This window comes from Eublepharis macularius, chromosome 4, assembly GCF_028583425.1.
Source record: "Eublepharis macularius isolate TG4126 chromosome 4, MPM_Emac_v1.0, whole genome shotgun sequence".
NCBI lineage: Eukaryota > Metazoa > Chordata > Lepidosauria > Squamata > Eublepharidae > Eublepharis > Eublepharis macularius.
In genome coordinates, this window is record NC_072793.1 from 103,743,226 (window position 1) to 104,294,385 (window position 551,160).

The 551,160-nt window shown below is 41.3% G+C and overlaps 10 protein-coding genes and 2 non-coding genes across 30 annotated transcripts; 7 read left to right on the forward strand and 5 right to left on the reverse strand.

The window, feature by feature from the left end:
• The first annotated feature begins 4,259 nt into the window (after positions 1 to 4,259).
• Positions 4,260 to 158,351, forward strand: STAB1 (stabilin 1). 3 transcript variants are annotated; one of them, XM_054976231.1, is made up of 69 exons: positions 4,297 to 4,499; positions 9,374 to 9,510; positions 12,207 to 12,322; positions 12,886 to 12,971; positions 14,980 to 15,049; positions 16,015 to 16,110; positions 17,417 to 17,533; positions 20,054 to 20,250; positions 22,420 to 22,550; positions 25,682 to 25,809; positions 28,245 to 28,339; positions 34,227 to 34,349; positions 39,792 to 39,944; positions 48,138 to 48,200; positions 54,873 to 54,986; positions 62,254 to 62,307; positions 65,273 to 65,353; positions 65,670 to 65,828; positions 68,396 to 68,458; positions 70,029 to 70,130; positions 71,698 to 71,784; positions 72,634 to 72,745; positions 75,846 to 76,029; positions 77,317 to 77,410; positions 77,780 to 77,938; positions 78,794 to 78,889; positions 81,570 to 81,665; positions 84,869 to 84,916; positions 86,144 to 86,274; positions 89,166 to 89,277; positions 89,821 to 89,898; positions 90,056 to 90,157; positions 95,276 to 95,383; positions 96,421 to 96,552; positions 97,681 to 97,809; positions 102,680 to 102,736; positions 103,084 to 103,179; positions 104,497 to 104,692; positions 105,833 to 105,928; positions 109,019 to 109,064; positions 109,515 to 109,594; positions 119,150 to 119,275; positions 120,454 to 120,527; positions 121,362 to 121,436; positions 123,141 to 123,257; positions 124,348 to 124,398; positions 124,487 to 124,570; positions 126,058 to 126,201; positions 128,124 to 128,261; positions 129,098 to 129,157; positions 130,878 to 131,054; positions 136,098 to 136,187; positions 137,138 to 137,278; positions 138,299 to 138,358; positions 139,159 to 139,372; positions 141,330 to 141,479; positions 141,566 to 141,670; positions 142,288 to 142,395; positions 144,499 to 144,692; positions 144,921 to 145,065; positions 145,863 to 145,996; positions 146,528 to 146,693; positions 147,956 to 148,062; positions 149,436 to 149,555; positions 151,603 to 151,749; positions 151,926 to 152,045; positions 153,379 to 153,528; positions 154,916 to 155,029; positions 157,697 to 158,351. In XM_054976231.1, exons 1-69 carry the CDS (start codon positions 4,419 to 4,421, stop codon positions 157,748 to 157,750), a joined length of 7,770 nt encoding a protein of 2,589 aa, XP_054832206.1. In that variant the 5' UTR covers positions 4,297 to 4,418; the 3' UTR covers positions 157,751 to 158,351. The 3 variants fall into 3 exon arrangements, with proteins under 3 accessions (XP_054832208.1, XP_054832207.1, XP_054832206.1); XM_054976232.1 differs by lacking the exon at positions 153,379 to 153,528 and having other exon boundaries at positions 4,274 to 4,499; XM_054976233.1 differs by lacking the exons at positions 144,921 to 145,065; positions 145,863 to 145,996; positions 146,528 to 146,693; ... (5 more) ...; positions 154,916 to 155,029; positions 157,697 to 158,351 and having other exon boundaries at positions 4,260 to 4,499; positions 144,600 to 144,679.
• Positions 158,352 to 162,987: 4,636 nt separating this feature from the next.
• NT5DC2 (5'-nucleotidase domain containing 2) lies at positions 162,988 to 227,060 on the reverse strand. The gene is made up of 14 exons (XM_054976177.1): positions 226,487 to 227,060; positions 216,250 to 216,434; positions 213,060 to 213,134; positions 209,202 to 209,257; positions 201,945 to 202,038; positions 183,511 to 183,639; positions 178,998 to 179,058; positions 178,709 to 178,811; positions 175,109 to 175,210; positions 169,721 to 169,802; positions 167,635 to 167,721; positions 164,971 to 165,111; positions 164,098 to 164,162; positions 162,988 to 163,641 (listed from the first exon to the last, which is right to left on the reverse strand). The coding sequence occupies exons 1-14, from the start codon at positions 226,854 to 226,856 to the stop codon at positions 163,380 to 163,382; spliced, it is 1,812 nt and encodes a 603-aa protein (XP_054832152.1). The 5' UTR covers positions 226,857 to 227,060; the 3' UTR covers positions 162,988 to 163,379.
• A 1,266-nt stretch (positions 227,061 to 228,326) lies between these two features.
• Positions 228,327 to 241,971, forward strand: LOC129327482 (ubiquinol-cytochrome-c reductase complex assembly factor 5). Of its 2 annotated transcripts, XR_008596832.1 has the most exons (4): positions 228,327 to 228,345; positions 229,774 to 229,965; positions 231,103 to 231,627; positions 240,981 to 241,971. XR_008596832.1 is itself a non-coding variant. In XM_054976179.1 (3 exons), the coding sequence occupies exons 2-3, from the start codon at positions 229,815 to 229,817 to the stop codon at positions 231,159 to 231,161; spliced, it is 210 nt and encodes a 69-aa protein (XP_054832154.1). In that variant the 5' UTR covers positions 228,327 to 228,345; positions 229,774 to 229,814; the 3' UTR covers positions 231,162 to 233,286. The 2 variants fall into 2 exon arrangements, 1 of the variants encoding a protein (XP_054832154.1); XM_054976179.1 differs by lacking the exon at positions 240,981 to 241,971 and having other exon boundaries at positions 231,103 to 233,286.
• PBRM1 (polybromo 1) lies at positions 235,494 to 323,274 on the reverse strand. 4 transcript variants are annotated; one of them, XM_054976174.1, is made up of 31 exons: positions 323,157 to 323,274; positions 315,734 to 315,886; positions 314,102 to 314,199; positions 313,259 to 313,406; positions 312,317 to 312,460; positions 311,808 to 311,924; positions 311,527 to 311,595; positions 309,661 to 309,759; positions 306,945 to 307,030; positions 297,438 to 297,533; positions 295,721 to 295,812; positions 293,655 to 293,871; positions 292,497 to 292,638; positions 280,499 to 280,596; positions 276,493 to 276,769; positions 274,756 to 274,861; positions 272,112 to 272,754; positions 267,539 to 267,750; positions 261,506 to 261,691; positions 257,291 to 257,448; positions 256,544 to 256,810; positions 256,040 to 256,185; positions 255,720 to 255,877; positions 254,419 to 254,602; positions 251,385 to 251,595; positions 249,903 to 250,104; positions 246,163 to 246,327; positions 241,992 to 242,138; positions 240,681 to 240,748; positions 239,325 to 239,541; positions 235,494 to 238,658 (listed from the first exon to the last, which is right to left on the reverse strand). In XM_054976174.1, exons 2-31 carry the CDS (start codon positions 315,872 to 315,874, stop codon positions 238,486 to 238,488), a joined length of 5,067 nt encoding a protein of 1,688 aa, XP_054832149.1. In that variant the 5' UTR covers positions 315,875 to 315,886; positions 323,157 to 323,274; the 3' UTR covers positions 235,494 to 238,485. The 4 variants fall into 4 exon arrangements, with proteins under 4 accessions (XP_054832149.1, XP_054832150.1, XP_054832151.1 ...); XM_054976175.1 differs by having other exon boundaries at positions 261,506 to 261,688; positions 315,734 to 315,889; XM_054976176.1 differs by having other exon boundaries at positions 239,349 to 239,541; positions 315,734 to 315,889.
• Positions 323,275 to 323,407: 133 nt separating this feature from the next.
• On the forward strand, positions 323,408 to 343,954 carry GNL3 (G protein nucleolar 3). Its single transcript, XM_054977095.1, has 15 exons — positions 323,408 to 323,490; positions 325,796 to 325,854; positions 327,064 to 327,201; positions 328,067 to 328,177; positions 329,372 to 329,455; positions 331,848 to 331,983; positions 333,246 to 333,349; positions 335,229 to 335,370; positions 336,777 to 336,864; positions 338,448 to 338,622; positions 339,256 to 339,398; positions 339,804 to 339,940; positions 340,758 to 340,933; positions 341,583 to 341,664; positions 341,757 to 343,954. Exons 1-15 carry the CDS (start codon positions 323,478 to 323,480, stop codon positions 341,822 to 341,824), a joined length of 1,656 nt encoding a protein of 551 aa, XP_054833070.1. The 5' UTR covers positions 323,408 to 323,477; the 3' UTR covers positions 341,825 to 343,954.
• On the forward strand, positions 332,451 to 332,526 carry LOC129329503 (small nucleolar RNA SNORD19). Its single transcript, XR_008596991.1, has one exon. It is a non-coding gene; the product is annotated as a small nucleolar RNA SNORD19 (small nucleolar RNA).
• Positions 338,903 to 338,976, forward strand: LOC129329504 (small nucleolar RNA SNORD19). The gene has a single exon (XR_008596992.1). It is a non-coding gene; the product is annotated as a small nucleolar RNA SNORD19 (small nucleolar RNA).
• GLT8D1 (glycosyltransferase 8 domain containing 1) lies at positions 342,303 to 359,691 on the reverse strand. Of its 7 annotated transcripts, none has more exons than XM_054977098.1 (10): positions 359,616 to 359,691; positions 351,490 to 351,549; positions 351,300 to 351,398; positions 349,675 to 349,891; positions 348,270 to 348,387; positions 347,335 to 347,419; positions 346,440 to 346,552; positions 345,823 to 345,989; positions 344,056 to 344,168; positions 342,303 to 343,113 (listed from the first exon to the last, which is right to left on the reverse strand). In XM_054977098.1, the coding sequence occupies exons 2-10, from the start codon at positions 351,503 to 351,505 to the stop codon at positions 342,923 to 342,925; spliced, it is 1,119 nt and encodes a 372-aa protein (XP_054833073.1). In that variant the 5' UTR covers positions 351,506 to 351,549; positions 359,616 to 359,691; the 3' UTR covers positions 342,303 to 342,922. The 7 variants fall into 7 exon arrangements, with proteins under 7 accessions (XP_054833073.1, XP_054833074.1, XP_054833071.1 ...); XM_054977099.1 differs by lacking the exon at positions 359,616 to 359,691 and adding an exon at positions 359,118 to 359,601; XM_054977096.1 differs by lacking the exon at positions 359,616 to 359,691 and adding an exon at positions 359,095 to 359,601.
• Positions 359,692 to 359,737: 46 nt separating this feature from the next.
• SPCS1 (signal peptidase complex subunit 1) lies at positions 359,738 to 364,110 on the forward strand. Its single transcript, XM_054977104.1, has 4 exons — positions 359,738 to 360,160; positions 361,166 to 361,225; positions 361,621 to 361,707; positions 363,942 to 364,110. The coding sequence occupies exons 1-4, from the start codon at positions 359,828 to 359,830 to the stop codon at positions 364,062 to 364,064; spliced, it is 603 nt and encodes a 200-aa protein (XP_054833079.1). The 5' UTR covers positions 359,738 to 359,827; the 3' UTR covers positions 364,065 to 364,110.
• A 1,652-nt stretch (positions 364,111 to 365,762) lies between these two features.
• Positions 365,763 to 395,503, reverse strand: NEK4 (NIMA related kinase 4). Of its 6 annotated transcripts, none has more exons than XM_054976950.1 (17): positions 395,440 to 395,503; positions 393,597 to 393,863; positions 391,174 to 391,371; positions 390,197 to 390,304; positions 388,820 to 388,974; positions 387,634 to 387,772; positions 384,534 to 384,950; positions 383,907 to 383,960; positions 382,542 to 382,697; positions 380,979 to 381,044; positions 380,358 to 380,498; positions 379,075 to 379,141; positions 377,480 to 377,586; positions 373,626 to 373,714; positions 368,876 to 369,075; positions 368,370 to 368,503; positions 365,763 to 366,184 (listed from the first exon to the last, which is right to left on the reverse strand). In XM_054976950.1, the coding sequence occupies exons 2-17, from the start codon at positions 393,708 to 393,710 to the stop codon at positions 366,014 to 366,016; spliced, it is 2,316 nt and encodes a 771-aa protein (XP_054832925.1). In that variant the 5' UTR covers positions 393,711 to 393,863; positions 395,440 to 395,503; the 3' UTR covers positions 365,763 to 366,013. The 6 variants fall into 6 exon arrangements, with proteins under 6 accessions (XP_054832925.1, XP_054832924.1, XP_054832919.1 ...); XM_054976949.1 differs by lacking the exon at positions 395,440 to 395,503 and adding an exon at positions 395,248 to 395,328; XM_054976944.1 differs by lacking the exon at positions 395,440 to 395,503 and adding an exon at positions 395,033 to 395,231.
• Positions 395,504 to 397,824: 2,321 nt separating this feature from the next.
• Positions 397,825 to 458,715, forward strand: LOC129327121 (inter-alpha-trypsin inhibitor heavy chain H3-like). Its single transcript, XM_054975566.1, has 21 exons — positions 397,825 to 397,944; positions 403,530 to 403,550; positions 405,489 to 405,655; positions 407,797 to 407,901; positions 409,248 to 409,410; positions 419,684 to 419,794; positions 420,312 to 420,437; positions 421,139 to 421,255; positions 421,883 to 422,051; positions 422,155 to 422,280; positions 423,322 to 423,494; positions 435,423 to 435,608; positions 442,457 to 442,596; positions 443,253 to 443,413; positions 449,067 to 449,081; positions 451,933 to 451,977; positions 453,641 to 453,754; positions 455,402 to 455,606; positions 457,232 to 457,404; positions 457,684 to 457,795; positions 458,069 to 458,715. The coding sequence occupies exons 1-21, from the start codon at positions 397,852 to 397,854 to the stop codon at positions 458,196 to 458,198; spliced, it is 2,652 nt and encodes an 883-aa protein (XP_054831541.1). The 5' UTR covers positions 397,825 to 397,851; the 3' UTR covers positions 458,199 to 458,715.
• Positions 458,716 to 491,651: 32,936 nt separating this feature from the next.
• ITIH4 (inter-alpha-trypsin inhibitor heavy chain 4) lies at positions 491,652 to 538,039 on the reverse strand. Of its 2 annotated transcripts, XM_054975962.1 has the most exons (21): positions 537,945 to 538,039; positions 534,357 to 534,517; positions 533,334 to 533,438; positions 531,771 to 531,933; positions 530,728 to 530,838; positions 530,495 to 530,623; positions 525,902 to 526,018; positions 524,427 to 524,595; positions 523,064 to 523,189; positions 520,706 to 520,887; positions 520,382 to 520,564; positions 518,778 to 518,917; positions 517,366 to 517,511; positions 506,782 to 506,808; positions 506,588 to 506,683; positions 499,394 to 499,483; positions 496,170 to 496,289; positions 494,044 to 494,215; positions 493,762 to 493,916; positions 492,857 to 492,956; positions 491,652 to 491,978 (listed from the first exon to the last, which is right to left on the reverse strand). In XM_054975962.1, exons 1-21 carry the CDS (start codon positions 538,017 to 538,019, stop codon positions 491,903 to 491,905), a joined length of 2,643 nt encoding a protein of 880 aa, XP_054831937.1. In that variant the 5' UTR covers positions 538,020 to 538,039; the 3' UTR covers positions 491,652 to 491,902. The 2 variants fall into 2 exon arrangements, with proteins under 2 accessions (XP_054831937.1, XP_054831938.1); XM_054975963.1 differs by lacking the exon at positions 506,588 to 506,683.
• Between the last annotated feature and the right edge of the window lie 13,121 nt (positions 538,040 to 551,160).

Genomic DNA, 551,160 nt, shown 5'->3' on the forward strand with positions numbered 1-551,160 from the left:
CATCTGTGAAAAACGTGCATTCCATGACCCACTGATTCGTGAACACCAAACCGGGCAGTCTGTGTTAAATTTTGGTCCGTTTTTCAGTCCATGCCCACCTCTACTCTTTAGACATATGCTTATGTATGAACATAGTGGATTACATTGTCGAAGGCTTTCATGGCCAGAGAACGATGGTTGTTGTGGATTTTCCAGGCTGTATTGCCGTGGTCTTTGCATTGTAGTCCTGACATTTCGCCAGCAGTTGTGGCTGGCATCTTCAGAGGTGTAGCACCAAAAGACAGAGATCTCTCAGTGTCACAGTGTGGAAAAGATGTTGGCGGGTCATTTATATCTACTCAGGAGGGGTGGAGTTGAGCTGAGTCATCCTGTAAGAGTTTCCCAGGGTGTGGAAGACAGAAGCACAGCCACCACGACTATATGGACTCCCTAAAATTCATAAGGATTCAGTCCCACTCTGACCCATTGGTTCACCAACATATGAATTAGCTAAACATCTGGCCAATCTTCTACAGGACCACATCGGAAAAACCACATCTTACATCAAAGATTCAGAACATTTCATCAACAAAATCAGTTCTCTGAAACTCAATCCATAGGACATACTCGTCAGTTTTGATGTTGTATCCCTATTTACCAAGGTTCCGGTAAAAGACACAATCGCACTTATTAATCAGATTTTTCCAGAGGATGTAACAGCCTTATTCCACCATTGTCTGACAACCAGTTACTTCCAATGGGATAACGAATTCCATGAACAGATGGATGGGGTGGCCATGGGAAGCCCTCTCAGCCCAGTTATAGCAAACTTCTAGACAGAACATTTTGAAAAAAAACAGCTCTAGAATCAGCACCCCACAAACCTACAGTCTGGTTCCGGTTCGTGGATGATACCTTTATCATTTGGAGCCATGGTGAGGAAGAATTGATGGAGTTTTTAAACCACCTCAACAATATCCACCTGAACATACAATTCACCATGGAGAAAGAAACCGAGGGTAAACTTCCATTTCTAGATACCTTGGTCATCCGCAAAGCAAACTTTCAGTTAGGTCACAAGGTCTACAGGAAACCAACTCACACGGATCGGTACTTACACAAAAACTCCAATCACCACCCTCGACAGAAAAGAGGCATAATAAAAACATTAGTAGACCATGCAAGACGGATATGTGAACCGCACTTTCTCAATGAGGAAATTAATCATCTAAACCACGCACTTCAAGCAAATGGCTACTCCAGAAATGAAATCAGAAGAGCGAATAAACCAAGGATAAATCAAACAACTAAGGAAAAACAGTCTCCCTCAGGAAAAGTGTTTTTGCCATATATCAAAGGAATCACTGATCAGATGGGAAAGCTTATGAAAAAGTACAGTACAGTACTTCAGTACAGTATTCAGACCCACCAGAAAAATACAACAGATGCTACGTTCAGCAAAAGACAGTAGAGACCCCCTCACCTCTGCAGGAGTATACCGTATACCCAGCAGCTGTGGACAAGTTTACATCGGGACCACAAAGCGTAGCATCCAGACAAGAATAAAAGAACATGAAAGACACTGCAGACTTGGCCATCCTGAAAAATCAGCAGTGGCTGAACATAGCCTAACTCAAACAGGACACAGTATCCTATTCCAGGACACTAAAATACTGGACAACACTTCCAACTACTTTGTCAGACTGCACAGGGAAGTCATTGAAATTCACAAGCACAAGTAAATCTTCAACAGGAAAGAAGAGACTTTAAGAATGAATAGAGCATGGTTTCCAGTCCTGAAAAACACCAGGCTAACAAAACACTCTATACCCGACAATAGCCCTGCAGAGAAGATTAGCACATCAAGCACCAATCCAAATGCAAAAGAACCTCCTCAGGATACAGTGAAGCCTCCCGCCATTAGCATTCCACACCCTGGGAAACTCTTACAGGATGACTCAGCTCAACTCCACCCCTCCTGAGTAGATATAAATGACCTGCCAACATCTTTTCCACACTGTGACACTGAGAGATCTCTGTCTTTTGGTGCTACACCTCTGAAGATGCCAGCCACAGCTGCTGGTAAAACATCAGGAACTACAATGCCAAGACCACGGCTCTACAGCCTGGAAAATCCACAACAACCATAGTGGATTACATTCTACCATGTGGCTCAGCTGTGTATGGAGTCTTCCTGCATCATAAGGAGCTTCCATTCAGTGAAAGAAAGAATCCATCCACAGGACAGCTCCACACTTAGCTAAGCAAAGTGGTAGGAAACAACATAGTATAAGCAATTTAAGTGAATTTTTTCTATATATGTAAATATAGGGATAATTAGAAAAGGATGACTTTGGGCTTTTGTGCACACTGTTTATTCCTGATTTTCTTAGCAGTTGATCCCCAAGCATTGGGATTGATTTGGGTATGGTTCTTCCACATGTCTGCCCTCCATTTGCATTTTTACAGTTGTGGAGTTGGTTTACTTTTTTCTGAGCATGCCTTAAATAGTCAAGATTTTCAAGTGAGGATGCTGTTGTCATTGGTGGCATCATTAGTGGCACAGCACCCACACACACCCTTTTTATTTTTTGTACATGATTTTTATCAATATAGGGCTGAATTTTTTAAAAAATAATGAAAATGAACATACAGAGAAGACTTTGCATAGGAAAGCCTAAAAGAGGAGCAACTCCACCACCCATACCTTAACCCCCTACCACAGTCAAAACTAGAAAGTCCTGCCTGGGCTGACCCAGGAAGTGGAGGCTGGCACCAGTAGGGCAAACCAACCTCTGTTGGGATAGAGCCCAGAGCAGCCCCAACGATGCGCTTTTCAAATCATGCTGTTTTTTCTGGCACCAGAAGTGGCCATCCTCTCTCCCCTGGGCCATTAGGGCTTTTGCAAGTTTCAAAAAAGCATCAATTTCATATCAATAGATTATCCTTTTTTAAAAAGGCTCTACTAGCCCTTTGCTTGTGGAGATATGAGAAAAAAAGCATATGTCCACAAGGGAAGAGACTAGAGACTTTTTAAAAAAATGAAAGCTGGGAATTCAGAGAACCTGGTACATCTGTTACTACAATGGTAGATCAATATATCACTATGAAACTGACAATTTAAAAAGATCAAAACAAAACCAGGAAGGGGGTAGAAAATGTGGGGGAGGAATGGTTTGAAGAAGATGAATGTTCAATCATCAAAAAGTGGGTTGAAAGTGGGTGAGAATGGGTGGAACGAAGAAAACTGAAACATGCACAAGGAAATATCAACTCAAAATTGGTTTCCAGAAAAGTTTGTGGTAAAAGTGATCTCAAAAGAACTAAAAAAACAGGAGAAAACAAAAATGAAGCAAAAACTAAAGGCAAAAAAATGCATGAGGAACTATATGCTTTTGGTGCATTTGTAAAGTACTGTAGCAATTTGTTTTAGAAACATATGTCTCATTTTTAGGTAGACTCTCAAGGTAACTTATAAAGGAATTAAAACAAGCACTGCATTGTCACAGGAATATACATAATCATGCATCTGAGGACTTGGACATATCCAGTGGGATTTCTATGCTAATCAGACCTGTGTGGGATGGATATGGAAACAAAGCAGAGTGGATTGGAACCTGTAAAGGAACTTTGCCTTAATTCCCCTATTTAGTGCTAGTAGTTGTCAATCCTACTATAATCTACCTCAGCCCAAGAGTACTTTTATTACTCCAGTGTTGCTGAAAACAACACTCCAGGCATTATTCTAGCAGTATTAGCAAGACTTGAAAATGGCTCAAGGTATTGGTACATTAAATTATTTATTTATTTATTTAATCACATTTCTAGACCGCCCTCCCCGTCAGACGGGCTCAGGGCAGTTTAACAACAGCTTAAAACAGTAAAAACAGGTAGTGCTACATTAATATTTTTATGAAGGTCTTCTCATACATGTTAAATACACTATCCAGCTTTATCAAATACTTGTACTTTACCATTAGAAATTTGATTTTAAAAAATCGTTCTACTTGAATGTATCATTTGAATCAATAACGAAATCTACTTCATATAATCAGTTTTATCTCACAGTTACATAGTGTTAGCCTATTTCATTCCACACAAGAAAACAGGATTTCCTTCCATCTGGTTTCAACTGATAGATGTGAGAGGAAATCCGTAGACATTCCTGTTTTGAGTAAACTTTTCTTGCTCAGGGTCATCTTTTTACCTCTGTGCTTTTTCTTTCAAAGATAATCCGTTGATTTTTGCTTAGGAGTAAAAAGAATGGTGCTGCTGTATACTTTGAAATGAGAGATTCACAGCGCGCAAATATTTTTTCCTCTGTTTACTTTTTAACTTCTGGGTTTTCTTGGATCTGATTTTTAGTAGGCGGAGTTATCTTACAGAAACTGCCTCCTCCATATCCCCTACTAAAGCACAGGGCTCTTTTCAGTAAAGGCATGAAAATGAAGCCTCCTGTTCTATTATTTTTCTTCTTTGCAATATGCTTTATTTACACAGCCAAAGGGCAGAATCATCAGGTAAGACTGCTTATTCTTTGATTGTTTGAGACCGCAGACCTGTGTCCACTTGGGAGTAAATCCTATTCAGCTCACTGAGGAAGTTTATTTCCTTCTGAATAAATAGTCCTAGGGTCAGCCTGCATGTTAAATGGATATGTTTTTAAATGACTATGTTGCTGTAAATTTTTTATTTCAGTGTTCATGCCATTAAAATAACTTCTTAGATTGGATTTTATAGCTGAAGACTGTATTTCCTCAATATGTGTTTGTGTGTACATGTGCGCTTATATGCACATGTGCAGTGTTTAATTGTTCATCAAAACAATAGATTAATGCTCTTAAATTTACTTTTAAATTAACATACTGTTGTTTTGATTTAAAAGGTGCCTTGGCTTAATCTGGTGACCTATTTTTAACATAAGTACTTGCAAAAAATTAGACAACAAGTGCCATTCTAAATATTTCTTCTGACATTTTACTCCCCATGACACATACATCTGACCCCTGGCAGTCAGAAAACTGGGTTGGATGGACACTAGATCAGATTCAGCACCAGCTGTGGCATTTATACCTAGGTCCTTTGATTTATACGAGATGGCATGCTTGCATATAACTTTTAATGTAGTGCTTGTAACATGGAGTATGAAGGTTTGCCTGGAGTTCATGCCTGAAAGTGGGATTTGAAATATGTTACCAATTGATACCAAGACTGAAGCTTCTCTCTTGCCAAGCATAAATAGCTAGCTCTATGTACATTTGAATGCCATATTTGTCATACTGAATAAAAATGATGATGGTTGGACCCACAAACGGTTGATTGCATTTGACTGCTATTTACTTCCATGGGCCAGTATGTTGATCAGCAAAGATCAGTGCTACGTTAAAGGCTCTCTTGTTTTGTATACTGGGTTCCTTCATCAGGTGCTGCATTTCCTTGCTCCTTCATTTTAACTTCATTTGAACGTCAGCAAATGTGTTTATTGCTCTTTCCCCCCACAATTCCCCTTCTGCCTATCCCAACTGATATGAAACACTGCCAAGGAGCATTGTGTGTAGTGATACATCACCACTCAGGGGACATGTGGTGGTGTTGATGCATGGATCAGATGTGACTGAATTCATGGAATACCATACTAAATGATTGTGACATCTTCTGAGCATTATGATCCAGGAGCAGTGCTGATGTTGAAGGCTGGAAAAGATAGCACAGCTGGATTCCTAAATGATATATGATAAATGCTGAATGGATACACAGGCTAAACTAGAGGTTCAGTGCAACTTCAGTCTACTAACAGTGAAATCCTAAGAGTTACTCCGGACTAAGCCCACTAATTTCATTGGGCTTAGACTGGAGTAATTCTGCTTAGGATTTTGCTGTAAGAGTGCTACCCTGTCTATGATGCAAAGTTCTCAAGGTTTCAAATGTCACACTTTGAAGAAGTTCAGTCAATTCAAATCTTTTCATACCATCTTCAGATAACAGAGTCCCTCTCAGGCCCTGAAATCTCTGGGGAACAGGCCCCTCTGAGCACTCAACGGGTGGACCTCATGATCCTGCCCCACAACTAGTTGGGGCCACTTCCCGCAATAAGCCAACAGACCAGGAACCACTCAGAAAGCCCTGCACTCTGTCAGCGCATGCCAATGACTTAGAACCTCTACAAGTGCTCTGGCAAGGTCTTGCACTACCTGAGGTCCCTTTAGAACCTTGGGATCAGACATGAAGGAGGATCTTCTGGGCAAAGACAGGGATCTGGCAAAGGAATACATAGCAAAAGGTATGCCTCTCTCCAAGGAAGGAGATGGTGTATAGTAGCTCTTTCACAGGAGGTGGGACTTTAACTGGGTCATCAGAAAGTGGCGTGGGTGGGTGGGATCCCAGCTTCTTATATAAGCCTTCAGAAGGCTTTTTTTTGCTAGTTCAACAAATCCCATAAGGCTTGTGTTGTTGCCTTGGCTACTGCCTGATTGATGCCTGCTTACCTTCATACTCTGCCTCATGCTTACTTTGCCTTACTACTGTCTGCCTTATCACCTGCCTTATCACCTGCCTGCCTTATTCTTGCCTGCCTGCCCTGTCACCTGCCTGCATCTGGCCTGCCTACTCACCTTGACTCCTGTCAACTGTTTGCTGGCCCTGACTCCTGTCAGGCTACTAGCCTCTGGACACTGCCCAACCATCATGGATTAAGTGGCGATGTTAAGCGGTACAAAGAGGCTGGCTCTGTACAGCAATTCTAGATTAGCCTATGTTGCTGTAGGAAGCAAACAAAAGTTGCCACTTGTCAACTGCTCTTGCTTTTATATATTCAGAAAAGAAATTCCTCTTTGCAACCCTATAATTTGACACAGAGTCTCTTTTATGCTGCAGAAGGATTGTTTGCTCCTTCCTAAACACATACTCAGAGCCAGGCTGTAATGAACAGAGGCCGATGTCAAATTTTGTAAATTTCAAATTTGGTGAAAGGCAGAATCATCTTTCTGTCTAATAATAATAACAGGAAAGTGGATGATTTGAGTCAGTTATGAAAGCAGCAAAACCACACCGTCTGCAAGGTAGTATGAGATTATATATACTTGGAAGAAGAAAAATGGTATGTAGAAAAATGGTTTTGTCAATTTTTTAAAAAATCCCCAAACTGAGGACTGAGCATGCTCTAATACGTATGGAATGTTGAAAGCAGATGAGCCAGATGTTTTCTACACAAGGACAGGCATGTGTGGTTTCCCCATTGCTACTACAGATGCCAGTACAGCACACTGGCAATGCGGCTTCCAGGTGGCAGTTTTGCCCACATTTTCCCTGCTCCAGTAACTTGTGGAGACCAATCCCCCCACAGTACCAGCAGGTTCTTCAGTGTCTGCAAAAAATGTGCATATTGTTGTAGAGATATAAAGGTAAATGACAAGATACTCAGCCAGACCTTATACCACAAGTTACTCCAAGCTACACCAACCAATACTGGCTCAAAGATTTGAATAATTCAACTGCATTCTTCAATTACAAAAGAAAAAAAATGAAAATTAAATGGAAAGCAAACTGGAAAAAGAAGAAGGAAATATAAGTCAGGCGCCCATCCCTATAAACAACAAGTTAGTTGGAACGAGGATGACGGATATTTGAAAGGCCAAGACTTAAAAACTATTAGATATACAAATGTAGTTATGGCACCCATCTTTGCAAACAATAAATTAACTGAAATAATGATGTAATAGATAACTGAAAATATGGGAAGTCATAAAAACTTAGAAAATTAATTGTAAAAATCACATACTATTGGTATAGAAAAATAATACTATTAGTATATGCTGGAAAGATGTAAGAACATAATCTATGTGATATGCTCGAGACAGAATGATAAAAAGAAAGAAATTAAAAGAAAATAGGTTAGACAGATGCAACTAGGTGACTAAATAAATGGAGGTGAAAGGGGTAAGAATATATTAAATAAATGTCAAGAAAAAATAAAATTTAGACAGCAAAAAGAGTAATTATACTAAGCTCCAGACAATCTCTTTTTTAAGGTATATATAAAGAATAGATAATATAAGTTCATATATATATTATTCCATGCTACGTAGACTCCTATACTTCCTAAGACAGATCCACTGGTTATTGATGTATCCCCCCCAAATGAAGATTATAAAGACTAAGAGAGATAGAGGAAATAGCTAGATGGTAGGAATTACTTTATAGCATGAAAGACAACAAATGTAAATAACAATGATGAAATTAGTCACTATGTAAGAGGTATAAGGAATTATATGTTTTAGAATAAGTATTATATTGTAGTTATTAAGAAGACTGAAGGATATAGTAAATGCTATTGTAAGCAGAGCAAAGTGTGGAACTTGCCCCCTGTGATTTTTCTATACATTTTTGTTACATTGATTCATTGTATTTCCCCCCCCCCCTTATAACTTGTAATGCCTTTTTCTTTATTATGTGAAATGCATACAAAAAAACCCTCCAATAAATGCTATTAAAAAAGAGAGAGAGATAAAGGGAAAGGCGTATCTCTACAAGTAAAGGGACTACAGGTTTACTTTTCAAACACAAAATCTGGAGAGTAAAAGAACCTGACAGTTTGTTTTAACACTTCAGTAAGTCAATTGCTCTTTTTTATTTACAAATCCTCTGATGATGGGGAGGAATGGCCATTGTGGAGGGACAAGAGCAAGGAAAATGGTGCAGATGTTGGCGGGACACTTTCCCATCCACTTGGGTGCCACCCTAGCCTTGATGTGATGTTTCCTAAAATATTGCAGCAAAGCAGGTTTGGGAATGGTCACAGAAAAGATGAGGGAATCGGAGCAGGTGCTCAAATGCACTGCAATGCTGTGGAGAAGTGGGGCTGGGGGGAGGGCTTGCTTCCCAGTAGCAGCCAAGCCAGGGCAAACAACCCATGTGGAAGTGACCTCAGTTAAAGCGGAGAGGGACAAAGGAAGGAAAGGAAATTGACCTGCTGAACCTTTAAGGGGTTACAGTATCTTGGCGGCTCTATTTCGGTTGGTGGATGAACTCCCAAGGTCACGTCTTCTCTTCATGCTCCTTCCCACCAGGTTCCCTCACCCAGTGTATTCTTCTGCTGGCAGCCTTGGTAATCATGAAGGCAGAGATAGAAGCTAACCCTCAAGTCAAAGCTGGGTTTCTGCATTCTTGGCATTCAGAAAAACGTAAATTAAAAACGCAAACCTGATGAGGACTAAGTATGAAGAGATGGTGATAGGGGAATTGGCCTGCTCAAACACTTCAGAACTGATAGTGCCCTGGAGACTTCACAGTTGTTTATCTCCCCTGCTTCCTCTCCTCCCACAGCTCATCAAAAGGCTTCAGCATTTATGATTTATTTTCAATAAGTATAACACATGGTTTTACACCTACTTTCCAGCTAAAGTCTATGCAATGCAGCAAGAAGATGACCTTTACACAGAACACACCTTGTACTTCCTGTGCTGTAGCCAACAGACTGCAGTGTCCAAAAGGGTGGACAAGAGTAACATATGGGCTAGGAGAAAGAGGTTGCAGGTAAGACTGCTCTTTTCCTTTCAACTTGAAGTGTGAATCATTACTTCTTCTTCTGTTAAAGCTTTGTGTTATCTATGTAAGACCTAGTTCCCAACATTTTGTCACATTATCATGTGACCAAGAAAGAGCACTCATAGAAGGGCTACACAAATAGAAATAGGCTTAATTCTTGATGGTTAGGCTCACCAGAGCAGAGAGTAGATTTAGCTAGTGGTGTCCTGCATTTGTCCCTTTACTTCTTCTCATGTAGCAGGACTGGCATCAAGGGATAGCAGAATGAGGCATCTGCCATGGCACATAGCCTAGCAGGGGGCCCACTTGCAGGGGCAAATTGGCAATTAATGCTACTGGGGAAAGTCCCAGGAGACTGATGGCTTGGGGGCTGACTTCCCACTGCTGGGGCCACCTGGATGCATGCAAACAGCCATGGCCAGCAAGACAGTAATTGGCCCTTGCTCCATGGGGTGGGGGGATGAGCAGTCACTGCCGCCAAACCGATGGCTGCCCAAGTGAGCTGTTGCTATGGCTGCAATCTGGCTGTGCAAGCCATGCTCAAGCAGCCACCACAGTGAGTGAGCCTGCTGCCTGAGCTGTGCTGGTGAACAGCTATGGTGGCAAATAAGCCAGCTGCCCAAAAGCAGCCATTGTGATAAGCCTGTTTATCCTCCTTTCCCCCTCCATTGAGGGACAGGGTAGGGCCCTTTCCAGGGCTGTTTTGGCCTCCCAGTCTACCCTTGCCCTCTAAGAATGGGAGATCACTGTAGAACCCCCTGCAACGTCATAGAGACTTCTGGGGGAATTCGTGATTTCATGCTGGGAGAGGTACTTGGAGGGATCAGAGCACATGGTTTTTAGTCCTGCCTGGGCTGATTGGGATATAAAGGAAAATGAAAGCATCTCACTATGCTCCCTTCTCCCAGGAGGGACTGTGTACATGAGGGAGTGGCATGGGAGAGCATCTTCCCTAGGATCCTCCAAAACTTGAAGCCAGCTCTGCAGGAAGAGTAAACTACTGCACTTGGGCATACTGTTGATTAGGGGAGAAAATTTGTCCTTTACCATAACTCTTTGTGGCCTTGAAGCCCATGTGCGCACAAACATGTTTGTATGTTTGGTATGCACTGAAATCCATTGCACTTTCCAGATTACTTTGCAGTATACAAGTGTACCTTGTACAATTACTGATGCGTGTTTTGCCAGTAAATAGTTTAGATTTAACATACCTAAAATCTTGCCCATTGTATCTCATTTGTTTATTTGCTTGTTTCTTCCATTCTTATCCTACCTTTCCTCCATCATGGAATTCAAGGTGCCTTAGAGGTCTCTCGGTTACTGTGCAGATCTGTTTAGCTTCTGCAAGGTTTTCTAGATCCATGTACCTTCCACATATAGCTTGGGACTTTTCATTATAATCTGAGTTCATCAGAGTTGTTCATTAATGAACAACATCATAAGTTCCCTAAAAAACCAACAAACACAAAAAGTCAGTGTTATATACTGACTAGCAAAACCCAAGAAAACATCTTGCAGCAAATACTTGGTTTTGCCTTTCCTTCCTTTTCAGAGAGGCACCCAGGTATAGCATGTGACAGCATGTTGATGATGTCACTATTTTGCTTTGAGGCCATTGAACAAAGTTAGAGTGAAGAATGACATCTTTCCCCTCCCTCAGGTGTCTTGCAGTATAGCCATAGCCAACTTCATTCTATTTACTATCTGATCGTTGTTTAAATGACTAGAACAAATGCTGTGGTTCTCTTTGTGCACTAGACCTCTGGCTAAAGGAGGAAATTTGCAGCTGAAGCATTCAAAGTAGCTTTAGCTTTGTTATTGAAATGCCAGCATCAACCCTGGTGAACTTCATCATACTCTCTCAGCAGCCATTTATTTTTCCTCTGTAGGTGCAGGAGAGCTCTTACAGGGATATCACTATTCTCCAACTTAAAAGGACCTTGAGATTTTGGGAGTTCAGACCACCCCTGTTTGCTACTTTGCTAGCATCGCTTGGGCTTCGATGCTGGTGCTCTTCTGACAGCCACATTTGTTCAAGTGCTTGATCTATTCCCTGACAGCTATTGGCTGATATGTGAAGTGGAAGCTTTACCGTTGCTTCTTTGTGTACGTTAGTATCTGTTAGGGTACAATAGCGCTTTACCTCAATGGAGCTTTTGTTGACATTTTGGTGCTGCCGTTACTGGAAACAGAGTGAGGCACTAGGTGGACTCTTTGTAATTCAGCAAAGGGCAATAGAAAAATATGTGGCATCTGCTCTTCTGTTGTGGGCATAAAGTACTATGCTGGAGCATAAGACATTTTAAAGAAATTATTTACAGTTTTTCTAGTCTGGCTATCTCCAGCCTGGGACCACAAGGTACATTAACCAAAGCTATTTGTCCTTGCCAAAAATGCCATATGGCATTGTCATATGCAGTTGGTTTCAATGATGTTTCTCAGCCTTATCTTTTGTGATCAAGCTTAATCTTAGGCAGACTAATTTTGATTGCTTTAACTTGGGACACAATTTTCCCATTGTTTGAGAAGAGGTTGAAGAAGCAGTATATCTACAAGTCTAACTAATGGTGGGGATTTCAAGTTAAACTTAAGTTTCAGTCTTCCTACAGAGTAAATATTTTAAACAGGATATTGCTGATCAAGATAACTGATTAGGAGTTTGTTTGTTTGTTTTAATATTTCAGTTATACCATAAAGCTGGAAGAGAATATACTTTCACTATCAGGTTGTACTCACACTTGCAAGAAGGAAATTGAAGAGAAACAGTGCTGTCCTGGATACTGGGGTTCTGAATGCTATGGTAAGGGTTTCAGTTCAATGCATCAGATTCCTACCAGTCAAGGGCTCTGGATCTTGAACGAGGAACCTCATGGTGCAGGGATGGGACCTGACAATTGTGTGCACTCAAACCTAGGAACTCCCACCAGGCACACAAAGGAATAGGGATGTTCACCATTGGCCCTTTCAACTGGCAGGCAGAATGAACACGCTGGATTGGCCCCAAACAGCGTGAGAAGTCCTTAGCTTTTTGCCCTTGCCTAGTCAATGAAATATTGTCTACTCCAGTTCAGACTCCATCTTTCCTCAACTTAGAGGTACTCCACAGCTTTTAGGCCCACTTTAGGTAGATCTGCTCATTGGTCCTGAAGCACAAATGACTGACTGTGGTATCAGAACAACTATTAACATCTCTGTAAAAAAAAACATGCTCTGCGTGGATTTAACATATAAAAGATCCATTTACCTGAGTGGCAATGGAACATGCCATAGGAAATATATTAAAGGAATGGAAACATCAGAATAGAGTCAGTAGTATTAATTGTATTCCTCTAAATACTTGTGATTTGGCTGTCTGTTTGCCAGAATGTCCTGGAAGATATGGAATACAATGCAGTGGCCATGGGACCTGTTTGGATGGCATAACACAGAATGGAACTTGCATCTGTGAGGTCAGTTGGGGGCACTTACAATTAGTAGTGGTACTTGCATATTTTCTTGTAAATATGGCTATAAACCTTGTCAGGAAATAATATACAAATTCCTATACCACAAACTACAAACCCTTATGCCCACAGCAGGTCTACATTTTCTCTTATTGAAATTCTGAGTGAGCCAACTTGGGCCTCCTTCCTGTTATCAACCAAAGAAAACTGCATTTGGCTGATAGGAAATGCCTATCTATAAACTAAAATCTGGCCTATACATGCAACAGAAGGAGGGGGAGAGAATTTTGACATGACAAAATAGGCTGTTCTGACCTAGATGGTTCAGACTAGCCCAGTCTCATCAGATCTTGGAAGCTAAGCAGGGTCTGCCCTGGTTAGTATTTGGATGGGATACCCACAAGGAATTCCAGGGTCACTTAGTAGAGGCAGACAATGGAAAACCACCTCTGAACTTCTCTTACCTTGAAAACTCTACATGATCACCATAAACTGGATGCAACTTGATGATACCTTACTCACGGAATAGGTTGTATCACTTCACACTGTTGGTATGGCAAGAAGTATTGAATGATGTGATCATTGCATGTAGGATGGATACACAGAAAAATTTGTTTGAAATAAAAATCCATTTGTAGTGTTGTCGATATAATTAACTTCAAGTTGCTCCCTAACAGAGCCTGTTAATAAGCAATTATTACTTTTTTTGAAAGTGACAAAACTAGTGTTAGATTTAAGGAATTATATATGGTTACTGAGAAGTATAGAGGCTCCTGTGAAAGTTAAAGCTTTGCTTAGTAGTAATTTTAATAAGTAGATTAAGCAGCTCATGTGTTCTTTTATTTAGGGGTTTTTGAAATACAGGTTGGAAAGTTAATTTAAAATAATGATATAGATTGATCTTTTCACTTCTTGATTTATGCCTAAAGTTATTATTGTCTGTCACTGACACAAGAGAAACCTACTAATAAGAGCACCAGATGAGCAAACCTTATTTCTGTATGCCACAAGTAGGCACTAGAGATGGGCACGAAATGGGGGAAAAACAAACCCTGAGTTTCGTGGTTTGTTGCATTCCACGAACCATGAACTTTCACGAAACTGTCCCGTTTCATGAAACGATTCATTAGGTTCGTGATTCGTCAGATCTCAGGGCCCTACAATGGCTTCCTTCATACCCGGAGATGCCAAACTCGCAGGGAGACTTCAAAGGCACCCTCACCCAACAACCTTCCCAGCAAAGACAAGAGCAGAAAATAAGAGTCTTTTCAGTCCCTTTTGAAGATGCAACAAATCCAGCCCAAAGCTCCCAAATCTACTCTCTCTCACTCCAAATACCAGCTACAGCTCCTCCCGCTCCCTTTGTCTACTGGAACTGAAAGCACGAGACAGAGAGCTGTGCCTTATATAAGAAACACTCACATAGAAGAGAACAGGAGCTCTCTGGTTGGTAGACAGACCTGCCTAACAGGGTTTGGAGGGATGAGATTGGTGTTCCCTTGGCTACAGAAGGCCCATCTCCTCCCTGCTTTTTGCTCTCATAGAACAGAATGGGAGTTCTCAGGTTGGCAGGGAGAGCTGCCTATCAAGGTTATGTGGGCTAGGACTGGGGTTTCCATGGCAACAAAAGGTCTGCAGACATTCCGGGCCTATGATGCCTAGGGAACTAATGAATTGGCGCCAGCCTGTCTGGCATCATGAAGCATTCACGAATCGAATGAATCGGCCCAAAAAGTCATAGACTTTGTGAAAAACGCACCCCCACAAAATGCATTTTCACAATACACGAATTGGCCTGATTCGTCACAAAATTTTATTCATATTTTGATTCGTGCCCATGTCTAGTAGGCACCACCAAAGTGGCTGTAAGTGAATGGATGTTTGCATTGATGTTTAATGTTGTACAGTTAACTCAGAGTGACTTTATAGCATCATGTTTACATGGCACAGATGATTGCATTTTAAGGGATATGGAAGTGACATTGTTAAAAACTGCCTGTTTTAATTTATTCAGAACAACTATGGAGGCTATGCTTGCCAAGATTGCCAGGATGAGACTCATTTTGGCCCTGATTGTCAATCTGGTAAATAAAATATCTTGTTCAACTATGGTGAGAAGTTCTCAACTGGAGAATGATGAGGATATTAAAATGGGCAGATGATGACTACAATATCCTTTCTACAAGCATCTTTCCAGTGGGCTGTTGTAGGAAACAAGATGCTGAACCTAATGAACTTTTAGTCTGATCCAGCAGGGCTGGTCTATTGTTCTTATGTAATGAGTGGGTGTGAAAAGTTTATTTCCTTCCCCTCCATTAATCTGTGGCTGGGGCTTCCTGGTCATTTCCTTTGTGGAACATAAGTAATACTTTAACCAACTGATCAATTTTTATAGAATGAAAAGGTGACATGCAAATTTGCAGATGTAAATAAATAAACTACTTGCAATATATGAAAACAAGCATTTAATAAGTTAGGTCTTTTGAAATTATCTACTAATATGACCTGAAATGAAAAGCAGCTGGCTGCCCAGTTTTCTAATTAGCTCAGAAGCACTGACTTTTTGAGTAACTTTTTTTGAGTAACTTAAAAGATTGAACAGATATTAATTTTTAAAAATGTATTTTTGGATTTTGGCAAAAAAGCATTTTTATGCATTGAGCCTTTGTGTGGTTATTATATATGGTTTCCTTTGCCTCTTTTTCACATCTGTGTAGAGATGTCATTGCATTTTATCCTTAAAATAGTTATTTAAATAATGCAATATACATAAGCTCAGAAGTGGCCCTTGGGTATGTAGCAGACTGCTGTTGTCTCACAGGATATTGTAAACCATCCACTTCTAGTTAATGAAAACATCCTTTCCAGACCAATCACACTGCTGTGCAAATTGATCAAAGCTGGACTTATCTCACCCATTCCCAGTTACTCCACTTTGTTCTTTTAGGGAAACATATAAGTAAGTTGATAGCGGTTTATTGGGCCCAGAGGTACAGAAGCTCCAGTCCTGCATGCTGTGTATAACTTTTATTTGCCTTCTTTCTGACAGTATGTGAGTGTCAGCATGGAATCTGCAACCATGGGATCTCTGGGGATGGACAGTGTATCTGCTATGGTGGATACACTGGCCCCAAATGTGACCAAGGTGTGTTGTTTGCATTTTCCTTCTCTTAGATTTCTTCAAATGTGTGGCTTTTCAGGTTACAAATCTCAGTGATAGCTGGTGTGTTTTATGCCGCTATTGGAGTACAGTCCCTGTCGAGTGTGTCAGGTCTAGCTCTGTTGATGGAAATTAAGTAATTCTTCTATAATGTTTCTTATAATCTTGGAAGGTTTTATGAGCAATATTGGCCTCTGAAAGCCTGCCATTCAACAGATCAGGAATGTGGTTGCTTGGCTGTACAATGACTTGATTTGCAAGTAAGCATCCTAGATTGCTTGGAAATCATTTGCAAGCAGAACTGCTGTAAAGTTAATGCCATACATAACTTGTAGCTTGAAACTGAAGGCTGGGATGTCTACCTGTATCTATTCAGAAAGATTACTAATGTTTACTCATGAGTAATGTTTAGTAATTTCTGTGCCACTCTTTGCTTAGGAGGACTGTAAGAACATGCCAGAAAGAAATCAGCAGCAACTGATCCAGTCTTGTATGGACTGTCTCTCTCACCTTTTTGAATGATATGTTCCTGGTGACAACATTTAGTTAGATTATGTCTCCACATTTTATTGCCTAATGTGAAGTTGGTATATAATTAAACTACCTAACTTCGCACAATATTATGCTTGGAGTAACATTTCATGGTATCACACGTTCCAACCATCAGCCTGCCTCTTCCACCACTATTAAAATGGTTTCATGTTTAAAAAACATTTTCATACTGATTTTGCATATGTTCTTCCAATCATCATAGAGAAAACTGTTAATTTCCTCCATGAATTTCCTTTTGAAGGGTGAGGTAGTCGTTTCTGACCTTGCAGCGCTCAATATCTGTACGATCATAGATATTTTCCTGTGTGATCCACAAACACAATAGAGATGTCTCAAATCCCACTCGCATATTTTTCACATTGCATCAAATGTATCATATGCATGTAAATTTATATGCATAAATTTATATATATAAATTTGTGTGTGTGTTAAGCATTGAAAAAAAAACCATCCCAAGCCTGCAAATGGAGCTGCAAAGCAATCATGAAAGACACCAAAACTAAATATAAATACAACAGGGAAAGTCTGATCTGGACATACCCCTAGTTCGTCCTCTGGATGCTTATCAAGATTGGAATTCTGTGAACATTTGTGTGTGTGATGTGCCCTTCTGACTTGGTCCCACTTTGCATATTGGGCCTTACATATAAAGAAGTGTGCACAGAATAAGTCTGGAACTCATTTTTATTCTCCTAGGTGTTCCATTTAATTTTTTTAAACCTCTTTTTTATAATTTCAGAACTTCCTCTATGTGGGGGTGTAATCTGTGATGAGAAATCCCATTGTGTGGTGAAGGATGGGCAGACAAGATGTGAATGTTTACCAGGCTATCAGAAAATTGGGACTGACTGTCACGGTGAGAGAAAATACTTATCATTTATATAAAACTTAATAATCCTCAAAGAGCTTCCTACACATTCACTTTTTGTAGTCTTTTCTACAGTCCTGTAAGTAGACCCCCCATGGATCCATGGGTCAAGATTTCTCACATCAACCCATACACTGTATGAAAGCCAATCGTGTAACTTATCTACTTCCATAGGCCTCTAGGATGGCCCAGTCTCCACCCCCGCCCAACGATGGTTGTACCTGTGTGGTATATTATTATTCCAGTGGAGAAGCTGAAACGGAAAGAAAGTAGCTTTTCTAAGGCATTTCTGACACAAGTTGAGTCACAGGTGCCCGAACTGACTTTCAGCCATATATTCACATGGGGACTTACCTTTAAAAAAAGGCAATTCTTTTAGTATATAGGGAGTGCTAGGGAACATTTGTGGGAAGGGACCATGGCTCAGTGGTAGAATTATGAATTTTGTGTGCAAAAGGCCCCAGCTTCAGTTCTCAGCATCTCCAGCTAAAAGGATCAGGTACTAGGTGATGTGAAATAGCTGTGTCTAAAACCCTGTAGAGCTGCTGCTAATCAGAGCATACATTACAGTCCTTGATAGGCCAGTGGTCTGGCTCACTATAAAGCAGCTTCATGTGTTTCATGAGTGTCAAGGGAAAATGCATTCCCTTATGTAACTAAGACCCAGGCACTTAGGTCTTTAGAGATCAAAATGAGCATTTTGAATTGTGCTGGAAAACAAATCGGGAGCCAGTGCTTTTTACGTATACATGTCATTCACCAGGGCTATCAAAATAGATCCTGATCCAAATCCAGTCTAATAAGGATCCTGATAACTGGCATAATCCAGAAATCTCTGACATAGTATTCTTATTGTTAACACAGGAACTATAAAATGGTAAACCATTTGAACATAACATTAAAAACCACCTTAGTCCTGAATTCCACAGTTCTCTGCAGCAACTGCCCCAACATTGTGGTTGAGTCTAGAGTAGAGATGGGCACGAACAGAAAAAACCCCGGACATGATGTTCGTTTTTCGTTGTCGTCCACAAACAGGGATTCACAAACAACCACGAACATGGCCGTGTTCACAAACATGTTCATAGTTGGCTCTTTGTAGGGGCCAGCAGGCTCTCCTCCAGCCATCATCCAAGTTTGGTCAAGATCCCTACTGCACCACTCCCAGAAACCTGACCTGAGTAGGCACCAGGAAAGGTACCAATAATAAATAATAGCTTGGCCACAGAGCCTGGCAGCAGCCCTGGAACTTGAAGGGGTAGATCCCTACTGCACCACTCCCAGAAACCTTACCTGAGCAGGCAGCAGGAAAGGTACCAATAGTAAATAATAGCTTGGCCCAGTAGACAGCAACTGTCTCTCCCTCTCCATTGTCTGCAAACTAAGCCAGAGCTGGGAGCCCCCCTCCCCCCTGCTCTTTGCTCCCTTGTAACAAATTTGGAGCGCCACACTTAAAAGGAAGACCTGCCTATCAAGCTAAATTGGGCTTAGATTGGGGTTTCTAGGGCAACAGCAGGAGTTCAGACAGAGTTCAGGCAATCCCTGCCTAAGTAGCCAAGGGAATTGATTGCAGGTGTCAGACTGTCTGGCTTGATGAACAGCAACGAACAGCAATGAACAAGGCCTGCAACAACCACCTGTTCGTTTAGATTGGGGCCTCACAAACAGCTTGTTTGCAAACAGAAGATTGGACTGTTCGTGGCTTTTTTTTGTTCATGTTGCTGTTCGTGCCCATCTTTGGTCTAGAGATCTAGAAACTGGCTTTCATGATCCTCATGCACCATGGAGCCATTCTTGTTTGTTCTTCAACATATATGGTCCCAAATGCATGAAGCCTTCACTAAACCTCTTTGTTAGACATAGCTGAGGACTGATGAGCAGGCCAAAGTCAACACAAGCATATGTGGAAAAGATAAGCTAAATGAGATGGAAGTCCACAGGACTTGGTCCAGATGACCAGAAATATTTTTATTTGTCTGTTCTACAAAGGGCACACTTCCACCGTCTGAGGACAGAGAGTGAACTCCAAGTTAAAGAAACAGATTATTATTTGTAGTGTGGTCTTTAAGAGAAAAAGTGTCCTTTAAGAGTACCCAACACTGTTAGAACTATTTTGATACCATCCACTTCCCCTAATGCACCCCAGTAGAAACCAATAAAATACACAAACATAGAAGCCTGCAAATATCAGCTGTAAATAATCAGTGTCAAGCGCAGAAGTCTCATGAAGATTGCTTGGAATGGTACAAAGGGTATGGGCAAAACCAGTGACTGTAGTGCCAACACTGGGCTCTTACTGAGGGACCCCCACCGTTCTTGTGTAGTGGTGTAATTGCTGAGAAACTTCCATTTAGTAACTATCCTTAGATTCGAGCCATTGTACTTCATCAAAATCTACTGCTGCTTCCATTGGTTGACTACATTCCTACTGCAAAACATCTAAATTCTGGTGGAAAACTTTTAACTAGGTTATAAGTTCCCAGTTTTCTCATTTTACATTATTTCCAGCTCAAGATCCTTGCAGGTCCTCTCCATGCTCCTCATTTGCTGTTTGCAAGACTCTTGGGCCAACAAAGTATGAATGTACCTGCAAATATGGGTACCAAGGAGATGGTACGATATGCCAACCCCTAAATCCCTGTCTCAGTAATAATGGAAATTGCCCTGAAAATTCCACCTACTGTAAGTTCTTAAGTCCAGGAAAGGTAAGCTGATGAACATTATATGTAAATTGCTTTATTTATGTTTTAAAGCAGAAATTCAGTTGTTATCCCATTAAAATTGACTATAAGGTACTTCATACACTCCTTATTTTAGAGATCTACTCTTATAGATTTATTTAAATAGTTAACCATTTTAAAAGTGCTTGAAGAGGACATTTCCTAGAAAAATAAAGCTTCTGTTGCTGAAATCTTAAAGTTGAAACATCTATCAACAAAGAGACTGGAGACAATGTTTATTTATTTAGATGTTTATACCCCACATTTTCCCCCCATGGGGACCCAAAGCAATAATTTTCCCTTTCTCCATTTTATTCACACAAATAACAAACCTGTGAAGCAGATTAGGTTGAGAGAGCATGACTAGCACAAGGTCATGCAGATCAAGTAGTTTATGCAGTGAATCTCCTAAATTTGTCTAGAAGTAGCTTGGATGGGGAGGGCACAGATAGGGTAGGAATAAAATTAGAGACCAAATAAGCATATTTTTGTCAGTGTGGTACTTTGGGAAACTACAACTATTATACTCACAGGCTTTACTATAATTTCTTGTGTTCTTCAGTTTGTAAAGAAAGCATCATTTTGATAATTCTTTGAAAGCCATTCATTTTTGAGGTTCAAAATAATTCCCTGGCAGCTATGTGCCCAATTACATTCAAAATCATTACTGGTTTGGTTAATGTCTCTAACATCCTCCCTTTTGAAAAGCGTTCATATGCTACATGTACATCAGTCATGTCAGTTATTCTATGTCCACCCAACCAAAGGGGAGCTGAATATCAAACCAATATGATGTATGAGGAGTAAGCAACAAGGTAGCAATTATATAGTGGAAGGATGACTGCTTTTAAAAAAAAATCCAGAAAATTATTACATGAATTTCTGTACACAGAGTGTCTTTACAACTGAATTTGGCTATGTAAAAGTATGGTTGTTGTGGGTTTTCCGGGCTGTATTGCCGTGGTCTTGGCATTGTAGTTCCTGACGTTTCGCCAGCAGCTGTGGCTGGCATCTTCAGAGGTGTAGCACCAAAAGACAGAGATCTCTCAGTGTCACAGTATGGAAAAGATGTAGGTCATTTGTATCTACTCAGGAGGGGTGGGGTTGAGCTGAGTCATCCTGTAAGAGTTTCCCAGGGTGTGGAATGCTAATGGCGGGAGGCTTCACTGTATCCTGAGGAGGTTCTTTTGCATATGGATTGGTACTTGATGTGCTAATCTTCTCTGCAGGGCTATTGTCGGGGGTTAGAATGTTTTGTTAGCCTGGTGTTTTTCAGAACTGGAAACCATGCTCTGTTCATTCTTAAGGTTTCTTCTTTCCTGTTGAAGTTTTGCTTATGCTTGTGAATTTCAATGGCTTCCCTGTGCAGTGGGGATATGCACAGAAATTGCTCCACCATATAGTTCATGGCTTTAGATACAAATTAGACAATTGAAGAAATTCTCACAAAGAATGGGTAAGATGGTAGAAAACTGTTGAGCTCAAGGCTGAAGTCCAGGAGTCAAGTTACTGCAGCCTTTGCCAGGACAACCAGCAAAGTCTGAAAATAAACTGCAGCCTTAAATACTCTTTCAACTGAAGATGGAGATAAAGGCCCCTCCCCTCCAAGAGTGAGTTGCCAATATTTAAAGGTGTCACATCCTGTTCTGGTGGCAAGTAGTACAATGAGGCTGAGAGGGTTCATGGCTTGGAGAGGTCAGAGGTCAGTGGAAGAGAGATCTCTAGTTCAGCACTAGGCTTTGGGATGGGGGGATTCAGGGTCCAAGTCCAAATCAGAAGGCAGGGCAGTATCCTAGGGTGAGTGGACTGACTAAGAGTCTTATGGCTCTTCCTGAACATCAGAGGCAGCTCCTGGAGAAGTCTTGACTGTCTCTTTCTGCAGCTGTGTTAGGTGCCCAGCTACCACTTCTTTTCCTGATGAGAAGGTCCCACACTCTGGTCCATGACAAGAACAAGACCTCACCAGTCAGACTGTAGACAGTCTGTAATTACCCAATTAATTTCCTCATGTGTAGTCGGATCACCATGTGCTAGAGTACTGCAGATGTCTGAACTGCATAAGGATGAGAAATGCTGGACCACACTCAAATGTTCTCTCAAAACCACCCAATTCCGATAAACACAACATTTGTACACTGCTTTTTCTTTCTTCAGTCAATGTGCACGTGTAAACCAGGAATGACTAGCACAAATGCTGCAATGGGCTGCACGTTTACTAGTGAATGTCGACAGAACCACTGTGAAAAGAATTCAAAGTGTGAAGTAAGCCCAGATGGGACTGTCAGGTAAGCTGTGTAGATAACCTTTTTAAAAATGCAGGGTAGGGAATCCATTCCATAGCAAAATTGTCTGCTCATAATACTGGAATACAAAACAAATTGATCAACAACTGCCCATACCAAGCATTCTCTGTTACAGCTCCCACCTGGTAGAATGGCCCGCCTGATAAGATCCGGAAGGCTGCTACGCTTTTATCATTCCACAGAATACGTAAAATGGAATTTTTCGGGAGGATATTGTTATAATAGAATAGGGTTGTAGTTATAATTTCTTTGAAAAAAAGTATGCAGTTTTATTGCTTTGCTTATTGTATATATTATATTGTTTCTATTGAATTCTTTTAAATTTTGTAGTATTTCTTCAATTTCAGCAAGAAGGGTAGATAAAATCAATAATAAATACAGTGAAATGTTAATGTTCTGTGTAGTGTTGAGAGGTACAGGTGACGCTGCTCTAATCAACAGCTACTCCATATGGAAGGGGAGCCTCAAATCCCTTCCAAGAAGCCAGTGGCAAAAAGACCTTTAAAGACCTGCCTGTCATACAACTGGGTACTAGGGAAGCAGGGAGTAGGACAAGGACTTACTGAGGCAGGGTGCTGCTACAAGCCCTGACCCAAAGACCAGTTGGCTGACAGAAGTCAGTCTGTGGTGTGGAACCCCTCTGTGATAGCCTGACCTTTTAAATCTTGACGAGGGATATGCAATTGGCTACATCCAGTTTAAAAATATACTTGAAAAATAGCTTTTTTGTATTTATTTTATTTTTTAAAATTTATGTCATTTATAGTTTGCCTTTCTCACTAAAACTCAAGGTGGATTACACAGTGTGAGATCAGTACAGTCAATTTCAAGGACATTTCCATAAACAATGCCATAAGGTAAATAAACACAATTTTACAAAGACATAGCATTAGTAAGAATGCAATACAGAGTTGAAGAAGTGCTGAAACAGAGCATAAGCAATTCTAGGGCTGACATTAGAAGCACAAGTAAGTAGCTAATAGGAACACATATTTAAGACAACAGGTAGTATGTAAGGCAACATAGTGGTGAAGTCTATGGTCCTTAACTCATTAGCAAAGCATCTGAGAGCCCCTCCCTATAATGCAAAAGGTTTTTTGAAAAATTCAGTTTTGCATAGTTTGTGGAAATCTAAGAGAGTAGGGGCTTTCCTGACCTCCTCAGGCAGGCCATTCCACAGAGCCACCACAGAGAAAGCCTGTGTACAGGCTGCTGTTGATTTCACCCATGTTCAGGGTGGCACTTGCAGGAGATCCTGTTCAGATAAGCACAGCTGTCGTGGAAGAACATAGGGAGGGAGGTGGTCCCATAGGTATGCTGGACCAAGCCATGAAGAGCTTTGTATGTGATAACCAATACCTTGAACTGGGCGTGGTAACTGATAGATAGCCAATGGAGTGACTGCAGAATGGGAAGGATGCCCGTGCTCCTGCTTGCTCCAAATAGCAGTTGCACCACAATATTTTGCACCAATTGGTGTCTCCTAGTTAATTTGGACGGGTGACCTATGTATAGTGCATTATAATAGTCATGTCTTGATGTTACTGTAGCATGGATCCAGGTGGCCAGGTCGGCCAGGTCGAGGTAAGAAGCCATCTTTCAGGCTACAGTGAGGTTGTAAAAGGTGTTTTTTGCAGCTGCCTTGTTGTTCTATAAGTTGCATTGGATCCAATATAAGCCCTAGGCTTTTAACCGCATCTGCAAGGGTCAGACGAACTCCGTTGAAAGTGGGGAGTACAATGTCCTTCAAGATCTCTGTCTTCCTAACAAACATCACTTCCAACTTGTCTTAGTTCAATTTCAATTTGTTCATTTTTAGCCATTTCACTACAGCTGTCAGGCATTGATCCAAGACTTCTACTGCATCCTGAGGGCATCTGGATAGCGAGATATAGAGTTGGGTGTCATCTGCATATTGGTGACATCCAACTCCATAGCTGCAAATGGAGTTTTCCTAAAGGCTTTACATAGAGGTTGAATAACATGGGAGATAAGATTGTGCCCTGTGGAACCCCACAAGATAGTTCCCGTTCTGGAAACAGCTGATCTATTATTCCAGTATATCCAGATATATCTAGCTTATCTGGGTATATTCATATAAACCAGTATTTACATTCTCAAATAACCCAAATATGTCTGGGAATATCTGGGAATGATGTTTTAAAGGTTGCAGCAGCTTGGTTTTTTCCCCTTTGCAGGTTTCCCAGGCTACAGGAGGAGGGAGAGGGGAGGCAGTGTTACTGTGTGTGTGTGTGTGTGTGTCAGTGTAGGTTGCTTGCCATATCACTGCCAGGTCTGGCTGGCTGCGTTGGTACTACTGGCTCTCCATGTTGGATGCTGGGATTCTCTGGTTTGATACTGGTTCTGTTGTGCTTGTATTGGCTCTTGGTTATGCCTGGCATCTGTGAGTGACACTGGTTCTGTTGGCTTGTAACAGTGTTCCTTGCTTCAGTTTGGTTCTGCTGGGATTCTCTGGTTTGATGTTGATTCTGTTGGGCATTGTTGGTTCTGTCTGCATTGGGAGGATTTGGGTCACTGGTTGCTATTGTGTGTTTGGCAGAGATGGCAGAGGCAGAGAAGGTCCAGATGAGGTCTCCTTGGCTATGCCCAATGATAGGTGTCTGGAGATAGCCCACACCAAATCTCTTTGCAGGAGGCCATCCGTCTTCAGGAAGGCAATGGCCAGGGCAAAGCTTGTGCAGCCTGCAAGACTGCCTTCAAAAGTGTGGTGGAACAGGCCTATGAGGACAGATCAGAGCTTCTTTACAGAGCTATGAAGGAGAAAGTCCATGGAGAGAGGAGCAGTAATACACTGCTTGCCTAACCCACTCTACTCTCACTTCTGAGGCCAGTGGGGCCAAAGAGGGCCATGATGGTGGATGGAGGGTGAGCAGGGTTGATGCCCACCCCTCCCACATATTTATATTAAAAACCATATGACATACTAGAAGGTATTTTCTAGGTATTTTCCATTATCCACCCTATACCATACCTTGTGTATACCTGGCACTACCAGAGATGAAACTTGTCAAATCTTTATGACTTGGTTGCTATCACAACTGGTAAGTAAAACCAATAATTTTCACAAATTATCTTGCTCTCTTGTTGGTCAGCTGTGTCTGCAAAGAAGGTGAAATTGGAGATGGGAGGAGCTGCTACAAATCGCTCATTGATGAGATTTCTGAGCTGAATATGCGGGGAAGAATGCTCGGGAGACTAAGAAGCGCAAAATCAATGTTTGGTAACTCTTTAAAAATATATTTGATTAAGCATCTAGAAGAGTATACCAGAGAGTAATTAAAATTTCCATTTGTCTCAAGTTTGCATTCACCAAATTTGTAATGTGAATAACAAAGGGCATTAGAATTACAGTGTGAATGATTGTGAGGAAGCTGGGCCACTTTATGCAACTCTTTGTCAGAGTAGCCTGTGTTCAGCCCCTGTGGCAGCTGTGTTTTCTGCCTTTAAGTATAGTTAAGGAGAAATTTAAGAACAATCAAATGGCAATATAACTGTCCATTGCATTTCCTCCTTCCCACTGCTGCAGACATGGCAGTTCATGCTGACGATGCTGCCTCCTCACAGGTTGTGGACCTAGTGTCTTCCATGGCAGCACCAATTGGGAGTCTCCCAATTTGTGGCAGCTCCCATGCATCAGGCAGGCCACACGCTATAGTTGATCTTTGGGATGGGCATTCATGTGGATCTGGATGTAATTGAAGTGGTGCCATGTTCAGAACACTTTGTCCTAAAGGGCTGTTTGGGTGCACCTCACCCACCCCCTGCATAGGTGGTGAGCTGATTTATGCTTGCCCATGGAGACTTATGGATCCGACTGCTCTATGGGATCCAATGCCCTCTTGCAGCTCACTGGATGTGCTGGTAGAGGACTGGCATGCCCATCTCTCTGAAGCCATCGATGAAGTTGCTCTCCATCACCCTCTCTGCCCCCGCACCAAACTAGCCCCGTGATATACTGAGGAGCTATGACGGATGAAACAGGAGCTGAGATGGCTAGAGCGAGTGTGTGGCATAGTCGTGACGAAGGAGCAAGAACATCTCATAGGATGCTTATGAAAGCCTATGAGATGGCAGTGAAAGCGACCGAAAAGGAGTTTTATGCCGCTTCTATTGCATCCACAAGCTCCCACCCACCTCAATTATCTAGAACAATTTGACCTTTAGTCTCCCTATCGCAGTAGAAAGGCAAATTGTTGATTCAGGACTTAGCTGTGAGGCCTTTGGGCGCTTCTTTGCAGGTAAAATCTTGTCCCTCTGCCAGGACTTGCCGGCCACAGTTGAAACAGTACATGAACTGGAGGCCCCTTGGCCATCTTCTGGTTCGGTTTTAGATCACTTTAGCTGCCTCTCCCAGGATGAGGTTGACAGGACCCTTGCTGCTGTGAGGCCTGCCACTTGCCCCTTGGACCCTTGTCCATCATGACTGGTTAAATCCAGTGGTGACAAACTTTGGGTCCCATTGGCGGAGAGCATTAATTTCTCTTTGAGCTTGGGCATGTTCTCTGGAGCACTGAATGAAAGAGGCAGTGGTAAAGCCCCTTCTGAAGAAGCCATCTTTGGACCTCACAGATCCATCCAGTTACTGCCCAGTTTTGTATTGCCTGTTCCTGGGTAAGGTGATTGAGTGGGTGGTGGTGGAGCAGCTGCAGGTATTCCTGAATGACTCCTCAGTCCTGGATCCATTTCAGTCTGACTTCTTCCCTGGCCACAGGATGGAGACAGCGCTGGTCACCCTCACAGATGATCTTCATTAGCATCTGGATCGAGGCAGGTCAGCGCTGCTGGTGTAATTGGATCTGACGGCAGCGTTTGACACTGTTGATTATGACCTTCTGACCCACATTGTGCTTCAGCTGGCCCCACTCAGCCAGCGAAAGAGAGTGGCCCTCAGGAATGGCCTAGTGGGGATCTGCAGAGGGAGGGGGGACTGGTGGCACAACCTTATGTATGAGTATTAGAACTTTTTGAAGAAAAACACTGGGAAAAGGCAGGTGGGTGAAATTTCCCACTGCTATACCAGCTGATCATCTCCTGAAAAAGTCTTGCTATTTAACCCTGTCTGGAGACATAGTGGATTGAACAAACTTTTTTCTAAAGGAAGTACAGGGCCAGTTCAAGGCACTTTGTTGCCCCTTGCAAGGTATATGCATGTCCTCCTTGTCCCACTCTGCTACCAGCTGGATTCAAGCCAAGAGGAGATGCCAGTCACCTCCCATGCTGCTCTTTGCTGGGAGTCCTTGTAGTTCATCAGTACCTTCCTTATTGTGCCACTCCAAGCAGTCACTTAGGTAGCCTGATGTGAAGAAACAGCCCTGAGAAAGTAACATATCCATGGTCATCCTTGGACAGATGTTATCAGTATTTAGAGAGACAGGGATGAATCTCAAGCACTGTCCACATTGCCAATATCCATGTGGCATGTTGAACACATGTCTGTATAAAGCCTTCTCACATACAGCTTTCTTAGTAAGAATGAGAACCCATTTGTACATGTATGAGCTCTTATGTGAACATTGAACCAAATGTATGGCAATTGGGGGCTGGTACAATGCATCTCATCATATCCCCCCCGCTCACACACACACACATTTATTGTGATATCTGCACAGGATTATTATCTGTGCTTTAAAATACTCATTGTTTGTCTTTTAACAGATTTAGGTTGTGCATTATTGCTGAGAAAATATGGACCTTTCACAGTTTTTGTGCCATCCACTGGACTGTATCATGATAGAACTCAGTACTTCAATGTAAGTACCCATGCCTCCTGGTAATTAATGATAACAACTGCACTTATATACTGCTCTTCTAGATAGATTAGTGCTTCACTCAGAGCAGTGAACATAGTCAGTGTCATTATTATCCCCACAATACAGCTGGGGAGCTGGAGCTGAGAGGAGTGGCTTACCCAAGGCCGCATGCTGAGCTCATGGCAGTAGTGGGATTCGAACCAGCAGGGTACTTATTCACAACCTGACCATTTAACCACTATGCTACAGCAGCTGTCATGGCCCTGATACTGACATTTGATTTGCATGTTGAAAGGGTAGCGAAAAGCTTCTATTTCAAGTCACCAGTGATTATTCCTTAAGAGAGCTGCTATTTCTGATCTAGGGTTACCAAGTCTCTGGGGGGGGGGCAACTGGGGGATGGGGGTCAGAGGAATCACATGGGGCGACATCCCACATTGCACCAGGAATAAAGTCATTCCTGGCACAACATGAAAGCAATGGGGTCTGACTGAGTAAAAATTAGCCTGAAACACTAAATTGCTTTCCCACCCCCCACAGGCAGCTGAGAGATGGTGGTGGGCAGAGGCTGAATCCCCCACCCCCACCAGGGAAATGGCAAGCCTGCTCTGGTCTGCTCACTTGTTCCCTACAAAGTGAGAGCTGTTATAAACAATTAAATGGACCTTTTTAACTACACATGCATAGCAAAGGCACAAATACTCTTCCTTTTAAAAAATTAAAACCTCACTGTCTGATATTGCTAGGTTTATTATGAATTGTAAAACACAAATCATAGCATATATTCTAAAAATACTTCAGTAATATTTCAAGAGGTTGCTATTTAATCTTCAAAGAATGACATGCTGTCATGTATGCAGGCATCCATGCCATTGTTGTGTTCTGCATCTTACACTGAGAGTGATATAAGCATCCATGCCATTATTGTGTTCTGCATTTTTCATTGCATCTTAAACTCATACTGAAATAATGCCAAAGTTAAATACTGTATCTTATGCATTTTATATAAGTCACCTGAGGGTGTCTAGACTGCTAATACTAATTTCCAGAGGAGCCAGTGGCCTCTTTGTTATCTCTAAGAAATATGTACTTTCACTTCTGGGTGTCCTTGGAGAAGAGCTGCAGCTGTGTACTGAAATGTATCTTTTTCACAGGAGGGAATGATTCCACTATGTATTTTGTCTAGACTAAACTACTCTGTTCCCATGTAACTTTTTGAGTTTTCGTGCCTGAATGCAAACGAGCCAGAGGGCAGGAGAACGTCCCCTATAATCAGTAGTCCTATTGTTTGAATAATCACTTCTGTGAACTTCTACCTACAAATGTACGCCTGAACTGAATAGACCTCTGAATAAAGTTTCTTCAACCAATGCACCTCCGTGCTTGCTCTTAGGGGCTTGGGGATCTATCTGCCAGGGACTGCCACCCTCTAATCAGTAGTCCTATTGTTTGAATAATCACTTCTGTGAACTTCTACCTACAAATGTACACCTGAACTGAATAGATCTCTGAATAAAGTTTCTTCAACCAATGCACCTCCGTGCTTGCTCTTAGCGGCTTGGGGATCTAACTGCCAGGGACTGCCACCCTAGGATTGACATTTTGGCAGAAGTCCCTTTTTTCCCTCTGCACCCGAAACCCCTGGAGTTTAGCTACCGGCATCATGTCATTGGAGTCAAACCCGAGGACCACGGAGCCAGAGAAACCACCTTGAGTCCACCACTCTCCCAAATCTCCTGGCTGTTGAGATTTTGGGGTTTAAGCAAACAGCATGGCTGTGCCTTCATAGCCTTGTGCTACTTTAAATGGGGAGGCACCGTCCTGTAGAACTATGTATTGTATTGTTATAACAATATTCTGCAAAAACTAGAAAATCAGTCCAATTATCCTGTTGGTAATTGATATAACATCTACGGAATTGTTCTAATGCTTGGTTAGTTCTTTCTGTTTGTCCATCAGTCTCTGGGTGATGAGCAGAGTGGAGTCCTTGTTCAATTCCAGCTACTTTCATTAGCTCCAACCAGAAGTTGGCAATGAATTGTGTTCCCCTGTCGGAGATTACCTTTTCAGGAAATGAGTGGAGCCTGACCACGTGTTGCATGAAAAGGGTGGCCAGTTTCTTTGCTGTGGGGTTAGAAGTACATGGAACAAAATGGGCTTGTTTTGAAAACAAATCAACCACCACTAGAATGACAGTGTGTCCCTTTGAAGGGGGAAGGTCAGTGATAAAGTCCATTGAGACCACAGCCCATGGTCTAGAAGGGGTTTCTAGTGGTTGTAACAGTCCAGGGTTTTTTCCCCTCTGGGTTTCCCCATTATACATACTGGACAAGAAGATATATATTGAGAAATGTCTTTTCTCATGGCCACCAAAACTGCCTTTGTACAAGATGCAAGGTTTTCAAATATCCAAAATGCCAGTTTGGAATCATGACATTGTTTTAGCACTTCCCCTCTCAGGCTGGCTGGGATGTATAATTTATCGATTTTGTACCAGTTACCATCTTCCCCTTTTTTCAGATTGGTTTTCGGTACATCTTCCCCCTCCTTTTCCACCTCCACAGTGTAAAATGCAGAACACAATAATGGCACGAATGCTTATATCACTCTCAGTATAAGATGCAGAACACAACAATGGCATGGATGCTTGGATACATGACACATGCCACTTGTGGAAATCTATAGTAGAACTCTCTGTTTATAGCATTTAAATGGCACTTCATGTTTTTGAGGAAACACATTATTCTGAAAGTAAATTGTTTTACTAACACATATCTGGATGTTTGTAAGACACAAAACAATAGTTCTTTTGAGATATCAAAATGAAACATTCAAAGATTTTACAGTACTGTAATCCCCATTGCTCTGCATAAAGAATTAAAATAATATATACTATATAAATAATTAATGGATATTTGAATTAGTAAACAATCAATACAATTTTCGATATTATGTACTTCCATAGGCTGCTGTTAATGTGGAAGGAAACGTGGCGCAGAGTGGTAAGCTGCAGTACTGCAGCCCAAGCTCTGCTCACGACCTGAGTTTGATCCTGGCGGAAGCTGGGTTCAGATAACCGGCTCAAGGTTGACTCAGCCTTCCATCCTTCCGAGGTCGGTAAAATGAGTATCCAGTTTCCTGGGGGTAAAGTGTAGATGACTGGGGAAGGCAATGACAAACCACCCCATAAAAAGTCTGCCAAGAAAACGTCGTGAAGTGACGTCCCTCATGGGTCAGTAATGACTTGGTGCTTGCACAGGGGACTACCTTTACCTTTAATGTGGAAATATTGCAGCATTGGAAGCATTGACATGAGGGGATTATTTTCTGTTCATTGTCTTGGCTTTTGTACAGTCCTATATATGCAGGCCTAAGATGACCATGGAAAAAAATTCCAGAATTTTCGCGACAATTAGAAGCATCCCTCTTCCCCTTGCCATTTTCCTGCTAAAAATTAAATGTGAGCAAGGGAAGAAACACTCATCCCTCAGTTCTCTCTTTGTTGCCACAGTGAAAAGGACTCCATTACTGTTTTCAGCTTTCCCTCACCTCATTCTTGAGGTTGACCTCTTTTTTTCTTAGAAGTGTTTGAAAATCATCAATCCTTATAGTAAAAATTGGGTTCTGCCTGCCCTTGGAGTCGTAGTTCTATTTTTAGCAACTCCACTCTCCATGACTTATGTCTCTGCTCAGAATGGCTGCTCCACAGGAGGAAGTCCTTGGACAATGAAGCTCTTGCTAAAGGTCTTCTGTCAGAACTGCTATTAGAATCCTTTAGAGCACACATACTCTAATAGATGGGTTGTTTTTTCCTTTATACATACCACTTTACCATCTCCATTTTTAATGCACTGCAGAATAAACAGCACTCCACCTCTGATTTAGCTCCTGTGGATCAGGAGGGCAGTAAGCTAAATGCACTGGGCAGGAAGCTGTATCCCTCTTCTGCAATTTCCTCTTCCCTTGCTAATTACCAGGTCTTTATGAACCATTTATGAACCATTACCAGCTTTTTTCCTGAGATGTGCATGACACACCTATTTTGAAGTCCTGGAAGATAAATGTTGACCAAAATGTTATAAACTAATACTACCAGGCTCTCAAATGACGTTATCTTAGCAAATCACAAACCAAAACTAAGGCCTTTTTTTGTACAGGCATTTTTTTTTTCTCATTTGGCCCCATACCTCTTCAGGTTTTCTTCTGAATGCTGGATGATTAACTCCCCCTTCAGATTTCAATGCGGTGTTTCAAGGGTTCTCTTCCAAGTTTTCTCCCCACACAGAAAAAGTGCAGACACAGGTCCAATATGGAGACAGTGTCAGGGAAAATGCCTGCTCTGTGTGTGTGTGTGTAATCTGAATTTCCCTTCCACATGTCAGGCATCTAGGCTTTTCTGCGATCTTTCTGAAAATGTCACAGAAAAGTAGATTGAGAAAGCCAAAAGAAAAGCTGAGGAAACCCTGGGAGGTGCATAAAAGCACTGCAATGCTGTGGGAAATGGGGAAAAAAACCCTGCTTCCCAACAGCATTGAACCTGGGACAGATAACCTGTGTTGAAATGGCCATGCTCTACACCAAGGAGTAAGAAATCTATAGTATACTGTCCAGCCCCCGGAACCCTCCCTTTGTACCCTGGTGCCCTTGGCAAACCTAAGCACAAGGTCCAGTTATGGTAAATCCTACCCATCCTCTTTTTGGCCACATTAGGCCCAGTTATGCATTATTATTTATTTACAAAATCTATACCAAGCTTTTCTACCCTCATCAGGGCCTCCCAAGTCAGCTAACAGATTACGAAATTACATAAAAATATACATATTAAAGAGAAGTCTTAAAAAACCATTAAAACTAAATAAAACACATCACTCAAAAAATTACAATCAAGTTGCAATACACAGTGGGAAGTGTCTGTTTTCTTCCCAATCTGACTCTAAATAGCTTCTAAAGGATTTTTTTTTGTTCAATCACTATTTCAATGCTGTAGAAAAGAGCAAGAGTCCAGTAGCACCTATAAGACTAACAAAATTTGTGGTAGGATATGAGCTTTAGTGAGTCACAGCTCACTTCTTCAGATACCATCCAATGCTGTTCCTCTTGCCTGCAGTCAAACTTTTCCTTGGCATTATTCATATTTATGTGTAAGCTCCTGATAACATTTTGCTTCCTGCACTTCCCTGATGCTCTCTTTTATAGCAGTGTTTTTAATGCCCAGTGCATTCACTATTAAGCTAAATGTGTTTTTGGCTTTAAATTACGACCCTCTGTTCACAACATGTTCCTGTGCCCTTTGTCGCAAATGAGTGAATGTTCTATGTCCTTTACTCACTGGGGCCCACCTTTCCGGCTACATTTTTTCAGGGCATTCTTTCATGGACATTTGTAGAACAGTCACCTGCTTTACCATCCCCTCCTTTATAAACTCTTTTTGACAGATGTTCATGTGAGATGTGAAGCAGCTCTTGGGAAGGCAGTCTGCCATGGTCTCTTCATCTGAGGGCTTCACATCCACCTCTTCAGTAAGTCACAGGGATGCCGGCTGAGCACCCCTCCCCCTGCTCATGTCTCAGTTTTGACAGAAAGACACTGAGTGGAGGAAGGGCACTTCTAGTTTTATAGAAAGTTCTGGAAATCATCTCCATGACTGGCCTGGGCCTGCACAGTACCCAAAGCGTGATGGCACACTGTCATAAAAAGCCTTCCTCTGTTGGAAGAGGCATCAGATGCAGGTTCCACTGCTAGCAGAACCTTTTTGATATGTTATCTTGTAGGATATATTATTTGCGAAAAATGGTTGGTATTGTGGAAGTGCAAATTTTGTTATAAAAGATACTGTATGTGTGAACACTTTTTGCTTTTTTTTGTTATTTAATTTGTCTCCTCAAAGGAAATGTTTGCACCTGATTTATGCAGAATGCACATAATTCCTGGACAGCATTTGCTAAATGATATGATCAAAACTAAGGTTCTGTGGACATTGTCAGGACATAAAGTGATCTTCAGTGCTCAGGTAAAATAATTTGTTATTATAGGGACTAAATTGAACTTCTTGTAATGGAGCTTTAAATTCATTCTCATCTTGTGAATCTCTTGTTCTTTTGTTTTCTTGCCACTATTCTAAAGTCCTATAGGACCTTAACCATGAGATGCTCACTATTTCCTCACAGTGCAACTTTTATGTTTTGTTCCACTTTTCAACTGCTTCTTGAGGATTTAGTCTGAAAGCATTTCACTATTCTCTTTGCTTTTCATTTATGTACAATATTACAATATTTTACAGTCTAGACTAATAATAGACTTGTAAACTTTCTTTATAAATCAACCATTCACTCCTGTTGCTTTTCTCCTATGTTGCTGTCTTTTTCTTTGTTGTTTTTGTCAGAGCTATTTATTTATTTATTTTATTTATAGTCCACTGTCCCCGCAAGCAGGCTCAGAGTGGGTTTACATCATAGATACATAACAACAATTAAGAACAATTAAAAATGTTGGTAGCAATCATGTAGATACAGCATTAAACAGAAAAGGCAGTTCATATTGCACCCTACATCTCAGCACCTCAAGTCCACAGAGTGAGGTGGTAAAAATGCAATCAGTGTAGGTTTGGGCATATATCCCCTCCCCACTGGGAGGGGCCAGCTGGATGATTAATCTGCTTCAACCCCCATAAGCCTGGTGGAGCATCTCCATCTTGCAGGTCCAGCAAAATGATAACAGATCTTGTTGAGACCGGGCCTCCACAGAGAGTTCCACCAGGTAGGTGCCAGGACCGAAAAAGCCCTGGCCTTGCTTGAGGCAAGACGAACCTCCTTGGGGCCAGGGATCACCAGTAGCTGTTTGTCTGCTGACTGGAACAGCCTCAAGGGAATGTAGGGCCAGAAGTAGTGCCATTGGTATGTATGTCCCTGTCTGCTAAAGGCCTTAAAAGTCAAGACTAGAACCTAGAACCTGACCTGGAACTCCACTGGGAGCCAGCACAGCTGGCACAGAATAGGCGTAGTAAGTGACATGTGCCACTGCATTCTGAACCAATTGTAACTTCTAGAGCAGACACAAGGGCAGCGAGCGAGTTACAGTAATCCGTCCTGTAGGTGACCATTGCATGGATCACTCTAGATCACAGGTTGACAGGTAGGAGGCAAGTTGCCTGGCCATCTGAACTGAGGGTGGTACAAGCAAGCAGGTGCTGCACTGATTATTTGTGGGAATGGGCCTGTCATAGATGTGATACTACACATGGGCTGTTTCCAAGCAAGTTATTTGTCAATTATGTTGGGAAGTAGGGTTTTTCTTGCTTCCTTAAAACATTGTGGTTTCTCAAGCTTTTCTCTGATATTTCTCAAATGTGCTTTGTTCTGACATTTTGGAAATGAATACAATAAAAGGCTGAATGTCTGCCATCTGGGTACAAAAATTTGGATTTCCCCACCCACATGGCAGCCATTTTCCTTGACGCTGACCCTGCAGTGGTCATTTCCACCCCCTACCATGGGGCCTTTTAATTTTTTAAAATAAATTGGCAATTGAATATTGTTATATTGATATAATGGTATACCAATATGCATAACATGGCCTCTGAAATTCCAGCTTTCGTTTTTTTTTAAAGACATAATTCTTTAGTCCCTTCTGTTACAGAGATATAAAGAGAAAGGCAATGGAAGGGTCTAGAGACTTACTTTTTAAAAATGAAAGTTGAGAATTCAGAGAACCTGTTACACATATTGGTGGTGCTTTTCCCCCTTAAACTCTGAACATAAGAAACTCCTCCATCATTTCTGAAAATACTTCTGTTATTTCTCTTGCAAAATATGAATACCTTTCCCTTCTAAAGCCAACCACATATCACTATTCTATGGAGTAAACAATATTCACTATGTGCAGCAATGGCATAGAGGATGTCTACTGTATAGATTTTAACTGGTATAATAGTTGTTTCCTTTCTGCAGGGAACCCTGAGTCTTGAAATTCTGCGAGGGGTCCCGGTATCTAACAGAATTCCTAGCATCTCATACTACAGTGGGGTTGGAATGGAGCCAAAAGAGTTAATAGTATAAAATATGTGTTTTGGGATTACCTTTAAATGAATAATTTCTAACTATGCTCTATTTGGACATAGCAACAAATTGAGGTTAATCTGGGATATATGCAGAGATATATGATATTGGTTGTGCTTGTGCCTCACTCCCTTGCCATGCAGAAAATCCCAGTTAGAAACTCTAGGTGGGTAGTTGTATTAGCAGTTAGTGGCAAAATAAAATAAGAGTACAGTGGCATTTTAGACACTAACAAAATTTATTCCAGCATAGGCTTTTGTAAGCCAGTGCTCAGAGCGCACTTTATCAGATGCATGCACATCCATTAAGCTGATGCATTTATATGAAAGGGTGCAAGCAACAGAGGGCGGAGGGTGGGAGAGTTACAACTAGAGATGGGCATGAACAGAAAAAACCCAAACATGGTGTTCGTTGTTCGTTGTCATCCACGAACAGGGACTCACGAACAACCACGAACATGGCCCTGTTCACGAACATGTTCGTGGCTGGCTGTTTGAGCAGGCCAGCAGGCTCTCCTCCAGCCATCATCCAAGTTTGGTCAAGATCCCTACTGCACCACTCCCAGAAACCTGACCTGAGCAAGCACCAGGAAAGGTACCAATAAAAAATAACAGCTTGGCCCCAGAGCCTGGCAGCAGCCCTGGAACTTGAAGGGGTAGATCCCTATCCCACCATACACAAAGAAAATTCAAGCTCCAATACACTCTCTCTATCAAAATACCAACAGCAACTGTCTCTCCCTCTCCACTGTCTGCAAACTAAGCCAGAGCTGAGAGCCCCCCTCCATACTGCTCTTTGCTCCCTTGTAACAAATTTGGAGCTCCACACTTGAAAGGAAGACCTGTCTATCAAGTGAAATTGGGCTTAGATTGGGGGTTCCAGGGCAACAGCAGGAGCTCAGACAGAGTTCAGACAATCCCTGCCTAAATTGACAAGGGAATTGATTGCAGGTGCCAGACTGTTTGGCTTGACGAACAGCAACAAACAGCAACGAATGAGGCTTGCAACAACCACCTGTTCGTTTAGAATAAGGCCTCACGAACAGCTTGTCCGCGAACAGCAGATTGGGCTGTCCGTGGCTTTTTTTTGTTTGCATTGCTGCTCATGCCCATCTCTAGTTACAAAGACAAGTGAGTTTAAAGTAAGATAGGATGTAAGTCTGCTTAGGATTGTACTGTTGAACTGTGTATCACATGGGTGTCAAGAGGCAAGGATTGGTTTTGTCTTCCCAGGATATTTACACGCAGTAGCAACTTTATTTGAAGCCATTTGAAGCCATTTCTTTATTTGAAGCCATTTGAAGCCATTTCTGGTTGAAATGATGGCCCCTGCAGGGCTTCCAAGAGCCACCATGGACCACCCCCCACCCCAGACAAAGGTTTCTACTTGGCCTCCTGCAAACACACAAACATAAACAAGGATGCTTGATTATTGTAAACCCCCTTGAAGCCCATGGAAAGGCAGGGTATTAATGTTTTAATAAGTAAATAAATAAATAAATTAGAAATTATATATTTTCCCAGCTTCCTGGGCATCTAGCCCCTAGGAATCATATCCCTCTAGTATCTTCCCCCTCAATGGTTCTCTTTCATGAAAATAGCAAAACAAGAATCAAAGCTATCTGGTTCAATCAATCTGGTCTTCCAAAAATCTTGCTGACCTAAATAGGCACTTCAGCCGGTTTCTGAAGACTAGTTTCCTGGGTAGCCAAATGGTTATAAAAAGGTTTAAATAAATTAGTTAGGCAACTTAATTTCTATTTTGTGATGGAAATTTTTTATTCAGTTATTTCATTTTACAAATTTACAAGACTTTGTGCTCAAATATGTACACAGTTAACATCTTTTTTAAAAAATGACCATTTCATTGCAAAACAGTAAAATTTAATTGATATTACCACTTGCAGGTAACTAACATGGTTCTTTGTACAAGTGAAAAGCATGAATTCAAATCACATTATGGTTACTGCACTTTTAGAGTGCAATCCTAAACAGAGTTTCTACAGGGCCCAGTTATACCCTTCTAAGTCCATTGAAATTAATGTGTGAGCAGTTAGCCCGGCCTCCACCATTTTAAGACCTGCTTATGATATAAAAATCATAAGCACTTTGAATCAAATGCATTTTAATTCGCATTAGCAAACTGCCTAGCAACAGAATGTTGTCAGCCCCCACCTGGGAGAGTGAGTTATGAATGGAATGTCAATAAAAGCTGAGTGATTGGGCATGATTGGCTCCTGCCTCCCCACACTGTGGAATGTACTATCTTGCCAATAGAGGTCCTTGTGAGTCACCACCCTAAACATTTCAACCTCCCCTCTTACCATTGATTAAATCCTGTTCTGCAATCGAGGGCCATCAATCAGCTCTGATAAGTTTAAAAACTCTTCCTGGGAACATTTAATGAAAACTAAATTCATCAGCCATCTCCAGGAACATTTAATTAATTGCTGTTTCTTTGTAAGACACCAAGAGCAACCAATCTAATTCCTTTGTCATGCCCCAGCAGCACCAATCAAGATACTCAAACCTCTTGTCCTTCCCAGGAAACAACCATTAAGGTCTTTGCCCTAATGGCTGAAGTCACTCTCCAGCCTCAGGGCACATCCAGCCCTATAAGAACCCTAGGTCTGCCCCAATCAAATCGAGCACTGTGTTGGGCACCTACTTTGAATCTTAGCACTGCTCCCTTAGAGTCGCTCTCTCTCTGGCAAAAGACACAGGACGTTTGAAACCATCTTCCTCCATGGACTACACTATTCCTCCGTTGGTAACTATATCCCAAATCCCCAACCTCTGGCTAATTTCCTAGGACTCTGGTGTGCTTGTGTGAACCGTTTATTTGTCTCTTGTGTGTGTGAGTTTTCCTCTTTAAATAAAAACTACTCTTTATTTCAAAGAACACCCATCTTGTCAGTTTCCTTGGGGAAGGGACCCTGTAAAAATTGGTGGAGTATCCTGCTTGTTACCCCTCTCGCAAAGCCTTCTCCTTGCTGCTAATTCCCCACTACTCACAAGGAGACCAATTCCAGTAACAAATGAACTTAGAAAGTGTAACTTTTTTAGAATTGAGCTATATATTGCTGTTTTTTCTCTGTATAGTCACAAATGTTTATCATTTCCTCATCATGTATTCCTTGTGAAAGAAATATCCAGTTCCATAAAATTTCTTAAGGCAAATGCCACAGTTCATCAGTTGTTCCCCATTTTTTCACTTCCTCATATAGTTTTATATTTAGTGTTGTGTTTTGTGGACAAGAATGTTTTCATCTGTGTTTGCATGGAGTCAAAGCAATCATGCTACTACCAACAAGACCAAGTGACCCAATCTGTCAGATAAGCTGGGTTTCTATCACATTAAAGCTTTTACCATATAACAATGCTCTATTACTTTCTTAGATTCAAAGCAAGCACTATAGTTATTCAGATGTCCCAGGAGAAATGAATACTGTCATGGATCCAAACTTTCCAGCTGCTAATGGGATTATTCATATTGTCAACAGCAACACTCTAAGGAAAATACCTTCACTGGAAAACCTTGGAAACCCTCAGGTATGTTGAGAGCTCAGTTTGCTTTTAGAAAAAGGATTTGGTGGGAAACACTTTTAATTAAATATCTTTCAGCTAATGGGCATATTCAGACTTCTGTCCCAGTTAGCTCCAAGGCTGCTTCTTCACCTGGGTTGTTTTCCCATGGTTAAGCAGGTTGCTGGTGTGATCATGTGTGAGATCACATAGATTCAAGATGACAGAGAGTTATCCCTTTTCTCTCTATTGTTAGCATGGTTTCCCTTTCACACATGATACTTGTGAAAAAACCCCACCCCACTGCTGTGTTCTCAAGTGACTGTCAGGATTCTCTGCCCATCCTGTTTTAATATTTTTTTATTTTGGGATACATGTGTAGCACTGCGGAGAAATAGTGCAATACTACAACTTTTTAAAACATCTTCATGCATTTGCCAGGCACTGCAGAATTATCTCCTTGCCCCATTTAAAAGACTGGCTGAGGAGTGGGGAACTCCTGCAATTATTGCAAGAGACTGACCCCTTTTGATCATCAACAATGAAAAGAGTAATTGACTAAATAGCACTTTACAGATGTCCTGCAATTACGTTGTATCTGTGTACTTTAATTATTTTTTAGAAAAAGATTTGAAATTTTGAAGTCTTGAAGTATCAGGACAAATCATGAAGGATTAGGAGAACAGGCAACCACAGATTTCACTGATACTTGCAGAGGGCTGGAACAATAGCACTGGACTGTTGAAATGGCTCTATGTCATGGCTCTGATCTGATCCCCCCCCCCGATTTTTTTTTAATTGGTGCCAGCAATGTCAGGCTGTTTCTGTGTGTGTGTGTCTGTGTGTGAATTTCCCAGCAACCACAGGGCAGTTCACTGACAAAATACAGAGGGAGGAAAGGATTATTTCCTTTCATTCAACATAAGGCAGAGTTTCCCTTTCAGACACAAGAAACTGGTTGTGCCAAAAAAGTCCTGCTACCGAAACACCAGTTTTTCACAGGTTTAAAATAAAGTGGATTTTTTGTGGAAGGAACAGGCTGCTCATAATTTGTACATGAATGGTGGACAACATCATGCTGAAAAAGGAAAAAGAATCTCATAAATTGGATAGCTGAAATGGAGGGAATTCTCCATGTGAAAGCAGCCCAAGAGCTCTGCTATTAAACAATTTTCTCAATTGAACCTCAACCAATATCTAAATGCCTGAAAATAGATTGACAATATGATTGAAGTTCCATATGAACCTTAATATGCATGGAGTCCCTAGTAGCAAAAAGCGCACATCTCTCTTCCTACCATTTTCAGCAATGAACGCTATAAGTAAAGAAGCGTAAATCTACTTTTTCAGGTGCAATCACATCCTCCTTCTGACTTCCCAGGCTTGGGTAGGAACATTTTATAGTTATATTAACTGGGTGATCCTCTTTATAAAGTCCCATATCATATTATATGAAGCATGGCTATATAATAATTTTCCTAGCACCATATTGAAGAAATGGCAGCTTTAGAGGGTAGACCCTATGGCATTATAACCCTGCTGAACTCCTTGCTCTTCGTCTCAAGCACCACCCTCTAAAATCCAAGAATTTCCCAAGTCAGAGTTGGTTTGGCAACTCTAGTGGAGTGAAAGTATACACACCCATATGGTATCTATATTCTTTCCCATGGGCAAATAGTAGTGTTAGGAGCAATTTAAAATGAAAAAGGACAAAGGGTGCAAGGTTTAAAAGCATCTTCCTTAGCTTTGTGGCCTCTGTTGGGTTTTCCTTCCCCTCATGGCTGCTTTGAGCTATAGCCCTCCCCCAAAGGCAGCAATTCTAACAACAGATTTCTCCATAACATAACACTGTACAATAACATTTACTTGGTCATGGACTGAAGTGAAAGGAAGAGTATCTATCTATCTATCTATCTATCTATCTATCTATCTATCTATCTATCTATCTATCTATCTATCTATCTATCTATCTATCTATCTATCTATCTATCTATCTATCTATCTATCTATCTATCTATCTGTCATGGCCCAGTCTGAGAGTGAGGTCTCCTCTGGAGGAGAGGAGCCTCGTGTAGCCAGCCAGGACTCCTCTGGAGAAGAGGAGCCCTGTGTAGCCAGCCCTAGCCCTGATTCAGCAGAAACCAGCAATCAGGAGCAACAGCTGCTGGCTGATCAGAGCTTACAGCCAGCAGCTGAGGCACCAGCACCCTCAAGCTCCAATACTACAGAGGAAGCTCAGCCAGGGACTTCTACAGGTGCAGCGCAGCCAAGAGCCTCCACCCCCCCAGGTTCACCCACGCCCAAGGAACGCCGCAGGCAGCGCCAGAGACTGGAACTGCAGGAGAGACGGCGCAGTGCTCGCCTCTTAAGCCAACGCCAGCTGCTGGAGAGTGATGATGAGTAGTGACAGGATAGAGCCCCAGCAGCTGGCTGAAAACCACGCCTGGCTATAAGAGCCAGTCTGGAGGAACTGCTGGGCGTGGAAGCAACGTGTCTACTGCTTGCAACCACTCCGTGTTTCGTGAACCTTGCCCGTGCCTGCTTTTGGACCTGACACTATCGGTGACTGACCTTGGACTGTGCCTGACCTTGCTTTTGGACTCTGGACTCACTCCTGGCTTTATCTCGTGCTCTGACCACCGGTTTGACTTGGCTTTTGCTCTTGGAACTCCCCTTTGACTTTGGCTTTAAGGTTTGGACTTGAACCACCCTGCTTGGGCTGGCCCAGCCCGTGACAGATTGCTTCCACCCAAAACTCCCTGGCATGGACATGGCAACACCCACCCCAGGGAGCCTGGCAATGCTGCAGGACCAGGTACTACAACTAACCCAAGCACTGGTGACTTTGCAGCAGCAGATTGCTACTCTCCTTGCCGCCCCTGCTGCACCTCTGCCTGCAAAATGCCCAGTGAAGCCTCCTGACAGTTTTGAGGGCAATGTGGAAGAATTCCCAGCATTTCTCGCCCAGTGCCAGCTATATATTGAACTCCGGGCTAGAGACTTCCCCACAGATCAAGTCAAAGTCGGCTTCATCCTCAGCCTGTTAAAGGGGCAGGCAGCAAGATGGGCCACACCCTTGTTACTGGCCAAATCCCCTTTGCTGGGGGATTTTCCAAGCTTTGTGGCTCACATTACCGCCGCCTTTGCAAACCCACTGAAAGCTGTGAAAGCAAACCAGAAAATACGTGCCCTCACCCAGGGAGATGGGACTGTGGCCCAATATACCACTGAATTCCAGCTACTGGCTCAGGACTTGGACTGGAACGAAGCAGCCTTAGTCGACCAGTACCTGGAAGGACTGTCTGACGCAGTATTGGATGAAGTGGCTCGATCTGAACGACCAGGAGGGCTGCAAGCGCTCATTCTCCTATGCCTCCGTATTGATGGACGACTGGAGAGCCGGCGGCAAGCATGTGCGCTACGCCAGCCACCCCCGCCCCAGACCTTGCCTGAAAGGACAGCGGAACCCACACCATTGAACATGCCTTCTACCCACCTGCCTCCAGAGGAAAAGGCGAGGCGTCATGCCCACAACCTCTGCTGGTACTGTGGTGGGGTGGGCCATTTTGCCGATGGGTGCCCTGCCAAAAGAAGGACCCGAGCTATAGTCCAGGAGCAGACTCCCACTAAACAACTTGTGGGAACGGCCAATGCCTCCAGTGTTCCTCCTGAACCCTTCCTGGTGCCAGTAAAGCTGTGCCTGCCTGATGGCCGATGGCTATTTGTGTATGCCATGATAGACTCAGGGGCATCCCGCTGCTTCATGGACGCCAAGTTTGCCGCACAGCACCGAATTCCCTTGCGGGCAAAAAAGACCCCCACCGTAGTTGAGGCCATTGATGGGTGACCGCTACGTTCTGGGCCCGTGGTCGAGGAGACCCAGGACCTCCTCTTGCAGATCCAGCAGCACCGTGAACGGCTCTGCTTTGATGTGGTAGGCATCCCTCAGTTCCCGCTGGTCTTGGGACTTTCCTGGCTTTGCTGCCATGACCCGGTTATCCGGTGGGGCCAGTTGGACCTCTGCTTCCGGGACCCATGCCCACACGAAAATCAATGCCCAGGTCCCATTGCAGCCGCTGTACAGGAGGCCTCTGTGATGCCAGAGGAATACGCAGAGTTTGAAGATGTGTTTGAGGAAAAGGGAGCAGACCAACTTCCCCCTCATCGGCCATATGATTGTGCCATAGACTTGATTCCTGGAGTCCCCCTGCCAGTGGGACGCCTGTACTCGTTATCAGAGCCTGAGTTGGCTGCACTCCGGGACTTCCTCACCACCAATCTGCAGCGAGGGTTCATCCGGCCCTCTACCTCGCCTACCTCTGCCCCAGTCCTCTTCGTCAAAAAGAAAAGTGGAGAACTCCGGCTGTGCAATGATTACCGGGCCCTGAACAAGATCACCGTTCGCGACCGGTACCCACTGCCTCTGATCTCCGACCTCTTGGAGCAAGTCAAGGGAGCCCAGATCTACACCAAGCTGGATCTTCGGGGAGCCTACAACCTGGTGCGTATCCGAGAAGGCGATGAATGGAAGACCGCCTTCAGTACCAGATATGGACAATACGAGTACCGGGTAATGCCCTTTGGCCTGACTAACGCACCAGCTGTGTTCCAGAGACTGATGAACGACATCTTTCGAGATATCCTGGATCAGTTTGTCATTGTTTACCTGGATGACATATTAATCTATTCACGTGATGCGTCGCAACATACTCGGCATGTGCGGACGGTGCTGCAAAGACTCCGGCAGCATGGCCTATTCGCCAAACTGGAAAAGTGTGCATTTCACCGGCCTACCGTGGAATTCCTTGGCCATGTGCTATCACCCCACGGAATCCAAATGGACCCAGCTAAAGTCGAGGCTGTACAGACTTGGCAAGCCCCCCGTTCTCGGAAGGATGTGCAGCGATTTCTGGGGTTTGCCAATTACTACCGGCAATTCATCCCCCAGTTTGCATCCATAGCCGTCCCTCTCACTCGACTTCTCCGGCCTCGAGAACCTTTCCGTTGGACACCGGAAGCCAGCGAGGCATTCCTGACCCTGAAGACACGCTTCGTCACGCAACCAGTCCTTCGATACCCGGATCCCCAGCTACCCTTTCTAGTTGAAGCAGATGCCTCCAGCACCGCCATTGGAGCGGTGCTCTCACAACGGGCAACCCCCTCTAGCTCTCCACAGCCTTGCGCCTACTACTCTCGCCAGCTGACCCCCGCTGAAAGGAACTACACCATCTGGGAGCGGGAGCTGCTGGCAATAAAGGCAGCCTTTGAGGTTTGGCGGCATCATCTGGAGGGGGCTCGGTACCCAGTCCAAGTGCTCACTGACCACCGGAACCTCGAACACCTCCAAACTGCCCGCCGTCTCAACCAGAGACAGATCCGCTGGTCGTTGTTCTTTTCCCGTTTTGATTTCAGGATCACCTATGTTCCCAGCTCCCAGAATAAGAAGGCCGATGCTCTGTCCCGAAAGCCAGAGTACAACACATCCCCCGACCTGGAACAACCTCCAATGACCATCCTGGCTCCAGAAACTTTCGCCGCCACGCAACCCCCTCCGGGGCTGGTGGAGGAGATACAGACTCAACAGCTGCTGGACCCCGTTGCCCAGAAGTACCTCCAGAACGTCCGGGGATCTCCCCATCCCCAGGCAGAGGGATTTGCAGAGGAAGAGGGGCTACTGACCCACCGAGGCCGGATTTATGTACCCCCAGGCTCTCTACGAACAAAGGTACTGCAGCTGGTCCACGATTCTAGACCTGCCGGGCACTTCGGCCGCCACAAGACAATTCATCTCTTGACCCGTGACTTCTGGTGGCCCCGGGTGCAATCGGATGTGGCCCGGTATGTGGCAGCCTGTGAAACGTGTAGACGGGCCAAAGACGTCCCCGGCAAACCTTCTGGTCTCCTGCATCCACTCCCCACACCCACTGGGCCATGGAGGACTATTTCCATGGATTTCATTACAGACCTGCCCTGCTCCAAAGGCCACACCTGCATCCTAGTGGTGGTGGACTTGTTCACAAAGATGGCCCACTTCGTTCCCTGTTCTGGACCCCCCACTGCTCAGGAAACGGCACACCTGTACCTTCAGCACATCTTTCGACTCCATGGGCGTCCGGATCATATAATTTCTGATCGGGGAGTTCAATTCACCTCTCGGTTCTGGCAGGCCCTGCACTCCCTTCTTGGCACCCAAGTCCACTTATCCTCAGCACACCACCCCCAATCTGACGGGCAGACAGAGCGCACCAATGCAACCCTGGAGCAATATCTGAGATGCTACACAAACCATCAACAGGATGACTGGCTAGCTCTACTGCCTTTGGCCGAGTTCGCATATAACAATGCAGTGCACTCCTCCACCCAGCAGACCCCCTTCATGGCAAACTATGGCCACCACCCTCGTTTCTTCCCTAGCACAGCACCATTGTCGGGAATTCCAGCCGCTGATGATCGCCTCCAGGAACTCCAATCCATGCATGAGCTGTTGCGGGAACAACTCCAGCTTGCCAAGGGAAGCTACAAGGAGGCTGCGGATCGGAAACGGCAACCTGGTGTTCCCTTGTCTGTGGGTGATCGGGTCTGGTTATCCACCCGCCATATCCGCAGCCAACGGCCCTCCAAAAAGCTAGATGCCCGGTTCCTTGGACCCTTTGTGATCACAGACCAGGTGAACCCTGTGGCCTACCGCCTGCAACTACCACGAACCCTCCCGATCCATCCTGTGTTTCACCGGTCCCTTCTAGTCCCGGCTTCACCCCCGGACCCGCACCATCCCGGGCCACCGCCCCCTCCGCCTCCGATTACCATCGAGGGGCAAGAGGAATATGAGGTTGCCCGGATCCTAGACTCACGTCGCCGGCGGGGGCAAGTACAGTACTTGGTGGACTGGAAGGGGTATGGGCCGGAAGACCGCTCATGGGAGCCTGCCGTGAACATCCATGCCCCCCGTCTAGTCCGACAGTTCCATCGGGCCTATCCTCAGAAACCGGGGCTGCCCGGGCCGCAGAAGAGGGGGGGCCTTGGGAGGGGGGATGGTGTCATGGCCCAGTCTGAGAGTGAGGTCTCCTCTGGAGGAGAGGAGCCTCGTGTAGCCAGCCAGGACTCCTCTGGAGAAGAGGAGCCCTGTGTAGCCAGCCCTAGCCCTGATTCAGCAGAAACCAGCAATCAGGAGCAACAGCTGCTGGCTGATCAGAGCTTACAGCCAGCAGCTGAGGCACCAGCACCCTCAAGCTCCAATACTACAGAGGAAGCTCAGCCAGGGACTTCTACAGGTGCAGCGCAGCCAAGAGCCTCCACCCCCCCAGGTTCACCCACGCCCAAGGAACGCCGCAGGCAGCGCCAGAGACTGGAACTGCAGGAGAGACGGCGCAGTGCTCGCCTCTTAAGCCAACGCCAGCTGCTGGAGAGTGATGATGAGTAGTGACAGGATAGAGCCCCAGCAGCTGGCTGAAAACCACGCCTGGCTATAAGAGCCAGTCTGGAGGAACTGCTGGGCGTGGAAGCAACGTGTCTACTGCTTGCAACCACTCCGTGTTTCGTGAACCTTGCCCGTGCCTGCTTTTGGACCTGACACTATCGGTGACTGACCTTGGACTGTGCCTGACCTTGCTTTTGGACTCTGGACTCACTCCTGGCTTTATCTCGTGCTCTGACCACCGGTTTGACTTGGCTTTTGCTCTTGGAACTCCCCTTTGACTTTGGCTTTAAGGTTTGGACTTGAACCACCCTGCTTGGGCTGGCCCAGCCCGTGACACTATCTATCTATCTATCTATCTATCTATCTATCTATCTATCTATCTATCTATCTATCTATCTATCTATCTATCTATCTATCTATCTATCTATCTATCTATCTATCTATCTATCTATCTATCTATCTATCTATCTATCTATCTATCTATCTATCTATCTATCTATCTATCTATCTATCTATCTATCTATCTATCTATCTATCTATCTATCTATCTATCTATCTATCTATCTATCTATCTATCTATCTATCTATCTATCTATCTATCTATCTATCTATCTACCAGATATTCATCTCACCATTCCTCAGAACTCAGAGCTAGGTAAATGGTTCTCTCTTGCCCATGCTCAGTTGTAGATGTTAATTTACATACACAGACAGACATGTTTTAATAATATATTGCCTAGAACTGAAATTGGATTCTACCTACAAATTATCTGTTTCTCATACCACCTTGTTTCTTTTTGCAGAAAACAATTGGAGAAATTCTTGCTTCTCTGGAAATTGCCAGCCGATTTGAAACCATCTTAGAAGTAAGAATGTTTCCTCCGTGGTCTTGGTAGATGACTTCCAAGTTAGTACCATGGCATTCTATGAGGAATTTTGGTTGTTGTTAGTTATATGCTGCTTTTGTTTTTAAACATTACCTATTTAAAACAAATGAAGATACCTATAAAAATCAAAAGCTTTAACAGAAAGTGGAGACTAAAAGCAATGTGACAAGACTCATGCAGTTACTCAGTAGAAATACTTTTTTTCTTGATTCCGCACAGTATCATAATACAATTGTACACCTCCAGGGCTTTCTTCAGTTGTTCTCCAGTCTTTCTCAAACCTGCTTTGCTCCAAAGTTTTGGGAAAGATCAAAGCCTTTTTGAATCATTCAGTTTTGCATCATTTGTAGAAATCTAAGAGAGTGGGGGATCTCCTGACTAGAGATGGGCACAAACCGCATTACAAACTTCAAAAACCCACAAAATTGGCAATCACACGATCGCGATCTGGTGGTTCATGATTGTCCATGGCCAATGAACCAGCATTCGGGAGAGGTCTGGTTCGGTGCATTCAGCTGCGGTTCAGGAAGCCAGACACTCAGGCGCCAGCAATCAATTCCCCTGGCAATGGAGCCAGGGGAATGCCTGAACTCTGTTTGCGCTTCTTCTGTCGCCCTGGAAACCCGAATGGAAGCCCAGCTTACCTTGATCAGCAGGTCTTCCTTCCAACCACAGAGCTGCAAAGCGGTTACAAGTTGGGAGAAGACACCCAGGGGACGGAGGGGGGAGGGGGTGTTCTGTAGCCATGGGCACTCCAATCTCATCCCTGCAAACCCTGACAGGCAGCTCTGAAGGCCAAACACAGACCTCCTGCGTTGCTCAATGGGACCTGTGCTTATAAATAGCCGTGGGCTCCCAGGCTGGGTTTCACTTTCAGCGAGCAGTGGAGTGAGACAGAGCTCTTGCTTGCCACTTGCTAGCCTTTGGGGACAGAGACTGAAAGTATAATTGAGCTTGGATTTTTGTGGGAGTTTCCTGGGGGCCTTGGATTGGAGAGGGTATAACTCCAAGATCCCTTTTGCAATCTTGTCCAAACTTGGATGATCGCTGTAGGAGAGCCTGCAAAACACTCCCTGGGAATATGGGCTCTCTAAGTGCCACGGGGTCCATTCCGTGCCCCACGAACCGCGAACCAGTTCAGCAACGGAAAATGTTTGTTGCGGTTTGTGACTTTGGGATCGTTGTCGGCACCGAACCGCAAACCGCTGGATCGTTAAATTTTTTTGGTTCATGCCCATGTCTACTCCCTACCTTTTCAGGCAGGCCGTTCCACAGGGTAGGGGCCACTACAGAGGAAGCCCGTATATGGGCTGCTGTTGATTTCGCCCATGTTCAGGGTGGCACCTGCAGGAGACCCTGTTCAGATGAGCAAAGCTGCCATGAAAGAACATAGGAAGGGAGGCGATCTCATAGGTATTCTGGGCCATTTCACTACAGCTGTTAGGCAGCGATCCAAGATTTCTACTGCATCCTGAGGGGACCTGGATAGTGAGATATAGAGTTGGGTGTCATCTGCATATTGGTGACATCCAACTCCATAGCTGTGAATGAGTTCTCCTAAAGTCTTTGTATAGAGGTTAAATAACATGGGAGATAAGAACTCTGTAAGATACCTCCCATTCTGGAGACAGCTGATCTTGAACAGCAGCCCTTTGGGTCTGTCCCATGAGAAACAATTTAAACCAGTTCAGGGCATATCCTTTGATGCCCACTTCTGTCTTTAGATGCCTCACCAGGATGGCATGGTCTACTGTGTCAAAGACAGCAGATGGATCCAGGAGGAGCAATAAGGGGGCATGGCCTTTATTTATATTCAGACAGAGATCATCTACTAACACTACTAGTGCTGTCTCTGTCCCATGTCTTGATCTGAATCCAAACTGGAAAGGGTCTAGAGTGCTAGAGTTTTCCAAGAAGATCTGGAGTTGGTCAGCTACTGCTCTCTCAATTACTTTGCCCAGAAAGGGCAGGTTAGAGACTGGGTGATAACTGGCCACATCATTTTTGTCTAGGGATGTTTTTTTTAATTAGTGGATGGATAACCGCCTGTTTGAGCAGCTGGGGGACGATGCCCTGAGTTAGTGATTGATTTACAATAGACCTCAGTGATTCACTTATGTGGTCCTTGCCTGATTTTAACAGCCAAGATGGGCAAGGATCAAGCATACAGGTAGCGGCTTTCATAGATGTCAGGATCCTGTTAATATCTGTCATTGTAATAGAATTGTAGACTTTTTTGATAATTTTTTTCAGGCAATGTGATTCAATTACTTCCTCATGGAATATGTGAACTTTTTGGAATTTTTTCCTAAAATAACCTTTCAAAATTAATGCTTTTCCACTATTTTTTTTTTAGAATAAGATAATGTTTAAATAAGATCATTTTGTATGCAAGGAGAAAATAAGATCCTAAGGACTTCTCAATAATGCACATATTTTGAAAGAGAACCTTCTAGAGAGTGTTCATCTGTAAGAGAGGCAGACATGATAAAAGCACTTTTTGTCTGCCTTTGAATTTTGAGGGGGAAAATTGAAAGTCTCCATCAGTCTTTGCATTGTTGAAAATGGCTACTTTAAAACATGTTTACTGCCTTTAAAAATCAAGAGTTTTAAAAAAATGATTTTATAAAAAAATTATTCAAGACGATGAGAAAAAGGCCATAACTCAACACAGAAGCCCTGGGTACATGACATGCCAGTCCTCCACAAGCTAATCTAATGAACCACCAGGGGGCATCGGATCCCACAGAGCGTTCTGGAAACCAATTGGATCCATGAGTCTCCATGGGCGAGCATAAATCAGCTTGTCGCCCTTGCAGGAGCCTTCAAAACCAAGTGGTCTGACCATGGCACCAGTTCAACTGCTTCCAGATCCACATTAATCCCCATCCCAAAGATCAGATCCAGCATGTGGCCCACTTGGTGTGTAGGGGTCAATACAATTTGGGAGAGTCCCAGTCCTGCCATGGAAGACACCAGTTCTGCAGCCTGTATGGAGGCAGCAGCATCAGTGTGGACATTGAAATCCCCCAGCACTACTAGTCTGGGGTACTCCAAGGCTCACCTTGCCACCACCTCTAACAGGCGTGACAGGTATCTGCCAGTGCACTAGGTGGTTGGTACACCACACAAATAGCCAAACTCTCTTCAGCACCCCACACTAGGCCCACTACAGTCAATGCCAGAGATTTCAGGGGCAGTGAGCCGCCTGAAAGAGAAAGACACTTCGGTAAGAATTGCCACACACACCCCGGCCTCCCATTTGGGACTGATGAAGGACTGAGGACTGGAAACCTTCCAAGGTGATGTATTGTCGAAGGCTTTCACGGCCGGAGAACGATGGTTGTTGGGGGTTTTCCGGGCTGTATTGCCGTGGTCTTGGCATTGTAGTTCCTGACGTTTCGCCAGCAGCTGTGGCTGGCATCTTCAGAAGTGTAGCACCAAAAGACAGAGATCTCTCAGACTGAGAGATCTCTGTCTTTTGGTGCTACACCTCTGAAGATGCCAGCCACAGCTGCTGGCGAAACGTCAGGAACTACAATGCCAAGACCACGGCAATACAGCCCGGAAAACCCCCAACAACCATCTTCCAAGGTGACTGTTTATAATAATAAAAATAATGATGTTTACATTTGATTTATATACCGCCCTTCAGGACAACTTAATGTCCACTCAGAGCGGTTTACAAACTATGTCATTATTATCCCCACAACAAAACAGCCTGTGAGGTGAATAGGGCTGAGAGAGCTCCAGAGAACTGTGACTAGCCCAAGGTCACCCAGCTGGCTTCAAGTGGAGGAGTGGGGAATCAAACTCGACTCTCCAGATTAGAGTCCCACGCTCTTAAATACTATACCAAACTGGCTCACCTAGGTTTCAGTCATGCATACTAGGTCCATATCGTTCACTGCAAAAAAAAGTCCTGCAGTGTTTTGGTTTTATTATTTATGGACCTGGTATTGCACAGCATCAGTGTCAAAGGGGGGGCTAATTATCCTAGCTCCACAGCCAGCATATCTCAGGATGGAACGCAGGTTAGAAGGACACCAGCCACTCTCCTTATCCACTACTCTCTGGCTTGCTACTCTTTCGACCAACCAACATTAGGTGTTCACTAATTTCAAGCTGTACTAATTCTGAGCCATATAGTCTACAATTAATCTTAATGGCCTATTTACCCCCACCCCCCTTAGGCTAATCAATCCAATTATGGTTCAGTCCCGAATGCTAACAATTCCAATTTGCAGCAGAACATTTTTTTATAGTTAATTTTATTAATTTAGAGGTTAAGGCCACAAACAAATGAGGGTGGTGTAATTTATAATATAATCTAAGGGAACAGTAATTATTACTAAGGGACAATAATTTAACAAACTCCACAAGCCTCCAGACCACCTGATATAACTCAGATTTGCAAGGCCACTTCAGGGCTTGTTGTATTACCAGGCAGCTGCCAGTAGCCCAAATGCTACAAGGCAAGCACTTCAGGGCTTGTTGTAACATCCAACAACTGCCAACAGTTCCCAAAGGCCAGTAGATTCCCCACTCTGAGGACCTTCCCAGGCTTTCAGATTGTCCAAGGGGAATATTCTGTGGCACTCCAAGACCTCCAGGCCGTTTGATATTCTCTGCATCTGGAGGACTATCTTAGAGACAGTTCCATGGTGTTGCAAGGCTTTCAGGAAATCCCAGAACACCCCAAGATGCTATCTGCTCTCCAGGACACTCTGTTCTTCAGCACAGGACTCTGATATTCTCCAGAGACTACCAAAAGCGTCTGTTTGCCTCTGATGTTCTCCTGAAGTCACCCACCAACCTCTGTTGTTCTCCACTGGTTTCTGAAATGCTCTATCCATTGCAGGGCTGTCCAAGCCTGCATAGGCACACCCAGAGTACCCCGAGGCTTCCAGAGAAGTGCATCCTGAGTAGAGATGGGCACGATCTGCATTACGATCAAAAAAACCCCACGATAATGGCATTTGCACAATCGGGACCTGGTGGATCATTGTCTTCCATGGCAAACGATCCAGCGGTCGGGAGGGGGCTGGACCGGGGCTGGATGGGGCGATCAGGATAGGATCGAGAAGCTAGACATTCAGGCGCCAACAACCTATTCCCCCGGCAACAGAGGCAGGAGAGGAAGAGGTTAAGAAAGAGAGAAAACTTTGAGTGCGGCTATCAGCAGAAGCTGTTTTGCGCTCCTCCTGAGTTCATTCAGTGTGTTGAAAGAGTTAACACTGAGAAGAGATCTCTTCTCAGTGTTAACTCTTTCAATGCACTGAATGAAAACAAAAACCCCTTGCTTTGAGAGCAGCTATCAACTGAAGCTGTTTTGCGCTCCTCTCCTGAGTTCATTCAGTGCGTTGACACAGTTAACACTGAAAAGAGATCTCTCTCTCCTCCTGGCTTCTCACCCCAGTGCCTGCTTTTTGCAAGAAGTTGACATGTGATTTGATGTTTCATTTGTGTTTTTCCTATTTAAAAAACCATAGGATCTGCGAGGATCCGTGTGGATCCTGGTTTTACTTTCTTCCTGTTTAAAATATGCTTTTGGAAGACTGGCTGCTTGCTTTTAAAATCGGGTGGGGAGGAATGGATTCTATCCCTGCTTTTTTAAAAAAGCTGGCTGAAACTTGTTGACGGGGTGTCTCTCTCTCTCTCTATTTGGAGAGGCAGGGACGGGTTAAAAACTCCCCCCCCTCTGCTCTAAGTGCGTGCGTGTGTGTGAGAAAACATCCCCTCCCTGAGGGGAGGTGGCTCGTCACCGGGTTAAAAACTCCCCCCCTGTTCTAAGTGTGTGTGTGTGTGTGTGTGTGTGTGTGTGTGTGTGTGTGTGTGTGTGTGTGAAAATGTCCCCTCCCTGAGGGGAGGCGGCTCGTTGCCAGGTTAAAAACTTTTCCCCCATCTGCTCTAAGTGGGGGGGGGCGCCCCTCTGATCCCAGATCCCAGATCAGAAACAGGACTTGATCAGAGTGAATCGGTGATCTGGGGTCGTCACCAGCACAGATCCATGAACAGCTTGATCGGTATTTTTTTTTGGATTGTGCCCATGTCTAATCCTGAGTACCCAAAATACCCCAAGGATTCCAATCTTGTGACAGGACTGGGGAAATCAAAAATTTCCTACCCACATAGCAGTAATCCAAGCATTGCAGTGATCATCCCCAAAACTTTGCAGCAAAGCAGGTTTGGAAAAGACCAGAAAAAACCAAGGGAAACTCTGAAAAATATATGAATATACTCTGAGGGAAGCAGGAAAATACCCACTTCCTAACAACATTGAATCTAGGACAAATAACCTGTGTGGAAACAGACTTAGTTGGATCAGGATCTATTTATAGATATGATCTATATATCACTGTGACACTGAGAGATCTCTGTCTTTTGGTGCTACACCTCTGAAGATGCCAGTCACAGCTGCTGGCGAAACGTCAGGAACTACAATACCAAGACCACAGCTATACAGCCCGGAAAATCCACAACAACCATGATCTGTATATTCACTTTTATGCTGCTTGAAAAATGGGGAAATGATCATAATGTCATTCATGTCTGTCTCATCAAAGTGTATCACAACATACATTCAAAGTCTTTTATTTTGCTCATCTATCATGATTTTAAACAAGAGTGATCTGTGCTTAATATTTACAGAACTGTGGTCTGCCTTCATTTCTGGATAGTCCTGGACCTTTCACTGTGTTTGTACCAAGTAATGAGGCAGTGGATAAATTAAGAGATGGAAGGTTAATTTATCTCTTCACTGAGGTGAGGCCATCTTAACTAAGTATGCTGAAAAAATGCTTTTGCATTCAAAGAGATAAATGTTGTCACACTGTCTAACTTGCCTTGACAAGAGGCAAGAAATTTCTTTGAAGGATTTAGCAGGCAACTGCACAGCATTATCTGCACAGGTAGATTGTTATATTTTCATGGTTGCATGTATGCTGCAGGCAATCATATACTTTCTTCCATGAAGGAATTTTGTAATATGTGAATTGGCCATTAGGTTAGAGACATATTGGCTGACTTCAGATATAACAACTTACCATGAGATGAGAACAAGCATTGGAAACTATGGTTTAGGAGAGAGAGCACACTTCAAATATTTCATTTTAATTTTGGTTTGAAGTTTTAAAAGGCCTGCAGAAATTTCAGGGCAGGTTATTTTCATTTTTGTAATTATTTTAGGACACAGTTTTAGAGTTCTGGAATTTTGACACCTGAAAATCCTTCCTTTAAAAAAAACACTCCAAATTAAAATAAATTTGGGGTGCATCCCCTCTTCTTGCAGCAGGAGTGGGAAAGTAGAGAGGGAGGGCGAGAAAGGAAGCTGTCTCCAGCAAACAGTTGTTTGCTAGAGATAGCCAGTCCTCACAGGAGTCCAGGGTACTTTTCACACTTGTATTTTAAAGCATTTCCATACCTGTTTCGCGTCCCACGTTCGCAGGGGTTTCACACTTGCAAGCTAGTCATGGGACGCAGTACCCCTCTTTCTCCATGTTATCCTCAATTTCCCCCTTACAGACATACCACAATTTTATTTTGAAGCTGCTGCCAAGTTGCAGCTGGCTCGATTAATGCCAGTGTGAACACTTTAGTCCCCTTTTTGCTTCTGTCTCCCCCCCCCCCCCCGCTTTTCCTTGGGAGCTGATTGGTCTGTGTTGATCTAACCACACCCACACTCCACAGTTCCTCAACTACTTTTTCTGCCTTTTTTTTTTTTGGTTTTCTAAAGAACAGTAACGTTGCCATGCTGCAACGTTAATGCTAATATGGTACCATTTAACAACAGCTGATCAGTGGGCAGGAGCTGAGTGGGCAGGAGCGAGGCATCTTGCATAGGTGTGTGGTGGCTGGCCTGTGATACTGGGGCTGCAGCTCCAGCCTGCCTCCATTGCTCAGCTGTTGGAGGAGCAGGTGGAGCAGCTGATCAGTGGCGAGGGAATTGCAGCATCAGGTTTTCCCAGCACTTGCTTCTGAGCTTCCTCGCTGCCACACTGATCTTGCCACCGCTGGCCCCATCCACAGAGCACTATAGTTGCAGGCTGAGTTGTGGGCAGACAGTGCTCAGCAGGGTGGTGGCTGAGTGGGCAGGAGTGAGGCATCTCACACGGGTGCATGGCGGCTGGGCTGTAATGCCGACTGCAGCTCCAGCTTGCCTCTCTTGCTCAGCTCGGGAGGGCTGCAGAACAGGAGAGCACCCACCCCAGTTGAGCTGTGGTGGAGCAGGGGGCCAGTCAGGCACGGCAGGGGAGTGGAAGTGTCCCCTTACTGCCTCTCCCCTTACAGAATGGGTCCAAAGGGACTTCTGCAAAGGAAAGTCCTGCCTTACCGCTGGGAACAGTGGAGTGGGGGTGGGTGGTTGACATAAGGGTGGGTATGGGGGAGTTGTTGGTCAAAAGATGTAGTAACATGGAAACGTAACTACGCATACTCAAAGTTAAAAAAAAAAAGGTAATGTGCACTGCGAAGCCCTGAAAGCCCAAAACTGAGCCGAGACTTCCAAGTGGGTCTGAATGGAATCACAAGACACAAGACTGAAACAGCTGGGAACAGTATGAAAGAAGCGGGTGCCAAGCTGAAGCCATTGCAATTGCCGCTACTGCTCAGAAATAAAGCTTTAAACTGTAAGTGTAAAAGGGGTCCAGGAGTTCACTCAACATTTTCTTGCTGTTGGGCAGGCTCTGCCACCTCCAGTGCCAGTTGCAGGGACTGTAACTGGAAGTCCTGCAACACAGTCCTAGAGCTGCCAGCAGGGCTGATGATGACCAAGTAAATCCAGGCCTGGTTCAATCTTTCAGTTCCTTTTGTTTTTGTTTTTTTAAAGAATTTTTATTGGATGGGTCAATATATACATAAATCACCACACACACTTTGTAACAACCATCGCATTATATTATTCCCACCCTTTCCTCCCCCCCTTTTCAGTTGACTTCCAACAGCTTTCCATTCCCTTCATTTATACTAAATCACTATCTCCTGCTATATAACCTTAAATATTTCTACGTTATAATATATACTATATAATATAACATAAGCTAACCTTTAGTACAGTATAACCATAATATACTCATCTCTATCTATCATATTCCAAATATCTCTAATATTTATTTCAATATTACTGTATTCTTCTGAACATATACTATCATATTTCCATCACTAATTACAAACAAGTAAAGATCTATTCTGCCCTTCTAACCATTATCCAAAGACCACATTTTTCCTTTCATGTCCCACTTTTTTTCCATATAATTCTTAAATTTCTCCCAGTTCATAACATAGTCCAAAGTGTCTTGTTCTTTTAACTTTCTTGTTAACTTGTCCATTTCAGCCATATTCATTACTTTCAAAATCCAATCTTCCACTGATGGTATTTCTTGAGTCTTCCATAGTTGTGCATAACACATTCTAGCCGCAGTAATCATATAAAACACCATTATTCTGCCCATTTTATCAAATTCTTCTAGGTTCATACACAATAACATCAGTTCTGGGGATTTATTCACAATTTTCTGTAAAACATCTGACATAAGTTCTATTATTTCTCCCCAGAACTGTTTAGCTTTCTCACATGTCCACCACATATGATAAAATGAACCTTCGTGTTCCTTACATTTCCAACATTTATCTGACATTTGGCTATTACTGTTGGCTAACTTCTTTGGTGTCAAATACCATCTATACATCATTTTATAAACATTCTCTCTTACAGTGGTACATGCTGAAATTTTAACTGTATTTTTCCACAACTTCTCCCAAGCTTCCACTGGTATATCTTTATTACAATTTATTGCCCATTTTACCATTTGAACTTTAACAACTTCCTCTTCTGTAAACCATTTCAACAAAATCTTATATACTTTAGATATCATTCCCCCCCCCCTTGGAGTAAACATTCTTCTATTTCCGAATTTACCATCCTAAAACCTACTTTTCTACGGTCTACATCATATAAATCTTTTATTTGTCTATATTTAAACCAACCATACTGAAATGGTAATTCTTCATTATTTTTAAGAATATATACATTCTGGTTAACTTCTAGAATTTCTTTATACATCAGCCACTCCTCCCCAGCACATTCCATCTTTGGATTTACAGCTTCTGCAAGTATAATCCACATTGGTGTTTGCTCTTCTAGGTATTTCTTGTATTTTGTCCATACCATAAATAGACTTCGTCTTACAAAATGATGCAAAAACATAGCATCTACTTTCAACTTTTCATACCATAAATAAGCATGCCATCCAAAACGCTTGTTATATCCTTCTAGAGCCAAAAGCTTATAGTTTTTCAGCACCATCCATTCCTTCAGCCAGACCAAACATATAGCTTCATGATATAATTTTAAATTTGGTAATTGAAATCCACCTCTTTCTTTGGCATCATATAATGCCTTCATTTTCACTCTAGGTTTTTTCCCGGCCCACACAAAGTTCAAAATCTTTCTTTGCCATTTTTCAAATTGCTTATTATCTTTAACAATTGGTATTGTTTGTAGTAAAAACATTATCCTTGGGAGTACATTCATCTTAATTACAGCAATACGCCCTAACCATGAAAGATTCAACTTATTCCACTTCACCATGTCTCTATCTATTTGTTGCCATAATTTTTCATAATTATTCTTAAATATATCAATATTTTTAGCTGTCAATTCAATACCTAAATATTTGACTTTGTGGACCACTTCACACTTCGTCTTCTCCATCAATTCTTGCTGTTGTTTAGTCATATTTTTACATAATATTTTGGATTTATCTTTAGTCATATAAAATCCTGCTAGATCTCCAAATTCTTTCATTTTTTCCATTAATTTTAACATATTCTGAGTCGTATCTTCTATTATTACCATCACATCATCTGCAAAAGCTCTCACTTTGTATGAAAATCCTCCCGTCTTCAATCCTTTTATCATATCATCTTCTCGTATTTGTCTAAGTAGAACTTCCAATACCATTACAAATAGTAGTGGGGAGAGTGGACATCCCTGTCTCGTTCCTTTTCTTATTTCCAATTTTTTCGTTGTCTCAGAGTTAACAACTATTGTTGCAAATTGATTTTTATATATTGCTTTAATTGCTTGCATAAATTTCTCTCCCATCTGCATTCTTTCCATTGTGGCAAACATAAAATCCCAATTCAAATTATCAAACGCTTTTTCAGCATCCATAAAGAAAAAGCCAACCTGTTTACTTGGATTCTTATCATAATATTCAATGGCATTCAGTACTATTCTTATATTGTCTTTTATTTGCCTATCAGGCAGAAAGCCAGCTTGTTCGTCCACTATAAATTCCATCAACCACCCTTTAAGTCTTTCCGCTAATATCTTTGCAAAAATCTTATAGTCATTATTTGTTAATGATATCGGTCTATAATTTTTCACATTACTTAAATCTAAAGTTTCTTTTGGTATCAATGTAATATTTGCTTCATTCCATGTTTCTGGTATCTCTTGTCCTTCCAATATTGCATTCATTACTTTCTGCATCAATTGTTTTAAATCCTCAACCATTACTTTATAAAATTTAGCTGTAAGTCCATCTGGTCCTGGCGCCTTTCCCACCTTTGTAGTCTGTATCGCTTCCAGAATTTCCATTCTTGTAATTTCAGCATTTAGTCTCTCCTTCAATTTTGTAGGTTCCTTTTGAACTTAAAAGAGACTTGTGAGGGAAGGTAGACCTGGCTTCTGAAGGGCAGATTGACCCATCTACTGGCTGTAAGTCTGCTTAGCTCTTTGGTGGTCCCTGATCCCTTTAAATTACAAAAGGATATTATTTTCTATAGGAGTAGACCTGGCCTCTGGAATTCCAGAACCCCGGTTGTTTCCTTGGTGCAGCTTTTTTTCTTTCCTCCCTACTCTTGGCCTCCCCCAAACCCAAAACAACCTCAAAATTCTGGAAGATAAATTTTTGTTACTCCTGAGTAGACATGGGCATGAACAGAAAAAAACCAACAAACATGGTGTTCTTTGCCAACAACGAACAATGAACATTGACAAACATGACCTGTTCACGAACATGTTTGTTGTTCATGGGGGCCAGCAAGTTCTCCTCCAGCCATCAAGATCCCTGCCACACCACTCCCAGAAACCCTACCTGAGCAGGCAGCAGGAAATGTACCAATAATAAATAATAGCTTGGCCCCAGAGCCTGGCAGCAGCCCTGGAACTTGAAGAGGTAGATCCCTATCCCAACACACAAAGAAAATTCAAGCTCCAATGCACTCTCCCTGTCTCTCTCTCAAAATGCCAACAGCAACTGTCTCTCCCTCACTGTCTGCAAAACCAGAGCTGGGAGCCCCCCTCCCCATTGCTCTTTGCTTCCTTGTAACAAATTTGGAGCTCCACACCTGAAAGGAAAATCTGCCTATCAAGCTAAATTGGGCTTAGATTGGGGTTTCCAGGGAACCAGCAGGAGTTCAGACAGAGTTCAGGCAGTCCCTGCCTCCGGTAGCCAAGGGAATTGATTGCAGGTACCAGATTGTCTGGCTTGACATACAGCAACTAACAGCAATGAATGAGGCTTGCAACGACCACCTGTTTGTTTAGAATGGGGCCTCACAAACAGCTTGTTCATGAACAGCAGATTGGGATGTTCGTGGCTTTTTTTAGTTTGTATTGCTTTTCGTGCCCATCTCTACTCCTGAGCCTCCCTGAAATAGCTAAATTTGTGTCTGTTTTTAGCTCGGGGGTATCCAAATGCACTGTAGTTTGCTTCTGGTAAGAAACAAGACATTATTTGTGGTTTGGACATATTGACGAACTATGGTTGCTGTGAACCAAGAATATCTTGAGTTCCCAAACCCTTGTGAGGAGCAGAAGGGAGGAAGAGAGGGCAGGGAACATGTAAGTCGGCCTTCCAACTTCCAGATTCTGCTGTTCGTAATGACAGTCCATGGTTTGTTGCTGTATCTGAAGGCATCTCTTGAGAATGGTACTGTATAAAAGTCTTCTTGCACAACACATCTGCCTTTGTGCTATGTAGCACATGGTTCCAAATACAGCCTTCTGGGGAGGGGGGGAATCTAGGGAAAAAGGAAGACTTTAGCTCTTGTAGTTGAGCAGATATGCTTGTAAGTTATCAAAAAGGGTCTTGAGAGGTCAAAGAGTGACTTTTCTGGGTCTAATATATTTTCTTTACCTTCTGGTTTGTCATCTTACTATTCTTTTACTCTCCATGTCCAATATCTTCTTTCTGTACCTTTGTCACCCTGGTCCTTCCAGATATTCTGACTTTCAAAAATACAAGGAAGGTATGAAAAGAATGCCTGCTTGGAGCATTTGTTTTTTTAAAAAACCTGCCTATGCGCAAATGTCAGTTTCCTAGTATGTAGAACTTGGAAATGTTTATGATGCAAAGTTGTTCTTGGCATTTCTTTGCAAACTATTTTCTATCCTTTGGTGTCTGACAAAAATTCTGGTTCCAAATGTATGATTTGAAGAATAATGTATATGCGCAAGTGTAACTTCTCTTTTCATGGGTTCTATGGGGCTTAGAAAGCAACTTTTACAAAATTTTAAACTTTTTAACAATTAATAAAATACAACTTTAACAAAAATTAACTCTTAAGTGCAACAATACAAAAAAAAAACACACCTCCAAATCAACAATGTCCTTGAAAAGGCGAACAGTTCCACATCCAAGAAGTGATGATGAGTCCTCTCTCATCCATTTGAAGCAGCTGTACCCAGGCTTCAGGCTTCTTGTTGGGAATTATAGCCCTGCAAAAAATAATACATCCCCAGTAACACCAACTACACACAATACACAAACACCACTTTAAATCATATTTTACATACAACATTTGATTACCTTATTCAAGGTGATAAGAGCTTATAATTTATTAAGCTCCCCAGCAAACAGCCTCCTCCTCAGCAGCCTGCCTCTAGCTTCTGACTCCACCCCACTGGGCTAAACCAATTAACCTCACAGGGGTTACACAAGCATTTATGTTTTCAGTCAGCATCAGCAGTACCCATTATTGTAGTTTTGCAAAATGTCTATGAAATTGCTTTTTCTTGCTTTAGGGAATAAACAAGCTTCAGGAACTTGTGAAATACCATATCTACACAGGCGCAGCGGTAAGGCTTCTCTATTTCCTGTTTATGGGGTTCTCTGTTTCCTGTTTATGGGGTTCATTTGGCTGCATCTGCAATTAATGAATGGATGATCAAATGACTTCCTTGATATTCCTTCAGTCGGCAACACCAATAGGGGCAACAAGGAATATTTTAAAGTTGCTTGCATTTAGTTTGCTGTGCCTGAGAAATGCCTTGAAATGCTAGCACTGTTTCAGTCATATGTGTAGCCTACAAAAGTTTCATAAAGAATTAAAGTCATGTGTAAACACAGTATAAATGTGGCCAGAATACATGGGTACTCTAGACATGTGTCTGGGTGACTGTGCCCCTTTCTCTAGTCGGACCTCATACCTATACTGCAAGCTCAGTTGAAGGAAGCATGCTACTCTCCATTACTATTCGATCCTTGCCCAGTACCCACCCAATACCAGCCAGAGAGCACCACTCAGACAGGTCAAGGGGATGAACAGGATGAGGAGTGCATGACAGAGAGAGAGAGAGATTATAATTGTCAATCCTGAAGTCCGATGGAGTCCAACAGTGATATAGGCAGTGTTGTAACAGGAAGTTCTGTTGAAATGACAGAAAACATGTATCTCTCAGTCCTTTCCCTTCTAAAGGGGCCCATGTGCCCTCTGTCTGTCACTGGCTTATTTGGAACTTACCAATAGCTACTTTAATAACTGGATGAAATTCTTTTTCTCTGTGGGAAAGTCTTTCATTTAGGGTGTAATATGAAACCTTCAGCCCATGGATTTATTGAAAAACAGGTTTGGGGAGGAAATGCTGAAGATGTCCATCCAGGATGGGGAGAAAGCCTAACACTCAAACATCATCTTTTAATTATAGTCTGCTGGGAGCCGTAACCATTAGCTAGAGCTGGCTGTGAACAGGTGGAGGGGAGGCAGCCTTAATAAAGCCCACATGAGACTTGTCGCAAATACCTTCTTCAGGGTCCATTGCTGTTGACTGTGAATGTCATATAACTGAGGCAAAACTCAATGGTTGGTGATTTAGAGGGAGGACTGTGTTCTGGGCTGTTTTGGTGGTTTCCAGTGCTTTCCTCTGAAGACCTCCTTGGTGGTCCCCCATCCAAATACTGAGTCTGCTTAGCTTCTGAGATCTGATGCGATTGGACTATACACTACCATTTCAAAGCTCATGGATTTTTCTACAAACTTGAAAACTCCCCAGGTTTGTAGAGAAATCTGAAATATATATAAAAAATAAAACATTGGAGAGTTAGCCTCCCCAAATGATAGAAGCAACACCTTTAACTTTAAGAAATGAATGTCCTCAGTGGCCATTACTAGGCAACCACAACAATGTGCCTGCCTTCAAGCCTTAGATTCTGTCACGAAAAGTGGAGGGAGGGCAAGGAATTTTCTAGGGCTGTTTTGGCCTTTAAGGGAGGATTAACTGGGGCCAGGCCTGGAAGCAATAACCAGATGACTTGCATGACTTACCCAGCACTGACTGTTTGCTGTTGTTAAACAGCAGACACCCCATCAAAGGCAGTGTTGTATACTGGTTAAAGTTTCAGACTAGGATCTGGGAGGCTCAAATTCCCACTCTTCTGTGGAAGCTCACTGCACGTCCTTGCTAGTCCCCCAATTGTACTTTAATAATTTTGGGCCAATTACACATTCTCAGCCTAAACTATCTCACACGTTTATGATGATAAAATGGTGGAGAGGAAAATGGTATAAGCTGCTTTGGTTCCTCATTGTGGAAAAAGATGGGATAGAAATGAAATAAATAAATAAGAAATATACCTAGGATTGCCAGTTCTGCGTGGGAACCATCGGGTGGGTGAGCGGGCTGATCAGCCCTTGCACATGTGCAAAGTGCACATGCACTCTTACATGATGATGTCATTTCCAGAAGCATTTGGACATGATGCCATTGCATCTGATGCAACCTAAAGCGATGTCATTGTGTGGGCTGAGGCAGCAGCTATTTTCACAGGCTGCTTGGGCAATCTCCAGGTGGCCTGCCTCCTTTTGCCTATGGCTGGCAGATAAAAGGTAGGTGGCTGGGAAGGAAAGTAGCAGGGGCAATTGAGGATATGGGAGTTGCCAGGAAGAGGAAAAGAAGAAAATAGTGTGGGGAAAGGGATACAGGGAGAAATGAGGTGCCCTCTGCGATTCTTTGAAGGTTCCCCACTATGCAAGTGTGTCTGGCTGTAGTTTTCCTATGAAAAGGGTTCCAGGAAGACAGGAGGGAAAGCTGAAGACAGGGTGGTAGATAAGCTGGCTGGTGAGTGGAAAGGAGAGAAGGAGGCAAGAAAAGAGGAGAGGCTATGGGGGCTTTCAGGAATGAGAAAGAGGAAGTAGTGGGGAAGGGGAAGATGAGATGCCCCTACCCTGCAAGTCCTTGCTGGTCCCCCAATTGTACATTAATAATTTTGGATGTTCTTAATCACCCTGTGCCCCCGTTTCAAGATAGAGATATACAAATACGATGTTTTTAGAATTTTCTTTTAATAATGATGTCTTAGGCTGTACATAAGTATACCAATTCAGTTTGCTTGTGGTATGCAGGTGCTGTAACTATTATAATCCCTTTTCTTCGCGCCCCCCCCCCCCATGACAGACAGATTTCTGAGTGCTCCATTTTCAGAGGGTTTTCAGTAGTTGCCGAGACTTGAACTATGTGTGTACCAAATTTTCAGCTTTGGGGTGGTACAATGTCAAGCTTAGTCAAAACCAACATATCTGTTCAAAGGAATGAATGAATGTGGTAAGGATTAAGGAAGAATAATGTTCTTGAGTTTAAATGGGACAGAATCTAGAAGGGCAAGGAACAGATGGGGAAACCATACCCACATGACTTGAAATGTCCTCTCAGTTTCTTGTTCCTGTCTTGCTTTCACCCAAGATACAATTAATGAGAGGAGCAGAATGCTGGGTCAAGATTCAGGGTAAACAATATATAAAAATAAAATATACTTTATATTTTCCAGGTGAAAGTAGAGAGGCTAACAGTGATGCCACATATTATGACAATGGCAAATCAGATACTGACAATCAATATCACTAAGGATGTAAGTGCCTGAACCTGGTCACCCAACCAATGGAAATTAACTAGGGGAAATTTAGATAAATATTTGACTGCGTCTATGGTCAATTCCCAAAATGTTTAAGCAGATTTAAAATTATCTGACGATCTTCATATGCAAGTATTTGGTCAGTAATGAGTGAATGTTTTAAACTTCTTTGTAGAAGAGGTAGCTGGATTTGTGTGTGTGTGTGGGGGGGTGATTGGATAGGTATGCGTGTGCCTGAGTGCATGTGCATGTTCGTTTGTTTTTTACTCCTAAGAATAGACCTGATTCTGAAATGGTGTTTCTTTTACCACAGGGAAGAATTCTGTTGGGTGACTCTGGTGTTGCTTTAAACAAAAGGAATATTTTAGCATCAAATGGTATAATTCATACTTTGGATGGTGTCTTCATCCCTCCATCAATAATCCCCATTCTGCCTCACAGATGCAATGAACTGCAGTACAAAGCTGTAGCAGTAAGTCAAGTCTCCCCAGTCTTTCTCCATCTTTTGGTATCCTTTTCTCAGGTATTATAACGCTTCAATGGTTTATAAAGCCATTCCGTTTCTCAGAAGACCTCCTTATGCGAGTCTGCCCTTCTTGCTGACCCAGTTCCTGCCCACTGACCAGATCCAGGCACAGAAGTTGCAAGGCCACAGCCACAGTCATAACAGCTGCACAAGCAGATCTTTCAGTTGGAGTTTAAAATGGCATCTTTTTATTTATTTGAAAATTAAGTCTGCTGGACGTGTTCCATTTTGACATTGTTACTCAGCAGGGAAACAGACATTCAAAGACATTTGCTACTATTTATGGCATGAAGCAGCATAGAAGGATTGTGAAGTAGCATGGGATGAATGCTTGATAGGGACTGGACAGCTTCCCTCCCCATGAGGAGTCTTAAGAACATTTAGCATGTGTCCCTTTCCCCCAGTTGTACTCCTGTGATGGAAGAAACCAAATTTTACAGCCCCCCACCACCCCCATGTTGATTTGAAAACCCTTGCTTTGATTTTACTTCCTGATTGTAATTTTCTGTTTCTTCGTGCCAAGTTTTTCCCATTAAAATTAATATATTGTGAGTATGTTATATTGACTCTGTTAGTACCCATCCACTGGCTCAGCCACCACCGTCAACCTGCTAGGATTACAAAGCCAAGTTAAAAGTGGGTTGGTTGTATGACATGGGCTGGTAATGTTATATAAGCCATTCATGTGATGCAGCTCCAGGAACATTTTAATTCCCATTCTTCCCTCTTAGTGAACTTTGGCACTGATAACTGTTTGTGTGTTCCTATTTAGAAATACCTGCCATTGCCACAGAAATAGCCAGTAGGAGAAACTTCTGCTGTGCTGCTATATTTACCCTTGATGGCTGTAGACTAGAGATGGGCACGAACCTAAATACGAACCAAAAAAACCCCACGAACCAGCCCGGTTCGGGGTTTGCGAACCAGGATTCGTGGAAGCTCATTTCCACGAACTTCCATGAACTGAACTACTGGTTCGTATTAAAGGTCCAGTTTAAACAGCCATTTAAACTTTTCCTGCCACTTGCAAGCAGCAGGTCCCTTTAAACTATCAGCTGGCAGACAGCAGGGGGGATCCCCCCTCGCCTACTGCCAGCTGATAGTATAAAGGGACTTGCAAGTGGCAGGTCCCTTTAAACGGCCCAACCCCCAACCCCCACCCCCTCCCAAGCCCCAGCCCCCCACTTACCTTCCATCTGATGTTGGGGTGGTGGAGGCCTCCTCCACTGCCCCGCAGGCTTGTGCGCAGCAGTGGAGGAGGCAGAAAAGGGCCCTCCCGCCCCTAAAATGGCAGCTGTGGGAGTTGGGGCTGGGGCTGGGGCTCAGGTTTGGGCTGTTTAAAGGGCCCTGCCTTGCAAGTGGGAGGTCCCTTTAAACCATCAGCTGGCAGGTGGCAGGGTGGATTCCCCTGCCTGCCAGCTGATAGTTTAAAGGGTCCTGCCCCTTGAAAGTAGCAGGAAAGGGCCCTTTAAATGATTAAATGCCCCTTTCCCTGCCAGAAAGGGGCATTTAAACCCCACGAACCATGAACTGGTCCATAACTGGGCCAGTTCCAAGCCAGTTCATGGTTCGTGAAAACCCCATGAACCACGAACCCCATGGTTCGTTTTTTTCCTGGTTTGTGCCCATGTCTACTGCAGACTGATGGGGCAATCTGCCCTCACTCCTGCCATTTCTGAACAATGGCAATGAAATAAATACAGAAGAAAAAATGCCATTGACTACTTCATGGAATATTTGACAATGTTTGATTTCCATGCCAACCTTACATTACTGAACACTGTTCCTGATGTGTACCTTATATAGGCAGATCCCTGAGTGGACTTGGGGAAAGGTCACACCCTCTTCATTGTAAAGTCATTTGGAGGAACTACCTAGAGCAGTGTTTCCCAGCCTTTTTGGTAAGGTGACCCACAAGTCCAAATGTACTTGGTATGGTGACCCACTTACACACACACACCCCAGCATGTACAAATCCATAATGCTGCAAAAGTCAGGGACTTACTTTCTCAGGCTTCACAACCCACAGGTAGTAAAATGTGGACTTAGAGCATGGGGTCTGAATAAAAACAGTTCTGGGACTTTAAAGCGGAAACTATATATTCAGTACTTTCAATGGCAAATATAAAGACTGGGGATCCCAGCTGCCACTTTTCTGCTGCAAAGTGGCAGGGATGTCAGATGATTTACATTATAAAAGTGATAAATAGAAGGGTGTACTTAATCCTGATCTCCTGGTGACAGTTCCCCCACCCTTCCTGGGTTTGCATATGCATGTGCTGCACAAATGTTTAACCTCCAGGCGCTCACTAGTGTACTGACCTGGTCAAGTGTCCCTGACTGTTATATCTGCCTGCTTTACGATTATGGGAAGTGTATAAGTCAATGAGCAATAGTTTTGACAGTGCATATAGTATCTCTACTTTAGCCATTATCTGTAAAGCCAAGTATGAACTTGTGTGTATTCCATAACACAGTAAATAAAGGTTTCCTAATCTTGTTTTTTATTGCAGGGATCTTGTGTTGATTGTGATGCCCTTAATACAAGTGTTTGCCCACCACAAAGCACACTTATGGTAAATAATTTTTATGTTTGTTTAGAATAATGGTGGTGATGCTAAGAGACTCTCCATAAGGTTCTTGCCTCTTTGAAAATGCTGTACGTTTACAGTGCAATCCTATGCAGAGTTAGACTGGAGCAATTATGCATAAAATTCCACTGTTGGCGTGTTATGAGGAGATCTTTGTGCCATGATGTCTCTCACAGCATCTGTCCATGTGTGTCATGCTTACAGGTTCATCCTTCTAAAGATGTCAGATCCTAATAAATTCAGTAAGGCCTCTGGTATGTGAAACCAATGGTAGGAGGGTTGTAGAAGTTTTAACAAACATTTAACAGCAACAAAAAAGCTAGGCCCAGCAAACTTTTTCACAATGTAGAACTTGGCACTACCAACTATCTGTAGTTTTGGGTTGTCTTTTGCATTGGGGATGATTTGTGCCAACAACATTCTGGTACAAATGGGACACAATTAGGGCCATGAAATGTTGTAGCAGGATGACTAGTACATAGTATATCTGACAGGTTCAGCAGAATCTTATAGCCATGATAGAGTGGATTGAGTAAAAATTACTGAAAGCATACCTAAATGTCTGAAGTTGTTTTTGCTTTGTTGAAATCGATACAGGTCTTGCTTTCTAGTAGATTTTGCATTTCATAACTCTGAATTTCCCCCCACCTTAATCTTACTTGCTTCTCCAGTTGCTGTATTAACTGGTAGAACTGCAATCTGGCTAAAATGATTGACATGGTGCCTTCCAAGGGTCTCCCCTGTTTTAAAACTGCAGCTTGTTCTTAGGAAGGATTACAAGGGTGAAATAGACGGGTAAATGACCAGAGTGCAGGTGCCAATGATGACCTTTTACAGTGTTTTTAAGAGACTGCTGTAGCAGTGGCAGGAGCAAAGATATCTGTCTTTTCTAAACAATTGTTTCTGCAAAGCACCATCCAGTGGAACATTGTGAGTAGTGATTGGCTGAGTGTCCTCTGTGTCACGTGTCTCAAACCACTAGTAGCAGCCCTACATACTTATTGATTGGTGCCCTGTTTGTCTTATTTTTTCTTTTTCTTTTTAAAAGGAATGAGCTGGTCAGAAAAAATAATTTTCTTAAGTTATATATTCAGAAATGTAGGCAGCATATTGTGTGTGCGCGCAGTTGAACTTACGGCTGTTTAGTAGCACTCTCAGTGCACTGGGTTATTCTAGGTAATTGACCACAATGGAGCACATTCATGGCCATTCACCAGGACTCATTTGAGCTGATTGTGTATTGTCCTTTCTTCCTCCCTTTCTCTTGGTGGAAGGGATCACTATTGAGTGATGCGCTGGCTCCTTACCAAAGAAACTTGTTTGCAACACAGTTTGTTCTTTTCCCATTGTTCTGCCTTATCATGATGTGAACCTGCAGACTCTATTGAAAAGCATGATCCATAATGGCTGTCAGGAGAGGAAACTTTTTTGTGGTTTTTGCTGACAGGCATGCAGAATAGCCTAGTTCAGCTTGAATCCCCAATGACCTTCCTCTGGCTGGCAAGATGTTATAGAAATACACGGAAAATACTCATAATCCACTCTGTTTCCAAAGGAACATGGGATCTTCCCCAGAGAATGTGTTTATATCCAGGATCCTTCTGGCTTGAACGTTCTGAAGAAAGGTTGTAGCAGATACTGCAACCAAACTGTTATGGTAAATACAAATTGCAGAGTAAAGGCTCTAAAATATTTAGTAACATGTTTTTTTAATTACATCCCCCAACCTCCCAAACCTTCTCCTTCCACCTTCTTATGAAATATGCTCTTGGTTTAGCAGTTTAACAAGCCTCTCACTAGGAGTGTCTATCATATTTACCTTAAATGTGTAAGATTTGTCATTGCATTTGCTAGGGGGCCCAGCATCCCTGGGGCAAATTTTCCACTCTCACATCTTAAGGCATACTATTTGTTAGAGACCATCATTTCCAGAACCATTGTTGGTTTTCCTGCGCTTCAGGGTAGCACTAGCCACCATTGATATGGCTTGTAAATAAGCAGGTGGGACATTAGCCATATAGATACCAGTCCCCATGCCAAAAATTACAAGTAGTCCAACTCTGAGGAAGATCTTCTGCTGTGTAATTCAGCTCCTCTTTCTATAATTTAGGTCATCTGTTTTTAGTTTGGGATAGTGGTGAAAGTGATGCAGTGAACCTGGGTGTGAAATGCATTTCCATTATGTTCTGATAATTCTTAAAGATGAAAGGTGAACCTGTTTAGATGGTGCCAAGCACCTAAAAGAAAGATGAGGATTGAGGAGTGATTTACTAGTAATAAAATATGACAAAGAAAAAAGCTGGTAACATTACAAGAAAATCTCTATGAAATTGTCAGAAAGCCTACCATGTGTTTTGCCAGGCACATCATTATTCTACAAGAATTCTTTAAAGAGTGCCACAGGTTGATTTGAGGATGCATGTCTTGCTCACTGTTCTCCAGTGGTAAACTGTGTTCCCTGAAGTGACACAAAGATTTCCCTTCTTCAATGAACCATTTAATAGGAAAAAACACAATGAACGTAGATCTCTGAATTGACAAACAAGCTTATTTTTTAAAAAAATCTCTTTTACATGAAAATAATTAGTTATCTTTTGAAAATTATTTAACACGGGGTCCCCAAACTTTTTGAGCCTTTGAGCGCCTTTGGAATTCTGACATAAAGGGGGTGATGCAAACACAAAAAGGCTGACACAGGTGGCACGGCCAACCACAAAATGGCTGCAACAAGATGTGGACCTACACACAGGAACAAAGTCCAAGAAGAGGGCAGAAGGGGGTGATTTAAAAAATACACTGGGAAAGAGGAGTGGGAAAGAAAGAAATCAACACTAGTGGTATTTGCCACTGAAACAATGTTATTTTAATCTATCCAGCCAATTGGCTCTTCAGTGGCCAATCAGAAGCCATCTTGTGCAAGTGTCATACCTGGCCACACCCACTTTCTAAAAACACTTGGTGGACACCAGGAAAGACACTGGCGGGCGCCATGGTGCCCAAGGGCACCACATTGGAGATAGCTGATTTAACATATGCATATTCTACTTTACCTCCTTAGATAAGACAAAGTAACAGTTCATCAACAAATTAAAAAGAGCACAAAGATCTATGATGTAAAAATGAAATAAGGGGTTAAGAGATGGAGCCCATATGTAAAACAGGTAGTTTGTTTCAACATATAGGCTTAATACTTCTTCTGAAAGATGTAATTTATGTGTTTATAGATTACTGAATGCTGCAAAGGATTCTTTGGTCCAGATTGCACTGCTTGCCCTGGTGGATTTACCAATCCTTGCTATGGAAAAGGAAGTGTAAGTGATGGTGATGGTGATTTCCTGTACAGTTTGGAAAACTTTTGATGGCATTGAATATTACATTTCAAAGTGGCTTATGCTTTAAAACTATGCCTTGATGACCTTGTACCTTTGTGTTAACCAGCAGGGTCAGGGATTCCCACAAGAAAATGAAGTTCACATATACTGAACTTTGCAAAGGCCAATAAAGCACAAAAGTCGTGCCTAGATTTGAAACAAACATACGCCTGAATTGCTTAAGCATGGGAAGGCTTAAGCATTTATAGTTGCATTACTAATGTAGAAAGGAAAACATTGCATGAAAATCTCCAGAAACATAGGAATTATATAGCGATAGATGCATCCATGCTAGATCAGTATCCTGACTTGGAATGGCCTTTCTTCTACTTTTTGCATTCATCCCCTGCTTGAAGGCGTCCTGAGGTATGTGGCTGACCACTGTGTCAAACAGAATGCTGGACTAGATGAGCCTTTGGTTCTTATGATTTCAGACTAAGGTAGTTGAATAGTTGGTACCATTCTGGATAGGGTTGCCAACTCCCGGTTGGGAAATTCCTGAAGATTTGAGGGTGGCATCTGGGGAGGTCAGGGTTTAGGGAGGGGAGGAACCTTAGTAGGGTATAATGCCATAGAATTCATGCTCCAAAGAAGCCGTTTTCTCCTGGGGAACTGATCTCTGTATTCTGGAAATGAGTTGAATTCCAGATCTCCAAGCCCCACCTAGAGGTTGTCAACTCTAGGTCCTGGCCTTAGCTCAAATTGTTCCAAATTGTCCTTCTGTTAAAGCCTTTTGTTTTGGTACTTATTTTCCCCTTTATGATGTTGAATTTTGTTTTTCCTCTTCAGTGTATAGATGGGATTCGAGGGAATGGTCAGTGCCGTTGCTTTGAGGGTTTCAAAGGAATTGCTTGCCACATCTGTTCAAACCCAAACAAGCATGGGGAGAATTGTGATGAAGGTCTGTGACTTATAACCTGCAGGAAAGCAACTCTAATGTGTGACAGGAAACCAAAGGCAGGGTGAATCCATGATGAGGAGACTAAAGATGATTGTGAGGAAATGTTGCTTAAGAATAACAATAGGCTAATGTTAGGACAGTTTTTTAGAAATATGAGTTCTTTCAAATTCAGGGTTGCCAAATCTAGCATGAAAAGTTTAGGGGAATTTGAGGGCCGTGCCCAGAGAGGGCACAGATTGGGAAAAGGAGGAAGCTCAGTAGGGATGTGATATCATGACCTATGATGGCACATCCTGTCATATCCAGCTCAAAGATGAACTTCTCCAACTCCTCCCCTTTCTGTGACATTACTTTCTCTCACCAACATTAAATTTTTAAATTTAAATTTCCTGCCCCATATAAATCCCATCTGCCTTTCCTCCCACCACATCACGTGTAGACTTCACTATGCATGTGTTTGGTATGACATACTAATCCTTTGATCCTAAATATTTGTGCTGGTAGAACTGGCTAGTATTTAGTTAAGTTCCACTCAGCCTTAAAAATCCCTCTCAAAATCCTCTTAAGGTTTTTCTCAGTGTTAAGACAAAAAAAATCTATTCTGAAGACCCATAAGAGCATGCTAGCCAACAGCAGTCTCATCCTTTTCTCAGAAACCAGCTGGCTTCTCACTTTATTTACAGGCAATCAATTAGTTTCTCCATTCTCTGTAGGATACTTTAGAATCTCTATGGTCTATCATTGAAGAAGCAGAAGTCCTAGAACACCCATTCTGTAGCCAGCTATTATAGGATTTCCATTTCACCTAGATTCTATAGTATACCATAGAGTCTATTCTCCAAAACTGCCATTTCCTCCAGGGTAATTGATCTCTGTAGTCTGGAAAACCAGGCCCCATTTTAAGATTGGTAACCTAACTGCAAGGGATAAAATGTTTACTGATGTGTTCCAGTTTGCTAAAATATTACATCATCTGAACTGCAGTGCTTTGTTTGTGTTTTCCTGGTTTCTGATGTGACTCTCGATGTGGCCCATTGGAAATAGGGGATCCACACAACAAGTTTAACTATGCACTGCCCCCGTTTCTGTTTGCAGCTTTCCTTACACACAACTCCTTTTGTGTGTGTGAGTTGTAGCAATATATCAGGATGCCAGGACCATAAGAAATGCCCACAGCTATCTTTTTTTCCCTCTGGCTCATATACCTTGTCATTGATTGGCTCCTTCTTTCCCCATCATTGACAACTTGTTTCCATTGGCTGCAGAGTCTACCCATTCCTGTTTTTGAATTGCAAGTAGAGATGGGCACGATCCAAAAAAAAATACCGATTAAGCCGTTCGTGGATCCGGGCCACTGCCGAACCCAGGCCACCGATTCTAACCGATCAAGTCCCATTTCCGATACGGAATCGGGAAGGCCAAAGCGGGAGGGCGCCCTGCTGTTTCTAGCGATATAGGAACGGTGGTTGGTGGCAGCGGCCGCCAGGCCCGGCGGGCAGGGGGAGGCGGCAATGAGCCGCCTCCCTTCAGGGAGGGAGGGGACATTCACACACACACACTTAGAGTAGAGGGGGGGGAGTTTTTAACCCAGCAACGAACCGCCTCCCCTCAGGGAGAGGACATTCCCAGGGCCGGATCTACTGTTGCCAGCGCCCAGGGCAACTGTAGTCAGGCTCTTGCGCGCACGCGCGCGCTCCAGGGTCGCCCCCCGCCCACGCAGCAAGCCGGCTGTCCTGGTGCGCTGCGGAGCTGGCGGCAGCGCAAGTGGCTCGGTGGCTGCCCGCGCCGTTCACCTGCCCTGCAAGACAAGGGGCGGCTGGCTTGCCCATGCGCCCCTTGTCCTGGGGAAAGGCAAACGGTGCAGGTGGCCTCCCAGCCTCCCGCCCTGCGTTATGCCTTTCCCCAGGACAAGGGGCGGCCGGCTTGCCTGCACGCCCCTTGTCCTGGGGAAAGACGAATGGCGCGGGCGGCCTCCCAGCCTCCCACGCTGCCTTTTGCCTTTCCTTTGTGCCCATGGCTTCAGAACACCCCCTTCCCCCTCCCTCCCCTGGGTTGCTGCTCCATGGTTGGAAGGAAGCCTGCTAATCAAGGAAAGCTGGGCTTCCATTCGTGTTTCGAGGGCAACAGAAGGAGGGCAAACACAGCTCATTTCCCTGGCTCCGTTGCTCCGGGAATAAATTACTGGCGCCAGAGTGTCTGCAATTCCAAACAGAAACTGATATATCCGATCAAGTCCGGAACAAGCAAACCCCCAACTGCTGGATCGATTGCCATGGACAGAACCAATTAGCTGAGTCACGATGGCGCAAACGCCAAAATCGGGGTTTTTTTGAAATCATAATTCAGATCGTGCCCATGTCTAATTGCAAGTAATGCTCTCAGTAATCTTTTAGTTTAGTTTAGCAAAATCTGCAAAGATCATGCCTCATTTTTGTACTGGTTCCCCAGCAGGAGGAAGGCTGCTTGGGAAATCACTATAAAGCTACAGGGAAGGAAGTGCTAAATGCCAAAGCAGATTTACCTAATGTACCACTCAGCTGATCAGTGATGTTTTGTTTGAACTCAGACTGATGTGTTTGTGTATTTCTTGGGTGGTGGTAGGGGGCTTGTCTTGTCTCTGTGCATCTTTCTCTGAGGTGCCATTCAACAATAAACAATTGTGCTATATGGCAACATGTCAATAAACATTCCCTTTTCCCACTATTTTTGAAATACCTAATACATTGCTTATTGAAATGTCTTTGAAATTGACTGTAGTGATTCACACTGTCTAATCCACCTTGAGTCTCCATTAGAAAGGTGGACTAAAAATAATATAAATAAATACATAAATAATAAAAACAATTAGAAATACAAATTCCCTAGTAGATTTATTGCTGCCCTAACTGCTCCAGTTGCAAAGGGCACCAATTCAAACAGCTGTCAGGATAATGACTTTCTCTCCAGAGCAATACCCCCATTTGGTTGACAGGGTCCTTTTGGGTGGAGGTGCATTTGAGGACACCGTCTTTTATTTAAGATTTGCTATAGAAATATGGAAGTATAGCTGTTGCTATTGTGACAGCTGAGCTTAAAAGTTTCTTCTCTGTCCATTTGATAGATTGTGGCTGTGTCCATGGGATCTGTGATAATAGACCAGGAAGCAAGGGAGTGTGCCAGCTCGGGTCATGCAAAGCTGGATACACTGGGGAATTTTGTAACAGGCGCTCTAACAACTGTGGGGCTGCTGGTGACTCTCTAACCTGCCATCGGAATGCTGTCTGTAGCTTGAATGACACTGCAAGGTAGCTGTTTTTGCATTGCTGGTGGTGTTTCTGTGGATGTTGCTAATGGGAATTACAGCCCTAACCCCAATTTTTGAGCTACAAGGTGGATATGCATCCTTTAGTTTCACCACTTGGAAAATTCATGTGCATGCTCACTCATTCCTCTTCTCTTACTTAAAGGGAGCATTTGTTTTGTTGGGAATACTTACTGAACAGGTGCAGAGAAAACATTGTCTCCCCCCCCACACACACACACATGTAAAGCAGTTTTACAAGGGCAAGAAAAAGAGGTGTGCCAAAGCAGCACACACTGCATATTCGGTATTATTATTCTTTTCCCATGTGTTCAAGAAAGGCACACAGCTATTGTGTGAATATCTTTTGAGTGAGGGAGAGCTGGGGGAGGGGTGGAGGCTCCACGGTCAATTGCCGCTTATTTTTAAACATTTTACCATGCCCTTCAGCAATTTGTTCCCAAGGTGGTTTGTATACATTTTTGTCTCTAAATAAAATGGAGAGATTAAAAGGAGATGGTAAAATGATTGTTGTCAGAATGAAAGTTTCCTGTCATTCATCTGCATGTTGTTTGCTGAAACTGAATGACAAAGCACTGCAAACATTTATCACATCACTACCATACCAAGCAGGGCTGCCAACTATGGCTTGGGAAATTCCAGGAGATTTGTGGGTGGAGCCTGGGGAGGGTGGTAGGGTTGCCAGCCCCCTGTTGGTGGTGGGGACTCCCCTGCCCCCCCAACACCCCAACACCACTGATCAGCCAGCTCATGGGGGAGGGGGGAGAAATAGCAGGAAATAGAAAGGACATAACTGCTACTGGGGGCACTTGCTTGCAGCATACTGACATCACTTCTTGTACACCAAGAAGTGATATCATCATATAGCTGGGTGAAGCCCTGATATTTGGACTAAAACCAAAATCAGAGTGGCTCCAGCAGGCTGGTAGCAGTGACATGATGACATTAGGGGGACCTGGCACTTACCTTTCTCGTCTTCCTGGCATCCTGCTAGGAAGTGACATCATTAAGCAAGGCGGGGGAGGGTCCATGTGCTTCACATGCAACAACAGGCCCTGTTTGGGGCCCAAATCGGCCCCAAATCGGCTCACTGCAGAGTGCAGGAACGCGTTTGGGGTGGCGCTTTGACATCAGTGACATCATCATGCCAGCTCCAGAAGTGCATCGGGGAGGCCTGTTCCCTGCTAGGTTCCTCCTGGAAAAATGATTTCTGATGTCTAGGGATCAGTTGTGCTATGTGAATTAACAGTTCCCTCTGCTTTTCTCCAAGGTGCATCTGCCTTGATGGTTATGAAGGGGATGGGTTTTCCTGCCAGCCTATAGATATCTGCAGAAAACCAGAACAGGGAGGCTGTTCAGAAAATGTATGTGGGTAAAAGATGCTTTGGCTATTGATATATTTTAGTTTTGTTTCATTTTTAACTTGCTGGAAATGTTTGTCTCAAACAGCTGAGTTCAATTTAAGTTCCAAGCTAGGTCTATTGTATATGTTAAGCAGGCATTACAACTAATGTATCATTCAGTAAGACAAACTAGACCCAGGGCAAATCATCTCCCTTCTACTTCCTGTTCCCTGCCCTATTAGACTACATCTCCCACCAAGCACAACTTCCACCTCTGTTGTTTATACACACTACTGTCTCTACATATGTCAAAGTTTCCTTCCCTTGTTCAGTTTTGATCATCTTTATTGTAACTATTACTTAATTTGTGCTTCTTCCATTTCTTACCAGGCCATATGTACCAGCACAGGTCCTGGCACAGCTACATGCCAGTGTAACAATGGTTGGACTGGGGATGGAAACGTCTGCATTGCCATAGATAACTGTGTAATGGAGAACAGAGGAGGCTGCCACACCAATGCTGAATGCCGCTACATTGGGCCTGGACAGGTATAGCCAGCATTCTCTGTTACTTGATTAAAATTATCACTGGTGTCTGGTACATTGAAGTATGAAGCATGCTAGTGTTGTAGGGTTGCTAACCTTTGGAGGGGGGGACAAGGGTGGGAGGAAATGGTGCTGTGCTAGTGGCATGATGTTGTGATGATGCTCTAGAATTTGAACAAAACTTCTAGAGCATTGTCTTGGAGCAGGAGGTCTGAAGCAGGAGACATGACCTTCCTAAAATAAATCAAGACTTATTTTAACTACCGCGGTAAAAGCATACACTTCCCCAATCCCCACCAAAGAGACATTTCCTACTGTAATTAAAATCAGTCCAAATCAACTACATGATAAACTATCATCAGCATGCTGTCTTCAATTTGAATGACACTGCAAGGTGGCTGTTTCTGCTTTGTTGGTGTTTCTGTGAGTATTGCTAACATGGGAATTACAGCCCTAACCCTGTTTATTTTTGTGAACCTAAAGTGAATGGATCCTGAGGTCCACTCATTGCATCTGGAAAAGAGGGATCTAGCCCATGAAATTTTATGATGGTGTAAAATGTTGTTAGTCTTTAAGGTTTCGCAAGATTCCTGTTCATTTTTATGTATATAATAGCATCCAAGCAACCAAGAGTTAGAAAGTCTACAATATTAAAATGTTCTTTAAAACCCCAGTGTGCATTTAATTCAGCAGGTTCACAGTTTAGCTCAAAGCTTTCTAGTAACAGTCTGTTTTTGTCTTTTAAGAACCCATTGAAGATACTAAATGAAGGGGGGATATAAAAATAGAGCCTGATGCTTTTGGAAGCAGCTTTCAATGTCCAGCAGTAACGATGATGCCACTTGTTTTTACTTTCAGAGCAGCTGTGTGTGCAAGAGAGGTTATGATGGTGATGGTTTTAACTGCAACCCCATTGATCCTTGCTTGGTGAATAATGGTGGCTGCCGTGGCTATGTAAGAAAATGGAATTATTTAGGAAATTCTTCCTGTGAAAATAAATTGTGTGCTATGTTTCAAGAGGCTGGAGACAGAGAGCTAAGAGTAGTCTGAGTGAGGCACATTTCTTTTGTCCCAATTGCATCTTTTCAACCAGGTTTTGGCAGGATTTTAAAACGGTACAAACAACTGTTAGAATATACAGACTTCAAGCACAAATTGCTCAGACTGTCTTCAGTCTCTGCAACTCTCCATCACCCCCACACATATTTAATAATGCACTATTGTCTGTCTTCGGTCTCGCTGAGCTTGTTGAATAGCATGTGAAATTATAGTCTCATCTGGAAAGGTGAGTGTGTCTGCAGAAAGGCTACTATGTTCTGGACCAATAACATTATCACTACTGGTGACATTGAATTATCTGCCTTCAGTTTACAACAGGCATAATGATGAGAAAAGCCACAAAAGCCTGATCATGTGGATCTCTGGGATTTCTGTTTTCCTAGTTTCCTTTGGGGATGCACAATAGGTTGTGCTGTACATGCAAATTCTGGTGGAGGAGATACTCAACATCAGGTTTTTGGGTTGTGTACCTATGAAGCAAAATATCCAGGGAGCTAAGGGGAGTGTTTCTGGTGCAAACTCCACCAAATTTGCAGGGAACATACTCCTTCCTGTCCGCTAAAGAACCCCCAAATCTCAGGAAGATTGGACCCAGGGGTCTAATTCTATGGGCTCTTGAACAACACTCCACCTGCAGAGGATCCCTTAAAATAGAAATACCTATTTGCAGTTAAAGCCGTAGTCCTGTTAGACAATACTGAGCACTGCCGCTATGTTTTTTTTCATTAGGTCATTACTGCTGCTGCTACTGCTACTATTACTACTACTACTACAACTGTTATTGTTGTTGCTGTTGTTATTCCACCTTTTTCACTCAGATCCAAAGTGGATTACACAGTGCAAGTGAAATATAATATAATCAACAGCTAGGATGTTCACTGAGCAAAGGTAGCAGAAAATTTGAAAGGAAGCATAAAGCTAGCACAGAGATGAAATCTATATGAAAAAGCATAACTAATTTCTGTTATGTTTAGCAGTGTGAAAACTCACTAGTAGCTGCATATCTACATCAGCAGACAGTTCCCGATAGCCTAGTCTATAGTCCCTGTCCCTTACCAAGGCACCTCTCTGAGCTATTTCTTATGACACAGCCCTAGGGTGAATAGAAAGCCCTCCTGAATAATTCAATTTTACATAGTCTGTGGAAAGCTATGAGAGTGGGGACGTTCCTAATAGAGATGGGCACGATCCGCATTACGATAGAAAAAAACCCACGATAATGGCAATCGCGCGATTGTGACCCAGCAGATCATCGTCGTCCACGGCGAACGATCCAGCGGTCGGGAGGGGGCTGGACCAGGGCTGGACCGGGGCGATCATAATAGGATCGGGAAGCCAGACACTCAGGCGCCAGCAATCTATTCCCCTGGCAATGGAGCTAGGGGAATGCCTGAGCTCTGTTTGCCCTCCTTCTGTCATGGAGGTTTCATAATGCAGCACGGAGGTTTCATGCTGCACACGGAGGTTTCATACTGCAGCTTGGGGTTAACTTTTTAGCAAAAGAAATTTAAGGCAAGAAACTTGATAATATTTCCCCTAGGAAGGAAAAGCAAACAGTTGTGAGTGAAAAGGTGGCTTCCTGAGAAAAATATAAGCAAAGTGATTGGGAGAGGAAGGGGTTAAGAGAGAGAGAAAACAAAAAACCCTGGCTTTGAGAGCGGCTATCAGCTGAAGCTGTTTTGCGCTCCTCTCCTCCTGAGTTCATTCAGTGCATTGAAAGAGTTAACAATGAAAAGAGATCTCCCTCTCCTCCTGACTTCTCAGCCCAGCGGACTGCATCCCTTTTGCAAGCAGTTGAGAACGAGAAGGGGGAGAAAGTGTGCAAAAGAAAATACAGCCACCTTTAAACTCTCAGCTGGTAGAACTCTAACTAGACAGGTGGTACAAATGATTTGGCTTTTTCATGACTCTATTTACCATGACTTGGTAAATAGAGGGCTCAGAGGAGCTGAGTGGGAGTGTTTGCACGCACCCAGCGGCCGCCGCCACCCACCTTCCCACATAGCTGGGAATACCAACACGCCCCGCTTTGGCCTCCACAATCCATGGACAGGGAACAGGAGATGCTCAGTGCAAATCGTTAATTTGGGATCATTGCCAGCGCCGATCCACGATCAGCTTGATCGTTAATTTTTTTGGATCGTGCCCACCTCTAGTTCCTAACCTCCTCAGGCAGGTGGGGGCTATCACAGATAATGCACGTGTGCAGGCAGTTGTTGAGTTTGCCTAACTGCAGGACAGTATCTGCAGAAGGCCCTGCCCAGATGAGCAAAGCTGCTGCTGCTGAACATAGAGAGAGAGTCAGTCGCACAGATATGAGGGGCCAAGGCCAAGAAGGTCTTTGAATGTGATGGTCATGACTTTGAATTGAGCCCAGTAACTAATGGGAAGTCAATGGAGTGACTGAAGAATGAGAGGTGATAAGTGTGCTCCATCTAGCTCCTGAAAATAAACCAAGCTGTAGCATTTTACACCAGCTGGAGTCTGTGAGTAAACTTTGAGGGGCAACCTATGTAGAGTGTATTATGATGTGTCTTGATATTACTGTGTCATCATATTTCTTTTAATCTAACAGGCTGTGTGTAAGTCCCTTGGAGCTGGGAAAGTTGCTTGCAATTGCTCTGCAGGATACATGGGAGATGGAGATATTTGTTATGCAGATATTATGACGGTAAGAAGGTGAAAGTATAATTTTTATTGTATAAGGAATAAAAGCTGAGTTCACTCACATGATGTAGCTAGCATATTTATTTATTTAATTTATAACTTTGAACTTTCTGACAACATCACTGCTATGCACTATCTCAACAAGCAGGTAGGCACGGCTTTGTTGGCTCTTTGTGCGGAGGCTACGGCTATCTGGAATTGGGCAATTTCCAACAATATTTCTCTGGATGCCATTCACATTGTGGCTCAGACAATTCAAGAGCAGATGTGCTGAACAGGGTTCTGGGTTCCAATCACGAATGGTCTCTGAACGATGTGTATTTGGTGCCCCTGTTCAACCTTTGAGGTGTTCTGGAAGTGGATTTGTTTGCCACTGCCACAAACACTAAGGCCCTACGGTTCTGCTCAATGACAGGGTCAATGGCCCTCTCTTGATGGGGGACGCTTTCCAGTTCACTTGGACAGGACATCTGTTCTACATGTTCCCACCTATTCCCCTAATCCTGAGGGTTCTCTGCAAAATACAACAGGACAACACAAACTGTATCCTAGTAACCGACTTTGGGCCAAGACAAATCTGGCTGCCAAGGTTACTAGAGCTATCCAGATGGACATATGCATCCCTACCCTTAGTTCCAGACATTCTCCTTTGGGGAGATTTGTTCCACCATAAACCAAACAACATGCACCTGAAGCTTGGCACTTTCGGCCAATGTACTAGATTTTCTACCAGACGTACAACACGTACTATTAAATGCTCAGAGACCTTCAACGCATAAATCTTACACAGCCAAGTGGTGCTGCTTTACCCTATGGGCGCAAGAAAAGGGCATTTCTGCCATTGATTGCACTTTACTTAATATACTTGAATATCTTTGCACTTTAAAGGCTCAAGGTTTGGCCACCATGACTTCTATTTTTGCTTTTCATAAGCAGAGTGAGAGACAGACCATATTATCTCACCAACTTCCTCATCAGTTCCTCAAGGGGATGGTTAATCTTTATCCCCCAGTGTCACCACCAGTTCCTCAGTGTTCAATCTTGGTGGTCCTCTCACGTCTCATGCTACCACCATTTGAACCATTGGCAACTTGCTCACTAAACTTACTGTCTTTGGAGATGAGTTTCCTGACAGCTATCACCTCAGCCAGGAGGATCAGTGAACTGTCAGCACTTAGAGCTGACCTACTAGTCCTCAAATTCCATGATAATAGAGTGGTGCTCAGGTCCATCCTGAAGTTTTTGCCTCAGGTTCTATCCACTTTTCATGTGTCACACAAGCCATCATACTTCCAGTGGTTTTCCCCAGCCCCAGTCTAAGGATGAAAGAGTACTCCATTCCTTGGATCTCAAGTGGCCATTAGTCTTTTATTTGGACAGAACAAGGAGGTTCTGTACTGACCCACATCGATTTCTATGCTTTGGGGCTCCAAACTAGGGGAAATGAGCTTTGGATCAAACCACCTCAAGGTGTATTGTGTCAGCTATTAGATCGCCATGCAGGTATTCAGTGCCCTTTACAAGTAAAGGCCCAGTCAACAAGGTCTCAGGTGTCCTCCTCAGCTTTTATGAGAGGTTTCCCTGTAGCCCATATCTGTAGGGCAGTGACTTGGTCTGCAGGAGACACGTTTGTAAAACATTATGCCATAGATGTCAACTCATCTTTGGATGTGTCAGTGGCTAGAGCTGTGCTGCACTCCCTGTTTGTGTAAAAGAATGCCAAAAATCGGGTCATTTCGTAGAAAAAGAGCTGCAGGAACTCATTAGCATAACTCATTAGCATAACTCATTAGCATATGCCACACCCCTTGCCATCACTGGAAGTGTGCTATTAGCATAATTGATTTGCATAAGCATCACCTCCTGACATCGCCTATCCTGGCTGTTTTAAAACACAGATGATAGCTCATCTTGCAGAGTATTTTAATATTAACCAAGGAACTGTGAATACTCAAACTACTGAATGGGAAGAGGAAGGATTGCATATGCACCTTAAGAAGTAATTTAGAGAAAGGAAAGAAACAAATATGAAAAATAAGCTGAAATATTTGTTAACTCAGTTTGCTACATCTCCTAATCCTGATCTTTATCAAGAGTTGCAAAAGGTTAAATACGAGTTGAATAATATATTGTCAATGAAAGCAGAACATGCTTTGAAGTGCATGCACCAGTCATATTGGGAAAGAGGAGAGAAAGCTGGCAGATTATTAGCTCATGATTTCATTGAATTTTAATAAACTGATCTCAGATATATCCTTGTATTTGGATAGATGGGCAACCTTGAACTTGTCATTATGGAGTAAAGTAAATACACTCTAAATGAATATTATACCTTGAATTATATATGTTATGCATGCAATCCCTTTTTATATTCATAAAATTAATACTTTGTTTTGGAAATTTATGTGAGGTTTAACATCACCCAAAATTTCTTTAAAGAGGATACAACTTTAAATAAATGAAGGATGATTTGGTTTAAGCCCTCCAGGGGTTGCCATAAGTGAGCTATGACTTGACGGCACTCTCCACCACCACAAATTATTGGAATTGCTCCTCTCAGTTGGAGTATCCACCTTGAGCTCTCTTAGAGGCCTCTTTTTTGGAACCACTTCTTAAGTGGAATGCATTAGGGTCTACTTATGTTCCTGTAAATCACTGGATTGAAGACCTTATACATTTATCAACATTTGATATCGCATATAGAAGGCATTTGTGTTTGGTCTTACTTTTAGATATTTGGAAATCTTGTATAGATTTGCTAATAGTGTTTTCATAGCCAGCACTGTTTTCTTTTTTCTTTCTTTGTTTTTTTATTTTTATCTGTTTTGCCCTAATAATTTTTTTTAAAAAAAATTAAAAATAGATAGCTGTTAGACAGATCAGTTGTCAGGTATATCCGTTGTTATTAGCCTGTAAAGTTAAATGGTGACTTGGTGTTCAGAAACAGTATGTCTCTGAATACCTAATCCTGATCAGGGGAGAGGACTATAGCTTTCATGCATTCTTGTAACTTCCCAGAAGCATTTGATAGGCCACAATGGGAAACACCTTGGACTGAACTAGAATGAGTGTGTTATTATAGGCAGAATTGCCTGTACTATTTTAAACTGTGTAATGTAATCAATTTGGAAGCTCATTGTATTTCCTCTTGGTCTTTATATACTTTTCCATAACTGCTCTGCATTAAAAAAAAATCTTTTTTTTTAGGAGTTGGCACAAAACTACCACTTTTCTGTCTTCTATGAGTGGATCAAGGTGAGACATTTCTTTAAAGCAATTGTGTGGGTGTTTTGTGGAAGGAGAAAATCCTAAATAACTGGAAAAAGTCCTTTTATGCTAAATACATCAAGAATTAATATGCTAAAGAGAGGGAATGGAGCGTATTTTTGCTCAACTTTGATGTTTGTGGGTTCTAAATACTTTAATTATTTTAAAAGTATAACTCTTAGCACAATCAGCTGCATAGATTAGGAAACTGTTTAAAATTTCTCAGGGTTTTTTTTGCCAGCGATTAACAGACCTTGAGTGAGAATATGAGTGTGGATCACTTGATGGTTGTTCTGCCTTAAACCATTATGCTGTGCTGTAGCTCTAAGTTGGTCCATGAACTCTGCTGCCACAGGGTTTCATTTTCCCTGCATGAAAAAAACCAGTGTGGAGCTTCTATTCAACATCTTGCTAATTTCTCCTCTAAATCAGGTAAAATACATTCAAAGAAGAAAATGCAGGGTGGCTGTGGGTGAAACTGTCCATGACAGAGCTATGCTCCACCTACAAAATGGCAGAGCTAAGCTCCTCATTCCCTCCCCCTTTTAGCTCTTTGGGGCTTTTTTCTGTTCCCAGTTGAGTTAGGGCCAAGCTACAAGTGACAAATGACACTTGAACGGCAAGTGGATCGAGTGGAGCGCAAGTGAACAGGGAGAAATACACTTGCCATTCAAGTGTCATTCGTCACTTGTAGCTTGGCCCTTAGGGTGTATGCTCAACTGCAGTTCAGCTGGGAAGGGGGGAAAGGTGGGTTGCTGGGCCGTCTCACTTATCCAGCATCCCCTTGTGACTACACAAAAGCTGATTTGTAGGTCACAGAGCCCACACGAGTCATGTGGCCCAGGGGGTTGCTGCTATGAAGAGGGGGAGCTAGAGAAGCACTTCTTTTGACACTAGAGGCTCTTTTAGCACAAGGAGTAACAGTGGGAGTAATTCCACCAAGCTTCTCCTCCTCACTGCAGCCATCTTGGTCAGATGTCTTTTTGCCCACGCAGACCTTGTGAATGCTACCGTGATTGTCATTTGCTCAGTCATGGTAAAATGCATTCTTTGATAGTAAAAAGTGCAGTGGTGGTAGAATTCAAAATATATCAACATCTGTAAGGAATCATTGCATCATAATCATGATTGTTGTTATGTTTATTCCCTATCTTGATAATTATAGGGCCAAATGTGACTAATGAACAATAAAGCTTGTGTTGCTTTGTACAACAGAAATCTCTCTTCAGAATTCCAAAAGGAGCCAATGTGACTGTTCTGGTGCCAATTAACACAGTCATTGAAAAGCTAAACAAGACGGAAAAAGATTTCTGGTTAAAACCTGACATGTTACCATTTGTAGTCAGGTATGGTGAGCTGTATATGTACCCTCTTACCTTACAATCTGTATGAACATGTTAAGCTGCCTTAGTCTTTGTCAAAGTGTTGTTCTGTCTAACTCAATGTTGTCTATGGGGCCGTAGCATGAGCGGAAGGAGCTTTTAAACTTTCCTCAACATCATTTTTCCTCACTGTAAATGGCCTTAGGGAGCCCTACTTGCATCATTGTGAAAATACACAGGTACTGGCATCATGTTCACATACATTTTCACAGTGGGGCAAATTGTGCTCCACCAGGGTTGGACAATGGCACCACTGGAAAGGCTTAAAAGTTCCCTCTCTTTCTGCTGTAGTTCTGACTTGAACTGGGGCCCTACACACTTGGTAAGTGAGCTCTTGTATGTGGAACTCCCAATGTATCATGTTGTTAGATCCCCAGACTGGGGTAGAACCTAGGTCTTTTTGCATGTAATGTGTGTACTCTGCCACTGGGCCATAGTTGATAAGCTACCAAGACATTGCTAGGGATACTAATTTGCTCCATGCACCAAGAGAGTCAGAATTAGGACTTCAGTACAGTATTTAGTTTCCATTATTCCAAAGAATCCCATTTTCATTTTAATAAGAGCAGTATCCTCACATTTATATTTGCAGAGATCATTCTTAAAGATGAGTACAGTATCTGCTAAAGTGTTGTGGGAAGGGTATAGGCATCTTCATAGAACTGGGACTATTTGAATAGCAGTCATGGCCTAATCAGGTATGCTAAGTAGTAGGCACCAAAGTATATTGGCAGACAGATCTCTTTCCTGAAACATGTCGTAGGAATAACTGTCAGGCTCCACATCCATTTCATTTTCTTCAGGAAAGGGAATAGCTCATTAAGAAGAGACCTGCTTCTCAGCAATGTTGTTAGTGATTCCTGGACAGCTGTTGCAAAATATTGTACTCTTGCTGCTTAAAACAAAAGACTAGAAAATGTAATTGTGTGCATATACAATCACAGTAGATATTCAGAGTCAGTTTTTGCATGACTGTACTGACAGGGCAATCCTAAGAACACTTTCCTGGGAGTAAGACCCACTAAGTAGACTTCTGTAGTAGTCTAAGTGGATCTGCTTAGGACTGCATTGTGAAGCATTTCATAATTCCCATGCTGCTCTTTGTGATGTGGACTGTAAGAGAGCACATTGCATGCAATCCTCTTGATATACGAGTTTGCCATTTTTGATGAATTGGACAACATGCCTTGATTTTTTGCTTTGATATACATCAATGTGTGCCCTCAAAAATCTGGAAAACTGGAAAATATGCAAGTTGCACTGTTCACAAAAATGTCAAACATAAGTATATCGAATAGTGTGCTTAGCATGTTATTCTTTTACAGTTGGATCACCAAAATAATGACAATTGAACAAGACTACATTTAGGGTAATTTTGCACAACAAAGCTAATTGTTGCATATGTACCAGTATTACATCAGTGCATCTTGCAAAAAACAGTAAAACGATGTCATGTCTTTAAACACCATTATACATGCATCTGAGCCAGGGTCCTGAGAAGTATGGATGTTTTCCATACTGTGTATTTGCATACAGAAAATATATATACTGCATAAAGTATAGGTCTACTTTTTGTAGCAGAAGAGCCAGAGGGTGATTCCACACGAATGGTTTTCCCTGCTTCAGCTTCTAAATGACCTCAATGTTTTCTTGTGTTTCCACATGTGGGAAGGCAATCCTAGCAGCAGATTCGAAGTCACTGCACGTTTTGTCCATTTTTTTTCCATCCTGCTTTCCCCCGACTTATTTGGCCATGCGCAGCAGATTAGGGATTTTAAGCATGCGGAATTCTTTATCCAATGTTCTCCCCACCCTTGCCCTTCTCTCTCGCCCTTTGAATCAACTTAATTTGATTGGCCAATCATGTTTTCTAAGCTACACCCACTACCCTTTCCCTTCCCCTCTTTTTTTTAAAAAAAATGTAAAAAAACATTGCAACATTTCTACAAATCTATGCAGAAACATATCCTGTGTCACATGACAACAGCTGATCAATAACGGGTCCATTTTACAACACGCCAAATTTGTTACTTGTTGCTCGCTGACAGCTGACAGCTTCTGAGGTAGAGTGAAAGTGTGATGGAGGGACTTCAGCGTTCAACTAGTGGTCTAGGCATTTCATGGAAGGAGAAAGAGACCATCCTCAACACAACACCTATCACTAAACCACACTGCTCACGAAGAAAACAGGAAACGGGAAAGATAACAATTTTCCCTCCAAATGTCAATAGCCAATACTCTTCCACAATATCGGCGGGAAGTGCTCTGGCCTATCCAATATGTTTATTTGATGCAACGTTTATGTGTAGCAACGTTTTTTTGTGAGAATTTTTTTTCTAATGTGTTGGTTTGATGCAACGTTTATGTGTAGCAACGTTTTTTGGGGGGGGGGATTAAAAAAAAATGAAGATGTGCATCATTCGACAATTCCCCCGGAAAAAATGATGAGGAATCGATTTTTATCCTGTCAAAAATTCCGCATGATGGACTTTGAGCCGATGAAATGTGCGAAACAAAAGCCTAATGGAATCGGGGAGAAGTGGATTCGTAGGACTCCACCGCAGCATGACTGTTCAGAAAGTCCGATCAAAATTGATCATGCGGAATCCCCCAGAGTCTACTTTATGTAACTCAAAGTACCCTAAAGTATTTATTACTTCCCTTAAGGAACTTGGCTATCAAAGCACCCACTGGGAAGCAGATGCATTCACTGAAAGAAGTATTGGAGAAATTGCCAATTTTGAATTTGGAAGAGATAAGAGAAAATATTATAAAACTTATTGTGAAAGGGTTTCTCCTGTGTGTTAATTCTATAGTCAAAATATTCTAAATTGTCTTTTGTCATCTAATAACAGGGCACACTTCCTCCAAGGTTCTTTTGTGACTGGGGAACTCAAGAAGTATGTGGGTCAGAAAGTACCCACCCTCAACCCACGGATCAGGTGGGAGATAAACAACTACAATGGGGTAAGAGTTTTAAAAAAGAATTATATTCTTGTATACTACACCACTGCCAAATAACCTGTTGAGCCCTTTACATAAAACTTATACAAATAAATCTGTGTAAGAAAGTATTTTGAAACTGGAGAAATGTTAGAGGAGAAGGGAAATATATACAGAAGGAAGAACTCAAAGTTGTATACTATGTGAAATCCTTTTCTCTGCCTTATAATAGTAGATAGATACTCAAAAGTATGGTGAATGGCCAAAATGAAAACATTAGCTTTAGGTAGACAAAATAATAGTCAACATTAGCTTTTGATAGTCATAACCTGCCCATCCTCAGTTCTGTGTGGATCCCACAGTATAACAGTTGCAAAAAAGCACAAAGATTGTGTGGTAGGGAATGGATGTTAACTGTAGACAGTTCCAAGGTGTAAATGTATCTGCATTGTGTGTAGGTGAGGTGAGGGTCTGTAAGCATTTTGCTTTAATTAATACCTAACACAAAATTAAAAAAATAATAGCCTAACACAAAAAATATCATGTTTGATTCTGTTTGCTTTCCAGACTTTAACCATTCAGAATGCAGGAGTTATAACAGGTGACATCCCTGCTATTAACAGTACTATTTATATTATTGATCAGGTAAATTGTTTAAAGTATTGGATTTATGTTTCTTTATTTGTGTAAGTTTAAGGGATTTATGAAGTTTATAACTAAAACCATTTGGGGGGAAAAAACAGAGTCACCTAGTCAATGATCCTCTTCCAATCTCTTTTTTTTTCCTTTTCCCTGAGATCAGGTTTTGTTACCATCACATGGGGATATCCCTCCACCTCGTCCAGGTCTGCAGCAGCAACTTAACATGACACTCTCCTTCAGTAGGTTCAAAGAGCTGCTTGAGGTACACACCACACCTGATAGCATCTAATAGTTTGAATCCACTAACCACTGTACTTGGAAACTTCTTTTGCTGGGATAGTTATAATGCAAAATCAATACAGTAAGTGTAGGCTCTGGTGTATCTTAGGAATGATCTTGAATCTGATTAAGGAGTGAATGAAGAGAGTTTATTCAGGAACTACAACGACAGAAAGGAGAGGAACAGAATAGATACTAACTACCTCACAAAACTGGGAGAGAGGGACTTCTGAGAAGAAGCAGGAAGTAGCCTATCTAACTGTTAGATTTGCTGCTCCCTGCAGGTATTCTCTGTCTTCTGCCTTCTTTGTACACAAGACATTGTATTTCCAACAGTAAGGGACACAGAAGCTCTCTTTAAAAGGAAAATTGAAAAGAAACGAAGATAGTTCTTCAGGCCATACAAAGTGATAGTTGATGTCACTCTTGATTCCAGAACCTCTTTTTGCCAGAGAACATCTCCTTTAGACTTAGGAGGATTTTTTTATTTATCAACAAAACTTTATAACTTCTCATGCAAGGGAACCATGAATAATTATTGTGAAGTGCAGGACTATAGTCAAAAATTAATATAGGAGATGCCTTTAAGCCAAAATTAATTGCATCACAACTCCTTACAATCAATATTTCTGAAACTGGATTGTATGAACCAGGGACTAGGGGGGAAGCAGTCTGTGAAGGTCTTCCAGGGGTTCCACAAGGCCATTGCGAGGATTGAGAGTGAGTGTCCCCTCATAAGGTCTCTCCATTTTCTAGGGAAAATGGCAGGATTGCAGGAATCCCACCTCAGGGGAAAGGAATAGGATTGGCTTTCCCTTGTTTTGGACTTGTAGGGCCACCAGCAGCAGAAGTTTCCTAGCTTCCAAATGATTTCAGAGTAGGGTTGCCAGCTTCCCTTACCTGTAAAGCAGAGAATTGTGCGGGGGGGGGGGAGTTTGCCAAAGCAGATGAGGAGGGGGTATCTTACTGTCTTGCAAGTGTTCCAGAGGCCCTGTTTTTGCTATCTTTGGCCTCACTGAGACACTGTAGATTCCAGTTTTCAATGGGAAGGATATCATTGGGACTGCCAGAACATGCATGTGTGCGATTTTGCCAAGTACTCTGGTGGTTTGTGGCCTGCCTTCCCCACTCCTTTCCTCTCTGATGGACAGGTGAGTGGGGGTGGGGGTAAAAAGTTAAAGGTTGGGGGTTTGGCAACCCTATTTCAGAGCTATAACCATAAGAGGTAAGATGGCGGATTGAATGTCTCCGTGCTCTGTGGAGACCCTTTGCAGATGGAATTATAAATTTCCCTGGAACTGAAAGGGAAAACAAGAGATTGCCCACGTATTTCTGGAGGCTGCTTCACCCTAGATTTGTGGCAGAAGCGGAGGCTTAGGCTATAAATCTGGGGAAAGGCTGCTGAGGAGTTTGGGAAAACATCTTCCTCAGTGCTGCAAAGGAAACCAAAAGGAGATAGATCCAGCCTCCCTATTTCTTAACCTCAACTTCTATAGGAACTTGCTATCTAATATCTACAAGAGTAATTTTCCATTTGAAGAATGAACTCTGACTCTGAATACTGACTTGTAAGCTGATGGTGAGAGACTATTTTTTCAATTAGAACTTTAAAAGGAACTTGGTAAATTAACTTTTCTTAAAATTTAAAAAGCTCTTTAAGAAAGCATTTAAAGTTATTTCTACAAAAGAGGGGTTAAGTGGACTATTATTGCTGCTGTGGGAAAAATTTGACCAGCCGCAAGGTAATTGCTTTGATAATTAAGTACTGTGGAATGTTAAAGTCAACAAGTCTCTAATGTTATCTGAATGACCTTGAAGCTAGAAAGATTTAATACAGCTTACAGACAAAAGCCAGTAGAGGGAGCTGCAGGACTGCAAATAACTATAATAACAGAAATATGGCATTAAAGAAGAGATCTGGGTCACTTGATGAAAAAGCTCTTATGGTGGAATCTATACAGGCATTATTCTCTCAGCTGAATAACTATTTGGAATTAAGATTTACAAAGTTGGAGGAGAGTTTTACAAAGACTGAAGAGAGATTTGAAAAGTTGGAAAGGCAAAAGTCTAAACAAACTGACAAACTGGAGGAATCCTTAAATAATACTACCCAAATACAACAAGTTAGTGACAGAATGGGTATCTTAGAATGTAAAATGGAGGTATCAAGTCAGGAGTTTACAAAGCAACAAGACAACTTATCTCTGTTGGAACTAAAAGAAAAAGAATTTTGCCTAAGAATGAAAGGAGTCCCCGAAGTAGGCAGAGAAAATATTAGAGATAAAATTCTGGAAGCTTTAGCAGAATTTCTAAAGCATGATCAAGAGGAAATGGAACAAGAACTTGATATTGTTTATAGAATTAACACTTGATATACAAAATTAAAGAAAGCACCATGGGATGTTCTTGTCTACTTTGTGAGAAGAATATTGAAAGATCAAGTGTTGCAACAACACTACCAACAGAAGCTTATGATTGATAACACCGAGACAATCTTGTTAAAGGAAATACCAATAGCAATTTTATATAAGAGGAAAGACTATGCCTTTTTAACTGAGAAACATAAACAGAAAAAGATTATGGTCAGATGCGATAAACTGGAGGGAATAATATTCACCTACAAGTAACAGAGATATAGGTTGAACTCTCTTTCCAAAGCAAGGGAATTGTGTGAAAAATATAAAATAGATTTGGAAACTAACAATTTAAAATAATTTACAAGTGATCCTCAACAGCAAAGACAATGGCATTACAAGGACTTAAAGAAAATTCTGGCATAAAATAAAAACTGAATATGGACTATAAATTTATAATCTGGAATATTAATGGGTTAAATGCCTATTAAAAAGGAAGAAAATATTTCATCATAATTAAACAAAAGATAATATGTTGGCAAGAGGCTCATAGGAGAGTAAAAATATTAAATATTTGACATATAAGTATTTGGGGAAAGAATTGGTAGATATGTTTTAAAAAATGGAATAGTATTGTACATAAATACATGACTATAACCAAAAAAGACAATAAAGGATAAATAAGGACGGTTTATAAGAGTAGACGTTAGCATAGAGCGAATAAAGACTTTAATTTTTGGCTTGTATGTACTAAATGAAAAGATTTTTTCATATATACTTGATGGAGAAGTTAATGGGTCTGTTGTATCTAAGTTGGTATTTAATGGGTGATTAGAAAAGGTTTATTTATTTACAGACTGCTAGGCTCTTGGAAAGAAATATTAGGATCTCATAGGATAAACTATTAAAGACCCTTTTCATGTTGATGGATAATATGAGTCTAACTGTTGTTAGGAGATTGAAAAATGGCTCTGTTAAAAAATATATTTATTTTTTAGATAGATAAAATGTATTTAGGAATGGATATGCTTTTGGTTACTAATGATTGAGTTATAAAGGCCTTGAAGGTAAAAAATTTTCTAAATACTTTTTGATTATATTGCGCTGGTTATATTAAGGTTATTGATTAGAGAAAAGATTGTGGATAAATATTCATTTACGTAGAACCCCCTATTGACTTGATGTTGAAATAGAACGAGAAGAACTAATGATATGCTTATTTGAAGACTAGGAAGAAAGGACAGATAGTTAAATGTTAAAGTTAAATTTAGTTTAGGACTTGTATCAGCTTTTGATTGCTTCAAATGGAAAATGGAAATTGGTATATATTCCTACTAATTAGTTTATTTTTATTTTTCTCTCCTTTTCATTGTTTTTTTTAAAAAAATTTGTTTGTTTTTTATATTTTTATCTAGAATGTTTTATTTTTATCTAGTATGTTTTATAATTATGTTGAAAATTTCAATAAAAGGCACTATTCAAAAAAAGAGCTATAACCATAAAATGCACTGTTTGGCAGCTCAGCCCTAGGAAGTTTAATTGATGGAGATGTGTGAAGGAGGTGCAGTCCTAATACAATCCTCATAGTTCAGGCATAAAATTGAACTGGTTTACACTCTGTTTTCCAGTGCAAAAGATTTAATCAGAAATATAACACTCCATAAGTAATAATAGCCAATGGTTGTTTTCAAATGAGTACTGAAAGTTCAGGTTTTGTCTTTTTCTATTTCTATGAGCAGTCCTGTGCTTTTTGGTAGGCCCCTTCCCACCCCTGTTTAGTCAGCCTCTGACTGGAAGGTATCAACCAGTTAGGAAGCTTCTTGTTGTTTCCAGTGTCATATTCTTTCCAGTCAAGGAAAGGAGATTGATCAGAACCTGAGCTAGGGCCTTTTGAATTGGGGTTGCCAGATCCCTATACCCTCCCAGCAGGAGTGGGGGGACCAGACATTTACCTCATGTTGCTTATGTGGTCATTTGCACACACACCCCAATGCTTGCATGATGATGTCATTTCTGGAAGTGACAGGAGCACTCTTTCACTCTGCGTGGGGCCGATTCAGCCCATTTGGGGCCCAAATGGTCCCCAAACAAAGCGAGGGAATGCTCCCACAGCCAGTGTGACAAGACTTCCAGAAGTGATGTCACCACACTCTCTGGGAGCACGCACCACAGGTGTTCCTGGGGTGCCTGCCCATGGTGCGCAACCTCTGGGGAGCTCACCACCTCCCACAGATCGCTGGTGGATAGGCAGGTGAGGGACAAATTCCAGGGAGTTTGCCTGCTACCTGCAGAAACCTGGGAATCCGAGCTTTTATAGATCAGCTACCCTCTGAGATTTAACCCTGTAGGCCATATAGTGGCAATACAAAAATGTGACTTGTTTTAAAATTCAGCTTCTTTTTTTAAGTGTAATTGATGTGGTTCGTACTGTACTGTATTGAGGACTGTAGAGGATGGAGGCCTCTATGAGGCATGTGCCACTTGCTGTGCCATGCACTTTGAAAGGCGGCTGTCAAGTGTATGGTAGGTGCCCCAAAGGAAGACAGATGGCTTGTGGGGGGAGGTCTGCAAAAGTTTTTAATGAAAATGGGGGCCTCCAAACTTGCTAATGTTTGTGAAGAATTGCTCTGAATATTTCTGGATATATATTCCAATTAGAATGTTCAAAATTCTTCATTGATTTTCCTCACTTTGAATTCTTTACTAATCACTTTTGGTTACTAATTTTGTTCTTCTTAAACTTTCAGCAATACCAGTTGATTGAAGAGATTGAATCTTCTGAAAAATATACTATTTTTGTCCCAGGAAACAGTTCAGTTGAGAAATATAGCCAAGCATTTAATATTACAAAACTGGTAAGACCTCTGCATTCTTTGTTTTTAAATATATCAAGTGTATTTATTGCACTTGCCATTCTTGAAGAGTGGTGGTGGCAGGGTGCCATGTCATTGAATCAGATTGTTGATTCAACTTTTTTGTTAGGAATGATGAATACACGATTGGATAGAAGTTACGGAACTCTCTTCTTATATATGATTACTACAGCGGACTATTATATGCACAAAACTATAAGAGTCCATCACTGCCTGCCAGCCAGTTTGGTGTAGTGGTTAAGAGCGGCAGGACTCTAATCTGGAGACCTTGGGTCAGTCCCAGCTTTCTCAGAGCTCTCTTAGCTCCACCCACCTCACAGAGTGATTATCGTGAGGATAATAATAACATACTTTGTAAAACGCTTAGAGTGGGCAGTATATAATTGAATGTTATAATAGAGGAATAGTTGGGCAGTATATAAGGGCAGTATATAAATTGAATGTTATAATAGAGGAATAGTTGATAAAGGTGCTGGAACTTGCAATGATGGCAAAACTTACTTCATTGCTTAGAGAGAAGATAGTACATTTATTGCTGTACGGAAACCCTTTATAGACTTTTTATATGAAAAAGACAATAATGATTTGATAACTTGTGAATTTATGGACTAAGGAATGTGGACATTAGAAAAAAAGAGCTTTTATTTTTAACTTAGAGTAAAAGAAAATACTAATATTTGTTGTGGAAAAAATTGGTAGCTTCCTTTTAGTTTATGTAGTTTATCTTTTCTGTTATTTTTGTTTGTTAGTTGTTGTATAATTGTTCTTTATTATTTTTCTTTTTATTATATAAAACTATCTGGCTATCAGATAAAATTATTACTTACAATTATGGCATTTATTACTTATATTTGCATAGTTCTTATTGCTGTCTCATTGGTGTTGATTATTACTTTTCAAATTACTTATATTGGTGTTGATTATTACTTATATTTGCAGAATTCCTATTGCTGTCTCATTGGTGTTGATTAAAATCTTTAAAATGATCAAGTTTTATCTCCTGTGGTCATTTTTTCTAGGATAAAGACACTGTGAAGTACCACGTCATACTTGGAGAGAAACTTTTATCCAAGGATCTGAAAAATGGCATTCATAAGAGCACAATGTTAGGACTCTCCTACTGGCTGATGTTTTACAGGAATACCACTCAGGTGGGGCTGAGTGACAAATTTCACTTCCTTTCTAGGGTTGTGATTTAATAAGGAATGGCTAAAGTGATATGATATTCACACTCCATTTTTCAAGCAATGGAAATTATGGGAGGTAAATAATTTCTGATGCATTTGATTACATGCCAGATCATGGATGCATTCCTGAAGCTTTTTACTCATGATGAATAATCCAATGGACTACCATAACTAAAAAAAATAATGATCTGTGGGAAGTAAATTAGAGCATCTTTCTTGGGGAAGGGTATGGTTCAGTAGCAGATGGCATGCTTTATACACAAAAGGTTGGAGGTTCAATCTGTGCCACCTCCAGGCAAAAGATTGAGGGCATACTTACACATTACACAATGCTCACATTGTTTCTGAGTCTTGTTTCTGTCAGGTACGTGCTGCAAGTTCTCCACAATTCCCATATGTTTGTGGGCCTGAATCAGATCCAAACTGCAGTGCACAGGAAGTAGGGTACTGTAATGGACCCTGGGAACCATTATTTGCCCTTGGGTGGCTATTTGTGTACTATCCAGGGCAAAGAACACCTCTCTTGGGACATTTCAGGTCAGGAAAATGTGGGGAGGAGATAAGCCCCTCCCCCACACCATGCTCCCAATCCAAACTGGGTCACTGCATACCTGAAAATTGAAGGCTGGGAGGTGATGGAGAGCAGCTATATAATTTTGTATATCTAATAGAACATGTTTTTTGCATATCTAATAGAACATTCCTTTGGCTGACCCAGATATGATGCAAGAATTGTGCAAGTTGTAGTTAAGCCTCAGATAGCACATATTGGGAAAGATCTTTATCTGCCCAGCGACCCTGGAGGGCTACTGCTGGTCAGAGTAGACAATACCGAACTACGTGGGCCAATGGTGTATAGGGCATTTCATATAGACATAGGGTTGCCTGCTGACAGCCTCCATGGAGGTTGTATGCATGCTGAATTCTCCTATAACAAGGAAGAATAACCTTCTGGAACTAACTGCTGGCAAAATAATATGAGAAATCTCTCTCTCCTATGCCCTAACTGTCGAATGCTGGTAAGATTAATGGTTAGAACCACTTTGTGTTTCTGGTGCTTACTTAGACCTTCCCCATCTCTTTTAATTGCAGGCATATGTCAACAAAATCCTCTTAGATGGTCAGTTTTTTGAAACAAGAAATGGAATATTGATTGGCGTTTCTGAAGTTCTCCCAGTTCATAAAAATCGCTGTACTACCAATACCACAACAGTACAAAAGGTAAAGCATTGGTGACCTGTCATCTTCATGCTGTGCATACATGGTCACTGCTATAGAACTGAGTGTGGTAAATCTCAGCTTGTACTCCTGAAGGTTCTTGTTTGAACCATTCATTGTCTAACAATCTTCAAGTTTGAATATACTTATTCTTGCAATTATGACTATGACCTAGTGAGCTGTATAGTATATAGTGAGCTGTATAGTATATAGTATATAGTGAGCTGTATAGTATATAGTATATAGTGAGCTGTGTAGTATAATTGGAATTATACTAGGTTAATAGCTGACTAATGAATTACATTTTAATTTAGACATTCTCAATGCGTGAAGTTTTTTTTTTTTTGAGAATTCACAGATGGTTGATTTGGGAGTCAAAAAGTTCTGTACTGGTTCCTCTCACTGGATATACTTTTGTAGAACCAGCAGAATCTGTCACCCCTCCTGGTTGGTGCTCTCTATCCTTTGTAAGGCTTGTTGATGCCTGAGGGCAGTGGGGGAGTTCTTGGGAAGCTGTTTGTCAAGCAAAATGCCCAAGTGTCTCTCAAGTTGCTATAATCCAGATAGCCTGGATAATGAATATCAGCAAATTCTCACTTCAGTCCAAATAATCTCCAGTCTAGGGATTTTCATAACAGGAAAAAATCATAAATTATATTTCAAATTTTAATATTTGGCAATTGCTGCTTAATAATGATCTACACAAAGAGTGTAAGTAGATCTTGATATAATGACAGATAAACAGGCCTTTAGAGTACCTAAATAATCCTTTTTATTATTTATTTAGATTTTTGAAAATTGATATTTATAATCTGTTCTGTAAAAATGCTTCATGTTGGGTTACATGGAATTGTCTTGGTAAACTATAAAAGGAAAAGTTGTGACCTAGTTATGAAAGGAGTCGTGACCTAAGTTACCTTAATAAAGCTTCATAGGTTGCTTAAAGACTATGCTACAAAAAGACTGAGGCACCCTTTGCTAATACAGACAGACAAGGTGTGTCTATCCCAACTAAGCCCCCCTGGCTATGTAGTCCTACACCAGCCTCGCTATGTTAGCCAGGGTGGAGGAGTTGCTATTATTCTTCGTGAGACCTCCAACTTCTGCAGATCTCCAGTACAAGCTATAGCTGGTATTGACTGCATGTTCTGGGAATTAAAGATAGACTGGGTATCCTGCTTGTTTACAGACCACCCAGCTCCCCTATAAGCATCCTTTCTGAGTTGGCAGAGCTGCTAGCAGACATGGTGTTGGAGACACCTAGACTTATTGTTCTGGGAGACTTCAACATCCATGCTGAGTGTTCCAAGTCTGGCCCGGCTCAGGAATTTATAGCTTCCCTGGCAACCCTGGGCCTCTCTCAAATAGTATCAGGCCCTACACTTGAAAGAGACCACACACTAGATTTAATATTTTGCACTAAGACTTTGAGAGAAAACCTTGGCTCAACATTGGAAATTCAGCCTGAACCATGGTTAGACCATCATCTGCTGAAGGCAAAAGTGAATATAGCCCCAACACCTCTCAAAATGGGAGGTCCAATTAAAATGATTCATCCACAAATGCTCATAGACCATTCCAGATTCCAAAATGCCTCGGGGGATCTTAGAATTCTAGACACATGCTCCACAGGAGCTGCTGTAGGAGCGTGGAACACAAAGTTCCTTGAAGCTATTGGCTAGAGATGGGCATGAACAGCAATACGAACAAAAAAAAGCCATGAACAACCCAATCTGCTGTTCGTGAACAAGCGTGATGCCCCATTCTAAATGAACAGGTGGTCATTGGAAGCCTCATTCATTACTATTCATTGCTGTTCATCAAGCCAGACAGTCTGGCACCTGCAATCAATTCTCTTGGCAACTTAGGCAGGGATTGTCTGAACTCTGTCTGAACTCCTGCTGTTGCCCTGGAAACCCTAATCTAAGCCTAATTTATCTTAATAGGCAGGTCTTCCTTTCAAATGTGGAGCTCCAAATTTGTTACAACAAGGGAGAAAAGACCAGGGGGAAGTGGGGCTCCCAGCTCTGACTTTGCAGACAGTGGAGAGGCTGTTAGCATTTTGCTAGAGAGAGTGCATTGGGGCTTGAATTTTCTTTGTGTGTGGTGGGATAGGGATCTACCCCTTCAAGTTCCAGGGCTGCTGCCAGGCTCTGGACCAAGCTATTATTTATTATTGGTACCTTTCCTGGTGCCTGCTCAGGTCAGTTTCTGGGAGTGGTGCAGTAGGGATCTTAAGCAAACTTGGATGATGGCTGGAGGAGAGCCTGCTGGCCCCCACAAACAGCCAACCATGAACATGTTCGTGAACAGGGCCATGTTTGTGGTTGTTCGTGAGTCCCTGTTCGTGGATGGCAACGAACAACAAACATCATGTCCTTTTCTTTCTGTTCATGCCCATCTCTACTATTGACACCATTGCTCCTTGTCAACTCCTCCAGCCCTTGGAATGGAAGCCAGCACCATGGTTTATCATGGAGCTGGCTGACCTGAAGAGGGCTTGAAGGCATCTAGAAAGACACTGGCAAAAAGCTCACACAGAAGCTGATAGAGCTTGCTACAGAACACACTGGAGGATCTATGAAGTGGAAATGAAAGCAGCAAAGAAATTGTTCAGGATATCCTGACACCTTCTAACCCCTAAATCTGAACCTTTACAGTCCCAAGAACAGACAATTAGCTGTGAGGCCTTTGCTAAATTTTTCGCTGATAAAATGGCACGAATATGCTCTGATCTAGATACTAGCTGCAATGCAAACTAGACAGAAGAAATGCTTAATACACCATCTGGCCTACATTTGGACTGCTTTGAACCAATTACAGTGACAGACCTTAACAGGATCCTGGCATCTATGAAAGCCACAACTTGTGCGCTCGATCCTTGCCCATCATGGTTGTTAAAATCAAGTAAAGATCACATAAGTGAACCACTGAGATCTATTGTAAATCAATCACTAACCCAGGGCTCCTTCCCCTGGCAACTCAAACAGGCAGTTATCCTTCCACTAATTAAAAATCATCCCAAGACAAAACTGATGTGGCCAGTTATCGCCCAGTCTCTAATCTGCCCTTTCTGGGCAAAGAGATTGAGAGAGCAGTAGCTGACCAACTCCAGATCTTCTTGGAAAACTCTAGTGCTCTAGACTCTTTCCAGTCTGGATTCAGACCAGAGCACAGGACAGAGACACCACTAGTAGCATTAGTGGATGATCTCCGTCTGAATATAGAAAAAAGCCATGCCTCCTTATTACTCCTCCTGGATCTGTCTGCAGCCTTTGACACAGTAAACCATGCCATCCTGTTGAGATGTTTAGAAACAGAAGTGGGCATCAAAGGATATGCCCTGAACTGGTTTAAATAGTTTCTCATGGAACAGACTCAAAGGATTGCCGTCGGAGATCAGCTATCTCCAGAATGGGAACTATCTTATGGGGTTCCGCAGGGCTCAATCTTATCTCCCATGTTATTCAACCTCTACATAAAGCCTTTAGGAGAACTCATTCACAGCTATGGAGTGGGATGTCATCAATATGCAGATGACACCCAACTCTATATCTTGCTATCCAGCTCCCCACAGGATGCAGTAGAAATCTTAGATTACTGCCTGACAGCCATGGTGAAATGGCTGAAAAAAAACAAATTGAAATTGAACCCAGACAAGACTGAAGTGATGCTTGTTGGGAAGACAGAGATCTTGAAAAACATTGTACTCTCCACTTTCGATGGAGTTCGTCTGACCCTTGCAAACTTGGTTAACAGCCTAGGGGTTGTACTGGATCCAGCACTACTACTAGAAAAACAAGTTAAGGCAGCAGCAAAAAAATGCTTACTACAATCTCACTCTAGCCTGGAAGATGGCTTCTTACCTCGAGATGGCTGACCTGGCTACCTGGATCCATGCTATGGTAACATCAAGACTTGACTATTGTAATGCACTATACGTCTCATCTAAGTTAACTAGGAGGCTCCAATTGGTGCAAAATGCTGCAGCTCGACTGTTAGCAGGAGCAAGCAGGAGCATGAACATCACTCCCATCCTACAGACACTCCATTGACTACCTATCAGTTACTGTGCTTAATTCAAGGTATTGGTTATTACATACCTCTTCACAGCCTTGGCCCAGCATACCTATGGGACTGCTTCCCTCCCTATGTCCTTCCATGGCAGTTTCACTTATCTGACCAGGGGCTCTTGCAGGTGCCAGCCTGCATGTGGGTGAAATCAACAGCAGCCCGCACATGGGCTTTCTCTATAGTGGTCCCTACCCAGTGGAACGGCCTCCCTGAGGAGGTCAGGAGAGCCCCCATTCTCCTGGTTTTCTGCAAATGATGCAAAACAATTATTCAAAAAGGCTTTTTACTCTGATAGGAGGGAAGTATTGTAGGTAGGGGTTCTCAGATGCTTTGCTAATGAGGGGACCGTAGACTTCACCACTATGTTGCCTTGCATATTATCTGGTGCTTTAAATATGTACTCCTATATATTACCTGTGTTTCATGTTATTTAATGTCAGTTCTAGAACTGATTATGTTCTGTTTCAGCAATTCTTCAGCTTTTCATTGGATCCTTGCTAATGCTATGTCTTTGTAAAATCCTATGACGTTGTTTATGGCAATGTCCTTGACACAGTATGGAAATGTCCTTGATACTGATTGTATTAATCTCACACTATGTAATCCACCTTGAGTCTCAGCAAGAAAGGTGGATTATAAATGACATAAATAATTAAAATAAATAATAAATAAAATATACTTGCTGCTTATCTGCTGTATTATGCTTATCTGCTGACCATAATACACTCCTATAATTCTGATATGTTTACTATGCTGTGAATCGTGCATTGATTTCTCCCTGCTCCTTTTCCCCCTGTAGTCGAGATGTGCAAAATGTAACAAAAAGTTCAAGTGCCCACCAGGATCAGTGCTTGCTGTAAGTCTTGATTTGCTTCAAAAATTTATTATTTCTTTTCACAAGATAGTGGTGGTTGGAACAGGTTGCTTCACTTGTCCACTATTTGTCCTAAGTTTGATCTAAAGAAGCAAATGTTGTTGGCCAAAATTCTATTAGTTTCAGTCACCACTTAACAATAAAGAATGAAGCACATTGGACTGAATCCAAAGAGTCTGTGAGGTGAGCAGCTTCCTCCACAACCCCCTCAACTTAGAAGAAGGTTGCCTTTGGATCTGACCCAGTGTTTCTTTAACAAACTTGTATTGTCTTGGGAATTAATAATTTTTTAATAATCCAAGCAAGCAGAATTTTGTTTTGATCAACAGGAATCGGCGACGTCAGAGAATCTCCCTCATTGCGAATATAAGTTTGGAAAGGATAGATTAGTTGGCTGTCATTTCACCTGCATTAAAGTTTCCTTAGTAAGTAAGGTTTACTGTATAGCTATATAAATATTGTATTGTATTTCTCCTTTCCAAAGTGGCTTTTTATTATTGTGTTTATGTATTTTAAACATCCTGCATTGCTCCTTGGGGCAGAAACCTGGGATATGTATGTCATTAAATAAATAAAACAAATATGTAGCAGCAGCATATGGAACCATCCTATTTCAGTCCTACTCATTTCATTATGACTTGCACAAAAAATTTTGCTACATGGTTCAAAAAGAGTGTGAGCCAGTTTCTGTCACTGCAGAATGCCTCTCTAGTCAAGCTGCGCAGAGCTGGGACCCACTTTCAAAATATGACATCTTTTCTTTGATGCTGACTAATGGGGGTCCAGAAGGACAAGGTGGTTACCCTTCTCAGCATCAAATGAAAAGGTGTCCCAGAACTGACTAATCACATTGTTCAGAAGTGATTCTGCCTAGGCTGAAAAACTATATATTTGAGACTTGAACATCTGAGCCTGTTTTCTGCTTGTATCAGCCCCACAGCCATTATGCTACTGTCTTGTTTATGCTATTATATTATGTGAGTTGCATTACAGTGCCTTCCTAAGCTAAGCTGACTTTAATTGACTTTGAAGTATGTAACGGTGTGTTTAGGATGGCAGTGTTAGATAGCAATCCTAGGCATGTCTACTTAGAATAAGCTTCATTTTATTCAATGAGACATTCTCTTAGGAATCTTAGTCACATTTTAGCCCGTGTTGTTATTTCCAAGGGGTAGAGGTGCGGGGTATTTGTGCTACTGATATTTGGTGATTATGTTGTACTGCTTTTTATTTTGTTGTTCAGTGGGGAATTGAACTGGGTTTTAATTATTGTAAGCCACCTCCAGTTCTGTTAGGCGCAGAGGTGACACAAATGATAACAACCTAGCCTCCTACCACCAGGGTATGGTGGGAGCTGGAAAGAACTAGGCCGGGGGTAAGATGTGATCTGTTGTGAGGAAAGCATATTTCCCAGCACTCAAATAGCAAAGTTACAAGGCAAATGCAATTTGTTCCATGTCACATCGGTGGTTGACTATTCAGTTTTGGAATAGTATGTGGAATAAAGTTACATGGGCACCTGCAGGCCTGTGGAACCTCACAGGTGATAAGCAGCACACTCTCAGAGCTGCTAATGCCATATTAGACATGGAGCAACATTTTTATAGTGACATCTCAAGCATTGAATGAATATGGCAGACATTACATATGTGTTAAATGTGAAAAAATGCCTAAGTCATTTATAAATCTGTGCAGCATTTTCTCTACTATCAAGAGTTTTACTGTGTTGTTCATTTCCCAAGGTCTCTGTCTGTTGTCAAGGTTACTATGGCCATATGTGCGAAATGTGTCCAGGAAAACCTGGCAATTGGTGTTCTGGAAATGGCATATGCCAAGATGGCATTTCCGGCAGTGGAGAGTGCCAGTGCCATGAAGGTTTCTATGGTACAGCCTGTGAAATGTGTCAGCCAGGGAGATATGGACCCAGCTGTAAAGCAGGTGACTAATTGCTGAAGTGCTGCTTGGAATTTCTGAGATACTTTGGGGTTGGGGGACTATTCTAGAATGTTCAATAAGCTTTATGACTTTGTAATATTCTTAGCTTCTAGCATCCAGTACTGTTGGATTACTTTACTTCTATAAAATGGTTTTTCTCTGCCCTGATTACCAAACTAGACCACTTTTTTTCTTTGGAACTTCCATACCACATTATGCTGTAATCATCCCTTTTCCAGATTTTAGTACTCTTACCAAACTTGCATTACTTCCTGCCCTGCAAATGTACCATCCCCATCATTTTCCTGCAGTCCGGCCTTTGCAGGTGCCATTTTCACAGCATGTTTTTTCCTGCAGTAGCACCATGGGAGTTTCTGAGAGTTCTTTTAAAAGCCAGTAAGTGCTACAGTGTTGTGATGTAATAACAATCTATTGCTTATCTATTTCAAGTTTTAATAGAATCATTATAGTACCATTACAAATGCATAAAGAAAAACAAAACAAAGAAAGGGGAGGAAAACAGCCACGATGATCATGATGACTCTGCCCCTGAGAGACACTGTGAAATTGCTGCCAAGTACATTTGGTAGGGAAAAGTAGAAAAAAAGATGAAGGAAAGTGTGTAGAAAACTCCCAAGCAAGAAAGTTCTGTTATGGGTGCAGATACCTCTGTGTTCACAGTGGTGATGATGATAGCAACTCAGATAATTTTTACCATGTCAAAGCAGACATTGGCCGTTTCCACATGCCCTTAAGGGGACAGCCCACTCACCAAACGCTGGCAGCTTTTCCTCATGAATCCAGACATTTCTGTTTGCAAAATTATTGCAGGATGTCTGGCTTCCATTTTGGGGGGTGTCTTTTTTGGGTATGCCCTTTCCGCAGTCCCAGAAAAGGTGCCGAAAAAATGAAAACCAAACAACCTGCATCCGTTTTGCAAATGGAGACATTGCCAGCATTCCAGTAGTGTGCAGTCCCTTTAAGGGCATGTGGAAATGGCCATTATTAGCAGTTATGTTAAAGGAAAGACGTGTGCATAGTAATAAGGAAATTGTAGTGTTGATGAGGTTGTAAAAACACAACATGACTTGATGCTAGACTGGTGTACATATATCTGACACAGAATTGGTGTTTTCTCCACAGAATGCAATTGCAAGAATGGTACATGCAATGATGGACTTCTGGGAGATGGAAGTTGTTTATGTAACCCAGGCTGGAAGGGGATCAACTGTGACAAAAGTAAGTGAAGAAAGGAGATATGGGTACAGTGCAGACTGTTTTTGCAGAGAGGAAGTCATGATGTTGTCAACAGTGGAAACAAATTGAAGACATTTCAAAACTTATGAGATAACTTCCAGAAGGGCAGCAATAAGACATGAAGTCCCGTGGTAACTCAGGGATACACTAGTTATTGATAAAATTCTTAGCCAGTAGCTTACTTAATCAGGAATATGAAATGGAATGAGAAAGAAGCTCAGCTGAAACTTAAAAGGTCAAATGGTACAGTGGAAAAAGGTGATAAAACAGTGAATTGTTTATCAGTAATTAGATATACTGATAAACAATTCACTGTTTTATCACTTTTTTCCATTGTAGCATGTCAGTATAGCCAAATCTGCAGACACTTGAATCCGGAGACTGGAGCCATGAACAGACAAGATACATCTTTCGATAAACCTGAAAACAACCCCAGATTTGTAGAAAAATCTGAAATCCAAAAAAATATATGGATAGCCTCCCAAAATTATACAAGCAGATCCTGTAGCTTTAAGAAATGAATGCCCTCTCACTGGCTATTGTGGGGGTTGCTAGGCAACCACTACAGTACTTCCAGCCTTCAAGCCTTGGTTTCTGTCAGTAAAAGACATGGGAAGGGACAAAGCCCTTTCCAGGGCTGTTTTGACCTTTGAAGGGGGATTCATTGGGGGCAGGCCCACCAGCAATCACTGGGTGACAGGGGCAGATTGGCCATTACAGCCACTGGGAAAAATCCAGGACTGTTTGTGTTTCCCAGTCCAACCCCTGCTGGGTGATTTGATAACCACACATGACTCGTCCAAGATTGACTATTTTTACTATTCAACAGCAGCAACTCTATGAAAGTCAGTGTGCTGTAATGGGTTAGAGTGTCAGACTAGGATCTGGGAGACCGGGATTTGAATCCACACTTTGCTGTGGCAGCTTGCTAGGTGACCTTGGGCCAATCAAAGATTTTCAAGCCTAACCCTCCTCACCAGGTTGTTGTGAGGATAAAATGAAGGTGAAGAGAATGATGTAGGCTGCTTTGGGTTCCCATTGTGGAGGAAGTAAAGCATGGATGAAGTAAATAAATAATAAATATAGCTGAAGATGGAGGGCAGATAAAATTTAGGTTAATTGGTATATGGGAAGGAGAGAAGGAAGAAGGGAAAGGGTTATAGGGGCTCTCAGGGAACAGATAGAATGAGATCCCCCCTGTAAGCCCTTGTGGATTCCCTGTTTGTATGTAACTATTGGCAGCGGGGTTTGAGAAGCTTTTCAGAGACTGGTCATAAAGGCTTAGAGGTTACACCAATTTCTGCTTTTTCAAGGCTCTGATTTATACTTATATCTTGCCTGTTATATTGTGAAGCCTTAAAAGCCCACCTTCTGTACCTCTGGAGCAGAAATTAATGTCCATGATTTAGACAAAAAAGTGCACATAAGCAAACAGTAACGAGAAGTGCAGAAGCTTGTATTACATTGTATGTTTATTTAGAATTATTCAAAGATAGGGTATTTGACTTAAAATCTATATTTATATTACAAGCTAGGCATATTCCAAACCGGGTTATTGTTAGTTATCTATTTCCCTGAGTACAGTTTCTACTGAAAGATGTATTGGAAGTCTTAGAAGAAAAGTTTGCTGTGTTGTTCTACTATGCAGAAGATTTGGATGTTTGAGAACACTACGGAACAAAACAATGGGACACAGTGATCCTATGCCCCTTGCAGACATAGGCCAATGGATTGTGAATAGATCAGAGATAACATTCTTCATAGTTTAATGCTTTTCTCCTTTAACTCTGTAATGGGATCTGTTTGTATTTCAGCATTCACCATTGCTGATGTGTGTTGGAGGGAGAAACTTAAAGACTTGATTTAAAGAGTCCCTTACAGATGTATTTTAAAAAGCGGTCCAGTTTGGACCTTAAAGTGGAGCAAAATCTCCACATGGAATCATATGCACCACACTATCAGTGCAGTCCTCCTAAGCATCACTACATCCTTCTTATGCCACTGACTTCAGTACTTACAAATGTGTAACTTTGCTTAGGATGCCCCACTGTAAGAGTTAGATGCAAAGACTTTTGTATTTTGCTTTCTCAGCAGCAGGACCTCAAATTTCAGAAGCACCTTCTGATGCAGCACAGGGAAATCGCTTTTTAAGCATGTAAAAAGTTTTGCTGCCCACATAGATCTTGATCTCTATATCAAGGTCAGGGTTTTCTTTTTATTAAAAAGCAAGAAATGAAAATATGAAAACATTAATTTTGCCCTCCTGCTTTCTGGAGATTTTCTACCGGAGACTCAACAGTACAATTCAGTTTCCTGTTGAGGTTCTTGTCGAGAAGGTTAGCTTTCAATCCTTCATGGTGTAAGAGTGATTATATGAATAACACAGATGTTAAAAATTGGCCCGTGAAGAAGAACCCTGAAATGGGCAGAATAAATAGCTAGCAGGACCGTTGGGCCAATTTTGATTCTTGAGTTACAGTCTTCACACCATGTGGGATTCTCCACTTCCATGTCTTCACATCTGAAAGAGAAAGATAGAACTGATTATATATTTGAATTATAATATTTTTGGAACTTACCTTAGAACTTAACTGGTCTGTCAGCAGCTAAATATTGTATCCTGTTGAAGAATATATATGATTAAGTTGTTTATGAAATAGTGATTGTATGGAAGCCCTGTGGAAAAATATGTACAATATGGTTGTTGAGAAGGAAACATTAGTTATTGTACACAACACATTGCCATTTGCACTATCTTTGTAATATGTACTCATAGCATTTGCACTTTAAAAATTTGTAAATGAATTATGAGTTGCACTGTTGAGTCTCCAGTGGATGTTTTCCTTCCCTTATTGCTTTGGTATCTTCTGGAGAGAGTCCTTTTTGTGACTTCTGGAGATTTTCAAGCTGTGCATGATACAAATATTCATATACCAATAGAAATGCTAATAAAGCATTTGCATTCTAATGTCATGATAGCTTCAAGGTTTAAGTAGGTTAGAAATGGCTTAAGAAGACCAAATTGTATTCTTTGATAAGAATGTAATATTCTTACGAAATATTATCTTGCAGAAATTGAAATCGATCTTTGCAACGGCACTTGTGATATGAATGCCAAGTAAGTACAGTTCCATAGCAAAATATAAAATATGCTCCTGACTATATATATATCCATGGACCTGCGTAATGGAGTGTTTGAAGCTGGGAGGCTTGCCTTAGCAACCTGAAAGTCTTAATGCATGTGAATGCATTGGGCATTACCAAGAAGCACAGCAAGCACACAAATCACATATACTTCTTGCTCCCTTTCATTTATGTAGTATCTGAAACCCTTCTTATCATCATAACTGCACACATTCAGGTGAGGCAACCAGGAACAGCAGATCAGTTTGCTAGGCTGAAGTTGCTTTACCACAGAGATTCCAAAACTTGATTGTAAACTGCTGAAGATTTTGTAATACTAAATTGCCACACGGACTGTGCTGCTTGTAACCTTTAGTGCTGAATACTATACTACTTATGCTTGGGCCTACACATGCCTTGTCAGATCTTTCCTTGTCCATTTCAGCTGCATCAATGGATCTGCAATTTCATCGCCCTCTTGCATTTGTTCTGCAGGATACACTGGGAATGGGACCTATTGTAGAGGTACCTTTTGATAAAATAAGAGCATGATATGTACAGAGAAATGGTCTTATCTTTTAAAATATTATACACATATATAATATATACATGTATACATATAATATATACATATATAATATTATATACATATATAAGTGATCATGATCATGTGTGTGTGTGGTTTTGAAATACTTGTAATATGCTTGGGGCTAGTTGGTGGTCTGTGGCCCCAAGGAGGCCTGCCTAGCCTCGACTAGAGCCAGGGCCTTTTTGGTCCTGGCTCCCACCTGGTGGAACGCTCTGTCTGCTGAAATCAGGGCCCGGCAGGGCCTACTATCCTTCCGCTGGGCCTACAAGACAGAGTTGTTCCACCAGGCATATGACTGAGGCTGGACCTCCGCCGGCCTGGAAAAAGGGGTGTATAAATCTTAACCCTCCCTGTGAAGGCTGTCCACCATCCTGTTTTAAATGTGTTGTTTTTAATGAACATGAATTTTTAATTGTATTTTTAATATGTTGTTATCCGCCCTGAACCCGCTCGAAGGGAGTGCGGAATACAAATTTGAAATAAATAAATAAATAAAAATAGTTTAGACATGCATGTTCATCTTTTGATGACTATATCATCAAATAATGACTTGCATATGTAAATGAGCTATCACAGTTATAACACCACAAATAGAACTTTTATGTCACTGTGTATCATCTCGAACACAATATTTTTACTGGATTCAATGCCCATTCATCAAGTGTAACAAAATCAAGTGATCATGAGAATCAGCCCAAAGGCATAGGTTAGGAATTTAAGCAGCACGAAGGGATCATGCTGCAGAAACAGCAATCTGCAATCTGAACCCCCACCCCAATTGTGCCTCTGTGGGTTAGTGGGCCCCCAGGAACATCATGGGAGTCAAATTGGAGGGGGCTGCAGAAAGAGAAGGAATTTGTTAAAAAGCCCTATTCTCTCACGAGATTTCAAGTCATAGTCTTGCAACATATCAAATCTCAAGGTGAAAATTGGATTGATTTGAATGCTGCAGAGCATAAGCAAGATGTGTACTTAATCTAGAGCCTTCTAGCTTGGCTTAAAATGCAAGTGCACCGATTTAGAGGATGGGCAGATTAGGTCACAAAATATGGATATGGGTGTTATACAGAATGTTCTTTTTTTCTTGCCTTGAGAAACATCCCAGAGAGACTTTTCAAAGACTCATTTGATATATGATTTCAAAAATCTTTGCAGCAATCACTCATTTATTAATGATACGCTTCAGCAAACATAGAAGCCAAAACATTCAGGAAATTGGAGATGACAAAATGCAGAGACAAATTCATAAAGCAAAGAAGAACTAAAAGAGACCGAAATAAACCCAGCACAAAATTATTTGCTGCTCTCCATCACCTTCCAGTCTTGGTTTGTTTCAGGTGGTGATTGTAATTATGCAGACAGCAGGTACTTCAAGCAGTTGGTGCTAAGCTAATCAAATATGATGCCAGCTTGATGTACACCTCTTAAATTGCTCTAGTTATCAGCCACTACAGAATCCTCAATAACGATCTAAGTAGACAATTTTACTTTTCATTTTAATCAGGCATACTTATTTTTTTTGACAATCACATGCAGCTAATCATGAACCAGATATTTGAAAGCAATCAATAGGAAGAGGTAAATTCTAAAAAGAATGGATTAAATAGTGGCCATTTCCCCATGTCTTAAAAATATTTTAATATTTTAAATAAAATGAAGTTAACAATGTAAGGTCAAGTTAATGAAGCCAAGGACAAATGAAACTGTGAAGCCTATAGCCAGCTTCCTATAATGTTAATTTCCAGATCGCTGAACCATAATTTTACACTCAGATCTGCACATCCTTAAACAACAAGGATTTAAGCATGGATAGCTGATTGCACTCATAAAAGTTATTAACACACCAAGAATACAGATTCAGTAGGTTCTCAGTTACTGTAATAAGAACATCATGTGGAATCATAATGATCATGCAACAGAACATGATCATGCAACAGAACAATTAATCAACATCAGTGGTATAACCACTGTCTCTGGGATGCTTACATGTGCAATTCTGATAGTATTGTGCATCCAATATCTTGCCATGTTTGAATGGGCTAAAATCTGCCATGAAGAACAAAAATTCCACCACTACCCCCCAAAACATTTTAACCTCCCTAACCATTCTATCAGAGACCTCAGAGTAACCATTGTATATGGAGATGGTAGAACAGGGCTGCTTCCACACACGTTGGATAATCCACTTTCAATGCTCTTTAGTGAACATTTGAAACTGATTTTCTGGGACTTCCGGTTTGGGATCCATGAAGGTCTAACGCAGCTCTAAGAGCTGAGCTGTCTGGGCTGCTGTTTTGGAGGCTAGAGGGGAGAGGATTTGCCCGTAGCCAACTGTTCTCAGGCGGAGAACAGGCGTAGACTGCTCAAGAACCTGAGGGCGCGTTGATCTCAGGTGAGGGGGGGGGGGTCCTGCGCAACGGACTCTCTCCCGTCCCCTGAGGTCCCACCCGAAGAAAGGTTTTGCCAAGATCTCTACAGCAGTTTTGGAGCCAATTTGGTTGGCATAAGACCTGTATGCCCAAGCTTCATACAGGGACAAGGGGACTTGAATTGAATAGAATACAGAAACAGTGATTACAACCCACGAAAACGACTAAGAAGGTAAAGATTACTATCTCTTGAAATGGGACAGATTGCTTTAAGAAATAAAGTACTAAAGGAAATTTAAAAACTGCCACAGATTGATTACAACGAGGGGAAGTTCCGGCAAGAAATTTTTTTAATAAAAGGACTATGTATAACGGAGTTAGTAGAGAAAGCTGATTATTGTTTACATACCTGCGGAGAGTAAGAGATAGTGGACTGTGGGAAAGTCTCAACATCGCGAGAACTGCTGTGTGTGGCAGAGGAACAGGAAATACGTCAGAACGATAGAGAAGCTGGAGAGAAGCAGCCTTTTCTATGTGACAGGAAGTAGAAGATTGCCATTTTGAAGAAGGGAAAGGTCGTGGCTTCAGCGGAAGAGGAAGTAGGCCATCTTGGATTAGAAGTATAGTTGAAATAACCATAGAGAAAAGACGCCCGACATTTTGGACTGTGTAAATGTGTTTTTTTTAAAGGAATAAATCAAATTCAGGACTTTTAAAAGTAAAAGTATATAAAGTTAAACGCCACGGAGTTAAGAAAAGGAGCGGACTCGTGGGAGCGAGGCAAAGCTAGCCCCACGATGTCGAAAAAGGAGTGGCAAGCAGCAATTGAAAGTTTGGATAAAAAAGTTTCAGAAGGAAACAAAGAAGTTAAAGATATGATACAAGAGATGGTGAAAGAGTTTAAAGAGACACTTAAGAAGGAATTGGCGGAACTGACAAAAGGTATGGAAAAAATACAAAACGACTTGCAAGCCACACAGCAAAGGGTTAATGTAGTTGAAAATGCAATGGACACTTTAGCAGACACGCAATGAACTGAGATGAGGGCGATGAGAGGCAGACTGGCTGTAGCAGAAAGTAAACATATGGAGAAACAACTGAGATTTCGTGATTTGCCGGAAAGTGAAGGAAAATCTGCCCAAGAACAGATTACAGAAGTTTTGGCTGGATACCTGGGGAAAGAGGAAGAAGAAATTGCGGCTTTCCTAGATGTGGTATACAGAATAAATTCAAGATTCGCGACCCAGAGGAAATTACCAAGAGACATGATTGTACAATTCACGACTAGAAACACAAGAGAAATGATTGTGAGTAAACAATTCCAGGACCCATTGGAGGTCGACGGCAAGGTGGTGATTATTATGAAGGAATTGCCCAGATCGATGCTGTTGGATCACAAAAAATATAAAGATTTAGTCCAGATTTTGAAGGACATGAAGATAAGATATAGATGGGAAATACCAGAAGGACTGTCCTTCGAATTTGGAGGAGCTAAAAAGCGCATCAGATCTGAATTGGAGATGGAAAAGTTCATTAAGGACAATGTAAAGGACTTACCAACAACAAGATTATGATTATGGAGTGCAAAATAATATCTTGGAATGTAAATGGACTTAACTCGCCTAATAAGAGGAAAAATATCTTCCACTGGCTATTAAAACAAAAATGTGACATTGTATGTTTGCAAGAAACCCATATTAAAAAGCAAGATATAAAGTATTTAAAGTTTGCAAAATTGGGAAGTGAATTTGTGGCTGCTTCAAAAAAAAAGAAAAAAGGTGTGGTGTTGTATATAAAAGAAGAATTACAGCCAAAATTAGTAGGGAGCGATGTGGAAGCCAGATATCTAGCAGTGGAAATTATGTGGAATTTAAAAAAGGTGTTGGTGATTGGAATATATGCACCTAATGGAGCAAAAGAAAATTTTTTTGAGGACTTGGGAAAACAACTGGATGAACTATCTTATGATCAGATAATTTTAGCTGGAGACTTCAATGGAGTTACCAACTTGGATGAAGATAAGAAATCAGGAACTGCACAAAAGAAAAGAGGATTACTACCAAAGTCTTTTTTTGCAGTAAAGGAACAAGAGACTCTAGAAGACGTGTGGAGGAGACAGAACCCCAAAACTAGACAATATACATTTTATTCTGCAAGACGTTTTACTTTATCACGAATTGACATGATCTGGGCCTCCAAAGACTTAGCGTTATGGACTAAAGATGTGGAAATAATGCCTATGGTAGGCTCAGATCACAACCCAATTATGTGGAGATTTGGGAAAAGAAATAAAAGAAAAGGATGGAGAATAAATGAAGATCTTTTGCATGAAGAAGAAAACATTGAGTTGTTGCAAAGAGAGACCAGATTCTTTATACAACATAATATGAATAAGGAAGTTTCGACTAATAAGGTATGGGACACTTATAAAGCAGTGACCAGAGGCATACTAATGGATTTAAATGCAAGAGCTAGAAAGAAAAAAGAGGAGAAGAGGTTAGAGATTATGGAGAAAATAAAAGCCAAAGAGATTCAACTTAAGAAGAGACCGGGAAAAAAGAAGATATATCAGGATATTAAAATCCTACAAGAACAATTGACGGCAATGAATAACAAGGAATTGGAATGGAATCTTAAGAGAATGAACCAGAAGTTGTTTGAGGGCGCAAACAAGCCTGGGAAATATTTGGCGTGGCAACTGAAGAAAAGAAAAGAGAAGAGAATCATAAATAAAATTTGTGAGGAGAATAAGACATATTTGGAGCAGGCAGCCATTAGTAGAGCTTTTTTTAAATTTTACGCAAAGCTGTACCAAAAAAAGGAAGTGAATAAAGACTCTATAACGAGGTATTTGGAAAAGATGAAACTCCCTGCAATTTCTGAAAGCTGGAGAGAAAAACTGAATAGGGAAGTGACGGAAGAGGAAATAAAAGAGGCAATTCAGTCAACAAAATTAGGAAAGGCACCAGGTCCGGATGGACTAACAGCTAAATTCTATAAAGTAATGGCTAATGAACTGGCGCCTTTCCTGAAAGAAGTGATTAATGGAGTCATGCGAGATCAGAGGACCCCCGATACTTGGGGAGAAGCTAATATATCATTGATTCCTAAGGAGGGACAGGATTTGACCAATGTTAAAAATTATAGACCAATTTCGTTGCTGAACAATGATTACAAAATCTTTGTGAAGATTTTGGCTGAGAGAATAAAAGGATGGATGTCTGAATTTATTGCGGAGGAGCAAGCTGGATTTTTGCCAAATAGACAAATCAAAGATAACTTAAGGACAGTTATAAATGCTATTGAATACTATGACAAGCGTTGTGATGGAGAAGTTGGTTTCTTCTTCGCGGATGCTGAAAAAGCATTTGACAACTTGAACTGGGACTTTATGTTTGCCACTATGGAAAAGCTGCAAATGGGAGAAAAGTTCATACGAGCAGTGAAAGAAATTTATAGGGACCAGAGTGCAGCAATTGTGGTGAATGATGATGTGACTAAAAAATTAACAATAGGTAAAGGTACAAGACAGGGTTGCCCTTTGTCACCATTGTTGTTTATTTTGGTTTTGGAAATATTGATGATTCAGATACGGGAAGATGATGCAATCCGGGGAATAAAAATAAAAGAGTTTTCCTACAAGGTCAGAGCATTTGCGGATGATATAATGTTAATTGTGGACGACCCAATTGAGAACATGCCAAAGGTAATGGAGAAAATAAAGGAATTTGGAGATTTGGCAGGATTTTATGTAAATAAAAGGAAGTCAAAGATACTATGTAAGAATATGACTAAACAGAAACAACAAGAACTAATGAAAATAACGGACTGCGAAGTAACAAATAAGGTGAAATATCTTGGTATTGAACTAACTGTGAAAAACATAGACTTATTTAAGAATAACTATGAGAAATTGTGGATACAAATAGAGCGAGACTTGATAAAATAGAATGTTGAATTTGTCATGGTTGGGAAGAATTGCAGCAGTAAAGATGAATGTATTGCCAAGAGTGATGTTCTTGTTACAAACAATTCCAATTATCCGAGACTCCAAACAATTTGAAAAATGGCAAAGGAAAATATCGGACTTTGTGTGGGCAGGCAAGAAACCTCGTGTGAAAATGAAAGTATTGCAGGACGCTAAAGAGAGAGGTGGAATGCAGCTGCCCAATCTAAGACTATATCACGAAGCAATATGTTTGGCATGGATAAAAGAATGGATGATGCTGAAAAATCGCAAGTTATTGGCTTTGGAGGGATACAAAAAAACATTTGGATGGCATGCATATTTGTGGTATGATAAAGTAAAAGCAGACTCTATGTTTTTACACCACTATATCCGGAGAAGCCTCTTCACAATTTGGAAGAAGTATAAAAATTACCTACAAGATGGAATTCCTTCTTGGGTGGTTTCGTATGAAGTAATAGATCCGAGAACTGTGATAATGAGCAGCAATGTTTAACCTACAAGGAGATAACTCAAGTAGAATTTTCAAAATTGAGAATAAAAACAGAAGAAGAGCTGTCTCCATGTTATGGATGGTTTCAATATAGACAGATCAGAGATCTTTACAATTTGGACTGTTTGAAAGGAGGAATAAGAATGGAGAATTCAGAATTAGAAAATGTAATTTTTCAAGAAGGTAAAAAGGAAATTTCAAGGATTTATAAAGTACTTTTAAAATGGTTTACAGAGGATGAGACAGTAAAAGTCCAGATGGTGAAGTGGGCTATAAATTTTCATAAAGAAATAACAATGGAGGCGTGGGAATACCTGTGGAAAACTACGTTGAAGATTACGACATGTACAAGTATTAAAGAGAAGGTCTACAAAATGATTTATCGTTGGTACTTGACACCAAAGAAAATTGCATTAGGAAATATTAATATGTCGAATAAATGCTGGAAATGTAAAAAACATGAAGGATCATTATACCATATGTGGTGGACTTGTGAGGTAGCGAAGCAATACTGGGGAGATATAATTGAAGTAATTAATGAGGTTTTGCAAACCCAAATAAATAAGAACCCAGAATTGCTGCTACTGAACTTGGGAATGGAGGATGTTCCAATGCAGTATAGAACATTGTTATTCTACATGATTACAGCAGCAAGACTTTTATATGCGCAGAAATGGAAAGTACAAGAAATACCAACTACAGAAGATTGGATCTATAAATTGCTGTACATGGCTGAGATGAACAAAATGACAAGAAAACTTAAAGATCTTGATCCAGGACAATTTAATGCAGATTGGGAGAAATTGAAACAATATCTAGAAAAAAAATGGGACGTGAAAGGGGAACTGTGGCAGTTCGAGAATTACTGAAATGTAATAGAAGAAGAAGAGAGAAGTGACTTTACCGGGAAAGGGGGAATATAATTATAGAAATCTAAGCTACCATTGGGGTTATGATAAAATTAAAAATTATAGAGTATTAAATAATAGATGTTTTACTATGGATATAGAAGATATATAAGATTAAGCTAGCTAGATATTATGTATAATATATAGTTTAAGTAAAGAGTATATAATGGATATTTGAGTATAACAGTTACCTTATAGACTTAAAATAAGCTCAGAACAAGAAAAAGTAAAAGATGGGTGTGTAATAGAATATTAGAGTTTAAGTTAATATTATTAGGAGGATTGTGGAAAGCAAAGAGGTTAGATAAAGTAAAATGGATGTGATGTTATATTTTTAATATCTTGATTGCTAATATATAGGATTATGCTAGCATTATCTTAGGTAGAATATACGGTTTATCTGAGGTATTTAAAGGGAAACTTGTACCATAGAGATATAGAGATATCTTTAGTAGAGATTTAATAAGCTTAGAGAAAAGAGTATTAAGTGTGTGATTAATAGGGTATATGAAATACTAAGTAATTAAGTAATAAAATAGACTAAGGGTTGGAAAACTGTTGGAAGTCAACTAAAAAGGGGGGAGGAAAGGGAGGGGGTTAGAAATAGACTTATAAGGGGGTAATGAATGTGCTGAATGATATTATAATCTAATCCAATTAAAAAAATTTTTTTTAAAAAGAAACTGATTTTCCATGTGTGGAACAAAAAATCTACTTCTAAAGGATTACGAAAGTGCATTGAAAGTGCATTATTCAACGTGTGTAGAAATGGCCCAGGAATCTTTTCAGAAATTTGACTGTTTTAAGCCTAAACAAGGGTTGCTGTTTCTGTAAGGACTGAGAGTAACATAGGTTTTGTGCATCTGACTTTCCTTATGTGTCCTTACTACTAAACAGCCCTTTAAGCGTTCTTGAATCAACATTCAATTGATATGATTTCTGTAGGTTTCAGTTAAGTAAGAGTCCCACTAACATTTGATGACATAACAAATAACCTACAGATAATAAAAAGACTAATAGCACCTTTAAGTCTTAACCAACTTTATTGAGGCATAAGTTTTCATGAATCACAGCTCTTTTCATAATGCATCTGACAAAGAGAGCTGTGATTCTTGAAAGCTTATGCCTCAATAAAGTTAGTTATGGTTAGTCTTCAAGGTGCTACTGGACTTTTTACTATTTTGCAACTACTGACTAACACAGCTAACTCCTCTGGATCTGAAACCTACAGATGGTCTGTAAATAAAACATTAATCCATCTTAATGATACAATTGAATTAATATTATTATGATATTCACATCTCTTATAAGCAGGTTCTTGGATTTGCCTGAGTTTCCCCCCTGGAAAAAATTAGCAGACCTAACCACTAGAAATGAATTTTCATTTTTTTTCTTTTTACATGTTAAGAAATAACAGCATTCTTGGATACTGGGTTTATTGATCATCCTCCATTCTTTAAGTGTTGATCTTACAATGGTCTTTGTTATCTAGGTCTACTACATGCTTCCTTGTAGGTTCATAAATAGGAATGGAAATATGCTTTAAAAGCACTCCTGCCCACCTGCCCGCCTCCCTCTCTCCCTGTCTATCTGTCTGTATAGATGGGCCCAATGGCAATTTGACTAAAGAATGTTGTGCTGTATAAACAAATATCACTTTTGCCGTGTGTTCAGCAGCAGATTGATCTTAAATGCCATATCTCAGTGCCATCATGCTGGAACGTGGATCTAACTTCTTTTATTTTGCAACACAGAAATAGATCTCTGTGCAGCGGGTAATGGTGGCTGCTCCATATATGCCAACTGTACTAAAGTAGCAGCTGGTCAAAGGATCTGCACTTGTAAAGAAGGCTATGCTGGAGATGGGACCATATGCCGAGGTGAGCAGGGCTATATATGTAAATCCATCATCTTGGGAGAATTGGTACGAGATACTTGTGGGATGATAAAAAGAAGCTTGAGAGGTGATTTTGCATCCTCATATCCTCTTGCTAGGGTTTGTGCAATTCAGTATTCTCAAGCTGAATAAAGGTAAAGGTAGTCCCCTGTGCAAGCACCAAGTCATTACTGACCCATGGGGAGGACGTTGCATGGCAGACTCTTGGCAGACTTTTTATGGGGTGGTTTGCCATTGCCTTCCCCAGTCATCTACACTTTACCCCCAGGAAACTCGGTACTCATTTTACCAACCTTGGAAGGATGAAACGTTGAGTCAACCTTGAACTGAATATATACCTGGAAAATACTTTTTCAGTATTATTTGGATATATCCAGTTTATTCAGATAAACAGATATTTACATTCCTGAATAATCGGGACATATTAGGGAATATCTGGGAATCACATTTTATAGATTGCAGCAATTTGTTTCCTCCCTCCATTTGCAAGCTTCCTAGGCAACAGGAGAAGGAAGGAAGGAGGCAGCATTACTGTTTCTGTGTCTGTATCAGTGTGGCTTGCTTGCCATGTGCCGTTGCCAGGCCTAGCTTGTTGTCTCGCCATTTTGGATTCTGGGATTCTCTGGTTTGATGTTTGTTCTGTTGAGCTTGCATTGGCCCTGGGTTCTGCCCAGCATCTGTGAGAGACAATGATTCTGTTGGGCTTGCAACAGTGCCTGTTGCTTCACTTTGGTTTGGTGTTGGTTCTATTGGGCTTTGTTCAGCTTGTATTGGGGACTGGCTTTTGGGCAGGGGCTAGGGCACCTTGTTCAGGGACCTATTGAATTGGACCCGTTGGTCCAATCCTCTTGAGACTTGGGGGTTTTGTAGCAGACAAAAAGAACTAGGTTCCCAGTGAGTTTGGTGGCATTTGTCCAAAAAAACACCCCCACAGCCCCCTGGATATAGTCCCCTACAGGGAATAATAGAGCCAAATATATTCTGGTAATATTTGTCCCAGTAGTTCTTCTGATCAATTTACATGCACAAACTGTTTAATTCCATGGAAAATAAAGTCTTCTTGCATGTTGGGTTGTTTATTATGATAAATAAATTTTCCACTGGTAATGAAATAATTTCAGCATTTTCCGTGTTGATAACATGCCTCTCTTCTACACACAGAAATTGATCTGTGCTTAGAAAACCAAGGAGGATGCCATCGCTATGCAGAATGTATTAAAACAGGTCCTGGTCTGGTAAGTAAATCCTCACACAGTATCTGGAGTTCACTATGAGAATGGACCCTATTTCCCTCTCCTGGAAAGTTCATTCACAGCCTTGTGCTCAAAGTTCAAAGGCTGGACGATAGTCGGCATGTGTGTATGGTGAGAAAAAGAATGTGTGTGTTGTATGAGTGAGTCTAGGAAGAAAATTAATATTGAGGTGGCAATTAAAGAAGAAATGGACTGGAAGGAGAAAATCTTGGTTGGAAATGAACTTTGGGGAATGAGATGTGTGGAAAACTAATGTAAGAAGGGAGGAATCTGTGGGAAATAGAATGTGTAATTCAGAGTTCAGTTGTTGCATCTGAGCTAGTGGTTTAGAGGCCCTCAACCAATACCCCTGTTCTTGAATCTTATCTTCACTTCTGTGAAGTTAAATATTCCTGTCATTCTCAGACGCTCTCTACACTTAGTCTTCAACATTTAGTATCTATTGATATAGGTTAGATAGCGCTTCTAATGATAGGCCCTAAAATTGTGTTATTCCTCTGTTTCATGCCCCTCTCCAAAGTTGTTCCACTCTGGGCCTCCAGATTCCCTTTGTGGCATGTCTAGCTATGGTGCCAAGCTAGCCCTGTTTCTGTGTATAAAGACATTTTCTATAATCTTCTTGGTCAAATCCAATAACAGTTTCCCTATATTTCTAGCTATATCTGTTACAAGTAGGAGGAGCTGGAAGGCTGCAGATATCTGGAGGAAGGTCCCACGGCTTTTATTTTCAAGAATGACAGTGTACTACTGCTCCTGTCTGTCCATGTGTTAGCAGTTTTGAGTATAAAATGCTGGCTGTTTTCTTTCCTCACCCAGGTTGCATGTAACTGTCTTCCCAACTACATTGGTGATGGTGTTAAAGTCTGTGAATTCATTGATCCTTGCTATAAGGTTTGTCTCTGTACTAAGCTAGAAAAGTAGTCAAAGGGATAACACTTTAATATTATTTTTATCCAACATGAGATTACAACATGAGATTGTTGTACGTGAATTCATCCACAATTTCAGAACAATGGATTCCCCCAACCCCAACAGAGACACAGAATTCTTATCTCACTACAAATGATAATTTCTTCTCTAATCAAGCTGCATTTTACGATTGTATCTTTGCATCCTGATTCCCCTCCCACATCCTGACTGGTTCAGGAATCTCCATTCCTACTTGTACCTGAAGAAGGAAGCTTCAACTCTCAAAAGCTTATACCCTGAAAATGTTGTTGGTCTTTAGGGTGTCACTGGACACGAATCTTGCTGTTCTACTACAGACCAATATGGCTGCCCACCTGAAACTACCTTATCCAAATTATTGCCAAAGTTATGCAGGATTGTCCCTAACAGTACAGGATTAGCAAATTAATTTTCTTGACAGCCTTGCCATATGTAAATTTGACTCAGTCAAGCTGGGATTGAATAGAGACTATGAATGGTTATCTCATTATCAGAAGTAACTGACTTCCTTAACAGAAGCAAACTGATCTCCATATCAGAAGCTACTGTTTGCATCTACTCCGCCCTCCCCTCTCCACCTATATATCTGACCAGTTTCTTCTTGCCCTCCATGCATCTGACGAAGAGAACTGTGATTCTCGAAAGCTTATGCTACAATAAAGTTGGTTAGTCTTAAAGGTGCTACTGGACTCTTTTTTTATTTTGCTGCTACAGACTAACACGGCTAACTCCTCTGCATCTTTGACAGCCTTGAAATGCTTTTTCTTGAGGACCTCCTCAATACATCTTTATTTGTTTTTTACTAACCTCAACAGATTATTGATCCAGGTCAGATCTGAACTAGACATTATCTGTATTATCATACATAATGGGGACTTGAGGCCAGACAGCAGTTATGAGTTCCCCATGGGGACTCAGTGCTACAGAGACCCTATTCAGATTGGGATTTTGGTGTGGGGGAGAAGGAGCTTCAGCCTCTCCCCCTTCTAGTGCAGTTTTCCTGACCTGACATGGCTTTCTTGCTGACCTGGGGGTTGCTGCTTGTCTGTATGTGCATTGTAAGTGTCTGCAAGCCTTTTTTGAAAGAGCAGTAAGATGCTCTGAAGACAGTTGCAGCAAAAGTATATATATCAACCCAACTTGTTGCTTCAAACCAGGATCTTTTGCAATGAAACAAAAAGCTGAAGTGGAATTTTAAAAGCTGTAGTAAGTGGGTGTTATTGATTCTGTAATGTCTGCAAACTGGGCATTTTAATATTACAGTGTTCTTGGCATTTTCAAAAGGAATGCCGAAGGAACTAGACTTGGAAAAGCAGAATCTAACCTTAGCAGCTGCCTGCTTTCATTGCATCATTTGTTGTTTGCTCATTTCATAAGCTGCTTTCTCTGCCATCATCTGCTTTTGAAACAGCACACAAATAAAATACTTTAGAAATCAAAAAAGCATTTATCACAAACTAGAAAGCCAAGTACATTGAGATGACCTTCATCACCTCAACAGTCAGGGGAAAAAAACTTTTAAAAAGAGGCTACATTGAATTTAGGCTTTTGGTAAATTTCACATTTTCCAAGCTTTTTTTTAAAAAAAAATCCAGACTGTGGTTCACCCTATCAGCTAATTCACATCTTCTTGATTTTTCCTGCTAGAACAGAGAAGGATGCAGTCAACAGGGCTTCTGTTACAAGAACTCTATTGAAAATGAAATATGCATCTGTGTAATGGGTTCTGGAGGTGCCTCTTTATGCACAAAAACAGCATGGAAGGTAATGGACATTGTACTGGAATTGTCAGAATTTATTTTAGCCCATCTCATCTCCAAGGTCCAGTGGTGACAATAGTTTAAAAACTGATACTTGTAAATTCCTTGTTAATATCAAATAATCAGTAAGAAGATTTTTCTGAGGCAGTGAGAAATTTGAAAAAAAAGAAATACATAATTCTAATCTGGATGCCTCAGGTTTACATTCATTTGAAGAGGTTACAATTCTGCTTAGGATGGCACTGTCTTCTAACTTTAAGCAAGAATGAGACTGAGAAACTGCTACTCAATGAGAGAGGTCCAGAGGAGTTAGCAGTGTTAGTCTGCAGTAGCAGAATAGCAAAGAGTCAGGTAACACCTTCAAGACTAACCAACTTTATTGTAGCATAAGCTTTCGAGAGCCACAGCTCTCTTCATCAGGTGCACCTGGTGAAGAGAGCTGTGGCTTTCGAAAGCTTATACTACAATAAAGTTGGTTAGTCTTGAAGGTGCTACTGGACTCAGTGAGATAGAGTCACTGCTAGTATTCTTTTTCCTAATGCCAAGGAACATGCTTATAGTCCTGTTTCAAATGAAACAGTAGAAATGATAGATGAAACTGTTCACAGTGTTGCTTGGAATGCCTTTATGTAGCTGCTCTGCAGCACTGACTGCCATGCCCCCATCCTTGTCTGCATTGTGCTTATGTGCAGCACCGAAGCAAACGTCATAGGTCAGATACTACACAAGATATCTTAGGTCAGATACTACGCAAGATATCTTACACGGGGATGCTCAAGTGACTGATGTTCTGGGTGGTCTTATATTCAAGTGTACTCTGTCTCCTTAGCAGTGCATTTGTATCCGCAATGGGAGAACAAGTGTAAGATCTTTCACTTGAGAGTCACTTTGTAAGATGTTTTGTGCAGAGAGCCTCAATGGAGAGACAGTTTAAAGTAGAGCTTCATCCTACTGGACTGCCATGCTTGTGGAAGAGAGAGGAGAATGAATCCAGCTAGATGGATAGATCTGAATGTTCTTTATTTACTGACCTCCTGATGCTAACGGATTTTAAGCCGAGACTCACCATTATTTGTTTTGAGTTTTTATTTTAGGAGGAGATTGTTGCAAGAAAAGCTGTATCCCTCTTCTTTCAATATGCTAAGGTAGGTATAAAAATCACTACTTTAAAAGCATAAACCTATTGTTTTAATTATGTTTGTTTTAATCTCTGCGTGTGTTTCCCTGGTCTAGGCCTATAACATTATCAACCTATCTAATGGTGGACCTTACACTTTTTTCGTGCCGCTTGTCGATTTCCAGTGGAACAGCACTACAGTAAGCAGTACCCTGAGATTCCATTAATCCAAAACCTAACTCTGCCAGTTGCTTGGTAAAATATTTTTCGCTGAATGGGGCAATATTTTTGCATTCAATATAATAAAAATGTTTGTTATGGGAATGACCAGATGGGGGGACAAATCCCCAAAGGAGTTCCTCACTTCAGGTAACCATGAACTCACCGAATGCTGCTTTTGAATATAATTGTCATTATTCAGGATGGACTGTAGATCATCGTTAATTGAATTGGGAGTCCTAGGGGACACCCAGTGGTTTTCTTTTGCTATTTTGGGGGAGGGGTCTGGGGTCCTTAGGCATATATTGTAGGCTACTTCTGGATAGTAGTCTAGCCGTCTTGGTCTGTTTCTTCATTTTGTTGGATGGGTACTATAATCCCAAGAATGCACAAAGTAAATCCTTCAGATTTAAGACTCTATCGAGGGCAATGGACTAAATAATAGCAATATAGTGCTTGGCTGTAGACATTGGATTGTATCATTATGATACTATAATATATTTAGCATGGTAGCAAAAAGCATAGATATGTTCAGTTTTCAGTATAACATAGTACTTATATGTCCATCTTGTAATTGTAGAGTGGTGTACAAAAATGGTCCTGTTCTATGAATTGATCCAAGTGCAGGTTAATGATAGGGTGAAAATTGTTAAACCACTTGAGAATTTCCTTCCCATATGTCCAGATTTCAAAAATATCATTGATGAAATTACAGGAGAGTGTTAGTGGATAGGAGCTGAAGAAACAATGCTCTGAGTCAGCCACTAATATATTTACATACTGTATAACTAACAATTGGCAAAAAAATGGAAGTAATTATGGGTGATGTCAAAGTGGCAAAGCATGGTCACAAGTAGTTTTCTCAGGAAGTCAGTAGTGTCTTGCAAATAACTGTGGGCACTGGTGGCCTGAGAATGGAGTCCATGCAGTCAAGCACCTCTACTGTGATTATGCTAGTGCCTGAAATAATGGTTGTTCCAGGTCTGTGTATTTTAGGTAGTAGATAGAAGATTCCTGGCCTGGGCTCCTTGGGTGTGCTCATCCATATAGAGCTGTTCCCATCCATATATGGGTAATTACTTCATTACACAGTGGTTAAGTAGTTTGGTTGCGAATCAACACTCTACTGGTTCAAATCCCACTACTGCCATGAGCTCAGTAGGTGGCTTTGGGTGAGCCACTCCTCTCAGCTTCTGCTCCTCGGCTGCATTGTGGGGATGATGATAACACTATTAGTTCACCACTCTGGGTGGGGCACTAATCTGTCTAGAAGAGAGGTATAGCTTGGGATACATGGTGAGCAGTTGATCAGCCTACTGTTCCTTGAATAAGAATTAAAATTCAGTGGATTTACTGTTCATTTAGTTAATTTGGTGTTAATTAATCTAATCACATGATCCTGACTTTTGTAAGAGTTTTGAGAAGATGGCAAACTGGCCTCTGATGTGTGCAACCATCTTTTCTGTAGCTTTCAGATTGGAAAAATGGCAGCATCAAAGATTTCCTTCTCTATCACATAGTTATCTGTCAGCGCTTACTGTCAGAGGATTTGGAATTGCTTAATTCCATAACAACTCTATCTGGACAGAAAATACGAGTTTCTATGAAAGAGGTATGGGCTGCTGTTACTGTTTCCATTTCCATGTTACTCAGTGCCTTCTTTTGCATTAGTGTCCCATTCTGCATTTTCATTGTCCCACTCGCACACTAAATTTGCTGGTGACCACTAGACTCAGACCCTTGTAGTAGCCTCTAGCCCAATAGATTAACATAATTGTCAACAGCAGAACAAACTAAAACACTGTAGAACTGGGAATAGTGGTGCTGGTCCCAATCTTGTAGTAGCTTGGTGATTGCACTAATGCAGTGAAGAAGGCGAGGCCTTACCACAAGAAAAAACTTGTTTGTATTTTTAAGGACACCGAGGTGACATTGAACTGGGTCCTGACTAGATTTTCCACTAACAGATGAGGATGATTTTGTGATTTCTCCCTCCTGCTGAAGACCCCTTATTCACCCCTTTTGCTGCTTCTGAATCATAGAAGCTCCATCTACATGTTACAAAGTCCTTCTTTTGTTGGTGAACAATACAAATACTTTGTATCATATATGCACTAACATTTTTTTGCTTCCCAGATGTACACTAGAGATAGGCACGAACTGGAAAAAACCCAAACTATGTGGTTCATGGTTCGTCAAATTTCACGAACCATGAACTTTCATAAACCTGCCCCTGGTTCGTGAACCAGTTTGTTTGGTTTGTGAAAATGGCATCACTTCTTGGTCAGCAAAAGGTCACTTCTGGGCCAGCAGAAGTTTACTTCCGGGTCAGCAGAAGGTCTGAAGGAAGCCCATCCCCTGTTGCCTAGGAAACTGATTGATTGGCACCAGGCTGTCTGCAGTGATGAACCAAAAAATGAACCAAACGAACCAGCCTAAAGTTTGTGGCAGTCTGTCAGCAATGGGATCTGACGAACCATTGGTTCACGAACCTCGAACCGGCCTGGTTCATGCTTAATTTTGGTTCGTATTTTGATTCATGCCCATCTCTAATTTACACCAGGTCTTTTCTGTTTGTGACCACAGCACACAGGAGAAGCAGTTTTAGTCCCAACCACCCACTCTGTTTCTGTGTCCTAAAACCTCCACATGGAGCTGCTATTGGTTCCATTGGAAAAACTGCATTATTTATACGACTGCACATAAGTTTCATCATGGATCAAATACTGGCTCCATGGAGTGGTTTGCAGATGTGAAACTAGCATGGTGAGGAGGCTGATGCCACTTCTCCCTGTGTGCTTTAGTTGCAAACTGAAAAGACATGTCTAGGAGGCATAAAACTTCCATTGCACTTGTGATACAAAGTCTCTGTGTTGTTCCCCAATGAACACAAGGACTTTGTAGTGTGTAGATAGAGTCTGAGAGTCCCTGCTTGCAGACATAGGAGTATGTGTGCAGTAGGTTACCTAATGTTGTGAGCATTAGCCAATTAGTGCATGTGACAGCCACATGCATACCTATTCCAACCATGCTGGTCACCTAGGTGACAGTTCTGGCTTTTCCCAGGTATTACTAAAAGCCTGAGAAACCCTGTAAAAATTTGGATGCAGAGATGATGACGGGCTTGGGGAAAAACTGCAGTTTTTGTGTATACCATAGGCACTGACAAATCTACAATATCATTTTCAAGTTTATGGAAAGCTATTGCCAATGTACAGATTAAGAAGCTGAGGTGTAACTGGGAGAAAATATGTTGGTATGATTGCAAGCAAATTATTCTAGGTGAAGCCTTGATTCCTCACAATAAGAATTGTCTATGCACAGTCAAAAATGTAGACAAATCTACATTGCACTGTTCCACTAATATAATTTCGTAGGGTTATTTTTAGTAGTGTTCACTCAAGAACTACTAACTACTATTAATCCAAAGAAGGCACAGAAGTATTTTGCACATATATACCCATTATAACATAACATCATGCTTTTTGGAAGGCATCTCTCATTGGGAATGTGCTTTATGTCTTTCTTTCCCAGAACAGTATATATTTAAATGAGGAGGCAAAAGTAATTGACAGTGACTTTCTTGGACCAAATGCTAATATACATTTCATTGATAAGATCTTAATCCCAAAAGATATGCACAACCGTGCTGTTTCATCCAGTCTATCAAAGGTATGTCTAAAATAATGAATATTTTAATTGAGTCATTAATTAACAAAATATTAAAACCACAACTACTTAAGGAGAAAAAAATACATTCCCACAATTGACAATAATGAATCAATATCCACGTTTCCATAATGTTAACAAAATTTCACCAGCTTATTATGAACATCTATAGTTGTTTCTTATGATTTGTTGAATTTGTGTGGTAAGTTTAGCCATCTCAGCTAGACCATTCTGAAATGGAAGATAAACAAGACTGACCTCAATACATGTCTATTGAAATTCTAGCAGCCTTCTGCTGGTTTTAGGCCAATCTAAAGTACTTGATCCTACTATTAGTATTAATACCACTTAATACTATTAAAGTACTCAGTGAGCCCTAAAAATGTATTCATTGTTTCAGCTATATGCTTCTGACTTGAGAAAGTCTTATGTGTGTCCCTTCCAGTACACACAATCTCCATTTTATCTGAAAGGGGCAACACTCCAGCATTGGAATGCTGCTTTTTCGGGGTTCTGGTACATGTGTATTAAAGCTGGAAATCCAAATAGTACCCCTTTCAGACAAATGCTCCCTATATATGCGTGTTCTCCCTGTATGTGCAGTCCTGAAGAGGACTTGTATGTGTGACGAAATATGTAAAATGTCTTTGTGATAACTGATTATTAGCAGAATATATAATATGCAACTGTTACGTTATCTCTGTTATTATTGTAATCGTGTGATTGTAGTGGACATAAAACCTCTTGTGTGGGGAAGTTGCATGATTATGTACCATTTTTGGACATCTGCTTAGTGAAATAGAAGTTTAGTTTCTCATGGGACTAGTTATGTTTTGCAGAAATCCATCACAGAAGTTGCAGATGCTTATGGATACAAAATCTATAGCAAACTTCTAGTGGTAAGTTAATTTCTTGAGTTGTAATGCATACAATAAAACATCACTCCTTAATCACAGTACAAAAGAATTTAAGTTTCATATTCAGTTCAGAATGTGAAAGGTTTCACAGCTGGGGTTTGAGTTGAAATGGAAATTTAGTTTTGGTTTCTACAAACATAGATTAGCATAGTCATATAGCTTGGAGTCCAAGACATTCATCTCCAGCAGAAAATATTTTGTGTAAGATGGTGTGGAAAATTGGGATATGTTCAGTGGTTTACTAGCTTTGTAGAGTCTTCATAGCTGCCCCTGTCTCTCTAGGTGTCTCTCTCCAGGATTGCTAACCCATCCCACAAAACAGGTAAAATAAGGTTGCCAATTCCAGCTTGGGAAATTCCTGGAGTTTTGGAAGTGGTGCCTGGGAAGAGAGGCATTTGGGTGGGGGAGGGAGCTCAGCAGAGATGGGATGCCATAGGTTCTTCCCTCCATAGCTGTCATTTTCTCCATGGGAACTGATCATTTTAATCAGTTGTAATTCAGTTGTAAAGTCGTGAAGAACTCCAGGCCTCACCTGGAGGTTGGTAACCATTAATATGCAATATCAGTATAAGCAGGAGCTATAATCACACAACATAAAACAGATAATTGGTTAAGTGTAGAGCTGATGTTTATGAATGCTCCTGCACATTATTTTTGTAATGCATTTCATTGAACAATGAATCATAGAATCATAGGGTTGGAAGGGATCCCTAGGATCATCTAGTCCAACCCCCTGCACAATACAGGAAATTCACAAATACTCCCCGACTGCCCCAGTGACCTCTGCTCCATGCCCAGAAGATGGCGAAACACCGCCAGGATCCCTAACCAAACCAGCCTGTGGAATACCGCCACGCGACCCCAAGGTGGTGATTGGTACCACCCTGGGCATGTAAGAAGGGGCCATGAGAACTAAGCACCAATGTAACCCTTCCTGTCCTCCCTCTCATGATCTGCCTATGTTCACAGAATCAGCATTGCTGTTAGATGGTCATCTAGCCTCTGCTTAAAAATCTCCCAAGAAGGAGAGCCCACCACCTCCTGAGGAAGCCTGTTTCACTGAGGGACTGCTCTAACTGTCAGGAAGCAAGGAATACTTGCTTCTAGCTCTAAACAGAAAAACTATAGGGTGATAAAAGATGTTTACAGCATTTATAGAATTTTCTTCACACATGTCATCCTTTCCTTTTATTCCCTTAGAAGATCATTGATTCATAAATCTTGAGCAGGGGGAAATATCACACACGTCATCACACTGGAGTTTCTGTAGGATCACAGGTTTATTTATTATTTGGTTGCTGTCAAACTTCTACAGCCATTGCATACCATATACAGTAAAAAAATAAAATCCCAATAAAATCACAACATGAACAACAACAATCGACACAACAAATCTACAGTGTAAATACCCTCAGCAAAAAGGGCAATTATGTAACTTCTTCCCTGTCCCAGAAATTCTTCCCTGTCCCAACAAAAGCTCCTTTAAAAGGACCTGTATGAAGTCTGATTTCATTTGCTTTATTGACCTTTTAAAAAGAGAGATTGATTCGGGGAGACAGATAGTGTGTGCCTGAGTTTCTTGTCTTTAAAATATGAAGGGATTTTTTTGGGTTTTTTTAGATGGTAATTGTACAGAGACGACTTAAAAGCACATGTGTTATTATAGCTTGTTACATTCATATTGTTCTGTGTCCTTGTGCAGGAGGCAGGACTTCTTCCTTTGATTAATGAAACCATACACCAGCCCTTGACCATGTTGTGGCCGACTGATGTGGCATTTAATTCCCTTCCTGAGGATAAGCAGAAGTGGCTGTATCATAAAGAACACCGAAGCAAGCTGGTTGCTTATCTCAAACAACTTATGATCAGAAACTTGCGGGTAAACTGAGCAATGGAAAAATATATGCCTCCTTTCTAAAGTGCTCCTGTAGTGGTCCATTCAAGAGAAAGCATGCCTCCCTAATGATGATGCTGTGGCTGGAGGTAGATGAGCACTGTGCTGTTGACACAAACTGAACTTCTAAAAAAAAATTGTATCCCATGTCTGGCTGCAAGCTGTATTTGGTTGAACAGAGCACTCAGGCTGCCATCTTAAGAATACTTTCCTGGAACTAAGTCTCACTGAAAAAATAGGGTTTACTTCTGAGAAGGCCTGCTTAGAATTTCTCCCTTGAGCAACTAATACTTTAGTTGGGTAATTGGCAAAGGAAAATTTTAGTCAGTAGTGCAACATGATAATGATATTCAAGCCTTTTTTTTTGCGGCTTCAGTGTACTACTGTAATTAAAAAATCAGAAAGAAAATATTAAATAGGGTTTCTCTAACAATGAGGGATAGCTTTTGCTTATTAAAATATAAATTATGTTATACATTTTGATGAGGAACATGCAATTTTAGAAAGTGAAGTGAAAGCTGCACTCAAAGCAACTGGGATAAACAAATCACCAGGAGTAGATGGGATACCAGTAGAGCTATTTCAAGCTACAAAAAATGAGTCCATCAAAATCTTAAGAATCTGTCAACAAATATGAGAAACAAAGCAATGGCCCACAGACTGCAAATGTTCAATCTGCATCCCAATTCTGAAAAAAAGATGCTAAAGATTTCAGCCGCTATCAGACCATCACAATTTTTCATGAAAGCAAAGTGATGCTCAACATTTTACAGCAAAGACTCCTACCATATATGGAATAAGAAATGCTAGATGTCTTACCTAGATTCAGAAATGGAAGAAGCACTATAGATCATATTGCAAATTTACAATGGTTATTGAAACATATTGGAGAATTTCAGAAGAAAATCAGGTGTGTTTTATAGAACAGTTTGTGTTTTATACATCAAAGCCTTTGACAGTGGGATCATGAAAAGCTATGGATGGTGTTAAAAGAAATGGGTGTGCCACAACATCTGATTGTTTTAATTGGCAACTTGTACTCTGTACAAGAAGCTACTGTTAGGACAGAATATGGGGAAATATTTTCCAGTTGGCAGAGATGTTAGACAAGGATGTATATTATCTCCTTATCTATTCAACCTATATGCAGAACATATCATAAGGAAAGTTAGATTAGATTTAGATGAAGGTGGGGTGAATATTGGTGGAAGGATCATTAAGAATTTGAGATATGGAGACGATACTACATTACTGGCAGAAAAGATTGAAGGCTTGAATGACTACTGGTGAAGTTTAAAGGAGAAAGTGCCAAAACAAGATTGCAAATGAACATAAAGGTTGTTTTCACACGCGCCCTGGGAGATTGCGCAAACTCACAGCATGAAGCGTCTTCCTAGCATGATCTCCCAGCACGATCCTCTTTAACGGCCTGATGATGTCAGAAAAAGCACCATTAAATGGGATCGTGCTGGGAAATCGCTCTAGGAAGATGCTTTTGTGCCGTGAGTTTCCAGGCGCCTGGCTGTGTGAAAACGGCCCAGGAAGGCAAAAGTAATGACTATTGAGGAAGTACCCAGTTTTAAGGTTGACAATGAAGAAACTGAAATTATTAAAGATTTTCTATTCCTTGGCTGAACCATCAACCAAATGGGAGACTGCAATCAAGAAATCAGAAGGAGACTGAGACTTGGAAGGGCAGCCATGAAGGAACTAGAAAAGATCCTTAAGGATAAAGAAGTATTGCTAGGGACCAAGTTCAAGATAATTCATCCAGTTATATTCCCCATTACTATATGTGGATGTGAAAGCTGGACAATGAAGAAACTGGACAGAAAGAAAATTGATTCATTTGAAATCTGGTTTTGGATTAGCAGAGAGATCAGAACTACATTACTAAAGGACAACACATGATAAAATCACAACCTGGGATAGACTGATTTGACATAGAGGCCATTTCCACATGCTGTTAAAGAGACAGGCTGCTTCCACACACGTTGGATAATCCACTTTCAATACTCTTTAGTGAACATTTGAAACTGATTTTCCATGTGTGGAACAAAAAATCCACTTCAAAAGGATTGTGAAAGTGCATTGGAAGTGCATTAAAGAGTTAAAGATATCGCCTGTCATAGTATTCTATAGCGTTTATGACTGTCCTTAGGTTGTCTCTAATTTGTCTATTTGGTAAAAAGCCTGCTTGTTCTTCTCCAATAACTTCGGCTAGCCACCCCTTTATTCTCTCCGCCAAGATCTTTGCAAAAATCTTGTAGTCATTATTAAGTAAAGAGATAGGTCTGTAGTTTTTAACATTGGTCAAGTCCTGTCCTTCTTTGGGGATCAATGATATATTTGCTTCACTCCAGGTATCTGGGATCCTTTGGTCCCTCATAACACCATTGATCACCTCTTTTAAAAACGGTACCAGTTCATTGGCCATTACCTTGTAAAACTTAGCTGTGAGTCCATCAGGCCCTGGCGCTTTTCCCAAGTTTGTTGACTGTATTGCCTTCCTTATCTCTTCTTCTGTTACTTCACTGTTTAGTTTAACTCTTCCGTTTGTCTTGCATCTGATCAGCGTCCTTGACCCGGCACAGGAAAGAGCAGGAAATCCCAGTCTCAGAAAAGACGCTGATTAGACGCAAGACAAACTGCCTGCTTCCGCTTTGAAATCGGAGGCATCTGGAATCTGTGAAAAAAACCGCCAGCCTTCAGTAAGTAGACCATGGCCGTCGTCACACGGGCATCTGTTCCATTAAATTTACAGCATATAGCGTCATCGCTGATATCGGCACAGTAACGTTTCTTTGGGTCACCTCGCGTTTCTTCGCGTTCCCAGCTGTCCACACCTAAGCGCTCTGTTCCGTTCTCTCTAATGGGCGCAGAAGCAGCTCCTCCCCCTTTTTAAAAAAATTTTTTGGCATTTAATTCCGCTATAACAGAATAACATTAGTTTCCTAATCTACTGCTGTTTCCTGAATAATCTGAAATCCGTGTGCACAACTGAAGTTGTTGTCAACTGGATGAGGCTGCAGTCTTCCGCACCTAAGATCCTCTCGGTAACGCAAAACTCAAAGCGGAAGTCGGATAGAACGGTTGCAGGGTTTAAAATTTTCCTGTGGAAAAAAAAATAAAGGCATTATATCGCTATAACATCGTAATTAAAAAAAAAACGGAAAATGACTGAACACGGCCATTTTTAGCGAGGTGTGGTTTTGGGTTAAAATTAAAATTTCTCTAATGGCAATTCAGTCATTTTTACTTGTTTTCTTCAGCAGAAAAGTTTCATTGTGTGATGTCGTTATATCGATATAAGGACATTATTACAAAAAAAAGGGGGAGTTGTGGGAGAAATGGATTCTGGGATTGAGGAGAGAAAAAAGGGTGGGCCTATGGTGTGGCAAGGCGAAAAACATTGATGTGAGGCATTCACACTGAGGCGCAAAATATCGCAACTATCAAGCACAAAGCAGAAGAGAGAAAATCGCATCAGTGTTGGAATAAGGTGGGTGTTTGCCGGGAAATTGCACCATTTTCGCGCTAAATAGAAGCCCGTGTGACGACGGCCCATCTCTTTAACAGCATGTGGAAACGGCCAGAGTCTGAAGAAGTCAGATGAATATTTAACCCTTAAAATTCTCAGGGTGCCCTGAGATAGAGGCTGGCTGAAACTGACAGTGGAAATCTTAAGATCTCAGCACTCTTATACTGAAATCCATCAGCTCAAAGTTGAGAATCAGACTCAATATACATATGACAGTGCACTAATAGATATTGCTGTATGTTCCATATATACTATTATGTTAAAAGAGTTTAGTCAGCCAATCGTTAGGGAATACAACAGTAACATATGCAAATAAACCAGTTGCAAATAAACATTCTTCTTTCTTTCCTTTCCCCCCATTTCCCTTCAAATAGAAAAATAGTAGTTAAAAGAAGAAAACTGTTAGCTGAGTTGACATATATTGCAAGAGGGTGACAAACGCTTATTCATATACTAAACATAGCCTGTGTGAGCCGCAGTCCACTTGGCTTATAGTTTATTGTATGTATTATCTTGTTGGTATTGTACTGTTTTCAAATGATTACAAGAGCATTTTTATAGAAGACATAAGGTTATAGTAAACTGAATTGGTGAGGTTGGCATTTTCATGTAAGGAATAGGGCTGTCATCTGTTGCTCTATTTGCTCTATGTATTTATCCTGTTTGTACCACCTCAGTTTTAAAATTTTTGTTAACTAGCTGCTGCATTGTTTATGGTATAGATTAGACTGGTTTTTTTTACTCCATTGTTCACTTTAACTTTGTAAACTGCTAAAGAAAAGGGGGGAGGGAGAAGAAAAATGGTGCTGATGAAGAGTTTTATGCATACCATGGACTGCCAAAAAGACAAATTAGTTGGTTCTAGACCAAATCAAGTCTGAGTTTTCCCTAGAAGGTAAATGATGAAACTGAGGTTATCGTACTTTGGTCACATCATGAGAAGAAAAGACTCTCTGGAAAAGACAATAATTCTAGGAAAAGTTGAAGGCGCAGTACAAAAGAGGAAGACCCAATATGAGATGGATTAACTCAATAAAGGAAGCCATGGCTTTCAGTTGCAAGACCTGAGCAAGGCTGTCAATTATAGGATGTTTTGGAGGTAGTTAATTCCTTGGGTCTCCATAAATCAGAAGCGACTTGATGACACATAGCACATGCACAAATCACAAGAAGGCATCTTTTCTGAAGTGTGGGAAATACGTAATCTTAGATAATTCATTGGAGAAAAATAAAACAATCAGTAAAAAGTCTTTTAAGGTTTGATAGTCTTAAACTGATTCCAAACCACTTGGACAAAGCACTGTTAGGAGGGAAACTTGGTACCAGTTCACTCACCATTTATTATCCAAAGCAGGGACTGAATTCATGGAATAAAAGCTAAAGTGGATTTTCTTCTCTTCTCATATGGCCATTTCTTAAAGTTAATTTTTGTAAGGTGTAAGTGTAAATTCATAGTCTGATTGCAACTTACTTTTGCATATTTCTAGGTCTTTCCTTCCACTCTGCCACAATCTGGACTATTTTTAAGGACTCTGCATGGATCTACCATCACATTTAGCTGCAGCAGGAAGAGTCCTGTAAGTATGAGCCTTTCAATACCAAATGTGCTTTGTCTACAAGGCTTTCTAAACAGAATGCAGGTCATAGCCTGAAATCCCCCGCCCCACACACACACACTTTTTTAAAAAAGTTTCGAGCCTGACAAAAAGTTCTGGAGAACTCAAAACTTGCTCACTGTTTTATATCATTTGGGTTGGTCTCTAAAACATATTACATGATTTTTGTTTTTCAATTTTTCCTTGGACCAACATGGCTACCTGGAACCTCTTTAAACCAAATGTGTACAAAGCAGTGTAGTTGTAGTCCTATTTCAGTTAGGGTTGCCGATAGGTCTAGAGAAAAATATCCTGTCACTTTAATAGCATGTGGAAATGGACAGTTGATGCTTTTGGTCGCATGGAGGTAAATAACATCCCATTAAGGTTTTTCTAAAGGGACAGAACAACTGCAAAACACAACTTGGATTGTGAATTCAGACCTTTGTACCTGCCCAGCTATGATATATTCATTGACTTGACAGAGGAGGGCAATATTCAGCCATAGTTCATGAGGGAAAACAGGAGGGGCTTTAGGGACTATGAGCTGTGTAGTACAGGAGGGAGATTAATCAAATGCCTGCCGGGCAAGGAATGTTGTGAAAGAGGGCAGGAGGAAGAAGGGTTGAGTTATTCATTGGGGTGTAAGGACAGGGGGGACTGTGTACCGTCAGTAGGAAAAGCAGTGTTTGAATGAGAGTTCTGGGGATGGTGGGCCAGAGAACTGGAGTTGGAGAGGATTTCTGTGTCTAGAATTTGTAATCGTTGTGCTATAGAAGGGGACTTTTGCTGGTTGCTGCCTTTACTGTCGCGTCTACATTGTGATCAAGGGAGCCTTTCTGGGCCACAGAGACCAAGAAGCAGTAAGTGGCGGGGCTGAACTTCAGACACTGATTGGAGTGTGGTCTTCTTCCTTCTTGGTTGCCTTGTAGGGATACATTGAGGCAGAGAAGACAAGGATTATACACAGTTATATGGAATTTAATGTGGGCATTGCATATGGTGTGGATCAGCTGCTGGAACCTCCAGACCTGGGATCCCGCTGTGATGAGTTTCATCCTGCTGTGATTGCAGTGAGTGTGCAGAGTTTTAAGGCTTACATGTTTGCTTGTTCATATTCTTTCCTTTGATAGAGTGAACACCTGTTGTTTAGTAGCTCTTCCCAGAAGGTTAGTCTAGAAGAACTCAGTCACCTTTCTATATAAATTAACAAAAATCTATATAACAAAGATCTTTATAAATTAACAAATACTAAAGGAGTATAAGGGTGTGTCTTTTGAGAAAGTGTTAACTCTTGCAATAAACAAATTAGTACAATAAAATAATCCGTCTGTTAGTTAATAGTGTAAGAAAGACGTGGTGCATGTCCAACCGAATAGTAATGAAATCATTGAAAATAATGCTTATTAAATGCAAGTTAGTCACTATTATAAAACAGAAGCTTTTCAAGCAGGAAGCAGCTAGGCCATTAAAGTAATTGGTAGAAAGCACAGCCAGCAGAGAATCCCACAGACAGGAGCCCTGAGTTGGCCTGACTCACCACTACCTCCACTTTAGTACAGTGGAAAATCAATGCACTGCTGCTGTTGTATCTTGTTCACTTTTAAAAAGTAAATCATCTTGTGCCCGTTGGTTTTATCTCAGTTATTACCAGTCTAGGTTTGGGTGGGTTGTACTAAAGCCCAGATCCCATCCCCTTGAACCAGTTTTCTTACATCAGTTTCCTGCTGGGACCCTCAGTGTAGTGAGATAGGTGTATTATGTCTGAGGGAAAAATCCTGTGGAGCAATGTCTAACCCCCACGAAATCCATCACACCTCCATGGCATTGGGAGGGGGGGGAGAAGGGGGAGATGACTGAAACTCCTTCTTCTTGTATATCATGGTTCTGATCCAAACAGAGCCCCTCATATGCCTGGGAAGCATATGCACCCCAGGGTGCTTGTTATCCAAAATCCTCATGGCAGCCACAGGGACTTTGTATTATGTGAATATTCTGGCAATGCAGCCTTGGCCTGGACAGGATGGATTTAGTGGTAGATGTCAGTTATATCCTGTGTGTGCTTTTTCTCCTTCCACATATGCTGTCCTTAGAAGTCTGAATGTGGCTCCTGTAACTATCTATTTCTATGTCCTTTTGGATCAATTGAACACGTAAGTTTTGCATGAAGGCTTCATATAAAATATACTAAGCATGACTCATATGATGTGTTACTCTTAAGTAGCTCAATAGAACCTTAACAAAATATAAAGATCATATGAGTTAATTCACTTTTTCTGAGCAATACTTTGCATACATCAATTTACAAGTGCATTTGGAGGACGGTTTTAAAAAACAAGGTTAGATTAACTCTCCAGGTGTGCTGGCAGAATAAATTACAGCAATCATCATAAGATGACAAGGCTGGTTTTGAGATGTTTTTATCTTGTTACACAAGTGATTTAATACATAGGGTTGCCAGCTCCAGGTAGAGAAATTGCTGGAGATTTGGAGGGGGGGGAACCTGGGAAGGGTAGGATTTGGGGAGGGGAGGGACTTTAACAGGATGTAATACCAGAAACTCCACTCTCTGAAGCAGCTGCTTTCTTTGGGGCAACTGATCTTTATTGTCTGGGCAACAACTGTAATTTAGGAAGATCTCCAATCCCCTCCTGGTGGTTGGCAACCTTTCCTTTCCACATTTTGGTTTTCAGCAGAGGGGGTCTCCTAAATCATAACTACCGCAAGCCTAACATCACTGAATGGCGATAAAGCAGCAGGGGATGGGTAGAAACTATGGGTGAGGGAATTGTCTGCTTGCTTCTCTTTCCTTTCCACACACTGTTTTCCAGCAGAGGGGTCTCCTAAATCATGTGTCAGAGAAAGAATGTAGCTCTGCCATGAGGAACAAATTTCAGATATAAAGTCAACAATTAGACGTTTTTAAACAAAAATGTTTTTCCCTCCCATACAGGGAGAAATCATGAGTTGCCTGTATTTTGGAGATTCACTTTTAAGCAAACCGGTCCCATATGATATAGGTGAAAGGAGGTCTTACTTATCACAATACTCACGCAGGGGAAACAGATTGCATCTTTTTTCAACTATAAAGGGGTGCAAGAGAGCATGCATTACCCCCGAGTGGACATCAAAGTGCTGTGAAAACCACTATGGAATAAATTGCCAAGGTAAGGGATTTTTATCATGCTACTCTATCAGAACAAAGTACTATGTTTGGTTCTTATCAAAACAAGTTGTTTTCTTATGGTCATAATAATAATTTCAGCCAATAAGAACATCATAAGAGACAATGTTTGCAATGGTTTGAAGCCCTTATGGCTTCAAACAACAGTTGGTTCAGATGTCTGTTTCCTGTTTCTGTGGTATGCTAGCCTTACTCCCGATGTCCTGCTTGCATGTGTTGACATGGTTCTCATTAAGAAGAACCCTGATATGGGGGACGAAAACATCAAGTTGCTAAACAGGTAAACACAGTCTTTTGTCACATGTGCCTTTGTTTTGTATCAGTCAGGCAAGCCATCAGTAATTTTTTTTTTAAGCAAAGCCCTGGACAATTGGGCTTGAGACCTATGTCCATCCAGAGCTGAAAATAGTGGGTTACAGCAAACATTGGTTTGGCTCTAAAGATACACATTTCCATGTTGTAAATGTGGATCAAACATATCTTCTTTTATATAATGCTCAGAGAGCGTTTGCATGCCTGAAAATAGACAATAAATATGCCTGCTGGATGTCTTCAAAATTTGATGTGTTCAGATGTGTCTGCTGTGGCACTTGACTAAAGTTTTGTTTGCAATAACTTAGGCACCTGTGACCTGACTAAAGCTGCCTACCTGGGGCTAGATCGTACAGTACCATGAGTAGAAAGAGCTCCTGGAAGCCAATCTTTCCCTGTCTTCCTGTTTCCTTGACAGCCCCTTATTCCCACCCACCCCAAATCTGAAGATTTTGTAAGCAAACTGCAGTATGGCACAGAGGACTGCAGTGAGGAAATGCCCAGCCTTCCCTCTTGTATGGCTGGAAAAATTACTCTGCCAGTGGAAGAGGAGAGAGAGGTGATTTTGCCTGATCTCTCTTGCTCACTTAGCTCCCTACCACATGTTATGGTATATGTTTACAATAATTGTCCGGCTTTCAGCAAAGAATTTATAGGATGTGAAAGAAGCTGCCAGGGCGGGGCAGGAGGATACGGAGAAGATCCTTCACTTGCACTTGCATAGGATTCAGCCCTTCTCTCTCTAGCAATCCCAAATATTCTATCTATCAGAATAAAGTTTATGAAGCTGCTAGCCTGTTCCTCAACAAGTTTAGTTTATTATATTTATATCCTGCCCTCCTTGCACACAGGCTCAGGGCAGCTCACAACAATATTTAGATACAAATTTAAAACATACACTTAAAAAACTGTAACACATAACAATCAATATATAAGGCGACAAGGAAATTACCCAATGAAGTTATCAATTGGATAGGCTGGGAAGAGCTGTGCCATTGAACTGCATGTTACTGGCCATGTCATTTCTCAAATAATAATATACAAACAATTGATTGTCTCCCATCTGGCAAGAGACCATATCTTTAGTGAACTGCTGTGCTAATTGCACTACATTCAAACATTTGTAAGTTTATAGGTGAAAATTAGTGGAATGAATATTTATAATTAGAGATATGCAGATGAGACTACATTACTGGCAGAAAACAATAAAGACTTGAAATGACTATTGATGAAAGTTAAGGGGGAAAGTGCCAAAGCAGGATTACAGCTGAACATCAAGAAGACAAATGTAATGACTGCTGAGGAATCACACAATTTATAGGTTGACAATGAAGATACTGAAATTGTTAAAGATTTTCTATTCTTTGGCTCAATCATCAACCAAAAGGGAGAGAGCAACCAAGAAATCAGAAGAAGACTGAGACTTGGAAGGGCAGCCATGAAGGACCTAGAAGAGATCCTTAATTAATGGCACACAACATACACACGCACATTCTATTAGACAAAGTACTTTGGAAAGAACTTATAATTAGCCAAGAATTTCTAGTGGATTTTTCTGTTGCCCTGTGGTCCATGGTCACAGAGGTAAATGACTCTTGGATAACATTCTGTGGTTCTGTCTTTTCCAGTGTGTCCTGGGGGGCTTGAGGCACCATGCAGTAATCATGGTAAATGTGACGATGGAATGCATGGTTCAGGACGATGTAGCTGCCATGAGGCTTTCTTTGGTACAGCTTGTGAACTGTGCGTGCCAGGCCGATATGGGCCAGAGTGCAAAGGTATGGCCATGTTTTCAACAGCATAGCTTCGTGTAATTCATCTTGTCTAGTTCAGCTCTATGATAGTTACTTTCTTTCCTTTGCAGAATGTAGTTGTACAGAGAATGGAATATGCAATGAAGGATTGCATGGAGATGGTTTCTGCTTCTGTGTTTCAGGATGGACAGGAGAGCGCTGTGAAATCCCATTAGGTAAATATGCTAAAACAGATTACTTTTCTTTACAGCTAACCCCAATGTACCATTCCTGGCATCGTCTAAGTAAGCATCTTTGGAAAAGGATCCCATGATCACATCTCAAAGCCGGTCAGGAAAAGATCCCTGGAGGAGAGGCAGGATAAAAATGTGGAAGATAAAAATCAGTAGATGAGACTAAGAGGCTAGGCTACTTAAGAAGCTTCCTCAGTTTCTCACACCCAAATCCAGCACAAGGCTGCTCAGGAGCTAAGCTATGGTATTGTAAATGAGCTAGGCAAGAGAAGAGGTAGCTTTTGTCCAGTCTGACACCACATACTGATTGCGCCTTGTGGAACTTGCAAGATAATTCCTATCCTGAAAATAGCTGGTCTCCAACAGCAGCCCTTTGAGTCCGTTTCATGAGGAATGGTTTAAACCGATCCAAGGTACATCCTCTGATCCTGTTTATGCCTCTGGATACTTCAACAGGATGGCACAATCTACTATATCAAAAGCTTCAGATAGATCCTGGAGGAGCAACAAAGGTGTAACAATGTACAATGCACAATATAAATTCTGGAACTGAAAATAGAAGTGAACTGACTGATTTTCCTGATTTATTTTATGTCTAGCTACGATACCCAAGTGTTCTCCAGCCTGTCATCATAATGCTGTCTGTCGTTTTAATAATACCTGTGAATGCAACTTACATTATGAAGGAGATGGGAGGATATGCACAGGTATGACTGAAACAGTATGGGATAAGCCCAGTATTTGGAACTCTGCCGTATCGTGAGGACTCTTGATGTGCTGGGCTTATTTTGAAAACCATTTGCTATTGTATCCCTAATAAACTTCTGCTGTGTCTGTTCTGCAGCCAACTTAGGCATATACCAAAGGCAAGGAATGATGCCACATTATTTCTCAGCTCTGGACATCCCATCTCAGCACTGAATATATACCTTAGCACGTATCCCTAATAAAAAGAGATGGATTTTATTTAGGTTGCAATCCAGCCTAAGACAACTTATTCCAGCATACTAGCATGTAACATGGCTTTGGTTTAAACTAGACGCTATGTCTTGCTCAAGTCAGGTCATGATTTCCTTGTCCAGACTCTGACGTTTGCACAGCCAAATGTGAACACATGAAGCTGCCTTATACTGAATCAGACCATTGGTCCACTAAGGTCAGTATTATCTATTCAGACTGGCAGTGGCTCTCTCAGGTTAAGATCTTTCACATAATCTGCTGCCTGATCCTTTTAACTGGAGACGGTGGGGACTGAGCCTGGGATCTTTTGCATGCAAAACAGAAGTTCTTCCACTGAGGCAGGGTTACTCCCCAATATTGGGGAACTGAAGTTCTCAAGTGCATCATAGCCCTATTCAGCTTTGGCCCATGTGGGTCACTTATGTCAGATGTTACATCTAGTTTGAACCTTAGTTTTATAGTCTCCAAGTGATTATACCCGTGGTAGGCAATCTTCTTGTCCTAAATGCTAAAAAATGCAACATCTACCTGTGAACATGCTGGTGTACTGGCAAATGACATTGAGGGAGAAATGAGGGTTATAGTTGAGCACATGGGAGCAAGCCCATCTGCAGTGATGTTGCCAGCACCGCAGGGGCTTCCTTTGGACTTGACTGGAGGCCATGCGGCTCTGCAAAGTGATGAAGAGACTAAGCTGTTTTTTTACCTTCTTTCATGTCACTGCACCCAGCAGCAATACTTCTGCTTGTGGTCTCATCTCAGTTGCTTGGGAAGAGAACTGGCCTAGCAATGGCCTGACAAGCAGCTGAGGGGTATACATACCATAGATGACCTGTGCCTAGAGTATGCTGTCATTTCTCTTTTTGCATTGCAGTTTTTTCAAGCAAGGTTCAGTGAGCCATGTTATTACAAATAGAAACTGGCTTATTGATCACAACTTCCCTTCAAGGAATGATAGGAATTACACTTCTAAGGATCATCACCCAAGTGTGGATTGGAGGAGAGAAACAACCCTGGAAAACAGCCCCACCCACCCCCTAAATGAGGAAGGGAGCATGTGTCTGCCTGGCTAGCCTTGGCCAGGGGCTGCTCAGCCAAGCTAGGTAGTTGACCACTGGCTGAGCAGGGTGAGACTCCTTTTCTATGCCTCTGGCCCACGCCTGCTGGGGTGGCCAAGGTGGTGGTGGTGAGACCACTCCCCGGCCATTAGCTGACCAGGAGTCTTCCCAGTGGCCTTAATGGCCAGTCCATGCCTGTAACAACCACAGAATGTGAAGCAGTCTCTCGAATCTCTTTAGAGATGGTTAATATGAAAATTAAACTGTAACTTTGTAGTAGATGTGGTCTTATAATCTCCTCCTTGCAAGGAGTACTCCACAGAGATAACTGTTACTCCAAGTTTACTAAGAACTGGTATGGTGAATGACATCTGAGATGATGAGCATTGAAGCTAAACCTAAGAAGTCTGTACCAAACTTCTTGTCAGTTATTTAAAATATGGATACCGCTTTTGGTAATGCTTCCAAGTTTTTCTCTTCCAGTGTCTTCCTGTCCCCTGTCCCCTTCCTGTCCCCTTCCAAGTCTTTCTCTTCCAGTGAAAGGGCTTTCTCTGAATTCAAAACATTCTATGATAATTTCTGTTCTTTCCTTTAGAAACTCCAGAGTTTTAGCAATGAGACCATTTGCATTAAACATGAGATTTAAAAAAAAAGACTTAGGAAGGCAATTAAAACTTAAGAGTTAAATCTGAAGTACGTCTGAGGTGACTGGGCAGTACCCGGTGGGCCTTGCTCCTCACAGATGCAGGATCACAATCAGAGTGCTTTACTGAGTTGTTTCTTCTGCTGCAGTGATTGACCAGTGTGGTGATAATAATGGAGGCTGCAGCGATCAGGCAAACTGCACACAAACTGGAACTGACATCTCCTGTACCTGTTTACCAAATTATCAGGGTGATGGCTACATCTGCAGCCCTATCGACCGGTGTGCAGATGGCAGTAACGGAGACTGCAGCGAACACGCCACTTGCATCAGCACAGGTCCTGTAAGTACAGCCCTGCATTGGGGAAAAAAATCCCTGCTACATAGGGGAGATCTGCTATGACTGACTACTTGAAAAGTTTCTGTGTGGCATTTTTTTGCAAGAGTTGTTTACTGTGGACATGGGAAGGAGGAATGATAATAACTAGCTACATATATTCCAGTTCTGTGATATTTTTTTCTTTTCCCCTTTGGCAGTAGCTATAAACTTACATAAAAATTTGCTTTACAGAATACTCGGCGGTGTGAATGCAAAGCTGGTTATGTTGGAAATGGAGTACAGTGCTTGGAGGAAGCTATCCCACCCACAGACCGTTGCTTGGATGAGAATGGGCATTGCCACTTTGAGGCTATTTGTACTGACCTGCATTTCCATGGTACACGTTCCTGGTCTATAGTTTTTAAAACAGACTTTGTTTTATATCAGCAGCCTCTCCTCCATAATACTGGGTGGAGGGGCCCCTTCCTGGTCTTGGACATGACCCACTTGGGGCTGCCAACCTATAGGTGGGCTCTGGAGATCTCCAAGTGACAGAATATGGCTAGTTTGAAGGGTGGACTATATGGCATTATACACTGCTGAGATCCCGCCTGTCCCTAAACCCAACCTCTGTTCTGAAATCTCCAGAGATTTTTCAACCTGGAGTTGGCAACCATAATGAGACCTCAGTAACTTAAAAAGGCATAGTTAGAGATATTCTCTATATGCCAATAAAAAGTCTACCCATCCAAATCCAGTGAGGACTTCCCTTATTTGCTGAACCAACATGACTCCTTGATAGGCTTCCTTCTTCTGTGCATTCCAAAATTAGTTAGCAGCTTTCTTTGCTGCTGCTACTCAGTTCCCTAACTATTGTGATCTGAGCACATCTTTATCCATTAGACCAGAGAATGTTAGCGTAAGGCTATGATCCCTGCCTCTTTGATCTATACTTGTCATCCCTTCACCCTGCCCTTCCATCTCCTTCCTTTTCCATTACCATTCCTGTATCTGCTACAACCCTTTGCAACATTTTTAAATGGTCTTTCAATTAAACATTTTCTTGAGGAAGTTGAATTCGGCAATGGTTGGAGACAGGAAGGGTTATTTGAACAGGACATGTCAAACAGCGCTTCTCTAAATTCGACTGCAATGATATTAAAACTGTCACAATATTGTATTATTGTTTTCCAGACAAAACAGTTGGTGTCTTCCACCTTCAGTCCCCCAACGGAAAGTACAACCTTACTTATCAAGAGGCTGAAGCCAGCTGTGCAGCTGAGGGAGCTACCTTGGCCACTCTTCAACAGCTGTCTGCTGCACAGCAGGTAATGATGCAGGCAGTTCCTTGGTTATGGTCATGGGTTTATTTTGCCTCCTAGGAGGCATTTGCCATGTCAAAATTCTGTGCCTGTTTGATCTTTTGCTAAGAAATATTGAGAGAACGTTTCCACTGGTCAACCATTGGTTTATTTGCCTCAGGAAGACTTAAATGTTCAGCTGGGTGATGACCCACCCCTTCACTGATTAGCTATCTCACTTTGAGAACTCCTATTTCATAAGCTGGCTCGACTATGGATGATTTTCTTTATTTTTCTGGTAAAATTTTTAACTGAAAAGAAGTTTCTGACATAATCAACCATGATCAACAGAAGTTGGTGCGAACAAATGTCTAAGATATCAAAATGTCTATAAAAAAACCCCTATTCCTTCTGGGAAAAACAAGACAATTTGAGGTGCATGAGTACACATTGTATACAGGCAAGGTGAAACACAGTGAGGGAGCCTTGTTCAAGGTACTGACAGCCTAAAATATAGGCAGCTAAGAGGAGCCTGTCTGTCTGTCTTTCCTTTCTCAGATGGGTTTCCACCTGTGCATAGTGGGATGGTTATTTAACAGGACAGCAGGTTACCCAACTGTATATCCAAGTGCAAAATGTGGCACTAACCATGTGGGGATTGTGAATTATGGATTTCGAAGTGACTTCACTGAGAAGTGGGATGCTTACTGTTATAGAGCTAAAGGTAAGACCACATTATGAAATGATGCTGCCTGGCCTGATTTCCTGCTAGATGAGAATATTTATGCACCTATCCCACTTTTATCACTCTTTCTCCCAAGAGATCAGGGTGGCAGATGTGGAGTTCTGCTCACTCCCATTTTTACCCTCACAACAACCCTGTGAGATAGGTTAGGCTGAGAGAGAGAACTGGCTTAGTGGCTTTCAAGGCTAAGGGGAGTTTAATATCAGATCTCATACCCTGACTGAGCTGAAACAAAGACACAGTGAGCCAAAAGGTCAGTGGGGTACTTCTAGATCAATCTTCTCTCTTCCCTGGGTTCCATTTGCCTTCTAAGTGTATAAAACCTCTTGGAAGCTTTGCCTCACACAGAAATGGCAATCAACAGTTTACTGGGGGGGGGGGGGGCGGGCGGCTAGTTATGTAGCCGGTGTTGTTCTAAGAGCTGAAGTGAGTAAAATCTCTTATGAAGCTAGGGCTTGGAGAAGGAGATTTAATTTAAAGTTAAAGATCCTGCAGTCAGACCTGGAGATAAGTTTGCTCGATCTTATTAAATTAGACAATAATAAGAGCAACTGGGATAAATTGGTGAATTATAAGCCAATGTGCCTAGGAATTTCAACAGAGCTGACGGGGAAAGTAAATCTTAACGAGCTAAGACATCTGATTAAAATTTGTTTAAAACATCTAGACTATAAAAGTACATCAATAAGGTTAAAGAGTTTGCTCAACCTTCACAGTTGGCATTCCCCCACCAATTTGTATCCCACTGTATTTTTGTGATTTAACATTTCCTAAATATAGATGAGCCTTTATGTTGGCACGTCTTAATGCTTTACTATCTGCAGTCTTGTCAGGTAGATATGCTGGTATTCCATATTCAGAGAGATGATGTAACTATGACCTTAATTGCATTGCATCTATTGACCACATACTCTTTAAGTTGCTCTGAATTTTTAAAATTTAGGAGCTGATTTCCCCCCTAATTAGTAAGGATTTTGCTTCTTCAACTGCTGAGACTTCTAGGCTACTGAGCAATAAAGACAGATAGTTACACATAGGGTCACTAGATTTTTGGCTGCCGTTGTAGAAATACGGAAACATCCTAAAGCAACTGCATAAACTTTAAAATTATGTGGGTAGTGGTTATTAATTGCTTAAAAATAATCCCCCAGCCGCTGTTCAAGACCACTGGGTCAAAGGAACAGTAATAGAAAAGAAAGAAAGAAATGCTTGCAAGTATCACCTTTGTTTCTCCTTTTCAGATGTATGGTGTGACTGCAGGGATGGGTTTATTGGTGATGGCTATACCTGCATTGGGAATCTTCTGGCAGTGCTGGAACAGCATGCAAACTTTTCAGTCTACTATTTTGTAAGTGCTAGTGCAACATTGATGTTTCCACAGGCTGGTAGAATCAGGCAGGACTGGGATTTGACTGCAGTCATTTTGCTACGTGCAAGAGGGATAAATAATGTTTTATACAGCATAACTTTTTTAGTGTTTGCTGCCACCCAAAGCTGATGACATCTTCTGCTCCATCCAGTAGGCAGAAGGCATCAAAATTACTAGAAACCGAATCTGCTCCAACTAGATAGTTTTCAGAGTTGTGTTTTGTAATTACTATGTAGTAACTAAGTAAAAGCACTGTTAAGATCTTGGTACTTTCTCTGGGTAGACTGCATGTTTACAGCTCATAATAACCAACTAGTGAATTTACTGTGAACTAATTTTCTACTCACATCTCCAGAAGCGATCTCGACAACATGCTTTCTTTATGCCTGTGTGGTAATGTGTGTTTCTTCAGTTCTCAGGGGTTCTTTGTCATCATTTTGCATGCTCTGGGGCCATGTCTCATGACATTAGACTTCAAAGTTAAACTGTCAGGTGGCATTTGTCTGGGAGGGTCATACATTTGGTTCATCATACTTCTTCAGAAGCAGAACATTATCATAATATAAAAAGGAGAGATGGCCTCTAGATTGTTTGTCAGAATTTTAACAAATGTGACTTCTGTTGCCCAAAACTGAGACACTGTCTCCTGTTCCCTTCAATGTGCCAAAGCCCCTGACTCATGCCTGGTTTTCATGTGTAGAAGAATGAGGTGCTGAGGTGGTAGAGTGGACTGCACCATTTCATACCAAAAGTGGTGGATTCTAGTTTTAAATGTTTCTTTGCATGAAAAAAAACTTTAACCAATTATAAAACTAGCACAGAAGGGGAAAGCTTCTGTTCTCTCTCTTTACTTACTGTGCTGGTTTTCTAATTGCGGGGAGTTTTTAACATGGGGAAACTTTTCAAAATGTAATCCTCCACCTGTGATCTGAAAAGGTGCATGCCATTGTGCCTCCTCAGCATCTGAATATCTCATTCCCACCTCATTCTCTTATATGTATAAATTAATCTTGAAAAGACTAGGGAGAAACAGTTTGCATTCCATAATGGTAACTTTGCAGATTTCAGATTCTATTATTTGGAAGCTTTCTGTGGCTACTGTAGTTGGTTTGGTTGCTTTATATTCAGTGTCAGTTAATAGGTCATTTGAAAATACTTGCATTTAAATGTATTAATATAAGCAAATGACTTGTGGCTGCTATGTAAGACAATTGCTATAAAAATTTTACTAGGGAAAAGAGCTTTTTGTTTACTTTTATATGTAGGAGCTTCTAGGGATTTCTCCTTTGGATTTAATTTCAGCAAGACAAAGCCATGCTTTCAGATTAAGAGTTTCTGTTTCTGTGTTTCAGATGTTACTGGATTATGCCAATACTACCCAAGAAGGACTAGAATTTCTGGATCTCCTTTCCGATGACACCACTTATAAAACCCTTTTCGCACCTCTGAATTCTGGTTTTAGAGATAATACAGTAAGATGTACAGAATGAAAACTAACTAGACTGAAGAATATCAACATTACACACTTAAATTGGTTTAATGTTTGTTCCCATTCCCCAAGGAGAATTCTAGTATTGTAGGGAACTAGGTTTTGCAACAAAGAATTCTCAGCACCTTCACAAAACGTCAGTGATAACTTTGGAAGAGAATTGTTTTGCAGTTTATTGTCAGAAATATGTCTGGTTGAACTCTCAGTGATTATTCTGAAGACAGTTTGTCATTACAAAGATAAGAAAACTCCCTCTTGCTTGATTTGGAATCATCCTGGAGAATGCTTCCCCCCCCCCACTTAAGAGTTTTAAGCTTGCTCATAGTAGCTGCCTTCCCTTGCTCACAACCCCCTTACTTAGCAACCGTTGCAGCAGTTGCCATGAGCACTGCAGTTCCAGCAGTCCCAGGATCAGGACTCTCTCATCTCTGGTATTTGGAATTAATGTTGCTGTAGTAAAGTCCCAGGGACCCTAGCAAATGTAGTTTTCTCTGGGTGCCTGACATCAATTGCCTTTGGAAAACTACATATCCCAGGCCTGATTGTTAGAGGGAGGGGTCAGAAACGTCCATCTATGGTGCTTCCATTACCACAGTAGAGAAGTAGTTGTGTGGGAGTGAGTTAGGAGTTCTTCTCCAGCTGAGGTTAAAAATCCAAGCTGGGAAACAACTCTTGGGGTTACAGTGCTCACTTTGTGTTGAATCTGAATATTGCATGATGCTGGAGTTTGTATTCTGAACCAAGGATGATGAAAGTTGGTGACATCACCAACACAAGAAAACCCTAGCCTTGCATAGGAGTTGCTGAACAGCAAGGAGACTTTGTCATGCCTCTAGCCTAATTTCCTTTAAGTATAAGTCAACATACTCACCTTGGGGAGGGGCTTGTGGCCTTTCATGCAAGCCCCTATTTTGTGTTTTTGCTACAACTATTTTCTTTTATTTATAAAATTCACGATTTGAGATGCATATTTGCCCAGGTTGCCTGCTGGTGGTGGGTAATAGCTACCTCTTGCTGATTGCCAGTGATCGGCAGGCATGGGGGCAAACCGCTGGGAGTTTGTCCGCCACTGGTGGGCCCTTGGGAACCCTAGCTAAACATGAGTTTGATTGGGAAACACCTCACCTCAGCTCACTTTTAATATGTGATCCAAAGCTTACATTTAAAATGGGGAGGCACACAAATTAGCTCCTGTGCACATGCAAAACAGTAAAAAGTCCAGTAGCACCTTTAAGACTAACCAACTTCTGAATGCCATGGGGATAAAGTGTTATTAAAAAAGGGGCAGAGTGGATCCTGAGACTGACAACTCTGGTCCCTCATGGGGGGTTAAACAAAAGCCTCAAATTGTTATCTCATACGAGATAAGAACGGAGTCAGACCACTGCACTCTCTCTCTCTGAAATTCTGTTGCTGTGGGAACTGCTTGATATAATTATACAGGTTAGTTCTATATATTTTCTAACGTGTGAAAATTTTGTATTGGAGGCTTGTTATGGCGTTTTGGTTAGCGACAGCCTTGCCATAATTGATAAGAATCACTGAGGAGCGGCTGTGGCTCAGTGGAAGAGCCTCTGCTTTGCATGCAGAAGGTGCCAGATTCAGTTTCCAGCATCTCAAATTAAAAGTACCAGATAGTAGCTGATGTGAAAGACCTCAGCCTGCAAACTTGGAAAGCCACTGCCAGTCTGTGTAGACAATAGCCATTTTCACACGTCTTACCGGCTGCGGAAAATCATGCAAAACACCCGGAATGACGGCGTCTTCTTGGCACAATGTCCCGTCATTTCTGACGTCATCACACTATGAACTGGAGTCATGATGGGAGATCGTGCCGGTTGATGACCCTTTGCTATGCCCCAGATGAGCATGCATGTGTAAGAAATCAGTGCCATGATACATGAGGTTGAATTGAAGGCAGCATGCAGTTGGTTATGATTTTTCTCTCTCCTTCAGTAATTCAACAGTTAAAGTGTCTGTTCATCAATCAAATAACTAAATGGAATTGAAACATCTATTTTTTTTATCAGACTTTAACACTGAATGACCTGAAGCTTCATGTATCTGTGAATGATATGGCCCTCCTGAGCTTCAATCTCACAGCTGGCACAATTATATTATCCCAAGCTGGATACAGCCTTTCCATAGCAGACGCCATGAACGCCACCCACCCTCTGGTGAGTACCTGTCGGTAACTGGACTGAATCAGTTTTCTCTTTATGTACTGTATTGACCATAAAAAAACCTTTGAATTGCTCCTTTGAACAAAACTCACAAAGACCTCTTATTCATTTAAAATAAATTCTACTTAAATGATTTAATAATATAGTTTTCTTCACTTTTATTGCACCAGGGTTCTAAGGTGCTTAATAATACAATGATTGTTGAATGGGATATTCTGGCTTCCAATGGGATAATTCATGCTATTGAGACACCATTGATGGTACCGCGTCAACATGAGCAAGTTGTTCAGGTTGGTTGCTTGTTTAATTATGACATTCTATAGTGGGTTTGCTCTGACGTGAAACCAAAATCTCATTATTAAAATTATGAAAAGGTCCTTCCTTACACTTACTGCTTGCCCAACAGATCAGAGGACCTGGTTGTGAAATATTTCTTCTGTTTCAGTTCCTTGGAAGTTATTTTTTAAATAAACACACATCTGTTGTTATTTTTTGTAAACACCGACTGCTTCCACAATGTAAGCCTTCTCTGTGTTACTTTATTGCCGCTGCAAATGCAGAGGTATTCACAGGAGCAACGATTCCACACAGGAGTTCTCTGTGCCCTTTCCTGCTGTCAACCCCTCCCAGCTGTCAGGGAAATGGCAGCCACAACAGGCTGATGGCAGGGAAATGGCTTTGATGGAAGAAGCGCCTTTGAAAGACAGCCTTCACAGTCAGATGGCTTGAGAATGTGATTGACTCATATTCTTTCCTAAAAGATCAGAGTGAAGTAGATTTGGGAAAGAGTGTACTGAGGACGAGGAAAACCTGGAAAGATAGTTATGTGGATGCTTCCCCAGAAGTGTTCAATTTTTAGGGTTTCCACTTCTGGTTTGGGAAATTCTTGGATACTTGGGGGTGGAGACAAGAGAGGGTAGAGTTTGGGGAGGGAAGGGACTGCAGCAGGATATAACACAATGAAGTCTACCCTCCAAAGCAGCCATTCTCTGTAGGGGAACTTATCACTGTAATCCAGTAATCAGTTGTAATTCTAGGATATCTCCAGACCCCACCTGTAGGCTGGTAACCCCTATCCGTTTGGAAGTAAAGGTTACAGGAAAAATCACCATGCAGAAGTAGCTGTTGTCAATCCTGACCAATAAACACTAGAGACAAAGTGAAAGCAAATAATCAGATATAATCACATAGCAAATCCTTAACCAATATGCTGTTCCACCTCCGACCCACACAGTCTTTGTTCTTTGTAGGAAATGTTAATGGTGAAAAATGATGTGATTGATCAACAGCCAAGAAAGGGAATACAAGGGTCTGCAAAACTGAGTCAAGGACTCTGCCTCCTCCTTGATTGATGTTGGCAACTATCCATCTTCTTTGGCTGTTTTCTCTCTCTCTGAAAACACCACAGTTTCTCACCTCCTGTTCTGACAGCTGTTGTAATGGGCAGAGAGGCAGCAAATGGTCAAACAATAATATTTATGATATTAGTTGCTGCATAACCACACAGTACTTTTTCAAAATGTACCCTTGATTAAAGGTAACTGGCAGTTAAGATGTGCTGAAGTAGCTCTGTAGGCTATCGTTTCAAACATTAACAAAACAACTGTGGGTTTTCCCCCCCAGTTTTTGGGCACTGTAAAAGCATCTGCTTCTGCTGTGACAGTCGGTGTGAGTACTGTTGTTGCTGTAGTGCTACTATGTTTAGTTACCGCCGGAGTGTCTTACTACTACTTCAGAAGAAAGAATCAAGGATTCCAGTTTCAGTACCTGAAGGTATTTCCATGATATGTTTACCAAGAAAGGATTGTACTCTGTGCATGTGCTTCTGACCCACTTCTTTGCCCCCTTCAGATTTTTTTTAAAATGTTATCTCTGCCACTTAGTTGTAATCTTATTTCTGGTCACAAGAGGTTACTGGTGTTCTTTTAAAAAAACACAACCATGCATCTATAAATACATTTAAGAAAATAGGAATTTGTATTGCGGTCTTGTTGGGTGATACTGAATAAATTTAGGAGAATAAATCCTGTAATTCTAATCATTGAGAAGCCTGCATTTTCATCACCATGCCGTAATTAAAGAGCTATCCAGGAAAATGGCAGCCAGGATTAGGGAACAAAAGTGAAAACGAAGCAAATTTTGTAATCTCTCCCAGATAAACATTCATAGACTGTAGGCTCAGAGCACAGCTGAAGTCTGCAGTTCAAATCTCAGCACCACCAGGGATGGCCTCGGATGAGCCTCAGGGTCAGCCTTCCATTTTTAAGGGGGGGAATGAATACTAGCTTCATTTCTAGGATTGTTGCAATAGTTACTGAGATAATTTTCAGCTAACATTTTTAACACTTTTCTTTTATACAGCACTTTCCCCAAAGTATCAATGTGGTAGACAGAATAGTTGTTGGCTCTGTCTGTTTCTGATAAATTCATCACTATTGCTCTTTGAAAAGCAAAGAAATGCCTAATTTATTTGTGTCATGATTGGCAGGGGTGGCTTCTCTCTTCTCTTAATCACTGATTCCTTCCGGTAGCATGCCACCACCCAAACTAAACAGGCTTGACCCTTCACCAACTGCTGAAGCTGGAGCTGGTGAGCCTCTGAGCATGTACAGAGCACTACCAATGACCTGAGCTGTAGGCCCATGAGTGATAACACATTGGCACAACCAAAGAAAGGATCTTTATTGAACTACAGAGAATTTAACATATAAAGAGCATAGTATATAGGAGGTTGCCTTGCGCTACTCTGGCAACTAAGTAAAAGAAAAGAAAGAGCAGAGAGTACCTACTGCCTAGGACAACCCCTGCTGGGATGGGCATTCCATGCTTGGGGAAGGAGAAGGCAAGCCTCTCCTTTTGGAGTCTCCCTTCCCTTCTGAGCTACTGAAGCACACATGAAAGAGCTGCCGAGCCCCTTTATACTCTCCTTCTCCATAGGCACACGTAGCCCATGCAGTCAGTTTTGTGATGGCGCCAAAAGACTAAAGCAACCTACATTAATTTATCCCAAAGATGTCAGTTACATACACAAATCAATGAGATGTGTCAGGCTGAGCAAATGATGTTTTACACAGGCTGAGCAAATGATGTGAATCACAGGCAAGTTTTATATAAAAAAGGCCTATGTGGCAATCCATGACAATTTGTACTTTGCTTATAGGCTGAGCTGGAAGATGAAGAGCCTTCACCTTGGGAGGAAAGGAGCCCAGCCTTGGTGTCCATCCCAAATCCAATCTATGGAGCACATAGTTCTCTCTATGATGAGCCATTTGAGGTAAGGTATCCATCCAGGCTTTAACTTTCGTTGACTGTTGTAAAAAGTTGGCTGAGTCCCATAAATAGGTCAGAAACCAAGAATTTTTCCCAAAGTTGGTTCCTTCTACAATTGTCAAAGTGGAAAGAAATTTTTCCAAGATTTTTTCTTCTTTAAATTCAGTTAGCTTATTAGCCTTTTCAACTATCAGGCAATGGAAGTGTTTTGATCAAGCAACCGAGACTTACAATAACATATTTGTTTCTTTTATACCCTGCCATTCTCCCCCATGGGACCCAAAGCAGTTCAGCTTGCTGTCCTCTTCTTCATTTTATTCTCACAACAGCCCTGTGAGGTAGGTTAGACTGAGTGTGTATGACTGGCCCAAAGTCACCTAGAAGGCTTCCATGGCACAGTGGAGATTTGAAGCTGGGTCTTCCAAATCCCAGTTTGACACTCTAACCACTAACCTACACTGGCTGAATTCTTCAGGCTGAAGCATAAATAATTGCTTCCTTTTAACTGTATAGATTAAAGAGTTTAAGCAACATTTTATAATAAAAATAACTTCAATAAGAAAGGTGGCATGAATCGGCTTCTTGGCAGGTAGTTTAATGATCATCCATAAAAGGGATGTTATAAACAGGATGACTCGAGCTAGCCAAATTTCATCAGGTTTTAGAAAGTAAATAGGGTCAGTCCTGGTTACTACTTGAATGGGAGACCACCAAGGAAGTCCAGGATTGCTCTCAGAGGCAGTTTCAGGTAGGCAGCTTTGTTGGTCTTCAGCAGGGTTTGAGTCCAGTGGTACCTTTGGGACCAGCAACATTTTCAGGGTATAAGTTTTTGAGATTCAAATTGCCCTTCTTTAGATACAAGTAGGAGTGGAAACATTCGTTCAAAAGTTCAGAACAATGGAACCCCCTGGACTGAATAGAGACATATGATTCTTATCTCACTACAGATATTAATTTCTGTTCTAATCAAGCTGCATTGTAACATTGTACCTTTTCATCCTGACTCCCTTCTTTGTGTCACCCTACCTATCTCCTGACTGAGACATAAAGGCTCAGGGATCTCCACACCACCCTGTATCTAAAGAAGGGAGCTCTGACTCTCGAAAGCTTATACCCCTGAAGATCTGGTTGATCTCTTAGGTGCCACTGGACTCAAATCTTGCTATGTAGAGGCATCCAATGGTAAACCACCTCTGTTCATCTCTTGCCTTGAAAGCCCCATAAGGAGTGAACATAACTCAGTTGCAACTTGACAGCACTTTACACACACACACCTGCAGGCTGAGGCCCCTGAAAAGGGCTGGTTTAAGCTGTCATTCCACGTGGTGGGCTTAGCATTTAAAATGCTCTGACTCTGAATGCCATCTAATCTGTAATGGCATCACCACTGTATCTGCCAGCTAGCAGCTGTGTAGGTTTTAAACAATTAAAAGTGTTTATAAGCTGCTACTTAACCCCCAAAAAACTGTCATTAATTTATCCAAAGCGTTCTCCACTTTGTTGGAAAGGGTGTGGCGGTGTTGGTACCTTTGCTCACTGATGGTTGGCTTGCTTGTACGTTGAGAAATTTTGGAAGGAAATTTTACGAAATATACAAGAGATCACAGGTTATCTAATCCCTCTGGATCCAAAATTAATTTTTTGAACCAATGGGAGACGGCAAACATCCCTAATATAAGGAATGAATTAATCTGCAATTTTTTGATGGCAGCCAAATCACTATTAGCATCCTACTGGAAATCACCCCAAATCCCTACTGTTGACAATTGGTTAATTAAAATATGGGATTACTACATCCAAGACAAGATCTCAGAACTTATTAGTCAAACACAACTCTACCCAAAAGAAACTGACTTTGTACCCAAATGGTTTCCCTTTTTTGAATTCTTAATTGTTAACGATATACATCCTCCTAAACATTTATCATCTTTTTTCTACTGCTTACTCTAAATAATACAAGTTTACTTAACACTACAAAACATGTTAATGTTTTAATTTTTATTAAATGGATGTTTTTTTGTTTATATGTTGATCTGTTATGTGTTGTTATATTGAATTATCTAAAATAAAGTATTTTTTTTTAAAAAAAACTCTCCAGCAAAGCTCTACTTTGTTGGAGGTGATTCAGGGATATTATGAGCACAGAACTAATTGCTGATCTATGTTGGTTTCCTTTTGATCTGCACTCTCTCGGGTGTATGTGATATGCATCCTGCACAATGGGATGTGGCGGTACCTCTTCCAAAAAATGACAAAGTGAGAACTTTGTGAACTGTACATTTACACTGATCTATTTATCATGTTATTTTTTTCAATGACTGTGACCTTATGCACTGTGAATGCTTTTGTGATATGGAGGTCTTTGTACAGATCTGTCTGTCATTTTAAAAAATCCAAATGTGAGAATTTGTTACAGACTATTGGCATGACTTTTGATTTATTTTTGTTGTGGAAAAGAAGAAAAAAATAGTTACGATTTATATTTAAAATAAACCTAGCGGTCAGTATTGTAAAGCACTATATATCAAATATGTACACTCTTAATAAAATATATAGGGACAACTAAAAAAAAGTGTTTATAAGCACTTGATACATGATGATAGAACTCAAAGCTTGTTAACTAGAAGAGTTTGTCAGGCTGGCCTAATGCATGTTTGTACCTTGCTTTCAGGATTCTGTCAATGGAGAAGACTTTTCAGATACTCATGGAGTGTTTGCAGATTAGTAAATGTATCTGTACTGCAGGAAGCAAATGTTTTCCAGCTTTGCCATTCAGAAGGAACGGAATGTGTTCTGGGTTACAGTGGACTGCTATGGTGCCTTTATGCATCCATTGGGGGCAAACTGACAAGTGGCCTTTAGGTAAATTGTGAAAGGTCATCAGCTTAGATATACTTCTGTTTCCATTCCTCTTCATAAAGACTGGGACTGGAAATTGGGATCCAAAGAGCTACATTCATGGAGACTTCATCCATTTTTTCTTCTGAATCCAGCCACTTGTGCTGTGCTAGATACTGCTTTGAAGTGTCTTTCAGCTTTCTGGAATTGTTTAGGGATGAACTGAGGAGTTAAGAGGGGGAACGAGATCCTTGAAAAGCCCTGTTGCATGCTCAGGATCATTTGGATTCTGCCCATAAGACAAAGTTTAGCTATAGAGAATACCATGAGTAATGAATGAATATTTTTGTTCAGGACACCACAGCGAACCATCAGTTGCTCACCAAAATCTTCTGAGCCAAACAATGTGATTCCCCCCCCCCTGAAACTGTATTGTTGGGCCCTCCATTGATAATGTTCCTCTATGCTACACAATTTGAAATAAAAATACTACCTGTGAACTGTAGTTGGATAATTGTTTACATATTGTGTCCATGTTAGAGGTTGTTTTGACAACCTTAGTTAAATTTCTGGTTATTCTGTGAGTATGGTTAAGATCAAGTATATGGGCTAGATTCAAGATACTATCAGTGAGGAAACTTGCACAAAAAAAAATCTGTGTTTGGTCTACCTTTGCAACTACGTGCAGATTCTACCAATTGCCCTCCTCCCCCACATTAAAGAAAGAATGAAAATCTTGAATTTTAAGAGGAAAGGATTATTCTATAGGGAGATACTTATAGAACAAAATATGTTCTATACAAGCTCAATGGAAACAATATTCTACTACACTTTCAGTTGTCTTTAGATCAAAGAACACAAATTCTGCACAATGTGCCAATGAACATTTCATGTTAGTGTTATCCTTACTTTGCCATTCTTTGATCTGTGTTTTAAAGATTAGCCTCATCCTTTAAAGGTAAGTTAATGCTGCCAAAGCACTTTAGGATCCAAAATTTTGAGTTCACAATTGCTACAAGAGAACTGTTCAGAGTCCAAATTGCAGATTTGTAATTTAAAAAGTACAGTTCCAAGGATTGCCACGGTAATTTAATACACAAATTGCAGAATAAGTAATGGAAATATATACATTACATGAAGCTTTAACATCAACACATACATTAAGCTAGGTTTATTGACAGCTGATCTCCATAAAAAAACAACATCAATTTCTCTTTAGGGCGAGTTGCCTCTGATAGGAAATCCCAACCCGTCTCCCAGCTAGCTGGTGTCACTGCCATACCTTGTTTATCCTTGCCTGCACATTAGCCTCTGCAAAGAGGTGCCAAGCCCCATCTCATATAGCAGTTAGGATTCTGCTGGTGCCAGTGAGCACTAAGGCCCTTTCTCAACTCATTCACCCACACAGCTAATGAGCAGCTGGATTGGGTAAATCTCCAAGCCATCCCTACATGTCTCATGTGCTTGCCAACTTATTCATACGTACCTATGCCACAGCAACTCAACACTATTCCTGCAAGCTCTAGTTGGGACCTAACCAATTCCTAAGGACTGGGTCTAATTATCCAATTCTCAGCCACAATAAACCAGGTAGAATGTGTAGAAAAGAGCCCCCTAAAATCCAGTCTGAATATCCCTCTCCATTCCTGCTCAGCTCCAACAGCCATTCCCTCATCACCTATGAACACTGCCAACGCCAAAGAAATACAAGTCAGAAGGTGAAGAACTGCTTCCTGTCTGACTCCTCCTTGCTGGACTGACCCAGCCTGGTTCTATTCCAATGGGACTTGGAGACAAAAAGCATACCTCATTGCCTATTAAACATGAAGACATGTAGGAAAAAAATTGATGTCCTAGAAACTGCAAACTGAAAATTGAATCAGCATATTTATCTTTGTACATATGTGGTGATACATCAGTTTGATGCTGGTGTGTCCTCCCCTGCCCCCCAAATCTCCCCTACAAGTATTGATCTGATACCTGTTCCTGACTTGCAGGAGGGAAAGGCAGGTATCTGTATGCCCTGTGGTCCATACACATGTTCTGAACTAAGCCCCGATTCTCTCGCAAGTCACATTATCCATCCCAAGCCTGCTCAGCTTGAAGCTATCTGAAGACTCCTACCACAATCATCCAGTTTTCCTTCCCTCCATGTAAGTCCTGTCTTGCTTGCCTCCCCAGATTGATCTTACCCACCCATGGTGTTCTTGACAGCAGGTATGTAGCAGAACAGGCAAGTAAGAACAAGCAGATGAAATTATGTAGTAATTTCAACTTTTTGTGGCTACCCCCATGGAGCCAATTCTCTTCCTCTATTTGATGGCCACAAAAATAGGCTGGTCAATTCTCTTAACCTCAGCTAGGCGGTCAGCAGGTGCTCGATCATCCCTAAACAACATTATGCGAATGACAATTTACACATACATTCTAGAAACTGCTAATAAGGCTTCTTTGGAATCATGTTCAAGCACTTCTTAATTTACTGTTAGCGGTCAGACTTGCCCTCACATTATTAAGAAGGCTTATCAATATGGCAATATCATAAGCCCCTCTTCTGTATATGTTTTAAACACAGAAGCGCTGCCTAGCAAGGCAGTAAATGGATGCCAGATCCCGGCTGGGAGCTGGAAAATTACTAGAATGTGAGACACCAGGTGAGACCAGCTTTCAGCCTCCATGCCCCAGAGATGTGCAAAGATCCTGAGACAATAGGGACTTCCAAGAGTTCTTGAATTAATCTCGTTAACATGCTTTGCCGATCTTCTCCTTATCCACTCTCCCATTCTGGGCTATTCTGGGCTCTGATAGCCTCACTTATCCAGCCCCTGTAGGCCATCAATCATCATTGATAACTCTAGTATTGCCCAGGAAGGGTTACTCAAACTTTTATTGTCTCACCTTGGAGACCGTTTCCCACCTCTTTGTCTTACCCTGGAGACAGCTTTCTAGTTCATTGCCCTACCCCAGAGACAGTCTCTCAGCTCTTTGTCTCAAGCCAGAGGCAGCCATCAAGTTGTTTTTTGGGACAGAAGATGCAATCCTGCCCCAGGGTATGTTCCACAGTACAATTGGACTACCACTGCCTCATTCAGTGTATGTGCCCTTTGGATCCACGTGTGCACACCCTCAGACTGCATGTCTGAACCCCTTTCTCCCTCCTTGCTGCACAGCACTAGATGCTGAAGCTACTTCATTTCTGGACTGGTAACTATAACACAAAACCTTGAAACTCTATCCAACCTCCTCTCTGCTTTTCCTAGGAAACTTTATATGTGTGTGGTATATGTTCTTCTATGATTGCTTTTGATGATGTTTTAATAAAAATCATTTTTAAACACCCATTTGGTCATTTCAAGAGTCCCCTGAGGGAACAGACCTGGTAAAAATTGATGGTGGCTCTCGCTTGTAACCCCCCTTTGCCTCTCCTTGCATGCTAATTTCCCCAACTCACAAGGAGACCCCTGTTTAGGGCAACATTACCATGTACATAAAGAGATAATATTCAATACTGAATTGTTTGAAACTGCCACTCATTATAGAAAAGATGATTGATAAGGGTCTAATATATCTGAAATCAGAATGCCTATTTATTTGCTACATGCAAGTAAGTGAAACAAAAAAAAAACAATTACAGAGTTCAACCAGATTGAAACAGCAAGAATCTTTATCCCTTTGCTAACTTAAACATCCAAACTGGTTTCCTATAACCAGAGCAAATAGCTAAGTCTTTACATTTCAAGAAAACCCTGAGAGTTTGGCAAGTCCTCAAGGGAAGGACATTCCATAACTAGGAATGGCGATAAAGCAACAGCGACCAAGAATATTCCTTTGGGTACGCTCTTTCTATTTGAACTTGGCACTGTTGGTAGTGTTTCCTCCATATAGGCTCTTAAATAAGCAAGGTTGAAAGAAACATATATATCTATAATCAACACCTTGAGTTGAGCCTAGATGCCAACAGGAAACTACTGTGAGTTGATAAAGCATCTCACCACCATTGAGAGGTGGAAGTTTCTGAAGTGTCTTTCCCCATATTTTATATATTGCTGTAGCCTAGTCTCATAATGATGATATGCATGAACTATGCCAACACTTGATGGGGGATAGGAAGCTTACATGTATTGCTAAATTCAGATAGTAAGCAAATGCATTTTGTATACATTAGTGTGTTTCCCCTAACTTTGGGTAAAAAGCAGGAGAAACATTCATGCTGGAGCTTGGAAAGGTATAGGTGGATACACAGGGTGGTGGCATGGTCAACCTGTTGCTAGCAAACGCTGCCATGCTGCTGTGTGCAAAAGCACCAGCTTAAGAAGGAGATGGATTCACTGATCCTATGCCAGTTCCCCCCTGCCTGGAGGCAGAGGGATGGATTGTCTTATGTTAGAATCTTTCTTGCTATGAGTAAGAATGCCAGGAGCCTTGCAGTAGATAGGTGAACACACCATACTCAATGGCTGTGACTGCCCACAAGCCAAACCTTGGACCTCCCTGCCTTTACCAAAGACAGCCTTAAGCAGCAGCTCCACAGTTCCAGTGTTCCAGCTAAGACCATATACTTTAATAGTGTGTGGGGGTGGGGAAGGGGTGCACTGCCACCTACTTGATGATGACATCAAGCATGTCTTGCATTGCAAATAAATCTTTACAAAACTAGCACATAAGCTGATGCACAACTGCAACGCTGTTACTTCACACATTCTGCTGCAAGTAGTGGAATGTAGAATGAGGAAAGTGATGTCTGTGTATGTAGAAAAGGACCCTCAGTCTAGCACAAATGCACACTGCCCTATAAGTGAGAAATCTCAATATTTCAATTTCTATTAATTTATGAACAGCAGCCACACATCTACCCAGATTCACACAGAAGGGCCAGGTAAGGTGAGAATAAGATTCGTTTTGCAGAACTGTGTCCATCATTGCTATTTGCTTTTTATTGTTTCTTATACTGTGCTCAATTGGTTCTTTTAATCACATGTTAGCACCTTCAAATTTATGTATGCATTCATATGAAGTCTTTTAAAATAGAAATCTATTTTAGTTATTTTCACAATTCTAATGCACTGTGTATCAATGGTAAGGCAAAAGTGATGCAGGATACTGAACTACATGTCAGGGCTAAGGTCTTAGCACTCTTACAAAAGGATGAACAAACGTTACAATTTTGCACTATCACAGCTAATGTACTTCTCAATGCAACACTTCTGTGCAGACAAGGCCAAATAGGACTGTTTAGCATATAAAGTGCTGAAAATACCAGTCACCTGTATTTCAGATTTAAGGCCAAGGCCCTGATTTGAACATCTTGGGCAAATTCCCTTGGAGAAAAAATAAATTTTAATTTTTTAAAAACTTGGTTACTTCTTATCAGTAAAGCATTTTGATGACATATTTTTTCTACCTTCCTTCAATCCATTCCAAGTGCCTTCTCTCAGGAAGTGCTGGGAGGCACAGTGCAACAATGGCCAGGCAGTAACTAGGTGGGAATGTGTGACAGGGCAGTCATGCACAGCCTTTCACCGGATATGCACCATTTCCTCTAAGAATGGCGTCTTCATGCAACCAGTACAGAGCTGATCCATCCAGAGGGGAGCTTCATGCTGCAGAGGGGTTCGCCGAGGGTAGAAGGTGAAGTTCACATCATAGTTCAGCAGGCAACTGATTGATGCCATGTAGATGTCAGAAAAACGAATCAGTCTTCTAGAAAAGTAGGTTGGGTTGTGGAAGGTTCGAAAAATACTTCCAAACTGGGGGTTAAACAGGTTTTTTGTAAGTGACCTGAAAGAAGAGAGTTTGATATTATTAGGGACATCACCAACAATTTGGATTTTATCCATTCATAACGGCTATGCTAGGTTTTCCCTGAAGGTGCCACCATTATCCTCCTTTAAACATGAAAGCTTTGAAGGTAGAGGAAACTTCATGCAACAGGTGAAAAATGTCCGGCACTGTATTCATCAGCCCTCAAAAGGAACCATCTGTGCCCTTGCAACTCTATCTGACCACACAACAGAAGTGCAAATAGGTTTAAAGGGGGAACATTCAATATCAAGCGGGGGGGGGGGCAGGGAGGGAGAGAATTCACACATGAAAATGTTTTGCTAGATGCAAACTGTTTCCATAATTGTTGATATGAGTGTGATGTTTAACAGAGATACTAACTTGACTTTGCCATTTGTATAGTATGGTAAAGACAGTCAGATTTTTTAAAAAGTGAGTAATGATAAGAGTCACCTAATTTCCTGTCTTTCTTTCATCCACTCCAGCAACACTTGCTTTGATTCAGCATCTTGATACATCTAAAATTTTTAAAAAGATTTGATTTTGAACATGTCTATTCTAAAGATCAGTTTTCTATTACAGTAAATAACCATTATGACACTTTTTTATAATGTTGTAGATGTCAGTTAACACACATTTGTGGATGGATTCTATTGTTTAACAATTATGAATTTCCATTTTTTGTAGATTGTATTTAATAAGTGTAGTCTATGAAGAGCATATCTTTAAAAATGTGAACCATGAAATTACTTTAGATACATTTTAGGTATCAGATAGTAAATACAGCTTTAATGAAAGGTAAAACTGAGGTGATAGTGAAGTATGAGATTATTCTTCACACCACCCTCTATAAATAAAATCTTTGTCAGGGACATAGTAAAGAATAGGTATTACAAGAATCTGCCACTAATGTTCACAGCTGGGGAAGAGGGAATCTCCTCTGGCAGGGAGTTTTGTTGGGATTTTTTTGCAGCTATTGCAAAATGCTATTGCAAAGCCTTGCATTCCTCTTGCCGTTTTATAGAAGAAATAGAGAAGTCTACACTTACTCCTCATTTCTGTATCAATTTATTTCCCCTTTGACTAGGACTATGAGCCTTAGCCAGCTATTGGGATGACAGCGGCAGGAATAAGGCAGCTCTCTTAATCAGAATATAGCCACAGCCAGCAGCTGTCAACAAATGAACCAGGAGGCTCTTGACATTTCTTCTGGTTATTGCATCGTGGTGACCAGGACATTTGTTTAATGTAAGAGCTATGGAGACTCTAATAACCACACAAGATGATGCATTTCTTGCTGTCACCTGGTCTTCTGGTCTATTTTACCTGCATCCTCTCCAGAAGTCCTGTAAGTGCCTGTTGCCAAGTCAAAGAGTGCATGTATTGCTCTGTATTAATGATACAGATTTCTGTTTCCAGTTCTGGAACAATGGCTCCTGTCCTCCAACCATGAAGCAGCATAAGATCCTAACACAGAAGAATGCAGCAGAGTATAAGACTGTATTTATTTTATTTATTTACATTATTTACCATCTGCTTTTCTGAATAAAACTCAAGGTGGATTACACAGTGTGTTAGTACAATCAATTTCAAGAGCATTTAATCATCGCCATCAATTTTACTGTGATAGCTCACAGCCTTAGCAATTGTCATCAACATCAGAAGAGCATTTCAATAAACAATGTAACAGAGTATATAAATGGAAATGTGCAAAGGTTTAAAACTAGCAGAAAGCCAATACAGTGTTGAACACATGCTGAAACAGAGCATAAGCAATCCTAAGACTGACATAATAAACAACATAAAACTACCCAGCAGGATCATACTTAAAATGTACAGATTGTACATAGTGGTGAAGTCTATGGTCCCTATCTCTTTACTGATGCAGCTCTTTGAGACCTCTTCCTTACAGTACAGCCCTCCTATGTGAGCAAAAAGCCCTCTTGAATAATTCAGTTGTGTATTATTTGTGGAAAGCCAGGAGACTGGGAACTTTTCTGAGCTCTTCAGGTAGGCTGTTCCATGAGGTGGGGGCCACCACAGAGAATGCACATGTACGAGCAGCTGTTGATTTTGCCAAGTGGTATAGGCAGAAGACCTTGGCCATTTCCATACGGCTTACCTGAAGCTGGGCCATGCCGCAACGTTGCGGATCGTGCCGGGGAAAACACGAAATATCGCATTTTCTCGCGCGAGTTTTGCACGCTGTCGCACAAAACTCGCGCGAGAAAACGCGATATTTCGCGTTTTCCCTGGCACGATCCGCAACGTTGCGGCATGGCCCGGCTTCAGGTAAGCCATGTGGAAATGGCCCTTGTTTAGATGAGCAAAGCTGTTGTAGTGGAACATAGGGAGAGAGGCAGTCCCATAAATATACCAGACCACGGCCATTAAGAGCTTTGTATGCAATACTTAAGCCTTGAATTGAGTCTGGTAACTGATAGGTAGCCACTGGAGTGATTGCAGAATTAGAGTAATATTTATGCTCCTCCTAGCTCCTGAAAATAACCAAGCTGCAGCATTTTGTACCAATGGGAGTCTCTGAGTTAACTTAGAGGGGGACCTACGCACAGTGCATTACAGTAGTCAAGTCTTGATCCAAGTGGCCAGATTGGCCATGTTAAGGTAGGGGGCCATCTTCCAAGCTAGACTGAGTTTGTAGAAAGTGGTGTTTTTTTGCAGCTGCCTTGACTTGCTTTTCTAGCAGAAATGCTGGATCCAGTATAACCCCTAGGCTCTTGAGTCTGCAAGGGTCAGACAAACTCCATCAAAAGCAGGGAGTACAATATCCTTCAAGATCTCTACCTTCCCAATGAGCATCACTTCTGTCTTGTCTGGGTTCAATTTAAATTTGTTAGCTTTCATCCAGTAAAGCTACTACTGCTGAATCCATCCTTAAATTACTAACAATGGTTTATTAGCTCCACTTGCCCTTGCAAGTTGAGAATCCAGTCTCATCCAGTTCACAATAACTTCCCTAACTTGCCATAGGACAATAAACACTCTTCCAGAGCCAAAACAACCCAGATTACAGGACCGTGTCATACAGTATAGCTGAGAGATGCCTTGGTAGGGGTCGGGGACTAAACGCTACGCTATTGGGTATTGTCTGCTGATGTAGATATGCGCCTACTAGGGAGTTCCCACATAGCTAAACATACCATGGAAATTAGTTGTGCTTTGTTTCAGATAGATTTCATCTCTGTGCTTGGTTTTATGCATGTTTAAAATCTTTCTGCTGCCCTATTATATCTGTTTCCTTGAATGTTCTGTTATTTATTATTGTACTTTGCTGAGTGAATATCCTAGCTGTTGAATATATTATATTTTCACTTGCACTGTGTAATCTGATTCAGATCTCAGTGAGAAAGGCAGACTCTAAATTGAAAGATAAATAAATAAATAAGATGATCATTCAAATCCAGACAAGTGATTTTTAAGGTGACTACAGCTAGTGTTCTTCAGCATTGCATTTGCATTTACAGCGGGCTTGTAAATACTTACTCTCCTATGGCAAGTAAGGGAAGTTACTGCAAATTGGATGAGGGAGATAGAGCTGGAAGGTTTCTGCAGGTCTGTTTATTTCATTTTTATTAGAATTAAAAAGTGTAGTTTGAGCATTGGCTTGCATATATGTCCAAAGTTTATGTCTGGAAGGGGCTCAGCAGAGTATTGGGGGCAAGGGGGATGGCTGACAATGAGCTCACACAAAACATCTCCATGTGAATGAGATACCAGAGGAGGACTGCTTTGCCCTCTTCCACCTCCTGCCCACCCATGTTTTGCAGTGCATCAATGGCAAGCAGGCTGCTGATGAAGAGAACTAGCTGTTCAATGGGATGTGATCACACTGAAGAAAGAATGAAAGCCACAAAGCTAGAATGTTTTACACAAACATATTATAGAAATTCAATGAAAAAAAGAACACCAAGCAGCACTGAAAAAAAAGAAACAGGCATTTCCTTGGGGGTGGAAGGATGCAGTACTTACTGCAAGGTCACTGTACAAATGGTCACCAAAATAAAGAACCCTGGAGCCACGCCAGCCTGTTAACCGCAGAAAGTCAAACAGATTACCCTGTAAAGTAGGATATATAAGAGAGTGTGAGAATAAACAAAATACCTCATTCCTTTTGTAAAGGAAAAAGAAAACCCTTGCACGACTGTCTTAAAAAAGGTCAAAAGTAATACGTACTTTGATTTTTTTTAATAACAAAGCCAACAAAGGAAAATACTTGTTCCGAATAAGCAGCTTATTAAAAATGCTGTGGCTAGAGGCTTAGAACATTCTCATGGGAACTTTGGTTTTCAAAGGTTCTCATTTTTTTCAAATTTAACAAACCATCACATTTATACAAATTCACATTTGATGCTGCTTGGGAATATACATTAACAACCACTTTTCAGTTTATAGACCAATTTATCCCAAAGTCTCACGATAGGCAATGTGCAGCCTGACTCATTCATTTGTACTACAACCCCACAAGATATGCCATTGCTATTCCTATTTTTCCTTGAGATACTGCAGCACATGTACTGATCTGCCATGCAATGAATTTGGGGTCAAACTGCAATTTTAAAGCAGGTATTCTAGATCCCAATATTCTATTCTCAGGCTTCTCAAAAGATAACTAGGTATAAGCATGGCTTGTGCACAGGCAGAGATTCTTGATAAAAATCAAATTCTAATGCTGCAGCAGAGTTTTCTTCTGAGGTTCTTTTGCATTTTAGGAGTAGAACAACTGGTAGAGTAAAGGGATGCTGCTTGAATAAGAAGGCTTTGAAGCTCTTCTGCGCACACCAGTTTTGGTAGAATATTCAAAGCACTCAAGGACATGGCTTGAAGATAACTATGTCCTTCTTGCAGTTCTGGAGTGATTATAAAAGAGAACTCTTTTAGAAGAGCCTTCATCTCCTCAAAAACAATTCCTTTCTATATGTCTAGAAAGACAATAGTTTCCATCAGACTGCTGTGCTGATTTTACTGCTGCTTTGGATCCCAGTTATATGGTAGAAAAGTAGGCTTATAAACATTTTTTTTTTAAATACTGAGGTGGTGGGGGGGGGAGAGATACAGAAAAGTGCAATTTGAATGGACATTTTTATTATTAAATACTGTCATTTTCACTATATCCCTGCCAACAATACAGTGCTTATGTTGGAACTGGAAGATTCTGACTTGTTGATCTCCTGAAAGAAACTGGGAGCAACATAAATAGGAAGCTGCTAGCCAAGATAATTATCCAACTGGGAACGTTCTGCACATGCTGCATGTGTCCCAGATCATGTGGTACAATGAATTCATAAAACCTCTTCCCTCTTTCTCAGCCTTGTTCCCATAACATTCCATTAGTAACCATGGAGGCATTTATTCATATTTTATTTTGATGACATTAAAACTACACCCAAAATTATGTTCTTTGACTCAGCAGTTAAACACAGCAACATTCTCTGAACTTATTATTCTTAGGGCTTCATTTCATCCAAGATCTGTCTCAGAAGCAATTTAGAGTTCTAGTGACCTCAACTGCAGGGCCCAAGAACTGGATTTAACACCTCTACCATAAACACCCTCTGGTGATTAGCCTCCCAAGCGATTAGCTTCTCTAGAACCTGCTAATCCCCGGCCTAAAAAATAAAAAAGATAATCTATTTGCCCTATCATGTTAACCTACAGGAATACGCCATAATGTTGCCTGGTTACTTTCCTTCAGAAGCAAACTGGTTAAAATAATTTTTTAAAAGACAGCTATGAGTAGAATACTAAATTGCTTCCATGGGAATAGTTACCATCCACCTAAGTAGAGACCAATCACATCTAGCCTTTATCTTTCAGTAGTAAATAATATATCTGCACCACCGGGTTTAAAAACTGGAAGCAATTTCAGTTGAATTCTAAGAACTGAGAAGAATGAATATGTGGGAAATTGCAGCTATCACCCCCCCCCACACACACACACACACGCACACACAATCAAATGTCATGTTTGTTCTCATACTTCAAAACAACTTCAGAAAATCCAAGCCTCCTTAAATCTTAAGTCATGAAGTGATGACTTACTACTAAGTAGTTTTACCTGTTTGTATATCTTCCCTTTTTCCAGTTTGCTTATTTTATCCCAATGAAGTGAACCTCTTTCATCCATTTTTCTGAAAGGTCTAGAAAAATCAAAAATAATGTTACAGGCAATCTCCAGACAGTTAATTATCCATGAGCAGAGCAAAGAATTAATTGCAGTGCTCCCCTTCCCTCTTGTGATGGGCTCCCCAAAGTAGTATTGGAAGGCTCAGGAAGGGGGCGGGATTTGAAAAGGAATAATCTGTTATGCATCACTGCCATCTACTCTAATCTCCACGGTGGAGCCAATGCTGGCAGCATATCCTTTTCTAGACCCCATCTCTCACAAGTACAGTAAGAATAATGAGTAAGGTTTATTACTACAGGCTTGGGTTGTTTGAAGGGAGGAAGAAAGAAGAGGAATAATCCTCATTAGAATATAGATTTAGAAGACCCATGTCACCTGATACAGCACTACTGTAATAATTCACGGTTTGGATTTCCTTATTCAACAGGAGGTGAAATATTAGCAGTGGAGTATTTAGCAATCAAGCAGGAATAAGAGTTTGTGTGTTTTAGTATAGTTTGTAGTTTAACTTAAAGAGGATTCCTAGCCTTCTTCTAATTATTGTGCACATGCCCTTATAAGTCTGGGGCCCAACGACCCTAGAATTTTATGAATATTTTGTTTGGCAATCTGTATGAACAGAACTGGGAGTCTGACTAACAAGGAGGATCTAAAATGGAAAGGATTAGAGGTGATGATATTAAGGGCCCTTAACCCGCCCCCCCCCCCCCCCAATTCAAGCACTGTCTTAATGTATATATGCCTGAGATTCCATACAATGGAAGATAAGCAACTCCAGAAAATTAAGTTTTACACACTAAGCAATTGATAGAGGACATGCAAGTATTTCTTAAATATGGCAGTTACAAAGAAGAGAGAATATTATGTCTGTTCTCTGAAAATAGGATATTTTCTTCAATACCGATCTTCTGTAATCCAGATAAATACAAAAAATGGCTCCCTTGCAGCTCCCTACTAGCTTGGAAAATGTTTAAGAAACCTGATATGGTTGCTAGAATTTTGAATTTAGATATGGGAAAGGCAAGGGCAAATCCCTGCTCATCCGTTGAATTCACTGGTGGTTTGGTGGAGGTCATTATTACAGATGGGCACGATCGGAATCACGATGTGAAAAAACCCTGATAATGGTGTTTCCGCCATCGGGACTCAGCTAATTGGTTCCGTCCACGGTGACCGATCCAGCGTTCGGGGGGGGGGGGGCTTGATCGGGGGGGGGGGCCACTGTGATCTAATCGGAGAGCCAGACACTCAGGCGCCAATAATCTATTCTCCTAGCAACGGAGCCAGGGGAATGCCTGAGCTGTGTTTGCCCTCCTTCTGTCACCCTAGAAAACCGAATGGAAGCCCAGCTTTCCTTGATTAGCAGGCTTCCTTCCAACCACGGAGCAGCAACCCAGGGGAGGGAAGGGGAAAGGGATGTTCTGAAGCCATGGGCACAAAGGTTTTTTGCTTTTTTAAAAAAAGGGCTTTGTAGGAGGAATGGGTGTTTTTCTGTCTGTCACTCTCTGTTTTTAACCTGCTTTTAAAACACTGTATTTTGTGGGAAAACCTCATTCACGGTTCTGTGTGTGTGTTTAAAATATGCTTTCTGAAGACTGGCTGCTTGCTTTTAAAATCAGGTGGGGAGGAATGGAGGATTCTGTCCCTGCTTTTTTTAAAAAGCTGGCTGAAACATGTTGACGGGGTGTCTCTCTCTATTTGGAGAGGCAGGGATAGATCCCCCCCTCTGCTCTAAGTGTGTGTGTGTGTATGTGTGAATCAGAGCCGGATCGACGAGGGGGGGGCAGGGGGGTAGTCTGCCCCCAGTGCTGCCAAAGAGGGGGCGCTGGGCGCAGTTGCCAGCCCCAGGAGTGCGCCTGGGGAAAGTTGAATGGCACGGGCGGCCTCCCAGCCATCCGCGCTGCCTTTTGCCTTTCCCGCAAGACAAGGGGTGGCCAGCTTGCAGGAAAAACAAAAGGCAGCGCAGGTGGCTGGGAGGCCGCCCGCGCCGTTCATCTTTCCCCAGGACAAGGGGCGTGCAGGCAAGCCAGCTGCCCCTTGTCCTGGGGAAAGGCAAAAGGCAGCGCGGGTGGCTGGGAGGCTGCCCGCGTTGTTTGTCTTTCCCCAGGACAAGGGGTGCGCGGGCAAGCCGGCCGCCCCTTGTCCTGGGGAAAAGCAAAAGGCAGTGCGGGTGGCTGGGAGGCTGCCTGCACCGTTTGTCTTTCTCCGGGCAAGGGGCACATGGGCAAGCCTGCTGCCCCTTGTCCTGGGGAAAGGAGAAAGGCAGCGCGCGGGTGGCTGGGAGGCTGCCTGCACCATTCGCTTTTCCTCAGGACAAGGGGCACGCGGGCAAGCCAGCTGCCCCTTGTCTTGCGGGGCAGGTGAATGGCGCGGGCAGCCTCCAAGCCACTCGTGCTGCCGCCAGCTCCACAGCGCACCGGGACAGCCAGCTTGCTGTGTGGGCGGGGGGGGGGGACCCAGGAGCGCCCTGGGCACTGGCAACTGTAGATCTGGCCCTGGTGTGAATGTCCCCTCCCTGAGGGAAGGCGGCTCATTGCCAGGTTAAAAACTCTCCCCCTGCTCTAAGTGTGTGTGTGTGTGTGTGTGTGAACATCCCCTCCCTCCCTGTGCCCGCCGGGCCTGGCAGCCGCTGCCACCAACCACCATTCCTATATTGCTGGAAACAGCAGGGTGCCTCCTGCTTTGTCCTCCCCAATTCCCGATCGGAAACGGAACTTGATCGGTTAGAATCGGTGACCTGGGTTCGGCGGCGGCCTGGATCCACGAATGGCTTGATTGGTATTTTTTTTTTATCGTGCCCACCTCTAGTCATTATCTCATAGCCCACTCTCAGCAGATTATTATGAGGTTATGGTGCTGCTCTGCAGAACTTAAGAGAAAGCACTTGTTATACTCATATCCCATATTATTTTAACTATATGTACAGTTATGACAAAATGGGAACAGTAGCACAATAAAATGGTTTCTCATTTTTTTTAAACAGAAGGAGCATTTTGACTTTTGGCAAAGCTGGTTTGTAATGCTTAAATTTTTTGTAACCAGGATAGCACAGGCAGGCCCAATTTAATCAGATCTCAGAAGCCAAGCAGGGTCAGCCTTGGTTAGTAACTGGATGGGAGATGTCCAATGAAGACCATGGTTGCAAAGACAGGCACCTTTGTTAGCCTCTTACCATGAAAACCTCACCAGGGGTTGTCATAAGTCAGCTATGACTTGACAGCACTCTCTACCACCAGTGCTTAAATTGCACAAAGTCCAACTGCTGTAATGGAAGGTAGAACCCTGGTGATTGTCAACCTTGCCAACTATTTAGCTATACAAAGCAGGGGTTGTCCTAGATCATTATCTTGCTAACCAGTTGTTATGATCTTTACTTTCCTTGGGGTAGATTTTTCTTTTAATCTATCCCTTAACCCTCTGGGTAGTCTGCTGCCACCAGGAATATTTTATTCCAAGATATTTTATTTAATTTTTCCCTTTGGTAACGTTTCCAAAGCGTCAGGCTCCTTCGTGGTTCTATGTGGCCCTTAGGATAGGAATGGAATACAGCAATGACAGCTACACTGGGATATAACAAAACAAAATAAACTTTTATTTAGTTAAGAAGCGTATTGGTTTCATAAAAGTGGTTCTCGGTTCTTAAAGTTACTTCATGTACTCTCATTCACACAGATCTCTTCCAAGGCTTCACACACAGTTAGCCTCTTTCTCTAACTCAATATTTGTCTCACAGAAATGCTTAAAACTCCTCAGGCAGCACACAGCTAGCCCCTCTTTCTCTGACTCTCATTCACAAAAATATTAAACCTGCTCAGGCAGCACACAGCTGGCCTCTCTTTCCCTGACTGAGTGTCCTTTCACAAACATGCTCAGTTCAGGTTCCACACAGGTTATATTTCTCTCATAAACACTTCAACATATTCAGGCAGCACACAGCTAGCCTGCTTTCTTCTGACTGAAAACTTTTCTCTCTGCACTGTCAGTCTCAAACTGCATTCACTCCGCCCACACTCTCAGTCATCAACCAATCATATCACTCACTCATCCCTCTCTTTCACCCCCACTCTTCACCTATCTCACCAAGCATTTAAAGATATACACACACATTTACTTGAAATCATTACACCAGTGGTGAGGGATGAAATGAGTATGGAATGTTTTCCCCCAAATCCTCCACTAATGAGGTTATGGCTTGGCCACAGCTTGGTGCTAAAAGGTGAGCTATTAGCTGATACAGTCACTACAAAAAATGATCAGCGCATCACAAGAAACTTGAGGGAAGAATACACTCAATGGCCATTTCCACACACGTTGAATAATGCACTTTCAATGCACTTTCGCAATCCTTTTGAAGTGGATTTTTTGTTCCACACATGGAAAATCAGTTTCAAATGTTCACTAAAAAGTATTGAAAGTGGATTATCCAACGTGTGTGGAAGCAGCCAATGACTCTTTATATTTTTTTAAAGGTAATAAAGTGATGTATGAGAAGCATTTCATATGAACACAGAGCTACTGAAAAAATTTAGAAGAGTCACAGTGGAATATTTCACACTTAAGAATGTGGATTGATCAACAGCTTGTTAGTAAGAGCAGCAGGAAGAAAGAAATAGGCTGATTTATTTGTAACAAGCTACATAATGCCAAAGTATAGTCAACTTCTAGAAAAAACATTTGGGCAGTGAATTACTTTCCATTTCTTAAATGGCAAAGGCCCCAAGGTAACTGCCACAGCAAATCAAATAAAAACAAGGCAGCCAGGACAGGAAATTTTAAGAACCGTTATGAAGTGGGAAAAAAACAGCGTTTCTGTTGCCTGGGATTTAATTTTACTGACAGGCACTGCACAGAGCATTAGAGAAACTGTTTTGTACCAGGCTTGGAATGAATTTAATAGGTCTCCACATACTTGCAAACAGTTTTAGCAAAAGCAACTTGGACTGATCTGGGCCAGATTTTGATAATGCAAATACCCCGGTTTCTTGATCCTAGACATGTATATTTGTAAGTAAACCCAATTATTTTAAATAGAACTGCCTTGTGAGTTTGTTTAGAAGCTATATGTTATATTAAACGTATGGCTGCTGTCTGAAAAAAATGGCAACTCCATGTTTAATTCACCTTTCTTGCTTTATAGTGCTTAGGGCAATGTATCAGAATCATGAGGTCATGATGCTCTATCTTCTCCCACACTCTTCTCCCAGCAACCAATTATGTAAAATGGATGCATGCAAAAATGCATGGCTGCCATTTCTGGCATCAGCTGCTTATTTAAGGTACTGATTTGATCTAATCAACATATATAGCTAAGAAACATACTTGCGTTTATCAGTGAAGAAACTGGGCTTATCTGCTTGCACAATAACCATATCAAAGAGGTCTCTCCAGTTCTTACCAACCATGTGCTTCATTCCCTTATCACTGTAGGAAAAATGGAAAAGTTATTTCAAGAAATCCAGTTCCTTGTTATGCTAGAGATTTTGATTTTCAGAAGCTTTATGTGCAGACATTTTGTACAACTTCCATTCTTTTTTTTGAACCCCACAGATGGAGTGAAACCATGTTTTAAGGCTTGATGTTATTCTGTATCAAACACAGAGTCAACCCTTCCAATCAACTCACAACTCACTTCACATCAGAGAATCACCCAAACAAATTGCTGTCAAAAACGGTGATGTGTTGTGTTATTTTGTGTAGTAGACTGCTTTCATGCCCTGTTGTACCCTCCTACTGTGTAACCTAAAGCAGTTAAAGAAATAAAGTGTTTTTGACAGCAATTGTGTTTTGGGTGATTCTTTAATGTGAAGTGAGTTGTGGGGTTTTTTTTGTTGTAAGATACTGCTGGCATGCCCTTTGGTGTGCCCCCCTGCTGTGCAACCTAAAGCTGTTCAAGAAATAAAGTGTTTTTGACAGCAATTGTGTTTTGGGTGATTCTTTAATGTGAAGTGAGTTGTGTTATTTTTCTGTGTGGGGGACTGCTGGTGTAATGTGTCACAATGCTTTGCCTACTTGTACTTTGAAAGTGAGAAAATATTTTTTAAAAAACTTTATTCAGTGTGTGCTTGTGTTTTATTCTTTGTTGTGCAGTTGGTTCCCATCATAGGGAACAATGGGGCTGGCTGGCCAGCCATCTCTGTAGGTGGTGGGGGAATTTGGGGGAGGGTGTCTGTGGTTCAGGTGCTCTTTCACAGGGACAAGCTCGCACTCAGGAGTGTGCCCACCATTGTGGCACCCCTGGGCTGTGCATAATTGCCCTGGGAAAGAGAGTTTAAAAGTTCCCATCACAGGGAATAATGGGCGATGGCTGGCCAGCCTGCTCCTGGGGTAGTGGCCGGTGTGGGAATGTTGGGGAGGGTGTCTTTGGGTCAGTGTGGGGCTGTGGGGGTGGATTTAAAAGGGGGACTGTTACTGTGGCCATAGATGCCACATTCCGTGGGTTCCTGCTGTGGGAGATTTTCCCATAACAGGAATCAATAGAAAGTGGCTGGCTACAGGACAGGGGAGGTTAGGTTTTGGGGAGGGTGTGTGTGGTATTTGGCATTTTGGGTGCAGGTGGACTGTGGCTGTGGCCATTGGCAGCCCCAATCCCATGTGTTTCTATGATGTGGAAATCTTCCCCACAGTAGAAAGACAAAGTGGTGTGGCAGGAGAACCACCTTTGGGGGGGGGCATAAAATGGCCCCCCAAAGTGGGATCAGCTTGGGCCTTGGTGGAGGGTGGGAGGACAGGTAGGAGATGGGCCCCTAAAGGTTGGGGGCATTTTGCACCCCTAGCCAGACAAGCCTCTCTTATTTCCCCCATAGGGAATAGTGGAGTGGAGGTGGATAGGAGCACCTTCTTTGGGAGGCCGTAAAATGCCCCCCCAAAGAGGAATCTGCCTGAAACTTGGTGGAGGGTGGGAGGACAGGTGGGAGCAGGTCCCCTGAAAGTTGGTTGCATTTTGCTTGCAAAATGCCACCCCAAGCCACCTAGAAAGATGACTTGTTTTCCCCCATAGAAAACCATGGAGAGTGTAGGAGGATGGGACACCTTATTTGGGGGGGGGGCATAACTTGGCCCCACAAAGTCCAATCTTTCTGAAACTTGGGAGGTCATTAGAGGAGAGTTAGGAGAAGGTCTCCACCAAGTTTGGTGTGATTTGGACAGAAAATGGCCTCCCCAGACTTCCAGAAAGCTGGGAGGTTTTCTCATTGAAAACAATGGCCGAATCAAGCCGAAACGCAAATACCGAATCGGCTTGCTGTTTCGGTATTCCCTGAATACCGAAACGGTTTCCTGATTCAGTTAAAACCAAAGCAGGTTTAACGAAGCAGATAGGCCTTGCACTCCCCTACTCCTGACCCTCGATGGGGTGCCAATAGCACCCATTCTGAGGGTTAGGAGCCTGGGGGTGATCGATGCCTCCTTGCCAATGGAAGCCCAGGTCACTGCAGTTGTCAGGTCTTCTTTTTTCCATCTTCGACAGACCAGGCAGCTTGTCCCTTATCTTTTGACCCGTGGCCTAACTACAGTGATCCAAGAAATGGTCATCTCTAGACTAGACTACAGTAACTCGCTCTATACAGGGCTTCCCTTGAGTCTGGTCCGGAGATTACAGCTGGTTCAAAATGCAGCTGCATGTGATATTACTGGGGTGCCAATTGGAATGCACATAACACTTATACTACATCAGCTGCATTGGCTGCCAGTGGAGTACCAGATGAGATTCAAGGTTTGGTACTAACCTATAAAGCCCTAAGTGGACTGGAACCTTCATATCAGTGGGACCACCTCTCCTTATATATGCCCCAGAGGATACCTCGATCATCAGACAAACAACTATTGGTGGTCCCTGGCCCCAGGGAGGCCTGCCTAGCCTCGACCAGAGCCAGGGCCTTTTCAGTCCTGGCTCCAGCCTGGTGGAACTCTCTGTCTCTCGAAACCAGGGCCCAGCAGGATTTGTTGTCCTTCCGCCAGGCCTGTAAGACAGAGATGTTATGTCAAGCATATGGTTGAGGCCAGGCCTGGCCTCCACCGGACATGTGGAGTGGGGGAGGGAGGGAGTTGATAAATTAGTGCTTAACTCTCTCCCACTGGATGTTACCACCATTCCTATCTTTAGGATTTTGTTGCACTGAGCGAAGTTAAGTTATACTGTGCTTACCACCCTCTTGATATCTTTTTAACTATTTATATGTGAATTGTAATTTTAATAATGCTTTTATGAATTGGTGAATTCTTGTCCATATAGTCGATTATGTGTTTTAATTGATGTAATCCACCCTGAGCCCATATGGGGAGGTGGAATAGAAATATAATGAAATAAATTAAATAAATAATAAAATCCCCAAATCCTAGTCATGTTACCCAGGCTTTATGATGCATTTCTCCATCATGGGATGGCAGCTAGAGAATAAATGGCAATACCCAGGCCTCTTTTACTGTTTCTTCTTCCTGAACTGCCCCAGGGCCTGAGTCAGAAGGTGAATTAAAGACTAACACTATCTAAAGGCCTGTTTGAGATCTCTTTATCATAACAGGTTCATTTAGTTTGGCAGCTCCCCAGGGTCTCTCTGAACAGAGATCCTTCAACTGGAGAAGCGAAGGACTGACCCTGGGTTCTTCTGCATGCAAAGCAGCTGATCTACCACTACGGCATCTGCCTGATGAGGAACTTTCTGTGATGGCACTGCGCTATTATGGGGAAGGATTACGCACTTAGATAGGACTGCTATTACTTTTCAAATTTAATATGACCTAACTCTTAATTTTAAGTCATTCCAAAATGGCCTTTACATCCATAGAAACAAATCTTCAACAAGTGAGGTTCTCCATTTCACAATACAACTGTATACCAAAATCCATCAATTTAAAAAAGGAACAAACATGTAATGCCCTCATATTAATTTTCAAGTATAAAAGTAACTATTTAATACTCACACAAAACTGAAGGGACTGTTTGTGATAAGGAAGAGTTTCTTATTGTGGCTAACCAGACGATTTAGAACAGCATAAATTTCATCTCCATGAAGAATATATTTTTCTACAAAAAAACAAAAAAATGCCTACTGTACAGCATATAGAATACTACTACAATGGGAAAAGGGCAATACTTAGGTAAATTGTAGTTTGCCAGTATGAAACTATTGATCTACATACAAGCCATTAGATGCCATACCAGAATGTATTGTGATTTAGCATGCTTAATTAAAGTTGTAATTTAACTAACCCATGTCATTTTCAATCCATTTGTACATCATTCCTTTCACATGGACATCTTTAATGGCATCCTAAAATGGGAAAGAGTTGTTGTATATAAATTTTAAGTCATGCATTCATATAGCATCAATGTACATGACAGTTCACAGAACAACCCCCTCGCCAAAAACTTCTCTACCCTAGCAGCTAATAATTTTAATAACGGGGGAGAGCAAACTGAAGAGGCCAGGATTAATAAATGACAAATTGCGCTGATATGGCAATTAAAAGGAGGAAAATAAAAAGGTACACTTTCTTTACTCCAGCAATTAAGAACCAAAAATGCAGCTGTACCAAGTGAATTCACTATTCACTCTAGATCATATTTGGGGACTTTATGAGTGAAAGCAAATAATGAACTTTGTTTTCAGACAGCCACTAAACACAGCAATACAAGGGAGTTTTTAAATAAGCCTAGGCCAGACCAAACAAAAAGTAATTGTTCTGTAGTCTAGTAGAAACACTTGCAGTCCAGCTGCTGTGCCATAAGTTACTCCAGGCTTGCTGCAACATGTAACAGAATTTATCAGGAAGCAGGATATTTACACATCTGGAAGGCACCCATTACAAGTGATATGAAAAAGAGGAGTGCTCAACTGTCCTAATTTTTTCGTATTACAGACTGTCTTTGGTAAAACAGATGTTACTCAAACTGTAACTGTGATTCGAGGAAGAGAAGAAAGCATTTTCATTTGCTGATTACATTCCTATAGAGGAAAGGGGCTCGATCAAGAGATAGAATTACTGGTCACCTTAATAACTAAACACAATCCACTTTAATGACAGTTAGTTTTGAAAATGCAGGAAAGCAGTATATGACATTAAAAAAACACTTTCTAAAGGCTAGAAGACTAATAGGATAGTTTGTTCCCCTGGCACCAAAAAACTAGTCATATAACGAGCCCAGGAAGTAGCTTGTTCACATGCTCAAAATCCTCACAGTTAAGTTTGACCTTTTGACAAGTACACAGTGTGCACAATGTTCTCCTTCACATTAAAAGATCCATATGCAAAAGAACCTCCTCAGGATACAGTGAAGCCTCCCGCCATTAGCATTCCACACCCTGGGAAACTCTTGCAGAATGACTCAGCTCAACCCCACCCCTCCTGAGTAGATACAAATGACCTACATCTTTTCCACACTGTGACACTGAGAGATCTCTGTCTTTTGGTGCTACACCTCTGAAGATGCCAGCCACAGCTGCTGGCGAAACGTCAGGAACTGCAATGCCAAGACCACGGCAATACAGCCCGGAAAACCCCCAACAACCAAAAGATCCATAGTTGAAGAAACTCCTTAAGATCATTGAGAATATTTTAGTTACCACCATTTAATCACCACTGACAATATAAGCATCCGCGTCCCAATCTGGATTTCTGGTTGCCATGATTACTTTTTCTGTATTGTCGAAGGCTTTCACAGCCGGAGAACGATGGATGTTGTGGGTTTTCCGGGCTGTATTGCCGTGGTCTTGGCATTGTAGTTCCTGACGTTTCGCCAGCAGCTGTGGCTGGCATCTTCAGAGGTGTAGCACCAAAAGACAGAGATCTCCCCCACCCCTCCTGAGTAGATAAAAATGACCTGCCAACATCTTTTCCACACTGTGACACTGAGAGATCTCTGTCTTTTGGTGCTACACCTCTGAAGATGCCAGCCACAGCTGCTGGCGAAACGTCAGGAACTACAATGCCAAGACCACAGCAATACAGCCCGGAAAACCCACAACAACCATTACAACCATTACTTTTTCTGCTAGATTCTTTTGAAGAATCACGGAAGCTCCATGCTGTGTAGCAGGAACCGTACTGAGATCTGAATTAGGTGTGCACTCCTTAGAGTCAAAGCTAACTTATGCTTTCCTGGGAACAGGTGGGCTCTTTTTACTGAGGATGGATGCCTGGCAGAAACTGGTAACCTCCAGCCTGGACTGGCTGGAGATTTTGCCTAACAATATTGACCACCCTAGTCTGATTTTTATTAGAAACTTGATTTTGAGACAACTTCATGCCTTAGACGTTCAGTACTAGAACCCAGGCCCATATAGTTTGCTTCCCTCTCTACCTGGGATTGGCACATCCAAAATCTAGCCCAGCAAAACTCAATTACTTGACAGTTCTTAATTCTTAGCTATGGAAGAATCTCATTAGCTGATAGACTTTGCAGCTGTGACATAGGGGACCTTGACACCTTGCTCCATTATTTGTTGGATTGCCCAAAATTCATGGATATAGGACTTTTGTTTCTCCTTTTGTAAAGGATTTGGCCTGTGTCCCAACCCACTATAAGCTACAGATCCTTTTGGCCGGATGTGATCATAATATTACTCTGGCAGTAACCAAGTTCTTCTCCTATGTCATTAAATCTAATAGATAGCCAGATCTGGACAACCTGGTGTTCCAGCCGTGTTGGTTATAGCCATCATTATTATTGCTACTTGCTGTTTTCATTATAATTGTTTCTGTTCTTCTGTATTATTGATGCTCAAGACTGTAGTCATAAGAGCAGAGAATAAAGTAAGAACATAAGCTACCAAACAGCAATGCTAAAATGTGACAAAACTGCCAAGATGAGACTCATACTGGCTCTCTGTATATTTTTCAAGTTTGCAGAGTGCTTTCTGGTAATATAATGCACATGTTCTGCACAGTACTAGATAATCACATGCATTTTCACATATGTGGAGTAGATAGGAACATTTAAACTATTTATTACCGGGGATATCTTCTCTACTTTGGTTTCTTAGCTGGTTGAAAGAGCAAGATATGAAATCAACAGGGATTATTGCCAATGTATGAAGTAGGTAAGCACACAAAGCTTTGCTTCCTCAGCCCAGAAATCACCACATGTTCTGCAGACCACCAAAGGATTCCTGTATTCTGGTACACAGCATATACTGATGTCCCAGTAGCCTTGGCCTAGAATCTATGAGTGACCTATTTATTATCTGAATTATACATATTTGCTTTCAATAATGAGGCATATTATTGAGATCCCAAAGGTAAAGATCTGTTTGGGAGGTGAGGGCTGGCAATAAAATACGGTGTTTATTTTTGGAAGAAATAACACTCTGTAAAGTACCAAAACAGGATAGAACCAGCTATTATTGCACAAGACTGGAAATCAAATTTATATTTTGGCCTGGCACAGGTACAGTAACTGAAGACCGTGTATTCTGTTGGTGTAGTTCTGCCGTAGAAGTCTTTGTGCCTACAGATTGGATCGATGGTGCATAACAGGATAGGACGATAAAACAATTGGAAACAGAATGGATTCCCCTTCTACCTCTGTAACATTGCAGCTACAAAACATGCGTGTCATCTAAAAACGGGGTACTAATTGCTAAGATTCATAATCAAAATGTCCCCCCTGGGGTATGGGAGTTTCTGGCATTATATGTTTTGCAAAAGATTTGAACCACTTTAAGTGCAGGTATAATAACGAGCCACTCCCTTGTACTGAGCATCAAACTGTAAGTTTTCTTTCTCCCCAGATCTTGATAAGCTAATAACTAGAGAGGGGCACGAACTTAAATACGAACGAAAAAACCCCCACGAACCAGCCCAGTTCGGGGTTTGCGAACCAGGGTTCGTGGAAGCTGGTTTCCACGAACTTCCATGAACTGGACTACTGGTTCGTTTGGTTCGTATTAAAGGGCCAGTTTAAATGACCATTTCCCTATTTAAACTTTTCCTGCCACTTGCAAGCAGCAGGTCCCTTTAAAAGGCCCAACCTGCCGGAAAGGGGCATTCTCCTGCCTCAAAGGGGCATTTAAACCCCCGAACCACGAACCGGCTCGTAACCGGGCCAGTTTGTTGCCAGTTTGTGATTCATGGTTTGTGGAAACCCAACAAACCATGAACCCCATGGTTCGTGTTTTTTTCTGGCTCATGCCCATGTATATTAATAACTACCATGGATACCATCCATGATCCCTACCTCTGGAAGTCAAATGGGTTTGCACAAGTCTAGAAGATTGCCTCTATAGGTTATCAACCACCATACCATTGTTTTGTATCATTAAACTACAGCACTAGTATTTGAGCATATAGCAGGTTTATAGCAGATTAGACTATCATTTATAAAGACGAGTCCAAAGGAAGCAACACAAAACCTCAAAGCCATTAATTATAGAGCTGAAAAATTCTCACATTAAACGATATAAATACATTTGCCTCATTAAGACAAACAGAAAGTGCTTCAGAGGCTAACAACGTTGATGGTTTATTAAATAAGCCCTCAATTCAAATGTGGTTTCGCCTTGAGCCATCACAAAGTAAATGTTAAATCAATTTAAGAACATTATGGAACATGGTAAATACTATATAGATGTGACTCTGTATACTTCATGTTGATTTAAAAAATAAAAAATGTACGGCTGTATTTCCTTCCTCCATTAATGTTGAAACAATGCAGAGCGCACTCATGTACACTAGTTACATAAACAGATTAGATGGAAACTGTGTCTTTAAACAGTCATACTCACACTTATATCTTTGTAAAGATGAACTTGGTCATACTCAATGTTATGAGCCATGAAATAATCAGTCACTGATGAAAGCAAAGTCATTTCAGGAAGGGAGAAAATGTCCATAAATTGTTTAATTGATGGACCCTGTTCAGAAGAAATAAATGTATTAAATATTGCAAAAAAAAATCAGCCTTTGCAGAAGTTTGGGGATAAATGTTAAGCGGGAAATTCTACTGCTATTTAAAATAATGTATTTTAAATGAAATGAGATACTTGATTCAATATTCCACATTCCCATTCAACACAACATATTCAACTCAGATCCTTGAGTCAATGGCCAATGTACATGTATTCCATACATACCTTCCTTGTAAAGAAGTCTTCAAGACTTACCATACAAATCTATGTTTATTTGGAAGTAAATCATAATGAGTTCTGTGCTGCTTAAACAGAGTGTACATAGATTGCAGCTTTTAATTGATGCACAACAAAGGAAACATGGGTTTGTAAAACTGTTCTTTTCTATGAGGTCCTTGGCATTGCAGAGTTGATTGGAAGATGTCTTGCTGCAAGATGTGTGCTGTTTTTGGTTTATTATTATCATGCTGTTAAAGTTGTTCTATTGTTGCTGTGTTATCTAATTTTAACTATGAACTGCTTTGGGGCTTTTTACATGAGTGAAAAGGGAACAATTAATAATAATTAGCACTGACAATTTTCTTTATTATTTATCCATTTTATTAATGCTGAAGCAAATGAAATCAGTGTTTATGTACAAATAGATGCTATAATTTTATTTAAAAGCATACTTTTAAGTTCAATGGTAGTATTAATTGATGTTCACAATTTTCTCCAGTTTTAAAAACATGAAAGATGTAGATTAAAAAGTAGTCTAAAGGTCACTAACAGAAGTCCATGAAATTATTAGGCTTATGGCTTTTCTTTGAACAGCCAAACACAAGAGACGAATACACAACCAACCAACTCTATTCTACAAACTAAGGTCAGACACAAAGCAACCTGGCAATAGCTCAATATGATCATTTTCAGCTTAGCAATGGAACAATCCATTTTAATGCAAACTATGATAAGCAACATTTTTATTCACAGACATCCTCAACAGATTGCTGCAGGGCTAAGGGCAGTAGTGTGCTAACTCTGTTGTTGAAGTAAAACAGTCACATGATCTTGATTGAATTTTTATTCTATGGAATAAATACCCATTCCAAATTCAGTCATGCAACAAATTATTTCAGATAAATCAGCCAGAACGAATTTATTTTCAGGGGCACAACACATACTTAAGTATCTAAGTTAAACAACAAAATAAGATTTGCCATTTTATCAAACTTTTCTAAGCTATTTATTCTACACTCCCTTCTGATAAAAGCAAACTAGCCAATTATTACAATTCAGTGCAATACTGAATATTCCCAGAAAGCCTTTTCTCAAGCTGTGAGTAATAAATGACTTCAGATGGCCTTAGGAAGGAGTAACTGCGCTGTCAGTCTTTCCTGGCAACAGTCTGAATTGTTCTGACATTTTGCTTAATTTTTTTTAGAATGAAAACTAGCCACAAGAGGTTGTTTTTAATGGAAGAGTGGTTTATTCTCTGTTTTTATTTATCCTCTATAACAAAAGTTGAATCTCCTCTTTGACTGAAGGTCAACTTTTCCAAGAAAAGGTAGTTGAGTGGGGGAAAGTGTGCTCTAGATGTACTCACCTGGATTGGTGCCAGCCCAGCATTTCTGTCTCTGGAATTGAGACTTTGGAACTATATTTGGACTCTTGGTTTAGCCTGAAAGGTAACCTCAGACTGGGAGACTGAAAGTCTATTTAAGTGTGTTAGTATAGCTATCTAATATTTGTTGTTTTCCTCTCTGCTTGCACAGTTGTATGTTTGTATCCTTTATACTTCTGTTAATAAACTCTTTGGAGTATAATCTTGCATATTCTTTGGGAATTTGCAAACTTCAATTTGAATACAGTACTTTGGCCTATTTTTGCCACAGGTACCGAATAGCTGTTTAGTGCAACTCAGGTCGTTTTCACACGTCTTTACACTTGTACAAAATCACACAAATCTCACGGAACAAGAGCACTTTCATGGCTCGATTTCTCATGTCACCTGTCATGATTCCATTTCATGTCGTGATGACGTCAGAAATCGCGCTATGAAGGTGCCCTTGTTCTGTGACTTTTGCGTGATTTTGCGTGAGGGTAAAGACGCGTGAAAACAACCTCAATCTGCAAAGTGGTCTACCTTGTAGGGCTGATTTCCTGTTTAAAACCTGGTGGGGCTGAGAACTTGCTGAAGGTTTAGTCAAGAGAAGCTGGTGGCAGTTTGTTACCTGGAAGTGAGGACTTTCCCAGTTTTGAGTGTTTTGTGCTGGACCTTCCACTTGCGGTGGCTTGATGGATACAGGCTTCCTTGACATTTGTTACTGTGGTTAAAAATGCAGGCCTCTAAAGCATGAAGGAGGGGGGCTGGATGGGCGAGTGAAGTATGCTGTGATTGGATGGCAGCTGTATCTTAGGGGGCAGAGTGAACTGCAGTTGTTAGTCTAGTCTGAGCACAGTGGGAAATTTCTAGTTCTGAAGGAGAGTCTAGTTCAGTGAATCTGTCAGATTCAGTTAATCTGTATGGAAGTCTATATGGCGAGAGGAGAGAGTTATTCTGTTATTGAAGAACTGAGGAAAATAACTTTTTGTGACTACGTTAGTTTATTATTTCTAGCTTAAGTGGCAACTGCATGGAAAATTAGTTGTGACTGGGTCTGTGAACAAACATATGATATATAATTATTTTGAACCCACCAAGCTTATGAACCTATTCTGAAACCAATTCACTTATCAATACTCTGTAACCATTATGCATATGTACTTATAAATAAATTCTGTTTGTAAGCAAAATGCCTGTTTAACCTAGAATATAAAGATCCCTTTCTTTCACCTCACATCCATCCACCACACATTGACTGCCTTTGGTGGCAGTGAAAACAATTCTGAAACACAAAGCAGGAAGCAGGGAGGCAGCATAATATAGGCCATATTAGAGCCTTATAGCAAGGTGACATTACAGGAGTTACTGTAGTATACCAGTCACATAAAGGCAGCAAAATGCCACGTACTTAAATTCTGCTGCTTTTATTTTTCTACTTATATATCTACATCACAGACATTTATTTATTGTTGTCTATCTATTTCTGTATTTACTAGCTTGATGCCCATGCTTCACTATGGTATTTAACTACATTAAATCCAGTTATAATATTTATGGGTAAGTAACGTTTTTGGTTGGGGGGGGTAGGCTGAGTTGTTTTTGTAGTATAATAGCATAGTACCCGAGCTTCACACAAGTGTTTGAATAAAGCAAAGCATGTTGATGCCTAAAACTGATGAAGTGAATTTTGAAATGTAACATTTATTGAAGAGATTTTTAAAAGGAAAAGATTGTAGTGCAAGAAATAAAGTGAAAAATACATACAACCTTATTTTTCTACTCAAGGACCTCTTTGTAGACCTCATTGGTAGCTTTCCCCCATTTTGGAGCCCCCACTTTGAGGAGCTTGTGGACATGGAAGCCAGGAGGGTTGAGCATGTTGAGGAACTCCACAGGGTAATAGACTGCTTCATCCATTTGCACCACTGAGTCCACAGATCTGTCCTCCATTTCTGCCCCTTTGACAGAGTTAAGTTGTGTTTCATTAATGATGACAGCCTTATATTTCTTGGGGGTCAGAGTGGCACACTTGCACAGCTCGTCCATGGAGTTCTTCATGATAGTGATGATATCAGGGTATACCGTGGCTGTTAGGTCCGCTAGGGTTGTCACTACTGTGCCCAGGCCTGCAGGGATGGTCACCTTTCCCTTGGACTCAGGACTTGCTGGTACTTGCCCACTGCTGCTCAGTGCACTGCAGGAGTACGATGTGCATATTTCTTTGCCGCATCTCTAAGTTGCTTCCTCCTTTTAGCATCAGTGTGTCTTGAACAACATCTGCCAGGAGGCTTCTTGGGGGCAGTAAGAAGTGATGGCTGAGGTGTGAGGTGGAGTTGGACTGAGGGAGGAGTGGTATGGTGGGCCCTTCGGCAGGTTCATGTGAGAGATTTGCATTGAAATGACCCCTAGAAAGGTCGTGCACCATCTCCCCATGAACATTTAAAAACTCAGCTGCCATTCTTTTATATAGGAGTCTTGAACTGTCTTTCTTCAACTGTCTGCAGTTTCCTTGACCTAATTTTTACCTCAGAACACAGAGTTCCACAGCTGACCCATCAGCCTGCCAGCCACAGAGGAAAGCCAGGCCCCACAGGGATATTGGCAAACCTAGAGGGGAGGTGTATTTTTACCTCAGGACATGTTCAATGACTGGGAGTCATTGAATGTGTCCTGAGTACTGCATGTGTCCTGCATACTGTTTAGAATGTCGGAATGATGATCAATCAAGTCCCCTTTTTACCCCCTTAGGAGGTGAATTTCTTAAAATCCCTTCTTAGTGAGTCTCTACATCACAAAAGGAATGTTCTCCCCAAATTTCACATTTCTAGGTCCAGGGGTTTCGGCTGGGCGTTGATAAGTCAGTCAGGACACTTGTCTTTATATATAGAGACTAGCTTGATGCCCGTGCTTTGCTACGATATTTAATGACTTTAATTCCAGTTATAATACTTATGGGTATGTAACATTTTTCGGTTTATGGGATTTTTTTAGTTGTTTTTGTAGTATAATGGCATAGTACCCAAGTGTCACAAAGGTGTTTGTATAAAGCGAAGCGTGTTGATGCCAAAAACTGATGAAGTGAATTTCGAAATGTAACATTTATTGAAGAGATCTTAGAAGGAAAAAATTATAGTGCAATAAATAAAGTGAAAATAAATAAAGTGAAAAATACGTACAACCTTTTTTTTCTACTGAAGGACCTCTTTGTAGACCTCATGGGTGGTTTTCCCGAGGTGCTAGAATCACCAGGCTGCTGGGTGAGCTCACTCTGAAGCAAGCCAAGTAGAACTGCCCATGTGAGAAGCAGTCCTCCCTCAAGTCAATTTTTGCCACCTTCAGTGTCTGCCCCTATGACTTGTTGATCGTCATAGCGAAGCATACCTTGAGGGGGAACTGCAGTCTCTTGAACTGGAAGAGGTTATCTGATGGTATGAATGGTATGTGTGGTATGAACACAGACTCCCCCTGAGCACTGCCTTGAACAATGTGGCCTCGATGATGTTCCTGTGGAGGGCTTTCACTCATAGTTTGGTGCCATTGCAGAGTTTAGGTGGGCTGAGGTTCTGAAGCAGCATCACTGGAGCCCCCACTTCGACAAGAAGCTTATGGGTATGAAAGCCAGGAGGATTGTGCATGTTGAGGAACTCCACAGGGTAGTGGACAGCATCATTCATTTGCACCACTGAGTCCACAGAACTGTACTCCATTTCTACCCCTTCGAGGGAGTTAAGTTGTTTCGTTAAAGAAGGCAGCCTTATCATTCTTGTGGGTTAGAATGGGACGCTTGCACAGCCCATCCATAGACTTCTCTGTGATAGTGACAATATCAGGGTATATTGTGGCTGTTACGTCTCCTAGGGTCATCACTACGCTTCTAGGTCCAGGGGTTTGGGCTGGGCATTGATGAGTCAGTCAGGACACTTGTCTTTATATATATAGATTGATGTTTCTGATGTTGTAACTAGAGATGGGCACGATCCGCATTACGATCGAAAAACCCCACGATAATGGTGATCGTGCGATCGTGACCTGGCGGATCGTGACCGTCCACGGCCAATGATCCAACAATTGGGAGGGGCCTGGATCAGGGCGATCGGGCTTGGATTGGGGATCCAGACACTCAGGCGCCAGCAATCTATCCCCCTGGCAACGGAGCCAGGGGAATGCCTGAGCTGTGTTTGCCCTCCTTCTGTCGCCCTGGAAACCCGAATGGAAGCCCAGCTTTCCTTGATCAGCAGGGCTTCCTTCCAACCACGAAGCAGCAAAGCAGTCACCAGTTGGGAGAAGACACCCAGGGGAGGGAGGGGGGAGGGGGTGTTCTGTAGCTATGGGCACTCCAATCTCATCCCTGCAAACCCTGATAGGCAGCTCTGACGGCCAAACACAAACACAGATGCCGCCGGCATCACCCACCGTTCCTGTATCGCTGGGAACAGCGGGGCGCCCCTCCGCTTTTGCCTCCACAATCCACGGATCGGGAACGGGAGATGCTCGGTGTGGATCATTTATTTGGGATCGTTGCCGGCCCCGATCCACGATCAGCTGGATTGTGCCCATCTCTAGTTGTAACCCACCCTGAGCCTGCTTGCAGGGAACATGGGATAGAAATCTAATCAATCACTCACAGATGCACTTATATTTGTGTGCTCAGGCAGCAATGACCGACTGCTTAAATAAGACTACTTTCTAGGAAGTTAAGAATCCTTCAACAATACTCCTCCCTTCGGCCTGACAAACTCACTGAGGTATCAAAATTACTGGGTTTGGAATTTATGTTAGATGCTGCCACTGTTAAAATTTGAAGACAGGACATTGGTATACCTCTCTTTCAATAAAATGCAAATTTCTGCTAAAAAGGTGGAACCGAGTACATATGTAGTCCATAGCACCCTGACTGCCAGAAGCTTTTTACTACTGACCTTTAAGAAGAGGCTTAAAAAGATCTCCCTTTTTACTATATCTTGTAGGACTCACAGAATACTGGAATTTGGTGCGCATGTAATCCAAGGCACACTAATTACAAGCAAAGCTTAAGAACATGGCATTTTTATACCTATCAGTGAAAAGTTGAGGAGGAAATTTACTTCATAAGAGAGGACAGCATTCCAGCACAGAGCAAGCCAAGGTCCACAGAGGATGGATTTCTAGAAATACACTTGCTTCTTCAGACTTTAGGGGGGAAATGGAAGGTTCTTTTTCACTTACCGTGAATCTTCCTTTCTCTGTGGTCCGAGAGTGGGGCAGTCAGTCCTGACTCATGGGTAGCTCCTCCTCCTTCCAAGCAGGGTCGGACAAACTTGCGATCCTAGGGGGAGGGGCTCCCCTCGGCTCTTCAGTTCGTTTTCAAGCCCGGAACACCCTCCAATTTCTGCACCTGTCAATAACTCAACTGCCATGAACAGACACTCAAAAAGACAAACATAAACAGGAACAAACGAACTCAAACAGGTTCTATATCCCTTCTCCCTATCATATAGATAGTATAAACAGTGTCTCAGGGTGGGATTTGGACTGCCCCACTCTCGGACCACAGAGAAAGGAAGATTCACGGTAAGTGAAAAAGAACCTTCCATTCTCCCGTGGTCCTGAGAGTGGGGCAGTCAGACCTGACTCATGGGATATACATCTAGCAGTGAATTTCTGGGTGGGAGTTAACCTATGTATTACAGAACATGTTGTAATACCCTTCTCCCAAAGGCAGCCTCCGCCGAGGCCAACTGGTCTATTCTGTAATGTCTAGTAAACGTATGCACCGATTTCCAAGTTGCCGCTCTGCAAATCCTCTCCAAGGAAGGGAAAGACCTATAAGCTGCAGAAGTAGCCGCCCCCCTTAAAGAGTGAGCTGTGATCCGTGTGGGCAACTCCACCTTCCTATTCCTATAAGCTAAGACTATGCACTCCTTAATCCATCTACTCAATGTGGAAGACGATACCCTGTCTCCCATAGAGCAGCTTCTAAAAGATATGAATAGACTCTCTACCTTCCGGATATGCCTGGTCCTATCTATGTAAAAACTCAGTGCTCTCCTGACATCTAACCTGTGCCACTCTTTTTCCCTCTCATGTTTTGGATTAGCACAGAAGGAAGGCAAAACTATGTCCTCTTCTCTATGGAAAAGAGAATTCACTTTGGGAATGAAAGCAGGGTCTAGCCTGAGCACCACCTTGTCATTATGGAAGGTACACAACTCACTATTTACTGATAGCGCCCTAAGCTCTGACACCCTCCTGGCCGACGTTATCCCTACCAGGAATACTGTTTTTAAAGTCAACAATTTAAGGGAACATGTAGCCATAGGCTCAAATGGTTCCTTCGTAAGAGCTGTCAGTACCAAATTAAGGTTCCACGTCGGAAATCTATGGACTTGTGGAGGATTCAGCAGCATGGTGCCTCTCAAAAATCTTTTAATATGCGAGTGTTTTGTGAGTGATATTCCTCTTTTCGAACCCAATACTGCCGACAATGCCGCCACCTGCCTCTTCAACGTGCTCGTGCTGAGCCCCTTCTCCAGTCCTTCCTGTAAGAATAGCAAAATCTTCTTGGCAGAAGCCTTCGTTGGAATCAGACTCCTCTCCATGCACCACGATTGGAACACTTGCCATGTATGATTATAGATCCTGTTCGTCGAACTTTTCCTCGATGCCAACATTGTAGCTATGACGCTCTCGTCATATCCTAGGTCCATCAATTGACTGCGCTCAACCTCCAGGCTGCCAGACTTAACATCTCCAGGTTTGGATGATATATTCCGTCCTGGGACAGCAGATCCTTCTTGCATGGAAGCCTCCACGGTTCCGACTGCAACAGTCTCTTGAGTTCCTGGAACCATGGCCTCCTGGGCCAAAATGGTGCAATTAGAATTACCACTGCCCGCTGTTCCACAACCTTTTGCACTACCCTGTGAATAATCCTCAACGGTGGGAACGCATACAGGAGACCTTTGGGCCAGTCCACATTTAAGGCGTCTATTCCTTCTGCTCGTTGTTCCTTCTGTCTTGCAAAGAATCTCGGAAGTTGAGTGTTTCGAGCCCGTGCAAACAGATCCACTTCCGGCTTCCCGAACCTTTGACATATCTGGGCGAAGACCCGAGGGTCCAGCCTCCACTCTGCCTGGTCGGTCCACCAGGTTCCTGCTTAGCCAGTCTGCCAGATGGTTTTGTTGGCCCACCACGTGAACAGCCTTTAGGGACCTTAAGTTTGTCTCTGCCCAGGTGAAGATCTCCTCTGCCTCCGCAATCAGAGCTTTGAACCTGGTGCCTCCCTGTCTGTTCACTTAGGCCTTTGCTGTCATATTGTCTGTTTGCACGAGAACATGATGGCCTTTTAAGTAGCTCTGTAGTTCTAGTAGACCGTTGCTTATGGCCCTCAGTTCAAGAAGGTTTATGCTGAAGCGCCTTTCCGACTTGTTCCACAGACCTTGAATCATTCTGTCCTGCATGTGTGCACCCCAACCTGTCAGACTTGCATCCGTGGTTAGTACTATCCTCTTCGGTTCTCTGAGAGGTACGCCCTCCATGAATCTGATCGGATTTGTCCACCATTCCAGGCTCACCGCCAGAGCCTCTGGAATCTCTACTACCTTTTCCCCTCTGGTCATTATTATCCTTTGGTACGGGCGAAGGAAGCTTTGCAAAGGTCGTGTGTGAAAGCGGGACCACTGAAGTGTTTCTTGGCAGGACACCATCATTCCCAGAAGCTTGGCCAACAACATCACCTCCACTCGCCGGTTCCTCTGAACTTCCAGAACCATCTCTACGATTTTCTGTCTTCTCTCCATCGACACGAAAGCCCTGTCTTTGATCGTGTCCACAATAACTCCCAAGTGTGTAATCACCTGTGTAGGCGTCAGAGTGCTTTTCTGCTTGTTGACGACAAATCCGTGCCTTTCCAGACAATCCATCGTAACCCTCACTGCTGACTGGGACGACCGCATGGATGAGGATTTTACCAGGATGTCGTCGAGGTACGCGCACAGAGCTATCCCCTGAGTTCTGAGGAATGCTATTAGAGTCACTAGAACCTTGGTAAACACTCTCGGAGAAGATTTCAGGCCGAATGGCAGGGCCCTGTATTGATAGTGTTTCCCATCGTAACCGAAGCGAAGGTACTTCCTGTGTGACCTCCTTATAGGGATATGTAAATAGGCCTCTGACAGATCTATGGAAGTGAGAAAGTCTCCCTTTTGAATGGTCTGTATGGTTGACTTCATCGTCTCCATTTTGAACTTGCGTGATTTCACATGACGATTTAGCCATTTCAAGCCCAGAATAGCCCTGACATCCCCATTCTTCTTCGGAATGATGAAAAACACGGAATACACTCCCTGCCTCCGTTGTCTCACCGGTACCGGTTCTATGGCCTGTATCTCCAACAGATGTCGGATAGCCTCTCTCACCTTGAGATGTTTCTGCATAAGAGTGTCCCGTGGCAATTGAATGAAACGGCATCGCGGAATCTTGTCGAACTCCAAAGAATAGCCTTTGGATACTATTTCTAACACCCATTTGTCCGAGATCGTTTGCTTCCATTGATCGGAGAAATGCTGTAGTCTTCTCCCGATTTGCAGGACCATCGGCCAATAGTCATGCTTGACCTCCTTTCTTTTGCCCTTTTGCCTGTGTGGGTGATTTTCTGAAGGTGAATGACCGCCGGTCACTCCCTTGTCTTGATTGCCAACGGTTTCGAAAGGATCTATCCGGTCCCGGTCTCGAGAACCTTTTGTTATCTCGAAAGGGCCGTCGACCTTTGTATTTCACATCTTTCTTCCTGGACGGTAGAACCTTCTTCTTCTCAGTATCTTCCACCAGGTACCTATCCAAGGCCTCTCCAAAGAGCTTACTCCCCGAGAAGGGAATGGCCGCTACTCTACTACACGCTTGCGGGTCAACATCCCAATTCCTAAGCCATGTGTTACGTCGTGCGGTGACGTTAAAACCCATGGCCCTGGAAGACATTTGGAAGGCATCCAATGTAGCAACCGCTGCAAAGGCCGAGGTAAGAGCAATCTTCTTTGCTTCGTTTTTAATATCTTTGGGAACCTCGCTCCCTGCAGCAGCCAGGTCTGAAGCCCATGTGTATGCTGCTCTGGCAAAAAGTGATGCTGTAGCCGAGGCTCTCAGTGCTGCCGATGATGCTTCATAATTTCTGCGCAGAGCTTGCTCTATCTTTTTATCTGACGGGTCTTTTGGCACACCTTCTGCATCCATTGGTAGAATCGATGACGTAGCAAGAATCGAGACAGGATCATCCACAGTAGGCAGCCTAACCTGCTTTGCCGAATCAGGAGTCAAAGAGTAAAACTTATTAAAGGCAGAATGATAAGTTTTGGGTTTCGCAGGATTGTCCCATTCAGCCTTGAGGACACTGTGAAAGGCAGCAGGAAGTGGCACCCCTGACTGTTTGGGCCCCATTTTTGGAAGTGCCCTTTCTAAGCCCTGTGATTACAATTGTTCAGAATCTTGGGACCCGGAAGGAGCCTGGGAGATCTCAAGTGTCCTAAGGACCTTAGCCAGCAATTTGTTGCATACCTCTTGAGGAAAAAGCCTGGTCTGCATTTGACCTACATCTTCCTCCTCCTCATCAGAAAGCTCTCCCTCCTCACTCTGTGAGGATTGTTCATGTAAATCCGAACCTGAAGGTGAATCCTCTGACTCACTGGAGTCTCCCTCTATCCAACTCTCCACCTTCTTTCTCTTTGATTTAGTGGCCAAGGATGGTTTGGCATGTCTCTTCCGATTTGGAATAGATGGTCCTGCTCCTTCTGAACCGGGGTTTGCAGCCTGATTCCTAAGGTCTTTCACAGCCCCCTCCACACTTTTCTTTATTTCCGACCTAATCCATGCCAATATATTGGCCTTAGCTTGTTGGCCAGAAAGGTCAGGTTCCGCATCTAGCGCCCCCCTCTGGGGTAAGTGGGGTGATAAAGGGGGGCTGGAAGACTCCATACCACTGAGGGATAAGTCCACCATCCTCCCCTCAGCCGCTTTTGGTTCTGCCGCCATTCCCGCCAAAAACCTTCCCTGCATAGAAAAAGGGAAAAATACAAAGTGCAGGAACACACTGAGCTGAGCAGCCCCCATTTGGGCTTGCTAGAAGCCCCTCCGGAGCCCCAACTGGTGGGCGTCAAGCACCCCCCCTTCAAAACGCCTCTTACCTCAAGCTGGCGTTCCAGCGCTAAATAGGGCTTTGCCGCTCCTTTTCTCCTATTGCTGCAGCCGCGGCTTTTCTGCCGCGGCTTTTTTCAGCCGCGGCTGCGCCATTCGCAGAACTTCGCGCCAAAAAACAAAATACCCGGTCTTGTGTTCTGCGGCCGCCCGGCTGTCTCCCTGACTCAGCCTCAGCCCCTGCAGAAGCCGGGTTCCCACTCCTGGGAAAAAACATCGGCTCTGCTGCTCGCAATCCGATCGTGCCCCCACCTGGTTCTGGAGTGGTGGGTATGGGGGGGGGTGGAGGAACAAGTCCTTCCTTTTCCCCTGCGAGCGAGCGCCTGCAAGTGCCTTCTTCTCTTCTTTCTTCCCTGGATCGTTTGCTCCAGAGAGCAACGAAGTTTGCGTCCCCGCAGAAGCAGGGCCGGAAAAAACTGAAGAGCCGAGGGGAGCCCCTCCCCCTAGGATCGCAAGTTTGTCCGACCCTGCTTGGAAGGAGGAGGAGCTACCCATGAGTCAGGACTGACTGCCCCACTCTCAGGACCACGGGAGAATGGACACCTTCCATTGCAGCAAGGAACAGATCTTTTTGTTAACTAGAATGTGTGTGAGTCTAAGCCTTGATGGGTTAAAAAGCAATTTACAAAAAAAGAGCTTCAACTGAGCTATGGTCAATGTCTAAGTTCAGAATCATAGACCAAGCATGAAGATCAAGGACAAGAGGGAATATTTATATTTTAATTAAGCTATCATGAATAAAGAATACTTCACTAGCCTGACTTCATAGTTTTACAATTTTTGTCTGAAAGAGAAGTAATAATGTTAAAACATCAAAGCATTTTAACTGCAAACCAGTGAGATTTCCTTTCAAACTTCTGTTGCCCCTGCATGCTTCTGCATGAGGCAGCTAAAGTCACCAGAGACATATTTGCTATGAGTCTCTCCAGTCTATATTTCTTTCTTTCTTTAGAAAACTTCTAGGCCACCTTGCCAGACAACCTGCTTGAGACATTTTCTTATCAAATACAATTATACCTGAAGTCATTACCAGTACAGTGTAGTGGTTAGTGTGTCGGATTAGAAGACCCAGGTTCAGTTCCCCACTCTTCCATGGAAACCTGTGGGGTGCACTTGAATCAGTTACACACACTTGAATCAGTTACACATCCCTGTGAGGACCTACCTCACAGGGATTTTGTGAGATTAAAATAAGAGAAAGGTATTGTGAACTGCTTTGGGTCCCCAATGGGGAGGAAGATGGGGTATAAATGCAGTAAATTTGTAAAAAGTAGAACAAGGAAAAGTATTAATTAAAGTTGTGGAATATATTAAGATGCATCATCTTGGGTACTCAAGAGCCAAAGCATTGTTTAAACAGAGAATAAGGGATACAGTGCTTCTAGCCGATAGATTACAGAACCATTCTGCTCCAGCCATCAGGAACTGCAGCAAAAATTTTGTTCCACCAAATTACCTTTACCCCCTAGAACTTCCTAAACACCCTAGAGCTTTTACTCTGGCCCATTTCAATATGCTACCATCTGCCCTTCTTGAAGGGAGATATGCACTTATTCTTTACTCCGAGCATCTCTGCCCCTGTCAATCTGGCATGATAGAAACAATTGAACATGTTTGGTGTAGTGGTTAAGAGCGGTGGAACTCTAATCTGGAGAACTGGGTTTGATTCCACATTCCTCTGCTTGAAGCCAGCTGGGCGACCTTGAGTCAGTCACAGCTCTTCCAGTCACAGCTCTCAGCCCCAGCCACTTCACAGGGTGATTGTTGTGGGAATAATAATAACATACTGCTCTGAGTGGGTATTAAGTTGTCCTGAAGGACAGTATATAAATTGAATGTTGTTGTTGTTACATTGTTCATTCTATAAGAACATTTGGAAAAATTTACATCACCCCAATTATACCCAAATATCCAGGCAAACCCAATGATTTTTACACTTCCCTTCTTCATGTTGACCATTTTGATGAAACTACCCTTAAGGTAGCAATATTGTGTGCACTGGTGTATTCAACAAGGAAACAGCTGGTCTAGTATTTTAATAATTTTATTATCATCACTAACTTTATGATTCCTGCATAGAAAGCTTTATGTATTATTTTTATGTATTATGTATCGCCAATTTTTGGTAATGTTTAACTGATCATGTTTTGTAATAAACAACAATGATATTAAGATGCAGGAGACAACAAAATAAGACTCCTTCTAGGTTAAGAGCTTCCATAATAAGACAGAGTTCAGAAGGTTCTAATCCTATCCACTCAAGTTTTAGCATCCTCTCTGCACATTCTGTAGCAGAATATGGCATGTGAGAGACAAGCTATATTAGTTTCCCCCATTTTAGAGTGTGTGTGTCTAGTTCCGCTGATTTCACAAACACCCTTTGGCCAACTCATGATGACAGTGTTCACTATTTTTCCCCTATAGGTTCTGGGGAACCTCGTGGTTCCCTAAATGCACATCAGTGTTCTTCAGTGAAATCATTACCAACAGCACCAGGTTTCTATGAAGTATAGTTTGCCTACCACTACAGTCTTCTCCAACCAGAGTACATTGGATATGTACTAGGACACACTGCTACAGCAAGGCCCAAGCAGATAAGGCTGCCCTCAAGCATGAACACAATGAGTACTGTAGAACACTCCCAGACTCTTCCACTAAGGAGTTAAGCATGTGCAACTGAACAAACTGAACAAACAGTGCAGCACTGCTAATTAAGGTATAACATTTGAATAGGTATAACATTTGTCCACCACAGAAAGTGTGGGAATTGAAACAAAGAAAAATGGAAACATCTTTATTACAATGGAAGAGGAGAGATTTTTTTCTGGCACAATGTATAAAATCTTTGATATTTAAAGGGGGAATTTATCACACCAAATTCTGTTCCATTTAAGGTCATTAAAAATATCCACATAATAACTCTTGTCAGGCAGAGAATATATTGGTTAGGTGACATTTTTATTAAGCCAAAAAGGGAGAAAATGTGCATTGAAGCATAACAGCATAAAATTTTTAGCAATGCATATGCTTCAAGTATTAAATAAAAATCTCATGGGTTGGAGTTCTTAATATTTTCCATTGGACAATATTCATAGTGCCAGCATGGTGTGGGAGTCGCAGTGTTTTCTTTGGAGTTGGCAGATCCAAGTTCAAATAGGACATGTCCTTGGGCAAATAATTCTCTTTGACCTTTGTATCTCATAGCACTGTTATGAGAACAAATAAGAAGTCCTCATAAGGGAAAAATAAGAAAGCTTGTACCCAATCTTGGCAATGTTTAGAAGTTAAGCAAGGTTGGCCATAGTTCGCACTTTGATGGGACACAATCAAGGACAATTGGGGTTGCTGTGCAAAGGAAAGGTAATGGCAAACCACCCCTGTTAAACTTTCGCATGAAAACCGGATGATCCTGAGGTTGACATGAGGTGGTTGTGGCTTGATGGTGCACAATTATCATCATTATGCTGAGTAATGAAATCTCCAACAGACTACTGAAACTCTTGCTTTTATTTATGTAAAATATTTTCAAGGTACCTTTCCACTTGTGGCTGCTTAACAGATATCAGTTAAAGTATAAGCTCTCTCACAATACAGAAATGCAAATTTTATAGGGTGCTGAATTATTCTATACCTGATACGTTCCTTTCTTGTACAGTGAAATCATACAAAATTATATATCATAAATAGTCTCTGCTCTGATGCTTAGTTATACCTATAGAGACTTAACCTGAATGGAACATGGCATCCGGGACTGATTCCCTATTGGGAATGTGATTCAAGGGATGGGGGGAATAAGGAAACAGTATTCACAAGTCTCTTCCCACAGTGTCTTATGGCAAACCCAATCTTGTAGCACAGGAAAAGAGCATAATTGCTTTATAAGAATGTCACAAACCTACAGATAGAAAACAGCTCTAGAAAAAGCAGCACTAATCTGAAGCAAGCAGTGGTTTATATACAGCAGTCTACTACACCTCTGCAAAGAGGACTAAAAGTCGATCAGACAGATTCTGCTATTTCATATTTGTTAAGATAGCCACACAATTCTTGTGTATCTTTGAGAGATACCATATTCTTCTGAAAAGATGGAGAAGAGGCCATTAGTTCAAAGCACCCACGAAAGGCCACTCAGAAAGATCAATGCTTTCTTGCTTCACCTTTCTCAGTGACCATATCTTCTGTGTAAATCTCTTTGCTCTTTTCAGAATGTCTAGTTAGGTAGAAAGTAAGTGAAAAGACAATAGATGTCGTTGTTCATCTGATCTACTTTCACAACGACTTCTTGTATTATTATCACACCTTGGAGACCCTACTTGGATGGAAAGGCACCATAGAAATATTAAATAAATAAATAAATAAATAAATAAATAAATAAATAAATAAATAAATAAATAAATAAATAAATAAATAAATAAATAAATTTTTCTGTTCTACCTCCAAGGAGCTTTCGGGCAGTATACATTATCTTCCCTTTCTCCATTTTATCAACCCTGTGAGGTAGCTTAGGCTTGAGAGTAAGTGAGCTAAAGTTGATCAGCAAGCATCATGGCAGAATGAAGATTTGAACCTGGGTCTCTCAGATCCTAGTCAGAGTGTTGGACTAGGGTCTGAGAGACCCAGGTTCAAATCCTCACTCTGCCATGATGCTTACTGTGCTAGGTCTAGTTTTGGTGGTGTGGTCAAAATTGCAACAATGAACTGCTTAAAGTACTGCATGTGGCCCACCAACATATGTGGTGCAGCCACCAATTCTAACCACCAATTTGGTGGCTCAGTAGGCTTTGCCAGACTCCATGCCTCCACTGGCTGGCACCTGCTCAGAGCTGCAGCCAAACATGGTCAGGACAGGAGTGTCAATGCAGCAGCACCTCAAGAGATGGGCAGCAAATCTTAGGCAAGCTGCCAAAAGGCACTGACACCCGAAGTTAACAACAAAGCAAGGATTCAGGTTTCAAATAATGAAACTCATGTCTCGAGGTAAATTACGGTTGCAAACTGCAATTTATCTACAAAATTAAATAGTGACCTTCATCTCATCTGCTGGAGCCCTAAGTGTTGCCAAAGTCCCAGCATCCCAAACCTTGAACTTTATTGGGCAGGACCTGATGCCATACTGCATAATATGACTCACTTAGTGCCAATCAAAATTGATTCTGGATTATGTACCTAAACTGTACTTCCCTGGTTTAAAGAGATGTTCTAGTGTAGCCTCCAAATCTACTACAAGTTAAGATGAATGGAGCAATCCTATGGAGCCTACTCAAATGTTACATTGTACAGTTAATGAACTGCTTTTGAGGTGTTTTCTAAAATGTAATGTGAATGAACTACACCCATGTACTATTTGCTTTCTACACTGTGAATTGTTAGATCCCATATCAAATGGGGTTTATAGACTAGTAAAAGAAAAAGAATTAATCTGAGTAGGGTAAGATTGGAAGTGGGTCATTTTTATTTTTTATACAATAATACTGCATTAACCACACACTTTTTTTTTAATTTGGGAAAGTCAATGACAGCCTATGATTAATAGGGTTCTTTCTTCCCCACGGGAACAAATTTGTTTGTCCCAACCCACTGTTTGACATGCACATGTCTATGACAACTAGAACTACTTTTTAACAGCACTATTTCTTGGATAGAGGTGAATTTGTAACACTGATCTTTTGCAAACTCCAAGCTTGATTATTGTACCTCGCTTTACATAGATGTGTCCGTGAAGGTGATTTGGAAGCTTTAGTTACTGCAGAATGCCGCTGTCTTCCTCCTCGTGAACACTGGGAGATATGAACATATCCATCCTGCATTAAATTGGCTGCCTGAATGTTTGCATGAACCATTTAAAGGGCTGGCATTAACATTTCAAGTTTAGGCATGATATATAGAAAGACAGTCCTTACCAACCCACACACCTGTGTGCTCTCTAAAAAGACCCTGCTTAGCAGTCGAATTTAACACAATGTAAAACAACTTCACTGAGAAATAGGACCTTCAAGCTTCACAGTAGTTGTTCTGAGGCTTTGGAAAAAGTTGTCCCAATAAATTCATGGCTTATACTTGATTACTTCTAGGTGGGGGTTATGATGATCTTTTTCATTTTGCTTATGGGATAGTGGGCTTTTGGGTTTATCGTAGGGTGCTGTGTTTTATATTATATCTGTTGTGCTATTTGTATTGCTGATGGTATCTTTTTAGCTTGTATTATTACATTTTTAAAAATACACACACACACACACACACTAATCACAATGTAGAATGAATATTAAGCATTTGTTAATGAGACGTGCCATTTAATCTGGTGGCTAAGAAGTCACTCTCCAAAACCACCCAGTCAGACAACAGAAAGCTGTTTCACAGAAGTTCTTGAGACTCTCTGGCTCCTTGATAAGCTCTTCTTAAATTCCTGCAGAAAGTATTTGTTTAAACTGGCATGTGCTGCTCAACTCACCCCCCACCCCCACAAGTTGTAAGAAGCTATTACCACTTAATTTCCACATATTGAAATTTCTTGTGTTAAAAAGAATAAGCTTCTGATTTTAATAATTGGTTAACATTGCCTTACCTTGCCATAGAAATCACTCATCTGGTATAATGGGATGTGCTGGGTTCCACCATACATCTCAATAACCTCTTCATCTGGTACCGGTTTTAGCCCCCTACAAAACAAGTTAGGAAAAAAATCAGTAAATGTCAATCTTATAGATTAAAGCCAGAAAATAGAAAGACTGGAGAAGCAGCCTTAACTACAGCCGAAGAGTTAAGGAATTGACCTTTATATCAAGTCCGTTTCTAATGTAACATGACATTCCATTTGAACCCCAAGTTGTTTAAAGAAAGCCAAGATTAAAATTTTCAGATTGCTTCTAAATTGGCAGTCAGCTGTGTTAGCTTCAAGGAGAACAATTCTGACTGGTTATTCTATGAAATGAAACAAGAAGTTATATAACGGGTGTGTATCTTGGCATTTTAGGAATAGACAAACTTCTATTGATTCACTACAATAGTCATAAAGCTGAGAGTGCTCCCTTTTTTACTTTTTGTACTTCACTATTATTTCATTGGCCAAACCCTTTTTACAGTGATACTTCTCTAAGGAGTTATTTGAATTAAATAAAAAATAGTACAAGAGCTCCATGTACTTTAGCAATCTTCCAGTGGAAACTGATTATATATTACCCAAACTGCCATTGATAAGTATAAGGCATCTGAATTGGACACCTGCCAATCTTGGGGAGCCAGAGAAATTGCACTCACCAAGATTATGAATGAAAAAGTCTGTACAAAGCTAAGAGTGCATTCAAAGACAAGATGAGATTATAAATGAAAAAAGAAAATAAAACTTCAACTGAACAAGGATTCTTTGTAACGCACCCTAATAAAGTACACAACTAGATAGACCAGACAGGTGGTTGGTAGACTTAGGTAACTTAAGATATTTTATCCAACAAAAGAGCAAGGGAAGAGAAGATAAAATGTGAAAAGGGCTGTATGGTCAGACCTACCCCCACCTTCAAATGCTAAACCACAGTGACTTGAAACTATAGGTTTAACATTTGAACACAATAATTCATAACATTAGATGACAAATAAGTACATTTAAAATTATTTATTTTGCAAACTATTTGCCAAAATCCCTACTGACTTCATTATGAGTTCATAATATTATGTTTGAAGACATTTATTTTTTCAAAGGAGTATTTTAAATTGATTGCCATTTGTTTTATTCTCAGAAAGAATCCTTTCATTCAACTTCTACTTTCAAGACGGCAGCTAGACACCTCTATAAGCACAAGATACCAGTTTCCCATACAGATGCAGACCCAATAACTAAGCTTGTCAGAATGAATCTTCTTGAGAAAAACTCTTACAAGTTTCATTTACTCAAAAATAATACCTTTAATAAGGAACAATGTTGATACAGCAGCTGAGATAATCAAGTCTTTCTAGTACAGTAAGACAACAGTCCACTCACAGCACATTCCTAAACAGAGTTATACCCTTCTAAACCCACTGCAATCAACTTAAAAGTGTGCAACTCTCTTTACGATTGCACTGTCTGTTATGTAAATAGTCGTGTAGTACTGCCCACAAAAAAGAATTAAACTTCTAGTATTAGCATTAGGAGAAACAAGTCACCAGTAATAGATGGGACGTCAGAGGTATTTCAAGCTATGGAAACTGTGTCCATCAAAATTGTAACAAGAATATGTCAACAAATATGTAAAACAAAACAACGGCCAATAGACTGGAAATGTTCGATCTACATTCCAATTCTGAAAAAGGACACGTCAAAGATTACGTTAATTTCCCATGCAAGCCAAGTGATGCTAAAAAATTTACAGCAAAGAATCTTACTATATATGGAATGAGAAATTTCAGGTGTTCAAGATGGATGCAGAAAAGAGGCACTAGAGATTATATTGCAAATTTATGGTGGTTACTGGCATGTACTTGAGAAATTCAGTTTGTGTTTTTATAGATTATGTTAAAGGATTTTTAGACTCCTTTCCATAAAATCTTGTGTGTTTTTTTTATTAATTTTTTTATTTTAATTACTAACATCAAAACTACAAAACTACAAACTACAAACAGAAAAAGGAAAAAAGAAACAAGGGGGAGGGAAAAAACAACATAAAAACACAGACTACAACTACAAGTATTGAATTCCCTTCATAATACAATTATTTAAAGTTAAACTTTCTAATATGCTATTAGATTGGTAGATCTTATAAGATACGAACTACAGTCAGGATCAGATCTTCTCCCCCAACCCTGCGTCTCGGTCTTAGTTCTCTTTGAACAGCTACAATAGCTGCACTCACTCCCTCCTCCCCACTCCCCCCTTCAGATTCTGGATCTTCTTCTTGCTCGAACTCTTGATGATTAAGCACAAAATCCCTCAGCTGTACTTCCGATATTATCTTGTAGGCTTGGTCTTTATATCTAAACCAGATACCTTCCGGAAATAACCATTTGTATTTTATATCACGCTTTCTCAGAAGAGCTGCAAACCTTTTGTATTTGAATCTTCTTTTCCGAGCTAGAAATGGAACGTCCTTCAATATCTTAACCTTGTTGCCAAGAAAGTCCAAGTCCACATTAGTCGAATTATATAAAATGGTGTCCCGAGTCTTCTTAGATGAAAAATCAATAATAATCTTGCGAGGCAGCTGACGCTTCGTTGCATATTTTGAAGATGTCCGACGGACTTCCTGAATATCGCTTTTTAACTCTTCTTTAGTTGCCTTTGCGAATGACGCCAAAAGTTCCGACACCAGATCCTTTAAATTTTCACTTTCCTCCTCCTTAACATTCTGTAAACGCAATACTGTCTGAGCACGATCCACTTGTAGTCCTATCAGTTGATTCTCCAAAAGCTTTACTTCTTTGTTTGTAGCTCTCATGAGTGTTGCATTTTCACGAGTAGATTTCTCTGCCTCGAGCGCTACATCTTTAGTAGTTTTCACTTCATTTTCAACTGAACCAACCCTTTGTCTGATTTCATTTAGCCTATCAACAAAGGGCTTCATAGCTTCAACGACCGACCGTTTAACCACCTCTTCAAGATTCTCTCCCTTCCCCTGCAACGCAGCCGAAACCGATTTGCCCACTGCAGGGCTCTGCTTTTTCGTCGCCATCTTAGGGGGGGGGAGTCCGCCAACTAAGTTCCAAAACTCAATGAAGGGGAAGATATCCGAACCTTCTTAAGCTTCAACTCCCACCAATCCTTCGCATACGCTTAAAGTGACAGAAGGGATCCGCTTACTTACAGGTTTTCACCTTAAATCTGCTTGTTGCCGTTCTCCATGGCCCGGCAGCACACGATGTGCTGCGCAAGTCTGCCGGCCTCCATAGGAGCAGACGGGCTATTTACCCCCTGGATCGACTTCAAGGGGCTCTTCCCGCAGCGCTCCGGACCCTGACCCCCTACCTGGGAGTCCTGGGGGTTAACCCTCACAGGTCAACCACCCGGTCAGGCTGCTCGGCTGCTTCCTCCCGGACCTGCAGAGAGGAGCGTCCGACATGGCCGGGAAAATGAAACCGAATCTTTCCATAAAATCTTGTTATGAGCTCACATTCAAGTTGACATCACACAAAACATGCAGACACGTAAGATGGCCTTGCTCCAGTGTCAAAATTCTTCCTCTGAGATATCCTGCTTGTCAGATAGGTCTCAGGTAGGTGAGAACGGTCACTGAGCAAAGTATAAACATTTTCTTGTTTGGGTTATTATAATTAACCTTTTAACCTTGAATGCTAAGAGGATATCAGATATATGGCTCCAGCTTTTCAAATGTTTGTATAATTCGTCACTCAAGACTGTCAGATATCATGTGTTCTGGGAAACGTGTCATTTTGAGTCATTCTGACAGGGTGTTTATACTAACCTTTTGATCTTTTATTCTGTAAACAATCTGTGCTGAAAGTATATAACCGGTCCTCACGTATCTCAGCCTTGAAATGGTGATATGTGTCATGGGCTTATTTTATAAACAATAAACCCATTTTTCTTCTGTAATCATGTTTTTGGTCTTGAAATATATGTGGGTAAGTGGTAGTAGGGGACTTATAATTGGCAGTAGAGTACCACTACAAAAATTCCCCTATCTGATTACAGCAAAGCTTTTGACTGTGTGAATCAGGAAATGCTATGCATGTTTTTTAAAGAAATGGGTGTGCCACAACTTCTGATTGTGTACATGCACAACCTATACCAGGGGTGGCCAAACCGCAGCTTGGGAGCCACATGTGGCTCTTCTAGACGTATTGTGTGGCTCCCGGAGGTCTCTGAGTATCACCGTGGCCATACATTTTATTTTAGTTTAGTTTATTTCCCTCCCTCCCTTTCCTCCTTTCTTTCCATGCCTTTCCCTCCTTTTCCTTCTTTCTTTCCATGTCTTTCCCTCCCTTTTCCTTTTTTCCTTCCTTCCTTCTTTCTTTCCATGTCTTTCATGTTTTCGGTAAAAAAGTTGGGGTTGCCAGGTCTGACTCCGAAAATATCTGAGGACTTTGGGGGTGAAGCCTAGCAAGGATGAGATGTCACTTTTTCCCTTGTATAGGTCCTATACTGTGGAAAAGAGGATACTATTAGAACAGAATATGGGGAAACAGAATGGTTTCCAATTGGAAAAGTGTCAGACAAGGATGTATTTTATTTATTCATAGTCTGCCTTTCTCTCTGAGACTCAAGGTAGAACAAACAGTACAGGTCAATACAAACTGTGGCTCGTACCTTCAATAAACAACACCACAGGGTATGGAATTCAAAGACTTGAAAACAAGTATAGAACTAAATACAGATATGAAACATTGCGGGAAACAAAACATAAGTAATTTGACATGAACATACTGAATGACAAAGAAACTCTCAGTAGGAGCATAGCTACACCAAGAGATAGTACACAGTAGTATAGTGTACAGACCCTGTCCCTTTACCAGCACATCTATGTGATCCATTTCTTACAAGACAGACCTATTTTCAGTTCATAACACTCTTGAATAATTCAGTTTTGCATTGTTTGCAGAAAGCCAAGAACGTGGGAACCCTCCTGACCTCTTCAGGCATGCCATTCCAGGGGCCACCACAGAGAATGTGCCTGTTCGGGCAACTGTTTGATCTTGCCTATTTGCAAAGTGATATTTGCAGAAGGCCCTGTTCAGATGAGCAAAGTTGCCACGGTAAAACATAGGGGAGTGGTGATCCTGCAGACATGAGGTGTCAAAGCCATGAAGGATTATGTATGTGATAGCCAAAACTGAGGCAATGGAGTGACTGCAGAATGGCAGTAATATGTATGCTCTGCCCAACTCTTGAAAATAATCAAGCTGTGGTTTTCTGCACCAGCTGGAGTCTTAAGTGTAAGGAAGTGTCTCTGGGGACCAAGAACAAGATAATTCATACTAGGGCATTCTCCATTACTATGTATAGATGTGAAAGTTGGAGAATGAAGAAAGCTGACAGGAAGAAAATTGTTTCATTTGAAATGTGGAGAATTTTACAGATACCACAGACTTCCAAAAAGACAAATAAGTGGGTTCTAGATCAAATGAAGCCTGAATTCTCCCTAGAAACTAAAATGACTAAACTGAGGCTAACATACTTTCGTCACATCATGAGAAGGCCACTGGAAAAGAATGCTAGAAAAAGCTGAAGGCAGTGGGAAAAGAGGAAGACTAACATGAGATGGACTGACTCAGTAAGGAAAGCCATGGCCATCATTTTGCAAGACCTGAATACGGCTAATGATAGGAAGTTTTGGAGATCTTTAATTCATAGGGTTGCCATAAGTGATTTGGAAGTGATTTGACAGCACATAACACATACACAGCATTATCCATAAAATGGTGCAAAGAAATAACTATCAGAGCTCAGATAGATGCCCAACAAGCAGCAACAAATTCAGAAAGGAAAGGAAGACACATTTATTTAAAATACTTTGTGTCCCCAAAAACCTCAAAGTAACTTGTAGAGAGACAACAACTGAAGCAATTCAAAAGACAACTTATTAAGAATGATAAAGTTCTATAGAAGCAGAATAAAAGGAAATCTAGTCACTCTTAATTTTTTCTTTTAATTTGTCTCATTTTTTTCTTAAATGCTTTAGCCTTGCATTTCTTTATAAAGATGATAAAGTCTCCCTCCCCCCAAAAACCAAAACTCCAGAATGCTACAATATGTAGTCACTGACAAATGAAAGCCCAAGACTAGGCAGTGGCAGTTGCAAGAGATCGGCCCTGCTGGGATAAACAGAGCTGCCATATGATGACAGAAGGTCCTTCAGAAGGAGGGCGCAGATCAGAAAAGCTTTAAAAGTAAGAACCAGCAACAAATAGGCAGTCTTTACTGACCTGTCATTGGCACAAGTCCTGTATCTGAGAGGGCTTATCACTAGACAAAGGGCTGTTTCTCTCAAAGGGCCTTCAGAAGTTCCAAAGAACTGAGTAATATTATCAAGGTTATCCAGCCAGTTCTCTGTCAAACATGCCAGGTTAGCCTTCTCTTGTACCAGAAGATCAGATCATATAGTAAAAAGATCTTATTCCTCCCAAACATGGTGCTACACGGCATCAAGATCAAAGTCTGTGGGTTATCACTGAGACTCAATGTGTACCCCTTTCTCTAGTCAGAGTGGGAGCCTGAACATGTCTCAGTTGCTAGTCTCTCAAAAGAGTCATTCCTCTTGTGCCTGTGCAACACCCCAATAGTAATGCTTGACATAAAATTACCAGTTAGGTTTAAATCATGAGATCAAGGACAACAAGATTAACAAAAACATTAAGAGTTCCATTCCTCCCTCATCTATCCACCGACTCCCCTTAAAAATCAAACCAAGAACAATAACTAACTATACTCCACTGGAGAGCAGAGTCCTCACTCCAGAGTCCACCCCAGCACCATACACTTCTGGCACTGCTGGCCAAAATAAGGCAGCTGTGATCCGGGATGGATGAACCCAGGCCAGTTCAAGGTCATCAGTTATGGTCAGAGGCAGGACTCACCTTTGGCTTCAGGTCTTGCTGATGGCACAGAGAAGACAACTAGCTCCTGCAGGATGGTGCTAGATAGCAACAGATCTCCCCCTCAGATGACAGAGTAGGCAAATATCAGGTCTTGAATCTTTGCAGTGATGACCAATTAGGAGTCACTGCAGTTCCAACCAGAAGGCTGGACTTGCCCCTTCTCTGCTACTGCTGTTCTACTGCACTGTGTTTTAAATTATTTTACATATTTAACAGACTGAGATTTAATTCAACATGTATTTAACTACATATTCTCACCCACAAACAATATTTTTAAAGAGACTGAGATTTAACTTACTGATATGCAGTACCCAGCTGAACATAGTGGAAAGCATCAATCTTCATCAAAAGGCTCTGAAAGATAAGTAGATTTTAAATATGGTAATATTCCACGTTTATGCAGATTGATTGAAAAACCCAACATAAAAAGGCTGAATGAATCTCACATGTCAATATTTTAATGACACTTTCAGAGCAAGTCTATCCATCAGTTACACCTGCAGGAGGAGGCAGGATTGCTACTAAATCCCCTGTACAAGTGGAACCCAAAACTATGTTAATAATGCCTCCCTCTCCTCCAAAAAACTCAGCCTAGCAATCAAGACCTTTGCATTGGTAAACTAATACTGCAGGTACAGAGAGAAAAAAATGGAAAGCAGTGGAAATTAGTCAAAATCTTGTCTTGGGGCCAGTCTTGTCTTGTCATGGGCCAGCCCCATGATATGTCAAGTCAGTCACACTGGAGTCAGTGCTAGATATCTGCCCCCTGCATCTCCCCACTCCAGTAATAGAAGATATGATTCCATATGGGAAGGCAGTCCTTAAGGTATGCCGGCCCCAAGCTGAATAGGACTTTAAAGGTACCTTGAACTGGGCCAGGAAGCAAATTGGGAAGCAGCACAGACAGAACAAGCCTGGAGTGAGATGGTCCCTACGACTCACTCCAGTCACCATTCTGGCTGCAGCATTCTGTTCCAACTTAAGCTTTTGGACAGTCCATCAAGGGCAAGCCCACATGGAAAGCAATGCAGTAATCTAATCTAAATTCTGTAAAGCTAAAACAATCTTCTTTCACTCACCAGTTTGAAGGAGCATCCTCCATAAAAAGGGCACAAGGTAAGTATACAATCTGCAGCAAGAACGGCCTCTGTTACTAACAAACCCCCAAACTCAAAGAATACTGGGAAGCCAACTGTTTGCTCTGTGAACCACTTGCTGGTTTGTGCAGGATACCCATGACATTCTATAGAGCATGACAGACAAAAATGTACAGCATTTCCTGGCACAAAATGAAATGGGAGGATACCTGCTCCTGTTACTCCACTCTGTCACACAGCTGAAAAGCATAGGAGCCCAATAGGAATAAAAAGGCTGCCTATTCCTATCTTGTATAATGCTACTGGAGCTGACTGCACAAGTGATGTGGTTCAGCAAAGCTATTCCTATTTTACAGGAATGGGGGTGGGGAGGGCTCACCAACCTGATTCCTGTGAAACTACAAATGCCATCATAGGACTTTCTCCTGTAGATATGTCATTAGAGTGTGGATCTCTGGAGTTGGAGAGCTTGGAGTTCTAATGCTGTTGTCTTTCTCCCATGTAAAATTGTTGTCAGTAGAAATCCACTCCTCAAAAGAGATCCCTGACTTGTGGTGGCATTTGCACAAAGTAGGACTTCAAACACCACCCCCATGCTCCATTTCCTCATCTCTTTTGCGCTTCCTGTTGTAATTTCTATCTTCCTTTTTCGTGCAACTCTTTTCCCTCACCTTTGCAAAACCTTCCCTTCATACAGGCAACATAAAAATGTTGGATGCAGTGTTACTAATATTGAGTGAAAATGATTGTCACCAAAATGGGACTAGACGCTTCTTCCGAAAAGCCCTTTGGCTGCCACATGTATTTCTCCTGGCTGCCTGGGACGCACTAGTATCTTTTCTTAGGAGCACGCTTGTACAAGCTGTGTATATAATATCACACTTATGTGTTGACAGGTAACATCCTGTATAGGTAAACATGTAACATCATGATTGATGGGCAAAAGATAGTTGCCAAGAATATTACAGAACTGTCTTTCAGTACTGCTGTGCAAGGTCTGGTTTCTAATGGTATTTATTATGCTTGCGAGTCATGACTAAGTTGCAGTCCTGCATGTTCCCAGCAGCAATGTTACCCTGGTGCTTCTTTCTCTCATTTATGTCTGAGGGAAGTTAAGTATAGTTCATACTGCGCATGTAAAATAAAGCCAGCAATGTTGTAGGAGAGAGGTCATTAGTATATGTGCTCTTTGTTGTATCTTGTTTTCCATCTTTTACTTTTAACATGTATGCAGATACTCAAGATCTACATCTCACTAGCAAAACCAAAAAAACCCTGAAAACAAAATATTGGACCTTTTATTCTTAGCACTCACCAAGAGTGGTTACTGAAAACTTCAACTGTGTTGTAATGGGAGCTTCTTACCATGAGGATTGCTACTACCCATGGAGACATGCTTCCATCAGCAACCTCTGTGGCAACAGTGCCTTTTGTGACTGTAATGTATGAACTATCTTTAATTATTTGAGCATATTATTTCCTTCCATCCCCTTGCTAAGAGAACCGTACTTTGAGAATATGTATGCAGCTGGTAAAGATTGAGGAAGATTTCTTAAACCACGATAGTAACAACATACTAAGGAATAATAACATATAGGGCTATATATACATATATATATGTGTTTGTGTGTATGCATGTGTATATGCATGTGTATATTATATATCTGTGTGTGTGTGTGTGTGTGTGTATGCAATGTCATTTGAAGTAACGTTTCAGCAACACCCACTGTTTTTTAAGCCTTTTGTGGCTTTCTGCATCATTTCCTTCTTTCTCTTCTCTTCCCTCTCCAACTACCTTATAGCACACAGCGCATACTGTTCGCAGATTCAGAAAATGCTAAGTTAAGAATATTTATGTCTTCAATGAATACTACTGATCAATATATCCAATTCTAAACATGGCTCTGATCGGAGGATACTCAGATCAGGGCCATGGAGACAGAAAACAGATTTTCCTGCAAACTCAGGGGGATCTCCCACCAGGTTTACAGAGAAATCTGCAAACATTAAAAAGAGGAGAGGTTAAATCCCCCACAAAATAAGAGCATTCTTTGCGCAAGCATAGACAATGTACCAGACAACGTATCAACAACACTCCTTTATTGGTTTATGGCACTACTGGTAAGTGAGGGAAGAGAACAGGAACTGCCAATGTTTCCTGCACAGCAGCAGAGAGGGATGGGTGTGAAAGACACAGTTCTGCCACCACCCTTCACCCTGCCACTGAGATGTGGGAGCTGCAAGCAAGTGGGAGAGGAAGAATAGTCATGGCCAGCCCACTGTGTGGAAAAGGAGGGGGCAGGGAGGAGGAAGATGAAGTGGCCGTGGCAGAAGTCACTGCTGCTGCCACCCACACACAGCAAAGCTACATAAGTTGTGTGTCTACCAGAAAGCATTGGCTTGGATCCAGTGGAGGAATTTCTATGAACAGAAGGGGAGGTAATTTTTGTCATTTCCCCTGTTCCCGGTGGTAGCTTTTCCCCAACAACAGCATAATGGCCTACAATAGGAAGGGAGAAGTTGAGAGTCTCGCTCCGCACATAGAAATTTTCAGCAGATCCAGGCTATAAACTTTCAGTATTACTTTAACAACAACAACAACATCAACAACATTCAATTTATATACTTCCCTTCAGGATGCCTTAACACCCACTTAGAGCAGTTTACAAAGTATGGTACTATTATCCCCACAACAAAACACCCTGTGAGGTGGGTGGGGCTGAGAGAGCTCCAGAGAACTGTGACTAGCCCAAGGTCACCCAGCTGGCTTCAAGTAGAGGAGTGGGGAATCGAACCTGGTTCTCCAGATTAGAGTCCCATAGCTCTTAACCACACCACCAAACTGGCTCTCACTTTTTTATACAGCTTGAAAACAAGAGTCTCCTAACACTAAAAAAATGCTATGAAGACTATCATATTATTACATGGCTTTTCCTCAACCAAATAAATTTCCCAATACTTTCACTTGAAATCCCAATACTTTGTTACATTTAGTCTTCCAAGAGCCACCATAATTTATGGAAAATTATAAATTGACTGTATAAATATTTCAAATATACCTTTTGCACATCATAGTGAAGTCCTCTTATGGCAAATCCAGGAATGTATTCATATTTCCTGAGTCCTTCTGGATACTGCAAAATATCCCCCCCCCAAATTTTATAACATTAACATAATAACAACATTCAATTTATATACTGCCCTTCAGGACAGCTTAATGCCACACTCAAAGCGGTTTACAAAGTATGTCATTATTATCCACACAACAACAATCTCTCTGTGAGGTGGGTGGGGCTGAGAGAGCTCCTAGAAGCTGTGCCTGACCCAAGGTCACCCAGCCGGCTTCAAGTGAAAGAGTGGGGAATAAAACCTGGTTCTCCAGATTAGAGTCCCATCACTCTTAACCACTACACCAAACTGGCTCTCACAATATTAGTATATTGTGTCACACAAGGGTGTATATCATTTTATATCATCAGATTTTAATTTTTTCAAAGACCAACAGAATCCTAGGAGACCTGTACAGACTACCAGAGAACAGTCTGGCACATGTAACAGAGTTACATGGAACATGCTCTGTAATGAAGTTCACTGACCGATCTTTGGTCAATCACTGCCTCTATGTCTATCCTACTTTACATTTTGTTACAAAGATAAACTATGAAGTGGGGGGATGCGATGCACACCACTATGAACTACTTCTCGGAAGGGTAGAATAAAAGTACAATAAATAAATTAAAAACCCCAAACCAATTACAGTAATCCTATCAGCAAATTTTTGGGTGGACAAGAAACTGATACTAAAAGACAGCATAGTGTAGTAAGAGTGTTTGACTAGGATTAGTTCAAACCATCATTTGGCCCTGTAGTCTACCAGGTAATTTTGGGCCAGCCACTACCTTTCAGCCTAATCTAACGCACAGGGTTGTTGAAAGAGTAAGACTGTGTGTGTGATCATATAAGCTTCTCTGAGGTCCTTGGAAGATGAGAAAGATAAAAATAAAAAGTTAAGTGTGTTTAAAATCATCACCTTCTAAAATAAGCTGAAGTTCAAATGTATACTCCTTACTATTTTGGAGTTTTCAGGACAGTGCCACTGCATTCTCAAATTTATCTCAACAGATATGACAGTCATAGGTTGCATGTCTTAAAATTTGAATAAAAATGTCTCCAAAGCACAGCACACAAGTCATCTAGGGAACCAGGACATCATGTGTATATACTGATCCCTATAACAAGGTTAAAATATAAACACAGCAATGTCAGGGGACAATCAGTAGGGTTGCCAGCCTCCAGGTGGTAGAAATAGACAATTAACCACTTTTAAACCAACGAAGTGCACAATGCAAAAATCAATGTGACTTGGAGTCCTCAGGTGAGTCTTTTCTTTAGCTTTTCTTATATACAAAGTCCATAAGACAGTCTAATGCTCTTGCTTTTGCTTTTTCAATTGCATATCCACATTCTGGGGAAGCTCTGACACAGTGGACAACTCCTGGGTGGGAGATTCCAAAAATAGTTAGCCAAGTCTCTCACCGGAAATAGATCCATAGCCGCAGATACAGAATTTTGTATCTGGGATCCTATTAAGGAGTTCTTTGGGGAAAGTAGGAAATAACAAATGTTAATCGGAGTTGGAAACAACTGCTGTTTCTGAACGCTCTTGAAAAAGTTCTTCTCCAAACAGGAGAATAGCTAGCACCCTGTTGAGTGTTTTTAAGCAGCTGTGGATCCATTTCCTGTGTGAGACTTGGCTGACTATTTTTGGAATCTTCCGCCCACTGGATTCTGAACAACTACTAAGAATTATATTGATTTTTGCACAGTGCACTGTAATGGTTTGAAGGCAATTAATTGTCTATTTCCATCATGGGAGGTCGTTTGATCTCTCCCTGTACTGTGAATTCCATGGTGCCCCTCATTGATCTTTTTAGCCTCCAGGTGGTGGCTGGAGATCTCCTGGAATTACAACTGATCTCCAGGCCACAGAGATCAGGTCCCCTGGAGAAAGCGGCTGCCTTGGAGGGTAGACTCTATGGCATTATACCCCATTAAGGCCCCTCCCCTCTCCAAACTCCATTCTTTCCAGGCTTCACCTCCAAAATCTCCAGGAATTTCCCAACCTGGACCTGGCAACCCTACATACTGGACTCCAAGTTCACAGTAGTTATCATGGTATAATGTACTCCTAATCCTAAGACATAAATGGCAAACTGTGTTGCTGACAACTCACTTTTTATCCTGGCGCAGGGGCAGTGAGTTGTCAGCAACACTGTGCCTGTACCAGGATAAGCCAAGGAGGTCTCTGGAGGGCTGCAGCAGCACAGCAGCCTTCTCTTGTTGCTGTAGGTCCTTGAGAGGGGCATTGGTCCGGGCTGGACCTCCCTGCTGCCTCTGCAGTGGGAAGGTCCAGTGAGAAGGCCCAGTAAGGTGGCCCAGCCCTCCAGTGGCCCAAGAAGGCGTAGCATGGCAGCCTGGCCCTCCGGAGGCTGTTTTTTCACAACAGGCCTGGTTGCTAGTTTTGTTCTATAGTCCCCAAGCATATGTGCACTTGCCTTAGGATCCCCACCTTTAATTTTTAAAAAGCCATTTCCTTCTTTTAGACTACACTTTTCTCCCCAAAGGAGACCAAGAGTGGCTTACAACCTTCTCCCCTTCTTCATTTTATTTTTGCAACCATTGTGTGAAGTAGGTTAGGCCTAGTGTATGTGACTAGTCCAAGATCACTCAGTTAGCTTCCATGGCAGAGCAGTTTCAAACCTCGATCTCTCAGATTTTAGAGCTAAGCTACAAAACATGAATTACACAACGAGGAGCACGCCAGGGGAGTCGCAATGTTAGCTAGGAAGCTGAGTTTTAAAAGAGATTGGAAGATGTTGTCAATTTCCCCTCTCTACAGATTGCTGCTCAGAAGGTTTGCTTATTTCCTCTTTGCCTCTTAGAAGGGGAGGTGAAACTGATAGCACCTTTGGGGGGCAAAGAGGAAATCCTCTGTAGAGAGGGGAAATTAACAAAGCCTCCCAATCTTTTTTAAAACTCACCTTTCCAGCTAACATTGAGACTCCTTTCACGTGCTCCTCCTCATGTAATTTGTCTCTTGCAGCTTGGCTTTTAGTCTAACACTCTAATCACTATACCAAATTGGCTATCATGATGTGCTATCCTGGCATGCTACAGTTGAGCAGCACACAGATAAAAGCATTATGTTTTAATTAGGAGAATAAAAACAGTAAAATTAAGGCATGTTACCTTATAGTGTTCAATTAGGATGTCTCTGGCAGTGTTGAATATCATCGAATGCAACAAATTAGAATACTGTGCTAATGTGTAGTCATAATCAAAGCCATAGATCTCCACATCTCCCAGGCTGATCTCATTATTTGCATAGATGGCTGCTGGGTTAAGAAGACTGCAGATACCTGGTGGGAGTAGATCTGGAACAAGAGAACAAAAATAAAAATAATCTTTTGATCTGGTACCACATGGGCTGTGGACAGGATTAATTTGCAAACACAGTGCTCATTCTCTCTAAATGTTTTTGCTGCCACCAAAGGTTTTAGCCTTAGGTTTTTTCCATTTATGGGTATTATAGGAAGGCTTCATCATTGATTGTAGTATGACAGAACAGAGTGTGGGGGTAGCTGTGAGGTTAAAAAGGATCTTTTCTTAAAATCAGAAGTAGAATTTATTTATAAGTACTTAAGTGTGACGATTGAAGAGTGTTGATAAGCATATTAGTTTCAGAATCAGTTCATAAACTTGGTTTCAAAATAGTTATATATTTGTAAAGGTATATTCACAGACCCAGTCACAAAGACTAATTTTCCAGACAGATCTTTACTAACAGAATAAACACTCCTCTCATCTATACATAGATTCACTTAGGCCTTTCCGCACAGCTTGCCTGACCTAGACAGAATAACCTCTCTGAGGTACACACAGGCTGACCAAGCAGCACATACAGTTTGCCTGATTTAGAAGAAATACTTTTCCAGAGACACTCAGAGACAGCTTAGGCTTCACACAGATTGCTTGACTTAACCAGAATAAACACTTTTCTCTCAGCACTCTGACTAAATATTGCAGTTCATTCTACCAGCTACGGAAGCTACCTTCTTCTTTCCTCAGAGGTCTACATTTTAACCTATAGTAACAAATATTAAAAACCGCACATTAACTGGCAAATATAAAAATTTATTTACATGCAAAACATTACCCACTTTCTCAAAAATACTCCCACAAATTCTCATGTATCTCTTCTCAGTATTTTTTCAACATGTATTACAGATTATATTTTTTTGGCAAAGCTGAATATGACTGAATTGCAGTTGGTATTTTTGGGTGTTGCAGTATAGCTTAACCAGGCAAGTTAAGCCAATTCTAGAGACTTGTTTCAGAAGATATCTACCTTGTGGTTTTCAATGTTGAAAGAACATTTCATCAAAGGATACAAGCTTCTACCCAGCATTTTTCCTGAGAGCCATCAACCCATCTGATGTTGATCAACAGTGAGCAGTTTTCCCATGACTCATAAGTGGAAATTAATGAAGGCAGCAGCAGCACTGGGAGAAAAATCAATCCTTGGAACAGTTAAGAAATGCGAGTGTCATGTTGAATGACATGACATGAATCAGAGGTAAAGCATATCCATATTGTAACTGCTGCTTCCCAGCAGCAATTTGGCATGGCCAAAAATGTTATGGGAATCACCACTGGAAAGCTGAAGCTGTAGCCATGGAGTCATCAGGACAGACACTACTTCCGCCATGTGGCTGCATTCCCAGGACTCCAGTGGTTTTCTCCAGAGAGACTTCCAAACATCTGAATGAACCCTGAATGAAAGAAACCTACTATAATTTCAAAAGTCTGATTAACCATTTAGTGGACATTTCCTTTGGAGGCTAATATGCCTCAAGTAATTTGAAGCCATTTATCAGATGATGGAAATTAACATAGTTAACATAGAAATTTAACATAGTTATAAATCAGTTTTGAAGGTGATATGGTTCTATTGCTACAAAATTGTTTGATGGCTGAAAAAAATTGCCATACCACAACTGTGGAAATCCACTTCATTGCTTCTGTAGTTATAGAATGGCTAATGAGAGACTGCTTTAATAGACAGGCTAATAATGGATTAGGTTCAGAGGAACTGGAAGGTTATTTGCATTGAATTGTCTGAGCAATACATTTTGGAAAACACATTGCCTATCATAGCTTATATTCTGATGAAGGGAGCTTTGTCTCTCAGAAGCTCATACCCTGGAAATCTACTTGGTCTTTAAGATGCTACTGGACCCAATCTTGCTCTTTTAAAGGCTACAGTGTCTCCAATTGTGATGAAAAGCATAATTATGGAGAAACAAGGAATACCTGCCTGTATCTGAAGCAAAGAGATTCTAAATTTGCTACGGTGTTTAAACATATGCATTACCTAAGATATTATTTGGGTTATTTCAGATTTTGCAAATCTAAACTTAAGAGTTATTTGGAACTGTAACAGATATTAGGGGGGAAACCCTCCTTTAGATCCTTTGTTGTTTTGTAAATGTCTTACCTCCATTCCCCAGCTTTTCCTTTCATAAAGCTACATTTTTTTCTCCTTTTCTCTTCTAGATAACTCTCTTCCAGATGAATAAGATATTGGACTGAGGTAATAGAACAGAATTGTGCAAGATACTGAGGATCTTCAGTTTGCCATGAAAAAGGCAAGGCCATCACCAGGCAAAGAAATACATTTTTAAAGATGACAATTAGTTACTGCCCCAAAGCACAATGATAAAGTGGTGTTTGCTTCCCAAGGACAGAAAGAAAAATGCTACAAAAGCAGCTAGTCTTAAACAAAAAAAATGGCTTCTGCAGAAAGACTGCTCTTTGTGTGGTACATGGATTTCACATAATGCTGAAGCGTCACATTCAGAGTCCCACATCTCCATGTTCTCAAGCAGTTTTTAAAAACAAAACAAAAACCTGCTTCTTCATTGCCTGAAAATAGGGCACACTTTTGTCAGAAGATGTTGCTACCATTAGAATCCAAATATAATCTACATCAGACAACTAACAGCAAACAAAATTTGTTAAATATTTACAAGGAGTCCCTCAGTAAAACACAGGATATAAGAAGGCATCAAAACAAATAAAGATCACAGGAGCTATAAACATTCTCTCACTAAGCAAGCAAGGATCAAGCCAGGCTTATAATAGCTGCTGAAAACCAAATGGCTTTTGCATTGAAGTAAAACAAAAATGAAAATTATAGAACCAGCTATGGTTTGGGGGTTACAGTGAGACCCAGCTCACTGGGGTTACCAGGAGACCCAGCTTTGACTCTCCACTCTACCATGAAAGCTTGCTGGGTGATCTAGGTTGCATTATTCTTCTCAGCCTAACTTACCTGTCAGAGCTGTTGTTGTGAGGATAAAATGGAGGGAGGGATAGAATGATATTGTAAGCCACTATAACTATCTTAATAAATAAATGAAATTTTAATGAATTCTCACAAGATTCAGAATATAGCTGGAACGTTTGGAATGTCAAAACCCTGAAAAAGAATTTTAATCCCCCCCAAGGCATTATAGGCTGAGCTACATAGAGAAGGGGTGAAATTAAAGCTGTATTATTCAACGTAATTCTGTTATGGCTTTTGTATGTGTGTGTGCATGTGTGCATGCGTGTGCATGTCGTCAAGTTGCAGCCAACTTATGGCAACCCCGTATGGTTTTCAAGGCAAGAGATGTTCAGAGATGGTTTGCCATTGCCTGCCTCTGCATAGTGACCAAGGACTTTCTTGGTGGTCTTCCATCCAAGTAATAATCAGGGCTGACGATGCTTTGCTTTTGAGATCAGCTAAGATTGGGCTACCAGGTCATGAAAGCTTGGCAGACTAACAGTGCGATTCTAAGCAGTGTTACACCCTTCTAAACAAAGTCATAGAAGCAAAGAGCTTCAATGGGGCCACTGCACTTAAACAGCTTCTCATTGAAGTCAATAGCTTAGAAGGGCAAGAATCTGTTTGGGATGGCCTTCTATTTAGGATAACCATAGTTATTAACCTACAGCATGTCTGTTTTACAAATTGAATTTATTTCCACACTTCCAGCTCACTGTGATTCTCAATTTAGACATGATGCAGGTGAGCCAACAACCTTCTCTGTAGGGTGTTGCACTTAGAGTCTCTCTACACAAGACGTCTGGCATGTGTTCTTCAAGTGTTGGGAGACACTATGTTTCCAGGGAACTGTAGTTTTAAAAGAGTTGCTTTGGATTGCTGTGGAGAGGAAGGTTGAAAATACAAGCAAAATTAGCAGCATTTTTCTAGAATAGTTTATGGGTGCAAGCCTTTCTGGGTGGAATCTGCCAGGTTTTAAAATAAGTTTTCAAAGACAGAGCAGCACAAGATCACTGTGGGAGAGGAACTCTGCAATACTCTTCCTCTCCTACCACAATCCAGATGGAAATGCAAAGTTCCTCTCTGCAGCAGGCTGAATCAGGCCCATTTGGGGCGCAGGAGCTCTCCAGGACCCAGCTACACTTCCGTGCTCCACAGCAGGCCAAATCAGGCCCATTGCAGCTCAAATCGGCCTTCTGCAGAGCATGCGAGTGCTGCTGGGGTGGTGAGACATCATCGTGCAGCCCTGGCATGCTCCCGCATTTCACAGTGGGCTGATTTTGGTCCACTGCAGAGCACAAGAGCACTGCCAGAAGGGCCCTAAAGAGTTCCTGCACTTCAGTGGGCCAATTTAGGCCCCAAACGGGCCTGATTTGGTCCGTTTGTGGCCCAAATTGCCCAATGTGGAGTGCGGGAGTGTGCCTTGGGAGGCACATTCCCCTGCCTTCCCCCCCCCCCTTGCCAGCCATGTAAGTGGTGGCAGGGATAGAGGATGGGAGCAGGGGACTGGTAACCCTATGTGCAACATGGTTGCAGCATGGTCTCCTGCTTCCCCCTCCCAGTACCAGGTATATGCAATTTTGGTTGCAGAAAACTACAACCAGAGTCCCTCAAATTAGAGTCTGTGGGCACCATGGTGCCCAGCAGTATTTTCCCTGGCACCCGCTGAGCTTTTCAAAAAGTGGGTGCGACCATTGTAAGGCAGAGCTTGTTACTGGCCCCCTCATTAAAATTAAAGGGTTTCCCACTGCAATAGCAGCCACAGTCACTATATCAGGGGTTCTTAAACTGTGGTTCATGGATCCCCTGGAGGTCCATGGATAGGCTTCAGGAACTCCATGAACCAGGTACAAAAATGATATTTTTCTTCAATTTCTTTCCTGTTACTTTGAAAATCATCTTAGTGGAAAAATTCTTCTTTAGGTCAAATTATGTTATTAAGGTACTGTCACTTTAAATAAGTGTACGGTGACATGGGATGCTAATCTATATGGTTACATAACATACAATCATTGTCACCATGTTATGATGTCTAAAATAGTTTTCCGTTGATAGGAATTAAAGAAAACTTACCCTGTCCTTATGATTATGTACACCTGTCTTTGTTTACACAGGGCCATGGTAAATTTTAAAGTAAAAATTTAGTCTTTTCAGATGTTCATTGTACTTTTTTCATTCCAGACTAGCTATAATATTGTTTAATACTTGTGTGAGTTCTTGATGTTATGTAAGCAAGGAAATAGCATGTGTTTACAATGTAAAATAAATAAATAAAAGTTGGTGTGTGATCAGTAGCTTATTCAGTGGATCTGCAGATTTAATGAAAACCATGCCTCAAGATATGTTTCGTATACTCAACTGCACATGCTCCATTGCCAGAGATCGCCACCACTAGCAGGTAACCTGGGAAACTCTCCTAGCTTATAACTGTGCTTATATATCACTCTTCTAGACAGATTAGTCCCTCTCCCAGAGCAGTGAATAAGTTAGCGTTTTTATTATCCTTACAATACAGCTTGGGAGCTGGGGATGAGAGGAGTAGCTTACCCAGGGCTACCTCCTGAGCTTGTGGCAGTAGTGCTGCCACAACCAGAAGAGTGCTGATTTGCAGCAAACCAGAAGAGTGCTGATTCACAGCCAAACAGGGGCCGTTTCCAGATGGCTTACCTGAAGCCGCTCCATGCCGCAATGTTGTGGATTGTGCTGGGGAAAACGCGAAATATCGCGTTTTCTCACGTGAGTTTTGTGCAACGTCGCGCAAAACTCGCGTGAGAAAACGCGGTATTTCGCGTTTTCCCCGGCACGATCCACAACATTGCGGCATGGAACGGCTTCAGGCAAGCCATCTGGAAACGGCCAGGGTTGCCAGGGGCCTGGAGTACCTCAACAGGGGATCCCTTGAATCTCACAGCTGTTGATCATATTGAATAACACTGCATAATCCACCTTGGGTCTCAGGGAAAGGTGGACTATAAATAACATCAATGAATGATTTCATTTTTGTGCATTAGTTATTGCTTTGTGGATATATGTGAGCCAGTGAGGTGTAGTGGTTAGTGTGTTGGATTAGTATCTGGGAGACCCAGGTCTGAATCTCTGCTCAACAAGAGAAGCTCATTGGGTGACCTTGGGCCAGTCACATACTCTCACCCTAACCTACCTCACAGGGTTGTTGCAAGGGTAAAATGAGAAGTGGAGAATGATTTTAGCTGTTGTGGGTCCCCACTGGGGAGAAAACGCATGGCATAATTTTTTAAAAAAATGTTTATATGCATTGTTCTGGGGAGGGGGGTCCATAGTTTTTATCAGATCTGTGCCCCCCAAAAGGTTAAGAACGACTACACTGTAGGATCAGTAGTACTGCTAAGTTCCTGAGTTTTCCTTAATTAGTGTGTGGTTCCATTTCCCCTTCAGGCTTTCCTTGTTTTTTTCCCCCCTTTCCTTTCCTCCTCCCTCCCCTCAGGCTTTCCATAATTTCTGTGTATTCCGATTCTGTGACTGTTTTACAAAACAAGGAAGGAGATACTGCATTTGGCTCCACCTCCTGTGGCATTCATTTGGGGTCTGGCCCCACCTTCTGCTGCAGCTGCTCCCTCTCAAAATTCCAAAGGTGCTTGCAGCCTCATCAAGGTTGGGGACCCCTGACTAAGACATTCAAACTTACAAATTTTGTAAATATGCCAAAATACAATTCAATTTATTTAAAACATTTCTATGTCACCTTTCCATTCAGTTTGGTGTCCTCAAGGTGGTGAACACTGAAACATTTCAAACATTAAAAACATTTAAAATACATACACATATATAAAAATATATGATTGGTAGGGTAATATATGATGGGTGGGTTCATATGGCATGCTGGCCTCAGGTAATATAGTGCATTAAAGGTCAATTCCAACACCCTTAAAAGAGCTTGGAAGCAAATTGGGAGCCAGTGTAGAAGGAATAAGACTGGAGTAATATGATCCCTATACAACCCACTCTAGTCAACATTCTGGCCAGAGCATTCTGTACCAACTATAGCTTCCAGATATTTTTCATGTTCAGTCCCACATAAAGCATCTAGATGTTACCAGGGGGAAAGCACAGTGGCAAGATCTTTCCTGCCCAGGAACAGCCACAGCTGGCTCACCAACAGAAGCTGGTGAAAGGCACCCCTGGCCTCCAGGGCCATCTGTTTATCCAGTAGGAGACTCAGGTCTAGCAGAACCCTCAAGCTATGAAATGGATCCTTTAGGGGAATAGGAGATAACCCGTTTCCTTGGTCAGATCTGCCCCGCACCAATAGCACCTTTGTTTCATTAGGATTAAGTTTCAGTTTGTTAGTCCTCATCCATCGCAAGACTACGTCCAGGCACCTGTTCAGAGTTTCCACATATTAGTGGCAACTCAGCCCAAATCTCTGGATGACCTCTCCCAGAAGCTTCACATAAATACTAAAAAACATGCGGAACCAGAGGGAACCTGGTGGGACCCTGCAAGCCAGAGGTGAAGGGACTGAGCACTATTCCCCCAGCACCATACTCTGAAACCCATCTTAAAGGTAGGACTGAAACCACCGCAAAACAGTGCCTCCCAGTCCCACCTCTAAAAGGTGGTCCAGAAGGATACCATGATTGATGGTACTGAAAGCTGCTGAGAGATCCAGGACAGAGTCACTCCCTCTGTCCATCACCCAGCACAGGTCATCCACCAGGAAAGCCAAGGCTGTTTCAGTCTCATAACCAGGCCTGAAAGCAGATTGGAATGGATTCAAGAAAATCCACTTCATTCAGGAATCCATGAAGTTGCCCACCCACCACTCGCCTACAGGCTTACCAAGATAAAAGTGATCCTGTTTGTGTTGTTAAGAGCAGTAAAATTAGTTTTAGAATGATATGAAAAATAAATGTTGCATATATTCCAACCCCTCCCCACTATTCTATTTTAAAGTGTTTTCTATGACTCAAAATTTCTGGAAAGGATACATCTCTGCACCTAATTTCACAAGGGGATACTGTAGCTGACAAAGCCCAGGTTAGCTGTCTAACTTTCAATGGCAGGAGAACTTGGAACAGAGCCTTCTCTGAAGAACTGAATGCACAAAAGATGGATCAGGGCTTTCAAGATCACCAGCCACACTTTGAATTATGCCCAGAAGTAATTTCAGAATAGATACTATGTCTCATGAAATGGCATCTGTAAATAACTGAACCAAGTGAAGTTGCCACTCTTTGATATGACCTCACGTTAAAGCAAATTTCATAAACCCAATCTAGCAGTGACAAGAACAGTTGTCTCCAAGAAGTGCTACAGCTTGAAAGCCAACCAAAACATTCCTGGCCACAGTCATGATATGTAGGTACAAGGAACACATACTCTCTAAGACTCATCCCACTCATTATTAACATCTGTCTTTTTGACCTTTTATTTTGTTTGCCTTCACCTCGGCCACTCATCATTAATATCACACATTAAGAAATCCACTGCCCATTTAGGAGTAAAAAGAAAAATATAACTGAGAATTATCAGCACCATTGTTCCTTCATGGACACCAGCACAAAGGCCTTCTATGTTCCTTCAGCAACGCTATGGATTTCTCCTGTTTTTCAGCACCCTGTTTCTGTATGCCTTGTTGCTAATGTTCCCCTATTCCTAAGAAAAGAAGAGTGTATTCATTTGACTCCTGTGCTGCAGGATGTGATTATAAGCTACCATTTGCAGATTAATTTATTAAAATATTTATACCCAGGCCTTCCTCCTGGCTCAAGATTTGAAATAGTTTAATTTAAAAATATACACACAGTGGTGAATATTATGCTGGCTAAAATAAAAATTAACGATCAAAACAATCTTTTTGACATACCTAGATACACCAAAGAGATTTTACAAATTCTTCCCAAGTACCACTTAACGTTTAACACCTATGATTGAATTCACAAACACGTTTGTAAGCAAAACCATGTTTCAAAACTAAAGCATGAAGTAAAATGATGAACATGGAAATCTGATCTTCAAAACTACCGAATGCAAGCTGCAACATTTTATCAGTGTATTGCTTTTAACATACTTGGCAATGGCTCACTAATTTGTGATTATTATGGTGCTGGCTTTGCAGTTTTCCAACAAAAATATTAAGTAATTTTGCTTATACAGTTTAACAAGACATTACTTGGGATAAACAAGGTCCTTAAATGGGGACTCAATAATCTGATTTCTATACATCTCAGAAGGATACAGCAACAGTTTCATGATGCCTTAAAAATGATCATATAATGTAAATAAAATGAATTTATTGGGGCATATGCTTTCATAGAATAGTGGGCTGTAGTCCAAAAAACAGCACAGTAAGTCTGCACATCTTTAAAGTACTATAGAACATTTTTGGTGGGTTAGCCTTTTAAAAACATTGCTTCAGGAATACACTAGACCAGCTGCACAATGTCCAGATGATTTAAGGCATTAAACTGCACCTTTGATAAACATCACAAATGTCAAAATTTGTGTTAGCATTAGTTCACACCATTCTCTCCTGTATTCCGAGAACAGCAGATCTAGTCAATGCAATCCCTACAGGCCACAGACTGACTGAATTCCAAGCTGTCCACAGGAGCAAAGGAGGGCATGAACCAACATGCTGAGCAAAAGGCAATCTGATGGGATTCTGGCCACAGGGCTCCCCAGTGAACTTAGCTCACAGCCGCTGACTGCGCCTTTCTTATGTCCGCTGGATTGAAGAGTTGGCTTTTTTGAACGGGACCTCACTCTCAACAATAAACTTACCGCTTTCAATGATCCCCGGTTTTTGGGGGAGGGGGGACACACTTGAAAGAAACTCTGTATGGAGATAGATCAAGATGGGTAGCGTGCTCGTCTGTCTGTAGCAGTAGAAAAGAGCAAGAGTCCGGTAGCAGCTATAAGACTAACAAAATTTGTGGTCTGAAGAAGTGAGCTGTGGCACGAAAGCTCCTACCCTGCCACAAATTTTGTTAGTCTTATAGCTGCTACCGGACTCTCGCTCTTTTCTACTCTTGTCTGGAAGTCACCCGCAGAACCTATTTCTAGCGAAAAGTTTAAGAGGCAAACAGAACCAGAGCCCCGGCCAAATGCAGCTCTCACCGTAAACCAGCTTTTTCATTTCTTGGTACCTAGCCCACAGGTAGGACTTGGTGTCGACCCCCTCGGCGGGGCTGGGCGGGCTGCCCGCGGGAGCAGCTGCGGGCACCGCATGGTCAGCTTCCCCCGACTTCTTGGCTTTGCTGACTACAGAAGGGGGCTGGGAATGCCCTGTAGACTGATGCCGGTGGGCCTTTTGCTGGCCGCAGCCTCTGTGCCTGCCTCTCCAGTCCCCGGCACCGCTGCCCCCACCGCAATGACTGGCTTCAAAACAACCACTGCGGCGGGAAGCGGCAGCCGCCAGCTGCAGGCTGGCCGCGCTGCTCTTCCAGACGCTGCTGCTGCTCGCTGCCTTAAGTGCCACGGCAGCCATAGCCTAGCTGGCCAGACACCCCTTTCGAGGAGACTCACAAGACCATCGGCTCGAGGGAACCCTGGAACACGTCCCCAGCCACGTCCTCCCTTAAGGCTGGTAGCCCAGCACTGAACAACGCTCGCCAGCTCCCTCCACCCCAGCCGACCAATGAAAAATCAAACGAAGCAGCCAATCCCGACGCCGCGACCCTCTTCCAGGAGCCTTGCGGGTCTCCTAGTGCACGCACATTCGCGAGCGCTTCGTGGTACCCCCTGGGATTTGTAGTCATCTCGAGCGGTTTACCCACGATTTACGGCTGATCGTTCAAAGAGTCAAAAACTACCACTCCCAAGAATCCTCTCGCCCGCGTCGCCGGAGGGTATTTAAAATGCTTATTTTCCACCAGTCAAGGTAGTTTTGCGGATGAACATCTCAATATTCAAGAACAGGGTGTCGTTTCTATCTGTCTCACGAAACAGCATTTAACCGAAGGAAAAACGCTTGCAAACTACATTAATTCAGTGAAAATTACCAGTAGGAATAAAGTAAAAGCAACTAGTTTCTTGCCTGGTAACAATAAAACGATTAACTACATACATTTCCAAAAAAAGTATCTTCTCCATAGTACAAAGGGAATACAACGGTTCTGTTCTGAGCTCCTTGGAGGAAGGGAAGGATATGATAATCGATTAAAGGGAACATTGTCCAGGGTTTCTCTGGGGGTGCACCCCACTGAAGTCAGTGAGACTTACTCCTGAGTAAACGGGCATAGAAGTTCATTATTCGATCGGATCAGAAATAAGTTTGATGTGGCAATTCAAATCCCGAATATGTAAGGGGAGCCCAATCAGAACAATTCTGATTGTTTCGTTTCATTTGTTTAAAAAAGAAAATGTATATTTCAACTTTCCGTTATTACGGTAACAACCAAAGCTGCTGCTAACCAATACTTAAACACAGGCAATTTAAAAGCATAAAAATTAATAAAACTGAGAGAAGCGAGATAAAAGATCTCATGGTCCAGCCATTTCGAGACTCGACCTGTACTAACAGAATACTTCTTCCAAAGAGAAAGGCCACTCGTTACCCTTTTGTAATTATATATAATTACGATTTGATTTGTAACATTGCTCTTTGATAATTAGACAAACTACAATTCGATCGCAGCCTTTGCCCTGCAATTTACATACACTTACACTGGAGTAAGACTCACTACGCTTAGTCAAACTCCTTTGGTTAACGATGCACAAGTCTGAGCTGGCAAGCTTGCGCAGGTTAGAAGAGCTGGTGATTTCACCATAATGTGCTAACCGCAGCGAGCGCCATAAACCAGCCCCACCTCTAAGTCTCGCCGCGCGTCCCCCCAAGCTCCGCCTTCCTCAGCGCTAGCCGCGGCCCGAAATGACGGGCCAATCAGGCTCATGTCTCCAGCGCGTTCCGTCACGTGGCTGCCGACTGCCCCGCCTCCGGCGTCTAGCGCGGCCTGCCCTTCCTGCTTGTGTCCAAGGTGAGGGGTAGGAGTTGGGTGTGCTCTCTCGTGGGGCGGCTTCACGCTGGTTGTGGGACTGAGCTGGTTTCGAAGGGATATCGGGGCATTGTCTGAGTGGGAAAGAGGTGCGGGCAGTGGGAGCAAGTGAAGAAAGAGCCTCAAAAACGCATTAAAAAGTGAAGGGCACCTGACAACTAGTCGGTGTGGTGGGTAATATCAGACAAGGGCTGCAGAGTTCCAGGTTAAAATCATCACGTGTAGAGTTGCTAGCTGTCCTGGAGAAGTTTAATGGACTGTTATTTTCGTGAAGTTGGCTGATTCTGCACACATTGGATAATGTACTTTCGATGCACTTTATCAATCGTTTGAGGTGGATTTTTTGTTCCGCACACAAAAAAATCTGTTCCACATGATCTATAAAGAGGATTGGAAGTGCATTATTCAATGTGTGCGAAATCAGCCTTACATGCCCTAAAAAGCTTCACTTGCCCATTTCCAGACAGTTAAGCCTCTGTTAAAGGGGCAGGGTATTTTTGTCCTGGCCACTTGCCCTACTGTCATGCAAGCTGCTAGGCGATCTTCCATGCAATCCTGTACTTGTATACTCAAAAGTATGTTTAGTCCTAAACAGTTACATCCTTCTACATCTATTTAAGTGACTTTAAATATTTTCTCAAAATTAAGATATTGTAGCCAATTGTGGGAGAAAAGAGGAGCCTGCCAATCGTATCTCTTCTCAGTTGTGTAGGATTACCTTAATAATAAAGTGCCATTACTTCACAACTGAGTAATGGAAATTCCATGAAGTTCCACCTTAAGGGGTTTTCAAGGCAAGAAACAGAGGTGTTTTGCCATTGCCCATCTCTGCAGCAACCCTGATCTTCTGTGATAGTCTTCCAACCAAAGTACTAGCCATGGCTGGTTCCTGCTTAGCTTTCAGACTCTGAAAAGCTTAGATCTGAAAATTTCATGAGTTGTGATTCTAAACATGATTAAATGCTGCACTGAGCTGGGAAATATCTGTATTTAAATGACTGACTAGTCTATATTCTAGACACAAAATCATATAGCAGGTTTTGAAGTCCCTATGTAAAATTATTCAGACGATTACTGTAGAGCAAATGCTAGAAACTTTTATATTCCATATTGGTAATGTGTACCTAGCTCACATGTGGTGCTAAGTAAAGGCTTAATAGACTAGTACTGGGACAGAAGTTCCCAGGTTTGGTGTGGATGAGAGATCCTCATAGGGGGAAATAGAGGATACCAAGCTTCTCCTCAGGTATTTATAAACAGCCATGTAATCGGCCTTCATGGCTCTTTTCTTGCCATTTGAACAAATTCATAAGCTATAGTCATCAGTATGAGATACGCAGATTAAAGTCAATTGGTTACCTATATTTCATGCAGTTTTACTAGCCACTTTCATATATTATTGTCTTCTAGGATTAGCTCAACACCCTTGGGAGGGTTCTGAACTTTGTAAAATGCCAACTAAGCATAAAATAAGGCAGTTATTGCGCATGGTTCCAGGAAAAAAACGCTTTGGTGTGTATAGATTTCTTCCTTTCTTCTTTATCCTTGGAGGTGCTATGGAGTGGTTTATGATCAATGTTCGACTTGGCAAAGAGACTTTTTGTAAGTATTGCTTTAAGATGAACTGTCTAGGATCTCATAGCAGTTATTTTTACAAGGACATTATCAAATGCCAGACTTGCTTATCTTTTCCAGTTTGTATAACTCATTCCTGTTTTAAAGTAAGTTTCAAATCAAGTTGACAGGTTGAGGGACAATTGGAAAGTTTCCTCATGATTCCCATCTTTCTCTTTAGGACCTTCTTTGACCACTCCCACCCATGGACATTTAATTCTTAATCCATTCTATGCATTTTAAAGCATAATGAGCATACGTAATCTTTATTGGATCATTTTTAATTGATATCTGGGAGTCCTTTTTCTTTGCAGAAACCACTATTATCTTTCTGTTGTGCACTTGTTTTTGCTGCTATGTATCAGCATTAAGTCATAGAGAATGATTGTATAAATAATTGTAGCAGAAGACTTGTCATTAAATGCAACTTTGACTAGAATAGAGAAGTAGCTCTAATTAATGGACAGCTATTTTAAATCTTTTGATATCATTGATCTGCAGGCATTTACTTAACAATACTCCATGAAACAATTGATCAGATTTTAAGAAACTGGTAGTATGCAGATGTACAAATTTCTGTGCAGCTGCATGTTTATTGACCTTCCTCTGAAAGGGAAGGTTAGAAATAGGTGGTAGCTGGCTGGGGTATCTACAGCCAGCCAAGTTAGGGTTTTTTTTTTTAAAGCAGGGGTGAACCACCCCACATTTAAGATATTATAGCGTCTGTTCTTCATAGCTGAATCACCAACAACTTCGGATAGTAAGAAAACAAACTTTTCTTAAGAGGTTTTCAGCAAAAAGGATGATTGCTGATGCTGAGAACATTTTTTACACTTGCAGCTGAGTCTTAAACAAGCCCAAATGAAAATTTTTAAGTGGTAGCCTTTGTGTTGAACAGAGCTAGCTGGTGATAAATTAACCACAGTTGGCGGAAGATACATTTCTAAAAAGAGGTTGACTCCCACAATCCTCCTCCTATTGTTACAGTCAGTGCATGATCTGTGCAGCAGCTGTCTGCTTTTGTATTTATTTAACTTAAACTTTAATCACTTTGTGGTGAAGCTTAGCAAAGATAAAAATAATGTAAATTTTAAAACTTCTACAATTTTCTGTGGTATTTTACAGATGATGTTTATCGTAGAAAGCAATCTGAAAGACAGCATGAAAATTTGAAACAAAGATGATTTTTTTCACTTTCAGTAGCTCCTGAGTTCTGAAACCTTAAATCCTATAAATAAGAGATGTTCACTGTTAAATGTGCAAGTTTTCACATCAAACAATTGGTGGTACCATCGGGTATGGTTTTCATACCCAAGGCTGAAGATAGGATACCAGAAGCAACTAAAGCAGTGCAGCTCTACGAACACATTGTGCAATGTTTGCTCAGATGCTGAGCAGAATAAGAGAGCTGGAGCCATAAATTGACTTCACTGAACTTCTTCCAGTTGAGTAAGGAGAGCAGAGTTGCCATTAGTCTGCTCCCGGTTTCTCAGGAGAATTATCCTCTTCCTCCAGGATAAGGGAGATATCCTGATTGAATTTAAAATCTTGTCATTCCCCTCCCCCCTTTTAGCTGTTTTTTTCATTCTGCTGAAGATGGATTTTCTGTTGTGAATGCAGAAGATGGATCAATATATACTGGGTTACAAGGTACTCTCGGGTATCCAGGAAAGTATGTAAGATGAAAGATTATATTGTATTTTAGAAGTGAGGATTTTCTTGCTTGAGATTAAGTTTCATCTTTGGTTTACTTGTGTACATATATTTTCTGATGTAAACTTGATATACTTAATCTGTGATTTGTTTGAGAATGGCTGTGCCATGGCAGTAGCTTCAGAAAATGATTGTATCTAAATGGGCTGTTCCAAAATCTAATATACACAAGAAAGTAGTATGTATGTAACAAATACGATTTGTGGTATGATTGATTGTAGTTCTATCATAAATGGAAGTAGTTTTTGAAACATGGATCAAATCATGCTAAAGGTTTCTTACTGTGGAATACATTTCCTACAGAAGAAATTAAAGATATCCAATACCTGGGCCTGTATAAAAGTTTCACGAACCACTGTTTTGAAGTACTTAACATTTTCTTGTAATATAGTTCTTGACAACATTTGTGATACCTGGCTTGTAGGCCAAATAGAATGTCATTCAGTAGACAGCAGCTATTCTATCATACTGGGAAACATACCAGCAGCAGAATGCTTTCCTATACTATGGAAGACATTGGTTTGAAGGATATAATAGCTAGTGCTTGAGGATTGTGTGGAAGGTTAAAGGATAGAATCCATATAATAAAAAAAGAAATAACAGTACCTCCTACTGTGCAAATGATACAACAGAATGAGGTTAAAACTGATATGTCATAAAACTGGTACATGAAATTTAACAGTGCTAACACACATTTTGTCTAACCTTCCAGCATGACTTCCAAGGCTATGCAAACACTAACTTTAGCCCATTTTTAAAAAGCTTTCCAGGTCAAGTTATAGAGATTGATGGTATGCTTCTTCGGCTAGAGAGCAGTACATTTTCAAAGCGATAAAAGAGCTTGTGGCGGACTCAGCTTCAAATGCTGGGATTGCCGGGCAGTAAAGAGGGGAGGATGATTGACAGGTTCTCCTCCCCCCCCCCCCTTGTGACTAGCCTGAAATGGCAGTTGGTGATGGAATGTTGAAGGGTTGACAGTTGGAGGAAACTGAAGAGTGAGGGGAGTTGGAGTCTGGCTTCTAACCAGAGAGGGTCAGCCAGAGAGTTCTCTGTGTGAAGAAGAAAGGGAAAGGTATACCCTTTAAGGAAAAAAACATTATGTTCATGAAGCACTTGTAGTCCTTGGACTAAAGTGGGAAAGACAGCACTAACTTCTGTGTAGACACAGATCTGAGAATTTTAGTGGGCCAAGGAAGGGGGTAAAAAGGAGTCTCCTCCTTGGCCACAGGAACAGGGTTATAGCTGGGACATAACTATAACACCTGTCTAGTATCTTGAAAGGGTTTGACTCAGTTGTGTATCCTAAAGTCTGCAGAAAAGGGGAAGCCATGCTGTGTGCATGTGTGTGAAAATAGGAGCACCTAACTTGGAGTGCCAACCTCAGAAAGAACTTACTGTAACAATTAAGTATGGTAACACCAACATCTCATATACAACCAGCAACTTAAGAACCATACCAAGTGTTTTGTGCCTTACACCAGTGAAATGTTCAGTTCATAATCCTCTAAGTTACTTCAGTTTTAAACACCTGCCTACATGCCTTCTTATTTTACCTGCTTGTAAATAAACCTTCTGTTTCATTTTGTATCTCCACAAGCCTTGTGTGCCAGTTTCTTTTTAAGGGAAGCGCAAACCCCTGATCTTTCCCTTACTTGGACTTGGCTGAGTAACCATACCACTTATATGTCCCTGAAGGGTGGGACAAGAAAGAAAATTGAAGCTAAATCTCAACCACTCTACGAAAGGCTTCCCAGCCCAGTTTTAAGCTTCACAAGCTTAGAAAGGAGTAGTTTTACCTCAGGCTAAAGGAAGGTCAGCCCAAGCCGGAGTTAGACGAGGGTTTGTTACAGAGCTTATTAAAATTTGGAAACACTACACAACAGATTATCTACCCCATCTGACTCAAAGCAAGGAACTCAACTTCTTGCTGCCTTTGATCATATTTTGTTCATGAAGAATTCACAGTAGCCCCATTCTTTGGGCCACTGGAATCAAAGAAAACAAGCACATCTTCATCCACATCTCCCCTCTGTGAGGTGCTGAAGAACCCTGGATACATCAAGGTGGTTAACTCTTGTTGCGCCACTGTTGATCTGGCAAGGCTGGGATCAGTTGGGCTGGGGGAATGCTCCCCCCGCCCCAATTCTCTTGGTGGCCTCCACCTGTTGACTTCCATTTTCATGTGTGTGACATACATAAAAATCAACTGAATTGCCTTGCAGAACATTTCAGCCTCTATTTTATTCGCTTCATTTATACCCTGCCTTTCTCCTCAATGGGAACCCATAACACATCATTTTCCTCTCCATTTTTTCACAACAACCCTGAGCTGTGTGTGTGCAATTGGCCCAATGTCACCCAGTGAGCTTTCATGGCAGGCTGGGGAGTGGAACCTGGGTCTCCCAGAACCTAATCTGATCCCTCCAGTTGCTCTAAACAATTCCACTTTCATATTGACATAAGGAACAGGCACTACATTAGGTAGTCTTTAGGGGTTTGAAGCTGCTAGTCCTGTTTGTTAGAAATTATTTTTTAGTTTGAAACCAGACCCACAGACAGGTCATTCTAAGAAGAAAATATTTCCAGGATCTCACAAATAAGAAAAAAATCTGAAAACCTGTCTTATGTGTTCTGCACCACCTACACTATTAACTGGGTTGTGCATGAGCGCTGGGTTAGCTGGTACGGTATGAGTTTTGCATGCAGAAAGTCCTAGGTTCAATCTCTGGTATTTTTAGATTTAAAGACCTCAGATGGCAAACGGTGGAAAAGAAATTCTGGAGAATATTGTACTATCATTATACTATAGCAATAATTTGCAACTGGATTTTCCTGTATGGGCGAGACAATATAGTTGCATGTGATTGCTATAGTTTAATGATAGCACAATATCTAGGTCTCATGAAACAAGACACTTAAAACATCTGTGAATCACAAATATCACAAACTACATACAGGAATTCATGACAAGTGATTCATTATAGATGATCATAATTTGAAAATGTGCCCATTTTAGGAACTTTATAAATAATCTTGTAGGACCTGGTCTAAAGCTATGCCCAAACTATGCAAGATACTGTTGCATCGCATAAGTAGAATTAAATGCACTTAGGACTATTTATGACAGAAAAATAGTCTTTAAGATGTGTTCAGAAGAGAAGTTTTGTTATATTTTTGATCAAAAACGTACATTTACAAAAACTTAATTCATCTAGGCTGTAAACCAGTATACAGATTTTTATCCATTTTGATTTAATACTCAGACACGAAATAATTCCTAGAGATCATCATACCATTCATTAAACTTGGGTGATGATAATTCATCATCTGAGTAGTAGGGCAAATTAGACTGCTTTAACTTATACCAAAGTTTGTTTCTTTTGGGGCATGGTGCTCAGTTCTGCTAACACCACAAATCTCTCCCTTTGTCCCAAATATGTCATCTAATACTATGGCAAACAGTATATACAACCAACTTGTTACTGTGCTTTCTTTACAGGGCACATTATATATGCAAGAAAACTAAAATTAATAAGACATTTCAATGGAACAATCAAACCTGGTTAATCCAAACTGCAAATTATTTTATTTAAATTAAAAGCCTCAGAAAGATAAACTGAGAATACATGAAGATTGACTAGTTACCACTTTACTCAATGGAGTATACAACCAGGAGTAAAAATGAGGCATGGATTAACCAGGTCCAAAAGCATATGTGCTGAAAAGTTAGAAACATCAACTTGAATTATTACACAAACAAGTTGCTCTTTAAGGAAAGAGCGGGGAATAAGGAGTAGGAGATGAGCATTTCCAGTTGGTTTAATGAAATATATATTTTCCACTCACGCAAGCCAACCACTTCCCATACTTTTATTTCCATTGTCAAAGTCTTTTTAATTCTAATACACTGCGTGGCTGTGGAAAAAAACAAATGGGGTCAAATGGCCACAAATGAGACATAAGTTTGTTTTCTTGAACAATTTATAATATAGTTCCGTTAGCTGGTTGTGCAATACTGGATTGTAGCCACTAAATCTTAAACCCTGAAATTACTGAAATGCTCCCAAGTACATAGAGACATGATTTTGGAATAAATTAAATTAATTAGGGCCAGCCCAACAGTCTAGGAGCAGTGCTCTGCACTGCCATAAAGAAAAGGCTAAGGCCTCATTTACAATTCTAATTGTTTACTCCTCGTCCACTAGGAGTAGTAAAGCTGCCCTTAGCTTGAAAGTCTGGGAAAGACAACGCTGCAGATTATTCAACACTGATCTTTCTGACATACATAGCTTCCAAAAGGTGTCTTCCTGTTCTTAAAAGAAGTATTTTTAAAAAATAAATAACAAATAAATAAATTTTAGGTTCTTTGGTGTAATTTTTGCAATGCCTAAAATGATTATATTAGTAAAGGTATGATGGTTCTAAGTACTAAAAAGAACAAAAACTTGCTGCATTTTTAAAACTTTGTTGTTGAAAACTGCAATGTCTGAGGCAATGTCCAATATAGTGGCCCGGATACAGAAAAGCATCTATGGACTCACTTAAGCATCTCCCAAGGAGAACTGGTTTGGTGCTGGGAGATACTACAAAGCTAAGGAAACCCCCTGGGTGGCTGCACAGATTTGGGAATAGCAGCACTCCTGGGTACCTCTGATATTTTAAAATATTGTCAAAGGCTACAAACTAAAGATATGCATACACAGACTATTTAGCTTGTAGAAGTTAAGGATAGAAAACATTTCTTCTCTATAATGTTAATCAAATTGTATTTTACATTAGTACCTCATTTGAAGAACTGGATCTTTATCTTTTGGGGTTGCATGTTACACAAACTACTTGCTCTTATCATTATACATCATCAGTATTCTCAGTACTGTTGAAACAGGCCCTAAAATGTCAATTTTACATGAAACTTACATTTTCTAGGTTTGCATTAAAAACAGATACGGAATTACAACGTTCATTAACTACACTAACAGTTGGTCCAATAAACGTTATCTTCTGGCAAACCATTAATTTTCCGAAACCAATACGGTAACAATTCTTTATCAAATTACCTTGTAATCAAAACAAGGATCACATCACCACAATACTACATGAATCTCATTATTCCAGGTTTATCTTGGTTAACAGAAACCTCTTTATATCTTTCTTTTATAAACTGAACTGTACTGATGAGCCTCTCTAATAGTTGTCACAGCTTAAGGCTGTATTAACTTTATAAACCACATCCTGAGCAGCTGAAGGCCATGACTCTAGGAAATCTCATTATATATCTATGTAACAAACCAGACAACTTGCACAGTGAACTTCCCTACAGTGGGGTAGAATCTGTTGACAGAAGAAAATTAAGAAGGTCAAAGGCACAACGGGCCTCACTCAGGACTAAAGACACACCTATAAGTAATCTCTGGATTGCAATTAAAGAAGACAAATACTATAATACAAATGCCCTAAGACTGTGATTCCAAGGAATTTACTTGGAAGTTTTATTAAAAATTTAAGCACTTGATTCTACATATCTATATATAGATATATAGAATCATTTATCTATAAACCTTATTATATACTGTTATCAATATAAGCACCGCAATACAGTTGTAATTATTCTGTTAAAATTCTCAACAACTGAACTACAATGCTTTTTGTCAGTGTAAAGAACTTTTAGGATACAAAATGCCAAATCATTAACAGAAAAAATATTTTTAAATGCAAGTGTCCCTTCAAAGTGTCCTGCTGCTTAACCTTTAAGGTCAGAGTTAAACATCTGTATCAATCTTGCAATACTGACTTGAAACTGTGCAAAGAATGAAACATCCAGTTCTGCTTCTGGCAACAGGAATGTCAGAAAATCTTAAATATAAGTATTGACAGATAAAGTTTTGTATCTTTAAAAATCTAACTTTTTAATATGTAGATGTTCTGTTACTGATTTGGAGATTAAAAGGCATTATGTAGCCCATCAAAATCTGAACCATTTTAAAACAGCAAAATAGAACAAAACAGCTGTATGTTTCCTCCAATAGACTCCCCTAAGGGAGCTGCAGTGGTGATGATGAGCGGTGACCTTATTCTGGAGAAGTACAGTAGATATATGCTCTCTCTCCTTAGGCCAATGTCTGCTGGCGACAGATGCCAGGTTTCTTATTTTTGTTGATGAGACTACTTTCAATATTAACAGTTCTACAAATGACAACTGGAACTTGCAGTACCAATAGAAGCTACTCTATCCAAAGTTATGGCTTTGCCAATTTTTTCTATTCTTTTATATCAAGCTCTGGGACCCTTAGAGCAGCCACACAAAGTTTTACATTTACCAAGTTGATTCCCATTCCCTACTCAGCCCAACAGTTCTATTTAGAACAAGTTGTTTAGTTGTGAAGTATCTGTCAGAAGTAAGTACCACACAAGCACATGGATTCTCATTATGCTAAGTGTAAACCAGGAGTAATTTCACATTTTTCTGAGCAAAACTGTAAACACTCTTCTGTTGTTTTTTTAAAAAAATCAATGGCATCAGAAATCTCAAGAGTAAATAAAAAGATGACACCTTGTTTTGCATTTATAACCAAATATGAGATCATCTTCCAAGTCAAATAACCATATGCACAAGTCTGTATATTTAAGAAAAGTCAACATAATATAACAAAAAGTGAAATATACTTATTAAAAGTGTCCTTATATAAAAAAAACTTGCAATGTACAGTAAGATGCAATAAAAACAGTTTGCCCAACCCCACCAATAACTAAAACTGCTATTGTTCCACGAACTCTTTATATGTTGGTATCAAAAGGTTAAACATTTTCTATGTTATATGCTTGGCGGATGTTAAGAGTATCTCTCAACATCAAGTCTCGAAGGCGCCACAGTGCATCTGCCATTGTTGTATGGGCCCCTTTGCTCTTCAACCAGTGTGTAGGAAGACGGCTCTCTTGTTCTTTTGAGAGGTGGACATCACGCCTCCGTGCTGAAATGGTGAAATGGCCTGCAGTTAAAAAGTGCCTTAACATCTCAACGTGTAAACAAAACTTATTTAATAGATTTGTATATTACCTTCATGCCAATGCATTCAAGGCAGTTTACAACTGAAAATAACAAATATGACTACAATAAAAGTTTAATATTATGAGTATAATCCACATCATTTAATATTATGTTTTAAAAAATAAAGTTCAACATTATTGGTATAATTCACATTATAAGTATAATCCACATCCTTCTGTTACCCATCCTAGTGATCCTTCCCACTGAATTGTCACATAGTTCAAATGTGAGCAGTGGTAGAAACAGCAAATAAAATATACTATATTGCAAATACTGGTTTTGGTTTTTTTATGTTTATGTTTATTATTAGATTTATATCCTGTCCTCCCCAAATACAGGCTCAGGGTAGCTCACAACAGGCATATAAATACAAAAATTTAAAATTACGTATTAAACAGATAAAAGCCAATCCAAGACTACATAAATAAGGCACCAGTATATATACCAGAGGCTGTGATTAAATCATAAAATGCAGACAGCAGAAGATGGAGCCTGTCCCATCTCTATGGTTCAGGACAGGTGACAATGCTTCCAAATACAACACCCCCCCCCCAAAGCCTTCAACTATCATATTATACACTACACTTACCCGAAAGGGTCTGGTCCCACTTACTAATGCTATTTGAGTCAGCACTTAGACCTTCAATGTATTTTAGATAAGCCTCAGAGTGAAGAAGCCTCTGTGTCTTTGGTGGAGGGGAGACAAACATAGGAGTTGTAGGCTGCTGAATGACCGGCTGAGTTGTGGGATTCTGACCAGGATAGGGTGGTGGTGCCTGTTGGCCTGGGGGGCCAAGGATACCCATCTGGAACAGTAAAAGATAATAAGTAGGAAGGCACTTTAAAAGTTAAACAGAAAATCATGTGAATCACAATGAACAAAGTTGACTGAATGTGCTCTTGCAAATATGATCTGTTTCAAAGTATGGCTCATTGAATACACGGAATACCATCACTAAAGTAAGTTCCTTAGGGGAATTGTTGTTCCTGAGGTTTAAGAAATATTCAAGAATGATATGAAGGGTGTAACTTGAAACTGGAAGCAGCAATTCACAGAAATTGGATCCCTCCCCTTGCATGAACAGAAAGGTCTTCCATTCTCACAAACAGTGGCTGGAGCCAACATACTGTTATGTTATTTATGCACAACAAAAAGTTTATATTACATTAAAGAAGCAGAAAACTGATTCTTCATTCGAGATTCAGATCCTACATTTCTTTAAACCAAGCCTAGATGGAATGGTAGGGAAACAGGAGAGAAATAGGCATTGTTTTGAAGCCCTGCTCCTCCCCAATCTGGAGGAACTGACAAGGAGCTATTAACAGAGCTACTGATGATGATGACGACCAATCTTCCTCCCCCAAACAAATCAAAACGTTGTAGTCCTACTTAACCTTTCTGTTTCTGGGAATGGTTGAAATGTAATTTATATCCTGTAACTCCTACAACATCCACTGAAACCAATCTTGTGGTTTTATGTGATTTTGCTATGGTTTTTAATGAAACCCATGGCTTGAGTACATCACTGGACAAGTGGAAACATTAATAAATATAGTGCAGCTTCTTTTGTGCAACATTCAGTGCTTCCCTCCCTAAAAACATTACATTAACCAGAAATTGGTTACATATCTTGCATAAAAGGAAATATGGGGGGATACAATAATTTTCATTTAGCCCAAGTGGCTACTGTGATCTTTTTCTTGAATTTCTGCCTGCACGAAAGCTCTAGTGGAAGAAGAAATTCTGTGCTGGATCCAACCTTGTGTGAAAGATGGGTATGAATATTTTTAAATAAATAAATATTAGACAAGATGTGATAAGGGAGAAATGCTGTCAAGTTAGAAGGACAACATAATTTCTATGATACAGGAGAACAGCTTCTTCAAAAAGCAGAACCCTAGACTATGAACTGATGATTTTCATGTGCATTTCTAAATTACTTACTTGCTGTCCAAATGGACTTCCTGGTGCTTGAGTTCCTACTATGGAAGGAACATTTTGGCCTATAACACCTGTATTTCAAAATGAAATCAAAATTAGAGCCTTATTTGCCAGCAACAAAGGGCTTTGCTTCTGATACATGTCTAACAAACAAATAAGTGAACTATTCCTGTGCAATTTAAAAGTACTATTTTCTGTCAAAATTTCATACAATTCTGAAAACAGTATATTTAATAATAACAAAGATGCTTTCTCGTTTGGTTCATCCGATATTATTTCATCCACTAATGACCCACATCTCAGCTACAGACTGTGGAAATACTCCACCAAACCCTACAGGAGGACAACTACAATATATGAACTTTCATTCTGCAGCAGAGAGGTGGCCTGCACAACACTGAAGAAACCAACGTACCAGACTTCACCACTATGTTGCCTTACATATTATCTGTTGCTTTAAATATATACTCCTATATACTACCTGTGCTTCATGGTGTCTAATGTCAGTCCTATAATTGATTATGTTCTGTTTCAGCAATTCTTCAGCTCCATATTGGATACTTGCTAATGCTATGTCTTTGTAAACTTATATTTATTTACCCTCTGACATTATTTATGGAAATGTATTTGACACTGTATGGAAATGCCTGCCCTTGTCCTTGCTATTGATTGTACTAATCTCACACTATGTAATCCACTTTGAGTCTCAGTGAGAAAGGCGGACTACAATGACATAAACAAAAATAAAATAAACATATGTAGAAAATGAAATAAAAATCATCAGCAACAAAAAGGATAAATCTGAGTGGTAGCTGAGATTTGTATAATAACCACCAGCTTACATTTCCTTTCCAAGGAAAATGGTTGTCCATGTTTCATGTTTACTTTGTGAGGGATACAGACTGATTAATGTCACCAAAATAACCCTTGTTTCAAGCCTGGAAGGTAACTGAAAGTTACATCTTTAAGTGAAAAGGCATACTGTTAAACTATATTCCACACACTATTCTCTTGACTGAAATATTTTGCACTGGTTGTAAAGGCAAGCCCATCTGATACTTTAAAAAAAGGTGTTCTTATATTTCACTGGTGAACTCCTTTGTTGTTGGGTCAACTACACACAGCAGTATATTCAGGAAACAGGCTGTGGCTATTTCAGCATTGCACCACATGTGTTAATGTATCCTAGAGTATTCTGCAGAGTTAAGTAGGTAAAGTTACAAATGCACATACTGTAAACCTTTCCCACAGCAACTGGTTAAATGGTGAGAACAGAAAAGTGAGATAATGAGGGAATGAGGAGGTCATTCTTACCCTGCGGTGGGATGCCTGGCATGCCTGGTGGAAGTTGGTGGGGTGGAGGCACCCCAGGGTGAAGTGGCTGCATGCTGCTCATGCTAACAATGCCATCAACTGGGCCTTGTAAAGGTGGCAGCACTGGTGGATAGCCACCTATCATGCCTTGAAGGACACAACAAATTTCAAACATGCATCAATGACATGCAAAATGATCAAAAAAAATAAACACATGCACTACCCACACATGAGCACCTTCAATACTGCCGTACAATATTACAAATTAGTACCTTACAAAATGAACAATGTTACAGAGCCTAATGTTTTACTTAGGTTGAGTTAGTATTTGGTTTAATTGCATAGTCCTCATGGGGCAAACAATAACTGGCATCATTAAATGGTTATCATCACTGTGAGCAAATGCAGTATGTTCCATTAGTCACATGAACATATCTGCACATTCAGAGTAGTTGGAAAACATTGTGGACTAAGTGAAAGAGAAAACACACTATTTCATGTACAATCTATGTGACTACTAAAATGAATGGGAAATTAATATAATAGCACTGCATTGACTGCACTATTTCCCCCTCATATCTCATTCAACCTCATTAAAACAGACTGTTTCTTTAGAAGAAAGTCTTTCATGTAACACAGGAAAAAAGTAACAGGAGTTGCCCTCTTGGAATCTTCACCGTGTAAGATTATAAGACTCTCGCTGAGCTTTTAAAATTACCACCACTACTATAATTTATTCTGTTGCCAATAAATGCTGAAAAATTATGTGCAAAATTTTTAATGTTGGTTCCAAAGCTTCAGTACTTCATTCTGTCAAAACACTGCTTTCTAGGTAAGTTAACTTTTATAGATCACTGACAAGAAGTCCGTGCATTTGTTACATGATAATCATGGCTCTTATTAATCTGCATGACTGAAGAACTGTCATGGATTTAGACAATTATTTCTATGAATTTAGAACTATCCACCAAAGAAAGGCAATGCAGCAGAACTATTTTTTGTCTATTATTTTAAGCTGGCCACCTAAACTCAATTTAAGAATAATTAAAATAAAACAAGCTGAATACGCAGGTTCGCTTTCTGCTCCTGATGCTGTGGAAATAAGCACAGACATCTGCTGCAAAAACTACAAGTTTAATGGTTGCTGCCATCCTGGTGCAGAGGCCATGGCTAGCACAAGGAGGATGAGGTATCCCCATGCAGTGGAGATGGAACTCTGTTAGAAAGGGAAGTGTACATCTGTGTCCTGAGAAAACTGTAAAAGTACACTACGAGTCCTGAAAAGATGGATATCCTATGGGAACACAACTGTTCTATCTAAAAAGTTTTATTAGTGCAATAAAAAACTGAACTATATACAGATTCTCACAAATGAAGCTACTATAAAATGAAGCATTTCTTGGACTAATTTATACAACGGACTGGATCTAGCCCACCAAAATCTCAGAATTAAAAAATACCAACCAGACTGTTGCATTTCCAAACATTTTTAAAGTCAATGTTTCATACTGAATTATCAGAAATATATTGAACTATCAGAAATTGCTTGCATCCAGTCATTAATATAAATTTATTTAAAATATTTATATCCCGTTTGTATCAGATATACCATATACTAAGTATTCAAAGCATAAACATCACAGTAATCCTTACAGCAGCCTAACATAACAGTATATTAGTACTGTATGTTAACCTCATATTACAGATAAGAGGAATAAGTTACAATAGGTTTATGGATGATGGGAGACTTGAACTAGGGAGCTTTGTGGCTCACATTCCTAGCTACTTTGGCACTCCAGCTCTCAGCATTAAATTACTCAAGTAAACAAGTATTCATGTGAAACATGCATAGCAAATAATTTATCATGATATGAAAATCAACAAAATCAGTTCCCATCAAATGTAAGACAAATAGCTTTGTTGTCTGCTGGGCACTTATGATTTGTATGGGCTGTTTAATAACCTTTTTGCTGTTATAGTTGTTTTTATTTGATTTTTTAAAGAAAAATGTAAGCCACTCTGAATATAAGAATAAACAAAATACTTTTCTCAAATGAGAAAAATATTAAACTGTGGAAATCTTATTATTAGTTTTGCAGAATCATACTGGTTGCTGACTGTAAAATCAAAGTTAAAGTAAACAAATATTTAGACATTTCCAAACAGGAGGAATCAGTGTATTAGCTTGGGAGACTTCTATACCATGCAACAGAAAAACTAACATGCTAGCTTAATGGAAAACCACTGATATTATTTTGAAGGACAAAATTTGACAATGTATTTTAGGAAGTCTCTTCAATTAATGTATCCCCTGACCCCAAAATACAAGTATTTCATACAGTTCCTAGATTTTTTCAACATGAATTTGGAAAAGTTTACTATATAGCTCAAGATATCAAAGATAAAGTAAGAAGAAAAATCAACCATAAACATCATTCAAACACAGTTTCTTTTTCATATTTGAAAGAAGATATTCTTTGGGTTAAAGTCGTATTTCAAAGAGAATGTTATTCTACTTGAATTTGGATGAATGAAAAGATTAACAACTGCAAAAGCAAATTTATTTAGACAAATATAAAGAACTAGACTGCATCCCATGGCACTTTCTTCTAGTGCAGGTTGTCTTCCCCCGATGCAAGTGGCTCTTCCACAGAAAGAACAGCCTCTTGAATCAAAGGAAGGCTCCTTGTGCCAGCTGGCCCTATAAAGCCTAAAACAATCAAAATACCTTGAGAGAAAAAGAATCACAATTAACTAATTATTATAATGTACTAACATATAAAATTAAAACCAACTCTATTTCTCACAAAACACTCATTCAGATCTTGGTTAAGCAAATGAAATTTCAAAATTGATTCATAAAGTAGATTCATCTAGATGAAGCCAAGCTAACATACACTAGGGATGGAAAAACTTATTCCTGTTCTTGTTTCTGCTATCAGTCCAATTACAAGACTTAATGATCCTCAAAATAAATACTAACTGCAGAATCTTACAAATTTAAATGTGCATACTACTGATATATAAAATAACTACCTTTGTAATTTGTACACCTAAAAATGCAGGTTGTTGTCCTATGAAATGGCTTCATAGAACTAGAAAAGTTTACAATGAGTGGCTGAGCACGATGAGTGGCTGAGCTTTGAGCATGCCCAAAGACACATGTAGACCTTCTTGTTCAAGAAGCAGACCAACATGGCATATTGCTTCTAACAGCGCAATCCTAAGCAGAGTTACTCCAGTCTAAGCCCACTGAAATCATTGGGCTTAGAATGGAGTAACTCTGCTTAGGATTGCACTGCAAGACTCCACAGCTTCCAAAGTGGTCTGCAATGTGGCACAGATGGGCTTGCATTTAACAAATATGAACACAAAGGCTACAGAACTAGTTGCAATATCCCACAGATCTTGCACAGTTCCTCTAAAATCACTAATCAGATCAAACAACAAATTACTTCTAGTTGCTAGCTGTTCAAATTTACACTCAAAGAATTACGTCACATTCTCTCTCAATTTTAATATCTCACCCATACTGCAAGAGTTGTTTTTGTTGGAGAAGTTTAGCTAACGATTCTGTTCATACATAACATACTCCCCAAAGAAAATAATTTGCTTTTTCCAAGTTGTGCTGACTCTGCAATTTTCACAGGAAAAAATAATATGTAACATTATGAACATATAAAACTGCCTTATAATGAGTCAGACCATCAGCCTATCAAGAGGAACACTGTCTACGCTGACTTGCAGCTCTGCAGGGGCTCAGGTAGGGGTCTTTCATATCTCCTGCTACCTGATCCTTTTAACTGCCAGGGACTGAACTTGGAACCTTCAGTGTGCAAAGCAGATGCTCTAACATTCAACAACAGCCCCTCATTATATATCTATGATATGATACAATGCAAACCAGCAACAGGTTTGCTACTTAGGAAAGAAGATGGTTCAGTTTGGTTAGGCTAAGATTGCATGCTTATTATTAAGTGAGCATCTCTACCGGTGAGGGTGAAATCTGTGATCAAAATATTTTGAGGATTTTTTTTAAAAAAAAGGTTTAATAGACATGTTAAACATCTTCTTCAGTAAAGAATAAAGTGACTCAAGAATAATACTCAGAGTTATGATGAGTTAAAAGTGAACAAAGAAAAATGGTCAGAGCTCCTATTTTGTTTTTTACCTGGAACAGGTGTCAACTGTGGATTGAGCATCCCCATTGGTGTTGGTGGTGGCACCACCCCCATAAGAGCCCCCACAGGAGTCCCTGCCCGGGGGGAAGAATTCTGCTGCTGTTGCTGTGCTGCTCGCTCTCTCTCCTGCTGCTCAGCAACCTTAGCTGCTCGCTCTGCAAAAGTATTTTAGATTTTCAGTTCTGTTTTCGAACTCAGAATTTCAAAAATATTTTCTGCTCATTAAAAAAGGTGCAAGTTTAGGCTACTGTGAAAAAAACCAGATAATTTTCAACAACACAGTACGTAATTTTGATTCATGTGTCTTCCAAATAAAAGATATATATAGCAAAATCACAAAGAGTCCAGTAGCATGGAAGAGTCTATGGAGTTTACAGTTTATTTATTCACATTAAAGATCAAAATGTCATCAAGTCACTAGTGAGCAACATGTCAGCACTAAGAGAAACACGCACCAGTACAACTTGCCCTTTTTGTCTACTAGATTTAAGGCAGCGATGTAAGACACTCTTGGGTATATGAAATATCAGAGTTGCAACCCTGCACAATCATTCTGCATAAACCAATATGCCTGTTCCAGAGTTAGCAGGCCCACAGCCGTTAGACTTGGATCCAAAACATGCATCCAATCTGACCCTAGAGAACTGTGGCCCAATATGACCACTACAATGGTATTCTAACATGTATCTACTCTAAAACAATTGGTGGAACTATCAAACGAAGCAACAAATATGTAGAATCTTTGTAACAGTCTTTTTATATGAACGGGTACTCTTTATTTAATATTAAACTAGCAACTGGGTGGGAAATTTTATTTTACATCCTTCTTTATCCATTAGCAGCAGTTTCTTTGTTGTCACAAGTAGGGATCTACAATAAAATCCTGCGGTGTATCGTTCTGCCCCTAACAGAAATGCTTTTGTTGAAGGCTCCAGTCAGACTGGAACAGAAGTGATGAAGCTTTCTCACCCTTTGCTATATAGCAAGAAGGAAGTTGGGGGCTGTTTTATCATTACCTCCTACAGTTTACATATCACAGATTTGATCCTATTTGAGTGACATAGAAGTCACTCAAATATGTAGAAACTTCTACCACTGTGTTACTCTTTTCCATTTAAACAATGCATATCTTCCATCAACATTATCCCTTGTGGAGGATATTCAGTCATCATCAGGGTATCCCCTGGCTTTCTAAGTCATATTTTTCTGCATTAAGAATCCCCCAAGTAGGCAGAGATACCTGTGGGTGGCCCATTTGTATAGTCTTGTTGCACACAAGAGGCTTGCCAGTTTAGATACAATGACACATTCATCTGGCAGCTGTTTTGTATCCTAAATACCACATATGTAATCATTACAAGGTCCCAAACAAACTTCCTCCTCTTACTGTGAGAGTTAATATTTATATTGTATTGAACAAACTCTAATCAGATGGCAATTTTTACATGAGCGAAGGAGGTGTTCTAAATGTCTGTCCATGATTGTGATGCTTGCATACTCCTGATATATGAAGCCAAGTCTTATCCTAAACCCCTGGGGAGAAAATCTATTAAAAGAAACTCTGGAGAATTTTTTTCAATGTGTCCTATTAGATAACTACTTTCCTATACAGAAAGAAAAGCATTCCAAATGTTTTTATACAACAGACTAATACATTACAAACAAACAAGAAAATATTCATAGTCTTTTCCTCAACTTCAATATATACTTTCATCCTCACTTATATTTTAAGGGACACTAATTAAAATTATGTCTAGGAAAAGAAAAAAGCATATAGCTATACACTCACAAACATCCCTAGAATAAGGAATAACCCAGGTTACAAAATGTATGTCAGAACACAGAAGCCCTTTAAAAAGAGATCAAGAAGCCAAGATCTTCTTTCTAATACTTTGAAAAAGGAATAACTTGACAACTGACTCTTGTCTTGATTGTTTAGGCTGTTTTTTTAAAGAGAATATTGTGCTGAAACAGCTCTTAATACATTCTTACTGAATATATGTTATTATTATATTATATCAATATTGTATTGTGTTAATTGTGGAGAGTTGAATCAGGACTGAGACCAGCAAAACAACAGCCAACATTTCAACAGTGGGTTCTAAAGGGTTTGTAGCAGATGTTAAGCAGACAGGAAAACTGACTTTTGATAAAGCAGTTCAACAGCAATTTGCAGGGAGGAACTGAGCACGGAAATTCACAGAACTCAATCTCAAATCCTTCAACTAGGGCTTGCAAATCAGTGTGATACGGTGAAATGTGTTTGTCTTTTGAACCCAAATGTCTCTCTTTAACCAACTCTTGCCTGTTTGCATTTTCTTATTCAGGTTCATAATGAAGAGACATGCGTTGGTTTTGGATGAACAGTGCTTCAGAATGGTCACACAGTAATGAGTTTTCAGTGGCTCAAAATTATACCGCAGTTTGTTTTCATGGCTTACTGAATAACACTTAGTTATGCATACATCCCTAACGATTTCTATCCTTAGCTGAATTTTTTTTAGTAAAAGAAGAAAAATAGCTTTTAGTGAAAAAAGAAAAAAAAAACTTTTCAGTTGCACTTCCACACAGGATAACTCCTTTTGTCCACAAATCTGTTCATGCAAAGCACAAGACAAAATTAATGACTTTTTTGACATCTCTGTCAATACCCTTCATGTAAGAACAAGATGACATGGAAACCAAACTTTGACAGAAACAGCTGAGAAAAGGTCAGCCTGAGAACAGAGTCTGGAAAGCTGTAATCAAATAAAAATAGTACTGAAGTAGAAATACTTGGTGGTGAAAAGGGTCTTCAAGTCATAGCTGACTTATGGAGACCCCTGGTGCGGTTTTCATGGTAAGAGACTAACAGAATTGGTTTGCCATTGCCTGCCTCTGTAACTCTGGTCTTCGTCAGAGGTCTCTCATTCAATTACTAATGAAGGCCAACCCTGCTTAGCTTTGGAGATCTGACAAGATCAGGTTCACCTGGGTTATCCAAGTCATGGCAGAAATACTTAAGTAATCATAATTATCAGGAATAATACCAGTACCACACTGTAAAGGGACAGGTTATATACAGAATATGAACATGCTTCAAAAGGTAGGAACTGGAGAGAAGACCAACAGTTTTCACTCTGAAATATTTTATTATACATTGCATAAATCAACACTACATTATTTATTTATTTTTAAAAAGGAAGTTAAATGGAATTTTCGATTATTATTAGTACTGGAAAAGGGTCAAACATCAAGACTATGGTAAAAAAATTCTGATATATGCAGATTTTAGTCTGAATATTAAATGCTAAACATCATCACAGACAACCTTCAAAACTTAGTATTTGTTATGTTAACATTTTTGCCTACTTGTCTAGTTTTTCTCCTCCTCTTAGATCCTGTCCCCCTTTTGACTTTCACTTTTTCACCTGTCTCCTGGGCCACTTCTAATACTCCAGCCATAAGCCAACTTGCTTCTCTCTCATCCATTCCTGGCCCCAACCTATTCTTCCTTTTCTATGCTCTTCTTCCTGTCCTGCCCCACATTTGTTGCATTAGGTCAGCTCAGCAATTCAATACCTGTACCACAAATTCACTCAGTGCATTACAGTACAGATTCTTTGGTATCAGCTGTACATTTAAGTGCCTAAGATAGAACTAATGATACTGCCTTTTTAAACACTTGCATGCTCCCAAAAGACACTGCATCTCTTCCACAAGGAAGGGACAAAAAGGCTTCACCACTTACCTTCATATTCTGCTTTCTTGGATGCTTCTAAGTTTCGCCACTCTGTTCCAACAAGCCGACTGAGCTCTCCGAAAGAATAGTCTGGGTGTTGAGCTTTGATAACTGCTCTCATTTCGCTACTAAATAGGATATAACCACTCATGTTGATCTTTCTTTTTGAACCTTCCTTCTTTACATTACCCTTGGCAGACTTGGGAGTGGACTACGGGAAAAGAGAATTACAGTCACAAACATATTAACAGAAAAGTCTCAAGAAACAAAGCTAATAAGCAATGACTAGAGAATACCTTCCCTAATTTCTGAACTTCTCCTTTTCACGTGTATCATTTTAACTTGAATGTTTTCAACGAGAAAATAATAAATAGGACTGGCAAAAACTCCCTCACATCACTGTGTCTTCCGCCTGTGGATGACCTTCCTCCCAGGTAAGTACTATGTTCCCTTGATGGGCTCATTCTTGGCCCAACCCCTTGGTTCCTCCTCTCACCACAGAGTCTCTCAACCTTTCTAGCCTGCCTTGGGCTTTCCAGAACTCTGACAGCTCAGCTTCCTCCTGGGCCTTTCCTAGGACTGTGACAGGCCCTGCCATGTTGTAAGCTGCTGGCTCCCTGCTGCCCCAGCCTCCAGGGCTCCCACAGCTCTGCCTCTTTCCCAGACCTTTCCTGACCCAGCTGTGCCATCTGCTCTCAGCTCTCCACAGGACTTAGTGGCTGCACCTCTTCACCCCCTTTTCCTGCCAGCCTGCACTGCATCACTTCTGGCCCAGCTATGTTTACTTTCAGCTGAACTATGAGAAATGCCTTGCCACCGTTTAAGCCTTGAGGGAGCCACCACCCAGCTAGCTACACCAGTCATTACAACTGTAACTGAGTCAAGAATGCTAAATACCTAGCTACTGACTGATGGTAACACTTCTCACATCAGACAAAGTGGACCCTGGCTCACAAAAGCTTGTGACATAATAAATTTACAGTTAGCTGCAGATAATTAAGATAGCTAATGCTCTGGAATTTATATAAACTGTGGGCTAGATCTAAAGATACATTAACATATTTCACAGAAGTGATTTTTTATATATTTCTGTTGCTCTGAGCAGCTTCCTACATATTCCTAAAGTTGAACTGCATACAACATGGAGCTTCCAGTGAGGAGGGAGGTTTGGCATGAACTGCCCTTCTACCTTCTGCAATTGGTCTAACTCTGTGATAACAGACATTATGCACACAAAAAGGAGGGCACATAAATAGCAGCATGGGAGGGGAGACAAATCTGGAACAGGTCTGCTGGAACAGGAAGAAGTTAATGAAAAAATTACTTCTGCAGTAGTGCTATGTTAATATCCCTTTGGACCCAACTCTACATTGACCAAATAATCTTGAAAAGTCAGTCTAGGGAACTACTGCCGCTCAAAACACCCTTTTTATAACACAAAGGAGAAGAGTAAAAACAAGTTTAATTTAGAGAGTTTCTAAATATTACTACCTGTGGAGGTGTATATGGCATTATATCTAGTTCACTGGACAAGGGAGTCTGCAGCTGAGGAATAGCTGGAGCTTCTGCAACTTCACCTTCCTCTTCCCCAATCTCTTCAATGTCCTCATCACCTCCTTCCAATTCAGCAAATTTTGCTTCCAGCTGTTGGATTTTCTTTTCAAGCAGTGGAGATGGCTCCTTCTGAGGAACTATGGGCTTCCTGAAACAGAACGGTGCAGGAATAAAGCTTCTCTCTGGCAATTTATTCTTCCTGGATTCTGCTTAGTAATAAATGGTTGTTTCAAGAAAGAGTGGGAACATATTAGGAAAATCAAATGTTCAAAAAAAGAACATGCAAACTATTGTGTGAACTCAGTACCACAACTCTAAGCTATATTCTATCAGCTTTTTCTGCTGGTGAAAGTAGGAAGAAGGGCATTCTGAACCAATTCTCCTCTTCACTGCAGCCTCATCCTACTTGGCTTCTTGTTCAGAAGGTCAAAAGGAAACCCTTCCTCTCTTGCACTACAAAAAATGCTAGTAGGATCTAACCCATAGTAGATATTTAGGAGTCTCTTATACGGTAGTTGCAGATCTTGCAGAAGAGAATGTCTTTGAAAATTTGCAACTGCCCACTAGTGCTAACGTGGGGCTGCATCCCACCATTTTCCTCAGATGGAAGCAGCTCTTCCTCCAAAGAAGTGTCTGGAGCCAGCCCTGTTGCATGGACTCCCCTCTGCTCCCTCACATCAGCCCCATGGCCACAGCGATGCCAAGGCTGCCGGGTCATTCTCAGCCAGGGGGGCCGCCCAACAGCCAATGAAGGGAGGGAGCTGAAGGAGGCTGCTGGCAGGGAAGCCAGGCTGCCTGCAGGGCGGCAAGGCTCGGCAGCCTGGGCAAAAGTCCTGCAAGGGTTCTCAATACTGCAGGCAGATGTCCTCGCTGAGCAAGTGCAGCTCAAACCAGCTGTCAGCCTCCGATCAGGATGCATCAGGGCTAGCACTGCCCAGTCGTGGCACCAGCCTTGTCGGCCAGAGTTCTCGGCCTCCACCCAAGGGCTGGGTTGGTGTCTGGTGGCAGCTGGCAGGCCATGACTACTTCTGGCCCTCAACAGGCTGCGACCAGGGAGGGCCCAGCCTTGAGAAGGGCCATGGAGCAGGACCTGGAGGCAGCCCCCAATAGGGTGCAAGGGTGGGGTTGGGGCAGGGCATGTGACAACCCTTAGCCCAGGTGTGGGCCTCACCTAGACACTTGGAAAGCAGTGTAGGGTCTGCATTAGAGAGGAGGGATTTAAGGAGGATTCAAACCTCCAGCTGGAGAGGAGAGCAGACTCTGTTTGTGAAGGGTAGCCTCTCAGGTGGGAAGGAGTTCCCAGGGGTTCACAGTCCCAGCTCCTCCCCCACCGCTTCTGAGGACACTCGGGGGAGCCCTCAACTGGGTGGACATGTCTTGGAGCAATGGTCAACAAGGTGGCTGGCGTCAGGAGCCAACCTAAGGAGTCAATGTCATGTCTGTGCCCCATCCATACCATTATTTGATGCAGACCTGTTATTCTGAACCAGTGTTAATGCTGTACCTTGATGTCCTATTGCCAATGACATAACTGCTTTGCTTTCACAGGCTTACTGAAGCTGCAGGTGTCTTATCTAACGGCTTTGGAAGCTTTCGGTGCTTCTGACCTTGTACATTGCTCGCTCCCATGAATTACTGTTTCAACTTTAATCTGTTTTCTCAGTTTCTAGACTTGATAGTTAAAATATGTGAGAAGTTCTTAGGACAGGTTCGTGCCAAAAGTTGTGTTTTTTACTGATGGGAGGGGGAAAGGAGTAATTGTGTTCTTTAAGAGGAATGGTTCCTGTCAACCTGTTTTTACTGCTTAGTTGCTTACCTTGCTTCTGAGTAATCCTATGGACATATCTGTGGAAATGATCTGATTCCTGAATAAAACCTTTTAACCAAAAGACTGGATTCTTGTAATGGTACAGGGTCTATCTGCCATAGCCTGTCATCCATAGCCTGACAGTCAGGAACTGTGGTGGCACCATGGTGGATGGGCAGGTGGTGGACCCCACCCCCAGGGAGCCTCACAAGAAGGCTCCGTGCAATGTGGGATAGCTCTGTACTTAGCTGAGAAGAGTGGCATGTTCCAAACCATGGATAAGAATGGAATTCATTTATCTCATGGCAGAACATTTTACAACAAAAAGCATTTAATTCACACCAAACCTTTCCTAAACATGCCTATTTTTTCCAAATAAAGTCATTTCCCCCTCAGTGTTTTTTTTCCTTTGCAAAATCTTTTGAACAGGAATCTGAATTACAAAAACTTATACATTGTGTTTAATTCTTTAAGAATGTTCTAGAGATTCTGGTTTTGAACATTCATCTTGATGACAGTCTACATAAAATGGTACAAAGTGGGAGGTCAAAGAAAAATATGTAAACGTACTTTGCAGGTAACTTTTTGCGTTTTCAGTAAAAGTTCTTCTAGTTGCAGAACTGGGAAAATACCACTGCACAATCCTTTGAAAGCAACTACCATGAAAGAATTGTAGCTGGAAAAATAACCTAAATCATTATATGGCCACTAATTATACCTAAATAATTATCCTGACCGCTGTCCTTTGCACAGAGTCAGTGTGGTGTAATGGTCAGAAGTCTCCACTCTGCTGTTAAAGCATGCTGAGTGACCGTAGACCAATATTATACTCTCAGCCTAACCTACCTTACATGGTTGATGTGACGAGAGGAGATCAATGCAAGCCACTTTCAGTCCCCACTGGACAGAAAGGCAGGACAAAATGAAAAAAACCAAGTAACACTGCTTCTTCTGCAAGCTCTGGATGACTCTCCCTACTAGTGTACAGTTTCATTTATTAAGTGCATATTCAGAACTGGAGATCAACAATTCAAAAGATGTTTCAGTTACTACTTCAAATTTTACAAAAGTGACTTTTTCTGAGAGATTTTAAAGTACATTATCAGATCAAACTAAAATTCCCATATCTGTGATTGTTGAAGTATTTTTAAAAGCTTGTTCTACCTGAAGTAGTAAATTTCATCGTCTACGACTTTTGCAGAGAGAGAAAACCTTTTCAATCCCTTAAATTTTTTCATCTGCTTGTCACTTTCATTATAGCGGCTTTCACAGAGGAGAACATCATTTTCACTGATCTCAGTTGGCCTACAGGATAGGAAGTCTTTGAAAGACAACACAGCACACTTCCCTATAAAAAGATGAAAAATAAACATTTCTCTCAGTAACAGGTACAGGCCTGTAGTGTTTTCCACTATCAGAATGTTTAATACTGGCTCACATAGCCTGTATCAACAAACAGAAACCTCAGTCTAGTACATGCATACAATTAAGAACTTCCACCCAAAGGGAGATATATCCCCATACACATCACCAGCCAAACCCAAGAGATTCAACAGAAAGTGGATGAACATCATGATGCAGATGCTCTTCTCACAAGCATTTCTGGCAGCAGCACTGTTCCTGTGGAGCAGACCCTCAAAACCACCTTGGTGTGCTCTTAGGTACACTGCAAAGCAGTACTTTTTAGGAAAGCCTCTGATGGATGTTGAAGTGTTTGCCTTATGGCTTTTTTTAGGGGGCATGGAAAATGGCAGTTTGTCTGGTTACTGTTACATTGCTTTTTTATTGTTCTCTTCCTGTGCCTGTTTTGGCACATGCTGTTTTATAAGCTGCTTTGAGCATTCTCTAATGGAGGGAAAGGTGGGATATAAATTTTAAAAGAAATTCTTAATTTGCTGTGCACAGGAATTCCACTCCTGGATCAGGATAAATTTATTTTATCCCACCATTCTGTTCAAAAGAACATCCAAGGTGGCTAAGGGTCTCCAAGACATAAGCAGGGCCCTTCCTCATCTGTTATAATTTATTATTAATCAAATTTAGAAATCCATTAAAATTCTTCAAAGCAATTAAAAATATGTATCTTTATTAAAGATTAGTTTGTTTATTAAAATTTACCTTTCCTTTCAGCTGCAGCTATTAAAGCTGACCCAGCTACGCAAATTCCCATAACACAGTAGAATTCAAATTAATTTAGTACTACAAGATAAATTACTCTGGATGAGGAATCTATTTTAATTCAGAATACACTGTTTCTCTTTCCTAGTATAAGAAAGAAAGTTAATACTTTAAAAACTTTAACTTTTTCTTCTTTTTCAGATCGCACGTTGCAGCAGGTGCTTCGTTTAACAACCATGAGCACAAGATCAAGATCACCTTTCCATCACATGGCACATGAGTTTAACAGACCAGATATTTTAACTATACCATTCAAATCACGTATGTGAGTTCAACTCTTCAATTACCCAAAATGCAAGTCATGGGACATGTCTCTTCTAGGTTACTCAAAAAAACTTCCTTCTTATAAAACATTTTAGTTGGTTCATGTTCAGTTTCTTCTGGATGTATAAAGATTGGCCCAAAGAAATATGCAGCTCCATCTCTTACCCACATTTTTTCTATTCTGAAAAACACAGACAAGTAAGTCATATCAAGTATCACAACAAGCTCTAATGTTCGGTTCTATGATAGTTGTATCCATGTTTTGCTTTTGAACAAGTGCCCTGAAACAAATTTAAGTTATACAATTTCTCTACTGAACAACTATACAAAAAGATATGCATACCTGCCAACTCGGGGTCGGACTAAACCATGTGATTTTATGAACACACAATCCCCAACCTTCAACCACATATCATTGTAACAAAGTTGTTCATAGTAGTGACAGCCAGGTTCTCCATTTGACATTTCTACTGGAACGTCTTCTTTATCCTGTACAGAAATTTAGATTTAAGAGCTGGAAAAAACTATGCAACTAATAGAAAAGAGTATGGTACTTGAGTGCCTAAGAAGAGTTAAGTAGCCATATCCAAAGACATGCAGAAACTCTATGGGAGTCGGGAACGCCATTGTGCACAAAGCTTTCTTCCTTTATTTTAGAAATCTGCTACTTAAGACTCTAGCCAGCTACTTCCAATAGACAATATTGACGGTGACATGCCAACGGTCTAGGCAACTTTATGTATAATCTGAACAACACCTTAAAATGCCCACCTATCTAAATATGAACACTAAAGTCAAAGCATTTTCAGTCAGTTTCATTTGACAGCCAACTCCTTAACATTTTTACCTTTTCAAGGCTAAGGACACTGTCTCCCACTTTGCTTTCCTCTAAGGTTTCAGTATGTTTTTCTTCATCAATTTTGTCTGTATTAGCGAAGACTGAGGCAACTCGAACCACAGGCAAGGGCACATCTCGAGGAACAAATCGTACAGAGCTAATTGGCATAGTCCACAATTTTATTTTCTTAAAAGACTTTGTCTTTGCAGAATAACGCGATTCACAAACATAGACATCTTCATCCCTAAAATTTTCTGGACACAGCTTAAAATATTCCTGTTGAATGGAATGAAAGAATAATTTGGATGACAAATTATAGAACAACATACATTTCTATACCAACTTTTTTGGCATTTTGGGAAGGAGTATCTATCAGAGTAATTAAATTCCTAGTTATTTTTAGTATATAACAATAATTTTAAGGTCACATAGCTCATGTTTCTAAGGGCAGAAACAAATGGGGGGGGGGGGACTTTTCAGCTCCCTTTCCCTAGCAGATGATGAGGTCCAAGTCATGGAACAACTAATAGTAGAAATTGGGGGGGGGGGGGAGATCGAGAGATATGTCTAATGAACCTCTGTTGTTGTACTACATCATTGTGTAATTATGAGAGAAATATAAGAAAATATAAAGAAAAAATATAAATATTAACTCTAGTACAATAAACATCAATAGTATGATTTTTCCACCCAAGTACAACTGGAAATATATAATATATGCAGTTTTTTATTTAACTGTCCATAGTTTCATCTTACCTTAACAAACATGACCACACATTTACCGAGAATTTTGTTCACAGGAATTTTGTTGTAATAATCACTCTTGAACACTTCCTTCTCCAAAAACTTTCGAGTAGCAAGATGAAATGTTTCATTTGGTCGGTAAAACCAGCAGCCATACAACCATTTTTCCCCTAAAATGAATTATAACTAAATATAAAAATAATTTTAGGATCCTGCCATGTCATAAAGTTATGTTGAGTGGTACAGGATATTTTATAGCAGGAAAGTTCGTAACACCAGAGGGAGAATATTTTTACAACTGAAGGCTTAAAAAGCCAGTGCAGCCAGTGCACCACAAAACAGTGCAGCAGTTCAGAGGGAACAGGAAGATGGCCTTGCTGCATTTTGTAATTATTTTTTAAAGGGCAGGAGCACTGATTTCAAGCACTGATATTACATGGCAGAGGCTATGTAGCCTCCCAAAGAAATGACAATCATGTTAAGTGAAACAATAAACGTGAACACAATGAAACGGACAAAATCTTGCCGGGGTGAGGTGGGCAACACTGTTGTTATTTATGGTATTGCATGGAATTGGTAGCAGATGCCCAATAATAGTGGTACGTACAAATTTTTTTTGGTGTTTTTCAGATTCAGGTACCAGAAATCCAATAAATACTGATATTTCTGATACTGTCCAAAAATACCAGTACAATACTCGAATTTGGCTTTGGGGTGGGTGGGGGGAAAATCCCAATACATTCAGCTCCATTATTCCCTAAGGAGAAAACTTTCTGGGGGTGGGGTGGGGGGGTCTGTTTTTAATGCAAACTACACCAAACTTGCAACACAGTGACAAAATTCAACACAACCCACCTAGCAGAACCACTCTGCACTTTACCTCAAGTAATCTACTGTATCATTCAGAGTGACAATATGGTGTTTTGGTGAATGCTGTTCACAGTTGCAATTACACCCCCAAGCCTATCATCAGAGGCTGTAATGACCACAGGAATTTCTTTGTCATTTTGGTCATCTGTCAACCTTTAAGGAGCCTCAGGAATAAAATCTATTGGCTGGAGTCATAATGGACTTGAATCTGTAGGACACAGCATGGCATGTAACAGTTATAGGCAGAACCACTCTGTGATGGACTGGACTGGCTCCAGCTCCACCTCTCCTGAGAGACAGCCAATAGGAATGGGTGGAATACTGGGCCAATGGAGTTAGTGTCCGTTGGAAGGAGAGAAGGCTTTTAGGGAGCTGCTGAGGGAAGAAGGGCTTTGACTCTGCTGACGACAGGCAGCAGAGAGAGATAGCTGATTACAAACCTGTTCTGATGCTTTGAAACATTCTCTGTTTATTAGTTTAAAATTCGTTCACTCCTATGTTCCATCTGGTAAATAAAGTTTATTTTTTTGTTTTGTTTAACCCTGGCTGAGGGAGAAAAAAAATACTGTGTACATGCACGCATGGACACACACACACATGCTCTGGTCATCATAAATGGGCCTAGTTCAAATGAGGACAGTAACCTCTAAGTTCTCTTTCCTCCCAATTTCCTTGGGTTGTAGCTGGGTGAAGGAATACAGAGAACGGGCTGCAGGGTGGATTTGATTTAAATTGAATCGATTTAAATCATAATTTAAATCACGATTTAAATCACTAGTCAGTAAGACTAGATTTAAATCATGGTATTCTACATAAAGACTCATTCTTTTCTACATAAAGACTCCTCACACTTAGCTTCTTGTGCAGATCTATTCTACTCCCAACAATCTTGTATTCATTGAATTTTTTAAAACTTAGCACTTAAGAGGTAGGGGGTTGGTTCTGTGTACAAAGATTTGCGAAGGAACAATGGGATTAAGATCTTTTTCTCAACTGTATATGTTTATTTTATAACCTTTTTGCTGTGAAGAAGAGACGTGATCTCTGCAGACACCAATTCACAGTTTTGAGAACTGTAAAACCAAGCATTTGTCATAATATCATCTAGACAGAAAAACTGCCCAGTAATCTTACAGAAACCTCTGAAAGAGCATGACATTGTGAATGGATTAATGGAATTCGTTTACCAAAAAATGTAAATATTACATGAATATACAGCCTCATGCTACATAATTAAAAACTAATCCTTACTTCATGATGATAACTTTTAGACTATAATGTATCTTAAATACAAAACTAATTTTAGATAGATTTTTCCTCAAAAAAACATTTTATTTAAAAAATCCAATTTAAATTTTAAAAAAATCCAATTTAAATTAAAAAATCCGATTTTTGATTTTTTTTTAATCATTGATTTTTATCCACTCTTTCTGCTAGAGCTGCTAGAAGAGGGGAGAGGGAACCCTGGGAAGATTTGGATCAGGGTTCTCTGCCTGCTATAGTGGGGGCTAAACAGACTCATCTTAATTAAAATTATATTTTATTCACTTAAAGAGTGTTGTAAAAAGCATAAAGCATCCATACACTGGCAACAGACATAAAACAAAGAAACCTTATTGCTGCTACATAAAATTCTGCCTATCTAAAACTTAAGAGCTTACTAACTAGCATCTCTGGTTGGCATTCATTTGTTGCTCTCATCTTACCCATCTGGTAGAATGTGTGCCCCCTCAATGCCTAGCTGGTCTGGCACAGGGACATACCAAGGTGGAAAGACTAAAGATGGGACCCCAGTGAGCTGATAAGCCATCTTTTCTAGAACTCAGTGCATCATCCGGCAACTCAACAACCAATCATGGCCAAGCTATTAATTAGCATTTCAGCTGTGAGAACATCTAGGGAGGACTGATAGAATCTCTCTGAGAACAGTCTCTGAAGGTCAAAACATGTGGGAACTGGGAGACTGCCCTACAGGTGTTGTTGATCAGCTTAGCCAGCATGTTTTAAAGTTAGGTCAGAGCCTGGAAACACAGTTCTCAACCAAAGTCTAGCCATCCTTACCAGAACCCTGGACTTAACGGGAAACTTCCTTACACTCCTCATCCTGAAAGTGCAACTTGGACTTTCCCCCCGCTTTTCCTTATCTTTGCTTTCCTGGTCAAGGAGAGAGGGAGGAGGAAAGGGGAGGGAGGAGATTCTTAAAGAGGAATGGCATTACATGTTAGAGAGAACTGCTGCACTGTCAGGACCACGATGATGATTCTCTCATGATAGAATTGTCATGTAACCGAACAGTATCTTCTTGGCTGGGAAAGCAAAGAAAAGCGGAAAAAGAAGGGAAAAACCTAAGCTGCATGTTCAGGGCAAGGAGTGGTTCTGCTAGGTGGGCTCTGCTGGGATTTTCTGGTTCTGTTGGACTTTGTTATTTTTTTTTTTAGGAAGTTTTGGGTCAGTGATTGCTCTTCTGTATTTGGGTAAGCCTTCTTTCTTCTGGAGAAAGCAAGTGATTCCCCCCTCTCCAGGCTACAATGGAGAGCAGCTGGGAGGACCTTGTTCAGAGGCCTGTAGTATTAGACCCTTTGGTCTGATTCACTTGAAAATTGGGGAGTCTTTAACGGACAGACAGCCCTCACTATGTTGCTGTTTTGGTGTGGTTTGATTTAAAAACTAGACTCTCCGCCAACTGAAAATTTCCCCCAGAGGGAATAATGGACCGAGTTAATTCAATTTCTGAATATATTTGGAATGAAACAGGAAGCCAATAGTGGTACATCTGACAATCCTGACTTTGACTGGGATTCACGAATATACCCCAAAATACCTTAACGGTATTTTGGGGTACATATTAGGACCAGCTGCCCAAGAATCACAAGAGCAAAATACTGTGCAATAGAACGTCAGCTCTGTGAAAGAATTATGAACTGTATTAAACAAATGAAAAACAACTGCATGCTTGCTGCTCTTGTAGAGAGATCTTAACATGCCATGGCATGCTAAATGTTTTTGTCACTACACAGTAATACATCTGTTCCTCTGTTAGATTTCTTTGTCAGCCACAAATATATTAGAAATTCCCAGTATTCCCAGAAGATTATATATGCCCTAGAACTCCCAAGTTTATGATTCCTCATCCCAACTGCAGCTCCCAAACCACATCCCCAAGCCATACCCAAAGATCCTGCCACACTACAGAAAAGCTTTGCTGGGGGCATCAGGGGCTGCAGCAGGAAGGAGGCCGCTGAGTGGCACTGCCCATTCAGAATTCTGCCTAGACTTCCCTGGACCCAATCCTTCTGAGTACTTTTCTGAGACCAAATAACACTTTTTGTGTAATATTATAAAGTTTGTTTTCCTTACCAGCTGAATCTTCCCACAATCGTTCAATACAGACTATATGAGGTTGCAAATTGGCTTCTGCAGGTTCAACATATACATAATCTCCAACATGATACATGCTGTTCTTAAAGCTGCAATCTTGGCTGTATGTCCTGTGTAAACTAGACAGTCCTGATCCTCCAGAAGTATCTTCACTCTTTTCAGCTTCTTATTTCAACATAAAGGAAACATTTGGAATGAATGGAAGTTAGTTTAAAGACTCTGCATCTTATTAGTGTACACATTAAGAACTTTTTTCAAAGAGAATAATGGAGGTTCCTCTTTGAACTTTCCTAGCACTAGCTACACGAAGAGATATCCCCAACCCATGGCTTGCTGTGATAGGCAGTAAGGGGGCACACGGCTTGTAGGAAATTTACAGGTCAGCAGTAAAATGGCTGAATGCCAACCTCCAATGGGAAAAAAGAAAAGAAAAAGTATGGTGAAAAAATGGCATGAAGTGCAGATAGAATTGCAATATATACACTAAGTTGCCATAAACACAGTTATCCACTGAAACTCATCAATTTAGCATGGACAGGAATTGCCATTAACCAGTAACTTGGTTTAGCAGCTTGAGTTTAGTAAACAGCAAACCCATCATGCCTGCAGGGGTGATGTTACCTGAGCAATACAGTGATGGTCATGAAGTATTAATTGGCAAACCATACTCTGCAAGATTTGTGTTATATATATTCATTTGAGAACAGATTGAGCTAATTTTATTCCCATTTTAACAGCGACAGTCCAGTTAAAGCCCAAAATGCACATGCAGAATTTTGTCTGAAAGAACTCTCATACTACTACACACACCAAAGGTTTACATAGCACTCTCTAAACCTTGCAGTCTCTTTGAAATATATTTTTTCAGGGTGCTGGGTTACTTCATATGGAGGTACTCTTAAGTCAACAATCCCTGACATGAATTCTGAAGCATCTCAGCATGCAACATTTATAGGCAAAAAAGTGAATTGTGAGCCTGTGTACCTTCCCCTGACTATGCATTAAACTTTCAGAGGATACAAAACACCAAACTGCTTCATCAGGTACAGATGAAACTCTACAGCAAATCATTCCAGACTGTGCCCCCCGCCAGCCTCTTCTCCAGAGTGGGTTTTATTGGGGGTGTTATGCATGTTTGGTAGCTTAGTTGGTGATAGTTGGTGGATTGTTTGATTTTGGGAGGGTGGTGGGTTAGCACTGTGATCACTGGTGAGGAGGCCAGCTCAGAGTTGGGGATCCCAGTGACTGGGGACGTGGGAGGTACAGTGGTGGGAGCAGATTATGGAAGGGAAGGGCATTGAGACATGGTAGGGCTTGGTGCACTTCCAATCTGCGTCCCATCCCAAGATATACTCGTTGAGGGGCTAGGATATTAAACCACTCTCCGACACTGGTGCTGTGCAATGCCAGGTCCATAAATAATAAGACCAAAATGCTGCAAGATTATCTTGCAGCACTGAATGTGGACCTGGCTTGGGTGACCGAGACGTGGGTGAGGGAGGGCGAGACGGTCGCTCTGAAAGAACTAGCCCCCCTAGATTATACGATCCTCCACCAGTCCCGGACAAGTGGTCGGGGGGGGGAGGCGTGGCTTTGCTCATTCGGGAGTCTTTCTCCTTCAGACCACTCCCCACCCCCAAAATTACTGGAATTGATTGTGTGAGCCTAGCATTGGACGCCGAGTAGAGGTTGGCAATATGCGTGGTACACCGACCGCCTACTGCACTTGCATCTTCCCTGTCTGGTCTGTTGGAGGTGGTGGCCAGCTGGGCCTTGGAATTCCCAAGACTTTTGGTTCTTGGAGATTTCAACATCCATGCTGACGACGATGCCTCCATGCAGGCCATGGACCTGGTGTTCTCCATGGTGGCCCTAGGACTCTCCCAGTTTGTTTCGGCTCCCACGCATCAAGCAGGTCACACACTGGATTTGATTTTGGGGGCGGGGATGATGGTGGTCCTGGATGCCTATGATGCAGTGCCATGGTTGGATCACTTTGTCTGAGCATGCCGCTCCTTTCCCGGGTGGGCGGTGAGCAGATTAACGCTCGCCCGCAGAGACTTATGGATCCAATTGGTTTCCAGGTGGCTCTGCGGATCCAATGCCCCCTGGCAATACGTTAGATGAGCTGGTGGATGATTGGCATGGCCGACTTTACGAAGCCATCAACATTATTGCCCCCAGCCATCCTCCCCAAGCCCGAAAACGAGTAGCTCCTTGGTTCAGCGAGGAGCTTCACCAGAAGAAGTGGTCTCTGAGACGACTAGAGCGAGTGTGGAGGCAGGGGCACGACGAAGAGGCAAGAACATCTTATAGGATGTTTATGAAAGCCTATGAGGTGGCAGTGAAAGCAGCAAAGAGGGATTTCTTTGCTGCTTCCATTGCGTCTGCTAGCTCCCGCCCAGCTCAATTATTTCAAACAGTTTGGTCCTTGGTCTCCCTCTCTCAGGGAGACTGCCAAATTCTTAATTTGACTATTGGCTGCAAGGCTTTTGGGAGCTATTTTGCGGGCAAAATCTTGTCCCTTCGCCATGGCCTGCCACCCACTGTTGATACAGTAAGGGAACTGGAGACCCCTTGGCCGTCTTCTGGGTCTGTATTAGATCATTTCAGGCTGCTCTCCTGGGACGAAGTTGACAGGATCCTGCAGGGGATGAGGCCAACCACCTGTCCTCTGGACCCCTGCCCATCCTGGCTGGTGAAGGCCAGCTCAGAGGGGATACAGGACCATTTGGAGGCCATTGTTAACATCTCCCTGAGCGCTGGGGTTTTCCCCGGAATGTTAAAGGAGGCGGTGGTGTGGCCCCTCCTGAAAAAAACATCTTTGGACCCCACCGACCCGTCCAGTTACCACCCAGTGTCAAACCTCCCATTCCTGGGTAAGGTAACTGAGCGGGCGGTGACGGTACAACTGCAGGAATTCCTGAATGATGCTGTAGTCCTGGACCCATTCCAGTCCAGCTTCTGCCCTCACAGATGACCTTCACAGGCATCTGGATCAAGGTGGGTCGGCGCTACTTGTGTTACTCGATCTCACAGCAGCATTTGACATGGTCGACTATGACTCGTTCGCCAGCCATCTCGCTGACGTGGGGATTAGGGGGACAGCCTAACAGTGGCTAGTCTCCTTTTTCCAGGGTCGGGGACAGAGGGTGGCGCTTGGTGTGCGGGGTTCCGCAAGAGGCGATACTCTCCCTGATGTTATTTAAAATCTACTTGTGCCCCCTCACCCAGTTGGTGTGGAGGTTTGGGTTGGGCTGTCATCAATACGCGGATGACACCCAGCTTTTTCTGTTGATGGACGGCCGGCCAGACACGGCCCCGGACAACCTGGCCAGAGCTCTGGAGGCTGTGACGGCATGGTTGAAACAGAGCAGGCTGAAACTGAACCTGGTGAAGACAGAGGTCCTGCAGCTGGGACGGGGGCTGCCAGATGTTGGGATCTAGCTCCCTGCCCTGAATGGGACACCACTGGCAACTTTGCCTGTGGTGAAGAGTCTGGGCGTGCTCCTGGATGCCTCCCTGTCAATGGAGGCCCAGATCACGGCGGTTGCCAAGTATGCATTTTTCCATCTCTGTCAGATCAGGCAACTTGCCCCTTACCTGACGCCCCAGGACCTGGTTACAGTGATCCATGCAACGGTCACCTCCAGGCTAGATTACTGTAACTCATTCTATGCTAGGCTACCCTTGGGCCTGATCCGGAAACTACAACTGGTCCAGAATGCAGTGGCATGGGTCCTGACCAGTATATCCTACCAGTCACATATCACACCTGTCCTGCACCAACTGCACTGGCTTCCAGTTGAATTCCAAATCAGGTTCAAGGTGTTGGTTCTTACCTTTAAGGCTGTGAGCGGGTTGGGACTGGCATATCTTCGGGACTGCCTCTCCGTGTATGTTCCCCAGAGACCACTTCGATAGCAGATAAATGTTTACTAGTGGTCCCCAGCCCTAAGGAAGCCTGCCTCGCTTCAACCAGGGCCAGGGCCCATTCAGTCCTGGCCCCAGCCTGGTGGAATGCTTTGTCAATGGAGACCTGGGCCCAGCGGGACATATTATCGTTCCGCCGGGCCTGTAAGACAGAGCTGTTCCGCCAGGCATTCGGTGGTTGAAGGGGGCGGTTCCATGCCGGCCTCCCACCTTTGGGGTGGGGGTTTTCCCCACCATTGCACCTTAATGTATTTGGTTAATTTATTTTATTATTGCTTATTGTACGTTGATTTTAGAATTATTGTTTTCTTGTTTTTCTTGATTTTAACTGTTGTTCACCGCCCAGAGCCCCTGAGGATGGGCGGTTTATAAATTGAAATAATAATAATAATAATAATAATAATAATAATAATAATAATAATAACAATAATAATAACAATAATAATAATTTAACCTCTGTCCTTTATATTCCATTTTTTTGCATATGTAATCATTCTTATTTGGTTCAATGTGGGAAAGTCTTAAGACAATCAAGTATGAACTTGTGGCAGGAGGACAATAATATTTTGAATCAGAAATGCAGAGAGGGTATCTGGACATATGATGCACCCTACTAAAGAACAAAGGATGCCAATTTATAATTATGAAAGCTGATTCCTTGGCTAATTACTAAACTATATCCAACCACCACTTTGGAGGGAAAGATTAATGGATTACTCATACTTTTATTCTGCAAACTATGAATGATTTCGCTTTGTTCAATCAAACTGCTCTAGAAGATCTGGTAAGTATTTGAGTGGGATGTGGGGGAAATCAGCAGAAACTGCCCCCCTTTGCAATCTCTCACTCCTGTCATGAAAGAGCTTATACAAGAGGAGAGTGATTCCAGCTTCCTCATGCTGCCTTCTGTGCTGCTCCTAAAGATCTCTTAACCTTTTGGAGTAGCTGGGTGGGGTGAGGTTATAGGGGGGGAGAGATTAATTCTATAACTGCCTTCCGCTCATGGTTTGAAGGATGCAACCAAATAACTTTCAAGAGCACAGCCCAGTTAGCTAGAAAGAAGGATTTTAGTAGGTATTGTTATTGCTGTTGCCACACTTAAAATGTATTATTATTTTTAACTTTTAAGTTCTGGCTTCTTGTCAAAGATTGTGATGACCAGCAAGAGAGCAAAGAAAATCTTTTAACACACCTCTTTGGATCACACAACTGTACAAATCAGTCACACTGGTATCACAAAAAACTATGGCCATCTTCTTAAGCAATATTAGTAACACTAAACAAAGGTCAACATTTCTTCTTATTTCAGGAAATATTCAGAAAATATATGCCAAAGCAAAAATGATAATGTACAGTAGACATGGGCACAACCTGGGAAAAAAATGAACCACGTGATTTGTGGTTCGTTCAGTTTCACGGAACATGAACCACGAATTTTGCTGAACTTGAGCTGGCTTGTGAACGGGTTTGCGGTTCGAGGGAGCCCAGAACGGGCCCCTTCACGCTCACAGCCAAACTAAACAAGACTGTTCCAATGTCCAATACCCACCAAATTTGCAGGGGAGCGAGTCCTCACTGTCCTCTAAAGACCCCAAGTTTCAGAGAGATTAAACCCTGGGAAAGGCATGATCCACGCCCTTTCCTGTCATTTTCTCTTCACAGTAGTAAAAACTGGAGTGTCTGCTGGCAGCTACTTTGAGAGGATGGCCCTTTTCCTGGCTGGATGGGCCTGAATGGGAGCTCTCTAGTTGGCAGGGACAGCTGCCAATCAAGCGTGGAGGTCTCAGATTGGGGGCAACCCAAAGACTGCCACCGTTGCCTGGGCGATGGATTGAATGGCGCCAAAGTGTTTGGCTTCCCAAACTGGCAACGGAACAATAGGAAAAAGTAGTTTGTTTTGTAAAAACGCGGCCCTACGGAATGTGTGTTTCTTTGACTACGAACCAGCCGTTCCGTCCAGAATTTTGTTCCGTGGTTCGTTTCATACCCATCTCTAATGTAGCCATTTTAATCTAATCTAATTAAAGTTAATCTAAAGCAATAATCCAATGTACATCTTTTTTTTTTAATCTAAGTTACCTCTTTTCTCCTCTTCCCTTTTGAGTTTGTCCTCTTCCATTTCCTTTGGGAGTTTTTCCTTTTTTTCTTTTTCTACATCATTATGAAGATGTTTGGTAGTGTAGCTGAGAGCTGGTGATAATAAGATCTCCCCATTCTTGCAGAGTTCATCACGGATTTTGATAAAAAACTGTTGTAGTTCTACTGCATCCTCGAAAATCTCTGAATCAGTCCTTAAAGGAAAAGAACTCCTCAATGAACAGGCAACTAACAGCAGACTTCATCCACTTGTTCTGAAAATCTGAAATGTCACTGTTGTAATTAGTTTTGTCATGAATTACTGCAACCAAAGGAAGGGACAGAACTGGCATTACCTACAGAGTGAACTGACATTACTTACATTTTCTAAAAATAGAAGATGAACTCTTCTTTTTGGTCACAAGTTTTTTCCCAAAAGGATATGTGCACTCTAACCACAACTCTTTTTAAAACCCAATTCTATATGTTTGCAGTGAGTTCACTAAACCATTCAAAACACTTGTTCGCTAGTGCAGCAAGTCCTAGGCCTAGTTCACCACTTACTAAGCTGGCACATACACTTGCATGGTGGAGTGGGTGCATTCCCTTTTCAACATGATCACATCACATGTGACATGGGTATTCAGTGAAGGAGACTAATCTGCACTTTTTTCTCCAGGTTTGTGGCTACAGCCACACAAAGTCAGGCCAGTGCTTTCACACAAAGCGGTGATCACCAACCAACCAATAAAATGCAAAAACATGTCACCAAGAGATTTAGTAGTCCAAGAGCAACAGGAAAAGGAAGAATTCATCTAACTAATTAATTAAATATTTTCCTCAAGAAACCCAGAACCACTAAACATTTTGCTTGCTGCCTCTTTTAAGATGAGAAGGTGCTGCTCTATACTCTCCCTCGAACTGACAAAGTTGTGGAAAAAGTTGTCCCTTTCTCTCAGCATCTGGACCTCTTAGTGACTGGGTGTGAAGCAAGTCTGTGTTCTGCTTTCCCTTTAAGGGTTAATGGTTTAGTTTGTGAAAGCCATTAATCAAGTGCTCTGGCCTTATCAGCTCAAGGCTGAAAACTATTAGCTCTGTATGTAGTATTAAGGGGGAATACTAGGATGGGGTAACATAAGATTTGTTTGGATGGAGCAAAAAACTATAATTTCAGTACTGTTGTTGCAGTAATATAGATTAAAAGCACATTACAGCAAGTAATACTAAGCAGTACAAAGCAATACACTTGTATTCTGTGTGAACTTTTAAACTTTGCATGAACTGTGTGTTTTTTTCAGAATGTTAGGTAACCAAAACAGGAGTCCACCCCCCAAAGTAGCCATTTTCTCCAGGTGAACTGATTATGGACTAGAGACCAGTTGTAATTCCGGGAGATCTCCAGCCACTACCTGGAGGCTGGCAACCCTATCCACAGTATATCACCTAAAAGAAAGAAAAAAGCCAACCATCCAGGAACCACCATAGATAAGTTTGTGATAAAAACCAGCAGAGTAGAAAAAGAGTTAATTGATGAAATGTTGACCAGTTTGTTTATGAGACAAACTCTTCTTTCCATCTGATTGAAAACCTACACTTCATTAATATAGTTCAGTCACTGAGACCAGGATACAGTCCACCCAGCAGACCAGATGTTGCAGGGAAACTGCTGGATAAAGTGTATGACAGAGAAATGGAGCAACGTACAACAGCTCAAGAGGGTAAAATTGTTAACCCAAGTCTTGATGATTGGAGTGATGTCCACAATGTTCCTGTTGTATGTGCTTATATAACAACAGAAGAAGGGAATGTCTTCCTTGCAGAAACAACTGATACGCCAGGAAATGCACACACAGCAGAATACTTACAAGAAGTGGCAGCAAAAGCTATAACAACCTGTGAACAAAAATTCAAATGTCTAGTATGCATTTGGTCACGGACAACGCTGCAAATGTATCCAAGAGGAGAAGAAATTTAGAAGAGCAGGAAGAGAATACAAAGTTCATAACATATGGCTGCAGTGCTCATTTGCTGCACCTCCTAGCCAAAGATTTCAGTGTTCCAGAAATAAATACTAATGTCATTGAAATTGCTAAAAACTTCCATAACAATCATTTTACAGCAGCAGCTCTGAAAAGAATGGGTAGAACAAAGCTAACGCTCCCACAAGATGTTAGATGGAACTTTGTAATGAGCTGTTTTGAGCAGTATATCAAGACTGGCCTATTCTGATGACAGTTTGTGAACAAAATCGAGAGACAATAGATGGCACTGTCACGGCCAAAACCCTCAACACTGGGCTTAAGAGAAATGTTGAACATATGCTGAGCATTCTGAAACCCATTTCTGAAGCTTTAAACAAAATACAGAAAAATACTTGTTTTACTGCTGATGCTGTTGAAATTTGGAAGGAACTGAGTGAGCACTTAAAAACAAATATACAACAACAGAATTAAATTACAAGCATTCAAAAAACAAATGAGACAAGCACTGCCTCCAGCTCATTTTCTTACAAATATTATCAATATCCAGTACCAGGGTCAAACCTTAAGTGCTAAGGAAGACGAGTGAGCTATGGCATGGGTATCCAGTGGGCATCTGTAATGCCAACTATAATAAACTTCAGAGCTAAGGGGGAACCATTCAAGGAATATATGTTTGCTGCTGATGTTTTAATGAAAGTCACACCAGTGAACTAGTGGAAGTCACTTGGATTTAGAGACTGTTGAAGTAATGATTTCACTTTTAACAGCGGTAGCTTCTTCTGCAGGCATTGAAAGAATATTCTCTTCCTTTGGACTCATTCATTCTAAACTGAGAAATCGTTTGGGACCCGATAAAGCAGGAAAGCTTGTTTTTCTTTTCCAGATTATGAACAAACAAGAAGATGAAGATGAGGGAGCTACAGAGGACAATATTTTAAGTTTTTCATGTGTAAACGGGGCTGATAGTCTTAAGGTTTTTTTTAAAAAAAAGGTATTTTGTTTAACCACATCAGTTAACAAACATGGATGTTTAAGCAAATACAAGAATACATACGCTATAACATTATTGTTTTAGTTAAATAAAACTATTTAAATTGTTATTATTAAGGTAACAATTATTTTTCTTCCTCCAATGAAGTAAAGCAGAAAAGTTGTCAAAATATGAATGATTAACCTATTAAACTGGAGATAGCTAATTATGAAATTATTGCGAGGTGAACCATCTATGATGTGTTTCTAATAGTATAACCAAATCAGTAATTTTTTGATATGGCTTCGGCCGGAAAAGCAATAAACATATTATTATTATTAATTGTTTGATATAACTGTAAAATTAATCTGAAAAGTTATTCTAAAAATGAAACCTTCATCTGGTTGTAAATATTAAGATTATACCAGCGAGAATAAGTCGTTATGTAGAAAACCTTGGAGGATTTATACTGAGAGCGATATGCAACTATAGAATAAGCTACACTGAGGCTTGCTCTCAAATGTAAGTGGGCACCATTTGGAGACTGCATAGTCTTAAATAGTGTAAGTGAGCTTTGGGTTTTTTGGATCTGTAGGACTTCTGATATTTGTTGGCTGTGATTTGTCTTTGTATGTCCTAATAAACCTTGTAAATAGTTTTATTTTCAAAAAACCATACAGCCTGGTTACTTGTGCACTCACACCATGAGGGAAATTCACGGACCAATCTGTGTAGTTCCTTGGCACTGGGGGAGGGCAGAGATGTGCTTCCCAGCAAGGAATTTGGATCTCTAAACAACTATGCTTGCAGAACTGACAGGTAAGAGGTCCAGACCTTCAAGGGATTCCCAAGATGAGATAAGGTCTGTCTTTCACCTCCGTCCTCCTTAACAGTGATTACTGAACCTACCACTGGCTCTTAAAGGGAAGCCAATGATCCATTTGCCCCGCTGGAAATGCCACATGGAACTGTAATTTTCTCAATGCACTGTAAAAGTTGAAGAACTGTTTTCCCTATAAGCGTGACTAGCAGAAGATTAAAAGATTTCAGGCAAGCAGGGGTTTTGGTGTATTTTAAAGAACATATGTAAAAATTCTTCATGTGAAAGATGTTCTAATCAGTCACTTGCATCTAGAGCATCTGGAAATACAGAGCTGCATTCATTGCCACTATAGTCTAAAATTTCCATCTAATGCAATTGTTTCACTTTTCATCATAATCATTAGTGGACGTAAAACCTGATTAATCTGGTCACCAACTATGTAGTTTTTCACTGATTAAAACTTATTTATATGTTGCAAATTCTCAACTAAAATGTTTGGTATAGTCCCCCCCTCCTTGTAAATGGGGCAAATAGGGGCTTCAGGTCAGGGAAAAGGTCAAAAAGAAAGAGTTAAACCCCCCCTCCCCTCTGGCACCACAGTCCTGAATCAAACCAGGTCCTCCCTGTGACTGCTACTGACCAATAAAGAAAGTGGTGGGGATCTATTCATTATGTTTCAGAATATGAAATATTCTTTACAATAGTAACACTCCAGATGGTTTAAAAAGTAAACAAGTTTAAGATGCTCAGCTTAGCTTTTGTAAGGCAAATAAAATAGAGGCTGATAAAGGTTTTACTTACCTGTTCATCCTCCTTGCTCGCTCCAGCACTTCAAACATATGCTCTTGGAACAAGTCCAATCTCCTGTACCGGTTATTTTCTACATTCTTTCGTATGATATCAAAAGTCAGGGGTGCTTTAGTGGGGAAACTGGGATCAACAGCAGGAATTTCAGCTAAGGAGTCACTATAGCATCTGCCCTCATCATCTTGATGACTCATGACAGAGACAAAAAGATTATGTATAAGTTCTTGGATCAGCAATGTTACATTCGGAACATGAGAATCTTCATCACCTTCTATGTCTCTTCTGGTCTCAAGCAAAACTTTATGTAGAACCAAGGCATCTTTGTAAATCAAGGATTCTGGTTCATTGTAAGTGCAGGCATTGTTGAACATCATTACAAAATCTTCTACCATGGCATCGATGTCTTGGTACTTGTTGGCCATCATGTGGCTTCTGATCTTCTCCATATCAACTGGTTTCTTAATGGTCAGGTAGTAGTCAGGAAGCTCTGACCGTGATGGAAGTCGTAGAAAAATAGCACTGAGCCTTCTTCCTCTCTTATCTGTGTAGTTCTTCACAGCTTCATACACCTCATTAAGTTTCTGCTGCATTGGAGTCATGTATTTTGATTTTTTAGGGGATATACCAGTTTTTCTACCTAAATGGACAAGGAAGCAATAGATTTAAGAAGTTAGCGTTTTGCAAACTGTGTATCTGTTGTGACTTAATTTACTCAGGTACTAATATGAATATATGATGCAATGTGATGTTTGGTAAGGCCATTCCTATCACAGCCTCTCATATTTATATGTGCTTTCTCAGCATGTTATATAATTCAATACCTACGGAAATGGGACAAACTCATTGTAAAAATCAACCACAAAGTACATTGAATTTAAAAAGAAAATTTTTAAAAGAAAAAAGATTTTTAAAAATTTTTAAAAGGAAGATTCCTCATGTGAGAATTAAAACACACTCCTTAAAACATCATGTGTACTGGGGTTTTAACAAAGTAAATTATTCTTTTTGCACCTGCAAGCACACACACAGTGCACTGCATAGCCCACAGAAAAGAAGCCCTTGATGCACAGAGCTCTGTAGGCACACTGGAGCAACTAGATCATGTCCAAGAATTACAATGAAGACAGCATAAACATTAACAATTTTCACTTCCATTACTATGTTAAATCCCTTTTCTAATTTCAGCAAATTCAAAACAGGGTTATCAAGCTTAACAACTTATGCCATTACTGGCTTATAACTCTTGCACTGCATACCTTTCCTCCTCTGTGGCTTCTGTATTTATCACTTATCAGTATGATTTCTAACTACTATGAGAGGAGTTTTTCTTCCTGTTGCATCCCCCCCACCCCCGAATAGTTCCTCAGGACAGGATGTGGTACAAGGGGATAAAGGGGGACATTGGTGAAAATGAAGGATCATCTCCTTGCACCTTTGGATGCAAGCCACTGTCGTTAACTATGTTATACTCAGCAATACACAAAACGTCACTTTCTTTTTTCTTTGAAAATCTCCCAATTAAAGCTGAGATGCTGAAAGGATATAAACACAAGATGTTTGCAAAGAATAAATAATTGCACTACTGAAACAATCACCGTAAGGTTCTGTAGATCTTTGTACAGGTATAGTTTACTAGACACAATCAAAAAATAACTTGATAATTCTGGAGAATGCTATAGCTTTCTAGGTAGGCAGTCACATCGGGTTGGATCCAGTAAGCTGTGGGTGCAACAACTATGGATCTTTCCCTTGTTTTGCTCCCTCTGCCAGTCATTTCCAGTTCTGTGAAAGCTGATTCCCAGGGCAGCAAGGTCAAATAGCCCCGTGGATCAGCAGCTGTACTGAGGCAAAGTCACCCTCTCCTATTTTTGCTGTCAGAGAAGACAGAACAATCTGCCCCTCTCTTCTTAGTGCAGCCTGCCCCTGATCTGTGGGGCTATTGTGGGTCCACGTGGGAATGAACTTTTCTGAAGTCAGAACCACTGCTGGGGAAAGAGAACAAGAGAAAGATCCACATCAGGTGTGGGGGGTGCAACAGGAAGGAAAACCCCTCTCATGGTAGTTAGAAAACATACTGATATAGAAGACCCAGAGGGGAAAAGATGTGCATCTGTGCCTTCCGCTGACAGGTGGCAAGATCCAACCCATGTTAAGCACCACTGCTTTGCTAGTCTTCAGGTCATTTAAAAAGCTGAGTATTTCTAATATGCTTTCTGCTTAAGTGTAAGAAATCTTGAGATCCTCCATCTCCAACTCAGTTACTTTGTTCCAACTTAGAAACTGGGAATGAGACAAAATAAAGCAGTTAAGTTGTAAAAGATCTGTGAAGGAGGTCATAATAGAAAACATATTATATCTTCTCCCTGCCCTTTTCCCTTAACCTATCAATACTTTAGCTACTACCATTTTTCATGTTCTAGAAGCCTACTCCATTGGTTTCACTGAAAGCTGCTCAGTATAATGTTTGGTATTCAAGAAGACTCCTTTCATCAGAAATGCTGCATAATACAGATGTCCTTTGTTCAGGACCTTTCCTCTAAACAATGATGCAAACTACTCAATAAGACTGCCATTTATTTACCATTTTTAATTTCAAATCAGCATATATGAGCCGTGGAATTTCACAAGAGTTCCTTACTTAATTTCAATTTGGGGGAAGCAACCTCCTCGTCTTCAATCAGAGGTCCCAGCTCTTTTCTTTTATCTTTAAGAATTTTCTCCAGGATATGAGCATCATTGTATACCTATTCATCATCAAAATGTTAAAAAAAAACATTAGAGTTTACTTTTATTCTAAGGAAGAATTAAGAGTTCCTTTTGTAACTCTACTAGCTTGACCCAGCACAAACAGGAAGTATGGGCTTCCTTGTTCATATTAATGAATAGAGAACCTCTATGCCATGAGAAGGAAGAACAGACTTTGCCCTTGAACAGGAAGGGGTGCCACAGGACACAGGAGCTCCTCTATGAACCTTTGGATCAGGATTCAGAAATCTAGGAACTTTTACTCATATTGGAGTGCAGCAACGGGCAGCCTAAAGGCATAATCCAAATCCCCAAATGGAAGACATTTCATTCTCCGCGTGTATTACGTTGAAATGGCTTTAGGAACAACAAGAACATGCCCACCGAAGCTCTTTCACATGGTGAAGGAGCAAAGTGGGGAGTTGATAATTTTCACTCCTGCTACATTCCCTTACCCTGCACTGAATCCTGCTCCAAAAGGTCCTCCAACATCATGGAGATGTTTTGGGGGGTCTCACAAAGGGCTGGGAAGGAAAGGTGGGAGAAGCAGAAACACCTTGATATGCACATAGTATTTCATATGCAACCTATTGGAACCTGGCCATGAGGCCAAAATGTTCTTTTTTTATCCATCAGCTTCACTTGACTTCTGCTTCCCATGCAGCCAGCATTAATCAAAAATAATGATGCAAATAATCCTTAATAATGGACTACGCCAAATACAGCTAGAAAAAAAACCCTCTTCACATTTTTCAGCAATGGCCAGGGCATATCTAAATATTTTAGTCCCAAGTATTACCTGCAAAATTAGTACAAATCATGGCTTTCTGACAATGCAGACTTTCTCACAAGTACATCTGTCAGGAAAGGAACCAACAATATAGTGCATTTAAACAGAAATTCCAGACTATTCTACCCAATAGCTGAAAAAATGACTTCACAAAATATAGGTAGCTTAGGAGCTCATTGCAGTGAATGCAAGGATATCTCCAGGAAATAACCATAGAACATTCCGAGATAGCTATTTCTCACATGCTAAAATGTGATATCCGTCCTTTTCAGTGAAACTAAGGGCCTAGTACTGCTAGTTACAATATAAAATGTTAAGTTATTAGTTTCTTTGTGCTGCATTCTTACAACAGCAACTTGGCAAACTAACCACAAAAACTCTGCAATCCACTATATAAGATGAAGACTGCATTTTTAATAAAATACGTAATTTGATAGAGCATAGATCTGTAGTAAAACTGGCATGGTTCAGGAGGATGCTTTCATAAAGGGATAAGAGCTGTAATTTACAGCACTGTTTACTGTATGAATTTCTTGTTTTCTAATTTCTGTCATCCAGTTCTTGCATTTTTTCTTATACTGTTTCTATTGCATTGTTTTATAACTCTGTAATTCAATGTTATTACAATCTCTTATACTGTATGTCTTATACTGTTCCAATTGCATTCCTGAATTGTAGAACTTGTGAGACAGGTAGACTACAAATAAAGTAAAAAAAATAAACAAATTCATATATACCAGTATACCAACCAGTATATATACCACCTGTTAATGTATACCAACTGCCATAAAGGAATGGCACTGGCTCCCTCTTTAGATACAGACTTTCCAAAAGATATACCTGAGAACCTTCTTCATTATAATGCCTTGCATTTCGGAACATTAATCTCATATCTTCTATCATTCCCTCCTCCCCTGAGTACTTGTCACTGCGGATGTTATGTTCTATTATCTTCAAATCCATCGGTTCCAAGATGATTTTGTAGTAATCTGGATAGTCTTTTTTGGAAGGTTTCACCATAAACAGCTCACACAGTCTTCGGCCAGTTCCTGGCTCTCGTGCATCAAGGACAACGTTGTATAAAATTTTCATTCGCTGTTTCTTTATATTCTTTTTGCTGTTAGGATTGAAGAGTAATAATTACTCATACAACAAGAATACTATGTAGTAAATGTGACTCTTCAATTATACATCAATTTTGATGTTTGTATGTCTTGACAAACAAAAAATAGCACTGAGAAGATGTATAATGTAACCCGTTTAAGAGGCCATCCTGTTCAGAGATGGTTTTGATACCTCTTTTCCATTATAATGGCTAGTATAAAAAGCAAACAAACAGATAAGCTGATAAACTGACACAATGGTAGTGAAAGTACTATGTTTCATGAAAAAAAAGCCTTTTCTAATTTTAAGACAACAGGTCCTCACATTTAAAACTTTTTTCAACCAAGCAAGTGAAGAATTTCTTAGCCCTATTACCCTACAGCTGCAAACCCATTTTTTGTTTTACAGCTTGGGTATCCAGATCTCAAGTAGATAGCAGGTGCTGTGGGCCAAGAAATCATCTCCACATGTTATTCATCAACATGTGAAAAATGGCTCTATTTTCTCATCTATGTTTACTCACTGGATTGTCTATTATTATGGCTTGCCACGTTCTAGAGTTGAACCTTGGAAGTCAGAACAGGAACTGAAGTTTCTCAATTAAAAACATGGAGGGAAAAGCATTAGAAACCTGCCTTTCTGCAGGTTCTTCTGTTTGCACATGGGTGGGGAATAATTTCTGACAATTCTCCCTTCCTCCTGTATCTCCTCTCCATACACAGCATTCCTGGGGGTGGCTTTTTGGGACAGAGGCATAGGAGACTGCAATGTGAATGAGAAGATGAATAAAAGCCAATATCTGGATGCAACTAATTTTTCATTTTAATAATACTTTTTTATAAACCTAAAAGAAAGTATCCCCTTCTTGGATACACACCTTAATGCAGTGAGGGGGTTTGAGTATGTCAGTGAAGCTGAGAGCAACACCGCCAGCAGCACAGGCCTGGTCAAGAGTCTAAATTTCTGGAAGAGTCACTCAAGGCGGAATGGTCAAAGCTGAGATAGCAGACTAAGATGCATCCACCCCCTTCAAGATTCAATGGTCACATCAGCAGAAGAGAAATGAATGTTCCAATGGTGATGGAAGTGGAAGAATCCTTGAAGGCTAGCTACTGGGCAGCAGCAGTAGTGGAAGGTGACACTGGCAGAGGATCTCTCACAGACAACGGCAGTGTCACTTCAACTAACCCTGGTTAGTACTGTGAAGCAGAAGAAGGCAATGGTAAACCACTTCTGCTAATCTCTTACCTTGAAAACCCTATGACGAGACAGTCCAAAATGAAAACAGATATAATGCTAGAAGATAGGACCCCCAGGTCAGATGGCACTCAATTGGGATGGCTACTGGGGAAGAGCCGAGGACAAGTACGAATAGCACTATTCTTAATGATGGGACTGGATTAAAGCAGAAAGGACGTCCAGTTGCGGATGTGAATAGATGCAAAAGGAACGTCCAAAGCAGTGCGACACACATAATAGGAACATGGAACGTGAGAAGTATGAAAACAAGTAAGCTAGACATTGTAAAACAAGAAATGGAACGTTTAAACATTGCAGTCCTGGGTGTGAGTGAACTAATGTGGACCGACTCAGGACATTTCCAGTCAGAAAATCACACAGTGTTTTACTGTGGAAATGAACTCAAAAGAAATGGTGTTGCTCTAATAGTGAGGTGAGACATAGGACAAGCAGTCAAGAGCTACAACGCAAAGTCTAACCGAGTAATATCAATCAGACTTCAGGGAAAGCCTGTTCACATAACCATCATTCAAGTTTATGCTCCAACTACGGCTGCTGAAGAGGAAGAAATAGAAAACTTTTATGCAAGTGTCCAAGAAGAAATTGACCACACACCTAAACAAGATATGCTGATAATCATAGGCGACTGGAATGCAAAAGTAGGCGATAAAGCAGAATCAAACATAGTTGGAAAATTTGGATTAGGATCACGAAATGAAGCAGGAGAGCGGCTCACAGAATTTTGTGAAGCCAACAACCTGTTCATTGCTAATACATGTTTCAGGCAACCAAAAAGACGATTGTATATGCGGAAATCACCAGGTGACCAATACAGGAACCAAACAGATTACATAATTGGAAGCAATAGATGGAGAAGCTCTATTCTCTCAGCTAAAACAAGACCAGGAGCTAATTGCGATACAGATCATGAGTTGTTAATATCAAAAATTAGAATAAAGCTGAAGAGAAACACTAAACGAATCATAGTGCCAAAATACAATCTAAAATGACAAGACTAAAGCTATCGTACTTTGGTCACATTATGAGAAGACAAGATTCTCTGGAAAAGTCAATAATGCTAGGAAAAGTGGAAGGCAGCAGGAAAAGCGGAAGACCTAAAACGAGGTGGCTTGACTCAATAAAAGAAGCCACATCCTCCAGTTTGCAGGATCTGAGTAGGTCTGTTAGCGATAGAACGTTTTGGAGGTCTTTCATTCATAGGGTCGCCATAGATCGGAAATGACTTGATGGCACATAATACACACAAAAGAAAGGATCTCATGATGGGGTGACAAGAGCATACTGGTTAAGCTGCATTACTAGTCATAACCACATCTTTGTCAATAGCGACATAAGTTCATTAAAAAATGAAACAAACAAAAAAATATTCATAGACAGCCCACAAAGATATGAAAGAAGCTAATATGTGATCTAGGGTGGGGGAGTTATTTACTGCACCATATGAAAGTTAGCAACACACATTGCTGCTATTTAAAAGGCAAAATTTAAAAATTATCACAATAGATGTACAGCCAGGAAGTATGTGGAAAGGAAAGTTGCTTCCCCCTCGCCCTCATCAACCAGGACAAACATCTTGTTTATCAGTACGTAATATAGTTATTTTAACTTCTAGGATTACTAGTACATGTGAGACACTTTAACAAAAGGGCTATGTTTTTTCAAATATATTTCAACTCCAATGTTGGTAACTTTTGACTTTAATAATGACTTTACAACATTCTAAGTCTGATGAAATTTTTTTTTTAATTCCAAATATTTTTCAAACTCCAATGTGTTCAAAGGGATAAGGGAAATATATCTTGTTCCCTAAAATACTTATAATTTCAAACTTTTAAAAACCCTTTAAAACATATTTATTATATTTGGTAGCTCAAAACACTAAGTATTGTTGCTGGTAATGAAAACAAAGAAAACCCTTTTGAATTGTTATTAACCAATCACAGCCAATAAAGCCATATTTATTAACAATGATAACAATGTATCAATTGTTATTAAATAATCATGGCCAATAAAGCCATATTTAGCTGCCTGTATGAGAAAATAGCCAGTATTTTAAACTGAAAAAATGTATCAATTAAACATATCAAATTTTATACTATGTTAACCAGAGAGTGATTATTTTTGCCACGGTGTTGGAAACAGATAGAGTTTATATCTGGCTTAAAATGATTGAAAATTAAATGAAATAACTGCAGCAGCCTTAATGGCCCAGGCTAGCCTAAAATCATCAGAGCTTGAAAGCAGGATTGGCCATGGTTAGTACTTGGGTGGGAATACCAAGGATGATTAGGGTTTCTGTATCAGGGAAAGCAATGGCAAACCACCTCTGCCCATCTCTTGCCTTGAAAACCCCATGAAGGGTCACCATGAGTCAGCTGCTACTTGAGGGCACTTTATTATTATTATTTAAAATGAAATAATTACTTACATATTATTATTAGAAGCAGCAGCAAGACAGACATGACAGTATGCAAGTACATACCTTTTTCTTTTTGAACTTCCAGCATCAGATGTGGCAGAAGAGATCATACTGTCCCCATCCTCAATTTCATCTCTTCTAGCTAGCTCCTTCTTCTTTGCCTGAAAGAACACAAGTCTCTGGAATCAGATTCACTCTGCCAAACGTCCACAGAATACATGAATATTAAACAGCTGCACAGATCACATTTACTTTGAACACAAATATAGTAGTACCATCCATCTACAGCAAATAATATTTTAAAGATTTTCAGTACCTAGTTACCCAAGAAAAAGAAAATTATATTAAAATATTGACATGAAATATCTAAATCTTGTCTATTTTACTTTGGAATAGCAAACTTATTTAAAACGTTACTTATAAACCTCTAAGCAAAACATATTTTGTTTGCTTTCTGTTACTGCTTGCATATTTAATTTCAATTTTATTTGCACATCTTCAAGCCTGATGCATAATTTCTCCTCATTAATGGTGATTTTATTATTCACAATAAGGGAAACAGAATTAGTTGAGCGCAATTCATCCCACATCCAGCCTCTAAATCTGTATTCCCAATTTAGGGCTGCTGAAAGTTTTAACTGAAAGGATTATCTTGTAGGACAATGTTCCAAGTTAAAATTTGATATTTGGCAAAAAATTACCAAATTTTACTTACTTTAGTAAAATTCGGTATTACCGAACTTAAAAGGGCCTACCAAATCAGATTTGGTAATACCAAATTTAATTTACCAAATTATTTGGCAAAATTCGGTAAATTTCAGAAATCATCGTTGGGCTGTTCCTTGCTGTTCTGTTGCTAAGGAACAGCAAAGAAACATTGTTACCCGCCTTTTTTTACCAGATGAGAGGGAAAGAGTGAGGCAGAGGCAGAAGGGAGGGGGAAGGAGAAAGAGAAAGGAGAGTGAATGGTCAGTCCTTGTGGGAACTCTCCTCTGGCCAATCGGATTCTCAAGAAGGAGAGTACCTTTTATAAACTACTGCAAGGAGTTAAATTAAAAGGCTTGCCTCAGAGCAGCCTCCATTTTGCTCTGGCCTGGAGATTAAGAGACAGTCTGCCTGCTTGTTGCTGCTGGCTCTTTCTGTGTGGTCTGGGATTCTGGCCTGCTTTGGATTGCGACTGGATACTGACCTGGAGTGAGTAGATTCCTGGCTGCTGCTATCTGTGCTGAGACTTGCTGCAACAAGGAAGGGGAAAAAAAGGGGGTGTGGGGGAAAGTCCCCACAAACTCAACCCAAACAAGCAGGGGAACAAAATAGAGGGGTTAAGTAACAACCTAAACACGTATATTAGAAAATATTTATTATAAATGTGCACAAATGTCGATTAAAAACAAGTTTAAAACATTAGGCCTAAATGGCAGGCTACATGTATATGCTAAAACGGTACAGTGCAATGACCAACACAAATAGACCAAGGTGCAGAAAAAAAAAGTGGTGCTGGATGTGGTGGCTCTGTGCCTAAAAAAACTTTTCAAAATTCATCAAACACTAGGACGTTTGTAATTAATTCTTTCAGCAACTGCAATTCCAAGGGAGTTATCTGTTATTCAGTGTCCCTGTATCTTAAATGTATGTAGGTATGACTAATAGACCTGTTAAAGTTCGTATTTGTGAGCATAAGAGCTGTATTAGATTAAAGAAACAGAATGCTCCACTTGTTAACCACTATCTCACTGCCGGCCACACTGAGAAGCAGCTGCAATTTGGGGTTGTGGAAATTATACAGAACACATCTTTAGGCTCTCACAAACTCCTGCAGAAAAAAGAAGTATTTTGGATTTACAACCTCCAGAGGTTGATGCCTTGGGGTCTTAATGAAGAAGTGGACTGGACTTACTGTGTCTGAGATGGATTTGACTTGATTTGGACAATGGCCCTAAGTGAATATGTGCTGTGTCTCTGCCACGTCAGTGTTCTCTTTCTTCCCCCCTCCTTTGAGAGCACATCTTATCACATGGGAGACATTGCATCACCCTTCTACTTTTTCATATAGCTGAACTTTTTTAGGTTAAAGTGCCATTCTATCTTTACTGTAGATTGATGTAACACACCCTTATACATTGGAAACCAAGCCTCAGGTTGGTTTGTGATTGGGTTTTGAGAACCTGGGGAGATAATTAAGAGCTTGTTATGGAATAAGTATCTAATTTGGTACATTTTTCTATAGAGTACATCAATAAATGAAGAGCATTGTGTGAATGCAGTTCTGGGTCTACTGCAATAATTGTATTTTGTCACACAATACTAGAGGTAAATTTTGATTTAGTATTTTACCTAAAATAATTCTAGCACTTAATCATAGACTATATTATATTTTTAAAAATTTCTCCTCCCCCCTTCTTCTTTTGTTACAGCTCTAGATAAAACACCGGGAGCATTTCATGATTGGTTTCTATATGTGTGGGTGTGTTTGATTATAAATTGTTTACAATTGACCACTGAGGAAGGCCTTAGGGCCAAAACGCTTTTGTTTTTTACTGTACCTTGGTCTATTTGTGTTGGTCATTGCACTGTACCATCATCTGTACCTTGAGATGTTTTAGCAAGTTTTAGCATATACATATAGCCTGCCATTTAGGCCTCACATTTTAAACTTGTTTTTAATCTACATTTGTGCACATTCATAATAAATATTTTCTAATATATATTTTTAGGTTGTTACTTAACCCCTCTATTTTGTTCCCCTGAGACTTGCTGCACCTGGAGGACTTTTGCTGACTGCTGCTGCCTGGTTTGAGAGTCATTAGACTCACTGGGTTTTTTCCCCTCCTTAAGGGGAGGGGGTTGGCCTGGAGTCTGGGAAGGATAGGGTTGGGGGGAAAGGGAAAAGGATTTTAGTTTGCATTTTAAGAAGTGCTTTTTTGCTCTGTGTGTGTGTGTGTGTGTTGGGGGGCTTTGGTTGAGCTTTTGTGGGGGGCTTTGATTTCTGGCTTTATATTTACTGTTCATTTTCCTGCTTGAACTTCAGGAGGGTTCTTTTATCCTGTTGTGGGTAATTTGGTTTATTTGCTGTGTGTAGGTTGCTTTTTTAGGGTTTTTGTGTGTGGGGAGGTGCTTTGGTTTGGCTTTTACTTATTATAGTTAGTGTTTATTTTACTGTTCTGTTTTATCCTGTTATCAGCGTATTTTGTTTCCTGTTTTATATATGCTTATTAGATTCATTTGTTCCTCGGGGGGGGGGGGGGTCCTGTATTTTCTCCTGTTGTGGGTGTTTTGTGCTATAACTTTTTGCTGGTTCTTTGCGGGGGGGGGCTGTTTTCCCCTATTGTTGGGGCTGCTCTTTCTTTATAGTAGTTTGGTGGGTGTTTCTGTTTTCTGTTGACATAGAGGTTTGGCTTCTTGTTCACTGCAGATTTTTGTAGGCTGGTTGTTGTTCTTCTAGAGGTGTTTGCCTGTAGGGGTACGGTTTGGTTTACTTTTACCTAGTGGTGATTGGGTGTATTTTGGGTGTGAGAACTTTTAAAAAGTGTTTTTAAGATAGGCTAGTTGTAGGTCTTGTAAAGCGAAACTTAATTGGCAGCTTTAAGGGACTGGAGAGATTTCCCGCCTTTTAATAGGTTTCTGTGGGAATTAAGAAGAGTTCAGGTTCTAGTCAAATTCAATAGATAAACAGGCCACCCATTAGTGATATTTAACTAGGTCTTCCCTGCCCACCTTTGGTTCCTTTGGAGCCAGACCAGGCACATTAGAAGTAGTTTTTTGTCATAGGCTTACCTGTAGATTGGAGTTCATCATTCCTGAAGAGAAAATAAGCTGCTTATTAGTGTAGTGCCACCACATATCTAAATAGGGCATTTTAAAAAGTGATTTGTGTGTCCATCTCTAGGTTTAGACCCACAAAAAGCAAGCTTTTTTAGAGTAGTAGGTAGGTTTTAAAACAAACTCCCATTTGGGGCTAGGTACTTTGGGCGGGTGGGCCTGTTTAATAAGATTAGTTACTAGTTAGCGTACATTACAGGGGACAGAAAAATGAGTGACAGGAGACCAGAGAGAGGCCCTGGGGGAAAGGAGAGGGATAATACCAGAGGGAAGGAGGGGACAGCAGCAGCTGCCATTCAGCAGCCTGGCTTCTGGTGACAGCAAGAGGGTTTGCAAGGCCCTGTTTACTGAGGCAGCTGCAGAAACACTGCCTCCACCACAGGTGCCTGAGGCAGGAGCTGGTACTGGGCAAGGGCCTGTTGCTGAGGCTCCCCATCCTCCAGCTGTTGACACCCAGCAGTGGGAGGAGCAGCAGCACGAGGTGTCTTTTGAGGTAGGATTGGGTGACGTGAGTTTTCTGTCCCTTGTGCTCACCCCAGGGACCCAGAGGATGTTGGAGAAACTGGCGGAGGGGCCCACCATCAGTGAGACTTTCCCAGTTTTCTCTGAGGCTAGCAGTAGGCCTTTCACAGTGAGGCAGGAGGAGAGGATGCTAGAGGAAGAGGAAAAGAGTGTGGAAGTGGTGACGCCCACATCTCTACCCCTTTACCCTCAGACATCTTCTTCTGCCCAGCCTAGACAAAGTGTGTCTGGCCTGAGTGCCTCACAGGAGGCGTCTCCTGGGGTGCCTGCAGCTGCAGGGCAGCGTCAGCACCCCTTGTCCTCCAATGCCTGGGAGCACTTCCAGAAGATGGAAGACTCCCAGTATGTGCAGTGCCAGCACTATAGGTCTCAGGTCAGTTGAGGGAGGAATGTGAATAATCTCTCAATGACCAGCCTGGGTTTCCTGGGTCTCCCCCCAGGCTTTCTGTAGGGAAGGGACGCCAAGCATTTCTGCCAGAGATGTTTGGTGCGTATGGCACTAGTGTAACAAGAGAGGGGATCCAGAGGGCATCCAGGTTCATCATTCAGAAGATCGTGGAGATGATTGCCATAGATGGGCAGCCTTTCTCCATAGTAGACGACTTCGGCTTCTGAGGGCTGCTGCAGCTACTCTGTCTTTGATACATGTCCCCTGCTCACACCATGCTGACCAGGACCGTGGTGCTCTCCCATTACAAGTCTGACAAGGAGCACGTGAAGGCATAGTTGTTTCATGCTGCCAGGAGAACTGTGCACCAAGTTGGGAGTCTGGACCTACCCTCAGGCGCAGCATACGTACTTCTCGCTTACTGCACATTGGTGACAACCCAATGACCTTCAGTGTAGGGGCAGGATAACCAGCATCAGGCAGGGCCAGATAGGAGTCTGAAAAGCTTTGCTCCATACCGAGGTTTTCAACAAGACTCACATGAAGGAGAAAAACAGGGTTTCTCACCTGTAACTGTTGATCGTCGAGTCTCTTCTGTGCAGACACACATTGGGGACTGCGCAGGTGCAGGCCAGCTGCGGAAAGGATTCTTTTAGCTTCTAGAAATGTGACAGGGACGGCCGGGTCCAGCGCGCATGCGCGCCGGTGTTCCCGCCAATTTTGAACATACAAATACCAGAACGTCCCCGGCATTCCCTCAGTTCACCTGAGCCGCCGGAGAAACTGTTGAGTAAACCAAGCACTCACAGCGGGGCAGGTGGGAGGGAACGTGTGTCTGCACAGAAGAGACTCGACGATCAACAGTTACAGGTGAGAAACCCTGTTTATCGTCGTCGTCCTTCTGTGCAGCCCCACATTGGGAGAATAACTAGCATCTCACCAATGGGGGCGGGCGTGAGTGCCTACTTGAATAAAGAATGCAGGACAGCCGTGCCAACTGCTGAATCACGGCGTGCATCCACGTCCACAGAATAATGTTTGATGAAAGTGTCCGCAGTGGACCACGTTGCAGCTTGGCAGACATCCCGGAGCGGCACTCCTCGCAGGAAGGCAGCAGAGGCAGCTTGTGCTCGAGTAGAATGAGCAGTGACCAACAGAGGGCATCGGACTCCAGATTGCTGATAACAAAGTTTAATTGTAGACACAATCCAGCGAGAGATGGACTGGGCAGAAGCTTGTGAGCCCTTGCGAGGGCCCGAGTAACACAAAAACAGGGCAGGAGACTTCCTGAAACATTTGGTGCGATGCAAATAAAACAACAAAGCACGTTTTACATCCAACGTGTGCAGTGCTCGTTCCCCTGGGGATGAGGGATTTGGAAAAAAGGAAGGGAGGACCACCTTCTGTTGCAGGTGAAATTTTGAGACCACCTTGGGTAGGAACTGCATGCTAGTGTGGAGCATGACCGTACCGGGGAAAAATTGCAGGAAGGGGGGGTCACACCTCAAAGCAGACAGTTCCCCCACCCGTCTAGAGGACGTGATTGCCACCAAAAAGGCCACCTTCTGCGTGAGTAGGGGCAAGGGACAGGTAGACAGGGGCTCAAAAGGGGTGAGCATCAAACATGAGAGCACCAGGGACAGGCTCCATTGAGGAGTAGGATGGGCCCTAGGAGGAAAGGACTTTAATAGACCTTTCAGGAACTGTTTGGACAGCCAATGAGTAAAAACAGTCTTCCCATCAATCTGCTCATGGAAGGCAGAGATGGCAGCCATGTGCACTTTAACACTGGAAAACGCAAGGCCTTGGGAGAAGGAGGCTGGTGTCGTCCCTTGGACCGGCCGGAGCCCCTCGAAGAATGGCGCTGCTGGCCAGAGTAGGAACGGTGGCCATAGGATTGGCCGGAGAAGAACCGCCCCTGGCGCTGTTGGTACTGCTGGTAGGGGGACTGGTAGGGCCGGAACCTGCCATACCGATATCTCGGACCCGACTGCGGAGCCGAAGGCGCAACTCCGAGGGACTTGGCCGTCTGCTGGTTCTTCTTCATAAGGGAAAGGGACTCATCCATTTTCTCGGAGAAGAGCTGGGGACCTTCAAACGGGAAATCCTCCACCTTGGCCTTCTTCTTGGGAGGCAGGGCCGTAGATCGGAGCCAGGCGTCCCAACGCAAGAGCACCGCAGATGCCATTGCCCGTGCCGCAGAGTCGGCAGCATCCTTGCCAGCTGTCATCTGTTGTTTAGACAACCGTAGAGCCTCAGCCTGGAGAGCCTTAACTAAGTTACAGCAATCGTCAGGAAGGTCAGAGAGGTAGGAGGACGGTCGCTTCCACAAGAAGAGATTGTAGGAGCCCATTATCGTTTGGAAATTGGCGATACGGAACCCCAGGGAAGCCGAAGAGTACATCTTCCGACCAATGCCATCCAGCTTTCTGCCCTCTCGATCCGATGGAGCCGAAGAGGAACCGCGTCGGAACCGAGCTTGACCTTCCTCGGCCATGATGGAAGAAGGCTTCGGATGGGCGAAGAGGTACGGGCAATCCTCCTGTTTCAGCCGATAATATTTCTCGACCTTCTTGGCCGTAGGCGACATGGAAGCAGGGGTCTGCCAGAGCGCCAAGGCATTGTCGACGAGGTCCTCGACGGGAGGGAACGCCACCGAGGCAGGAGACCCAGAGTACAACGCCTCCAGCAGCTTGCTCTTGGGTTTGGAGGTCGTGGAGGCGACATCGATCTCCAGTACTGCAGCCATCCAAACCATCTGCTCCGCGAATACTCTGTAGTCGTCGTTAGGGGACGACGAACGGAGCTCCCCCACCGTGTCATCAGGAGAAGGGTCGGAGGCTGCGTCCGAAGAGTACTCGGAAGGAGACGCCAGGCCCTCCTCATCCTCGGAGTCGGAGAACGCAGCCGGGGTCTGCGTCGAAACCGAAGGGCGTTCCGCCGGAACCGAGGAACAGGGCTCGGGAGCCGAAGGATGTCGAAGTGGCCGAGCTGCAGGCGGAGGAAGAGGCAGGGTCGATGGTGCCGGAACCGCGGTCAAGGGCGCTGAAGGACCAGGCAGGAAGGGGGCGGACTGCTGGACCCAAGCCACAAAATCCTGCCAGGAGGCTACGTTCCCAAAGCCCGGGACAGGCTACCAAGGAGGTAGAGCAGCAGGCATCGGGGTGGATCGGTGAAACGGCGCCGGAACCGACGAGATGGGCTGTGCCGGAACGGAGACCTCGGACAGAACCGGAGCGGAAGGCAGGGAGCGTTCAAACTCCTGGAACGGTTCCGGAAAACAAGGAAACGACTCGTAGTCGTCCGGAATCTCTGGAGGAGGCGTACGCGGAGGCGACGGGGTGTGGAGACCTCTCACGTCTACGGCAGGAGGGCCAGGCCTGGAAGGCGAACCAGCCAATGAAGTCGGGGCCGGCGATAAAGCACGGCCTTTGGATTTGGACTTGGCCTTTGCCTTCTTAGGCGGGGGCTCCAAAGAAGCCTCGGTGGCCGAAGGTTTCAATGAGGTGCGCTTTTTTGTCTTCCGGCTGGACGGCCCACGCATGGAACCGGGGCCAGTCGGGTCCCCCGGAATGGACGGTCCCGTCGGTTCCGAGGGGAGCGGTTCCGGCGACTTACGGGATGGAGCCGGCGAAGGAGCGATGGAGCTGGGCTTGCTCCCGGACGAGCCAGACGGCTTGGGGGGGAGAAGGTTCGCATCCCAGAGGAAGGCCCGAAGCCTGGCCTTGCGATCGTTTCTCGCCTTCGGGGTGAAGGCCATACAAAACTTACAGCGCTCCACGACGTGCCCCTCGCCCAAACAGATAAGACACAGGTCATGACCATCTGAGTGGGTTATCTTCGTGCCACACTGCTGGCATTTCTTAAAAAGAGAGGTCTGCGACATTCCAATGGTGATTCCCACAGATGGATCAAGAAAACACCAATTCAGAAGAAAAAAACTCCGAAGAGACAAGCGCTAGCTAAAGAACCTTTTCGAACGGCGGCGAAAAAGGAACTGAGGGAATGCCGGGGACGTTCGGGTATTTGTATGTTCAAAATTGGCGGGAACACCGGCGCGCATGCGCGCTGGACCCGACCATCCCCGTCACATTTCTAGAAGCTAAAAGAATCCTTTCCGCGGCTGGCCTGCGCCTGCGCAGTCCCCAATGTGGGGCTGCACAGAAGGACGACGACGATCATTGCTGCCACCATCAGAAGCAAATTAGTGGACTGCAAAGGTGAGGGCTTTGTTGCCATGTGATACTTGATGATTGATGGTGGCGCTAACATGAAGAAGGCGGCATTGAAAGTGGGCCTCAAGAACATTCACTGTGCAACCCACTTCACCTCCTGGTGAAGGATATGCTTGGTCTGGGTTCCTTTGAGGAACCTGAGGATTCTGCAACTAGTGAATTCCAGTGTCTCCTCCAGAAATGCCGGTGACTCACGAGTCACTTCTCACGCAGCGTGAAAGCAGCTCACTAACTGTGCCAGAAACAGGACAGGTGTGCCAGAGCATCACCTCATCGCTGATGTTGTCACTCAATGGAACACCACTCGTGCCATGCTTAAGCATTTGGTGGAGCAGCAGGCCACCCTCACGGTGTGGCTCTTGGGAGAGTGAAACTTAGAGTGGGGAGGGTAAGTTCAGCTCAGAGGACTGGCTCACTATCTCCCACATAGTGGAAGTCCTGAGGCCCCTCAAGGAATTCACGGTCTTGGTCCCATCTGATGCAGAGATCTTGTGTCTGGTTATTCCTCTGGGACATATGCTTCAGAGGGCTATGGCCTCCTTCCTGCACTCAGATGCAGGACATGCAGACCTGTTTCCAGGACTGCACACATTCATGAGAAGACTGAAACACAGGGCATCATGTCCCACCTGCAGCCTCTCATCGAGAAGTTGTATGTGTTAGCGACCATGTGTGACCCACACATCAAGGGCATCTTCACCAAGCAGACTGAGCTTCTCATAAGTGTGAAAGATGCCTTCTTTTTGCGGGTTCAGCATAGGCAGGCCAAGAGGAGCCTCCTGTTTGTAGAGGGGATGGGGAGCTCTGCTGGTCCCCCTCTGCCCTTTCTCAGCAGGGTCCCCCCATGGCCAGCGTTCAGATGTCCATAGAAATGCTCTGGCATGCCTTCAGCTCCTCTGGGAACATGAGGCATATGAGCCAGGATTCAGCAGTGGCAATAGTCAAGGACTACCTTTTAGAGCCCTGTGAGTTGCTTTCCACTGATCCACTGAGCTACTGGACCAAGAAGGAGGCAGTTTGGCCAGACCTCTCTCTCAAGGCCCAGAAGCTCCTCTCATGCTCTCCAACGAGAGTGGAGAGCAAGTGCATCATTTCCCATGAGGGGGACATTGTCACCTTGCATCACACACACCTGCTCCCCTGGAGAGTTGAGCAGTTGGTCTTTCTAAAGGTCAACATGCTGCTCTTCAATTTCCAAACTTTGGACCTTCAGAGTGAATGAGGTGAGCCCACCTTTTGGGAGTCTGTGTGGTGAGGAAAAATGCTCTTCCCAAGACTTAAAAGTTAGGTAGAAAACCAGCAGGAGAAAGACAGTGGATTCAGTTGGCACAACAAATGAACACTGCAGTTTGGACCCACCCTCCACACCCACCGCAAAATCACCAGCCCATATTAGTTCAAATTTCACAGTACAAGAAGTACTGTGAAATTAGTACAAAAAGGGGCCCCAGAACACACATCAAGTATCACAGAAACACCCAAATGAAACTAATGTTAAGTAAACTTAACTTTCTTCGTTGCAAGGGGGAGGGGGGAGAAGAATGGCTGATGTAATCTGTGGTTCTAATAAGTTGTTGTTCTAATGTTAACTTCCCTCATTGCAGGGATGGGAGGGAAGGACAGCTATTGATGAAGGCTGCTACAGAAAGAGAATTACTTGGGTTTCCCAAGAGTTATAGTCAGTTTCAGCCTGAGGCCAGTGGGTGGAAATAGGATACTCTTAAAAGTGTTACAATTTACATCTTATGCAACTGTGCTTGGAGCATGCCATTGTCTTGTGCTTGTGGCTGGATATTGCTTGGTTCTGTTCTGTGATGTTCCCTCACTGGCTGAACCCAATGCTTACACTGGTTCTATTGGGCTCAGTTGCAAGAGTGTCCCTTGCTTCAGTTTGGTTTGAGTGGAATGGGTATGATTCTCTGGTGTGGGCTAAGTTGCAAGAATGTCCATTGCTTCAGTTTGGTTCGGTGTGTGTGTGAGGGGGAGTTCATCCCCTTGCTTCAGTTTGCTTATAGTTGCAAGGGTATCCCTTGCTTCATTTTAGTTTGGGTAATTCTCAGGTGTGATGTTGACCCTCATAGGGACCAATGGAGAGTGGCTGGTCAGCCTGCTCAGGGGCACTGGGATTTTTTCAGGGGCATCAGTTTGGTTCTGTTGGGTTTCCCCAGCAATGAGCTTGCATTTGGGAATGCATTTTGGCTGTACCATCCTTGAACTGTGTATGGGCACCCCTTGGAAAGAACTTTTCTCATCATTGGGAACAACTGAGAGTGGGTGGTCAGCTTGCTCAGTGGGGCTCTGGAGGTTTTGGGGGGGGGTTAGTTTGGTTCTGTTGGAGCTTGTATCTCAGAGTGTGCCTCTGGCCATGTCAGCCTTGGTCCATGTGTTTCTGGGAACCAGCTTGGACTTTTCCCCCACAATAGAAACAAATGGAATGGCTGGAGGCACCTTTGGGGGGCATAAAGTAGCCTCCCAGGGTCCAATCTCCCTGGAACTTAGATGGTCTTTAGAGGGCAGTGAAAAGTAAGACACCTGCAAATTTGGTGGATTTTGCTTGCAAAATGCCACCCCCAGCCTCCTGGATAGCCCCCAGATAGTTTTCCCCATAAGGTGGGGACACCATCTCTGGAGGCCATAAAATGCCCCCCCCCCCCAACGGGGTTCAATCTTTATGAAACTTGGAGGGGTTGTTAGAGAACAGTTAGCAATAGGTTCCCTGCAAATTTGGTAAAATTCAGTCTGAAAATGACCTCCCCCCGCCCCCCACTGGATATACAGGAATTGAATTTCTCATAGGAAACAATGACTGATACCGTGAATGTTACCGAATTTGCTCTGTATTACCGAAACGACTAGAAAATGAATTTGGTGTTTAGGGAATACTGAAATTTTTTTCCAGTTTGGTATTGCCGAATCCAAATTTATCGAACTTTTTCCTGCGCACACTCCTAGTTAAAATACAGACAGCAATGTTGTATTTTCTGAGAAGAATTAATATCATAAAGCAGCATGCCAAGGCAGATATAAATGCATTAATACTACCTCCTACAAAAAATGAACTGAGAAACACAGCAGTTCACCAAGTGTGAAACTCTACCTGCATAACCTGCTGCATTTTCAACACTCTCTTATAAATGGCTGAATTTGGAACATTATAACGTTTGGCGTTTTCAAACATCAAGTTCAGATCACATTCCAAATGGTCAAGTGTTTCATATTCATGGTTCTTCAGTTTTGTTCTGTAGAAGAGACAATCAAACCTAGTTTCAGTGCTGCAAAACATCCACTTTTTCTAAAACAGAATTTAAACACTTAAAAACAGTGAACTAGGCCACTAACACTGAAATCCTAAGAACAGTTACTCTGATTTAAGCCCACTGATTTCAGTGAGCTTAGATTGGAGTAATTCTTAGGATTGCACTATAAGCCATCCACTTCTGTTCACTTCAGAGAACAACTTTCCCCACCCTCCTCCCAAGAGTAGCTCTTCCGTAGACAGAAAAGGAGGGATGTAGAGCCTTAGTCAACTGCAAGAGAAGAAAAGCTTTATTCATAATTCTTCTCAAGTGCGAAAATAAATCAAGAAACAGCAATACCTCCCATACTATATAGTAGTTTTAAAAACTGTTTTAAATGGAGAGAGGCATTGATTATTTCAACAATTAGATGGATGCATGACAGTGCTTTACTTGAATATAACTGTCAGATCTTTACTTTGACCAAGCATGAAATAAACCCATTAGAAAAATAAGGAACTACTGTTTATTCTTCTAACAGGATTTTGTTGATGAAGTGATGTCTCAATATCTTACAAGTTGATGACAACTCAATGAAAACTACTAATGATACAGGTAAAGTCACGTAGTTGCTTACGAGAATGCACTCTCTTACTTCATTTGGATCACAATAAAAATCTGCATCACTGTTCTGCAATTTTAAAGTAATGATTTAACTTCGTATATCAATTCATCTCACTAATCCCCCATCTTCAAAAACAAGGAAGATTCCTAAATTTTTTTCACACATATAAAGAAAACTTTAAATCTTTAAGTATAAAAATAATTTCAGGTGGGTAGCCATGCTGGTTTGTAGTTGATGAGTATAGTTTGAGTCCAGTAGCACCTTAAAGACTACAGAGATTTTTCAGGGTATAAGTCAAAATAGTTGATTCATGGCTTAACATCACCTCCCCCGTCCCAGCCCAAAAGCATCTTTCATAGCCATTCAGGATTGGAGACTGTTACATCCATTTTACCTGATTTGCTGCAATGAAATTGGCATTTTGATTTGCTGATAATAATCAGGATACTTTTTCTTGGAGGGTAAATGGAAAAAAGGTTCCGATATAAGCTGCCCCTGGTTGTTCCGGCAGTTTCTAACTGTATCATAAAGCTGATAGAGAGGATTGGAAGTATCCATAAAGGAAGTAATGCTCTCAGCTTCTGATTCCCCTTCTTCATAACGAGCAGCAGCTAGAAGTGGTGAAACAATTATACAACATTAGCATGACTGCCTCCATTTGAAATGTGTGTGTATGTGTTGTCAAGTCACAATCCCAGCACAGGGCTATCAAGGAAAGTGAAAAGTAAAGGTGGTTTGCCATAGTCTTCTCCTGCTCAGTCTTCCTTGGTGGCTGCCCATCTAAGTGCTGACCCTGCTTAACTTCCGAGATCTGACTATACCATGCAGCATTTGAAATAGCAAAAGTAATATTGGATTCTCATGAAAAAGAATTTAACTACTTTGTTTCACCTAACTGGTTTCACAGCTCTAACATAGGCAAGTCCCTTACTAGATGTTGCTAGTTGTCTTTTTACAAAGCAGACAAAAGATTTTCTACCTGCATTTAGCTAGCAGTATCAAATATGGCCACATAGTTCATGAGCAGTCTGATCAACAGAGAGCAAGAGGTCAATCCAGATTAAGTCAGGGCACGTGGAAAACACTTTATGTCTATTCACAGTGACATTCAAGCGTGCAAATTAGAAATCACCATGCAAGAAGTTTAAAGAAGCCCACATGGAAGTAAAGGCTAGTGCCATAAAAACCAAAACGATTTTTGAGCTCCAATACAAGAAAGTCACCATTACTCTCTACTAGATTTTTTCTTATCTAGTGCAAAGTTCTTTTTTTTTTTAAATAGGCGTATATTCAGGAGTGATTAAAGTGTACTGAAGAACTTCAAGGGGCTTGTTAAAATAGTGAAAAAACATCCATGCTGATTCTTCTAATCCTCCAGATTGATTCAAATGCTGAAAATCTAGTGTCTTAGAGTGTGGGTCTGCATGCATGGGTAAGGAGGATGAAAGAGAATCTGACCCACCACATCCACAGTTACAGGTATTACTTTCTGGAGGATGATCCATGTTAACACAGCCACTGAAGCATTCATGGGACCGCACCATGCAGAGGATTCCTTAGTACTGAATCTTATGCCAGATGGTTGATTTAACTTTCCTCATAAGGCATGTGGACTTGCCACATACAATACTACGATGATGTAGCTAAACAGACTTGGCGTAATTGCAAAAGGTCTGAGCCTCACTGAGTCTGCAAAGTTGCCTGTCAGCATAATACAGAACATTTTTCATAGATGAAGTTTATGTTATTTCACAAGATACAAAAACTTCAATTAACTATGTGCTGTACCCTCAACTCTGCTTTATCCTGGGCCTTTTGATTGGGCAGTTCCCTATATCAGATATGGTCCTCAAAGGAAGGAGAACCATCTATCTTGCTTCAAAGAGTGCAGGCAGACCATCATAGCAAAGGGGACAGCACAGAAAACATTATTTTACCAGAGATACTCTAAACTGACTGAAATGGCTGAGTTCCCTCATGAATGCTTTTTAACAAAATCTGATTATGTCTCCAAAGTAAAATCTTACTTACAAAGTAAAATCACTTACTGAAGACAGTGTTCTGTTCTGTCTGAACTTCAGTGTTTTTGACAGATAGACAAGCCAGTATGGTGTAGTGGTTAGAGCGTCAGACAAGCATCCGGAAGACCCAGTTTGAATCACCATTCTGCCATGGATGCTTGGTGACTTTGAGCCATTCACACACTCTCAGGCTATTCTACCTCTTAGTGTTGTTGTAAGGATTAAAAAAAAGAGGAAAGGAGGACTATGTAAACTGCTTTGGGTCTGCAATGAATAAGGGGGGTCTGCAATGAAAAGTGGGGTAAAAGTGAAGTAAATAAACATTTACATTTGAAAAGCTTCTAATAATTTAACATGGTTGACACCCATCTGGAACCTAAAAGAAAAGTGTGTTCATAATTCTGCTTTGCAGATTTGGCAATGTTTTTGCAGTTCCTACCAGCCAGAACAGCATCTTCATCACTTTCAGATCCATACTGCAATGCCATGGTTATTGCTGATAAACGATCTCCTTGGACAGCTCTTTTGTTACTGTAAAGGGTAAAAGAACACAGCAGTTGAATACAAAATCCCTTCTGGAAGGAAAAAGGAACACACATTTAAAATATTAAATTGTACAGAATAAAACGAATGGACAACACAGTTTTGCATATACATTTTACCTTGTATCATTTTAGCCAATTATTAAACTTATATTCCACTTTCCTTCCAAATGCAGCCAATATTTATATTTAATAGGTTCTTGTGAAAGCTAATTCAAAGAAATCCGAATTAACAATACTAATGAGACTGGGCAACTCATACCAGTTGTCTGTAAATCAACAAGAAATAGTATCACAAAAATATGAGTTATTTTCTGTTTCACTATTAAAAACCTTCTGTATGTGCCTAGGAGGCCCTAAACTAGGATGTATGAGGAAAGTATGTGAGCAACCCTCACCTGGATTGGTGGGCAGAGGAGAATCACAGGTTGCATACTTTCTAAGGTTCAGACCTTTAAAGTACTTTATAGCATAGGTCCCACATACTTGAAGGACCACCTTTCTCCATGGGTGGGGGGGTCATGATCTTCCCAACAAAGTTTGCTTTTTCTTGCCTCCTTAAGGGAAGTAAGATTTGTGACTGTCAGGGCAAGAGTGTTTTGCTTGGTGGACCAATTTACTTGCAGAAGGAATTACTAAAGGAATTGTGTGGCTAAACCGAGAGCAAACTCTAGGGAAGCTGTGGTAGGCATTTCCATGGCTGCAGATTGAGAAGACACTTCGTGATTAAGGGTTTAGGTTCTTCACTACTGGAAGGGTGGTTGGTTGTTGTGTGTGTTTGGGGAGGGATGATAACCTGTGAAAATCTGAAAGGTCCTCTCTATTTAAGCTACTAATTCCAAAAAACACTAACAGAAACCTAAGACTGAGCAGAGACAGACACGCAATACATCATCTGCTGATATTTTCTTAGGTAGTTGCTAGAGCATAGCTTACTTCCTAAGTGGATGCATTCAGGTTTGTTTTGTATATTAAGATTTCAATGGCATTAACAAAAAAGGAATACCTTATACAATTCTATAAAGTTTCTTGGTGAGAAATATACAAATTTTGTAAAACAAGCATAAGCTGTTTCTTCTCCTGAGCATGTCAAAAAGCAGAGTATTCTAAGACAAGACACGTATTTGTGCCCTGAGTTTGCAGACCTCACCCTTGCCAAGCAAAGCAACTTCTGCTTAATAACTGCAAGATAAGATAGTGCATGTGTTCCTTGTTCTATCAAAAGAATACTATTGCCCAAAATAAATGCATGCATATTGGCCACACCTGATAATGTACACATTTCCTATGACTGAAAATCATCATGTATGAAGAAGCCCTTAGTTCTGTCTTGCTCATAACTAGGAAGGCCAAACAGCTGTGTTCCTGACTTATGGAAGTTCTTTTTGGCAACAAATACTTCTATGCCATCTAAACAACCATGCCAGGTAATTCGGTTCCAGAAAAACAAAGGATACTATAATATCCAAGCTCTTTCATTTTATTTCTTAAAATACACTTTTAAGCTGTTGCATGTGCAAACAAAGGCAGAGTTGGACACATGGAAGTAAAGAAAAAGAGAGAAATGATAAAAATGGATAGATAACTGAATGACATCTATAAATTAAGACTCACCGGTAATATTTATTAGCAGAATTTCTCTCATCAACAACATTGCCTTTACCCTGTGAGGAAGGACCTGTCAGCTTGGAAGCAGCCAAATTTGTAGTCCTTTATGAAGCACGAACAAACCACAAAAAGTGAGAAAAAGAAATCCACCAGAGAACCAAAATGGTATGGTCAGGATGCAGTTTTTAAAGTACTAAAATTATATAATAAGTTTTGAAAGGAAAGTTAAGAAGCTTGGCCATTGCATTTGAGTGAAAAGTGGTATAGTAAATATTACTAAATTTTATATCAAAAAACTCATTTTAGGTACAATGATGGAATCAATGTCTAGTGCTAAAAGACTACTTCAGGTGTGATCAGAAATAAATTCTATTGAATTCATACTTCTCGGAATCAGGCAGATGAAAACCTGAAGCCTCAGTTTTGTTCTAATATGCAATGGCAGATAAAAATGCAAATTTTAAATTGGAAAAGGTTACAAATCCAAATGCAATGTATAATGAAATAAACCACACTCTTAACCTACACCTGTATATTTTGTCAGAGAAATTTTAAGACTTGTTGTGATCTGAGAGGCAGAAAAATAACAAAGGTGAGTTGCTATTTCATATTTTATAAGCAAATTGAAACGTTATCGAAGTAATTAACAAAAGCTGTAGTATTGTAAGTATTTATATTTTTATATTATTTATAGTGTCCTTTTCTCACTGAGACTCAAGGCAGTTTACACAGTGTAAGTAAAAACGATTAATGGCTGGGACACTCAATAAGCAATACAATGGGATATGGATAGCATAAATCTGAAAACAAGCATAATTCTGAATAGAGATGAAACATTGCTCAAACAAAATATAATTTGACATGATATAGTAAATGACACAGAAATTATCCAGTAGGAGCATGACTACTTTAACTGGAATTTATTAAATAGGTAACTACTTTGGAAAACATAAGGAATTTATTGAAACTCCAGGCTGAGGAAAAGGAACTGTCACCACATTAACTTCCAAAGCAGGAAAAGAATTGGAAATAAGCAATTTCTGAAGGGGCCACTTTAGAAACCACTTATTGCCCTGCTTCGGTATGCGAAAGAGCTGCTTGCAAACAAGTAGCAGGGAAAGGACCCTTTCAGCTGGCCGACGGGGTGGGGGATCCTCCTCCACCGTCAGCTGGAGCCAGCTGTGGGGTTTAAAAGTGCCCTGAAGCTTCCCAAAGTGACCTGAATAGCTTCGGGAAGCTACGATTCGGCATTTCCGAATTGGGGCCAGAATGCTGGGCCCAATTAGGAAATCCCAAATCTTTATAAATTGGGTCTGATTCGGGTATTTATCCCGAATCGGAAACCCAAATTGCACACCCCTACTTATTACTGGTCATCTGCGAATCATACATGGAATTGCGCATATGCAAGCCAGTGGTGAAAGTTTCCAGAGCTCACCTGAGTATGAGACACTCCCCTCTCTCCTCAATTTCTCCCATGTCCGAGTCACAAGAGAAGGGAGAGGGTCAGTAGCCCTGAGTTGATGAAAGAGTTCATAAGCCACAATGCTAGCAGAAACCATGGCAGGATAGAAGAGAGAAATGTGTACTTGCATAGATAATTACTTGATGAACTAATTACAAGTAAGCACAGCTGTGTTTACACCTTTCTGCAGTCCCGCATGGGAGACTGGCAAGCTAACTTATCAAGTAGATGTCAGGTGTGGGCTCCCAGGTGAACAGCATATGTAGCTCTGCTTTATGCATATGTAGCTCGTGTTCACTTGTGCCTCTTTCCAGGCGTTAACTAGGGAGTAGCGTCTGATAAATACAGAGGAAAAAGACCACACTGTAGGTTTGCAAGGTATTTGTCTACCAGAACCTTTCTGAGAAACACTGTATCCCATGTGTGGTCCACTGTAGCAGATGAAAAGGTAAGAATAATTTCTTAACTCGATCTCTTTGTAAATAATTCAACAAAATTTATTTGATGTTGGAAGGTGTCAGGGCTCTTTACTTTCAGTAGGTTAGAGAAAGAAGAATGGTAATACTACATTCTAGTTAACATGGAACTGTGTAACAATTTTAGATATGAACTTTAAAACGAGTCTCAAGACTAATTTTTTTTTAGAGCATTGTCAATTTGGGTGTTGAAAAGAGCTCTCTAATAGGTTCTAGGCAGTAGTGGAGGATTCCTCCAATTTCACCACTGAACATTAAGAAACATCATGTTTCTGTTAGGGCTGTGCGCTTCGGTATTCGCTTCGGGTAAAAATACCCGAAGAGGAGCCGATCTGGAAAGATTATGGATATCCGAATCGGGGCCAGCATGAGGGCCCCAATTCGGAAATCCCGAATCAAAGCTTTCCAAAGCTTTCGGAAAGCTTCAGGGCTGCGTTTAAAGGGCCCCGCCGCTGCTTGCAAGCCCTTTAAACATCTCTTGGTGTTATAGTTTCTTAATTTTGCAGAGCTTTGCTGGAGGTCCCATCATGCGCCACTATGTGTTGTCAGACATATCTTTAGGTAGAACTGGCATGTCATCCCTTCACTCTTATTGCAGCTTTTTGGTTTTAAAACTGTTTGAACCAAAGATGATCTTGAATGCTTCTCTGAAACACCTTTTTCAGCCCTATTCCAAAGATGTTTCTAACATCACTAGATGCTGACATCTTTTTTCAAAGCACAGCTTTTAAGCTCTATCACTTCTTGCTTTTGGTGTAAACGGTTTCAACACCAGACACTTGGCAACATGATGTTTCTCACAAAGCACAAGGAATGGTCAACAATTTGGACCATTTTTCTTTCATACTTTTAGCATTTTTGAAGTGCCTTTCTGAGCCATATCAACAGCAAAAATAAACAAGCAGAGGTTAGAATTTTCTGACTCATTCTTTTCTTTCTGTTGCCCACCCAGGAATTAATCTCTTCTTGCAGTGGCAAAGAAACAACTGAGGGAAAGGGGCATGTCCCAACCTCCTTATATGACCCACAGGCAGAAAAATCTATTAAGGTGGGAGGTTGGGACAGTTGAGATCTGAAGTCTCCCATGGCTGTCCTACAGAAAACAGGTTTTACTTACTATAACTGTTGTTCATCTAGGTCTTCCGTGCAGGCACACATGGGAACTGTGTACGCGCAGGCCTGCCGATACTGGAAAATTTCCAAAGCTCAACGCCACTAGGGGGCGCTCCCGCCTCTCTGCGCGCCTGCGCAGCCGTTTTCCCACCAAAACGGCTCCTAAGAGGCGGAGCATCCCCCACATACCCTCAGTCCTCTTTTGCCGACATACTGCAAGGAATAAACCAAGAGATTAGCGGGGAAGGAGGGAGGGCATGTGTGCCTGCACGGAAGACCTAGATGAACAACAGTTATAGTAAGTAAAACCTGTTTTCATCGACGGTCTTCCTGTGCAGTCCCACATGGGAAGATTACAGAGCTTAACACACGGGAGGAGGTAAGTAAAAACATTTTTATTAGATACAACACAACCGACAACTTAAGACGATAAATATATCATCCTTGCCAAGTTCATCTCCCCCTGTTTCAGCTTATAGGAACATCGACTGTAGCACGGCAGTGCCCACAGCTGCTTCCCTCCTGTCCAAAATGTCCAGGACATAATGTTGTACAAACGTATCAGCAGAGGCCCAAGTTGCCGCTCTACAAATGTCATGGAGAGGAACACCTCTCAGTAGCGCTGCTGACGAAGCCTGTGCTCTAGTGGAGTGAGCACGCACCGCTAAGGGACAAGGTAAGTTCGCTGACCTGTAACACATCAAAATGGTTTGAACTACCCAACGAGAAATAGACTGGGAAGAGGCCCTCCGTCCCTTCTTGAGTCCCGCAAAGCAAACAAATAAATTGGTATCTAAGCGAAAAGGCTGTACCCTTTTTAAATAAAATAGGAGTGCCCTTCTAACGTCTAGGGAGTGCAAGGCTCTCTCAGCCCTAGAGGTATGCGAAGGAAAAAAATACCGGTAACACAATGTCCTGAGACAAATGAAAACTAGACACCACCTTAGGTAAAAACTCCAATTTGGTCCTAAGTACCACCTTCTCATTGTATATTTTCAAATATGGTGGGTCAAAAGATAATTCTGCCAATTCTCCTACCCTCCTGGCAGAAGTGACAGCCTCCAGAAAGGCCACCTTTAGGGTCAAGAACCGCAACGAACAAGAAGCCAAGGGCTCAAAGGGTCTCGACATTAGATGCGATAAGACCAAAGGTAGTGACCACTGTGGCACAATGTCCCTCACAGGGGGAAAAAGATTATTTAACCCCTTTAAAAACAACTTGGATGTATAGTGAGAGAACACCGATCTCCTATCAATGGGAGGGTGAAAAGCAGAAATGGCCGCCAAATACACTTTCACAGAACTGTTAGCTAGTCCCGTCTGTTTAATCTCCCACAAAAAATCCAGGATCTCTGGGAGCATTCTCCAGAACATGGGTTACAGCCGAGGAGAAAGAGAATCCTGCTGGATGAGCCAAGCCGTTAACTTTAGCTTCTCGATGTTGTGGTGGAAGACCCCCCTCCAAGAAAGGAGATCTGGAACCACCGGAAGCTCGAAGGATTGAACGTGGAGCTGAAGTAGGGAGTGAAACCACGGCTGGCGCGGCCAGAACGGGGATATTAGGATGACAGATGTCCCGTCCCGTTGAATCTTGCTGATGGTCCTGGCCAGCAGCAGTAACGGTGGGAACGCGTAGTACAGGTTACCCCACCACCTGAGCTGAAACGCGTCCCCAAGAGACTTTCGTCCCACTCCTCCCCTGGAACAATAGTCCCAGGCCTTGAAGTTCTCTTCCGAAGCGAAGAGATCTATCTGCGGAGACCCCCACATAGCAAAGATAGGGAGAAGATACTCTTCCCGGAGAGACCACTCGTGCTGTTCCCCCTGCAGTCTACTCAAGTGATCTGCCAAGGAGTTCGACTCCCCCAAAATGTGCACAGCCTGCAGCCACTTCGAGCGCTCCTGGGCCCACTGCCACAGCTTCACCGCTTCGGTGCACAGGGACACCGATGCTGTTCCGCCCTACTTGTTCACGTAACACATCGCCGTCATATTGTCCATCAAGATCTGCACGGACTTGTTCTGGACAGCATCTGAAAAGGAAACCAGAGCATAAAAGATTGCTCTTAACTCTAGCAAGTTAATATGCTCCTTACCCTCATCCTCTGAGCAGACACCATAGGCATAGGCACCCTCACAATGGGCCCCCCCAACCCAGAAGTGAGGCATCTGAAGTGACCGTAATCTGTGGTTGTCTATAACCAAATTGTACACCCCCAAAGAGGTTTGAATCATCCAACCACCAGTCCAAAGAAGACACCACCTGCCTGGGCACAGAAAACTTCTTACTCTGCAAATCTCGGTCAGGGGAGAAAACATAATTAAACCACATTTGTAGTGGTCTCATACGTAGTCTGGCCAGAGACACAACTGCAGTTGTAGAGGCCATACACCCCAACAGGCACTGCAGTACTCTAGCAGGCTGAAAACGACAGCACTTTACTCTGTTTATAAAAGCCTTAATTTTGTGTGCTCTATCCTCAGGTAAAAACCCCGCGTCTCTGGAACCATCCAGGATCACTCCAATAAATTGAATCGATTTAACAGGGGTCAACTGTGATTTTTATGATTCACGAATAACCCCAACTGCAGGCACACCTCCAACGTTAGAGACACCTGTTTCGTGACTTGAGCAGGGGAATCCCCTACTAGTAACCAGTCGTCAAGGTAAGGGAAAATACAACACCCTTGGAGTCGTAAATGGGCCACTACTACGGCCATACACTTTGTAAAAACCCTTGGTGCGGATGCCAACCCGAAAGGCAGCACTCTGTACTGATAAACACAATCACTATACGTGAAGCGGAGAAACTTCTTATGGTCTGAAAACATAGAGATATGGAAGTAAGCGTCTTTAAGGTCCAAGACCGCAAACCAAGAGTTAGGGGGTATCAAAGCCAAGACCACTTGAAGAGTGACCATCTTAAACTTTCGAACCCGAACCAACTTATTCAGGGTTCTGAGATCTAGGATGGGCCTCAGCCCACCATCCTTTTTCTCTACCATAAAGAGGTTAGAGTAGAAACCCAACCAAGACTCCGACTTTGGGACTTCCTCAATGGCCCCTTTTTGCAACAATGCGGTCAATTCAACGAAGACCTCATTTGTGGGTGCATCAGAAGTAAAGACAGGGAGACGTAAATAAGGTAACTCAACAAATTCAATTTTATATCCAACAGCAACAATAGACAACACCCAAACGTCAGTGGAAATGGAACGCCAAGTGGCCAAATAGGAACACAGTCTGACTCCGAAATATGGGTCAGAGCCCTGTAAGTGTCAGAAATTTTTCTGTATCAGAGGCTGGTCCTTCGGCTGCTGCTGCTGGTGTGAGCCGGCCCGACCCCTCTGGTTCTGCCTATGCCTGTTATAGCCAGGTTGAGGACTCTGGTATGACCTCTGCGATTGATAGCCGTACCCCTGATAAGGCTGATAGCGTCACTGACGGTAGCGTTGAAACGACCTTTGAAACGGTCTCGGAGCCTGGTAGGGAGTCTGGTGCAGCACCCCATATGATTTTGCCGTCAGCCTGCCAGTCCATTTCTTTGAGAGGAACTCATCTGTTCTCTCCGAAAAAAGAGTAGTCCCTTCGAACAGAAGGTCCTCCACTCTATTCCTTGTGTCTGGAGGAAGTGCTGTGGTACATAACCAGGCATAGCGGCGGAGGACCACGGCTGATAGCAACGCTCTCGCTGACGTATCCGCCGCACTACGGCTAGTACTGATCTGATGCCTGGACAATCTCACCGCCTCTTCCTGGATCACTTGAAGAAAGACCTTCTGGTCTTCTGGGAGCTTGGGGATGAAGGCAGCTACCTTCTTCCAAAGTAACAACTGGTATGCAGCCATCACGGCTGCATAGTTAGCTACCTTAATTCCAAAAGCAGCTGAAGTGTAGACATTCCGTCCCATGGCATCTATGCGTCTGCTATCCCTGTCGGCCGGGACAGACATCGACCCGTTTGGGTCTAGTCTGCATTTCTTCAGTGACAAGTGAAGAAGGAGGCAGATGGACCGACAAAAATGGATAGGTATCATCCTTAAGCCGGTACAAATTCTCCACCTTACGGTTGGTGGCTGGAGTGGAGGCCGGTTTGGGGTGTAGACCCTTCCAGAGATCAGCAAAGCCATCGATGAGTGGAAAGGCCACTGTTGGTGTAGAGCCTGAATAGATATGCTGGAGAATCTTGTCTGTGAACTTAGATTCGGAAGACGACACCTCGATGTCCAGGGCCTTAGCCATCCTCTGTAGAAGACCATTATAGGCTCTGAAGTCGTCAGTTGGTGAAGCCTCGTCAGCAGGCCCTATGTCTCTGACAGGTGAATCAGACAAGGGGGAGACGCTATAACGAGCTCGGCCCCGAGGATGCTCCCGTTCGGAGTATTGTGGTGTCCAATGAGGGTCATCATAAACATAGTCCCGGAATGAAGGGGACCGAGAGTCCCTACGGTACACATGATCGGAACCAGGAGAAGATCAAGCCCGATAGATGGAAGAAGCAGGCTCACTATAACGCTCATCTCGGGACCTACTTCTATAGGACTGCGTTGATGACGGGTCCGACCCCTGCTGCCCTCAGAAGATCTCGGGGAACAAGGGTCTCGAGAGGTAGACCGTGGCCGCCCTGATGGTGTGGGTGGCTCGTCTAAAATTATAACATCGTCCGCGGAGCTTGCTCGGTTCCGAGGGCTTCGGGGCGAGCGATGGTCACCTGAACCCTGGTGGGTCTCCCTCGATGGTATAGAGCGAGCTTCAGCAGGAACGGGTGGAGTCGAGATGATGCTCTCAAGAACTGCTGCATCGCTCCTGGAATGCTTGCGCTTCTTCTTCTATTTCTCCTTCTCTCCCGTCGAACTCCGACTCTTCGGAATTGAAGATGGTTCGGAAGGAACCGGGTCAGAAGAAGTCGCTCTCGGAACCAAAGGTGTCCGACTCCGAGGAGGGGTCAGTTCCGGAGGATCTTGCGAAGACCTCGAGGGCGTCTTCAACGACGATGGACGGTTCCGATGGACACTTGGACCCGACGGTTCCGTGCCGGTGACAGCCGGTTCCGAAGCACTCCGTACCGGGACAGCTCGTGACTCTGAAGTCCTCGGTTCCGACTGACTCGGAGAAGGGCGGGAATGAGAGGCTCGAGAGCTGGTTGAACCAGGGCCGGGTCGTGGGGCAGATTTTTCCGTCGCCTTTGCAGGTTCAGATGGATCATGAACCGCTTCCAAAGGGACGCGTGCAAACGACCCGCCCACTCCGCTCTAGCCTTCGAAGTAAACGCCCGGCAGTGCTTACATGCCTGGGTGTTATGCGTCTCTCCTAGGCAGTAAAGACAGCACGAATGGCCATCCGATCTCGTCATCTTTCCTCCACAGGACTCACATTTCTTGAAAAGCGCAGTCTCGGACATCGCGGCGAACGGGCCAGGAAACCTGTTTCGATCGGCAGCGAAAGAAAGACTGCGGGTATGTGGGGGACGCTCCGCCTCTTAGGAGCCATTTCGGCGGGAAAACGGCTGCGCAAGCGCGCAGAGGCGGGAGCGCCCCCTAGTGGCGTTGAGCTTTGGAAATTTTCCGGTATCGGCAGGCCTGCGCGTGCGCAGTTCCCATGTGTGCCTGCACAGGAAGACCGTCGATGAACTGCAGAGACACCATGAGAACAAAACAAGAGTTTTAAACTCTGAAAAGGTTAAAAAAAATTATCATTTTGGGATTCAAGAGGAGAATACAAAGAGTTTCATATTTATAGTTCCTTCCTTTTCACAAGGTTAATAATGTAGTGGGAAATGAAACACTATTTCATTACGTGTATAATTTAAATGCTATATCCTGTTTTGCTCCCAAGTTTGCTTCTTCCATTCTGAATTTTAAAGCTGTATTTATATACACCATATTTTTCACTTGCTAACTAAAATAACTGCATCAAAAGAAACTTTCATCATGCATAAACTCTATTAATAATAACGTTTTCAATGCCAGTAGTAGTCCCTAATAATGAGAAGCTAAACTTATGATGTGATAAAACTTAGAATGTGATTGGGACATCTCAATTCATCATGCGCAGAGGCCTCCCCTAACTATAGCTGCATTTTAGAGACACTGTTTTCTCAACAGAATGTAATCAACAGGCCATGATTTCCAACAATGTTCAGTAATAGGTTTAACACAAAGTGTTCTCTAGTCTCCACTATTACAAAGTCAAGATCAGGAGACAAAAAGATGTAATAAAATGTAATGCACTGCCTACTCAGTCAAGTCCCAGAATGAATCTTTCCAATGCAGTGGTCTCTATACCACAGCACAAATAAAGAAACTTGCTACATAATAATGGGGGTACAATTGCCTTTTGACAACTCACTGCCAATGATACTTTAGATCAATTACTATAATACTTGATATGAATTATTATTACAGTTTTTTCTTAAAGAGAAAATAACAGTAATTTATATACATTTATTCCATTTATACCTGACTCGGAGACTTGATTTGGTCAATTCTGAATGCTCAATTTCCGCCTTTTTCATATTAAATATTTTTTTTATTGCATTTGCATCCTGTTAAAGAAAATGGAAAAAAAATCCTATATTGAAAATAAGCTGAAGTGGTGAAGTAATCAATATTTTATTTTTAAAAATACTGTAAGGTTACACCTTTCAGACAGGATCATTTGGGGCAGTTATACCAGAAAGAAGGTTCAAAATATCAAAACAAACAAAAACCGCTTTATGCATGTGCAACCAGACACATAGCGAAGTGTGACTATATATGTTTGAACTGCTACAGAAGCTAGCCACACTTTCAACTGACAACCATATTGCCTTGAGTAATGTAAGCACCAAACCCATTGTTTACAAAGTTCTCCCCTATAAAAGAAAGAACTTAAGCCAAATCTATTGGTAGTATAGCTGGCATCCCAATCAGCAATCAATTTTATTTATTATGTCAAGGCATAAATTATCCATATAAAAACAAAACAAGCTGTTAAAAACAAGCCAAGAGTAGATAAATATCCATAAAACATACCTCAGATCAGAAGAAGACCATAAAACAGCTAATTAATTAAAGCCAAGGGTAAAAAGGAATGGTACTATCAAATGGTACTTGGAAAATATGTGCAAAATATTTTATAGTATAACATTCTAGAAAACCATTCTGATAAATGGAAGAGCGACAGATATTACCTACAGTCCTCTAGCAAGTCTTCTTGAAAAAGAACCTCAAACTTAATTGATCTTCAGAGGAGCACAGCTCCAAATCAGAGCCAAAACGCAGCATCTGATCTGAAATATTGGAGCATATGGTTGACAGACAGTTCCAAAGCAGAAGGATCCCTGAGAAGGATTAGGGATGGTGTGGTCAGGTGACCCTTATTCCGGCTTCCAGTATACTGGCAACTGGTTCTATAGCCATTAGTAGCTACTGGGTTACTTCCTCCTAGTCATTCAGCCTTCCTAATAAAGGGTTAAGAGTTCCAGGTGCAGGCACTGGCCCTAAGCCAGATTGATCTAACAGATTTCCAGGTGTCACTAGTCTGGGAAGGCAGCACCTAACAGACTAAAGAAAGTATTAAAAGGAAGAAGTAGCTAGTGGGCTTCACCAGAGACCAAGCACTATAGGAAGCCCCCAGCAACTAAACGGGACATAAGAAACCACTGTCTTTGTTTGTGGACAATGTTTTTTTTTATTAAGCCTTATGCACATTACAAAGACATCTTGTCTCTCTGAGCTTTCTTGACCATCCAAATCCCTCAAAAGATCTCTGGTCTCTGGCAAAACACATACTTAACCATTACTTCCCACAGGATAGAGATGCCATCTTCAATAAGCTCGTCCTAAAATGTTAATCACTTGCTTCTTCACGCAGATGTACTATTATCCATCTTTCCTGCATATTTGTTCATTATAGCAACACGAGGAAAGGCTCTGGCTCAACATTTGAAATTGAAAACAATGCTTTTGCGCAAGAACTATTCTCGTATCTACAAAGTATACCAAGCATATGGCTAGTGGCTCCAACTCACAAGGTTTTTTCAAGGCTTTAATGGAAGATGGTCTACATAGGTCATAACTGAACTTAAAATACAGGAGGCCAATACATCCTGCTGGTAAAGGATTCAAATAATGTAGAGGAAGCCACTCCTGGTACCTCCAGCTGTTCACTGATTTACACTGTTTCCAGTTTTCTAATTTGTATTGTTCCTGTACAAGCATGTACACTGATTAGCCACGTTAACAAATTAAAACTTATCTGGTTGCTTCTAAATAAAGCTACACTACAATACTTAAAACAATTCAGAAGTATTTTGTCCTAGAGAATTTATGGGTTGGATATTGTGACCTGTCAATGGATGATGATGTTGTTCACAGATAGTTCCCTCATTCCCCTCCCCACAGCAGCTGTTTGTGACACCAGGAAAGTTTCTTCTCAGAGCTGAGGGTCCCACACTGTCTAACAGCCACAGTGGTGGAAGACAGGGCAATTTCACTGCCTCCACATGCCAGTCTTCTGACCTGAGTGACTACTAAACCATATGGGTCCTGCAATCGTGGGAATAAACTTTCCTGGGATGAGACAGGATTGCTGGAGGGAACAGAACATGAGAAAAATCTGCAGTTCTTTCATCCATGGATAGTAGAATCCAACCCTGTGTCTGCAAAAGCTAGCAATGGTGACATACAGTATTTCTGTCAGGCTACACACACACACACACACACACACTCACACTCACTCACACACACTCACAAACGGCGAGCTGACTTACTTGAAGATTCAGTGCCCAAACTTGTGAGAAACAAGAGATGGTTATTTCTGTGCAGAAAAGTGTTTTGTCATGGCATGGCTACTAAATGTCCATGCTGTATGGTTAGTGGAATCTAAATATTTGTAACATAATTACTACATAAACATTGCACTATATTTATTTGTTAAAAGTAGTATTTCCCCCTAGCTCTTTTAAAGAAATACCCAGTTAGTCTAATGGAGTCTTACATATTCAGTTTTAAAAGATTATGGATGTAGATTTTAACGTGTCTGCAACACACTCAGATGCCATTTTGGACTAAGTTATTTTTAAAAGAGAGAAAACCAGGGTTTTTTTTAAAAGATCCAATTAAATTTTAAAAGCCCAATGGTACAGTGACACAAGAAATTAAACTTTAATGTTAAAAATATTTTAAAACTAACCTTGAATACTTGAGACCCAGGCTCATTGTAGGTTTTGGCATTCTTAACTAGCAGATCTATGTCCTTGGCCATTGCATGAATGCTTTTATAACTTCCATTCTATAATTAATATAAATAAAACAAAAGAACAAATTTACAGCTTGTTCTCCTAATATGTAGGCATTATATCATGTATAACATAATTGTAAAAAAATGTATTAATCTCTTTGCAGCTCTAATTAGTCCTTGGTTCTCATCAACTGGGAGAACCTAATAATTTTTGGAATGTGAAAACACTGGATAAGTTCAATAAGGAATCTGAATGTATAAAATTAGGTATTATATAGATCAGTAGAGTAAATTAAAACAAGAGTGCAGAAAATTCTTATGGAACATAGAAGTTTACTAAGTATTTAAAAATAACTAAAGGAATCTAAATATTTTCTTTATGAGAACACCCTAATGACTAGGGGCGATCATAAAGATTTGGGATTTCCGAATCGGGCCCAGCATCACAGGCTCAATTTGGGAATCCCGAATCAAAGCTTTCTGAAGCAATTTGGGTTGCTTTGGAAAGCTTCCGGGGCGTTTAAACCCTGCACCCTTGCTCCAGCTGACTGGCAGTCTCCGCCAATCAGCTGAAGCAAGGGCAGAGGGTTTAAAGTTTAAAGTACCCCCGCGCCGCTTGCAAGCTTCCTGTTTTTAGTCTTCAGTGGCTGCCATTCCTCCTCCACAAACCACTGGTGGAAGAGGAATTTTCAGGGAAGTACCAGCAGGCAGAGGGATGGTTAATCCTCCCCTGCCTGAAATCTTCCCCATATAATCTACTTTTCTCATAATAGGTGATCTGGACCCGTAAATGTGGACTGGGGAAAAACTGACTAAAAAGGGAAATTGCAAGAAGAAAGCTTAAGGATGGGGCTAATGAAGCCCTTTCTCCACTTGTAACTTTTCATTGGGATACTGCTTCCTCTCTACACTACTTAGCACAGGAGAATGGTGGCTGGGATTAAAGACATAAGATTATGGTAGAACAAATGGCATTCCTCACATTAGCCTGATGAGAGTAATAATTCTCTTTTCCAGTGCTAATGCACATAACCACTTTACTGCATAAGAAGCAAAGATTTCTGTTTCCAACCATTTAGAAATGAAAGCTACAAAGATCAAATAAGATAAATGCTGATTTGGTGCTCTGGAAAGATGTACTCTGTGCTAGGAGAGACTAAAATCAAAACGTAATTAGAATCACAGATAAAAGTTACAACTCCTACTAATTCAAGAATTGTTATTTCCTTTCAACTTTAATATTAAAATTAATCATGATTTTATGTGACTCAAGGCTCTCTTTACACATACATTGGTATTTAACGACAGAATTAATAAAGTGCTTTTAAATAAACTGATAGATGTTGTCTGATCTTAGGGTACCTTGACTATTGATCTCTGACATAGATACTACTTCTATATAGGAAAACCACACATAAGCCATCACATGCAACAGGGACGCATATTTATTTCACTGCATGATTGGGGACCTGATGTCAATTAGGAATGTGCATGAAGCAAAACAGACATACAAGTTTACAGGTTTGCTCTACGAAACATATGCTGCTCTCCTCACTAGTATTTCTGAAAATACTATAAGGAATCTAGACTGTTCTGGGTCATATTGGGTCACTGTCATCACTGCAGAGACAAATCAATCAATGTCCCAAAACATGTATTTAAGGGGACATGTTATACTTATTAACCTAAACAGACATTTGCCTCTAGATAACCATGACATTACTTTAAAATTCATTATCATTACCATACATATTTAAATATTCCTACATTCCCTTTCTATACTATATTTAAACTGTTATCCTTAAAACGTTACTTTACCTGTATTCGCTGGGCAATAGTCTTCAGATCTATGGGCTCTTTAATTATTGCATAATAGTCAGGATATTGCTGAAAAACAAAGATTATATATCCAAGTGATTCCATTTGAAATGTGTTTCCTATTGCCAGCTACAATGTAAGTCTGTCCAAATAAGAAAGGTACATTCTCAAACAGAGAGCAGGTACATGATCTTACTGCCGCCACCCAACTGCTCTGAATTTCAAGGGGGGTTATATTCAAAATCTGAGGCTTAAACTCAATAACAAGCATCATTACTCACCACTTTAGAGGGAAGCTTCTGAAAAAGCTCACTGATGAGGCGGCCTGATGGATTTGTGGCTACAACTACGGCTTCAAGAAGCTGTTCAAGAATCTCTTTTAAATAACCTGGAGAAGACTAGCATACAAATGATAGTGGAAACATTACAATTGCATTTTAATACCAGTTATTAAAGATAGATTTTCCTCCTATGCATCAAGGCAAAACAGCAATATGAAAAGTAACCACCGCATCATTGAAGCGTATGTTTCAGAATAATGAGGCTTTCAGATGAGAGCTGTAAGAATACATCAAAACAGATATTTCTAAAAGAAAAATACTTCTATGCTATGCAGTTTTTAAATACAGGCAGGCACACACACACACACACACACACACACACACACACACAAAGAAAGAGCTTCATCAACCACTTCATAACAGACAAATGAAAAAAATGGTCCACATTAGAATGGTATTGAACAATACTCCAGGCTTTCTTATATTTGAAAGGTGAACAGAGCTCTCACTATTTCAGAAATTGTCCCTTGATTGTCATGGCCATCCTCCTCTTCGTCGTCTTCTTCAGCATCTCCCTTTTGAACAAATTCATTCTTTGTGCGCATGTATAAATCCCACAGTTTGCAGGCAGCCTTATATTCAGGAGAATCTGGCTGTGTGAAAGAAGCAAAGAACCTCTGTTGGTCAATCAACTTGAACACTGAGGCATTTAAAATTAAAACGGATCGATGTATAAATATACCCAGAATTAAGCAGTTGCCAAACTACTGTACATCCAAGTCTGCCTTAGACCAATGACTTGGCTTGACATATCTAGGTCAATACGGTCTGCTCTGATCAGCAAGAACTCTCCAGGGTCTCAGGCACAGAGAGGACTTTGCCAGCACCTGCAACTTGAGAGCCTTTGACTGGAGATGCCAGGGACTGAAGCAAGAACCTTCCAAATGCACAGCATGTGTTCTACCACTGAGCTGCAGCTCTGCCACAACTGACAGGAAAAAATTATCTACAAATGATAGGGACATCTCATGGGTAAAAATTACACTGGTGGAGTGCCCTCACGTCATTGCTGACTTATAGTGACTCCTGGTGGGGTTTTCATGGCAAGAGACTAATAGAGGTGGTTTGCCATTGCCTGTCTCTGTAACCCTGGTCTTCATTGAAGGTCGCCCATCCAATTACTATCCAAAGCCCTGCTTAGCTTCTGAGATCTGATGAGATTAGGCTTGCCTGGGATATCCACTACACATAGGGGGAAAGCAGTATGTAAGTTTTATCTTTTATCAGTAAAAATACAGTGTATACTATGAATAAACTGCAGAAGGTCAGCAGTAATGAAATAAATAGATAAGCCCTCTCTCCCTCCCACCCCCTTCTTGTAGTGAATAATTTAAGCACACTCCACTGACAGAAAATGAAAATAACGACTTTTAAAGCAAATAAGTTGTCACCTTATAGTAGGATTTTGCATTATTAAATAGCAGTTGGAAGTCAGCAGTTAGCACGTTTACATCATCATATTCCTCCATTTTTAGCTTTTGTTGGATTTTCATTAAATCAATAGGCTGAGAAACCACTTCATAGTAATCTGGCTGATTTCTATTATAATAACAAAGGTATTAAATGCAATTATTTTAAGCAAAATTTATAGTATTCAACAACAAGCAAATGAAAATCTACACCATAAACTGAAAGTAACATTTTACCAAATTTTCATTGTAACACAACTCTGTATTAATGGTTTTACATCAGGGTCCGAAACAATACAACCATAAGAACCTACTTTGTTCACAATGTTGTTTTTATAAGAAAAATTGAAATGTTTTTATCTGGAAAAGCATGTAGCACAAAGTGTCACAATATCATTTGTTGAAAGATAACACACAAAAAATGTACATTCAATTAAATCATTTCACAACTTTAAAGAATAATGATTTGGAAGCATGTAATTCTAGCCCCTCTTTGCAATAAACGGCACCTTTAATTAAAATATTTATTCCTTGTCACCACACAGCATTCCCATAGTAGCTTGGTGGTAGAGAGAGCCCTAAAGTTATAGCTGATTTAGGCAACCCCCTAGCAGGGTTTTCATGGCAAGAGACTAATACAGGTGGTTTGTATTGTCCGCCTCTGCGACCCTGGTCTTCACTGGAGGTCTCCCACCAATTACTAACCAAGGCTGCCCCTGCTTAGCTTCTGAGATCTGACAAGATCAGCTCACCTGGGCTATCCACGTCAGGGCCCCATAGTAGCTTACCATAACTTTAAAAAAATAAAATACAATATATGCTTACCTTCGTTTGGGGGCTCTAATGAAAAGCTCACATAGAAGCCTCCCCTGTTCATCTTTGTAATCTCTGATTGTATTGTATAATTCATGACACACAGCAATCTAAAACGCAAAACAAACATTTTAAAACGCATATACCCAATGATAACTCAGGAAAAAGTTTATGTAAATACTAACCGCTCAGAGTGTTTCAAATACATTCCCAGGGTATTGAGATTAATCCAGGAAACAGAATTACAGTCCTCATATTACAAATTAGGGGCTGAGGATGAGAAACAATGGCTCCGCTTAAGGCCACATTCTGAACCTGACTCATATACCCTGCTCTTAAAATGTCTGAGTATATTAGCTTTTGACAGAGATAACGTGGAGAAAAATCCATGAAGCCTTGGAAGGCAGAAGCAGGCAGAGTTATACCACACCTTTCTCTCGTGGAACAATCATCGTTTACATAAGCCACTTAGGAATCTGGCTTCCAATATTATTCAAGCAACATACTTATACAGCCTAATGTGGTTAGTCTGAAACAGAAACTGTTAACATCCTATGGATATGCTAATTTTCAAGTTTAATTAATTCAGTTTACATATAAACACAATTTCTTTGCTAAAGGAACACATGACTAACAGAATATTTTATAGTCCTTACCCTGTTTATAGTTGTGATGCCCATGAAAGGTAGAACAGCCATTCCTGAGCCTATGGAACTGCTGCTCCAGCACCCAATCACCTTTCAAGACAAGGATGGAATGTTGGAGGGAAATGCAGCAGCAGTTCAGTTCAGGTCTGTCTCAGCAAAAGAGTAGACAATTTTGTGTATAGCTCTGCTTAGAACTGTGGCAGAGTAGTTTTACTGTACCTCTGGAAGAGGACAGAGTTGAGAAGACTGTTTCTGGTGATGAGCAGCGCTTATACCCTTTAGTCTGACTCTTGAGAAAGGGCAGGCTGGTGTGGGTGGAATCCCCTGTGTGTGCGTGTGAGCACATGCATGTGTGTGTGCAAGGCTCTTACCTGGTTGTTGGTCAGTGAAATCCTGTTTGTACTTGAAAGCATTAAAGGGAATTAAAATCATAATCTGAAGTCATAACTAGCCTCAGACAGGTTTCTCAATTGAATGTTAGGAGGCCTGGGCTGCTGATCTGTTCTTTCAAAACAACCTGTACATAAATAAACCTCCTTTGTTGTTTTTATACATCTTTTGTTTCAGCGATCTCAAGTTCATCTCACCACAAAGCTTACTTCATGGCAGGGAATCCAAAGCCTTTACACTTGCTACCATAAAGAACATCTAGCAACTGAGGAGAAGGATTACATTTCAAAAGAAAACTAGTTCCCAAAATTATAAGAGGCTGTGAGGATTCCCTCAGATGAAAGAAAAGGCCTGTCACAGCAGCCTATCCTGAAAGACTTTTCATTCACCTTTCCTCAGCAAACCTGAAAACTCTACGTAGGTGAAATAAATGCAGCTGTTGCGATTCTTGCTAAGACATGGTATCATATTATCCTTATGTGAAAATTCTTTATACTTTCAAGAATTGTAGTATGTTCTTTAGTCACTCCTCTTTCCTTTTGTAAATCAAATTACTCAAAAGGCTAGTATATTATGCAATGTTCAAATTTATTTAATAAATACTTACAGGATCAACTGTTGGGAGGTTGGAAAGCCGTCTCCTCTTTCTACTTGGGCCCGGTGTGTTCGTAGAGTGGTGACTATCATCAAAATCTCCTCCACTGGCACTGCTGGAAGGAGATGTAGCCCTTCGCCGCTTGGAACCCATGGAATCCAACTTCTTCTATAATAAAGAAAAGTGCTCTTACATTTGAGGCTATCAAAGATCTAAAATGATGACAATATATTAAACCTACATTTCTTTTAGACCCTATCTATGTGGAATACTTCATTGCAATGTTATAATAGGACATAACTAAAATCTTCTGATCTAGCAATCTATTTTAGGATATTTTTATAATGCCTACTGTATTATCCAACAACATGTATAACAACAACAACAAAAGATGATAGTATGAGCGTTATGACCACAACAAAAGTGAGAGATCAAATCTTGAATTGATGCTGCTTTTGTGTCAGAAATTCTAACAGGCATATGACTAGTACAGCTAAGTAGCAGCAAAAAAAAAAGGATAGAAAACATAACCTCTGTTCTCAGATCAAACAAGCTGTAAAGTCAAGTACAGTTGGGAGTGGCCTCAAGCACCTGAGAATGAGCCTGGTCTTAATGGCTCATGGGCCTGCCAAAAGAAAGCTTCTTTCTTCTTGGTCAGTGACCCAGTGACTGAATGGGAACCACCCAATTAGAAATGAACTGAAGGGGTTTTTTTAAGTTGACAAACTATCATCTCAAATATTAGAAGGGGCACATATAAAGAACCATCTGCATGAGGCAAGAGCTAATTATTAGCTACTTCTGTCAAGCTATTTTTAGAGAGGATTATTTGTGGTAATTCTCACAATAAAGCAAGTGTTCACAATTTATTTTCTTTATGTATAGCCTGCCTACCAACTATGTACTTCAGTCTGTTGGGTGCTTGACAACCCACCTAATTTTGTACGCAAGCAGTGTTGAGGATTTTTCAAAACATTTAAATTGAAAAGTTTTCATAGATTATGATCTGATTGAGCATGTTTATTTTGACATATATTTAATAAACAAACTTTAAACACACCCATGTTAATTTAATGTCCTAACAGCAACAATTATTTGATCTGAAATATTTGATTAGGGGAAAATAGTGGTTTAAATGTTACATTCAAACAACTTCAAAGATTTATGTGGAAATTACTTTTATTGGAATATTACTTATAACATTTAATTACAATATAGCATGTACTTCCCTGATGTTGCCATTTAGGAAAAATACGAAAGGCACTGAAAACTGTTAATGCACTAATGTTACCATACCCAAAGAACAATATGCCATGAACATGGCTGTTCACTCATGTACAGCAAAAGAATTTAATTCTTGTCCATGAAAGTAATTGCAGTGCCTCATCACTTGCATTAATTCTTGGTTCTACATCAAACTGGTGATTACACTACATTTTCTACTATGTGAAAAGAGATATATAAATAAGAATTTTAGCTTTGGTTTTGATTTGATCTATACACTCAATCATAACTTGTTTTTTATCGGGATGATTATAATTTTGGGGTTAACCCCCCCCATCAATATATTATTCATGAGTATGTTCATATAATTCCTAGGAATAATCATCTGAAAAACGTTATTTACAACTTTGAAATTGACAAAGTTGCCTAATATTACAGTAGTAATCACCTCCATTCATTGTTGTTAATCTTAAACCTTTAAAAATGAGAAAATTTCCATTTTGGAAGCACCCACATAAAATTTTCCACCATCTCTGCAGGCAGTGAAAAGAGCAGATTTTTCAAGTTCCTTTTGGGGCATACAGTGTATGGCTAGTGGCCTGCATGACTTGGAAGGTCAGTAATTGCACAAGACTGCTATAGAAGTGTCTTAAAGGTTCAGAAAAACATTGAAGTTCAAAAACATTGTTTGGAAACCATCTGCTTTCTAAGCTAATATTTTGAGCAGAAGAGATAGTTTGAGATTTTGGTTACTCCAATTAGAAGAAAGACAGAGCTGGATTACACATCACACCAGCCAAAGTGATGTTTCCACAACTGTGTTCTATCCCGACCGTAATGTCTAGTAATTGCATGTATCACTCAATTTTGCATTGTCACCTTTGCCCCATCCCTGTGGGCTGGGAATGGAGAAATTCACTACATATTAATTTATTGTTGTTGTTACATGGCATAAACAAGGTATTACAGTAGGAAGAGAAAGAATTGGCCATGGAGATGCAGTTTGGTAGTACTTCATCCTAAGACAGAAAAGGCAAACCATGTTGCTGATGTCTCACTTTTTATCCTGGTGCAGGCGTGGTGAGTTGTCGGTAACAACCTCCTCTGGACGCCAGGGCTTCTTCCCCCTCCCTCTGTCTGAACAGCCATGCTCAACTGTGGAGAGCCCAGTGAAGTCCAGCCCCTCCAGACCCCCCTCCATCCCCACAGGCGCCCTGATGGTTCCCAGAAGAAGAGGCTAGCTGAGGCCAGAGTGGGGAAACCAGCACAGCTTTTAGAATGGGCACACAGAGAGGCCCTCAAGAAGAGTTGGTGGGGGGATGGCAGCAGCCAGCCAGCCTCCCTCCCTCCAAGCCTGCACCAGGGGGAGCTGCGAAGGGGAGGCCTCCCCACTGGTCCTGCCTGCCCACCACTCTCCACGGACATTGCGTGGAGAGGAGTGCCATTTTCTAGAGCCTGTTGTTTTTACAATGGTCTTGGTTGCTAGTGGTCCCATAATACATAAGCTGTCTCAAAATCTACCTCCCATATTAGACTCAAGGAAAGTAAACTGTACTATAGCTTTTGAAATCAATGGGACTTAAATGAATTATGATTAACAGTAATTTGAGTTCAACAGAATAAGAGTATCATCACTCTCTAGCCATTAGAGAAGAATTCATTGTTCCCATATGGGGGGGGGGGGGGCATGTCACATGAAAGTGTGCCAGATGGGAGCTTCCAACAGATTATACTGCATACCACTTTAAAAACAGAAACATTACATTTCTATGTTGCAAACAATATTTAAAGAAGCACTCAATAAAAATTGAATTGGTTGACAAATTATTTCTTAGTTAGAGAGACACTACACATTGTAGACGTGAACAAAACTCCATTTGAAATTGAAGGAACCACCTCCAAGAACAAACAAAACATTATGGCAATTTAATGATCCTTTTGGTATCACTGGAGGATGCTGAGGCCATGATGCATGCAAAACTAACTGAGTAAAGTTGTTCACCAAGCCTGAAGAACAGAGAACATGGAAGACACTCAGCACAAGCACATACTAAAAGAAATAAATTTGGTGTAATATAAACGTCTGTCTCTGTCTCTGAAACATATGCAATGCCAATCTCATCTTCAATAAGCCCTCAAAACCAGTTGTGGAAAATATTTCAAATTTCTATGTGCAGCATTGAAATTTTAGATTCCTCAGTGACTCACCCCGTTAAACAACTGACAACAGATCCATAGATGTCATTCAAGCTCTATTCACTATGTGTCAATTTAACGGGATTCAAACGAGGCATGTTCAATCACTAAACAAACTGTACATCCAAACTCTCAGTGTCATTCCAATTAACGTGTTCACATTGATGCTTTAAAGTCAGTGTAGGCTAATGGCTAGAGTGATGGACTAGCATCTGGGAGGCTAGGTTTGATTCCCTGCTCTGTCATGGAAACTCACTGGGTGAACTTGATCAGTCAAACACGCTCAGCCTAACCTGTGTCACAAGGTTGTTGTGAGTGGGGGGAAAGAGGAGAATGATGTAAGCTGCTTTGGATCCCCACTGGAGACAGAGGCGGAGTATAAATGAAGCAAGAAAATTGTAAAATAAATTCTTGGTCTGGCATAATTTGGTTAGAAAGTTTGTATTTCATATTGAGAAAAACAGGATTAACTACAAAGTCAAGGGTGAAACAGATGAACCAGAACGATTTATCATACAAAACAAAAAAGGTCTGGGACAATTATGGTCTTTTGAAGGGTTTTAATGATACTAAGTAAGATAAGATATAGTTAAGATCTTTACTAATAACAAGATAAGAACAACTATAATATAGAAATAATGTGATATTAATAGCGGGGGGTTCGAGTGCTGTTGGAAGTCAACATTGAAAAGGGGTAGGGGAGGGGGTAGGGAAATATACTTGTGGGAACTGAAATGGATTGTATTTGTGTTTTAATCTGACTATATATTGACCCATCCAATAAAAAATTTATTAATTAAAAAACAAAAAAGGTCTGAAAGTCATGAAAAAGAGGGACAAGACAGTACACACATTATCAGTAAATTATCAGATTTACCAGAGTACAACCAGCACCACGAAAAGCCAGTCTCCTCATATTGTCTGTTAGGCAAGTAAAGAAATTGGGAAAAGGCAAATCCTTAAAGCACCAATTCAGCAGTAGTATTAGTACAGCAAAAACTGAAAGAGAAGACAAAGGGAAAAAAAGAAACAAAGAAGAACAGGAAACAAAGAGAAGAACAGGTAAATCAAGAGGAATTGTTTAGGAAAGATCTTCCACAAAACAAAGGGAAAGCAGGAACATGCATATTTAAGTTTTCAGCATTTCAGACCCAGAAAAATAATGGCATTCTCAGAATACCTAAATAAATGACGCACTTCTCCTCCTACTACAGTGAATGGCAAAACTATTAATTTTAAAGGAGTAAGACTGCAACCATAACACTCAAATAATTTCAAGAACAAGGGTGTAATACTATAGAATTCCCTGCCCATTTAGCATAAGCACAATAGCTCAAATATTTCATTTCAAAGAAGCTATTAATGGATGTGCAAAGTATAGCAGCAAAGAATTCAGAGCTCTAAAGAATAGCGAAGTCTGGTAACTGTCATTAAGAAACACAGATTTATGGTGCATAAAATAAAAATTACAAGGTAAATAATCATATCTGTTAAAAGGATGCCCTGCAAGTTAACTATACAAACACACATATATACCTACTACTAAGCAGACCTTGAGAGAAAGATTGTTTGAAGTCATGACATAAGGAGACACCAATTTGCTAACATCACACCTACTTTTCTTTTACATCTGAGCCTGGAATGATAATGGATACCCTAAAAAACCAAAAACAAAACCACCCGATATAGCTGTAAATGGGATGAAGGCCAAGTACATTGAAGGTGAATCTGGACAAACGGAGGTGTTGATAGTTAAAGGTTCAAATATTCTGAGGATCATGAATTTAGTTGTCCTAGACTGGACCACACTGTCCCTTGCATAACTATGTGCAGTGTGAAGATGCTGCTTGATCTTGCTCCAGAATTCACAAATCGCAGCAGCAGCCAAGAATACATTCAGCACCTATACTGAGCAAAATACCTGTGGTAATTTCCATCAACTTCCATCACACTGGTAAAATTAACTAGTCTGCTTTACACATGTGGCTTGGCTTTGTCTAGTATGCGGCAGTCTGTTTACTAACTAGAACAGGTTGATGGGAATAAAAAATACTCTAGTCCATCTGGACCAGCTTCCTATGTGATTCCAAGCTCAATTTAAGGTACTGGACTTTACCTTCACATTACTAAACATTCTAGGCCCACTCAGATAAAGGCCTGATTTAAGAATAAGATAGCAACTACTCTACAAATAATCTGTTTGATAGATGTCCATGCAAAAAGTAGCAGCTTTTGTTCTAATTAGCTTTCTAGGATGTTGGCTGGATGATTTTTATCTTAATTCAGTTCCTATTTTATTGCTTCAGGTTTTTAATGTTTTTATTGTATATTACTTTGGATATTTTAATTAGTAAACCAACAAATGTATTTATACATGAATAAAATGTAAATAGACTCCTTGATGTCATGGGGAATATTTTTGTTAACATACTTAACATACCTCTGCATGCATGCTTGTAGAACTGAAAACCAGGAGTCAAAAATTCACATAAACAGCAAAAGCCAGGTATCGTCTCATTCAGATTTACATAGTTCTTGTAATAGCAGAGAGGACACAAGAAGCTATAATCCCTCCCAATGAAGCACAGTATCTGCACGATCTCCATAAATCAGTTGCTGATGATCACTATTCATTTTCTGTCAACTGAAAAATAACTATCCTAGCACTCCTAAAAACAAAATAGTGACAATGTTTTTTCAAATAAAATTGCTCTTTGAACTGGTTTTATTATGAACACCGATGTCATGTTTCACAGTGCGATCTTATAGTGAGCTACTCCAATCTAAGTTCATTGAAGTTAATGGACTTAAACTGGAGTAACTTCCCATAGAATTGCACTGTAATATCTGAAAGAGTAGCTAGAGTTTGTCTTTAATAGGAACTCTGGAAATAGTTCCCTAGGCTACAGAAAACTGTTGCTTGATAAACCACAAATTTGACACTGGATCATCACTTTTTATTTTTCTACAGCAAAAATAACCTATATTATGAGGAAAGGTGATCAGCAGCTCTAATACTGAGAGTTACATATGAATGAGATCTACCCTTTCCAAAGAAGAATACTGAGCAAATGTGCAAAAATCCATTTTGGACCTCATCTATTTTAGATGGAGTCATCCAATACACTTTCCAGGCTGTTACAGCTTATGGTTCAGTATCAAAAAGTCCTTGCAATAGATTTGTGTTAAGTATTCCAGAAACTGATACTGAATTCCCCCACTAAAAATCTCTTCATTTTACACCGCTATCACCAATTCATTTATCAAAATATCATTGAGTACAATTCCGGTCTCATTCAACTTGTCTGTCATCCTTTCAAAAGGCATATATAACTCCGTTGAACAAGTGTAGTCTTTCTGTCACTTTGACTAGTAAAAAACTGAGATATGACCTTACGCAAAATGGAAATGTCACTGTCAATATTACCATTATTACTGTGGGAAAACAGGAGTGAAGGAGTCTTTGTTTCTAAGCCTAACTCAAGTGAGGAGGGAAGGGGGGAAACACTCATTGCTTTTGACAAGTGCAGTTTCCCAGTTCTGAACCACTGTGAAAAACATTCCACCACGAGGAAGTTTATGGTGCAGGTGGTTTGGTGGTTTTAAAATGTTAGTTTTCCAAAGCCATTTAAAAGAAAGACGATAAAAAGGCTATACAAAAATAAAGATGGGCAAGCCACACATGAGAAAAGGGGCGGAAGAAAAACCAACTGTACATAAAGAAATCGGAGGCGCGTAAAAGTGTAAATTCAAAGGGAAACAGGGTTAGTAGGTCAGGAGCAGTTCAGGGTATCGGGCAGCCAATCTCTTGGGCTGGAGGAGAAAGAGGTCGGTGAGAGAGAAGGGGAAGGCGAGCCGCCCCCCGGCAGGAAAGGCAGAAGCTTCCGCGCTTTGGGGCAGAGACCCCCCGCCCGCAGTTCCGCGGCCACACAAAGGGAACCCGCCGCGGCCTCCTGCCTTCCCTCGAGCGCAGCTTCCCCCGCTCAGCCCAGCCAAGCCCGGCCCCTCGTCTTACCCAGCCAGCCCCGCTGCTGCTGCCGATCCTCCGCCTCCTGCAGCCGCGGCCGCGCTCAGCCCCCGCCGCCGCCACTGCCCCCCGCGCTGCCGGCGTCGCCGCCACTGTTGCCGCTCGCCTCGCTCGCTTGCTCGCTCACAAGCCAGCCCGCCGCTGTCGCAAAGCCTTCCCGGCCGCTAAGTGAGGCGGGGCGCACGACAGCCCGGGCAAAGGCCGGCGGCGGGGAGGGGACGGAGGCGGGAGCGCTTTACGGCCGCGCCTCTGTTCCTGTGGCAGTTCCTCTCGTCCACGTGCGGAGTAGGAAGCCTCTGCGCGGCCGCCATGAAGAGACCCAGTAAGTAGCGTTGGCGTGTCCGAGGCACAGCAGGCGGCTGTTGGGATCCCCTGTGGCCTTTCGGCCAGCCAGACCAACAAACTGCCCTTGCCGGCTGCTCGGTCTCTGGAAATCAGACCGGCCCGACCTCCCCTTTGAGCGCATTGAGAGGGGAACGTTGCTCTTTATGGGGAGCGAGTTAGGCCCCAAGGGTGGGCCTATTTAATACATCTTCCCAGGGGCTCAGGGCGGCAGGCGTTGTTCTTCCCTTTTTATTCTCACAGCAACGACCTTTCGAAAGGTGATAGGCCTGAGGTCGCTTGGCGAGCCTCATGGGGCAGTAGAGATCTGAACCGGCGCCTCCCGACCCTAACGGCTAGCGCTCTGCGTGTCGGAGGGCAGGCACGTGGCGCGTCTCTATTCTGTAGCGCCTGGGCCCTGGAGCTGCTTGCCTCCTCTCCCGTCTCCTGCGCAATTGCGTGCAGGAGCTGCCGATGATTACGCTTTGGGATGGTTCCCTGTGTTGAAAAGCCCCCACAAATGGCCAGCACGGGCAGCAAGAAAAGAGGGTCGAGCCTTCCTCATTGCTCTGCTACTTTTTTAGTTTAGCAAAGACTCAAGTGTATCCTCCTTTCCTATATTTCAGTATTCTGCTACTTCCATTTTTACGTCTTATTTCTGCATTTGTCAGCCAGGTTCTAATACCAGTCATCTGTGTTTCCTTGTACAGAAAAGTGTTGCCCAACCTGGGGGTCCTGACACAAAAGTAGGTTGTGAAGGATGTGGAAGCGGGTCTAAGATTTTTGTAGTTTTAATGATATGTGAATGCTGTGGGGGGGGGGGGGTTCCAAGTAGGTTCCCCTAACTAGTAAATTTGGATTTGTGGATTACCAAGTATTGGTGGTCTACAGAAAAATTGGGAAACTAAAGAGAAGGGATTATCCTCAGACTGCTTATGAATGTCATTACTGGATGGGTGAAGCTAACCCGATGTGGTCAGCACTGGTTGTACTTGGATGACAGACCTCCAGGGAAGTCTACAATGGCGAACTACCACTGTTCTTCTCTTGCCTTGAAAACCCTACAGTGTCACCGTAAGTCAGCTATAGCTTAACAGCATCTTACACCCACATACCAAAAAGGTTGAGAGCCTATAGAAAAACTTGGAAACGGAAGGGGAGGGTTATCCTCCATCCTTGTGTATGGCTCCTTAATGTAATGGTGCTAGTAGTAGTATTTAGAGCACAATAGCTGGATTCATTTTTTTATTTAAAACATTTTTATGCCATTTCCCCATCCAAATAGAGTCTTCAAGGCTGCAAACATTAAAACACCATTTAAAATGATATAAAATAATTCAATAAAATACATACGAAGAAACGGGGGGAGGCTAATAAGAATTAGTGAGGGAACACTAAACAAAATTTAAAAGTCTTCACCTGCTGACAGAAGACAATGGTAGAAGAAGACAGACAAATCTCCCAGGGAAGAGAGCTCCAAAATGTTGAATGCCACTGTTGAATAGTATACAGAGGTAACCTCTTTGTCTAAAGTGATATCAGATCTCATTCCTAATAAAAAAAAAATTCTGTCTTTGCTTTCAGTATCTGAAAGAGTGAGAAGTTAATGAGCTCCTCACTGTCGCTAGATATGAGGAGCTGAGTAGTAGATAAAATATCACTAGACCAAGATTTAAGAATCCCAGCAGATCTCAACCAAAAATTTTGTTTGCTGTTACTTTAGTGCACATCTAATGCTGCAATTTTGTGGAGTCTTACTCGAGAAGTAAAGCTAAATGGATTCAGTGGGACACTTTTAAGTAAACATGACTGCAGTCCTAAACATACATATGATCTCTTATGTATTCCCATTGCCCCATGCATATTCTCTCATGATACTATCTTCTCAACTTATCACTGTAGCAGCTTTTTTCTTCAAATGGTTTGTTCAGAAAAGCTCTTGCCAGGTATTGAAATAGGTTCTGCTTTCCCATCTGTTACCAAGCCCTTTCTTAGGAAACTGCATATATCCTTAAAAATACATATCTTTAAAAAAAAATTATGTGAATTGATACTGGACTCAAACTCATATTTGGACAAATTAGTAGAAGCCGCAGGAGGGGCTAGTTTTCCAGAGGCTAGTTAGAAATAAGGGAAGGGATCTCATTTACTAACTGTGCCTGAAGTAGTGCTTAGTAATTCAGTAATGGTGCTTCTGCAATGCAATTGTAATGTTTCATCTTTACTGATGGATACGGTGAGACATTTAGCATTTTTCTCTTGGTTCGGATGTGTTAAAATTTAAGCACTGGTATTTTTATTTTCAGAGTTAAAGAAAGCTAGTAAGCGCATGACCTGTCACAAACGCTATAAAATCCAGAAAAAAGTGAGTATTTTGTTTTGCAGTTGTGAAAAGGTGCTTAGGATTTGTGTGTCTTGGAGTTCCCTGCTCCCCCATAGTGTGTGTTTAGGATTGAAGTGTAGAGAAAAAATTGCTACTGCTGCATTCATTTGTTTCAGATGGAACTGTGCTTAGAGTGTTTGAGAACCCAGTGCAGGAAAAAAAAGATGGTAGTGTCATCCTTCAGAGCTGCAGGGACAGAACTCTGCCTGAGAGTATGACAGCTGCTACTCCTCTCTTACCACCTCCCTATCTGCCTTTGAGGCCCCACATTACTACCTTCATATTTATTTTTGAAAGTAACTGATGAAGTAGGAGTCCAAGAAGGGAGGCGGAAAGAAGGAATAATGGAAGTAGACATTTTGTGATGATTATGGTTAAAAGAAGAAAGATAGCTTGATGAAGGGGATTTTTTAATGCTGGAAATATGATGATAAAATAAAGTAGAGTTCTTAAGAAATAGATTGTACTCAGGAGGGGAAGACATTGTAGGAGATATAGTGGCTATTTACGGGCTGGAGAATTTTGTTGTTTATAATTTTAAATAATAATTGCAGTGTATTAAGGTCAAGAACCTTTAAAATTAATAAAGAATTTTTCTTTAAAAGTCACTTGGATGTATTATGCTACTCTGCAGTAAAGTTTGATTCCTTCAGTTGGAGAAAAGCTCCTTAGGCTAGATGAAGGCTTCAAACTCTGCAGAGTAGAATTGTACAATGCATACCGTTATTAGTTGGTAATAAATTGATAATTCTTAAGGGGTTTTGTTTGTGTGGTCTAGAAAGTGGAATGAAGTTGAGAAGGACTCCAGAATTTTGAGAACCTCTGAATCAATGACAAACCTGAACTGTGTGTTTTATATTGTTTCTGTTGATAAGCTCAAACAACTTGTCAAAGATGAGAGACTCAGGACCTCAAACATGATTTTTTATCCTTTCCCTGCACTTGTACCGGATTGTCTACCACAGCAATGTTTTGTAGCTGTTCCACTCATTGCTAATGTCCCCACATATTTAGATGCTGAATATCCCTTTTTTATATGGTTGTAAACAAGTAATATAATGTATTGTTTTGATACAAGAAAATAACATAACAATATTTTAAAATCCAGGGTATAACACAGAGCCGGATGAGAATCTACATAACAGCTGTCAAAACCTTTGATAACAAAGTACAACGATTATTGATTTACAGGTACGAGAGCACAATAGAAAACTCCGTAAGGAAGCCAAGAAACGGGGGCACAAAAAACCTAAGAAAGATATAGGAATTCCTAATATGGCACCTTTTAAGGAGGACATTCTTCGGGAAGCCGAACAAAGGAAACAAAGGGTAAAATAACTGAAATTATGTCATAATAGAGTAGCAGGATGAAGAATTTGCCATTACAGGTCATAATAGCTGCTAAACCAGAAAGCATGGTCTGCATTGATTTTTTATAATTTTTAAATTAAGCAACTCAATGAAGTTTATAGTTAAAACTTTGAACTAATGGTTGAAGAACAGAGAAAAACCTAATTTAATTTGGGCTGGGCTTTATGTGGCTGATTCAGTAGCTATATCAAAGCAAAAGTGTGGTATAGGCTCCATTTCATTTAGATGGTTCCTATAACTCCTCTGCTAAGTCTTCCTTCAGCAAAGACATACTTCCTCTATTTGAAAATGAATTTATCTAATGAGTGGGAGGTGTCTTCTGACAGACAAAAGTCTTTCTTGAATGAGGTATTTCTCTGTGGAGGAAGGGAGTCATAGGATCCAACCCATGCAGTGACAAAGAAAAGTGAAATGGAACTTAAACGTCCATTCAGGACTGCTGCTTTGTGCATATCAGGTATGGGATAGTGACATGGGTGCTGATGCCTGTATTCTGGAGAGCTTTTTCTAGGTTTTCATGATACTGTTAAATTGATATGTGCATCTCAATAATGACATTTTGTGTAATTATTTGTAAAATATTTCCTTTGTGCATTCCTTCCTTTGTATCCTACCCTTCTTCCTCAGTTTGTGGAAATGGATGAAAGGTTTAAGAACTACTGAGTTAGACTGAGAAAGTGACTCACCCAAGGTTTCCCTGAGAGTTCTATGGCCTGAGTGGGGCATTCCAGGGGCTCCCCAACCCAAAATGAATACACTGGTCTTTCTGAATATGGAATACCATTTCTCCATATAATTGTGTCATTTGTGTGCTTGTGAACAGCGTGAAGAACTGAAGCAACAGCAAAAACTAGATCGACAGAAAGAACTAGAAAAGAAACGCAAACAAGAATCTAATAAAAAGGATGCCAATAAAGAAAAACAACATGAAAAGGTATACTTTGGGGGGAAAGCATTTAAACCTACATTTACCTAGAGAGAAATACACAAAGCAAACATCCTATTCTCTTGCAAAGCCTATTTATTACTTTTAGGCATCTAGAAACCACACCTCTGCCTGTCTGCAGTGTTGGCTCAGCACTGTTGTTTCTTAGCCAAGCACTGTTCTTTTCCAGCGGTGGGTAGGCTGCGGACCATATTGCCTTACAGAGATCAGCTTGTAAGGCTATCCACAGCTTCCTGTTCTTTTCACATTACATAATGTGCCCAAATAGTAGGAAGAAAGGTATGCAAGCAGATGAGAGTTGGGGAACTGCCTGTTGCCTTGTTCCTACCATAGCAGTGCATTTGTACTCGCAGAAGTAGTTGGCAGGCACTGTCCCAAATTTTTATTTGCTTGTATCAAGTGAGTATCATTTCCATTGGTTCTTCCATAGGCAGTTGGTTTGGTCTGTTAGAAGTGTGTGTGATTCTAATTGTTGTAATTAAGTTTTAGTGGTTGGGCTAGAAACATTGTTTTGATTAAACTATTTTGTGTTGTCAACCATCTAAAAAGGTTGCTTATGTGCCAGTAAAGGAATTGCATGCACAGCGAAAGCTTGCTTTAAATTTCCCCCTAAAACAAAAAAGAGTCCAGTAGCACCTTTAAGACAAACCAACTTTACTGTAGCATAAGCTTTCGAGAACCACAATTCACTTCGTCAGATGCATCTGACAAAGAGAACTGTGGTTCTTGAAAGCTTATGCTACAGTAAAGTTGGTTAGTCTTAAAGGTGCTACTGGACTCTTTTCTACAGACTAACACGGCTAGCTCCTCTGGACCCCCTGAAACAACTATCAGCTTAAAGGAAAGCTTTAAAAAGAGCTTGCTGCTTTGACAGTGCAAGTTAGTGCATAGAGAACTTCATTCTGGCTGGACACCTGACTCACCTGAACATGGTGAGTTCTTTGAATTATAGCCAGTACATGTTTATGCTTGCTTGAATCACTTCATTCAAAATTTTTAAGAAGTTTAGTATTTCTCATTTGAAGTTGTACTTATGTTTGTTGGTCTGAAATAAAATCTCACAAATATTATGCAGGTGAAGTTCAAAAAGTTTTCATTCTTTTCTCAGTATTTGTGTTACAAGTGATACTAGAGTTCTGATTTCTAAATACACTTTCTGCATTCCCCTCTCTTTTAACATAGAAATCAACCACTACGCCCAAAGCAAACTCAGAACAACAGATAGATAAAAATTCAAAGAAATTCTTTTGCAAGGAACTTAGAAAGGTAAGGGGTGTTTTTGTTTTTGTCATTAGCATTGAAAACTTTACATTTACCCTATTTAACCTAATATCAATCTGTTTCTACTCCCATCTACTTGATACATATAGAGAAAACAAAGGAAAAGGGGGGGCTCACTGGTTCAGGGGAAGTCAGCAGAATCAGGGAATGAAATCTCAAACCTTTTAGAGCACAATTGGGAGGGTGGTAGTAAGCTGCCACCATTTTCTCTACAGTTTTTGCGCAGAAACGGGGGAAAACAAGCCCCTGGCTTTACTGGACTTTACCTTAGATTAAGCACTGCTGAGTATAGGGATAGTTACCCCAAACCACTTACTCTGGGCACTTATCACAGCCACTCCAGCAGTCAGGCAGGTGGGACACACTTCCCTTTTATTTTGAGACATAGCTTTACCTTACCCAAGACCTTAGCTTTCCAATCTCTTGGTTCGTTCATGGATGTATACACACCCATGCCATGAATTCCAGACTCTGCTTAAGTAAAAGTATATTTACTAGCTTTAAGGAGTGTTGTAAAGCATAAAGCACTCACAGGCAATAGGTATTAAACAAGAAAACCTTATTTACTTGCTTGTCTAAAACTTAAGAGCTTGCTACCTTAAACATTTCTGGTTGGCAGCCATTTGTTGTTTATCTTACCTGTCTGGTAGAATACATGTCCTCTCCATGCGTAGTTGGTCTGGCATGGAGACATGCTGAGGCAAAGAGAATAGTAAAGGGTTTCTTGGGTGAGCTGAGAAGTCATCCTTTTTAGAACTCAGTGCATCACCGGGCAACTCAAGAGTCAATCAGGGCCAAGCTGTTGATTAGCATTACATTTTTGAGAACATCTAGGGAAGACAGATAGAACCTCTCTGAGAGGAGTCTCCCAAGATTGAATCACAGGAGAACTCAGAGACTGCTTTGCAGGTGTTGTTAATTAGCCTAGCCAGCACATTTTTGCATTAGGCCAGAGCCTGCGAACTCCACACTGAACCAGAATTCAGCCATTCTTACTAGAACCCTGGCTTCGCTGGTAACTTCCATACACTGAGTTTCCACAAAAAGGTAGCTGGACCAGGTCAGCTTGGGCACTGGTTCACGTTGAAGCCAAGGATCAAAGAAAAACCACCCAGCTATGAAGAATATTTTCTTTATTAAAATTTGTACATAAAAAGATTATTTGGAAAGTGTGCAAAAAGAATAGATAGAACAATAAAGATATAATGAGACTTAACACTTACACATAACAGCCAGAATCTTTGACATGCTTAATCATAATGGTACGTCACAGTATGACACAGAATTGTTAGTCATCAACAAGTTTCAGAGTCCAGCAAAGCAAATTTGTAATCCAAAAGAGCCTCAAAGAGAACCCACAGAACAAAGGCAGGGGCTAAAGGCCATAGAACCATGGCTAAAAGCAGGTACTAAGAGCAATATCCCTAACTGACTTCCCAGTTTATTCCCAGTTGCCACACAAGGAAAGTCATGTGAGGTTAGCATTCTGCAGTTATGTCAAACCCACATACCACTCTGATGAGCATAAGAACTACAGCAGGGTCACATAAGCCCAATCAGCTGGGATGTTTCAACCTTGCCTCCCTAACCTTGGAAACTCCAGTAACAGCACTATTAGCATCTGGGCAATTAGAACAATGAAATCACTCTCTTGGCAATACTTACCCATTATGCAACAGACTCTTACCAAGTTAAGGCTATGCTTTTAACCAAACAAGCTAGTTCTTTACAGTATATTTTGCAGGTGAAAAGTATGCCTGCAACTACACTTTAATTATAGTGAAAAATAATAATAGTTGCTTCTTTCCTATGTAAAATAAACGTGTCAGTCTTATTTTAGCAGGATCCCTTATTGAGAATGAGGCAAATCCAAATTAGTTGCATTTGATTATAAAACTATGACACTGGAGGAAGTGGGGTGACATATTTGTTTTTCATTTTCCCCCTTTTAGTTTTGAGATTTTTGCCATACTCTATTAGTGGAAGCAACTGAATAGAATTTACTCAGTTCCATACTGCTTTTTTTTTTTTTTTGGTAATTATTGCAAGTTATTTATGGTAACATTCCATTGTTTTAGCAGGTACAAGTTTCATTGAAAATGTTGACATTTGTTTTATTTAGGCTCTAGAGTATAGCAAAGAACTCTGTCTTAAGATGCTGAAGACAAAGTGTCTTTTCCAAAGCTGTATTAGATGCTGTTGCAGCAGTAATGGTGCCCTTTTAACAAATACTTATTAAATAAATAGTTACTATTTAACTTGTACATGATTTCAAAATGACACTAAAGTAACATTGATTTAAGAGTATGGTTGTTGTTGTTTTAAAAAAATTAACTTTGAAGCTGGGAATATGTATCTTTACCCTATTTCTGTTCAGGTGATTGAGGCTTCTGATGTGGTGCTGGAAGTTTTAGATGCAAGAGATCCTCTCGGCTGTCGATGCCCACAGGTGGAACAACTTGTTAGTCAGTCAGATGAAGGGAAACCATTGCTGCTAGTTTTAAACAAAATTGGTAAGTGAAATATTGTAGCCCCTGTTGAATAACTACTCACAGCCCAATTAAAATGCTTGGAGGCTTCTTCATAATGTCATAGCTCAGAAAAAATGGCATGAAGTCCAATACTATGCTTATTTGGAAGAAAGCTCCACGCTGTTCAGTGCTTCTTACTGCCAAATAAGCATGATGCATAGGATTTAAACTTTGGGTATAAATCCTTGCTTAGAATTAAGGTCAATTGCAGTCAGTGGGACTAACAGTGCAATCCTAAACAGAGTTACACCAGTCTAAGCCCATTGATTTCAATGAGCTTAGACAGGAGTAACTTCTTAGGATTGCACTGTTAGTAATGGATAAATGTTTAGGTTTTAGACATTTTTCTTCTGACATCAGAAGTTAGTTTAATTTAAATTGAAGCTCTAAATCTTAACTGGGCTGTAGACCATCTTATTAATCAGGTAAATGGTTTTTCAGAGGGATGTGAGCAATGAGGAAAATAAAAAATGTACTGACATATCTGTGAAGACTGTCAGATCCAACTCTGAGCTCACCATTTTTTCAGGAGTAAGGTTTCCACCTTTTCAGCTGCTTCTGTCCTTTTATCTTAGCTTGATGCAGAGACTTTAGTAGGTAACAATGCTTTTGTCCATCCTGTGAAAAGCTTCACCTGCTGAATTCCAGATAGCAAGCTGCTTGTGAAGTCATAGGGACAAGCTATGCTAGGGGCGGGGGCTGGTTGCTAGTGTTGTTTTCCAGTATTTATTTGTCCTTTACTTGTGAATTCACAAAAGAACAAAGCTAATTACCAAACAGGCTTGATCTGGTTTGGGATGTCCCAGGTGTGAACTTCAGAAGTCCATAGGCTCCTGTGCTGTCTTTCTCCTCTGCCTGTATGTTGCCCATAGAGTGCACACTTCTGGTTTGAAACCAAGTGTGTTGTGATGTCTCAGTTGGATGAAATAAAACTTATTTTGTTCACAAATCAGAATTGCAGATTTTAGTTTGATCCTGATTTGTAAGCAAGAAACAGACTGCAATTTCTTTTTAAAAAACCCAATTTGGGTATATTTACCAACTGGTTCATTACAAGCCAAGAAGTCAGGGGAGGGGCTTCTGGGCTTATTGTTGTCACAAGCCATAATTTGTTCATACCATTTGAATACTGCCTGAAAAATCTCTTATAATTAAACTTAGTTTTGAAATTACTTTTTATTAGAATAAGAAGATACTGTGCAGTCTTATTTTTTTACAGTTACATTTCTGTTCATTTTTTTCAGATCTGGTACCAAAGGAGAACTTAGAGAAATGGTTACATTATTTAAATAATGAACTTCCAACTATTGCATTTAAATCTGCAATGCAGCTAAAAGATAAAACTGTGGTAAGAGTAACCCATCCTCTCCTTTATGATGCTGACTGCTTGAATGAACATTATGAAAACAAATAATTATTGATAAGAGGGTAAAGTTCATAGTTTGCAAGCTTGGTTTTTTTCCATCTGATGTGCTTGTATTACTGATGTGTTGAACTTGACTGTTTCCAAGTAGGGATACCTACACTTCAGATTTTCATGTAGAGTTTATGGTGTTAGGAGTGGTAAAAATGTTTGATTACTTGAATTGGAATCACCAGGATAAAGTATTTCATTAAATCAGTGCGTAATGAATCATCAAAATAAAGTCATTCTCCATCAGTGAAGGAAGGCATCATTGCTGTGTGGGCAGGGTATATACAGATTTTTTTGCTAAGGCTTCCACTAACCTGAAGAGGCACTCAACTCCCCATTTCATGTCCTGCCTGCTCCATGGATGAACAAGCTTTCACAGTTTTTCCATTTCATTTATCAAATGCCAAAGATACTTTTAAAAAATCAGCAGCTCCCACCCCCAAACTATTCCGGATGGAGATCCTGTTTAATCAAATACAGGATAAGCAATAAAGTTACAAATACAATTCACCCTTCACAAAACTGGTAGCTCAGATGATGAGAGAGACTGAGCTGAAATGATGGTCTCTGCAGAGTCATCACTACTGATGACCCAAAGTGAACTTGGTGCTCCAGGACTGGAATCCCAACAGAAGTAGTCCAGTACTAGACTTTGATATCATTGTAAATAAATAGATGATAGAGGCTGGCCAATCTGAAACTGGTTAGGATGGTAGCACTGGCCAGGAAGAGGCACGATGGCCATGCTTCCCCATCAGACCCATTTGTTTTCTCAACCAGATGGGAAACCCCAAATAGAAGTAGTCCAGTACCATACATACTCCCCCTTAAAGGTAAAGGTAGTCTGTGCAAGCACTAAGTTATTATTGACCCGTGGGGGGACGTCGCATCACGACGTTTTCTTGGCAGACTTTTTGTTACGGGGTGGTTTGCCATTGCCTTCCCCAGTCATCATCCCCCTTATCTCTCTGAAATGAAGATGGGGGCTGTCTTAAGAGGCAATTGGTTAGGATAATAGTGTTGACCAGGAGGAGCCCTGCTGCTCAGTTTCTTTCACAGTTTATGTTTTCACCACTTTTGCTGTTTCTTCAGTACTGGTGAAATTGTAACACCTCACAGGGGAGCAGCATGAAAAGAGAGAAAAATTGGCTTATGCTGAAATTAAAGAAATGGAGGAGACCCGTTCTAAATTACCCTTCAATATTTTGTGTCTCTAGAAGGCATTTGAGAGCACTTAATTACAAACCAGGGCAATCCTAAGAGTCCTCTGTGAATATGTTTAGAATATTCTGTTATTTTAAACTTCTTTGCATGTAAGGATTGGATATAATTTGCCATTGAAGTTCAAGCAAACAATAAATGTTGCTTTGCCTTTTGTATGTTACCTGTTCAATGATGAAGGTCCAGGAATTGATTTCTTGTGAGTGTTGTTTGTTATTTCAGAAGGCTCTGTACACCACCTTCAGAAAATAAGCAAAACTGCTACTGAACACTATCTTCACAGTTGTGTTTTAAATTGGTTTGACCAACAGTCACATGGCACATGTATCTAATGATGGTAGAATCATTCTACCGTCTTCCTTTTTTCTTTAAATAATCACATCTCAGGTCTGAAGTCATCTTCTCCTGTCATCCGGTTCAGATGTATTGTAGTTAGTTTTTTTCCTCCCAGTTAGAAGGCATATGTTATGAAGGTGCTTATTTGTTTATAGCATGGTGTCAGCATGTCACTGGTATTCCAATTTTTTTCAAAATATGATTGGGTAGTGCAATTTATATTCCTTGGTGCTGAATTTTTTCTCTTAATTAACAGCGGGCAAAGAAAGTCACTAAAAGAGGTTCTGCATATCTTGATCTGTCAAGAGCCAGCTTGTGCTTTGGGGGTGAATGCCTATTAAAACTTCTTCAAGAACATAGTGTGATAAAAGACAAGGTTATACAGGTTGGTGTAGTAGGTAAGTACGTTTTTATTGCTTGTGGACTTTTTGGGAGCTGTGAAATGTAATCTAAGTATCTTTCCTTTATCCAAACTCTTGAGCTCTTTCTCTGTGTTGATGTTCTTAAAACAAACAGAAGCATTGTCTTTGGGTGGTGATGATAGTTCTTATAAAATGCTGGAATCAGTTTTGTGCTTGTGGTTCAGGTTTATTAATCTAATGAAGGCTGAAATTGGCTGACGTTGCTCAAGATCTTTAAAGGCCTTTGCATGCTCCTGGACACATAGGGGTTGTTCTTCCAATAATCACATCATGCATGACGAATGCAGCTCAGCTGGCTACCCAACAGATGAACAGCTTTTCAGGATTCACAAGGGACTAATTTAGGAATGGAGTGCTTGAATGGGCCCAGTTTGCAAATGAAACAATGATATACTATTCTTTTGCACCTGATATATACACACTTTTGCATTCTTCCCTGTCTCTTTCTCCGTGGCGTATCTGATGGGAACGTAATGAGGATACCTTTTTTTGTCTTGCCTTTTCTGTTATATTACTGGAGTGAGAAATGAGGATATATCCTGTGTCTTACTGTTAAAGTGCAGCTCCAACTCTAGTCTTGCTCTACAGGTAGCTGTAAAAAGGTAGTTTTATATGTAAATATTTTACTGACAACAAAATGCTGCCAAAAATCAGAAATACAGCAATGCATCTCCAAAAATTCCATTGCCTCTGTGGTATTGAAAAGACGGGAGGAAAAGAAGATTGTGATATGAATTTCATTTTACAACGTTGCCATTCCAACTTGGGATAGCTTTACCTGCAGGCATACACACAGGAGAGGGGAGGATTCTTGATGGCCCTCAGTTCATTAGGTCCTTAAAGATGAGACCAGCCCATAGCTATCCTTGTATATATGGGGGGAAGAATGAAAGTCTTACTTGCTGTGGTCATTTTCAGAATGGGAGGAATCATTATTTTCAATGTACCCACTGGTCTACAGATTTTTTTTTAAAGGCAGTTTACTTTCCCTCAAGAAGTTCATAATTCAAAGTTTATAATTCATTAGAGAATGAATAGACTTGGAGTAGAGGTAAGAGATAGATGAGAGCCTGTGCAGTCAGGCACACTTAAACTCCATTAGAAATTAGGAATGATTCAGGGTTTAAAGCATGTGGTTGGTTTAAAGAAGGGGATCTAAGGGAAAAGAGAGAGCTGGCACCATAGCAGTATCCAGGAAGAAAGTTGTAACCACAAGGCAGCAAAGGAAGAATTCAGCCTCCAGATAGAGAGCATGTCATTCAGATGGCAAAGTGTGGCATCTTTTTCATCTTGTGCAAACTGTTCCCCTTTCTATGTCTGTATATCTGCTTTGCCATATAAGGTGTAGTTGATGCATTCATATTGTTTGCCTTGATTTTCAGGTTTTCCCAATGTGGGGAAAAGCAGCATTGTCAATAGTTTGAAAGAAATGCGTGCCTGCAACGTGGGACCAGTGAGAGGCCTTACAAAGTTAGTTTGGGTTTGGAAAAGCGGTTCATTTTGAGCCTGTCATCGTCTGTGTATGATCTTTGCTGTGGTTTGACCTTTACTTGCTCATTCTGTGTACAGTAACCCTAACTGGGCTATACTCTCCCAACTTATAGAAAATGGAGATATGCTAGTAGTAATTGGAATGGATTCTATTAAGGAAATGAATTTTAAGAATGCCAAAACGTTTTCATTAAATGGCATACTACTAATTGCAAAACCTACAGTGAGAACTACACTGGAGGATCCAAATCAATAATTACTACACTAAAGTAAATAATTGTTCGTATATTTTGTGCTCGGTGAACCTCAATATAAATATTAAATATTATTCCAAAATACAGAACAATAGTTTACATTCCATATAGTGAATAATACCCATTTTAGTAATTTTCACAAAGACAATTTTAACACAGCTATTATAGTGACAGCTCCAAAATGAATATTTATTAAATCCTTTTAATAGCTCAAATCCCCATCTTTGACGTACACAAGTCTCACCAATTGGGTATAGAACCTAAGAAAATGCAGCCTGATATTCGCTAGTGCACACAAGGCTAATAATTTTTGTTAGTGTACACAAGGCTATTCATAAAGTCCAGTTGTATGTTTCAGGTGGCTGAGAAGATATCAAAGCCCGTGTCTGGCGTGGACTCAACAAGGGGCCGGCTGATGTCCAACTTGTTTCCCTCTGCTTCATCAGGAGTCCCTCGTCAGAACCACCATCAACAATTCAATCTTAAACTGCAAACTTTTCACCTCTTCAGCATGTATAGAGCATCTCTCTGCTGTGAAGCAGAGAGATGCTCTATACACGCCAGACACGGGCTTTGATATCTTCTCAGCCACCTGAAACATACAACTAGACTTTATGAATAGCCTTGTGTACACCAACAAAAATTATTAGCCTTGTGTGCACTAGCGAATATCATGCTGCATTTTCTTAGGTTCTATACCCAATTGATGAGACTTGTGTACGTCAAAGATGGGGATTTGAGCTATTAAAAGGATTTAATAAATATTCATTTTGGAACTGTTGCTATTATAGCTGTGTTAAAATTGTCTTTGTGAAAATGTGTATTATTCACTATATGGAATGTAAACTATTGTTCTGTATTTTGGAATAATATTTAATATTTATATTGAGGTTCACCGAGCACAGAATATACGAACAAATATTTACTTTAGTGTGGTAATTATTGATTTGGATCCTCTAGTGTGGTTCCCACTGTCGGTTTGCTGTTTAACGGAGGTTGGCTTCTTTATTGTGTAATTGCAAAACCTAGGCTAATGATTTTAATGTCATTGTTCACTTATTTGGTAAAGATTTGAGGGTCTTGAACCAAGTTTGACTGAATGACACAGTAGAGAATAGACCTTGCATGTTTCAGTAGTGACAGCTTCAAGTTGTTGTAGAATTATGCTATCCATGAAATCCTGCAGTTGGCTTTCCAGGACAGTTCCATTTGCTCAGATTTGACATTTTGTTTCTGTGTGGTCTTCTTTATCAAATGATTCCTGGTTTGTTTGAACCTATTTTTCTTGTTGTATGTTCTCTCTCAAAGATGCATGCAAATTGTTCATGTCGACAAACAAATCACGATGTTAGATTGTCCTAGCATTATTGTAGCACCTTCCAGTTCTGCTCTTGCGCTGGCACTGAAAAGTACAACAGATGTCGATTCTGGAAATGTACTTGATTCAGTAGATGCCATTCTGAAGCACTGCAGCAAACAGCAGGTAATGCTATTGTGTTTCCCTGATCCCTTCTTAGACTTTAGAGCTTGCATATTCTGTAATGTTGATGAAAGAGGGGGTCCTTTTGCTTTCTGGCCAACTAGAGTAGCTGCTGTGCAGGAATTTGGGAATATGCCTTTTCCATGCCTTAAATGGACTGACATGAACCTGTGTCCAGAAAAATGTGATCCAACTCTTCATGATAAATTCCAGCATGTTTCTGCTGCCCAGAGCATGTTGGTTTAACTGAATTGAGTTGTATCTACCACCATGTTGGCAATGTGGGAAATGAGGATATCTTTTGTGTCTTACTATGACAGTGAAGACATCAGATCCAACTCTGATCTTGCTGTTGCCTAACGGTGCTGCCCAAGGAGTTCCAGCCTGGTTCTGCTTCCTGCCGTGGCAGAGAGGTCGTGGCCTGGACACCTGAACTGGAGCAACATCGTGTTGCTCTTGCTTTGAACAGTCTGGTGACAAAGAATAATAGAAAAATCCAAGAAACTAATTTTGGGTGGTAACTTTAAAGTAGAATTTCCCTAGTTGTGCTTGTACTGCTGAGACTATGGAAGAACCGATTTATTCAACAGAAATTGAGAATGATACATTTGATGGGGATTTCTTTTTTTATTTCAGATCATGATGTACTACAATATTCCAGATTATAGAAACTCTTTGGAGTTTTTAACATTACTAGCTCAGAAGAGAGGAATGCTGAAAAAGGGGGGTGTTCCTGACACAGAAGGTGCAGCTAAATTACTGCTGCGTGACTGGACAGGGTAAATATTTAGTAAGTTGCCTGGATGAAATAAAGCGTTGTGCAGCTGCTCAAAAAGCATATTATTTTATACATGTGAAATGAAATTCTGTGTCATTTGACTAGGTTTAACTACTGTATATGTTTTTTCTCCCGTGTACTACGGTTAAGAGTGGCAGTGCTGTGGCAATTTGTACCTGAAACTGCAGTTGTCTTTGATGACACTAGGTGTGATACAGAGTTATTGTCAGTACATACACGCAGCAGTGTAAACTACACTCTAAGCATGTAGTTATTAAGTCCAAAAACTGACATTGTCTGAGTTATTTTAAAAATACTATCTCTAAGTAAATATTTTAGACTGATAAGCTTGTGTGGCTCTTTTGAGTGTGTGAATTTTCATACTTCTGTAAACACTTTTTCTCAGTGCCAAAGTGAATTATTATTCACAACTCCCTGCATCATGGATCCCGTCACCACATCTTTCCAGTGAAGCTTTAGCAACAGTGCAACAGGGTTTTAATTTGGAGGATCTGGAAGAAGATAACAAAAGCACCATGAAAGGTAAGGCTAAACAACCCTTTTGTTGTGCCCCTGGCTGCCTAAAGTCTTGTTCTCTGTCTCTTGTTGGCCTCTGAGTTGAGAGGCCCAATACTTGCCAGCAAGCACTCAAGCCCTGAAGCTGCCGGTGACCCCGCCCCAAAGGTGGCACTTCCATGGCTGGTTGGGTGTCCCCATTCCACCCTGGGATCCGCTCACCTCCGGTCAATCACCAGGGCTCATATCCTGTAGGGAACCACAAGTGTTCCCAGCTACCATACACATCTACCCTGCCAATCAGCTGTAAGGTAAAGTGCAAGTGATAGGACTCCATCACCGCTGCATGACCTTGTGCCACAGCTCTGCTCTGGCCAGACAAAGGAGCCACACCAGCAAGTCTTTTCCCTCTTCCCACTGCTCCTGGGTTAACCCTAGTTGCCACTGAATCCTTGAGGGTCCTGTCCTGCCACACATCCAAGTGAGGGTGCCAGAGATCCATAGCAACTGCCCATGTGTGTGTGTGTGGGGGGGTGGCTTACTGCACTCCATCACTCAAATTATGCTAGTTGTTTTGCTAACAGGCAGTAACACTTTGATTATCAAAAAGAAAAAAAATACTTGTCTCTCTCTTGGCGGTAATATTTCTAAAATTCTAGATCTGAATTTAGGTGAAGCTATATAGATTGAGGCAGGTTCAGTTCGCCACAGCTGCCATGTTCTGTGAGGAAATACTGGGGTCAGTTGTTCTTGTCCAGAAACTGGGTAGGATTTCTTCTTTAGAAGAGCATGGTTGAAAGTTCTGCCCATGTGCTAATATGGTTAACTGATATTTCTTCTACAGCTAGCAAATTCCCTAATCGGGCAAGCAGCATTGTGTTTCAATCTCCTGGCTTCACTGATGGTATTATAGACGATACTGAATTGCCAGAGGAAGTATTGGGGAAAAAGAGCATAGAAGTAATTGAAGATGCTGAGGAATTATCTGAAGATGAGGAGGATGAAGTGGAAAGTGAAGAGGTAAACATGTAAGCTTTAAGAGATAAATGTGATGTTTGTATCACGTTCAGCTAAAACCAGTTGAGTGTAACATGAGAATTACTCAACGTGTGTATTAAAAAAACTCAAGTGTACACTGTACATAATCACTGTAACTGTGAATAGTGCTATGGTGGGCAACCAAGTCACAATCTTTTAGCCTCTTCCCATCTGTAAACTGGAGGCCTTACAGAGGTCCCCAACCTTTTTGAGTCATTTGGAATTCTAACTCATTGTGGTGGACACAGCCACAAAATGGCTGTTACAGCTTACCTTCAGTCAGACAGTAAAGATCCTTGTGCTGTGGAAGCAGATTCTGCCAAAGCAATGTTTTTTAAATTTGCACAGTCAATCTAATTTCCTATGGCCAGTCAGAAGCCATGCTTGGCAAAGGCCCCACCCACTTTCTAAAAACACTTGGCTGGCACCAGGAAAGTTGTTGACATGTACAATGGCACCCATAGGTACCATGTTGGAGACCCCTGCCTTAGTAATTAAGTGCAGGCTGTTTGTAAGAATAATTCTAAATAATACCTGTTTTGGCTTGTTTATTCTCTCCACATCAACATTCTCTCCAGAATACAATCCAGCATACAATGCTGGATTGTATTCTTTTATCACTTTATTTCAGGAAAGCAACAGACTGGTGAGCACTGAAACAATCTCTGAAGAGCTGGCAGCAGAGAATGCAAAATGTGGAAAGTTGCCTACAGGTACATGTTAAAGCTAATGCTCATAAAACTAATTCCACATTGTTATCCCGAACAACCTATTGATTTCAGTCTCTCTCTTTTATCTTCTAAAGGTAAACAACACAACATAAAAGCTAGTGACCTGGATGATGCATATGACTTCAATACAGATTACATATAAGAAGACCATGCATTTTTTCAGTGTTCCAGTTTTCTAGAATCAGCATTTTGAACTCTATAGGCATTCCTGTGGATTGTGCTTGCAAAAGCAATGCTGGTTCTGTGTGCATATTGTATAGAGTATTACATTTTTATTTAGAGAAGATTGTGTTGTTCAGAGATTGCTGATCAAGTCAGCCTAAACTAAACTCTGGTAATGCTTGCTAAGTTTCCTGCAGCAGCGAGACATGTTGTACTATGAAAGATGCCCAGAGGCCTGCGATTCATTAATTCAGTTTCTCAACAGAAAACTTATATTTTCTGAGTTTGAATCATAAACAGTGAAAGAAGTTCTTAAGGGAATGCAGTGCTACAATTCCTATGTATTTGCACCAAAGGGATAATCTTTGAACAGGCCAGCAGGAAAATGTTCAGGGAAGTCCATGGACAAAAAGATAGCAGGGCCAGAGTGAGATAATAAATGTGTGACTATTCACAGAACAAATGACCAAATGCAAATATATTTTTCCACATAAAATTCATAGTGAGTTTTTGAGCAGTTGTTTACACAGTTCTACAAAGCATTCTTTTAAGGTTGATGGGTAAAAAGCAACCAATTTTTAAAAATTAATTACAAAATACCTAATTCTGGTAAATCCAAACAGAATTCACCATTACATTTAAATGTAACATAGCTGGGGAGATTTGAAGGAATCTTCAAGCAACACAAGGTGTCCAGAACAAAGCTTATATTCACAGGTTAAGTTTTAAAAAAGTGGTAGCAGCTGAAATACATTAAGCTGCAGTACAAGATGTGTAGCCATCAACCAGGGGTAGTAGTAGTGGGTCATTAGCGGGAGCAGTTTGTGTGGTCACGTGCATTTTATCCCTGAAGAGTTATTCATGAACAATTCATCTAGTTCCAAAATGGTAGTTCTTGGAGGTGCCATCTGCTTCACTAGAACAGCATCCATTATTTACAGAAAGCCAGCTCCCCTAATCATGTAGTTTCAAGTATTTTAGGGTTTCTCCATATGAATACAAAATGGTGACTGTAGTATTGCTGATCTCACTTAGTGGGCTGGTAAATTTCCTGAGAATCCAAGTGTATCAAATCCATTTATTTTGTTTCATAGATATCTGTGTGCCTCCGGATCAAGTTGAATTTGTTGGTAGGGTCAGGAATGTACCATTTTTCCCAAACTTCTGCATAGGATGTTGTCCTTCCCCAGGGTTTGAAATGTCCATTCCAGTGGAGTAGTTTGGCAGCTTTGACAAATTGGGGCGAGTATCTTTTACCAGCACTAGAACCTTTAGAATGAATAACAATCATCAGTTAATTTCAATTTCCACCTCTCCAAGAATTCATGATACTGAGAATAGCAAATAACAGGGATTTTTAAAAGTCCATGGGTGAATCTGTATTTTGATTTGCTAACTTTTGCCAAAATAGTTTGCCAAGTTGGGCAGTTTGATTTTCTCACTACAGTCATGCTTCCTACTTTCTTCAGAATGGATGGGTAGAATGGACTAGCATGCAAACTCAAAAATACAAAAGCTGTCTTGCTTGATCAGATCTGAAACATTAGGTGTCAAGGAAGCTGACAAGCAGGTGTGATAGAGAATATCCATTGTTTGCCCCTAGCACCTAGTTGTCAGAGTATATTTAATCTGCATATAAAAATAAGAAAGAAGCCAAACTTCAGGGTAAAAACTTCAGCAGATGAAAGAATAAAGCATAGGATCTAGTGTAGCCTCCACTGAGGTATATCTAGGGTTTTTTTCCCCTATGCCTTCTGATAGCTTAAAGTAAAAAGCTGCACAAGAGCTTAAAGTACACATCCTTTGAAAGTAAGATCTAGCTCACATAATTGATCAGAGACGGAACTCCCACAAAGTGAGAGTGGGTTGGACTAGATGACTCTAGAGGTACCTTCCAACCCTATAAGCGTAAGATGTATCAGCACCCCTGCCACTCATTCTAATGACCTTTGATCAAATCATTTTATTTCCAGACTGATTGTAATGGGTTTTGTATACAGCAACACTGATCAGAAATGAAAAAATCAGTGCTTGGTCTTGCAGTAGCTTTTATGCAAATGTAACTATGTTAAATAAAACTTCTTCCTGCATGACAGGATCCAACCCCATAGCTTAATTGCAAGATCTTTGAAATAGTAGTAAAGAGAAGTGGGGGAGGAAGGAGTACAAAACCAACAATTTCAGTGGCAAATGCTTTTCTCATGTACTTACCCAGATGGCGCACATTCCACATAGGATCAATGTTTGAATGCCTCTTGTAAAATACAATGAGCAGAGGGGGTGTAGTGATGCTGCCTGCAGGAGTCCTACTGTATATCTCTTCTCTAGGCAAAGAAAATTAACCTAGTTGAAGATACAACTGATTCTAGAGAAGAAGTGGAAGGTACTTTTCTCAACCAACCTCTGGCCAAACTAAGAACTAGTATAATAGCATAGAAACTGTGAGTGAGCTATGAACGAGCCTTGCCTTTGGCACAATCTTAGAAAGCCTTTGATAAGCCGTATTCCCTCAGCCTCAGCATCGCCCCCCTCCCCTGCAATACTGGAGATACCAACAGCTTTGTTTTTGTAGGGTGTTTGTAAAAGCTTAAAGTATAGCAGGACCGAGAGTGGACAAGTTAAAACAGTAATGGAGTATTTACAAGTGGGCTATCCATGAATTTGCACTTTGGTATTTCCAGTTTAAAGTATACTTGGAAAATGGTGTTTTACAATCCTGATTATTCCCAGAAATATTTGGGAACAACTGTGGCCAGTTCTCTTATAGTCTACAGAAACATTGGCCTAGTTGCAGGCAGCGTCAGAGTATGATTTTTAGGAATGCGAGAACAGGCAGGAATGTGCCTTACTTCTGCTGCTGGCCGCAAAATTGATTCTGCTGGGATTCGTTCTTTTTGAATTGGGAGGCTTTTGGTCAATGGTTGCTCTTGTATGTTTGGCTGAGGCTTCTTTGACCAGCAGAAAGCATTGTATGAAGGAGGCTTAGGTATTTTGGATACCCTTTTTAGGGGTTCATGTGCAGAAAGCAAGGAACACTGCTGTAGCTTAGCCCATCAGAACCAAGGTCATTAACAGCAGCCAGGCACTGGGTTCAGTCGGTGGGGGAACACCACAGAACAGAACTAAGTAGTGCCCAGCCACAAGCACAAGGTATTGCCTTGCTTCAGTTTGCTTCTATTGAGCTAAGTTGCAACAGTGTCAGTTTGGTTTGGGTGGAATGCGTGTGATTCTGTGATTTGATGTTGGTCCCCTTACTTACTTTGTTGAAAATTAGGGGTTCTTTAGAGAACAGGCAGGAATAGGTCCCCCGCAAATGTGATGGAGTTTGCTTACAAAATGACCCAATGTCCACTGCAAAAATGGTAGGAACTACTGTTTCTTTGCAGAGAAACAGCAAAGGACAGCTAATCTTGAGTTACTGAATTAAACCAAATTAATTTGTTGACCTGAATGTAGAATACCAAATATGATTTGGTATTCTCCAAAATGTTGCTGAATTAGCAAAAATTTGTATCCCCCCCCCCCAATTCCAGACCTGATATGCACATCCCTAGTTCTACAGCCTCAGGTTAGCAAACTTGAGTTCAAGTACTCCTGTCAGTAGTTGTGAGGGAATGACTGCCCAAGGCTGTAGATGAGAAGCCTTTAATCATTGTGCTTTTCGGAGTATTCCAGCAGGTATACTCCACCTATGAGTGTGTCCAAGGAAATACTTACTAGTTCTAACTAAATCTCTTAGCCACTATGGTAAACTAGGGAATAAGACTTAACTAAGGCATAAGAGGGAGAGAACAAGTAAACTTAATACTGAAAACTGCTTAGAGTCAAAGTAATATGGGAGCAGCAACATTCACTAAATTGATTATAAACTCTGTCTAAATCAAAGATGATTGCGTTACTTTTTCCCCCTTCTTTTTACAATACAGTAACCTGAGCCCCACCCAACAACCTATGAAATTCAATTCTGGATGCACTTACGCCACATTAAGTGCCATCCATTTTTCCAGTTGCTTGGTGACATTCTGTAACTTCCATTCTGTTAGATTAGCAACAAAGACACCTGGATTGAAAGAGCATGTGCTTGCTTTCATGGCCAGCTTCCGAATGGCTTCTTTTTTATAATCAAGAAATCCAATGTAATTATACTGAAAATAAACAGAAACTGGATCTTCAGCACAAAGAACATCAGTTACTGGTGAACAGAAGGGGAATGAAGCATTACTTCCAATCTTAAGGTAGAAATGAGCCTCCCCACGACATGCTGAACAAAACCCAGGTTATGGTACCTTAACTGTGTTAAGGTTCTGTGACCTTGGCATGCATCTTGCATGAGTTTACTGTCCCAAGATGATTAGGGTCCTGATTGCTATGTGGTGGACCTTTAAAGTATGCCAAAATATCACTTAAGATTCCAATCCAATCAAAATCCTAAACACTACAAAACGAGTGCCTACCTTCATTTAATGTTTTTGAAAACCAAAGGCAAGAAGTACCCTTGTAAAAGTGTGAAGTAACAAATATAACCACAAAAGTAGAGGCAACTCGTAAGACAGTGGGCCTGTATCATTCACAATTTCTTTTAAAGCCGTGCACACCTGGTTTCCTGCTCCACGGACTGCAAACTTGTTTGTGGTAGAGTCACACTCATCTGAGAATGCAGCTGCATGACCATGTTGCAGTTTAGTGTTGTAAAGTTCAAGGATATCATCTGAAAAGAAATCCACGTCAATAAAAACAAATTGCAAAAGCAAACTAGACTTCCCTCCATTCTACTAAATGTTAATAACAAAAATCAGTAGTGCTGTTTAGTGATTAGAATGTCAAAACAGGAATGAGATTCAGATTGCCACACAGCCATGAAGGTGATGGCATGACCTTTAGCCAAATACACTTCACAGCATTGTTGTGTGGATAAAACGGAAGAGGGACAAACCATGAGCTCCTTACAATAGATATAGATGTATCTCTATATTTGAGTGTAATCTTTTTCGTACAAATGAAGTTCATTGCAACTAGAAAATAATTCATTACCTAAAGTGCCTATCAAATTCATTCTACCATGCTCTAAAGCAGTCTTATCTCAGTCTCTACAAGCTGTGAGTCTGACCCTTGTAAGACTAATACTGTACACTTAGAAGCTATTAATACATAATACAAAATCTGGATTTGGTCCTACACTTTTTAAAAAACAGTTTTAGTTTTTTGAAAGCTCTTTCCACACACCACTATGAAAAATGTTTATTTCTTTAAAAAGCATTTCTCAAACATCTCATGCAACATCCCTGGTGGTAGTTTTGCTACAATTATATACTATCTAGATTAGATGGTACAAGTAGGATTAAGGGGTGGGGGGAGTAGTAATGATTACAGGAGGCATTATACCTTTCGGAGTATGATTATTATTTTTTTAGACAAGCTCCTGGATGAAACTGATTCAAGAAAAATAATTCCTTTGACATAAGTTTCATATAAAAAGAAAAGTTCCCATACCTTGCACAATCACATCATCATCCAAATAAATAGCCTTTTCTGCATTAGGGACCCAATTAGGCATATAGAATCTTGCAAAGGTTAGCTAGTTGGAAGCAACCAAAACAAAAGACATGTTCCTTTAGCCAACTTTTTTTGCACTATGCTTTCCAATGTCCAGAAGTTCAATTGGAAATTATTCCCATTCAAATCAGTGCTACTAAATTAAAAAACAGGCCAGGATCAAACTAGTTCCATAATACTGTATGGGAATATGCCATTTGTAAGAAAACAGAAAACATCTCACTAGTTAGCACTTAGTGTATCAAACATTAGTTCCCCAACATCTCTTGATTGTATCTGCTACCCATCACTAAGGTTAAATATTGAAACAATTATTTCTGGAACTTCCCAATGCTTTTACCAGAATTATCCCATATTAAGCAAATATGTTTCAAGAGCTGTGACCAGATTGGTAATTACAAATCAGATTTCCCCCCCCAAACACCTCATACTTATATTCACTCATGATTTATCAACAGTTATCCTGCATATTGTACTTTCTGGTTTTTCAAACTAATAATTTTAAGTGTGCTTCTTTAAATGCTTGGTGAGGTACAGATAAAGAATGGGGGTGAAAGAGGGGTGAGTGAGATGATTGGTTGATGACTGAGAGTGTGGGCAGAGCAAACTGCAGTTTTTAGTTACTGAGAGAGAGAGAGAGGGCTTTCTGGTTAAGACAGGCAAGTTGTGTGCAGCCTGAGAGTGTCTCTGTATTTCTGAGAGAACATTCTATTTAAAACAGGCAAACTGTGTGTGCGCCACAGAGTTTATATTTGGAATATAATTCCTGATGGCAGCAATCTACCCAGAGGGTGTAAGAAGAGGGTTAAAGGCAAAATCTAACTGATAAATAGAGAGGATCGTAACACTAACGTTATTGAATTCCCACTCACAGGTTTTATGGAGTCTGGTATTTCTGAGTCAGTCCTCACTTTTCCATCCAACAAGTGGGGGTCAAAATCCAAAATTCGGTATTTCACATTTTCCAGACTCGTTTTACTAAGCCATAATCTGCACAAAGGAGAGAGCAACAGAAACACACGCAGTTTTTTAAAAAAATAGGATAATTTTCTTCTTAAATGTGTACAGGACATCTAGTGAACTGAATATCCAATTCTGATGTGCCACAGCCTGCTCTGCCTAATATTTATACACCTCTTAGCAGCCCCCACCCCCAACTGTGAAATGGGAATTTAAATGCGCTACTTTTTCTGAGATTCCTCCTTCTGCTACTAGAAGATGTAGAGAGAAATCTTAAGCAGATCTACTCAGAACTCTACTCAAGTGCTGCTAGTCTGGGTTCAGCGCAAGGCTAGTGAATTGCCAATGGAAAGCATGTGGATTTTTGCACATTCCTCCCATCAGTCCCTTTACAAGCTGCAGTGAGGAGAAGGAAATCAGTGTTTTGCTCTCAGTTCTTGGACACAAGCTGAGGATATTAACAAAAACTGGGTGTAAAGATAACCAAACTAGCTAGGTATAGCATGAGTGCAAGATGGATTCAAATTTAAAACACTCCAATCACCCTCTGTTGCTTCAGATTTTATTTCACAAGTAAAAAGAACTAGATTCATTATGGAAGGATCTATTTACAGTAAGTTTGTTAGAGACATAAGGCCAAAAGAAGGAGTCCACATTTCTAAAACAAAAGTACCAATTAAGTGAACGAGTAGTTATATTTTTGCAGATTTAACTATCAGACAAGCCAGTGGAGAGCAAAACGCATGCATTGCTCAGGTCTGTATTTTCCAACAGTTATACGATCCTCTGATTCAAGATAAAACAAGTTTTTTTTAAAAAAGGCTCTACCGAGTGGATTAACAAGGTTTTTTTACATACATTTTTTGTTTTGAAATACCTATCATTGGGGTTACAGCTGTGTAGTGATGTGTCACTCAGGCTTTACAACAATAAAGTTAGTAAAAATTAAATCCGAAAAAATCTGAAGTCTCATTTATTTTATTACATTTTATCTCACCATTCTTCCAACCAGGGCAGGGCAATACACATAGTTATCCTATCTTAATTTTCACAAGAGTTGTGTGGATAAATTAAGGTTGAAAGATGCTACCCTCTACCCATACTATCCAGTAAGCTTCCTACCTGAACAGAGATTTGAATTAAGGTTCCCCTCATCCAACACTGGCATATGCTATGATTCAATACATTTCTTCTTGATGTGACAGCAGGATTGAGAGAGAGAAAGGAATACGTCTTTCTACTCTACTGAACCTGAAAAGCAAGTCTTAGTTTACTAAAAGTAGCCAAGTTTAGCAACATTTTGTGAGTATGCTTTACCTCAAGTGGTCCACTGTATCATTCAGAGTGACAATATGGAACGCCACATTGGACTTGGTGTTTTGGTGAATGCTGTTCACAGTTGCAATTACACCCCCAAGCCTATCATCAGAGGCTGTAATGACCACAGGAATTTCTTTGTCATTTTGGTCATCTGTCAACCTTTGAGGAACCTCAGGAATAAAATCTATTGGCTGGAGTCCTAATGGACTTGAATCTGTAGGACACAGCATGGCATGTTATCAGTTATACCAAAAGCATTATTGGCATGATCCAGTCAACATCAAATGCTTTAAAGTCCTGTTGATTTCAACAAAAAATTCTTAACTCTGCTGTTGAAATTGGTAAGATTTCAAATTGTTTTACTTTGACAGAAAGATGCCCTAGCTAACAGTTTACATAGTTCCTAAATGTCTCCAATTACTTCCATTAAGTTGCAAGATACCTTTTGATTCAAAGCAGGTGGCAACCTGGGAGACGAACTCAATTGTGGCACCAAAATCTGAAACTCGCTCCCCACAGAGATTGGCTTGTTCCCCGTGTTGCTGTCTTTCACCAATGGGTGGAGACTTTTTTGTTTCATTTGGCATTCCCTCAGTGATCCCTCCTCCCTCCCCAATGTTTTAAGAATTGTTTTTATCTTTTATTATAAATAGTTTAATTACGTATTTGTGCAATACTTGTACTGATTTTTAAAATGACTTCAATCTGTATGTTTTAATTTGTTAGCCATTTTGGTGGTCCAATTGGGCCAGGATAAAAATCTTGTAAATAAGTAAATAAATAATAGGAGTCTAGATATTTGAAAAATCAAGCGATGACAGACCCTAGTGGGATAATCAGATGAGAGTTTCTTACAGTCTAGATGACCCTTCAGAACTATGGATTGATCAGAATGAAACATATATAATAACTATAATTTAAATGCTATAATGTACTTGTGCAGTAGCTAAGGTTTTTTTTAAGCCTGAAATTCCAATCACATTTCTAAACTCGGCTCAGCAAAGTTAAAAAGCTATCTGCACAAAGGACTGTTCCATTGCTAGCAATGCCTGGTGCCACAAAATGTAACATTCTTCCTTATGAGAAAAAGGAGGAGACAATTATTTGGTCCCATTGCAAAAGAAATAAAAGTATTTCCAGTGATGTATGGAAACAAACTTGGCATGTATAATCATATGATACTTTCTAATATGAGGTCATATCAATCTGCCTAACACAACTAGCTCTGACTGAAGTGGCTTTTCAAGGTATCAGCAGAAGCAGGTCTTGTCCAACATCTGCTGCCTGAGATTGCTTAACTGCAGATGCTGACAACTAAAACTTGGACCTTCTGCAGGCAAAGCAGGTACTCTACAACTTGAGTCACCCTCCTTTTAAGTGTATGGTCTTCCTGCCTTTGGTGAAAAAGGCCTACGGGGGGGGGGGGACTTAAACCAGCAGCTGCAGGGATAGAATTCAGATGGCCCACACACTCTGGTTATCTCCACCACCCGAGGAAAAAACGTCAGAGTAAAACATGTTTCATACTGGAAGAAAACTGCTTCAGTTTGTAAAAATAACATAATGGTAAGTCTAACATCCATTGTTTCCAAAATGTAAATATAAAATAAAGGCAACTGTACCTGACAATTCCCTTTTCAAGAGGTCACTGAGACCTAGTATATTGTGATGCAGCACTAACAAAAATATAACAACAGCAAGGACCAGGATGAAAATGTTTACTGAAATGGAAGAAAGAGAAAGTCAGGAAAATAACTATCAGGCTACTCTTGTACATTTAAAAAAAAACTTATTTGGTCATAAAAAAAATACCTTTTCTGTATGTCATTTCCTTCTTTTGTTCTGGATGAAAAGTGAAGCCTCTTTAAGAATCTGTAAGAAAGAAATAAAGAACCACTTTGCAAGCATGCAAAATAGATAAACCATTATTGAAGATTCATATTCAAATATTAAACAGTGATATTGCATGTCCTCAAACAAGATTTTAAGTAAAATCTACCTACGATATAACCATGTCCACAATCATGTATGTATGTATCACACACACACACACACACACACCTCTCTCACATATGGCAGAAAAACCTAACCTGCAGGCACAAAATAATCTAACTTTAAAGCAACAACAAAGCCTTTCCCTCAAAAAATAGTCTTACCCATTTTTGAAGTACAGAAAGCCTACTTAAAAAAGACTTTAAAAAAAATAGCCAGCATGGGAAACTTGCCCACCACACCTCCTCAGGGAAGGTGTTCCACAATGATGTAGCCACCACTGAGAAAGTACAGGCCTGCTCTGTGGCCAATATAAAATGTCTCAGAGGGAGGGTTCCTCTAGGAGGAGGCCCTACAGGGATCTGCAGTGATAAATACACCCATAATCAGAAGAAATTGTCCCTCAAATAAGGCTTTAAAGATTATGACCAGCACTTTGAATTGGACTTGGAAACACATTACTAACCAATGTAGTTGTTCTAAGAAGGAAGTATATACTATTTCTGCCCTCTAACAAGTGAATCACTCCATTTTGTGTCAGTTGAAGCTTCTGAGTCGTCTTCATGCACATTGCATTAGGTTTTGCCTCTAAATCACAGCAGAATGGATAAGCTTAGCTGGATCTACACAACTCTGGAAGGGAGCCAGTTTCTGCATCAAATGCAGCTGTTAAGATACATCTTTGCCACGGCATTCACCTGATCTTCTAAAAGAAGTGTTGGATCCAACAATACCCAAGGAGGCCAAACTTCATTCCAATGCCAATGGGAAATCTCTTCCAGATTCTCTGCTTTACCAACCAGCATAACCTCCACATGGACCACAGCTGCCAGGCACTGGCCCAGCACAGAAACTGCCACTGCTACTGGCTTAGTCAAAGAAACATAGAAACAAGTATCAAAAGTACACTAATGACACAAGCTCCCAAGCTTAGGATGATCTCAAAGGTCTCATGCATAAATGAAACAACACAAGTGAAAGGATTGAACCCTGTGGAACCTACAGGACATACCCAATACTGCCCTTTGAAATTCAAGTCATCTTTGTCACAGCAATTACCTGATGGTAAACAAAATTGGCAGGAGAGAACTAGCCCATGCTACATTTCACACACCCAGCATCTCATTTAAACTGAATCCCAGCCATTACACCTGCAATGTTAGCATGTAAGAAGGCTGTAACTTGGGCAGGTGTTGTGCTGACATGTTAACATTGGAAATGTAGGTACTTTGCATATACAGTTGTTCAATTTAGGCTAACTGAAACAAGATGTTGTGTGCATTCAAGCGTTACATGGTAACTTCTTTGAGCCCACCAGCATCACATTAAAATTGGGCCACACCTGTAGACTGGAATGCTAGGAAGACTGAAAAAAGAGCAGGCAATAAATAGACATGCATGTCCTGCCTAATACCAAGCTGTTTCTAAAGAGCAATCTTATTGGGGAGAGACCTACTTCTGCCTGAGACCTTGGACAGCTACTTCAGTCAAAGTAGATTGTATTAGGCAAATCGATGGTATGATCTGGTATAAGGAAGTATCTTATGATTATATGTACCAGTTTTGTTTCCATATATCATAGAAATATTTTATTTCTTTACAATCTGGCTTCAGGCCAGGATTTGGAACAGAAACTGCCTTGGTTGATGACTTCTACCGAGAACTAGATAGAGGGAGCATGACCCTGCTAGATCTCTTAGCAGCCTTCGATACCATCAACCATGGTATCCTTCTGAGTCACTTCTTGATCCTGGGATTAACAGGCACCATCTTACAGTGGTTTGGGTCCTATCTGGGTGATTAGTCTCAGGTGGTGGTACTGGGGGACTCCTGCTCTACCCCATGGCCACTGAACTATGGAGTCCCACAGGGCTCAATTTTATCCCCATGTTATTTAATATTTTACATGAAGCCACTAGGAGAAGTCATCAGGAGGTTTGGGCTGTGATGTCAGCAGTATGCAGACGATACCTACTTCTACCTTTCTTTTCCATCTAATTTCAAGAATACTGTTGATGTTCTGAATGGGTGCTTGGAGTCAGTAACAAGCCATATGAGGGTGAACAAGATGAAACTTAGTCCTGACAAGATAGAGGTTCTCTGGCTTAGTAGCAAGGCTGACTCTATCTTGGATGGGGTTACACCACCCTTGAAAAGACAGGTTCACAGCTTAGGAATACTGATTGATGCAGCAGTCGTCTTAGAAAGCCAGGTGGCTGAGATGGCTCAGAGTGCATTTGTCCAGCTTCAGCTAATATGTCAGCTGTGTCAATTTTTGCTTCAGTCAGATCTAGCCACAATGATCCATGCCTTAGTTACATCTTGACTGGACTATTGCAATGTGCTCTACTAGGACTACACTTGAAGATGGTTCAGGAGCTGCAACTAGAGCAGAATGCCACTGCTAGACCACTGGTCGAGACTGATAACATGTGACCCCCCCCCCCCCAATATTACAGCAACTACACTGGCTACCAATCTGTTCCAAAGCCCAATTCAAGGTGCTGATTCTATCCTTTAAAGACCTTGGGACAAGGGTATCTGGTCTTCTCCCATGCATTCTCATATAGGAGTTAAGATCACAGGGAGAGGTCATCTGGACACTATTAGTCCACAGTCCACTGTGTTAGTCCAACAACTGTGGAACAATCTCCATATGGAGGTGTACCTAGCCCCCTCACTCTCTAGCTTCAAAAGGCAGCTGAACACTGTTTTATTTAGGGCAGCTTTTTAACGTATTTTAACCATGTTTTGAACTGCCATTTTTTATTTTACATTGTAAGCTGCCTTGAGTGCCCTTGGAGGAAAGTTTTAGGTTGGTAGCTGTGTTGGTCTGCAGTAGAACAGCAGGATTTGAGTCCAGTGGCACCTTAGAGACAAACAAGATTTTCAGATGTCTGAAGAAGAGAGCTCTGACTCTTGAAAGCTTACACCCTGAAAATCTTGTTTATCTCTAAGGTGTCACTGGGCTCAAATCCTGCTGTTCTTGGAGGAAAAGATTTTTAGATACAAGGCGTATATAAGCCAGTAAAGGCAAAACACTTAGTTTAGGTGTAATCAAAGACAATTCTACAAAATTCTGACTGGTGAATGGAGTAGCAACAACACACTTCCTGGAAAGAAGAAACCATTGCATTTTGGTGAGGCAAAATTAAAAAAAGCAATACTCACAAGCAGCATTGATTGTTCAAGTTCAGAAAGACTTAAGGCAATCAGCTATATCTGATGACTGGATGATAACTGGTACAACAGTGTTAATTATGAAAGATTAAGTCAAAGGGGCAATCCCTAATAATTATCAACCAATAACTTGCCTGCCAACAATGTGTAAACTGTTAACTGGAATAATTGCTAATGAAGTTCAAGAGCATCTAATTGATAACGCCCTTTTACCAAACGAACAGAAAGAAAACTGCCAAAAATCTTCTGTACAAAAGATCAGTTACTAATAGCCTGGACTGATTACAAAAAGGCATCCAACTTCCTGCTGCATTCATGGATTGAAAAACCATTAGAAATGTTCAGAGCTAGCAGCAATATTAGAAAGTTCTTGTCAGCAATAATGACAAATTGGTGCACAACACTGAAATTTAATGGAGTGGAAATAGGATGTGTCAGTATCAGGCATGGAATATTTTTAGGTGATTCTCTGATACATTTACAGTTTGTCAATACTTTGATACCACTACTGATGATACTGAATAAAACACATTGTAGATATGAGATTACAAAGGGAGCAGAAAAAATATTTCATTTGCTATATATGGACAACCTTAAATTATACGAAAAATCTGAAGTGGAAATCAAGTCTTTGATGCCTACAGTGTAAATACTTTGGAATTGAAATATGTACAATGCTATCAATGAAACAAAGGAAGATTTGCTGAATCAGATGGAATACAACTTGTGAATGGAAATGGAATCAAAACCTTACACTATGAAGAAAAAAAGTATTTGGGTATATTGCAAGCTAATGATATTCAGCATACAATAATGAAAAAAACTTGTGCTGAATGCATTAAAAAGAGTCCAAAAATACTCAAGTTAAATTAAACAGTGGAAATATAAATCATAGTATAAACACCTAGTTTATTCCAGTGATTCGATACTGCACTGGAATTGTAGATTGGATACAACCAAAATGGATGCACTAGATTGCGAAATGAGGAAAATCATGACAGCTAATCACACTGTACATCCTCAGTGACATAGATCAACTTTTTTTCTTAAAAAATTAATTTATTAAAATTTGTTATCACATACAATATAACAAATACAAAAATAGATACATGCGATAAAAGTTTTAAATTTTTTTATGTAACATTCTAATAAGTAACATCCTAACATCCTAATAACCAAATCCCCCCTTATATTATCTGAAGTCGTTCCCAACTTGAAGATATAACTTCTTGGTCATTTAAAAAGTGTACCACAGGAGCCCATGCATCTTTGTACCCTTGAGGGGAGAAATTTATCTCAGTCTCAAAAAAAGAGTTATTTGTAATTCTACCCAGAATATTGTTGTACCAAAGTTTCTCCTGCCACAGCAAGATGGAGGGGAGGGAAGGTAATTTCCCTCTAGCAGCTATAGTGAGTCTGGCAGTAGCAACCAATAAGGAGATCAGATTCTTCTGCTCCTTAGAGACAGCAGAAGAGGGCCAAAGATCTAACAACAAAAATTCTGGGGTAAACACAAAATTTGACACCCTTTCAATTTGCTCCATCACCTGTTTCCAAAATGCTTGAACAATAGGACAAGCGTGTAAATAAGAACCTATCTGATTACAGTTTTTCCAACAAAATGGATTATACGTTTTTGTTATCTTATCCAATTGTAATGCAGTATAATACCAGAATATAAACAGTTTGAAAAACTGAAATCAGTTATTATATATTTTGGATCTATTAGAGAGTTACAAATTCTGGTCCATTCCTCTGGAGAAATATCTTTCCCCAATTCTTTTTCCCATCTCTGTTGATAGGACAGGGCAGTAGGATGGTCTAGATCACATAATGATTTATACAATAAGGAACATACATCTTTATAGATCGACTTTATTTGCCATGAAGTAATGGTGGACAAGGATTGTTACAATTAAAACAACAGAAGAAAAAAGTGTGCTGAACGATTACATTAAAATGAAGAAAGAAAAGATGCTGGCTTACATTTACAGAGAAGAAATCATTAAAGTTAACAGTACCAATGACAAATGTGTGTGTATGTGTTATGTGCCATCAAGTCACCTCCAATCTATGGTGACCCTATGAATGAAAGACCTCCAGAAGGTCCTACCATTAACAGACTTGCTCAGATCCTGCAAACTGGAGGATGTGGCTTCTTTTATTGAATCAAGCTATCTCGTTTTAGGCCGTCCTCTTTTCCTACTGCCTTCCACTTGTCCTAGCGTTATTGACTTTTCCAGAGAATCTTGTCTTCTCATGATGTGACCAAAGTATGATAGCCTTAGTCTTGTCATTATAGCTTCTAGGGAGAATTCAGGCTTGATTTGATCTAGTACTCACTTATTTGTCTTTTTGGTTGTCCATGGTATCCGCAAAATTTCCCTCCAGCACCACATTTCAAATGAATCAATCTTCTTGTCAGTTTTCTTCACTGTCCAACCTTCACAGCCATACATAGCAAAGGGGAATACCATAGTTTGGATTATTTTGATTTTAGTTCCCAGAGAGAGATCTTTAAGGATCTTACCTAGCTCCATCACAGTTGCTCTTCCAAGTCTCAATCCTCTGATTTCTTCATTGCAGTCTACCTTTTGGTTGATGATTGAGGCAAGGAATAGAAAATCTTGAACAATTTCAGTTTCCTCATTGTCACCTTTAAAATTGTGTAATTCCTCAGTGGTCATTACTTTTGTCTTCTTGATGTTCAGCTGTAATCCTGCTTTGGAGCTTTCTCCTTTAACCTTCATCAGTAGTCGTTTCAAGTCTTCACTATTTTCTGCTAGTAATATGGTGTTATCTGCATATCTCAAATTATTAATGTTCCTTCCACCAGTTTTCACTCCACCTTCTTCTAGATCTAATCTAGCTTTCCTTAAGATATACTCTGCATAGAGGTTGAACAGGCAGGGAGATAATATGCATCATTGTCTGACACTTTTGCCAACTGGAAACCATTCTGTTTCCCATATTCTATCCTGACGTAGCCTCTTGTCCAGAGTACAGGTTGTGCATCAAAACATCAGATGTTGTGGCACCCCCATTACTTTTAAGACTCTCCATAGCTTTTCATGATCCACACAGTCAAAAGCTTTGCTGTATATAAAACACAGGCTGATTTTTTTCTGAAATTCCCTGGTATGTTCCCTTAGCCATTGTAAATTTGCAATGTGATCTTTGGTGCCTCTTCCTTTTCGGAATCCAGCTTGAACATCTGGCATTTCTCATTCTCTATATGGTAAGAGTCTTTGCTGTAGAATTTTGATCATCACTTTGCCTGCATGGGAAATTACCACTCCCATCATCGTTGGAACATTCAGTTCTCTTCTGCTGATGTGACTGTTGATTCATGAAGGGGGTGGATGCATCTTAGTCTGGTGTTTCAGCTTTGACCATTCTGCCTTGAATGGCTCTTCCAGGAGTTTAGACTCTTGACCAAGCCTGTGCTCCTGACAACGTTGCTCTCAGTTTCACTGACACACTCAAACCCCCTCATCACGTTAAGGGGTGTATCCAAGAGGGAGTAAATTAAAAATATAGGAAAGAAAATGTTGAAAAAACACATGGAGGCATGGCAAAGTAAACCACTGTGCAGTCACTTCATGAAGAATACTATGGGTAAAGTCAACAAAAGTAACAACTGGAAATAGCTAATGCAAAGGATATTGAAGAAAAGAGACAAAAAGACTTACATTAGCTACACAAGAACAGGCATGAAGAATAAACTGGATGAAAGCAAAAATCGAAAAGACCACAGCAAGCGCACATTATATAACAAAGCGGATGAAACAGCTGGCCATTTCATCAGTGGGTGCAGTAAGATCACACAAACTGACTATAAAAACCACCATAATAAAGTAATTGCAATGCTGCATTGGAATATATGCAAAAAGTAGGAGCTACCATCTGTGAAATATCAGTGGGAAAATAAGTCGGAGAAACTTGAGAAAGTTAAGATCATGTGGGAATTCAAAATCCAAAAGATAAGGACATAATATTCCAGATATTACTGTGATTGAAAGTAAGAAGGTCAGACGGATCGATGTTTGGCAATCCCATGTGACAGTCAAATGGAAGAAGATATAACAAATATCTAAGATCTGAAGTTCAGCATCTCTGGGAGAAACATACAACCGTTATTCTGGTACTGACATGATTGTTCGAGTCCAAAAGGACTAACTAAACATCTAGACGATATCAGCAGAGACAGGATAACAACGATAAATCAACTGTAGGTAAACTTACGAGCCTGTTAATGGCATGCAAACCTTGGAGTCCACACCCTCCAAAAGGAGCAGTAGCACTTGTTCCCCCACCAGTCACAGTCTGGAAAACACTAGCCCCCTGACTGGACCTGCTTCACAGAAGCCAAGCAATACCAAACCAGGAATAAGAACCGATGCATCTCAAGGGAACATCCACGGAGATGGAAGTACTTGTGGCAACAGCCAGCAGCCAGCCGACGAGCTGCTTCTGTTCCTAGGATTCCTGCTTGCTTGGGAAACGATAACCCTTCTGTTTCTTCCTTCCCTTCGTACAATCTGGAAGCCACAAACGAAATGCCAGCTCAACAGCAGCAAGTTGTCAGCAGCTGGAGTTTAAAAGAGCGCCCTCTGCAGTGCCTGATCAGAGAGCAGTTACGGGTATAAAATGAGCCTGCTCGCATAGGAGAGTAGCAAGCACGTCCCCCTGGCCACGTACAAACTCTCAGAAGGTGGATCAATTGAAATCAGGGACGGGCATTGAGTTAGACACCACGATATTACCGAGGACCTCTTCGCTCGGAGGGCCCTTGTGTTTCTTGCGTGCTCGTTGCCATGGAGACGGAGCCGCATGCTCTAGAAGCCTTTGCGGAGCCTGTGGATTTCTCGGTCGGGCATCACCGAGCAGGAAACGGCGCCATAAGCGCGCGAAATAACGTTAATTCTCTTGAACAGAAGGGCTTCTCTGAGCCCAGTACACCGGAAGTCCATGAACGATGAGGCGGGGCAAGGAAACGTCGATTCCGGCAAGCTCGGTAGTGCCCGCCTTGTGGACCCGATCCGCCACTAAGGAGCCGGAAGCGTCGCCTGACACTTCCCCCGTGGACTCTTCTGCGGCGGACGCCAGTTCTCAGGGCGACCCTTTCCAGGCTCCCCAGCCTCCGAGCAAGCTCCCCTCCGCCAGGGTTGGTGAACGTCCGCTGGACGCCGATTTGGCCCCTGCTTTGCGGCCCGAGATCAACCAGCACAGCGTCAGGAAGTGGGTTCGAAGCTTGTCCTTGGAACCGGGCAAAATGTTCAACATATTCCGATCCATCCCTACGCAGATGGTAAGGGAGGAGAGGTGGGGTCGCCTATGGAGGGGGGCGGAGGGCTTGCGGGGGCTCTGCCGCTCTGTTTCCTTCCCCCACCCCGTCCTGGAGTTTCGCGCTGTCGGGGCGGGCAGGAGGTGGCAGGGCTGGCAAGGGGGGTTGTGAGCCGCTTGGCCGCAAAGCGATTGTGAAGGCGACGTGTCCTAAGCGGAGACGGATTGATCTGAGGTACACGCTGGGCGACAAAAAAAAGAGCCTTCCGCGCTCGACCTGGAAGGGGATCGGGGCACCGTCTTCATTACGACTGCTTGAGAACCGCATGGCATGCTTTTAGAGCAGATATTTCGTTTTTAAAGGCACAGTTGCTCAAAAGGAAACACCCCCCCTCCCATTTCTTGGTGTTCTGCATGTGACTTCTATATAGAAATTGATTCTTGGAGGGCCCTTTGAAAAAACTCTGGAAAATGTTGATGTGAGGTCCTCAGAACTGGAAACAGGCAATTAAACAATTTTATGAAATAATTCTTGGAGCACAGCTAAATCCAGGTCTGTATTTTTCCCCCTATGCCGGATATACACATCCAGTTCTGCTTCTTGCTAGGCAAAAACACGTCAAATTTAGTGTCAGAAAATTCCAGATACAGGTTTGCATCTAGAGCTGGTTGATACTCAGTGCTCTGAAAATCATTGACCTTACTATATATTCCTACTGTCAGCCCCTGTGAAAAGACATTCCATGACATGACTGTGGGTAGGTCCAGACACCGGAGCCAGAGTTCCAGCAGCCTAATGTAGGATCTGGCAGTAATTTTCGTTATCTGTCCATTTTCTTCCTACCTGCATCTGGTATCTCATACTTTAGCTATCAAAATGTCTTAAACAGTTCTCAAGTTTAAAAGGAAAATAGTCAAGTCTGTGATTAAGGTATTCTCTATCTTTTATATATCTATTTTTGATGAAATGGCCATAATCCACAAGAATCTGGAGAATGAGCAATGCTATCAAATTTCTCTCTTTCCACAGGACTACAAAGGGCAAAAATTAGCAGAACAGATTTTCCAAGGAATCATTCTCGTGTCTGCAGTACGTATAAAAAAGAATAAAATGCTGTCTACGTATGTACACAATAGTTAAAAGAAAAATCCAGTATGTTATCATGCCAAGTTAATCTTTGATTGAAAGCACAGAAACTTTCAATATTGATAGTAAGCATAAAAGTATGTTTTGTATAATTTTATATTTTATGTTGACAGATGATATTTGTTGCTCAGGTTTTTTTCTTTGTTTTGATTTTATTACGGGTTTCTAGCTAGCTACCTTGTAGACATTTTATATTGCAATATATAGTGAACTCTTAGGGCTAAAAGTCCAGCTTTGACATCTTTTTCAGTATTATAGAAATTAAAGGCTGTTATGAGGCTCATCCTATACATTCTGTCACTGCGATTTCCTTTGACTTATTTCAGGTTTTTTTGTAGGTAATTGGTTTCATTTATGGATACATCACTGAACAGTTTGGCTGGACAGTTTACATAGTAATGGCTGGATTTGCCTTGTCATGCCTGGTAAGAATTTAGCAGAGAAAATTATAAAATGTAGCTGAGTTACTGAAGTCAAATGAATGTGGTAGAATACAGCTGCAACATATATACACAACAGAAGTAATGCTTCACACACCATCCAGTCCATTACTGGAACATTTTGACCCAGTTACAGTGACAGATATTGACAGAATTCTAGCATCTATGAAGTCCACTACTTGTACACTGGACCCCTGCCCATCCTGACTGCCAAAATCTTGTAAAGACCACATAAAGAGGCCAGCCCTTGAAGTCTGTCATAAATCAGTCACTAACTCAAGGCATCTTCCCTTGGCCTCTCAAAGAGACAGTCACCTGCCCACTCCCTAAAAAAAATCAGCCTTAGACAAAAATGGTGTAGCCAATTATCACCCAGTCTCTAATCTGCCCGTTTTGGGCAAAGTGGTCTGGACCCTTTTCAGTCTGGTTTTAGGCCAGGCAATGGGACAGAGACGGCTCTAGTTGATGACCTTAGCCTGAATGTAAACAAAGTCCACACTTCATTGTTGTTCCTCCTGGATCTATCTGCAGCCTTCAATATAGTAGACCATGCCATCCTGCTGAGACATTTGGAGGCAGAAGAAGGTATCAGGGGATCTGCCTTGGATTGGTTTAAGTCATTCCTCATGCTACAGACTCAGCGGGTTGCTATTGGAGACCAGCTATCCTCAGTATGGGAATTAGTTTTTGGGGTTCTGTAAGGTGGTTTTATCCCCCATATTATTCAACCTCTATGTAAAGCCTTCGGAAGAAATCTTTCATAGCTATGGAACTGGATGTCATCAATATGAAGATGCTACTCATCTCCGTATCTCACTGTCCAAATCCCCTAGTGATGATGCAGAGGTTCTGAGTCATTGCTTGACAGCTGTTGTCAAATGACTGAAAGCAAATAAATTGAAATTGAACCCAGACAAGACAGAGGTCATGCTGATTGTAAAAGCAGACATATTGAAGGAGTATGCATGTCGCTCCCATTTTGCAGTCACGCCATGGTTACCCATCAGTTACAAGGCTTAATTCAGGTTCATGACTATTACATTCAAAACCCTTTATGGCCTAGGTCCCTCATTCCTGTGAAACGGCCTCTCTCCCTATGTTCCATCACGGCAGCTTTGCTTATCTGAACAGGGCCTTCTGCAGATACTACCCTAGAGTTGGGCTGAATCAACAGCTGCCCATACTTGTGCTTTCTTTGTGGTAGCCACCACCTTGTGGAGTAGCCTGCCTGAGTAGGTCAGGAAAGCTTCCTCTCTCCTGACTTTTTGCAAACTATGCAAGATGGATTATTCAGGAGTGATTTCTTCTCAGATTATAGATCAGTATCATAAGAAATAGCTCAATGAAATATCTTGGTAAGGGACAGGGGCTATAGACTAAGCTATTGGGTACTGCTAGCTGTTTTAAGATATGCTCCTACTGGGTAGTTCAACATTGCTAAAGATGTCATGTTAATCGCTTACACTTTAATTCAGAAAGGTTTCATCTGTGTGTTCAGCTTTATGCTAGTTTTCAATTTTGCAGCAACCATGCTGTATTGTATCTGTTTTTCATTGACTGGCCTGTTGATCATATTGTATTTTTGCTCTGTGGATATCCTAGCTATTGATTATATTGTATTCACTTACAGTATATAATCCACCTTGGATCTCAGTGAGATAGACTATAAAAACAATAATAATGGTGAATGTAAGATAATGAAATGCATCAGTGATTATGAAGCTCTTTGAAGTGGCATCCACGTCTAATCTTACTGTACTTCTCTGGACAACTTGCAAAGTTAGTCCATGCTACCTCCCTAACCTATCATAGGAATCTTTCATTAGTGAACAAGTTTATTGTTTTTCCTGTCTAGTATAAATGTATAAATGTCTAGGATTACTGAGCAATATGCTGTATTTCTTGGCCGTTTAGCACATTACGCCAAGGCGCAAACACATTTTCCAGTGAGCCTCTTCTCCCTGATCACCTGGTTTTTCCCTTACCTGGCTTCACAATACACTTGCAAGAGAGGTTGACCTACTTTTGAGCTGTACCCTTAGTTTTTACTTTGCCTTATTTGAAATATAGAACTGCTCTGAGAAGTTATTTCTAAGATTGACTTCCTATTTATCCTTTCCTATAAATTTCTGGAATGTAATTAAAAAGACAAGGTTTTTGTAAAAACCTGGCAACAGGAAACTGTTCTGATTGAATTTTCTTAATGTCTTTCTCTGCAGCTAACTCTCCCTCCCTGGCCTATATATCGTCGTAATCCTCTGAAGTGGTTACCTGTCCAGGAATCTGCAACGGATGATAAGAAGCCAGCAGACAGAAAAGTAAAAAGGCACCCTAAAAACTAAAACTATCCTGTATAATTTTTGGCCATTAAATTTGTTTTGAAGTCGATTTCTTGCTTTGTAGTCCTCTGTGATTTAAATATTTGACAGCATTTCAAATTTGGTTGTGCATTCGTGTTTTGAGAGTGAGATTTAATACAAGCTTTGCTAAGTATCTGGGAAAGTAATAGTTTACTAGGCTCAGGCTCAATAAACATTCGAGATGTCTTCGTGTGCCTCCACTACATGTGTCTATTTTCACATGGGAAGCTGTTAGCCTGAAACTGTCCCCATAAGAAAATCTCTAAAGTTGCTGTTAGAAACACAACAGATTTTAAGAATTTTCTTATAAACTCTCTCATACTAATGATCTAGAAGCAGTTTTAGGCTATCACTTACCTTGTAAGAATGAAATATAGTCACCAGTAGCGTTGTGATGGTTTGCCCTATACCGGGTACCACAAAGTCATGTCATGAGTTGCCCCAAATATTTGCTTTCTGCTTTTTCTCGTCTTTCATGACCTAATTTCATTTCTGCTTGTCCTCTCTCTTTTGAGAACATCAGTACTGAAAAGCTCTTACACTTCAGGCGTTATTTATTCTTAATGAGCTGGACATATGGTGGTAAAGCAATTGGTGCAATAAGCTTTATTCTGTAATTTTTGGAATGAGGGTTCCTAAGGGAAGATATTTTAAAGATTTTATTTTTAAAATTAAAAAGGATAGAATAAAAAGATGAGAACTCTAGCACATTTGAAGTATTTGAGGATAATAAATGCTACTAGATTAGTAGCATTTGGTACATATGCTGCTTTTGTCTGGATCATAACATATGTTCTAATAGCAAAACATTTTACCTAGCAGTAGTAAACAGCCTGATGTCCTGGAAAAATCACAATCTGGCATGATGGCAATAGCTGTCCTCTACTAATCCTGTATGGCAGTAGTAGATGAATTTATTGTATGTGGCCATAGGCCTTTACCAGTTAAAAACTTATTTACAACTCTAAAATTTCTAAAATTATCTCTCTCTCTAAAAACTCACATCCAGACACACAAATTACATTTCAACAGACTGCTTTTTTTAGAGCCACATTTGCTCTAATTTTTTTGGCGACTAGAGTAAAAAGTGCCATTCTGTTGGAAACAAGGGGATCTACATCTGATAGCATAAATTCTAGTTTTTCCTGTATGGCTGTATGCTGCTTTTCAAAATGAATGTTCTCCAGCCAGTTATTTAAACAAAGTCATGAAAAGAATAATTTTTAAAGAAAAATGCATGATGCTATTACAGCATCTTGGAGTGCTGAATTCTGTAATAGAACTGAAATGCCATTGTTTTGAATATCCATGAACTTATTTAAAAGTTATCTTGTATTTTTTTCTCTTCAACCTTTCAGCACTTGTGTCCCTGAGGACTGGGTGTTTAAAAAAAAAAAGGGGGGGGGAGACAAAACTTAAATGTCTATAAAAGTTTTGAAGTGCTTCATCCCTTTTAATGTAAATACTTCTCCTTAGAATCTTCCTTTCAAAGATTCTTTAAAATGTGTAAGAAAAATCTTCAGTCTGTTTCTAGAGGTAGTTACAGCAAATTTCTCAGTCCTTACAGAAATGGTACTCACACTATGAATCATGGTACTCACACTAAGAATTACTGTAAACCAAAAGAGCCACACTTACTTCCATCCCTAGCATGATGTCTGCTCTTTAGAAAGGCTCACAGCTTACTTGTTCTTCTGCCAGCAGCTGTTTCAAGGTGGAAACCACTTGTCAACTACAAACCTCAGGGCTTTCCCCACTTTCTTGAAACATGAGGCAGGTGCTTCATGTTTATTGTGGAACAGTGCCCAGAAGATTCACAGGTGCTCCTGTATCACTGAGTGAGTATCACTGCCCTATGAATTGGATCCAGTGGAAATTTCTACTAACAGGATGGAGTTTTGTGTGATTTTCATTAACTGTCCCATCCGCTGCTATTTTATTTCACCAGTTAGTTCAAATTCCCATACATTTTTTAAGAGAGAAATTTTTAAAAGCAATTCAGATGGTATACAAGCAGCTGTTGAGAAGTCTTTCAGAAATACAGTGAAGGATGACCCCTGGTGACATTCTAGTTTGTAGAAAAAAGTTTTAAAGTAGGAATCCTGCAACAAAGTAAGAATGGGACTGAATGTGGAAGATGTCACAGGCCAAAGAGAAAAGCAAGCAGCATAAATTAATTAGTAGAATGTGTACATTTTTCTTAACCTTCAAATCAAATTAAGTTTCTAAGCTGGTAGCAAAACATGGCCAATTAGCATTTCCAAACCAGCACAAAACGTAAGTGTCCTTTATGCCATTTCCATGCCAGAATGGCTGTTCCCAAGACTCTGTGGTCCTAGTGACCGACATCCAAAGTAGCAGAGTAGAGCTAGGTGAGAGAAACAGAACATTCTCATCACGCACGCTTATGCCTAAGGGTGAGTGGACCCCTGCAGGAATAGCACTGAATACATTATGAGGGGGATTGGTAAAAATCCTTCCCCTTGGCAGTGAAAAATGGGGTTTGACTATTTCTAAAAAAGAAAAGAAAAGTAATTTGAAGACTTAAGAATTTTATTTACAAAAAGTAATTTCATTACTTAAAAACATTCAGACAAGAGATAATACATTCAAAGCACCTGGGAGTAGGACAAGGTAGGGGTGATGGCCATAAAGATTAGGAGATATAATTTACATTATCAATTAAAACCAATTGATACTTAAGAATATGTAAGTTTCTGACTGTCAAGACCCTGAATCAAATAGCAGACTTTTAAAAAACTTCAGCTTGAAGCCACCTTGTGATGCTTTAGTTCTATAAAATTTAGAGACCTTGCATATTGCAACATCATCCTAGCTTGGTATAATAAGCTATTTCAACCTAAATAAAATACCAGAAAGTTGCAACCATTTACATTAGTGTATTTTATATTTTCTTTCCTAGTCAGGTTTTTGGCCCAAAGAAAAGGAAACTAGTTCATGGTAACTGAGCACTAGAACTATTCAGATATGTCATGGGGAGGCAATTCTTCATTATGTTTAGTATACTTTTGAACATACAGAAAAGTCTTCCAACCACAGAAATTTGGTAGTTGTCACAAAATGACTTTAAAAAATGGTCAGCTAAAGTAACCAGCTTTTCCCTATCTACAAATTGCTCATTTGTAATTTAGGATGCCACAGAACAGGGCTCAAATGCTGAATTATTTCTTGCCCTTCCTCCACTTTCCTCATATTATAATAACCTTTATATGGAAGAGGCAGTTCTGTACTCAAGTTACAATCCTGTACTTTTTACATGCAAGTACCAGTGGCAGTTAGCCATGTGTGGTCACATAAAATTGAGATTTCAAGTGTGCCAAACATTTCCTGCACTAGGCTTTCAACAAAGCTCTGATTTACAGACAGCTTATTCTATACAGGAAAATGAAAATCTGCTGAACCTCAAAGAACTCTTGAATAAAGTTTCGTTGTTTCCTTCAGGAATAAGTGGTTCAATGGCGGTATGTGTCAAAGCTTGATGTTGTCTTCTAAGAACTTTAAGTGACGGGCCTTTATGCTGTAAGAAGTGTACTTTTCTCCCATCAGCTCCCGCAAATACAGCTGTTCAGAAATCATTAAAAAAAATCAGCTACTTTAATTCCAAACATGAATGTTGCCAGTGAAATGTCTCATGTAGAATTCATGAAGAATATGCCTACCGATTTCAGGAAGTTTAGGCAGGCTTAGGCACTGAATTCAACTGGGTACAGTGCACCACAATTAACTTTGTGAAAAGCAGCTTTAATTTAAAAGGTACTGTGAACACACGATACTGAAATCACTGGCAACAATACAGTAGAGTAAAGTTATTTAAAACTATTTTGATGGGCTTAAACAAATTTAACTGTTGGACTGTGGCCAGTTTATCATCTGATTTGGAGCCAAAGATTTTGTTCAAGATAGGAAACCATGAAAACCAATGCAGAATTAATCTATGCCACACCTTCCTCTTTCAAAGAAAGCTACCTGCACTTAAAATTAATGGAACTAAATTTTCAGCTGACATTTTACTGATTTCAGTGGAATTTGAGGTAACTAGAGCAGCCTGTTCATAAAATCCTCAGCCATACCTATGATCATAGTCAGTAAAATTTGAAAAAAATTAGCAAAAATAATTTCCATAGGAAATTCCCATCCTAGCTGTTTTGAAAGCTAACACTATACCAAACATAAATCTACTTTTCTTTGTGATAATTGTCCACATTTCAAAAGCATGGGAAAGAAGTGAAAGCTTTAAACTTAGAAGTCTGAAGAATAATAACTCACCTCTCTCTTCTGTTCATCATCCTCCTCCATAACATCATACACCTTTTCCAGAAGTTTCACTCCAAGTCCTTGTACTACATCTGCCCTTAAGATTTCGATCAGTCTCCTGATTTTTTCAGGACCAGACAGAATATCTAAAACAGTGAGCATAATCAACATTCACAGTTATTTTGAGCTCTACTTTGAGTTCTGGCAGTTGAGCAGAAGCTAAATTGTGATTGTGGTATAACTCCCTTTCTTTCAGGTTCATCTCCCTTTTCCCAATACATATCGACAGTCTTCCCGGACTACTAAGCATGAGTTTTATCTATTACTAATCATTTATCTTAAATCCAGCAGACATGAGGTCTGGCATCTGTAATCATGTTGTAGAGGGTTTTTTATTTTTAAAACAGGGAAAATGAGCGCTCATGCTGTAGAGATGGGGCGATTTTGTAAAAGATTAATACAAACGTTCTGCACTTAAAAGCGAGTCTGAGGCCACTGTTTTCAAGCATGTTACAGACCTGAAGAAAATTCCTGAAATTGGAATGTGTCTGGTTCTTCTGATGCTTTCCCATGTAAGATAAGGGTGTCTCTGTATTTTCTATTAAGCATGAACTGTGATTCAGGAACTGGTACTGCAGATTGTTCACAATTTTCTTTATTGTCCATTTTCAGTGTTTGGGTCATCAACTGTACCAAATCATTCATTTCATTTGTTTTTCTGCCAAAGGAATAAAAAGCCTGTATAATTAAATTCTAACTTTTAGTTCATGGTTTACAAAAGTGTTGATGAAACAGTGAGCTATTTACATTTTAGTAAGCAGGGCTGGAACCGACATACCTGCGGGACCAACTCTCCCAATACGTCTCCTGGAGAGCTTTATGATCAGCTGATAAATAACTACTGGTGGTCCCCGGCCTGAGGGATGTTTGTTTGACCTCAACCAGGGCCAGGGCTTTCTCAACTCTGGCTCCAGCCTGATGGAACTCCCTCCCACTGGAGATTTGGGCCTGCAGGATCTATTGCAGTTCTGCAGAGCCTGCAAGATGGACATGTTCTGTGCATCAACAGGGTTGGAAATGTGGCTCCCAGCCCTGAGGAGGACATCATTGGCACCTATGCCGGTGGTGAAGAGCCTGAGTGTGGTCCTGGATGCTTCCTTGTCAATGGAGGACCAGGTCATGGCAGTTGCCAAATCTGCATTTTTCTACCTTCAACAGATCGGGCAACTTGTTCCGTACCTCTTGTCCAGCGACCTGGCTACAGTGATCCAAGCAACGGTCATCTCCAGATTAGACTACTGTAACTCTCTACGCAGGGCTGCCCTTGAGGTTGATCCGGAAATTACAGTTGGTCCAGAATGCTGCTGCATGCATCCTCATTGGGACGCCGGTTCGGACACATATAGGACCTGTCCTGTGCCAACTGCACTGGTTACCAAATGAATTCCAGGTCAAGTTTAAGTTTTTGACTATGACATTCTGCCCTCTCTACCCTACTGAGTCTCTGATGAGGTATATTAACTGCACACATTGCCACTTTGATTTGGTTTTAATTTTTATATCTTGTATTGATTTTATCTATTGATTTTATATTGTATTTTAAGTTACTCTAAGATTATTAATGTTGTTACCCACCCTGAGCCTACTCACAGGGAGGGAGGGCTAGAAATGCAATAAATTAAATTATGGTTGATACCTGACAGTGCCCCCCTCTGGCTGTTAGTGCCCCAACTATGCTGCCTGAGACTGATCATTTCCATCTTCTATTGTCTGGAGTTTATGGTTTTAATATAGCCTCTGACCTGGATAGCCCAGGAGAGCCAGATCTCAGAAGCTAAGCAGGGTCAGCCTTGGTTAGTAATTGGATGAGAGACCACCAACAAAGACCAAGGTCGCAGAGGCAGGCAATAGCAAACAACCTCTGTTAGTCTCTTGCCACAAAAACCCTACAAGGGGTCGCCATAAGTAAACTATGACTTGAGGGCCAAATTTCATTTCTGAGATGTATACTGATGCCTACTTATGTAATTTTGTATTTATTTATTGGTTTTATATGTTTAAATATGTATTTTAAATCTGTATTTAAATGTTTGCTGAGAGCCACCCTGAACCTGTGCACTGGGAGAGCGGGATATAAATCTAATAAACATAAACACAAACATCAATATAGCCAGGTATTTACAGCATATGCAAGGTATCTGGGGAAATGCAGGTGTAGTTTGACCAAAGCCCAACATGTGGCAAGGAGGAAGGGTACAATCCATTATGGATAGAAAAGTGTGGGTGCTTCATGGTGCCACAGGGAAATAAATATGTATAGACTAGAGTACATCTACTCAATGGCTAAATAATAAAGTAGGTTCAGTTTTGGTTGTTGTGGGTTTTCCGGGCTGTATTGCCGTGGTCTTGGCACTGTAGTTCCTGACGTTTCGCCAGCAACTGTGGCTGGCATCTTCAGAGGTGTAGCACCAAAAGACAGAGATCTCTCATACACCGTCTTTTGGTGCTACACCTCTGAAGATGCCAGCCACAGCTGCTGGCGAAACGTCAGGAACTACAGTGCTAAGACCACGGCAATACAGCCCAGAAAACCCACAACAACTATCGTTCTCCGGCCGTGAAAGCCTTCGACAATACATAGGTTCAGTTTTCTTTGTCAATCTATTTAAATTTCAACAAAAGGTACTGTTACTTCAAAATGAAATGCTACATAGGGGTGTGCACTAAACAAAAACCTGAGAAATCCAGATTCAAGTTTCAGGTATCCCAAAAAATCTAGGATCCCTGAAATCCAGGAAAGATTGATGTATTGTCGAAGGCTTTCACGGCCGGAGAACGATGGTTGTTGTGGGTTTTCCGGGCTGTATTGCCGTGGTCTTGGCATTGTAGTTCCTGACGTTTCGCCAGCAGCTGTGGCTGGCATCTTCAGAGGTATAGCACCAAAAGACAGAGATCTCTCAGTGTCACAGTGTGGAAAAGATGTTGGCAGGTCATTTATATCTACTCAGGAGGGGTGGGGTTGAGCTGAGTCATCCTGTAAGAGTTTCCCAGGGTGTGGAATGCTAATGGCGGGAGGCTTCACTGTATCCTGAGGAGGTTCTTTTGCATATGGATTGGTGCTTGATGTGCTAATCTTCTCTGCAGGGCTATTGTTGGGTATAGAATGCTTTGTTAGCCTAGTGTTTTTCAGAACTGGAAACCATGCTCTGTTCATTCTTAAGGTTTCTTCTTTCCTGTTGAAGTTTTGCTTATGCTTGTGAATTTCTTTTCTGTCGGGGGTGGTGATTGGAGTGGCTGAAAATCAGCAGTGGCTGAACATAGCCTAACTCAAACAGGGCACAGTATCTTATTCCAGGACACCAAAATACTGGACAACACTTCCAACTACTTTGAAGACTGCACAGGGAAGCCATTGAAATTCACAAGCATAAGCAAAACTTTAACAGGAAAGAAGAAACCTTAAGAATGAACAGAGCATGGTTTCCAGTTCTGAAAAACACCAGGCTAACAAAACACTCTATACCCGACAATAGCCCTGCAGAGAAGATTAGCACATCAAGCACCAATCCATATGCAAAAGAACCTCCTCAGGATATAGTGAAGCCTCCCGCCATTAGCATTCCACACCCTGGGAAACTCTTACAGGATGACTCAGCTCAACCCCACCCCTCCTGAGTAGATATAAATGACCTGCCAACATCTTTTCCACATTGTGACACTGAGAGATCTTTGTCTTTTGGTGCTACACCTCTGAAGATGCCAGTCACAGCTGCTGGCGAAACGTCAGGAACTACAATGCCAAGACCATGGCAATACAGCCCGGAAAAACCACAACAACCAGGAAAGATTCTCTGTTCCAGTTTGGCAAGATTAGAAAATTCCAGATTTGTCCAGCCATTATTCCCTATGGGGAAAACTATATGGGGGCTGGAGGAGGCATTTTTCAAGCAAACTCCATCAAATGTGCAGAGAACCTACTCCTGACTGTCCACTAAAGACCAACGTCAAACCAGAGAGTCATGTCAAAACAGCAAATTCCACCCAAAGCAAACTGAAGCAAGGGACACTGTGCAAATTAGTACAGCTGAAGCAGTGTTACTCACAGAAGCCAGGCAGATAAGGAAAGCTGCACGAATTGGCTACTCCTTACTCTTGCCTCCCTCCCCCTCCCTCCTTCCCCTCCCCTCTTGGAAAAAAAATTCAGGAGCCAACCAAGAGGCTGAAGCTGTATTTCCCAAATTTATCCAGGGGTTTTGGTCAATAGCCCAGATCAGATCCAAGATTCTCTAATTTGATCTGGAAAATCCGCATATAGCAGTCTCAGCAAAAAAAAATTTTTTTTTGTACTGGGTTCCCGGACCCAGATCACACACCCCAATACTACATATTTAACATATAAGGTAGCTGTTTTACGAAGACAATTCATGTATGTTTAATCTTAAGAGAGGATAATTGGTATTCTGGGCCAACAACATTTATATATTTTGAATGTTCATGTGAATATCTCAGTAGTGGTTCCAAACAACTAAATAAAAGTAAGTCAGTATTACAATGTTCATGTTACAAATTAATGACAGATGTTTAACTTGGACTACAAGAATAATAAATTGCCATCTAGCTGTGTACACAGTTTATATGAGACTTCAAACAGGAAATTTCCAGCTCACAATTATACTACACCAATTACCATGGTGACATGAGAAAGATTTAGATTTCAACAATTTGTGCATTAAAGTTCCATATTGGATAAGGGAAAATGGTAAATGCTGGGCTGAAAGGCAAGCCTGAATGAACTAGATGAAGATAATGGATTATGTTTCTCAAGAATCATCTTCGTAAGTAATTTTATTTGGTTAACGGTTTTAGTAAGAGATTATGTTGGCAATTTTTTAAAAGTCTGCTTCTACCAACAAGTAAATTCCTTTTGCAAAGTGGTTATCTACTTGATTTACAAGTTTCATTTTGTTGCCCTTAGCCATAGCTGAAGTGTATTGTTCAAGGTCACTGGTCACTTGGCATTAGTAAGGGCAGGTTCATATTCATAAAACACTGAAGCAAGAATTGAACATAATACACAGTAACTGGAGGCTTAGGAGGGGCTCTACAATTCTTAAAGTCCAACTATACACAAAATCCAGAAATAGTCCCTGAAAACTGTATTTTACTACAGTATTAACTAGGAAGTGCTGATACCAAAGCCCAAATTTGAATTTGTTGTGCAGATGTATTAATGTGCTGATGAGTACACACCGGACAGAAATCACTCACCCTTCTTTGCAGTCTCCATCTGATTTTTCTGTGGAGCTGGAAGAGGTGCTCAGCTCATCCTCACAAAAGCAACCAATTAAGCTTTTTTTCTATTGAAGAAAGAAATAGCTGTTTAACACAGGAAGATTTGTACAATACACAGTGGACACCATCCACTGAGAACATCTGCGGTGCATACCCCACTGAAATGAACATCCTTTTGCATCTCTATCATCTTTGTGTGTGCAAAGCACTCTAAGAAAACGGGGCACAAGTCCAGTTGCTAATCAAAGAACGGTGCAGAAAGCTGTATTGTTTGCCGAATCAAAATGTTTTAATATTTAAAAGAGCAACAACGTCAGAAATGTGGCAAAAGAAACAAGCTTGGAAATAAATACTTAGGAAGCTCATACACAATCCAAAGGACACTCAAGTAATATAAAAACCTATATGCATTGTGATTGAAGCCAATTGTTTTAGTCCTAAAATTAGCAGAGAGAATATAAGATTTTAATTTCTTGCTCTACAAGCAACTACTGACTTCGATTTTTTTCAAGTTAGAAAAGTTACATTTATGCAGTTAGAGAGTTTATTTATTTAGTGCATTTTTATGCTGCCTGTCTAGGGAACCTGCCCAAGATGGATTAGGAAATAAAACATAATAAAAAACATCACACAAAATAAACAAAGTTAATTAAAACTCAGAATTAAAACCCAGCAAGAGGGTAAGGTAATAACATTAAGTAGTTTAAAATGAATTCTAAACAATTTTCAGACTAAAAAGCATAGCGTTAAAATCAGTTATGGAATCTGAGCCATTCATTATGTGGTTTAACATGGTGAAGAAGGTTGCAATAATACCTGTGCCTTTGATGGAGGTCTACAAGCTATGTATCCTCCAGTTTCTAGGCACCAAATTTGAGAATCCCAGAAGCACTGTGATTTGTATGCAGGATAAGTTCAAGAAACCAATATGCACCCAACGGGACACTGGAGTGTCATGGACTTCCCTGGTATTGCATTGGAAGATGAGTCCTTATGATGCCATTGTGCCATTACTCCACCTAACATGAGTACTAACTGGTCTGTTCAGGCTAACAAAAGGCATCTGGACTGAGAACTCTGTTCCTCATTAGCCCTCTCTCTCCCAGGGCCAAGCAATCTGGAGAACTGGGCCTGAATGATGTAAAAATTGGGAGGGGGGAAGGAAGTAACAGCAGCAAGTATCTTTCAGAAGATTCCTAAGAGTTTTATTGGTTGGGGCTGTTCATCTGATATGTAAGTCTAATTCTATAAGCGTGTGGGTCAATCTAGAAGAAGCTGTTGGTTTATCTAGCTGTTTAGCTAGCCACCTATCCATTTGGCTGTTTATCATCATCTATGGGGGATTCCGCATGATCAATTTTGATCGGACTTTCTGAGCAGTCACGCCGCGGTGGAGTCCTACGAATCCACTTCTCCCCGATTCCACATTAGACTTTTGTTTCGCACATTTCATCAGCTCAAAGTCCATCATGCGGAATTTTTGACAGGATAAAAATCGATTCCTCATCGCTTTTCCCAGGGGAAGTGTCGAATGATGCACATCTTCATTTTTTTTTTCATCCCCCCCCCCCCAAACGTTGCTACACATAAACGTTGCATCAAATAAACATATTGGATAGGCCAGAGCACTTCCTGCCGATATTTTGGAAGAGTATTGGCTATTGACATTTGGAGGGAAAATTGTTACCAATGACCCCGCGTCTATCTTTCCCGCTTTCTTCGTGAGCAGTGTGGTTTAGTGATAGGTGTGTTGAGGACAGTCTCTTTCTCCCTCCATGAAATGCCTAGACCACTAGTTGAACGCTGAAGTCCCTCCATCACACTTTCACTCTACCTCAGAAGCTGTCAGCTGTCAGCAAGCAACAAGTAACAAATTTGGCGTGTTGTAAAATGGACCCATTATTGGTCAGCTGTTGTCATGTGACACAGGATATGTTTCTGCATAGATTTGTAGAAACGTTGCAATGTGTTTTTACATTTAAAAAAAAAAAAGAGGGGAAGGGAAAGGGTAGTGGGTGTAGCTTAGAAAACATGATTGGCCAATCAAATTAAGTTGATTCGAAGGGCGAGAGAAAAGGGCAAGGGTGGGGAGAACATCGGATAAAGAATTCCACATGATTAAAATCCCTAATCCGCTGCGCATGGACAAATAAGTCGGGGGAAAGTAGGATGGAAAAAAACCGGACAAAATGTGCAGTGACTTCGAATCTGCTGCTAGGATTGCCTTCCCACGTGTGGAAACACAAGAAAAAATTGAGGTCATTTAGAAGCTGAAGCAGGGAAAACCATTCGTGCGGAATCACCCTATGTCTACTTCTCTGTTTTCTCATGCTGTTAAGATAAATAATGAGCAAGCTTGTGCTACAATTTACGTATTTGCTGTATGCCTAGAAAAGAAATACTATCTATAATACTATAGGTATTTAATGTGTTCTGTAGAAAGTTAGCATTATTGTTTTCTTGTAGTCTGACCTGTAGGAAACTATTCTGGAATTTTAATAGTTCTAGTCTTTCTTTAGTTGTTAAATAATCTATGTGGTTATTGTGTGAGCAGGATTACCTTGGAACCCAGGGGACAGTGTTCTGGTAGTTTTGCCAGGTTTGTCGGAGGTTGCTCGGGATGCCAGGGGCTTGGGGGCATGGGGCTTGGGGACAACCTGCCCCCAAGCCCCATGCTACAATGAGGTGAAGCCAGTGTGAGATCAACTTGTCTGCAGCCCTGTTGATTCTACCAGTTGCCTAATCTACTTGTTGCTAAGCTCTTGGAACCTAGCTGCCTGAAACTTGAAATATGTAACCTGATTCTGAACTGTGACCTTGGCCTGCTTTTGGACTGTAACCTGAGAACCCTTGTTGTGGGACCTTGTTATTTCCCTGAACTAGGGGTGTGCAATATGGTATCATGAACTAGCAAAGCAGCTGGATTTATGATGGTCTGACATAATCCAGCTATGCCAGTTCACATGAAATAACCCCAGATCCAATTCAGGCAGCCAGACTGTTGATTGGATTCTTCAGCTGTAGCAGGCAGCCACAGGCAGTTGTTGCAGGTAACAAGTGAGAAAGCTACAGCACAAATGGAGTCAAGCTGAGCCCCACACTGCAACTGGAGAGCAGCACAAGGCTGGTGGGGTAGGAGGAGGCAGCAGGGAGAGTGGATTCCCATTCCATTCTTCCCCTCCACTCCTGCCCGAGCTCCAAAGGAGCACTTCAAGCCACTGTCACTGACCACCTTTTAAATTCTGCAGCTTGTCCCACCCCCTCCACACACATACCTTGCTTGGGATTCTCTGGTTCAACACTGGGATTCTCAGGTTTGGCATTTGTTCCCTTGCCACAGTTTGGTTTTGTTGAACTTTTCTGGTTAAGCTTGCAAGAGAGTTTTAATGTCAAACCAGAGAATCCCGAGCAAGAAGGGGGGCACAAGGTTGGGAGTTTAAAAGTCTGGAGGACACTTGTTCAGGGGCCTACAGAATTGGACCCCAGGGTCCAATACTCTTGAAATCTGAGGGGTCTTTACTGGACAGTCAGGAATAGGTTCCCTGCAAATATAGTGGAATATGCTTTAAAAAATAACCTCCAAACCTTCTGGACTATTTCCCCCATAGGGAACAATGGCTGGATAAATCTGGGTTTCTTTCCTGGATTTCAGGGATCCTGGGGTTGTTTTGTATCCCATAAACCTGGATCCGGATCACCTGGATTTTTTTGGGTGCATCCTCCTACTCAGAACTTGCTTCCAAACTGGTGGGTGGGACATGGAATTTAAGATTTTTGTTTTTAATACCCATGCTTTCAGGCATTTCTAAGAACACATGATTTCTGCTTACCTTGTAAATGCTTGGCTCAGAAGATGACTGAGCAGTTTGAATACCATCATCCTCTACCACTTTTGTTTCTGTTACTGCACTATGAGATGCTCTTCTCTTAACAGGCCCTGAAAGGAGGACAAATTGACAGAATTTGTAATTTACCTTTATTCTGATTGTGTGCAATGATCATGAAAGCAAAATCAATGTACTTTAAAAAGTTGGACCAAGTACAAACATGTATTTCTGTTTGCTGGGTCTGTTCACAAAATTTAGTCTAGATATCATGTTGATATCGTTCAACAATGCCCTGTTCTGAGGTTTTCAAAAAGTGGTGGCCATTTCATACCAAACTCAGGATTATACCCATTTACTTATGCCTTGCATTTGATGGTAGTTCTAGTCTATGAAAACATACTACAATTAGACAGCAATCCTAAACAAGTCAGTTACATGCTACTGTCTGAACATTTAGAGAAGAGTTGTGTGTGGAATCTATACGTCTGAAAACAAAGCAATAAATTTTCTTAGAAGACAACTGGAGAGCTTGTTCAAAATGTGTATGCAAGATTGTAATGTTTTGCCATATACACAGTTTGTGTTTTGTTTCTCATGGTTAATGTGGGAGTGTTGAATATTTGTTACTGTGATTTGAAATGCAGACCTTTGAAGCAAGGAGGAGGGGTCTGGATGGGTTAGTGAAAGTGTTCATTCTGTCTAGTTCAGTGAGTCTGTGTGGAAAAGCCTGAGTGAAACTGTGTGGATGAGAGGAGTGTTTAGTCTGTTACTGAAGAACTGAGGGAAATAAGTCTTTGTGACTGAGTCTGTTTATTATTTCTAGCCTAAGTGGCAAGGGCATGGAAAATTAGTCTTTGTGACAGGGGCACAAACATTTAAGAATATATTACTTATGAATCTATTCTGAAACCAATATGCTTATCTATATTTGGCAAAATATAGATTTTGAAACTAAATGAAACGAAAGCAAGTGAAATCAAAGCACCTTGCCCTCCTTTACACCAGCAGCCCGGCTTGCAGGCAGGCACTCACTCACTCACTCTCACTCTCTCTCTCTCTCACTCACTCAGGAGTCACAAATGAAAGTAAAGCAAGTGAAATCAAAGCAGCTTACCCTCTTTTACAAAGATAGGCCGGCTGCTGCCTCCGGTTCCTGCTGCTAAAGAGACAGGCAGCAGGGAGGCAGCGTTGAGGAAAAGGAATCACGTGGGCAGGGCCAAAACCCACGTGATCTCTTTTCAGAGCTACCAGAATGCTGTTCCAGCGCGTTCCCCCTCCAAATGAGCCCTGCCTTTTTGAAATATAGAGGAAGTCAAGGAGGCAACAATATACAGGTGGCACACAATGACCAAAATGCCACAAGTGGTGTTAGCAGTGGGATTCTAACCCCGAAGAGAAGGTGTTCTCAATGTTAAAAGCCTCAGTGAAGTAGAGAACACTTGACAAGGGGTCAGGGGGAGAGTGCTGGTTGTGACCAGAGCCTTCCTGAGGTAAAAGTTTAAGGTAACTTAAGGTAATAAAGTTCCCAGGTAGTGTAAAGGAAATACCACAAAGGTTGTGAAGGTTTTTTAAAAAAGAGGTACAGTGATGACCATTACCAGAAGGAAGCATGTCTTCCTGAGATTGCTTTAGTCTTCTTCTCTCTCGTGCTGACAGAGGCCGATCCTTTAGAACAAATAAAGGTAATATCAGTAACAATGTGTTTTGTTGTATCTGATGAAAAGGCACTGTTTTCACAAACACTAGCATGTATTCTACCACAGCACTGAGCAAAGTTTGAAGTCTTCCTGCAACTGAAGTGGTTCCTTCTTCACTAGAAGAGCCACTTAAGTTGGTGGAATGCTTCTTCAGCTAGAGTAGAAGATCGTCCTTCAGTCTAAGGTAGGATAGATGCTATTACCATAAGTGAAAACAAAGGTGTGACAAACAGGATTGGCTCCATCTCCACCTCTCCCGAGAAACAGCCAATGGTAACAGGCAGAATGCTGGGCCAATGAGTTAGTGTCCACTAAAGGGAAAGAAAGCTTTTGAGAGCTTGACGGAAAGAAGAGTTTTGACCCTGCTGAGGAGAAGCAGCAGAAATCTTGCTGGCTGATTCCAAATCTGTTCTGTTACACTGAAACATTCTCTGTTTAACTCCAATTTGTTTATTAGTTTAAAATCCATTCACTAGTATGATCCATCTTGTAAATTAAGTTCATTTTTGTTTTGTTTAACCCGGGCTGGCTTGAAATGGGTGACCGAGAGAAAACATCTCACACACAGGCTTGAAATGGGTGACCGAGGGAAAACATCTCACACACAGGCCTCAAACACTGCATGTTAAATCGGCCAAGTTTAAATAGTGGCAATGTATGAATAAAGACAGTAACCTCTAAGTTCCCTTTCCCTCCAATAGCCCTGGGCTGTAGCTGATTTAGGGAAGATAAAATACAAGGAACAAACTGCTGTCTGGTAGAGCCTCTAGAAGAGGAGAGAGGAAACACTGTGAGGATTAGGGTCAGGGCTCTCTGCATGCTATAGTGGAGGCAAGATAGGCCGCATGTGGTGGACCCATCCTTTACATGCCTGGGAAACCCCAAACCTGTGAAGGGAGGTTTAAGGTGGGTGGCAGGGTGTGTGAAAGACTGAGAGAGGGTTGTTGCCATAGAAGATTTCCTGCATTTTATCAGCTCATCACCCTTTTCTATGATATGTTTTTTCTACAAGGTTAATAAAGTCCTATATTGAAAGAATTACTACCATACTATAAAATGTTTGACAGCCTCATACTAAGCTAATCTAGTGGCACAATAGATCACTGGCTCTGTTTATACGTTAAACTGTGAAGTTCAAAGCAACTGACAAGTTAATAAAATATACATAAAGGCCTATAACAAACCTTAGAAGATGCTACCTCAATGCTGTTTGATCTGCTAATAGGCTTTGCAATCACAGCACTCTGTTTGCCTGCACTGTAGTTTCTTGTCTTCACATTCACATCAGGAAGAGAAGGTAGCGTTTGAGGAATATGAACTACGGCCTAAAAGGAAAAACTAACCTGTATAAAAAAGATCATTTCTTTTGCAAAGAAGCTAGTACTAGTCCTCATATTCTAGATATCAGGATTCATTAAGGCCTTATTCCTACCCATACTACAAAAACCAAAGATAACATGCTTTTATCAAGCAAGACATCCAACCCCATATTTCACATAGAGATTTTATAAATCACAGGGAATGCAATACATATTATCAAAATTTTATATTCTGTATAGCCATATTGTTATCCAGTTTTAAAGCAACACCTCTGTAAGAATGCAAGCATCCAAAAGAATCAGTTCAAGAACTTTGGTTTATTTTAAATGCAACGTACAAGTCTCAGTTTGTATACCCTTTGAGAGCCAATGTGATGTAGTGGTTATAATGTCAGACTAGGATCTGGAAGATTAAAGTTCAAATCCCTACTGCCATGGAAGCTTACTGGGTGACCTTGTGCCAATCACTCGCTAAGCCTAACCTACCTGACAGGATTGTTGTGAAGATAAAACAGAGGGGATGACAGCAATGTTGTAAGCCAGTCTGGATCCCTACTGGGGAGAATGGCGGGGTGTAAACAAAGTAAATAAATAAAAGGTTGAACTAGGCACACTAATTACATATACACAGTTACTAGTTAGTCTCTTTCCTGAGATGTGGAGTTAAATTGACCCAGAGAATTGGACAAGATTGATTAAACTTGATCTTGAGTCTTCTCATGGTCCATGTACTCCTCAGTCTTAACAAGGTCAATCGCCTTGTAGTGCTTCATGCTCCTCACCAGTACTTTTTAGTAAATTGCATGTCATATTCTGGCAAGAGGGGGACGTGGGAGAACTCATGGGGGAAGGGCCATCCCATCCCAACCACCTTCACTTCTTCCTCTCTTGCTCCTCCCCAACCTTCTATTGCTGCTTCCCACCCACCCCTTCTCTCTATTGTCCCTCTACTGGAGTTTTTTCAGTGGCCAGAGGCATAGGAAAGAAAATGTGCAGGATGCAGAGTGAAAAGTGTGCCTGCAAGCTCTGTGCTCCAAGCTGCTGCAGGTAAGCTGATGGGCCTAAGAAGACAATAAATTACCTCAGACCCAGACACCCCCTCAGCTAAGCTTGGGGATCAGGGGACGAGAAAAGAGAGAAAGCAGCAGTGATGTGGGGAAGGAGAGCCTTTTTCTTTCCCAAGCCTCCCATCATCTCCCCCTTGGATCTACAGTCTCTCTCTCAGTTCCTTCCTCCACTTGCCCCCTGCCCTTCTCTCTCACCAACAAGGTGTCAGTGTCTCCCTCTCTCTTTCTCTCCCAAATCTCACCTCCCTCCTTTTTCTAGCCAATATAGTCTCTCTCTTCCTCCCCACTCAGGCCTGCACATTTCTTTCTTGCTGGCACTGTCTCTGTATCTGTGCATCCTCTCTGTTTTCCTGCTGCAGTCTTCTCTCAGACTGCTGCCTCCAAGATGTATAATTGCTTATCAGGATTCCTAGGCACCACCCTTAACTGCAACTGAAATCTTGTGATGCTACGTTGTGGGATGAAAAAAAACAAACTTGTTCCCTTTGCCTTTTTTATTTGTTTGCTTTTAAATTCTTCTGCAAGCCTGGGTACTTTCCCCAGATCTGGTTTTTTTTTAAAAAAAAAAAAAAACCTTGTCTGTATATGGTCCTATTTTGTGGATTTTTCTATCTGCATTTTAAAACCATGCTCAAAATAAAATATGATGATGATGTTGGGGTCATTTTATCAATTGAATATATACAGTGAAATATATATTATATGATGTATTTTTAGCTTATTGTAATCCACCCTGAGCCCGCTTGCAGGGAGGGTGGAATAAAAATCTTAAATAAATAAATAAATATGTTCTACTAACAAAGGGAAATACTTAATAAAAATAGTGGTTGTTTTCTTGGCAAAGAGTAGCAAGTTCAGTGTAATTGCCAAGATTTTTTATTTCTATGACTTATTATGAGGTCTCTTTGATTCCCATATAAGACGAGAAAAATATATTATATAGTGAAGGGGTGGAGCATCATGTTTTTCTAATTATTTGTACCTTTTCTGAAGAGCCAACTAACTGTTGTTTTTTCTTATGTCGCCGTTGTCGTGACAGGGAAGGCTCGTGCTCAGATCCTTGGGGCTGAAGGTAATGGGCACTTTCATTCTGAATTTTACCGTTACTTTCTGCTGGGTTTTCATAGAAGGCCCGATCCTAAGAACACAAAATGCAATATATGCTTTCCAGATTCAAATATACATACACACTAGAAAATATCCTTAATTTATAGGTATCACCTCTTAATTGTTGTTATAACCAACATTACATTTATGTAGTCAGTACTCTATTAAAACATTCTGCATTACCTGAAACTTTTTCCAAATGTTTAAAATACAAAGTCCAAAATCCTAGATTGGCTGTTGACACTTGTTAATTTATATTATAACCATCCACTATTATCAGAGTTTAGAGTCATATGACACCAATATTGCTATGTGTTTTAAATCACTGAAATTGTTCACTCCTGTGTTAAATATCCTATAAGGGGTACAGTAATCTATCTGTCCGCTACTACCTCCTCTTTTTGTATGCTGACAGGCAGGAGTGCAGGACTGCCCATCTTGGAATGGTTTTATTGATTGCTGTTTTTATGCTGTGTTTATTGTTTTTATGTTGTATTTTAATCAATGCTGTACCTTGCCCTGGCCCCGCTTGTGGGGAGGACGGGTTAAAAATGTAAAAAATAAATAACAGGTGTGTGTGTGTGTGTGTGTGTGTGTGTGCGCCCGCGCCCGCGCACACGCACGCACATCTGGTGGAGCCACTGGAAAGAGGAGAGAAAGGACCTAATGTGGATTTGGGTCAGGGCTCTCTACCTGATAAATAGAGGTTAGACAGGTGGTGTGTCGTGACTGCCCTTAAGTGTCTGGGAAGCTCCGAACCTATATAGGCATGTTTATGGTGGATGGCAATGTGTAAGAGAGTCACAATGCCCTTGCATACCTTTCACTGAATTTAAAATAGAACACAGTCCTGGTTATGTTTTTACCCCATAAAATTTACACTTTTCAATGAATGCAATGAAACTGTCATGTTGGATATTTAAAGTTGAACCTAAGCCATTTCCAGTTCTTTGCATTGTGTCTTATCGCCTACAAAACACAAGGTTGCCACCACATTAATTGCTCCCAGTTCACTCATTTGCCCAACTCCTGTTTACTCTGAAATGGCCTAGGGTGGCCATTTTACAAGCTGCACATTTCCTAAATGTACTTTTGTACCATAGCACTGGCCAACATCCCCATGTTATGGGTACTGTAGAAGATACAGGTACCTGAGATCCCTCTACAGAACTCTTCCCTCCAGGAAGTCACTAGCTTGAGTATCACATGCCTTGCAGAAATGTAAATTTTGAACACTTACAAGAATTACTACAGGAATATATGGTGCCAGCAATTTCTCAGTAGAATCCAGATTCTGGAAAGAGAGATTAATACAGCAACAGTCGCATCAAACTATTAAGTGTGTAAAAGCATTAGCTAAATGATAGAAAAAAGAGAGAATTTATACTGCAAACAATGGCTAGGATCTAAAGAAGGTGGAAACCAATGCTGGGTGGGTACCCAAGAAAGCTTTGAGATTCCATTTGCTATAAGACAAACCACTTTGGAAAATTTTTTAAAAATTCAAAAGCACTTTTTGATATGGTATAAAGGGCTGCTTACTCAAAGCCTCATATACAGCCCTCATGATTTTTTAAATCAGATGAACATTGCCTGTGATCAAGGATTTGCCCTGCCCAATGCAGTTACTTACACCCAGCCCCACCCCAAACAGTAAAAGGCACAATAGGAAAACAAAAGGTTTGGGACAATTGGCTCGCTCAAGTTTCTAAGATCTTGCAGTATTCTAGAGGGAGAGATCTGAATCAAGGAGAAATGACTCAATGATTTATACCCCTCACAATTTCTCACAGGCTTCCAACTTGTTGAGCTTTGCAATTTCTAAAATATTCCATTATTAAAGCATGTATTATGAGAAAATAATTACTTGATCACTTGTGTTTTGAGCCTCTGAAATAGGCTGCAGAAGTTTCATGGTGTCATTGCTATCATCCACTTCATCAACAAAAGTCTTCTTAAAATCTACTTTTTCTGTCCTGGAATACAGCGTTGTAACTTTCTGCGATTTTTCTTCCTTAAATGGTGGGCCATTTATTGCTGTTTCAAACTCTGTTTCACTAGGAATACTTGAATATCTGTTTTTGTTGTTCTCTACTAACTTTTCATTTTTTGACTTCCCCTTTTCCAGTGGAACAAGAACTATATCCACTTTGCTCATTGTTGCTATAGAGACATCTGTGCTGTTCAAAATATTGTTGTTTATACTTTTTTCAGACTCAGTAGCCAGTTTTCCTGAGGGAGAAACTTCATAGGTTTTATTGTTAATTAAACATTTCTCTTCATTCTGTAAAAAACATCAAGGAGAATTAAGTGATTGATTTTACGACCAATTTTTACTTTTAAAAGCAATGTAAGAACTCAACAGGATTAGTGCTATCACAAGCAGATGTCTGCTGCTTATACGTGGAATATTTTATACCTTACAGGCAGAGCACAAAAAAAAGTAAAACCAGATCCCAAATTGTTTTGTTTGCACAGGTTTTTGTGCCAACAGAAGCATGAAAACTACTGCAGAACCATCCTGTTATATCAAAGCACACACCCATTTGCTATTGCCACAATACAGTCCTGGTAGCTACCTTTGTTTCTTTTAAATTTTTTCTTTATTTAAACTATAAACCATACACCATAACATAATAAACAATAAACATAGAGAATAAGAAAAAAAACACAATTCTAAACATGACACACTAACAATACATATATCTATATAATTAAAAGGGAAAGGGAAAAGAAAACAACAACAACAAAACCCTAGGTTACACTACAGGTTGAGTTCCGATTTTCTCCGCAACAAGTATATATCATTTCTAGAGTCACACTTATTCTAGGGTAGTCACAAACCCCTTCTTTTTTCTATTGTTCATGTTTCTTAATCCATAAATGCAGATGTCATAAAATCCTTGTTATCCATTTCATGCAAAAAGTCTATTAACCGTTTCCATTAAGTCAAGAAGTTAACTAATGTCCTTTCTCTAATCAATGCAATAAGTTTTGCCATTGACGCAAACTCCAAAACTTTTGTCAACCATTCCTCCACTGTAGGCAATGTTGTAGTTTTCCACTTTTGTGCATAAAGTACTGTTGCCGCTGTACTAAAGTATAAAAACAGTGTTCTAAAGCTTTTTTCCAACTGGCTGTCCGTTACTCCCAACAGAAAAGTCTCTGGTTTCAGCTGAAGTTTAATCTTCAAAATCTTCTGAATTGATAATTGTATCTGCAACCAAAAACTCTTTTGCTTTCTTACATGTCCACCACACGGATAGTCGTGAACGAAGAGTTAACTAAACCATGTGGAATACAAAGAGGCACAAGACAAGGGTGACCGTTATCACTTTTGTTATTTATACTGATGCTTGAAGTTTTGAATAGGGACATAAGACAAGATAAGAGAATTCGAGGTGTTAAGGTGAAACAGGAGAACTACAAACTGAGAGCCTTTGCAGATGACTTGGTGTTGATTTTGGAGGACCCTTTGAACAGAATTGAAACTCTAATGACAAAGTTGAAAGAATTTGGTATAGTGGCCAGTTTTAAGGTTAATAAGCAGAAAAACAAAGTCTTAACTAAAAATATGAAAATACAAGATCAAATTAAACCCTGTTTTGCTCTCAAGTTTAAAGTTGAAAAACAGGTAAAATATTTGGGTATTACTTTGTCAAATATGAACTGTATGTTATTCCAAAATAATTATATTAAGACTTGGAAAGAAATTAAAAGGGATATGTTAAGATGAGATAAAATTCAATTATCGCTGTTGGGAAGAACAGCTACAATTAAAATGAACGTCTTACCTAGAATGTTATTCCTATTTCAGACAATTCCTGTATTGACAACAGAGGTACCATTTAAGCAGTGGCAGAAGGATATATCGAGATTTATATGGCAAGACAAAAAGCCAAGAGTTAAATTTAAGGTTCTACAGGATGTAAAAGAAAGAGGAGGCTTTGGCCTCCCAGATTTGAGATTATATTTTGCAGCTAACTTTTGGTTTGGATGAAGGAATGGATACTGTTAAAAAATAGACTATTACTGGACCTGGAAGGGCATGATCTAAAATTTGGGTGGCATGGGTATCTATGGTATGACAAAGTTAAAGCCAACGCAGAGTTTAATAATCATTATGTAATGCGTGCAATCATGAGAGTATGCAATAAATACAAACTTAGGTTTTGTTCAAAAATACCTCTCTGGCTGTCATCACAAGAAGCTCATTTTAGAAGGGAAATGGTTAGTCCACCTAAATGGTTAACTTATCAGGATTTATTGGAATTCTCTCAGGACCAAGTTAAAATTAAATCAAGAAAGGACTTAGCAGCAGAAGGGCATGCCTGTCAGTGGTTTCCATATATGCAAATTTTGGAAAGATTCAAATTAGACAAGAGTCATTATGACTTTGAGAAATCTAAAACTGAATTTGAAATAGCCCTTTGTACAAATGATGAACGTGTTGTTTCTAAAATGTATAAACTTTTGTTGAGGTTTGAGACGGAAGAAGAGCAAGTAAAAGAATGTATGATTAAATGGGCGAAAAATTGTGGACACGATATATTAATGAAGCAATGGTAAAATATGTGGACAAGAGGGCGGAAATTTATATTAAGCTCCAGTATTAAAGAAAAATTTTACAAAATGACGTGTCGTTGGTATATGACTCCTGAAAAATTGGCTAGAATGTATAAGGGGGCGTCAAATGAATGTTGGAAATGTGCCAGTCCTGGTAGCTACCTTTTGACCACTCACCCTTCTTTGGATATAACCTAACATGTTTTTTAACACTGAACTGTTATAGAAGTTCATGCCAAAAGCTTTCATAAAGAGAATCATGACACATGACTTGATTGCATCCAAGACACCCTGAGAATCTTGGCTCAAATAAAAGCTTTAATCCATTTTATGCTATCCAAATTGCCAACAGCCACTGAATTATCAGAAATATTCTAAGCATTGAACTAAAAGTAACTTACTCCATTAGATTTTCTTAAGTGCTCGCCAGGATGTTTCTGGGATATTATATTTCCATTTTTCATTTCAGCATTCCCTGAGGTTACTGCAGAACTTTGGGGCTTCAAATCAGACATTTTCTTATGATTTTTGGATGTTTTTCTTCAAGGCAAAAGAAGCAGTTACATATAAAGGTATTGCCAAGATTTAATTATTTTAAAATAATATTTAGTTTGCTCCATCTTACAGTCAAAGCTCCCAATATACAGACTTAAAAAGCATGGTACATGCAAAGTATGCATCTTTGCTAACCCACTACTTGCTTATCATACCAACAAAGAAGCACACATCAGGTCCAGAATGACTACTCTTAAGAATTGCCTAGCTAGGTTAATGGTCCATTCACCCCAGCATGGCCAGCATTAACCACATACCCAACCATGCCCTACTTCCCCCCCCCCACTTTCCAGCAATCAGATTTGCTTGCTCTAACACAAATAAAACAGTCATCAAAACTAATATCAAGTAATAAACCTATATTTTGTAAGGTAAAGCACCAAGTCATTACTGACCCATGGGGGAGGTTGCATCACAACATTTTCTTGGCAGACCTTTGTTACGGGGTGGTTTGCCATTGCCTTCCCCAGTCATCTACACTTTACCCCCAGGAAACTGGGTACTCATTTTACCTCAGAAGGATGGAAGGCTGAGTCAACCTTGAGCTGGCTACCTGAACCCAGCTTCTGCCAGGATCGAACTCAGGTTGTGAGCAGAGCTTGGGCTGTAGTACTGCAGCTTACCACTCTGCGCAATGGGGCTCCTATATTTTGTAAAGCATCTAAATTAGTGGCTATCATAAGTGACAGTGAATTCTATAAGTTAAATGTGTTTTATTTTAAAAAGTACTTCACTTCACACTTGAGAAATTTCTCAAGGGAACCATGTATAATTATGAAATCTAAAAATATTCTTCCATTTTGCAGATACCTCTTCTGCACAGAGATAAACGTTTATCCAAGAAGCACAGCAAAATAAAGAGTACATGGTTATTTTAATTATTCCCAGGTATGTTGCCCTCCCCATGTGAATCAAAAAAATTTAAATGGGGAGGAAGACCCATGGGTAAGGTAGATGTTTCTTCAAACTTGCAAGAATTGCTAGGTTTGGAGAAAAACCTGTTTGGGGAGGGGGGATTTAAATACATCTTACGCTTTTGTGGCCTCCAGAAACAGAGAGATTTGGTGTTTGATATATGGTTGCCTCAGTATGCTTCTCACACTCGGTCTTTCTTCTGGCTTTTTACTAAGCATAGTTCTTATGAGTTCTTTCAGCTGAATACTATAATCTTTTGGCATTGGTGGCAGCTGTTAAAAGAAGAAAATGTGGCACAATAAGAATCATTAAGCTACTAAAAATCATAGTAAGAAAACTTGCATGTATTTAAGCCTGCAATATCACCATCACATATTAACATATATGAGCAAGCGTGGGCGTGCATCTTTAAAGTAACATTTTATTCAGAAAAGCAGTTCTTGTTCACATAGGAGCCTCTGAAGGAGAGTGGGAATGGGCTTTCAGCCTGCAGATATTTATACATCATACATTCCAAATTAAATTAAAGACTACAGGAAAAAAGTACAGCCATTGGGCTAAATCAACAATCAGGCCCCTGTTCATATGGCATACTTGTAGTGTCTTATATGTATAAGAACAAATTGTGTAATCTATTCTCAGAAATTGAAGCTTATAGTTCATGCTATTTTCTTCTATGTGCGCGAGAGTCCTATTCACATGCATCAGCTGCACCAAGAGAATGGGCCAGCTAGCCCAGTCACGATCCCACCACTATGTGTAATTACAGTATCTATTTAGGGCTACTTACTGTCCTTTCTAAAAGTAAATTGCAGACTTTTGTTGACTTCTAAAATACTGTGCTTTTTGTTAACATTTTTATTTATTTAAAATATGTATTAGCCACCTTTCCACCAAAAAGGAGCTCAAGACGGCTTATAGTATAAATTGTTTACAATATGAAACAAATAATGATGAGAATATAAACAATCAAATAGTATTTATGTATTTAAAATATTAACTTGATTAATGTTGATAATGTCATATCATTAATGCTGATAATGTTGTAGTGCTAAAATTAATCTAGGAAAACTGCATCCTGGTAAAGTCTTTGTTAATTTTACCTGGAGACAAAACACTTTAAACCAGCCTGTACCAACTACTTCCTGTGAATCTGTTTTAACCATATGTCGATGTAATCATATGCATCTATGGAAAAGGCAGGGTATTATCTGAACCTCAGACGACTAGTTAAAAATTGCAGATTTAAAACCCAAAACCTTGGAATGAGTTTATTAACCCATGTACCACATCAGTGGCATCTTATAAGAAATACACCTTAGATTTCATACTGGAAAGGATACAACACTTCTTTTTTATATCCTGAGCATTCCATGATATGAAAGAAAAGGAGCAACTTCCACACACATGAAGCTCAATATATATATACTGAGCCCTAAGGCATCTGGATTGGGATCCATGTATGCCATAGCAAAACTTATACAGAAAATTTACCTTTCCTTCAATAATTCGATAAACTAATGAATTCATGTCTTTAGCGTTGAAAGCATGCTTCAATGTCGCCATTTCATAGACACAGCAACCCAAAGCCCAAACATCAGACTGTAGAAGTAAAAAGAGAAAATGTAAGAAATACGTTCTGAAAACTCTTTGTAAAGAACCACACCAGCCGCATCTACATTTAAGGCTGAGGCAAGAGCACTATAATAAAATAAAACTTTTAATATCACACTATAGGGACCAGTACAGAAAATTTATCATGGTACAAATATCACTGATATTGAGATTTAAAAGTTCATTACATATGAAGAAAGTTAGAGTAAGAAGAAAATCCACTATTTAAAATCATCCAAATTTCAAATGTCTGTTTTAAAATGATTTTGAATCATCCTAATTCAAAAGAGGTATGAAATTTCCCTACCAACTCTCCTGGTCACTTGTTGGGGAACCATATTGCATCTCAAGTAAAATACTTGAACTTTGAATCTTATGGCGTGATCTGCACTGAAACACTAATTAATATACTCATAATTCAAATGCATCCTAACGCTGAATAAACAGCCCACATAAAAGAGCTGGATCAGGAAGAAATTCCTGTCGCTTAATTTCTTACAGGATTCCTCTTTCATCGATGGAAAAGCTGGTAGGATACAATCCTATAACTACAGCTTAAAGAAAAAATAACAATAATAAATTCTAGGCCCCAAGCTTGTAATAGTAAATCACACTGATTCAACTAAAATAATTAGTTCTCATTAAGAGCCAGCTATGCTAACTGACACTTCAAATTACAGATCAGACACAACCACCATGAGATGTGTACTAATACACCATGAGATGTGTACTAATCAGACACAAGCACCATGAGATGGAAAAAAATGCACACGTCTCACTTGATAGTTCAAGAGTGATTGAGACTTATGAAACATGAGGAGTGTTGAAATAATGAATCAGTAACTAATATACTTTACCTTATAATTGTAAGGCTTGTTTGAGAACAACTCAGGACTCATATAGTACGGTGTGCCTATGAGAGTACTAGCCATGTCATACTGATTTTCCAACACTCTGGCTATTCCCAGATCTCCCACTTTGATAATATTTGAACGTGTCAGGAAAACATTTTGAGTTTTGAGATCTCTGTGTAGAATGTGCTTTTCATGCAAATACTGAAAAATATAATATTGGCAGTCACAAGGTGTTGTCATTTGACAAGAAGCAGGCAGTATCATTTAATGTACTTGAGCTATCTTGAGCGTTTTTAAAAAGCTGGATCCAAATATTCAATTAAATAAACCAAGTCAAAAGCATGCAATAAGGCTGCATAAACACAAAAATTATATTGCAGTGAAACACGACATTAAACTTTTTTAAAAAAATAGGTAGAACATAGGGTTTGGATTGGTGAGATCTTGTTTCAAATTCTAGCTGAGCCTTGATGCTCATTGGATGGCTTTGGGGGAGTTGCTATCTCACACTTTCTGACTTACTTCAAACAGTTGTTTCAAGGATAAATTTCTCTCACATGTGATACCAATGGGAGAGAGGAGAACAGTAGGATATAAATATTACTAATAAAGCAATCTATTTAAAAATTTATATCCTGCCTTTCCCCTAAAAGACTCAGAGTATTAGTACAAATATAGCAAAATGCATCAGTAATTCAAACTAAACCAAATATTAAAACACAACCATATTTTGAATAGGGATGCCACGAATTTTGCAGTGAACCTGTTCAGCAGCTGAACACATCATGTTTGATACTCACAATCAGACTGAGTTGACCAAGGATAAGTATAGCTGACACTGAACAGCCACCAAGTAACTTTGCAGCTGCCTGTTAATCAGAAGCTGATCTTTTGATTAGATGGGAGTTAAGTTCTGATCTCCCAGCACTGCCCTGTACCTTCACCTTGTTGTTCTGGGTCACAGGATAACACTGTTCTGACTTTGAAGTCCTGTGATGAAATGTGTCCCACAACGTGTTAGAAGCTGATTCACAGCTGATGAGGGATCAGAAGGGAATGATCATTCCACTCCCCTAGAAAAAACGCTACTGTGATGTTAAGAGATCAGAAGCAATCAGATTCTGATTTCTCCATTGCAAAAGGGAGAGATAGTTTCTCTTTCCTCCCCTCCAAGCTGGGGAGGAGGGGGGGGGAGAAGAAATTCACAAAAGGGAGAGTAGAAATGGTTTCTCTCCTTTTCTCTACCCCCCCCCCCTCCACACTATCCACTTCTTTTCTGTACAGCCTAAGCTTGGGCTGGGGAGAAGAGAAGGGGAAGCAGCTGGACTTCTGATCACCCCACCCCCACCAAATTTGCTGCACCTCAGCAAATCCGGGTTGCAGCAAAGTTGCTAGGATGGGAGCTCAGAAGAACCCAACTTCCAGCTGATCTCCATGATTGCCTGATTTTTCCCAAAAAACTTTGCTGGGTACAGAGCAAAATTTCTACAGCTGGAGATCAGAAGCCAGCTCCCAAATGATTTCTCAAACAGATGTGAGTTGGCTTCTTACCATGGTGTGCTGTTTCAAAAGTGGCTATGCCCTTGTGCTACTGGGAAACTGAAATGGTTGAACATGTCTTGTTGCACCACCCCTTCTATGACCGTAGATACACGTTTATCATGTCTAACCTCCAAAAAATCCTTGGAAGATTGGGGGAATGGTATACCTCCTTTCTGGTCACAAACTTTGAGCCTGGAACCTTGGATTGAGTTGCTGGATTCTCTGCAACTACCAGAGTCTACCAAGGTACAGTGCTGATTCAGTGAAACACATTTGTAATTTTCTTTTTTACACTTCTTAATAAAATGGTTCTGTATATATTCTTATAACTGTTCTGTTAATGCATGTTTTGTTCTGCTGGTCTTTAACCATGATAAATTACTGATTGATTAGAGTTGGCTTCTGAGGACTCTGTAGCCTGTTCCCACAAACAGATGCAAATATCCAAACAGCCTGACTGCCTGATCACCACTGGCAAGCAGCACTATGTAATCTAAACTGGCAGATGTCTGAGTATCCCTAACTATAAATTGCTAACACTGTCGTGAAAAACACTATTGACTATACTACCAATAACAAAAACCATCAGCATCACTGACAGAAATTTTATAATCAAAATATTTTAAATATTGTTACTAAGATAATCAGGACATGTTCATCAGGAGGATAAATTGTGTTCATCAGGGAGCTGTTATTTATTAGAGGATTGGTTTACCATACTGTTTATACTTCTCTATTGGTTTACCATATTTTTAAGAAGACACAACCCTGCCACAATTATGATTTAAAATATGATCAATGGCTGAAATTCTAGGAAAGTTTTTTGAAATTTTTTTTTAGAGAAACAGGCCACAATTAAAGCTGTAAAATTTAAAGTACATTACCTGCAATGCCATAGCAATCTGAACGAACCATTCCACCACCTGATTCTCCGGCAAAAGTGTTCCTTTCTGTTCTTTCAGCTTATGATACAGGTCTCCTCCTTCACAGAAGCCCATAACAATATAGAGAAGACCATCTTCCCCTTCCCAGGACTCCCTGTAAGTGACTATATTGGGATGTTTTAGTTGAGACAATAGCTGGGCTTCTTGCTCTGCTGCTTTTCTCTCACGGCTGGATGCATGTTTAAGGTTCAGTTTTTTAATAACATACTGCAAAGGAAGAAATAAAGATTTAGATTTTTTAAAACCAAGAAGATTATGCAGAACACTGTTGAGTTCTAAAAATCCTACATCTGATGTAGAAATTGTTCAGTTAATTCCAAATGCAATAGAGATCCTAAACCTGCCTGGCAGCTGTGGTCAAATGGCTGAAAACAAACAAATTGAAACTGAACCCAGGCAAGACAGAAGTGATGCTGGCTGGGAAGTGGGATATCTTGAAAGATACTATGCTTCTTACTTTCCACAGGGTTCAGTTGACTCTTGCTAACTCAGTAAAAATCCTAGAGGTTATACTGGATCCACCATTGTAGCTAGAAAAGCAAGTTAATGTAAGCACAAAAAAGTTCTTCAAATTCAGACTAGCCTGGAAGATGGCCTCCTACCTTGATGCAGTTGATCTGGCCACTTGGATTAACACCATGCTAATGCTGAAACTAGACTAACTGGCATGCACTGGATGTAGGTCTCTCTTCAAAGTCAATTTGAAGACTCCAGCTGGTACAAAATGCCACATCTTGATTATTATCAGAAGCTAGGTGAAGCATGCATATTGCTCCCATTCTGCATTCACTCCATCCGCTATCCATCAGTTACCAGGCTCAATGCAAGGTTTTGACTATCAAGTGCAAAGCCTTTTGTGGCCTCTGCCCCTCATATCTGCGGACCGCTCTTTCCCTCTGCTCTGCCATGGCAGCTTTGCTCATCTTGGTTTCTGAAATTTCAGTCACACAAGGACTTGAAAATCAATGACTTTCTCCTTAAGCATCTAAGCACCCAGTACCCGAGTCCTGCCCTGACAGCTGTTTCTTAACTGCTGCCGCTCAAACTAGGGATGGGGAATGCAAGGGGAAGGAAATCGCAGCACTCTCTCCGCTGACTTCCTACATTGGTAAACACACACGTTTCACACACCGAAAGATGTACGTGTGCGAAAAGTAGCCGTATTCGTCTGTCGCAGCACAGTCAAATGGGAGTCCAGAAACACCTTTCGGCATTTACTTTAGCACAAGCATCCTTAGTCGGAACTCCTGGAGGCGCCTCTCCCTTGATGTGCGTCTGCACTCGCCTCAGGGCTCCCGGTGCCACCTCTCCCCCCCCCCTCCGCCCGGTCGGTCCAGCATCCCTTTCCCACGCACCCCATCCCCACCCCTCGTTACCTGTTTGTTGTCGCGCCTGTGCCGCACTATGCTCACTTCCCCGTAGCTGCCTTTGCCTGCAGCCCGCACGAAAGTGTACTCCCCAAGGGGCATCCTCAAAAGGGCCCGCAGTCAAACAGCCCGCGAACACCTACAAGGCTACAACACGCGCACACACACCCCGCCCTCGGCCAACCGCGACGACGCTACAACCGATGCCATAGAGATCGACAAACCCTGCAGCTGCCATAGAGAACGCCACCGACGAGGCACGCAGATACCGCAAAAGCTTGTCTATGGTAGTCTTGAAAGTGGTTGGATCAGCCATTTTGGATGCTGGCAAGTTTCCTCGACAACAGAGACGACCATCTTGAGTTTAGCTTTTGCTGCTTAACGTTGTCAGCCATTTCAGTTGTGGGCATCCTCACCAGTTGCCAACACTCTTTTATCCTGAAGACGCCGACCTTTTTGGCACGGGCGATTTTTCTCGCGTTTGGCCTCTTTGGGTTCGGAAGAGAATTCTTGAAACACCGCACTGAAATCTGAAGGGGGAGTTAATCGTCCGGAATGGGGCCAAACGCCACAAAAATCGCCCGTGCGAAAAAGCTAGCCGTTGCTTTCGACATTGTTTGCGGCCTTCGCAGCAGATTCGAAAGCGATACCGATGTTGCTAAGAGGCACTAAACTGCGCATAACTTTTATTGTACGATTTTCGGAGGGTTCCCATATTTTAAAGAGGAACGCATGCGTATTTATTCAGAGTCCAACTCGGTTTAGCCGGATCTACTTTTAAGCAGAGCTACATAAGTCAGGTGTGACTTGAGGGCATTCTCCATCACCACACAAGCAGTCCAGGAATAGTTATTTGGAAGTAAACTTTATTGACCAGCTTGTATAGAGCCCTCCACATTGACTTGCTCATTTTTCTTAGAACATGAAAAAGCATGTGTTATTTTACATTTTGTTAGTGTTGATTCCTGGCCTTGTAACTTCTGATTTTGTAACAGAACAGTTCAGGAATACCAAGTTATGTAGCAGAAATCTGTGAAACAACATCCTTTTTTAAAGAAAGGTTATTCAAGTACAGATTGCCTGGGCTAGAAGAATCTGTTCTCCTATATCCCATTGATACATTGCTGAGGGTAAAGATACCAAGTATCAAAATAGGATTCTCAGTACTTTAAATTAACTTAAGATATATAAATAGATCATGATATTGTAATAGGCTTGCACAATCTTGGGCTTCCACAGAAAAAATAATGTACCTCTTACCAACCTCTCCTCACACAGTGTTGTATCCTGTGTGGGACCCACCCAGAACATCTTGTCCCAGCAAGCAAACACATAATTTCAGGGATGGGATAAAAGCGAGAACAGGCTGGCATGAAACAAATAGTAGTACTGCAAAACAGTCAGATGGGTTAAAGATAGGGGACAAGACAAGATGAATCTGATAGATACAAGAATCAGCTAGAGGGCATGTTAGAAGAGCTGTCCCTCAATGCTCTCCCTTTCCTCAGGTTTTAGAGGGGGACAAACCAGGAAGTTAGATAAAAGGATCAGGACATCTGTTTACTCTTTACTGCCCCAAACTATCCTGTGATGTACAGATTGCTAATCTCAGGATTTCCTCCTCATGATATCCTTCTCTTCCTCCCTTTGTCGCACAACAATCTCTCCTTTTTATCTTGCATCCTGATGCAGGATTGTCCTGCAATTCATTCCCATCCTTAGACTGGATAGATAGGAATCTATCCTCTTTCCTATCAGAGTATGGAGCTCCTATAATAAAGAACTCTTTTTTCTAAACTTAAGCTAAGTGTAAGTTTATTTTCTCTCTCACACACACCCACCAGTCAGCAAGCTCACTTTCTTCCCTGTGATTGTCAGTACTCTGCTATCCTACTACTACTTTATGGAGGACCATGCCCTGCTGCAGCCTGGCAATGTCAAAATGTCATCAGACACTCTGCACTCACTCTGTTTTACTTCATCAAATGACTGCACCATTTTCTGGCGCTTGTTGTGGAATTATAATTATTGCTACATGCTACAGAGCTTGGGAGGGAAGGCTGCATAGTATAGCCTGATCTTGTCAGCTCTCGGAAGCTAAGCCGGGTTGGTACTTAAATGGGCAACCACTAAGGAATACTCTGCAGAGGAAGGCACTGGCAAACCACCTCTGCTTTTCATTTGCTTTGAAAGCCCCTTGCTGGGGTCACCGTAAGTCAATTGTGACTTGATGGCATATACAGACATACTATGCAACTTATCTTTTTAGGCTCATCTAAACACAATATATGGTTTGCCATAAAATGCTTCTCATTTTCAAAACCAGAAACTATGTATAAACCTCATAAATGTTAGATTAGGGATTTCTTAAGCTTAGGTAACTTCCCTTTCTCCCTCCTTTGCCTTCCTCCTATTTCGTGATTGGCAATTAAACAAAAGAACAAAGAGGGATAGATTTGGCCCATTTAGTTGCTGATCAGACTTTAAAAGTTGTTTTTGAAGACAGTATTTACATAAACTTCCTTGACCCATCATGTGGCATATGTAGGCAGAAAGGTCTAGGTTTGAAGTCTATTAATATAGGCATTCAAGTTGGATGGTATGGCTGGATTTTCTGGCCTTGGACTCTATTGATCTGTGTCTTGCACAGGGATATTTTGTAAACCCTTTTCAGCTGGTGCCTGATAACTTCAGAAGGCAAATATTTGATGTTTTTCCTCATTTTTCTCATGTTAATTCTGTGTTGCTCATCTGGTCACTGATTAACAGTTTGTCAAATGTTATAAGTATAGAACCCTTCACATTGACTTGCTCATTTTTCTTTCAACATGGGAAAGCATGTGTTATTTTACATTTTGTTGGTATTGATTCCTGGCCTTATAACATCTGATTTTGTGATAGAACAGTTCAGGAATATCAAGGTATGTAGCTGAAATCTGTGAAATAACTTTCTTTTTTAAAGAAAGGTTATTCTTCCTAGCATTTAGTGGCCATAGGGACTTGACCTTTTGGTCTTCAGTAAGTCGCAGAATGTATGTTCCAATAGCCTTTTACAGCTTGACAACTATGCATGTTTATTAGGGGCAAACCCTGAAAAATCAGTGATTAGATCTGCTAGTTTGCTTTTCCTTGTCAGTAGGAAGCCTTGATTTAGAATGGGGCCATGATGTGTGTGTTGGGGGGTTAACTTTTCCTCCTTATACATACTGTTTTGCCAACATCATTCACCTGGAGTGGATATTTGCCCATTGGTGAAGACATAAGGTAACATTTATGGCTCCCATAAGGCACCTGGGGAGCCAGTGTGGTGCTGTGGTTAAAATGTCAGACTAGGATCTGGGAGATCTGAGTTTGGATCCCTGCTGTGCCATAGAAGCTTGCTGGGTGACATTGGGCCAGTCACATTCTCTCAGCCTCATCTACTTCATGGAGTTGTCATGAGGATAAATTGGAGGAGAAGAGAATGATGTAAGCTGTTTTGGGACCCCATTGGGGAGAAAGATGGGGTATAAATGAAATAAGTAAAACAAACAAATTTGTGTGTCCTTCTCACTGTAAAATGCATTACTAGGGAGCTATTTGAGGCCAGGAAAAAACATGGAAGAAAATTCTCTGTCTCCCAGGGACTACTATGGCTGCTATTTACAAAGTAAAAAATGCTCCTAATCTTCCAGTTTCTTGTCTGGTTTGGATCAGCCTAGGCACAAACTAGACAAAATTCTGAAGATTATTATTTAAGCTCTAGTTTTGTTCAAATAGTAGCCTAGGGGAGTTAGAGAGTAGTGGTGGGACTGAATCAGGGCCACAGTGTTGGAGAAGGGATGGCCTAACCCCATGCACTATTTTATATAATTTGCCTTTCAGTTGTGCTATTTGCTCCAACAGAAGTTTTCTGCATCTGGAGAAATACTACCCCCAGATTGCTGATTTGTGAAAAAGGTGTGTAGGGGAATAGTTCAACCCCCACACCAGCTCTGCAATCCTGGTCCAAATAAGGAGGCCCACAATTGCTATTTGGAGAAATTGATTGCTGTTCTTGAATGGCTGTCTTATCATAGGGATAGCAACCTCCAGACAGGGTCTGGAGCTCTCTCTCTCAACTGCCTCCAGGAGATCAGGGCCATTTCCGCATGGCTTACCTCCGCATGGCAAATACTGTTGAAGACAGAGTAAGGATACAGGATGATCTTGACAGGCTGGAAAACAGGGCTAAAACAAAATGAATTTCAGCAGAGATAAATGCAGAGTTCTGCATTTAGGAAGGAAAAATCAAATGCATAATCATAGGATGGGGGAGACTTGTCTTTGCAGTAGTATGTGCAAAAAGGATCTAGGGGTCTTAGTAGACCATACACTGAATATGTCAGCAGTGTGATATGGTAGCTAAAAAAGATAATGTGGTTTTGGACTGTATAAACAGAAGCATAGTGTCCAGTTTACGAGAAGTGATGGTATCACTTTACTCTGTTCTGGGATGTGCAAGCCAAAAAATTTCGGCTAAAGCCGAAAGCCGAAAGAAGAATCTCTTTCGAATAAGCCGAAAGCCGAAATGGCCAGCCGTTTCGGCTTTCGGCTTTCAGCTTTGTTTCGGCTTTCTTTCGGCTTTCGGCTTTCAGCTTTTCAATGGGAAAATGCCTCCGTCTTCCCGGACGTCTGGGGGAGGCATTTTCCCACCGAATCAGCCCAAAATTGGTGGGGACCTTCCTCTAACCCCTCTCTAAAAAAACCCCAAGTTTCAGACCGATTGGACTTTGGGGGGCCAAGTTATGGCCCCCCAAAGCAGGTCCCCCTATCCTCCCATAAGAAAGCGAAGGAGCAGCATATTGTTAGCATGCTGCTGCTCATCTTCTTCATTATTTCCTATGGGGAAAAATGAAGAAGCATGCAAAATGCCACCCCTGGCAAAGGAAGCCTGCTTCTTCATTTTTCCCCATAGGAAATAATGAAGAAGATGAGCAGCAGCATGCTAACAATATGCTGCTCCTTCGCTTTCTTATGGGAGGATAGGGGGACCTGCTTTGGGGGGCCATAACTTGGCCCCCCAAAGTCCAATCGGTCTGAAACTTGGGGGGCTTCTAGAGAGGGGTTAGAGGAAGGTCACCACCAATTTTGGGCTGGTTCGGTGGGAAAATGCCTCCCCCAGACGTCCGGGAAGACGGAGGCATTTTCCCATTGAAAAGCTGAAAGAAAGCCGAAAGAAGCCAAAACACTTTTGTTTCGGCTTTCTTTCGGCATTCAGAAAGCCGAAACGCACATCCCTAGACCTCACCTAGAATATTGTGTTCAGTTTGGGGCACCACAATTTGAGAAGGATACAGACAAGCTGGAACGTGTCCAGAGGAGGGTAACGAAGATGGTGAGGGGTCTGGAGACCATGTCCTATGATGAATGGTTGAAGGAGCTTGGAATGTTTAGTCTGGAGAGGAGACGACTAAGAGGTGATAACCATCTTCAAGTACTTGAAGGGCTGTCATATAGAGTTGTTTTCCGTTGACCCAGAAGGTTAGACCAGACTCAATGGCTTGAAATTAAATCAAAAGAGCTTTCGGCTAAATATTAGGAAGAACTTCCAGACAGTTAGAGCGGTCCCTCAGTGGAACAGGCTTCCTTGGGAGGTGGTGGGCTCTCCTTCTTTGGAGGTTATTAAGCAGAAGCTAGATGGCCATTTGACAGCAATGCTGATTCTGTGAACTTGGGCAGATCATGAGGGAGAGGGCAGAATGGGTTACATCAGCGCTTAGTTCTCATGGCCTTCTTACATGCCCAGGGTAATGCCAGTTGCCACTTCGGGGGTCACGTAGCAATTTTCCACAAGCCAGTTTGGCTAGGGATCTTGGAGGTGTTTTGCTATCTTCTGGGCATGGAGCGGGGGTCACTGGGGCAGTTGGGAGGGGGAGTAGTTGTGAATTTCCCGCATTGTGCAGGAGATTGGACTAGATGACCCTAGAGGTCCCTTCCAACCCTATGATTCTATGATTCTTCATGCTGGATCTTAATGGTATAGCTAATAAGTTCATTCAAAGAACCAATTAGAACAAATACATTCAGTGTAACTTTAAATCCTATGTGGCATAACTCTGAGTTTTCTTTGGGGTCATGGCTATGTTTTGAATTGCCTCAAAATGTGCTTTTACTCACTTATAGGATATGAATTCAAAGTGAGAAGAAGATTGCTACTAGTCTGAACTCTGTACATTGCTCAGAAATTGAGTGCACAGCAACTGTTTTGTACTCTGTCCTGGCTCAGAGACTTCAAACATGCATTTATCAAATGAAGGCATCTGTGATGCCATAATTTAGTAAATTTCAGTACTGTCACCCTTATACATAAGGCACAAACAAGATTCCTGTAAATGAATGTTCAGAAAAAAATTAAAAATGTTCCCCTAAAGGCTTTTCTGTGTTGTCTTACTTAGCGTCAGATTTGTGACCATTAGTTTGTTCTATAAACAAGGTGTGTATATTTGTAGATCTTTTGTACATTTACTAGCAAAGGAATGGTTTGGTTGTACCCTCCCTCTCCCCCCTAATTGCATCTTCTCTCTCCTCCCCTCCTCCCCCCTCCTCTTCTATATTTGACCAGTTTCTGTACCATGCATCTGACGAAGAGAACGTGATTCTCAAAAGCTTATGCTACAATAAAATTGGTTAGTCTTAAAGGTGCTACTGGACTCTTTTTGATTTTGTAGATCTTAAAGTGACTATCCTAAATGGCCCAGCCCAGGGGCGTTGTTAGGGGGGTGTCCAGGGATGTCCGGGACCCCCTACATTTGTAGGGAGCCCCTTCCCAAATCCCCCATGACCCCACCTCCATAGATAGTAGAGGCCCCACCCTATGATGGCATTGGGCCCCAGTTATTTTAAGGACCTAGCATAGCAACGCCTCTGGCCCAGCCCCAACCCACCCACCCTGGAAATTGGAAAGTCTACACCCCTGGTGAATTCTGAATGGAACTCTTCTAGGGACTGTAATTATGCTTGTCTTGTTTAACTTTATGGTGTCCAAATACCAATGTACAAAGAGTATAAATTCTCTGCCAAGAATGGCTTTCTCTGAAATAAAAAAGTCTTGTGATTTACCATGCAATCTTATGACAAGTTACTCTGGTCTAAGCCCATTAATTTCAATAGGTTTATATTGGAGTAACTTGTCATAGGATTGTATTGTTAATATGATATGAATGAGAGCCTACTAGGGTTGCCAGGCCCCCTCAACCTCCCGGCGGGGGACAGGGGCCTGGCACTTACCTTTGGGGAGAGGGGGTGTGCATGTGCGGAGGGCCCCCCCCCCACAGGTGCAATGACATCACTTCAGGAGTGACGTCATTGTGCGTCCCCTGGGCAGACCCGTTTTCGGGCACTGTGGAACGCTGTTGCACTCCACAGTGCCGGAAATGGGCCGTTCTGCTGTGGATTGGGCCCATTTTTGAGGCGCTGTGGAGAGTGGGAGCATTCCTGCGCTCCACAGTGCCTCAAAATGGGCCCAATCCATGGCAGAATGGGCCCGTTTTGGGCGCTGCAGAGCACAGGAGCATTCCTGCACTCCACAGTGCCTCAAAATGGGCCCGATCTGTGCCCAATCCATGCCGGATTGGGGCTGCGCTCCACAGGAGCCCCAATCCGAGCCAAAATGAGCCCGATCCCAGCAGCTGCAGTGCACGGGAGCGTGCCACGCCACAGGGGAGCACACAAGGAAGGTGCGTGTCCCCCACTGCTCAGGTAAGTGGGGGCGGGGTGTAGGGAGCGGGGGCAGGGAATCCCCCACCCCCACCGGGGATCTGGGATCCCTAGAGCCTACTGTATGTATGAAATATATCTGTTTTTAAAATTTTCTTTTATTGTAGCAGACTTAAGATGGCTACCCTACTGGAATGTTCTGACGAATTCCAATAGCCACAAATAGTAACGTGTGATAACAGCAGAAGAATTTTTGGTGTTAGATAGTGATGAGGAGGTTTCTTGATATATTCCTATAGGTGGGTTTTGTTTTTTCACTCAAGAATTGGACTGAAATCAATAATTTTTCTGTCCGATTTATATTGTAGCTCTTCTTATTTGGCATTCTGGATTGGATATATTAAATTAATTTCATGTTATCCAGGTAGCTGAGGCATTGATCATTTCCTTCTACAGTCTTTTTATGTTACACTATCAATGCTATCCCATCCATTGACTTCAAATGTTTTTATTTATTTATTTATTTTATTCGATTTGTATTCTGCCCTCCCTGCACCAGCCGGCTCAGGGCTTAGCATTGCACTGTATCATGTGTTCCATTTTGCATGAAAGATCCAGTCTCAACAAGCCAGTTTTGAATTACTTAGCCTTCAGTTCACTTCTAGCCCCATATTTGTATGTGCTTATCTGATAAGAGATGTCAGTAAACATGAAAGCACCACAGTCCATAGAATGGAAATGTATAACAATATCTGCTACCTAACATGAAGTATGAGCACGGTACCTTTATTTCACAGGTTTAAGACTTTCTTTGCCTTTTTCTTTACAGAAAAGAAATGCTGCTGATGTGGTAAGTAGCTTTTTCATTATGTTTGCCTACCTTGGTCTAGGACAGTGTAATTTGAGCTAGTAGGTTGCTTTCTGGACTCCAGGAAGATTACCATGCTTAGCTATAGTAGGCGATAGAATGGTGGCATCATAAGGTAGTTATCTGGCTTAATAACCTGCTACACATGCCTTGCTTCTCCAACCCCATAGAAAAAAATCCACAAATTCCAGGTTTCCAGCATCTGTAATAGGTTTACCGCTATGGTAGTATCTGACTTACCTAACTTCTGATAAACACAAGTGGATATTGTTTTCATAAAGGATACTCTACATGCAGGGTGTGGTCTGAAACCTCTATATGCATGGAGGAAGATATGGGTTAAAGGCTGAATTTAAATACAAAAATAATCCAAGAGAGAGCTGGAAGTTTCCTATGGCAGCTGTGTAAAACAAAACCATCCTGGGTTGCAGAAGCTCTTTGGGAAACTGAATCTTGTTTCCTCTTTCTGTTCTTCCTCCCTGAGGTCTACTTGCTTGCAGTCCTTTCTTCCTGTTTCCTCTTTCCCACCATTTTTTGAAGTTTCCTCTCTAGCTGCCACTTTCCCTCACTTTTTCCTTCCCTCTTGTGGTTCCCACAGCTTCTTCCTGACCAGCTTATGACGGAGGGCTTGAAAATGAAAATGCAATGTTCCAGCCACCACTCGTCACTGAGTAGTGGCAGGGTGCCCCTGTTCCAAGCCATACATATCCTTCCCCTGAAAAAGTAATACTGGGAAGACAAGAAAAGATTGTGGCCAGACGCTTACCTGTAGATTCCACACCCAAGAACAGCATCCTAACCAACAGGCCAAGAGGATAGGTTCAAAGGAGACATGCCAGCAAGCATTAGGCACCCCACTGCAGTCCTGATGTCACTACCAGTCACAAAGGGCCAGGCAGATGGTGATGATGTCACTTCTGGAAGTGATGTCATCATACCACATCAGGAGTGTGCATGTGCTTTGCACTTACATGGAGACTTTCAAAAGATGAGGGCTGGGTCCTCCCCCTCCTGCTGGGAGGGTAAAGTGACTGGGCAGCTCTAGATGGAGGCCTAGTGGTTGTCTCAGGAGCTCTAGTGGTCGTCTCAGGGGCTGGCAGTGTGGATTTACTAGCAAGTTCTGGCAGGTACCTTCTGGTAATGCTGGGGCATGGTCAGTATCTCTATCCATCAAGCCCTCCCCAATCCTGCTGGTCCCCCTGGTTCCCTGGTCCAGGCTTCTCAGGCCCTTCTCCTGGATCCTCTGAGTCAGAGTCACTGAGCTAGTCAGGGGGGCCATGATACTTTGGCCTGAGCTCACCAGGGTATGGCTAAGCAGGGCTGGCTATGGTCAGTTTGTGGATGAGAGACCACCAAGGAAGAGACTGGGTTGTTATGCAAAGAAGGCAATGTCAGGCCACCCCTGTTCATCTCTTGCTTTGAACACCCCATGGTTGAGGTCATCCTGAATTATTTGTGACCTGGATGGCCCATTCTCCTCTTCTTAATTCATTAAATATAAATAAAAAGTGACGAGAGTTCCTAAATAACTAGAAAGATCAACTAACAGTGAAATACTAAGTAGAGTTACCCCGGCCTAAGCCCATTGATTTCTGCTTTGGATTTCACTGTAATAAAATATTCATGGACACTACATGATACATATTTATTATTACTAAAAGAAGCATCTTTTATTTAACCAATAGAAAAGGAGAATTTATCTTTTTTTTGTAGAATGTCAGCTGTAACAATGGTGCTAGATATAAAATTATGTTTTCTTTTTCAATTTGTATCAATTAAATTAATCCAAAAACATTGTGACTGTCTCAGTTTATGCTGTCTAAAATGTAGTGTGGAAAACTCAAAAAGGGGAAAGTATATCACCTGCCATAAATTTCCATATACGGAACAGTAATTATTTGCCAATTTTTCACTTCCCAGCACACCAAAGGAATTGAAATCTATTGGGTAAAGATTGATTGCAAAGTTACCTCCCGGTTTTCCCGAAATGTCATCACCAGCCGTGCTGTCAATCGTGCCAACGTGTCCAAGGAAGCCTTCTTTGACGTGGAGCTTCCTAAAACAGCCTTCATTACAAACTTTACCATGTAGGTAAAATATAGCGTAAGGCAACTACTGTTGAGGGCAAAATTGAACATATGTGACAGGGTTCAGTAACAGAGTTGATCTCAACACTATGTTGTCTCTAAGTTTTATTTGTATGAGGGTTTTTTTATAAATATGTACAGCGGCTAGACTCTGGAAACATATACACAGTTCTTTTGGTCTCCTCAGTGTAATGTACAGATACGCATATCTGTACAAAGTGTATCCATTTCTAAGACATAATTACAAAAATAAAAGCTGTCTATCAGCCCTCAATATTCTACTGCCATTTTAAAACTACTTTTTCAAATATAATATTGAAACAGGGAAGCTAATACAAATTAAACCAGGTTTGTTAACATTTTTGAAAGAAGTGTGTTGTTGGCACAGAATTGTGACCTTATTCCTCTTTACTAGCCAAATGTTGCAAAGTACATGATTATTTTCTTCCAGAGTTACATTTCATCTCAATAACATTGAAACAGGGTCTCTTCTAGCCCTTTTGCATAGAATCATCAAGGTCTTTATATCTTAACTGCTTGGGGTGGTACAATAAGAAAGGAGAAAATGCATTACCCGGGCTTAGCTCACTTCCAACCATCAGAGCTCAGAAGGCAATGGGTGTACCTTCCTTGGAGTGACAAAATTCCCTGAACTTGCCTTGCCTTGCCTTGCCTAATAGGAAAAATCACAAGTTCCATTCTAAGAATAAGATCTGATGTTTCTTTCAATGGTGCAGGCGACTGTGCCCCTATAAATCAGACCAAGATGTTAGATGCCTGATAGTTTCTGAGCTTCCTCTCTGCTAAGATCAGCAAAGACATAAAATGTTCCTCATCTCATAGGAATTGTACTTCCCACATCACAGAGGAGAACTACATAATACAGGTTTAGCAAGTTTGTGCAAGTGAACAAGCTTGCATGTGTTTTCCCATTAGCCTTCTGGGTACTTGCTCACACAGTCACAGTCACACACCTCTCAATTCTGTGGATGGGTAGTGTGAGATTCATCCCTGGTCCTCTAAGACTGGGGGATTGCATCCCATGTTGCACCTCATCTTTGCGCATGTGGATGGAAAGGGGAGAGTGGATTGCTTTTTTGCCATCTGCCACTGCCATGCCAGGGCTGTTTTGCAGAAGGGGCAGCACAGCAGGTGGGCTGGCCAGGCACCAGGGGTTGCAGCTCCCTGCCTGCTTGCTCACTTGTTAGTTTCCCCACTAACACAACCAGCAACTGACAACATGACAAAGGAACACACACACAGGTTTATGAGGGGTGGAGGTGTCTTCACACAGCTAGAAATTTATAAACATTTGCAACAATTATGAGTGGGGAGTGGTATAAAAGAAACATGGAAAGAACAGCTTTAAAACATAATTCATACATGTTCAAGTCCTTTAGAACAGCAGTATGTAAAATGCTTTATCGGGAATTGTTTAACACTCTGAAGAGGTAAGGGGAGAAACGCCTCTATTGCCATGATTTCAACCAAGTAACTGAAATTTTACAAGAAAGCATCCCACCAGACCAAGCAGCAGCATCATATGGTCTTGGATCACACTCTCCATTTCATCCCAACAACAACCAAGTGAGGTACAATGGATGAAAAGGGGCGAGGCGATAAGTAGGCTATCCCATGGAATAGCAGGGATTTTAAAAATCATGAAAAAGAAAGTTCATGTTAGAAAACAAAATGAAAATGGTTTGTGGCCACAACAACTTTTAACAGAATAGGAGGGATACACTAGAGAAACGATACAATAAGTGAGTAAGAGCAATTGCACCACCCCCTTTCCAACAAGAATGACACAAATGCTGTGGGAGAGAGAAGTGGAAACAGAACATAACTGATGCTCTACACTGTATAGATGCAAGCCCGAACACTTGCAAATGCAACCACACAACTAGAGATCCCATGAAATTCACAGACACGTGCTCTGCTCAGGAGAAAGCCAACACATGAGTGTAAGACCACACATAAATTTGTTCGCTTGCACAAACTTGTGTAACTCATCTCATGTCATTCTCCTCTCAAGGTGATGTTCTATGAGCTCCAAGGGAATAGTTATCTGATGAACTGGAGAAAACAACCAGTAAAATATACATTTGCCTTTCAATACTAACCTGTTACATCTTCTTTAGGACGATTGATGGTGTCATCTATCCTGGAATTATAAAGGAAAAAGAAGTTGCCCAGCAGCAATATCAGAAGGCAGTTTCAAGTGGACAGACTGCAGGTCTTGTAAAGTAAGTCCAAGACTGACAGATACCTTTAGTGTTTTATTTCCCTCCCTAACAGGAAAGGGTACAATGGGACATCTCAGTCAAAGCTGGTAAGATACTCTTGGTTACTTCTTTAACTTGGACATTGAGGAGCAACACCAGATCCAAGAAGACCCCGAAATTGTAAGTCTGAAACTTAAAGGGGAGTCTGTGTTTATCCCCTCACCACATACTTCAGGCCATGCAGTTCAAAATAATACTGTGGCTGACCACATCACAACTCATAGAACCAACAGAGAACTGTTGATACTGTTGACATAGCAACCAGGATTTCTGGGCTAGAAGACGAATAGAAGAATGGATAATCTATTTATTTAAATTTTATTTTATTTAAAATGTTTATGTCCTGCCTTATCTCCACAAACTCAAGGTGGATAATGAAATAGCAAAAGCTTCAAGAATACAAGTATAAACAAATTAAAACTAGTACATAATTGAAACATATGATTAGCTAAAAACAGCCCCAGTTAGCCTCTACTAAATGTCCTTGAAACAAAACAGTCTTACACACCTTCCTGAGTGTAACAAGTGAAGAAACCCACCACGCCTTAACTATTAGGCCATTCTGAAGAAATGTACTTCCACATGAACCAATGACCCAAATGGGCCATCCCATCTGGAGTTGCTTATTTGGGATTGACTCACTGGTGGCAGCCACGGAGGAATATAACCTACACATAAATAAAGTTCAATATGGCACGGAGTAGAGGGCAGGGCTTCTTGTTAAATGGGCATCATGTTCAAGCTGACTTGCATTATGTGTATATTTTATGGATGCTATCTAATTTCACAGTCCCACTTTCTCAGCTCATCCCCATTTCTTTTTGCTTTTCCTTTGTGTGAATTGAATTTGGGAGTCTTTATGTTTATGCTGTTTTCTATTTTCTTGTAATAAATTTCCCCATTAAATTAACACATATTTTAATTTTTGCATCAGTTGCATATAATGTACCAGGCAGCAACAAAATTAGGCAAATAACATATAAACATATATGATAACTATAACAATTCTAGGTTTAGTTTATTTCTTTAATCATCACAGATATAAAATAGCTTTTGAACTATGGATGCTTGCATGCCTCCAGTTGTTTGACCTGATCACCAGTGTATGATGCTGTGAATTTTGACATCTTAATTGTAGATATTGAAATCCATTAGAATGTTACACTTTTGTAAGTTGTCACACTTCCACTACAATTTAATTGTGATTTGAAAACTTTTCAAAGAATGAAGTTAGCTTTATAGAGCACCTTGCTAGCAATCTGGATATTAACTGTTTAATTATTACTTCCTTTGTTCCATGTGCAAAGGGCCTCTGGAAGAAAAACAGAAAAATTCAGTGTTTCAGTCAATATTGCTGCAGCCAGCAAAGTCACTTTTGAGCTGACCTATGAGGAACTGCTGAAGAGATCCTTTGGGAAATATGAGATGTTCATAAAAGTAAACCCAAAGCATCTTGTCAATAAATTTGAGGTAAGGTCCAATAAATCAATGGGCGTAGAAGGGCGTTAGGATTTAGGAACAGTCCATTCAGGATTGGACTGTTAATTCTGTTAAATTGTTAGCATTTTCTGTTAAATTGTTCTGTTAAATTGTTAGCATTGAGAGTCAGTTTGGTGTAATGGTTAAGAGTGGTGGAACTCTAATCTGGAGAACCAGGTTTTATTCCCTTCTCTTCCACTTGAAGCCAGCTGGGTGATGTTGGGTCAGTCACAGCTTCTTGGAGCTCTCTCAGCCCCATCCACCTCACAGAGTGATTGTTGTGGGGATAATAATAACATACTTTGTAAACCATTCTGAGTGGGCGTTGTTGTCCTGAAGGGCGGTATATAAATCAAATGTTTTTATTATTATTCTATATTCTATAAGCAACAAATGCAGTGAAACATTTTTGTATATATTTTTCTTCTGCTGGAAAACTAATGGTTTAAAGTGTAATTGACGAACCTAAAAAAGGAATTTATAATATATTGCTTAATCTGCAGAATAAAGTGGAAAAATTTAGACAGAAAAAAGAATTGCTGAGAGATGCTACAATAAAATCATTGCTAAAAATACTAGGCACTTCGGTGAAATTTCTATGTGTCGAAGCAACCTGGCACGTGGGATTTGTTGAACCCTGTTTTATATCCTTAACCCTCCTTCTCCCCTTTCCATTTAGCTGTTACACTGCTTTCTCTAAACATTTAGTTTCTGAAATAAAACACATCTCTTATAGCCCTCTACAGTCCTTCTGTCCAACATATCACTACATTTCCCTAAACCATTTTTCTCTCTGAAGTAAAATAAATTTTGGGAACGAGCACATAATTGTGGATGAAATAGATATACTTGATGGTTCATGGTGGGAGGTTGTTCTCTTTTTGTTACATGCTAGCAGCACTTCCACATACATGTGGAACCAGAGTGTATGCAGTGTGAACTTCAGGAGACTGGGGCTCTGATCTGTGTGTGTGTGGGGGGGGAGTGCATTTCAGTATTCCCAAACTGAATATATGCCTGGGTAATGCTTTACTGGTATTATTCAGGTATATTTGGCATACCTGGATAAATCTGGATATATTCAGGTATGCCAACTACTAGATTCCCAAATAAACCTGGATTGTTCAGGTTTATCCAGGAATTGCTGCACTGGCCATTTTAAAGCTGAGTGGCTTGGCTTCTTCAGCTTCTTTTCCCCAGGCTTTTTTCCCAGTCAGGCAGCAGGGGGGAGTGGGCACAAAACCAATTGGGTGCAACACCATGTTGCACCTCGTCTTTGTACATGTGGATGGAAAGGGGAGAGTGGCTTGTTTTTTTGCTATCTGTCACTGCCATGCCAGCAGTGGGTGGAAGTGAAGGATCCCACGCCCCCACCAGGGGACCTGAGATCCCTAAAGGGAAAGGCAAGGTAGAGGGAGCAGCACGGCATGCAGGAAGCTGGCCCACTTGGCTCTGGGGAATCAGCAGGACATAGCCCAGGGATGGTGTTGATTGTAGGCTGGGCCCACAGTACATCCACCACTGCCCATTGAGGGGTGCTCATGGGAGGGCTGGATTGGCCAGGAAGGAGAGAGAGTGGCATGGTGCGCAAGTACAGAAAGCTAGTCCACTCACCGCCATAGAACAGCCAGAACTTGGACCGGGGCCTGGAGCTCCTCACAAGCCAGGCCCCCAGGACCTCTGCCTCTCCATTTCCTGTTGAGGGACACACCCTCAGGACAGCTGGGCTGGGCTGGCCAGGCTGGCTCCCCACTGCAGGCCACCACTGTGAAACCCAGGGGCTGGGGCCTGCACAGCCTGACACAATGACATCACTTCCAGAAGATCTTCCCTAAGTGAGTACTAGGAGCCCCCCTCTCCCCAGGGTCCAGTATTGGGTAGGAGACCACCTGACAATCCTAGCTTCAAGAGATGATTGTCCCAATTAAGCTTGGAGGGCCACCACTGCTACACTATTCAGAATTCCAGATGTATTGTCAAAGGTTTTCACGGCCGGAGAACGATGGTTGTTGTGGATTTTCCGGGCTGTATAACCCTGGTCTTGGCATTGTAGTTCCAGACGTTTCGCCAGCAGCTGTGACTGACATCTTCAGAGGTGTAGCACCAAAAGACAGAGATCTCTCAGTGTCACAGTCAGTGTCACACACTGTGACACTGAGAGATCTCTGTCTTTTGGTGCTACACCTCTGAAGATGCCAGTCACAGCTGCTGGCGAAATGTCAGGAACTACAATGCCAAGACCACGGCTATACAGCCTGGAAAATCCACAACAACCAGAGTTCCAGAAATGGAATGTAGGAATTTAAGAAGAATTGAATCAAAGGGCTCCCTTATTTTATCAATCCAAATATTTGTAAGTTTATTATGTATATATACAAGGGTATGGTATTTATATGCTGAACCATACTGTTGCTGTTTTTAATCATACTTTTGCACTTTCATTTTATTTAAATTATAGTCCAACATTTTATTTATTTGTATTATATTTGTAGTTATATTTACTGCACTTTTTCTGTTTCAGCCTCTTTGGTTACCCTTCTTCTGCAGGCTTGTGGGTTTTTTTCTCCACTCTTTTTTGTTGTTCTTACTTGGCTTCAGTGAAGCCTGACCAAGTGGCTTAGAAAAGTAGTATTTGTAGCCAGAGGCTGACCTTTATTAGTCTCTGGGTTTCAAGAATGGAGTTGCTAGACTCTTCAAGAGGAATTAAGCTTTCTGCTAGTGTAGTTTTAGATTAATAACATAACCTAAACAAGAACATATTTCCATCTCCAAGTTAGACCCACAAAAACTGGCCAGCTTTTAGAGTAGGTTTTCATACTTGTTTTTAAAAATGCTGATATTTGGTTAGATGTTGATTGTAATCCAAAAAATGGGGATGATGGAGGAAAATCTTTGTGGGATAGTGCAGTGTTAGTGAGTGTAGTGCAGCTCAGCTAGGCCTACCATTGAAAGTACCAGTACTAGTCAGATGGGGGGCAGACTGAGTGATAGGAGAGGAGGGCAGTGGGGAAAAGGTGAAGCAAAATAGTAGCAGGCTGGAACATAATGGGAGGGCCGCAGCTTTTCCCCCACTTGTGCGGAGACCTGCTCCACAGTCTCCTTCCACCACCTCAACCTCTGGTTGCAAATGAAGAGGCTTTGCTTGAATGAAGAGGCTTCCCAAGAGCACCTCCTGCACAGATGCCTGAGGCAGGACCTGGTACCAGGCATGGTCCTGCTGCTGAGGTTCCCCCTCTTCCAGCTGTTGTGACTCAGCGGTAGGAGGAGAATATGAGGTGTCTTTTTGGGTGGTCTTGCTCTTCTGGCCCTCAAACTCAGCCCGGGGATTCTGGAGGAACTAGGGGAGAGGATCACCACCATTGACCCTTCCCCAGTTTCCTCTGAGGCCAGTAGCAGGCCTTCCAAGGAGAGGCAGGAAGAGAGCATGGAGGTGGCAGAAGAGGAAGAGATGAAGGAAGTGCCCCCCAGGGTGCTGCCATTCAGCTCCTTCACCCTCTCTGCCCCCTCTAGAAATGATGTGTCTGCCCTGAGCATCTCATAGGAGGTGGCTGCCGGGTTGCCCGCAGCTACAAGACAGTGTGGGTGCTGCTACATCTCTCTCATGATCCCCACTATGCTCAATGCCAGTCAAGGGAAAGACCTTGCTCATCTGTTGACTACCAGACTGAGGAATCACTTGAAGAAGCACCACCAGGTGGTGCTTCTTTGGGGGGAGCAAGAGACTGATGCCACTTGACCATTCAGCCTGGCAGTAGGCAGCCTGGCAGCTTCTCATCTGACCCTGTCCCACCCCTACCCAGAATGTTATCAGGTAGCCACCAGTGAGAGGTATGCATGCTGTGACTGAGGGCAGATCTAGACGACTGATGTGAAGTGTACATTTCTCCCACTAGTGCAGGAAAATTGTGACTTCATATAGTTCTTGGCAGACTTGTAAGGGGAGGGCACCACAATCCTGCTCAGTGTGGTGTGAACAGGGAGTGTGTACCAAGGACAGACTTCTTGGAGCAGCCTGTGGAAGCTAATATCCTTGATTATGGAAGGATGTCAGTCTAGAGTGAACATCTCACTAATGAGGCAAGTGACCCTCTTGTTTGCCCTCTGGATCCCCCGCTTGGTACACTAATGCCACCCCCCCCACAAACATCTTCATCCAAGATGTTTGGTGTCCTTTCTGGGGGTGAGAGTGCCAGAGGTGGTCACAGGATGAATCCTCTTTATGGCTGGCATGGTGGCCAAGTATTATCAGTCTTTCGCTCCCCCATGTTGAGGTTCTCAATGAAGCACACGCGATGGACATCTCTGCTGCCATTGAGATTCAATTAGTGGAGTGGGTAGGCAGCAATGTCACCATGAGATACAGGGTGACCGATGACAGCAAAACCATCTGGGCAGCAGCATTGCAAGTGGATCTCAAGCACATCTACTGTGTGGCCCACAAACTTCACCTCATGGTGAAGGATATGCTGAGTTGTTGTCCTAGACTGAACATGGAGACTCATGAGTTCCAATTTCTCATCATGACATGCCGGGGCATCAAAAGTCCTTTCTTGCACATCATAAAGGCAACCCAATAACTGTGCCAGAAGTAGGTACTGGCAGGCATGCCAGAACATCACCTGATCAGCAATATAAGCACTCACTGGAACTCCACCCATGCCATCCTTGAGCATTTGGTGGAGCAGCAGGCCACCCTCACAGCTTGACTCTTGTAGAGCGACACTGTGAGAGGGAAGAATCAATTCAGCCAAGAAAATTGGCTGTCTCCCAAATGGTAGAGGAACTTAAGCCATTTAAGGACATGTGTGCCTATCTTGTCTGACACAGCAACCCTGTTAGTCATTCCTTTGATCCAAATGCTTTCTTGACCCAGGAACATGATGTGCAGATTTGTTTTAACAATGCATGCACTTATGAGAAGGCTGCAAGAGGGTATCACATTCCAACTGCAACCTCTCATGGAGAACAAGTTGTACATGTTGGCGACCATGTGTGACCTGTGCATCGAAGGCAGCACTGCCAAATGGGCTGGGAAGCTCACCAGCTTGAGAGAGAAGCCCTCTCAGTGGGTGTAGCATACACAGGCCAAGAGGGGCACACTATCAGCAGAGGTGGAGCAAGGGAGAGCAGCTCTGTAGTTGCACCTCGCGCCTCCCCTTTTGGACAGGGTTCCCTCATGGCCACTCCAGAGATGTCCATGGACATGGGGAGGTGCTGAGTAGAGATAGGCATGAACCAAAATACAAACCAAAATTAAGCACGAACCAAGCCGGTTCGTGGATCACGAACCACGGTTCATCAGATTTCATTTCTGACAAATTGCCATGAACGTTTAGGCTTGTTCATTTGGTTTGTTTTTTGGTTCGTTACTGCAGACAGCCTGGTGCCAATCAATCAGTTTCCTAGGCAACAGGGGATGGACTTCCTGCAGACTTTCTGCTGACCCAGGAGTGACCTTCTGCTGGCCCAGAAGTGATCTTCTGCTGGCCCAGAAGTGATGATTTTCTGACCTGGATGTGACATTTTCACGAACCAAACAAACGGGTTCGTGAACCAGGGGCAGGTTCATGAAAGTTCATGGTTTGTGGTTCGTGAAATTTGACGAACAACAAACCGCATGGTTCGTTTTTTTCCTGGTTCGTGCCCATTTCTAGTGCTGAGCCCTTCTGGAAATGAGAGTTGCATAAGTCAGGGACTGCCTTTCAGAGCCCTGCGAGTTGTGTAACACCTGTCCTCTGAGCTACTGGGCCAAGAAAGGTAGCCTGGCCAAACCTCTCTCTCAAGGCTCAGAGGCTGTTCTCATGCCTTCCAACAAGTATGCAGAGTGAACATGACTTCTCCCATGCAGGTGACATTGTCAGCCCTCATTGCACTTGTCTGCTCCCCTGAAGAGTTGAGTTGTTGCTTTTCCTCAAGGTCAAAATGTTACTCTTCAGTTTCCCAACTGTAGATGTTGAGATTGAATGAAGTGATTGTGTTTGTGTGCCTGCACTCTTTTTCAGTCTGTGTTGGAGAGGTGTGGAAAAGTGCTTTTCCCAAAGTTAAAACTTTGGTAGAAAACCAGTTTATCAATATGGCACTCTATATAAAATCCACATTTCCGATATGGAACCCCCACAACCACCTCCAAAAATACACCAGCTCAGCCAGAACACTCATTGGACCTTGGCACAATTCTGTGCAGAAAATTAATAAAAGTGGCACAAAAATTATTGTTCTCTTGCCAGTGGAACAAGATGAGAGACCCACGGAATCCCCCAAAATGAAGCTGGTGCACATCCAGTTGTGTTGTTGTCTTAACTGTCTTCTTTATAGGGGTAGGAGGGAACAGGAACAACAGTGATGAAGAGCAGCTTCTACAGGTCTGTTTCTAGGCTGTTTTGAGCCAGTGAGTGACAGTGTAGGCTGCAGACTGAAGAGAGAGGAGATCACCCCAAATTACCCCTTTCTTGCTTTCTGAGGTCTTCCTTGGGAGAGGGGTAGGGATCTTATAGTGTTACTGTGTGTGTGCTTACTTGGCTAGTTGTGCTTGTGCCAGGTTTGTGGTTCTGCTGGATAGTTGATGTTAGTACTTGATTGTGTTCTGTTACCACATTGGCCCTGGGTTTGGCCTGACTTCTGTGAGTGACACTGGTTCTATTGAGCTTGCTACAGTGTTTCACTTGCCACAATGGCCCTTGTTTCATTTTGGATCTGCTAGGATTTTTCTGACTGTGATGCTGGATGTAACTGTTTTTATATGAAACTTGTTTTTCTTATCTTGTGATGGCCTATTACTAATGACAAAAAATCTATGAGCAACAGATTTTTTTTGCTCTGCTGCCCTTTAAATTTGCCTTTGGAAGACTCTTGAACTGTACAGTTAAGTTTTCCAAATCATTGCTAACAGGGCGGTGGACATGAAGAGAGGTCTTGGAGGAGGGCAAAGGTGTGATATGAAGAACTGAACGATAATGAGGAAGATTTTATGTATGTCTGTGTTGTGAATTTTCTCTGAGCCTGCTTGCAGGGAGGGTAGACAGACAGACAGACAGACAGACAGACAGACAGAGAAAAACATGCTGCTCTGAGCTTCTTGGTGCAAAGGCAGGATAAAATATGTACTAGATTAATAGACACATGCTGCGGGAATAGCAAGGTTGTTCAGTTGCTCTGTTCATGCGGCTAAAAGTGGTCATGCTACTTTTTAAAAAATGTACTCTTATAGGCCTATTAGTCTGGCAAATCAGAACTATACAATTTTTGCAAAAATATTAGCAAATAGACTTGAGAAAATACTTCCAAGTCTAGTAGGAGAGGATCAATATGGCTTTTTAAAGGGGAGATATATTGGTCACCCTATAAGGAATGTGATTAATACTTTATATCATGGAAAAACTGAGGGAAGGTTTGCCCTTTTGAAATTGGATGTTTATAAGGCATTTGATACGTTAAATCATGGGTATTTATTTCAAGTACTAAATAAATACGGTTTTGAAGGCCCCTTTTTGAATGCATTAAAGGAAATTTATAGGGAAGGGAAAGCTATGATTAAAGTTAATGATGATCATACTAAGGAAGTACTGATACAGAGAGGAGTGAAACAGGGATGTCCTCTATCCCCAATGTTGTTTGTTCTAACTATGGGGCCCTTAGCTGATAGAATTAGGAACAGTATTAGAATTAAAGGGTACAGGGTAGGGAAGGAGGAAATTAAACTAAATTTATATGCAGACGACATATTATTAGTGTTAGGGAACCCTCTGGAAGCTTTGAGAGAATTAATTATTATTTTAGAGGATTTTAAAGCATATTCAGGTTTAGGGATAAACATTAAGAAATCAGAAATAATGTTTAGAAAGATAGATTCGAAGGAACAAAAAGAAATAGCAAAATTAACAGGTATGAAATTAGGAATTAAGAGATTAAAATATTTGGGAATAATAATAACAAAGAATATTAAAAATTTGGTGGGGACAAATTATAAAATAATATGGAGAAAGATACAAAGAAATTTAAACCACTGGAGTAAAAGATATTTAAATGTTTTAGGAAAGATGAGGGCAATTAAAATGTTTATAATTCCTAAGATGTTATACCTATTTCAGGTACTACCAGAGTGGATCCCCCCAAAACGATTAGTTACATGGGATCAAGAAATAAAAAATTGGGTGTTTGGGAAGAAAAAAGCTAGAATTTTGAGAAAGGTGATATACTCACCACAAGAAGATTTAGGATGGGGTATGCCACAATTGGAAAGCTATTATGAAGCATTCCAAATAAGGATGTTGATGGAAATTGATGGAAAAGGCTTGGATAAATGGGTGAGATGGGAGGACACTTTAAATAGAGGAGCAGGCAAATTTGGAATATTTACACACAAGGTGAAGAATGAAATTAAAAATACAATAGGCCCAAGACAAACAGCATTAAAAGTCTGGGGGAAACTGCAAACTAATTGGATGCCAAGACTTTCCAAATGGACCCCACTAGAATCATTAAGTGAGGAATTTAAAAATGTTGAGAAAACATTCTGGAAAAAGTTAAAGGAAAACGGTTATTTCAGAGTGAAGGATTTATACAATACTCAGGGGATATTGATACCCAGTACAAGAAGTATTAGGGAAAGTGGGAGAACAATATTGGCTAAGGATCATGGCTTTATATAATATTTTGAAACAGAGAAGGCATTGTAGAATACTAAATAAGGAGGATACTCCGCTCGAAAAAATATATTGTATTAAAGAGGGTAATAAGAAGGGTATTGCAAGGAAGATATACAACTTAATGAATAAAGACAAAGATTACATGACTGGGATAATACAAACTAAGTGGGAAAGAGAGGTGAATTTGACAGTACAGGAGATAGACTAATGAAAGGAATATTGGAAATAAAAATAGAAAAATTTAGAGAATTGGAGATGAAATTAATATTGAAATGGTATAGGACACCTTCCCAATTGTCCTATATGATTAAGGGAATGAATTCAAATTGTTGGCATTGCAAGAAGATAAAGGGATATTATGTTCATCTTTGGTGGGAATGTCCTAAAGTAACTGAATTTTGGCAAATGGTTCTGGAAAAGATGGAGGATTTATGTAAACTTAAATTAGAATTGACAGGGAAGGTATTGTTTATGGGAGTTCTTGGGAATAATAAAGTAGATAAGTCTAAACAGGAGTTGTTTAAAACAATGATCATTGCTGCACATGCAGTCATAGCTTATGGCTGGAAGGATGCGGCAAAGTGGACTATGGGTAGATGGAACCTGTATCTATATCAAATGATCCAATCAGACATTCTGTCCATATTAAAACAAGAAAAGACATGGGAGGATAATATATTAGAGATATGGAAGAAATGGCTTGGGTATATAAATTGGGTAAGGGAAGGGGGAGCCAACAAAGATATATTTGACAAAATCCAAAGGGTATGCTTATGGTTGCAAGTATAAAGTATTATTTTCCAATTGGTCACTTACGGGAGGGGAGGGAGGGTAACATAAAGGGGAAAAGGTTGTATTGATGTAGGATTATGTTAATGTAATGGAAGTGACTATGTATGGCTATGTAAACAAAGACATCAATACAATGAAAAAATGAAGGAAAAAAAAACTTCTGAATTTCTTAATTAGTACAAGCCAATTACAAACTAATTAAGGTTTGTGTTTTAGCACCCCTAGAAAACCAGTTGGTTGGTAGGTGCACATCAAGACATCATAACAAGTGCCATTCAATCAAATATCATGATGTCTGAATACAGCTTTGTGCATGCATGAGTTGTTCTGTTTTTTACCTAGCAGCAAATCTTCAAACTGCTACAGTTTACATAAATCTTCTGAATTTTTAGTGACTGTTTTATTGGAACAAAGATCTGCTTCTGGTAATTGAATCTGATGCATGTTTATAAAACCATTAGGCAAGCAACCTTTTTTTTACCTATGTATTTTTGTTGGTGTAGTGGTTAAGAGTGGTGTAGTGGTTAAGAGTGTTGGACTCTAATCTAGAGAACCAGGTTTGATTCCCCACTTCTCCACTTGAAGCCATCTGGGTGACCTTGGGTCAGTCACAGCTTCTAGGAGCTCTCTCAGCCCCACCCACCTCATAAGGTGATTGTTGTGGGGATAATAATGACATACTTTGTAAACCACTCTGAGTGGGTGTTAAGTTGTCCTGAAGGGTGGTATATAAATCGAATGTTATTATTATTATGTTGCTATTATTGTCCATGCAGTGGTCCTACCTTATATTGTGATTTCAGCATAATTTCTTTTCCCCATTCTAGATTGATGCACACATATTTGAGCCCCAGGGTATCAGCAGTCTTGAAGTAGAAGGAACATTCATCAACAATGACTTGTTACCGGTTGTAAAAAAGTCTTTCTCAGGAAAAAAAGTATGTCTTGTAATAATCTATTTATCTGATCTGAGCACACGTTTGAAGGCAGTTGAAACTAATAGGTTTTACAGTTGCTTAAAATAAAAAAATATTTGCCCCACCACCTGCTCTTTTCCCCACAGTTCTTTCTTTTTAAAACTGCCTCATTGTTTTCAGATCACATTTCCTGACTGATTTTGTTTTTACATTATACTATAATATAATATCGTATCAAGAATAATAATTTTATTGGTATTAATATATTATTCTGCTCTATAGTCAAGCAGAAAATTCTAAAAGAATAAATCCTAATGCAACAAATTGGGGGTTCCCTTTAGTTGCTATGGCTAGTAACCATTGATGGGTACCATTGATTTCCATCCAGAAACCAAACTAATTTAATTTATTTAAATGTTGAACAAAATCAGTAAAAATGAGGAAAACTGGAGTTCCCTGGGTTTCAAAATTAATACAGAATCTTCTAAATGGTTAACATTTTGCATTCATTTAAGGGAATAAATTCTTATTCTTTAAGGGCCATGTCTCATTCAGTCCCACCATTGATCAACAACGAACCTGTGACAATTGTACAACCTCTCTATTGCATGGAGATTTTGTTATAAAGTATGATGTGAACAGAGATTCTCCAAATAACTTACAGGTAAATTCAATTATTTGCAACCTCTATTCAATATACTGATAGATAAGCTTAATTATACCCTGACCTGGATAGCCTATATGAGCGTGATCTCATCAGATCTCAGAAACTAAGCAGGGTTGGCCTTGGTTAGTAATTGGATGGGAGACCTCCAATGAAGATCAAGGTTACAGAGGCAGGCAATGGCAAATAACTTCTGTTAATTTCTTGTCATGAAAACCCTGCCAGGGGTTTCCATAAGTCAGCAATGAGTTGAAGGCACTCTCCACCACCATGCATAATTATATTGGCATTTGTACCTGACCAATTTGTACCTTCCAATAAAAGGCCATGCACCGAGTTCCTAGTAGGAGCTGTTTCTTTTGTTGTCTTCATATAGGCAGGTTTAATTCTTCAAGACAACATTTGCTTTTTATGTATGACTCTGAATAACTTCAGAGGAGGTCCAGCATCCCTTCACAGATTCTACAGGTTATGCAGGGATATTCTTTTTCAGATACCTTCTCAAAATTAGTTATTGTGAGGGGCTTTGCTGTTTGTAAAGAATTACATTGTAACAATTATGATTCACTTGTGGCAAGTGCTGGTTGTGATTATTGTTAAGATCGTAGTTTTTACTTGTTACGTGGTATTGTAATGTGTGCTGCTTACAATGTTGCACTACAGTGGTATCACTGTTTCAAATAAATTTCTCTGTTTTTCAGATTGTCAGTGGGTATTTTGTACACTTCTTTGCACCAAAAAATCTTACATATTTGCCTAAGAATGTGGCCTTTGTAATAGATGTTAGTGGCTCTATGTATGGACGGAAAATTAAGCAGGTAACTAAACTCTAAAACAGCTCTAGTAACATTTTAAGAAAGTTAATCTGTTTCTTGAGTTGACTAGAGGGACATCTGAACCAGGGTATTTCTACTATGTAGTTTACGTGCGGGGAGGGCGGAATAAAAAACTAAAGTAAATAAAAATTAAAAATACTATGTAAATGCTTATATCTACACATTCAGAAAATGCATGTGGTAGAACATTCCACTTTTAGAAGCTGAGACATGGAAAACCCAACATGTGGAATCAGCTTGGGTTGAAATGTGCAGTTTGAGTTTCTTATGCTTAGTGAAATGGTAGGTGCAATTATAACACAACCCATAGTTAGATCCAAATAGTAAAGATAGGGAATAATTCATGTACAAAAGGAGAGGAAGGAGTGTATGACCCCACAGACCCCTCTGTTTGTTCACAGTTTAGGAGGTCTGGCAGCATAACTCCTACTCCAGGCATGTTTCTTCTGTTGTTCTAAGATGTTTCTTCCATTGTCATGGCTTCAAGTTCAGACACAGTAAAATGTAGTAACATGCTATTACATAAAGTTAAAACTTGTTTCTTTATATTCCTCCCTCCCTCCTATGTATCCAGATTTCATTAACTGTAATCAATTTCCTTTATTTTAGACAAGGGATGCACTAATAAAAATAGTTGAAGATTTAAAAGAAGATGATCACTTTAATTTGATACTGTTTGAAAGCAGAGTTTCCACATGGAAAGATACTTTAGTCAAAGCTACCCCTGAGAATGTGAATGAAACAAAGCAATTTATTGAGACAATTATTGCTGGGGGATGTAAGTACTATGCATGAATTGTCAAAAGGTAATCAGATGAAATAGGTATTTGTCCCTTGTCATTCTTAATATTGCATAAGGGACCATTGTTTCTGTATTGCAGCAACAAATCTTAACGACGGTTTACTGACTGGAATTGAAATGCTGAATATAGCTCACAAAAATGGAACTGTGCCTGAAAGAAGTGCTTCCTTAATTATCATGTTAACAGATGGGCATCCTGATGGAAGTAAGTGTTTGTGCCATGATTGCTATGCTGTGAAAAATACTCCATAATACTCCACTCCCAAATACTATGATTTGTTAGACCAAATAACAACCCTTACTAATAATAAATAATAGTAATAACTGTGCTTATCTACCACTCTTCTAGACTGATTAATGCCTCACCCAGAGCAGTGAACAAGTTAGTGTTGTTGCTTGCTATCCCCACAATACAGCTGGGGAGCTGGGGCTGAGAGGAGTGGCTTACCCAAGGCCAACTACTGAGCTCATGGCAATAGTGGGATATGAACTAGTAGAGTGTTGATTCATAGCTGAACCACTTAAGCACTGTGCTACAGCAGCTCTTCATTACTGTGGTGCCATAGGGTATTTCCAGATGTTCTTTTCCCTGAGAACTAGAGCACCAAATCAAGAACCAGTACCTCATAGAACTGTGCTTTGCAGATGGATGGCATCCTAAATTAGAGTACTGATTACTCACAAAATCTACTTGGCAGGGAAGGAAGGGGGCATCACTGGGCCAACTGCTGCCAATCTAATCAGATTCAGCCTATTGTAAAATATTAACTAACAATAAAGGATGTTACTGTCAGTTGTTTACCCACTGCAGAATGGCCAATAGGATGCCAACTACCAGTGCTAGCAGCATATTGGCATTGACTCGTTGTGTTGTGGTCTTAGGATGGGGCAAGCTGTGTTTTTCTCCTACCTGTTTCTAAATTAATTTGAGCTGTAACTAGATTGATAAATATTTTACTTGACTGTTACCCTTCTCAGAAGCGAGAGATGAGAGGAAGAATAGATTTCCCCCCTTTAAATAAATAGCTTCTCTTACTTCTGTGTAGGACAGACCTAATCACCATTGTGGTCTGGGATAGTCTTCTGGAAAACCTCTTTTCAGTTTGCTTTTAAGCGCTTTGTTTGTGGTGTTGTTTTGAACATGTATTTTTTAAAATAGCAAATTTAATCATTTTGGACATTCTTCCTTCCCCCGTTTATGGTAAAGTGGATTGAACAGACTAATTGCTTTGTGTGTTCTGTGCAGGTTTACAAAGAATTCATGACAATGTTCAAAATGCAATCCAAGGAAAATATCCCTTATACAATCTTGGGTTTGGTTATGATGTTGACTATGCATTTTTAGACAAGCTGGCAAAAGAAAACAACGGATTGGCTCGTCGCATCTATGAAGACTCTGATTCAGCCCTGCAGTTACAGGTAGAATGATAATCATGTAAAAGTATTATTTACTCTAATGTTTGTGATGAACTATTTCTCTATTTTAAGATAATTGAAAATAAAATAGTTATTTCAATTGTTATGACTAGATGGAGATACAAAGTATTTTGCACTGTATAAGAACAGGGGTTACTGTGATACACTGAGAACTGGATGGCCCAAGCTAGTCTGATCTTGTCAGATCTCAGAAGGTAATCAGGATCACCCCTGGTTAGTACTTGGATGGGAAACCACCAGGGGAGTCCAGGGTTGCTACACAGAAGCAGGCAATGGCAAACCACCTATGTTTGTTTCTTGCTTTGAAAACCCTCTGGGGTCATATTAGGGGTGTGCACTAAAAATATATATGGTATTTTTCAGATTCAGGTATTGGGAACCTGATAAATATTGGTATTCCCAATATTCAGGTCCAAAAATACTGATTTAGTATTCTGATTCAGGTTTTATTCAAGAATCCAAATACATTTGGCTTCATTATTCCTATAGGGGAATCTTTTGAGTGGGGGCAGGGGCAGGGTGGAGGGGTTGTTTTTCAAGCAAACTACACCAAAATTGCAGGGAACCTAGTCCTACTTGTCCAGTACAGACCCCTCATGTTTCAAGAAAATTAGAACAAGCAGGCTAATCCTATGTGCCCTGAACAAGATGCCCCCGGCTACTCTCCGTTGTTTCCAGGGCACAGTGACAGAAACCTTAGCCAAACACACAAGAGCAACCACTGAGCCTCCATTGCAAACAGAAACAACAAATCCCAACAGAACCAACATCAAACCAAAAAATCCCAGTAGAATTTTTTTTTTTGAAAATTTTTTATTGGATTAGAAATCGATCAGTATTATACTCATTACAATCCATTTCCTTTAAATATTCCAGTTCTAACCCCCTCCCTTTCCCCCCCTTTTGTTGACTTCCAACAGTTTTCCAACCCCTTATCCATTTTCCTCCTACTCATTTCATACTTATTTTATTCTAATAAACATATACTTTCACTCTCTTCTAAGCTTATCTATTGTAACACCGTGCTATCACTGTTCCCTTTCCCACTTAACTTATCAACTAGACATTACATTCCTGGCATATAACCTTTAATAATAATAATCATTTATCTATTTTTTGTATTCTATACTCTATCTTACACATTCTAGTCTCATCAATATGGGACAAACAATTTGTCTCACATTCTACATGACTTTAAGTACTTCTATAAACATAATATACATTCAACATAAGTCAATCAATTTAACCTATACTCTATATGTTACTCTTTACTTCCTTCTGCCTATCTTATGTTCATTATATTTTAATTATATAATTTCTCCATTATACAATTATCTGCCGGCAATGATCAAACAATTTGACCCATACACTGCATATTTCTGAGTACTTCTATGAACACAATACACATTCGGCACAGGTTAAACAATTTAACTCATATTCTGTATATTACTATATATTTCTTTCCACCTTTCTTATATTCATTCTATTTTAATTATATAATTTCTCCGTTAAACAGTTATCTGCCAGAAATAAAACTAATTAATTTCTATCCTTATAATTCTTTATAATTATTATAATAACACCTCTATTACTTAATACTATATTTAATAGTCAGATAATATAATTGCTTAGAAATTCTCTGTTAACTTTCCTCCCCCCGGGTAAAGTCACTTCCCTCTTCTTTTGTTGTATTTCAGTAATTTTCAAACTGCCACAGTTCTCCTCCCACCTCCCATTTTTTCACCAAATATTGTTTCAACTTCTCCCAATCCATATTGAACTGTCCTGGATCAAGATCCCTCAGTTTCCTTGTCATTTTGTCCATTTCCGCCATATACAGCAATTTGTAAATCCAGTCCTCGATAGTTGGCACTTCTTGTACTTTCCACTTTTGCGCATACAAAAGTCTAGCAGCTGCTGTCATGTAAAATAACAATGTCCTGTGTTGTGCTGGAATGTCCTCCATTCCCAAGTTCAGTAGCAGGAGTTCTGGGTTCTTATTAACTTGAAATTGTAAAATCTCACTTATCACTCTTATTATTTCCCCCCAGTACTGCCTAGCTACCTCACAAGTCCACCACATGTGGTACAACGATCCTTCATGCTTTTTACATTTCCAGCATTTATTAGACATGTTCAAATTCCCTAACGCAATTTTCTTTGGTGTCAAGTACCAACGATAAATCATTTTGTAGACATTCTCTTTAATATTAGTACATGTCGTGATCTTCAATGTGTTTTTCCACAAGTATTCCCACGCCTCCATTGTTATTTCTTTATTAAAATTTTTAGCCCACTTCACCATTTGCACTTTGACTATCTCATCTTCTGTGTACCATTTTAACAACACTTTATAAGTCTTAGAAATTTCCTTTTTATCCTCTTGTAGAATTACCTCCCCTAATTCCGAATTCTCCATTCTTACCCCTCCCTTCGCACAGTCCGAATTGTAGAGATCTCTAATCTGTCTATATTGAAACCAATCGTAACTTGGAGACAACTCATCTTGCGTCTTTATTCTTAGTTTAGAAAGTTCTATTCGTATTATCTCCTTGTACGTTAAGCGCTGTTGTTCATTATCGACAGTTCTCGGATCTATTACTTCGTAAGGAACCACCCAGGAGGGAATTCCTTCCTGTAGGTAATCTCTATACTTCTTCCAAATTGTGAAGAGGCTTCTCCGAATATAATGGTGTAAAAACATAGAGTCTGCTTTTACTTTGTCATACCACAGATATGCGTGCCATCCAAATATTTTTTTATATCCCTCTAAGGCCAGTAATTTGCGGTTTTTCAGCATCATCCAGTCTTTCAGCCACACCAAACAAATTGCATCATAGTAGAGTCTTAGATTGGGCAGTTGCATTCCACCTCTCTCTTTTGCATCTTGTAGTACTTTCATTTTTACTCGAGGCTTCTTGCCTGCCCAGACAAAGTCCGATATTTTCCTCTGCCATTTTTCAAACTGCTTAGAGTCCCGGATGATTGGTATTGTTTGTAACAGAAACATGGCAACACATTCATCTTAACTACTGCAATTCTTCCCAACCATGACAAATTCAATCTATTCCATTTAATCAAATCTTGCTCTATCTGAGTCCACAATTTTTCATAGTTATTCTTGAATAGATCTATATTCTTTGCAGTCAGTTCAATTCCCAGATATTTCACCTTACTTGTTACTTCACAGTCTGTTATTTCCATTAATAACTGTTGTTTTTGTTTGGTCATATTCTTACATAATATCTTTGACTTCTTTTTCTTTACATAGAATCCTGCCAGGTCTCCAAATTCCTTAATTTTCTCTATTACCTTTGGCATATTCTCAATTGGATCTTCCACAATTAACATTATGTCATCCGCAAATGCTCTGACCTTATAGGAAAAGTCTTTTATTTTTATTCCACGGATTGCATTATCTTCTCGAATCTATATCATCAATATTTCCAAAACCAAAATAAACAACAGTGGAGACAACGGGCAACCTTGTCTTGTACCTTTACCTATAGTCAATTTCTTAGTCACCTCATCATTCACCACAATTGCTGGACTCTGGTCTCTATAAATTTCTTTCACTGCTCTTATGAATCTTTCCCCCATTTGTAGCTGTTCCATGGTGGCAAACATAAAGTCCCAGTTCAAATTGTCAAATGCCTTTTCAGCGTCCACAAAGAAGAAACCAACCTCCTTGTCACAACGCTTGTCATAATATTCAATAGCATTTATAACTGTCCTTAAGTTATCTTTGATTTGTCTGTTTGGTAAAAAACCTGCTTGTTCCTCCTCAATAACTTCGGAAAGCCATCCCTTTACTCTTTCCGCCAATATCTTCGCAAAGATTTTGTAATCATTATTAAGTAATGAAATAGGTCTGTAGTTTTTAACATTAGTCAAATCCTGTCCTTCTTTAGGGATCAATGATATATTGGCTTCACTCCAAGTATCTGGAATCCTTTGATCCTTCAAAACACCATTGATCACTTCTTTTAGGAATGGCACCAGTTCATTGGCCAGTACCTTGTAAAATTTGGCTGTAATTCCATCAGGTCCTGGCGCCTTTCCCAAATTTGTTGACTGTATTGCTTTCTTTATCTCTTCCTCCGTTACTTCGCTATTCAATTTGTCTCTCCATCCTTCCGAAATTACTGGGAGCTTCATTTTCCCCAGATATGTCGATATTGAGTCTTTGTTCACTTCTTTTTTGTTATACAATTTAGCATAAAATTTGTAAAAGGCTCTACTAATAGCCGTCTGTTCCGGATGTACTTTATTGTCTTCACATATTTTATTTATTGTCTTCTTCTCCTTTCTCTTCTTCAGTTGCCACGCCAGGTATTTCCCAGGTTTATTTGCACCTTCAAACGACTTTTGGTTCATTCTCTTAAGATTCCATTCCAGTTTTTTATTATTCATTGCCGTCAGCTGTTCTTGAAGGATTTTAATATCCTGGTATATTTTCTTTTTCCCTGGTCTTTTCTTTAGTTGTATTTCTTTGGCTTTTATTTTCTCCATAATCTCCTGTCTCTTCTCCTCTCTTTTTTTCCTGGCTCTTCCATTTAAGTCCATTAGTATGCCTCTAATTACTGCTTTGTAGGTATCCCAAACCTTATTGGTTGGTACTTCTCTGTTCATGTTATGTTGTATGAAGAACGTAGTTTCCTTTCTCAACATCTCCATATTTTCTCCCTCTTGTAACAAGTCCTCATTTATTCTCCATCCTTTCCTTTTAGTTCTTTTTCCAAACTTCCACATAATTGGATTATGATCTGAGCCTACCATAGGCATTATTTCCACATCCTTAGTCCAAAGCGCTAAGTCTTTTGAGGCCCAGATCATATCAATTCGTGATAACGTAGAATGTCTCGCGGAGAAAAACGTATATTGTCTACCTTTTGGATTCTGTCTTCTCCATACATCATCCAAGGTTTCCTGTTGCGTTAGTGCAAAAAAAGTCTTTGGTAATAGTCCTCTTTTCTTTTGTACAGTTGCTGATTTTTTATCCAATTCCAAATTTGTAACTCCATTGAAGTCTCCTGCAAGAATTATTTGGTCATAAGAAAGTTCATCTAATTGCTTCCTCAAGTCCTCAAAAAAGCTTTCTTTTGCTCCATTAGGTGCATAAATTCCAATCACCAACACTCTCTTTAAATTCCATGTACATTCCACTGCTATAAATCTGGCTTCCGCATCTCTCATCACTAGTTTTGGCTGTAGCTCCTCTTTTATATACAGTACCACTCCCCTTTTTTTCTTCTTTGAGGCCGTTACATAGTCATTGCCCAATTTATTCAATTTAAGATATTTTACATCCTGGTTTCTAATATGAGTCTCTTGCAAACACACAATATCACATTTCTGTTTTAATAGCCAGTGGAAAATACTTTTTCTCTTATTCGGTGAATTAAGTCCATTTACATTCCAAGATAAAACTTTACACTCCATATTCATAACCTTGTTGCTGGTAAGTCCTTTTCATTGTCCCTCAAAAACTTTTCCATTTCTAATTCAGATCTGATGCGCTTTTTCGCTCCTCCAAATTCAAAGGATATTCCTTCCGGTAGTTCTCATCTATACCTTATTTTCATGTCCTTCAGAATCTGGATTAAAGCTTTGTATTTTTTCCGATCTAGCAACACTGATCTGGGTACCTCCTTCATAATAATAACCGTCTTGCCATCAACCTCCAATGGTTCTTGAAATTGTTTGCTCACAATCATTTCTCTTATATTTCTAGTCGTAAATTGCACAATCACGTCTCTTGGTAATTTCCTCTGGGTCGCAAATCTTGAATTTATTCGATACAACACATCTAGGATAGCCACAGTTTCCTCCTCCTCCTTTCCCAGGTATTCAGCTAACACCTCGGTAATCTGTTCTTGGGCCGTCTTTCCTTCTATCTCCAGCAAGCCGCGAAACCTCAGCTGCTTCTCCATATGCTTGCTCTCCGCAACTGCCATTCTTCCCCTCATCACCCTCATCTCTGTTCGTTGCGTGTCTGCAAGGTTCTCCACCGCATTTTCCACTACATTGACTCTTTGCTGTGTCGCCTGCAGGTCATTTTGTATTGTTTCCATTCCCTTCTTCACTTCTGCCAGCTCATTCTTTACTGTCTCTTTAACCTCTTTAACCTCTTTCACCAGCTCAGGTTTCATATCTCTGAGTTCTTTAATCAATTCTAAGAGCTTTTTATCTAAGTTCTCTATGGCCGATTGCCACTCTTTTTTCGACATCGTGGGGCTCGCTTTACCTCGCTCCCACAAATCCGCTTGCTTCCTTAACTCCGTGGCGCTTGGCTTAGTGTCCTTTTATTTTAAATGTCCCGGTCTTTTTGCAAAAAAAAGCGTTTAAAGAGTCCAAAATGTCGGGCGTCTTTTCTCTATGGTTCCTCTATGGTTTTTGTAATCCAATATGGCTTACTTCCTCTTCCGCTGAAGCAGCAGCTCTTCCCCTTTCAAAGATGGCGATTCCCTTCTTCCTGTCTTCCGGCAAGGGCCGCTCCTCTCCAGCAACTCTATCACTGTTACGCACTTCCTGTTTCCCGACTTCCCACAAACAGTTCTCGCGATGTTAAAGCTTTCTCACAGCCTGATATCTCCTTGCAACCACAGGTATGCAAAACAATAGTCCAATTTCTTCTATAACTCCTTTTAATTTAATCTTTTTTCTAATATAGTTCTTGCCGGATCCTCCCTTCCTTATAATCAATCTGTTGCAGTTTAAAAGTCTACTTTAATGCTTCCTTGTTTTAAGTAATTTGTCCCGTTTCAAGAGATAGTGATCTTTACCTTCTCCAGCACTTTTCGCGGGTTGTAATCGCTGTTTCAATCTCAAAATTCCATCAGCTCTTCTTGCCCCTGTTGAAGCTTGGGCATGGGGGTCTTATGCCAACCGCATTGGCTCCAGGACTGCCGCAGAGATTTTAGCCAACCTGTCTTCAGGTGGGACCTCAAGGGACGGGAGAGAGTCCATTGCGCAGGACCCCCCCTCGCCCGAGATCAACGCGCCCTGAGGTTCTTGAGCGTTCTATGCCTGTTCTCCGCCTGAGAACAGTTGGCCGCGAGCTTGATTTGCCCCGCCAGCCGTTAAAACGGCTGCCCGGTCAGCTCAGCACTTTGAGCTGCGTTAGACCTCCATGGATCCCAAACCGGAAGTCAAAAAATCCCAGTAGAATTTATGCGAAACCAGAAGATCCCAGCAGAACCAAAATAAAGCAAGGGACACTGTTGCAAGCTGCACGTCCAACAGAACCAGTACCACTCACAGAAGTCAGGTAGAACCTAGGTCCAATGTACTAACACAACAGAACCAACCAAGATCAAACCAGAAAGTACCAGCAGAACCAACCTGGTAAGCCAGTACATAGTACCATAGGTAGTCAGACCTGGCAACAGCAAGAGACAGAAAGACAGTAAGTTAGTAACATCCCAAGGAAGGCCTTAGAAAGCAAGAAGGAGGGTTTGGGGGGGGGCACTCACCCACTTTTTCTTCTTTCTGCAATCTGTAGCCTATAATACCACTCACTATTTCTGATGAGCCTAAAGAAAAGCTGCAGCTGTCTTCATCACTGGTGCTCCTATTCCCTCCCTACAACCCTGTAAAGAAGAAACAAAAAAACCCCACTGATTACATCAGCATGCATTATTAGCTTGAGCTTCATTTTAGGTGCTTCTGTGGGTTTTACTTCTGCCTGTTTTTACATTTGAGACATACACACATGTTACTCTTTCCCTAACAGCTCTCTTCTTGTCCCTGTTCTTTTTGAGAGTGGCCAAGAGCAACATTTTGGGTACTAGGTAGGTTAATTTTCTGCACAGAACTGTGCCAAGGTCCAGCTTAGCGTTTCAGTGCTTCAGATGAGGTTTTCTTTGGAGAGGGGGATCCCAATGTGAATTTGATATAGTGTAAGTGGACCCACTGAATAACTGTTCTGCAGTTTCTTTCTACCTAGGTTTTAATTTCCCCCACCTCCCCTACACAGACTGAAAGGATACAGGCACAAGTGAGGTGCGTATATGTGCTCACCTCACTCTCTCTCACAGTCCAGAGCTGGGAAGTTGAAGAGAGGCAAGTTGACCTTGAGGAAGACCAATGGCATAACTCACTAGGGGAGCTGGCAAGAATGATGTGGGCTGACAATGTTGCAGTCATGGGCAAAAACAAGCTTGCTTTGCATGCTCATCAGAGGGTACAAGAGAAGCTATGAGCCTCAAGAGGAAGGCCTGGCCAGACTGCCTCTTTCATGGTACAGTAGCTCAGAGGACAGGTGGAAGGCAACTCACAAGGCTCTGAAAGATACTCCTTGACAATTGCCTCTTCCAGATCCTGGCTCTTGAACCTCACGTTTTGGAGGGGCTGGTTGCTTACCTGATGGCCTCCATATTCAGGGACATCTGGGGAGTAGCCATGGGGGAACCCTACCCAGAGGGGGAGGGCACAGGATGCAACAGAAAAGCTGCTTTGTCCTCTTGTCCAGGTAGCACTTTCTTCATGGCTTACAAATGCTCCACCCACCAAAAAAGCCCACATCCCTAATCAGGCAGTGCTCCAGCATGCCTTTCAGGACCTGCTTCTGGTGCGGCTTCTCTAGGTCTGGACTTCTCAGGAGTAGGGACAATTGCTGGGCTGGCTTGGAGCTGGGCCAACCTGAAGTACAGAGCTTATGTCTAGTGGACTGGTTTATCCAGCAATGCAGCCTCCGCAAGCCTCAGCCTAAATAGTCTGGGTATCAGTCAGGCTCAGCTGCACTTGATGGCAGGTGTTGCAGCTCCTGAGGCTTCACTACCCTACATCCTTGCCTACCCATACAACAATTGCCTTTCAATAGTGGCAGAGATGTTGTCTAGCATTTTGCCTTGTCAAGGATCTTGGTGTGGAGCAAAGCCTGGCAGTAACCTGCCGAGTGCCCCCCCATCTCACTCCATCTAGTGTTGGTTCTCCTACCTCCAGCCAGAATGTTGTTTGGTTGCCACCAGTGGGCAGTCAGTGAGAGATACTCATGCTGTGACTGAGGGTAAGTCCAGATGTCTGGACACAGTTATCCCACTAGCACAGGACAGTTGCAGCTTCACATAGTCCCTGGCAGCCCTGTAAAGGGAGGGCACCATGGTCCTGCTCAGCACGGTGTGAGCAGGTACTGTGTACCAGATAGGCATCTTGGAGTAGCCTGCGGAACCAAACATTCTCAACTATGGACATGGACTGCCCATCTAGAGTGATCATTTCACAAATGAGGCAAGTGACCCTCTTTCCCACCTTCTGTTGCCCCCTGGCACACTAGTGCCACTGACACCAAACATCTCCCTCAGAGATGCTTGGCATCCCTTTTCTACAGGATACCTGGAGGAAAGAGTGTAAGAGGTGGTCATGGAATGACTCCGCTCTTGGCTTGCTGAAGGCCAAGTGGCAACAGCTCTCTCTCCCCATGAAGAGATGATGGTGCTTTTTCAAGCTCTCTCCCCCTCTGCATGATGGTGCTTTTTCAAGTGGTTCCCAAGCCCAATAGTCAAGAGTCATTTCCTCAACTGATCCAGGCCCTACACAGCTGATTCTCTTCATATTGGGGACCACCTGTCCTCTGGAAGTGATTTCAGATGATGGAGGTGTAGGGGTACACATAGTGACTAGCAGCTGCAAGCATTCCAGGGGTGAGGGGCAGACAGAGTGTCTAGGAGGAGCAGACGTAGATGCCAAGGGAGAATGAGTTGAGCTGGAAGCATCTTGGGGCACACTTCCATCTTTTCCTCTTGCACCACCTCCAGCATCTCTTCCTGTCTCTCCTCAGACGGGCTGCTGCTAGATTCCGGAGAGACCAGAGAAGTGATTTCCTTGAGTCTTTCCTCTAGTTCCTCCAGCAGTCCCCCTCCCCTCTGACCTGCTATTCTTCTGCCTCTCCTTTTCCCCAGGGCCCTGCTGGACATCTCTCCTATCACTTATTCTGACCCTGTTCTGACTAGTACTACTTTCATAGAGTAAGCTTAGCTAAGCTGCACTACACTCACATACAGAGATTAAACAGGCCATTTTCTTCCAATCCTGACAAAGTTTTTTATTTTGTAAAACAAACATCTAGCCTTGATTCAAAAGGGTTTTTAAAACAGATTCTTTCTGACTTTCTATTCTAAAAGCTGGCTAACTGATTTGTGGTTCTAATGGAAATATGAACTCTTTAAAAAGGCCTTATTTAGCTAATGTTATTAATTCTCACTACATTAACAGGGAAGCTTAATCCACCCCCTCCAAAAAAAACTAAGCAACTCCCTTTCTGGAAATCAGGAAGACTAAAATGTCAACCTTAAAAAACCCTTCTGTTTCTAAAACACCTGACCTGACTTTAATGAATAGGCAAGGGCAACGAAAACAACAAACCTGCAAACCAAGAGTAACCAAGGTGGTCGGAATAAAAGAAAAAAAATTAAATTGTTAAAAATAGCTTTAAAAAGGAATTAAAAGCACCAGTATAAATTTAATAATTCAATTAGAAATACATAAATTGGATTAAAAGCATCAAATGGTTCTGCACATATGCACTAAACATTGTATATAAACAAAATAAAATCACTAATACCAGCTATAATAGTACATTTCATTGCCATATGTACAGAACCAAAAAAACCAGAGATACATTTCAGCCCAAAGGCCTTCTTCAGTGGTATGAAAATATCACAGACAGTGATATCAATAAAATACATAAATAAAACATACATGACCTAGAACACAATGAACCTGGAATGGAGAAAAAAAAGAAAAAAGGGGGACAAAAATGTGTAATGGTTAATACCTGAATAATAAATAGAAAACCAATATAAAACAAATATAATACAATAAAATTACTCATGCTAAGATGAAATATAAGATAACATGGAGTGAATTCCTTAGAATTCTGCCCCAGAACAGCATGAAATAAAGACAGGGCAATGTGTTTTAATAAGAGTTGTAATTCCTTTGCCCATTAATCTACAAAAAAACCAGAGAAATGTAGCTAAATTAATCCCCTGTATTATGAAATACTTTCCCCAAGGCAGTTCAGAGGGCACCAATACTGATAACTTTCCATAGGATTTGTAACACTGTTCTGTTTCAACAGGCTTTTTTGTGAAGGCCTTATGCTTTATGTCCTATATTAGACAACAAGTAATTTTTCTCTGATGTGCAAAATAGATACTGGCTGTGGGGTTTTTTGGAATCTGTGGCTTTTTCACAAGAAAATTTTGCGGTTTCGGTAAGCCTGCCTCTTTGCAAATCTACAGTGTGCAAACATTGCAAGTGAAAGATGTCAGTGATAAAAATATTCTGGCAGTGATAAAAATATTCTGGCCTGAAAAATTTCTGTTCTTCCTGGAAATCAAAGAGGCCATAGTACTGCAGAAATGTTTCAGAGAGGATAAACAAGGACCTGCAAAATCAGCCCAAAGATTTCAGTGTCTGAGGCACAGAAACCCATAGGCATTCCTTCCCATTAATTTAATCTGAGGCACAGCGGTTTCTCTTAAACAGATCCCACTTGTTGCAGTTGTATAGGAGGACTTCCTGTGCCCATGATCTAAATATATGAGCATATTATTCTGTCACCCCAAATAGCATGCCTTGACTTGTGGTGAAGCCACTTTGATGCGCTTCCTTTCTCCTCAAAGATATTTGCGTGACCAGCTAGGTGAGATCGACAAAAAATAAACTGTGCCCAAGAATAACGCAATTTGAAGAGGCTTCTGCTTTCACACAGGACGGACATTTGACAGATAAAGGGAAGTTTCTTTTTCCCCTCTGCAGGTATGACAGCAGTCTGCATCTGGATGTACATACCAGGGGAGCAGACTTAAGAATAATTCTTCATCACTACATTTTATGATTTAAGTGGAAGATGGTCCCTTGAATCACACATTTAGCTAATCTAATAACCTTTCTTTTTCCTAGGGTTTTTATGATGAAGTAGCCAATCCCTTGCTGACTGAAGTGACATTAGAGTACTCTGAAAATGCCATTTCTGACTTGACTCAAAATAGTTTTAAGCACTTTTATGATGGCTCAGAAATTGTTGTAGCTGGACGAATCACAGACAATGACCTGAACGTTATTACTACAGAAGTGAAAGCTCATGGGGTAAGTATTTTTGTGATCTGAATCTGAAAAATAGTTTGCAGAGTAAAAAGAAATCCCATACTAACAAAAGCTGAAGCTGAATTCAAAACATCACTCTAAAAGTGTAGCTGAGAATTCAGTTGATCTACAAAAAAATATTTACCCTTTTGCATGTCATTGTGATCTATCTGCTACTTTTGGAAATAGAGGGGTAGATTTTATTCGAGGAGTAACTCTGTTTAGGATTGCACTGTAAGAATCTTTCATGCTTCATGTTAACAGTATTCTAAGACTATATTGAAACTTAAAAATTGTGACACGTGATCTAATTTTTTTTCAATTGGCTAACAAAAAGTGACTTAAGGGGTTAAATCCTTTCTTAGATTCAGGTGATCTGGCCATGCTGATCTTGTTGAACTTCTGTAACGCTGCCAGACAGCACAGGAACTGCAGCTAGTTCATAATGCAGCAGCCCAGTTACTGTCAGGAGCTAGCCGATGGGATTGTGTCTCCCCCATCTTGAAACAGCTACATTGACCTCAGAGCCTTTTACAGCCTAGGACCCACATAGTTAAAGGACTGTCTATTCCTCTATATCCCTGCATGCCAACTATGGTCCTACTGGCTCCGTAAGGTAGCCCGTCTGGCATCAACCAGAGCCTGTGCCTTTTCTACTGTAGCTCTCATGTTGTGGAGTGTGCTTCCTGATGAATTGGGGGCGGGGTTAGAACCTTTTATTTGCCAGGGCTTTTAAAAGAGATAGAAACTGCAGGCGTGTTTAGGGGGCCATTATCTGAGGTTTTATTTTGTAGGCTTTAAATTGTAATGTTATTATTGGGAATTGTAAGCCACTTTGAGCCAAGAGGAAAGGTGAGATATAAATATTTTTTAATTTTTTAAAGATTATATATATTTTATTTTTATTTATTAGTGAAAAACAAAAAAACAGAAAGAAACAAAAAAACAGCGCTGACAACAAAAACACTATTGGCAAATTTATATGTACACTTCTATAAGAGGATTTCAAATACCTAAAAATGTCTATATGCAATTGCAGTCTATATGCGATATGTTCAAATGTTGATAAGTTTATAAGGTCCTCAGTCCAATGAATTACAAGAAGTAGGCTTTTGTCTTTCCAGTGTTATAGTATAAGTCTTTTAGCAAGGGTACGAAGGGACCATTTCCATTGACAATCAGTTAGGTTCCAAGAGACAGGCAAATAGTTTAACGGTAGATTAACACCTCAAAAATAATTTAGTATTCTAGTACAAAATGAATATGGATAATGACTTCCTCCCAAAGGGCTGAAATGACGGAGTGTCCAAGACGTATGCTTAAGAGAGGCACCTGGTAAATTACACCTCTAACAAATAGACAATACTTTAGTAAAAAGGTGCTGTAGTATCCAATATATCCTAAACATATTTTTTTTTCAGAATAGGTTGCAGCTTAAGTTCCATAGCAAGAGCCCCGTGGCACAGAGTGGTTAGCTACAATACTGCAGTCCAAGCTCTGCTCACTATCTGAGTTTGATCCTGGTGGAAGCCGGGTTCAGGTAGCCAGCTCAAGGTTGACTCAGCCTTCCTTCCTTCCAAAGTCGGTAAAATGAGTACCCAGTTTCCTGGGGGTAAAGTGTAGATGACTGGAGAAGGCAACCACCCCATAAAAAGTCTGCCAAGAAAACGTCATGATGCGATGTCCCCCCATGGGTCAGTAATGACTTGGTGCTTGCACAGGGGACTACTTTTACTTTTACCTTAAGTTCCATAGCAGTGACAGGTATATGGCTTAAAGCCTTGTTCCATTGCTTTGGCAGAACTGGATGCTCTAGTTCATTATTCCATTCATCTTTGAGACTCTGTGTGTCATATTTACAGTGCAATCCTAACCCCCCAGGCAGCGCCATCGCTCGTGCACCGGTGTAAATGGGGCGGCACTGGATGGCACCCTATTGACTTTTGCAGGATAGTCCCGCCGGTGCCCGAGCGTGGCAAGGCGAAATGCAGTGGCCCCTGGGAGGTCCCACCCACAGTTCCCCTGACAACCCCGCTCACACCAGCCAATGGCCACAACCCTCCCCTCGCATCCAGGCGAGGGAAAAGCAGCAGCGCAGCCAATGATGGGTCTTTCATTGCCTTACTCCCCAGAATTTCTTCTATTGGATTTTTGGCCCAACTCTGTGTTAGATAGGAATACCAGAACTCTTGTCTCAATATTAGTTGCCTCTGCTCATCTGGTCATTGCTGGGAACTGGAAATCCCTCAAAGGCCCATTGCTAAAAAAATGGTATCAGAAAATTTGGGAGCAATATCTGATGGGTAGGATTATGCATAATCCGTTTTTTGGGAACTTGCATATGGCAGTCCCTTTATTTGAATACAATGAGATCTGGAAACCAATTTTAGATGTTTTAAATGCCAAAGAAGTAATTCCCCCCACGCAACAAAGTTAAAATGCTCATTTATTGTAATTCTTGGGTTTTTAAAAATTTGTCAAGAGTGGTTTTGATAATGTCTTTTATGGCTTAGTTTTAATCCCTTTCTTGTTTGTACAGTATGGTTTTATCATTTCTTGTATTAAATTTGGATAAATATATTTAAAAAAAGAAAAAAAAGATATTGCTTCTTGGGCTGCATTCCGAATGTCACTCGCAGAGGATTATGGGGGGGAGAGAAGCAGACATGCTCAGGACATGCCTGTAAGAGAAAAACATGCATGTGGGCTTTGCCTCGGTCCACAGCCGAGGCAAAGCCCACACTCCAACATCTGAGGAGATGCACATAGTAGAGAGCAACAGCGGCAGTGACTAGCAGATGCAAGACTATCTGCGAGGATGCACTCTGCCTTGGGGTGCTTTTACCTTTAAGGGAGGAAACGAGCAGGTAGTTACAAACACCTGGTCAAGAGTAGTGTTCTGAACAACTGCTTCTGGGGCAGGCAGGGGCTGCCACCATTGTCCCCTCCCCTGCCAAGCCTCACCTGAAGAGGCTAGTGGTCAGGTGAATTCAGGTGATGGGGCAGTTAGCACTAATCAGCAAGACGGGTTAGCCTTCGCCCCATCTCCTTCTTACCTGTCAGTGCTCCCTCGCTCCTTACTGAGCTGGAACTTCAGAGTCAGATAACCTGCAAGGAAACATGAGTGGCTGTTGTTAGTTAGCCAGACATTCTGGACTTTGCCCTTCTTCCCTTGCGGGAGTGCAAAGTTCTCCCACTTTTCTCGCAAAGTCCCCAAAGTGCACTCAGTGCCTGCCACCGTGAGCACCCTCTCTCCCACCTCGTGTTCAAAGTGCACATGGCACATGGCAAACGGGCAGAGCTTTCAGCCATGTGCTCACTTACCTGAGAGCACGGGCAGTGCTGGCCGGATATTTTGTAGGGTGCATCTGCAGGTGATTGGGTGCAGGGAGGAGGGCTCATCCACGCCAGGAGCACACGCAGATTGGCCCCCATGATAGTTCCCATCCTATGCTCCTTCGGGCCGTGGGGGCTGGCCGCTTGGAGAGGGGGCCGAGTTTTTGCCGTTCAATGGGCGCCTATGGGCTATGCCTTGTTTTTTCGTGGCGTAGCTCTTTTGCACCACTCTGGGCGTTTCCGCTTCTGGAAGAGCTTAGGGAGCGAACTAACTCCGGCCCTGCCCTCTGCCCCACCCCCTCCTGTGCCGACGCGGGCCCCTCCACCGCTTCTCCGCCTCCGCCTGGCCACCTGTCACTCACAGTGGTGGTGGCCCGGCAGCGGTGGTGCTCCTTGTGCCACCACCAACGGAAGGCCATTTACGCCCACGTAGGAGCCAGTTCTGCCGTCGCAAGCCTTAGTTTGGTTCCTATTTACTTTCCCCGCCCCCCCTTAGGATTTCACTGCCCTTGACTGACATCAGATATTTATATACGAATATTGTAGGTTTCATTTTCTGTATTGATTCAATAAGAGTTTCAAAAGTGGGAGAGATTCTAAAGCAGTCAAAGCTGCTGGGCCATAATTGAACACTAACAGATGTTGCAATTCTAAATATTGTCATTGGCAAATCATATTTAGACCTCAGTTGAGAAAATGACAAAAACTCATCATCTTAGGCATAGCCTATCAGTTGTTCTAAGGTAAAAAGTCCCTTGTCTGTCCAAACCTTCCATAAAAAAGATTTCTTCCTGTAAAGAAAAAATACTATGTTTAAAAGTATATGGGAAGCCCTTTTGAGAGCTGGTTTGGAGGCTTCCTTGTCTAGAGCACTTCCCTCCCCCCTTGGAGAGGTTTTTCACTTTTGCTAGCAATAAGTTACTTGTGCTTCTGTCCTTGAGTCAAGATAAGCTGTTCTTGCTGGCTAATTGGTAATTAACTTGTAGATGTGGGTTGTGTGCCATGAGCTGCAGACTTTCCACATGTCCCTTTTCGCATTTGTCAGGTGATGTAGTCAAGCTGGGAGCAGGTGTGGTTTCAGGCCTGGCCCATTCTGGTTCCAGCTTTGAACCAACATAAATTGGCTGTTAAACAACATGGAATAAAAAGCTTGTGGTGAGCGTCTACCTCAGACCTCTGCCCATGCTCTTTTGCTTTGCTTCTGGCTCTCTTTGATGAGAAGGACTGACGCTCCATCTTTGCTTTTGCTATTTTGTGGACCCTTTACCAGGGACCTTTACTTGCTATGCTTGAGAAATCAACTTGCTTTGCCTTCTAAGAATTCAGTGTGGTATGTAGAGCTTACTGCTGTAGGGTTTTTTTTGTGTGCTCACCTTGTGTCTTATGTGTGATGGCCTTGCACTCTGAATTAATAAACCTTTATATTTTTACCTCATGTGGGTTTTTGGGACTCTGAAGCCTCAAAGTTATAAAACCCTTGTTGAACTCACCGTGTGTGTGCTTGAGAACCACCTACCAAACAAATATTCTTTTGCTTTGAACTCTGCCTGCAAGCTCACTTGCAAGGTAGACTTTGCTTTGGCTAATTCCATAATAGGCTCTGGAGCTTTGCTCCCTGTCTCCTTAGCCTAGGGATAGAGTGGGGAGCTGGTTGCAGCTTATTTGGTGTACTATTTGCAACAGGACCTTCCAGGCAGCCTGTGTCCCTTCCCCTTAGCTGGGCTGGGCCCCAGGGGTCTGGAACTCCTCAACACTTCCCAATTTGGATTGGACCATAATGTTAGCTTAGCATGTGAGAACAGGTCAAATTGTTATTGTCATGATATTATGCACCATGCTTTTCTAGCTGCAGAAATTGCAGGAGGAACAAAATCCATTTTAACATAATAATAACATTCAATTTATATAGCATTGTCCAGGGGCTCAGAGGCCCCTCCCCCTGGACTTACCCCCTCCAGCACACGGAGCCATTCCAGCGGGCACATCAGGAGCACCCAAGGCCACTCTAGAGCTGGGCGGGCCCATTGAGAACACAAGCACAACAAGGAATGATGGGCTGGGTAATAGCCTCACCACAGGCCTCCCACTTCACGGCCCAGCCCCCAAAGAAGTGCCCGGCCTGCCAGGCACAGCCAAGGCCTCCCCAGAGCCGGAGTAGCAGGCCAGGCCACGGCAGCATTGCAAACCTCTGGCACCATGACCTCACCTCCAGTGCAGTGCTGGGCTCACTGCATGTCCTGGCCAGCCAGAGGGCAGAGCAACCAGGCCCCAATGGCCTCTGAAGGTGTGGCCCCAATGCAGAGGCAGACACCGAGGCCCTGCCACCAGCAGCAGGCAGGGCACGGGGGAAGGGACAGCTACTGGGCCATCTAGAACATGCCACACTTGGCATGGTCCCACCAGCCCCGCCTTGCGACCAGCTCTTCATTGGACCACAAGGGAATTGGGGGGAGGGGCGGCACAGCCCGAGGGCCCCGGGATGGGACAGGAGCCTACCCACATGGGGTGGAGGGAGGCAATGGGCTGAAGCCTGAGGGAAGGGTGGGGACTCCCTCTGGAAGGACCTTATAAAAGAAGGCCAACCGGACAGGCCAGGGAGGAGTGTGTTGTGGCGGTTGGCAGAAGCAGAAAGCAAGAGAAAGAGAGCAAGCAAAGAAGTGTACTTCAACAGCCTACAGTGCAGCGGGGTGTGTGTGTGCTGTAACCCCCCCTTCCCCAGTCTGAGGCCTGCCCTACAGCCTGGTGCAGAAAGATAGGGGCAAACCTGATGGGTACATCTCCCCAGGCTCTGATACCCCCGCAGCAGAGCCTGACAAGTGTTCAGATTGTATACCATCCTTCAGGACAACTTAATGCCACACTCAGAGAGTGTGTTATTATTATCCTCATAACAATCACCCTGTGAGGTGGGTGAGGAATCAAACCCACTTCTCCAGATTAGAGTCCTGCCACTCTTAACCAGTACACCAAAGCAGACCCTAACACATTTGCTTAAATCGGTAATTGTAAGCCACTTCGAGCCAAGAGGAAAGGTAGAATATAAATATTTTAATAAATAAATAATAAATGCCACTCTACAAACTTGAGCCGGGTACACAACTTCCATCTAAGGTTTTACCAGGTCTATTCAAAGGCTTTCTGAACTCTAAGATAACATTTTAAAATGAAATACAATTTTCACGTATCCTGTTGTGTTCATAAAAACAGTTCTCCTGTTGATTTTATTTCAGAGAGCTAAGTAGGACATATGCAACATTACTAAATCTAGGGTCCTGAAAATGATACAGTATTTCTCCTAAATATGAGAAGAAACCCTATGTGCGTAGCTGTTGAATCCACATTTGGGTTCTGTTTGTCATAGACAGTTCTGTTCTGTAAAGTGATCTCTTTGTTAACTGAAATAGTGCAGAGCTATTAAAATAAACCTGGCACAGAAAAATTTGCACATTTCTTATGTTCTGATATAGTGGCCAAGTGTCTTGTTTAAAAAGACAAAATTATTTTCTTCCTAACAGGCACTTGATGATCTGACTTTCTTTGAGCAAGCAGATGTTGAAGAAACAGCTAAAGCTCTCGAAGACCAAGAGTACATTTTTGGGGACTATATCGAGAGACTCTGGGCTTATCTCACCATTCAACAGCTTCTGGAAAAACGGTAACTAAGGGCCTTCCAGAGGTATGATAAACACTTAATTGATGCTCATTTGTCACCAGGAAACCAGAACTCCAGAACTTCGGCATAGTACTTTTTTTAGCAACATACAACCATCCTCTGCTTGAACCACAGTATGTTGTTGCTTAGAAAAAGCAGTGCCTGCCACTCACCAGCAAGCATCCTCATTGTTTATGCATTTGCAATACAGAATACAGTTGCTCAGGTTCCAGAAGTAGAATAGGAGGATAGTGCCTGTTACCATCAGGCACCAAGCAACATCACTCTGCATTTTCACCCTGTTTCTCACACATGCACAAAACCATTTTTTTATGTATGTGATGTTCACTGCATTACAGCTGAAGTGCAAGAGTAGTTGTATATGGTATGTTATGTGGCAGCCTTCACCCAGTGCCTGTATACTTCCCATTCCTTCTTTAGAATATACATATCTATAAACTTTTTAATAAGGGAACAGGGAAAGAAACAGAGTTTGATCTCTCTGATCTTCTGAAGGTGAGAGAGCTGTTACCTCTCCTTTGCTTCCCACTGGGACACTTAATATATACTCCAGTCTAATCCTGTTTAACTGTCTCTGTCATTGGCCATAATAGCACCTTGTGGCAAATAATTGTATTTGTTAATATTCTTTCATCTAGTACTACAGCAACAGGATATGAAAAGACAAATCTTACTGCTGAAGCCCTGGAAATGTCTCTGAAATATAAATTTGTGACTCCTCTGACATCCATGGTAGTCACAAAGCCAGAAGACAATGCAGAGAAGGAGGCAATTGCTGACAAACCTATAGAAGGTACATGTTTTTAATTTGTTTTTTACAGAATTGATATTGAATCAAGATAATGTTGAAACATGACAATGATGTATAGATGTATAGATAGCTAATGCTATTGTTTAAATTATTTACTTTATTTACAAAATTTATTCCCTGTTTTTCTGCTATCATCAGGGCTACCAAGGCAGCTAACAGATTTTACACATATATAATAAAAACAAATGTGAAATCATTAAAACCAAGCCAAAATACACATTCAAAAACATAAAAACAACAAAACATAGGACAGGAAGGAGATATCATGGGGGCGGGGAACCAGGAGTGGGGTGCCTTTATTTGCTGGAAGAAGATGGGGACAGAAGGGGACAGGTGAGTCTCTCTGGAGAGAGAATTACAGAGTTTTAGTGCCACTACCAAGAAGTCCCTCTCCCAGGTTGGCACCTGTTTAACCTCAGAAGGCAAGAGCATCTGATGCAAGAGCCTCAGAAAATGACCGAAGCAGTCATATAGATTTGTAAGAGAATAGGTAGTCCATCAGATATGCTGATTCCAAGCCATAGAGGTCTATAAAAGCCAATACCAGCGCCTTGAATTGTTCCTGGAAACAAACTAGGAGTCAGTATAGATGGGCCAAGACAAGTTATATGGTCCCTACCACCCTCTCCATGTGCTTTATATAAAATTGCAAGTTAGCATATCCCATAGACCAGTTTGAAGATGTACTCTTCCTTCCCAGTTTTCTAGTCCTTTCACCAATGGGAAAGATCTTAACACCATTTCCAGCAGAAGTGAAAAATTAAATCTTACTATAAATGGTTTATTACTGCACTTGCCAAAATCAGTATGATTTAGAAAGTCCATGTTAATCTATTATGTGCAGTGCAATTCTGAGGCCGGCTGTCAGCCATGTGCCTGCATAAGTGCAGAGCCACTTGTCCACTTCCTAATGACTTTAATGGGAGAGCCACGCTGGTGGCCAAGCCTGGCAAGGCACAACTAGGAGGGAAAGCTTCCTAGTTGTCCTGGCAAGGCTGGAAGAATCCACCAATTGCAGAGCAGCTGCAATTGACAGCACTGTGAGTGGCATAGTCAGTTCACAGACCAGCCTGCATTTGCTGTCACCAGCTGCTAATGTTACTCTCCCCCTGCAGGGAGTGGGTGCACAGGGCAGAAAGACCCCCGCAACCAGGCTTACCACACCCAAACAGAAGCGCCTGCCTCAAAAGGAGCCCTGCCCTGTGGGAGGGGAGTTACACTGAAGGCGCAGACAGGGTGCCCACCCACCCACTCACCCAACCCCTATTTCTGGTAAGGGCCAAGCTGGTAGCTGAAGCACTGCTCACTTGCAACCCGCCCTGCCTCGCTGACACTCTGAGAACCATACCCCCGACTTGAAAAGTAAGACCAGAAAGGCAGCGGGACCTGGAAAGGGATGCAGCTACAGCTCCCGGCACTTAGGATCACCTCCCCCAAGTCTTAGAGAGACAGCTTCTTATAACAACAACAACATTTGATTTATATACCACCCTTCAGGACAACTTAACACCCACTCAGAATGGTTTACAAAGTATGTTGTTATTATCCCCAAAACAATCAGCCTGTGAGGTGGGTGGGGCTGAGAGCTCCGGAGAGCTGTGACTGACCCAAGGTCACCCAGCTGGCTTCAAGCAGGGGAGTGGGGAATCAAACCCGGTTCTCCAGATTAGACTCCCCCCACTCTTAACCACTACACCAAACTAGCAAGCGGGAGGTGGGTTCTGAAATGAATGACTAGAATGCTCATTGGAAACAACAGGAAAGGCTGGAAGGCCTGTTGGATATGATGAGAGCCATGCATGCCCATTGACTTGTAGCAACTCCAGTGAAATACATCACTGCATCGGAAAGATATGAGGGGACTGCATGGTGGACCTCAGAAGCAATGTTCTGGTGCTGGAATGACAGCCCCCAGAGTAGAATGATGGCCTCTGGGACCAGAGAAACTGTTTTGGGGAATGTCATCCGATCCCCAACACAAGATTTGTGAAATCTATCCCTGCCTTGGCAAACAGTAAAAAGGAAAGTGGTCTGGCCTGGCAGGGGAGGAGCCCCAGAGATCCCATGGCATCACTCCTCATCCTCCCTCTCTCAGCATCAACCTTGCGCCTTGCGTGCAGCGTTCTTCTGCCTGGCTTATCAGACGCCAGCAGTGTTGTTGGAGAATGAGTCTTCCATGGCTCCAGAGACCATTTGTTGGGATGTGTGAAAGAGCACGTGTGGAATGTTTGAAAGGGCAGCCCTACAAGGAAGTAAAGTCCCTCCTGTGCACTCTTGCCCTGCCACTGTGAGCTCCCACTCCTGCCTGACACTCTAAACCCCTATGGCAGGAGACTCACGGGCAGAGCCTCCAGCTGCCTCCCTACTTACCTGGGGTCATGGCGTCCTGGCTGGAGGTTATGAAGTGTGCCCGGGGAGCTGATTGGGTGCGAGCGAGGAAGCTCAGCCACCACAGAGGCATGAGCGGGTTGGTGCCCATGGTAGTCGGCATCCTATCCTTTGCTGGGCCACTTGGGCGGGGCTGGGAATGGGGGATTGACTTTTCACGCACATTGGGTGCCTATGGGTGCCTATGGGCTACACTATCATTTTTTGCGGCATAATTTTCTACCACTGCTGGGGGTGTTCCCAAGCCCAAAACAGCGTAGGGAGCTGAGTAAGTCATGCCCCACCTGCTGGTGCAGGGACTTATGCCATAGTTATGTCTGTGCCCAGCTGCCAGAGCCGGGCGCCAGCAGAGAGCCCAAGCGGAGTGGCACTAGGCCACTATGCCGGTGTAGGGCGAGTTACACTGGCACAAGTCCAGGATACACAAGTATAATTTGTAGTCAGCTCCCAGAGCACTTTTGGGGGGGGGGGGGTGGCTCAAGATTGCACTGTTAGCTTCCACAGATGCTTTGTCATTGTTTTCATAGTTTATCTGAAAGAGAGATCTGATGTGAAACTATTATGTGAAATAGTTGAGGACTGTATGGAATGATTTCTGTATTCACAATGACTATGATTAGTTTTAACTAGCCACTTAGTATGAAATTGCCACACATGCTTAGTATTTCTGGACAATCCAGATGTTATCATAGCCAGCCCATTACATTCCAATTTTTGTTGTTATTGTTTTTCCATATATTTTTTCAAACCTCATTTGTGGCAATTTTAAAACAAAATTGCATTCCAAGCTGTCTGATGTGGACACTCAGAGCACTAGGGAGACTTCACAAAGCTGCCCCTTTAAAACATCATCCTTTCCCTTCGAACAAAATTAACTACTTTCTGTAGTTATTATTAGAGATGGGCACAAACTGGGAAAATTCCAAACCATGCGCTTTGTGGTTCATCATATTTCACAAACCACAAACTTTCACGAACTTGTCCCAGTTCATGAACCAGTTAATTTGGTTTGTGAAAGCATCACTTCTGGACAGTAGAAAGTCTGCAGAAAGCCCATCCCCCCCCCCCATTGCCTAGGAAACTGATTGATCAGTGCCAGGCTGTCTGCAGTGATGAACCAAAAATGAACCAAATGAACCAGCCTAAAAGTTCATGGTGGTTCATCAGAAATGGGCTCTGATGAACTGCTGGTTCACAAACCATGAACTGGCCCTGTTCGTGCCAAAATTTGGTTCATATTTTTGTTCATGCCCATCTCTAGTTATTATATTATCAAATGATATCAAAATTGAAAGAACAAATAGCTAAAGAAGGGGGCCAGCTAAGAAAGAAAACAACTTTTCACTGGAGATTTAAGGCACCTATATGGGAAACATTTATAAAATGTTCTCACAATATGACACTGAAACAGACCAAGTAAAAAATTGTATGACAAAATGGACACAAAAGTGTGGAGAAAGTATACATATGAGTCAGTTATATAGATGGTATATTATCCTTAAAGACATAGCAAAAGCAAACAAGTAATATAAGGGAAAGTGTTGGAAATGTCGGAACACAGATGCAACATTTTATCATATGTGGTGAATGTGCAATAAAGCAAGAAAAATATTGGATGGAGATACATGAAGAAATGCAAAAGATAATAAAAGTTAAGTTTGAGATGAATCCAAAAATTATGCTATTAAATATCTTACCAAGCAATGTTACAAAAATATACAATGAACTATTTAAGTATATGGTGACAGCAGCAAGAATAATATTCGCAGCAAAATGAAAGGCAGTGAAACGTCCAGATTTGAAGGAATGGAAGAATAAACTGAATGAATTTGCAGCAATGGCAAAATTAACATCTTTTATACTCAGTAGACCAATTTCAGAATTTCAAGAAGAATGGATATGATTATATAGTTGAAAATCAAGATTAAAATTAAATTAAAACACAGAATGACAGAAAGACTTGGGTATTGCATATCATCAGATATGAAGATAGATGGGATAGAATAAAGGTATTTGAATAGAAGTGAAATATTAAAAAGTAAATTTAAGTAAATTCTATAATGTATGCTTTTGATTATAAAAGATTATAGAATATGAACGTTGTTTGTATGTTTGTAAATTGAGTTAAAATAAAAGCAAATTAAAAAAACAAATTGCACCTGACGGCATGTTGAGTTGGAGTTTCACCCCGCCTCCTTATTATGTGTAGCTTGGTACTCTTCCATGTGGGACTCCACAGAAGAACGAAGGTGAAAACAGGGTTGTACATACCTGTAACTATTGTTCATAGAGTTCTTCTGTGCTCCCTCCTTATCCCGTTGTGAACTCCCTGGATTAGCACAGTTGTGAGTTGTGACATCTTAGGAGAACTGAGGGAAGGGGACATTGCTCACCGTTAGGTCACATGACTGTTTGGGTGGGAAATGGTTGCTGTGTGGCTCATGAGCAATGGCCCCTAATGGGCTCTAAGAAGCATTGAAGAATTCTCCATCGGCAGGCCTGCTCATGCACAGTCCCATGTGGGACTGCACAGAAGAAAATGAACTATAGTTACAGATATGTACAACTGTTTTCTAGATTAATAACTATTGAGGATGGAGGGAGCATTGCATGAAAATCATATCTACGTCACAGTGAAGGTCATTTTGAATAACGTTGATTTGTTTGATCTAGCTCTGTAGGGATAAAAGTAGCTATTCCATAATCCTGCCCAAAGACTTCTATCTGATATCCTGTGCTTATTTAAGATTTTTTTGTTAATAATGTTCTACTGTCGAAGTAGTATATCACAATAGCTATTTCTAAAAACAATTAATTCTTTTTTTCCCCTTCTTATTTTCTTACCCATTTTTGGAAACAGCTGAAGGTAAGTTTTATCTTACTTCTGCTTTCACTTAGCATTAAGACAGGGATATGGAAAAGAGGTACTCGGAATTGTTTCTGGTGGTGGCAGCCTTCACGGAGCAAGGCATTTGTATAAAAGTTCCTATTCACACAGATTGACCATTTTCTTTTTGCCATCACAGATATGTATTTTGGAAGTGGTGGAAAGAAAATGATACTATGTATGGCATGAGGAATCTATTACTTGGCAACAAAGACGCTTCCATATGACAGCCATTTGTATTTAAGCAGCCAAAACAGTGCACAAAGTTTCAGATTTAAGTTACGTCAGATCTAGAACTCGGAGAGGGAAAAAAATCATAGTTGTGCATATCAAGTGATCAAAGGGGGATTGAGTAGATACCTAGAGATGCAGCATATAAATGTACTAAATAAATAAAGGGCCTTCGGTATCAATTAGGGTTGTGTGAAAAGGACTTTTGGCAGGTACAGGTTGGTTAAGCAAGGCTGAAAAAGAACCACACCCTTCCTCCAGTTTACTTAACAATTAAAGGAGCCCTCCTAGACTCCTTTAAATCTTGCCGCCAAAACATACAATGAAGCCAAGACAAATATTTGCCCATCTGTACTTTTTTTACTGCCCTCCCTTTAATAATCTTTGAACTCAAGTTTTGCACATCTGAAGTACTGCACCTTGATTCATTAGGATTACTTCCTAAGCCCCATGGGTGTTTTTTTTTTCTTAAAATGTGAGTGGGGAAACTGAGAAAGTGACTAAAATGTTCTATTTTTGTAAAGAGTGAAGAGTTAGATGTGAGCTGTATCTACAAATGTTGTCTATTGTTCCAGTGTTTGACGATGCAGACTTGTATCTGACCATATGTATGCATTAGGGTTGCCAGCTCAGTGCTGGGATCTGATGGGAGCATGGGGTGAGGAGAGGGCATGTTAATTGGCATTGGACCAATGATGTAGCATCACTTCTGGGTTCACACCACAAGTGCTGTCACAGTGTTTGAGTGATATCAAAGTATGACTACTAATGATGACAAATGCAAATGTAAAAGCAAATGCTATTTACTTTTTCTCCTAAGGAAAGTTCTGCATTTAAGTAGAAAAAATAAAATGCATAATTATATGATGAGGGAGACTTGTCTTGGCAGTAGTATGTGTGAAAAGGATCTAGGAGTTTTAGTAGACCATACACTGAATATGAGTCAGCAGTGTGATGTGGTAGCTAAAAAGGCAAATGCAATTTTGGGCTGTATCAACTGAAGTATAATGTCCAGATCACATGAAGTGATGGTATCACTCTACTCTGCTCTGATTAGACCTCACCTAGAGTATTGTGTTCAGTTTGGGGCACCACAATTTAAGAAGGGTTTAGACAAGCTGGAATGTGTCCAGAGGAGGGCAATGAAGGTGGTGACAGAGTCCAAGTCCTATGAGGAAAGATTGAAGGAGCTCAGTATGTTTAGCATGGAAAGGAGATGACTGAGAGGTGATAAGATAACTATCTTCAAGGACTTGAAGGCTGTCATATAGATGATGGTGCAGAGTTGTTTTCTGTTGCCCCGGAAGGCTGGACCAGAACCAATGGGTTGAAATTAAATCAAAAGAGGTTTTGGTTAAATATTAGAAAGAACTTCCTGACAGTTAGAGCGGTCCCTCAGTGGAACAAGCTTCCTCGGGAGGTGGTGGGCTCTCCCTCTTTGGAGGTTTTTAAGCAGAGGCCAGATGGCCATCTGACGGCAATGCTGATTCTGTGAACCTGGGCAGATCATGAGAGGGAGGGCAGGAAGGGTTACATCAGTGCTTAGTTCTTATGTCCCCTTCTTACACACTCAGGGTAATGCCGATTGCCACTTTGGGGTCAGGAAGCATTTTTCTTTGGGGCAAGGAGCAGGGGTCACTAGGTGTGTGTGTGGGGGGAGGTAGTTGTGAATTTCCAGCATTGTGTAGGGGTTGAACTAAATGATCCTGGAGGTACCTTCCAACTCTATGATTTTATGAAAGTAATGCTGCTTTGTGCCTGCCTATTATCCACATGGACAATAGCTGCAGGAAAAGCACATTTTTACATCTTAACTGGTCCCACATATTTTATGTCAAAGTTTAACTCATGCATAACAGCTGAAAACAAAAATTAATATTATTGGATACACGTGAAGCAGTAGCTGAGGGGAGTCAGTTAAAAAATGGAAATGAAGGATTTAAACAAAGATTCTGTTGACTGGATTACAAACACTCTGAAGTTAGGGTGATCAAATTGGGCAAAAACCCAACAGCAAATTGACAAAATTTGGAAAATAAGATCAGTTTTTCATATTCACATTAAGTGACTTGATTCTATTCTTTCATTTACAGCAACACGTGCTTCTCAGCTATGTAAGTTGTAATCTTGAATTTCCTAATCATTTCAGTTGGTTATAAATGACTTTGGAAGGAATATTTGTCTCTGCCATTTCATTTACATTACAGCTATTATAGATTAATGCAATCAAACAAGCCTACATTATTAGATGACTCTGTGCTCCAGATGTTTGAATAGAAATGATACTGTGACTAGATAAAAAATTTAGAGACTCAGCCATGACAAAAAAACACGAATAATTCATTTAGAGACTCATGTATGAAAGCGTGATAGATTATGGTCCCAGAGGGATAGATATGTTGATCTCTTGCAGTGAAATGAATAGGAGTCCTGTGGCCCTGTAAAAACTAACATTTAATTCCAGTCTATAGCTTTCATGGACTAGAGCCTGCTTCTTCATATGCAATGCGTAGATTCTCACTATTTAGGCATATGGATGTATACAGACATTTAATGCAGGACATATTAAAAAAAATCAACAACAGACTCAAGGAACCATGAAATGCAGGAATTACAGAGTGAAATGTAAATGATATAATGTTCAAATCTAACCTTTTGGGGAAAATAGGCTCTAGTCCACAAAAACTTACGCTGGAATAAAATTTTGTGATGTTTAAGATGCCACAAGATTTATATGTAGACGGTACCATGATGGTTGGTATAGCAAGCGACACACACTCCTGCTGTGAAAACGACAATGCTAAAAACAATGAAGCACCTCAGATTTCTCTGTGTATATTTTAGGAAGTAGATAGTTGTTCAGATTAAGATAACTGCACTGTTAGATTACATTAATGAAGAATGAATTTTAAATTACGATGGAAATCCCACATTAGTATTAATAAAATATATAAGCATTCCTTTGTTATTTTAATTCCAGTTTTTCTCTTTTTCTACACAGCAACAGCATATCAAAGCACACCAACCTATCACAGTTATACAAGTGGTGAGTTGATTTTGAATTGTTTATGTGCAGTGGGGAAAACTGTGATTCAAAAAGAATCTGGTAGGTAATACAGTATCACTATGTCAAGCACGTAAGTGGGTGGCCCATGACAATCACAATACAGCAAAACCAGACTACCCATATGTCAGGCTCATTGTCCTGGATGTCGGAGCCCGGGGGAGGGCCCTCATTCTCCAGGCTGCCCCTAAGACTCAGGTGAGTCTTAAGGCAAGTCTCAGAATTGGGGAGGAGGGGGTATACAGCACCAACACCCCTCTCTCCCCTGGCTGGATGGCAGGTCCTGTGAGGCTACGCTCGCTCTCACTGTCTTGGGTTTTCTCTCTGCTCTCCCTCCACACTCTCCAACCAACATCCTCCCCAACTTGCTTGTTAGATCCCCTTTTATAGGAACTGCCCTGGGGTAGTGCCCGCCCCTCCCCCAGGCTCCGTCCCATGCCCTCCTTCCAGCCAGAAGTGAACAGCCTTTGACCCAACCAGGGGTTCCCCAGTGCATCTGATCCCACCTTCCTCCTGCTCATAGCCCAATGGGTCTGTCCCTGCAGGGTGGGACTGGCCGGGCTTTGCCAAACGCTGGGGCGCTCATCCTTGCACGGTGTGCTCTTTACTGGTGGCCTCCTCATGGCTGTTACAGGCCATGTTGGCATTGCTTTTGCTTCAGGGGGCTGTCACACTTGCCACCCCTATTCTTGCTGCCTGGGCAGCTATTCTGGCCCCTGGAGATCTCTCCCTGTCCTCACCTCCACCTCTGGGTATCTTGCCAGTGACTCCAGTGCAGTGACTTGGCAGCTGGGGGTTTCTCCCATTGTCGCCTTAGCCTTCTGCTCCTGCATCAGCTGTACACGTAAGTTGAGGTGGGGGGGAGACTCCTCATCTCCAGATACCATAGTCAAAGATGTGGCTTCCACATGCTAGGGTGGACTTTCTAGGTGTACAGTAGGATTTGCATCCAGCCCTGCTGTTCTAATGCAGACTAACATGGCTGCCCACCTAAAACTATCTTCCAGGTATGCAGACTTTGTAAAGTAAATAAACAACAAACACAGCTTGATGGGACTAAATATCCTGTAGGAGACAGTTGAGTATCGGTTAAGGGGGATATGAGGGATGGAAAACTAAAGTGTGCCAGAATCCACATATTCCCCTCCAACTTGAAGGAGGATCCCACATGGTGGACCATCCTGGAGGCAGGGACATAGTATAACCACTGAGCCAATACTTATCCACCTCATGTAGGGAGTTGCAGTGGAACTATGTCTGCTCTTTCTGCCGGGGCTTCTCTGCAATGTGATAGGCATCATAGGTGTTTGGTCAACATTAGCACAGATTAGAGTGGGTAGTAATCACCCCAGACTGCAGCTGTGCTTCCTGTTTCCCCTGTCTGCAGAAGAGCGGGTGATGCTAGCATGGCATTATATTTATAGTACTGGAGTAACAGCATATCTTCCAGCACTCATCCCACCATGTGAGGAAGCTTCACTTCCAGTACATCTGTCTCTACATTTGCAGCAGCTATGATAGCAATGCAGAAAATCCTTACCATGTGGAAGCAGCCTAAGCTAAAGAAAGCAAATTATACTTCATAATGATTGCAAACATTTTGAAATAGGCACAGAATGATCTAAATGTAAATCTCTGTTTGCAGTTGATGGAGACCCACACTTCATTATAGCTGTGCCCCAAAAAGAAGATGCTCTTTGTTTTAATATTTATGAGGATCCAGGCATTGTCTTAAACCTAATCAGAGACCCAGTTACAGGTAAGGTTTCCTTCTGAAAAACTGGTTGTCATTCCAGATAAACATAGCCTGGATATGTTTTGTTCAACAAAGTGTTAGTGTAAGAGCAATTTTCATCCTTTTGATTCTGCTGTGGCAGAGGGGAAGAAGTTGGGCAGAGTACAGAGTCATCTTCACCAAAAAAAATGGGACAGTGGGATCTGGCTGTACTTTTGAACTTAACATTTGGCAGTAAACAGAGCTTCATCAGAGCCAATGCATGCTAAGTGATGGCGGCACTTCCTATCCTGATACCAGCTGCATAGTAACTGAGTGCCACAGGGATCTGTGCCTTTAATGGAGAGCATTGTTGAGCATCAGTGAAAACACAGTGGGACAGGATTGCATTTGGATACATGGTGCAGGCTAGCAGCACTCAGAAAGCCTAGTGATATCATTGGCTTGCACTGAAGGTTGCTGAATGCAGAGTAGTTGCCGTCGAGAGCAGATGTGGCCAATGTTCTGCCTCCACTGCTTACTAAGTGAGGAAGGACAGCTTCTCCTTCTCCCTTCCTGCCCTCTTCAATTGCCATCCAGTGATGGCCAGCTGGTGCTTTTAGGGTCCCTCCCCCATGCACCACCATTGTTTTTAATTTTCAGATAGCTAGATGCAGACTGAACTTATTTGAATAGCACTTCAAAAGACTGGCAGACATTTTTACGGTCGTTTTCCCAGTCAGTAGCATTTGAATTTTTGAAATGACAGATTGAAATGGCATTCACCATGCTTCATTTTTGTAAGAATGAGAATGAGTTATGACCCTGCTCAGACTTTTTCTCTAGTCACTACCACAATGAGATTGGGTTTACCACTTCTTTCTTTGCCATCCCTTTTCCCATTCCCCAAATGCACATAGAAGGTCCTGCTTCAACAACCCCCCCCCCATGTTTATTTGATTCTATTATCTCTCCAATCATCCTGCCTGCACCTGGAAAGAACAGGTAGTGGTTGGATCGACTAGTCAAAGAGAGCCTGCCTTGCTCAGGTGCACAGAGGACATTACTTTCCACTGCAAATTGAGGGGACTAGGAAGAAAATGTGATTGTAAAACCTATCCACTTTTGATTGAACCACATACAGAGGTGTGGTAAGAAGAATTTTCCAAACAAACGCATAGATATGTCTGTTCAGCACCCATATTATGATCAACACAAATAGGAATTCTGATTCCTTAAATCAGAACCTGGTTCTCATAATCTAACGTGACAGACCTGTGCCTGGACAGTCACTATCTGACTGTGTGCATTTGTTTGTGTGGGCCATCGAGTTACAACTGACTTAAGGCAATTCTGCAAGGGGCTTTCAAGGCAACAGAGGAGCAGAGGTGATTTGCCACTACCGTCCTCTGCAGAGTCTTCCATAGTGGTCTGCCATCCAAGTATCTAGCCTGTTTAGTGTCTGAGTTCTGATGAGACGCCACCGTTCAACCACCTTACTGTCTGACTAGGCTAATAAATTGTCATTTAACTAGGAGGGTATATTTGCCAATATAGCAGTAGCTTCTTTATAAAAATGTAGAATTATGTTATAATAATTTTCTATATTCATGTTACCATGGAAAACTACTGTTTTTATATGCCAAGGTTTATTTTCTATTTATTTTTTTCCTACCATATTCTTTAATGTAGGTATTACAGTCAATGGGGAGCTTATTGGAGATGAGAGGACAAGTAATGATGCAGCACCACATAATACCTATTTTGGAAGGCTTGGAGTTGTAAATGTGCAACTAAACTTAAAACTTGAAGTAACTCCTCAGAAAATTATCCTTCACCGTGGCTCAAAGCAAATGACATTCACTTGGTTTGATGAAGTCACCTTACAGAATGCAGGGTAAAATAGATCCAACATGGTTTAATTTTTTTTCTTGGGCAAAAAAACATGAACAGCAAAAAATTGCATCTCATTCAGAACATACACAATAACAAGATGTGATTTAAAAGCTCTACGGATTTTATTTAAGGAGGTCAAGGATACATTTGGGAAAAAACTGGACATTCTATTTCTCCATCTCACATACACATCAACACTTTAAGTTGCCTTGTACCACTGGTCTATTAAGGTCAGTATTGACTATTCTGACTGGCAGCAGCTCTCTAGGTTCTCAGGTGCAGATTTTTTATATCTCCTGTGCCCTGATCCTTTTAATCAGAGATGCCAGAGATTGAACTTGAGACCTTCTGCATGCAAATCAGGTGCTCTACTACTAAACCACAGCCCTATCCTCATAAGAATCATAAGAGTTTCTCGAGTAAAGCCCAAGTCCCTAAATAAATCTGATCTCAGGGCAGGAACTAAGGAGACTTACTCTTAGCAGAATGTAAGATAAAGTGAGGAAAACAACAAAACAACGTGAAAGATACATAAAGGAAATATGAATAGAGATTCTTAAACATACCTTACCAAAAAATTTTTCAGTAAAATGTATCCTTCGTCTCAATTGTGAGATTTGTTCTGAATGTGGATTCGGGACCCCGGCTCCCTGCAATCGATGAGGAGGTGCTTACACTGGCTCTGAGAGTCAAGAGCCTGGTGGTGATCCTGGATGCCTCCTTGACAATGGAGGCTCAGATCACTGCGGTTGCCAGGCCCTCATTTTTCTATCTTCAACAGGCCAGGTAGCTTGCCCTGCACCTTTTGTCCCGCGACTTGACTACAGTGGTCCAGGCAATGGTCACCTCTGTGTTAGACTACTGTCATGCCCTCTACGCAGGGCTTTCCCTGAACCTGATCCAGTGGTTACAGCTGGCGCGTGTCATCACAGGATTGCCGATGCGTGAGCATATAATGCCGGCACTACGTCAGCTGCACTGGTTACCGGTGGAGTACCAAATCAGGTTCAAGGTTTTGGTATTAACCTATAAAGCTCTATGTGGACTGGGACTGGCATATCTGCGGGACCGCCTCTTCCCATATGAACCCCAGAGTACTCTTTGCTCTAGTGAGAAACATCTGCTAAAGGCCCCTGGCCCCAGGAAGGCCACCTGGCATCAACCAGGGCGTGGTGGAATGCTCTGTCTAATGAGACCAAGGCCTGGCAGGATTTGTTATCTTTCCGCCAGGCCTGCAAGACAGAGCTGTTCCACCAGGCGTATGGGTGGTGCTAGGCGGAGCCCCCCTGGCTGGCTGATGGTGGAATTAGCCCTCCCCACTACCAATACCCCCATTTAGTAATCTCCCTTACTGCTAAGATGCTCTGGAGATGATTAAGTCTGGGTCAGTTGGATTTTTGTGCTGCTATGTTCATGTTTATATGTATTTTAAATTGTATAAATCTGGATGTTTTTATGGTTGTTAACTTATATTAATGGTTTTATGTATTTTAATTTGTATGTGTTTGTAATCCGCCCTGAGCCTGTTGGTGTGGGGAGGGCGGAATATAAATTGAAAATAAATAAATAAAAAATAAATAAATGTTAAATTAATAGGCTTACACTATAATTTCTTTTCCAAACTAGTTTAACTCTGAAAATTATCAAGAAAAAGAGTTTGGAAGTCTCAATGGGATCTGGAACAAGATTTACGGTGATTTTGCATCAAGCATGGAATAAAAATAGAGTACGCCAGGATTTTCTAGGATTCTACACAGTGGACAGTCACAGATTGTCTGAACACACCCATGGCTTATTAGGTAAGAATTCATGAACGTACTCGGTATATAGAAGATGAATTGTTTTCCTGAAGGCGATTTACAATGAAACGTTAGAAGGTGGGAGAGTACTGTTTGTTGAAAAATTTCCAGTGTATCAGCTGAGTATTAATTTAGGTAGGTGGGATGGGAATGGGTCAGGATGGTGGAGAGAGGACTCAGGATATAGTATTTGCTTCTTATTAATTTCCACTAAGGAAACTGGCATTTATTTTGGAATAAATGTTAATGAGACTGTCTGTTGGCCATTTTTATCTCCAGGGCAGTTTTTTCACCCAATTGATTTTAACATCCTGGAAGTCCATCCTGGATCTGATCCTGAGAAACCAGATGCCACCATGATTGTCAAAAATAACCAGCTGACAGTAACTAGGTAAATTGTAATTCAAAAGTTGTGTGCTTGTTATAGCTGCAGGTTTTTTTCAAACTGAAAAACAAGACACATATAGTTGGTTGTTGTGGGTTTTCCGGGCTGTATTGCTGTACAGCCCGGAAAACCCACAACAACCATCGTTCTCCGGCCGTGAAAGCCTTCGACAATACATAAGACACATATAGCTTATGAAATAATTTCTTTGGGAGCTGGTATTTTTCCTGCATGAGTTGGCTCTTCAAAATTTCACCACTGTGTTTTTTTACCTTTCAGGGGGTGGCAGAAAGATTACACAGAAGATGTTCGGCATGGAACAAATGTCCCTTGTTGGTTTATTCACAACAATGGTGAAGGTCTAATTGATGGCACATACACAGACTATATTGTTCCCAGTCTGTTTTAGCCTGAAGATGTATTTCTCTTTCCCTGTGAGACTTGGAAATGGCAGCATAGAATACTACCATTGATTTTCATTCATTGTTCATGCTGTCACAGATCAGGTTTTTGTGATTCCCACCTGTGTGAAATACTGCTTTTATAAATTGCTTCAAAATCACATTAGAAATAGGGGGATCCTCTACTCTACAGAATCATGAGGTTGGATCCAATGAGCTTTTCTTCTGGCACAGGTCTCCTCCCTGTTCCACATGGGTTTTTGTTTGTGGGTCCCACAATCCCTGGCATAATCCTTTTTTAAAAATCAAAAGGGCCCTTCCACCCTTTTGCAAAGGCAGAATATCTGGTGGAATCCAATTTATGACATACTATATCCTCACAAGTCTTTCACATTCCATATAACTGTGGTACAGTGTTCAAAGTTCAAGTTAATATGATTTTGGAAATCAACTTTGTAAGATACTGAATCCTCTACATGAAATGACCTTTAAATAAAATTGGAAAACTGGCTTTTGAATGATAAATGGTGCCTTTTATATTATAAATCCTTACCCCAAACTTATCTTATATCTGACATTCAAAAGTTTTAAAACTTTAAAGAAAAACTATTACTATTTTTTCATCCTAAGCACTATGAATAGTATGTATTTTTCTATAATGTACTATTTTTGGCTATTGGTATCATAGGAGAACTGAGCAAAAATGGGTTACTGATATTGCTAGTTAGAATTCCCAAAGTGATTGGGCAGATTGTTCTCTACACTAAGGCTTTTAATACGGTAGTCATATAACTACCAGAATATCAGTCCTTTTCCCAAAGAGTTCCTTGAGAACATTAGATTATCACTGATTGTCACATGAGCTCCCACTCAAACCAGTTTGACACATTTATCAGTGATCTACATCCCATAGTGGATAATGGTAATTCTTTCTCACAGATCTTGGCTGGCAAGCATTTCCTCGCTTTTAGCGAGCCTGCTAAATTGAAACAGCTTCTAACCAACAACAATGGGCTTTCTTACCAAAGCTACAAATCCAGAACATAAGAACAGCCTGCTGGATCAAACCTGTAATCCATCTAGTCCAGCATCCTGTCTGACACAGCAGCCAACCAGTTACTATGGAGGGCCAACAACAGGGCACAGAGGCTGAGATGTCTCCTGGCATGGGTGTTCAGAAGTTCACTGCCACTGAATGTGGAGGTTTCCTTCAGTCACCAAGGCTAGTAGCCACTGATTGATCCTCCATGAATATTTCAAATCCCTTTTTAAAGCAGTGTATGCCTGTGGTCATCATTACATCCTCTGGCAGTGAATTCCAAATTTTAATCAGTTGTTGAGTAAAGAATATTTCCTTTTGTCCATCCTAAATATACTGTCCATCAACTTCATTGGGTACTCCTGAGTTCTACTATTTTGGGAGAGAGAAAAAAATTCTTTCTGTCCCCTTTCTTTAACCCATAGATAATTTTATAAACCTTTATCAATCTACCCTACAACATCTCTTTTCCAAAGTGAAAAGTCCCAGACTCTTCAGCCTTTCCTCATAAGGGACTCCAACCACTTAATCATCCTGGTGTCCATCATATGTACTTCTTCCAGGTCTACGGTGTCCTTTTTGTCATATAGTGACCAGAACTACACACAGTATTCCAGGTGAGGCTACACCAAAGATCTATACAGGGGTATATAGTATTGGCCATTTTATTTGCAACTACAGATGGGCACGAACCTGAATACGAACCAAAAAAACCCCATGAACCAGCCCGGTTCGTGGTTCGCGAACAAGTGATTCGTGGAAGCTCGTTTCCGTGAACTTCCACGAACTGGTCTACTGGTTCTTTTGGTTTGTTTTAAAACAGCAATGCCCCTTTTTGTGCTGCTGCAGAGCAGCAGGGAAAGAGGCATTTAAACCTGTGGATCAGCTGCTTGTTGGGGAGATCCCTGACAAGCAGCTGATCATTTAAACAGCGGGGCTTGGCTGCCCAGCCAGGAGTTCCCAGCTGGCCAGCCAAGCCCCACCCGCAGTTTAAATGGCCATTTCCCTGCCGCTCAGAGCAGCGGGGAAATGGCCATTTAAACTGCGAGTGGGGCTTGGCTGGCCGGCCGGGAGTTCCCAGAGGGGAAATGGCCATTTAAAGAGCTGGTGGGGCTTGGCTGGCTGGCTGGGAACTCCTGGCTGGCCAGCCAAGCCCCACTGTTTAAATGGCCATTTCTCTGCTGTTCGGAACAGGGAACCCCCAGCCAGCCAGCCAAGCCCCACTCACAGTTTAAATGACCATTTCCCTGCTGCAGGGAGCAGCCATTTAAACAGCCCCTGTTTAAATGATGAGCTGCTTGTTGGGGATCTCCCCGACAAACAGCTGATCCGGGGGTTTAAATGTCCCTTTCCCTGCCACTGCTAAGCGGCCGGAAATGGACATTTAAACCCAACGAACCACGAACTGGTTTGTGAACTTGCCCCAGTTTGTGGGAGTTCGTGGTTCCTGGTTTGTGAAAATGCCACAAACCACGAACCGCACAGTTAGGGGTTTTTGCAGTTTGTGCCCCTGTCTATTTGCAACCCCTTTCCTAATAATCCCCAGTATAGAGTTTCCCTTTTTCACTGCTGCAGCATACTGAACTGACACTTTCATTGAGCTGTCCATCATGACTCCCCCACCAAGAGTTCTTTCCCTCTCAGCCGCAGCAAGTTTGGACTCCCATTAGCCTATGCTTGAATTAGGGATTTTTTTGTTCTAATGTGGATCACCTTACACTTATTCTCTTGGAGCTGTTCGCAGTCAGCCTTAGTTTTTCACCATCCTGAATAATTTTGTGTCATCTTCAAACTTCACCACTATACTGCTTACCTTGAGTTCCAGATAATTATGAACAAATAAAATAGCACTGGCACCAATACTGATCTTTCTAGGCCCTCACTGCTTACTTCCCACCATTGCAAGAACTGTCCATTTATTCCTACTCTCTACTTTCTGTCATTTAACTAGTTTTGTATCCATAAGAGGACCCATCCTCTTATCCCATGACTGTTAAGCTTACCCAGGAATCTTTGGAGAGGGGCCTTGTCAAAAGCCATTTGAAAGTCCAAATAGATAATACCTACCAGGTCACCATTATCTACATGCTTGTTCACATTCTCAAAGAACTCCAAAGGTTGGTGAGGCAAAAATCATGCTGATTTTTCCTCAGCAGGCTTTTTTACTCTATGTACCTAATAATTCTATCTTTTATTACAGTTTCTACTAATTATTCTGGAATAGATGTTAGGCTAACTGGCCTGTAATTTCCTGGATCCCCTCTGGATCCCCTTTTTAAAAATTAGTGTAACACTACACTCTCTAGTCTTCCGGTACAGTGGCTGATTTTAGTGACAAGTAACATAACTTTAGTAAATCAACAGTCTGCTTTTTAATTGCCCTAGTAGGTCTAGAACTTATTTTATTAGATTAGATTTTTAGTCCACTCTCCCTGCCAGGCAGGCTCAGGGCAGAGTACAACATTTCATTTACATAAATATAGTTAAACAGATAAAACCAGGGCTTTTTTCCAGCAGGAACGTGGTGGAACGGAGTTCCGGAACCTCTTGAAAATGGTCACATGGCTGGTGGCCCCGCCCCCTGATCTCCAGACAGAGGGGAGTTAGATTGCCCTCTGCGCCACTCAGCGGCGTGGAGGGCAATCTAAACTCCCCTCTGTCTGGAGATCAGGGGGTGGGGCCACCAGCCATGTGACCATTTTCTCTGAGGGCAAGCCACTGAGTTCCACCACCTCTTTTCCCAGAAAAAAGGTCTGGATAAAACAGTACACAAAAAAACATTAAAACAGTATACAAATAACATTAAATACAAAAAACATTAAAACAACTTTATACAATACAGCTTCTCTTCAGATGGCAATGATAAAATACTGCTTTTCAAGCCCTGGCTCATATGTAGGGTGGTGGATAGATCTTTAGTGTGGCCAGTGGGGGCCCAGCCTAGCCTCCACAGTATGCCTGGCGGAACATCTCTGTCTTACAGGCCCGGCGGAAAGATAATAAATCCTGCCGCGCCCTGGTTTCCTCAGAAAGAGAGTTCCACCAGGTTGGTGCCAGGACCAAAAAGGCCCTGGCTCTGGTCAAGGCCAGGGAACACCAACAGTTGTTTATTTGTTGAACGAAGCATCCTCTGGGGTACATATGGGGAGAGGCGGTCCTGCAGATACGCTGGGCCCAGTCCGCATAGGGCTTTATAGGTCAACACCAAAACCTTGAACCAGACCTGGTACTCAACTGGTAACCAGTGCAGCTGGCGTAGTATAGGTGCTATATGTTCCCTAATTGGGACCCTTGCAATTACTCGTGCAGCTGCATTTTGGACCAGCTGTAGCCTCCAGATCAAGCCCAGGGGAAGCCCTGCATAGAGCGAGTTGCAGTAGTCTAATCTAGAGGTGACCATTGCTTGGATCACTGCAGTTAAGTCATAGGTTGATAGGTAGGGGACAAGCTGCCAGGCCTGTCTTAGATAGAAAAATGAAGACCAGGCAACTGCTGCGACCTGTGCCTCCATAGTCAGGGACCAACAGACAAAGCAGAGCAGCCCTCAAAAGAGTAAGCCAGAAAGCAAAATAAAAGGGCTAACCAATGAGGAAATATAAATGTATTTCAATTCAATTTTGTCAAGGAATAAAGTGCATAAGAGTGCAAATTGCTATAGAGACATACAGTCAAAATTTACAGCATAGCAGGAACAGCGGCTACCAACAGTAACAGCATAGGGAAACAGTCAAGAAATTCACACAAGGGCTCAACCACTAAAGCCCAATGGTGCAACAATGAGAGGTACATGTATACAAAAATATCTCTAAACCATTTTTCTTATCAAACTCTTATAATTACAGGGTACAGCCGCTGAGGTGCTGACCTTTCCACCAGAGAGCTTCATGGTGGTGTGTTGCTTTTCAGGTGTATTTGTAATCACGACTCCTGAGGAAGAGAGTTCCAAACAAACTCTTTGCTGGCATCTTGTTGAGTCGGGCGGGGGGGGGGGGTGTTTCTTGTGTTCCCTTTTTCTTGCCTGTCTGCACCAGTAATTATAAGAGTTTGATAAGAAAAATGGTTTAGAGATATTTTTGTATACATGTACCTCTCATTGTTGCACCATTGGGCTTTAGTGGTTAAGCCCTTGTGTGAATTTCTTGACTGTTTCCCTATGCTGTTACTGTTGGTAGCCGCTGTTCCTGCTATGCTGTAAATTTTGACTGTATGTCTCTATAGCAATTTGCACTCTTATGCACTTTATTCCTTGACAAAATTGAATTGAAATACATTTATATTTCTTCATTGGTTAGCCCTTTTATTTTGCTTTTTGGCTTACTCCGTAGTCAGGGAGGCATCCAGGATCACCCCCAGGCTCCTAACTCTTGAAACCGGTGCAAGTAGCACTCCATCAAGAGCGGGGAGCTGGAGTCCCGTGCCCATGGCCCCCAGACCCACATGCAGGACCTCCGTCTTTGTGGGATTTAATTTCAACCGACGCTGATTCAACCATCCAGTCACAGCTTCGAAGGCACGCTCCAAGACATCTGGGGCAGAGTTGGGCCGGCTGTCCATCATCAGATATAGTTGGGTATCATCAGAATATTGATGACATCCAAGTCCAAAACTCCGCACCATCTCTCATCATCTGAATTTGACTCAATTCTTCAGATTCCCTTTCAAAAATCATGCCTGTCACATGGGTACATGCCTCACCCTTTGCACAATGAATACAGATGCAAAGAATTCGTTTAGCTTCTCTGCTATCTCCCCATCTTTCTTTAGCAATTCCTTGGTTATCCAAAGGCCCAACTGTTTCTTTAGCTGGTTTCTTACTCTGGATGTATTTAAAGAAATGTTTATTGTTTGCCTCAATGCTTTTAGTAATCCGCTCATCAAATTCTCTTTTTGCAGGACTAATAATTAACTTACACTTCTTTTGACAGACTCTGTGGTCCTTTATTTCCACTTAATTGGAGCAAACATTCTACTTTTTAAGACATTCTACTTTAAAAAATATTTTTGATTTTTTCTTTTTATGGTTTCCTTGACGGGTCATTAACCATGCAGGCATTCTTTTAGACTTGGTAGTGCCTTCCCTACCCTGGGCGATGCATTCTATCTGGGTTTCATTTAGTGTAGTTTTAAATAGCTTCTAAGCATCCCCTAGGGCAGGGGTATCCAACATTTTTGAGTCTTTTTTGCCTTTAGAATTATAACTCATGGTGGTGAGTGCAACCACAAAATGGCACTGCAGGAGGCAGAGAAAAACCACATAGAGGAAGCCCAAGTGAAGGGGAGAAGGAGGGTATATGACAGAGCAGGTAGACCCCCTTTCTCACACACAAGTCTTTCACAGTCCTTGCCATCCATCCTGGACCCAGACCTCCTTTCACAGGCTTGGGGCCTCCCAGGCAGGTAAAGGCTGTATCACCACATGCCACCTGTCTAGCCTCCACTATAGCAGGCAGAGAGCCCTGACCCAAATCCCCTCTCTCTTCTTCCAGAGGCTCCACCAGACAGGCAGCCAGTTCCCTGTATGTACCTCTCCTCACTCCGCTACAGCCCAGGGCTACTGGGGGAAAGGGAACTCAGAATTTACTTTCCCTCAATATACGCTGCCACAGTGGGGTTGCCATCCTGGAGAAAATGGCAGATTTGGAGGATAGACTCTATGGCATTATACCCTGAAGAGGACTATTCCTTCCCTAAACCCTGCTTTCTCCAGGCATCACCCCATCTCCAGGTATTTCCCAAGCATGAGTTGGCAACCCTATGCCACGGGGTGATTGTTGGGGGGATAAAAATAATGTACTTTGTAAACCACTCAGAGTGGACATTGTCCCAATGGGTGGTATATAAATTGAATGTTGTTGTTGTTAATTCGCTAGGCCCCTTGGTCATGAACCAAGCGCGCGCGCGCGCGCGCGCGCGCGTGTGTGTGTGTCATATTTTCCCTCAGCTAACAACTTCAGGCCATCCAGGGTTAAACAAAACAAAAATAAACTTAAATAATACAAGACGGATCATAGGAGTGAACGGATTTTAAACTAAAACCAAATTTGAGTTAAACAGTGAATGTTTCAGAGTATCAGAACAGGTTTGTATCAACTATTTCTCTCTGCTACCTTCCCTCAGCAGAATCAAAACACTTCTCTCTTCAACAGCTCCCAAGAGCCTCCTTTCTCCTCCAACTGACACTCAACCCTATTGGCCCAGCATTCCACCTGCTCCCATTGGCTGTCTCAGGAGAGGCAAAGTTGGAGCCAGTCCTGTCCGTCGCAGGGTAGTTTGAAAAATACACTGGGAAATAAGAATGAGAGAGAATAAAATAAATAGTGTGGTAGCAGCTGCTGCTGAAATGTTATTTCAATATGCACAGCTAGTCAGATCTCCAAAGACTAAATGGGGGTCCTGCTGGATAAGAGCCCCACCTGTCCCCACCTGTTTTCGAAAAGCACTTGGTGGGCACCTGGAAAGGTGTCTGCAGGCACTATGGTGCTCACAGAAACCATGTTGGGGACCCCTGCCCTAGAAATTTGACTTTCTTGTGTTTCCTTTTCAGCTTTCTTTTAATTCTTCTCATTTTTGTTAAGTTCCCTCTTTTGAAATCAAATGTCACTGTTTTGGACTCTAGGGGTAACTTTACATTGACATGAATGCTGAATAGTGTTGCAGTCACTGTTCCTAATTGGTGCAACAGCTTCTACATCTCTCAGCAGATCTTGAGCCCAACTCAGAACCTAATCCAAGATCACTACCCTTCTGGTTGACTCTTCAACAAACTGTTCTAGTGCGCAGTCATTTATGATGTCTAGGGAGTGTCATCTCTTCCTGCCCTCACTCACCCAATCTGCCTAAATTCATACTGAGTCATAGAATCAGTATTGCTTTCAAATGGCCATCTAGCCTCTTCTTAACAACCTCCAAAGAAGGAGAGCCCATCACCTCGCTAGGAAGCCTATTTCCACCCATATCACTTCTATTGGGGAGTTCATTACCCTAATGTTTTCTGACTTATTTGATTTGATCCCCTCTTTGATATACAGTGCCACACTTTCCCCAACACATCCCTCCTTGTCCTACCTATAGAGTTTATATCCAGGGATGACCACATCCCACTGATTCCGCCCATTCTACCATGTTTCTAAGACATCCACTATATATAAATTGTCCAACTTCCCCATCTTGGCTTGGAGACTTCTAGTATTTCCTATAACGTGTTTCCCTCTCCAGCAATCCTTGCCTCCCTCAGACCCTTTGTCTCTGCACATGGTCATTCTTTGCCATACTACTTTCACTCCCAAGTTCTGTTGGGCTTCTACCAATATTATCCTAAGTGTTTACACTATTGTCCCTTTGGAATGACTTGTCCCAAATGGAGGCTTCTGTCAACTTTCCCCCTGGAATTAATTTAAAAGCTGCTCTGCCACCTTTTTGATATTAGTGCTAACAGTGTGATTCCCTTGTCAGAGGGACTGTCAGAGGGACGAGGAGAGACTCCCCTGGTCCCTCTGACAGCGGGCAGAGCCACTGCTGTCATGGGGCCGCTTCTGCCTGCTGTCAGAGGGACAAGGAGAGACTCCCCTGGTCCCTCTGACAGCGGGCAGAGCTGCCGCCACTGCAGAGCCACTTCTGCCTGCTGCCAGAGAGACGAGGAGAGACTCCCCGGTCCCTCTGACAGCAGGCAGAGCCAGCGCTGCAGAGCTGCTCCTTCCGGGTGCCAGCGGGATGGAGAGATTTTCTCCGTCCCTCTTGCACCGGGAGAGCCGGCGCCACCCCCTTTGCTGTCATTTTCTCTTCACAGTGGCAAAAACTGTATTTATGTTGGAATGTTGGAAGCTACTTTGTGGGGTTACAAAACTGACCTTTCCAATGTCCAATACTCACCAAATTTGCAGGGGACATAGTCCTCACTGTCCTCTGAAGACCCCCCCTCCAAGTTTCAGAGAGATTGCAGCCCAGGAAAGGTATGATCCATGGGTCCCCTCCCCCCACTTTGCTGTCTATTTCTCTTCTGAGTGGCAAAAACTGGATTGTCTGCTGGAAGCTGAAGGGTTAAAGTCAGAAGGAAAGCCAGAAGGAGTTCAGACAGAGGTCAGTCCTTGCCGTTGCCAGGGGAATTGATTGAAGGCACCTGAGTGTCTGGCTTCCCAAACAGCGGCCAAACGCAATGAAAGAGGCTTGCGACGACCACTTGTTCGTTTGGAATGGGAACTCACGAATGGCCTGTTCACAAACAGATGAACGGGCTGTTCATGGGTTTTTTTCATTCGTATTGCTGTTCATGCCCATGTCTAGTCCTGGCCTTTAACATTATGCCTAGTAAACTATTTCTTCCTTAAGGACTATATGACTATATTTCCCAATGTTATTGGTGCTAACTTGCACCATGACCACTGACTCCTCCCTAGCAATAGCTATCAACCTACCAAGACATTGTGTGATGTATGTAACTTTTGCAGCAGCAGCAAAGTCACTGTGTAGTCAAAATGTTTGTCCCAGAACCTGTTCTCTATCATCCTAATAATCAAATCAACCAGTACCCAAAGCATACCCCCCAACCCCAGAGAGGTATCCTTGGTATGAGAGCATATTCTCTCATCTAAGGAACAGCTCCCTTCTAAAGAATCATGTCCCTCCTCTTCAGCCTGATAACCTCCAACCTTGAGCTTCTCAGAGCCAAGCTACAAGTGACGCCTTACACAGGTTGGACACTTGTCAGCTTACCTCAAGTTTTGATGGGAAATGTAGGCGTCCTCGTTTTACCCCTTGGCTCTCCATTACAGCTGCAAAACCAAGATGCCTACATTTCCCATTAAAACTTGAGGGAAGCTGACAAGTGTCCAACCTGTGTCAGGCGTCACTTGTAGCTTGGCTGTCAGTTTCCATGACAGCAGAAGAGCTGTCACAGCATGAAGTAGGACTATTCTAGTGGCTCTCTGCTGGTCTCATCCACAAGCCTCTCTGTCCCTGTCAACTTCTCAAGGTCAGCCACCCTAGCCTCAAGGGAAGGAACCTGTTCCCTGAGAACTGAGAGTGCCCTGCATCGAGTACACACCCACTATTTGTGCCTAATGGACATACATGTGGCACTCCCTCCAAAACACCGGATATACCCCACTCCTTCTGTTCACTTTCTACCCACATAGTTGGTTTGGCTGTTTAAAGGTGTTTTAGGGTTGAAATAGGGTGCTTGCCTGAATCTGTGTGGATTTACATAGCAGGAAGGACACTGCAGCTTACCATCCTACTTGCAGATGTGGAGCTTGTGTGTCCTTCTTCAGGAATGGAGACTAGAGGGGTTCTCTCCTATTCCAGTCTCTGCAAGATGCCAACTTTGTTTCTATAAACACTGACATAATACTGTCTCTCCTCGTAAGGTTGAATCAAAGATTTGGGATGAGAGACAAGAGATCAAATAGTTAGAGCAAGAGGGTGAAGCAGGAGCTGTAAGTAACCTGTCTGTACAGGTTTGGTAAGGGTCTCATTCTCAAAGCAGGTGTCCAAGCAGCAAACAGGAAATCTACAGGCAGGTATGATATTTGTTTAGAAGGCAGTCTTATTTATTTATCTAAACCTCAGCAACATGCTGAGCACTTTAAAATCAACAGCATAACCACTACAGAAGGGTGAAAATAACACCATAATATTAAAGAGAAAACCTTCCAAACAGCATTGTTTTACACATTTTCATGAGTGATTTTCCTAAATATTAGCAGTCATAATATAGCTTTCATTTCACTGGGCAGTCCATTCCATAGTGATAGGACTGCCATATGTTTGGTACACAGTCACTCTCAGGTTCAACCTTGGCACCTGCAGTTAAAAGGATCAGCTGGTGTGTGATGTGAAAATACCTCCATTTTATACCCTAGAGAGCTGTTGCCAGTCTGAGTAGACAATACTGACCTTGATAGACTGATGGTCTGATTCAGTATCCGTCAGCTTTATATGTTCAGTGAATGCTGCAATTTAATTACTCATTGAATAAAGAAGAACTTCCTTTTGTCCCTCCTGAATCACTTCATTGGGTGCCCCTGCATTCTAGTATTATGAGAAAGGGAGAAAAAGTTCTCTTTATCCCCTTTCTCCATACCATGTGTAATTTTATAAACCTCTATCATGTCTTTAATCATTTTTAATATTGTAAGATCACAAATTCTTTAGTGTATGTGTATAATAAGTATGGGGTACAGCTGCACAAGTGGAAACAGACAGCCTAAGCCTAAAATCCAACCAATAAATCATATCATGCTTAAACTGAAAATAATTCATAAGCTCCATAAGAGTGGTTCTTCCACAACAGTCCTGTAATTCACATTAACCAAAGACTCTGAAGTTTATCTTGTTTTGGTTGTTGCCTGGCAAATGATTGTTGAAATGTTATAACAGTACAGTAGCATACATTTAAGTACCCAAATACTAAGCTACATATGATGGGGAAAGCCATGAAGACTGCCTCAATACAAAATAGGAAAGTGGGTATTCTGGCCATTAGAAAAGTGGAGGAGATGACCCCCCCTCCTAACTAAACCTTATTTCTTCACATTAGTTTGTTACAGGTGAGCCAGACTAGAGGAGGGGGAGCCTTGGTTATTACTAGGGGAGATAATGCAGAAGATCCAACCCTATGTCTGTTGCCCTTAAAATCTAATTGAACTTAAATAGACACCACATAGTTCCCATTCTGATAATGCTAATCAAGACATTCAATAAAAACATGCTGCTCTCAAGCTCTAGTGATTTGAAAATAAAATGCTTAATTATGTATTGACTTAATGCATTCCATCATTGCTCTCCAGCCTAACTATGCAGAGTTTAATACGTACAAGGGCTTTCCTGTTCTGTCCAATGATGTGACAAATGTTTTATGGATGTAAACTATGTAAAAGCTCTCTCCTTGCATATCTTAGGGCTTGGCTAGCCCTTAAAGCAAAAATGTAAACAATGCACTCATTTCCTATATATGGCTACTCATGGAAATGTAAGGGAACATGGAACATAAGCAGATCAGGAGAATGGGACTGAATTTTACTGTTCCTTGTGAAGGAGTGTGTGATTTATGGGTCTTTTAAAACAAGTCCATTAGTGACTGGCTATAGATCTTTTAAAAAGTATATATAACTATTGATTGATAACACAGAGAGAAGTGACCCAGATGGCACACTGCTGAGCATTTCTCTGACTCACAGCATAGAGTGTCAGCAGCATGAGAGAAGGGCATTGAGAAGAAGAAAGTGGGTGAAATAGGTGGAGCTTGGCACTAACCTGCCCTTGTGGGTACAATTGTCTTTATCCAAGTGAATTAAAGAACAATATATAGTTGGATAGATTAAGTTATATTTTAGGCTCACAAACCATTATTCTAGTTGCCATTGTTTCAATTAAATATACATGTCAATATACTTTTGACATCCCAAGGGGCTCAGTCCAGAAGCTGTATTTGGGAACTGGCAAATATGGTGATAGCCAAAAATGAGTGTTTTTTCTGCATATCATAGACTGGGTCAGTGTCCTGACATGTTGTTTATCTAACTGTAACTTTGGGAAGAAGAGCAAAGACCTAGATTCCACAGAAAAAATTACCGCAATAAACAAACAATTTCTGCTTCCCAACAGTACATAAAAGGATTGTGACATTCCTGGGTTTCCCTTAGGACAGTACCAGAGAAGGGAGAGGATTTGTTTTATATAACTTTTCTTTACTATGCTACAAGGTCAGTACCAGTAAATACTCAAACTGTTCTCAATCAAGCTCAATCTAGTTTGGAACTGAGGTTTACAAAGGTGAAAGGTTTTAAATGAGGGAGGGCTTCGTTTTGAAAAAAAAAGCAAAGTGGCTGAGCTTTCTGTTGCTTTTCTTTCTTTTGATGTTTAAGAGCAGGTAAGTTTTCTCAGTTGTAGAATAAAGTAAATGTTATCTGAGCTCCCACATAACTTTTCATCAAGCTTGTAGTCCTTGCTGACAACCCTTGAGTTGTGAATTTTGCTTGCTTCTGAATAATCTAAATGGCACTTGAGTAGCACATTTGCACCCCTTTTAGTGGTATATTGAAATAATCAGACTGGTTGCAACAGGTGACTAGTCAGTAGGGTTCCCAGATGCCTACCAGTGGCAGACAATCTCTCGGTGATTTCTGCCCCTGCCCACTGAACACTGGCAATTGGCAGGAGGCAGGCAACTTGGAGATTGCCCACCATTGGCAGACAGGCTGGGTGAAATGAGTGAGGATACACCTACATCCCTGGTTGATGACATCACTTCTGGCTTCTTCTGAGAAGCCACCTTTGAGAGCCAGTTTGGTGTAGTGGATCTGAGCGAGGGACTCTAACCTGGGCCAAATCTACATGTCTCAAGTATTCCACTTTCCCCCCGCCCATTATTCACTTTTCAGAGGGCTGTTCATATACTCTTACCTCAATCCCGCCATTCTCTTGCGTCTTTCGCATTGTGCCTCAGACGAATTTGTCATGCGTTTGAACATTTCTTTTGCGTGGTTCTCACCGTGGATGTGGACAAGTAAAAGCATTTCACAAGGAGACTGCCCCCTTCAAACCACCCCACTTCCGTGTTTGCAGCCTTTCCGGAACACCATCCCTCTTTGCCGTGCAATTATCAAGCTTTTCCACCCTCTCTGCAGCATGCCTGCCTGCCCGCCCTTTCCCTTTCCCTTTTTTTTTTTTTTAAAAAGGGGACTTTCCCAGCGCTGTTGCACAATCTCGGCCATAAATCTTAATCGGGGTGCTCCAAAATCCCTGCGGAGACATCAAGGGGTGGCATCATTTCCATTTCCGTGTCATTTTTAGGATGCCGAACAGTCAGAAATATCGGTGGCTGTTAAAATTATTATTTTTTAACTGTTGAAATTACCATTATAGCAGAAATCCATCATTCTAACATTATTTTCAAGCGTCAAATAATTAGTCTGCCTGTTTGGAGAGTTTGGATCACCCCCACACCCCCAATATCACTTCAAATTAGCCCGCCAGAATAATGGTCCAATGGATTTCAAAGAAGAAGGCATAGAATAACATTAACCAATCACAGGCATCATAGGGGTGTGGCCTCATCGTAGCAATTTAGCAAAAAATGCTATAGCGGAAATCTGATGAAAAAATGGGGGGGGGGGGAAATGAACGCGATGTCATCCATTGGCGACGTCGGATCTAAACCTGCCCCGTATCGTGCAATTCTACCAGGGATGTGGACAAAGTATAGTGCGAGGCAGCGGCAGTAAGGGAAGGGGTGTGAACACAGACTGGGATGTTGCAGGATAGAATCCAGTGTGATTAATCCACATGAAAAGTGGAAGGTAGAGAAGTGTGGATTCGGCCCTGGAGAACTGAGTTTGATTCCCCACTCCTCCACTTGTAGCCAGCTGGGTGACCTTGGGTCAGTCACAGCTCCTAGGAGCTCTCTCAGCCCTCCCACCTCACAGGGTGTTTTGTTGTGGGGATAATAATAACATATTTTGTAAACCACTCTGAGTGAGTGTTAAGTTGCCCTGAAGGGTGGTATATAAATTGAATATTATTATATATTATATTATTATCATCAAAAGTGCTGGAGGTGTGAGTGTGTTGGCATGTGCACTCAAGCAAAAGACTGGTAATTGTCCACTGTCCCCCCACTAAACACTTGGTAATAGGTAGGGTGGACAAATATTTAAAATGTGCAGGCATTGTAAGAAGGTTTGTGGTAGATAGAGTCCTACCTGGTTTAACTGGTAGAGTAAAAGCAAAGATAATAATTCCATTGAAATATAATCAAATTGCATGTTATAAAGAAAGGTACACTGTCTAGCCATTTCTGATAGCATAGGGGAATCTAGGATCCTTGCATAATAGGCCCATTCAGGCAGTACAAGTCAACATCTAGTCTAGTTAAGTTACTTTTAACAGTTGCTGTACAATGGAGCAAAAGTGCCATTTCCTTCTTATCAGAGAGATTTAACAAAATCCGTATTGAACTCCATATTCCGCATTTGAGTATGCCTGGTTTAAAAACCAGTTGGACTACAAGTCCCTCTCAAGTAGAAGGACTATTTCTTATGAAATTTGTATTGAGAACTCAACATGTTAGGATTATCTTATTTTGTCTTCAGTTATCCTTTGTACACTGTAACATGTGAATCACAAGACAGGGAAGAAAAATGAAGTTGTATAGCCAGTGAGATACACAGAATAAAGAGACAGGGACAACCCTGTCATTCAACAAACTAATGAATAAATAGATGGGCAACATGGAATATACATAAAAAATGTGGAGAAACATCAAAGATTTGTCTTCTGAAGTTATATGTTATCAACCAAAATGGATTTACACATTATCCTTGTGCAGGCCAATAAAACAAGACCAAAAGGTCCAATTATTCCATCAAATCTAATTTCTTATCCTTAATAATTCTCAAGCCCAAACTTTTAAACCAACATATTTTATTTTTTTAAATAGTTTTATTGGAAAAAGTGTATTGTGAAAAAGTCACTACAGGAGGTAACAGAATTGCAAAATCAAGTTGCTTAAAAGTATACATCGTGTTATACAAATCTTAATCGTTAACAAAATGTAATTAAAATAACGATGATTGCAAAAGAAATATGGAGAAACTTTGTTCTTTAAAAGTGTTTCCAATACCAGATACCACTTATTCAGGAAATTTGACTTTGCCTTAAAATACTAATATGGCCTCCTAACATTTGCTATTTTTATTATTTATTTATGTCATCTGTAGTCCACCTTTCTGACTGAGACTCAAGGCAGATTACGCAGTATGAGATTAGTACAATCTGTATGAAGTACATTTCCATACAGAATCAAGGACATTTCCATAAACAATGCCATAGGGTAAATAGATACAAGTTTAACAAGACATAGCATTAGCAAGAATCCAATACAAAGAAGAAGAAAATACTGAAACAGAACATAATCATTTCTAGGATTGACATTAGACAACATAAAGCACAGGTAGTACATAGGAGTACATATTTAAAGCAACAGATAATATGTAAAGCAACATAGTGGTGAAGTCTATGGTCCCTAACTCATTAGCGAAGCATCTGAGATCCCATTCCTACAATACAGCCCTCCCATTTGAGTAAGAAGCCTTTTTGAATAATTCAGTTTTGCATTGTTTGCAGGAAGCCAGGAGAGTGGGAGCTCTCCTCACCTTTTCAGGCAGGACGTTCCACAGGGTAGGGGCCACCACAGAGAAAGCCCATGTACAGGCTGCTGTTGATTTTGCAGGACACCCTGTTCAGATGAGTGAAGCTGCCACAGAAGAACATAGGGAGGGAGGCGGCCCCACAGGTATGCCGGACCAAAGCCATGAAGAGCTTTGTATGTAATAACCAATACCTCGAAGATTATATAATCCCACAGGCACATGTACCATTCCTTTATCTCTGGTAACTGGGGGGCCTTCCAATGAGACACTATTACTTTTTTAGCTACCAATAGTAGCATTACCATTATTTTTTTTCGTATATTAGGGATGTCTAAATTCAGAAAAACATTCAACAATATTAATTGTATTGTGAATGGAATTGTATGTCCAGTAATATGTTATTTGTTGCACAATCTCCCCCCCCCCAAAATTTATCAACCAAACCAACATATTTCATGAACTGTGTTATGAGTAGAGTTATGAGTAGAGTTACTCTACTCTGTTATGAGTAGAGATGGGCATGATCTGCGTTACGATCGGAAAAAACCCACGATAATGGCGATCGCGTGATCATGAACTGGTGGATCGTGATCGTCCACGGCCAACAATTCAGCGATCAGGAGGGGCCCGGATTGGGGCGATCAGGCTCGGATCGGGAAGCCAGACACTCAGGCACCAGCAATCTATTCCCCTGGCAATGGAGCCAGGGGAATGTCTGAGCTGTGTTTGCCCTCCTTCTGTCACCCTGGAAACCCGAATGGAAGCCCAGCTTTCCTTGATCAGCAGGGCTTCCTTCCAACCACGGAGCAGCAAAGCAGTCACCAGTTGGGAGAAGACACCCAGGGGAGGGAGGGGGAAGGGGGTGTTCTTTAGCCATGGGCACTCCAATCTCATCCCTGCAAACCCTGATAGGCAGCTCTGAGGGGAGGTGGCTCATCGCCATTTCCCCATACCCGCCAGGCCTGGCGGCTGCCGTCATACCCCACCATTCTTTTCTCACCTGGAATACCAGCGCGCTCCTCTTCGGCCTGGTGGGCGGGCACATGGGGGATGCCGCCGTCGAGCAGCCAGACCCCCTGCCCCCTGAGGGGAGGCGGCTTGTCACCGTCTCCCCGTGCCCGCCGAGCCCAGCAGCCACCGCCACCGCCACCACCCACCTTCCCACATAGCTGGGAATAGCAGCGCGCCCCGCTTTGGCCTCCACGATCCATGGCTCAGGAATGGGAGATGAACGGTGTGGATCGTTAATTCGGGATCGTTGCCGGCGCCGATCCACGATCAGCTGGATCGTTAATTTTTTTTGGATTGTGCCCACCTCTTGTTATGAGTAGAGTAGAGTAGAGTAGAGTAGAGCCTCCAGGTGATGGCTGGAGATCTCCCAGAATTAGAACCAATCTCAAGCCAACAGAGATCAGTTCCTCTGGAGAAAATGGCTGCTTTAGAGGGTGAATTCTATAACATTTTTGTAATTTTAATTTTTAAAAATTATTTTATTAGTGCAAAAATAAAAATAAAAAACAAACAAAAAAAGAAAACTGTTGGCTACAAAAATGCTTTTGGCAAATTATTCCTAAGTGTCTGTAAAAGGTTTCCAGATATCTAAATTAAGTCCATATACAATTGCTGTCTATATGAGATACGTTCAAATGTTGGTAAATTTATAAGGTCTTCAATCCTATGAATTTCCAGTGTTGTAGTATAAGTCTTTTAGCAACTCTAAGGGCACAGATTTTTCACTGACCCTCAGTTATATTCCATGAGACAGGCAAATAGTTTAACTATACATTAACATCCTCAAAAATAAATGAATCTTCTAGTACAAAATGAATATGGGTAATGACTTCCTCCCAAAAGGGCTAAATGACTAGACATGTCCAAAGTATATGCTTAAGGAGATGCATCTTGTGAATTACACCGCCAACAGTTAAACACTGTGCTCAAATCTTTAGTAAAAAGGTGCAGTGGTGTCCAATACACCCTAAACATAATTTTTGCCAAGTAAGTTACAACTTGATCTACAGCATCAACAGATATATGGCTTAAGGCCTTATCCCATTGCTTTAGCAAAATTGGATGCTCCAGATCATTGCTCATCTCTAAGCTTCTGTGTATCATATTTATTAATCAACCTCAAATATTTATATACAAATATTGTAGGTTTCATTTTCTCTATTGATTCGATAAGAGTTTCCAAAAGTAGGGGGGACTCTGAAGTACTCAGAGCTACCAGGCCATATTTGAACACCAACAGACATTGCAATTGTAAATATTGCAATTCAGCATAAGTTGTCAAATCATATTTAGACCTCAGTTGAAAAAATGACAAGAACTCATCATTAGTATCTATCAATTGATCTAAGGTGAAAATCCTTTTAGCTATCCAAGCCTTCCATAAGAAAGATTTTTCTCAATTATTTAACTCTGGATTTGACCATAATGTTAGTTAGCATGTGAGAAAGGGTCAAATTGATATTGTGATATTATGCACCATACTTCTCTAGCTGCAGAGATTGTAGGAGGAACAAATCCATTTTAATATAAGTAGACCCAAGAGTATTCCACTTAAAAGATAGCTCTAAAAAAGAGGCCTCTAAGAGAGCCCTGCATGGATGTTCCAATTGAGAGGAGCAAACCCAATAATTTGTACACGTTAATAAATTTGTCTGACTAGCAACAATGGCCATTGTGTGAAAAAATACAAGCTCTAGAAAACTGATATGGCGGGCTCCCTCCCAGCAGCAAGCAGGTGCTTCACAGCGGCCTGAACGCCAGAGAGGGAGGCCACTAAAGAGAGGCACGGGGAGGCCCAGGCAGGCCCTCTCCTGGCAGCAAGCGGATGCTTCGCAGCAGCCTCGATACCAGAGTTGTCGGCAATGCGCCTGGACAAGGATAAAAAGTGAGTCATCGCCAATACGTCTTGCCTTTTATATACTAGGATGAGGTCTGGAAAACCAAACGTTCCTTCATTAATTTAAAGTTGCATCCTTTTTAAAGAAATCTTAGGTGGTGTTGAACCCCACATACATTTCAAAACAAAGTATTAATTTTATGAATATATCTACAAAGAATATGAAAATGAATTGCATGCATAACATATATAATTCGAGGTATAATGTTCATTTTAAGTGTATTTAATTTATCCCAGAATGACAAATTTAGGGTTGCCCCTACTATCCAAATCCAAGGATATATCTGAAATCAGCTTATTAAAATTCAACAAAATCATGTATTTAATATTCCTTGGAATCAATATTTCAAGATAAGTAATATCATCTGGGCACCATCAAAAATGTCCCTCAGTAATTACATTCTATGATATATAGTCTCCCAATGGCATCAATTCTGATTTTGTCCAATTAAATGAATAACCAGACAGATTATTATTAATCAAATTCATTAATTCAGGAATGGAAGATTGAAGTTCTAAAATAAATAATAAAAGATCATCTGCATATAAAATAATTTAAATTCTAAAGAGTTATATATAAAGCCATGTATATTATTACTTTGTCTAATAGCACAAGCCAGAGGTTCCAAACATAGATCAAAATCAAGAGGAGAAAGAGAGCAATTTTGCCTAGTACCTCTTCAAGAGGGAATGGTGCAGAAAAAATACCATTGGTACCCTAGGGGATGAAAACAAAATTCTAATCCATTTCAAAAATTCACAAGGGAAGCAAAATTTAGTCAATGTGGCAAAAATAAATTTTCAATATATTTTGTCAAATGTTTTTTCAACTTCATGTGAAAGAATAGCAACTTGATCAGATCTTTTCCTATTTAATTCAATCACATCAGTGACTGTTACGATCCACTTTCTGTCCTTAGTTTGATTTTGCCTTTAACCCTCTTCTTCTTCACACCCTCTGGGTTGATTACTGCCACCAGGAATTATATTCCAAAATTGTTAATTTAAATTTCTCCTTTAATAATGTGCCCTATCCTCAGGCTCCTTCATGGGGCTATGTGGCCCTGAGGATAGTAATGGGTAGGAATGACAAATACTCTGGGATGAAAAAAACAAACCTTTATTTTTTTACAAGAAGCTTATTGGTTTCACACTATTACTTAAGCTTGATGTTTTCAAAGAGAGTTATTGGTTCTTAAAGTTTCCTTACATAGGTTCAGTCGCACAGATATACATTACTTTCTCTCTCAGGTGCACACACAGTTTGCCTGCTTCAGATAGATCAATCACTCAAACATACATGGACTTTCTCGGGTGCACACATAGTTTGCCTGCTTTGGACAGAATGAATGTTCTCTCACAGGCTGTGTTCTCTCTCAGAAATACATAGGCACTCTCAGGCTGCACACAGCTTGCCTGTCCAAACCAGAATCAACATTCTCTCTCAGGGCCAAGCTACACATGACGAATGACACTTGAACGGCAAGTGGATTGAGTGGAGGGCAAGTGAATAGGGAGAAATACACTTGCCGTTCAAGTGTCATTCGTCATGTGTAGCTTGGCCCTCAGAAATACATAGACACTCAGGCTTTACACAGCTTGCCTGTCTAAACCAGAATGCCTCTATTTCTCTCTGCTCAGTAACTAAAAACTGCAGTTCATTCCACCTCTAGAGCACTGCTACTGTCCAATCAGATTTCACTCCAGTCACACTTCTCAGCTTCTCCCATACTCTCAGTCATCAACCAATCATCTCACTCACTCACCCCTCTCTTTCAAGCCCATTCTTCATCTGTATCACACCAAGCATTTCAAGAAAACACACACATTTAAAATTATTACAGTGACCAATCTAAGATTATCAGAACCTTGCCTGCTTTGCATAAATCCGACCTGGTCTATATGTACCAAATTTCTAATAACCTTTTGAAGTCTGTTAGCAAGAATGGCCATTAATATATTAATGTCCACATCAATCAAAGAAATAGGTCTAAAATCTGCACACTGAATATGGTCTTTGCCTGGCTTTGAAATTATACTAAAATACTGTGACATTGGCAATACACTAGATTAAAAAATCTCATTATACAATTGATATAATTTTGGAATGAAAAAATCTGAAAAGGTTTTATCCCATTTGATAGGGAACCCACCTGGTTCTGGAGATTTACCAGTGCTCATATTTATTAGCACAGCCTTAATTTCATCCATATGCAAAAGTTCAGCAAGAAGCTGTTGCTGAGCAGTATCTAAATATGGAAGATAAAGGTGATCAGTGATAAGAAAAATTACCTTTGTTGGTTGGATATACTATTTTCTTGGTTTGTGTTCAATGTGATATTATGGAATGTAAAAAGGTTATCTCCAAATAGAAAAATCTTAATGCTTACATGGCTTTTTTACAAGAAACTCCTGTAATGGCAAATGATAAAAATACATTGTATAGAGAGTAGGTTGGAGAGGTATATGTTAAGGATATGTCTATTCAGTCTAAGGATGTGGCTATATTAATACATAAACGTTTCTCTTTTCGAGTTCAGGAAGGAAAAACAGACCCAAAATGTCACTATTATTTTGGTAGTGAAAAGCTTTGATTCTGTTATGGTTATGATCAGTGTATATGGCACAAATGTGAATTCTCCAGATATGTTTCATCAACGTTTCAGTAACTTGGTGGATCTTAGATATGATTTTTGTTAGTGGAGCGAGATTTTAATGAAATATTAAATACTGCTTTAGATTGAAGCACATCCCTGCATAAAGAACATTCATTGGTGAGATCTACACTTAAAGCCTATATGGCTGAACTACTGTAAGTTAAATTGACCCTTGGTGTATGTTACACCCAAAGGACAGAGAGTATACCTTTATTTCTTCTTTATATCGTAACTGTTTTCAACTAGATTTCCTTGTTTCAACTATGTTGAGGCCTCAGATTAAAGCATGTGATATAGATGTAATGGTTATTTCTGACCATGCCCCCATTTCATTAGTTCTCCAGTTTACTGATTGGGTTAGACCACCCAGTCTATGGCAACTTAATGTTTCTCTGTTCAGTGACGAAACTTTTAAAACACAGATGATACCCGAGCTTGCAGAGTATTTTAATATTAACCAAGCAACTGTGAATACTCATGCTATTAAATAGGAAACTCTTAAAACTTTTATTGCATATGCATCTTCAAGAAGAAGCTTAGAAAAAAGGAAGAAACAATTATGAAAAATAAGTTGAAATATTCGTTAACTCAGTTTACTACATCTCCCAATCCAGATCTCTGTCAAGAGTTGTGAAAGGTTAAATATGAGTTGGATAACATATTGTCAATGAAAGCAGAACATGCTCTGATACGCTTGTGCCAGTCATATTGGGAAAGGGGAGAGTGAGCAAACAAATTATTGGCTCATCATTTAAGGCAGAAAAAGAACAAGAATTATATTCCTTTGATTAAGGATGAAGAGGATGTAATGCATACAACTTCTACTCAAATAAATATAGAGTTTCAAAAGTTTTACTCTAAATTGTATAGCAAGGTCAAAGAACCATCAGGAAAAGACTTGAAAGCATTTGACTCTACAGTATTATAACCTGCTGAGGCCCCTCCCTTCCCCAAACCCGCCCTCTCAAGGCTCCACCCCCAAATCTCCAGGAATTTCCCATCCTGCAAGCTGGCAACCCTAGTTATGAGGACTGTTCTCAAGCTTATCTAAGCCAGTAGTCCCTAGGAGAGAGAGAGTTTCTGTGTGCATGTGTGTGTGTGTGTGAGAGAGAGAGAGAGAGAGAGAGAGAGATTTTGCAAAGCACCATAGGAGTTGTAGTCCCCCCCCCCATCTGTGTTCTTTGTGTCTTAAAAAATAAAATTGTGTAGGACAATAAGAACGCCCCCCCCCTCATTTTTTTAAAGCAAGCATGTAAGCTAGGCATAAAATCTACTGCATTGTTGCAAATAATGGAGTATTACCTATTGCAGAAAAGCCCTATCTTGCGTTTTCTACTAGGCAACCAATTGTGTAATCAGCAAGGGTTGCTTTGATTGTTCAGACACCTAAAAGCTATCAAGAGCAGCCAGTTCACTGCCACAAATATATTTGCAAGGCATTTCAGGTGTTTTGCCACTGAACTGAAGAAATCTGGAGATAGGCTCACCTTTTTCACAGCTGAGAAAGCAAGTAAATTCAACTGTCAAATGTGTTTACTAGGGGTGTGCTCTTTGGGTTTCCAATTCACATAAAATACCTGAATTGGACCCTATTTGTAAAGATTCAGGATTCCCGAATCGGGGCCAGCATGGTGGCCCCGATTCAGAAATCCCGAATCAAAGCTTCCCCAAAGCGTTCGGGTTGCTTCAGAAAGCTTCGGGGCAACTTTAAAGGGCCTCTTTCCTGCCGCTTGCAAGCAGCAGGTCCCTTTAAACTATCAGCTGGCAGGTGGCAGGGGGATCCCCCTGCATCCTGACAGCTGATAGTTTAAAGAGCCCCTTTCCTGCCGTTTGCGTGCCATGGCGGAGGAGGCCAAAAACACCTTTCCCGTCTCTCAAATGGCCACCGTGGCAGCCATTTGAGGGGTGAGAAGGCCCTTTTTGGCCTCCTCTGCCGCCCTGTGGGGCCCATGTGGGGGCGGAGGAGGCCAAAAATGCCCTTCCTGCCCCTCAAATGGCCGCCACGGAATCCCCCTGCCACCTGGTTGGAGGGGACAGGGGGTAAGTGTGTGGGGGGGTGAGAGGTGGGGGTGCTGGGAGCAAACCCAGCCCCCTGAATCACTTTGGAATGTTCTGAATCTTTATGGAGCATTCTGAAGCAATTCAAATACCTGAATCTGAAGCGGCTTGCCACTTTGGGTTTGGGGTATTTCCGAATGGTTTTTGGGGTTTACCCAAAGCAGGAAACTCAAATATTTTGGGGGTGAACACACCCCTAGTGTTCACCATGAAATCTGCAGCATCCTTAAAGAGGGCTTTTTTATGGGAGGCCTAGCAATTTCATGAGAGTGATGTGAATCCTACCACTCTACTGAACAGTCTGTAGACTTCTAGCTCATTCTAGATCTACCTTTGGTAGATCATTTTTCCAACAGAAGTATCACTTAAGGGGAAGAAGGCTCCTTAGGTTGGAGAAACTTTCCCCAGTCTAAGGTTGGATCTACATTGGAGACTGCCCTTTCTTTTTGCCCTGCATTTACTGTTTTCCAGAACCAAATGACTACACTTTGGTAAGATAGCAAGAGTCAAATTTAATGATTGTAGAACATACCTCTCTAGAAAACAGTCCATTATAACAACTAACCAGACATTTCACTAGGGGTCAAATTACATGCAGAATTCAGGGTGGAAGCTGTAGTCTGAAGTCCACACAGACAAGGAAAGAGGATTTATCTTTCTCCCTACGGACTGTTCTTCTTATCAAATCCTCTTATCTAAGCTGCTTTTTCCCTGCCAGTGAAAAAAACAGAGGTTCTTGGCTGGACATCAGACGTATTTTGATCCTTCATAAAATATACAAACGGAACATATTACTTAGAGAAAGTGTAGATTTGACATGATACAAATATTTGTTTTGGAGAAAACCAGAAACCTTTCAGTTTAGATTGTTTTTGTTGTTTTATTTCTGTATTATGTATGTTTTTGTATGTTGATTTGTTTTTGTTTTATAGTATATGTGTAATTGTAGGGTTTTTTTAAGGTTTATTTTTAATTATATAAAACTTTTAATTAAAAAAAAGCAAATACAGGACAAAAATTGGACAGGAAATTGAATTTTCTTACCTTGTATAAAACAAGTACTTCTAAAACCAAATGAAGAAGAAGGATACAAAGCAGTTTGCACGGTCAACATAGATCATATTTAAATTTAAAAACAAGGACTTCAAGAAAAATGTTTTACTAGCAAAAGCTTTGCTATCCATATTTCCCTGGTTTTTTTTTTAAATCTGCCCTGGTAAACTAGAAGTGACTTAATATCACCAATGATCCTGATAATGGCCTTTTTCCAATAATAGCTTGTTCATATTTTATAGGTGTATAAGCAAACGAAGATTAACAATAAAACTGATTAATATGAATTAACAAAGCTAGTTGCAATCAATTAATACCATCAAATGAGGCAACAGCCATAATTACAATTCAGCCATAAAATCTATCATTCCTTTCCCATTTAGAATTTTAAAAGTCATATCCAATATTTCAATGGTATTTGCCATCCCTTCTCTGTATCTTAATATACTTGTTAGTTTTAAGCAACAAGTGATTTTTTGGGAGGAGGAGGATCTTAAATACCATCATCAGGATTCTGGCCTTGAGCTTCCTAGTCCACCAGTTTCCTTGACAGCAGGGACTCTTACCCAAATTAGTCCTTATGCCACATCTGTCAATCCAGAGTGTCCTCTTACACTTGTACAGTCAGAGCACAAATCACTGAGGTCAGAACTGGAATCATTCAGTCCAGTGTCTACACAGCTCCCAGCTCCATGCAGTAAATCTTTTTAAACAAGAAAAAATGGAAGGGAAACAAAGTACTAATTTTTTCTAATCTTTATTACAGATTAGAAATGAGAAGGAAGAGGGAAAATCAAGGTACTGAGCACTATAATAAGACCAATAAAACACAGAGATTCAATCAATTCTAGTGTGTATTTGTTTCACTTGTAGTTTTAAAATACCCTATTAAGACTACTTAAAAAAATGTGTTCCTCCCATTTGGCTAGTCCAGCACAGAGAAAGGAGATAGGTTATGGGTTGACTAAGATGGGACCAAAAGGAGTAGCAGGGGAAGGATTCCCACCAGGCGGTTATGAGGAGAGACTGGCTAGCTAGAGGACAGATCAGTTCAGAACTGGGGAAGGAGAAGTTAAGAAGACGATGTCAAGGATTAAAAAAAAAGACAAAATAGCTTTAAGTAGAGAAGGGAAGCAAAATGAGAGCGAGGAAGTCATGCCCTGCCTATCCTAAAGATGCAAGGATCTGGATTTGCCGTGTTGCAGTAGTCAAAAATGGATGGATAAGACCAGGGCTTTTTTTCTGGGAAAACAGGTGGTGGAACTCAGTAGTGAAACTCAAGACCGCACAATGACGTCACTTTGGGTCAGCTAGAACAAAGGGTGAGTTTTTTAAAGTTTAAATTGCTCTCGGCGAAAATGGTCACATGGCTGGTGGCCCCGCCCCCTGATCTCCAGACAGAGGGGAGTTTAGATTGCCCTCTGTGCCACTCGGTGGCACAGAGGGCAATCTAAACTCCCCTCTGTCTGGAGATCAGGGGGTGGGGCCACCAGCCATGTGACCATTTTCAAGAAGTTCCGGAACTGCATTCCGCTGCGTTCCAGCTGAAAAAAAGCCCTGGATAAGACCATCTACAAAGTTTGAGGGCATAGTTTGCCCTTCCTATGGACCTGAAGTTACCTGGGCTTCAACGGTGAAGCCTAGCCATTGATCATATTGGTTGCGAAACTAGTTGTTGCAACCTCATTGGACCAAAGGTGTAAAATCAGGGTGCCCATTGGTGGGTTCAGGGCTGCACTCTGATTGGTGCAAATGACACCATAATAACAGAACTAATTGGTGTAGGAGTCAAGATTTAGGCTGCGAGTGCCTGATTAGGCTGATCTATGATAGGAAAGTATCTGAATATTTCAGCAGGTGTTAGGTTTTAGCTTGATGGTACCCAGGAGATGGCCAAATGGACCTTTTGAGCAAAACTCAAATTCCAACTCAGGAATTCTGTCTGGAATTGCATTTACAAATCAGAACCAAATGGAGTTTTGATTATTTTATCTTGCAAACCTAGTCATGATTTTGATCTAAAAAGTGTGAGGAGCTCAGGGGGCTATCAGAGAAATCTATGTTGATGTCTTCCTGAGGGTTCAAATTGCTTTCCTTCCAAGGATCCAATCTTCCACTCAATACTTGTGATTTTTGTGTTGTAAAACAAAAGGATATCTTTCTCTTCACCTCTGGTAGCCATTATTTGTTGGAGTATCCATTGTTTGTTGGAGTCTTGCATCCTGCCTTTCTGTTAACTGTTCAGATTAAAAGTTTGTGAATTGAGATGCTGCCAGCATTGGAAGCAAAGATATTTTCTGGGGTTCTTTTCTTATTGGTAGCTTCCATATAGGGGTACAGGTTATATTAACAACTTACCCTGCTGACTTTGTCTTGGCAGGGTCCAAGGTGCAAAAGTAGGCAAGGTCTTGGTTAGTGGCCTTGTGAACCACTCAGTTCAGTTCCCTTTGCAGGTGAGTGCTAAGTGGGGGAGGAGAGCAGGGAGGGGGCACGGCGACAAAAGCACACAGACACAGTGCTGGAGGTAAATAAGGCCACAACTTTATTGAGATTACACCCCAGGCACGCATAGGGCACAGATCCAAGCATCGGCTGACCCACCTGCCAAGCCGATGACCCACATGCCCCCTCAGACCCCTGCTGAGGGGGGGGGAACCATGGGATGACAGCCAGTGGGATGCCACATGGGTATACACCCCTGTGTGAAACATCCCCTGCCACTTGGGAGTGAGGCAGACTGACAGCCCCTGACTGGGCATGCACCGGACATTCCTCACTCCCCAGGCCCCTTATGGAGATCCCCTCAATAAGGAAACTGAGCCTAAGGGCCCTGTTTCCCCCCAAACAGATCAGTGCCCAATGCCAATCCGCAGCCTACTAACTCCAAAGTTGGGATGAAAGGGAGGGTTGGGCAGGATGCCACATGAGCCAAGTGCCAAGGGGTGGGAGCAGGCCTCCAGACCAGGAGTTCATGCTGGATGTCCTGGGCATGCACCCCTGGCCATTCCCCCGCCCCTCACCACAGGGCGGCCACCATGCCATCTCCCCACTGGCCTCCCCCACCCCGCCCACAAACCACGCCCGCAGTTGAGTCTCGGAGCTGTTGCTTCTCATCTTTAGCATAAATAGGTTGGGGGGAAAGCAGCCCCAGCTGTTCTGAAGGCAGCTTCCAGAATTCTTCTGGACCAGAATCTTTTACAGGATTATGTCAGCTAAAGAAACAGTTTAGCTCATGGGTTGGTGTGCCTGCCTGGCACACCAACCCATAAGTGTGTGCTTGCCTGGCACCACATGTTCAAGCCTGCTGCTTCTGCTGTTCCTGCCAGGTGAGGGAGAATCCTAGAGGGATAGTGGTCTGGGCCTGGTCCAGCATGGCTGATCTGAGAAGGCAGCTGGAGATTCTGGTGGTGGAACCTTAATAACAGACTCCTTGAGATCAACCTGTGGAGCTGATGGTTCAGGGCCTAAGGGGTCTACTACAGTGTGTGTGGGGGGTGGGTGGGTGGGTGTGGGTGGGTCTTCCTGACTTTTGCTCTTCCTCAGGTGACATTCCTGCTTCCTCAGGCTCCTCTTCTGATGGTTGTAAGCCTGAGGTTCATGGACTGTCCGGCAAGGATCATAACAAACACAGTCTAATAGGGTTTCCAGGTCCCCTGGGGGTGAAAGCAGGGGACAGGGGAGGGTCGCAGGGTGTGTATATGTGTAAGTAAGATGTCCTGCTGCGGGGCTGATTGAGTAAAAATTGGCCCCAAAAACTAAACTGGGGGTCAATCTTTACTCAGTCAGCCCATTGCTTCCATGTAATGCTGGGAATGACATCATTCCAAGCATAAAGTTGGGGCGCTCCAAAACACAGAGGAGTGTACTTCACCCCCACAGCTGCATTCTTGCCCCTTTCCCCCTGCTGCCAGGTGAGAAGTGGGGGGGACAGAGGTGGGGATGGGAAAAACCCCACCCCCACTGGGGGGCTGGCAAGCCTAGAATCTAATATATGAGGGAAGGAAGACAAAAAATTGTGTTTTAAGCTGTTGTGTTTTAAGCTCTTTATGGTAAAAAGGGGATATAAATATAATACAGAAATTAAATATATAAATTCCATAACTTGCTTGACTGTATGGGACCTCAGGGGCACCTGCAATTCCCTCCTCCCCTTCTTTCTCCTTCTCAGCTGTCCTATTTCCCTGTTTTTCCTTTTATTTGTTTTCAGATTATTTTTATACTTAAGTATTCTCATGATGGACACATTGTATCTGCTTTTATAGTGCACCAGTCTCAGTACCCTAGTAACAGTAGTACAGAATCTATGGTTAGTCTAGATGTAAAAAAATATTTGCTGTTCTCTTTTTTTTTCTTTCACCTGTACCCACTACAGCACTCTGTCCTAGAGAGCAAGGAAAGGAGGAAGAGAGCTACCAGCCTTTGTTATAAACCCCTTACCTTAAATCTACTGCCTCTTTTTTCAGTTGAGGGAAACTTTTTAACAAGTGTTTTGGTTTAGTTTTAGTGAGAAATGGTAGTTTCCTGTTGACCTGAATGGAAAGAAATATTCAGAAATATTCAGAAATTTCACATTTTGAATGTTCTGGATCCAAAGGGCCACAATTCTAAACGTTGATGCAGGGGCACATTACTAATAAATAGCTTAATTGATAGTGGTGGCAAGCTGTAGCATTAGATCTAGACACTGGGTTCCAAGAAGAAACTGGGAAGCAATATAGAGAGGATGTTTTTGGCCACTTAGGAAGAGAAACAAAAAGAGAGGGTGGGCATTAAGAGAGAGGTGGCGTGGCTTGTATCCCCAACTGGTCTGATCTATGTATTTTTGTGCCTCTGCTCTGAATTGCACTTGGAAGATCATAGCTGTGTGGCTTAGAGCTGCAAGGAAAATATCCAGAAATTAAGCATAAATGATCAAGCAGACTTGTTCCATATATTTATGTCAGCTTTGACTAAAATATGTCATGAATATTTCACCTTCTATTCCAGGGATATTCCTTTATTGAAAAAAATATTCTTGTTCTGTTATTGCCAGATAGGACAGCAAGCATGGTTGTAGTCAAAATGAAAACATTGTTTGCATATCATGGTATCCCTAAAGAATACACTAGTAACTATGTTTCTGTTGCTAGTTTGGTTCTAACTGGAACATCTCCACTACACATGACTGTCTAAGCTACCCTCAGTCCAACGGTCAGTCTGAACTCATCAACAATGAAACAATCAAACAGATGTTTAAAAAAAGGTTATTAGATGGTTCAGATCTCTATTTGGTTTTACTTGATTTGAGAAACCCGACTATTTCAAGTCTTGGTGCTCCTGCACAAGTTTTGATGGGAAGGCTTTTATGCAGCACTGTGCTAGCCACATCAGCAACACTGAAACCCGGATTACTGATCAATGTTCATTGGAAAATGAATCTCTAGTGTTGATAAGTGTTGTATGTTGAACACCAGGACACATCAGTTTTATATAAAATCAACCCCCCCTCACCATATTAAGGTGTATATCCAGGAGAGGGTCTCACTCTCTGGGGACCAGGATAATTCAAACAATAGCATTCCCCATTACTACATATAGATGTGAAAGTTAGACAATGAAGAAAGCTGAAAGAAAGAAAATTGATTCATTTGAAATGTGGTGCTGGAGGAAAGTTTTGCAGATACCACAGACAGTCAAAAAGACAAAAGTGGGTTCTAGATCAAATTGAGCCTGAATTCTCCCTAGAAGCTAAAATGACAAAACTGAGGCTATTGTACTTTGGTCACATCATGAGAAGACAAGACTCTCTGGAAAAGTCAATAATGCTAGGAAAAGTTGACGGTAGTAGGAAAAGAGGAAGACCCAATATGAGATGGATTGACTCAATAAAAGAAGCCACATCTTCCAGTCTGCAAGACTTGAGCAAGTCATTGTTAATGATATGACGTTTTGGAGGTCTTTCGTTCATAGAGTCTCCAGAGACGACTTGACGGCACATAACATGCACACAATCTAGAAGGAAATTCATCGCAAGAGGGAAAGAACAGGGAAGAAAATTAGATGCGAAGGCCTGGAATTTGCATGGGGGAAGAAAAAAGAAATGGGAACTGTAAAACCTGTCAATTGGACAACAGATTTACATGGAAATACAGTGAATGAAACTTTCTGCTGCTAAGTAGGGATGTATATTACAAAACTCCTGAGCTGAAAATATATATAAAAACAATTGTTTCAGGATGTTACTGCAATTTCCTGGAACAGTTAACACAAATATGAGATGCTTGGGAATTATGAAAACCCCTCCCCCCAAATCTGTTGATTTTTGTGTTCAGGTGCTTATTGTCACCAGCAAAAAAAATCTTGTTTTATTATAACAACAAGAATCTTGTTTTATTATAACAACAACAACAACATTCGATTTATATACTGCCCTTCGGGATGACTTAACACCCACTCAGAGTGGTTTACAAAGTATGCTATTATCCTCACAACAATCATCCTGTGAGGTGGGTGGGGCTGAGAGAGCTCCAAGAAAGCTGTGACTAACCCAAGGTCACCCAGCCGGCTTCAAGCAGAGGAGTGAGGAATCAAACCTGGTTCTCCAGATTCGAATCCTGCACTCTTAACCACTACACCAAACTGGCTTTTCTTTGATTCTACTCATTTCCTAGGCAGTGGCCTGAGGAAGGGGGTTCCTGGCTGGCACAAACCAGGCACAGGGCCAGTCAGAGCTGCTGTTCTGGCTCGCTCATTCTCATTTTCTCCCTCTGTGGGAGTCAAGCCTTTTTTCCTCTGCAAGTAGGATGGCTGGAGGTGGTTCAGGAGCTCATAGAATTGGCCCCTTTAGTCCAATATCCCTGAAATTTGTGGAGTCTTTACTAAAGAGAGCCCTAGCTTCCCTGCAAGTTTGGGGTCACTTGGTTGAAAAACAGCCACTCTAGTACCTCACCCAAGTCCCCTGTAGAAATAATGGTAGAGCTGTGGGATGAACCAGTTTGGTGTAGTGGTTAAGAGCGCGGGACTCTAATCTGGAGAACCAGGTTTGATTCCCCACTCCTCCACTTGAAACCAGCTAGGTGACCTTGGGACAGTCACAGCTTCTAGGAGCTCCCTCTTAGGCCCACCCACCTCACAGGGTGTTTGTTGTTGTGGGTATAATAATGATATACTTTGTAAACTGTTCTGAGTGGGTGTTAAGTCATCCTGAAGGGCAGTATATAAATCAAATGTTGTTGTTGTTATGAGATGGGGAGGTTTTCTGCAAAGGAAGCCTTCACTGCTTTGTGAAATGAAACAAATGACCACAACAAGGAAGGAAGGCAAACACAGCAGTAAGGTTAAAAAAATAGTCACTGTAAGAGTAGGAAAATGAAATGAATGCAGTTAGGTTTTATTTAACTGCCAGTGGCTGGCCAGCGCTCTTCTGCTAGGCTGCCACTTGACCACCATTCCTGCCAAGAGGAATCAATAGAGAGAACTGCACCTGTGCCAAGAGGTATCTACTTTGTGAGTCTGTAAAATTGAACTCCTTTGTTCAATCTGCTTGAAATTTAGGGAGTCTTCAGATTAGACATAGGATTATGTTATGTGCAAATTTGGTGCCATTATCTTTATAAACAATTGCCCCAGGCCCTCAAATTCATTCACATTTGAACATAATGATCCTGAAACTCTGGAACCCACCAACCCCATCAGGATTTGAATCTCCAACTGGTAATGTCATGCCTAAAAATCAGCAATCATGGTAAAAAATTTTCCCCTAAATCCAAAATTACAATGAAAATTTTCACTGAGTGCACACCTACTATAGAGGATTGAGATGATTCTGCTTTTATATCACACTAGCTTGATACCCATGCTTCACTAAAGTATTTAAGTACTTTAAATCCAGTTATAATACTTATGGGTATGTAACATTTTTTGGTTTATATTCAGGAGTCTTGTACCATCTTTCTTCAACTATCTGCAGTTTCCATTACCTGTGTTTTACCTCAGAACACAGAGTTTCACAGCCGGCCAATCAGAGACAGGGGGGTGCAAGCAGGCAGGAGCCTGCCAGCCACACAGGAAAGCCAGGTCCCACAGGAAGGCTGGCAACCCTAGTGAACTTTTAGGGGAAGGTGCATTTTACCTCAGAAAACATTCAATGACTTCCAACAGAACTGCATACTGTTTAGAATGTGGGGGGTAAGGACCAATTAGGCCACATATTCAAATGACCTCTGTGTTCCAACTGTCTCGGGGAGGGGGGGAATGTTGTGAGCCCCCATCAGCCAACATATGCAAATTACCTTGAAAGGCTGGCCCAATCAGGGAAAAGTGGCTGAGGTGGCAGTGGGTGGGGGTGCAAGCAGTCAGCAACCTGCCAGCCACACAGGGAAGCTGTATCCCTTTGGGAAAACACATTTGACCCTTTTTTACCCCTTTGGGGTGGGATTTCTTAGAATCCCTTCTTATTGTGTGTCGACATCATGAAAGGAATGTTCTCCCCAAATTTATATATATATATATATATATATATATATATATATATATATATATATATATATATATATATAAGAATAGAAAAGGATAGCAAATGATGGCAATCTGAGCAGTCAAATGAATAAAGGATAGATGAATAAGGGTATATTTCTATTTATATATTAAGACATTTTTATGTTCTGCACAACAATAGAATCACATGAGAAGGCTTTCAGGATATTTAAAAATAATTATCACCTATTTAAAATTAATAAATATCATAAACACAACTATTGTAAAAAAAACAACAACCATAATATATTGTGGTTGTATCGCTTTTGTTCCCCTGTGTTTTTAAATTAATCCATCTAATTAAGCTTTAAATATTGTGCTCTGAATTCTTCACGATTCAAGGGCTTATATCCAGAGCCCAGCAGGAAACAGTATCTTTGGATGACTCTACCCTGTAATCTTTCTTGCGTTGCCTAAAAAAAATGAGACAAAAAAGGATATTAAACCTAAAAGCAAAATTCTTCCTGTACCAGTCCTTTAATACCATTAAAGCTGTCTACAAGAATGCCAGTTCTGTGATTGCAGTACATATGAAGTACCACATAAATAAGGTTGGTCCTTTCTCAATATATAGAAAACTCAAGTTGGCACCCATTATTTTGGAATGTGCAGAGCTTTTGCTAACAATTAAGTTAATGTGGCAAATCCTTCTGTCACCAGGTTGCCGCACACATCATTTGTTCATTCATTATCCTAAGCTCAATGTGGTCAAAGAGAAGAGAAAGGAAGGGCAAGAAGGTAAAAAGTCTTTTACCCTCCCTCTGATCACTTTCTTCCTTCTTTCCTTCTTCTGTCTCCTCCTCTTCCTTCCCCTCTTTCTCTCTTCACCAAACACTCATATGAGCAACACAAAACTTACAGTGATGGGGTAGAGGCTGGCCAACCCAGCATCTATCAGGTATGCAGATGGGGCTGCCAACTTTGGCTTGGGAAAACCTGGAGATTTAAGGTTGGTGACTGTGGAGGGCAGAATTTCTGAAGAGGAGGGAACTCAGTGGAGATAAAATACCACAAAGTCCACCCTTTGATGCTGCCATTGCCTCCAAGGAAACTGATTTCTGTAGCCCGAAATTCCTTTCTAATTTCAGACCCTATCTGGAGGTTGACAGCCCTATGTGCTGATATGTGTGTGTAAGAATCAACAATTTGTCAATTATTTCCCACATGATACCAGGAAAGCTAGAATTGTCTGAGCATTTTTAGCCCAGAGGAAAGACAAAGCTAGAATTTTTGTGTGTTACAGACTGGAGAATTCTCCAAAGACTATAACATTCTCCGTTGTGTGCTTTACCTGGTGGTGTCATAGTTTCGTCCTTGGACAACAATTGGTCTCCAGGTGCTGGGTGTTCCATAAGTAGGATTTTCAAAATATGAATTAAAGTAAAACTGACCTAGGTTAAAGAAAAATAATTTTATGTCTCAAAGGTAAACTCCAACAACAAGATTCAAGTCCAGTGACACCTTAGAGTCCAGTGACACCTCCAACAACAAGATTCGAGTCCAGTGATACCTTAGAGACCAATGCAATTTTCAGGCTATAAGCTTTCAAGAGTCAAAGCTCCCTTCTTTAGATAACTTTGACTGTCAAAAGCATGTCCCCTGTTAATTTTGTTGGTCTTTACGGTGTCACTGGATTTGAGTCTTGCTGTTCTACTGCAGACCAACATAGCTACCCATCTGAAACTAACTCCAATATCAAAATATAGTTGCTGGATTTTAGGATACAGTTGTATGCAAATAAAGATGAAAGTCAAGATAAGTATTAATTCATTTTTATTGGCACTTTATGGGATCTGTGTGTGCGTAGAAATACATTATGGCTCTTGCAGCCTGATAAGACACAGTAAAAGAAATCTACAGTTTGAACTACTCTTAGATCTCAATTAATAAGAGGTACTGGATTGTTATTCACATGTCAAATCACAATGTACATTTTTATATTGCTCCCAGATGCCTCCTCAGATTATTGCTTCAGAGTTTCACTCTGAGGGCCTATTGTAAGGACATCCTGCATGTTGTGCACAGATACTTGAAAGACAGCCTGAGCAGCCATTTGTCTCTAATTCTGAGAACAGTATCCTATTTCCAAATTACTTCACTAAACCACGACCATACATATGCTCTTCCTACACCAATATAGCAGCACATGATTGTTGGAATGGGAGATGATGATGACTAACTATAGATAATACGTACCAAGAAGTCCAGTGACTTGGTCTGAAAAATTTTCACTGCCTATGAAGTATAATCCAAGGAAACGTTCAGGAAACTTCACATAGGATATTTTTATTGTGATATTGTCTGCTCCTGATATTGAAACACTCTTTTCTTCTTCAATAATAATGTTCAACCTATACAAATAACAATAATATTTTATATTTCATTTAATATATCTGAGCCCTATCCAAAAAGCTATGATTTAGGGACAAACTCAAGGCTACTTACTATCTTGAAACAAAACACAGAAAACATGCTTACCCCTGAACTGTGAAAGATATAGTTGTTGTCCATGGGAGCATGGTTGCATTCCTGTTATCATACAGCACAATATGATCCTTTGATACATTAATCCTCACATCAGCCTTCTGATAGGCTATTTCAAAGTGCACAAATTGTTTCTTTTCTCCTAGTTGGCCAGTCACTTGGATCCCTATATATGAGTCATAGAACAATAGGATTAGAAATAAGAAGCATATCATAAAGTATTTGCCAGATATAATACAGATATAAAATATTACAGAAACCTAATTATAACAAGAATAACTAATGACTACCAATTTTTAAAATTTTAATTTTGCTGATTTTTAACAGTAAAAAACCTCAAAGAACAGCCCTTGGATACAGTGTGGGCTATTAAAATGTTAAAATCAAGAATTATCTTATAGGAAGATGTGTGAATTTTTGATACTTTATTAAAAATTGGTATGGATGTTACAGATACTGCTCATCAGTTGTTTCTATAAAAGAAGACAATTTCACACTGCTTAAATTACTAACATAATATATTCAATCTTAATAGTAGTTTTGTATTATAAAAACAAACATAAATGAAGAAATGTTGTCCATCACAAGGGCTCCCAGGCCTCCTGCTGACAGCTTTTTTTGCCAGACTGCTCTGACCCATAGAATTTTTTTAAAAAATTAAAAACAGCGATGCTGGCTATATCACATCACTTGTAGAAGTTATTTATGATAGCTTTAGGACTCAGCAGAAACTCTCTGGTAAAATCATAGAGTTTTCAGCAATTCCCAGAGCTACCGTTTGTTACCATAGAGTTCCCGGCAATTCCTAGAGCTGCCCTAAGTCACATTTGGGTTTTGCACAGACCTCTTCACAGACTCACAGAGTTGGAAGGGGCCATACACACCTGTCCAACCCCCTGCCCAATGCAGGATGAGCCTAAAGCATCTCTGGCAATTATTCATCCAGTCTCTTCTTGAAAACTGCCAGTGAAGGGGAGCTCACCACCACCTCCCTAGGCAGCTGATTCCACCTTTGAACTACTCTGTGAAAAAGTTTTTCCTAATATCCAGCAGGTACCTTTCTGCATGTAATTTAAGCCCATTGCTTTGGGTCCTATCCTCTGCTGTCAACTGGAACAGCTCCTTGCCCTCCTCCAAATGACAGCCTTTCAAATATTTAAACAGAGAAATCATGTTCTCCCTCACTCTCTTCTTCTCCAAACTAAACACTCCCAAGGCCCTCAGCCTTTCCTCGTACGGCTCAGTCTCCAGACACCTGATCATCCTCATTGCTCTCTTCTGCACCCTCTTGATTTTGTCCACATCCTTTTTGAAGTGAGGCCTCCAGAACTGCACACAGTACTCCAGGTGCGGCCTGACCAAGGCAGTATAGAGAGGGACTATGACCTCTTATGATTTCGATGCAATGGCCGTTTGATACAACCCAAGACTGAGTTTGCCTTTTTTGCCACTGCATCACACTGACTGCTCATATTTAGTTTACAGTCTCTAATCATGAGACACCTAGATTCAAATCCCTGCTTCTACTATGGAAGCTTGCTTGGGTGACCTTGGGACAGTCAGATTTTTTCAACCAAACCTACCTCACAAGGTAGTCATTGTGAGAAAAAGGCAGCAGGAAGAACAGCTTTGAGTCCCCATTGGGAAGAAGAGCAAGGTATAAACAAACAAACAAACAAACAAACAACAGTGAGTTCTAGCTTAGAAGCCCAGTGGTGGCCTGACCTGGATAGTCCAGGAGAGCCTGATCTCATCAAATCTCAGAAGCTAAGCAGTGTTGACCTTGGTCAGTAATTGGATAGGAGACCTCCAACGAAGATCAGTGTTGCAGAGGCAGGTAATGGCAAACCACTTCTGTTAGTCTCTTGCCATGAAAAGCCCACCAGGAGTCACCATAAGTTAACTATGACTTGAGAGTAGAATTTCATTTTTTTTTTCAGCCCAGTGGTACTCAGCTGCTTTTAACTCCCTGCTAAAAGTTGCTGAAGCATGTGGGGGATGATGTCATATATAAAATGTTTCCAGAGGGCTTTCAGTCATTGAACCCACAAAATGTCAGAAGGGAAAAGCAGAAAAACGTGACATAGAAGGTCAACATCTGTTTACAGAATAAGGCATACCTTTATTTGGATCCGATAGTAAGTACTGAAGAGAAGGTGTTGGTGAATGTGCAGTAATATTTAAACAAATGATGCTGTTTTCACCAGGCAATTGCAAGATGAAATGTGGATATTGTCTTTCTGGGGGAAAATAACAGGAAGAATTTTTTTTAATCATGACCAGAAGCTATTCCTCTGCACCTCTAGAGTGTCAGTTAGCTTGTGTTAATGTTTGTAGCTGATACAATTAATAAAGAATTAAGCTGCATTTGTATGCCTACTGTGTCAAATGATAAAAAGTATTGTACTAACAGAACAAGGTGCATACAAATTAGAGTAAGAAATGAGTTTTTCTAGTGAATAAAATAAGCACAAAAATGAGGGTCAAATCACATCCTCCCACCCAAATATAAAATGTACAGTGTTGGAGAGTCTATTTTTTAACCGAAATGGAGCATAAAGGTAGGGGAGCTAAACTCATCCTCCCCACTTTCCTTGTAACATTCCATTGCTTTAAGCAATGTTCTCCGATTTGAGGCTATGATGCCTATCAATGTGATTTCTGGTGCCCATTCTTCCTGAAAACATCTCTTCCCCTAACCAAAAAACTGATTCTTACTTTCCTCAACCTCTTTAGAGCAGTAAGTACTTCAGAACCCCAGGAGACATCATCTTTGGGTTTGGAAATAGCTGCCCCAATCATAGCAAAATACTTGGCTTGAACCCACATAACTTTTTAAATTGCTCCCTTCTGGCTTCCATTTTGTGATTTGTCCTGCCTAGAGATGTGAAGGCCCAAAAACAAACCAGAAAATTTGAGGATTCCCCTGCCCATTTTTTCCCCAGAGAATGTTGATTTCAAATTTTCCAATAGAAAATTGGGGAAACTTTAAGGAACATTGAAAAAAGTCTATGAAATGACTTTTTAAATGAATGAAATGGTTTTTAAAACAAGGTTTTATTAACTCCAAATGTATAGCATGGATTTTTTCAATTTTTCTGATGGGATGCTGGGGGAAGTGCTGAAAAAAACTAATATATTTATATATACTGTAATAAATGAAATGATTTTAAGGAAAGTTTTAATTCACTCAAGATGTCAAAATGTGTAGTATGACAAAGTCTAATGACCTTTTTCAATTTTTTCAGAGAGAAAAAAAATTTCCACAGGAAAAACTGGGAAATGTGTGGGAACATTGAAAAACTCCTATGAAACATTTTTTCTTTTGGAATTAATGAGATGTCCTGACTAGAGATGGGCACGAACAGCAATACGAACAAAAAGAGGCCATGAACACCCAATCTGCTGTCCACGAATAAGCTGTTCGTGAGGCCCCATTCTAAATGAACAGGTGGTTGTTGCAAGCCTCGTTCATTGCTGTTCATTGCTGTTCATCAAGCCAGACAGTCTGGCACCTGCAATCAATTCCCTTGGCTATTTAGGCAGGGATTCTCCGAACTCTATCTGAACTCCTGCTGTTGCCCTGGAAACCCCAATCTAAGCCCAATTTAGCTGGATAGGCAGGTCTTCCTTTCAAGTGTGGAGCTCCAAATTTGTTACAACAAGGGAGCAAAACCGAGGCGGGGGGCTCCCAGCTCTGGCTAGTCTTTGCAGACAGTGGAGAGGGAGAGAGTTGCTGTTGGCATTTTGATTGAGAGAGTGCATTGGAGCTTGAATTTTCTTTGTGTGTAGTGGGATAGGGATCTACCCCTACAAGTTCCAGGGCTGCTGCCAGGCTCTGGGGCCAAGCTATTATTTATTATTGGTACCTTTCCTGGTGCCTGCTCAGGTCAGGTTTCTGGGAGTGGTGCAGTAGGGATCTTGACTTGGATGAAGGCTGGAGGAGAGCCTGCTGGCCCCCACAAACAGCCAACCACAAACATGTTCGTGAACAGGGCCATGTTCATGGTTGTTCGTGAGTCCCTGTTCGTGGATGGCAACGAACAACGAACATCATGTTTGGTTTTTTTCCTGTTTGTGCCCATCTCTACTCCTGACTTCAATGGGCTTAGACTGGAGTAAATCTTATTAGGATTGCATTGTAAGATAAGATGCAGCAGTCTGTTGTTTTCTCTTGCTTTCTCATTCATTTATCAATTAATTTTTTATTATCAATTATGTTGTTAAAGCAGCAAAATAAGTTTACAGTTAACAGAAAACTTAATACCGCATATATTTCAATTTCCCTCAAATACCTGTTTTTTTTAATTGAAATTCTCCTACCCCCACCGCAGATCCCTTTGACATTTTACATCTGTAATCCTGAATCCCATGGCAGCCCCTTTTCAGATTGGCCTGAAGTGCCCACAGGCTCAATAACGTGGGTGACTCATGACTTCAGTGATGTTTTTCTTCCAGCCTAGATTGCTTAGCAACTCAATGTGATAGGAGGGAGGGGTAGCTACCTGGATAACACTCATCCAAACCACATTGAGAGGGCATATTTAGTTTAAGTACTTTCCCATCTAGTGGGTGCTGTTTTTAAGGTACCCTCTTCTCATTAATGTAATAAGCAGTGTTGTTAAGAAAAATTCTCTTTTCCTCTTTACCCAGTTACTCCCAGAAATCAGCAATCCAGTTCTTTTCCTTTTTAAAGGAATTTTGTTCCTTAAAAAGATCATTTCCATTTTGATCAAAGAGAAGTTGTAGGAAAAGAAGGCCGGAAATTGCCAAGAAAAAATTCAGAATTTCACTCAGTTGATACTCAGAGGCAAGACAATGTGTTCTCAAACCCTCTTCTCCTACTAGACCACCACCCTGTGGTTAGTAACATTAAACAACGGTAAGGGATGAATTTACAAAACATTGTATTAATTTCTCTGCAAAGAGAAATCAAACAGGAATGAAAGAATAATTCCTCTTTTAAAAGATAAAACATAATAGGAATCAATGGCTAGACCTAAAAAAGTGAACTTTAGAAAAACAAATTCCCCTCCCCATAACAATGCTAGTAATAAGGAACAAAGCTGCATTAGGAACTGTACCAGAGATATTAAAGAAACATTTTGTTGGGACCGAATCAGCCCCTCACTATATCAGTATGAGGAACTTTCCTGCCAGTCACAATTTTGTTAACAGAAAAAGCAGCACATTTAAAATCTATTGATTAACAAATCCAAACATAGGAAAATATTTTCCAAAGAACTGCAGAAAGGTTTGAAATAGTATTTTCCAGATAAGGTGATTATTATGCATGTCTACATGATCCTGTAATCTCTATTTAAGATAAGAATGTTAAGAATACCTGATGATTTAAATAAACGAAGTCTTCTGACTGGTGCTCCTATGCGGGAATGTTTGGAGTTAATATCAAGCACTCCTGAAAATCTGAAGTCTAAACAAACAAACAAAAACACGAGGCAGGGTTTAAAAATCTCAAAAAGTAGAAGCAGCACCTGTAACTTCAAGAAAATAATGCCACAGTGGTAAGGTTGCCAGTTCCAGGTTGGGACATTCCTGGAGATTTTGGGGGTGGAGTCTGGAGAAGGCAGGGTTTGAGGAGGAGGGGCAGCTCAGAGGGGAGTAATGCCATAGAGTCCACCCTCCAAAGCAGCCATTTTCTCCAGGGGAACTGATCTCTGTAGTCTGGAGACCAGTTGTAATTCCCCGAGGCCTCCAGCCACCACCTGCAGGTTGCCTGTTGTTAGTCAAGCACAATAGCACCAGCCTTTGTTTCTGTCAGAAAAAGATAGGAGGCAGGTGTAGGGACTTTTCCAGGGCTGTTATGGCCTTTGATACCCACAATGCAATACATGTGGATGCCGTGTGACAAGTAAAGGTGTCCCCTTGCTGGCCCAGAACAAACATGTGTATTGCAGGGAATTTAAAACAATATTTTGAGTTCTTTAACCCATGTATACCAAGGTCTAGATCCATCCCAAAACTCAGAATAATGAGGGGGAATAAGTGCTCTTAAAATGAAGAGTTTTTATTGAGATCGCATAAGCCAAATTAAACAGCTGTTACAAGAAAAGCGAGCGAGTGATTGCAAAGCAGCAAATCAAAAACCTTTCCCTAACAGCTACCTGTATATAAGGGAAAACAAAAGGGGGGAGGGGGGAAGTAGACGACCTGTACTGTATAGCGTTGAAACCCTATAGGGCCCTGATGTGGAGAGCAGAAGAGTGGGAAGTGGAGAGAGAGACCAGCTCATGTCTCCAAGGAACCTGTGCCACACAGCGGCAGTACCTGAAAAAACTGCTGCAAAGTATTGGGGATTCATGGGTACAGATGTTCATGATCTGGAATGTGCTGGTCATAAGGTGGGGCAATAAGTGAACAAAAAGCTAGGAGGGATGGATGGCTGTCTCCAGGAGAGTGATGGAATTATGATAAGGCTGATCACCTGCTAGATCCTGCCCTGCATTAAGGCTATCAGAAAACCTTAGAGAATAAAGTGGAGAGGGAGTTGATATCAAAAAAGGGAATTTTCCTGGTTTGCATAAAATTAAAAATGCTTCCTGGAGGAGGTTTGGAGAAACACCTAAGGCTGAGTTAATAATAAGATTAAAGAGAGGGCAGAAATCTTCCTGTACAGTCACTAAGATAAGGGGAGGAACTAGATGGGGCAGTCCATTGCTTGTTATCTTGAAAACCCTGGTTGTTCATTAGGGCCAAATTATTCAGGGAGGAGGCTTCAAAGTCCTTGGGAACAATGACCCTCCACTTTAATCAGCCTGAGGTGGGCTCTAGGGAGGAGAGGGTCTGCATTCCATTGCTGTTTTACAACTCACCACCTTGTCTTTCCCATGGCTTGAAGCTGCTTAACAAGTCAATGCTGTTGGCTTAACTTTAGCAGGATGCAGATTTTAGAACAGCTAGCTCACTATCAGGATTTGTGTCCCGTGGCACCTTAGACACCCACAAGATTTTCAGGGCTTAAGTTTTCAAAAGTCAGAGCTCTCTTCTTCAGACACGTATATAATTATAATTGCTATTATAATTCCCCACTGCTTTGTAAATAAACTGTTCCAGTTGTTTCAGTAAAATACTGTCTACTTGTCTTTATTCACCAGGTCCTTCCCCTGTGCCCTAGTCATACTGATCTGTACTCTGGATATACTCAGAGGGATGTCTCTTGGGGCGGGTGATAAACATGAGAGACCAATTTGGATAACACCTCAAAGTTGTAGCCCCCAGATCCTTGCCTTAAAGGGTGGGGTGGGGTGTTTTTGGGCCTCCACTTTGGTTCTAACATAGTCTTAGAGCTAGTTAATGGAATCTATGTCCTGCTAATGTTAAGCTAACAGCATTGACTTGTTAAGCAGCCATGAGCCATGCCAAGGACAAGGTGGTGAATTGTAAAAAAGCAATGGAATACAGACCCACTCCTCCCTAGAGCCCACCTCAGGCTGATTAAATCAGAGGGACATCCTTCCCAAGGACTTTGGAGCCTCCTCTCTAAATAAGTTGGCCCGATTAACCTTGAGTTAATGCAGGCTAAGAGTGGGTGTACTGGTATTTTTGTATGCAGCAGGAAAATAAGGGAACTCTGATTGATGTGCAATTATACCTTTATGTTGCCAGTGTTCTGTGGATCTAGATTTTTGGGGTTTGAAGTCTCTCTATTGTAACACCTGAAGTGTTAATACTAAGGTGTACGAAGTATGAAATGCCCTGAGTTCTTAAAGAAGTGAATGTTCCCATCCTGTCTTCTTTGAAGAATAGGATAATTATGGTACTGCAATAAACTTTGATACAGATTGCTATCAAGTGGGTTGTTATTCTTTTTGAGTTAGCATTTATCCATTTGGCAGGTTTATAAGAAAAAAGGTTAATAAATACAAGACCCTTTTTGCTTGCAACCTCGGGTAAGTCAATTATCCTTTTTGAAATGAGTGCTTAGGCACTCCCCTTAACTGGCAGTTTTCAAGAAGAGGCTGGATGAATACTTATCAGGGATGCCTTAGGCTTATCCTGCATTGGGCAGGGGGTTTGACTAGAAGGTCTGTGTGGCCCCTTCCAATTCTGTGATTCTGTGATATAAGGAGCTATTAAGACTTTAACTCTGCAAAAGCATTGGTTTATTTATCAGAGTTTCCGCGTAAATACTTTTTAATTCTTACAAAAATAATGATGCTAATTATCTAAATCTAAAAGATTAATCTTTGTGCCCTGATTCTAGTAGGAAGACTGTTGATGATGAAGGAGATGGGGGCAAGAGTAAGCAGCTGTATTCTTGGAAGGCTTGAAATTCTTCTTGTGAGATGGGCAGGCTGGAGACTCCTTGCTGTCTCTGCTGCCAAAGTGCTGAATTCCTCTGCCAGTGTTATGAGTTCATCCTGGGGGTCCTCTGACCCTAAATTTGCAAGTCACTGGGAGTATCATATTCTGCTGTGCCATGACAGAGGGGGCAGGCCTGGCAGCACCTATGGGGCAAAGTGCTCCCCCACAACTTGCACAACTCACCCAGGACTAGCTGCTTCTAGTGCACCCATCACAGAAAAGATGTGGTTCAAATTCCCACTGGCATGGAAACTCACTTGAGCCAATCACACATTCTCAGTCTAACCTGCTTCCCACAATTGTTGCAAAGAAAGAATGAAGAAGGGGAGAATGATGTAAGATACTTTGCATCCCCAGTGGGGAGAAAGGCAGGATATAAATGAGGTAAATAAATATCAATATAGACAGGGGTTTTTTTCTGGGAAAAGAGGTGGTACAACTCTGTGATGCGTGATGATGTAATTCCTGGAAGTGACACCACTTCCTGGAACCCAGCACAATGCATTACGATGAGATAAATGTTAGTAAGCTTGGAAAATTACACTATTATGAGAAAGGTTTTTTTCCCCTTTCTGTATCCTCTACAAAAAGTGAAATCTTCCATTCCCTTTCCCAAACATTTAATTTCTTTGGAATCATATTTTAAAATATGCAAGAAACAGGGGGCCTCTAAAAATCCAAAACCCATCTCACAAATCTAAATTCTAACAGATTCCTTCTGCCAGCGTAGAATTTTTTTCCAAAATTCATTCTCAAAATTCCACAGTCTGAAATTCCTAATATAATGAATATTGAATTTTCAAATTATCAGGGAGGGCTTTGCTTTACTGGAGCAATTCATAATTAGATACTCAACCTTTGCTGCATTAGAGTTATACTTAGTTTAAAATGGCTTTTTTTTGTTGCCTGCCAACTCTACCTTACCAATGGCTAAGCTGTTGTGACATTGTGAAATGCTCATAAATATCCCAATGTCCCACACAAACAATATTCATAAAAACTTCCTTAACACCCATATGTCCACTGCAATTTCAGTGATGTTAATCAGCTGAGGGTGAGGAGAACCATTTGAGTCACAACTATTAAGACATAAGAACACCTATATGCTGATGAATATATTGATGAATGCCTTCTGTGACTTGGACATAACTATTCATTCCTAGCATAAAACTGGAATAATCATAACATATTTTAACTAATACAAATAACCATAACTGATATATTTAACTAACACAGAACCAATCTGCATTCAAAAGCTGTGGGAACCATAACAATGTCAACTTCAGTCAGCAAAAGAATGAAAGCAACACACACACATGCACAGCCCCACCCATCCCCATGAAAAGAAAGCAGCATGAACTCAAAGCAACATATACGCACACACACAGCCCCCACAGCCCCATGAAAAGAAAGCAGAATGAACTCAAATCAGAACACACACACAGCCCCACCCCTGAAAAGAAAGCAGAATGAACTCAAAGCAGCACACACACACACAGCCCCACCCACCCACTCCCCCAATGAAAATAAAACAGAATGAACTTAAAGCAGCACACACATACACAGAAACCCCTGAATGAAATGAAAGCAGGATGAACTCAAAGCAGCTTAACCTCCTCTGGAGAGCCGGCCCCAGCAGCTCTGCGTGCACTCTCTCTCTCTCTCTCTCTCTCTCTCTCTCTCTCTCTCTCTCTCTCTCACACACACACACACACACACACACACAGAGGAATGGAAAAAAGCAGAATGCACTCAAAGCAGCTAAGCCTCCTCCGGAGAGCTAGCCCCAGCAGCTCTGCTTGCACTCTCTCTCTCTCTCACACACACGAATGAAAAAAAAGCAAAATGAACTCAAAGCAGCTTACCCTCCTCTGCAGAGCCCTGCTGGGCCCCAGCTCTCTCTCTCTCTCTCACTCACTCACAATGGAATGGGGAAAAAGCAGAATGAACTCAAAACCGCCAAGCCTCCTCTGGAGAGCCGGCCCCAGCAGCTCTGCTTGCTCTCTCTCTCTCTCTCTCTCTCTCTCTCTCTCTCTCTCTCTCTCTCTCACGAAAAAAAAGCAGAATGAACTCAAAGCAGCTTACCCTCCTCTGCAGAGCCCTGCTGGGACCCAGCTCTCTCTCTCTCTCCCTTTCTCTCACTCAGTCACTCACTCACTCAGGAATGGGAAAAAAGCAGAATGAACTCAAAGCAGCCAAGCCTCCTCAGGAGAGCCGGCAACAGCAGCTCTGCCTGCACTCTCTCTCTCTCACTCACAAATGAAAAAAAAGCAGAATGAACTCAAAGCAGCTAAACCTCTTCTGCAGAGCCTGCAGGGCTGAAGGAGGAAGGAATCATGCGGGCAGATTTTAGAGCTGCCTGAACGGTGTTCCCGAGCTTTCCCCCTCAACCCCCCCCCCCGAGCATAGATCAAGATGGGTAGCCTTGTTAGTCTGTTTGTAGCAGCAGGAAAGAGCAAGAGTCCAGTAGCACCTATAAGACTAACAAAATTTGTGGTAGGGTATGAGCTTTCGTGAGTCACTTCTTCAGAATAGCCAAAGATGAGTGCAGATAAAAGTTAAGTTGGTTGATAGGTGGGAAAGAGAGAAGGAAACAGGAAAGGTGGGGATAGGGAGGTTGCCAGGAGGAGGGAAAGAGGAAAAAATGGGATGGTGGTAGTAAATGAGATGCCACTGGCGATTCCTTGCAGATCCCCCACTAGTAGCTTCAGTTTCTGGTATGCAGCTAGTTAGTTTATTTACAGAATGTTTTTCAAATACAAAAATTCTCAAATAATAACAACAACAACAGCAACAACATTCGATTTATATACAGCCCTTTAGGACAACTTAACACCCACTCAGAGCTGTTTACAAAGTGTGTTATTATTATCCTCACAGCTATCACTGTATGAGGTGGGTGGGGCTGAGAGAGCTCTGAGAAGCTGTGACTAACCCAGCTGGCTTCAAGTGGAGGAGTGGGAAATCAAACCAGGGCCCTTCCCCACAGTCTAAAAATAGTGCGATATTAATGGAAGGCAGCCGGCTTCCTCCCATGATTTTTTATGCCATCTGTTTTGTACTCCATGGTGTTTTGTAAATGGATGGCATCAAAAATCGCACGAGGAAGCCGGCAGCCTTCCATGAGTATCGTGATATTTTTAGACCATGGGAAATGGCTCCAGATTAGAGTCGTGCCACTCTTAACCATTATACCAAATTGGGTCTCAGTACTTATTACCAAATGCAACACAAATAAAAGAAGATTTCCCAAAGAACAGAAGAGGAGTTTGGAATAACAGTTCCCAGATGACAGAATCATTAATTATGTATTGGGTATCTCAGTGGCTGCTTCCATAGAGGTGGAGGCATTCACAGGGGCAATGGACTGTCCACATGGGGGGATTTTCTGTGTTTCCCTACCTATCTACTCACACATCTCACACTGCCACCACCCTTTCCCTTCTGGTGGGCTTTTTGCTGACTTTTTAGAAAATAGTAGCAACTACCAGTTATATAAAGCTGCAGAAACTCCACTTGTAGCATTTCAGGGCAATGGCAGCCATAAGGGGATAGGGAAGGAAAATGGCACAGATGTGGGTGGGTGGGTAGGTCTGAAAATCTGCCCTTTCCCACCAACACAATTCTCAAGCCGATTTTGAGTTTATTTGGGTATATTTGGGTACAATCATTGTGAGACAGAGGAAAACCCTCACATTGGAAAATGCACAATTGCACAATGTTGTTCAGAAACGAAAAAAAGAAAAACACCCTGTTCTTTGGGATGCAAAGTATAACAAAATGTTCATGTAGAAGCAGCCCAGAGAGGGTCTTTTCTGTAGTTGTACCCTAATTATCGAACTCCCTCCTGAAAAATATTCTTTTGACATTATCCTTATCATTTTTTAGGCACCAGGCAAAGTCAGTCCTGATTGTTAGAACCTTGGGTGGTTGATTTTTCTTCCCACCCAGGATCAACTTCTTTTGGTTATTTAGGTGTTTTTCTCCCAATGTACAGTGCAATTGCAACTGTGCCGCAGTGTTAAAAGCTGTCTTCAAATGTTGCTGCTATTAATTACTCTTGTTCCTTTTTCATTGATTGTATTATTCTTAACTTTTTATTGATTTGCCATGATGAACACATATTGGAGCAAAAAACAAATACTTATAGAAAAATGAATAAATAATGCATACATGGTACTGTAATCCATTTATAAGATAAAAATAATAATACCTATGTCAGAATCGGGATTAATATTTGATCTGGAAACGTAGCCTTCCATGAGATAACCCTTCTTAAGTGCGAAAATCCCAGGGTGAGACAGTAAAACTGTAAGAGACTCTCATTGTTAGACTAATGGTTAAACTTTAATGAAATGCTGAAAAATAAGTAGCTGTAATAGTACATTGCTGAAGCTGATTACATACCTCCACCGTTCCTGAAATTCTCATTATCTAGACAAAGAATAACAACAGAAAGAATATCATGATGGAATATAGCAATGTCTAATATACAAAGAAGAAGCAAGATCCTGCAGGGGCAGCACCTTCTTTGTTAAGGACCTTTTCGCCTTGCTATTTGCAGAATGCTATTCTTGGGCTTTTCTTCTAAAACTTTCCACTTACACACTATCTCAAGCTAACAAGCCTGCTAAATTTACCCTCTTTCTTTTCTGGTTTGTTAGTTCCACAAATAAAGCTTTCATTAATCTTAAACCAGTTGAATGCTGAAAAGGCACTCTGGCAACATGTCCATCAAAGTAGTGTTCTAGGCAAAAGTTAACTGGGGAAAATGGTGAGTTTCTCTTTATTGAAACTCTTGGTTGAAATGTTTGTTTAAACCTCTGCCCAATGAAGTGTGAGTAATTACAGAAAGTCTTGGGCTGTAGTGAGATACAGATGTCATTGGATATCATTGTTCTGTTATCATTCATGCCATGGACTTCTCTGCCTGGATAGGAAAAGCTTCAGGAATTATTACAACAGCGTGATGTCCAACAAAGAGTCCATCCAGCCTATAGCAGTTCTGTCCCATGAGATATCTCAGAAATATTGACTTCCGGTTTCGTAGCAGCGAGATCAGTTGAGCCTCGGAGAAGCCTCTCCAGAGGTGAACTGGGCTGCCCCATTGGGGAGATTTTTACATCTCAAACAGGCACCTGGAGAGTGCTTGTCAGCTGGGGATTAATCCTTTGAGGTCACTTTTGTCAGTAGCAGCTGACAGAGGCATATTCAAAAGTATAAGCTAGTGGCAGGACGGAGGCAGAGGCTTAATGGCCGACAAGCTGGGAACTCCGGAATTGCGTAGTGAGAATTTTAATCTTTCTGCTGCTTGAGACGTGATCTACAGCTACATCTGAACTGTGAGTTTAATTGCCAAGAACTGCCAAAGATAGAGGGTTTACATCACTGTTATTCGAAAGGAGTTAAAAAAGGGGAAGAGGAGGGAGTGGTGACCCCCCCCCTTTTTTTGAGCAGCTTTCAACTGTATAGAGACACTTTTTGCTTTTCCCCTGTGGATTAATTTTTATCTTGAAACAGAGGAAATATAGAGTTATCTACCCAGAAGTCTTGGAAGTGGGTACAGCTTTTTGTTCTTTCTTCTCTTTGTTCTTCACTTAAATTTTACTTCTTGGAGATTGAGGATCTGCAGAGCTTTTTTCTATGGGACGTGTTAAACTGGTTGGAACATTAAGCATTTGAGCTGTTACTATATTTGTATACACTGGGAGAAATCCTATTTTTTGTTCCTTTTAATTTTGTTGGAATAAAAGAAGATTGTGAGAAGATCTGTGACTAAATGTTTTGGTTTTGGATTAAGAGGGATCTAGGATGGTATTTTGTCGCGTGAGAAATACTGTGAAGACTTTCCTTTTTGTGATCCTACACTGCCACCTTCTGGACAATTTTTAAATTGGTAGAGATATTAAATTTTTTCTGTTCTATGTTTAAAATTGCTATGGATGGGGGTGATTCATGCTTTTGTTAGCAATAGGGATAAGAAGTAATGGAAGGGGCATTGAATAGTGAACATCCAATATTAATAACTGAAAGAGTGAGGAAATAAGAATTAACAGCTTAAGTTAATTGACGATAGGCTGATTAAAAATAATTGTTTGACTATATAAAGTGTTGCTACTTAAGGATAATGAGTAAGCAAGGGAAAAAATTAGGTTCTTCATCTTCAGCTCCCCTCTCTCCAGCACAGTCTAAATCAACCACGTTAATGGCCAGTGAAATAGATACATAATTGCAGAAAAACTTACAAGCTATGTTCCAGACAGGAATGGAGAAAATTAATCGTACATTAACTCAGGTGGTAAAACAAATGAAGAATTTAAATACAGAAGTGGTGGAGCTTAAAGGGAAAATGAATTATTTCCAGATACAACTGGTTGAAAGTAAATGTATAACCCAGGATATGGCTGAGCAAATTAAGACAGTGGATATAAAGAGTGAGACAGCCATGCAGAGAGTAGAAGAAGTAGCCTCTCAACAAGACACCACTTGGAAATCCTTGATGGGATTAGAAATGGAAAGAGCTGCATTCATGTTAAGATGCCAGAATATAACAGAACATAGAGGACGGAATTGACTGAGGCTCTGGCTGAATTTTTGGAAGAGGAACCAGAGGAAATTGCCAGAGAAATCAATTTAATATACAGAGTTCATTGTATGCAAAAAGAATAATGTGCCAAGAGAAGTCCATATTAAATTCACAAGACGTACAACTGGAGATCACATTTTGAGAACACTGCATGATAAACCACTCAAGATTTGAGACAAGGAGCTAAGAGTCCTGAAGGAAGTTCAATGGAAAATACGACAAAAACGGAAGGAGTATATACCTCTAACAACTAAATTAAATGAAGACTCAATTGCCTTTTGATGGTTAACTCCTGAAGAAATTACTTTTCAGTTTGAAGGACAGAGATTTAAAATTGACTCGATTCACAAGATGGAGAACTTTATGGAAAGATATGGGAAGAAACATAAGCAAGAAGACAATAGGAAAATGAGATCAAAGGCCAGAAAAGGAGCAGAGAAAGACAGAGAAACTTCGACACAAGACTACTCAACAGCATCGGAGGAAGAGGAGGGATCTCCAAAGGCAAAAACGTCATTACAAACCGAAATCACAGAGAGTGACAAGAAGAAATAAAGAAGATAGTAACAAAGAAAGAATATAATGGAGGGGAAACCTATAAAAATCTTTTCAATCAACATTAATGGATTAAACTCACCAGAAAAGAGAAAGAAAACTTTTAAACAATTAAAAAACCTGAATCCAGACATTACCTGCCTGCAAGAAACTCATATAAGAAAGAAAGACCAGCATTATTTCACATGTAAAAAGCTTGGTGATACCTTTTCTACTGCAGATACGATTAAGAAAAGAGGCATAGTAGCTTACATGTCAAAAGAACTGAAACGAAATTTGATATACTCAGCTGAAGATGGTAGACTGCTACTGGTCGAGATTTTTATTGGAGAGAAGCAGATGCTACTGGTAATGATATATGCACCAAATGACCACCAGGAAATTTTTTATCAGAATCTAAATGAAGTCTTGGCAAGATTTGACTATATGGACATATGCTTAATAGGAAATTTTAATGCGGTATTTGACCAAGACTTGGATAGGAAGACAACAAAGAAATGTAAAAATTCAAAAGGCCTTCTCCCAAGATCCTTTTTTAGATTGGCAGAAGAATATAAATTGATTGACGTGTGGAGATTAAGAAACCCAACAGGAAGAGATTATACGTTTTATTCAGACTGTCATAAGTCTTGGTCTAGAATAGATATGTAATGGATCTCAACAAGCCTAGTGCAAGAAGTTAGAGATGTTGATATACTTCCCAGAACATATGCGGACCACAATCCCCTATTACTGAAAATAGTGGACGTACCAAAGAAATTTAGATGGAGACTGAATACACAACTACTGAAGGATAAAAAATTTCTGCAAGATGTCAAGAAAGAAATGAAACACTGATTTGGTTTCGTTTTCCCGGCCATGTCGGACGCTCCGGCCATGTCGGACGCAGGTCCGGGAGGAAACGTCCGAGCAGCCTGACCGGGCGGTTGACTCGCGAGGGTTAACCACCAGGACTCCCAGTGAGGGAGACAGGGTCCGGAGCGCGGTGGGAAGAACCCCCTGAAAGCAATGCAGGGGGTAAATTGCCCATTTGCTCCAACGGAGGCCGGCAGACTTGCGCAGCACATCGCGTGCAGCCGGGCCATGGAGAACGGCAATAAGCAGATTTAAGGTGAAAGCCTGTAAGTAAGCGAATCCCTTCTGATTTCTAAGCGTATGCGAAGGATTGGTGGGAGTTGAAGCTAAGAAGGTGCAGATTTCTTCCCCTTCACGGAGTTTTGGAACTTAGCTTGCGCCCCCCCCCCCTAAGATGGCGACGAGAAAGCAGAGCCCTGCAATGAGTAAATCGGTGATGGCGATGTTACAGGGGAAGGGGGAAACTTTGGAAGAGATGGTCAGACGAGCAGTCTTTGAAGCTGTGCAGCCTTTTGTAGCGAGGATAAACGAAATGGGGCAAAAGGTTGATTCAGTGGAAAGCGAAGTGAAAACCATTAAAGAAACAGCGTCGGGAGCAAAGCAGGCTGCACGCGAAAACGTAGTACTCATGAAAGCAACAAGTAAAGAAGTGAAGCTCTTGGAGAATCAAATAATAGGATTGCAAGTGGACCGTGCCCAAACGGTACTGTGTCTTCAAAATGTAAAAGAGGAGCAAAGTGAAAATTTAAAAGATTCGGTGTCGGGACTTTTGGCGGCATTCGCAAAGGCAACTAAAGAAGAGGTAAAACGATATTTTGGAAGTCCGTCGGACATCTTCAAAGTATGTAATGAAGCATCAGCTGCCTTGCGAGATTATTATTGACTTTTCATCTAAGAAGACTCGGGACACCATCTTATATAATTCGTATAATGTGGACTTGGACTATTTGGGCAACAAGGTTAAAATATTGAAGGATGTTCCATTTCTGGCTCGTAAAAGAAGATTTAAGTACAAAGGACTTGCGGCTTTCCTGAGGAAACGTGATGTAAAATACAAATGGTTGTTTCCGGAAGGCGTTTGGTTCAGATATAAGGATCAAACCTACAAGATTACATCGGAAGTACAGCTGACAGACTTTTTGTTCAACCATCAGGAGTTTCAGCAAGAAGAAAGTTCAAAGTCTGAAGGGGAAAGTGGGGGGGGAGGAGAGAACGAGCGCAGCTATTGTAGCTGCGCAGAGAGAACTCAGACCGAGACGCGGGGGGGGGGGGGGGAGAAGACCTGATCCTGAATATAGTCTGTATTGTATAAGATCTACCAATCTGATAGCATATTAGAAAGTTAACTTTAAAGAAAAATTGCAGCATGAAGGGAATACAAGACATGTAGAGTAGTGTTTTTGTTTATATGTTGCTCTTCCCTTTTCCCCAGTCCCCCCTTTTTTCCCCTATATCTCTGTAGTCCTTTGTAGTTTTTTATGTTAGATATTAAAAATTTTTTTAAAAAAAGAAATGAAACACTATTTCCAGCAAAACATAAACCCTGAAACTCACATCAATATGGTTTGGGATGCAAGTAAAGCATACTTCAGAGGGCTGGCAATAAGGTATGCAGCAAAGCGAAGAGGGGAGAAGCAACGACGATATAAAGGGATAATGGAAAACTTGGAAAAGAAAGAAAAAGATTTTTAAAAAGACCCCTCGAATGTAAGCTTAAAAGGCAATATTAAGATCCTACAAAATCAAGTAAATTTACTATTGATGGAAGAAATTGCACAAAATACTAAATTTGCTAAACAAAACTTCTTTGAACATGCAAATAAATCAGGGAGATGGTTAGCCTATAAAACGGAAAAAGAAAGGAGACTTATCTACTCCTTGTATGACAATACAAAGAGAGAAAAGACACGAAAGGAAGAAATAAAGAAAGTGGTGGAAGTCTTCTATAAACAACTATACAGTAAAGATGAAATTTCAGTAGAAATCCAAAAACAGTATTTACAAAAACAAGAGTTACCTGTTACTAGAGGAAAAAAGGAAAAGGCTGAATGATCCATTCACAGTGATGGAAATGGTGGAGGCAATACAGAAACAAAACAATGGGAAAACTCCTGGACCAGATGGACTTCCAGCAGAGTACTATAAAGCACTAGAAGATGTTATTATTTTACCTTATAAAAATATGATTACCATTGCACTAGAAGAAACATCTTTGCCTGAATCATGGATGGAGGCAACGATTTCATTAATACATAAAGAAGGAACAGACATGAAGGAAGTTAAGAACCACAGACCTATCTCTCTGCTCAATTGTGATTATAAAATATTTGCTACAATACTAGCCGCAAGACTGAAAAAAGTGTTACTTGATATAATACATCCAGACCAGACAGGTTTTATCCCCAAAAGATAATTGAGAAACAATATTAGAATTGCTTTAAATTTACTGGAATATTATGAAGTTCATCCTAAAAAACAAATGGTGATGGTGTTTTTGGATGCTGAAAAAGCTTTTGATAATGTTAATTGGCAATTTTTTATTGAACAAATGAAAGAAATGGAGTTTGGAATGGGATTTATAAAAGCTATTGAAGCTATATATAAGAAACAGAAGGCAAAAATAATTATTAATGATGATCTGACAGAAGCAATATCGATAGAAAAAGGGACAGGACAAGGCTGTCCTCTCTCACCATTAATATTTATATTGATGCAGGAAATATTGGAAAGAACTGTAGGAAAAGACCCTGTAATAAAAGGAACATCCGTCAAAGGACATAAATACAAACTGCAAGCATTTGCAGATGACCTACTATTTATATTAGAGAAACAACTGGGCTCAATAGAGCAACTAATGCAACATATAAAGGAATATGGTTTGATGGCAAGAATGAAGATTAATTATCAGAAAACAAAAGTGATAACCAAAAATATGACTACATTTCAAAAAGTGGAACTAATTAGATTGACAGGATTCCAGTTAGAAAAGAAAGTAAAATATTTAGTGGTGTATTTAACTTCAAAATGCAGTTCATTAATGAAACTGCTTCAAGAAAAAATTAGAGAGGTGGAGAGGACTTCAACTTTCGCTGATGGGAAGGATTGCAACTATCAAAATGAATATATTACCATGTATAGTATTTTTATACCAAATCATCCCCACCTGTATTAATAAAGCATTTTTGAAGAATTAAATAAAGCAATATCTAAATTTATTTGGCAAGGGAAAAAACCAAGAATTAAACTGAAAACGCTTCAAGGCTTGAAAGAGGATGCTGGCTTTGCCTTATCTGATTGGAAAATTTATCATAAAGTGCATTGCCAAATCTGGATGAGGGAGTGGATTCTTTTAGAAAATCAAAGACTACTAGCTTTGGAAGGTCATAATTTACAGTTAGGATGGCATGCATTTGTATGGTATGGAAAAACAACCGGACATAAATATTTCAAAAATCATTGGATAAGGAAATCTCTTATAACAAAATGGGAAGGAATTGTACCATCAATATATTCCAAGATCCCACAATGGGTTTCACCATTAGAAGCGTTCTCTCAGCCAAATGTATTTTCTCCAGATAAGATTATTAGATATAAAGATCTCTTAGATGATAAAGGAGTATTAAAAACAAAAGAGGAATTGCAGAGACAAGGTATTAATCTAGACTGGTGGTCAAGGGTTCAGATTGAATCTAGATATAACAAAGATAAAAATGGGAGGCTTTTACCTAGAACAAAAGGATTTTGAAAAATTATGTGATTCTGATGAAAAACTGATTAAGAAAATGTATTTATTTTTGATGCAAATGAAGACGGATGAGGGGGTGGAAAAATGTAAGACTCTGGCCGTCGTCACACGGCCATAAATTTAGCGTCAAACTAGCGCCATCTCCCGCTGGATTCTCACCTTATTCTGACTCTCTTGCGATTTCGCCATTCTCCCCAATTCACGCTTTGTGACTCTTTGTCGTCTTTATCCACTTCCATGTGAATGCCCTAGATCGACTATGAATGCTTTGCAACACCAAAACGCTCACTCTTCCTGATCATCTGTCTCACCTAACACTGATTCTCCTGCCCTACACTCCCACAAGCCCCAGTGCAACCCACAATTAAGCCTCAAAGTAATTTTTTAAAAAAAACATCAGCCTTATAGCGCTATAATGCTATAGCGCTATTCTGCCATGGGTGGGAAACCTCTGCTACCTATCACGGTTGGCTTTTGGGTTGGCCCAGCACAACATTATAACAGAGGAGTGATATAATGCAAATATGCGGGGAAAAAAATTTAAAAAGGGGGCGGGATATTTAGGGCCCCGTTTCCAGAGGCAGTTTGACTGACCGTCGAATTGCACTTTCCCCTTTTAATGTGACTGACTGGAATCGCAAGCAGTCGTCAAAAGATGGGAGAATCCGTTCTAATAACGATAACAGAAGGAATGATTTCTAGTGCAAAGCTGACGAAATAAGGGCCCGTGTGACAATGGCCTCTACGGTCACAGAATTTAGGATATACTATTGATCCAGTATAATGGAATAAGATATGGAAAGTGAATGTTAAAATAACTAAGTCTGTTGCATTTAAAAAGAACTTAGAGCCAAAACACACGAGAAGAAATATCTAGAATCAGCACGTGTTCTCTTACCTCAAGGTTTGCCAGGATCTGTAGGTGTCCTGGAAGCTTAAAGTTTAGCATTTACAGAGCAGCAGGAAGGGAAATACAGGCACCTGTATTTCCCTTCCCCTTCCTGCTGCTCTGTAAATGCTAAACTTTAAGCTTCCAGGACGCCTACAGATCCCGGCAAACCTTGAGGTAAGAGAACACGTGCTGAATCTAGGTATTTCTTCTCGTGTGTTTTGGCTCTTATATAAGATGTTTTATAGATGAAATTGCTGTACATGGCAGCGATGGACAAACTGACCAGGAAAATAAGAGCACAAGACTCAGAAGAATTGGTTATGGACTGGGAGAAATTTAAAAGTTATTTGGAAAAGAAATGGGACGTAAGGGGGAAAGTGTGGTCATTGGACAACTATTAAAGGGGGAGGTAGATTGTCTTTACCGTTGGAAATAACATTTGGAAAGTTAAAGTAAGTTAATAAAAATAATATTCTTTCTTAGACAATGTATTGGTTAGAAAAATAGATATAATTAGATAATGGGTTGGAAAGCTGTTGGAAGTCTAACAAAAAAAGGGGGGAGGGAGTGGGTGAGGGAAACAGGAATAGGTGGGGTAATAGAATGTATATTAATTAATTTGTATGTTAACTCACCCAATAAAAATTATTTTTTTTAAAGAAAAGATGTTTTATAGATGGTATCTAACACCGGATAGGCTTGCTAAAATGTATAAAAACATGTCAAACAATTGCTGGAAATGTGGGAAACATACAGGGACATTTTATCATATGTGGTGGACTTGTAAAGAGGTGCATAGATTTTTGACAATGGTACACACATTTTTACAAACTATCTTACAGGTTTCAATTCCCTTCAAACTGGAGACATTTTTGTTAAATTGTATGCCAGATGTACTGAACAAAGAACAGAAATACCTCACAGTACATGTAGTAACAGTGGCCAGAATTTTATTAGCATTTTATTGGAAACGTCAAACAATACCTCTGCAAGAGGAGTTAATAACGAAGATAATGGAAAACGTGGAAATGGACAAATTAACCTCATTAATGAAAGGACAAATGGAAGAAGACTTTTCTAATGCCGTAGACCATTATAGTGCTTCTGCACAGTTTGCTGATTGATCATCTTGCTTGATAGACTTTTTTAAACATCAATTTTTTAAACATCAATTTTTCCTAAAGGTTGTATTATTTATAACAAACATTTTGTTACACTGTTGTCCAGCCTTTCCTCTAAGGAGTTCAGGACAGTGGTCATGGTTCCCTCCTCCCTTTTTATTTTCTTAGCACTCCTTTGAGATAATCACACAGAAAGATATTGCCTCCAGCCCAAAAAAGACGATGCCACATTCTCAAGTCTGACAGAGGGACTTGGAACCTTTCTAGATCCTGTTTTTAAAAACTTTTGTAAATGTCATTGGGGCCTGATCCTGCTGGCGACTTTGGCATGGAGGGATGAGGGGCTCCTATTAAAAATGTTGAGTAACATGCCTTGGCTTTTTTTCAGCTATTTTAGCTGTTACAAATGATTGGGGCGCGGGTTAAGACAAGAGTTCTTCATCCTCCAATGCTGCCGTCTCCAGCAAGATTGAGCCCCCAATGCATTTTTAAAAGTGAAAAAAGGCCCAGAAATGGTGCCATATCCCTGAGGCAGATTCAGGATTGTGGTAGCCTCCAATTTGGCCCTCAGTAAACTTTGTGGGAGTTGAAATTCAGCCTCCCAGTCTGAAATTAAACCCCCTAACTACTATGCACACTATTTCATCAAAAATATTCAAAACAAGGGTAGGGGAAGGCATGTGACCACATGTTATTACTAACTGAGTCATATACTTTCATCAACTTGTAATTAATTGGGAGGACATACCAATCTTTCAAAAGTTTTAAGGGCCTATCCCAAAAGTAAGCACATAACATGAATTTGCCTTGCACTGAGGTAGACTGCTGGTCTATCAAGGTCAGTATCTTCTGCTGTGGCTGGCTGTAATCCCCCAAAGTCTTAGACAACGTTCCTTCTCATCATTTACTACCTTATTCTTTAAACTTGACCATTCAGCCATGGTTCTTCCCTCATGTAATGATTATCAGATAGTGTACTAATTATGCAACTGTTACGTGTCATGGAGGTTCCAAATGACACAGACCAGTAGCTATGAAAGGTAAAGTGCAAGTTCTCTTCAACCAATACAATTAGTGTAATACTTGTTTCTCATCCTGCGTATTTTTTACCTAGCCTCCCTTCTAATTATTCTAGTGTTAGCAACTGAAAAAAATTCTAAAGAAAATGGGTATATATATAACAAATACATTATGTTGCTTACATTTAGCATTGAAACAACAGTTTGTGCTAATGTACCTGCTTCTGTAGGTTTGTTTGCCACCTCTTGAGCATCAGGCTTGGTGACCACCATGGAGGTCAGGGGGGTAACAAAATTGAACTTCAAAGAGAATTCCAAAGCTTGAGCTTCTAGGCTTTTCCGCTGATCTTCCTCTGCTGAAACACTAAAGCAGGGAGGGGAAAGACAGCACAGTCTACTTCTACAGTGTTCAGAGAAACAAAACATGTTGAATGTTATGTTTCACAGATTGCATGATAGGTGTTTCCAGGGGTCCTTTCGTAGATAAAGAGCTGGAGGCACGCATTAGCATAACTCATTAGCATAATGCATTAGCATATGCCACACCCCTTGCTATCACCAGAAGTGTGTCATTAGCATAACTGATTTGCATATGCCATGCCCCCTGGCATCACCTGTCCTGGCTGTTTTGGACCCAATCCCGGCCATTCAGGGCCAAAATTGGGCCCAAAATGGCAAAAAGGGGCTGAAAATGGCCAAAAAGGGGCCCAAAATGGTCAGGATTGGGCCGCTGCTAAGTGGAAGAGTGATCCACCACCCATCAGAGGCCCAATCTGGGCCGTTTTGGCCCCAATCCAGGCTGAAACGGGCCCAAAATGGCCGAGAGTCAAGTGGGTGGGGCCACCTGACATGTGACCTCTTTGGGGAACTGCTGGAACTGTGTTCCTGCGCATTCCCCCTCGAAATGAGCCCTGGGTGTTTCTACTCCCCATCCTTGAAAAAAACAGTTTTGGGAAAAATCAGAGGGGAGCCAGGGAAAACCCAAGAGGTGCATGAACGTACCACAATGCTGTAGGGAACCATGGGGAAAAAACCCTTCTACCCAACCTCATTGAACCTGTGGCAAATAACCTGTGTGTAAATGGCCTAGATTAGCGGGGGTGGGAGGGGTCACATGTATTTACATACAGTGGGAAATGAATGCTTATTTATGCAGTTATGTATGAAATCCTTCAAGTGATGCAATCCTCAGAAGCTTTTAGAAAGATGGTTACAGAAGCCAGAGACCTGGACCTGGACAGCATGTGATACAGCAACCTTGCTGAACCTTCACAAGTTTGGGTCTGGAGGGGAGACCTCTGGGGAATCCCCAGCGTATGCCAGCTTGAGTTCCATGATTTAAGAATGATAAATACAACCGATAGCAAAACCATGCTTAAGATTATCTGCTGAGAGAGTAACAGAAGAAGCTGCTGGTGCTTTATATTCTAGACTATGGAACTAATTATTATTATAAATCCTGCATTTATATGACATAGGGAAACACGTAGAGAGAACATACTTATATCTGAGGGTTGTACTATGCGCCTTCTGTATGTCTGGATCTCCTAGGTCATTAAACAAAGTCTTTAATGCATTGTATTATTAGTTTACAAGTTAGCAAAGTCTTGAATGTATTTTATTAGCTTACGATTTTTCTAGCAGTTGTTGTATAGTTAAGTAGGCCCATAATCTCTCGATGAAATTTCCAAAAATGTATTTCTGATGCTGAAACACTTCTTCCTTTTCTGCTACATTTACTTCCTCTTTAAGAGTCAAGTTGCTAATTTGCTGAGAGGGGGGAAAGTTTGATTTATTTGCAACATGAATAAAAGAAGCACATGCTCTTTCATGTATTTTTATACACCAACTAATCTAAAATGAAACGACATATTCAACTGACTTGCAGCAGACATCTATTTTCTGTCTTCGTAACAGAACCCAAAGACTGATCATACACTCCAGGGAATACTGGAGCACAGTAAACTATAAAAACTGAACTTAGAAATTGTTCAGATGGTATTTGGTAAGTAATTGCAGGGGTGAAGTAACCAGAACATTGAGTTGGGCTCAAGTAAACAAGACCTGGCCTATACAATGAAAGTGGCAACTACAGGTTTTCACAGAGGACCACAGAGACTCCTTTTCAAATCAAACATAAGGGCAATAAAACAAATATAAAAACAAAATCCATACAGTTATCCTGAACCACACTTGTGGTACCTAACCACGAGATCTTTCAGGTTAAAATAATCTCATAGTATTGACTAGATAGCCCCTCCCCAGCTGTTTCCAGTGTTGTTTGTGACAATGGGGTACTTTCAGCTTTAGCCTCCATAGTTCAGCTCTACCAGGACTTCTTCATTTTTCTCCAAGAATTCTCTTATGAAACCTTCCTTTTGTACAGTCTGGCTCTCTACATACTTTCCCCTACCCCCCCCCCTTTGTATGGAAATCTGGCTTCTGGAAATGTCCTACCCATTCAGGACAAAAAAAATCTTTAGATCACCTCCCCACACTTTTCCCGACCTTCCTGGTCTTCCTGACAGGCGCTTAGCAAGCATTGTTCTGGTGCTACCCTGCTGTTGTTGAGGGAGCTTCCTAGGAGAAAATGACCAAGCCTATGAACTTTCATATGAAAACTACTTTAACAAATACTTCATACAACCCAGATACAACAATTGTGGAAGCATTCTAGCACTGTAAACTTACATTTTAAACATCTGCCACACAAGCTTAGGATGCTAAGTTTCCTGTGTGGGAAATGTTTAGATTGTATGTAGACTGTGCTTCAAAGCGTATTGCTGTTGTGTATTCTCCATGTAAATAATAACTGGAAAAAATGAGAAAGAACATGGAAATTAGCTAATCTTAAGAGAAATTACCCTTTTCCAGATGTCAGGCCACAACTGTACTCAGCAAACTACACATTGCAATAGTTTCCTGCTAATACAATCTTGATTCTAAAAGATGATTTAGATTTTCAAAATTTTCTGTAATACCTCATTTGTGTTTGCTTTGTGACAAAGTTCACGATAGTGGAGTTTTATTAGCACACAATAAATATTCAAAAGATTTGATTAGTAAATATTTATGTATTTTCTTCAAAACTGCTAAGCATTTAAAGAAATTTTCACAATTATTTGTTATTTTAAAAGCCCAATCCAAATCAGAAATGAGATGAAATAATCAGAAGTCATTGTTCAACAATTATCTGTTTCTTGCAGAAGAAGTTATACTATAGTAAATACTTACTGTTTGAGCTTTAATTTCCACAGGGAAAGCATCAATTTCATTGCCAATCTTCCCAGCTACTACAATCTCGGAGCCAGCAAAAAGCAACTTGAAGTTATTCTGAGTGGTTTCCTGTACTGCGTAGTCAAGATACTTCATTTCAATCCCCTTCAGGATGGGAGTAGCTACTTCATGATAAAAATTCTTTCATCAAACAGAGAGAAGAGGTTACTACAGTATTAAATCTAATTTTCTAGTCATGCTAAACCATTACAGAGATACCTTAATGTATCTGGATGGATTTCCTTTGGGACATGAACTGATGCACATGTATTATGGCCCTACCTGGAGTTGTAGGGCTGCATCTGCATCCTCATATATACGCCGAGCAATTCCTCCATTATCTAATGCCATCTTCTCCAGGAATGTGTAGCTGACATCAAAGCCAAAGCCAAGGCAGTAAAGAAAGTACTTGCCATTATTAGCCAGCTTTATGATGTCTTGAATCTTATGAACATCTCTAACGCCTGTCAAATAGAAAAGGCAAACATGGTGCTATTGTTGGTTATATTAACAACTGGGTTTAATTTGCTGGATTTATAATGAAGAAAGAGACAATTACAGTCAGCTATTAACGAAAATATAAACAGCTTCTGAGATGACCAAAGTGACAAATGCTTTCAGAAAGGAAAAGAGTAAAAGTGAAATGTGTTATTTTTTGGTTTGCCAACTTTTGACAAGTTGGCAAACATTTGTTTGTTTGTTTGCCTTATAGTTCACCTTTCTTACTGAGACTCAAAGCTAATTACATGGTGTAAATCAATACGATCAACAGAATGGGACATCCAGTAAACAATAAGCAATAGGGTTTGGACTGCAGAAACCTGAAACAAAGCGTAAGCATTTAAACATGGCACATAAAATGATGCAGAAATTACAGAGCAGGAGCATACTTACAGCATCAGACAGTACATACAATCAAGACTTTTTCCCAGGGGTGTGCACCAGTAGGGGATACTGGTACCTCTGTACAGAGCATTGGTACCTCTTTATAGAGTATCAGCACCTCTTACGCATTTGGGATTTGGGCTGAGAGGGGAGAACATCATGGGTACCAGCACCTCCTTTCTTAGAAAAAAGCACTGCATACAAGACACAATAGTATAGTCCACTCCACTGTCCCTACCTCTTTAACTAAGCACCCTTCTGAACTGTTTCAGAGGAGTAGCCATAACACAGAGCCAGCGGAAAGCCTGGAACCAAACTTTCTAGGTGAGAGGTACAGCCTTTTCTAATCTGACATCTCATGAGTGGAGTTTTGCAGAATTTGGTAGGTCAGGCACAGCAGAGAAGAATCTGAAGTGGCGAAAGCTGACAGATCCAGTGATGAGGCGAATGATCCTCAACTTTACTGCGTTTTTTGAATGAAGTTCTGTCAGAATGCAGATTTACTGTTTTGACCAATAAAACGATGCTTCATTTGTCATCTTAGTGGTTTTGGGGCATGTGACAAAAATGTAAACTATTTTTGCATCTTTAGTGCACATTATATCTCAAAGAATGCTTTGGAAAGCATTCTTTGGATGCCCATGAGATGTCATAAAAAGTCCATCAATCCCAACCTCTTTGGTCTAGGTCTCTTCTACACAGTGACAGGATTTTGTTGTTTTCCTGCTGCAGCTGCAGCTGCAGTTAAAAGGCAGAAGCAAGGGGTCTTCAACGTGGCAGTCCCTCTCCAATGGGCCACCAGTGCTTTTTCATTTTTTTAAAAAAATGGTAGTCAAATAATGTTATATTAATACACCATTGTACTGATAATTGTAGCAGTTTCACTGAATTCCCAACTTTCATTTTTAAAAAGTAAGTCTATAGCCCCTTCCCTTGTAGAGATATGCCTTTTTCCTTACATCTCTGCAAGGAAAGGTGCTATAGAATTACTTCTTTTTTAAAAAAAAGAAAGCTGAGAATTCAGAAAAATTGCTGTACCTATCGGTAGTGCACATTTTTTAACCTGAATGTTCTAACTGTTGTTCCCTATTGTACTTTGGTCCATGAATGTCCTAGCTATTGATTATATTGTATTTTTACTTGCACTATATAAGCTGCCTTAGATCTCAGAGAGAAAGGGGGACTATTACAGCCCACATCTCTTCCCCCCCCATCTTGGGCACTTGTGCAACCCATCAATTTTTCCTCACTCCCATCCTCTGCAACCTCCTTTATATCCCCCTAGATTCAGTCCCCCTCCCAGATACTTTCTAAGTCCCTATATGTCTTGTGTGTGTCTGTCTTCTTCATCTCAGCAGCTCCATTCTCCTGTTCCTGCCTGGACCTAGCACACAGTTTTCTCCCTCAGTTGGGTCCTCCCAAACAACAACAACAACAACATTCCATTTATATACTGCCTTTCAGGACAAGTTAACGCCCACTCAGCAGTTTACAAAGTGTGTTATTATTATCCTTATGACAATCATCCTGTGAGATGGTTGGGGCTGAGAGAGCTCCAGAGAGCTGTGAGTGACCCAAGGTCACCCAGTTGGCTTCAAGAGGAGGACTGAGGAATCAAACCCAGTTCTCCAGATTAGAGCCCTGCTGCTCTTAACCACTACACCAAACTGGCTCTCTGGAAACACACACACGCACACGCACACACACACACACACACACACACACACACGTGTTGCCTTCTTGTTGCTTACTTACCAGTGGTGGGTTGACCATCTGTTAGCAAAATTATCATTGAAATGCTTTGCTCTGGCAGTAATTCATCAGTGGTGGCTTTGTCCAGTGCATGTATTGCAGTTGTGAGAGCACCACTGATATCGGTTGCTGTAACAGTAAAGAAGATATGATGATGAATTTGATGTCACAGACCACAAGACTGGATTCATTCCTCTGGAATCTTTCAAGTGAGGAGATTTTAATTATGTGGGGAAAAGGGGGGCATATATCTCGTTACCAGAGAGTGTGTTTGAGCCACATGTAGAAGCAAAACAATAAGCACAAATCAGGCCTGTTTCCACATGGAATTTTTTTTTCTATTTCAGCAACTTGAGTCATGGTTTTTTTTGTTTCCACATGTTGTCATCTTCCATTCCCACATCAATCTCAAACAGCCTACTTCCTGCTGAGAAATCCACTTTTTTTCAAACCTAGGGATAAAAGATCCTTCCCAACATAGTATTGTTGGGATTATCTTTTCTATATGTTTAGAAGGGAAGATCTATCTTGTATTTGACAGAAAGGAAATGACTCCTCACTTCTGCATTTTCAGTGAACTGCTTCACTGTCATTGATCACACCAATGAAACTGAGATGGGAGTCAGGGCAATAACAGTGCTCTTATTACATTCTGTTAATGTAAGTGGCAAGTATTTTTCTCTGGTCTCTTGATTAGCATTTGAAAAGTTCCTGAAGTGCTCTCACCTCTTCCCCTAAGCAGTAGGAGGCCAATTAGGTGAGAGATCAGCTGGAAGTTGCTTCTGATCTCCTGCTGGGGAAATTGTTATTATGCACCAAGCAGAGGGGTTGGCGGGGAGGAGGCAGAATCAGGAAATGACTCTCAATGGATCATGCAGGTATAACCTCGAACTCAGAACTTCTGATCTCCCACCCTGGAAACTTTGCTGTGTCCCAGAGTTTCTGAGATGCAACAAATTTAGTGGGGTGGCAGTGATCAGAAGCTCAGCTGAATTTACTTTCATTTCCCCATCCATGCTATCCACTTGGGCTGTTAAGATCTGACTGCTGCTTTTCTCCTCATCCCAAGCTATCAGCATGGGTTACAGAGAAAAGGAGAGGAACAATCTCTTTCTCCTCTTGCTTTTGCAAAGGTAATTGCCTCTGATCTTCCCCTTCCGTATATAGGTATGGAGTGTGTGTATGGATCCCAGCTGATCTCCCAGTCACCTGTGAGTCTGCTTCTTACCAATGGGCAGCTGTTTGAGTTGCTCAATGGAAACTGAACGTGCTTGATTGACTCATAGTCTGATCATAATTGTGAAACAGGGTATGCTCGACTGCTGAACAGGTTTGCTGTGAAATTTGCAGCATCCTTAAGTTTTACCTCCTTGAGCTCTAATGGTCCCAACATATTGTTTAGCCAGCTCCACATTCTCTTCTGTAGCTGGCAACAAAGATGGCTTCCACTCAGCAACGTTTTCACTAAAGAGGATTAAATTAAAATGGTCTTCAGGATTAAGGTCTTTCAGAATTTTTTGGAGTGCCTCTTTAGTCTGTAAATAAATGAATATTACATAATATTCAAGCACGTGATATTCATAACCAGCAACTGATGCCAAAAATAAAATCTGCAACATTCGCGCCTAACATATAACATTTGGAGTAGATCCAGCAATCTGCTAGTGGAGTAGATCCAACAATCCATCAGTGTTCACTTCTGATCTCTGCAAAGTTAATTCCTGGGGATAATTAGCCACATGGATTCAGAAGGACTGCATTTAAGAGGGAGAATGGACAAAATAGCCCTTCTTCTTTCTTCTGCAGGTGCATCTCCACTGAATGAAGTGGGATAAGAGGTCATTTTTCCCTCTTTCCTCCTCATTGAAGGCCCCCCCGCCCATGCACAATGTTTTTTGTCCGTCTGGTGCTGAAACTACAGGAATCAACTTTCTGAGGCTCAGTAGGGACTGCTAGAATGAAGGGAATATGGCCAAATTTCACCTTCTACAAATGTATTGCTGGATCCAGCCTGTTTTGTTTCTGGTGTATAAAAGGTCTTTATGTAGGCAGAGAGATATGTCTGAATGAGCTACTTTTTACATTATAGGTCACAGAACATAATATGCATAGCTTCGGCAGAGTGACTGTCACTGTGGGCTATGATCAGGATGCATTGCGGCTATCAGAATTCTTTGTGAGATAATTCAATATTATCCATCCTGAAATGTCCTTTGTGATGTCTGCGGGGGGGGGGGGGATATGAGAAATTATGTTAAAGCCCATCCTGCAGTAAGAATACTGTTGAAAGGTGGGGTATAAATGCTTAAATAATAAAAAACCAAACATCTCTAGCCTCTAATAAATGACCAGAGGCATGAAGATTTACTGCAGACATGGAGGGGGAAACATGAGGTTTTCTGCTCATGCAAATTTAGCAAAAAAGATAGTGTAGCAATGCAGGCAATGTACTGTTGTATCTACTTCCATCCATCCATCCACAGTTTCCCCAGTGCCAGGGTTACAGAACTGGAAACAATGTGGCCAGCTTGAGCTGAGAGGAAATTTTTAAATAAAGAAATAAATGTAATCTTGGTACATTATGGACACCCTCCCACCCCCTTAAAAAAACATGAAAGTAGGCTGGGCAGGGGAACCTGATATAATTGCAGCAGAGGGATAATATCAAAGATTTTGCCTCCTGCTCCTAACATCTGGTGAGCTTTTAATTAATAACAGTAATTAAAAATGATGATAAATACTATTTGTCTCTGTAGAGTTTAGACTAAACAATTTTCAAATGAGCAATGGCATAAACACAATTAATAAATTCCAGAATACTGTCTGCTTTGAGAAAATTACCTGCTTAATTTTGTTGCCACTCATAGATCCACTCTTATCTATGACGAAAACAATATTTTTGGGAAATATGGGCATTTCACTGGGTGCAAAATAATGTACAAAATATCCGTTAACAATCTGCAACAAAAAAGAATAGTATTATTATGGCCCATGTGTACATCAACACAACAGTGGATACAATGCTTTAAAACAAAATCATCTAGGATATATAATTCAGAGAATGATCTTTAAACCAGTTGCTAAATTTTATGCTGGTATAATTTACTGATAAGATCACACAAAGCTGCTTTATAATGAATCAGATCATTGATCCATCAAGGTCAGTATTGTCTGCTCAGGCTGCCAGTGGCTTTCTCAGGAGGAGATCTTCCATATCATCTACTACCTTAATCCTTTCAACTGGAGATGGTGGGAATTGAACCTCGGACCTTCTGTGTACAAAGCAGATGTTCTACCACAGAACCACATACCCTTGAAGCACTGGTGTAATCTGGATTTATGCTGGTATACCTTGCGTTATGCCATTGTAGGGGCACACTAACACTGTGCTGGTGTGTGTATGTTGCTTGCATGAGATGAAACGGGTGGTGCTTGGGGCATGCCAGGAGAGGAGTGGGGCTGACTCCGTACCATAATCCTCAGTCCCATCCACTAAAGAACCAGGAAAGTGAAATGACAATTTTAAAAAATCTCTGAGAGAAAAATTGTGCATTCTACCATGTTCCAAGCAAACAAAAGCCAGTTTTCACTAGCTCCCTACACCTTTCCCTAAGCTGAGTTTATGGAATATTTGGTGTCACTGCCTAATACCTTGTAAATTGCCCCTTTTTCTGCACTCAGATCTGAACAAATGAACCTGCTTTACATTGAATCAGAGGACCGAACCTGGGTCCTTCTGCATACAAAGCTGTTGCTCTACCACAGAGCTACATCCTCTCACAGCCCTCATGTAATTTGCATTTATGCTACTACTAGCAACAAAGCCCATTCTGTGAAAAAATACAATGGGATCTAAAAAGGGGAGGGCGGGCAGGCAGGCAGGTATTTGCTCCTCCTCCATCACTAATTCTAGCTGGTGAAGGAGGGTGGGTGGGCATTGTCATCTGCTCCATGCTTGATCTGCCCAATTTCAGCCATGTGAAGGGGTGGTGGGCTTTGCTACCTGCTCCATGCCTGATACATGCCGGGTAAAGGGGGAGGCATTGTCTCCTGACTATGGCTGTGCCTGACTATGGCTGGGTGAAGGGGGACAGGCATTGCCGCCTGCTCCGAGCCTGATCCCAGCTGGGTGAAGGGGGGTGGGCATTGCCAACTGCTCCCCACTGGGTGAAGGGAGGAACAGACATTGCCTCCTACTCTGCTCCTGTTCCCAGCTGGGTGAAGGGGGTGCAGGCATTGACACCTGCTCCACTCCTGATCTCAAAAGGGTGAGGGTAGGGGGTGGGCATTGCCACCTGCTCTGCCACCAATACCATCTGGGTTAAGGCAGGGGAGGGCATTGCCACCTTCTCCACTCCTAATACCAGCTGGTTAGGTGGGGGAGCATTGTCACCTGCTCCACTCCTGATCCCAGTCAGGTGAGGGGGGGTGGGCATTGCCATCTGACCTGCTCGAGATCCCAGCTGGGTGAAGGGGGGGTATTGTCACCTGCTCTGCTCCTCATCCCAGCTGGGTTAAGGTAGGGGATGGGCATTGCCACCTGTTCCGCTCCTAATACCTGCTGGGTTAAGGCAGTGAGTGGGCAAAGCCACTTGCTCTGCTTCTGATCCCAGCTGGGCAAAGGGGGTGGGCATTGCCAAGTGCTCCGTTCCTAATACCAGCTGGGTTAAGGTCGGGGGTGGCATTGCTACCTGCTCTGCTCCTAATAACAGCTGTGTTAAGTTGGGAGGGGAAATTTCACCTGCTCCACTCCTAATACCAGCTGGGTTAAGGCAGGAGCGGGCACTGCCACCTGCTCCACTTCTGATCCGAGCTGGGTAAAGGGGGCAGGCATTGCCATCTGATCTGCTCCTGATCCCAGCTGGGTGAAGGGGGGGGTGGGTATTGTCACCTGCTCTGCTCCTGATCCCAAAAATGCTTTTGCTGTGTGGTAATCTTCTGGTTTGGTCACATTTTGTTTTAGTCTTAAATACTGCCCATATGGTAGGTTATATCTTAAGTGATGGAGATGATGAGAAGTGCAGATAAGAGTTGCGATCCTGACTCAGATTCTGAATAATAATAATAATAATGCAGCAATCATTGCATTAACTTATTGGACGTGGTGACATTTAGGACTGACTCAGATTCTATAGGCATCCGTCCCTTTAAAAAGGGAACGGATCGCAACTCTTATCTGCACTTCTCTTCTCATCATCTCCCCATCACTTAAGATATAACCTACCATATGGGCAGTATTTAAGACTAAAACGAAATGCAAAAGAATCCTTGAGCCGGGACTTGTTGAGGAGGGGTTACCCAGAGGAGGTGATCAGAAAGGCGGTTTACAGGGCAGCCCACAAGCAGAGACTAGATCTGTTCAAAGAAAAAAATGTGGAGACAGATTGTTCTCTTAGACGGGCGTTAGATTACACCCATCTTGCGAGGGATATCAGCAAAATTGTTAAAAGGCACTGGCACTCAGTGTGCCATATACCGAGGTGCGCACAACCACCAATTATTGGCTACCGCCATACTGCTAACCTAAAGGATAGGTTCGTTCATCCACGTTTTCATAGCACCGACATTCCTGATTTGAGACCCACCAGACACTTCAGATGTGGGAAGTGCAATGTTTGTAATTTGGCAGCCACAGGACCACTTCTTAGGGTGTCTACATCTGGCTGCGAGATACCTTTAAATCATTTTTCCACGTGCAGTATGAGTGGGGTGGTTTACATCATTGAATGCAGCTGCCCGCGTGTTTACGTGGGAAGCACGATCAGTCCCATTAAAGTGCGCATTCAAGAGCATGTCTCTAGAATTAAAAATAAATATTGTGATGCGCCTCTCACCCAACATTTTCTGGACCACCATAATAGTGAAAGAGAATTTAGATTCTCAGTTCTCCAAGTTCTCAAACGAGACAGTTCCGTGGAGTTGAGTAAAGAGCTACTGAGAAAAGAGGCATTCTGGACATTTGAGTTAGACTGTTTAGGGCCAAATGGGCTCAACAGTCTCATTGATTATTCTGGCTTTGTGTAATCATTACTATTTTGCAAACATTATGGATTCATGTAACTCCAGAAAAGTTATATAGGGACACTATAGCTTTAAGACTTGACGACATCATCTCTTTATATACTCAGCAACATAGCATGTTAATTACCAGCTCTTGACCAAGCATGGATGCGGTTGTGAATTTTGTAAAGCTGGATCGTAGTGAGTATTATTACACTTGGTTCTGTACTGTTGCTTTTTAAGAAACTCAGAGGTCAGGGTATTATGTATTTGATGTTTTTTACAGTAAATTGTTTCCCGCGATCAAGAGGATTGTGAAACACAAAGGTATCCGGAATCCTGTCAGGACATCATTGTTGCTCAGCTTCATCCCGCTGTTGTGGGGATCATCAATCATTGTTATCTTCACCCCCTGAGGATTAAGGGGACACTATCTTCATTCAGTTCATCCCGCAGTCGTGGGGAGCTTCCTTTATTTTCGTCTTTACGTATAAAAGGATACTGAACTGTCACAGATATTTCCATCGTTTATACACAGGACCTTTGAGTTCTATTCCATATTGAATGTACTAATTGATTAAGCTGGGTTAAGGCAGGGGAGGGCATTGCCACCTGCTCCGCTTCTTATACCAGCTGGGTTAAGGTGGGGGATGGGCATTGCCACCTGCTCCACTCCCAATACCAGCTGGGTTAAGGCAGGCGTCAGGCATTGCCTCCTGCTCCGCTCCTGATCCCAGCTGGCTGAAGGGGGGTGTGTGTCTTGCCTAGGCTTCCTTCCATGGCAGCGCCCTCTGGTGGTGCACCAGGGTATAAAGTGAGTTGTCTGAAATATGCTTACTCAATTATATAGTAAGATTCCTGGAGGTATGCCATTGTAGGGCCAGGCTAATACTGTGCTGGTGTGTGCATGTTGCCTGCATGAGATGAAATGGGTGGGCTTGGAGAATGCCAGGAGAGGAGTGAGGCTTACTCAGTATCCTAATCCTCAGTCTAAGTCCCACCCATTTAAGTGCGGGTCGGGCAATTCCTGGAGTTTTTTGGGGTGGGGCGTAGGGAGTGTGGGGTTCAGGGAGGAACCTCAGCTGTGTATAATGCCATAGAGTCCACCTTCCAAGGCAGCTATTTTCTCCAGGGGACTGAGCTCTGTCATCGGGAGATCAGCTGTAATTCCAGATTTCCAGCTACCACCTGGAGGTTGGGAACCCTACACCCATTGAAGAACCAAGAAAATTAACGGACTCAGTATCATAATCCTCAGTCTATGTCCCATCCACTAAAGAACCAGAGAAGTGAAATGACAATTTTAAAAAATCTCAGAGAAAAATTATGCAGTTCATGCAATATTCGATGTCACTGCCTAATCCTTTGTAAATTGCCCCCTTTTCTGCAGTCAGCTAAAAGATGCTCATCACTATGGAATTGTTCATATTTTACCTGAATATCTCCTGCAGCGACACTCCTTTGAACATCATAACGAATGAGAAAATCTCCATCAAGTAAAGTTTCCTCCAGGTCAGGGCTTTTTCTTTGCTGAGTTATTGTTGGTTTAAATGAGACGTGAGCCTGAAAATTAGTAAGAGAAGCAAAATTTCTTGGTCAGTCTTGCAAAAAAGACCCTAGCTCCTGTTTCGATGCACTTCTCCAGACTGTTGGTCCATGCTGTGTACCTTGGTCTCCCCCTGCACCGTTGTGAGGGCATCGCTCAGCTCATTTGTTAGAAAAGTGCTGTCAGTTTCCAGGAGACTTATGCCTTGGGGTTCAAAGATGTGGGTGTCAATCTGAAGAAAACAAGACAAAACATTCAGGATACCTTTCAGTTAAAACAGGGTGCCAGAAGTGGTTTCCACTGCAGTCAGAAGCATCTGCCAAAGTTCGAACTTTGAGTATAAATAAATAAATGTATGAATGGAAAATATGTGGGTGGAGAGTCTCAAATTTATTCTGTGTTAAACTTATAAGGAAAATTCCCTATGAAATTATTGGGGGGGGGGGGGGTAATGTGTTCTTTTTTGTTTTTGTTTTTTTAGATAAAATAATAAAAATGACTAAAAGTATTTTAATTAAAGGCTGGGAAGGAGAACAGTAGGAAGGATTATTTTATTATTATTATTGGTGGAGTTGTAACAAAATGAAAAAACTTCAGCTGTGGAATATGGAAAAAGAGTATGGTATCTTAATTTTATAGTGAAAAATGGAGGGGTAAAGATCTACCTTCAGTGGAAGATGGCATTGGATTGGGAAGATGAGGATCTCAGTTGAGATAGCCAAACTGTCAGTTTTAATTAGAGATAAAATTATTGTTTATATACATGGCAATTTGGGAACCCTTTATGACTTTCTGTGAGAGATGAAGAACAATGAATTAATGATTGATAGTATTAATTTTTAAGAACAAGGATTTGGGAGGTCAAGAGGATAAAATGAGATACATTAAAGGATATTAATTAGGCCACAAGCTGATTGATGTGAATGGAGGAAGTGTTGCAGGGAAAAAAACTGTAATAACTAAAAATATGCCTATTAAATCTTCTCTTTTTGTTTTTTTACTTAGTGGTAGTATGTGTAGGCCATTACAGGCCTTTAGTAATTGTATTATTATGCTTTATGAGTCTCTTTTTCCTCTCTTCTGTACTATCGTTTTAATTTTTCCATAATAAAATTTTTTTAAAAATGTTAAAAGAAGAAGAAGAAGCATCTGCCAAGAACTGACCTGGAAGTGTTTCACCAGCTGCTTGGGCTTGACCTTGATCAGCAGTTCGTACTTTCCCAGCTTCCGTTTGAGTAACTCTTCATAGATCAGCTCAAAGGTAACTTTCCCAGCTGCTGCAACATTGACTGAAACATGGAACTGTTCTAGTTTCCTTCCAGTTGACCTGGAAATAAGAAAACTATCACATAGGCCTTACTTAGATAGTGACTTCTCAGCTCATCTTCAAATGTGTCTTCCATATTTGCATTTATACTCTGCCAAAAGGTTGCTCAAAAGCTTTCGGGATGTAGCCTTAGTTACTAGGGTGTCCAACTTGGGAATTCCTGAAGATTTGTGGGTGGAGCCTGGGGAGTGTGGAGTTTGGGGGAAGGAGGGAGTTCAGTGGGGATGTGATTCCATACCTTTCAGTTCTACCATTTCCTCCAGGGGAACTGATCTCTGTAATTTGGCAATTAGATATTAGCCTATCACTCTAATGCATAATGCCCTTTCAAGAGACAGAAATAGGGAAATTGTACAGTGGTTCAAATTCATGCTGCAGTTTTGTACTCATCTGTCAAGGACAATGGAAACTCAGCATCCCAAACTAAAGTAAACCAGGTGAGCAGATTGCCATAGTTTTTTCAGTGTACGGGCTGAGCCTACAACTCTTTTGTCTGTAAAAAAAACTTAACCCCAGATTTCAACTCTCCCTTTTAGACAACTTCCAGTCACTTCCAATACAAAGTTGTATAGTTAAAACAGCTTACTGAAAGAGAGGAAGCATGTGAAAAAAATCCAGCCAGGCCATGACTTTTGAGGTTCTTTCTTTGTACCACAAAATTCCCATGCTATAGACTCTATTTCTCTGTGTGTGCTTATTTGTTCTGCCATCAGAAGGGAATCAAGTGCAGTGGTGGGAAAGTCCTGTACCCAAATACTTAGTGCTAAGGTTTTTTTTCTGACAGCACCTGTCTTGGATGTTCAACTGTCTACAAATCTACTTCCTGCATTTTTGGGCGAGGCACACAAAGTCACTATAGTTTCTTGTTACCCAGATGACATTCTAATAATTCCAGGTTCAGGGACGCAGTAGAGAGGGACTTCTAATCTTTCACTGGTTGCATCAAAAACCTTGTCCCAGCCCACTATAAGCTACAGATCCTTTTGACTGAAAGTGGTCATAATATTACCCTGGCAGTAGCCAAATTCTTCTCCAATGTAATTAGATCTAATAGATAGCCAGATCTGGACAGCTCAGTGTTCCAGCCGTGTTGGCTATATCCATTGTTACTATTATCATTACTTGCTGTTTTCATTATAATCATTATAATCGCTGTATTGTTGATGCTCAAGACTGTAATCGTAAGAGCAGATAATAAAAGAAGAAAGGACCATACCCTTGTTTCAAAGTTTTTGGTGTCTCTTTTTGGTATCGTTGTGTGATTCATTTGGTCTCCTCTGCTTTTTATTCTAGGACCACTTCAGTTTGGTCAACATGTTATAGAATGCAGATTAAGTGTGGTTTAACCTATGGGGGAAATCTCTTAAGCCAAAAGAGCAAGAAAACATTTTGCACCTTACCGGACCAGTCCAGCACTTTGCCCTTGTGAAACAGCAGCATCATACTGGTCTTGCGCGGTTTTCTTTTCCTTTATTGTTCCAGGGTAAGTTTTCCCATCAATGGTCCTTCAAACAAATATTATGAACAGTGAAAGCAGCTTTGGAAGGGATGTTTGTTGACTTTAGGCCCGGGAGCAGGCAAGGAGAATACAGTCATGTCAGGCTTTAAAGACATTAGCAGAAAGGGAAAGAAGTTTGTCCCCCTGTTTACATCAGCTGGTGAAGAGAGAATTTTCAAGTCCTGGCTCCTCAGGAGGAAGGAGAAATAAAGTCTAGGGATCCCAGGTCTCCTGGTGGGGTCAGGAAATCTTCTGCTCCCACCATCTATCCCCCGCCACCACTAACTTAGCTGGCAGGGGGAAAGGCACAAGATTGGGTGTCCCGGGGCAGCACAACAACAGCCAGGCCCATTTGGGGCCCAAATCATCCCACTGCGAGGAGTGTGTGCACTCCTGCATGATGATATCACTTTCCAGAAGTGACATCATCATGCAGGTGCAGGAGCGCATGCGCACAATGATAAGGTGAATGCCAGACTGCCCCTGCCCTTCCTGCTGGGAGCATAAGGGGACCTGGAAACCTTATGAGGTCTGAGGAGGAGGCTGCTAAGACAGGTCATATCGTGCAGCTCAGTCAAACACGGCAAATGCTGGGCTACTATGCAGGCCCAATTTATTCTCTTCTATATAGACCCAGTTTATTCTCTTCTCACATGCAGGAGGGTGTACAGAAGGCTGCACAGCACAGAACAATGTGGTTGTTCTTATCAGCACCCACAGCAATGTGGCACAGCAGTAGAAGCTACAGCAACCACAATTGCCAGAAAGAAGCAGCAACAAGCCTTGCTGTTTTGCCAGAGAAGGAGAGGGGCAGCGGTGGAGCAGAGTGGGCACTGGAAGCTGTGGCAGCAGCAGGTGACCTAAAAGTCTGCGGCCTAAACTAAGAAGCATACTGGCTTTTAAGAAGCCCAAGAGAAGAGCTTACAAACTGAAGTTTGTGATGAAGGCCGTCTTGGGCAATTCCACTTCAAAAAGGGCCTCCTTGGATTCATTTGCTCTGTTGGCAACTCTGCTGGTGATGACTGTATGCGCAAATCGTGAAGTAACTTTGCAGTCCACATGCAGGCTGTAGATCTCAATGGCATTCTGGGAAAGGATGGTAAAGATTCTGTTCATGGTATTTCCTGCCAGATCAGTTTTTATTAGTGTGCCACTCTACAGTGGAAGTATTTTCACAGCACTCTGGGATTCAGCAGAAATTCTACCATAGAGTTTCTACTGAATTTAAGAGTGGATTAATGTCACTTCCAGCTTTACCCTGGAAATGATGTCGATGACAATTTTTTCCTGTGTTTTCCACCTCCAGCCTACTGAGGGACAGGGGGTTGGGTGGTTGCTGGTGGGAGATATCCCACTATAGCAGGAGACCTGCCAGTATTTTAGTCAGCCTTTTCTTCACTGATGAAATAGCAACACATCCCTTTCAATTCTGGGGGCATGCAGTATATCAACGTACTGGGACAACATGACTTTCTGGGTACATGTCCCATTTGGTAAAGCAAACATCCTGTGGGGGTGGTGTCCTCTGTTTGCTTAAACAGCCGATGACCTTGGAGCAGCGGAGCAGCGGAAAAATGCCCATTTAAACAGCGGGAGCAGGGGGGAAAATGCCCATATAAACAGCAGGTGTGGCTTGGCTGGCCAGCCGAGAACTCCTGGCCAGACAGCCAAGCCCCGCTGTTTAAATGGGCATTTCCCTATTGCTCCAAGTGATGGGGAAATGTCCATTTAAACAGCGGGTGGGGCTTGGCTGGCTGGCCAGGAGCTCCTGGCTGGCCAGCCAAGACCGGTCCCGGTTTAAATGGACATTTTCCCGCTGTTCCGAGTGATGGGGAAATGTCCATTTAAACAGCGGGTGGGGCTTGGGTAGCCAACTGGGAGCTCCCGGCTGGCCAGCCACGTCTGGTCCAGGTTTAAATGGACATTCCCCCCCTCTGCTCAGAGCAGCAGAGAAATGGCCATTTAAACTGCGGCTGGGGCTTGGCTGGCTGGCCGGGAACTCCTGGCAGGACAGCCAAGCCCCATTTTTTAAATGATCAGCTGCTTGTTGGGATCTCCCCGACAAGCAGTTGATCCACGGGTTTAAATGCCCCTTTCTGTGCTGCTTCGCAGCAGCACGGAAAAAGGCATTTAAACCCCCATCGGCTTGGATCAGTTGCTTGTCGAGGAGATCCCTGACAAGGAGCTGATCCATGCGTTTAAATGCCCCTTTCCATGCCACTGTGAAGTGGCATGAAAAGGGGCATCTAAACCCCACGAACGACGAACTGGGGCAAGTTTGTGAAAGTTCGTGGTTCATGGTTTGTGAAACGCCACGAATCACAAACTGCTCAGTTTATTTTTTTCCCAGTTCGTGCCCACCTCTAATAAGGACAAAGAGTTTTAAAAATGTTGATTTAAAGCCTAATTTCCCCTGGAACCCCCACTGTAGTGAGTGTTGCTTGAAAACATGTAGGAGAAGGTGCGTTGGATTCTGCAGAAATTTCCTACTTCTCCACACTCACTGACTACCAGAAATAATGCTAGGCAAAATGGTGGAAGGTCTGCAGTGGGAGAGGAATTAGCATATATCATGCTCCTCCATCCACTGTTGGAAGTACTCTTGCACTGGTGGAAAACAAGCATAGGATTCAACCCTATTATAACATTTTCATGATTCTTTAAGTTTGCCTTATGGAATGGTCTGCCTGAGGTGGTCAGGAATGCTCCTGCTCTCCTGGCTTTCCACAAACTATGCAAAACTGAATTATTCAGGAAGGCTTTCTACTCAGATTACAGATCTATGTCATAAGAAATAGCTGCTTTGGTAGGGATGAGGACTGAACACTTTGGTATTGTGTACTGTCTGCTGATGTAAATATGTGCCTACTAGCAAGTTTCCACACTGCTAAACATGCCATGGAAATTAGTTATGCCTTGCTTCATAAAGATTTCATCTCTGTGCTTGGCTTTATGCTTGTCGAAGCACTTTTCTGCTACCGTTCCCTATTGTAAGACATTCCCTTAATGTCTTAGCTATTCTTCACGATTATACTTTGCTCAGTGAATGTCCTAGCTGTCAATTATTATTGTACTGTCACTTGCACTGTTGTAATCTGTCTCCAATCTCAGTGACAAAGGAGGACTATAAATAAATAAATCCTTGCATCCATATATGCAATAGTGAGGCTGGTGCCCAGGCAAGCAATACATGAAACACCATCTTTGGATGAAAACAGGCCACAGCTTTATAGGTTACAGTCATTTGTAGCACTGGTGAGGCATAGGGCAAAAGATGCATTGCATTGAACAGCCCAGTGCTGCTTGATAGCATGCTTGCCAGCACACCTGCTGGGTATTGTGGATGGCAGGAGGCATACTCCCACCCAGGTGTGGCCCAAGCTGTCCCTACCCCACAAAGTGAAGCCTGCAACTGCCTCCCAAGGAGCGTAACCCTTCAGTTTCCCCCAGATCCCTTAAGGGCACCCCAAAAGAGGGGGTGAGCCTCCCAGGCAGCATAATTCAGCCCAGTGAATCTGGCCCAGTGTCTCAAACCCCCCATAAAATTGTGAAAAGCAACCCCCCCCCCAGCCACAGCTGGCACCAAGGGAAGGAGGGAAGGAGGCCATCCATTGCTGCCTCTGCCACCCAATGAAGAAATGACAGCATGGAGCAGAAGGGGCTGCTGGAGAGGACCCAAGTCCCTCCTACACTCCATCCCCCCCACTCTTCATAGAAGGTGCCCCTCGTCATGATGCAATGTTTACCCTCCACCCCAGCCTCACCTCCTGGCTGCAACTTCACTCATTGTTAAGTCTACAAGCCTTTTTAGAAACACATAGTTTAAGAATATTTACTTAGGATTATATCCTTTAAACACAGGGCATGTGTATTTAGGATTTAGCAAAAGTTCATGGTAGAGAAAAACAGGACAGGATCTCAACAAAAGGCAGGCAACTTTATTGTACCCCAATATATTTCAGATTAAATTTAAGACCCTTTTTCGAAGGCAGCTCAATGCATTCATTTCAGTTAAAAGGTAAGATTACTTTGTGGTGCTGCCCAGATCCACCATAGATCTGACCATTTGGTTTCGGGGTCAGCTCCACTGCCCAAAACAATCTTTAACTAAATATAAATATTGTCCATAAAGTATCTTTCTGCCACTACTACAAAAACAAATGTAGCCTTTTTAGCCCAAGAGTTCAGTCATATGACAAAGCTCCTCAATACATTGTTAAAATCTAGTTCCTATAAAATGATGTCTCTCTCCCCCACCTCCCCAAATATACATACTTACTATCTTGCAGCTCTTATAAATCTGCAGAGTATAGCCTACAGTGCTATCCTCAGAACACTTTCTTAGGAGTAAGGACCATTTAATAGACCTGAGTAGGATTCAGTATAGACCAGTTTAGGATGGCTTTCTTAGCAATCCTACCTCATAAAATGAGATATTTGATGTTCAGATATTGCAATATATACTGCTCTCATTTTCATGAAAATATAGGCATCCGGCAAAGGCCATAAATACCTGTTGTCCAGCAGGGTCTGCTAATAGTATCTGTGAAGAAAAGATCAACCACACAGCAAAAATCTGCCTTTCCATTTTGGAAATGACACCATCACAGAGAGACGAACTTAAATTTGCTGGAAAGGTTAATAAATAACTCTGATATGAGGGAAAGTGGGCAGTGAGTAAGCCTCGTATCTATACAATGATGTAATACATACTCATTTCCTTTGAGCCTTATTGAACCAGTGACTAATCAAAGAATCAATGTTTGTCTTCATCTTATGTCTTAATTTAAATTCTTTGAAGATGCTTTTTGGCTTCTTGGTGTGTGTACGTTTCTATGAAGTGTATGTGATGTGTTATGCCCTTTTCAAGCCACGCTTCTTTTTCTAGTGCTTGAAATGGTCACCCTCCCCCTTCAACTATCAGGACTTTTGCAATGATACAGATAGCCCAGGCAAGTCTGATCTTGCCATAACTTGGAAGGTAAGCAGGATCGGCCTTGGTTAGTAATTGGATGGGAGACCACCAAAGAAGATCAGGACTGCAGAGGCAGGCAATAATAAACTACTTCTATTAGTCTCTTGCCTTGAAAAACCCAACAGGGGTTTCTATAAGTCAGCTATGACTTGACAGCATTTTCCATTATCACTAGAATAATATTGTACCAATATAATGTTGCAATGGCAGGCATAGCAGTTTCTTTGAATCCTCACCTTTCATTCTTTTTTTTAAAAAGTCTCTAGCCCCTTCTCTTACAGACATATAGGCAAAATGGCTTACTGTGGGTCCTCCACTTGTAATTAATATAAAACTGTTCCCAAACTCTTACAGGTATATGAAGTACTCCATATAGAGATTGTTTTAACCAGTCAAAGTGGCCAATGACACAAACTTACATGCCTATTGCAGTGTTGGTTATGATTCTGGGGTTTAACAGGCTGAAGAACAATAAAGACATCAGGTCCATCTAATCACAGAGGTAGCACTATTTGTAATAGTATACTGATTCCAGCTTACTCAGAAGCTATATACTTAAGTAGATAATAGTTTTGAAAAACAGAAAAGAAGTAGCAGTCCAGTTCAGGATACAGACTCACCCCAGTTTTTTCTTGATTCTGAAGTCTCAAAGCTGCAGGAGCCTGGGACCAGCTAGCAAACCCATTAGAAGCCAGACATTATCAGAGTCTCTAGGGGTGAAAATTGAGAAAATGTTTGGGATTGGGAGGAGGGAAAACCCCACCAAGCAGCTGATCTGCACCAGCAGGGTTTGAACTACCCCCCCACCGCTTATTTCAGCCGAAGGGAGGGGGTTCCCTCCTCCCCCTCCCATTGTTTGAAATAAGTGGCCGGGGGGGGGGGTAGTTTCTCAGTGTGCTCTGAATCTTTATGGAGCACACTGAAACAAATTAAGTAAGGGATTCCTGAAGCCACTTGCACACCCCTACTGACAGCCCCGTTCTCCTACCACCTGCAAGCGGCAGGAGAAGGGGGCTGTCACTTTTGCATGCCCCGCACTGTGTTCAGCCAGTTGGCTGAAGCTGGTGCAGGGCAAGTGAAACTGACAGCCCCATTCTCCTGCTGCCCACAATTCATGAACTAGGAAAAGTTCTTGGTTCGTGGAATGCAAAGAACCACGAATCACGTGGTTCATTTTTTTCGGTTTATGCCCATGTCTACTCAGCAGTTATTCTGGTGTAATTTGGAATTCCTTCTTGTTGGAGGTTTGGATAGCTGTCTCATTTCTATCTTTTAGGAGACAGACAAAATCCTTCCTGTCTTTCACCAGACTTTGAGGTACAGCTTTCAATGTTGTCTTTTAATTTGATGGCTTTTCTGTAAATAGAATAATTTTATGTGTTTTTAAAATCAATTACTAATAATATTTTAATGTGACTTTTTATTCTGTAAGGTTCCCATATGTTCTTATATAAGAATAGTCTAAAGATTTAGAAAATAAGTAAGAAATAGTACAGTCTTAAGCAAAGTTATACACTCAAAACTGATTGAAGTCAATTAGCTTAGAAGTGTATAACTCTGTTTAGTATTACACCACGTTTTTAAAAAAGCTATCCTGCTAGTTAATCTGGATTGTCAACAGTCAAACAAGAGATCAGCATCCCTAGTGGTACCAGTGCACTGACTGAGCAGGCTGATCATGTGTAAAACACACAACAAAAGATGGCAATCACGGTTCACAGGATAGCAATTTGAGAGAGATAAGGAGGAAGAGGCTGGGAATGCATCTCTCAAGCATTCTCAGTTACCTTGCTTCCACTGAAAAATAAAACTAAAGATTGCTTTCTGATAAGGATGTCTTCTGATGCACAGGTTAAAAAGTTCAAACTTTTCCATTTATGTAAACAAGACCATTCACTTCTGGGATTGCATGACATCAAAAGGAACACTGAAAGATCGGTTTGCGTGTGTTTTGCTTAAAAAAGCAAGAAGAAGTTGGGGTATTCAAATTATTTTAAAGTGTGGGAAAAAGCAAGATCATTTCTTTAAGGAAATGCTCTGTGATGTAATTTACCTTTTAGCTATATGTCTTTGTCCTTGCACAGGGATGATTTCCTCAGAGCCTTGGTTTTGGCTATGTTTTCTTCCATCATGGGTATTAAAATAAAACTGACCTAAGAAAAAGAGAGAGAAGGCAAGAATGCTATAACTTTTCTTGAAGGTGAGCTACTATAGCTGCTACATTCACAAATTAGTTTCTGTCTGTTTTTAGGACACTGTCTAGTATATATTGATTTATGGTGATTCTTTTTTTGTATAGGAAAAGAAAACTGGGGTTTAACCAAACTGCTAAAATTACAATTAAGTAAGGTTTCTAAATTATCATTCACACACCATAAAATCAAGTCAGTAGTTTTTCTTTAATATACTCAATTGTCTCTGCCAGCTACAGCTTAGACTGAGCTTCATAAGTCAGCTATGACTTTAGGTCACTCTCCACAACCAGCAAGGAATATATTGATTTTTGTGTACTGTTTTATACGTATTACATTATATATATTACATAGTTCATACATTAACAATGCAAAAATTCCTGTTATCTAGTCATGAATAGAAAAATAGCCAAACGTTCATAAACTGTTCTCAGTATTAGTAATATGACACATGAGAGCCAGTTAGGTGTAGTGGTTAAGAGTGCGGGACTCTAATCTGGAGAGCTGGGTTTGATTCCCCACTCCCCTGCTTGAAGCCAGCTGGGTGACCTTGGGCTAGTCACAGTTCTCTGGAGCTCTCTCAGCCCCACCCACCTTACAGGGTGTTTTGTTGTGGGGATAATAATGACATACTTTGTAAACTGCTCTGAGTGGGCATTAAGTTGTCCTGAAGGGCGGTATATAAATCGAATGTTGTTGTTGTTGTTGTTGTTATTATTAGTATAAAAAATCTCAATTTTTAACTATCCTCAGCAATTTGCTGAGACTCTCCAATAGATCCTTGAATAAGGGCCAAACCAGACATTATGGCACACATAGATACCATTTTAGAGGAGAATTTTGTCATTTAAAAATTGCCACAAGCACAGAGGCACCATGTGATCTTGTTCTCTCTCTCATATTTTCAAGTGCCCACTGCCTGTTTTGCCACTTTAAATGGTGTAGAGCAGGGGAAACTAGATCACATGGTACTATTGAGTCTGTGGATTGGTCCCTTGTGGCAATTTTTAATGACTAAATTCTCCTCCAAAATTTCTTCAGTGGACACAGATTGGACCCATGGCCTCTGTAATGTCTAGTTTGGCTCTAAGTGCTGATTAAAAGCATTAACGGATTAAAATCACAGACATGAACAATGAATCTCATATTGAAGATCTATCTTATATCAAGACTTTTCACTAGACAGGATAACATTAAAGTTCTATACACTCAATTCATGAAATGGGACAGTGCTGGCTGAAATCCATGAGTAGGGATCCCATTTCCCTGGTGGGATTTTTAATGTTTACATGAAGCCACTGGGACAGGGCATCAGGCAGTTTGGGCTGCGGTATTAACAGGGCTTTTTTCTGGGAAAAGAGGTGGTGGAACTCAGTGGTGGAACTCAAGACTGCACAATGATGTCACTTTGGGTCAGCTGGAACAAGGGGGGAGCTTTATTAAAGTTTAAATTGCCCTCAGTGAAAATGGTCACATGGCCAGTGGCCCCACCCCCCTGATCTCCAGAGAGAGGGGAGTTTAGATTGCCCTCCATGCCCCTCGGTGGCACGGAGGACAATCTAAACTCCCCTATTCCAGGAGATTGGGCAGGGCCACTGGCCATGTGACCATTTTTAAGAGGTGCTGGAACTCCGTTCCACTGTGTTCCCGCTGAAAAAAAGCCCTGGGTATTAACAATATGCAGATGATACCTAACTCTACCTTTCATTTCCATCTAATTCCAAGGATGCTGTTGATGTTCTGAACTGGTGCTTGGAGTCAGTAATGGGCTGGGTGAGGGTAAACAAGCTGAAATTGAATCCTGACAAGATGGAGGTTCTCTTCATTAGTAGAAAGACTGACCAGCGATGTGAGATCTCCCCTGTTTTGGTTGAGGTTGCACTGCCCTGGATAAGTCAGGTTCACTGCTTAAGAGTACTACTTAATGCAGTGGTCACTTAAGAAAGCCTCCTGCAAATCAAAAGTGCATTGTATGTGAACAGTAGTGACTGAAAGTGGTATATGTGTGTTATATTTAGTTTGATATTGTTACTGGAATCATATTATTCTTGCAGGGCTGTAATTCCCAAGATGAAAACAGAAGGCTGTGTTCCAGTTGTTTCATAATCTACAGCACTCTAGCAAAGAACTCTGGTACTTTATGGGATCCAAAAATTTGGACCTTGCTTAGCCTGGGTAGTTTCAAAGACAACCAGTTACTTGACTGAACTTAAAGACATTCTTGGCTGCAAGTTTCTGTTTTTGTTGCACCAAAGAGTTTGGTTTGTTTTTTTTTAAGTTGTATCATTCTGATCGTTTAAAAGTAAAGAAATTTTCTTAACTTACAAGTTTGGTTCCTAAATTAGTTCATAGCAAGTTTGGTTTCTAAATTAATCCCATTGAACACAAACAAACAAGTTATACTTGCAAACTTCATTCTATAGTCATTTCCCAGTTATTCAACTTAAATGCTTTCTCCAGCCCCCAAACACTTTCTCCACTCTCCCCAACATCTCTATTCAACCCACTCTAACCCCCCCCCACCATATGCAGCTGTTCATCTTAGCAGAGCCAGTTTTATAAAACAGACTTCCCACCATAACCACTGCACTTCCATGTTTAAGTGATGGATGAGAAGGACTGGATGGGACCAAGGGGCTGGAGGCTCCTTCATTGAGTCTGCCATATGGGCAGGAAGGAGAACAGAGATGTAAAGCAATAATTTACTCTCATTCACACGCACAGATAGATACATACATCTGAAGATGAGAGTTTTGACTTTCAAAAGCTTGCACTCTGAAAATCTTGTTGGTCTCTAAGGTGCCACTGGGCTCAGGTCCTGCTGTACACGTGCAGTCAGACACACATACTTGGCTCCTTGTGTGAGAGGGAGCAAAGTAGCAGAAATACATCACTCCTTTCCTGCCCCTTAAACTTTTGTACCTGGATGAATGAGGGATGCAGTACACTGTCTCCTCCCTCCCACATATCTGTTTCCATACCTAAACCTAGCCAGTTTCCTTTACCATCTGTGTCTGAGAGGCAAACTACACGAGACGAATGGCACGTGACCGAGCGAGTGTCAAAAATCCCACCTTCGCGTGTCTGTCAGTCCTGGAATGGGCACAAGTCCCAGACTGGGCACCGTCTACAGTTCCCCAGTTTGCTGTGTAGCCACAGCGGCAAGTGCGCAGCCCAGAATCAACAAGTCGGCATTATAGAGAGGCCTTTATCTGTTGGCTTCCTTTTTCCACTTCTCATTCTCCCGCTGGAGTAATCAAGTGTGGTAGCTACAGGGCGGTAAAGCATGATGGGATACCACTCATGACTCTTGGCATGGTGAGGAGGAAACCTGTGCCTGCGCGGACACGGGATGAGGCACAGTCTGGCAGCGCAGGCAAGTGTGCAACACAAAACACGCGGCAACATGTGTAAGTCCATTCGTGTGCCGTTCGCGTGCTGTTCGTCTCATGTAGTTTGCCTCTGAGCAGTGCAGCAGCTCTGAGAATGACAAAGTACAGGCCATTGAGAATGAGATATTTTTTCATATTCACATGAAAAAAGTGTCATACAAAGGAGGTGAATATCTGGCCAACAACCACCTCTGCTAGTATTGGCAGTGAAGAAAAGCCCATCAAAATTGTCTCTCCATTTTGGAAACAAAGCCAGAATGGAGGAGGGCTAACTTCCTGGCATATGTTAATGAGTAACCAGATTTTTGGGAAACAGCAGGGGTTTTCAGGAAAAGACAAATGAGTAAGTCTAATATTGGCACACTAATCTGTCACTTTTTATAATCCCCCTTGAACCTTGGATAAGTTGTTTTTACATAAAACTGCAACTGGCTACTAGTTAGAACGATCAGATGAGTGTGTTTGTTCCTTACTTTCCCAGGAAATGTTACACTGCAGTCACAGTGGATTGATAGTGATTTCTTCTTCCTCGGAAGCCCTGAGAATTGTAGTTATGTATAAAGATGGTGGCGGCAGATATTTCTAACAGAAAATCCATAGAATTCACATCAAATTATAATGCCCAAGATTCAGGGAAGAGGGAGAACTAGTTAAAGCAGTTCAACTTGTAAAGAGAAACTATGAATTTAGAGAGTAGATAGCAGACCATCACTCTCCTTCTCCTTCCTTTCTACTTCTTTCTCTGATTTCAAAAAGCAAGGTAGTGCCACTGGAGCATCACACCTTGGATCAAGCTGTAATCTACTTGTAGGCCGTGACCCAAGAGTTGAACACCATTGATAGTGAGTCTCATTATATCTCCTCTTCTCTGACAGCTTGAATAATGAGTGATCCCTGGACTCTCTGACCACGCTGCTTCAAAGGAAGAATTTCACAAGGAGACTCCAGAGTGCAACTGCTGAATTCACTTAAGTTTCACATTACCTCCCCCAGGTCTAAACAATTTCTCACTTGTTACAGGTGTTAACTATATTTGCATAACCCAAACACACCATACATTACTGAGGTTAACTAGCTTAACACAATTGCTAAATGGCCCCTTCATTTTTCTTTATTAGTTTTGAATTTTACATAATTACGTTTAATCCTGTACTTCCTTTCATGCTGCAGTTTGTTTTTCATACCTCCTGCATAAAATGTCTCTGTAGTACATTTGAAGAAGTGAGCTGTTGCATACAGTTACATCAGCTAAGTTTGTGGGAATGGCCTATTATGACATGCCCTCATCCTTTAACAGCAGAAATGGCACCAGAAGAGTTTTTAAAATTCAAAAATAACAAACTAATTCAACATTATATATATATGGTGTAGTGGTTAAGAGTGTGGGATTCTAATCTGGGGAGCCGGGTTTGATTCCCCACTCCTCCACCTGAAGCCAGCTGGGTGACCTTGGGCTAGTCACAGTTCTCTGGAGCTCTCTCAGCCCCACCTACCTCACAGGGTATTTTGTTGTGGGGATAATAATGACATACTTAGTAAACCACTCTGAGTGGGCATTAAGTTGTCCTAAAGGGTGGTATATAAATCTAATGTTATATATATATATCACACACACACACAGTGCTTTTTTTCTAAAAAAAAATGTTTAGGGGTACCTTCAGTTTGACTCAAGAAAATTACCATTTTATAGTTCAAATCGGAAAAAAATAAATGCAGTCAATGGACAAAATTACCAAGAACATGCTCACTCTTCACGTGGTCAACAGAAGATGGGGACATGTGCCCACTCGCCATGTGGTCTACAGCAGACGCTGTACCACACAACACCGTTGTCGCATCTTTTGTTTTTACAGAGTCATCATTCACTTTACACTTCTTTGCTGGCTGTGATGATGAAAAATAGTAATTTTCCTACTCGTATTGAAATACTGCCACTCAATGAGGTTATAGGCCAAACTTTCATCAGTAAACACCACACTACTCCACAGATTCCAAACACTACTCCAAACACTCGCTCCCATCTGAGACTTAGGAAACACCGTGAAAGGAAATGACATCAGAAGACTGTCGGTGATGAGAATTATGGGTATTGCCAACCCATTTATATATTTGCATGTTCATATGCAGTGTACCTTGCATTTTGATCTGTGTCATAATCAACAGAAGCTCATGAGCAGGCCATATGCCTAAAATGGATTTGTAACCAGTGTTTCAGCAAGTCAATGTAAGTACATCATCAAAGGACCAGCTGGTCACTGCAGCCACCTAACTCTTTACATTTGTCATGAGAATGTGTAACCTTATGTAAACTATATAAATCAAGCCCACATAACTATCACAGTATAAGCCTTAGATACTCCTCATTATAAGAATGAAATGGATCAAGCTGGTTTCTGGTCTTTATAGTGGCTTTTTAAATCAGTCAGCTATATAGGCAAACAGCTCCACCATGAGGTTATTTGTAAATGCTATAGTATCCGTAACTAGGATTGGCACTACATTTTCCAAAATAGTCACATATTTGGGAGGACGACAATCAAGAAATTAATAGACTCTAGAAAGGGTTTCAAAAACACCTACAGTGGATTAAGCCTCTCTAGGCATGTACTAAGATTTAGTTACTGCTGTCTAGAGATGCAGATGAACTGAAATATGAACCAAAGTTCGTCACAAAATGGGCTGGTTCATGGTTCGTGAACTGGTGGTTCATGGAGGCTTGTATTTCATGAACTGCGATGAACCACTATGATTTTTAGCCTGATTCGTTCGGTTTGTATTTTGGTTCATCACTGCAGACAGCCTGGCGCCAATCAATCGGTCTCCTAGGCAACAGGGGGTTCACTGCAGACCTTCTGCTGACCTGGCAGTCACATTTTCATGAACCGAACGAACCAGTTTGTGAACTGGGCAGTTTCATGCCGGTTCGTGGTTCATGAAATGATATGAACCACGAACCAACATTTTTTCAGTTCGTGCCATCTCTACTGCTGTCACATCCACCACCCTTATTGTGGGTGGGCAGAGCTTGCTGTCCTCATTGGAAACTAGGGTTTCCAGGTCCCCTTTCCCTCCTGGCAGGAATGGAGGGGGATCCGGCACTTCCCTTCCCTTCATCCCTCATGCACGCTCCCATGCCTGCACAATAATGTCATGCACAATAATGTCATGCCTGCACAGGTGTCATCATCGCGCAGCTGCAAGAGCATGTGAACACTTTGCAAGAGCACATGTACACAATTTGGCCCCAAACAGGCCCAATTTGGTCTGTTTGGGGCCAAATCAGCCCACTGTGAAGCCCAGGAGCGCTTTAATGGCAGTGTGATGGCATCACTCCTGGAAAGTGACATTGTCGAGCCACTTGGGGAGTGTGCCTGGGAGGCTCATTCCTGTGCCTTTCCCCCCAGCCAGCCAGGTGAGTGAAGAGGAAGGGGTCAGAAGAGCCCTACTAGAAACAGTGGTGGGCTAGATAACTGTTACAAGAAACCCAGTTCACATTTTACTAGGCTACAAGTAGAAACCTGCAAAAATTTCAGGGGGGGGTGCATTCAGGGAGCCATTCCAAATTTCTGTTCCCCTTCCATTTCACAGAGTTTTCCCCTTTTGTACTTTCCTTCCAAACACTATTCCCCTTTGCAACCCCCTCATCCAAAGGGAAAGGACAAGGGTTGGGGCAAAGGGAGTGAGGGATCCAAAAGAGAAGGATGTTCAGTGAGGGCAAAGTGGAAAGGTGTTTGGGAAGGGTGTGTGTGGAAAACAGGAGAAGTGTTTGGAGAAAAGGCATTTGGGAAAGTGGGAGCCTGCAAAGAAATTGCTGGAGCACTCATCCCATTCCCTCCCCTTTTGCTTCCTCCCCTCTCTTCCAACCCCTTCTCTCTCTTCCCTTTTCTCTCTTTTAGTATTGCTCTCTCTTTCTTCCTCCCCCAATTCTCATTGTATCATATACACACATACACTCTTTCTCTTTTTCATCCACCCTCAATTCTTTCTTGCTCTGTTCCCAATGTCTCTCTCTCTCTCTCTCTCTCTCTCTCTCACACACACACACACACACACACACACAGACTTTTTAGCTCAGCCTTCCAGTGTCCCACTCCCTAAGGCACTTCCTGGTCTCCCCCCTTGTGGTTCCTGAGTGGGTCTTCTTGGGCCACTCAATTCTGTTGTGCCCAGGCTCTTTTGGCCCCTTGGGGAGGCACATTTTGGTGGTATCCATCCCTGTTGAGCCTCTTTTCTGAGGTGTCTGGGGTCTCTGAGCATTGGGATAGCTTGCTGCCACCATGCCTGGTCTTGGTGCGGCTCACAGGCCTCAGCAAGGCCTGGTCCTCCCCGCCCCCTCCATGCCTGCTGAGAACTTGCTGCAGTGGCACCTGGGCTCTCCCAGCTTTAGAACTGCTCTCAGCTGAGCTGCCTGGGCTGGGTAAAGGCAAAGGCCAGGTGGCCCCGACTGTTTCATCTGTGTTCTGCAGCTGCCACCCCACTCTCAGCTCTTGCTTAGAACAGTTAATTACACTTGCACAGTGGATTATTCTTGGTTTGGGAGGGGGGTTTGGAATCCCCACCCCACCTTTCCACTTTCAAATTTTTTTGCTAGTTTTTTTTGGGGGGGGGCAGGTTTGGAGAAAAATCTCCGCCATGTCAAGATGGCCCTGATCTATGGACTTAAGTATCTACCAGGAGGGGGGACATTTGGCCCTTTTGGTATATAAGATTGCGAGGGAAGGGATAATAGAACAGAGACACTTGAATACATCGAAGGTTAGATTATAGAATAATACTTTAAAACAATGTGTTGCAGTTTCTTTAAATATTTGCTCACATTGCTAATTATATAATGATGTTATCAAATAGAACATTTGTGTCTTTGAAAAAAGCAAAAGGTATTAATGTGTGTCCCATAGTATAGAAATATACTGAGAGCCAAAACAGACATGATGAAGATAATGTATCTCTCTTCATTTTAAAGTAGTAAATAGGTTTGCATGCCCCCTGTTTAGATTGGTGTTGCATGGGGCAGGAGGGAACAGTGAATTTAGCACCTTCAATGACCACAGGGGTTCAGGCTTTTCCTTAACAATGCTAAAAACATGCCGGGCTGGAGGGGCTGGAAGCTCAATTAGCAAGGGCACGCATAGCAGAAGGTCTTCGGTGGAGTGAATAATAGGAAAAATCCCCCATTCAAGTAGCAATGACTTCTATTTATACACAAGAATCTTGGATCCAACACATTGCCTCCCCTCTCAACGTGGAAGTTTGCTTTGGAAGAGGAGAGGAAAAGGGTGGTCATTTTTTCTGCCTCCCTTGGAAGACCCCTGTGTATGTAGAAAATCCTGCCTCACCAGGGGATGGCCTGGTTTTGCTGCTTTTGTTCTTCACATGGAGACCCACTCAGTTGACTCTTATATATAGCGATAGAAGGGGACAACTGTCATAATAGTTATTTGTTACCCTTATTGGTCCACATGTCAGACCAATGCAAAGCGTCCCACACTTGTGGAACCAGAACATGTGTTCCAGGGCAAAAAGGGATCTTTTCCAGTCAGTTGTATACACAAATCACAGTTTGGTACAATAAATCACTGTGATAAGAACAACAGGAGGGAAAGAAACACTTAACCAGCAAATAACTTTATTGCCCTAATGAAGTTACAGAAAAAGAAGAGAAGGAATGAGATAATACTGCAAGATAGCAAGTTTGAATTATTCATTGGCAACAAGGTAGCAGTGAATTACATGTGGCAACCTAATACAAACTATTCACTTCTTGCAGTCCTACTGTTCAATTATATTACTTCAAGCTAACCAACTAATTACTCCAAAGTATGTTCTTCCTCTGTGGCTAGTCCAGGGCAGACCAAATGAGGGGGGCGGTTTGAGGGATTACCCTGAATGGAACAGAACGTGCAATGGTGTAAATGGGAAAGGAATTTCTGGTAGATAGGAAGGAGTCCCTTGTCAAAGGAGGAGAAAGATTCTATGGGAAGACCAGCTGGTGAGAAAGCAGAGCAGTCTGGCTCTGGAATGGGAGGTAGCAGAGCAAAGAAGCAGGGAGCAGGTGGAAAGACACAGAAGGACAAATCCTGCATGGAGAGTAAAAGAAGGGAAAGAAAAAAATATTCTTCCTGTCTTGAAGAGGTCTGGTGTAGTTAGCAGAGGAAGAAGGTTTAGAAATCAACCAGCTATGAAACTGGAGAGTTTGAAAAGCCCTTTTCATACACCTAGATATTCTTGGGCTCCTGCGTAAGAGTTCAGCTATTGGCTGAATTTGGTGAAAATTGGGATCCATGATATCACTGGACCAACAGTGCACAATTCTGCTCTCTATTTGAATTTTTGATGAGTAGAGGATAATGTGTCTCTAGGGAAGTGGATGTATAAATATAGAAGAGAATGATGGGCAGTCGGTGAGGCACCAGGGGATGGAGGCAGGGTGATTGAGTTACCTGAGTGGCAGACCAGTTAGGCTCTGTTTGACAAAGTCCAAGAAGAGGCTTGACGGTCTTCACAAGGCTCATGATTGATTTATCAAGGAGGAGGGTCATTGTCTTGCAAATCTGCACCATTGCTTACAGCTAAGGGTGAGAGGAGCTCTAGAGGCCCAGACAAAAAGACTAGATTAATGTTATCAGGTAGTCAGGATATTCCCATTTGAGAGCACTTAGGTGAACTCCTGCTTTAATGGTGAGACCCAGCTTTTAATATAAAACTGGATTTGCTTCTCACATCATTGGCAGCCAAAGGACTTTGGGGCATAGATGACACAGGTCTTGAGGGGGACACCCTGAGAGACAACACAGTCTTCCAGGAAATCCTTTTACTGACCACTTTGACTTCACATAAAAGATTGACTTCTGTCTGTTTTTTCTGTTGCTTTCTTCACCCCAAATGAGATGAGTCGGCGTCATTTTGGCTTGCAAACCACACACATACACATACACAAAGAAGAAACTGCAGAACTGTTGCCTTACCTGTTGCTTTGCTGTAATGAAGATTTTGACCATGTTGCTGCTCTCTCAGGATGACTATACCAGCGGAAATCAAAGAACAGCCAACTAAAAGCAAAAGAGGCTCCAATTTCCTTGCTGCCTGGAAAGAGCCTTTTCCTTCTAGACAGCGGAATGGAAATCTTGAGTCATGGAAGAATTCCAGATGGTTGGAGGCCATATCTATATA

Coding starts and splice junctions, on each gene's coding strand:
- STAB1 (XM_054976231.1), top strand. CDS start 4,419: ATGAAAATGAAGCCTCCTGTTCTATTATTTTTCTTCTTTGCAATATGC. Junction 17,534..20,053: donor AATTGGGACTGACTGTCACG/GTGAGAGAAAAT, acceptor CATTATTTCCAG/CTCAAGATCCTTGCAGGTCC. Junction 151,750..151,925: donor TGAACGCCACCCACCCTCTG/GTGAGTACCTGT, acceptor TTATTGCACCAG/GGTTCTAAGGTGCTTAATAA.
- NT5DC2 (XM_054976177.1), bottom strand. CDS start 226,856: ATGGCTGCCGTGGCACTTAAGGCAGCGAGCAGCAGCAGCGTCTGGAAG. Junction 216,435..226,486: donor AATGAAAAAGCTGGTTTACG/GTGAGAGCTGCA, acceptor CTCTTGTTCCAG/ATCTACTCCCACCAGGTATC. Junction 202,039..209,201: donor CAGCTGGGTACTGCATATCA/GTAAGTTAAATC, acceptor CTTGTTTTGTAG/GGGGCTAAAACCGGTACCAG.
- LOC129327482 (XM_054976179.1), top strand. CDS start 229,815: ATGCCAACTAAGCATAAAATAAGGCAGTTATTGCGCATGGTTCCAGGA. Junction 229,966..231,102: donor ACTTGGCAAAGAGACTTTTT/GTAAGTATTGCT, acceptor GGTATTTTACAG/ATGATGTTTATCGTAGAAAG.
- PBRM1 (XM_054976174.1), bottom strand. CDS start 315,874: ATGGGTTCCAAGCGGCGAAGGGCTACATCTCCTTCCAGCAGTGCCAGT. Junction 295,813..297,437: donor TCTGCTAATAAATATTACCG/GTGAGTCTTAAT, acceptor TACCCTTTACAG/TAACAAAAGAGCTGTCCAAG. Junction 293,872..295,720: donor TGAAGATGCTGTTCTGGCTG/GTAGGAACTGCA, acceptor CACCACTTCTAG/CTGCTGCTCGTTATGAAGAA.
- GNL3 (XM_054977095.1), top strand. Junction 339,399..339,803: donor CTGCTGCGTGACTGGACAGG/GTAAATATTTAG, acceptor ACTTTTTCTCAG/TGCCAAAGTGAATTATTATT. Junction 340,934..341,582: donor ATGAAGTGGAAAGTGAAGAG/GTAAACATGTAA, acceptor ACTTTATTTCAG/GAAAGCAACAGACTGGTGAG.
- GLT8D1 (XM_054977098.1), bottom strand. Junction 344,169..345,822: donor TGGATGGCACTTAATGTGGC/GTAAGTGCATCC, acceptor TTCTTTGCCTAG/AGAAGAGATATACAGTAGGA. Junction 343,114..344,055: donor GTGGAATGTGCGCCATCTGG/GTAAGTACATGA, acceptor TTCATTCTAAAG/GTTCTAGTGCTGGTAAAAGA.
- SPCS1 (XM_054977104.1), top strand. CDS start 359,828: ATGAGGCGGGGCAAGGAAACGTCGATTCCGGCAAGCTCGGTAGTGCCC. Junction 360,161..361,165: donor GATCCATCCCTACGCAGATG/GTAAGGGAGGAG, acceptor CTCTTTCCACAG/GACTACAAAGGGCAAAAATT. Junction 361,708..363,941: donor GATTTGCCTTGTCATGCCTG/GTAAGAATTTAG, acceptor CTTTCTCTGCAG/CTAACTCTCCCTCCCTGGCC.
- NEK4 (XM_054976944.1), bottom strand. CDS start 395,125: ATGCCCCTTGGGGAGTACACTTTCGTGCGGGCTGCAGGCAAAGGCAGC. Junction 388,975..390,196: donor ATCGAATTATTGAAGGAAAG/GTAAATTTTCTG, acceptor TTCTTTTAACAG/CTGCCACCAATGCCAAAAGA. Junction 366,185..368,369: donor ATGATGAACAGAAGAGAGAG/GTGAGTTATTAT, acceptor ACTTTGTTGCAG/GATTCCTACTTTAAAACTTT.
- LOC129327121 (XM_054975566.1), top strand. CDS start 397,852: ATGGGAAAGCATGTGTTATTTTACATTTTGTTGGTATTGATTCCTGGC. Junction 397,945..403,529: donor AACAGTTCAGGAATATCAAG/GTATGTAGCTGA, acceptor TTTTCTTTACAG/AAAAGAAATGCTGCTGATGT. Junction 451,978..453,640: donor CTATCACAGTTATACAAGTG/GTGAGTTGATTT, acceptor CTCTGTTTGCAG/TTGATGGAGACCCACACTTC.
- ITIH4 (XM_054975962.1), bottom strand. CDS start 538,019: ATGGAAAGGCAGATTTTTGCTGTGTGGTTGATCTTTTCTTCACAGATA. Junction 526,019..530,494: donor TCGCTGCAGGAGATATTCAG/GTAAAATATGAA, acceptor TTTTTGTTGCAG/ATTGTTAACGGATATTTTGT. Junction 520,565..520,705: donor ATGCAGCCCTACAACTCCAG/GTAGGGCCATAA, acceptor GTTTGATGAAAG/AATTTTTATCATGAAGTAGC.